General features: G+C 41.3%; 4 protein-coding genes and 1 pseudogene across 9 annotated transcripts; 3 read left to right on the top strand and 2 right to left on the bottom strand.

Moving 5' to 3' along the window:
• Positions 1–29207: 29207 nt before the first annotated feature.
• On the bottom strand, positions 29208–33790 carry CCDC70 (coiled-coil domain containing 70). 2 transcript variants are annotated; one of them, XM_021674548.2, is made up of 3 exons: positions 33531–33790; positions 30460–30548; positions 29208–30106 (listed from the first exon to the last, which is right to left on the bottom strand). In XM_021674548.2, the coding sequence occupies exon 3, from the start codon at positions 30075–30077 to the stop codon at positions 29358–29360; it is 720 nt and encodes a 239-aa protein (XP_021530223.1). In that variant the 5' UTR covers positions 30078–30106; positions 30460–30548; positions 33531–33790; the 3' UTR covers positions 29208–29357. The 2 variants fall into 2 exon arrangements, with proteins under 2 accessions (XP_021530223.1, XP_012321640.1); XM_012466217.3 differs by lacking the exon at positions 30460–30548.
• Positions 33791–41910: 8120 nt separating this feature from the next.
• Positions 41911–76942, top strand: TMEM272 (transmembrane protein 272). The gene is made up of 6 exons (XM_021674549.2): positions 41911–41931; positions 47916–48055; positions 54844–54924; positions 66319–66378; positions 70784–70866; positions 76065–76942. Exons 3-6 carry the CDS (start codon positions 54867–54869, stop codon positions 76425–76427), a joined length of 564 nt encoding a protein of 187 aa, XP_021530224.1. The 5' UTR covers positions 41911–41931; positions 47916–48055; positions 54844–54866; the 3' UTR covers positions 76428–76942.
• Positions 76943–92488: 15546 nt separating this feature from the next.
• DHRS12 (dehydrogenase/reductase 12) lies at positions 92489–137630 on the top strand. Its single transcript, XM_064373605.1, is given in 12 exon segments — positions 92489–92582; positions 92685–92767; positions 96370–96462; positions 100211–100303; positions 101372–101453; positions 116593–116654; positions 117634–117738; positions 119784–119874; positions 122324–122461; positions 123282–123523; positions 124259–124359; positions 130171–137630. Coding segments are annotated over 8 exon segments (711 nt in total). The 5' UTR covers positions 92489–92582; positions 92685–92767; positions 96370–96432; the 3' UTR covers positions 123392–123523; positions 124259–124359; positions 130171–137630.
• WDFY2 (WD repeat and FYVE domain containing 2) lies at positions 124744–321815 on the bottom strand. Of its 5 annotated transcripts, none has more exons than XR_010341648.1 (14): positions 321453–321593; positions 240556–240623; positions 221582–221655; positions 189564–189618; positions 177662–177812; positions 169182–169294; positions 158116–158242; positions 140316–140421; positions 136302–136403; positions 135020–135150; positions 133169–133277; positions 129106–131755; positions 125859–128962; positions 124744–125334 (listed from the first exon to the last, which is right to left on the bottom strand). XR_010341648.1 is itself a non-coding variant. In XM_021674546.2 (12 exons), exons 1-12 carry the CDS (start codon positions 321587–321589, stop codon positions 131726–131728), a joined length of 1203 nt encoding a protein of 400 aa, XP_021530221.1. In that variant the 5' UTR covers positions 321590–321815; the 3' UTR covers positions 124744–131725. The 5 variants fall into 5 exon arrangements, 1 of the variants encoding a protein (XP_021530221.1); XR_010341649.1 differs by having other exon boundaries at positions 128856–128962; XR_002479204.2 differs by having other exon boundaries at positions 124744–128962.
• Positions 268403–268750, top strand: LOC105726656 (small ribosomal subunit protein eS26-like; annotated as a pseudogene).
• Positions 321816–423227: the final 101412 nt, after the last annotated feature.

Raw genomic sequence — 423227 nt, 5'->3', positions numbered from 1 at the left:
GGGAGAGGAGGTTGAAGATGAGGAAATGCCTAGTCTGCTGTCTTGGTAGCCCTAGTTTCAGCCCTGTCCCATAGGTAGACGTGTAAATGTCCCAGGTGGAGCCCATAGCAATGATTCAGGTTCAGTGTGTCTGGAGTAGAGCCCAGTCACCTGGGTTTCTTTAAGTTCTCTGAATTGTTCTGAGCACATGACCAGTTGAGACTACTGCTCTCACAGCTGTCAGGCCCCCAGGCCGACCAAGCTGGCCAAGCTTCTGGAGGCAATCAATGCACAGTTGGAGGTACTCAGCAGGGTTCTGAAGACACTGTAGGAAGGAAGAAGGCAGCTGCAGGAGTGCCCCATGGGAAGAGATGGGCCTCTTCTGGTGGTCACACCAGGCTTTGTCTGATAACCACAGCACCTCCTTCTCAGGGCATCCGGCTGGGTGCATAGGGTATGTGCACCTGCAACTTCTTAGAGAACAACCTTCCCCAGTGGGCAGTGACTGCAGAACTGGGACCTGCCCCGAGCATTTTAGCCAGGCTGTGAGAGGGCGCCCTCTCCTGGACATGCTGCTGCTGCTCATATAGTTCCTTCATTTAAAACTGAGTCTCTGAAATGATAAGAACACTTCAATAATTATTCTAAAAACATGCATTTGTGTTACACACAATTGTCTGTTTCTCTGTCTCTCTCGTACACACACACCCCTCTAGAGTTGTATGGCTTGTTATAGGCTTTGAAAATCTTTTATATTTACCAAGCTCTTGCCGATGGCACAACTAGAAGGAGCTGGAGAAAAAGGCAAGTCAGTCTGAAGCTTTCTAAATTTCGCACCGATGGGTTCCTCCAGGGAAGGGATGCAGAGTGTTGGACTTTCCTGTGCCAAAGTTGAGAGTGGGGCCCCAGTGTTTGCTGAATGCTAATAGAATTTAGCAGACTCTTGTTCTCCCTGGAGAAAAGAGCTTTTGAAAGCAGACATTGTCCACAGAAAAGAGGTGAAGTGTTTGGGCTAAGAGGAGGCGAGTCAGGCAGCCATTAAGAGAGGCTTGTGGTTATGTTGATGTTGTGTGGGAAACTAAAAAAAAAAAAAAAATTAAAGTAAAAAAAAGACCATGGCAAGAGCATCCTGAGTCTCAGGGGTTGTGTATTGGAATCTGAAAAGTGGAGAGGATATTTACCATCACAGGGGGGCTGTCAGATCATGGATGTTAAGCATTTGGTGCACTGGGAACACTCCTTACTGGTAGCTATAAATACCATCGTTAGCTGCATGCTCAGCTGTTTTTGCTTTTCCCCAATCCTAGGGCAGAGGGCCGGGGGATGTGGGCAGTGGTATCAGGGTCTAGCTGGGTGGGGTGAGGGAGAGAGGAGGTTGAAGATGAGGAAATGCCTGGTCTGCTGTCTTGGTAGCTCTAGCATCAGCCCTGTCCCATAGGCAGACGTCTAAATGTCTCAGGTGGAGCCCATAGCAAACACCCCTCTGCTCCTTCCCACCAGAGTTCTTGTCAGGGCTATCCAAGAGATGGCCAGAATCCATTCCCTGCCTAAAGAACAGAGAATCTGACTTCAGCCACTGTCTTGTGGCTCAATTTCCCTGCAGATACTACAGAGTGTGAGCCCCAGGTGTAAGGAATATTTAGAAAACCACCTTCAGAAGCAGTTTCCCACCCCAAGATGGCAGCTGAAGAAGGCAATGCTATCTGAGTCCATGCTGGTTTTGGGTTTTCTGGAGCTCCCCACAAACCACCCCAATACCACATGCATTTCAGCCAGGCCAATCCGTGTTGCTTTTTCCTTTAAGTCAGGGGTCTCTAGCCCCTGGGCCATGGAACAGTACCAGCCCATGACCTGTTAGGAACTGGGCTGTACAGCAGGAGGTGAGTGGCAGGTGAGTGAGTGAGCTTCATCTGTATTTACAGCTGCTCCCTATCACTCTCATTACCACCTGAGCTCCACCTCCTTTCAGATTAGCAGTGCCATTAGATTCTCCTAGGAGCGTGAACCCTATTGTGAACCGTGCACATCAGGGATCTAGGTTGCCCTCTCCTTATGAGAATCTAATGCCTGATGATCTGTCACTGTTTCCCATCACCACCAGATGGGACCATCTAGTTGCAGGAAAACAAGCTCAGGGCTCCCATTGATTCTACGTTATGGTCAGATGTATAATTATTATATGTTACAGTGTAATAATAGAGATAAAGTGCACAATAAATGTAATGCACTTGAGTCATCCTGAAACCATCCCCCGACTGGGTCCATGGAAAAATTATCTTCCACGAAACTGGTCTCTGGTGCCAAAAATGTTGGGGACTCCTGCTTTAAGTGACTGCAGACTCCATTTGCACATTTGGGTTTGCCCTTTTGCCAGCTTCTCAGTCCTTTCTCACCTTTCCATTGAACATTGACTGGGCATCTGCCTCCCGCCCTGCAGCTGTAATTTTCAGATTTACAGAACTCAGCTCCCTAGAAAAACCCCAGCCAGCCACCATCACCTCATCCCCAGCTGCAGTGACTGGCTCAAAGGGTGAATATGTCACCCAAACCCAGCCAATCGGAGTCTTTTTACTGAACTTCCACATGTAGGGCTCTTCTATCTTGGATTTGTATTACCTGGGAGGGTAGAAAGCTGGTGTTTCAGGTGCTGATGTCCCAATCCCCTGACTCACAAAGAAAGAGTGTCGGTAGGGGGAGAAAACAAGTCCTACACATAAGGAGGTGTGGAGAGTTGGAGAGCACTCATGCCTTTGCTTTAGTGCCTGAATTCAGCTGTGCCTGAGGCCACTTCTGTCCCTGTCCTTTCACAGTTATCTGTACTAATACATTCCAGGCCCTGCTTGAGGATTTGAATTGTTGCTGACTCTTAAAACTCTAAAGTGGTGATGACTATAAACTCACGCCCCAAGCAGTTTTTCAATGCAGGGGGTGGTGTGTCTGTATCAGTTTAATCTTCATTTGAAGATTAGAACTGTTGCTGGCCTGTCTTGGGCGCTCCAGGCTCTGTCCTGTGTGATGACTCCTTCCTTCTTCACTCTGCGTACAGCACCGCTGTCTTCATCGTTTATTATTGTTGTTACCATTATTATTTAAATCACATAAAGTTCTGCATTGAGGATTTCATGCATTAAATTTGTTTCCTCCACAACAAGATGACAAGCTTTTGGAATGATTTTTACATTTTAAAAAACAACCTTTCAGGAATGACCTTAATGCTGGGCATCTGTCCAATAAATAATAACATTAATTGAATAAAAAAACATTTTCTCAAAACACAGAACCAACTGTGTGGCCTCCTCTGAGTATGATCACACTCCCTGGTGATTGAGCCTTCAGCTGATGCTGATCATTTGAATGTTCACATTCTCAATGTGAAGAGGCCAAGCAGAAGCACATATGGTATGAGCCAGGGGAAGAGATTTTTCTACAACTCCTCTAAAATAAAAATTGTTTTGGGGGGAATCCCAGAAAAACACACATTCATCATTGTTGCTGTTTTTTCCTGAGTAGTTGCAGGACCACAGTGATTCTGAAGCAGCAGGTCTTGGTCAAGCTGAAGGAAGATGGGGGGATCTGAGATTAGGGTACAGGGAAGGAGGGACAACACTTCAGCACAGAAACAAGCCTCAGACTTTCTAATTTGTGATGCTTTTTGCATGTACTTCTTTACTGAGGGAGACAGAGATTTTGATGCATTTAATACTGGCAAATTATTTTAAAATGGCTAAAACACAGATAGAATCTTTGTGTTGTGGTCAGGGTGCAGTCAAGAAAGCAGATTCCAGGGCAGGGAGTTGCGTGGAAGGAACTTAGTACAGTAGGCTAGTTAGAAGGGTGTTATAAAACCAGGGGAGGGTGAAGCAACCCAGAGATTAGCAACTTCAGGAAGCCATTACCATTGCTAGGCCTGGAGGAACAAAGGGAGGGGACTGAGCCACCAGACCTAGGAACAGTGAACTGGAACTCTGGAGGAGGGGCTGCATGAGATGCCACTTGAGGACCCATGGCTGAAACCGTGGGGGAAAGGCCATCTCGGGAAGGGGAAATGGAAGCCAAGAAAGGGTTGTGTGGTGGAGCTGGGTCCAAGGAGGAAATGTGGTTACCTATAGAGAGAGATGTAGTTACTGCCCAAGAAAAGGCTGGAGAGGGAGGCAGAGCTGGTGTATTACCGAGATTCCCCCTTCTTTCATCCATGCCTCCAGTGGATGAAACTTCCTCAAACCAACAGGAAGCAAATGGGTATGGGAGTACCAAGCAGAGCAGGGGAAGCCAGGTAATGGGTCTGAAAGCAAACAGACAGATAACTTGCCCACCTGTGCCCACTGTATTTCTGCCACACAAGTCTGTATGCTTTGGGGCACAGCAGATGTTCTAGGCTGAAATGAGATGATGATGATGAAGAAAAGCTATGTACAGAGGAGTAAATGTTCCCACTTCCAGGCTTCAGTAAACATAAACCAATATATCTATTGATGGTTGACAGGAAAAGATTCCCACTTTTCCAAGCATCTCAGATCCTACCACCACTGAGGGGCAGGAACTAGTCCTGCTCTTCCTCAGTTTCCCCACAGTCAGCAGGTGCTGCAGGAGACTCAGACGAGGCAGGGAAAGGAGAGCCTGTCAGCTCTTCTCCCTGAGCTCTATTTCCCCACCTCTCCCACATCTGGTATGCAAATGGACCATATTGCCATTGGGAGAAAGCAAAGTCCCTAAACATGGCTTGCATTACATTACTAATCCACCTGATCTTCAGAGTTTTGGTTAACACAAGTTTATACAGATTTTCAAAAATTCATTGACCTTACAAAGCTTTTATTTGACTTTTAGTTCTATTCTATGGACTGCCCCTGCCCCCCTCCCATCCCCACCATCCACTGGGCAAACAATCCTGATCAAGCTCACCCTTCCTTCCCCCAAACGCTCTTTCCAAAAATGCTACTTGAGCATCTGCTCAGGACCAAAAGCTAGGGTTTCAAATCAAAAATGAATAAGACACAGTCCTGGCTCTTTTTCCTTCCATTTCCCTAGAACACTAGTTGTTCCTCTCCCCCAACCCACCCCTGCAGAATCCTTCCTTCAGATGTCATCTCAATGAAGCAAATAATACGCAAAGCAGGGAAAGTGAAGGTGCTGTGCTTCCGCTGGGCACAGGAGCCCCAATCCTCTCCTCACCACCTCCCCGAGGCTGGGCTCATTCTGGAGATCCCTGGACCTTTTCAAAGCAAAGTTTGCAAATTCCTACTCCAGGGCAATTCAGTAAAAGCACATAAACTCCTTAGCAAATCTGTTGGGAGACAGAACCTAACTTAGGCTTGACATAAAAATTGCTAAACTTTACTGCTTGTGTGTCTGTTGGTAACAGGAGTCTGTCAGGTAATGGCAAATAATCCCTATTCATGGGATAAGGCTTTGTAGGAAAGAAGCAAATGAAATAATTTGAAAGTGGTTCATAAACTATAAGCTCTTAAAAAAAAAATCAAGGGTTTTCCTTTGGTAATTATTCTTCCTAGGCAGAAATTCCCAAGAAGATTGGGGAGAGAGGGAATGAAGGAACCTCATAATGAAGGCTTTTCCTTGATTCCAGCTGCCTGAATGATCACTGGGCTGTGGCTGCCAGCACATTCCATGTGGGCCCCAAACACAGGCCCATTTCTTATGTTTGTGTCTGGCACATGATCTGGCCACATCCCATGTCACAGCCCTCCTAAAAAAGATGCAACCACAGCAGCAGCTTCCCTGGGCCCTCATGTTCACCCAAACACACTTCTGTGCAACATTCATAACAACAATGGTAAACGAAAGTTCAAATTGAATTTAAAGATCGAATTGGCTTTTATTGGGCATTCATGTATTGAACAGTAACCTATTCAAAGATTTGAAAAAGATGAGCTGAGCGGAGGACTTTGGTTTTATATACAGAAAAGGGCTAAAGAAGCAGAAAGCATGAACAAGAAGCAGATGAGTCAGCTGAGAGTTCCTCATGCACCCAGCACGAGTGACTCCATTATGGTTTGGTCTGGTCTGTTGGGTCCTAGTGCAGGAGCTCAGTCCAAAACACGAGCCTCCCATACATTTCATTTAACGTAAGTTTGTATGCACTTGATTTTGCAGGGTGTCTTAGTCTTTTCGTGTTGCTATAAAGGAATACCTGAGGCTGAATACTTTGGCTCATGGTTCTAAAGGCCATACAAGAAGCATAATGCCAGCATCGGCTTCTGGTGAGGGTCCTGGGCTGCTTCCGCTCATGGCAGAAGGTGAAGGGGAGCCAGCACATGCAGAGATCACATGGCAAAAGAGGAAGCAAGAGAGAGAAAAAGGGGAGGGAGATGCCAGGCTCTTTTTAACAACTAGCTCTTGTGGAAACTAACAGAGTGAGAACTCCCTCACCCCCAGCCAGGGAGGAATTAATCTATTCATGAGGGATCCACCTTCATGATGCAAACTCCTCCCATTATGGCCCACCTTCAATATTGAAGATCAAATTTCAACATGAGGTTTTGGGGGATAAACCTCCAAACTACAGCAGGGGGTGTATAGACCTTGTTTCCATTGACCAACTGTAGCTCCCACCGTGTTTAGAGTCCTCAAAGATGAGGACTGCATCTTGAGCTGCGGCTCCTCACAGCCACCACCAGTGTTGCTCAGCACTCCCAGGCACTTGGACTGTACCCCATGGAGGACTCTGGGAGGCCCCTCCGTGCACCCCTTGTTCATCGTTCCTATCCTCTTGGTCTGCCACAAGAAAATACCACAGATTGGGTGGCTCAAACAATAAGAAGTTATTTTCTCACAGTTCTAGAAGCTGGAAGTCCAAGATCAAGTTGCTGCCAGAGTTGGTTTCTCCTGAGGCCTCTCTCCTTGGTTTGCAGATGGCCACTTTCTCCTCATGTCCTCACAGGGCCTTTTTCTCTGTGCATAGATCCCTGGTGTCTCTTCCTCTTCTTGTAAGGCCGCAGTCCTAGTGGTTTAGGGTCTTACCCTTATAACCTCATTTACCCCGAATTACCTCTTTAAAGGCCCTATCTCCAAATATAGTCACTTTGGAGATTACAGCTTCCAACATATGAATTTTGGAGGGACACAATTCATTTCATAACAGAAGGGTTATGGGTTATGAGGAAAAGTGTGAATCCTACAGCCTTTTAGAAAAGCAATTTGGCAATAACTATTAAAAATTCTTAAAAAAGATGCTCTTCTACCCAGAAATTTATTGCTTAGAAATTGTCTCATAGCTAGAAAACCACCAGTAATAATTAAAATGTGTTCAAGGGTGTTTATCACAGCATTGTCATTGTAGCAGACAGTTACACCTGGATACAATGTATATGCCCATCAGTGGGAAAGTGGGTAAAAAAATCATGGTGAAATACACATCACCAGAGAGACTCTGTGGCCATTAAAAAGAATTAATTAGAACTATACCAATTTACCTGGAGGGATTTCTATAAAATGTTATCATGCAAGAAAAGCAAGATGCATGAAGTGTGCCTAGGGTGACTATAAATGATAAAACAAATCTTATATGCATCTGTATTGCTATATGATCACAAGGGTTGTTAACACAGGTAGCCTGGAAGGTGCTGGTGGAGGGGACTGATGCGACAGGGAGGTACAGAGGTGGGATCCCTGAAAGAGGAAATGAATTTTTATGAGATTATGTCAAGTAACAAGAACAGAAAACCAAACACCGCATGTTCTTGCTCATGGGCGTGGAACAATGAGAACATATGGGCACAGGGAGGGGAACATCACACACTGGGGTCTGTTGGGGGTGAGGGACTAGGGGAGGGACATCGGGGGGTGGGGAGGTTGGGGAGGGGTAACATTGGGAGAAATGCCTGATGTAGGTGACAGGGGAATGGAGACAGCAAACCACCATGCAACAATCCTGCAAGATCTGCACATGTACCCCAGAACCTTAAGTACAATTAAAAAAAGATTGTGTCAAGTAAAACCACAATATGTATAATGCAATCACACTTTACCATTTATGTGAAGTATATAGGTGTGTATACATTTAAAGATGTTAATGAAATGAAGTAAACTCATGTCTGTCCCAGAAAACTAGAAATGACTGGGCACTGGGGGGTAGGAGGCACAAGGCAGGACAGGAAGCAGATGAACTAGAAATGGCCCAACCCACCTTTCCTCTTAGCAACCCCTTGTTCCCCAGTGGGCCTGGAATCTTCCAGAATGGGAGGAGAAGGAAGTGAAGGATTGAGAAAAGTTGGCAGAGTCTTCAAGGATTTACTGTGCCAGAAGGCTCACAATTTTCCTCATGCTGTGGCCTGGTTGTGGAAACAAATACCTCTAATTCCCTTTAAGTAGGCCAGAAAATGAGCTACTTAAGGATATGCATTACTGGATTAGTGTGGAGGAGCAGACTCAAAGCCAAGGACTTTCACAGCAGAAACATTCATTGTCTGGCATGTCCTGTCTGTTCTGGGCAGCCTGTCAGCAAATAAAGCAGGTGTATAGAAAGATGGTCTTCACCTTCGAAATAAAAAATTTTGCTAATATCATCTCTTTACATATTTTTAAAAATCCTAAAAGATACAAAATAGAGATGGCTTGAATCACTGTTTCCCTTGGTTCTCCCTTGCCATCTTGGGGCCCCATTCTTCAGAATTCTGCAGCTGAAGGATGTCTAAGAATGGAAGCAGTGCTCAGGTCATTGCTAAATAGTTGTCCAGGCTAGTTAGCTAATGGTGTTTATAGAGTGACTTTAAGGAGTATGAGCGGCTAACCACCAGTAGGTGAAGGCATTCAAATGACAACTGTCAACTCCCCAAAAGACCACCAGGCAAACCTTTACACCAAGCAAAGCCAGGTTTATGAGACTTACTGCAGTGGAGAGCGCAGTGCCTTGTAGGGTCTTGGTAGTGGCTCAAAAGAGGAAAATAAGGAGAAGACATTTATAGAGTTTTAGGTCCTAGGCTGGCTAATTTTAAGGTAGGTCTTGCAAGGGGAGAACTGATTGGGATTGGGTAGAATTTCTGATATAACAGTTATGGACTGGTGAGCATGCTAAGGTAAAGATCTTGAAGGTAGTTTTGAGGAGTCAGCTAAGGCTGCAGAAGTCAACTATTTTAGTTGGTTTGCAGTCTTATTCAGAAATGAGTACTTTCTGGAGTAACTAGCTAAGTTATTTCACTTGGTCTCAGCATTGTTTAGCACAGGGATCAAAGTATATTTGGTTTTAGTTTTCACCACTTAATTATTTACAGCTGGAAGTTTCCAGTAACTGGAACTTACTAAGATGGAATCATGACAGCTCCAAGATACTGCCCCAAATCTTTGCTTGTAATGGATCATGTGGTAGTAAGTATAGCTTGAAGTAAGGATGATACAAAAAATTCAGAAAATGTTATATCTATAGAAAAAATAGTAATTTATTTAATATTCCAACAGTAGAGAGATTAAGAGCATTGGTTCTGGAGATAGACTGCCTGGTTTCAAATCCTAGTTCTGCCCTTTGCTAGCTGTGTGACTTTGAGTAAATCACTTGACAGCTCTGTGTCTTCTTTTTCTCATCTTTAAAATGGGAATAATATAAGTTCACTCCTCCTAGGGTATTTTGAAGATTAAGTGAGCTACTATATGTGTAGCATTTAGAAGATTGCCTGGCAGGTACTAACTGTTCAACAAATGTGAATATTGTTGTTTAATAGCTTGACAGTTATTTAAATCTAAAACCAAAGTCCTCCACCTGCTGGCTTTTTAACCCCATCTTCTCCATCGGCACCTCTTTATTTTTTCCAGAGTCTGCAGTCATTTGGATGCTTGTCCTCTGCATTAATCTTAGTCTCTTCTCTCTGAGGATCTCTACACCACTTTCTCAAAACAGTTCCTTGAGGGCAAAATTGATATACAAATAAGGGAGAATCATGGGTGTGATGGAAGGTCCAGGTACCAGGTGGGGAAGCTGAACATGGAAGAAGAGCCTGAAGATTACAAGCTGCTGCTTATATGGAGTTTTGAGTGATACAAGAAAGTTTATGACCCCCAAGTTTTTGTTTGGGGCATAAGGCTGGCAAGCTTTGTATATGCCCCTTGCTACATTTTTAGAAATTCTTTGCTCTCACTGGACATTTATTTGTTTGGCTTGATTTCAGATGGGACAGAGACTGAAATCTGGGATCTTGTGGTTTGGGTAATGTGGTTATGTGTCTAAGACATTCAATTCCACAAGACCAGAGTCTGACTGTATACGAAGGGAAGTGCCTAGGAGGGGAAACTTGCTTCTGTACAAAGACTAAAGCCAGCCAAGAGCCTGGCTTCTTTGAGTCTTTTTGTTCTACAGAGATTTTATTCTACTGTAATGTATTGGCAACTGCAAATTTTATACATGCGCATTTATTTGCTGTTATGCTGTGATATGGTTTGGTTGTGTCCCCATTCAAATCTCGTCTTGAATTATAGTCCTCATGATCCCCACATGTTGTGGGAGGGACCTGGTAGGAGGTAACTGATCATGGGGAAAGTTTACCCAGTGCTGTTCTTGTGATAGTGAGTGAGTCTCACGAGATCTGATGGTTTTATAAGCGTCTGGCATCTCCCCTGCTGGCTGTCCTGTGAAGAGGTGCCTCCCACCATGATTATAAGTTTCCTGAGGCCTCCCCAGCCATGCAGAACTGTGAGTCAATTATACCTCTTTTATTTATAAATTACCCAGTCTCAGGAATTTGTTCATAGCAGTGTGAGAACAGACTAATACATGTTGTATATTAGAATAGAGGGATAAGTGTCACATCCAGACAAAAATCCGTTTTTTCCTGATGTTCTCTTTCAAGAGAGACAAAAGGTTTCATGAATACCCCTAGCAGACTGAACTTCACATCTTATTGGACAGAAATGGGTCAGGTGCTCATTTCTAAACTTAGTGGCCAGGGGATAGAATTACCATAACTGACTTTGACTGGCATACGACTCATGGCACCAACCACATGGACCCTGAAAGCATCTTCTGTGCCTGAGACAATTGTGTAGGTGCTAAAACACTGTTTCATTTAATCCTACACCAGCCCTATGGACTAGATATTACTTCACTATTTTACAAACAAGGAGACAGAGGATTGGAGAGTTTAATCATCATTATAATCAAGCATTTACTGTGTTCCAGGTGATTTCCTAAGTGCTTTACATGTATCAGCTCAGCTAATCCTCATCAAAGCCTTTTGGGGTAGCCTCCATTGTAAGTTCCTTTTTATAGATGATGAAATTGAGAGATGCAGAGAAAAATTTCAAGCTCTCACAGATAGCAAGGGGAAGAGTCAGGGTTCAAACATGGGAAGTCTGACTCCAGTGTCAGAGCATCTCACCATACACTACTGAGGTCATGTACTAATGTCACCATACATGACCAAGACAGATGGAGGGGTGAGGAGTCAAACACAACTTGATCTGCCTCCAGTCTCCAAAAGCTTAATTGTCAGGCTATACCATAGCCCACACCATACGTTAGCACACTGCTTTAGGGCTATCAACTATTCATTTCACATGTTAGTTCATGTCATTATCAAACTAATCCTATGAAGTATAATATTATTTGCAAAGGAGAGAGCAAAGCCTGGGACATCTAAATAAAGTCACAGTAAATAGGAGACAGAAACAGTCTCAAACCCAGGTTAACATTGCCACAACCAATTTTCACTTTCTAGGCTCCCAATCTGTGGAAAATGTAAGATCAACCCTGAATCTTGCATGTTGTCAAATACAGGTTGTGGGTGATTTCCTTATTTACTGTGCAAATTTTAGGGATGTGGGAGGATAGGCGTTTCTACAAACAAACCACTATTGTAGAATTCTGGCCTGAGGGTGCATCATTCTCTACCTCTTTATTGATGCTATTTGAACACTGGTCAATAAATAATAGTGATTAAGTGCTTAGTATTACTAATTGATCATAATTAAAAACTTGATCTCTCCACGTTGCCAATGTTTCCCTCACTCTTTCAACATAAAAGAACAACACAGACTTTTACTTTGACATCATTGTTAAGTAATTTTAGTTACAAAGGGAAAGAGCAGAATGGGTGAAAACTGGAATATAAAATGACAAAGGAATGGACCTATCAAGGGAAGCAAAGCTTTACATGGGTGCAGGAGAACTCACAAGTGTACTTGGAAAACACAAGCCAGGTGTAGACACAATTCAAGTATCATCATTAGTTGTGTTTTCAACCGATAGCGACAAGAAACAGACAAATTCCTAGGCAGACAGGGATGAGTCCCTGGTGAAACCCGAACTTCAAACCAAAGACAGTTTAAAGCCTAAAAACCTAGCTGCTGGGCCTAGATAGAGTCCAGGACCAGAGTGAGAACTTCTATCCCTGTCTTACCCTCTCTCTATCTATTGATTGTTTCTAGATGATGCCTTTTAACCAATTGAATGGTGTTTTTCCAAAGCTCACCCATGAACCAACCAGCAGGCACACACCCTTTTAAGCCCATAAAACCCCTGGACTCACCCTCACAGAGGGCCATCCACTTTAGGGCACCCTCTTGCAGCTGAGGACTACCCACTAAAGGTCCTCTCTTGGTCAAGAGATTCTCTGTCGCCCAAGAAAATTCTTCTCTGCCTTGCTCACTCTTTGATGCTTGCATACATCATTCCTTTTGGTCACGGGACAAGAACCTGGAAACCGCCAAATGGCGAGTGGGAAGAAAGCTGTAACACACCCCTGTTCACTGAGCTATGGACAGTTGGGAACAAAAGAGCTGTAACATGCCCCCATTTGCTGAGCTACGAGTGTGAAGAAAGGAAGCCACTGAGCACCATTCCCTCCTGGCTGGCTTGCTGAACTACAGAAGCTGCAACATTTCTTGGGAGCTTAGACCTCAGTTCTCCCCATTGCTGGGATCTCCACGTTTTCAGGTGCTACTGTGTTTGTCTAGACATTGGCACCCAACATGGAAGCCACTCATGGCACACCCAGTTCAGCCACAGGCTGAGCCCAGAGCCATGATGGGTGTGGGAACTGGGCCAGGGAGCCAGCTAAGTGCAGCCTGCCAGTTGGAGTGGGTGGGGCAAGGCTCACAGGCCTAAGCAAGGCCCTAGGTAGAGGTCATGGCAGCCACAGACATTTCTGGCTGGCAGAGAGGCACTGAAGGAATCCTGTGACACAACTATTTTTATGTTTTATTTTTCTAGTTTTAATTTATTTTTGTTTTATATTTGTATTATTTTTTACTTTTATTTTTTATTATATTTTTGTTTATTGTTATTATTATTATTTTTTGAGACAGAGTCTTGCTCTGTCGCCAGACTGGAGTGCAGTGACAGAATCTGGGCTCACTACAGCCTCCACCTCCCAGATTTAAGTGATTTCCCTGCCTCAGCCTCCCGAGTAGCTGGGACCACGGGCACGTGCAACCATTTTAGTAGAGACAGGGTTTTACCTTGTTGGCCAGGATGGTCTTGATCTCCTGACCTGGTGATCTGCCTGCCTCAGCCTCCCAAAGTGCTGGGATTACAGGCATGAGCTACCGCATCCAGGCTATTTTTATTTATGAGAAGTTTGTAACATTTATACTTTTATAGAGTAAATAAAACCATCACTTAGGTTTCACCATTTCTGAAGCCAGATTTTTCATGGTTCTGATGGTAACTGTCCCCACCTCCCCCCACAATGCCACCCTTGGGTCCCTTCACTTTTATAAGTGTTGGTTCATTCAAAGATGTAACTAGATTATGAGACATTGTGACCATGCTTTGGTATTTCTACCTGTCTGATTTTTATTTCTTAGGAAGCTAACTTACAAAACCAGGGTTAGATGCTAGTTAAGGAAAATTAGTTGGGATATTAATGCTTCAATATACTATTTAAGATCAGAAAATAAACAAGCTTACACCTGGTGATAACATATCCAGCTTTTCTTTCAATAGGAATTAGGAGTCTCAGCAATATAAAGACCCAACAGTCCAATTGTAAAATGTCATTAAGAATAATTAACAATGTGTATATTACTTACCAAATACAGCTAGGGTAACTAAATGACATAGTCACAGAATTTCAGGCATGGTGCCTGGCACATATTAGACATTGAATGAGGTTTTGATGAGTAAATGAGTGGCTAATTTATGTAATCCCAACAAGATTATAGACTCACATGGTTCAGTCCTAAAACAATGTCACATTCAAAGAAATGCAATTTCATAAATGAAATTGTTTTAAATACATTTTTCTTTATTATTGCCTTTAAATTCTTTAGTCCCACACCATGGGAAATAGATTAAATGCTAATCCACTCTTATGTCACATAACCCTTACCAACACCTCATGTCTTCTTTCTCTCTCGTACCCCTACCATTTTAGTTCTTTCAAGGTGCTACAGTGGAATACCATAACCTGAGCAGCTTATAAGTAACAGAAATTTATTTCTCACAGTTCTGGAGGATGGGAAATCCAAGTTCAAAGCATTGGCAGATTTGGTGTCTGGTGAGAGCTCAATTCCTGGTTCATAGATGGCATCTTCTTGCTGCTCCCTCACATGGTGGGAGGGGGCAGGGCAGCTCTCTGGGGACTCTTTAATAAGGGCACTAATTCCATTCATGAGGGTTCCATCCTTATGACCCAGTCACCTCCCAAAGACCCCACCTCCTGCTAAGATTACCTTGGGGATTAGGATTTCAATGTATGAATTTTGTGAGCTCACACACATTCAGACCACAGCAGCTATTCTTTGGAGCTTTTCGTTCACTAATACCCCTCCCCTCCTTTGTCCAGCCCATAAGGCTTTTACTCCTCCTTCTCCCTCTTTCTCTCTGCTTTCTATGAGATAGGTTGATTTCAAATTCTTCATTCCTCCTGCCACCTTTCTAGTCCTTCCTTCATTTCTCATTCTCTGGTTAAAAAAAAAAAGAGTTATTATTGAGGAAAACAGTTATAAACTTTCAAGGCACACCGTCCATGTCATCTATAACCTTTCAGGCTGTTAATATATTAGAACTATTCCTGGTAAATGACAATTTACTCTATTCCTGCAGCCCCAGAGAAGAGATTTTACATCCTTTCCAGAATAGAACAACCATCAGACTAAAAGCCTCAGCATGTGTGACCTAAATCCCCGCTTACTGCTGCCTCCACACCTTTCCTTCAATGTTACTCAGTTGTTTGGGCACATTCAGAATACTTGGTGATTGTTACTAGCTCATCCTTCAGCCTCCTTTTCCTCTGGCTGTGCAATGACAGTTCACCAACTTTTCAGTGTAGGCCATAATCACTTGAGTCACCTCTTCCTAACATTCTCCAGGACCTTGGCTGGAATTTATATATTAAATTTTTCCTTTCCATAGGTATTTGGGGATAGGTGACATTTGGTTACATGAATAAGTTCTTTAGTGGTGATTTGTGAGATTTTGGTGCGCCCATCACCCAAGCAGTATACACTGAACCCCGTTTGTAGTCTTTTATCCCTCACTCTCTCCTTGGCTGTAATTTGGATCCTGCTGACCAAGATCTGTGGTTTTCTCATGGCACCCATGGGACTGTGGGGCCTGCTGCCTACATTAAAGTACATGGCCCAATGAGAAAAAAAATGAGAAGAATTTCCACTTCAAGATTTTTCCTTTTAGCAATTAGCATTTGTTTATTTTGTCAATTTTTGCTTTATTTTACAGAAGTGGGATTTCTATGGGTGGAAAGATAGTTTGGGGACTGACTTTTTTCTTTGTACTATTGTTTGTCATTTAACTTTGTACAACAAGTGACTTAAAAAAAGTTCCCTACATGTTTCATCATTTACTTACTTTCTTGGTTGTCCCAGTTAGGTTTTTAAAAATAACTGATTCTGATTTCCAAATGCTTTAATACTACAGGCCCACGACTCAGGGTGGAGAATAATAATTACACAGGTTCTCTTCAAGTATTTCAGTAGATTCTCAGTCCTCCTTTGTTCACAGCTTAGCTTAGAGTTCTTACTTTTTTTGGTGAAAAGGAATTGAATTTGAAAGTCAACAATATAGAATCTTCAAAATTACTGCAGCCACCTACTACTTTCCAAAAATAAGCCACCCATCAAAACTACAGACTCTATCATTTATTACCCATGCATGTTCTATTACTAATGTTCTCAAATCAAATTTAAGCTTAAAAACAGAAGAATCTACAGCTTTGTTGACCACTCCTCCCACTCCCAACTATTCCACCCTTCAGCCCCATAACATGTTAGAGGGAGGAGTAATGAATTCTGGTTGTTTCAAGAGAATATTTGGAGCATCTGACTCTTTTAGCTGTCAACAAGGGTGTCAACTTGAGGCATCCATAATGACTTGACTCCTCATTTGATTCCTTCTCTCCTTTTATTATCTAGAAAGCCCTTGCTGAACCCTCTTGTTGGACTAAATGACCCTTCTCCACATTCCTAACCACCCTCTACAAACCTCTCTTTGAGCACCTGCCACATTCTGTTGAAATTAAGTCTTATCCTCCCACTGTATTTTAAAGTCTTTGAGGACAGTGTCCATTTACAAGTCACCATTGTATGCTTAGTGCCTGGCACAAAGCAGGTGCTCTGAAATTCCTGGTAGAAGTGGAAGGGTCATGTGTATGTTGGGTGGGTGTGTGAGTGAAGGTGAAGGACACATTTTTCATTTGCCTTTATATAGCAACCACTCATCTTAACTTCAACCCCTATTCCAAATCTTCCTCTGAATTGTACAAATTTATTGTTATAATCTCTGTAGATGGGTTTGGATGACACAAGAAATCCCTTAAAGTCATCAGCAATGTTCTCAGCCCTGAGTTTGATGGATTACTTCTGAGAGTGACAGTGAGCCATGGCTGTAGACAGTTATTGCTAGGACTTTTTCACTTTCAAGAAAAAGAACATGAGCTAACATAAGAAAATGCGAAAGTCTTATTAGGGTACTGGATTGTGTCATAGAACAACCTGGGCTTAGGAGGTCAGGGACCAGAAACCAGCATGCTGTAAGGAGCACAGGAAGTCCCTGTCCAGGACTCTCACTTCACTGTCCCTGGAAATGTGTTTTGATCTTTTCTTTTCCTCCTGCAGACTGATTTTCTCTTCTCAGTCCACAGGAAAAGGAAACATCCATTGCCAGCAGGCCCAGTTCTGTTCATGTTCCCATTGACCAAAGTGGTTATGAAGCTCAAAAATCTTTGTCTTTTTATTTGTGATCGTGGGGCCCAGGGCTGTGGCTTTTCTTGCCCAGAGCATCTCCTAAGGGAGGCTCTGCTAGGCCTTAAATTCCCAGAATCTCTGTGTAAATACAAATCAACCTGTCTTGAGAACTGAGAACAAAACCATGAAGCCCAGTGTTACCATCTTTTTATTATGTCCTTTTGGAAATTCTAACAAATGCAGCAAAACATTAAACAGAAATAAGAAATACAAACATATTACATATAAATTTAATACATAACAAAAGAGCCTTCATATAGTGAAGGAAAGAGTTATTTAATACATTGTAAGGAAATTCCTAATTAGCAATTCAGAAAAATCTCTCTGGCCCTTACCTTTCTCCATATATCAAATACCAATTTAATTCCATATACATTCAAGAGTTACATACTTAAAAATAAGCTACTGGAGGGGTGATATGGTCTGGCTGTGTGTCCCCACCCAAATCTCATCTTGGATTGTAATCTGAATTGTAATCCCCAGGTGTTGGGGGAGGGACCTTGTGGGAGGTAATTGGAGAAATTTATCTCTTAGTTTACTATTTCTACTTTCTTGAGCCTAAACTGAACAAACAATCCAAAATTGGGACAAATAAATTCATTGTAATAATGTTTATAATGAAGCAAATTTAAAAACAAACACAATGCTCAATTATTAATACATGGCTTAGTAGAATGACTTAGTAAATTATGGCCCATTCTCTCAAGCACACAAACATTCATGGAGCACTGCATAAGCCAGGCTCTGTGCAAGGAGCTGAAGGTACAGAGATGGACAAGACAGAACCTCTGCCCTGCCTTCTAGTGTAATACAGCATATGACATGGGTGTGGGGAGAAAAGGCAGGAAGTAGACATTTATTGAGGGATTTCTGTGTGCTTGGCATTTTACCTATTAACATGGGTAATCTATGAAGCATTTAATCTTCTGAAGTGTTTAGTTACACAGCATTTAAATGAGAAGTTGGGGTGGGAAGAGGCCTTCAGAGGGGGTCACATTGTGTAGCTTGGACAGAGCTGTGTGCATCTTGCCAAGTTACTTGTCTTCTATCACTGGTCCTCAATCCTGGCCTCTCAGGTCACTCCTTGGAACACTGGTGAGTGTCAAGTTTCGGCTGGAAGAAGGAGCTTTAGCTTTGGGTCTCCCTTCTAGCCAAATCTTCAATTTCCTGCAGGGTAGAAATTCTGGAGTTATTGCTGGCTGGAGGTCCCAGATTTTTCCTGCTAGTTTCCAGAGAAATTCCCCTCTCCCCATCCTGCTCTCCAGCTTGCATCTCAAACCCAACACAGTATTCTTCAAACATAGGCCCCTGTGTTTAATGGAATCCCACCTCCTATAAAACCGTTGGGGTTATAAACAGCACAATACATGTTCACATGCAAAAACAAGTGGGCAAACAAAGACCTTTAATGGTTTCCCAATACCTAATAAACTTACACACCAAAATTAATTTTCCACCATTACCTGCTTTCTCACCTCTCAGCTCCCCAAAACATCATCTCCCTTCAATGATTCCATTTTGGAATCATGAGGATAAGACCACACAATAATAAAGTCAGAATATACAAATTTAACAAAAGTAAATAATATCCTAAATGCAAATGATGAGAAAAAAAGTTAACTGGGTATTAACCAAGGCACAGAGTAATTTTTGTAGCATGTGTGAATCTGTGCATAGGAAATGATTATTGAGAACCTAAGAGGATTTCTGTTCTCACAATTAAGCTTCCTTTCAAACTGGTGAAATATTTGGTAATGAAGTGGTTTTATGACACCCTGAATTCCCTGCCCGAAGATCTCTTAATAGACAGACCACCAGGGACCACATAGTGGTCTGCTGACCACACTTGAAGCGAAAATCCAACAGGAGCTATTAAAAGAGAACATAATTTGGGACGAGGTCATGGTGGAGTACAAGGAGTTTGTGGAAGATGTTCCAGAAGCCAAGAGGCCAGTGCTCTGACAAATAGTTCCCGGTCACCCTCCAGTGACATGTGTTCCTGTTTTTCTGGGAACACCCTTAGGAGAGCTGCAAAGAACAAACTGGAGGGAGGGCACAGAGCTGAGGATGAAAAGGAGCCAGTCAGTGAAGCCCCAGCTTACGAAAAGAGATCCGCTCTGGGAAACCTAGCAGACCAGAGGCAGAGAGGGAAACGTAGCTAGGAGAGAATTACCTTGGGTGAAAATGCAGGAGGGAGGAAGAGCAGGGGAGAAGTAAAGGGCTTTGGTTTTGGAGTTGGGGTTTACACTGATCTTTGTGGCTAAAGAGGAAAAGACAGTTGTCTCCCACAGGTCTCCTACCTGGAGGCCTTCAGTAAGGTATGTCTGGGTGGTTTTGTACAGGCAAGCAGGAGCTGAGCCTGACCAGGAGGCTGTATGTGGGCTTGTGCTCATGCCCTGATCAGCAGCGCCTGCAACTCCTTGTTCTTTTCTTCCCAGTTCTGTGCCCCTTGCACAGCCACAACCTCTCATCATCCCAAGGCAGCTCAAGAAATGACCCCCTGGGCCAAGTCAGAGTCTGGCTGACACTCCAGTGGGTTTGGGGATGGGTAGGTGGGTAGAGTGCCAAGGGAACTGTCATCAGAATATCTTCTTGGTCATGTGTCATGCTGTGGTATAAGGGCCTTGGCATCAAAACCAGGTTGTTTGTGGATGTAGGCACTTGGAGTGTAAGGAGCATGTTAAGCTCCTTCACTTTTCACGCTGCTAAAGAAGCAGATCTGTCCATTGGTGAGCTTCATGCTTTAGTTGCTTTAAGGGCAAGGCATTTGGAAGTGGCTGTTGAATGAAGCATTTTTTTTTTTTTGAAACAGAGTCTTGCTTCTGTTGCCCAGGCTGGAGTACAGTGGCATGATCTCGGCTCACTGCAACCTCTGCCTCCTGGGTTTAAGCAATTCTCCGCCTCAGCCTCCCAAGTAGCTGGAATTATAGGTGCATGCCACTATGGCTGGCTAATTTTTTGTATTTTTAGTAGAGACAGGGTTTCACCATCTTGGCCAGGCTGGTCTTGAACTTCTGACCTCATGATCCACCCACCTTGGCCTCCCAAAGTGCTGGGATTATAGGCATAAGCTACCGTGCCCGGCCTGAACGGAGCATTTTAACTTGGTTGAAAAAAATTTGGGTTCTGGAACCAAACAGCCTGGGTCCAAATCCCCATTCCACCTTTTACTGGTTGTGTGACCTTGGGCTCCCTACACCTCAGGTTTCTCGTTTGTAACCAGAGCTAATACTAGCGCCACTTCACTGGGTTGTTATGAGGATTAATTGAGATATAATGTGTTGCACAGCATTAGAACAGTGCTCAAAGCAGAGTACGCTCTCAACCAACACTAGCAGTTGTTCCCTTTCTCAAGGCTTTGCTAGGGTCTTTGCTCTGCAGCAGAGGGTTAAAGCTGCATTGATTAGGGAAATGTGGGTCTAGAACTAGTTAAGCCAGCATCTCATTTTGTTGCTAAGCAACCAGCTCTGAGTTCTGCAGATGTGCAGCTTGATGTGCAGTTACCACCCCTAGCAATCCAGCCCCAGTCAGACTGTCACGAAGCATTGTTTTATATTACTTAAGAGCTCATTTCAAATTGTGGAGGAGGAGGGAGGCAGGCACAGACAGCGCAGCCATAAAACATGAGCAAAACCAGCGCTTCTGGCTGGAGGAGCTCACAGTGGGTGCAAAAATAGGAAAACAAGTGATGAAGTGTGCTCCTACCCACCTGCAGCTGAAAGAGGGAGAAGTCACCCGTATGACTCACCCTTCCCTGGGGTTAAAGAGGTGATCGAGATATTCAGAACAGGATCCTCCTTACATCAAGGGGGCATCTCTCCTTTGCCTGCATTTGGGTGTGGGGTTATAAGGCCTGGATACAAACCTGGATGTGTGGTTCCTCAGTGGGAAGGGGCAGGATGAAAAATGCCTACTATGGCCTCACATTCCTTCCCTCAGGGAAGTCAGAGGTCATCAAATATTCCTTCCTTCATTCATTTATATCATTAAACATGTATTGAGTATCTATTGCATGCCCAAGATTTGCTAGGCACTGAGGATAAAACTTAATGCAAGACAGTTACTCTCTATCTTGTCCTGGTTCTTAGTTAAAAAATAGAAAGGGCCCAGGGCGGTAGCTCATGCCTGTTCCCAGCGCTTTGGGAGACTGAGGCAGGCAGATCACGAGGTCAGGAGTTCTAGACCAGCCTGGCCAACATGGTGAAACCCCGTCTCTACTAAAAATACAAAAAGCCAGGCGTGGTGGCAGACACCTGTAATCCCAGCTACTCGGGAGGCTGAGGTAGAGGTTGCAGTGAGCTGAGATAGCACCATTGCACTCCAGCTGGGGCAACAGTGCCAGACTCTGTCAAAAAAAAAAAAAAAAAAAAAAAGCGAGAGAAAGAAACCCACTCTTGCTAGCTTATTATAGATGGTATTTATTGAAGGAAATTAAGTGGCTCAGGAAATTTCCCTCATAGCCAGAGAGTGAGGGTAGATGGCTTCACAGTCAGGAACATTATGCAGAGAACAGTTCTGGATTGCTTCAAAAGAGCCCCTACTGCCCCTGCAGCAGGGTGTGGGTTCTGGCTCACACTACTGTACCAGGCAAGGACCCCTCCAGCAGGGTCTCTGTCCCTGCTCCTTCTAAAAGCTTGATTTCCTGCCCTCGCACAATGACTTGGATGTGGCATCTTTTTCTTCACTGAGGTCTGGCATGGATGCCTGTGATTGGTGGAGTCTGAGTCACATGTCTGAGTTCTGGCTGCAAGGAAGGCTGGGAAATAAATTTCTGACTTTCACAGATGAAATGGGAAATTCCCTAAACACAAGAAGGGTGTTCCAAAGATGCTGGGCACCCGCAAAGCCTTTGAGTGTTCCCTGCGTTGTCTCTGCCCTCTTCCCCTTACACTCTACTAGAAGATTCAGCCAGGGTGACCAATGCTGGACCAGGGGAAGTACAGGTAGAAGAGGGACCCCAGAAGGATCACCCAGATGATGAAGTCAGGTAAGCCTCCTCAGCCATATCTAGGCTGATACTTGAAAGATGAACATGAGCTCATCCTGGCAAAGGCTGAGGGAAGAATATCTCAGTTACTGGAGTGACACATGCAAAAGTCCAACTTCACAAGGGAGTGCCACACTTCAGGGAAGTGAGAGATGTTCTGTGTGTCTGGAGAAGAAGAATGGGGCAGAACAACTGGTGACTTAACAAGCCCTCTGGTTGATTCTGATATATGAGGAAGTTCAAGAAACGTTGCTTTAAATAATATGCTAATCTTACTACTTTTAAAATTTTTAGTGTTAGGCATTATATACTGACTTCCCACAATCAAAAAATGAGCAGACTTCCCATCCCCTCTCTCATTTCAATACTGTATATTGTAATTTGGTGGATCACTGTTTGGTGGTGTTTGTATTTTACATAACTACATAAAAACCATTCACAGCTGGGTATGTAGTAGACCGTACTATTCTTCCTTTCCTGTACAACTCTTTGTTTGACATTAACATGTAATGTCGTTTTTCTCTCAGTTGCTGAGTTTTCTCCATACTTACTACTAATTCACTCTCAAACTCTCCTCCAGCAGTGTTTATCTCCTTTTAACACCTTCAATTACTTTAGGAATTCCATTAATTTCATCTCATCTTTTTAAATGACCTCTGACTGCTCCAGTCCGGACCGGGGTCCTCTCTGGGTGTGGGCCACAGCTGTCTCCTGGGGTTTCCCCTCCCTGACCACTGTATTGGGTCTCCTGCTTCCTGATGCCGCCTCTACCCCTGTCTTGCTTAACCCCCACATTTTGGTGGGGCTTCCCAGAAAAGGGTGCATTCGGGTAAATTGAGACCCCCATGTGCCTGAAAAATACCATTATTCTAACCTCATTCTTGATAATTCATCTAAGAATAATACTTGCAGTTGAAAATCATTTCTCTCAGGATTTTGACATCAGTCTTCCTTGTCCTCCATTGTTCTAGCATCCTCCAGTGGTGTCATTGAGAAATCTGAAGCTACTTTGATCGCTTGCTTTATTTGATGTAAATTTATTTTTATTTTGTTACTTGCTCTTATTCTGTCTCTCTTCCTCTCTTTCTCTTTAGGAGATTTTAGGCCCTCTCTTTGCTCCCAGTATTCTGAAATCCCATAGTGATGAGTCCTGGTTGGGTCTGTTTTCATCCATTCTTCTGAGCACTCATGAGCCCTTTCCATCTGCAAACTTGTGTTCTGGAACATAGTCTTGAAGGATTTTTTTGAGCATGTCTTCCCCTACATTCTTTTCCTTTTCTTTCTTTTTGGATCTCAATATGTGGAGGATGGAACTCCTGATCTAAGCCTCTCTCTCTCTTTTTTTAAACTTCACCTATCTATGTTTGTCTTTTTGCTCATCTTTCTCAGAGGGTTCTTCAATCTTATCTTCCAACTCACTTCTTGAACTTTTCATTCCTGCTATGTCATATTGTTCAATAACTCTATTTTTGGTTTTCTGAATATTCCTACCATTTTGTTCTTGTTTCAGTGATGCAATGTCTTTTCTTATCTCTCTATGGATGTTAATAATAATTTATAATCTTTTAGAAGTTTTCTTTCTCCCTGTATATTCTCTCTTTCCTCCAAGCTACAGTTATCTGTTAATTTTAGGCTATGTCATATTAGAGGCTTTCAGAAAGTGCCTGGTGACCCTTGGATGTCTGCTCATATTTATGAGAGGAGCAATAAAACAGTTATTGGAAACTCTGTGTGAATGGGCAAGTCCCCAGAGTTAGCACTTCTAGGCCTATTCTCCTGAGCTGGTCAAATTCCCCAGAGAAGATGCTTTCATTCTCCTGCTACAAGGGACAAGGTTGGCTGCCAGCATTCTGGGAACTGAGTGAGGAAGGAAGGCTGGAAAGCCTGTGCGCTCGCTCGCACTCTCTCTCTCTCTCTCTCTTTCTCTCTCTCTCTCTCTCTCTCTGTGTGTGTGTGTGTGTGTGTGTGTGTGTGTGTGTGTTTAGGGGGAGATTATTATCTGTTTTTGTATAACAAGTTACCCTAAAACTTAGTGGCTTAAAAAATAAACACTTCTGTGGGTTGGGAATCTAAGAACAGCTTAGCTGGGTGGTTCTAGCTGAGGTCTTTCATGAGGTTACAGTGAGGTGTGGAACAGCTGCAGCCATCTGGCTCAGTCTGGAGTTTCTGCCTCAGTGGCTCACATTCCTGGCAAGTGGCAAAGGATGCCAGTTATTGGCAGGAGGCTTCATATACTCCCCATGTGTTCTCATGACATGGCAACTGCCTTCCTCCAGAGAAAGCGATGCAAGAGAGAGCAAGGCAGAAGCCACAGTGCCTTTTATGATCTAGCCTTAGAAGTCATATGCTGTCATTTTTCTTATTAGTCCATTGGTCATACAGATCAGCCCTACTCGGTGTGGGTTGGGATGATCCAAGGGTGTGCATACCAGGATGGGGAGAATCACTAGGAGTCACCTGGTAAGTTGGCTCCTACAGGGGGGAGGGGCTGGGTGGGAGGTGGGGAGGAGGAAGGTCTCAACACATAATGTACAATTTTACTTTTCAGCCATTTTTTTGTGAGATTGCCATTTTCTGCAATACCTGATATCTGCAGTTTAAGGACCCTGAGTTTTGTCTTCCCCAAAGAATAATACTCCTATCTTCTACAACATGGAGGAGCAGTTTGTAGGGGAGAGAATCTAAGAGTTTGCTTCTTGAAAAGACTCATGTAGTCTGTCTGTCCTTGGCTCCTGTGCTTCAGGAAGCACCTGGCCTGCTAATTTTCCAGCCTTGGTGAGAGGGAGGTGGCTCTGCAGTATAAGTTGGGTGAGTTCTTGGCTTTCCCCACTGCCAGTTTAGAAGTCAGCTTTAGTATTTTTGCTAAGTCCATTTCCATTCATCCCTCAGCTTTTCTGCTTCAAAATTATGTTGCTATTGGTTTCTTTCTGATTATCATTGTTCTTGTGGATTTATTTCTGATTTTTAACATCAATCTCTTTTCTGCGTTTTATTGGGACTTAGAGGGGGGCAGTAGAAGCCAGTGCATGCATTTGCTTTGTAACTTTTAACTGGACATCCCCTCCTCTTCTCTTTCATCCTGACTTCTTCTGGGCTTTGCCCTTCAATTTGAAAATTATTCTCTTTTCTTTCTTTTTTTTTCCCTCTTCTGATAAAGCTTCTGAAATGGGTCAAGAACCTATTTTAAAATCCAAAAACTGAATGAAGACCCTTTCCATGTGTATTTTTAATTTCTCCTAAGAAAATGGATGGCTCTGGTTAAATAGATAGTCACACACAAAAAAGCAAAGAACTTTTATATGTTTCAAAATATTAGCCAACCAGAACAGCACTATCATCTGCAGTGAGAAAGGGCATCAGGTAAGGGAACGTAACTGAAGCAACAAAACTCATGCTATTGACCCAACAGTAGTAGGATGAATGTTCTTGTATTGACAACCACACTTCACCAAACTGCACTGCTTTAGTTCTTCCATGAAGGATGGGGCATACCCCTATGCAAAGAAGTAACTTGTACTGATTGATAATGAGAACTCATCCTGTCATCCAGGGATTCCCTAACTGAGAGATCACTGGTTCTCAAAAGGAACAGAAGTGTCTCCCTTGGGATGTTTGGAAATGGGTGAGGGTAATTTTTAGTTGTCACCAGAGATTGGGCAGCATTGCAGGCATGTAGTGGGGCCAGGGACGCTTCATATCTGGCAATGCTGAGAAAACACTGTACAATGGAGAATCGTCCTATCCCAAATGCCAAAGGCATCTTCATGGGGAAACTATGCCTGGGAAGGTAACTTCAATGGAGTTGAAGTTACCAAAACAGAAAGTAATCCAGAAAGTACTAGAACTTGGTTAAATATATGCAGATCTAACAAAACATTAGAAAGAAATTTTAGCTGAAGAATTGAGAAGTGTCAAACCATATGCAGAATTTACGAAGCAAGTTTTCAAAAGTTTGCATAACTCTTAGACCCTCACTCACATTGAAGATACTAAAGGGTCAAGAGTAGGGAATTTCTAGAGAATTTTGGAAGATTTATTTATAAAGGCCCTATATTGTGAATCCTTAAACTCCCATCAAGGGGAAAGACTTGGGAGGGGGCTACACTCTACTCCAAGTAAAGAGAGAGAAAGACTTTAATATCAAGTATGCAGCTTAAAACATGGTACCTACAATTTGGGTAACTGGTGTTTTGGTGACTAAGTCATGCCTGCGAAATCCAAAGGGTGAGAGGTTGACCGAAGCAGCTGCTAGTATCAGAGTAGAGAGTTATGGTTTGAGAGGTAATAGCATTCCAGAGTTTGTTGAAGCCAAAATCAATGAACGTATCCCCATGGAGAAGACATAGGCTTTGCAAAGGAAAGAGAACCAGTGTCTTAGATCCTATGCAAGAGGGTCTTCTGAGAAGGTTGGGAGTACCATGATTGTGTAAGGCCATGGTAAGTGTAAGCAACTAGCTGAATAGTTACATCTCATGCTCATGGATGGGAGAGGGCAGGTAAGAGTGTCCGTCCTCTTGATGTGTGTGTATGTTGGGGGTATCAACCTATTTTAATGGTAAATAGAGAGGTTCTGGAAAAAAAAAGAGTTCATTTGATAGTGATGGGGAATTGCCATCCAGTATATGCAGTCCATGATGATCATGGATATATCCGGATAAATTAAGGTAAGGGGAAACTTTAAGAAGACAAAGAAGAGGTCCACATAAGCTACTTTGAAACAAAAAATCATTGGCCACAGGGGCTTGTGGCAGGAGCTGGTGCTCGCTTATTGGTGGAGACAACCATTGCTAGGCAAGTCTTATACAAGCAGCTTATCTGGAATGCCACAATCTTGCAGAATCTCTTGTGGTAGCCCTGCTACAGACTTGTGTTGAGCAGCAAGATGTGCAGGACATGCAGGATGTTCAGGGATTTATGGGTTTTTAGAAGGTCCTTGTGTTCTTATCTCAGAAATATGAACATGAGATCCCCTCCTTCATGACCCCCTGGCTTCACTTTGCTTGGGCCTCATGTGAGTGACTTCCCCTTGGCATTGATTTCACAGGGAAAGGGGTAACCAAGGAACCACAAAAGCCACCATAAAGAGCAAGAAGCAGCTTTAAACAGCTGTCAAATCCAGAGAAGGTCAAAGCTAGAGCTCTAGAATAGGACCAGTCATGGAAGAACTTTCCTGCTTCTCCATCCCCTCTGCTTCCACCTCAGAAGGATCCAAACCTACATGAGCACAACCAGGAGAGAAAAAGGGGAAGTAACCAGCTGTTTTATCTTCTCTTCAGCTGCAAGATTTCTGATTGCTTCAGAGCCTACTTGAGGGTTCAGAACTTTGACTATCACATGGGAATGGAACATCTTAATTACTGAATTGGGGCTGGGTGCGGTGGCTCACGCCTGGAATCCCAGCACTTTGGGAGACTGAGGTGGGAAGATTATGAGGTTAAGAGATCGAGACCATCCTGGCCAACATGGTGAAACCCCATCTCTACTAAAAATACAAAAATTAGCTGGGTGTGGCAGCATGTGTATGTAATCTCAGTTACTCAGGAAGCTGAGGAAAGAGAATTGCTTGAAACCAGGAGGTGGAGGTTGCAGTGAGCTGAGATTGCGCCACTGCACTCCAGCCTGGGCGACAGAGCTAGTCTGTCTTGAAAAAATATATATATATATACTGAATTGGGACTGTGTTTTTTAACTTAAAGTGACTGGAAGAATCCATGTGTCTACTTGAGTTTTCATTTAGGGACGAGGGTGGAGCTTGCCCCATTGATATGTTTAAAGGGACAGGAGAATTCTAGACAGCAAGAAGTCTAATGCTGGCACATAAGACCTTAGGAAATGGTCCCCCTTCTCGGGGCAGTGAGGAATAGCTTTGTTGAGGTTAATAATGTGAGGATGGGGACAGCAATAGATGACCAAGAGTCAGACCTTGGTCATGACACAGCCAAGTCGCTTTCCATGACCCAGAGCTGTGTTAGGAAGGGGCCACAATACCAAGAGGCAGACAATGTGGGTTCTGGTCCTGGCCCTCCCATTTGCTACTTGCCGGACCACATGCACTCACATTGATTCTTTAGGTCTCTGTTTCCTCATCTGTACAATGGGTCTATGCATCTTCCCTGCCAGCCCACAGAGCTGTGGTGAAGGTCACATGAAGAGGTGCATGAGAAAGTGCTTGTCAAGTAGTAGGGGACCCACCACGGCAAGGTAAGTTGATGTGTTGATAACAGTGAAGGCCAGGCCTAAGGAAAGGGGAAGCAGGACACATTTGTGGTGGTGCTTCTTACTCCCTTACTTCTGGTCGTTTCCATAGCATTCCCCATGTAGGCCATCTAATCTCCCCACCCCCAAAAGAAAAGTTGGGCACATAAGTTGCTTGACCACATTCATGCACATTCATTCAATATATTACCTCCCTAGGGTATTTTAATTTTAAAATGGATGAAAGCAGGAAGCCCCCCAAAAAGGAATATATAATACAGAAACACAGGGACCATGCAACTTATGTGAGTGGGAATATGTGGGGGCAGGGGCACTGCCCAGGCCACTCTATGGGTCAACTGGACTCCCTCATCAGGGGGGTCAGTGCTCTTGGGGGCCACACTCTTGAGTCTCAGTCCCCACTCCAAGGCCCTGTTCTCATGCTGCCTAAGCAGGGCAGCCGAGGCATTTGGTGGAGCTTGGAACTGCCAGCGAGTGGCTCATTCAGGGATTCTGCCTGAGTCCTCCACGTGGCCTACCAGGTGGGAAGAGGCACAGATGAAGAGTTAACGGCACAGTAGCCTTTACTGGAATGCTTACAGCCCTCTCCAGGCCTCCAAGACTGCCCCAAGTGAAGAGAAGTGACGTCCCCACAGCGTGGTGGAGGCAGCAGTGTCTGAGCCCCTCTCCGTCCCTGTGTGTCTCTAGCTGGCGCGGCCTGAGCCTCTCTTCCCCGTTTTGACTCTTTTGAAGAGAGCCACAGTATCTCTACTTCCAAACACCCACACAGGCTGGGGTCACTGGGAGCTGCCTGGGATCGAGCTCTGTGGCCCCAAAGTGAAATATGACCTTGAAGCATCACAAAACCTGGAAAAAATGCGGCCAGCCTTCCTCAAATAAGTTGGTTTTCCAAACTTTGTCTCAGGACTTTATTAGATCTTTAAAGCAAGGAGACAAGTGAGTGTGTATTTTCTCCAGCACAGGGGTTCACCCTGGACTTGAATCCCACCCCAGCGGAGTCTGGATCGCAGGCCCTGCACCCGCATGCTGGCTACGCCCTGCCTCGAGAGAAGGCCAGTGAGCGCTGCCCTCCATTGGCGTCGTGGGGCCCGTCCTCGAGCATCTGGTCCCTGGCAATGTGGCCATGGCCCTCCATCCAGAAGGCCTTTTCCTCCTCCCAGAGGGCATTCTCCTCCTCCCAGAGGGACTTTTTATCCTCCCACAGAGCTTTCTCCTCCTCAAGGAGGGCTCTTTCCTCCGCCCACAGGGCCTTTTCTTCGTCCCACAGGGCCTTGTCCTCCTGAAGAAGGTTCTGGTCTCTTTCCCACAAGGCATTGTCCTCTTCCCAGAAGGCCTTATCCTTCTTCGAGAAGGTGTCATATTTTTTCCAGAAAGTTTTCTCTTCCTCCTTGAAAGACTTTTCCATTTCCCAGAAGGATTTCTCCTCCTTCCAGAAGGTTTTCTCCTCTTCCCAGAAAGGTCTCTCTTCTTCCCACAAACCCAGGATCTGGCCCCGGAAAGCATGGATCTTGCCTCGGGAAGTCCACATCTCTTCCCTGAAGTCCTCTATTTTCTCACGGAAAGTTTTCATCTCTTCGCGAAGAGCCTTTTCCTCCTGCAGCTTGTGCATTAGTTTCTTCTGGCGAACTCTGGGAGAGGATAGCACCGGTGGCCGGAAGCAGGCAAACGCCATCCATCTGCTCACCTTGAAGGAAAACATCTTCCTTAACAGCCGGAATGGCGGGGTGGCCATGAGGGATGACAGGATCATTGGCCAAGTCCAGGTCGGCTGGTCAAATCCTGCAGGGGCAGCAGAGAAGACAGGTCCGTGAGTGTCACATGCCAGGGGACAGCCCTTGGGTCTGTACTCCTGGATTTGGGAAAATGTAATCACTGCTCTTTGTCCCCATGGTGGTGTTTGTGAGGGACAAGCTTTGGTAGAGAAGCATGCAGGGTGGTCATGCCTTTGAGCTGGAGAGGCAGTCAGGACATTCAAACTCAAGGCTACTAAAACCATAGACTCTCGGCCAACAAGGACAGATACCCTAGCTCTCAACTAGGGAATCAGAGCACACAGGTGTGACATCATACAGCCTAGAAGAATTTACGTTTGTCAGATCAATCCAAACGAACTTAGGTTTTGGTGTACTCACTTGGGAATGGTTCCTAGCTGCCTATAGGCATGCTCACATGTGAATGTCCTCTATTATGAGGCTGGGACACAGAGGATAGACCCACTGACCTCAGCAGAGAGGAGGGGAGTGTATTTTAGGAGAGGAGTCTATTTTGGGAAAAGTAGTTTAAAACAAAAAGGTGAGAGACAATGGTGAATGTTGCCAGGGACGTGGACCAAGAAGACCCTCACACGATACTGAGTTATATGGAACAATCAGAAAGACACCTGATGACTCGGCAGCTCCAGTCACAGATATAAACCCTGAGGAAACTTGGGAACTGTGACCAGGATACATGTACAAGCGTGTTCAAGGAGCTTTGTTCATAAGAGCTCAACTTGGCCGGGTGTGGTGGCTCATGCCTGTAATCCCAGTACATTGGGAGGCTGAGGTGGGCAGATCATGAGGTGAGGAGTTCGAGACCAGCCTGGCCAACATGGTGAAACCCTATCTCTACTGAAAATACAAAAAAATTAGCTGGGCATGGTGGCAGGTGCCTGTAATCTCAGCTACTTGGGAGGCTGAGGCAGGAGAATCGCTTGAACCTGGGAGGTGGAGGTTGCAGTGAGCCGAGACTGTGCCATTGCACTCCAGCCTGAGTGACAAAAGCAAGACTCTTGTCTCAAAAACAAACAAACAAACAAACAAAAAACTCAACTCTGGAAACAATCCAATGACCATTCCAAATAAAGTGGAATAAAAAATGGTGGTATATCCACATGGCAGATAGCACGGCTGCCTACAGCAGCATGGGTGAATCTTCTAAACACCATGCTGAAAGAGAGAGGCAGGATCAGGGAATTTCAAAGAATGAAGTTCCAAACAAGCAAACTAAACGCCATTGTCTAGGGGAGCATACTTCCCTGTTAACACAGAAAGAGAAAAGCAAGAAAGTGAGTCCCACAGTCAGAGTAGTAGTTGCTGGTGTCGGGGGATCAGGGGTATGGGATGAGGAGGTGGAACTAAGGGTTGTGATTAGGTGAGTACCTGAGAGAGGCTTCTGCAGCACTAGCAGGATTCTGATTCTTTGCTTGGTGGTGGTTTCATGTGAGTCGTTATAAAAATGTGTTAAGTGGTACATGGATATTTATGTGCCCCAGTCGATACAGTATATTTCACAATAAAATAAAAGCTGGGGAGAAGAAAGAAGGAAAAGAAAAGAGAAAAAGAGAGAGAGAAGGAAGGAAGGAGGAGAGGAGAGAGAATGATCTTCAAACATTGCCATATATCTGAGGAATCGGATATCGGAACTATTCATAACAATTCCTGTAACTACTAACATGAGTCAAGGGATGAGAAAAAGTGCTGGACATGGGAAGGTGGTTAGAGTGCAGGAAAGAGCTCAGTGTTGTCAGATGAGGGGTGCATGCACACGCTGAGAGCATTGTTTTGCATTTTGTGGCTTCTGGAGGAAGCTGCCAGGGTCTGGCCTCACTCAGTGGACCTCACTAACCCATCATCCATGAGACCTTTTGGGGAAATTTTCAGGGCTTTCTCGGTGTTTTTCCATTTCTGGCTTAGAAACAAGGAGTGAAGGAAGAGAAAAGACACATAGCTGGTGTGTGTGTGTGTGTGTGTGTGTGTGTGCGCGCGCGCGCGCGTGCATGCGCACACGCGTGCGTGCATATGAAGAGAGAGGGGCTAGGCTGCGGACAGCTGGTGGCATCACCATTCATCCAGAACAGGGGGCACATTCTCGACTGCTCCCTCTCCCACTCCCTCTCCAGACCTCTCCTCAATCACCCAGCTCTCCTACCTGAGATCCTTAACATTTCTTGAAACTATGCCCCTATACCCTCTCCCCAACCACAGCCGGGTCAGGCCAGGATGATTGTAGCAGCCTCACTGCTCTCTGTATTGATCTTACCCTCTCATCCACCCCTGTACTGAAGCCCTATAGGTGTTTTCTAAAATGATCTCTTGTCATATCATGTTAGTTCATACACCTTCGAAGACCCCGTAGCCCAAAGATCAAAACCGAACGCCCTAGGAAGGGCCTGTGCAGCCCACCTCCCGCTTGCTTCTCCCTCTCCTTCCCACCCAGCCTGCCTCCAACTCCAAATCCAAGGCCCAGTATTAACCAGTTCTCTTCAGCTCTTGGCACCTGCCTGCAGTTTCCTGCCTGTATGGTGAGGCACATGCCGCATCCTCTACTGAGAGCCCCTTTTCCTCCTGATGTGGGCTTGAATTCCTGCTCATCCTTCCCCTCTGAAAGCTACTCAGACCCTCCAGACAAAGTTCCTCTCCACCTCCTGATGCTGTCTATTACTCCACTGTTACTTGTCACACTTGATTGAAATTAGGTGTGGACATGTCTTCCTGCCATCTCTGTAACCTAGCAAACTTAGCAGCTATTGTAATATAAAGTCGTTTATATAGGAGGGAATTGGGGAAAATGTTGGTTGAATTGAGCTGAATTTAACTGCACTTTGGAACTTTGATTTTCTATATTGTGTGATTCTTTGTCTGGAATCCTTCCAATATGTCCTCCCTCACTTCCATGCCAGGCTGGCCCCTCTCCCTGGATAGCCTTGCCCAACCTCACTTCAGTTCACCTAGCAAATCCTTCAAGACTTAGATAAGGAGTCACCTCCTCCAGGCAGCTTCTCCTGATGCCCCCTCACTAAGCTCAGACTGAGCCTGTGCCCTTCCTGTCCCACTAGAAACACCTCATATTCCATTTCTATGTTCTGTCATCCAGCGAAATGTCTGCCACAGGATGGATGTTCAGGAAATAGCTGCTGGATGAATGGCCATCTACCGGGTTAAGATGTTGAAAAAAATCCACCTCCAAGTTTTTCTCAAGTGAACACTAAACTATCTTTAAGAAGGAAATAAAATAACCATATCAAATATGTAGATGTGTATTAAGATATAAAGTACAATATAAAACTGTAGACTTGTATCTGTATAGCTATAAACACATGCATTAAAGAAACATTCCTAGTTTTCAGTAATACTGTAAGACTAGGAACTTTTTAAGAAAAATATTATATATGACCTTATGCTTAGAACAAATACTATACAGTCTAAAGTCAGCAGTTACTTACTGCTTAGCTGCTTCCCAACTGGGCAAGTCCTGTAGCCCTCAGAGGGGGCAGGCGGTCATTGTCACATCAGACCCCCAGTGATGTGTGCTTGCAGGCTCACCCCAACACTGCTGGCAGTAACCCATCTGTGCCCTATCAGTGCTGACTCACAGGATGGAGAGGGCCAAGAAGGGGCTCCCTATAAGAGACTTTAAGGAAAGGAGGGAGCACCTGAAAGGTTTGAAAGAGTTCATCTTCCATCTTTGACTTCACTGATAGGGTAGTGCTGTTGATGATACAAGCGATTGTTACCTCGGGTTCTGTCAGCCCATTGGTTCCAGGAGCATGGTTCTAGGAAGTCATGTTCTAGTGGGGGCTTTGCATGGGATGAATCACTTCTCTTGATGCTTTCCAGATTCTTTGGCTTTGGCTTTTGATAGTTTGACTATGATGTGTCTTGGTCTTGGGGTTTATTCTACTTGGAGATTGTTAAGCTTCTTGTATATGCAGATTTGATGCAGTTTTTTAAATCAGATTTCAGAAGTTTTTGGCCATTATTTCTTTAAATATTCTTTCTTCAATTTTCTCTGTCTCCTTTCCTTCTAGGACTCTATAATGTGAACACTAGTAGCGTGAGGGTGTCCCCCAGGTCTCTAAAGTTGTATTCATTTTTCTTCATTCTTTTTCTTTCTGTTGCTTAGATTAGATAATCTCAGCCTATTTCCAAGATCATGAATTTTTTTTCTTCTGTCAGTTCAAATCTGCTGTTGAACCCCTCTTTAATTTTTCATTTCCAACTCCAGAATTTTTGTTATGTAGTAAATTTTTTAAATAAATAAACTAACATGTCCATCATCTCATATAATTACCCTTTTTTCTGCATTGTAGCAAGAGCACCCAAAAGCTACTCTCTTAGCAAAAATCCTGAATACAAGGTTATTATCTCTAGTCCTCAGGCTGTACCCTAGGTCTCTAAATTATTTATCTTTGTATCTGCAACTTAATACCCTTTCACCTCCGTCTTCATGCCTGCTCCCCACACCTAGCAACCACCATTTTATTCTGTGTCTGTGTACTTGACTTTTTTCTTTCTCTTTTTTTTTAGATTCCACATATAAGTAAGATTGTGTAGGATTTTTCTTTCTGTGTCTGGCTTATTTCACTTAACATAATGTTCTCCAGGTTCATCTATCTTGTGGCAAATGGCAGGATTCTCTTCTTATGACCAAGTAATATTCTACTTTATATATGTACCATAATTTCTTTATCCATTCATCCATCAATGGACCCCTAGTCCATCCAGAATTTCTCCAGAAATTTTCATTGTGTCTCCAGAATTTTTATTTGGTTATATATAGAAAAGTATATATATACTTCTCTCTCTCTCATTTATTTATACACACACACACTTCTCTATATATATACTTTTCCATATATATATATATTTCTATATATATATAAAGTATATATATATATGAAGTGTGTGTATATATACATACTTTTCTGTATATATACATATGCTTTTCTATATCTATTTGGTAAGACATAGTTTTAAATTTTTTCCTTTAATGCTTTTTTTTGTTTTTTTTTTTTTGAGACATCGTCTCTGTCACCCAGGTTGGAGTGCAATGGCATGATCTTGGTTAACTGCAGCCTCAACCTCCTGGACTCAAGTGATCTTCCCATTCCACTTCTCAAGTAGCTGGGACTACAGGTGTCTGCCACCACACATAGCTAATTTTTTGTATTTGTTATAGAGATGGGGTTTCTCCATGTTGCCCAGGCTGGTCTCTAACTTCTGGGCTCAAGTGATCTACCCATTCACCCTCCCAAAGTGCTGGGATTATAGGTGTGAGCCACCACACCTGGCCTTGTTTGCCTTTCATTCTTTAGGATTGGTTTCTTTTTGTTCTTTAACTACATTTGTAATAGCTGACTAAAAATCTTGGTCTAATCGCCCAATATCTGCAATTCCTCAGGGACAGTTTATAACCAAAAAAAGAATTACTCAGAGAATAACAGTTTCAAGCCAGGCCCGGTGGCTCATGCTTGTAATCTCAGCAGTATGGGAGGCTGAGGTGGGAAGATGGCTTGAGTGTAGGAGTTTGAGACCACCCTGCATAACATAAGAAGACCCTGTCTGTACAAAACCAAAATGAATTAGTCAGTTATGGTGGTGCATGCCTGTAGTCCCAGCTACTTGGAAGACTGAGAAGGAAGGGATCATTTGAGTGTGGGAGGTTGAGGCTGCAGTGAGCTATGATTGTGCCACTGCACTCCAGCCTGGGTGACAGAGTGAGACCCTGCCTCAAAAAAAAAAAAAAAAAAAAATAGAATAACAGTTTCTATTGGCTGCTTTTCCCCTTTTATATATGACTCTGATTGCAATGAAGGGTTTCCTGTTTCTTTGTATGCCTCAAAAATTTTTGTAGAAGTTAGACACTTAATATAATATAGTAACTAAAAATGAGAGTCCCACTCCCAAGTTTTGTTGTGGACGTTTATTGTTGTTGCTGTTGCTATTCGTTTGCTAACTTTCTTGGACAAATTCTATGAAGTCTATATTTTTTTGTCATGTGTGGGCACTAAAGTCTGCTTATTATCTTAATGATCAGCTAATGATTGGACAGAGATCTCCATGAACTGATGTCTCCTTTCCTTTGCTGAGGGTGTGTGTGTGAGGGTGTGTGTGTGTGTGTGTGTTTGGTGGGGGGTGGGGAGGTGAGGGTTGGGCATGTTTTTAATGATCATGCAGGTAGTTTATGATTCTGCCTTAGCCTTCATGTCCTTCTTGTGAGAGCCTCAAAATCAGCCTGAGGTGAGAGATTATGGCCTTCTCAGGTCTTTCTCAGCCTTGTGCACAGTCACATGCACATGACCCAAATTCTCAGGACTATATCAAAACTCTTCAAAGTCTCCATTTTATTCTCCAGTTTTTCTTTTTAATTATTGGTCAAGCCTCTGGTCAACCCCAACTGGTAATGACAAATCAGGCAGCTATGATATTAGATAATTACCACAATTTTTTTTTTTTTACAAGTTTAAACAATAAATAAACAACAATAAAACAACAACAATAACCCTGAGGATAGGGTTATTTGCACAGAGTAAGCTCTGAGTCAAGTCAAATAAAGACAAGTTCTATGAAGGAAGCTTTTCAGTGAACTGCCAAACACACCATCTTTGAGGATGGAAAGAATCCATCCTAACTCTTACTCAGTCATTCTGGAAATCTCAATTATTGGTTTTTAAAAACCATTCTTCTTTTCTAATATATGTGCTTAAGACTATCTGTTTCCGAGACAGCCAAGTAAAAACGGCTCCTGGGAGAACCTCCCACCTGCCACTGGGTGGACAGGGCAGGATCTAGGGAAGTTCACACTGTTTGCAGGGGGGAAAGATCCTGGCCTCTCATGTTCCTGGGTAGCAACCTAGGATTCAATCTGTGAGATGGGGGCCTGTTAGCAGGAATCCCTTTCACCTTGGTGAGTTTTTTCCCCCTTTTATACCTAATAATAAATTTTGTTTTTCTTATCCTTCTAGGTGTCCACAAGCCTAATCTTTCCTAGTTATGTGACAAGAACCTGGTTTATAGCTAAACTGAGGAGAAAGTCCTACAACATTTCCACCTAAGTACACTTACTTGCATCTCACATGTTTTGATATGTCACCTTTGAATTACCATTCAGTTAAAATGTTTTCTGATACCATTGGAATTACTTCTTTGATCCATTGGCTATTTACAAGTATATTTCTTAATTTCCAAATATATGGGATTTTCCAATTACCTTTTTGTTACTAATTTCCAGCTCAATTTCATTATGATTTGCACAGAGAATATGGTTTATATACTCTAATTTCCATCATTTCAATTTGCTAATACTTGCCTTATGCCCCTGCATACATTCAATTGTGATAAATGTTCCATGTCCACTTGAAAATAATTGGTATTCTTCAGTTGCTTGATGCAGTGTTCCCTCTCTCTATATGTCTGAATTAGGTTGAGTCTTTACCTACATCATTCAAACCTTCTATAGTCCATTTCACTATTCTTTCTTCAGCTGTGTCTAATCTACTGTTTTGATTCAGTCTTTGATTTTATTTATTAAATGTTATTCCAATCTAGGATATTCACTTGGTTTTCAGTTTTTCTGGTACCAAATTTATCCATCTTGATTTTTAATTCCATGCATTAATTGTAGTTATGTTAAAGTCTATGTCTTATTATTCAAGATCTAGATCTTCCATGAATATGTTTCTATTGTCTGTTTTCCCTCTTGATTTTCTGTCAAAACTTATTTTCTTATATGGCTTGTTATTTTGATAGAGTGCCAATATTCTGAGGCTCTTCAGCGTGTTATCTTCTTCCAGATGTATTTATTTTTGATTCTGGTAGGCAGAGAGGCTAGAAATCAATTACTTTAATCCAGTCTGGAATTGAGATAATTCTAAACTGGGCTTCACTTCTTGTGAGATAGGCTTCTTCAGTTGATCCTTTCTTCAAACAAAAGCTTGTGGTATTTTTCAGAACCTCTCCTCTCTGATAGATCCTTAGGTGCAATTTTACATTAGACCTCTTTTACATTGCTAAAATCTCTGTTCAAATTTCTCAGCCTTTCATTCACTGCTTTCAATTTGAAATCAAATTATTTGAGGGAAAATAATCTTCAAATGCTATACTCACCTCCACTGTCTTTTATTGCTTGTTCAGGTCTCGGTCTCAAAATTTTTCTCCCTGCCTAGGTATCTGTGAGATGTCCACTTCCTCAAGTTGTTCCAAATGCAATATTTTGCCCCAAGCAACCTAGTCAGCCTTTACCTAGTGCAACACTCATATGGGGGGTTGTAACCAAAAGAGTCATAAAATAGAACTTTAAAATGTTGACCTGACCAAAAGGCCCAAACTAGCAGTAAATAAATCAATAATAATAATTAAAATAGCTAGCATTCGTTGATTATTTCTTATGCACTCAGTCACTGTCCTAAGTACTTTTGCATATATAGCCCATTTAATCTTAAAAATCGATTAACAAATTAGGTATTAATATCATTTCCATTTTACATAGAGGAAGGAAGTGCACAGAAAATTTCAGAAACTTGCCTAAAGCTACACAGAAGTGGAGCTTAGATTTGAACCAAGACAGTTTTGCTCAGAGACCATACCACTTTAAAATAAAATGTTACTATAATAATGTAGGCATCAATAGCCCAAGTCACAATGAGCTTTATAGCTGGGGAGTCAGAGAAGAACAGCTAGCTACAAGAAATATTTTGAAGAAAGACTCAAAAGGTGATCAAATTGTTGCATGGCATGAAGATGAAGGAAAGGTCTCAACTACCCGGCTTCAACACCTGGAAAGGGATCATGCTCTGATAGAAATGTGACATTGAGCTGGAGCTGGTTTAGATGGGTTGGGGAAGTATTCTTACATGAAACTTTGGGATCCTTAGTGATTCACAATTCATAAAATGTTTGCTATTTCAGGTAAGCCTTATAGCCTCTGGAGGAAACAGCAATAAGATTATTATTGTTGAATGTGAACGGAGTACAGAAAGTAAATCAGTTAACATCAGCAAGCTGATGGGATCGAAAAGGATATACTTTCTCCCCCTGCCACACACTGTGTACCAAATCAGTAATTTCTATTCACTCAAGATAGACAGTTTAACTTAAATATTTTTAAATCAGTGCCTCATGAGTGACAGACATTTAACTTAAATTTTTTTCAATGCTATTATTTAAAAAAATAGTTTACCATTCTCTCCAATTTTCAAGATAATACATGTTCATTGTAAAACAAAAATTAGAAAATAGAGCAAAAACAAAGAAGAAAAATTAAAATCATCCACATCCCAATACTCAAAGTAACCAGTATAAACATTTTGGGGTATATTCTTCTAATATATTTCCTGTGCTTATGATCACATATAATCTATGCAATTGGTTTTATTCTGTGTATGCTGTTTTGTGGCTTGCTTTTTCATATAATATCATTCAAACATCCCAATTTCTTTAAACATTTTTGAGAACACAATTTTTCATTGCTGCCAGAGGCTACATTTGCCTATGTTGGAAAATTAATTTATTCCATTAGGGATATATTATGGTTGACCCTTGAACAACATAGGTGTGGAATTAATGAATTACACAAAGAGTATAGTATTGGATTTAAATTTTAAATGTTAAAAGGTACTCATAATTTAAAAATTAGATATGGTACAGCTCTGTTTATCGAAATGGACCAGCAGCAACAATATCACAGAAGCCATGCATACCTGCTGTGCACAGATCATAGTCTCTAATACTATTCCCCACTAAGAGGAGCCAGGGCTCCACTGATCAGTGACTATTTTTCTAGGCACAGGGGATGGAAAGTATAAACTCAACTTGGGACATATTTTTTTTAGAAAGCAAGGAAACTTTTATGTCACATCAAATGGACACAGGGGACCAGGCATGGTGGCTCATGCCTGTAATCCCAAAGCTTTGGGAGGCCAAGGCAGGCGGATCACTTGAGGCCAAGAGTTCCAGACCAGCCTGGCCAACATAGCAAAGCCTGTCTCTACAAAAATACAAAAATCAGCATGTAGTCCCAGCTCCTCCGGAGGCTGAGGCATGAGAATCACTTGAACCCAGGAGGCGGAGGTTGTAGTGAGCCGAGATCGTGCCAGTGCACTCCAGGCTAGGCGACAGAGAAAAAACTCTGTCTCAAAAAGAAAAAAAAGAATAATGTTTATAATTGCTTGAAATCCATGGAATCTCTAACAATTCATGATACTAAAAAAAAAGAGAGAAAAAGAACTCATTTGTCACCATCTAAGGTGACAGTTAAGGCTATTAAGTCAATTTCTCTGAAAATAAAATGAATGAATAATGTATCCTGTCTTTCCTTTGCAAACTGTACATCATGACACCAAAGCCCCAGTTGATGTGGGCAAGCTTTGGAGAAGAATGCTGACAAATCTATGTAGAAGGAGTGAGCAAATCAGAAAGAAACTATTGTTTCACATTCCTAATTAAGTGATTAGTTTGGCAAGTTGATCCATTGGTTTTGAAAGCACTATATACATGGTTGATGGGAAACTAAACACAGTGTCTCAAAATAAAACTAAGTGGAATATATATCATTGTATGATAGAGGGCTCAGGCTATTATCTGTATAATGGTTAATTTAACACCAGGAAGTATGGGTCAGCCAGATATCAGAGCCTCTTGATGTAACACAATGTGACTATTTTTACATAGGCAAGTCTCTGGAAGCAGAGTCTGTGATCTACTGGGGGAATGAGGAAGGCTCTCTGGAGCCAGGGAGTGAAGGAAGGAGGAAAGGGCAGGGGAAAAGCTAAGTGAGGCTGGGTCCCAGCTGGAGAAGGGCAACACCCTGATCCCAAGGGTAGCTCAGGAGCATGACCTGCTCCACAGGGTCTGCCCACCTTGAGGAGCATGCCACTGCCTGCAAGCTTCCCTCTGTGCACCATTCCCATTCCCCTTCTGTTTCAGCCACATGATGTTGGTAAAGGGCATCCTGTGAGGTGCTGGAATATAACCTCCATGGATGCAAGTGAAGGGGTCTGAGTTGTGGACTCCAAAATTCATATGCTGAAGCCCTAACCCCCAGGCCCTCAGAATGTACTAACTATATTTGGAGATAGAACCTTTAAAAGGTAATTAAATTAAAATGAGGTCATTAGAGTGAGCCTTAGTCCAACCTAGTGGTATCTTTATAAGAAAAGGAAATCAGGACCTGGAAACACACAGGGTGAAGACACGGGGAGAAGGCAGCCACCTGCAAGCTTGGAGAGAGGCCTCATAGGAAGCCAATCTCACTGACGCCTTGATCTTAGACTTCCAGCCGCTAGAACCATGAGAACATTAATTACTGTTGTTTGAGCCACCTCGTCTGTGGTACTTTGTTAGGGCAGCCTGAGCAAATGAATGCAGCAGAGATCTTTATTTTGCTTACTGTTTCATTCCCAGAACTTAGAACAGTGTCTGGCACATAATAAACATAGGTATTGAATAAATGAATAAATGAATAAATAAATGTTCTATTTCTAGAGTTTTAAGTAGAAAGCAGGGGAAAAGACCTCTACTTTCAGATTTTCTCTATATCTGTGGTTTCTATTCTTTTGCCTCTCCCCATCACACTTTTTATCCCAGCAGAGGTTTCATCCTTGCCTTCTTCTCCCATTTTCTTCTTCCAGTGAAGGAAGAATTTTTCCTCACCTTGCCAATTTCAGGGGACTTCCTCTACATTCCATTTTCTTCTCTGCATTCCTTTGGATCTTTGTTCTTGGTGATTATGGCAGATTGACTTTTCCAAAGATGGCTTTAACATCTCCCATCCATATGCTCTTCTTACAGTATGACCTCTCCAATCCACCATCAAGAGGCAGAGTCATCTCCTCCATCTGAACCCAGGTGAGCCTTCGGTTACTTCAATCCACAGAATGCAGGGAAAGTGATGTGTAACTGCTGAGGGCAGCCGAGTGCAGAAGCCCTTTCTACCAGCTAACCAGAGTGCTAATCTTCTCCCAGCTCCATGCTCACAGCCTGAAAACAACCACAGAGAGATTATCTATGTCATGGGGGCCAGCAAATCATGCGCTCTCTCTCTCTCTTGCGCTCTCTCTCTCTCTCACACACACACACACACACACACACACACACAGCTGATTAATAAATACAAGTGCACCACTGTTTCTGAGGCTAGGTCATAAAAGATGAATGGTTTCCTCTGGATTTCTCTTAGTCCACTTGCTCTTAAATCCCAGCCCCTATGCTGGGAAGAAGCCCAGGGCTCATGAAGAGGCTGTATGTAGTGTTCTGGCCCACAGCCCCAGCTGAGGTTCTAGCCACAGCCAGCGTCAGCTGCCACCATGCATGTGATTGAGAATGCCTTCAGATGACTGCAACCCCAGCTATTGTCTGCATTCATATGAGAGACCCAAGTGAAAACCTCCCAGTGGAGCCCTGCCAACCCGTAGAACTGAGAGACAGTATAATCATTAACGGTCATAATTGTTCATACTCCTTAGTTTGGAGTGGTTATGCCCCAATAGATCATCAGAACAGTGATATTTGCTCTTTTCTTTACCACGGCATCAAAGGTTAAGGGGAATGAAAATGCAACCATCTGACGTTTTAAAAAATATTCATTTTACATGATAAATCTTTGTGCTCAGAGTGACATTCATTCACTTTTTCATTCATTAATTCATTAATTCACTAATTCACTCAATAAATATTGGTCAAGTGCTAATTAAGCATCAAACCTTGTGCTCAGTGTTAAGAGGAGCCCACAATCCACAAATGCAGAAGATATGGAAACAATTAAATACAAATATAGTGTGAAAAACACCACAGTCGAGGATACACTGGGGATGTGCAAAAGAGAAAGGGACCAACTCTTTCTTGATTGGAGTTCAACTGATTGTACAGAGAGCAGGAGATAGCCAAAGAAGACTTCAGAGAGGATATGGACCAGGCCACATCCTGAAAACTGGGTGCTTTTCCAAGTTATTAGTGGGAAGGGTTTCTCAAACAGACAGCAGCCCACGAGAAGGGCATGGGAGCCATGGGAATCAGATCTTGAGACCCTTGTTTCATGTGACTGGGCGTTTTAAATGCTGGGCAGTGGCTGAAGGACTTAGTGGGGGAAGCTGCCTGCTGAGCCATGTTGAGAAATATCAGGCTGGAAAGATAGGTCCAAACCAAGTTATAAAGACCTTTGACTCTATCCTGAGAAGAAATTATTGGTAAAATAAGAATTAAAGTATTATTTTAAATTTATTACAAATCAGCAAACATTATGCTTGATGATAAAACACTCAGGGCTTACTGTGTGCCCATAATTTCACATTGATGTAAGTGTACCAGCTGACTGATGCCTCCACTCTGACTGTTCAGGGCCCTTGTCTAGCTTTTAAATACTTTCAAAATATCCCAGAAGACATTATTAAAGAACAAGGCAAAGTGGGTAGCATTCACCGGTTTGTAAATAACAGCCTATTTATTAGGCAAAGAAAACAGGTATGAATATTAGAAATCATCATTACTTATAGATGACTTGGCTTAGTACCTAATAAAGAGGGGGAGAGAGAATCAACTTGAAATTGTAGTTGATAATGACAGGAGAATGCCAATTCTCCCCAAATTTATGTATAAACTTTAGTGCAATCTCAAAATTACAGAAGAGTTTTTCTTTCCACAGGGGAACATTTCAAGTAGCTGGGACTACAAGCACACCACCCCACGCCCAGCTAATATTTTATTTTTTAGCCTCACTACGTTGCCCGAGCTGGTCTCGAACTCCTGGGCTCAGGCGATCAATCCTGCCTCAGCTTCCCAATGTGCTCGGTTACAGGTGTGAGCCACCTTGTCCAGCCTGTTCCTGAAAGAGAGGCCCGGGTCCCACTGAGAGGCCAGACAGCAGGAGGCGGCGGGGAGGGAGGGCAAAGAGCTGCCAGTAGGTGGCGCCGTGCATTTTCCCAACCCTAAAACTCGCCCCTGGGGACTTAGACCCTCGGGCTTGGAGCCCAGGTTAAGGACACGAAGACAGGAGAGTTATTCCTTCCCTCATGCCCACTCTAAGGCGCCACCTTAGACCTGAGTACAAAGGTTGAGGTGGGAAACCTGACAGCGGCGTGTCCGCGCACCCTCCCGCAGGGCCTCTGCCACAGCTGAAATTGGGGCTGATGGAGACCCCGGGATTTTCCAGAGCACCTTGGACAACTGCCCGGTTCCACAGGACCCTTGGAATGTTAGAGCTTGACTCCCCAGCCTCTCAGATGCTGGATTTGTTTGCTTATTAAATTGTGCTAAAATACACATAACATAAAACTCACCATCTTAACCATTGAAAAGTGTCCAGTTCAGTAGTGTTAAGAATATTCACATTGTTGTGCAACCAGTCTTTTTCATCTTGCAAAACTTAAGTGCCACATCCCTTAAACACTAGCTCCCCATGCTCCCCTTCCTCCAACCCCTGCACCCATCCCCTTCCTCCAGCACCCATCGACTTCCATTTCTATGAGAGTAGACTGTTCTATGTGTCTTATGTGAGTGGAGTCATACAGCATCTGCCTTTCTGTGGCTAGCTTATTACCCAGCATAATGGCCTCAAGCTTGCAGCATGGGTCAGGGGTTGCCTGTGGTTTAATTCTTCTTCTTCTGGACTATGAACTACTTTCAGGACTCACACATTCTGTTTCTCTTTTTCTTAAATTGTCCTCAGGAAAATTAAAATACTGTGAAAAGTCAAAAAGAAAATGAAAACTTCTATTGAAATGCTTTTTGACTCAGGTAAAAGTTAAAGTGAGGGACCCTGAAGGTTTTCTCCCAAATTAGGAAGCCATCAGGATGAGTAGATGGTAAATATAGAAAAGGTGACTCAAATAGAAGAGTGACATCAGAATGGAAAACTTCCAAAAAAGCATGCAAAGAATGAGGATGGTTACACAGAACTAATTTGTTGGGGAATAACACACAAGCAAAGATGAAAACAAAGACAACCTTTTGCTCAGTCTTGGGGAATAGTGAGAGTGAACACTCATCAATGTCCCTCGGCTTTCTGATTGCTCCTTGTGGGGTGTACAACCTGGTCTTTGGGCAACTTTAGTATCTCCATTTCTACAGCTTCCATCAAGAAGTCAGGCCTACCCTCATTAACTCACAGTTGCCTTTGTAATTAAACTGAGGGACATGCTCATTAACTCACTACTTTTGCATCAAAATAAAAATTCCTTATGGGATACATTTGATTTTATTAAGTAATCTTTTTACTCACAGTATCTGGCTTGGAGTCAGCAGTATTCGTTCAATGAATGAATGAACTCACTTTTACCAGGAGAACCACCTCAACTAAAAACATGCATTTAAAAATTTATACTCTGAATTCAACTTTCACTCAATTCTACTATCATCTCCCCCAATGTGCCCTTTATTCATATGGGAATAGTGTAATGGTGCCACATGTGGACTCTATCACATGGCCTGAGTTTAAGTTCATTACACTCTTCTTAGCCATGTGCCTTTAATCTCTCTGGACCTTGTGCTACTCAACTGTGAAGTGGGGTATTAATCGCACCTGCTTTGCTTTGGGCAGCATTTCCAGTGGTGGTTTTCCGCTCACATCTCTAGGGTTGGCAGCTGCTTCCATTGTCAATTGTTAACCTCTGGGTTACTCCACCTACATTGTGTGTGATTTTTCAGCTCTTCCATGGCTCTTGTAACTAATTCCCCATATCGAATTCCCTGTTTTCCTGACATAGCGATTATTATTATGACTATCATTTATCATTAGCTTTGGTGTCTCATAATCACTTTCCAAACACTCCTACTTTCTCCCCCACAAAAATCTCCTATTTCTGCACTCACAAATACAGTTGTCTGGTTTGGCAGAAAAATATTCTTTGATGTTTTGCTGCATCTTTGGGGACATGTGGAAAAGCTCCTGAGTGACCTGCTATTATTTTCTCCCTTCCTGAACTCCCAGGAAGACTGCCCCATCACCTGAAATTTTCTTTGTTTTGATGTCTGGGCTAAAATGTGCTCAGAAAGGACTACTGTCCCTTTTTGGCCAGGTCCAGGGCAGGCTCTTGGTCACTGTATGCTCCCAGATGCCACCATTGTAGCAGGGAAGCCTTAAGGTTCTGACCTCACTGCTCATAGTCACTCTGCTTCTGCTCACTTAATGTGAGATAAGATTCAAGTACCATCATGCATCACTGAACAATGGGGATATGTTCTAAGAAATGTGTCATTAGGCAATTTGGCCATTGTGTGAACATCATAGAATGTACTCACACAAACTCACATGGTATCGCCTACTACACACCCAGTGCTCCCCAAACTTTTTGGCACCAGAGACCAGTTTCATGGGGGTGAGGATGGGAGAAGGTTTTGGCATGAAACTGTTCAACCCTCAGATCATCAGGCATTAGACTGTCATAAGCCCAGCCTGTTGTTCCTAGCCTACACACCTGAGGCTTTTTACAGTTAACCTTTTTTTTAATAAGTAGGAGTACACTCTAATGATAAAAAGTATAATATAATCAATATATAAAGTAGGGACTTGATTGTTTTTTATTACAGTAAAGTATGTACTATACACAATTGTGTGTGCTATACTTTTATATGACTGGCAGTGCAGTAGGTTTGTTTACACCAACATCACCACAAACACATGAATAATGTGTTGCATTCAACATTATAACTACTATGACATCACCAGGTGATAGGAAGTTTTTAGTTCCATTGTAATCTTAAGGAACCACCATCCATGTGGTCCACGATTGACTGAAACATTGTTATGTGTCTCGTGACTTAACTGTCTGCCCTCTCCCCTTGCTCCTCTGCCCCACCCTGTCCTGTGGTGTGAAGTGGTCAGCTTGGATTCAGGACTGGGAGAGCGGCAGGGCCAGCCCTAGAGTGAGCTGAAAAAGTGGCCTGAGGCACAAGGCTTAAGGAGGTGCCCTCCTAGGGCCGTGCAAGTGCAGGGGTGGCCTCTGAGGGAGCAGCTCCTTACATTTTGCATCACAGGCTCTGCTCTTGCTTCACCCCAGTCCCTCCTCAGTAGACTGGCCTTTTCCACCAAAATGACAACAAAAATCTGAATGTCAGGGTTGGAGAATGGCTTTAATATCATGTGGTGCCAGTTTCTCAAACTGTGGTCCATGGAGCACCTGCAGGAGGCTTACCAGAGTCTCAACTGCAGATTCCTGGGTCCAGGCCGGACCTACAGATTCAGAATCTTTGGGAGGTGGTACAGGAATCCGCATTTCAATAAAGAATCTCTGGCACTTCTTATAAATCAGCAGTTGAGAACTTCTACTACTAGGTGCTTGCTACCAACACACAACAGCATCACACAGCAGCCTGCTTCAGGACTAGGAAGGCCACTGTGAGAAAGTTGATGACATGGGGCACAATTTGGCCTCCCTGTAACTTCACTCTGTCCCAGAGCTGGCGTCTAGAATGACCTGGAATTAACTGAATCCCTTTTCTACGTGGCAGTCCTCAAGTCCATAGCGCACCTCATATCCTCAGCCCACTTTGAGTACTTTCACCCACTTTCCTAAGCAGCCGCTGTTCAGTCCACTCTCCCTCATGTGCCACCAGCACGCAGGGAGGGCAAGGGGTGAGAAGGGGCTCGCACCAGAAGTAAATCCCTAGGTTTAGTGTCTAGGGGACTGAAATGAAAAGTTTCCCACTGGAATTCCTAACTCCAAGAGGTCGGCCATCTTTCCACAGCTCCCGGGGTCGCTCTGCTGCCCCCCGGCGGGCCCCGGGAACACCGCAGGGGTATGAGCCGGCGGTGGGACTGCTCTCCCCACACGTGGGAGTGGGAAATGGAGAGAACCCGCCCCTTAGAGGAAAAGCCACGAGTTGCTGTTGCGTTTCAGGAGAGAAAGGGAGAAAGAAAGCTTGCGACAGGGAGTGGGAGCCCCAAGTGAAGAGGAGCCCCACAGAGTCAGCCCTGGACACTGGGACCCCAGAGGGGCTGAGTGCTGCCTGGTTCTGGATCCCACTCGGCTCAGCTCAGGTGAGTCCGGCAGCCCTGAGCAGCCTGTGAAGTTGGAGAGACAGTCCTAGCGGAGGGTTTCTTGGAATCATTCCTAGGAAGATGCCGATGTGCTGATTTATGCTTCCTGGAAAGAAAATGACTGTATTGTGGACGTGCTTTTCTTGATTGTGTGGAGGGAAAGAAAACAATCTTCACTGAGGCTAAGGGAAATGGGTTTTTGAAAGAAGAGGATAATCGTAAAGGAATAATGAACTGCAGGGTAAAAGCAAGTTTGTGGGACTGTTAGAAACAACCCGGCAGTTGCAGGACAGCGAGTGGGGACCACAGACGTCACCTCCACGTTTTACTTGTTGGGGCTCTGAGCAAGTGGCTTTGACTTGGTCAATTTAAAGGGGTGGTAGAGCTCAAAGGAAGTGCATTTTCTATTTGCTAGGAGCCAAACAATGAAGGCATCCTAGGGAGGTTGTGGAATGACTCTGGAACACAGTAGGTATGCAGTAACCTCGGCTGAATTCGTGCACGAGGGCATAGCTAGGAGAGAAAACAGCACAGGTTACATAGAGAGCTGCAGATAAGAGAGGTCTGTGTCCTGAGCACCCGAAATGTTTATTGGAAATATTCAACAATGCTAGTTAACATCTGCTTGGAAGGAACAGGTATGGGGATGGTTAATGTCTAATATTCAATGTTATTCAAAACCAAGCAGTGAGTTATTCCTCACAGCTGATTTAGGAATAAATGATTTACCAAGCCAATCAGTAAAATCATAGTCACATATATATGTTCACTGTTGATTCATGACACAAATCAAAGGTTAAAAATAAAGTAGAATTTTACAAATTCGAACTCTAAAACTGGGAACATTAGACATAGAAGGTTTCTCAGACCTAGTCCTATTGACATTTTGGAGCAGATTACTCTTTGGGCACTGCCCTGCTCCTTGTAGGGTGTTTTGCAGCATCTCTGGTCTCTTTATCCACAGCCCTGCCCCAGCCATGACTATTAAAAATGTTTCCACATATTGCCAAATGTGCCTCGGGGGTCAGATCACCTCTGGTTGAGAACCACTGAGATGTATCAATTAGACTGAGAATTGAAGGTGCGTTGAGCATGTCATTTGGCAATTACTGATTAATTCCCATGGCACCCTTTATCATCACTCAGCTGCCAGGAGAGGAAGCAGCAGGGGCTACTATCACTAGCCTTCTAGGTGTGAGACACACTGTCCTATCACAGCATGCACAAGGATGAACTTCTAAGTCACTGCTTGATCACACTGGAGAGAAGGCACTGCCCAGCCTGTTACCCTAATCTCTTCCTGTTTCAGATTTCTAACAAATAAGAAAACTCCATCAAATAAGAAAAAGTGTGCATTTTCTTAGTACTTAGGAGGTATAGAAATCCATTAAATGGATTGCATTGACATGAATCCATCATTACTATGTATTTGCTCTATTGGGCATCTCCTGCTGTTGAGGGACCCTCTCTTGGAAGAGCTACCACTTCAAAGGGCTCCAAGGAACTGCAATTGAGTTTTGTGAGTTGTTTAAGTCCCCACCATAATAGTGAATAGGTCTTTTGTAGCATGTTTGAATCTGCAAATTCACACAGGGAGTTCTGTGAATCAAAAAGCAGATTCACCGCTATTTTCTCAAATTGCAGCTTTCTTTGTGGGCTTGATCTGAATTGAAATAAATCCATATCATGGGTCGTAAAAACCAAATCACAAAGGGGAACATACAACTGGGAAACAAGCCTAGAAAGAATTGGCAATATCGCTGGCAATCAAAAATGTAAATTAAAATAATTCATTTCCACTTTTGCCTATGAGAGTAATAAAAATGCATTAGCGTTTCTGCCACCCAGTGGTGGTTCGGTGTGGTGGAACTGGCACTCTCATATTGCTGGTGGCGCTGGAAATAGATACAGCTCATTTAGAAGTCAATTCTACCTCAAACCCAAAAAATTGCTTATGCTTTTTAAGTAAATAACTATTCCAAGAGATCTATGTGATACCTGAAACAAAGCTGTTTTCACAGAGAGAAATGTCTCTTAGGATTAGTCATGAGTGAAAAGTAAATATCCAAAAACAAGATACAGAGAACTATAGTTTAATGTAGCCTACTCTGTAGAATATAATTCAGCTGCAAAAATGAGAGTTCTGAAGACCAAATGGTAACAGAAAGAATGCTTATGTCACGATGTGAAGTGTTCACTTAATGCGCCTGAATACTGCAACCATGTGAAATGCGTGTACATGCACACATGCGTATGTATATGTGCGTATACTTAAAAGCTCCCAAATACTAACCGTTGTTGGGCTGGAAGTTCTGCAGTTGTTTATAATGACTAATGATTGTCTTTTCTCTGTGATCTCATTTTTCTGCGAAGTTGCTTTTGTAATTTATAAAGAAAATATTCCCAAAGAGAAAAAATATTACCTACCACCATCACATAATCTCTCTCCTTTTTTTGTTTGCTCCCTGGTGGACTTGCTCTTTTCTGCTTATCTATCCCCTACATGCAACTTTTTAAAAATCTCTGGACTTTTGGAAAGCAAACTACTTCTCATTTCAAATATACTTCTTGAATTTTAAGAGGTTTTAAAAAAGAAGTTTAAAATTATAATGGTAAAACCTGCTAACGGGGGAAAAGGCAAGGCAATAATTGGGTACACAGTGGAAATAAAAATACATCGCTTGAGGCAGGGCGCAGTGGCTCACACATGTAATCCCAGCACTTTGGGAGGCCAAGATGGGTGGATCACCTGAGGTCAAGAGTTCGAAACCAGCCTGGCCAACATGGTGACACCCCATCTCTATTTAAAAAAAAAAAGAAGAATACATCCCACGCCTGCTTCCAGCACATTCCTCCCTACCCCAGCCCCAGTGGCCCTATATCCCTGTACCTGCCTTCACAGGGAACAATTATTCACAGTGGTTTAGTGTTTATGCTTCTGATTGTTTTCTATGTTTTTTGTTTGTTTGTTTTTGTTTTTTTGAGATGGAGTCTCACTCTGTTGCCCAGGCTGGAGTGCAGTGCCATGATCTTGGCTCATAGCAGTCTCTGCCTCCCGGGTTCAAGTGATTATCCTGCCTCAGCCTCCTGAGTAGCTGGGATTACAGGTGCCCGCCACTGAGCCTGGGTAATTTTTGTATTTTTAGTAAAGATGGGGTTTCACCATGTTGGTCAGACTGGTCTTGAACTCCTGACCTCATGATCTGCCTGCCTCAGCCTCCCAAAGTGCTGGGATTACAGGCATGAGCCACCGTGCCTGGCTTCTGTGTGTTTCTGTAGATTTGCAGACATTATTACATGCATAAGGTCATATGATGTGTGTGTGTGTGTGTGTGTTTAACATTTTATTCCTTGTAAGGGAAGTTGAACACAATATGCAAAGTTTGTCGGCCAGCATTTGGGACTCTGCCTGGGAATTCCATCTTTCTTTTCTGGCTGGGTGCCAAAGCTGAATTCTACTGCCACTACTACCTGTCTCTTAGGGAACATTCTTTAAGGTGTTACAGAATTAATAACATATCATTCTTTTTTTAGTTCTCATCCATCTTGCCAGTTTGTGAAAATAACAAGCTTGAAGGAATAAGAGTCGCCTCGCTTATGAAATGGATCTAACACCTGCGCCTTGTGTTGGTGTGTTCTATTGGCTGCCACCTCATTTGGTCTGACGTTATCAATAAAGATATCGTTGTTTTAAAAATTGATGTTTCTACCCTTATTTGCAGTTAGTGGCTAAAAGGATCAACCAATTTAGAACATTTGAATTTAAAAAAACGTATATGCAGCCCTATATTACTTTTTGTGGTAGAACATTGTTCTTCAGGATTCATAGACTAAAGCGTGTGCCTCTCACCCCAGTGAATGGCCCAAGGTAGAAATGTGTTGTTGTAATGTGGTACAGATGGTTTCTGCAAAGCTGCTGTGGATTTGAAGACTGGAGTGTCTTGGTTTCTAGGCACCGATAGAAACCATTCAGCACACTTCGAAGGAAGTTTATAAAACAGTGGCAACTCCACCATGGAAGTGTAAAGAGATGGCTCATATTTCTCCTCCCTCTGTTCTGTCCCTTCTGTGATGCAGGAGGAAAATGCTGTGATTCGTGGCTGGAAGATGTAAAGTACACACCCTCCCTGTGACACGAAGCGCACCTCTGTTTTCCCTAAGAAGAGTGAGGAAGGGAACTGACCTTCCAGGCCTTTAGGAGGCTTGATGGGCTGTGGCCCCTTTAGATAACTGCATTCAGGAGGATTGTTTTTCAGGCAGGGTTTTAAGTTGCTTAGCTTCTGTGACGCTCCTGTGGCAATCAACCTCATGAAGTGTGGACATCAACAGGAAATCTGTAATCCATACAGTAGCCATTTGTCCATGGCTTGGGGCCTACTTGCTGTTTACCAGAAGGATGTGCACCTGGCAAACCCCATTAGGCCAGAGAACTGGTCTGATTTCACCTTGCAGGGTAGAATGCCGAGTCAAGGGCAGGAGGCTGTGGTTTACCCAGGGCTGCAATGCTCCTGATTTTCTGTGTGTAAGGACACCACAGCCATAGTTTTTACAAGGACATTGTGGGAGAAAATGGAGCCTGGGAAGAGATATTTGAATAGTAATTCATGGAATTATTCATTAAACATACTGAAGACCTACTGTGTGCCAGGGAGACAAAGACTCACATGCATCCCCCACAGCTGCTTCCAGCAGAAAAGTGGGCAGGGGAGGCTGCGTTAGGAGGCGGAAACAGCAGAGGGACCTCAGGAATCCCAAGCACTGTGTTTGGGATTCCCAGGGATTGGAGGAGGGGTCAGAAAATCTTGGGTGCTCAGCCCTGCCACTCTGTCCCATTATCTCACTGCAGTCAAAACTGTCAAAGTCGATTCTGGTTAACAGAGAGCAGACACCTCAAGTCTGGCAGATCTCAAGACACCTGGATCCCAATCTGGCTCTGTGATCTTGAGCGAGTTCTTCACTTTTCTGACCCTCAGTTTCTTCATCTGTAAAATGGGGATAAGAATCTTTGCCTAGTTAAATAGGCTCAGGCATAACAGATCTGACCAGGAAGGTACCATGATCTCCTGGCTTAGTCCCTGACTCACTGTGGGAAGCCTCTCCTTTCTAGGTTTCTTCTTTATTCTTGCTCTGGGGTGAAGTAGAGAGATTGTGGGCTTTGAAGGCACAAAGTCCAGGTTTCAGATAGAGTCATGGAGGCCTCATTTCAAACCCAAGTTCTACTACTTACTAGCTGGGTGACTTTGAGCAAACATATTGATCTGAATCTTGGTTTTCTCTGTAAGATGGGACGTACCTGCCTCTGGAAGAACTGGGGAGACTAAATGAGCTAACAATGTGGAAGATCTTGGCAGGGCGCTGGTGACGTGCCTCTGGTTGGGGACTGACTCTGGTCACACTGCCTCCTGCTGTAAAGGTCCTGCTGACACAAAGCTGGGTTCTGAACATGGCATGTCCTAGAACCACAGTGATGGGGAATAGAAACCCTGGATCTCAGCTAAATCACCCTGCCTGTGCATTAGCTGTGGATCAGCTGCAGAGAGAAGCTGTGGGCCTCATGGCTCTTGCCTGGAGGCCCATGCTGGGGCTGGAGTGACTCGCCTTCCGTGAGCCACAGCTCTGGCCAAAGCAAGCTCTCCTTTTGTCATCATGACCACCTCTGTCCTCAGACCACAAATCTTCCCCGTCATGGCCTGATCCCCCTGCACTAACCTCTAGCTCACCCAGGAGGGCCTGCAGGCAGCACTGCTCAAATGGGGTGGTCCCCTGGTTTGCAAACCCCCGCAGTATGAGGAATGAGGACCCTGTTAAATCATGCTTTCAAATGGCTCCGTGCCTACTCAGAATGGGTTCCTGGAGAGACTTTGTGTATGAAGTAAGGATATCTGCCCCAGATCCTGCCTGGATCAGCCATGAGCCCCCATGGAGGCCTCACTCCCAAGCAACGAAATGGTGGGAAGTGGTAGAACTACGCACGCCCAGCCTTAGGACACAGGGACTCCCTTCCTCTCCTAATGTCTTTACAGGGCTACCTCATTTCACTGGCCAGGAAAATTTGCTGTCTTGATGAGCTGGAGTTTTTTGGTGGATTTAAAATGTGTATGGCTATTTCTTCCAAGGAAGGAAAGCCGTTTCTCACAGTGTCAACAAGCTTGCTCAGACCACAGCAGGTCCGCAGGGGAGCCGGAGTGGTGCTCCAGGCTGCCGAGTCTCGGCCCAGGATGTCTGGTCAAGCCCATGGCTCCCTTCCTGCTCGGGCCCTGGGAGGGTGCAGCAGCTACACTGGGAAGTGAGGGCTCTTGCTGTGTACCTGGGTCCATACCTGGATCAAGTTTGGGCTCTGCCAGTTGCCAGCTCTGGTCTCAAGGTGAATCTTAAGCTCTCTGGGTATCTAAGATGCCATCTGTAAAACGGAGTCAATAACACTTCCTAGATTGGATTGTTGTGGGATTAAATATGAGATGACCTATTTAAAGAGTTAATATAACGCCTGGCTGCAGCCATTGCTCAGCAAGTGAGAGCTCTTACCATCTCCCCCTCCAGTCTGTGTCTTTCTGGCTGGTGTCACTGGGCAAGCCTCTTAACCTCTCTGAGCTTGTGGAACTGAGGGTCTTTTTCTCAGCCCCGCTAACCACTAACGAGGCCACACCTGCATGAAGAGCAGCATTCACACTGGCACCCAGGCCCCCGAGCTGACTCGGGCCACCACTGACATGCATGGAGGGGGTCGGTTATTGGTGCTGAGTAAATCCTTCCAGCATCCTTTCTAATGAGTTATTTTTGATCCTCAGAACTTGAAGAGCGAGCAAGAACAATGCCAGGAGGTCTGGAGAAAGCCTGTCATCAGTGCATTTCCAAAATCGCCAGCAATGGTGAGTCACAGCTCTGAGAAACGCCCTGGTTTTGTAGGACCGAGGGCTCTGGGATGACACGGTGAGCTAAAGCTGGAGTGGGTCACATGGGTGGGCTGCGCTTGGTTCGGGGTGGCCCCGGGGTAGCAGAGTTGGGAAGACAGTGTCCAGCCCTCGGTTGACTGACTTCTTCTTCCATTCCTTACCCATTCATTTTTAGCTTTCCATAGTTCACTGTATATGTTTTCTGTGTAATATGTGTTTGAAAAATACGTGTGTGAATAGAGTCACTGATACAACCAAGGTATAATGGCAGCTGTGCGGGGCAACATGGCAGGGCAATGTGACACTTTGGACCTGGGTAACTTTCCCTTACTCCTACCTCAACCTGTCTCCTTACCAAGTTGGACTTTCTCCCGCCATCACCTGCTGGGGTCCTTTGTGTCCAGAAGGGCTGGACCACATTACAGAAGGCCCAGTCTCTCTTGTATTTAGACTATCCCAAAAGTAGATCCCCAAATCAGATCCCAAGCCTTGGGGGTCCCCGGAATGAAAGGTTTTACATCATGGTGAGATGTGTGGTCTAATTTTTACAGATAAAACATGAATAAAGGGAACATTGTGGGAAGCCTTAAGCAATTCATCTCCGGATACCAGTATCAGGCAGCAGCAGTCTGGGTGGAGGATCAGCAGAACAAGGGGCTGACGGACAGGTGCCTGGTACCTTTCCTTACCTGCATTTACCATGTCCTAGCACACACTCTCCACCTCCCGCCTCTCCTCCCATGATGTTTTCTGCACTGCTGCACGCCAGCACCTCCAGCAGTGCCTGACACACAGTAGGAGCTCAATAAATATGCACTGGCTGACTAAGCAGATGAATGAGTGAAGCGCCAGCTCCCAGATACAACTGACCTTCTCTATTCGCCAATGGGCCCAGTGCCCACCTCATTCTCCTAAGGCACAGCCGTGTCATTTCACTCCCAAGGACAGCTCTGAGGGCCACCCCCTTCACCCCTGAAGCACACCTACTGCTGTCCCCACAGAGTGGGACAGTGGTGCTAGAGCCTCAGGCCAGGGCCTCTGATGCTCTGCAGGATGAAATCTCATAGGTTTACTGGGGCAGGGAAAGGAGACACCACCGGCTATATTGTTGCTCTATATCATCAGGAAATTAACTACCACCACCTCCCCCAACACACATCCTACCTGTTTATGCAACAGAAGTGCTGATGGCAACACCAGGTTGGCAAGAGAGGAAGTGTTACACTCAGGGTTTCCCAGAAAAAGAGATGTTTCCTGGCTGCTCTGTAAATCTGCAGGTCAAGGTCTCAGCCAACCTTGGCCTAACGACAGCCTCCTTGATTGCTGAGGTTTTATGAACGACTATCTTCAGCCAGCACAGTTGCAAGGTCTCCTAACTGTTCCCACTGCCTCTTGCCTGCCCCTCAGCACATCCTCTGGGGAGTCCTTCACTGCACGGTGACTCCCCGTTCCTGAGAATAAAACCAAAGCTTCTGCTCTCCTGTGAAACCCTTTGTGATCAGGTCCCTGTTTACCTCTTGAATCACTCCTTCTTCTTCCCTTCTCGCTCTGGAAAATCCAGCCAGACAAAAACATTTTAGGCTCCCTAAAAACACCAGCTTCCGTTCTCTCCCTGGGCCTTCCAACATGTGTTTCTTTGCCTAGATCTCTACTTCCTCCCACCTACCCCCTCAGATAAAGGTTGAATCAGGCAAGAATTATCAATAGACACTAAAGCTAAGAGGAAATTTTGATGACGAGAAGTATATTGGTTGCAAGGGAGGAATAGAGTAGTCATCATACAGCGGAGAAAGCAGACCACAGTTTGAGGTTTAAAATGAGCATTACCAGTGAGGGACAGGTACCTGTCACCAATGCAGTAATCCAGCCAAGAATGCACAGCCGTAATCCAAACACAAGGGAACATCTGTCAAATACAAAGAGAGGAATGTTCTATTTAAAAGAAGCAGAGTGGACTGTACTCTTCAAAAATGTCAACATCCTAGAAAACAAAACAAAAAAGGCAGTGAGAATGTTCTAGCTTTGAGGGAGGTCTCTTAATCCATTTTGTGGGGCTATAACAGAATACCACAGACTAAGTAATTTATAATGAACAGAAATTGGTTTGCTCACCGTCTGGAAGCTGAGAAGTCCAAGACTGAGAGGCCAGCAGCTGGGAAGAGCCTTCTTGTGTCATTGCATGGAGGAAGGCAGCACATGGGCGAGAGCAAAAGGGCTCAACTCCCCTTTTTATAATGAACCTGCTCCAGTGAGGCCATGAACCCATTCACTCTGCTCCCATGGCCTGATCACCTCTCATTTAGGTTCTACCTCCCAACATTTTTGCACTGGGGATGGAGTTTCCAACACATGAACTTCAGGGGACACATTCAAACCACAGCAAGCAAAGGAGATATGACAACAAAATGCAACGTGTCACCCTAGATTGGAGCCAAGGACTTTATTAGGTCATCAACACTGGAATATGGATGGCAGATTAAAACCCTGTGTCAATGTAAGAAGCCACAACTGTCCTAAGGTAGTATATTGATAAGAGAATATCCCTATCCCCAGGAAATGCACATTGGGATTTTTTCCAACTAAAAAATTTAAAAACTTAAAAAGCATGCAGATGGAAACCTGAGTGGCAAGACTCTGAACGTTTGCTCTATTATTCTCTGTATTTATATGAATGTTTATGAATTTTCATGATTAATATGTCTTTTTAGGCTGGAAAAAATTGGCCTCCATGACCTGATGCCAGACCTGGTGAAATAGTACATAGATGCAAATCCATATGCCATAGTGTTTTCCTTTCACGTGACTTCTAAATTTTCTTCTGTCTGGTCTTCTACATTTTCCACATTTCCTATAAAGCTACATACTTTTGTAATTAGAGAATGAAAGTTTTATTTTTATGTTATTTTATGCTTTAAGAACACTCTCCAGATATCCCCTTAGATTGGTTGGTGCTGTCCCTATCCACATGTGGAGTTTGCTAAGTGGTGGCAGCCTCAGAGGAGTGGCCTGCTCATCTGGGCATCTATTCAGGGAGCAGGATGGCCTCCGTGCCCTCACACCCCAGCAAGCCACCTGGGGGAGCTTTGGAGCTCTCCTGGGCCACTCTGCAGCCCTGGCTCTCAGCCTCCCCATCTGGCACTCTCTCTGTCAAGCTCTCTGCTGCGGAACATTTGCTTCCCTGCGGCCTGCTGCCGCCCCAGAGGGTGACTTTCATCACTGGGCAGCAGTGAAATCTTGATGAATACATGTGCAGTGTGTGCAGCAGCTTCCAGCCCTCACAGAATAACTCAATTAAACAGACAAGTGCAATGAACCCAGGTCATTGCACCTGGTCAGGGGGTCCCGGGAAGTCCTCTTCACTCAGAGACAGCAGCAGAGATGGGCCCGGCAAAGTGCATGCTCAAGGGGGCCACCAGGAGTAAGACCTTCTGCTCGGGCCTGGATGAGGGAACCGTGACACTAGGTGGTGTTTGCAGCCCCCCAGCTATGGGAGAAATTTATGCCACTCCACATACTAAACAGAGAGTGGCAGATTCTACTCTACAGTTCTGGCCAGGAGAAATAGCACATTATTTTATTTTTAATGTACTTTCAAAACTTGAAAACTTCTTCCTCTCTAAATAAAATTAATCTGACTCCAAGCTCCTACTTGCCAGAGTAGCAGGAAAATCAGTCCTGGGCTTTGCGGGTCACACAAGAATTCAAGTGTTGGAGTTGGAGAGGGGGGAATCACATTTTCCTCTTTTGGGGTCTGGGGCAGGCTGTGCTCTGCTCTGTGGCAAGCCATTATGACCTCTACAGACCCTTTGTGCCATGTTGCAAAGGTGGCCCCTGGCAGTAGCTTCCAGGACGCAGCTTAGGAGTAGACAGTGCTTTTGTTGGAAGAAAAGTGTGCCCTTCTTCCAAGTGAGAGGATTTCCAACCTTCACTCAGCCCCGTAGCCTCACACAGGCCCTCTCTTCTCTGCACAAACCACACAGCAGCACGCTCTGTCCTTGCTATCCGGCCAGCACCGGAGTCAAGCTTGAGATGTTGGGGTCTTTACGAGCCTGGGGACCTGGTGCCACCTACGTAGGTGCTTCTAGTAGCAATTCCTTTTGGACACTGCAGGTAAGGGGCCACCAACCCCAGGTTCCATCCTCAGCAGCGCCCCCCCGCCCCTTTGTTGCTCCTCCTCTTTGGGGGACCCCCCCCACCCCTTTGTGGCTCCTCCTCTTTGGGGGACTTCCCTGCATCCATTTTAATTTGGACAATCCCATAGAATTGCTCTCAGTGGGCTTCTAGAAGCACAAAGTTGCCTTCTCTTTTCAGGGATCAGAGAAATAGATGGCAACACCGATATTTGTGGAAGGGCCCAATATTTCTTACTCACTTGTCCTGTTACCTGAACAACTGAAAATCTCAAAAGCAGTCAGTGGAGGTGGTTTTAGAAACTCCTGGAGCTCTGCAATCCCATACTCCAGTTCATTCCCCTGGCACGTTAAATGCAGTGAATTCTGAACTGAATACATCCTTTCCCCAAAGCCCCTCCTCTTTCTGTCTCTCACATTTCTGTCGATGCCTCTAGCATTCTTGTCACCCGAGAACAGCACTTCCGTCCTTCTTTACCCCTTCGTCCCTTCATTCCCACATCTAGAGGGTGCTCAAGGCTCTGCCGGAGCCTTGCAATTGCTCTCCAGGCTGAGTTACACAACAGCCACTTCTCTGGTCTCTCCACCCCTTGAGACGCCCCCTGGAGTCCCCATTTTCTCAAAGGTTCAGCTTTGATTATGCCACTTTCCAATTCCAAATCCCACAACTCTCTTTATTCTCTTTATCTTCCTAATAAAATCAAAATGTCCTTATGCAAAACAGAAACGCCCTCTCTTCTCTATCTAGTTTCCATCTGATCTCTCCTTCTCTGTTACGATGGATGACAGCCGCTCAGCTCCATTTCATGATTTGCCACTCCCTCAAACCACTCTGAGTGTCTCTGTCTCCCAAATCTTTTGTTTCCTCTAGATTTTTTCCTTTGACTGAAAAGCCATCTCCCTACAACTCAGCCCGTCAAAATCCTACCCATCCATCAACACCCAGTGCCAACATCACCTCCTCCTTGAGGCCTTCCTTGATTTCCTGGGGACTCTTTCCTCCTCCAGGCTTCCTCACTGCTCCGTGTGCTGCCCCGTGCACTGCCCCTGCTGTTTCCTCCCACACACTGCTTTGTACTCTCCCTCGGGTGCACATCTCATCTCCCTTAAGCGGTTGTGAAGTCCGCATTGCCGAGGCTTCTCATACTCACTTCACATCTGCCCAAACCTTGGTCAAATGCAAGAATGAATAGCTGAATATCTATAAAGAAGTTCATCTCTGTTCAAAGTGGATTGGTGCTAAAAAAAAAAAAAAAAAAAAAATACCCCCTCATGCAAATTGCTATTGTCTGTGACCCGTGGGGATTAGTGGGTGGCTATGGCAATGCAGAGTGCTGGTGCAGGGCTGGAGAAGAGAGGTAAGTGGAAACATGAGGCAGAGACAGAATGACTGAACACACCAGGAGAGGGCAGAAGTGGTCTGGGTGACTGGGGTTTGGGCACCGTTATGATACGGGGAGGTGGAGAGGGCAGTTTGGAAAGAGGAGTTTAGCTGGCGTTTCTCTTCCTGCACTCTCTGCCCGTTGCCTTCTGGGTATTTGATAGCTCAGTGGAACGCCAGAGGGTGGTGTTGCAGAGAAAAACTGCTGGGTCCTGGTCTCAGTTTCTGCACTAAACTATCTAAGCAAAAGATCTGGGGATATGTTAAATACTTGCTATTCATAGGAAACAGACTCTGGAGATCCTTGAGAACAGACCAAAAGCGACCCACTTCCCTACCAAGATTACCCATTTAAAAATGCATTGAATTCTCTGGCTACTCTTCTGTTTTGACTGACAGCTGGATGGCAGTGTATCTTTAACACTTGCTGCCGGGTCGCTCCCTCCAACAATCACGGGCCCAGCAACCAACCTTCAAGAGAGCAGCCCACCCTGAAATGCACCGCAGGAAGGGAGTAAGGATACGGCGCCAGCAACGCAAAAGCCGTCCTGAGGAGGGCACCCTTCCCAATGTCCTTTTCCCAACCTTCAGTAAGTCAGGAATTAGCTTATCTGTGTTCTTGGCATACAGAATGACTTGATGCCAACGTTTTGATTCTAATATCCTCCTACTATTGCTCTAATTTTGGATTATTTTCTCCTTTGGGACCCTCAAGTCGATGAGTTTTTTTCACTCATCTCTTTCAAACTGACTTTCTGGACGGAGACTCTCATGGTATCAGAAGCCAGAATGTGGTGCTCTGAGTTGTGTTGGAATTGGTGCTTAATAGACCAGAAGACAGAGCAGTATGAGCTAGTGGTGGGCACTGCTGTCAAGCGGCTGCCATGGCAACAGCAACATCACCAGGAAGCTCAGTCTCTGTTCCGGAGAGCTCCAAACACTGAGGACTGGGTAACCAGATGCCCAGGAGGCAGAGGGATCAGGCGAGAGCGGGGTTCCCCAATTCCTGACTGTGGCCTGGGTGTCCTTATTAGGACCAACTGTAAAGAAACCCTCGTACTGGTAACTACTGATGACTCCATCCCAGTAGATCCTATTACCTAGCCCAGCCCCAGCACCTCACACCACCCTGAGCAGACAGGCTCTAGGAAGCCCCTGAAGATTCTCCAGCTAGCTTACAGAAACATGGCTACTTCACGATCACCTGGGAGTTGCTTTTATTTTATTTTATTTAGTTGGGGCCTTGTACTGTTGTCCAGGCTGGAGTGCAGAGGCAGGATCACAGCTCACTGCAGCCTTGAACTCCTGGGTTCGAGCAATCCTCCCATCTCAGCCAGCCTCCGCAGTAGCTAGGACTACAGGCGCGCCATCATGCACGGCTAATTTTTGTATTATTTGTAGAGATGGGGTTTTGCCATGTTGCCCAGGCTGGTCTCAAACTTCTGGGCTCAAGAGATCCACCTGCCTCAGCCTCCCCAGATGCTGGAAATACAGGTGTGAGCAACCATGTCAGGGTGGAAGTTGCTTTTAAATGCAGATTCCCAGGCACCATTTGTACTGATCCTGGTTTGTGAGATCTAGAGCAGCCAATGAGAACCTGAGAGTCACGGCTCTGAGGTGCGGTGAGTGAGAGTGAGCCTCATTAGAGAGGTGATCCAGAGAAGCAGACTCACTGGATGAAGCCAGGGCACAGCCTGAGAACAGGGCTGGGGCGTAAGGCGGCACCCACTTGGGAGCTGAGATGTAGAACAGTCTCATCTCTGCTTAGAGACCATGAGAACCACAGTGTACACCTCACCTGTTGTTTTCTTGATTCTCCATTTGATTCTGAAGTGGGGGCTGAAATAAAGGGGAAGCCCGAGTCTCTTTCCATCAGGAAAGGAAAGTAATAATAGTAATAATAATGGCAAGCATTTATCTGTGTTTATTATGTGGCAGACCCTGCATCTAGTGCCCTACGCAGATTATGACATTTGATGATTTTGACAAGTCTGTTAGGAAAGTCTTGTAATCATGCTCGTGTGTGCAATGAGGACACTAAAACCTCAAAGGTTAAGAGTCCTGCAGTCTCTGCTGCAGGTCATGAGGAGCGGAGTGGGCTGGGACTCAGGTGTCCTGGCTGCAGGTGATGAGTCTACAGCCTCCTCCAGGTGGTCATTAAGAAGGTTCTGATCCGGGCCATCTCTCTCAGCCCTGCTGGGAGGTAGTGAAGGGGAGGTAACATCTTACCTCTCCACTCTTAGGACTTTTCAGCTGGGCCTGAGAATTAAACTCACATAAGACAAACAGAAGAGAAGCACACTAATTTAGTACAAGGTTTACATGACGCAAGAGCCTTTATAAGGAGTGGAAGCCCAAAGAAACAGCAAGACCCAAGTGCTTTTATACTGGGCTGAACAAAGAGAGGTAATTGTAGAAAAGTAAGCAAACTATGTGGGGAGGCTAAGGGAAGATAAGAGTGATTTTGACAAAATCTGTTTGTACAGAATTCTCTTGGTTCAATGTTCCATCCTTGATGATAACAATGGTGCCTTCCTTGGGTACAGCGAGGACATCCTCTACATGAGGCTTTGATTTCCCACTTTCAAGAAGGAGAAACAGAGGGTCAGCGCACCCGTCTTCCATCTGTTATTTTTTTATGTGCCTTTAGCTCAAAATAACCCTTATGCCATAGCTGCATAGTTTGGGGCGACATATTCTGCCACCCTTCAGTAGGAAGCCTGGGTGGCAGGTGCCTCCCTGGGGACTGCTCCATTTCTTTATGTCACTGACCACCTGGATTATATATGTGGCCAGGTGGCACCATCTGCCTTAAGCTCGCAGCACAGGGAAGGATTTTACGGGATGCCGATCACTTTTTATCATCCTGGTAACAAGCTCCAAGGTCAGAAATATAGAATGGGATTCATCAACCCCTGACTTTCTATCCTTTGCCAGCAAGAAATTTCTTCCTTGAACCCCACTCTGAGAATTAAAACAGATGTGGCTAGATTAACTGAAATTCTCTCTAACTCACCACACCTGCCAGCAGCACTGTGTCACCCGTGACCAGCAGGACCCCAGAGCAAAACAAAAATGCAAAGCACCTTGTTCAAAAGGCAGGAAAAAAGCACCATTCAAGGGACTAAAATAGAAAAAGCTTTTTGCTTTCTTCTGCAGCCTCTCTTTTGGCCTTTTTATTTGCTATTTAATGTCATTTTTAGGTAGGGGGAAATCAAAATTTTTAATTATTAGTATACATTTTACCATTCATCTTAACATTGTGTATGCCCATTTTAAAGGCAACTGTAAGAGCATTTAACTCATATGTTGAGTCACTGAAATGACACAACTTGTGTTTCATAGTTCTTGTACGGATTTTGTTTTTACCAGAACATTGGAAACATTGCACAAAACTAACAGCTCTTCATTTTGCTTCTTGATCCGGGCACATTCTACCCATATTCTCCACCTTCTGCTCATGGATGGGTGAAGAAGGTCTGAAAAAATAATTTAGGGGTCAGAAAAGGGCTGGTGGGGTTCCTTGGTGTTCCTGTTTCTTAGAACATCATTGCCTTCTGTCTGCATCTGAAGCAAGTTCTGGTTCAAGTGGGAGTATATCTTCTCAGGACAGTCAGCCCCCTGCTTACTCAGTTGAAGACACAACATGCTTTCCTCGTATTGGCTCTGAGTCTCCTGGAGTTAAATTTGAAAATTGGCAGTGAAGAGCAGCCGACACGAGCATTTCACAAGCCCCTCTGTTCACATGTATGCCTCACTGTCCTGTCCAACTTCACTTACAACACACAATTTCGAGAGAAATTTATTTAGAATTTCAAGATGGCAACAGAATAGGGTCAAACCAGATGCTGGGTCTACCCAAGCATGGGGTAGTTAAGTTGCATGCCTGTGAAGCTGGCTCTGGCAATAGCATTATAGCCAACTCAAGGGTGGTTTGAGGGGAGGAGTGGAAACTGGGGCAAATCACTCTGCATGCCTGTCCCCATCAACATTTCCTGGAGGTGAAGGTCAAGGTGGTCATGGAGGGCAACTTCTGGGGTCTCTTTGAGAGAGGGGCAGCACCCAGCCCTGTGCACCCTGCCTGCTGTAGGTAGCAAGATCAGAGCTGGCGTCTGGTAGTGTGCACGTGAGGTTCCCAGCTGGAGGCACTTGCAGCCTTAGATCTCTTCTCCTCTAGAGAAGACAGTTTCCCAGGTAAATTCCGGATCTTTGACAATTCAAAACTGCAAAGGACCTTGCAAATTAAGCCAGGTACAGAGGGCTCTGAATAAATATAGAAACCCCAACTCAAACTGGCTTAAGTAGCAAAGGGCATTTATTGGCTCCTATAAATGGCAAGTCCAGAAGTAGTTTAGCATCAAGGGTGGTGTCATTCCATGGGTGACGAATGTCACTGAGGACCCAGTTTATTTTTACCTCTCCTCTTGCCTCCCAGGACGTTGGCCTCATTCATAGGCTGGCTTCCCCTCATGGTGGCAAGAAGGCTGCCAGCCACCCCTAGAGTGATTCAATTCCTCACCAGTGGCTAGGGAGGGAGAAACCTTGTTTCTGGAAGTTCTGTCTGAAGAGTGAGAAAGCTTTTTCCTGACTCTCAGTAAATCTCCCAGTATAAGTCATGAGCCCATCCACTAATAACATATCCAGTGAGTGGGACTCTGCAGGTTAATTGAGGGCGAAACTTCGTGCCCTTTTCCAAGGCCAGGGTGGGGTCAGCTTTTGCCAGGGGACATAAACGGCAGAGGAGAACAGGGAGGTCGGGAGGTGGGGGTACCCGAAAATAATTGAGGTGATGACCTAGAGAGGAAGCAGTAGACACTGCAGAGGCTACCATGACGTTCACTCAGAGATCCTCTCTCTGCTGTCAGGATGACAACAGGACTCGGCAGAAAACCCAGACATGTGATGCTGTCAAGAGTTTGAAAGAGGGAACTAGGGGGTAGACCTACCCAAGAGGCATTCAATTTAATACTTTCAAAAAACCTACTGGCCAAGCAAAACCTATATCTGCAGTCTATTTAACAGATGAGGAAACCAAGAAGCAAAGCAGGAAAGTAATTGCCTAATTATCAAAGTTGCCATACACTGAGTCCTCGTGCATACATCTGCCGCCACATTTTACAGAAGAGGAAAACAGGGCTTGAAGATGATCAATGAATTTGCCCAAAGCCACATGGCCAGTGAGTGACAAGGCCAGGATTTGGACCCAAGGCTGTGTAGCCCACACTCCTCTGTTCTTTCCCAATGTCTAAAAGTTGAATTGGTGGCGTGAGCAGAAAGAAAAACCCCAAGCTAGTTCAAAGCTCTATTACACTGTGTGTCAGCAAGAAGTTTTAGGAGGCCACCTAATGTCATGGGCTATGGAATATATAACCAAATGAATGGAAAGGGAAAACGATTTTGTGAAGCAAATACTTTAAGTGATAAAGTGAGTTGTCAGTGAATTTTATCCAGGGAAGAGAAGAACCATCTGCCCTGGGTACAGGTACCCAGGAAGCACAGGGTGGATCCTGCCTGGCTCCGTGGATGCCGGCAGCTTCTGGCGTCCTGGCACGGGCACAGTGGCAGTTTATAAACTCCTTTTCTATAAGCTGTCAGACTTGGAGAGGGCCTGCAGGAAATCTGGGCCTTGGCATTGGCAGAGTGATGAGGAGAGATGTTGAGCTCTCTGAGAAACGCAAGTCTTGGCTTGCATCCACCATGTGGGAGCCCCAGGCGAGCTGCGACCTTCTCCTCCCGTCTGCTGACTTGCCACTGGAGAGAAGGTCAGGTTTCACAGGATGCTTAAGAAACTGCAGTGAAGAGGAAATGCCAGGGTCTGTGTGTTTCTAATCCAGTGCCTGCCCCTTCTTCTCCTTGCAGCCTGCTTCGTTTTTGTGCTCTGCGCTTTCCTGGCTCTGCCGCTGTCCATGGCCTTCATAGGTAAGCTGCCTGCCAAGCTACTGGACGCCACAGGTCAGCCAGGTTGGGGCATGGGCACACGGCATGTAATCTTTAAAGATTAAATATGTGTTTAAGAACTGGCCAGCCCGATGATTCCCAGACACCTATGTGCCATCTCAGAATGACTTGGGGAACATTTAAAAATACGCATTCCTGGGGCTCTCACCCTGGGAGATATCTATGCAGTGTATCTGGGTAGGGACAGACTCCTGCTTTTAGAAATCTGTCCCCAGATGCTTCTGATCCCTCTAGCCCAAGTTTGGAAGTGACTGAACTAGAGGTTTCCCATAGTCCCTTCCCAGTTCCTGTGTTCCCTTGTAGAAGCAGGTTGCGAGCAATACAAAAAGTGCAGCTGGCGTTAGGTGACGTGTGGGCACTCTATACATGATTTTCGCTGAATGAATGAATAAATATTTCCATAAATCATGCATACTAAACCTCATAACCCAGAAGTGTGATATCTTGCAGAAGTGGGGAGAGGGGCAGGATAGGGGAAGCTCCTTGAGTAGCTAAAAATCATTGTCACATGTCAGTGAAATTAATCTTATGCTTCTGAGCCTTGCTAACGGGAGCCCCTGAGCCTCGTGTACAAAACATAGCTACCCCTATTTACCTAGAAGCCTTGCATGGTGGGCACGGGGGCTCATGCCTGTAATCCCAGCATTTAGTGGGGCTGAGGCTGGCCGATCACTCGAGCCTGGGAGTTTGAGACTAGCCTGGGCAACATAGTGACACCTTGTCTCTACCAAAAAATGCAAGTCTTGACTTAAAAATTAGCTGGGTGTGGTAGCGTACACCTGTAATCCCAGCTACTAGGGAGACTGAGGTGAGATGATCGTGCCACTGTACTTCCTGCCTGGGAATCAAGAGTGAGACACTGTCTTCCCCCCAACCCTCCTCCAAAAAAGAAGCTGAGCAGGCCCAGAGTTCTAGGTCCAAGCTCACAGCATATCGAAGCATAAGTAAAAGGGCATAGGAATTATTGCAAAACAACGAAACACCCGGTACCCTAATTGCTTAATGGGTAGGAGGCTTCCTTCTAAGGTGATGAAAATGTTTTTGAACTGGATAGAAGTGGTAGTTGCACAACATTGTGAATCCACTAAATGCCACTGAATTATCCACTTTAAAATGGTTTATTTTGTTATGTAAGTTTCACCGTACCACCCCTGCCAAAAGTCACAGTACTAAAAATGGAAAGAAAAACAGTATCCTTAGATCTATAAGACATGAAAGCTGACAGCCTGACAAGAAATAAAAAAGAAGATTTTAAGGTTTGCAGAGAACTAAAACAGCCGAGTAGTCTGGGGCCATTTAGTGTAAGAGTGAACAATGCAATCACTTCAGCAGGCCCTGGTGCTGTGATGCTTATAGTGCAATTCAAAAATTAACATTTATCATGTGGCTCTGTTCTTCCAAGAAGAGTTCACAAGATGTTAGGCATACCCTGCTTAGGAAGTTTGGCGTACCCTCCAGAGGGTGTTCTGTGCAAATCTGTAAGGTAAGAGAACCCCAGCCTTTGGACCATGTGGTTAGTTATCTTTTCTTTTTTTTAGAGACAGGGTCTCCTGTCGCCCAGGCTGGAGTGCAGTGGAGTAATCTTGGCTCACCACAAACTCCGCCTTTCAGGCTCAAGCAATTCTCACGCCTCAGCCTCCCTAGTAGCTGGGATTACAGGCACCCACCACTACGCCTGGCTAATTTATATATTTTTAGTAGAGACAGGATTTCACCATGTTGGCCAGTCTGGTCTTGAACTCCTGCCCTCAAGTGATCTGCCCACCTTGGCCTCCCAAAGTGCTGGGATTACAGGCATGAGCCACTGTGCCCGGCCAGTTATCTTTCAAATGAACTTAACTGCAACAATTCATCCACCAATAAGGCTGCATAAAAGTGACAAGACCCTACAAGCCAGTTCCCGTGGATATTATATTAAAATCACCACATCCACTGCAGAAAGGGGGGTTTGAAGTGTTAATGTTTATAGAGCAATACTGGTTATAGAGTTTGTGTTTGGGTGATGGAAACATTTTGGAACTAGATAGTGGTGATAGTTGCATAAGATGATGCATGTAATTATGCCGATGAATTGTACACTTAAAAATGGTTAAAATGGCAACTTTTATTGAGATATTTTATCACAATAACAAATATTTTAAAAATCACTACATCTGGTAGTTGTTATCTGAACTGGGGAAGGAAAGGCAAAGGGAGTAATCGTGATACTGCAGGTCAGACAGGAAAGAAAATCTCGAGGTAAAGTAGGTCCTAAGCAGTACGTGAGAACACAGGGGGAAAGACGGCTTTTATTAAATTTATTAGGAGTGTTTTGAGCCATCTGTGCACTGATTGACTCTCCTGTGAACAGCAGCTGTTTTTATTCATTGGGAATGAGCAGATATCGAAGCCATTACTCAATGTTCATTTCACAGCTGGCCTTTGAATTGAAAGGCAGTCCATGTCCAACAAATTTGGCACCAAGTACTTGAAGGTGTTTGTGTGAAAAGGCTGTGTTGAGACTTGGAAAGTATTTTCATTTAATAATGAATTCGGCTAAACATCAGAGATAACTAAAAGACAAGCCTCTGCTGGTTGATGATTGGATCAATGTGTATATTTGACTAAGCTCTGTTTTGGGCCTGAATTTATGGCTCTCTGTATACCTAGAAAATTTTGTTCATGTCAGTGGAATACGGCGTAGTCATAGAAAAATGGCTTACTCCCTCTGCTTAAGTATCAGGGCACTTATGGGAAATAAAATGTCAAATCAAAGCTAAAAGTCTAAATGTCATTTAAACAGGAGGCTTTGGTTCTACAGTAAGAATTCTTTTCCTTGGGCTCTGTTGACAAATGTATTAGTCAGGGTAACTTAACTGTACTGTAGTCACAAATTAACCCTGGAATCACAGTGGCTTGACACCGTAGGGGCTTATTTCTTGCTTATGCAAATTCCATCATGGGTCAGAGGGCATGGGGACTTCCCAGGCAGTGTAATGACATAATACTCCAAGCTGCTTCAATCTTGAGAACTAGCCATCTCCACCCATGGCTTCCAGGTGGTCAAAGTAGAGGAAGCAAACAACAAATCATGTATCAGTTTGTAAATGCTTTGGCCTGGGCTGGGCACCGTGGCTCATGCCTGTAATCCCACACTTTGGGAGGCCCAGGCAGGAGGATCACTTGAGCCCAGGAGTTTGAGACCAACCTGGGCAGCATAGTGAGTCCCCCTTCTCTACAAGAAAAAAAAGAATTAGCTGTGCATAATGGCATTTTCCTGTGATCCCAGATACTCAGGAGGCTGAGGTGGGAGGATCGCTTGAGGCTGGGGGGTTGAGGCTGCAGTGAGTTACGACTGAATCACGCCACTGCACTCCAGCCTGGGCAACACAGCGAGACTCTGTCTCAAAAATAATAAATAAATAAATGCTTTGGCCCCAAAGTGTCCCATGGCCCACTGGTCAGAATTGGTCAGACTGTCTTGCTACCCAGGAAGGGAGGTGGGCAATGTAGGAGGCACATGCTGGGCAGTCAGTGTCTCCTGCAGCAAAGGTGTGTGTTAGAATCCATCTGGAGCCTGGTCGTTTGAGCCAGACTGGTCCCTGAGGGAAATGGGCACTTCTTCTTTATATTTTAAATACACACACCATATCATCAGTTAATAATACGTCTAGAGAGCAAAGACCTGAGAAAAGTAGACAGAGCATTGCTTTGGGGAGAAAAATTACCATTAAGAAAAGGTAGGCGTCTGAGCGGGCTGGCTTGTTAGTACTCTGAGTCTGGTTGCTAAGGATGTATGAGTTCACATGTGTTTCCCAGCGTGGGGTCCAGCCAGTGACATGGTCAATGGTGATCATATGGTGACTGTGACTAACACAGCAGAGGGCTCACTGCACAAGGAGGAAGAGCAGCTCCTCCTAGCCACCTGCCACCTGGCCCCTGGAAGCAGAGTAGATGAGAACCTCATTCACACAGAGTCACATTTTGGAAACGTGACTCCTAAATTGAATCTTATTTTAAGCATATCAAGGAAACTGTATATTGAATCCTGAATCCTTGAAAGCTTGAGTTCGCATACACTGGCTTTTCAGACGAGCAGAGTGCAACCCATAGCCAGTTAATACCCAGAAAAAAGGTGCAGTGACACCTGGTCCATGCCCTGTCTGCGGGAGGATTTATCACCACTCTGCTGTGAGAGCCAGTTCTGTGGCATCAATCCACTGAGCGTCCTGAGGATCAGGTGACTGGTGAGGCTGAGCAGATCCTACAAGCATATGGTTTGCATGATGAACATTTTGGCTTTTAAAGGTGTTCCACTCATTTTCAAAACCGGGCTTTGTGCTCTTGAATGTCTTTCTCTCAATCCTCCTCTGTTTGCCCTATGTAGGAATGAAGTTTTTGGAGGACTGCCCCATACAGCCGCTCATTCCTTTATATTTGCTAGTGGGTGGCATCGTCGGTACCTTAAAGGTAAAGTATCTTTATCTGTTGTTTGTAGTCCTTGTAGAAATTTAACCACGGGCATCCTAGAATGCATCTGTTACTTGCTTGCTACTCACAGGGGAGCCAGAATAACTTCCCTCTAAGCATCGTTGCTGAAGTGATGGGGCTGGCCCAGAGACACAGATTTTTCCAGATGCAGGGCGTTTACCCAGGGCCGTGCCTCTTTGCAAGAGCTTCCTTCCTGCTGTCGAGTTCAATGTACTAAGCTGTGGCTTTGGTCTGACAAGAGCTGATGCAGAGGAGTCCCTGACTGACAGTGATACCACTGAATTCAGCCAGTGAAATCATGGCCTTTCTTTGTACTGCTTTTTTGTGTGTGGGGGGGAAGCTTCTTGTTGAGGGCAGCGTTTATATTTGGTTAAAATATGCTTGATTTAGCAGTTCTCAACTGACTAACATAGGATTAATTGGCCGCAGTTATCAATCAACTGTTCAAGTATTCTTGTGTCTGGGGTGGGAGTGCTTCTCTGTGACTCTCAAGCTTATGTAATTGATCTGCTCCTGGGCTGTATTGACATTCGTTTAAACAGGAAAAGCAACTGAAGAAGAAATATCAGGGGTGTGCGTAGCCTGCAGTTGTTTTCAAGATCTCTGGCCCACAGAAATGTTACACCTACCAAGAGAAGCTTAGGTCAGCCTCCGGCTAGCTATCAACAACTCTTCCCAGCCTTCCAAACCCACCTCACCACTTCCTATATCAGAGCCAGCAAACACGAGCATTCATTTTCCCAGATAGTTTCATAAAAACAAAGCAGTAACACGAGAAAACCAGTAACACAAGTCAAGAGTGCCAAGTGTGGACTTCCATTCAGACCCACTGTCGGGTTTCTTTGCCAGCTGCCTTCTGGTGCAAGGATCCTTCGAGAGATCCTGGCCAGTGGTGCTGGTCACACTGTTGATCTAAGATATCAAGGGAATGTCTTAAAAATTGCGGTTCTCATATGCAATCAGTAGCCACAAACTCAACTCTGTCGTGGGAGACGTCTGATTTGGGGCAAACCTTTGTTATTTATTTATTTATTTAAATTATACTTTAAGTTCTGGGGTACATGTTACGAACGTGCAGGTTTGTTACATACATATACACATACCATGATGGTTTGCTGCATCCATCACCCCATCATCTGCAGTAGGTATTTCTCCTAATGCTATCCCTCCCCCTATTCCCCCACCCTCTGCTATCCCTCCGCTAGCCCCCCACCCCCCGACAGGCCCCAGTGTATGATGTTCCCCTTCCTGTGTCCATGTGTTCTCGTTGTTCAACACCCACTTATGAGTAAGAACATGTGGTATTTGGTTTTCTGTTCTTGTGTCGGTTTGGGGCAAACCTTTGGAGGCTTTTGTGTCTGAGGTTACCTTGCTGTTAAAAGCCCCCATCTCCTGACAGCAGCCTGGTGGGCAGTGTCCTAAAATGTACAAATACACACGATCATCCTATCACAACATCCCGTGGGATCTACCTGGGACTCTGTTCAGCTCTAAGGAAACCCAAAGGGGCTTGGCTCAGTGGGGCCACATTTTCTCCATGGCCCCCACAGTGTTAAGGAAAGGCTCTGACGGTTTGAGTGCCATAGAGCTGCTCAAAACAAGGGCAACGTTTCCAGCAGTAATTACCTCTGCCCTCCCGTTCTCACTCGACTACCTCATCGTCAGGCTGCCGAGTGGAGCTTTCCTTTAGAGATATTACTGTCCATGGGGTCTGTTCCTCCTAATAACAGCAAACTTTTCCTTTCTGAAAGCCAGCCCAGGACCCAAAGGTAATTTATTTTAATGAACAAACTAAGGCCCTAATAAGCAGCATTGATTTTTTTTCCCTGGCAATTTAAAACCGTTTGAAGCCAAATTAAATTTTTGTGCTCATGATGGCAAGATAATATACAGTGAGTCCATAACCATTAGAGCAGCAGCAAACAGGGTTAGAGTCCCCAGAGGCAGAAGTTTACCTGTGATGACGATGGTTTGTATTCAACCACAGAACCTACCTATGCGGTCCCAGCATCCTTAGTGAAATGCATCAGATAGCTTCACAGTATTGCATTCTATCAAGAGAAACTTGAAGAGACGTGAGCTGACATTTCCTGGAGCTTCCAAAAAGAACTGAGGGTTATGACCCATTAGAAGATTAGGAAATGAATTAAGTAGGTTGTGACTCACTTTTTAAAAAATAAAATAGAAAGTTAGAGTGCTTAGTAAGTTAAGCAATGTGTGATACTTACATATGGACATGTGTGTTTGGGAGAGTTGACCGTATAATTTATCACCCTAACTGGGACACTTTGGAGAGTACAAAGGGGGCTCTAATAATCATCGTTCTGGAACAACAGTGTAAACCATGACTTCTCTGAGCCAACAAGGACATGCAGTTGTCCTGTTACTAGGACTTGACATAAAATTTATTTGTTACTGAAGGCTGTGTTAGAGAGTTTCCAAAATATGGAATCAGTGACCATTGCCTACCCTGCACTCCCCCTCATCTTCCCACATCGCCCTTCTTAGTGGTGATTGCTACCCCTAGTGAGCACATGCTTTTTGCTGGTGCCATGCTGACAGCTCTGCCCTCGTTTGGAACTCATTCAGTCCTCACCATGCCCCTTTGAGGCAGGTACTTGCTTCAGGAAGGATTCTTTGACTATAAGGGACCAAAAAAAATCAACTCTGGCTAACTTAAGAGGTAATGGATTGGAAGAGCTCACAACTTCAAAGGGTAGTGGGAGAGAAGGGGGTCAGGTGGCTCCAGAAAGCCTGGGCAGTGGGACCCACTTGCCACAGCTCTCCTGGGGCTAGTTCCTTTCTCCTGGCATCACTGTAGCCAGGAACCAGTCCTGGGAGGGCAGCCAGATCTGTGGACACGTGGCAGGTAGCAGGGGAATTCCTCCAAGGAACGGGTCCCTGCAAGGAAGGGAAATGCATCTGAGTGATGGAAACGTGAGCTAGACTCTCAGTTCCAGCTCACAGTGAGGAAACGGCAGAGCTGGTGTTCAACCTGGGCTTGCCCAAGCACACAGTTACCATCAGCCAAGTACTGCAGTCAGTTGGCTTCTTCCCTACCCTAAACCCACCATGCTTTACCTTTGTCACACCACTGTTCTTCAGAGGAGGACCCTCACACCTCTCCTTGTGCATAGGGGTCCAAAATATGCCCCCTCTTCCAGGAAGCCCTCCCTGGATGAGTCAGCTCTACTGTGGGTGGCTCTCTGAACTCCCCTAACACCTTACTTTCCTTTTCTTATGGAGATATTCTGCCTCCCAGCCGGGCTGCAAGTCTTAGGAGAGAACCCTCTGACTTAATTTCCTCCGATTTCAACATCGGTGTACTGTGGTGTAGACAGTGGTCAGAGAGGTGTGGACCACTGCCCTTCTCATTCTCTTACTCACTGTGGATCTGAGTGAAGTGACTTAACTTCTCTGAGCCTTAGTTTCCTCATCTGGGCAACAGGGAAAATTCGCAGCCCCAGGCTAGAATGGACGTTAAAGATCACACATACCAAGCATTGAACTAACCACTTTCCTTAGGTTTTGTTATCTTTTCGTAAGTAATAACTCTCCACTGTGGAAAATCAGAGAATGCAGATAAGCACAAAGAAGAAAATCAAAATCATCTGTAAATTTCACCACCCAGAGAAAATCGCTGTTGACATTTTGGCCCCATGGCTGTAGTTTCGGTCCTGTGCAGATGTTTAGTACCTCTCACCGCAGGCTGGGAGAATTCATTGAGATAATATATGTTGAGCACTTGCCCAGCACTGGGGTCTGCTTTAGTACAACATCCATTCCCAGAGTCACTATCACCTCGCCAGGGGTAACTCCCAGATCTCCAGCAGGAGCCCTCACCTCTCTCTGTTCACCTCCAGGCTCTGACTCCGCCCCCCGTGGGCCACTATCCCCTGCATTTCCATCCAGAATTTTACATGGAACAAGTCCAAACCTGGAGTCATCACCCACCCAAAGGCGTGGCTTGGGGTTCGCTGTTCCCGTCTCTCTGTCTCTCTTGATTCTATCCTTGCTTCTCTGCACAGTTTGGAGCCCAGTTAGCTGCATCTCTTGGCTCCCACTTGCCCTTCCATTTCTCTCAAGCTCAGAATCTCTCCCCATCTCTGCCAGTCAGCCACATCCTCCATCATCCAAGGATTCTTTCTGATGCCCTACTCTACAGGGTTAGGGGTGCCATGAGCTTGGCCTTGGGAGAGGTAGGCAGCCTGGTAAGCCGGAGAGAGCAAATCACAGGCCAGGCTTTTAAAAAATCACAGATCAAGTCACTAGGCAGAGAAGATGGGGAGCTGCTAAGAGATTTTTTAGCAAAGACAACCTGTGTTCTTCCGCCACTGCATTTCCAGAGGGAAATGTGCTCCCCTGTGACAAAGGCATCTGTGGCCAGTTAGAGTCAGGTGGGTTGTGGTGTTTTGTGTAAACAGCTAGGGGCACAATTTCAAAGGAGTGTCAGGTTGGAGTCAGGGACCATCTACCAGGGGCCCAGATGGTCTTTGTCCTCAAGAGTATCACTTAAAGGACAAGGGTCTGTGCTCCTGACTTGAAAGATGTATGAGGACAAGAGGGACAGCTCTCTCAATCCACAGCCCCGCTTGGGAATTCCAGATGCCTGAGATGGGGAGTGGTCCAAGGAAAGAGAGAGCAGGCTGGGCGGGGCTGGGGTGGGGAGGAATCGGCCCACGGTACCTGGATTCGGCCAGGCTTGTTACGTGGCCTGGAAGTACCAGGGAAAAGTCTGGTTCCTCCCAAGACAGAGGGATCTATTTCAAGGTCCTCTAGCACGTGGACCAGGTGTCCTTTTTACATTATGTGTGGGTGCAAATGTGCTAGCACAATACAGGGGAGAGTCAGTCTGAACCTTGATGCAGAGATGAGTTACCCCAGCTAACATATTGTCCAAACCAACTCACACATCTAAAAGGAAAGCGCCACTGGGGATGCTGGCGATGAATTTATGCCTTCATTCTTGCCAGTGTTAATTCTCATTCTTCAAATTAAATGTCGCTGCTTGGTGGCATTTCTAACTGGTGTGTGCACTTTTCATAACACCTTCCTCTCTCTTTCTCCTCTTTCTCTTTCCCCGCCCCCAACACCCTGCCATGGCTACCTTTTATACCCCCTCCTCCCCTCTGTTTTGCTGCTCTGTCCTGCCACCCTGGCTCCCCACCACACCCCAGCTGTCTCTCCTGTTGTACGACTCCACCAGGATGAGGCGGCTGCTGTCCAAGGCCGTGGTGATCGATGACGATGATGATGACGAATACCCCTGGAGGCAGAATGCACACAGATACTACATTCACCTCCTGCTGAGCCTCTTCCTCTTCCTCTGGTTCATCCTGGGAAACTACTGGGTCTTTTCTGTATACCTGCCTGATTTTCTTCCCCCTTTCCAGCAGCCTCAGGACTACTGTGACAAAACCCTGTACCTCTTTGCAGTCGGGGTCCTGGCGCTCAGTCACACGGTGCTGGTCTTGCTCGTGCTGTGCAGCGGCTGTGTCTACCTGTGCTCCAGGTGGAGACTTGCTGCTGATGAAGACTGACAGCATGCCACGTGTGCACATGTGCACGCACACACACACAGAGGTTCAGGAGAAGGGCATAAAGATAATAAAATCTTTCCTGCAGGCATTTAAAAAGCCACCCAAATACACTGAATAATGAGAGCAGACTAAAGAAACCATTGCCTGCCTGGATGTGAGGAAAACACTTTTGCTCTTTTCAGATTGGGAATTTCGTCCTCACAAGAGTTTTCAAAGGGATAATTGTCTTTGAGGAAATGAAGTGTGGGAGCCAAAGAATGGGAGACCTTTTCAAATCGTAGTGCAGTTTCAATGACTGGTACGCAAGCGATGTTGGTGTTGCTACTGCTGCTGTCATTCAGTCATGGCCACCTTGACTTTCAAACAAGATAGATCTTAACTTCACTCGCTATGATGGCTTTTGTTTTTAAAAGGAGAAAGATATTCTTTTAGTGACTCTAGCTGCCTTTCGAGAAAGTGAAGGAGCAGTCTCTTCCAGCCCCATATCAGATGGTTTTGATGTGATGGGTGGAACATTCCAAGGTCAGCTAAAAAAAATCTGCCAAGGTCAAGGCAGTAGCTTCCACCTAGGGGGCGGGGCTGGCCTGCTAGCCTGGCATTGCAGAGTGCAGCGCCGTGTGCACCAAGTGCCACTGCTGCAGGTTCTTCGCTTGGCCTTGAGTCTGTCTCTGCCCCTGGCTATCCGTGTACCTCTCTGTGGTCTGCAGCCGCCTAGGTGGCGTAAACCAGTTTTGAATGTTTCTGGCCAGGTTGCATGAGTTGGGGTGCCATCAGTGAAGCTGTTTTTGGTTTCTGAGCTTAAATATCAAATAATGGCTCCTCAACCTAATAACCCGTTAGGCTTTGGAAGCCTTTTATAAGTCGAGATGTCTGGAAGTCCGGGATGACACCGAACAGTGACCACTAACCTTCCCTCTGGCTACCGCTGTTGAGAAGTCCCTGGGAGCTGTGGTCCAGGTCCATCGTCAGTGCTTGCTGGGGAGCCTCTTTCAGATTGAAGTCCACATGCTTTAGAATTTCATATGAAGATGCTGTCATGAGTGTTTCCAGGGCAGTGCCCAGGCACATGTGGCACCAGCTTAACTGTGCTTCTCTCAGCCACGTGCATAGCCTTTCTGTATATTTACACACTGCTGAGCTTTGTTTATTTTGAAATTTTTTAATTTTTTTGGTGCTTTATCATCAAACCAATCCCTGAGTGGCCATGAATGGAGGCATCTCCCTTCATCAGAAGTGTCAGCTCACACCGAGAGGCTCATTCTTCTCCATAGCTTTAAGGGAAAGGCCCTGTGAGTTTAGAAGTGCTCCCCAGCATCTGTCACCTGCAGTCACCCTTGATCCCCCTTTCCTCCCAGGTGAGAAGGAAGTGCTTCGTGTGCCATCTGCTGGACAAAGGAGGAACAGTCCTTTTTTTTGGCTCCAGTCCCTCTGGGCAGTTTCTGTTTTCATTTTCACTTGAGCCGTGGCAGAAGACCAGCCGGTGTGCAGCTTGCAGATCCTACCTCACCTACGATACCCAGTTCCATCCTCACTGTGTCCCGCATTGCCTTCTCCGTGTTGGAGACCGGGGAGAGTCTGTGGGCTACGGTGCTGGGGTGGACAGGGGTTCCGTGGGCTCCCCTCCCACTCTCCTTTCCCCAGTCCATGAGTCATCAGCCACTCCTAGTCACTTAGACAATGCTTGGACATCTGTGAGCAGCAAAGACCTGGGCCCAGGGACCCCTGCATGACTCCCACATGAGAGCCTCTGAGGCTTCTGTTGCAAGGGCCATGGAAAAGGCGGAAGGAGCTGTGAACAACTGTGGGCATGAAGATTTCTGTTAGCAGATGGCAGGGACTGGTTAGTGCTTTGGGTGTATCAGTAGCTCGGTCTCAAACCTTGGAATTTCCAGTTTCTGGTAGGCATGAGTATCCCCAGAGTGTTGCAGAAATCTTTCCCAGAGGGAGTGGTGGTTGAAGTGTGCTCATTCTCATATGTAACCCCCCCAGCCCACCCCCAGTTGTAATGGAGAATATTGGTCATAGGTCCTAAATAATTGCTAAAATCTGGATCATATTTTTAGCTTTGCATTTCCTTGTCACCAAAGCAGTAAGGAAGAGGTGATGATCTCTTGCTCTAGTCACATGTCTTCCCTGGTTCGAGGTTACAGCGAGCCATGATTGTGCCACTGCACTCTATTCTGGGTGACAAAATGAGAACCTATTTCTAAAAAACAAAATACAGGTTAGATGTGAAAGAAAATGTTCATGTGCATTCATTCATAGAGGGGACACTGAGTGGTTCAGTGGGTGACATCTTCAGCACGGCAGGCTTGGAATGATGATTGATTAAGGCCTCCCTCAGGGGATGGTGAGATGGTTATGATAAGGCACATTTCAAGGAAAAGGTTCTGGGGCCAAGGCAAATGGTCATAACTGTGGTTCTTTGAAGTCTGGCTTACTCTAGACTTCAGATGTTGGGATGACATCAGACTGTCTAGGAAGGGCTGAGCCATGTGCCCTTTAAGTGATCACCTCTTAGTGTGATTTCACTCAGCTGGAGGTGAGTGTAAGAAGTTCCTGGTTATAGTCCTTGGCATGGCCTGAAGTTGGCATTCCACACTCACGTGGAGTGTGCTGTGTATACCTGCAGAATAAATATGCCCAAGACTGGCCCAAGAGATGGGCAGCCTTCCTCAACAGAAACTTGGCAAGGCAATGAGAAGTGGACACAGGAACACTGAACTTTCTGGATGCTATGAAACCTCAAGGGAACAAATTGAGTGGCAGAGAGGGATAATCAGTTCTTCCCATCTGAGAAAAGACTGCAGCAAAAATAAACTATATGTTGAGGTCATTTTATTTGCTACATTGGGCATCATTCTAAAAACCATTCTTTGCCTGAATGTATATAAATGACAGTTGACAGCAGTAAAAGTAGGGCCATTTCACTGGAGTCAGCCACACCAGTGGCTCTCAAACCTCGGCAAACCCTCAGAACTCCCCAAGGATGTGTTTCCAATGCAGCATCACAGCCCCCAGAGACTCTGACCCGAGGGGCCCGGCTGGTTCTGATTCAGTGGCCAGAGAACCACATGTGCACACTCAGGCCACACATACAGCCTGGGCTGGCTTATGTCAGGCCCATCTTGGTCATCACCATGAGAGTAAGATAATGTCTATTCCAGTACTTTGTGTTATTTCCTTCTCTTTTAGTATGAGAAGCGGCCAAGTGGTCAATAGCTTTCATTTTTGTGTGACCAAATTTTGTGCTTCATTTCCTTCTGGGCATTTTTCATTGTTGATTAAATAAACTTTGTTCAATTTGTTCCCCAGTGTCTTCCTTGAATGCCCTGGGGGAAGAGAATCCTCCAGTCCTTGGGATGCTTCATTTGTTCTTTCTTCCAATGGGATTCCCAAAGGTACAGACTGGGTCCACAGAGGCTGACAGCCTGTTCTAGGCAAATTTTGCTCCATAAAACTCATAATCCTCAGGTGAGTAGATGAGTCTGTAGTGGAGATTTTAGAAAAATGATCTAACAGAAAATTCTGCTTAGTGATCCTAGTGATTTTATAAGTATAGAACTAATAAGACAACTAATCTGTCTTTTCTAGAGATAGAATTTCAGCCATTCACTTTTCAGGTTAGCCTAGCATCACAACAGCTAAGTTATCTTGGATATCCCAGGAGGCAGCATTTCGCCATTGCAAGCAGAAGTGAAATAAGAGAGGAGTGGTTTTTTATTTTTAAGATGGGGCCTTGCTCTGTCACTCAGGCTGGAGTACAGTGGCACAATCAAAGCTCACTACAGCCTTGACCTCCTGGACTGGGGCAATTTTCCTACCTCAGCCTCTTGAGTAGCTGGGACTATAGGAACGCCACCAGCCCAGCCAGGTTTCTTTGTTCTTTTCTTATTTTTTTAGATAAGGGGTCTCACTATGTTGCCCAGGCTGGTCTCAAACTCCTAGCCCTCCCACCTCAGCCTCCCAAAATACTGAGATTACAGGCATTAGCCACCTCACCCAGCCCTGTTGTTTTCTCTAAGACACTTCCTTCCTTTGTTACACCAGTTGGCTTTTAAAACTTACTGCATTGTTCAGAGAAGTAAGCTCTGCTTCATAGACAAAGGAAAAGCAACTGGGGCTTGCTGCTGGTAGTAAGAGTTTGTACATACAGCATCTTCCCAAGAGCCTGGTGACTCAAAATGTCCCTCTGTTCTGATGACTTCCTACTTCCCTATTGGTGAGGGAAGAGCAGTAATGTGAAACTGTTATTTTGACAAATGAACAACTGAGAGGGCAGTTTGAGGAAATGTTTGCCATTCCTCCTGTCATGTACCTAAGTGGGCCCCTGGCTGAACAGGACTTGTGGGGAAGTTCATTGCAGGGCCTTTGAATCAGGCACGTGGGGCACCTGAGGGAGACTCACCTGGACGCGACAACGCATCGAACTCCTGAGAGGGGAGAGGTTGATTAGGGTGCATGCCATCCTCTGTGTTCCCCAGGAGTGTGAGAGTCAACAAAATCCCATCATCACCAATGAAACCATTAAAAAAAATCAACAAAGCCACATACTTAAGGACCAAACTATCCTTCCAATGTTACGTGGTTGTGTGAATACCTACAACTGAGTTATATTTGGCAACAGATACAAGACAGAGGCAACACCTGAGCATTGCAGAAATTATAAAATATATTTTAAGATACAAAGAAAAATTAATAATGTACCACAATGAGGTACCTACCATCTCACACCCCTCAGGATGGATGCTATTAAATAAAAAAAGGAACGAACTCCAAAGATAACAAATTGGTGAGAGTGAGGTGAGTCGGAGCCCTTGGCAATGCTGGTGGGAACAGAACGGGGCACAGCAGCTATGAGAAGGAGTATGGCAGACCCCCAAAAAATTAAAAAGAGAATTGCCATATAACCCAGCGATTCCACTTCTGGATATACACACAAAAGAACTAACATCACAGTCTTAAAGAGGTATTTGCACACTGATGTTCATAGTAATATTATTCACAATAGCCAAGAAATTGAAGCAATCCAAGCATCCATCTATGGATGAATAAACAAAATGTGGTATATACACACAATGGAACACTATTCAGCCCTAAAAAGGAAGGACATTCTGACACTTGCTACAACATGGGTGAACCTGGATGACATGATGCTAACTGAAATAAGCCAGTCACAAAAAGGCAAAGTATGTTTCTACTTAGATGAGTCCCTAGAGTAGTCAAATTTATAGGGACAGAAAGCAGAATGGTGGTTAACAGGGGCTGGGGAAGGGAGGAATGAGGAGTTCTTGTTTAATGGGTTCAGAGTTTCAGTTTGGTAAGATGGAAAAGTTCTGAAGATGGATCGTTGCATGGCAATGTAAATGTCCTTAATATTGAACTGTACACTTAAAAATGGTTAAAATGGTAAATTTTATGTTGTGCGTATTTTTCCATAGTCAAAAATAAAAAGTAATGTATTCCTCAGTCCTCCCAAGCCTCCACAGAATGATGGGGTCACTCAATATTAAATAGCTGGCCAGTACGGGGTCCTTTGGTCATTCCATGCATACACAGGGCCAGGCTGCGAACCAGACCTCACTCTTAGGGACTGCAGTGCTCAGCACCCACCTTCAGTCTCTGAGTGCCCCTGGCTTGGGGGTTTGGGATTGGGAGGAATCCTGGTAGAAAAAACTGGGAATTATAAGCTACCCCATCACACACAAAAACAAATCAACTAACCAAAAAAGAAGAGGGGATAGTAGTGGAAGTTTCCAGTCCCACAGAAGTCACTAAAAGAAGAAAACAGAAGATGCCACCATGGGACTCATCTCTCATCCTTACAGAGAAGGAGTTAATGCATGTGGTATCTGGACCCAGACTATCAGGCTGGGATCCTGGCCCTGCCCCTTTCCAGATGCACGTGATCCTGGATGTGCCACTGAAACTCTCGGTACCTTGTTTTTATTTGTAAGGAGATTAAAACAGTGCATGGCACATAGTAGGTGGAGCATACGTATTTGTTAAATAAGAGAAAATTTTCTTTATTTCGCCCTCATTACAATGCTGTGAGGACTGTACAGTATGCTCCTCTGTAGAGGGAAACTGAGGCTCTTGGAGGTAAAGTGTCTTTTCTGAAGATGCGTCAGAGCTGAACGTGGGCCCTTTGACTTTCTATCCCAGTTCTTGCCTTGTGTCTGCATCCCTCTCCTGCCTGTGTGGGTGGCCCTTCTCCCGAGGCCAGCAGTGGGTACGAGGTGGTCCAGGGAGCGTGGGTAGTGTGAACTATAACCACCTCACCAAGCAGCCTGCATGCTCTCACGCTTCCGCCCCAGGCACCACTAGCCCATGGCTTTTGCAGTCAGAACAGAATCTGCTTGCGGTAAAACCAAAGCCCTGGAAGCAGGCTGCATGAGTTTTTAAAACAAACACGAGTCCCGTTTGTGGAAAATCACTTTCTCCATCAACTCAGCTATATGGAGGCTGACCTCTCTGGCTTCGCTAGTGCCCCACTTTGGGCCCATCTCACTGCCAATGTCTGCAGTCCTTGGAGGGTGCACAGGGCTGGGGAAAGAAGGGGGATCTCTGCATGTTTTTAATCTAAGCAAGTGATTCATGCACATGGTACAAAATTCAATGGCACAGAAGGTATTCAGTGAAAACTGAGTCTGTCTCCCGCCTCAGCTCCCCACTGCCAAAGTTCTGGCCAGAGGCCCACACTGTGATTAGCTTCTTGTAAAAGGAAGGAAACCCTAAATCAAATTGATTTGTTCGGTAGGAAGTTGGTTCAGATGGGCAACAGACAGCCCTGGGGCGAGCCCGTCTGTAAAGGATGATGGGCACTGAGGGACACGGGGAGGCAGCCGGAAAGGCCTTTCTGCATGGTGACTGTGTCAGCTGCGGAGTTGCGGGGAGGGCAGGTTGGTGTCTACCACCATACCTCTTCCCTGGGCTGCTGCTCTCCTCTGCTAGTGTGAATGCCAGAAAGCAGTCGCCTTTGGGTTTCTGGTAAGCCTTTTGTGATTGAGGCTTGGAGCCCATGACCCACCCCTCAACTTCTTGTCATTAGGAAGAGCCCAGTTCCTTAATCCATGCATGGCAGGGTCAGCACCTGTGCATGGTCCACACTGAAAAATAAGGATGAGCATCAGAGACCTTCTTCCCTGCTCTCTGCCTCATCCTCTTTCTTTTTGTTCCTTTCCCTTCTCCGTCATTTCCATTCCCCACCCCCAATTGCCCACTAAACCTGTACATGAATGGTGTCTGACTTCCTGAGTTTATGATTTATGGTTATTCATCTTATTAACTAAGTAGCTTTGCCAGGTAAAATATTGAGGCACCATTGCCATTATGACCTTGTCTTCCATGATCTTATTGGCAGCTGGTGTTGCCATGACAACTTGGCTAGAGGATCTGGTATGAGCTTCAGTGGAAGGCAATATGAACACTTGTGTGTGTGTGTGTGTGGATACAGACTTCTCATCATGTGTATCTGTTGCGCAGGAAGCCATGGATTTCCACCTTCTGCTTCTCCTTCCAGTTTGGTCAAAATTAGCCTCAGGGATCTAAATCAATTGGAAGAGAACTCTGGAGGATGATTTCTTTGTTTGGCTTTTTGAGTGGCAAATTGGAACCAGGAACACAGAAGAAATAAATATTTTAGTGGCTTTCCACCCATGGGAATGAAGCAACCCTACCCACTTTGACGTTGCTCTTAGAAGCACCCTGGGCCTAACTTATTTAACATCCATATGTAATTTTCTTGTTAGATGTACAGAATGTTGGAGCTGAAAGGGGTCCCAGGTGTCAGTCTGGCCCCCTTTTTATTCAGATGAGAAAAACTGAGGCCCAGAGGCTGTGACCTGCCCCCATTCCGTATGATGCACTGGGGAAGGTGTGGGCTCTGGAATCATAATACCTGGCCTCAAAGCCTGGCCACACCATGTATTTACTGTGACCTCAGTCAAGCTATGTAACCTCTCTCAGTTTGCTCATCTGTAAGATGGGGATAATAGCAAGAGTAACCATATGGGTCAGTGTGAGAATTTAGTGCTATAATCCACAATGCTTGGAACACTTTAAGCCTTCTATACATTTTATCACACGGGTCACACAGGGAATAACTGGCAGAAATTGGACTAGAATGCACCTCAGCTGACTCCTGTTAAATGGGAACATTCCCCTATGAACTCCATACTGCCCTTTGTTTCTTTGTGTGTGTGTGTTACTTGGCATCCAAGTGAGAGCGGAAGCTGATTTTGAGACATGGGTTGGCTTTTCCTAAGACCTCCCCTGGAAGTGTATATATAATGTATACACTACCTCGTGGACACTTGTTGATGTGAGGCTAACACTGGACACTGTATGCCCTCAAGGAACACATCTTGAATGTACACTGCATGGCTGTAAGTGTAGCAGAGAAAGGAATGAGAAGAAAACTTGAGGGAAGTGAACGCTTCTGATCACTTCGTATGAAACTAAGCTCTTTATAATGAATGCTTTCATCATCACAACCACCCCATGAGGTGAGCATCATTCCCATTTTACACATTAAAAACCAAGACTGAGGGTGTGTGCAGTATGCTCAGGTTCACCTGGTTAACACAGAGAGCTGGGTTTCCAGCCAAACTTTTATTTCAAGGGGCCGCTGACACCCTCGAGAGACTGTGGTTCAAAACCATTTCTCACCCCCTCTCTGTGAGCCAAAAGCGTATTTCCTGAGGTGGTCAGAGAGATTCAGAGCAGACTGACACCTTTTCCATCACTGACACAAAGCGGAGTGTATAAATCACAGTGTGTAGCCCTGGGGATCTAAAATATTTTCCCAGCCAAGTCGGACAGGCATTGACAGTCACACCAGGCTGGGTGGTTTTACAAAACGCCACTTGTTTAAATTTCCTTTCATCACTCTGTCAGGAATAACACTAACGTAGTGGAACCTCAGAGTCCTGTTTAGAGGGGCGAGCTGTTCTGGGGAAATTTGTTTCAAACGTTACTCTGAAGTAAAAACTTACCTACTGCGGGGTGAGGGTGGACAGTGATCCTGTATCCTAGGTAATGAGGCTATTAAAGCAGCCGGTCTCCGCTCAGCTTATGTAAGAGGTGCTCAGTCTCTGGGCGATTTGGGTAAACCAGCATAGAGCAGGGTGACTAGAATGAGAGCAGCAGCAGGTCCCCATTTCTAATGTGGCGTTAGGGCTGGAGGTTAGATATGGACAGGGGTGTCTGGGTTCTACATAACGGGGCTGGAATCAGGGGGGATGACTAGTCTGAGATCTAGTTCATGCAGCGACCACACGTTTTTACCCACACCGGTTATTTGGGGTTGGGTGGAAGGAGGCTGATGAGGATTTGGGAGAAATCAAGGGGCTTTCCCTGGCAATGCATGAAGTTGCAGAACCAGTCGCAAAAGTCTGGGCCATGGAGACAATTCCTTCTCGGGTGGAAGCCCCAGCGCGGCCTCTTGCCTGTGTGTGGCCAATCTGACCGTGCTTGCTGGAGAGGGGAGATGTATGTGCTAGGGCACCGCATCCCCCGATACATGTAGGAACTTAGAGAACGCCAGTTATTACAATAACCCTTATGATAACACCAATTCGACGCAGAAATCTTTTAAGTATCATAAGCCTCGTCGTTTTATTCCACATGGTTTTCTAGGTAACCAAATTCCAGGAGGTGCGTGGCAGGGCCATCCATGCCTCCCGGCCATGCCCAGCGGGAAGGTGTTCTCTCAACGTTGCTGACGCCCGATTTCCACCACGAGGAGACTGTGGACCTCGACTGCGGTCCCCAGCACGGCCCGTCCGCCCTCACTCTACCCTCTGAGGCTGGGGCGGAGTCGACAGGCCGGCTCTGAGACCCTTCGCCTTCCCCGCGGAGCAAGGCCCCGGAAGCCGCGGCTCTTACATAACCGGGATGATGTCAGGGCGGGCGACTCCCGGGAGGGCGGGACCAGGGCGGAGGCCGCGCCGGGGCGGGGGCGCCGGGACTCGGCGTGCGGCGCGCCCGGCCTGTCCCTGTACCGCAGTGCCGTGTGGTTCGTCAAGGGGCTGCGCGAGTACACCAAGTAAGGCGGCGCGGCGGGGCGGAGGGAGGGGGTGTCCCGGGCTGTCACGTGGCCCGCCTCGGCGGGGGCGAGCGGGGTTGGCGGGAACGCGCCCGCGGCCTCTTCGCCCTCTAGCTTGACGGACTAACCGAGCCCCGAACTACTGGGGCGCCCGCCATCTAGCGGCCCGCGGCTGGGCGTGGGGCGGTCGCCAGTGTGCAGCTCCTCCACGCTCGCGACCGGGACTGGCGACTGAGAGGCGGGACTGTGGCGCGCCCAGGCCCAGGCCCGTCCCACTGACGTCAGGCGGCCCCGGCGCCTCCGAGACTCCTGGGCGTCACCTCGGCGCCCCGCAGAGTGAGCTTCGGCAAGTGCCTTCGCGGTGCTGCTGGCGGCGTCAGATAGGGCTGGATCTAAATCCCTAGCCAAGGCTCTGTCTTAGTAGCTTCTTCTTCTAAAGATGAGGCACCTGGACTGCGACCTCTGGCTCCAGCTGGCACTTTCCAGCCTGGGTCCCCAGCCAGGGTGGCTGTGCACCCAGTGTGTGCTTCTGGGTAACGGTGCATGGTGGTTTCGCCACCCTGTGACCACGCTCAGTGTGCCCTACTTGGCTCTCCACCTCATTGTGGTTTTTAGAGGTAACAGGTTCCTGTGACAGAGGAGAGATGGAGGTTTTATCTTAGAATTGATTAGGCTAACCAGTGGTTCTCAACCCTGTCTGCTCATCAGAATCACGGGAGGATTAAACGTACCAGTTTTCTAAGCTAGAGAGATTCTGAGATTCCTAGAGATTCTGATTCAGTGGGTCTGCACAGGGGCCGGGACTGGCATTTCATCCAAATCCCCCAGGTGATTCTCATCTCAGAGGCTTCTCCCTTCATTGGGGCTTTTTCCGTTCCCACGGCAACCTGGCCAGCGCTCCTAGGGGAGGTAGGACTTGCAACTCCCTTCTCTTCACCCCACATCGTTTTGGGAAAAGTTCAGCGCTGACCCTGGAGCCCCTGCTGCGGAGAATGCTGGGAAAGTGTAGCCGTGTGCCCTGTCCCACTGCTTTTAGGAGAATACAGTGTCGGCCTCTTTCTTTCAAAGGGGTGTCCTCTGGCAATGACCATTCATTGCTGGATCTTTCCACATGACACAGCATGAAAGCTTGAGTCAGTTTCCAACCCGGGGTGGGCCCCAGGGAAGGCAGGCTGTAAAAATCTCTCCCAGGACTCTTTCGCTCTGATTTCCCCACCTTGAGGGAGGGAAGGTAGAAGAGAGGCCAAGGGGCCCAATCCAACGCAAATTGTGGGGGAGGGGAGGGGAAGGCGATTGGCAAACTTAGGTGGGTTTTCCCGCTGTTGTGAATTTAGTGACTGGGAGAGAAAAACAACAACGCTGTTTTGACTTCAGTGTGAGAGCGAGGAGTTAGGGTTTGCAGCGTTTCTCTTGGCACAAGGATTTTTATAAAGCCTCCCTATTTTGGTCTCCTAGGCAGCAGGATCTAATCATTGTTTCCTAAACTTTGCTGAACCTAATAATTCCCTGGGGCAGTTGTAAACAGACTCCTAAACCCTGGGCAAGTATAGATGGATTCTAAGCAAATTCCGTATTTGGGTAAATTGAGGGGGCAGGAGACACGGATACTTGTGAGCTTTCCCCTCCCCATCCCTGTCCCCTCAGGTTCAGGAACAGTAAGTACAGACGTCCTCTCAGCTTGAATCAAAATCCCCTGCAAGGCACTTGAAACCACAGGTTGCGGAGCAAGCACTTCTGAGTCTGCCCGCAGGGCATCTCCAACAGGTTTCCAGGTGATGCTGATGCAGCTTGTCTGGGCGCCGCCCTTTGGCACCGAGGCTGGGTGTTGAAGAATGGAACACCCAGCCTTTGGCCTGATCTCCTACCTTCTGGTGACCTTGGGAAAATCATGTCTGTCTGTGTTTGAAGAATAGAGACTGATATCTAGAGTTTGTGAAAATAAAATGCTTCCCCAATAAGGGGCAGAGTACATAAGAGACAAGTCTTAACCACTAACAACAGATTGGACCAGGATGAATTCTTGTATGGAAGGCAAGATACGCAGCAGAGGACAGAGGGCAGGGGCATGTCCTGCAGGCCAGGCCGGCGCTGCCCGCTTGGCAGCACTCCCAGCATGCAGTTTGAGGAAGAAGTTTAACCCAGAGGAGCCACCCTCAGCAAACATTCGTCTCTAATACGGATCAGTGTGGAGCCCAGAGGCTAATGTCCCCTCTGGCTGGGTGTCACAGAGAAAAGCCTGTCAGCTTCCTGCCCCTGGAGAAGGGCTCTTAAAGCCTGTTCCCTGTGGACTGCTTTTTCTCTGGCTTTATTGTATTTGGGAAGTTCTCATTCCCCACAATGCCTCCTCCTAGCTAAGCCCCTATTCATTGACTCAGGCCCTTGCCTGTACCGGAAAAGCCTTTCACAGAGATTCCAGGGCTCACATCTGTGTATGGGGGGGAAAACTTCCAGTTTCCTGTTTGTAGTTTAAAATGCTCAAAGTCCCTACTGATTTGAAGGCTTGGGGGCCAAATGAGCACACGTTTGAACATGGAAGGTACTGTCATTATTAATAGTAATAATAATGTTGGCCTGGTGCAGTGGCTCATGCCTGTAATCTCAACACTTTGGGAGGCTGAGGCAGGCAGATCACCTGAGGTCAGGTGTTCGAGACCAGCCTGGCCAACATGATGAAAACCTGTCTCTATTAAAAATACAAATATTAGCAGAGTGTGGTGGCGGGTGCTTATAATCCCGCTACTTAGGAGGCTGAGGCAGGAGAATCACTCGAATCCAGGAGGCAGAGGTTGCAGTGAGCTGAGATCGCGCCACAGCACTTCAGCCTAGGTGACAGAGAGAGACTCCGTCTCAATAATAATAATAATAATAATGTCAACTGCTAATTATTGAGCTCCTAATATGTTCCAAGTACTGTCATAAATGCTGCCCAAGAGGTATCTCTTATTATTCCCTATCTGCAGATGAGGAGATAAGAGCCCAGAAAGGTTAAGCCGACACACAAGATTGCACAGCTAGTAAGAGGCCGAACTGTGGCAAACCCAGGTTGTTCAAGCCCTTGTTATTAATATTTTTTAGTTTCAAGTCAACCTTTCAGGAAGGCTTTGGAATAAGAAATCTTGCCACTCACTCACAGTAGAAGCAATGGGTAGGGTGTTCTTGATTTCTTGACCTCATGATCCACCCGCCTCGGCCTCCCAAAGTGCTGGGATTACAGGTGTGAGCCATCACGCCCGGCCATGGGTAGGGTGTTCTCCAAGCTGCCCGGCATGTTCGGTGAATTACAGATGGTACAAACAGGAACTTTTTTCTTGTTCTCTTAAAAACATCTGAGTTGACTGAAACAAGTGGCAATGCCTGCCCTGTGGCAATGACTTTCAAACCAAAACCCAAGCTCATAAACATCCTTTGGCCTCTTCCCTGAGTGTCCAGGGCATGTAACTGGCAGTTGTGCTGCACCAGGGCATGGAGCAGGAGGCCAGCTGTTGGCTACCCATTTGTCAACAGGTCCTGTGGGAGGGCTCTCGGCCTCTGTGGAGCCTTGAGATTACAGTCCCATTCTACACTGCTGGGGAGAAATCTCTTGGCTCTGGGGGAGAGATGCAAACTGTGAGACCCCAGCCTGCCTGTGTGTGGGCAGAGTCTGCCCTCTGGGCCTCCTGCTGCCAGCGCCACCCTTCTGCCGCCACTGCCCTTAGCCAATTCATAGCCAGGAAATACTAGGAGAGTAAAGGTAGAGAGGTATCTCCAAAGGAATGAGGGAGAAACAGTTAAGGAACTCATGGTTGCATCAATCCAATATGAAGCCTTCGTGCAAATCAGAAAACGTACCTCTTCTGCAATATGCTTTTCTGTCACCTGCCAGAACGTTATCATAATGCAGTTACAAATCTCCCATCATTATGATCCAAATGGCACTCCCTAGTGCTATGCAGTGCACACGCTGTGTCCCTGAAGGAGCCTTGGCTTCCTCTGATGAGTGCAGAGCTTAAATGACTCTACCTTCCTCCTCCTTCATCCCCTACTTGCAGCTCTCTCCATTTCTCCAAGTAGGCAAGGAAGGATATCTGTCCTGCAATGCAATAAGCACAATGCAAATGGTCTCCTAAGCGTCCCGAAACCTGCCCCCCACAAAAGGGAAAAGAGCAATTCATCTGTCAAAGGATTTTTTTCTTTTTGCCACTCCCCGGTATCGGGGCAGTCAGGGGAAGACAATTTGGATGCCAAAGTGTTGGAATCTCCAATATTTTCAAAAGTTTGGGAAGATAATGGCCCAGGAAATGCAGGCCCTGAGATGGTGGTGTTCGTGAGACCAGTGAGGGCAAGCGAGAAAGGAGTTTCTGGGAGAGGCAGAGACAGCAATAATGCCCATCCTAGAATTCGGCTTTCTTCTGCAGGGGTTTGTGTTCCTCACTCCTTACAGCTGGTCTTCTCGGGGGTCTGCTGTTTCTAGGAGTGGCTATGAATCTGCATCTAAGGACTTTGTCCCTAATGACTTGGAGGTCCAGGTTCCTGGTAGTCTTTTTGGTCACTGGAGGAAACAGCGGCATTGGCAAAGCAACTGCCCTTGAAATAGCCAAGCAAGGTGAGCGGCTGCTAACACGTGTCCTCTGAGCCCCATGGCCAGACTGTGGCCGGTCCACCACTGAGGAGGGCACCCTGTATCACAGGCAGGTCAGGAAGTCCTGGATGGCGAGCCCATGGTTCTGGGCACAGGTGACAGCTTTCTGAGCCTCGAGCTAGAGGTGGCTAGAGCAACAGGAGCCCTTTCCTCAACGCTTAATTAATTCACGGGAGAGCTCGGGTTTTGCACACGTGTACCAGTGTTTTCTAATTAAGAGCAGCGAGGGGCTCAAGCAAACCCGGAACATCAGAATCCCCAGTGGAATTTAATTTAAAAAAAACATGAACACCTGGTCTCTAACTCATGTCTTCTCAATGAAACTCCCTGGGGGTGGGGACAGGGGAGGAGGAGCCTGGGAGTCCACCACAATTTGGATGTGGACGGTAGTTACGAACCAATGCCCCCAAAATACCTGGAGAGAGGAGTGTGTGGAACTAACTTCCTCCTTGCTGGTGTCCAGCCTCCACGGCTGGAGCAGCCTCCTGCTTCCCTCCCCTAACCTTGAAGAGAAAGAGGCGCCGCAGGTGCCTGTAAAGTCTTCAGTCAGCAGAAGTCTTCCTCATGGGTGAATGCCAGAATTTCCTGCACAAGCTCAACTATCCTGGGTCACCAGTTGGCTCTGCAGTGGCTAGAAAATTTTCCTGCATCTCTCCAGAGCCTCTTCTGGAAAAATGGATGTTCCAGCAGAAGGTGGGGAACTTGGTTGTGAATTTATCACTTTTTAAGATGCTGAAGATGTTTTCTTTTTTTCCTCTCTCTAAATCCAAGTTAGGCATTTTTCAGGGGACTATTATATCATTTGAAGCTTTATTTAATTATCTGCCAAGTCAGGGAGAGGATTAAGTGTGTCTTAGCAACTGGGAAGCACTCTGAAGTGTGGAGAGGAGGGGAGAGGAGAGGGGCTAGTGGTGTAGTTAGCCTGTAACCTCCGGTGAAACAGACCCCATTTAATCAAGTGGGTGATTTTTAGTAGAGAAAGCAGACTCCATAATGATTCCTTCTTAGCTGCCACGACAAAGACGTTCTGCTTTAAGTTGACCTTGATTGATGATGGTGTGGCATTTGCTGGGATAATATGAGGGCAGCTGATGGATTCATCATTCAGTCTATACTTGAGTCTCTACTACATGCTAGGCCAGTGGTTCTCTACTTTGCCTGAATATTATATCACCAGGGAGCCTGTAAAACGTACTCAGGCCTGGGCCATCACCTGGATCTTTAAAAGCTCCCTAGGTGAGTCTAAAGTGCAGCCAGGTTTGAGATCTCTGTGCTAGCTACTATGCTAGATGCTAGGGAGGCAGACGCGACCCGGATCAATGTTTCTTATCCTTAATGTGTTCAGGCCCTTAAAAAATCGGGATGTTCTTCCAGAAGCACTGTCAGTGTAGATAGGCAAGAAGGTTCCAGTACCTCCCTCTCGATCGCCTTCGCTGCTCTAATTGTGGGGACCACCCATCTAGGTTTAACAGAAGGGTGTCAGTTGCAGGTATTCTTTTTGTGAGCCCATATGTCTTTATTTTTCATTTGGAAGAGCTGGTTTCTGTAGCTCTCGCTGTAACTCACAGATGGTTTCACTGAATTCCACCAGGTGGCACAGTTCACCTGGTTTGTCGAGATCAAGCCCGAGCAGAAGATGCCAGGAGTGAGATCATCCGGGAGAGCGGTAACCAGGTGAGCAGCTCCTCACCCCTGCTGCTGGGTTTCCTCGCCTCCATGGTCAGCTGTGAGGAGGCTGCACTCCTGCCCGCGTTCCCTGGATTGGCGATGGCCTGTATTTGTGCTTCTGCTTTGGAAGCAGCCTTAGCCAGCCGAGAGCTGGGCCCTGCTTTTGAATGACTAGGTTTGACCAGGGGATAAGTGGGGCGCTCAGGCTCAACTGCATGGCTCTGGGCTGCCTGTGAAACCAGCAGAGGCCAGCAGACAGGGGCCCGTTATGCTGGACAATGATAGTGCGAGGCTTCTCACCCCAGAGGGAGCCCACATCAGCGACAGCAGCAAGGGTCACCTGGGTGCCGCGGAGCCCTGCATTGACTCTCTGCCTTCTGATAAAGAGAAACCGCTGACAGCATCTGGGTCCTGATGAGAGCTATTTTCTGACATGAGCTTTCAGAGCTGCCTCACGTTTTGTGGTCTTTCTCTTCTGAGAGAGCTGGAACCAGGACTGGCTCTTGGGGCTCGGTGCAAAATGAAAATGCAAGACCCTTGTGTAAAAGTTATTTAGGAATTTCAACACAACGAAGGCGGAACTTTAAACCAAGCTTGAGGCCTGATTGCAGGGCCTGTGCGTCTGTATAGATTGTATTCCTGTGATACACTGTGCAGCCATGAGGCTGGCCCTGGATGGAAAACCCTGACCCCTGCCACCAAGTGGAGAGAAAGGACTCTCAGTCACCATGGCTGCTCGCTCACTGTCACTAAAGAACATCCTCATTCCATTCCCATCTCTTCCATAGGAGACCTCACAGTTGGAGGGTCTGTGGAAGAGGAGCTGGGGAGGGACAGACAGTACCCCCGTCAGGCACAGACCTTGGCCAAAGAGAAGAATGTCCCCATCTGGGATGGAATATTTTGCATCAACTTTGAAATAACATTTTCACACCAACTGTCTGTTCCTTTCCCCTACTCGTGGAAATCCCCAGTCTCATGCCATCAGGTGCCTTCCAGAGGCTTCGTGCTGGCGGTGAGCGTGAGGGTCTCTAAATCTCCCTCTAATGTCTGCAAGTGCCGCTGCGATCAGCAGGCTGCAGTTCTTGAGATTGAAAGCTGGCTGGCTGCCTGCTGATAACTTTCAGTGGTGCTGCTGCAGGATGCAACAAGAATACTAATCTCAGGCCGCCAGCAGGAGGAGGTTTGCCTGGATTCCTGCCTGCTGTGGTGTGGGCCACAGGCTTTAAAAAGTGTATTTAAATGGAAAACGATGATAGTATGGATCTGTTTGTAATATCCAGCCAGGCTTATATCCAATGCCACCATCTTTAGGAGGGGTAGAGAGCTGAAAAGGGGAGCGAGCATGTTCCTGGACTGGGGAGGAAACAGGCCCTTGCCTACTGCCCCCCTCACCTCCATGCAGATGCACTCGGTGGGATTGGAATGCACACACAGACAGTCACTGCTCTCTTGGGTTTATAAGTGGCCTCCAGCACTCAGGTGGAGCGTGCAGGATGAGGGTCCCAGGCTGCCTATGCCAGTGCCTGTGGCTTCTCTGACTCAGAGTGTCCTCCAAGCTCTGCCAGGGATCACCTGCCCCTCCCTGCTTATGAAGAGGCCCCACTCCACAGCCTCATCTGGTCTACCATTGGTAGGCAGCCCCCGCATGAAATCATGGTATGCAGGAGGAAGTTGGGATCTGATGGGAGTCTTGGTTTTGCCCTTCCTGGCCTGTGAGCTTGGGCGATGTTCTTAGCTTCCCAGAACCTTCCTTTCCTCATTGAAAAACAGGGGTAACTTGACTTTATTGGTTTTTTAATGTGTATTTAAGGGTGAACTATATGCCAAGCAGCATGCTGGGAGCTGGAGACACAGGTGATTGGGACAGACACAGCCCCTGACAGTCTTATGCAGGATAAAAGTGATTAACAAGCAATTTCTTTGAAGTATGTGTGCCTGCCCTGGACCTGGCCACTGTGCTGTGTATCACAGTGCAAGTGGGTTGGGGGACAAATCATGTGAACCCCAAGGTATGTGTTTCTTCAACTTCTACAGCCAGACAGCTTTTGGCTGGGTTTGACCAATGGCAGGAATTAGAGGAAGATTGGCAGGTGGAAGGAAGGTAGGGAATTGAGATACTGGCTTCCCTGGTGACGGCTCAATCTCCTCTCTGGTTCTTCCTTCTGGTTCCTGGGCTCAGGCCACGCTGCATTTCCGCTTTGTTCCTTGAGCCTAGGGCTGCTGGTAGTTTCCTGCTATTACTAATTTCTGGGTTACTTCACCAATCCTGGTTGAGTTCTCATCTTCCTTAATCACCTGGGAAATTAATCCCTGCATTCAATTCCCTCTGTTGAAAGTGGTGTCTGTTAGACGTTACTGAAATAACAAAGGGCTACAAGATGGGAAGTTCAGGGTGTCCCAAGAATAAACAGCTCTCAATCAATAGAAGCAGCTACTATCATTATTGTTGGTATTATCAGTGTTGTGTATACTAATATTATTACCACTCCCAACCTTTCATTCCTTGCTTCAAGTTTGTTCTGTTGAATCAGTGCTTGGGCCTTGCTCAGTGGGAGGTGGAAGCCTGCAGGCCCCCAGAAGCAGAAGGGATGTGTGGTAGAGCAGTGAGGGCCCTGGAGCAGCTGGTCCTGCCTGCATGGTTGGGTGAACATCAAAGAAAGAGGATCCCTCAGGCAGGAGGGTCTGGGTGAGGTGTGCAGCAGACCAGCTGAGCCAGGGAGTGCAAGCACCAGGTAAGACTCAGTGTCACAAGGGAATCTCAGCTGCTTGTGCATGCTGGCTTGGTAAGATCAGGCGTTTGGTCTTATAGAGAGGTGAATATCATGCCGAGGTGATCTTTGCAGAGAGGTTATGTGTGGCCTAAGCTTGGGGGAAGGAGTGCTGGTTACTGTAGAGCAGCCTCTAGCCTCACCAGTCCACTGGACGCGATCCTCCCAAAGGGCCTGGGGGAGAAACAGCATGGATGTTTCTTCCCAGGCTTCTGGTCCCAGTTCAGCCCCACCTGACTTCCTGGCTCCAGACTTTTGTCTAGCAGTTACCCCCATGGGCAACATTTTAAAAAAACAGTTCTATTTTATTTATTATTTTTTGAGATAGGCTCTCATTCTGTTGCCCAGGCTGGAGTGCAGTGGTGTGTTCATAGCTTGCTGTAGCCTCAAACTTCTGGACTCAAAACTTGTCCTGCCTCAGCCTCCCAAATAGGTAGGACCGTAGGCACATGCCACCACACCCAGTGGGTTTTAAGTTATTTTTTTGTAGAGATGAGGTATCGCTATATTGCCCAGGCTGGTCTTGAACTTCTGTGTTCAAAGAGTCCCCCCACCTCAGCCTCCCAAAGTGCTGGGATTACAAGTGTGAGCTGCCACACTTGGCCAACCTTTTTATTTTAGAATAGTTTTAGATGCACGGAAAACTTGTGAAAATAGTACAGAGATTCCCAGTTGTCCCCAACCAGTTTCTCCTTTGTTAACATCCTGCATTAGTGTGGTTCATTTGCCACAACTACTAAACCAATATTTATGCAATATTAAAATAAGTTGACTTCATACTTTGAGATTTCCTGTGTTTTCTCCCTAATTTTCTGTTTTTATTTCCTGATCCCACAGGACATTGCGTGTCTCTTTAGGCTCCTCGTGGCCGTGACAGTTTCTCACACTTCTCAGTTTTTAATGACGGCAGTTTTGAGAAGTACTGGTCAGGTATTTGTAGAATGCGCCTCATTTGGGATTTGTCTGATGTCTTTCTCATGATTACACTGGAGTCATGGGTTTTAGAGGGAAAGATCACAGAGGTACAGGTGCCTGGGCGATGTTTTCAGTCCTGCAGGCCTCCTGATGTGGCTGGAAGGTTCTGTGAAAGCGCTTAGGTCTTGTGGGGGATTGACTCCACCAGCATAACACGCCGTGATAAAAAACGGGTTTCTACTCTCCAGCTCCTCCAGGCCAGTGTGCATTTCTAGCTTCTTGAGAATGACTGGTTTGGCTTTCAAAGACCTCAGTGTTTTTATGAAATCCTGCCTCGTTTCCCCAGAATGATTTCTACTTAGCAAAGCACCTCCATGCACGGTTTACCATGTTTGTTGCAGGAACTGCTCTGACAGGGGGTCAGTCCCCATGATGTCACCTCATGACTCCTGGGTCACACAGCCACTGTAGATGGTGGCTCGTCTGTAGAGAGGATCCCAGTTGAGTTTTATTTTGTTCAATTTCAGTAACCACACTTGTATCACAGTTGGGGCCCAGTGGCTCCTAGGGTGAGCCTTCTCACTGTGTGGCTCCGCAGATCGGGACTTTCACACACATTCACTTGTTCCCAGTTCCTTCTCCTGGCCACAGCAGACTGCTGGCCTCGCCCTCTGTGTGCTTTGTGGCCTCCTGTTTCGCCTCAGAGGAACACAGATGGTTTCCTTCCTCTTTTCATGGTGCTTCATGTCACCAGCTCCATGGCTGATTTGTCTAGGACAGTGTGATTCTCTCTTCCCTGCTGCTACCTCCTTTTCACTCTGAGACTTCTCAGGCACTTCCAGAAAGCTCAGAGAACTTGTGGAATGTTTAAAGCAGAATTGGTTTTAGTTCACTTGAATTTTGTTGCTGTTTAAACCTGGATTTTGTATGCATGTTACACAGCACTTTTTGGTAGGAGGGAGTTTAGGGTGGTTGCAGGGAGGGCCTCAACATGGTAGGATTAGGTGTCTAGACTCAGTTTGCAGTCATTGGTACAGGCTCCCGGCTGACTCGGGTATGACTCAGCAGCCTTGTTCACTCTGGCTGGGTAAGGGCCTTCACAGACATTTTAAAAGAGAATAGCTCTGTATGGACAACATTTTTCCTGTCCTTTGAAGGCAGAGGAATATTCACTGGGCCGGGCTTAAGCCAAATATGGTGTTCAACCTGACCAGACTTTCTGAGTCATGAAAATGTGGAGTTGCTTCTGTTTTCTCATTTGTCTCAGGTGAGAAAACGATATGTTTGAAGATCAGTAGAAAGAAATTCTGACTACAGCTTTGGGTTTTATAGCTCGATTAGTGGGGAAACTGATCAGCTGTGGCTCTTGCTCAGATCCTTGTCTGTAGGTTCAGTACTTGGGTGCCTGCAGCAGCAGGAATCTCTGCCTTGGGTTAGTGATAAGTCACATATGTCCACTGATACTCAGAGAGGATGCCATTGCATTTGCTGGATGCTAACAGTGTAAGTTTGGACTTAGGTACTGGGTACAGAGAAAAAGGTTTAGACAGCCAAGGTCCGTTGGTCAAATACCATGCATATGACTGTGTAATACCATAAGGAGAAAGGGCGCATTAGACGGGGTACCTTACGGAGTTCTAAGTCTCCTGGGGAGGCGACTGTGTCTAGTGGTAACCATGATACAAGGCAGAGATTGAAAAGCGTCACGAGCAAGGACTAAGGATCACAGTAGAAGTTGTCATCTTATTTATGATGTGCCTAAGATACTGTCTTAAGAGCAAAGTTCTGACAAAAAATGATCGGCAGCAGGAAACTGACATATCCATGTAAAAGTATGTTCTGTAGTCATTAAAAGGAATAGGGTAGATTCATGTGTAACAAAATTATCTCCAAGACCTTTTGTAAGTCCTGCAACTCAGTAGCAAAACAAACAACAACATAACTAATAACCTGATTTGAAAATGGTCTAAGGACTTGAATAGACATTTCTCCAAAGAAGACATACAAATGGCCAACACAAGCTGCGCAAGGTGACTCATGCCTGTAATCCCAGCACTTTGGGAGATTGAGGCGGGCAGATCACTTGAGGTCAGGAGTTGAAGTTAGCTTGGCCAACATGGTGCAACCCTGTTTCTCCTAAAAATATAAAAATTAGCCGAGCATGGTGGCACACACCTCTAGTCCCAGCCACTTGGGAGGCTGAGGCAGGAGAATCGCTTGAACCTGGGAGGCAGAGAGGTTGCAGTGAGCCAAAATCATGCCACTGCACTACAGCCTGGGCAACAGAGTGAGAATCCATCTCAAGGAACAAAACAATAAATGGCCAACACATACATGAAAAAATACTCAATATCAGTAGTCATCAGGGAAATGCAAATCAAAACCAGAGTGAAATATCACCTCACACCTCTCAGGATGGCTGTTGTTAAAAAAACAAAAGACAAAAAGTGTTTGTGAGGTTGTAGAGAAATTGGAACCCTTAAACACCGCTTGTAGGAATGCAAACTGGTGCAGCCACTATGGAAAACAGTATGGAGGTTCCTCACAAAATTCAAAATAGAGCTACCATCTGACCCAGCAATTGCTTTTCTGGGTACTTATCCAAGGGAATTGAAAGCAGGATCCTGAAGAGCCATTAGCACTGCCACACCCATTGCAGCAGCATTCACAGTAGCCAAGATGTGGAAACAACGTAAATGTCCATTGACAGGTGAATGGATAAAGAAAATGTGGTACAGACATACACACACTGGAATATCGTTCAGCCTTAAAAGGAGAGAAATTCTGCGATGACATGGATGAATCTGGAGGACCCAACCTAAGTTAAATAAGCCAGGCACAGAAAGACAGAGACTGTCTGACTTCACTTATGTGAGGTAACTGTAGTACTCTGAATTCATAGAACCGAAGAGTGGAATGGCGGTTCTAGGGGCTGGGGCAAAGGGAAAATGTGGAGTCACTATCAGAGGGCACAAAGTGTCAGTTAGGCAAGGTGAATACACTCTAGAGGTGTGCTGTGCAACATCTACCTAGTCAGCATGTGAGAAATTTTGTTAAGAGGGTAGATCTCATATTAAGTATTCTTATCATAATAAAATTTAAAAAGTAGGCAGGGCACAGTGGCTCACACCTGTAATCCCAGCACTTTGGGAGAGTGAGGCAGGTGGATCACGAGGTCAGGAGTTCGACAGAAGCATGGCCAACATGGTGAAACCTCATCTGTACTAAAAATACAAAAAATTAGTTGGGCGTGGTGGCGTGTGCCTGTAATTCCAGCTACTTGGGAGGCCGAGGCAGGAGAATCGCTTGAACGAAGGAGGCAGAGATTGCAGTGAGTCGAAATCATGTTGCACTCTAGCCTGGGTGACAGAGCAAGACTCCATCTTGGAAAAAGAAAAAAACGTAAAATGTGTTTTTACCGCCATAAACTAAAAGACATATTACGTGAAAGAGATAGATGTAGAACAATGCATAGTCTGATCCTATTTGTGTGTGTGTGTGTGTGTGTGTGTGTGTGTGTGTGTGTGTGTGTATAGTCATCTTAAAATATGTATATTGTATATATAGTGTATGCTTAAAATATTTCTGGATGATTCACAAAAAACTGTGAACAATGGTTTATTTTTGAGGAGTGGGACTGCTATTTTCTGGTTTATATCATTTCAAAGTATTTGCTTTTTAAAAACCATGTACTTTTTAAAGTAAAAGTGCTAGTTCATATCTTTTTAAAAAGGGTTTATATATTTTTTGCTTTCTAATTTAGAACATTTTTCTGCACATTGTGGACTTGTCTGATCCCAAGCAAATCTGGAAATTTGTTGAAAAATTCAAGCAGGAACATAAACTCAATGTTCTGGTGAGCTTTGGTAAACATAACTGGAGAATAAACTTCTGTTGGCACATGTTTTTAGTCTGTGTGGATGTGGACGAATATGTATGTTTGTGTGTCTTTATGGAAGAATCTTAGTAAGACTCTCTTATGCTTGGACCTGTTCATGTAATCAGATTTACTCATTGGATTTGAGAGGAGACTCATGTGGTTAGATTAGTGGGGAAAGGAAGGGGACATCCACTGGGTAGGTATTGTGGGAGGATAGATATGTTCCGTTTTTTATAAAATGATTTGTATATAAATATTTCTTGGTTCTGTAGATTTGAGGATTGGTGTATTGAAATTAGAAGCTCTCTTGGTCCAAAAGAATACCAACTGCCGGCAAGCAAATCTTTTAGTAACATAATTACCACAAAACTCCATGGGGACCCTGGGTGGACTCAGATAGAAAGGTGCCAGTGTGCTCTTCCCAGATGCTCTGCTTTGAGCTAAGTTGCTTTTCTATCCAAAGAGTCTCTGATGTGCTCTAAAATGTTGTCCCAGAGTCTGGAATTGTGCTCGCCAGTGTGGCTGTGAAGCATCTGAAATGTCGCTAGTCCAAACTGAGATGTGCTGTAAGTGTAAAAACTAGCAGGTTTCAAAGCCCTAAAAAAACTATGTATTCCATCTCATTAATATTCTGTATGGATTACATGTTAAAATGATGCCATTTTGGATAGATTCCGTTAAATATATTAAATTAGTTTTACCTGTTTCTTGATACCTTTTTAATGTGGCTACTAGAAAACTTAACATTAGACACTTCGATTGGACAGTTGTGGACTAGATGAATTTCCAGAGTACTCTCTCATGAATTAGGTTGCCTGGCCAAGCCCTCTCCCTCGGCAATCTTTGCATAGTTCTGTGGCTGAGTCCTCTGCGCAAGTGGTATTTTCCTGTAAGGGGTTTGGAATGAAGAATGAGTTGAGCAAATTGTCATTGTCACTTGAATGTTGAGAAAGAGCTGGAGGTGGGGTAGTGGAGGTGTGCGGATGGAAATAAGTCTTTTGGCCCTATTTTTCTTTATTTTGAAATGAGAACTATAATTTTTAGATCAATAATGCAGGTTGCATGATCAATAAAAGAGAACTCACAGAAGATGGACTTGAAAAAAACTTCACTACCGATACTCTGGGTAAGTACAAGATGTTTTCTTATTTGTTTTTAGGAAAATAAACATAGAATGTACCGTAGAAGGATAAAAAAGAAAAAAAAAAACAACATTGATCAACTTTTTGGGTTCTGGGTCCTGGGCCTGATGACATTTGCTTTAAGTTTATCCTGAATCGTATTTATTTTTCTTCATAAAACACTTTCTCTTTTCATGTTTCTTATAATGGGTGTTGGTGCCAGAAATACTTAGTATTGAAGTGTTTATTTCCTAGGAAGCTCAAGGCTCTTTATAGATATTATTTTGAAGAGGAGAGCAAGTTCAGCTTAAGTGTTGAGTGCAAATATAAAAACTACAGCAAAGGGAGCTTCCAGCCAGGGCTGAGGAAGGTGCATCCAATGGGCAAGAAGATGGACTGAGAAGGGCATTGGCTAGAGCACAGGATACCTGGGCCCTGGTTGCAACTCTGTAATAACAGAGTGAAGTCATTTTATACCAGGCCAGTGGCTCTCAAAGTGGGATTCCCAGACCAGCAGCATCAGCATCACCTGGGAACTTGGTAGACAGGCACATTCTTAGATTCCCCACCCAGATCTACAGAATCTGAAACTCTGGAATGAGGCTACGAGTTTAAATCCATTTTGACAGGCTTTGCAGATGATTCTGATGCACACTAAAAATTGAGAACTGATGTACCATGCTTTTAGTCTCCTTGGATTTTCTCCTTGAGCCAAGGGGTCTGGAGTAGTTTATCTTGCTGCCTTTCAGTTTTGAGATGCAGTGAATCTAAGACTCTTCCCAGGACCTATCCTACTTCTTTGTAGTGAGGAGGGTGTTTTAATTAAGTATTGTTCTGGGTCACAAGATGGATGGCAGGGGTTTGGGTGGTTGTTGGAGTCACTGAGGGTATCCACTATATAGCAACCCTGTTCCCAACCAAGAACTGAGCAAATTGAGGAGTAAGCTGATGGAATAACAGTTGAAAAGCCAGTATATCACTGTTGTTACTGACAAGGCATGGCCCAGTGCAAGAGCCAAACGGGTTTCCTCATATGGAACCCAAGAATTAGGATTCACCTACCTGGTCACCTGCTCTTCTTTCTGGGGAAGAAGAGCAGGACTCCTCCCAGAAAGAGGAGAGAGGGAGGAAGAGAACTGAGCAAGCCCCGCTCATTGTCCCCAAATTTACTGTGTTGTTTTTTTTTGTTGTTGTTGTTGTTGTTTTGAGACAGGATCTTGGTCCGTTTCCATGGCTAGAGTGTAGTGATGTGATCATGGCTCATTGCAGCCTCGAACTCCTGGGCTCAAGCAGTCCTCCCACCTCAGCCTCCCAAGTTGCTAGGACTACAGTCATGTACCACCATGCCTAATTTTTTTAATTAAAAAAAAATTTTTTTGTTGTTGTGAAGGTGGGCTCTCACTGTGTTGCCCAGGCTGGTCTCAAACTCCTGGCCTCTAGCAATCCTCCTGCCTCAGCCTCCCAAAGTGTTGGGATTACAGGTGTGAGTCAGTGTGCCCAGCCTAAATTTACTGTTGAAATGTGCTCCACCTCCCTGGCAGATGGAAGAAGTTCCCAGGGAGAAAGGACTCACCCTAATTGCACTCTCTTTTCAAGGAAAGAAAGTCTAGGAGTGGGAAGATGCTTTCTCCCCAGTGATGAGGTTGCATTTTTCAAAAGAAATACCTGGAAGCTTGTATGAAATGACACGTTTAGTACAAAATATTTTCATCACTGACTTTGTTCCAAATGTGATATGCTTGCTGAAATTACCAAAAATACCAAAATGTGGGGTCATGCTAGAGTTTGGCTCACAACTCGATGGGACAGCTGAGACTCCCAGAGTGCCACAGCTGGCCCCTGAGGCACTATTTGGCAGAACTGGTTACATAATTTGCACGTAATTTGCAGACCCCAGCACCAAATGGGAATGTGAGGCTCCATGTTCAAAAATTAAGGATTTCAATGCAGCGACAACAGAGCATTAAACCATGTGCAGCGTCCTTCCGAGTGCTGGGCTTTGTGTGACCTCGAAGGATGAAGCCAGCTCTTTTGCTCACCCATCCGCCCACCGTCTGACAAAATTCTGCCAAGTGTTTACCGCCGGGGCGTGAGTGAGAGTTGTGCGTGCGTACACACACACACACACACACACACACACACACACACACTCTTTCTCTCTCTCTCTCTCTCTCTCTCCATTTAGTGCTATGATGAGGTATTCCTACATTACAGAGAAGGAAACTGAGGCTGAGAGAGATTGTTTCACTGGCCCAAGGTCAAGTGGAGAAGCCAGAATGTGAACCTCGGTCTGACTTCCTCCACAGCCCATGTTCATCACCAGCACACAGTTCCACCCACCCCAGCATGTCCTCCCTCTCCGCATCATCGTGTTATCCTAAATAAGTGCTAAAGAGTACTGGGAGTAGGTGACCAGCTGAGCCAGGGGAGGCTGGGGCTGGGGGCACCTCTCAGAGAAGCCCAAAGGTTTTGGAAGGTGAAAAGGAGGGTAATCTGAGGAACTTGACCTTGCTTGGGAACATAGACAGGCTTGATAGACTGTAAAGGGACTGTCGGTTTGATTATGCAGCTGATTATGTTGCACCTTTGTAGGGATCCAGCCTGCATCTAAAGACCTTGCTATCTCTCCATTTTCATTTCCTATTTGTGTTAGAAGCATCTTATTGATCATTCCAACCTCTCTGAGAAGTGTAATAATTCTCGGGCTTGGATATTTATTCATCTTCTCTCAAGCGAAAGAAATAGTACAGTACACAAAGAGGCATGCCAGCGCAGAGGGGCAGCTCCAGGGGTCTCTGCTTGAGAGACAAGGAGATACAGAGAGGTTAAAGTGCCATGATTCCTCAGCAGAACCAGGCCAGACAAAAAACCCGGACCTCTGTCTGAATCCTGGGAAATTGCTGGCTGCCTTTCTAATGTGAAACATGTTTTCCTGGCCTGATTATGTAATGTGGGATAGGTTGTTTTCTATTTTCTAAGATTCATATGAGCCGTCAGAAACATTTGCAATCTCCAGCCAAACACCAGAAGGTTCCTGATACTCTGAGGAGAGCATAAACCTCAGCATTTGCAGGATTTATCACCAGATCCTAAGAGTTTTGAAGCTAGTGGAATAGTTAAATGCAAAATGCTTTCAGCGCCCATGCCTGCACATGGCTTTGTTGAGACATCACAGTGTATGAATTAGATAGTTTGGAAAGAATAATTCTTAACCTTTTGCGGGGTGGGTGGGGCCTGGAGAGGTTTTCATAGCTTATTCTGAGGGACAAAAGCGAGCTGCCCTGGGTGGGTTGGTGGGCAGATGAGCCACAGAGAGGGAGAGATCGCAGGAGGCAGCTTCTGTTGGGTGACTGTTCTCACCCCTTTGTTTCAGGTCTCCTCCAGTCACATACGTTTTCCCTGTTAGCATTCAGTGGCATTAAGAGTCCACGAGGAGTGAAGACAGATGGGAGGGGGAGGACGGGGAGGCTGAGCTAAGTGCCCTGCTGGCAGCCTGGCACAGCCTAGCGTTAGCAGATTAAAACTCTCACCCGCATCTTAGCCTGTCTCACCACAGGACACAAGATGAGGACACTGATTCTATCTCTACCAGGACAGCTGTGTCACCAATTAATTGACTGTGATAAACAGGCAGTGGTGCCTTAGCTCTTTGGCAGAAGGAGAGGAAGTTCACCTTAGGTCACTTTGGAAGGACATACGTCAGGAGACAGAGTGTTGTCTCTTGACATTCTGTTACGTGGCACCCTCCTCAGGGGCACGTTCCAGTGCCTAGTGAGAGCTGCTGTTCGACACGGGGACCCCAGGTCCAGAGACGCCTTCATAACAACAGCACACACTGAGCACAGTCCACATGCCCCGGGCTGCGCTGAAGGCTCTTCTTGGATGCTCTCATTCAGTCTCATAACCATTTTACAGATTTTATAAATGAGGAAGCAGGCTCAGAGGTAGTCTGAAACCAGTTTGTGATTCACTTCATAAACAAAGGACAACAAAATGGTGGTTGGGGCATTTTTAGTGTAGGGTTGTATCGTTAGCTATTGCTTCGAAACAACTCCAGAATCTCAGGGGCGCACAGTGATAAGCATGCATTTTTGCTGACTCTTCTGCAGACCCACGGGGCAGGCTGATGTCAGCCGGACTCAGCTGTGTGTCTCCAAGCTGCAGGTTTGGTGTGGAGTGTGTGCCAAATGTCTTGCATCCTCCTTGACCAAGCTGTACTCTCAGGGCAACGGCAGAGGCCCAGGTGTGCAAGCAATTCCAAGCCTCTGCTTGCGTCCAAGCCCCTGTGATTAACTGGATATCAGTAGATATCCAGTTAAGCAATCCAGAAATCAGTAGATAACCAGTTAATCAAAGCAAACCATTGCACAGAGCCCCAAATCAAGCATCAGAGAAGTATGCTTCTCCCACAGAGGTGGCGAGGAGAGAATGAATATTGTTGAACAATAATCTGCCACAAGATTTTTTTTTTTTACATTCTAATTCTTTGAAAATGGGTCATGTGAGTTTAATATGGTAACTATTTATTAATCAAAATACGGAGTGAACAAAGGCACCTTATTTGTTCCATAAGCTTTTTTTTTTTTTTGAGATGGAGTCTTGCTCTGTTACCCAGGCTGGAATGTAGTGGCACGATCTCAGCTAACTGCAACCTCCATCTCTTGGGTTCAAGCAATTAAGCAATTCTCCTGCCTCAGCCTCCTGAGTAGCCAGGACTACAGGTGCCCACCACCACACCTATCTAATTTTTGTATTTTTAGTAGAGACGGGGTTTCACTATGTTGGCTAAGCTGCTCTGGAACTCCTGACCTCAGGTGATACACCTGCCTCGGCCTCCCAAATTGCTGGGATTACAGGCGTGAGCCACCACACCTGGCCTGTTCCATAAACATTTATAAAGGGTCCATTTTATGCCAGATGCTGTGGCCAGTTATAGGGATCGAGAAATGGAAGGGACTGCTGGCCTTGTGCATTAGACACATACACAATTTCAGTAATCATATGGTAAAGTTCTCTTTTCATCCATCAAGGGAGGTTGGTACGGAGACTCAGAGGAAAACAGAGAACAGTGCTTCCCAGGCAGAATGCCTCCTTACACAGGGCATGCGTTTGGTGCCAGGCATTCTTACCTGTCAATAACCTTTACTCTGAGCTTTCCTCACACACTGTTTTGTTCCTAAGATCTCCTTCCAGGTCACAAACCTTCAAGGCTACCAGAGAGGCACAGAGCCTGGGAAATAGCACTGTAGAAACGGCAGCTAATGTTTAACATCCAGATTCCTTAACGTGGAACTGAAGTCCTTTGTTAGCAGACCCCACCTCCTGTCCAAATGTATTCCCGTTATTTTCCTACATGAACCCTCTAGCCATCAACCTCTTACTTTGGAACTTGCCACTGGCAGTGCCACCTCCCTGCTTTTGTCCTGCTGCTCCCCTGCCAGGAATGTCCCCCACCTGAGTAACTCGTACTGCTCCTCTGTGACTCTGCTAGACACATTCCTCTCCACCCGGAGCCTGGTCAGGTGCACCCCTCTGGGCTCCTGCAGCCCCCTCTGTGTGCCTGTCATGGCTCAGTAGAAGCTACCTGCTAATAGGGGTGTTCCTTGCACAGAGTGTGGATCCTTGAGGGTGGAATCCACCTGGCTCTCAGGAGGCGCTCAGTCCCACTGGCTGCACTGAGTGGGGCTGTAGTCCAGCTCCTCCAGTTACCCGACTCTGTATGAATGTCCTCAGACTCCCCACGCCTTACTTTCCCGTTCTGTAAAATGGGGATGATGATACTTTTAGGGGCCAGAAGTGAAGATTTTAAAAAAGACTTGTAGGTTATTTAACTCAAGAGAAATAACCTGTGTGCACACAAAAATATGCATGTGAATGTTATAGCAGCTTTATTCATAATTGCCTGAAACTGGAGTCAGCATAGATGTTGTTCATGTGGTGAATAAATTGGTAATTCCATTCAACGAAATGCTATTCCGAAATAAAAAGGCACAAAATGTTGACATACAGAACAATGTGAGTGACTCTTAGATGCACCAGCCAAAGTCAAGCCAGACTCCAAGGGGTGCAGACTGTTTGATTCCATTTATAGGACATTCTGGAAAAGGCAACCAAGGGGGCCAAGAAGAGGTCAGAGGCTGCTGGGGTGGTGAGGAGCAGGAGGAGTGTGTGACTACAAAGGAATCTGAGTGGCTGTGAGGGAACATCTGGGGTGATAGAGTTCCTCCCAGTCACACCACAGGCTAATGCATAGTTACACAACTCTGCATCTGTCACAGTTCAGAACTGTGTACACACACACACACACACACACACACACACACACACGAGATTTTACTTTATGTTAAAAAAATCAGGCCGGGCAAGGTGGCTCACGCTTGTAATCACAGCACTTTGGGAGGCCGAGGCAGGCGGGTCACCTGAGGTCAGGAGTTCGAGACCAGCCTGACCAACATGGAGAAACCCTGTCTCTACTAAAAATAAAAAATTAGCCGGGTGTGGTGGTGCATGCCTGGAAGGCTACATGGGAGGCTGAGGCAGGAGAATCGCTTGAACCCAGGAGGTGGAGTTTGCAGTGAGCTGAGATCGTGCCATTGTACTCTAGCCTGGACAATAAGAGCAAAACTCCGTCTCAAAAAAAAAAAAAAAAAAGTAGTTATATATATGAACAAGAAAAAAAGAAAGCATTGTAACTTTCAGCACAATGCCTGGCATGTAGTGAGTCTGTTCCATCGTAAGAGGAGTATTATTCATTATGATTGTTTCTTAGTGCTCTTCCTCAGTAACAAGTGAACTGCTGTTGGGGAGACTGTGTCCTCTCCAGCTTGGGGTGGGGGCAGATTTCACACCACAGGGGAGGCTGGTGGAGTCTGGAGCTTCTAGGAACCCTCCTTCCCCTCAACCTCTAGAAGGGCCTTTGAGCCCAGGTGAGGCTCTTGGTTTAAACTGCACTGGGAGCCCTCTAAGGAGGGACAATGAACAAGCTCAGAAGTCAGATCATTTTTCTATTGATTTTCTGTTTTCTGCCAACCATGGAAGCTGCTTCTGATTAGACACAAAAGCTCCCCAGAGTTGAGCTTCCTGGGCCGCACCGTGCAGCCCACTCTGGCCCGCTCTTCCTTCTGGGCAGCTCTGTGGCGGTGCGGGGGTCTCTCTGGGCTCCATGGTGTCTACCCTTCTAGGTCTCCTGGCCTAAGGGCACTGACTCCAAATCCAAGTCCTCCTGTGGGCCAGAACCTTATCTAATTATCTAGCAGGGATTTGGTGAGTGTTTTAAAGGCATGCTGGTAACAAGCATTCGTTTGGGGAGTTTTAGAAACAAAATCCCAAATAAGCACCTTTGTCCTTTTAATGAGCTGAGGCCCAAGTGCCCACATTTGGTTCTCCCTGCAGTAAAGCAGGTTCTTTCATACGTCTCAGTGAAGCACGCAGGACCCCCGACACTGCAGCTGTGACAGCAGGGGTGACATGAGTCACCTGGCTAGGCCCTGGAGAAGAGCCTCCACAGCACTTCCTCAGCCAGCCTCTCCACCCGCAGTCCCGGGCATCCTGCAGCTCACTCAGTCGGCTTATCTCCCTTACCTTTGGCCACTCGTGCTGAGGTCACCCATGACCCTGACATTCCAGGTTCCAGAGGGCGTGCCTCTATCACATCCATCAGCAGCACTGGGCGCAACTGTCCATGCTCCCATGGCATGAGGGCCTCCGAGCCGCCTACAATTCCAACTTCGGGGGTTCGCTCCTTCTCAGCCTCCTTAGCCAGCGTGTCTGCGGGGACTTCAAATGTTGAGGTCTCTCCCAGAGCAATCCTGCACCCTCCTTTCTCCTCCTCCCACACTCTCCGTGAGGATCTCATCCTTGCCCCAAATGCCATCGTGTGCCTGGCTCCCAAGGGTCTCTTTCTAGCCCAGATCTCACAGCGCAGACTCAGTGGGTCTGAAACTGAACCATTAGTCCCTCACCAGTCTGCTCCTCTAATGGGCCTACCCCAGTGGCCAGCATCGTGTCCATCACCGCTCATCCTTGACACCCCCTCACTTCCCATATCCAGGCAATGATCGTGCCTTTGGACTCCCTGTACACCTTGTCTCCAGTCTGTCTCCTGCTCTTCAGCTCCACTGCGACCACGCTGCCCAAGCCACTGCAGTCACTGTGATGTGATGGAGTAATAGGGAGGCCCTATGTGCGCCCTTGCACTCACCTCCCTAACAGAAGCTTCCTCCATAAGGCTGACAGTGTGATCCTTATGCATGCAAATCTGTTTCCTTCTGCTTAAAGTCACCCCTTGGTTTCACACGAGGTGAGTGAATGTGGCATTGCCCTCGGAGCTGCAGTCTCACCTTGCCCTACCCCCTGCCATGCTCACTCGGCTACAGCTGACCTGGTTGCACTCTGCAGCCTCAGGGCCTCTTTGCACAGGCTGTGCTCCATACCTGCAGCCCTCTTTCCCATCCCCAGCCCTCCACCTGCCTTTCCCCACCTCTCCTCCAGGTCTTAGCTGAAATATCCCTTCACAGCTCATGCAGAACCCCCACGTGCCCATAGCAGCCTAGCACTTACCTCGATCATGAGTGTAGGTTAGTCACGTAGTAACATGTATAATGCCTGGGAATGCCTGGTGGGCACTGAGAGGCCAGGGAGCCCTCAGTCTGTATCCTGAGTACTTAGCACTGGGTCTGGCACTCCGCAGGCCCTTGATGAATACTCGTTTAGTCCATGAAACTGGATAAGGTGGTGGGGATGAGTTGAGGTTGGGGGCAAAGGGGAAGGCATGACTCATGCTAACCACCCTCTGAGCCTAAACCAAGAATACTCCATAAGAGGCCAGTGCCTCGAATGTCTTCTAATAGCTCATTTTCTCTGGGACTCTGTCCTGCTGGCTTCTCCAGGTAATGTGATCTTTGAAATCATCTTTATATAATTTGTGAGATTAGTGTGTGAGCCCCCAGGCTCGCTATGGGATGTTTTTGTTACCATTACAAAAGAAGTACGAAATGGTGTTCCCCAGTGCAGCTGTCTGCTCCTTTAAAATTGACACCAGAAACTTCCCAGTGATAACAGGACAATGATTTTCTCCGGCAGATAGAATGGACGGAAGTACACAACCCATTGGCCAGTAACCAAAGTAGCTTTAATTCAAGGTGGCTTTGAAGGTTTCTTAATAGAAATGCCAATCAGATTTCCTATGCTAAGTTTAAAAATTGCAATATATTTTTCGCATTAAAAATAATTACCTTTAATGCTATTAAAAGGACATACTCAAGATACCTTATAATTTGAGAAACATGATGAATTTAATATTTGGAGGACACAAACATGGGTTTCACAGTGCTCTAAGAACACGCGGCATCTCTCCTTTAGCGTTACCTGAGCTTGACATAGTTTTAGCTCCCTTCTTAATTAGCTGATAGAGAGATTTGCTTCGAGTCATGTACCCATGTGATAAAAATTCTTGTTGCCGTATTTAGAAGACTGTGTCCAACATAAATTCCACTCCCAGATCTCTTTCTCGTAATGAACCTCCATCGACATAATGAGGTCCTTGGAAGAAAGGCATTGTGTAAATTAAAAATACTAATGAGTCTTAATGATAATGAATTATTTTCCTTATTACTGGGAGCAGGACTAACCTTGGGCAACTTTTCCAGTAGCTGAAGGTGCCTTCCCTCCACCCAGGCCTGCGCTCCCGTGGGATTCAGTACTCTAAAATATCTCTCTCTTTCTCTCATCAAAACCTTGAATCACCCAAATGTCCCTGATATTAATAGGAAGTCTTAGAGGAAAGGAAGTTGTTGAACTGGTTCACACAAAGCTATGAATGACTAAAAACACCCATTAACCATTTAGATCCATGGCTAACCTGTCTGTCCAGAGACATTCTTTTACTTATTTATTTATTGAGACAGAGTCTCACTCTGTTGCCCATGCTGGAGTATAACTGGCACTATCTCGGCTCACTGCAACCTCCACCGCCTGGATTCAAGCAGTTCTCCTGCCTCAGCCTCCTGAGTAGCTGGGATTACAGGTGCCTGCCACCACATCCAACTAATTCTTGTATTTTTAATAGAGATGGGCTTTTGCCATGTTGGCCAGGCTGGTCTCGAACTCCTGACCTCAAGTGACCCACCAGCCTCAGCCTCCCAAAGTGCTGGGATTACAGGCATGAGCCATTGCACCTGGTGAGACATTCTTATTTTAAAGGGTAGCTGGTTATCTCAGGAGAACTGGTGGGCTTCCTGAGACAAGCCAAGTGTCTTAGGGTTTGTGTGGTCACAATTAACAGGACCCCACACAGGAAGACTAAACAAAAAAATGATTTATCAATGGGCTACAAGGGCAGCCCTCACAGAACTCAGTGGCAGAGGTACAGCTGGGCTTGGGGGCCAGGGACAGGACCAGAGAACCTGTCAGAAGCTGAGGGGACCTTCTGCTTCCCTGGGACTGTTGTCCATGGACTCTCACCACAACTGCCTTGTTCACTCCCCGTCTCTGCTTTTCCTGGCATCTGGGTCACATATGGCTGCCACTGAGTCACCTGTCCTCCGTTCAGTGTCCCATGTTCACACTCCTGCACGGAGAGTTCGGCTGGGACAGCTTGGACCAGGTGTCACACTCCTGGCCCAGACCCCAGGAGAGCCTGTGGGATCAAGGCCACATGAGACAAACCCAGCGCCTGGCCTAGGGCAAAGACTTGGTCACGTGTTTGTTGTTGTTATGAACAGGATGTACTTGGGGCCTACCTAAAGAGAGGGAATGGGGCATGTCTCCCAAAGAAGTTTACTGGACCAGGCTGAGTTTTTGCTTGATTTGATGGGGGACCAGAGTGTTAAAGGACTTTGGGGGCAGGAGAGTGACGCTGGCTCATGTGTTAATGACAGGCCCCTGTTTGGATCTGTGTGAGCTGGGCAAGGAGCAACTGGCGCCATGTTCACTGAGGAAAGGAAGACTTGCAGATGATGGGCACCTTCCTTCTCCCTGGCATTGGTTGGCATGCAGCATGCTAAACGACTTAAGAAAAGGGAGATTTGCCCTCTGTTTTCCACATTGTATGAATTTGCTGGGACTTTGGATAAGTCACTGAACCTCTCTGGGATTCTGTAACTCTAACTCTTTCATTAATAGGTTATATATATACACATACATAAATGTGTACACACATGTATGCACTTACGTACTTATATACGGTGTATTATTTTAGCAGATTGTTATTGTGTTTCTCTTTGCTGGCCTGGAAAGGAAGGGTCTCAGAAGGGCTGCTGGAGGTTGGAGGATTATAAATTGCTTGTAGCTAGGAAGAGAGCTGCTTTGTCATCTCATGGGGGAGGGATGCCTGCTGGACGTGAAGAATTAGGCATGTTTTGGTGACCCAGGAGGCTAGAAGTGAGCAGAAACTTGCACTGTGTCAGCTCTGCTCCCTTTGGGGGCTGGGTGAGCATGGAAACCTTTTGTAGACTTGGGGAGAAAGGAGACTTTAAAAAAGATCAGAAAGGCCCACTGCTAGAAACTGTGCTGGTTCTCTAGGAGTTTTTTTTTTTTAAAGCACCTGCTACCTGGCTGTCCCCTAGAGGACAGAGTACTTGGCAGGGACAAGCAGCCCGGCCAGCCCTCCTGCAGATGACTGGGAATGAGAGCCGAGCACCTCCCAGGCAGGGAGGACAGGTACAAAGGGGCTCACCCCAGCTCTCACCGTTCTGAGAGGAGAGAGGAGGTGCCCTCGGCAGGCAGCAGAGCCAGCCCAGCCGCCGGCTTTCATTTCCCTTCCTCGCAAGAGCCATTTATGACAACCCGTCAGGGCAGGCTGATGGGGCAGATCGCTTTTGGCAGAAGTCCTTTCTACTTGTCATAAATTAAATCACAGAGAAATCCACTGGAGGTGAATACAAAGAAAGTCCAAGACCACTGGCTGGAGGTTAATAGCTATTAGTGACCCAGGGTTCAGGAGACTTTACAAGTCCACAAATACGAACAAGGCAGGCTCCTCCAAATAAATTGCGCTGTGAACAACTAAGCATGCTGTCTGGGATGAAAGTCACAACTCAGAATCGCAAATGATAATACAGCAAGAGCACGACAAACGCGGCCTGCCCAGAGAACTTTCCAGTCCTCACAGAACATGCACACATTTTTATTCCACCACAAACTCCTCTGATCCTGTGAGGTGGGCTGGCCAGCTATTATCTCCTGAAAATGCCATGGCGCTTGCCTATGGTCACACCGCTGGTAGGTGCCAGAGCCAGGGTTGAGAGGCAGGCCCCTGGATCCGCCTCCAGCGCCCTTCCCATGATGTCAGGAAGCTCCTGCGGGCTGGGTGCAGGCCATGTCACGGGCGGTGCAGGAGGTGGTGGTGAGAGCTCGTCACACAGAAGCTCCATGGTGTAGCCCAGAAAAGAGCCCGGGGCTCGCCACTTGAAGCCCCTAACTAGATTCCTGCCTCACTTTGGGATAAGGGGCTTTAAATGCTCCCCTTTTTTGTAAACACAGGGTAATATGTGCTCATTGTTTAAAAAAAATACAGGTATGTATGAGGAAAATATAGAACGTATAAGAAGTATGTAGAAGTGATAATCCCACCATTCAGAGATGAGCACTGTCACCGTTCAGGGCACCAGTCTCATCCTTGCAGACACTTTCTCTTCGTCTTGACACATCTTTGTCACCAAAATGGAATGGTGGTGTTCCCACCATTCTGTAACTTCTCATTCCGTACATAGGAATGTCTGTCCATGTCAAATACACTTCAGTGATTTTCTCATTCCATTAGAAATGCTATATGTATATTTCTTGTGTGTGTGTGTGTGTAAGAAACTTTCTTGAAGAGCACCACAGAGCAGTTAAAATTTTTTCTTAATGGGTATAGGTATCCTTTTACTTTCTTATATTTTCTTTTTTCTTTTTTTTTTTATGAAAGAAAGAGAAAGAGAAAGGGGGAGAGAGAACAGGAGTCTTGCTCTATTGCCCAGGCTGGAATACAGTCTAAAAATAGGTATTAAAAACCTCTTTTATGCCAATAATTGTGCTTAACAGCGGAGACAGGAAGGAATAAGGGAAGAAAATAACAAACAGCCAACCAATATTTCATTTAAGTCTGTGAAATGCTATGCAAATGCTGAAGAGTCATTTACATCCAATTATGTAGTCACATAATTGTGTAATTGTGTAATAGGTGTAATATGATACTGAGAAAAATGTATGTTCTGTGGACCTTGGAGTAAGGAATTCTATAAATATTCACTGAGTTTACTTGTTCCAGGCCTGAGTTCAAATCATAGATGTCCCTGTTAATTTTCTATCTCGTTGATCTGTCGAATATTAACAATGTGGTGTCAAAGTCTCCCGCTATTACTGTGCGGGAGTCCAGGTCTCTTTATAAGTAATTAAGAACTTGTCTTATGTATCTGGGTGCTCCTGTATTGGGTACATATATATTTATGATCATTAACTCCTGTTGTTGCGTTGATCCTCCCACTATCATGCAATGTCCTTCTTTGTCTCTTTTAATCTTTGTTACTATTAAAGTCTATTTTGTCAGACGAAAAGTTACAACTTCGTTTTTTTTTTTTTTTCTCTCCATTTGATTGGTGAGTCTTCCTCCAACTCTTTGTTTTGAGTCTTTGTGTGTCCTTACTTATGAGGTGGATCTGGATACAGAGTACCGATGGGTTTTGACTTTTTATTCAATTTGCCTGTTTGTGTCTTTGATTGGGGCATTTAAATCCATTTAAATTTAGGATTAATATTGATATTTGTGAGTTTAGTATTGTCATTTAATGCTAGCTGGCTATTTTGCCCATTAGTTGATGTAGATTCTTCATTATGGAAATACTCTTTACCTTTTGGTAAGTTTTTGGGATGACTGATACTGGTTGTTCCTTTCTATGTGTAGTGCTTCTTTCAGAAGCTCTTGTAAAGCAGGCCTGGTGGTGATGAAATCTCTGAGTGCTTGCTTGTTCGCGAAAAATTTTATTTTTCCTTCATTTATGAAGCTTTGTTTGGCAGGATATGAGATTCTGGGTTGAAAATTCTTTTCTTTGAGGATATTGAATATTGACCCCCACTCTCTTCTAGTTTGTAGGGTTTCTGCTGAGAGATCTGCTGTGAGTCTGATAGGCTTCCCTTTGTGGGTAACCTGACCTTTCTCTCTAGCTGCCCTTAGAATTTTCTCCTTTATTTCAACTCTGGTGAATCTAACGATTATGTGTCTTGGGGTTGCTCTACTTGAGGAATATCTTTGTGGTGTTCTCTGTATTACCTGGAGTTGAGTATTGTCCTGCCTTACTAGGTTAGGAAAGTTTTCCTGAATAATATCCTGAAGAATATTTTACAACTTGGATTCATTCTCTTCATGACATTCAGGTACACCTATCAATCGTAAATTAGGTCTTTTCACATAGTCCCATATTTCTTGGAAACTTTGCTCATTCCTTTTTACTCTTTCCTCTCTAATCTTGTCTTCTTGTTTCATTTCATTAAGTTGGTCTTCGACCTCTGATATCCTTTCTTCTGCTTGATCAATTCGACTGTTAAAACCTGTACATACTTTGCGGAGTTCTTGTATTCTTCAATTCTATTAATTCACTTATATTCCTCTCTAAATTGTCTATTCTCGTTAGGATTTCGTCAAACCTTTTTTCAAGGTTCTTAGTTTCTTTACATTGGGCTAGAATAAATACTATATATATATTTCTTGATTGAAGATATAACCATAAAGTTATATATGCTCACTGTAAAAATACTCAAATCCAAACAGTGCAGGTATGTATAGCAAAGGAAGGGAAAGTTTTACTGAATTCCACCCTGGAGACCTGAGCAGTATTGCTAGATTTCATCTTCACATCATTCTGTGCACTGACTGGACATGTAGATGCATTTTCCCTTCTGCAAAGTGGATCCAGCTGTGTTTGGCAGTTTTCTTTTCCCTTCCTGCATATCTGTAGTGTGGACATCTTTTCCTGTTGGTACAGGAGGCTCTAAGGCATCTTCCTTCCAGTTCTGGGAGAAGGATCCTCAGGAGGGGCTGCCTCTCAGGTGGCCACTTGCCCTCTTGACGGGGGTGGGTACGGGCAGACAGGCCCCCACATCAGCCCTGCAGGACCCCATGAGTGGGGCTTCCTGCAGCCCCTCACGGGATGCTGTGTGCTGTCTCAGGTGTGTACATTCTCACGACCGGCCTGATCCCTGTGCTGCAGAAAGAACACGACCCCCGAGTGGTGAGTTGACCTTGTGGGATATTTTGAGAGTAATGGACTTTGCTCCTGATGGGAAGTTGGTGGGCCCGGGTTTGCTGCCAGGCTGCCCTAAGAGGGCCATTCTGTCCACATCCACAGCAAAACCCCAATTCTGTCGGTGGAGGGGGGCAAGAGGGAGGTGGAGGCATGCCAAGAGAACATTTAGACCCTAGCCCTCTCTGAACCCCCCAACCCCACCCCCAGCTGTCACATGGGTATCAGCAAAGCACTGGGGAGGGAGGCCTCTGAAGAGCAGGGGTGGCTTGTAGGGCGCTCAGGTCAGGGTGGTGTGCTTTTCCTGGGGACTCTCCTGCTCAGAGGGGAAGGGATTGGCTACTGGAGCCTGTTCTCCCCCAGTGGGTTGAAATATCATACATTGGAGAAAGTAGGAAGAAGACAGTTGATGGAGGCTGGCTTCTTTCTGCTGTGATGGGCAGAATAATGATACCCCCTCAGCCTGCACCAAAAGTTCTTATCCTAATCCCAGAACCTGTGACTATGTCACCTTTAGATAGCAGAAGGGACTTGGCAGCTGCAGTTCAGTTCAGGGTCTTGAGATGGGGAGCATGTCCTGGAGTATCCAAGTGGGCTTGATGGAGTCTCAAGGGTCCTATGGGAGGGAGGGAGGAGGGCCAGAGTCAGGGGAGAAGTGACTGTGGAAGCAGAGGGTGGAGGATGTGGCTGTGAGCCAAGGAGTAGCCTCTAGAAGCTGAAGGCAAAAAATGGAGTCTCCTCTGAAACCAGCAGAAGGGACGTGGCTCTGCTGACACTTGGATTTTAGCCCCATGAGCCCCATCTCAGACTTCTGGCCTCCAGAACCAAGGGAGAATATGTGGAGAAGAATCCTGTAGGAGAATACGTGTGTTGTGTCAAGCCATAGCAAACGCACTGCTCCACAGAGGGTGAAGAGTGGAAGGGGTCACAGGCTTTACTTTGTAAATCTCTGTTACCTTTATTGCAGATAACCATCTCCTCCTGAGGAATGTTGGTTCAGAAACTGAACACTGATGATCTCCAGTCTGAAAGAACACCGTTTGATGGAACTATGGTCTATGCACAAAACAAGGTCAGTGACGTGGGTTTCCCAAGACTGCATTTTACCCATGGGCTGTGCAGGCCCTCTTCCAAGGAAAGCTTACTCTGGGATGCACAGTAATTGGACCTTAGTAGTTCATGTAGCACCTGAAAATGTTCCCGGAACAAGAGGGGGCCCCTCTTTGGGGAGCACAGCTCTGCTCAGGCTCAGGGGGCTTTCAGCAGCATCCGAGGAGAAGCTACAAAACTGCCATGTCTCCTCAGTGTTTCTCAAACCGAAACAGAACAGAATCCTAGCAGGGAGATCCATTGTCCTGTGCTGCTCAGAGGGAATGAGGTCCTTCCTCTCTACTCTGGGCAGCTCCTGGCTTCCCGGCTAGACAGATGCCCAGGCTCACTGGGAGGGCTGCACATGGAATTTTGAGGGACTGAAGGGGCCAGAGTCCAGAACCCTTGACTACTCTGAACAGAAAGTAGATTTCTACAGATTGAGCATGCTTCATCTGAAAATCCCAAATCCAAAATGCTCCAAAATCCGAATCATTGTGAGTGCTGACATGATGTCATGAGTGGAAAATCCCACACCTTTGCTTTCTGATGGTTCCATGAACACACCTTTTGTTTCAAGCACAACATTATTTTTAAAATATTGTATGAAATTACCTTCAGGCTATTTGTATAAGGTGCCTAGACTCGAGTTCCATCCCAAAGGTATCTCATTATATATATGCAGATATTCCAAAATCTGAAAAAATCTGAAATTTGAAACACTTCTGGGCCTCAGCATTTCAGATGAAGGATGCTCAACCTGTACTGCTGTGTCTCTGCTTATTACAGCTATGTTTAAAAGCCAGATATATATAACTTCCATATTGACGGTTCTTGCCCTTAAATTCACCTGGCAGGGCGCCCACGTTGTCTGTAAGGCTGCCAGCCCCTCCGCCTTCCCTGTCGGTGCTGTGTGCCTTCTGAAGGGGGCCTGTCTGGGACTCTCTGCGCCTCCACTTCTGCTTGTATGCCCCAGGTGTGCCCAATTTTGCTCCCTGACTCCAGACCAAATCCTGGTGAATTACATCTCATGACTCCAAATCCTGACATTTGAAAGAGCCGCACTTCTTTACAGTTTTCCCAGAGGACATGGGAAGAAACCATCCACTTGTTATAAATGAGGCCCAGAGATGGAGTTCTCTGCCAAGCATGCTCAAACTGCCCTGGGATGGGGCAGTAGTGTGACTGCAGCTGGGAAAGGGAAGTATTTAAGGATTTTAATGTCTATAACCGATGTATTTTCTAGTACATTGTTCCCAGTACATTTGCTATGCTCTGCCTAAGACAGGAGTTAATTCCCTTTTTTTTTTGAGATGGAGTCTCGTTCTTGTTGCTCAGGCTGGAGTGCAGTGGTGTGATCTTGGCTCACTGCAACCTCCATCTCCTGGGTTCAAGTGGTTCTCCTGCCTCAGCCTCCTGAGTAGCTGGGATTACAGGCACCCACCACCACATCTGGCTAATTTTTGTATATTTAGTAGAGATGGGGTTTCACCAACTTGGCCAGGCTGGTCTTGAACTCCTGACCTCAGGTGATCCACCTGCCTCAGCCTCCCAAAGTGCTGGGATTACAGGCGAGAGCCACTGCATCTGGCCTTAATTCCCATATTAGCAGAACACCCACTCCATGCCAGTCTGTGCTGGGGGCCTGAGGTACAGCAGTGAACAAGATAGATACCACCCCTGCCCTCAGTGAGCAGCAAAGAATAGAGTCAAACAGGCGATTTGTGGGCGAGGAACACCTGGGCGCTGAGAGGCACAATTTCGTGGGTGGTGGGTCTGCTGTTCTCTCTCACAGCGTTTTGCTGGGTTTGCTTGTTGCTTGTTCTCACCTCCTTTGGAGGAGGCAGAACCTTCTAGGTCCTACTCAGACCTTCTGGGTCAAGAGTGATTCTGGACGAGGGTGATATCAAGGGGCCGTACACACTGCAGAGTCCAGTGTAAGAGATGCTAGGCTGGGCAGGGCTTATCTCCTGCCCTTGCACCTAATGGCACCTCCTCTCTCCTGTTCACCCCCTCGCTCCTGTCCAGAGGCAGCAAGTGGTTCTGACGGAGCGGTGGGCCCAAGGGCACCCGGCCATCCATTTTTCTTCTATGCATCCTGGCTGGGCCGACACCCCAGGTATGTCATAGCCTTTAATTGCTGAGCCACTTACGTTTCATCTAAAAATACCTGAGCAGCCACAGGATTGACTCTCCCCAGGAATGACCTAAAACCAGCGTAATGAGGACTGAGGAGTTGCTTCATTTCCATTTAGGCAGGGGCGCGTTGGGACTGCACCTGGGGGAAGCCTCATGCAGACGCAGAGCTTTTGCTTGCAGCTTGCCCTGTGCAAGCCAGGGAAGGGGATAGTGGGAACCGGAGCAGGCGCTGCTGGGTCGCCCTCCTAACTACAGCTTATCCTGGCAAGAGAGGGAGCTGTTGACCACTGTCATTTCCATGTCAGACAGGAATGAGCAGGGCCTGAGGGAAGGTAGTGAGAGAGGCCCAGGCTGCCTCACCACTCCCAAGGTTTTTGGAAATAATGACGCTTGAAGGTAAATGACGGCCACAAGGACACAGTTTGAATGATCTGGAAGCATGCTGGGGCAGCGGTGGAGGGGAGCAGAATTCTTTTTCCTATCTGCCTCACCAACTCCGTGACCTCAGGCAGCTCACCTGGGCTCTCTGCAGCTCTTTCCTCCTCCACAAATAAGGGAACTGAGAGCAGCAGCAGCCGCAGCACACACCCTAGGGTGCACCCGCGGCGCCGAGAGCTGGTCTCAGTGCTGTCTGCGGATTCACTCACTCATCCTAACAGCCTACTGTCTGTTATCATACCCATCTACAGATGAGGGAACTGAGGCCCAGAGAGGCTAAGACCTCCCAGCTGGTCCTGGCCAGGGGGTATTGGGGATTAGCCTCTTACATACTGCTAGCATGGCCTTTCTGAATATCAGAAGCCTTGAAATTCATCCTAAGAAATAAAGATAGGGAAAACAAGCACTGCTTATTGCAGTGCTGGTGGTAGGAGATGAAGTTGATAAATTATGGAACATCTGCATGAAATCTGTTCAGGGCTGAAGACTGCTGTCAATCATGCCTATGGAAAAACCCCTGTGTGCACTATATCATTAAATGAAGATACTGAGTTCCCGAATAGTGCACACCTTGTGATCTTATTTTTGTGACTACCACATCCCTATAGAAAGAGGTGTGTGCTGGTGCTTTGTGACATCCCGTGGAGACCAGCTTGGAGATTTGGCAGAAATTAGCCCTCTGCTGCACAGATGAGAGTCTCCTGTCTTAAATACAAAAAGGATGTTCTCAGCAAAGTGCACCAGGGGAGTGCTCAGGGAGCATGGCTTCTCCATTCTTTTGACTGCCTAATGGGAGAAATGCTTGCTTCTGCCTGTCCAGGGTGAATTCTAGGAGACCATGGGGGACCCCTAGCCTCTTACCCTCCAAGGATACCATTCTGAGAATCCTAACATCAGCTAAGATGTTTACAATCTGCCTGGCACGCCTTCCACTGGGATCTGTCATCTGGGTCTACCATGTATTGCTCACAGGTTAGAGAGCGGCTCTCAGGTGCACACGACCTTGGCTGTGGCCACAGGGGCCTGGGAGGGCTGAGGATGTGGACATTTGTCACCTCTGAGTGATACACCACCAGGTTTTCAGAGTTTTTCATTTTTGCCTAGCACAGCATTCTGATTTTTCTACAATTAACAAGTATTACTTCTGTAAAAAGAAAAAAGATGTTTAATTTAAAAAAGGAGGGCCTTAGCTTAGGTGATCCTTTCAATCTCTAAAAGCTCATGATCTCCGTAAGGCTCTTAATAGTTGTTTTCTCTGGTTTCTTTTCTTTCCTTGGCTTTGAGAGAGAACTATTTTGTTTCTCAATGTGCTCACTGTGGAGACACTGTGTTCCCTGAGGTCTGTGGGAAAATGGGGTGTGGCCTGCAGCCAGAGCCGTGGCTGGGTCCTCGAAGGCGTGGGCAGGTAGAGCGGCCAGCTTGGGGCCACCTGCGGCACAGGCCAGGCCTGGGCAGGCTACTCCAGGCAAACACCTCCCTGTAGCCCTGGGATGCAGAGGGAGGGACACCTCAAGGGGCTTGGCAGAGGAAGTGAAGAATTAGTTCCTCTCATTTACTCCTCCCTAAAAATAGGAAAATACTAAAACAGTCCAAGGAACCAACGGCCAGGATCCTTCGAGCCTAGGATGGTTTGAGAGGGTGCCTGAACCCAGAGGCGGAGTGAAGGTTTGCTCGGCCCAGCCTCATTGTGGGCCCCACCGCTTATTAGAATCCTCTCCTAGGGTGGAAAGGGAGGCTCTGCCGGAGACTCTGCTCTCGGGCTGGTCTGGGTGCTGGTGTCCCGGGGACATGGGGACTCAATCAGGTCCATCAGGGACACCTCAGGGGCTTTTTAACAAGGTTCTTTGGAATGGCTTCTGAGTGCTACTTTCAAGTAGAAAGAGCAGTTTATGATCCCATTTCATTTTTACCCTTTTTTTTTCTAGTAAGGGAAGTCAATCACATTTGCTGGAGAATTCTGTCCTAACCTGCCTGCCCCTTCCTTTTCCCAGGTGTGAGGCAGGTGATGCCGAGGTTCCACACCAGGTTGAGGAACCGCCTGCGCTCCAAGGCCCAGGGCACAGACACAGTGCTGTGGCTGGCCCTATCCTCCGCCGCAGCCGCGCAACCCAATGGCCGCTTCTTTCAAGGTGACTTCCTCCCTGGCTATGAAGGCAGCTGACACAGGGCTGGGGGCAGCAGCTGGGCCTTAGAGGTGCACCTTCCCCTCCGTGAAACATACGTTCAGACTGACCCCTGGGGGGTGCCTGGGCTTCTTTGGCGAGATGATTGCTTTGCCTGCTGAGGTTAGTTTTGGGAAGTGCTTTATCCCTGATTGGTAGATTCTTTGAAGACTTGTGATAACCCTGTCATCAAGGTCCTGTGGGGACAAGGCAGAGGCAGTTCCTACCTTGGGGATTTTCTCTGCAGTTTCCTGAGGCCCGGGAGGGGCGCTATTCAAAGCTCCAGTGCAAAGGGAGTAATCAACTCTACTCTATTTTTGGAAGCAGTGACCTGTTCACGTGTCTTCCCCAGTGGGCTCCTAAGGGGGCAGGGGTATGGGTGCATGCCATCTGAAGAGAACACCTGACCTTGGGTGGAAGCCAGGCTCTTTGCTCTGCTTCTCTTTCTTCTCTTCTTGATGAGAACCATCTTGCTTGAGGGATCCTGAAGCGCTGGTGACCCCTGGCGTGTCTGGGAGAATGGCCGTACCCCTTCCCGCTGATCATTCAAACGTGGTCTCCCGCCCAGCCCTGGGTGCAGCCTGCCAGTTCCCAAACTGCACTTCACAATCGACCCACGCTGCCTAATCCATGTGGGACCTCTGAGGGCAGGATGGGGTCTAACATCCGCGGGGCACCATCACTCCCTCCCCAGCAGGTGTCATTTCAGGGCCTGAGCAGCACAAGGACAGAAGCCTGGCCCCGCTGCGGCGGCTAACACGTCTCTGCTGTTCCCTCTCACTTTTAGATCGGAAACCAGTTTCTACACACTTGCCTCTCGCTAGAATGTCCTCCTCACCGGCTGAAGAAGAGAAACTCATTGAAATCCTAGAACAGCTGGCTCAGACATTTAAATAGGCCAACCCAGACACAATGTGGTACCAGAATTGCCTTAGAAAATACCAGAAGGTGTGGTCTAGGGACCAGTGAACAGACCCCACTTCAACTTCCCCTTGAAGATGTTGTGCCTTACAGTGAGGGGCCTACAAGGTATGGGAACTTTTGTTTCAAAATCCTACTGGGGCTGTGATTAGGCTCACCCTGAACTCCTGCAGCAGGCTCTTTTCTTGTTTAAGTCTCTCATTTATTTGAAAATGTGGTTTTCTAAAGAATTTGAAGTTTGAGATGAACCACCATTGTCAGTCTGAGGGGAGGCAGAGGTGGCGGTAGCAGGAATGCCCCGCTGTGGACTGTGCTTCCCTTCCCTTTCTCAGATCCTCAGTGTCAGAGGCTGGTATCGGGCCCCCCTGCAGGAGAGGGCTGGGCACTGCCTTTGCTGTTCATGGTCCCAGGAGCATGGGACAATGCGTATTTACATAAATCATTTACATGAGGCCTAGTTTACATTTGCTTAAGATTAGGAGTGGCTTCTGCAATGCATCTGGCATTCTGGTACTATATTGTGATAAAACCTCTAATTTATAGCATTTTACCTCTTAGTGACTCCAGGGAAAGCTGTAACAAAACCAATGTGCAGATTTAGAATATCTACATAGATTCTTGGTGTCCATGGTGGAATAAACATAACTCATACCCCAGAGGAAAACCCAGATGGCTGCAGCTTCTCAGTGGTCCTTGAGCCCTGGATGGAAGTGTCTCATCAGCCAAGGACCCCAAGGAAGGGATTTTTCTGGATGTGCCAGCCTGAAACATCAGCATCTGACAAAAGGTGGTGCTATCAAGCATGCACCAGCTCCATTTAACTGCATGCCTCCTTTTCTGCAGGAGGAAGATGGGCCTCAGCAGTGCTGGGTGTGGGCAAGGCTGTGCTGGCAGCACCGGGACAGGGCAAGTCAGCCACCCCCTTGATGGTGATTCCATAACAGGTAGGTCACTTGGTATCTTTGTACCTATTTTTCTTCTCCATAAAATGAACCCCACAAGTTTTAAAAGAGGCTTGCCCTGGCAGTGTTTGCCCTGAAATCCTCCTCATTATTTGGAAAGTTTACTAAACACAGGAAAAAGCCGACTTACATGACAAAGAAGAAAAGAAAAAGGGGTCCCTGGCCACAGCCCGTATATGTGCTTAGACTGTGGTGAACGGGCCCAAATTCACCTCCAGACGGCAGCTCTCCATGGCGTCTAGACCAGGTGCAGTGGTCGGAAGCTCCCCTTCCCACCAACTGGACAGAACCCATGGGGCTAAACAGCACAGTAAGGTTGTCGGTGTGTGTGTGGCTGCATGGAACAGTGACGGGACCACAGCTGCAGAAAGGTTTTCACAGACATTTATTTTAAACCATGGAGGCAACTCCACACAGAGTTGTACGTTGGTAATGGCTACACGTATATTTTGGTTAGAGGGAAGCACAGTGGGAAAGTGAGCGGAGTAAAAACATTCACAATATTCAGCAGCATTTGAATGGAGGCCTGGATACAGATTTCAACATCCTCGGAAATTCTTGCTTATTACCACCTAATCACATTCAGGAAGTCAAAGTCAGGACTGATCAGGACTGGCAGCGAGTGTGGCAAATGCCGGAGGGGTCCAGCTAGACCACACGGGAGAAATCTGTTCCAACGTCAGGCTTTATTACCTTCTCAGCCTGACCTCCTGAAGAATCTCCTCACTTCAAAAAAAGAAAGAAAAAGATGATACCCATATGGTACCATGCCCACTGCAGCCAGGTCCAGATGTGGGCTGCAGCCCAGTGGAGGTACAGAATGGAAGATCCATGTCCCTGGTTAGAAGTTGAGTGGTAGGCAGGCACTAATGTGGGGCCAGCACCTTCCCTGTTGTCCAGTTAGTAACAGTTTTTGTACTTTTCATATAAAGATTTCCTTTTGCAAAATGACAGTACCTTGAAAAAACAAAGTCATTAAAAAGCAAGGCAAATGTTATAAGACACAAATAATACATGAGAGTACAATGGTTACAAGTGACACTAGGATTTTGGTCCATACTTCATATTGGCATATACTACTAATGTAAGGCTGCCATCCACTTAAATGATAAAAAGAGTATAGATGTGAAACATATTTTTCAAACCATTTTCCCTTTGTGAGTGACTGCTCACCTTCTCGTGCATCCCCGAGAACCAAGGGAAAAAAGAATCATAAATATCAAGGTCAGATTCTCAATCTAACTAACTTTTAAGCCAACCTGCAATTCCTGACACTTCCAACTCAGGTATTCTTCTTGACTTGTAAACATTTTGAGGTATCTATTTTTAATGAGATGGTACCATGATTATTTATTTCCACCCTTACCATCTTTAAAAAATTTTTTTTTTTCCTACAAACTCACTCATGAAAAGAAACTTCATCTTTTTCCAAAACCAAACGTGGTAGGCTCTAGATGGAAAAAGTCCAGAAAGCAACTCACTTGATATGATGGAAGACAACAAAGGCATGTGGTGATAGACTCTCCTTTATCCAAGTGAAGGCAGCAGTATGCGGGCAGGTCACTGGTGATGGGTTAGGCAAGTCCAGTAATAAACAAGACTCACTCATAGAATCATAGCATCACAGGACTGGAAGGGACCTTAAGAATGATGATTAAATTCATCCCTTACTCAAGCCTTTAATCTCCCTTTCAACATGGCTGGCAAAGGCTACATACTCTTTGTTAAAAAAAAAAAAATTCCCTAGTATGGGACATGCAAGGAAGACATCCCATTCCAGTTTAGGACAGATCTAATTTTTAGACAGAGCTTTCATGAGTTAAACTTAAGTAGACTTCTTGGTGGAAAGGATAATGTTTAAAGGCAAAAATACAAACCACAACCCTGAAGGGTTGACACGTGATTCTTGGTTATGAAGCTGAGCTGAAGTTTAAACAGGAACGCAGATGTTTCTGGACTGTTTTGGACATAGATCTTTGAGTCTTACAAGGAAAAGGCAAATAATGTGATAGCAAAGACAGGCACTGCCATGCCCCCATGTGGTGCGGTGTTCCTGCCTCCACAGGGCTGGGTCTCCCAGGCAGACCTGTACATTAATTGACAAAAATCTCTCCCTTCCCCTTGCAAGTGCCCCTATGAAGAGGATCTCCCACATTGGACTGGAATGATCTGTGACTTGCAAGAGCAGGAAGTGGAGGGCAGCAGCTGCCTGCATCTGCACCCAAACCCTCGGCACCGCCTGTTCGTGCAATGCCATACTCGACTAGAACAATCCCTTCCTGCCGCAGGTCCAGGGCTTTCCTTTACCAAAGTGGACCAGCTGAGCCCAGCACACTTTTGACCTTAGTCTGGGAGTCCTTCCTGGTTGCAGGCTGTGCATGTAATAGTCTCCACCTCCTCCTCCCAGACTCCAGTGAGAGGCTGTGCACCCAAAGATCCAGAATTAGTTATCCTGGGTCGTTTTCAGATAACAGTTCTAGGGATTTCCAAAGAAAAAGAAATGGATACTATTATAATATAAACTAATAGTAGCACTGGCTGCAGGAGGAGCCCCTGGGGAAACCCCTCTTGTTGAGCCGTGTGCTGCTTCCTCTGAGGCCAGGGAGCAGCAGCATCTGGTAGTGAGGAGAGCTTGGTTCTGGGACTGCAGCTGAGCCACTTGGCTGTTCTCCGGCAGCTCCAGCCCACTTGTGATCCCCGGACACACCACACTGACTCCAGCTCTCAAGCCCTTGTTTATGCTATTTCTGAAGCCTGGAAAGTCATTTCCATTTTTCCCCCTTATGACTCACTCCTCATCCTTTAACACTGAGCTCAAGTCCTTTCCTCTGTGAAGCTCCTCCTGCCATACCTGCTGGGTTAGTGGCACCCCTGGTGTGCCTCTATCACGACCACATTGTACTGAAATGACCCATTTACTCACTGTGTGACCTCTGCCCAGCCTGGGAATGGGCCTCAGACACCTTGCACCGCCAGTGCCTAGTTTAAAGCCTGGTGAGCACTCAACACGGTTGATATGAACATCCAAATCTCAAAGATCATCTAGATAACTCAGTGTTCAACATGAACTTAATTTCTGCATTTTCCAATCTCAAGTTAATACATATCTGCCTTCATACTAGGAAAAATTCAACATTATTTTAAAGGAGAAAAAAGTAAGAATGTATTGGTAAAGTGATTTCTTTCACTTTGAAATATAAATCTTAGTGAACAGGAACACTTACATACAATTAAACTTCTATGAACAGCCATAACCAAAGGAATCTCATTTAGTGAATGTCCAGTAACTGTGACCCACAGTTAAAGCTATCCTTTTGCTTTAAAACCAAAATTTCGGCCTTAAGAAGTGATTAATGTCAGGCAAAAATAAATTCTACTTTTATTTATTTATTCAGGGTCTTGCTCTGCTGCCCAGGCTAGATTGCAGTGGTGCAATCATAGGTCACTGCATCCTTGAATTCCTGGGCTCAAGCGATCCTCCTGCCTCAGCTTCCTGAGTAGCTGGGAATACAGGAGTGTGCCACTACACTCAAATAATTTTTAAATTTTTGGTAGCGACAGGGTCTTGCTATGGTGCCCAGGCTGGTCTTTAACTCCTGGGCTCAGTGATCCTCCCACCTTGTCTTCCCAAAGTGTTAAGATTATAGGTGTGAGCCACAGCACCTGGCCTATACTTTTACAAAATGAATCTCAGAAAATGAAAATATAATATTCCATAAGGGCAGTGCTGTAAGCCCAGGAATCACGGCCAAATGGGGTAGGGTGAATTTTAAGTGCCCGTAGATTTCCATTTCAATTTTGCCCCTGGGGTGGCCTAAGGGGGATGTATAGGAAGGAATTTATGTGGATAAAGGCAATAATCATCTCCCCACCACAGGGCTGGGCCAAAATAAGTGTAATATACACCTGCAGTAAGAGGAACAAACCTGGTTCCAGAGAGCACCCTGTCTCAAGGTGCTGAAAGTCTCTCTTCCCACTTATGCCATTACTAAGTAATGTTCAAAAACAGCTATTCCTTGAACATTCTTTTAGATTCTCTTGTTTACATCTTAGCCATAACTGCCTGGTATAACTAAATGTGTTTTCTGCTTGGAACACTCTAGATCTCTGAAGATCCCTTCCAGTGTTGTGATTCATGATTTCTTGAATCATTAAAACAATCAAATGAGAAACTCATTATGGTGGGTTGACCTCATGCAAAATGACACAAGATTCCAAATGCTTAATCTCAAACAATTTTGCTATTGTGAAGACACATTCAGGCAGAAATGTCATTTGTTGGGAGGAACCGAGAGCATGTGGTTGGTTTTGTCCCACCAGGCAGAGAACAACTCTGTGTATGATATGTGTCGATCTGCCACTTTCTCAACACAGTCACATTAGGCATTATTGGCAAGAGCTGCTATGTTTAAGTAATAGAGCAAAAATATATGTAAAGTGCAAATCCAAAGGGTAAAACAAGAATTATGAGAGTTCACCTGGACAGAACAAAAGCCAAGTGCCGGCGCCAGCTTTCACTCCTAAGGAATGGAGCCTCCATTTCCATAAAATGCTTGGAAGACACTCAACACCAGTACATATTTCTCTACAAATTACAAAAATGGGGGAGAAACTTAATGAAAAACTCAAGAATTCACAGTATTACAGACACACAGTTGGTTTGCTAAACGCATTTCACCAAATTCAAGCACCGACACAGATGAGAGAAAAGGGAAGAGCAATGGATACCTTGACTTATATGTGGTTTCTTGATCGTGATTCTCCACACCAGTGAGATGTGAAGTGGCTTCAGCCTCTGAGTGGCTCTGTGGGCTGCGAGGGAGACGGTAGAGTGGCATGCAGGACCACAGGCCAGAGCGACTGTAGAGTACATACGCAATCTGATGGGACACTCTGCTTCCCGAATGAGGTCTGAACGCATCTAGACCCATCTCAGAACCCATAGAGGCTTGCTGGGGCTTCGCTGTCCTAATACTGTGTTCCTCTCTCCGTAGACAGGCCAAGCTCAAAGTTCAGGAAGGGAAAGTAGAGTGATTCATGTTTATTACTCATTTCCCACACACAGTCCTCTATTACATACAACTTAGTAAGTGGCTGCAGGTTCTAGTAATAAACTACAAAATAGATATTTGAATATTTTAAATTTCATTCCCTTATTAAAGCTCTCTCACAGAGCAATCATGCAGAAGACTCCAAGTAGTTATAACAGTTTTGACTGATGCAAGCAAGGGTAGTGTGGACCAGGGCAGTGAAGTGACAAGTGCTCACAACCTTGTGCGGTGCATGCGTGTGTGCCTCTTCAGGGCTCTGGTCACATGGGCTGATCTGGTCTGATGGCTCAGCCAACAGCTGCCATGGACCATGGCTGCGTGGGACACATGTGCTGGTCCTACTTCCCAATGCTGGGGCAGCAGAATCACCTCTAGGAAGAAAGCACACGTAGGGGCAGTACCCAAGGATGGCTTGTAGTACTTCCCCCTAGTTAGAGAAGGAATGAATGATTGTGAGGGCTAAAAACGGCTTTCCTGGAAAAGAGGGAAAATAATAGGGGGGATTTCAATTTTACTCCCATATGTATTACCACCAAAAACCTGCAAAATCAGAAGAGGGCAAGACACTGTGGGGTGGGGCTTGGGTTGGGAAGGACAAACAATTGGCCTGTGATCCTCAAGAGACTGGTGAGCTCCCTGATGCTCCGGACACACGAGGCTGAATGAGCTGTATGTGTAAAGTGCTTAGGAGGGGCAGGCACCCAGGGCAGGCTTTCCATTAATTTTCCTTCCATTTTTACAGGTGAAAATAAGACTTGAAAAAGGACTTCCATATCCTGAGTTGAGCCACTACACACAAGAATATTTCATTTTCTCAAGCTTGATTGGACTCCCTTAGAAATAAGAGTTCCTCAGGCATACTCTCTAAAGTCCTCTTTTCCATTCCCCATGGGAACACAGCCTGTGCTGTAGGTACCTGTCTCGGACCAATCACATACTGTTTTAGTAAGAAAGTGTGCAAAGTGTTCTGATGAAAAATATCTAGTTTTTAAAGGGACAAACTACAGAGGGTGAGGAATACAGCAGAATTACAACCTTGCTATAATGAACACATTCAAGTTCAGAGATGATGTCACACAGAAAAACACATCTTAAAGACACTTATTTTCAGAGCATGTATGGTGGGGGTCCCCAACCCTGGGCTGTGGATGGGTACTGGTCCATGGCTTGTGAGGAGAGAAATGGGGCTGCACATCAGAGGTGGGCAGCGGGCAAGTGAGCATTACTGCCTCAGCTCTGCCTCCCATCAGATCAGCGGTGGCATTAGATTCTCATAGGAGCACGGACCCTACAGTGAACTGCGCATGCAAGGGATCTAGGTTGCATGCTCCTTATGAGAATCTAATGCCTGATGATCTGAGGTGGAACAGTTTCATTTTGAAGCTGGTCCCCAATGCCAACAAAGTTGAGGACTGCTGATGTAGGGTTGTGTGTGTGTGTGTCGTTCTTTTTCATTGTTATGAGTGAGGAAGAGCTGTGTCAAAAAACTAAGGCTCAGGAGGCTCCAACTGAATTCTAAATGATCCAGGCACTGATCGTTGAAGCTCTGAGTTAAAATAATCTACTTCTGTGATAACCATGGTTGGAAGCAGCTTTCTCACAGCATTTTTTTTTTAATGTGGGAAAGACAGAGGCAACTGAGGCAGAAACACAGTCTTTTCTACTTAATAAGAACATGAATGAGGCAGACATTACAAACAAATCTTCAGGCGATTCCCGCAGCCAGCTGGCGAACCCACATGATGGGTTTGCAAGTCTCTCCACTGAGGAGGACATGAAACCAGAAACACTGGAATAAATAATGTAAAAACATCCCCTCCAGTAAAGGCAGAGAAGGTGCAGGTAGATGCAGAGGGAAGATAAGAAAAAGACTCTGGCCACATGACACATGTTGAAGTAAAGAAAACACAGAAACTATAATGACCAAAATACTCTGAATAGATACTTCCCTTATTTCTCTGACACACAAAGCAACAAGTAAAATGGAGTGTTGAGAAGTATAAAAGTTAAACACCCCACACAGATTTTTCGGTATAGTCAAAACAATGCAGCACAGCCAGACCGTATAAACCATTTGTTAAAAAAAATAGCTTCTTTTCTATTGTATGAACAAGTTGGAAGAGTCCCCTTGCAAGTGTGCACTCGCTGGGTTACCACTGTACGCACAGGTAATCTGCAAATTCATCCAGGGTCTTCAGTTTCTGACTTCTCACACATCTGCTTTACTGCTCTGGTGATGATTTGGATTAAAACAACCATTTCTTTAGTAAATACTATCTTTCTGATTCCTGGGAGAGTCAAGACACAACTGGGGTCATATCCCAGAGCTGCAAAAAGAAAGAGAAAATACAGAATGAACTAAAATTAAATTGTGTTGAGGATAACAGTCCTTATAACTAAATTCTTCAAGGATTTTTTTTTTCATTTAACAAACTACATACTATACTAATATGATTTCTAAATCTATAAAATATTTTTTCATCAAAAAACTTCAAAGAAAGCTCAAAAACATGACAATGACAGCTTGAAATTTTGATGCAGCTAATGAAGAATAATGGCAGAGAGGACTGGGAAGACAAGCTGCCCTGCAGATCCTCCTGTGAGTCACTAAAAGGGTAATGTTGCAGAGCACTGTGTTTACATCTGAGGCAGCTTTAGATGAGCCAACATTAAAGAGACAACATAGATTTGGCCTACCCTCCAAATAGACTGAATCCATTAAATAACTCAATCTATTAACTGGACACCAAGGACATGCTGTGTCCTTTCCATTTAAACTTCCACTTTACAAGATACCTCGTTTTCAAAAATAAAGGACCTGAGGCTCTCAGAGTTTATTCTGTTTTAACTAATTAATTCATAATTTCGAGACAGGGTCTTGTTCTGTCACCGAGGCTGGAGTGCAGTGGTGCAATGATGGCTTACTGCAGCCTCAACTTACTGGGCTCAAGCAGTTGCACCTCAGCTTCCCCAGTAGCTGGGACTATAGGCAGGCACCACCACATCTGGCTCATTGTTAACTTTTTTGTAGAAATGGGGGTCTCACTATGGTGGCCAGGCTGGTCTTGAACTCCTGGGACCAAGTGATCTTCAGTCTCACCTCCCAAAGTGCTGGGATTAGAGGCGTGAGCCATCGCCCAGGCTCCAGAGTTTATTTTAAACTTCCTCTCAAAGTCATGAAGATCTGGTAGCTTCCGAAGTGGGTTATTTTAGCCACCTAATCCTGTTGTGACCTCAAAGAATGGGTCAGGGAGGTAGAGCTCAGTGCGCTATAAATTCTCATCTGTATTACTGATTTGACTGCTGCACATGTGACCTATTACAGTCTTTTTAAAGAGTCTGTCCCAAGTAGACTATCTATCCCTTGCAGGCTGGAGCTATGTTTTATTTCTTTGTGTTGAGCCAATGCCTGGCATGAGGCTGTGCATATATCAGATAGCAGGTTTGTAACAGGTTCTCAAAAACACTCACCTTCAAGGGTAACTTTTTTTTTTTAAGAGATGAGGTCTCGCTTTGTACTTGAGGGCAGTGATGTGATCAAAGCTCACTGTAGGCTTCAGCTCCTGGACTCAAGCAATCCTCCCACCTAAATCTCCTGAGTAGCTGGGACTATAGGCACATACCACCAAGCCTGGCTACCCAAGGATAACCTTTAGAGCAGTGCTTCCCATGTTCTTGGTAATCCTGTGTATTTATATGAGGCCAAAGATGGAAAGCTTCTTAATAGGATGGCATCTTACCTTAATAACCTTGTCAGTTCCAGAAGTCAGTAACCATCCTCTGGTTTCATCAAAATGCACATGCACTATGTTATGTTTACTGTCATGGAAGGTAGCTGTGGGTGCACGTCTGGAAGGAGCAAAGAAAGTTTCTGAGAGGAAAAGGTGGTGACATATGAATGAAAGAGATCTAGGATGACATTAGCCTCTACATTTTGGCCTCATGACTAAAACTGCTTCACTCATAGGAATGCTCCTCAGATCTGCCTTTATTCCGTGGCAACCAGTTATGATTAAAAAAAAAAATACAAGGATTCTTACTAAAATGGAAAAGAGATGAAATTTCCAAAAGTCTTTCTGGAGAATGTCTTGCTCCAATAGTGTCTAATATAGCGATAATCTCCACCTGAGCTTTTAAAAACCACAGTGCTTCTGCTAAGTGTGAGCTCAGAGGGACTTGCCAGTAAAATAGTCTACCTTTGTCTATTTAATTAAAAAAAAAAAAAAAAAAGACCATGATAGTACTAAGTGTCCCATGATATTACTAAGTGTCATTCTAATTGGAGAACTATCCACCTCTATTCATTTTTCCTTTTTCACCGGTATGATTGCAGACTTGGTTTTTCTATAGTATTCTAAAGCTGTAACATGCAAAACAAAATAAAAAATAAACATTATTTTCGGATTTTGTTTAACATACATTTTTTTTTTTTAAGTAAGAAGGCTTGTCCACTGCCTAGGTGCTCCAGAGGCAATGCAAGTGCTTCCTCAGAGAAGAGGCAGAGGAAACGAGTGGCGAAAGGCGTAGGGTGCAGCCTAGGAGACAGCACTCTTCTCATGCTTCACGGGACCCACTCCACTGCAGGGGGCTCCCTCAGGACAACTTTTGTTTCTATAGCTAAATCTGCAGGATAGATCTTCAGTATATCAAAATGGTTACTTTAAATTTTTAGAAGAGTTAGGCTTAATTGTAAGTCCCTTAGACTCTTAGGGTCTATGTCTTTAGCTATAAAGTGAAGAATTCAAGCAGAATATCTCTAAGGTCTCTTGCACTTCCTAATTCAATGAGAAGAACCCTCTTACTAATTTCATCACATATGATGAGTGGGAAATAATGAACATAAATGCATACTTACGCAAGGGCATCTCATTTTATATTTGATATGGATAAATAAGACTACTTCCGATTTTACTGTAATACCAGGTGCTGGGAGGATTGGGAAGACAAGCTACCCTGCAGATCCTCCTGTTAGTCACTAAAATTAGGGAAATGTTGCAGAGCACTGTGTTTACGTCTGGGAGCAGCTTTCAATAGCCAACATTAAAGAGACAACACAGATTTGCACCCCTCCACAGCACACTGAGGGGTAGTAACCTATGTCTTGGGTTACTGGGCAGGTCTGACAAGCAGCCAGCTGAGTAACTGGGCAACTGGGAATATTTGCCTCTTGGGTAAAGCAACTTAGCTCTTCCAAGAAAATGAAACTTTCTGGACCCTGTGGACTCACTGAACTCCTGTAGAGATACCAGCTTGTGCTAGAAAGTGAACCTTGGGCCCTTATACTCCTGGGCAATTCTCAAGTAAATCAGCAGACAGAAGAGTTTGCTCTGACAGCACCTATTTTAAAGGCACATAACCTAGAAATTAGGAATAAACGGAGCTGAATTCTTTGAGTGTATTTTCTCTTCTCCTGTCTCACAGGATGACACAAATCTCTCAGTGGCAAAGGACAACTTGTACTGCTTGCCACAGACTGTGTTCTAAACCAGCAGAAACTAGAGCAACTTGGGTGATGGCTGCAGCACCACGCGCAGTGCTCAGATTCCATCCTCGCCTCAACCTGAAGCAGTATGCAGGCTGCGGGAACTCACTCTTCATCTGTGATGGCCTCGTGGCAGCTGTCACAGACCCTCACTTCAAACTCAAAGCCCATCAGGGGGATGGAGGAGCGCTTGGAGCTGCACTTGCCGCAGACGGCCTTCCCACACTTGCGGCAGTGGTGCTGGAGGAGGGAGAGAAAATAGATACTCATCATGGCTCCTGAGGCCCCCACTCCTCAGCCCTCCTGGCAGACAGAGGTATACTTAACTGCATCCAGGTGAGGATGCTGAACAAGAGGACCCCAGAACTAAAGGGAACACATTAGATGTGTTCTCATTTGGGGCTCTGTTTATTCAACAAGGACTGTTGGGAAACACATTTGACAGGGACGGACACCTCCCTACTCTCTTGCTTTCCCTACTCTTTTGTTTTTTTGAGACAGAGTCTTGCTGTATTGCCCAGGCTACAGTGCAGTGGCATGCTCTTGGCTCACTGCAACCTCTGCCTCCTGGGTTCAAGTGATTCTTCTGCCTCATGGTGACCTCAGCTACCATGTCCGGCTAATTTTTGTATTTTTAGTACAGACGGGATTTCACCATATTTGCCAGGCTGGTCTCGAACTCCTGACCTCGTGATCTGCCGGCCTCGGCCTCCCAAAGTGCTGGGATTACAGGTATGAGCCACCGCACCCAGCCTGCTTTCCCTCCTCTTGGTCCTTTCCAATTATCATACTAGGAACTACAGAGGAACCACCCAGTGACCAGGTGATCTTAAAGCGGGTGTATGAGAAAGTGCCATCTCTGGAGATTATGCTGCTGAAGGAGAACATGCAGGAAACCTGATTCAATCTGCTGACTTTGGCCATGCTGAGCCTAGGTGACCTAACATTTGATTTCCTTGGGGAAGACCAAACAGAACCATGAATTAGATTGAGTATTTTAAGTAGATCTCAATCACTAAAATTAATCAGAAAGAGGGAAAGTAAAATAATTAAGGAGAGAGAAACACCACTTACATAATTTCATGGTTTGGTGTCCATATGAACTAAGCATGGCACCTCTAATTGTAAGGTGTATTGCAATAACGGCCACTAGAATTCTAAAATCATATCCCTAACTGTTTACTGGGAACCACCCACTACAGAAACCAAATCCAGTAGGAATGAGCTATGGTAGACAAGGAGAGTAAATTACTGTGCAACCACAAGGTGACTCCAGGGTAATAATTTACCCTCACCACAACCCCCACCCAGGGGCGTTATTTCTTCTAAGATCACATGGGCTGAGCTATTTCTGCAAAATTACATTTTGATGAAGCATCCATATCACTCACCTGTCTGAGACCAATTTTCTTACTGTCCCACATTTGCTTGAAGTTCCAGAAGAAAGGCTGATCACATTTTTGGCAGGAATCACTGTCCAACCATTCGGGGGTCTTATCAAATAAAGCACAGAACAGGTCACAGTGGCCAGCGGTAAGGACAATGGAACCACTGACCCTGATAAAATTTATGGAGTAATCAGGATGTGTTTATAAGAAACAGAGGTGTGATTTCTCGGTCAATAATTCAAAAAATATTTACTGAATGCCTATTCTGTGGCAGGCCCTGGGGATGGGATGCAGTGGTAAATAAGAATCTCCACCATCACGAGAATATGATCAAGGCATCAGGCATCACAGGAGGCTCTGACCCAGGCTGAGGTTCTCAGACAAGACAACTGAGACCTGGGGATGGCTGGAGTGCAGATGGAGGAAACAAGGGATGAGGCTGGAGGAGGCAGTATTAATGTTTGTTTGTGAAACAATTTCTCAAATACCAGCTTATTACCATTAAAATTATGTAGCAAAAACAAATATTTAAAGACATGGAACATGTTCAATATATAATAAACTAAAACAAAACCCCCAGGTTATTAAATGGTATCGTAGCACAAAGTTAAGAGAGACTAGGAGAAGATATTTATAAAGTTTGTAACTAACAACTCCTGCAAATTACTGTGTACAAAGAAACCCTGGAAAATCAATATGGAAATAACAAGAAACAGTTGAGAAACTGGCAGAAGATACAAAAGATATGAGCATGCAGCTCACAGTCAGGGAAGTCTGAATTGCTAAAGTGAGCCTCTCTTCATAAGAGATGCTCAAATCTACTGTTAAACAGAGAATGCAAATAAAAATGAGATGCTATTTTATCTCTGTCTCCAAAAGGGCAAAAACAGAGAGGAGGCAACAATAGCTATTGGTGAGGATGTGAGGTGTCAGAAACCTCCCTGTTCTCCATTAGAAGTATAAATGAATACAGCTATTTGGTTGTTTGTACAACCAAACAGCTGTACTCATTTGTAGCAAAATCAAGAATATACCTTCAACTGATCCCACCCTTGGGTTTATGGGCCTGAGAGTCTCACATAGGGCAGGTCTCTGAGGGGACACATACAAGGTCATCTCGGCACTGTGTGTGGTATCAGGGCGTTTGTGCCAATCTACATGCCCTTTGCTTGGGAAACAAGTAAAATGTGACTGCTACACACTATGAGGTCCTATGCAGAAGCACCACAAGAAACAGCAGGATGGGAGAGCCCAGAAGGGTTCAATGATGAAAGTTGGAAATAGAACCAGACTTACAGAGCATCAGTTATGTAAACTTTTTTTTTTTTTTTTTGAGACAAGAATCTTGCCATGTTGCCCAGGCTGGAATGCAATGGTATGATCTTGGCTCATTGCAACCTCTGCCTCCCAGGTTCACGCAATTCTCCTGCCTCAGCCTCCCGAGTAGCTGAGATTACAGGCATGCACCACCATGCCTGGCTAATTTTTTTGTATTGTTGACAGGGTTTCGCCATGTTGGCCAGGCTGGTCTTGAACTCCTAATTTCAAGTTATCCACCTGCCTCGGCCTCCCAAAGTGCTGGGATTACAGGCATGAGTCACTGTGCCGGCCCAGTTATGTAAACTTTGACACACACACACACACACACACACACACACACACCCCTTTTATAAAGAAGCATGAAGCATGTGTGTTCAGGACACACATCAAATGCATAACAGTGGGTATCTGTAAAGAGGCATTTAGGAGTTAAGGACCAATAAAGAGGGGAAAAAAATCAGCATGTTTGTGAGTCTGTTTTTTGTTTTTTTTAAAAAAAAGTCTTACACATGTGTTACATGTAGAGAAAAATGTTAGGAAGGATGTCTGCCAACACATTCAGAGTGCTATTTCTGGGTGGTGGTAGTATGAGTAACTGACATCTTCTGTATTTACTAATGAGCCTTTTATAACTTTTCTACCAAGAATATTATATACAATATATACTTTTAAAAAATACTAAAAGTTAACAAAAATGGGATTTCGTTAACTGTATAAAACACCTGTTCAACCTATGGGTTGTCACTCTATCTGCATCCAGCCACTCAAGGTCTTCCATCGTCTGCCCTTATCTTTCAGCTAGCTGCCTTCCTCTCATTTCTGACTGATTCTCTAAAGTGTTCATGAGCACTAATGGACCGCATCAACCTATCATGTTAACCTTGTCCTTACTCTTGCTGTTTCTTGACCTGCAAAGCCCATGTGTTCCTCCTGCTCAGAGCACATCCAGACCCTGTTGATCCTTCAGCACAATATTCCTCCATCAATCCTTCACTGAGAACATTAGCCAAAGATGACTCCATCCCTTCTGAAATATCCAGCACTGATGTTCTAGTGTATATTAACTATAATTTAATCATTTACACCATTTGATAGAATTCTGAAGTTTCCTCCTACAAGCCTTTTCTTCCAGAAAGTCTATCGGTACTTCAAGTTAGAGATGACTTCATTATATGTCTCAGACCTCCCAAGGTGAGCATCACATAGCACTTAACATAACCAGGAAGCAGTTCCACTGAAGCTAAGATTAAAACAAAAATCTCAGGAAATACATGTTTTAAAAACTTGCAAAAAATAAATGGAACCATCTCCATTGCTTATTTAGAGTGTTGACTCACTGGACAGGACTTTAAATTAGTCAGTAGTATTCGGTGTCCCTCTATCTGCATATCAAGAGGCATAATTTAAACAAGGTTGCTCAAAGAACTGCCAATAAACGACTTGGTTTCATCTCTGGACACAACACTGTTATCCTCCTTTGGCCCCTGTCCGTACAGGGTCCAGACTGCGTGCACCAAGGGAAAAGAATCTGGTCCTTCTCCCCTCCCCTGGTTTGGTTGGGTGGGCCCAGAAGGAAGTCAGGACAGAACAGGTGTGACTGTCCCTAACTGAAAGCAGGCTACCATGCAGAACCAACTCACGACATAATCATCGGCCACAAGGGAACCTGGTTAGCATGACCGACACTCACTGCAAAGATCCCCAGACTTTAAATTGATGGTGCCAAGTATAGTTTTCAAAAGCAATGTTCTACAATTCCCCACCTTCTAACAGTAATGATCATTTTGATTAGTTACTGATAGAACTCCCATGGACCTAAGATCTGAGCAAGTAAAGCTTTAATCTTCTTAAGCATATAATTACCGGCATTTGAAAAGGCATTACGTTGTGGGTAATAGCAACTACTCTCTTGAAATGAGACTGGGGTGAGAGCATGGAAAGAAGGTGGGAGACTCCTTTTGTCTTTTTAAAGAGTTGCTTTCCTATTTAATTCTTGCATCCTGCAAAAAATTAATTATAAGAATGTGCCTTATCAAAGGGCAAGTCTACCCAGAATAATTCTAACATAACAGGAAAACAGTTAACTTCAAAGTACTGATCAAAGGAGATATGCAGGAAACATATTAGTTAAGATGTTCAAAGATTAAAATGAAAACTCATAAAAAAGAATGTTCTGGTAACATGTAAAATACATGCTAAAAAACTAACGATATATTTATATCTGGGGAACTATTTAGAACATGACTTATGAAGTACAAAATAATTATTTCTAGTATTTCTATTAATACTAAACTAAGGATTCTTGCTTCATCTTAGCCACTATTTTCCCCCACAACATATATTACATGAGTCCTCTGCTTTTGTAGGGCATTTTATACCAAAGGACTAATCACCAGGAAATAGATGGTTTCTTTTTCTCACCTGTACTTTTGCTGTGACTGGTGTTAACAGATTTAAACAGATTAGTCTCAGTCAAAATTCTTATGAAATCTCCATCACAGTAATGCTACATGCCAATTTGTGAGGGGCAAAAAAAACCCCAAAAAACCCAACTCAACTCCTTTTATGCTATAATTTCTAATTCTTCAACATTCCATGCCTTATTTCATGGTTTAATCATAAAAGAAATAAGAAATAAGCAGGAAGGGAGGCAGGGCCAGAACCACAGGGCCCACCCCACCCTGCTGTGCCACTTACCTCCTGCCTCTCCACATCCATGTTCCAGACGACAATCCCACCATCCCCGCCACAGGAGATCAGCTGCCGTGTATGCTGTGCATAGGAGAGGGCCTGGACTTTGTCGCTGTGAAAGAAACCAAGGGTTAGTGACTGTTTAGGAGAACAAATGCAAGGCCTTACGGCAGAAACCTCAGCAAAGTCAGCCAATGTGCACACTCACTAGCCCCAAGTGTAGATCTTAAAAACCTGATGGAATTTTCAGCATGCTAAAGGTTAGGAGAGTGTCCAGGATTTAAAATAAGTCTGAATGCTCCTTGACATGCTCAGGCCCCAGGAAGAAGTAATCTGTCAGTTATAACACTTAAGAGGTGTTCATTTTATATTTGTTCAAGAGTCATGATTTTCCCTTTTAAGAAATTATTCTTGAAGAGTTTTGGAGGTCATCCATAGAGACGCCCACTGGATTTACCTGACACAGCCAGGTAAACTGTGTTACCCGAGGTGTGCATCTCACAGGTGGCTTGGGACCAGCTGTGCCTTTTCTTGGCTCCCAGAGTGAATCCATAGCAGTAACAGACTTGAATGTCACAGGCTCTACATTTCTCTAGTTTTTATTCCCTCTCTCCTGATTCTGTTTTATTTTTCTTTCTAGTTTGTGCATGGCTGACAAGTTATTCCCTCTTGGCAGCAAAAATGATGGAGAATTTAGTTTTATGGTCTGAGTGATCACTAACAATGGATTTACAGAGATCAATTCTCTGTTGGGTGAGAGAAGTTTCTTGATTTTTTTTTTTTTTTGGTATGTTCATCTATTTTGAGCTCAAATCAATGAAGAATTTTGTTTCTACTGGGAAGGAGAACCAGCTCTTTGATATCTGGACTGGTGATTTTTTGTGTTTCTGTTTATTCTTGATCTGTGGCTGAAGTTGAAAAACTAAAGCTATTAAGCTCTGTGTGTCTATGTGTTTATAATCCAGAAAAGCGTTCACCTCTTGCTATATGTGGAGTGCTTTCCTACTTGTAGAGGGTGTCAATAAATTGGATTATGATACCTTTTAAATTAAAAGAACTTGTTCTGATTGGTAGAGATAAACAAGTGCTTTTATAAATTGAATCCTCCTAAAATCACAGATCAAGCTTCTACTATTTTGAACCTGCTAGACTTAAACATAAAAATTATTTTAATAAAAACTGCTAGCCAATCAGTAACATTTTAAGAATCCAAATTCATAAAATTAAGTTACATTTGGCAAATGAGACTAGTAATGTAGGTTTTAAAGCAGAATACAAGTGTGCATTTTATTTTATGTGGGTTTATTTCTCCTAAGTTTATTCAAGATAGCTGGTCAAATGAGCTCATACATAATGTTTAAAATTATTAAAAATATAAATTTGTATTCAGCTGAATTGAATAATTATTCTGATAAACTTTTTATATGAATAGCAATTATGTGTCATAGCATATCAACTTAAAGATAATTTCCAAGATCTTTACGTAATAAAATGGACTAATCTTAACTTGAGCTAATCAATAATCATTGAATACCTAGATAATTTCTAAGTAGTTTAGAATACTGTGACTTTGATTATAAAGTATAATATTAAGTTTATATATGTTTGCTTATTTTTCTATGCTGTAGTGAGGCTATACCTTTGGTTGTGTCAATAAATGAGTTCATTTTTTACCACTTTAAGGGAATGTAAAGGTACCTTATGTCACTATGGAAATTTCAGTAGTGTGTGTTCACGAGTTTTGCTAGTCTGCTAAAATGATATATAGGATGATTTTCAATTGTCCATATCCTCTGTCCTCCTAATTTTCTCTGTGAAATATAAATTAGCTTCTTTGGTTAATTATTATAATTTAACTGGGTGGTTGAGATTACGCCAGAAGCAATAATGAAAAAGAAATACAATGATGTGTGCATTTTGTTTTTCAAAGAAAAACAGAGTAGTTTTGTCTCAAAGCAGTGGTTCTTGAACTTTCTGGTCTCACAATCCCTTTACACTCTTAAAACTTATTTGAGGACACCAAAGAGCTTTGGTTGAATAAGTGATAATGACTGATATTTACTGTATTTACAACTAAAACTGAGAAATTTTTAAAACATTCATTTGAAAATAGCAATGATGAATCCATTTCATTTTAACGTGGGTCACATATTCTGTAAAAATATATATATTTTCCAAAACAAAAAATGTTGGTGAGAAAAATGACATTGTTTACTATTTTTATTTTTGCAAGTCTTTCTAATGTCTAACTTAATAGGAGAGCTGGATAATCATCTCTTTCTACATTTATCATCATAATAATATCACTTTCCATCACAGTGGAAAACTCCACTGTATACTTTTGAGAGAATGAAGATGAAAAAGGCAATCCTAAAATGTCAGTTTGTTCTGGAATATGAAAGAGAAAAAATGAAGGACAAAACTTGGAAAGTGAGTTTTACTTGCTTTGGCTTGTAATACATTAGTCTAAAAAAAAGCTATAAAATGCATTACAATTTTGGCTAAGTTCCCTCAGTTTTGATGGCTTGCTTCCTTAGTTTACTGATTAATGCCTACAACGTGAAAGGATACTCTTTACCTTCTATGGAGTCTGCCTAGCTAGCAGAAATTCCATGTCTCGCCAGAATTGTTTTTAGTGCTTTATATTAACTTGATTAATGTTCTTCATTTTAAAAAAAAGAACAAGGAGTACTCACTTGTGAAAAATGTTTTAATGCTTTGAATATACAGATAACCAGGTATTGTTTCTTGAGCACCTGTGCTTCTATCTTACCCTACTTAAAATTCCCTTGATGACTCTTGTTTTGCCTTTTCAAATTGAACCCTCTATTTTGAAAAAATAAAATTTTTAGGATGTGCTTTATGCCTAAAACTCTCTTTGAGATTTCCCAGAGAGGTCCTGGAAAACCATAAAGATGAGAAATGTGGTGAGGCACAGTGGCTCATGCCTGTAATCCCAGCACTTTGGGAGGCTGAGGCCGAAGGACTGCTTGAGCCAAAGAGTTTGAGACCAGCCTGGGCAGCATGGTGAGACCCTGTCTCTATAAAAATAAAAAAATTAGTCAGACATGGTGGTACACGCCTGTAGTCCCAGTTACTAGGGAGGCTGAGATTAGAGAATTGCTTGAGCCTGGAAGGTTGAGGCTGCAGTGAACTGTGATCATACCACTGCACTCTAGCATAGGTGACAGGGCAAGACCTTGTCTGAAAAAAGAAAAAAAATTAAAAAAAAAAATGCTATAAATAATTGCATTTGTTTGATGTGTTACTATTTTAAGAGTACATCAGAATAATTGTCAGATCAGAAGAGATGCTCAGCCTGCCCTAGATTAAGTCAGTAACAAATTTTATTAGTATTTCAGAAATTATATGTTTTATTGGAAGACTGTAGCGATTTCCCAATGTTGTTATTGTCTATAATATGTTTCTACCCTTGGGAAAATACTAATCACAATTCTTAGGAAATAGTTATATAGCATATCTCAATGGGGAATTTTACTTTCCCTCATTCTGATATCATTGATCACAATTACAAATTAACCATTAAGTCACTAAATCTCTGTAATCAGTAGATAATTTTTGTATTATTCTCATCTTTGCCTAAGGGCTCTGCTATAAAGTAGAGTTTGTGACTTCAATAAAAGACGGCCTCAGAGTTTCATGGAAAAGAACTATTTGTACGAGGTATTTAAAAATATTGATATTTCAAAGAACAGACTCTTTGGCACAGGCCGCTGAGCTGCCATTGCTTAGATAATTTTTAAGCTGTGCCAGTGGATTGAGTCAGGATTTCCTTGCATTTCTGAACTCTTTTTAGTCTGGATGCAGATGGCTTCATGAATGTGAACTGCTAAACCAAGAAACCATCAGAACAAGAATTAATTACAGTTCATTCATAGAACTGAATGAACTGAAGAGGGAAATTTTATTGTGGTTATTTGTCTGGAATACTGTTGATGCTGTTTTAATGTTCTATTTTCTGGATATGTGAGGATGCCTTTTCTCTTATTTTAAAGCTATCTCTAACCTACAATTTCATAAACTCTATTTTTATAAGTTAAATCAAAACATTTAAGAAATGATATCCAGTTCTGATTGCCCAGAATTTAAAAAAACTGTTACAGAGACTCCTTAATTTTCATGGAAACATAGTTATTTGCATCAATTCAATGAGAATCTATCCACAAGATATAACTGGGCAAATCAACTGTATAACCTGGCATGTCATATGTGAGAATGATGCTCATTGAATCAGATGTGACTAGCCACTTTAAGAACTCATAGAGCCAAGGCTTACAAAGCTTTCCCAGGAAAACTGGCCTGGTAACTGATTTGCAAGGTCTTGGCCTTACAGCTGGTAAGGAAGATACCAGGCCAAGAACCTAGCAAATGGTGGAAACTTTGAGGAATTCAACTGTTGCAAGTGTTGTAGGTGAAATATGGTAGAGTTTCTTGGGCTTGGTTTTCTAGCCTTGGTATGGCAAATAATAGAGGCTTTGAGAAGTCCAGTCCCGCGGTGGCTCACACCTGTAATCCCAGCACTTTGGGAGTTTGAGACCAGCCCAACCAATGTGGAGAAACCCCATCTATACTAAAAATACAAAAATCGGCTGGGCGTGGTGGCACATGCCTGTAATACCAGCTACTTGGGAGGCTGAAGCAGGAGAACTGCTTGAACCCAGGAGGTGGAGATTGCAGCAAGCCACGATTGCACCACTGCACTCCAGCCTGGGCAACAGAGCAAGACTCTGTCTCAAAATAAAATAAAAAAAAAGTCCAGTCCAAGATTTTTTATAAAAAGTTCCAGGCAGAAGTGAATTTTGTGGGCTTACTGTAAAATTGTTGAATACTGTGTGGCTCTGGATATACAAAGCAAATCTAAGTGCCTATCTGGTTAATTAACACTCTTTACTATACCAATATAAATAATTAGGCCTAACCTTGTAAGACTAGCCTGTTTTTTTGTGATGAAGGGTAATCACTGAGATTATAATGATCACAGGGGAGGAGGGGGGAAGCACAGTCAGGTAAACTGAGAAAGACTTGAAATGGGCAAAAAGAGATCACTGGGTATCTTTTTAGTGGAACTTCAGGTATTGTCTAGCACACTATTCTGGGCTGATTCTACAGGGGACTACACCTTTCAGTATCTTTACTAACCTATTCACAGCTGAAAAGAATACTGGTATTATTGTAAACAAATCTTGTCCAGTGAAGACATACCTAATCCCCACACCCCACCCTGCCCATGGGAGAAGCCAGCTGTGTGTCTGCTAACAAATTCATTTTCACATTCTCCATTGCCTATGTATGTGTCTATTCTGGATTTTCCTTTGGACTGGCTATAATGTCTTACTCTGCCAGTTAATTAATTATTAATGCCTAACATAAAATCTTTGACATGTATTCATTTTTTAAAAAGCCAGTTGGGTTTTCCCTATCTCTCCTGGTTGTTATTTCAACTTTTAAAAGTATAGAGTGCTGGGGGGGTGGGGGTGGGTGGGGCTTGGGGTGGTAGGGGGAGGATCCAAGGTGGCCGAATAGGAACAGCTCTGGAGTGCAGCTCCCAGCGAGAATGCAGAGGGTGAGTGATCACCGCATTTCCAAACAAGTTTTTACTGCCCACAGACCAGGAGATTCCTGGGCGGAAAAGCGCCACAAGTTTCCAGCACAGCTGCTTCAGCCAGTGCAGCGGGTCTCTGCACAAAAACTCACACAAATCTGGGTGGCCGTTTCAACTGGCACCTGGAACACCTAGGAGACAGAGTCGCCCATTCAACTGAAAAAAGGGGCTGGAATAGGGAGCCAGGTGATCTGGCTCAGCATGTCCCACCCCCACAAAGACCAGCAATCTGAAATGCTCTGAATTGAGAGTTTCACAGCAAGCACAGCTGGACCCAGGATGGTCCAGCTCTGTGGGGGGAAGGGTGTCCGCCATTACAGAGGCAGTCCACCACTATCGAGGCAGTCCGCCATTACAGAGGCAATCTGCCATTACTGAGGCAGACCATCATTACTGAGGCAGTTCTAACTATACCTCTATAAACAAAACCACAAGGAAGTTCACATAGCAGCTGGGCAGAGCCCACAGCATCTCAGCAATGCCTCTGCTGGCAGACTGTGAATAGGCTACCTCCTTGCTGGGCAGGGCATCTCTGAAAAAAGGCAATAGCATGTCAGGAACTTACAAATAAAGCCCCATCTACCCAGGACAGAGCACCTGGGAAAAAACGGTGGTTATGAGTTCCACTGCAGCAGACTTAAACGTACCTGCCCAGCAGCTCTGAATGGAACAACAGAGCTCACAGCTTAGCACTTGTGCTCCTATAAGAGACAGACCGTCTCCTCAAGCAGCTTCCTGACCCTCGTATATCCAAAGAGACACCTCATAAAGGAGAGCTCAGGCTGATATCTGGTGGGTATCCTTCTGGGACAAAGATAACAGAAGAAGAAACTGGCAGCAACCCTTATTGTTCTGCAGCCAACGCAAGTGATCCCCAGGTAAGGAGGATCTGGAGTGGACCTCCAGCAGTCCTACAGCAGAGGAGCCTGACTGTTAGAAAGAAAACTAAAAAAACAGAAAAAACTTCATCATCAACAAAAAGGACACCCACTCAGAGACCCCATCTGAAAGTCACCAACTACAAAGACCACAGGTAGATAAATCCACAAAGATGAGAAGAAACCAGTGCAAAAAGAATGAAAATACCCAAAATCAGAATGCCTCTCCTCCTCCAAGGGATCACAACTCTTCACCAGCAAGGGAACAAAGCTGGATGGAGAATCAGTTTGACGAACTGACAGAAGCAGGCTTCAGAAAGTTGGTAATAACAAACTTCTCTTAGCTAAAAGAACATGTTCTAACCCAATGCAAAGAAACTAAGAACATTGAAAAAAGGTTTGATGAAATGCTAACAAGAACAAACAGCTTAGAGAAGGATATAAATGAATTGATGGAGCTGAAAAACACAACACGAGAACTTCATGAAGCACACACAAGTTTCAATAGCTGAATTGACCAAACAGAAGAAAGGATATCAGAGATTGAAGATTAACTCAATGAAATAAAACAAGAAGGCAAGATTAGAGTAAAAAGCAATGAACAAAGCCTCCAAGAAATATAGGATTACATGAAAAGACCTAATCTACCTTTTATAGGTGTACCTGAATGTGATGGAGATAATGAATCCAAGCTGGAAAACACTCTTCAGGATATAATCCAGGAAAACTTCCCCAACCTAGCAAGGCAGGCCAATATTCAAGTCCAGGAAATACAGAGAACACCACAAAGATATTCCTCTAGAAGAGCAACCCCAAGGCACATAATCGTCAGATTCAACAGGGTTGAAATGAAGGACAAAATGCTAAGGGCAGCCAGAGAGAAAGGTCAGGTTACCCACAAAGGGAAGCCCATCAGACTCACAGCAGATCTCTCAGCAGAAACCCTACAAGCCAGAAGAGAGTGGGGGCCAATATTCAACATCCTTAAAGAAAAGAACTTTCAACCCAGAATTTCATATCCAGCCAAACTAAGTTTCATAAGCGAAGGAGAAATAAAGTCCTTTACGAACAAGCAATTGCTCAGAGATTTCATCACCACCTGGCCTGCCTTACAAGAACTCCTGAAAGAAGCACTAAACATGGAAAGGAACAACCAGTACCAGCCACTCCAAAATTATAACAAATGGTAAAGAGCATTGACACAGTGAAGAAACCGCATCAACTAATGGGCAAAACAACCAGCTAGCATCAATATGGCAGGATCAAATTCACACATAACAATATTAACCCTAAATGTAAATGGGCTAAATACCCCAATCAAAAGACACAGACTGGCAAACTGGATAAAAAGCCAAAATCTATCAGTGTGCTGTATCCAGGAAACCCTCACATGCGAGGACACACACAGGCTCAAAATAAAGGAATGGAGGAAGATTTACTGAGCAAATGGAGAGCAAAAAAAAAAAGCAGGAGTTGCAATCCTACTCTCTGATAAAATAGACTTTAAACAAACAAAGATCAAAAGAAACAAAGAAGGACATTACATAATGGTAAAAGGATCAATACAACAAGAAGAGCTAATTCCTAAATATATCTGCACCCAATAAAGGAGCACCCAGATACACAAAGCAAGTTCTTAACAACCTACAAAGAGACTTAGGCTCCCACACAATAATAGTGGGAGACTTTAACGCTCCACTGTCAGTATTAGACAGATCAGGAGACAGAAAATTAACAAGGATATCCAGGACTTGAACTCAGATCTGGACCAAGCAAACCTAATAGACACTTACAGAACTCTCCACCCCAAATGCACAGAATATACATTCTTCTGAGCACCACATCACACCTACTCTAAAATTGACCACATAATTCAAAGTAAATCACTCCTCACCAAATGCAAAAGAATGGAAATCATAGCAAACAGTCTCTCAGACCACAGTGCAATTAAATTAGAACTCAAATTAGAATTCAGGGTTAAGAAACTAATTCAGAACTGCACAATTTCATGGAAACTGAACAACTGGCTCCTGAATGTCGACTAGATAAACAATGAGATGAAGACAGAAATAAAGATGTTCTTTGAAACAATGAGAACGAAGACATAACATACCAGAATCTCTGGGACACATTTAAAGCAGTGTCTAGAGGAAAATTTACAGCAATAAATGCCCACATAAGAAGTAAGGAAAGATCTAAAATCGACACCCTCTCGTCAAAATTGAAAGAGCTAGAGAAGCAAGATCAAAAAAAAAAGAAAAAAAAAACTCAAAAGCTAGCAGAAGACAAGAAATAACTAAGATCAGAGCAGAACTGAAACTAAGATCAGAGCAGAACTGAAGGAGACAGAGACACAAAAAACCCTTCAAAAAAAATCAATAAGTCTAGGACCTAGTTTTGTGAAAAGATCAATAAAATAGACAGACCACTAGCCAGATTAATAAAAAAGAAAAGAGAAGAATCAAATAGATGCAATAAAAAATGATAAAGGGGATATCACCACAGATTCCACAGAAATACAAACTACCATCAGAGATTAGTACAAACAACTCTATGCACATAAACCAGTAAACCTGGAAGAAATGGATAAATTCCTGGACACTTGCACCCTCCCAAGCCTAAACCAGGAAGAAGTCAAAACCCTGAATAGACCAATAACAAGGGCTAAAGTTGAGGTAGCAATTAATAGCCTACCAACCACAAAAAGCCCAGGTCCAGATGGGTTCACAGCTGAATTCTACCAGACATACAAAGAGGAGCTGGTACCACTCCTTCTGAAACTATTCCAAACAATCCAAAAAGAGGGAATCCTTCCCAAATCATTTTATGAGACCAACATCATCCTGATACCAAAACCCGGCAGAGACTCAATAAGAAAAGAAAACTTCAGGCCAATATCCATGATGAATATCAATGCAAAAATCTTCAATAAAATACTGGCAAACCGATTGCAACATCACATCAAAAAGCTTATCCATCACGATCAAGTAGGCTTCATCCTGGGGATACAAGGCTGGTTCAACATATGCAAGTCTATAAATGTAATTCACCACATAAACAGAACAAAAGACAAAAATCACATGATTATCCCAATAGATTCAGAGAAGGACTTCGACAAAATTCAACAGCCCTTTATGCTAAAAACTCTCAATAAACTCAGTGTCAATGGAACGTATCTCAAAATAATAAAAACTATTTGCAACAAACCCACAGCCAATATCATACTGAATGGGCAAAAACTGGAAGCATTTCCTTTGAAATCTGGCACTAGACAAGGATGCCTTCTCTCACCATTCCTATTCAATATAGTATTGGAAGTTCTAGCCAGAGCAATCAGACAAGAAAAAGAAATAAAGGGTATTCAATTAGGAAAGGAGGAAGTCACATTGTCTCTATTTGCAGGTGACATGATTGTATATTTAGAAGACCCCATCATCTCAGCCCAAAATCTCCTGAAAGTGATAAGCAACTTCAGCAAAGTCTCAGGATACAAAATCAATGTGCAAAAATCACAAGCATTCCTATACATCAATAACAGACTTAAAGAGAGTCAAATCAAGAATGAACTGGCATTCACAATTGCTACAAAGAGAATAAAATATCTAGGAATACAACTAACAAAGGATGTAAAGGACCTCTTCAAGGAGAACTACAAACCACTGCTCAAAGAAATAAGAGAGGACACAAACAGATGGAGAAACATTCCATGCTCATGGTTAGGAAGAATCAATATCGTGAAAATGGCCATACTGCCCAAAGTCATTTACATATTCAACGCTATCCCCATCAAGCTACCTATGACCCTCTTAACAGAACTGGAAAAAACCACCTTAAACTTCATATGGAATCAAAAGAGAGCCCACATAGCCAAGTCAATTCTAAGCAAAAAGAACAAAGCTGGAAGCATCATGCTACCTGACTTTAAACTATACTACAAGGCTACAGTAATCAAAACAGCATGGTACTGGTACCAAAACAGAGATATAGACCAATGGAACAGAACAGAGGCCTCAGAGGCAATGCCACACATCTACGACCATCTGATCTTTGACAAACCTGATAAAAACAAGCAATGGGGAAAGGATTCCTTGTTTACTAAATGGTGTTGAGAAAACTAGCTAGCCATGTGCAGAAAGCAGAAACTGGACCCCTTCCTGATAACTAATTAACTCCAGATTGGATTAAACACTTAAAGACCTAACACCATAAAAACCCTAGAAGAAAACCTAGGCAAAATCATTCAGAACATAGGCATAGGCAAGGACTTCATGACTAAAACACCAAAAGCATTGGCAACAAAAGCCAAAATAGACAAATGGGACCTAATCAAACTCCAGAGCTTCTGCACAGCAAAAGAAACTATCATCAGAGTGAACCGGCAACCAACAGAATGGGAAACAATTTTTGCAATCTACCCATGTGACAAAGGGCTAATATCCAGAATCTACAAACAACTAAAACAGATTTACAAGAAAAAAGCAAACAAACCCATTCAAAAGTGGGCAAAGGACATGAACAGACACTTTTCAAAAGAAGACATATATGAGGCCAACAAACATATGAAAAAATGCTCATCATCACTGGTCATTAGAGAAATGAAAATGAAAATCACATTGAGATGTCATCTCACGCTGGTTAGAATGGCAATCATTAAAAAATCTGGAGACAACAGATGCTGGAGAGGATGTGGAGAAACAGGAACTTTCACACTGTTGGTGGGAGTGTAAATTAGGTTCAACCACTGTGGAAGACAGTGTGGTGATTCCTCAAGGGCCTAGAAACAGAAATTCTATTTGACCCAGCAATCCCATTACTGGGTATATATCCAAAGGATTATAAATCATTCTATTATAAAGACACATGCACATGTGTGTTCACTGCGGCACTGTTTACAATAGCAAAGATCTGGAACCAGCCCAAATGCCCATCGATGATAGACTAGACAAGGCAAATGTGGCACATATACACCATGGAATACTATGCAGCCATAAAAATCGATGAGTTTGTGTCCTTTGTACGGACATGGATGAATCTGGAAACAGATCTTGGACACAAGAACAGAAAATCAAACACTGCATGAACAATGAGAACACATGGACACAGGGAGGGAAGCATCACACACTGGGGTCTGTTGAGGGGGACTAGGGGAGGGACAACATGGGGAGAAATGCCAGATATAGGTGATGGGGGGATGGAGGCAGCAAACCACATTGCCATGTATGTACCTATGCAGCAATCCTGCATGTTCTGCACATGTACCCCAGAACCTAAAGTGCAATAATATATATATATATAATACTACTACTAATAAAAGTATTGAGTGCCACCACTGTGACACTCAAGGGCAAGAAAAATCTATCTAGCTGCACAGACTCATAACTCTATGATTTGAATACATTTCATTTGTTGAGGCATCTTGATACACATCAATGATCTTGTAAAACCAAAATAAGCTACATAAGGAACTTCTTTGCCATTCATAGCTGGCAGCAACATTCAGCAACAAATACATAATTTATAGGACTCCAGTACTGTTAATATTGCAACACAGAAGAGTGTAACACAGTGATGAATGCTGGATTCCAAGCTTGATAATAAAGCTGCTCTGGGACTTCTTGATTTAGGGATTCAAAATGTAACCACTTTGCAGTTAAAAGCTAGGTCATGGAACATTCTGGGTTTACAGATTAAGGGTTATGAAGAATGAAAAGATACCTTAAAACATTCATGTTTCAGCTGACATCATTGTAGCATTTATACTAGAAAGCATTTTAAAACTGATAATTATTTCATGGATGATTGTTCCACGTACTGCACTGCAAATGCTCTTACAAGTGCACAAAGCCTCCACTTTTCACAACTACCAGGATCTGTCATCCATAAATACTACACTTAGTGGGATGGCCTCATTTCCTTTCTCACCAGTCCTAGCAGCTATATAATTTGAGGGACTAGTCCAAAATGAAAATACAGAGTCCCTTTAAAAATTTTTATTAAGAATTACAAGATGGTGGCAGCAGTGCATTAAACCAAGTGTGAGGCCCTTCTAAGAATGGGGCCCTGTGTGACTGCACAGGTCGCAGGCCCATGAAGCCAGTCCTGTGTCTGATGATTAAGGGAGAGGGAAGAGTAGGCCTTATCCTCTTTAGAGAAACAGATCCTGGACACAAGCTAACATCTGCCCAACAGTCAACTTAAGGCTTTCTTTCATCCTCAAAAGTAGGAGGAACTCAAATGTATAGTATTGTTCATTTCTTTGATGAAAAGCTTATGTTATTTGGTGGGCATCTAATTATGCTTCTACCAGAGAGCTCACTCTCCTATGTGCATAACTCTTCACCAAGGACCAGAGAAAGCTGTGAGCAATCCACACAAGTGAGGTCTCCCGGACAATAATATGTAGGGTCATCCCAAGCCAAAGCACCCTAAAAGGGATCTGCTTCCTCAGGGATCCTTGGGCCACTGCCAGGCTAAACCTGAACTCACAGACTCTCTTCTAGGGGCACTGGTTTGAGCACCACCGATGCTCTGCTGTTTGGTGGCAGGGTGGACATTCAGATTAGGCTCTTGCCCTCTGTTCACTGGCATTTCCTGAACCCACTGTATTTTAGTTCATGTTGTTCACTGTTCTGGGTAACTTCCTAATCCTGAGAACTATGAGAATCTCTTCATCTAACATCCAAACCAAGAGTGATGCCCCTTCTCCCCCACCCCCAAGGCCTCCCACTTTCCACTAAAACTGGTGAATGGTGCCATCTGTCCATTTTCATACTTCTAGCATGGCTCCACAAAGGGAGGGCTGTTTCCTAACTCACTTTTGTGTCCTAAGCGCCTAACACAAAGGCTGGTATGCAGCTGGAGCTCAAATGTGTTGACTGAGTTATGAATATATGTTAATATTTCCACAGGAAATTCTACCGAGAGAAACAGTAGGCGAATCCCAAAGTAGGTTTTTTGACTTGGAATTTTTATTAACAAGAGTAATCTTAACAACTGTCATTTACCAGGCCTGAATTCCTGGGCTGATTATTTTATATGTATAACATCATTTATATTTTTCGACAACCCTGTGAGGGTTTTTCCTTCCAATTTTGTCCTTATTTTAGAGATGAGAAAACTGAAGATCAGTGAAGCACAGTGCCTCGCCTGAGGCTGCAGGCCATTGGCAGGAAGGCCAGCTCAAATATAGTCTGACCCGACTCAGAGGCCTGCACACTAATGACCACATTTTCCAGCCCTTCTGTCTTTGAGAATATTCTACCCTCTATGAAAACTCTCATAGCTGATATTTTGATCTATTATGTGTTTAGCTAAATAGAAATAAAAAAGACATCTCTTCCCCTTTATCCTAACAGTACCCTAGTACTACAGTGGGAAATGCTCTTAAATTGCACAGATTTGCACAGAAAGAAAGCTGTCATTCATACTCATGCTTGTGCTCCTGTCCCCTAACCCAGAAGCTGAATGCAAGAATTCTGCTCCTTTTATAACTTTCAATGCAATTTACTCGATACAAGGGGAAAAGCACAAATTCTCTCAATGTATATTTATTTACAAGTGGCTTATTTCTTTGCCAAAAGGCTTTAAGGAGGCTTATAACAAAATTCTCATGCATGCTAAGAGTAGTAAGAGAGAAATCAAGAGCTTGGATTTTGGAAAGAGAAAGCAAATACACAGACTGTAAGTGCCAAGGGTCATGGCTGTGACCTAGCCTCACACAAGCTGCTGAATCCAGTCTTGGTGAGGGTTCCAACATGAGGAATAGCAAAGATCATTACTCGTGCTTTAAGTCAGGTAATATTAAATTACCATCAAGTCTTAGAGGTCTAGGAAAACACTATTAGAAAGAAAAATTATGGGCATGAAGTTGGTCATGAAATGACAGGATTATGTAAGAATTTAAAAGGGATCTAAAAAGACCAAGTACCATTATTAGCTATGACAAGGTAGGCATGAGACAATGCATGTCCAGGTTTATGTTTCCATGATAACCATCCAACTAGTAACTGATGCTTGCAAACATAACTGGTCCTGGAATCTAGAATCTTTTTTTTTTTTTTTGCCCTTCCTGCCACAGAGCTAGCACAGCACATGATCACGATCCACTTGCTACAGGGAATAAATACACCAAAATGCTTCCAATGCAGATAATATTATAGATAATATTGTATAAAAGAATACTTTCTTAGCTTTTTTCCCTTGGACTTGGAAACAGTTTCACTGTCATCAATCACTTTCTTTGGTGCTAAAGCTTTCTCTGCTTTATGGGATTTTTACACACCAAATCAAGCTAGTTACAAAAATGTCACATTTTCTGTTGCTGAAGGATGGTAAGAAGCTGCAGAACCCAGAACAGAAGACATGTGCAGCTGTCCCTCAACAGAATGGCTGGACATTTCCATACCAAGGAAAGGCAGTCTTTCCATCCTGGGGAAGCCAGTCTGCTCTCCCTAGTTCCCAGGCTCACCAATTATGCCCCCGATTTGGAACTCTGGCCACCATCAGTCACCTTGGGGGTGGAGGGAAAACCAGGAATTGTAGGAGAGCAAAGGGCAGCCATGAGGTCTAAGTATCACCAGGCATGTTGGGGTCCATGTGTTAGTCAATGTTCACTTTAGAATACCAAGTGCCTTACTGAGGGCTGGATATATGAAAGGTGCTAATTAGCTCCCTGCTGGACTCAATTAAAGTTTAGAGACCTAAGCTACCAGCTGGGGTCTTTGAATGCAGTACCTCAATAGTCTCTTCTAAAAATGATATCTGAGCTCTCTCTTTTATAGTGTTATTGCAAGATTAAACTGAGTCTGTGTGTTTTGAAAGCTCTTTGACAAAATATTAGGTGCTACTCAAATATGAGAATCACTGAATGCCAGCAGCTGACTTTCAGGGTGAAGGAATGGTGGCTGTGAAAGTTGTTCCGTGCTGGCCTGAAAGTGGTCTCCTATTCTGCCAGATGATCCTGAAACCTTTCCATGCCATCTCACTACTTCCAGCAGCTCCAGGGGCTTCTCTATCCCCACCCTGGTATTCAGACCCCACTCTAACAGAGTGACACTGATTGATGCTGAGGAAGTTTACTCTCCTGGCTCTGTGATACCAGAGCCACCCTCTCAGGGCTAAGACCTAATGACAAGGAGTCCCTCATAGAGCTCACTTTATGTATTACTAAGCTTGAATTAAATAAAGCACCAGGCAAAGGCCCTTTGCCCTTCATCCTGTGTAAAGGCACTTCTGCCTAGTTGCTCCTGATCTCAGCAGCCTGCCTGCCTACCTGTGCAAGTTCTAAGGGCATATTCTATCAGCATGGACTCCAAGCAGGGTCTATTCCATTTTCTAAAAGGGCAAGTTTATACTTAGAAACTGAAAGACCTATTTGTTAAAGTTTTATTTGTCTAGGACTGACAGACTTATCTAAACTTTATGTCTTTTCCTTGCTTAACAAACTGTAGGTGTAAGTTTCTCAGAACCACATTTTCCATTCAGGTCAAGGGCCCTTTGCACACAGTGATACTGGTGTTAAGCCCTGCTGTAGTTGATTATCTGGTGCATGAAATCGTGCAAGAGTGCTTGCAGTCTTCATTAACCACTGTGTAAAAATAAAACTAGTTAGGAGTTAAACTGAATGAGTCCAGTAAATATTAGTCATCTTCATTCAAAACCTGCATTTCACTTCTCTGAGAGAGTCCAAGTTGGCAGCAATTACCTGGCAGATTAGATGATAATAGTGTTACTCAACAGAACTGTGGTTTGTTTTGTTTTTTTTTTTTTTTGAGATGGAGTCTCGCTCTGTTGCCCAGGCTGGAGTGCAGTAGCACAATCTCGGCTCACTGCAACCTCCACCTCCTGGGTTCAAGTGATTCTCCTGCCCCAGCCTTCAGAGTAGCTGGGATGACATGCACATGCCACCATGCCCAGCTAATATTTGAATTCTTAGGAGAGACGGGGTTTTACCATGTTGGCCAGACTTGTCTCGAACTCTTAACCTTGTGATCTGCCCGCCTCAGCCTCCCAAAGTGCTGGGGTTATAGGCATGATCGTGCCTGGCACCCTGGCTTCTTTTTTCTTCTCTTACATGGATGATGTGAACTCCTTCTACAGAACCTGGATGTGTGTTCCCTTGTCATAAAAATAAACATAAGGGAACGATTCCTCTAATGAACTGATGACAAGGTCTGAGTGGCCCCACAAGCCAGGAGTGACCCCAGACAGCTGTTCTGTTCTCCACTATGAGAAAGAAGAGCTTAGTAGCTACTTCTCTAACATTAAATTCTAAAACTAAAACAATTATTTGTATATGGGTCGTCCAAAATTTAGTTTATGTCCAACAATTGCAAATTAGATTTAATTATTTAGCAGAATATTTTGAAACTAGGGTTTCCAAGCAGATTTACAGGAAAAGCTAACATTGCTTAAAACCGGTTAGTTCATAGGAGCATTACCAACATTTGTTTATGGCTGCCAAGGGTTGCTCAATACCATTTTGAAAACTTTACAAGTAAAAAACAATTCAGATGAGCACTAGAGTTGTAAAGCAGATCTAACATTCTTTCATGCAAAAAGATTAGGTTTTTCCCCCAGGGACAGCAGGGCGTCTCAGGGTGTGGGCTGAGGATCACCACTGGTGAGTTGCCTGGGAAGCTTGTAAAAGCACAGATCCACACAGCGCCAGAGGGCAACCAGAATTTTAGCAGACAGGGACCGGGCAACTTTTCACAAATTCTTCATTGATTCTCTGCACCCAGCAAAGTTTGAGAACTGCTCTAAGGAAATGCAAGGCTATCTCTGCACTTCCTTGCAGTCCCATAAAACCTAACCCTTAAGGAAGAAGAGCCTAACATGAATCAAGGCAAGGACTCAATAAATATTTAGTCAAGAACAAAATGTACTGTGAAGGATCTACCTCTCCTCTTTTCTGTATGCTGCCAAGGAGCCTGAAGCCACATTTGAACTCAATTATAGAAATTTTGTAAGCCTTCACAGCTTGTATTTTTAAGCTCGTTTTTTCCTCACTCTCAAATTTTTACTGTTATATTCTTCCCAGTTCTAATTTTTGCCTTTTATTTATTTGCTGCCATTATTTTATGGTTTTGTAAGCACTCTCAGATGCTCTGTGGAATAAAATGGGGTATAAGTATATAAACACAGCTTTACACAGTTATAAATCAAAGTGGCCAGTATTTGTGTTCCTGCCATGTTCCTTCCCATGCTAGGATCTTGCCATAGATACTAGGCTGCACTCCTTTGTTCTAGCTGTCAGCCAAGAATCTTTTCTGAGAGTTCCTTATGAAAGTACAGGCAGCCTTACTTGTGTCCTTGGAGCTCGATGGCTGTTCCTTTTCTCCCACCGATGTCCCACATGATGACAGAGTGATCTGAACTGCCTGAGAACAACACCCGCTGGACTGGGTCCCAACAGAGAGCGGTCACCCCACCTGAGAGGACAGACACAGCCAGACATCAGTCACAAGGTAAGACTCCTACCCACCAAAGAAATGTGAATGCAGTGGAGACAGGACCTAGTGCAGTTCCTGGCACACAATAAATTTTTGTTGAAAGAACAAACAAATAAGTCCCCAAAGAGAAAAAAATTGGCTCCAAGGAAATTCCCACCCTTTAAGCATTTTCACCAACATTTAATGTACCATAAATTACTGTAAAGACCAAAAGAAAATATAAAAGATAATAAATTGACCTTTAAAAGGGAGACATAATTCTAAGAAGAATTAAAAATATTGCACTGTTCAGAAATATTAACCACATTTTCTTAACTGCTGCCTACCTCCCACCCCTGACAATAACAGATGAGAAGAAAATAGGGCTTACAAATGCTCAATTGGATTTTTTTATTCTTGAATATCAGATTTAATTAGGCCACAATATCAGAAATTAAAATTACGTTTGCTCCTTGGGAATTTTACTTTACAGATTCCGGGCAAACTACTTATGTTCTTAAATGTCAGTTTCCTCAACTGTAAAATGCAGATGACAGTAACACCATGAACACTTTGACTATTACTAAGAATGATAACATCAACCTAGCCGTTACCTACTTCATAGGGTTGTAGTGAGAATTAGATCAATTACATAGGACCACTCTACCACTCTAAACTGTAGTGTGCAGTACAGATGTGGGTTATTAGGATTAATCTAGTGGATGGCTATAAAATATTAGAATAGATTTTCTATGGTAGTCTCCTTGTAAATCAAACCCTTATGTACTGACAATTTTTTCCACATAAAATGAGCACAAAGCCTGCAAATACTTAAAAATGTCAGAAATACTATTTTCATATTATTAAAAAATATTGTATTCTGAAAAGAACATAAAATAGCTCCTAATTTGTTAGAATCTGACATTTTTCTTATTTAGATTATCAATTTGTTCTAATGAAGGGCTATACTTTAAAAGTTTTGAGGGAAGTTTCTCTCATGCATTTGTTTCAGAAGAATACTTTCTTATTTTTCAAATGACTGTTCTTTGTAAGATTTTTTTAAAACCTCAAAAAGCGGAGGAAAACCCTAAACTCTACTATTCTGGATTATGCTTCCTAGTGTCTTCTTAAACCTGCACCAATACCGCTGGTATACACTCCTGCCCCTGTAAGAATAAAAACGGCTTCCCCCAGTGCATATGTGGTTAGCTACTGCCTGCAGCCCAGCCCTCACCCCCGACCACCAACATTCTCCACAACAGCAACCAAACAGTGATGGGCGCAGACAGGCCACTCACTGTATTGTCTGTTGAACTGTACTGTCTGCTGAATTAATGAAGGAGCAGATGAATGCAAACATAAAGATCATTTTCTCCACTTCATACAAGCCCTTGCTTAAATGTCACCTCCTCAGAGACACCTTCCTTGACTACACTCATCACTTTCCTGCTTACTCTGTGTGTTTTTTTTTTAATTGATTGTCTACTGCCCCAGTAGAACAGAAGCTCTAGGAGGGCTGGAGCTGTGGCTTGTTCACCACAAGATCCCTAAAACCTAGAATTCTGCCTGCCTTACCTACAGCAAGCACTCAATCAGCCTGGACAAATGGGCAAATGATTTAATGATGGAGTAAGAATATGAAAGAATGCCCTTGGCTTTGTTCCTGGCTGATGAAACAGACATACAATACCTATTAATAGGTTAATATTAGATTAAGTGGGTTAATTAGGTTAAATAGGTTAAGATTAAATGGGTTAATAAATATAAGCACACAAAACAGTTCCTGGCACACAGGAAGCATGTGCCTGGTTGACTACTACTGTTCATGTGATGCCTTCATCTACTCAACTGCTCACTTCTTTAGGTCATGGCATACCCGTGTCAAGGACAATCTCTGAGATGGTCTTGCTTGACTGACTAAGCCACTACAAGTAGGGGGCTAGATAAGAGAAAGGTGACAAGTGTTTAATTTCCCCTATATAACATGTGAAATGGGTAGTTCAGGTTCTTTAAGGCATCATTATTAGATTTAATAATGGTGGGCACTGGTAAAAAGAATGATTAGAAAGGTTTACTTGACTCAGTTAAAAAGACTTAATTGGAAGGGCTGTTCATTCTGTCAGAATCAACATGGAAATACTGAAATAGGGCTTACCATGAGCCAGGTGACAGATACCTTTAGATTTCCCTGACCAATATACACCTATACATCTAAGAACACCGCACCATGAAGAGCAGGCCCTCTGCCTTCTTTGTTGATGACTATGGGATGAGGATGGTTTATGGGGATAGAAGAGAAAGTTTAGATACAGTGTTATAAGTGTACAGGCTCTGAAACCAGAATCTAGTCTTAAATGCCAGCTCTATCTTTATTAGGTATAGGACCTTGTGCAAATTATTTAATGTCTCTGTGCCTCAGAAGTCTCATCTGTAAAACAGGGATGATAATAGTACCTAACCTACAGTTTTGTTGAGATTAAATGGGTTAATATATATAAGCACACAAAACTGTGCCTAGCATATGGGAAGCATTGCTCACTAAATGTCAGCTATGATTACAGTACAAGACACTTCATCTATACAATCTCTGTGATAGTGTCCTTTGTTGAGTCAGCCTTAAGGCAGTGACCAGCTTGTTCTATGCTATCCCAGCCATCATGAGATCAATTAAGGTCTAGCTTTGCCACATTGTATCAGGCCAGAAGGGGCCAGGGCTAGGAAGGGGAGTTCTTAGTAACACAGTTAGGAAGGGAAATAGGTAATCTGGTTAAAGCAAGTCAGAGTATATTCATCAGACCCTCCCAAGGCTCAGAGTGGAAGAGAAAAAAGGAAAAGCTGCAAGACAAGAAAAAGTTTAGGATGGGGTAGGGAGTAAATAACTCTGGAGCCCCATGCCTGCTCTGTGTAAATGTCCTAACAATGATGTCATTTAAAGTTAGCTTATAAATGATAAATTACAGCATTCATTTCGAATTAGTTCAATAAGCATGTACTGAGCCTCTTCTGTATGGAGGAACTGTGCTAGGCTTAGCAGATATAATGAAATAAGACTTAGACTCTACCCACCAAAAATGTACAATGATATGATGATGGATTACCTTTGAGAACAAGAAGAGCATGCACGCTATGTTTGGTCGATCCATTCTCTTACGCGATATGTGACTGTTTCCCCTATCTGGAGTGCCTGTCTTGCCTTTTATCACCCAAGTAACTTTTCTCCCTTTTCAAGGTGCAGCTCAAATACCCTCTCCTCCAGGAAGCCTTCCCAACACCTTCAATCCAGGTGAGGTTCCAGTCTCTATGCATATCTCTATTGTTACAAAGACCCCACTATATTGAACTTGGTTGGATTTTAAGTCTGTCCCCACAGTAGACTTTGGGTTATGTATCTTTGTATTCCAGCACAGCACACAGTGACTGGTACACAGGAGTTGCTAATAAATGTTTACTCAACTGTTCTGCTGAATTGAATGGCAGAGAGGAATGGGAGAGCAATAAGCAAGAGGCGTCCAGGACAGTCTGGGGTGGGAGCTGATGGGAAGGCTGTGCAAGACACCAAGTATCAGAGATGCGGTGGGGAGAGGTGCTGATGGAAACGGCCTCTCCCTTATTTTTTCCTGCATCTCTCTGCACATAGGGCTTCCTGATGAACTAACGCTTCTGGCAGCAGAGAAACCACCTTCAGCCAGCCTGCATTCCAAGCAGTGCAGACACACACCTCACACCCCAACCCACACTGGGGGCAGAGTCCAGGGCTTCAATGCTTGTGGTTTTCCAGTGTTTCTATTTTAAATGATAAAAAGCATTTGTTCCATTTCATTTGATTTCATTTCAAGTTATTCCATCTTTCTGACCCCTTTAAGTGTTTTATTTTATGCTTCTTCCTTCCTTTGGCCTCCCTAATATGACCTACAGAATAATTTTTTAATTAAATGGTTTAATTCTTAGAAATAAAGTATTCTGCTTATTCTTTAGTGGGCACAGGTCTTCTATTAAGGATGATGAAAAAGTTCTGGAAATGGATAGTGGTGATGGCTGCCCAACACTGTGAATATACTTTATGTCACTGACTTGTACAGTGCATGACTTGTACACCTAGAAGGTTGAAATGGTAAAGTTCATGTTATATGTATTTTATCAAAATAAAAAAACTGCCAAAACATTTTTAAAATAAAAATTTTCATAATTATACAATTTATACTGCTATATACCCTCATAAATATAACTGTTAGTTGCTGGCTAGTATCTCACACATGTATGTATCTTATTTCACCTATTTTTAGATTGTTCTTAACTTTTAAGTATTATACATTTTGCTAAGATGAACATTTTTACGCATACAACTTTGTTCACATTTCCAATTAGTTAGAAGAGAATCCCAAATGTAGAACTGAATCAGAGAGTATAAAGATTTTTAGAAATTTAATATATATTACCAAAATGCTTAGGGAACTAATTTTTTTTTTTTTTGAGACCTTGACCACATACCTTGCAAAAGTGAAAGACCACGCAGAGTGTTACAAAATCAGGGTTGGAAACTGCTGGTCTGTCTTTCCCAGAGTGTGATCTGGTAACTCAGCAGAAGGAGTGTCACACCACCCTCAAGGGTAATAGGTGCAGGCCAACATGAGGCTAAAGGAGAGGAAGAGACTCTTGAATAAAATATCTGACCTTCTGATTCCTGCATTTTGCTCTAGGGTGAAGTGACAAGGGTTTTTGTCAAGCTAAATGCCCTCCATCTCTAGACTATATCTTCATCCTGAGATCCACAACTGTTCACCCAGCTGTCTCTTTTCTGCCACCTCAGGGACATGTTCAGTTCAATACAGTGCTGTTCTCTCCCAGACCTGCTCTCCCAGCAGTGCTCCAGGTTTCAGGAAGTGCTATCACCAGACACACCAGCAATACATGCTACAGACAGAAGCCTTGGGAGTCACTGCTACCCTAGTTAGTTACCAAGTGCTGCTGGCCCCTGCTCTCCAAACAGATCTTAAATCTCCCTGCCTTGTCTCCACACATTGCTGTCCCCCAGTCGAAACAAAGTCAGCTTTCTGAGGGACTATAGGAGTAGCCTCTGAAACAGTGTCTGTTCATCTATTCTGTTCCAGTCAATCTACCACCTACTGCTGCCACAGTGGCTTATTAAAATGCAAATCATGTCACTACTCTATTTAGACTTCATCACTGGTTTCCCACCAACCTGAGAATAATGCCTGAAGCTCCTAACACTACTTGTAAGGTCACTTGCCTTTGTGTGGTTGCTAACATTTTCCCACTCTATGCCACTAGAATGGCCCCACCACCTAGGTAGTTCTTTTTTCTCCTTAAGGTGCCATTTAAACACCACTTCTGGCCTGGCACAGTGGCTCATGCCTGTAATTCCAGCACTTTGGGAGGCTGAGGTGAGCGCATCACTTGAGGCCAATAGTTTGAGACCAGCCTGGCCAACATAGTGAAACCCCATCTCTACTAAAAATACAAAAATTAGCTGGGCATGGTGGCATGCATTTTTAAATCCCAGCTACTTGGGAGGCTGAGGCAGGAGAACTGCTTGAACCCAGGAGGTAGAGGTTGCAGTAGGCCAAGATTGCACCACTGTACTTCAGCCTGGGTGACAAAGCAAGACTCCATCTCAAAAAAAAAAAAAAAAGAAAGAAAGAAAAGAAAACAAATTAAAAGAAAAAAGACAAATAAAAAATGAAAATAAAGAAAAAAAAAGAAAGAAAGAAAAGAAAGAAAGAAAGAAAGAACGAACGAACGAACGAACGAACCCAAAACTAAAACCACTTCTTTGGGAAGCCTCCCTTTAGTTCTCTGTATGAGGAGAGGACCTTTTGTAATTTGCTTCCAAAGAAGCCACTGTGCACATCAGGAGGGCTCCACAGCGCCTGCTACTCATAATGTTTGGATGAATTATCTGTAACTACTGGTCTAATGCATGCTGGCTGGAAGATGGATAAGGGCAAAAATTATGCTTGTTTTATTCACTCACATATCCTGGCACCATCATATCTATATATGATGACAATTTACACCTACTGACCTGCAGTTTATATAAACTGGATCTGTGAGTCTCCACTGTAAACAAAAATTGAAGTTCTAAATTATAAGAACTTGATATCTTTGCATTGAACTGTGACTTTGTTTGTTTAGTTATTTTTGTTATAGTTACACTGTTCCCTTCAATAATTCCCCTTACGGCTCATGAACAACTTTGTATTTAATTCTTCATTAATGAGTATGCTTTGGCAGATTTACATTCAAGCCCCCCTTGTTTCAAATATGTTCATGCTAATAAAGTAATTTCTTAGAAATAAAAGAAAAAAAGACTGTTATTAACACTATTAATTTCCAATGGTCAAAATATGATTTTTGGCTCGATGTGGTGGCTCAGGCCTGTAATCCCAACACTTTGGGAGGCTGAGGTGGTTGGATCATTTGAGGTCAGGAGTTCAAGACCAGCTGGCCAACATGGTGAAACCCTGCCTCTACTAAAAATACAAAAATTAGCTGGGTGTGGTGGTGGGCACTTGTAGTCCCAGCTACTCTGGAGGCTAAGGCAGGAGAATTCCTTTAACCTGGGGGGTGGAGGCTTCAGTGAGCCGAGATCACGCCACTGCACTCCAGCCTGGGCAACAGAGCGAGACTGTCTTCAAAACAAAACAAAACAAAAAAGATTTTTTTTCTCCTTTATTAAAGTTAGTTTATGACATTTTCACAGAAATACATTCTACTTTCCACAGAAACAGCAGAAATGGCAAAGAACTATGATACTTGGCATTTAGCTCCAGAAAGAAAACCAGCAGAGGGAGCATAAGAACATAAAACTAGTTTCCTAAATCCCAAGGGATTAGAAAAATGTTATGCTTTGGCCTCTGGGCATGACTACTAGGTCGATCCCCTCATTAACCCACATTTTTGTATGACCTTCTGTACTGTGAGAGAGAGTGATGGGGTGAAGGGCTATGACTCTGGACACATACTGAAGACCTGTCTGCTTCTGAGTTTGCATCTGGAGTGATGGGACTTCCAAAGCTGCTCTTTAATGGAACTGGATTAACTTTAGGGTGTTCGTTTTGTCCTTTCAAAAATCCCTTTACCAGAATTGAGACTAGCTGTATTTGGGACCTCCCAGTACCCAGAATGAGCCTACCACTTAGGAAGAGCTCAACAATATATCTAAACCACCATGGACTCTCTTAGATGCCCTCACTCTAGCTTTACAGGAATGAGTTGTGTTGTAGCCACATTCGTGATGGGCAGATACTACTGTTTAGGAATAATGATGAAGTAACGATCTGACCTGCTACATTTGCCTTCCTGTCCGTTAGTGAACTTCCTGGGCCATTTCCTGTTTTTCTCTAAGATATTTCTTGATAAAAATAAAATGAAAATGCTTTAAACTCTTTAAGAAAGATAAGGCACAATGCCAAGGTCATGTTTCATATCAGAACAATCCTGTAAAACATGGGACCCTTGAGCCACATGTGGCTGACAACAGTGCTTAGAAGCTGCTACTGACCCTTTTCTGACCTGGAGGCAACAATACAAAACTCAGAGGGCTCCTATTAGCTACCATACGGTGACTGGGTGAGTGGGTGAGTGCCTGATTACTGGAGACTCAAGAGGTCAGGCTGAAAGCCACCCCTGCCTAAAGCAAACCTGGAAACCATCAGGTCCATTATCAGGCCTGCAGAATACACCTCTGAATTCTACCTTGAATCCATCCACTCCTTACTTTCCCACTGCCACGGTCCCATTTCAAGGGACAGTTCCCTACCAGCTTTCCAATTCCACTCTTTACTCTAGTGCCAGACAATCTTTTAAAATCTAATCCAGTTACCTTCTTTGCTTCAAACTCTTTAATAGTCTCTCAGTGACGTGACAGCACTGCCTCAGTGATGGGAAGTGACCCTTGCTTCCTTTCTGGCCGCCTCTTCACCCTGACCTCCCCGCTCCCTCCCTCATACTCAGTGTTCCCACCAAAAAAAAGAGTGATAGCAGTTCTCAAGAGAGCCATGCTCTTGCACATTTCCTTGCCTTGAACACACTGGTTTTCTCTGCCTGAGTTGCTCTTCTCATTTGTTTTCCATGAACTCAATACTTACTCATCCCCAAAGATCTGAGGTCAGGCAATGACTCCTGAGGAGGCCATCCCTAACTGCCTCCGCCTCCTTCAAGTGGGCTGCCCTTCCATGTTCCCAGAAGCGCAAGGTGCTCACTCCCTGCCTGCCCTTGCCACCATGCACTAGAACTGTGCTTCAGCGTTTGTCTGGGTTGTGAAGAATTTGAGGACAATGACTGTGCCTTTTATTCTGTGACTGGGAGGAATAGCTGAGATGACAAGGGACAACACAGAGTGTAAAGAGAAGGGGACCCAGGGAAGATCCTGGACACCACAGACCACAATGGAGCCTGAGAAAGCCAGCAGCGTAGTAGAAGAAAAGCCAAAGGAAGCAGTTACAGCCAGAAGGAATGGCAACAATGTAAAATGCTGCTAAAAAGTTAAGTACGACAAGGTTTACAGCATGCCCCAAAAGGCCGCTGGACACCTCGGGGACTGCAGTTTCAGTGGCGTAATAATGACAAACCAGATTGCAGAGAGCTGGAAGGCAAATTGGAAGTGAAAAATATGAAGCAGCTGGGAAAATTATATTCTTCTAAGAAACACTGTTGTTTGCTACAACTTGGATGAACCTTGAGTACATTATGCTGAGTGAAATAAGCCTGTCACAAAAGGACAAATACTGCATGATTCCACTGCTGTGAGTCACCTAGACTAGTCAAATTCATAGAAACAGAAAGCAGAATAACAGTTTCCAGGGAATGGTGGGGTCGGGGGCGGGGGGTGGTGCGGGGAGTTGGGGAGGATGGGGACTTAATGTCCAAGGGAAGAGAGTTTCAGTTTCACAAGATGAAAAAGATTCTGTGATGGAAGGTGGTGATGATTGCACAACAGTGTGAATGTAGTTATAATGCTACTGAACAGCATATTTAAAAATGGTTAAAATGGTAAATTTTCTGTTTTACACATTTTACCATAATTTTTTTTTTAAAAAGCATTGCTATTAAGAGAATAAGAAGGAAATTGCTATAAGACATGGGATTGAGAGGGTGTTGGTTTGTTTTCCTACCGGAGAGGCAAGAAACATAAGCATGTTAATAAATTGAGAAGGCTGAGTTAGTCAAAAGAGAGACCAAGGCAATCTATTTTGGTATGGTGACCCTGAGAATAGCCTAGGGCCAGAGGAAAGCAGCTTTCCTGCACCGAGAAGAGGAGAAACGGGGAGAAGAAAATTTGTTTGTTGGGGTGGGGGGATATACAGTGGATAAGAAATATGTTTTTTTTAAAAAAGCTTGTATCTGGTAGCTTTTGAAGGACGAGGCAAGGAATGAGATGGAGACAGGGGCTTGGGAAGGATGGTGAATGTCTCTGTTTAGGGGCCTGGGAGAAGGAGTGAACTGAGAACAGGGAGAGGGATTATTAGGCAACTTCATGCCTCTGCAGAGGAAATCGTGAGTGTGCAATGGTCATGATGGTCTAAGCCTCAAGGCAGCATGACTACTGTAGACCCAGCAGCTGGCTACACAAGGAGAAAAGGTAGAGAGTTAGTCTGAATCAGAAAGCCTTGCTAAGAAGGCAGAATATTTACATTCACAGAACTGAGAACACTGGGAAGGCATGGGTGAATTAATGCACCACTGGGAGGAAAGGTGATGCAGGGGCTGAGACGCTGGGAAAAGGGAGGAACTGCAGGTTGGAATGTGCCACGAGGGGAAACCATAAGTGGAACAAAGTAAAGGTGTAGGGAACTGGAGGATGAGGAGGCTGAAGTCTGCAGTGAAGCACAGAAGTTTAAGAGTTCTGAGGTGGGACAGTTCTGGGTGCCCCCCAGACCCCTAGGCCCAGTCTTGGCCAAAGTTTGGTGAGGGTATGAGTGGCTAAAAAAGAAATTCAATCAGGGAAGACCAGGGTCCTATCCATAAAGGCATAAATAAAGGTGATCTTTTATGAATCTTCTTCCTTGGATTCCATTTTCTCCTTACTATATGTTTCTTATTCCAGCATTCCATTTTTTTCCCTTTAGGAAGCTCCTTATGATCTAGGTACTATCCAATTTTACATCCTCTTTCCCCTACTTTTTTCGTAAAACATCTAAACTCAGGACTATCCCGTTTTACACAAAATCACGGGTTGGTAGATAGTAAAAAATAGAAAGAAAATAACCATGAAAACTGGCAATGACTCATTTTCTAGGGTCAATGTGTTCTAGAGTCAATAGTACTTTAAAACTACTAGTAAAAAATTAATCATTATCATCTATGAAGTCTTTCAAAGGCTAAGCATGAATATTTTATGTTACCTTGCTTAAATGACCCTAGCAGACCAATAACATAAAGGGGACCTTGGGTTTTAAACTGAAAAGAATACAAAGGAAGGAAAGTTGGAGAGGAACTTGACCTTTTTCACAAAGTCTAGTTACCCACGAAGAGTACACCTGTCTTTTCATTTGAGTTGGAAATGGGAATCTTTCTTGTACACCATCTTCTAACTCCAGGAAGGGCAAGGTCAGACCAAGGCAGCTGTCTTTTTGGCCTTCTGGGGTTTGGGCCTTCTGGGGTTTGAGCCGTCTGAGGCCACGTGGTCTCAAACAATACTTCATTATTATAGGCCAGCCCTGGCTTTCTCTGGTGCAATATGACAGAGAACCAAATTATCAACATTTTCAAAATAGACTGGTTTCTCTTTTGTTTGGATTATACAGAAAAATGTTTGACGTTATATCTTACTGAACCATTTTGAAATCAGTTAAGCATATCATGTGTACAAGCATGGATTGTACTTTGCCACTTTCAAAACATATCTGAACATCAGTAGATGCAGCAGGCAATATCTCACTGTGTTATCAGTACATGATGATTTTGCTGTTAATCCTACCTGTGTGTCCTCTGAATGTTGTGACCAGGGTGCAGTTTTCTTGCTCCAGTTTGAGGATTGTTACTTGGCCTGAGTGGTCACCAATAAACACATGCCGGGTTTCAACATCAAATCTGTCATGTAAGCATTAAGGATTGTTTCTCAAAATTGAATGGGGGAATTTACAATGAAAAAACAGGGCATAAATGTAACAAGAAATACACAAATGCCATCTGAGGAAAACTTGAAGACAGTACCGAAAGACACAAAAGTGAACTTAACCAAATGAAGGACATACTGTATTATTGGATGGTAAGGATTAAAACTCAAAAGATGTCACTTCTTGCTCCATTAATGTATACATTTAAAATCTATACATTACATTTTTAAACTATCAACACATGTTTTCTAGCTAAGTGTTCATATGGAAAAATAAATAAGCAAAAAGAGCCAAGAATACTCTGAAAATAAGAACAGTATGTTATGTGATAGGGAGGTTAGCCCTACCAGATATTTTAAAATGTTAGAAAGTTTAATTAAAAGTATGGTATTGATGTATAAATAGACTAATAGGACAGAATGCAAAGTCAAGAAATAGACCCAAAAGCACACTTAAATTTAGTAAATGTCTGATGAAGGTAGCTTTTCAAATGAATAAGGAAAACATAGATTTAAAAAAAATGATGTTGGCACAAACTAGATAGCCATTTGGAAAAAGAAAATAGAATCTGTATTTCACATTGTATACCAGGACAGATTCCAAATGAATTAGGGATCTAAATGTAGAAAATGAAAACATAAGCTTAGGTAGGAAAGTTTCTTTGTAACTTCAGAGTGGGAAAAGCTATGACTCAAAACCACAACAAATATTATGAGCAAAGCCAAAAGACAAACTGGAAAAAAATATTTGCAACTTATGTCACAAAGGGCCCAAATCTCTAATATAAAAAAAGCAATCAAGAAGAAAAAGATCACAAACCTAATAGAAAAATGGGCAAAATTCGAATGGAACTATTAATAGGTAGTTCAAGGAGAAATCAAAATGGTGCTGTGCAAAAAAGAGTTAACACAGCAGCTCTGACTGTGATCTTCTGAAAGTCTGTTTACAAAGTTGGCATGGTGTCTGAGAATTTGGATTTTGCAAAGGTTCTCACCATTAACTGATAAAAGTGGCTCACTGTGCCTTAACTGTTCAAACAATATGACTTATGCTGAACACCTGCTTTCCTTCTGGGAATCTGGAATTTTGGAATGTCCCAGGTACCTGCCTACATAACCAGTAAAAGCCCTAGGCATGGAGTCTCTAATAAGCTTCTCTGGTTGACAACGCCTAGCAACCCTATTTCTAAAGATCTGTCCCAGAGATACACAGGCAAAAATACAAAATGACACATGCCCAAGGCTAGTCACTTTTGTTATTTTAATAGGTAAAGTTTGAAAATAACCTAACAGTCTATCAATAGCGGACTTACTGAATTAACTATGCTACATCCACACAATAGAATATTATGCAGCTAGGGGAAGAATGGATATCTTTATACACGAACAACAGGATATATTATTAAGTTGGGGGCGGCAGCCAAGGCATATGAGAGTTTATAAGCTATACTATTTCTGTGTAAGAAAGGGAGAGAAATACAAATGTGTATGCATGTGTGTGCATGTGCATGTATCCACTCATATTTAGAAAGAGAAGTACTAGAAGGATTAAGATCTAACAAAAGTGGCTCCTGCAAGGTGAGGGGACAGTGATGGAAGTGAGACCTCCACCTTGTCATAGTTGCTATTTTGGCATTTTGTAATATTTTTACGTATTAAAAGGTACATAAAATTTGTAGCCAGGCACAGTGGCTCATGCCTGTAATCCCAGCACTTTGGGAGGCCAAGGAAGGAAGATCACGTGAGCCCAGGAATTCGAGACCAGTCTGGGCAACAAAGCGAGACCTTGCCTCTACAAAAATTAAAAAAATTAGCTGGGCACAGTGGCACATGCCTGTAGTTCCAGCTATATGGGAGGCTGAGACAGGAGGATTGCTTGAGTCCAGGAAGTCGAAGCTGCAGTGAGCTATGTTCAAGCCACTGTACTCCAGCCTGGGTGACACAGTGAGACCCTGTCTTAAAAAAAAAAAAATGTGTGTGTGTGTGTGTATTTCAAATAATTTAAAAAATATATATATATACATGTATATATGTATTTCAAATAATTTTTTTTAAACTCCCCCATATTGAAAACAAAGTAAAATGAATGAACATAACTATCAAATTGGTGACATAATCACATAGTTAGAATGATTTCAAGAGCCTTTAAAACACAATATTTTCAATGTCTCAGTGTCTCACTCTGTTTCCAAAGCTGGTCTCAAACTCCTAGGCTCAGTGATCCTCCCACCTTGGCCTCCCAAAGTGCTGAGATAACAGGTGTGAGCCACCATGCCTGACTAAAAATTTTATGTATTCTTTAACAAAAATTTTATGTATTCTTTAATATGTCAAAACATTACAGGATTCCAAAATGGGAACTATGACAAGGGAGAAGTCTCACCCCCATCACTGGTAGAATATATTCTAAGGACAAAAAGAGCTGCAAAGAAATCTAAAATCACATTCACTAGTCTTATTGTTATTTAGTATTGCTCATTATTTTTGAACCATTTAAATAAACCATAGGATAAAGCAAATGAGGAACTATGCCAATGTTTTAACAACTAAGATTTTCAGCCTAAGATAAAGAATCAAGTACAAAAACCGAAAAGTAAAAATCCTGTAATGTTAAATTTGATTAAGAAATATATGAACTGATGATTTGTTCTCTTTTTAAAAATACACACTCATTTATATATACTTCTTAGCTATCTCTGAATATTGTTCCTCACTAAAAAAAATGACTGATTCCAGGACTGGACAGGAAAAGTACAAGATGAACATGAGACATGTTGAGTCAGAAGGCAAGGAGGCTACCGAAGGCTAAATAGGCTTCTTTTAGACATGGTGGTAAGGGACGAACAGGTAGAGCACAGAGGCTATTTACAGCATGAAACTATTCCATATGACACTACAATGGTAGATACATGTCTTTATATATTTATCCAAATCCACAGAATGTACAACACCAAGAGTGAACCCTAAACTATGGACTTTGGGTGATAATGATGTGCCAATGTACGTTCACTGATTGTAACAAGCGTACCACTCTGGTGTGGGGGTGCTGGTAATGGGGAGGCCATGCATGTTGAGGTCATTAGGTGCACAGGAAATTCTGCTTAATTTTGCTATGAATCTAAAACAGCTCTTAAAAAATAGTCTTTAAAAAATAAAAATTAGGCCAGGTGCAGTGGCTCACGCCTGTAATTCCAGCACTTTGGGAGACTGAGGCAGGCAGACCACGAGGTCAGGAGTTTGAGATCAGCCTGGCCAAAACAGTGAAATCCCATCTCTACTAAAAATACAAAAAATTAGCCAGGCATGGTGGCGGACACCTGTAATTCCAGGTACTTAGGAGGCTGAGGCAGGAGAATCACTTGAACCCAGGAGGCGGTGGTCGCAGTGAGCTGAGATTACACCATTGCACTCCAGCCTGGGCGACAAGAGTGAAACTCTGTCTCAAAATAAAATAAAATAAAATAGACATTGGGGTCCATTTAATGGGGCTGTTACTGGCCAAAGATGGGATAATTTGATCATAAAATAAAAAGATGGCAACTTATTGAAATACACTGAACATATTATTTAAAAACAAACAAACAACCTAACATTTATAATAGTGCTCAAAAAGAAAAAAAAAAGATTCCTATTAAAGGTAACCAGGGCACTAAATCTGTACTCTGAAAATTAGCAACTAAAAAGATATAAGAATGTATCCTGCTTTTCCTATAATAATTGTATTTCAGGGTAACCAAACAGCCCTAGTTAATGAGGGGGAAGTTATCCTTTAGAAGAATTCCAACAAATACACAGGAAAAATGATAGGATTAGAAAATCACCATTTTGCAACATTAACGAAAACAGAGTTCAGGCAAAGCTCGGCAAGGGATGAAACCATGAAAAGGCTGGTATGGAGGACAGCGCTGCAGGGATCTGGCTGTCACCACCTGAACTGCCGATCAATCTTGGCATAACTGAAAGGGCGACAATGCAATGTCACATGCCTTATAATGGGAAGCTCTATGAAGCACACTTGGTGAGAACCAAATGCTCTCACTAAAAAGCTGAATCTGAATGAAATCAAGATTATAGGGGTAGTTTTTCAGTTTACAGAAAACATGTGAGGAGGGTAGGCAAAGGAGCAAGTTAAATGACATCAATCAATTTAGAATGTGGGACTGTGTGCAGAACTGATTCAGTACCTTCAACTCGGCAGTGGCATTAAAAAAAAAAGTGAAGGGTGCACTGCTCTGGATGAAGAAAGATTTAGAAGATATGATAATCATGTGCAATGTGTGGATCTTGTCTAGATCCAATTTCAAACCCACTACGAAAAAGCTATTTTCAAAATGATCAGTGAAATCTGAAAATTGATTGATTATTCAACAATATCAAGGAGATCAAAGAGTGATTGTTAATTTTTAGATGTAATAATAGCATTGTGATTGCTGAAAAAGTAACCCAAATATTTTCAATGAAGTATATAAGGATAAAATGATACAAGGTCTAGAATTTGCTGTAAAATAGCAAAAATTGAGAGAAAGCAAAAAGGGATAGAAGAATCAACAGTGGATGTGAGTGACTGGCATTAAGAACGATACGAAGAAACTGACATAATCTTAACAGTTTTTCAGAACTCTTTACCTGAACAGAAATAAATCTAAGAAAGAGATTGTCTTAGGTGGGAAACATTCCACTACACATGGTAACATTCTGGAAATATCTCCAACATGAATAAAATCCTAAAATAGAGTATTTGAAGTATTTTTGTAAAAACAGGAAAAACATAATCAAAATATGGTCAAACAACAAGACACTGACAAATGAAGCTGGATAAAGTACTTACAAATTTAAAGACTAACAAGTGAAGTGGGGAAGGAACACATTTCTACTTCCTATTATCTACCTGCCATGGAGCCTTCGGGAAATATCCCATTCTGCTGTACCCAGTTGTGCAGAGGGCCGGCTGAAAAATTATAATCCCCAAATTCTAATCCTGGTTCTGCTAGCTAACGGGCACGTGACCTTGAGCAAGTCACCTATTCCTGAGCCATGGTTTCTACACTGTGAAAACTGAGAATTAGGTCTTTTGTTTTTACTTCACATTATTGTTTTGACAGTGAACAAAGTAATGTGTCAAAACCTGCAAATCTAAGATATTTTTTTCTTTTTCCTTTTCCTTTTCTCTCCCTATTATTATTGTCATTCTTATTGTTACTATTACAGGTCATTTATATTTAAAGCTTCAGATCTTCAGTCAAAACAAATAATTTGAGGTTATTCATAAATTGTTAATTCAATTGTTTTTACTTCACGTTATTGTTTTGACAGTGAACAATGTAATGTGTAAAAGCCTGCAATCTTATCATAAATTGATAATTCAATTTATGAACCAGTCTCTTTGTTTTCCTTTATTTTTCTACTTGAAATTTGGTTATTTTCACTGCATATTTACTTTTCCACTAAGATGCCTGAAAGAAGAGGAATAAAGGCGGAATTCAATCTGATTTAGTCTGTCACTTGTTACCTTAGGTGAATGACTGTGAGGTGGAAATAGGAGAGAATGAGTCATCTGCGGAGGTCTCTTATCAACCATTAGCTATCTACTATGAAGATAAATGGGGTAATGATATTATTCATATTTCATGTTGATTCATCAGATCTTCCTCCTCCCTTCATTACTAAAACAAACAAACAATGAAACCAAAACCCCTGTAAGTGTGGAGGGTGACAGAAAGAAGGAAAGGAGCGGGGTGGGGGTGGGATGTTCACAAGAGGAAATGTTTTTAAAAGCTAAATTTAAATGTGAACGCTAATACTGTATGGCTTGCCTATTAACAATCTGCCTACCAGCCAGCATCAAGAAAAAACTTCCAGCCTTAGAAAAGTCACATGGTTCTTGGCTAAGACCCTCTGGCAAAAGCACAGAGCTGTCATGCCATCAGTGTTTAGCAATGGAAAAATAAGAGCAAAGGTTGGCACCATGGCTCCAAAAATCATAGTTGGCAAGGCAGAGCGGGCAGAGGTCAGGGAATCTTCTGGGAGGGCCTGTCTGTAGTATTGCAGCTCTTCACCACCTGAACAGTGAGGGTAGTTGGATGGAACTGAAACCAGAGGCTCTCACACACTCGGGCTTCTGATACCCAGTCACATGACTTTCTGCTTGGTAAGCCACATGGTGTGGCAAAAGGGAATAGTCACAAAATGAGGATGACTCCTGGAGATGCCCAAAGGGAGTAGCTGTGGTGGTTATAATCCTGCATCAAAGACTACAACAGTTAGGACAAGTTGAACACTGTGCATCTGTTTTTTGTTTTTCATTTTCAAATAGTTTAAAAAGTTAGCTTCCTGAGGCCAATATCTGTATTTTTTTTTCCATACTCCTTGGGCTTGGCTAAGTAATACATAAACCAGCATAAGACCAAATTATATTGATGCCATTAGTTCCTTCTTGAAGGAGCAATGCAGTATAATGGGGAAAAAATAGGAGTCCAAGACAGAAGGCCTAGGTTCTTGTGAGGATTTTCCTACTTACTAGCTGGGTGGCCTCAGATAAGACACAGGACCCTTTCTGGGCTTTAGCCAGCTCATCCGTAAAATGAGGGTACTATAGACTGAATTTTAAAAAAATATTTAATTGACAAAGATTGTATATATTCAAAATGTAGAATGTGATGATGTAATATACATATACATTGTGTAATAATCATCATGGTCAAATTAACACATCCATCGCCACCCATAATTACAGTGTGTGTGAGATAGAGAGATAAGCAAGACAGAATGATTATGTCTCCCCAAAATTCGTATGTTAAAATCTAATTCCCAGCGTGATGGTGTTTGGATACGAATCCTCATGAATGGGATTAGTGCCCTTATCAAAAAAAAAAATGTCCCAGAGAGCTCCTCTGCCCTTTCACCATGTGAGGACATGGGGAGATGTTGTCTATGAAGTAGGAAGCAAGCACCCTCAACAGACACTAAAGCTGCTGGTGTCTTGATCTTAGAATTCCCAGCCTCCAGAATTGTGAGAGACAAATTTCTGTTGTTTATAAGACATCCAGTTTACAGTAATTTATTATAGCAGCCCAAATGGACAAAGACAGAAGGGTTGGACTGGGTGATCTCTAAGTGCCCTTCCAGCTCTAATACTGTAAGAAGTCATTAATGTATTGGCAAGAGAGTTCATGTATTTCAATTTCAGTATTATGCTCATCTGAATTGGTTTTTAGAAAATAAAGGTTGGAGTTTATTAACAGGCAGTACTAGCCTCTCAAAGATGAGCTGATCCTGCCTGTCATTCCTTATTATCCTTGCCTTTGGTCTTCTTGGCAACATGCTACTTTCACAACTTTCCACAATGGTCATTCTTAGTTTCTTCACCTTGCTCTTCCAGTGAGAAAAATAAGAGTGATATTACCTTACATAAACACAAAAATATACCTTTGAATGCCACATGGTTTCAAAGAAACAGCAATGTACTTTGTCAGATGTTGAGAATCACCGAATAGGCATTTTATAAATACGGAGATGAAATTAGGAAGCAGGACTTACTGTTTCTTCCTGCTTTCGCTGACAAGTGACCTGTTTCTACCAACTTCTTAATTTGTCAGAAGATAAAGAGACCGTACGCTTTTTAAACTAAGAACCGCAGGGTCCTTTACTCCCTACAATGGCAGCCTCATCCACACGTCATGCACTGCTCAATACTGTGCTTAGCTGGAGCCCAGTTGGGCAGACGTGAGCATTACCCAGCATCAGCAAGGATTCACCCTGAGCACGAGGACCCTGGCAACTTGGGAGACAAAAATATCATTCTACATATCCTGAAAATGTCTCATTCCTGGAACAAAACTTTTAATGTTACCATGTAGATAACAGCTCATCTACTTCGGTCCTGGCATGGTAGCCTCTCAATAATTATTTAAAACTGAACAGGAATCCTGTGGTTCTTTTCTCAGGCACCAACAGGAAGGTTCACAACCTTGATATCTATGTGTAAATTACTTTTGTACAAAAAGCAAAGATTACATTTTGGTGACGATTTCATCTTCATGTATTTCTGACAGCTGAGGTTCATGAATCTGCACTGTGTTCTGTCTAGATGTCAGACCTTGTGTTACAGTAGGCTCACAAATGGCCCAGTAGTCTATTATTTCAGGTGAAGTGACCACACTTTACTCTGCTTACATGGGAACTCTTGATGATTTGTGCCTTAGGAAATTCTATGAGCACTGTAATCACACTGGGCAACTCAGTCATTCACAAAATGTACAAGTTGCACGTACCCCAAAATTTCATGAAACAAAGAGGTCAACAGGTAAGTTCTCACTAAGAGATTTTTGTCCAGCAAAGGATACTGCAGACCTGAGGCCACAGCACTGGTCCGATAACCTCCCAAGCGCTGCCCACTCTCAGAGCAGTGCCAGGCAAATTGCTTGTCCTGTCCTGTGCTCAGCACCCACTCCAGCTCCAGGACAAACAGGATCATCGTCACTCTGCTCTGATGTGCTGAAAACCAAGAGAAAAGAAAACAACCTATAAAGCATCCTAAGGAGGTTGGAAGAACATGGCCCAAGGGGATGCACCATTCTCTTCTCCCCACCCCAGAATAAGCTGACCAGCAGAACCATTTTAAGGACAGGGTAGAACAGTGGTTCTCGTTGGGGGTGGGTGTATTTCCCAGTAGGCAGGCATGTCTGAGTGTTTTTGGTGATTTTAAAAATACTATCCATCTCTTCTCAATGTTCCCCCTCCTGCCCCACATGTGCCAACCCAAGGATTACTGCCACACATAGCTCCTGTTACCAAAGGGCTTGGGCCACCTCCCTCAGACATGCTAGGGCTGCTGAACTGGAGAGAGCCACATCCAGCTGTGACCACAACACACATTAGCAGTGACATTCATGTAATATAATCACTACAGTCAGTTTATGTGCACTTACAAAAAAACTGGCGCATACTGTTCTTCTTTCAATGAAGTCTGTCTTATAAAGCCATACAAAAGTTCTAGATGAACACTTTCCTTCAAAAATTAAATGCATGGGAAGGACAGAATTATTTCTAAGAACCATATAGAAGAAAGTGAAGTATCCCTTATGTCAAAGTGTGTGTGTGTCTATATGAATAATGACAGCAAATTTCCTAGAGTTGTTAATAAACAAGAGCAATATGCTCATATGCTCATAGTAATCACGTCACACAATTCCAGAGTTAGAAGAGGCTATTCATACCAGTTAACCCATCTTCCTGTTTTACATATGGGCAAGGTGAGGCACAATGAGGTGGAGTAGTTTGGCTGAGGTCTCATGGCTTCTCAACTACCAAATGAAATCAGGTGGAAGGACTTTTGCGTTCTCATTATATATTCCAGGCAGTGAGGTGGAGGGCATCTGCAGTCACTGAACAGAGCTAACTGAAATGAACAAAGACTGATATCCTGCAATCTAGACCCCACCAGGCCCCGCTCCCAAGGGCTGGCAGTCTGATGGGGCATGAACACACACATCATGACTGTGGTGAGGTCACGGAGAAGACACTGGTTTCACATTCTGATCATGAAAACAGAGTTAGACAGTATGGATGAATAAATGCAGCTCTGCTGACAATAACAATATCTGCCAATTTCTGAGTGTCTAACAAATGCCAGGCACTTAAATACATTTTCTAGCTTAATCATTGTAATGACCCAGCAAAGTGGGTGATTTCATCAGTTTACAACAAATACAATCTTAGCAAGATGGCCCTTTTAGATTGCTACCATACAGTACAGTCAGAACCATAGGGCAGTCATTCAACAAATGCCTGATGTTTTAAGAGCTGGTATTTGAAGCTTGGAGAATCGAAGGGAATGGGGAAGCAGTGACACTGTGATGTCTCTACAATACACATCTTTCAGAGTACCAGCCACCATCAAGATCAAAACACAGACCTTAACTAAAAGATGTGGCTTCTTGGAGAAACTCGTGAAGATCTTTTTATGTCTCTATCATCAAATGTTCAATTCAAGTTCTATCAGTGATGGAATAAAAAGTGAACTCTCTAATGAGTTCAAGTATACTCAAGTCTATTTCAAGCAGAACGTGGCCCCTAACAGCTCACCCCTCTTTTTACTAAGGGGGCCTTTAGCCTTCTATCTATCATATTCGAGCCCAAGGGGATGACAGCAGCCCTAGATAATAAGGGGCTTTAGCCTTCTGAGTGGCCTTCCTGGGCCAGAGGAGTCAAAGGCTAGAAATGTTAAGTGGCTTGCTCAAAGCTACAAAACCAATGAATGACAAAGATAGAATCAAAACCCTATTTTCCCTGATGTTAAAGTTGGTTCTCTCTCTCAGTGACAGGCTACCTTTGACTACTGGAAAACAAAAAACAAAAAAACCACCACACTCAGATCACCTATTTTTGTTTAAGGTGAAAAAGATTCTTTTATTGAAAAACTTCAAAGATACATAACTTATCACTAAGCTTCAGAAACTCATATAAGTAGGTTTGATGTCTTGCTATACTTCCTGAATAGGAGTGGTGAGGGGGACATCTTCCTTGCCTTGATCCTGATCTTAGAGGGAAAGTACCTCTTTTCTCACCATTGAAGATGATGTTAGCTGCAGGGCTTCCGTAGATATTTCTTTATCGAAGAAGCTTCCTCTAGTCTTACTTTGCTGAGAATATTTTATAACAAACTGGATTTTACCAAATGCTTTCTCACATTAATATAAGAATATGATTTTCTTCTTAATCTGTTCATGTAATGGATTACATTGATTTTTGAATGCTGAACTTGCTTTGCATATCTGGAATAAATCCCACTGGGTCATGCTGTGCAATTCTTTTTATACATGGTTGGGATCAACTTGCCAGTTTTTCATTTTCTTTTTTTTTTTTCTTTTTTTTTTTTCCCATGAGAGATACTGGTCTGTAGTTTTCTTTCTTGTAAGGCCTTTGGTTTTAGAATCACTGGTTGATTTTTAAAAATTTGTATTGAAATAAAATTAACATTACACAAAATTCACCACTTTAACCATTTTAAAGTATATAATTCACTGGCTATTAGTTACTCACAATGTTGTGCATCATCACTATTATCTATTTCCAGAACATTTCCATCATCCCAAAATGAAGCTCTATGTCCCCAACTCCCTCTTCCCTCATCCTTGGAAAACACTAATCTATTATCTTCTCTATGAATTCTCTCCTATTCCTGACACTTCATATAAATGTAATCATACAATACATGGCCTTTTGTGTGTGGCTTTTTTCTCTTTGCAGAAGTTTCCAAGGTTCAACCATACTGTAGCAAGTACTTCATTCCTAAATGGCCAAGTCAGTCACTGTATGTATATAACCACGTTTGGTTTATCCATTTATCACTAATGGACATTGAGGTTATTTCCATTTTTGGTTATTATGAATAATGTTGCTATGAAGAGCTATGTACGAGTTTTTGTGTAAATACTGTCATGCCCCACATAATGATGCTTCGGTCAATGATGGAAACTGTGGCACCATAAGATTATAATGGAGCTGAAAGGGCATGGCTGTTCTAGTGCAATGCATTACTCACCTGTCTGTGGTGATGCTGGTGTCAACAAACCTACTGTGCTGCCAGTGATATAAAAGTATACCACAGACAATCATGTTACTTGATAATGATACTAAATAACCATGTTACTGGCTTATGTATTTACTGTACTATACTTTTAAAATCATTAAAGTGTACTCCTTGTATTTACATATTTTAAAATATTAACTGTATAACAGCCTCATGCAGGTCCTGCAGGAGGTATCCAGAAGAAGGCATTGTTATCATAGGAAATGGCAGCTCCACGGGTGTTACGGCTCCTGAAGACCTTCCAGTGGGATGAGTTGTGGAGGTGGAAGACAGTGATATGATGATCCTGACCCTAAGTAGGCCTGGGCTAATGTGTGTGTTTGTGTAACCATACCACCTTTCAATCTCTAGAACTTTCTCCTCTTCCCAAACTGAAACTCTGTACCCACCCACTAACTTGCCATTTCCCTCTCTCCTGGTCCTTGGCAATCATCATTCTCCTTCCTGTCTCTATGAATTTGATTACAATAACTACCTCATATATAAGGGTAATCTTTCAGTATTTGTATATATATATATATATATATTTTTTTTTTGAGACGGAGTCTTGCTCTGTTGCCCAGGTTGGAGTGTAGTGGTGTGATCTTGGCTTACTGCAACCTCCACCTCCTGGGTTCAAGTGATTCTCTTGGCTCAGCCTTTTGAGTAGCTGTGATTACAGGCGCCCGCCACCACGCCCGGCTAATTTTTGTATTTTTAGTATAGATGGGGTTTCACCATGCTGGCCAGGCTGGTCTTGAACTCCAGAGCTCAGGTGATCCATCCACCTCGGCCTCCTAAAGTGCTGGGATTACAGAAATGAGCCACCACATCTGCCCTTGTCCTTTGACTGGCTTATTTCACTTAGCATATGTCCTCAAGGTTCATTTGGATGACGACAGAACTTCCTTCCTTTTTAAGGCTGAATAATATTCCACTGTATGCATACACCAAACTTGTTTATTCATTCATTGTTGATGGACATTTAGGTTGCCTCCACCTAAATGCCTATTGTAAATAACGCAGCTACGAACATGGGTGTATATATATCTTCTTGAGCCTCTACTTTCATTTCTTCTGGGCGTATACCACTAATTAAATTTTGAATGTTAATCCAACACTGTATTACTGGGGTAAACTTTACTTGATCATGATGTATTATCTTTTCTATATATTGCTAGATTTCATCTGCTGAAATTTTTAGATTTTTTTGTACCCATTATCATAAGGAATGATGGTCTCCTATAGTTTTCTTTACTTGTATTATTTTGGTCTAGTTTTAACAACAGGTAATGTTGATTTCATAGAATGGGTTGGAAAATCTTTCACTTCTGCAACTTATGGAAGAGTTTGTATAAAGCTTGCATTGCCTCTTCCTTGACTGTTTCATAAAATTCACCAATAAAGGCATCTGGGCCTGGAGCTTTCTTTGTGGGAAGGTTTTAACTATACATTAAATTCAATTTCATTAGTGGATACAGAACTATTAGGATTACCTATACCTTTTTTAGTGATCTGTCACAATTTGTATCTTTCAAAGATTTTTTAAATTTGTTTTCAAATTTATTAGGATAAAGTTGTTCACAATATTACTTATTATTCTTTAAGTATAGACTCTGTAGTAACATCCTTCACTCACTCCTGATATTGATAACTTGCATCTTCTCTTTTTTCCCCCTGTTAAGTCTGGCTAAAGATGTTTCAATTTTACTGAGTTTCTCAAAAAATAAGCTTTTGGGTTTCACTGATATTTCTCTATTTTCTGTTTTCTATTTCATCAACTTCTACTGATCTTTCTTCTGCTTAGCTTAGGTCTCCTTTGCTCTTCTTTCTCTGGTTTCTAAGGTTGAAGTCAAAGTCACTGATTTGAGTCCTTTCTTTTCTTCTAATATAGATGTTTAGTTCTGTAAAAGTTTCTCCTTAAATACTGCTATGGCATCATACCATAAATTCTGTTTTATTGTGCTTTCATTTTTATTCAGTTCAAAATACTTTCCAGTTTCTATTTTGACTTCTTCTTTGACTTGTGAATTATTTAGAAGTGTGTTATTTAGCTTCTAAATATCTGGCAATTTTCCAGAGATCAATCTTTCTTTTCTCTCTTTTTTCTTTTTAAGAGACAAGGTCTTGCTCTGTTGCCCAGGCTACAGTGTGGTAGCACTGTGATAGCTTACTGCAACCTTGAAGCCCTGGGCTCAAGTGATCCTCCAGCCTCAGCCTCCTGAGTAGCAAAGATTATAGGTGTGCATCACCATGCTCAGCTAATTTTTTTTTTTTTAAGGTATGTGTGAGATAGAGTTTTGCTCCTGTTGCCCAGGCTGGAGTGCAATGCTGTGATCTCAGCTCACGGCAACCTCTGCCTCCAGGAATCAAGCAATTCTCCTGACTCAGTGTCCCGAGTAGCTGAGATTACAGGCATGTGCCACCACGCCTGGCTAATTTTGTATTTTTAGTAGAGACGGGGTTTCTCCATGTTGATCAGGCTGGTCTTGAACTCCCGACCTCACGTGATCCTCTGCCTTGGTCTCCAAAAGTGCTGGGATTACAGGCATGAGCTACACGCCTGGCCTTTTTTTTTTCAATTTCTATTAATAGAGACAGTGTCTTACTATGTTGCTCAGGCTTGAACTCCCGGCCCGAAGTGATCCTTCCACCTCCGGAAGCACTGGGTTAATAGGTGTGAGCCACTGCACTGTTGATTCCTACCCCAATTCCCTTTTGATCGGAGAACATACCTTGCATGACTTAAATCCTTCCAAATTTATTGAAATTTATTTTATGACCTAGAATATTGTCTGTCTTGATAAATATTCTCTGTGTACTTGAAAATAATGTATAAATAAAACAGACTTTAGTTGGATAGAATGTTCTACAGAGCAAGTTTGTTGACTGTTTTGTTCAAGTCTGCTATACTTTTCTTCCTACCAATTCTATCAATTAACATGTTCAAATAAGTTATTGAAAGTATTAAAATTTCTAACTATAACTTGTATCTATTTCTCCCCTAAAGTTTCATCAGGTTTTGGGTCACATATTTCAAAACCATGTTATTAGGTGCATAAACATTTAAGATTGTTATGGTCTTCTGGTGGATTGGCCCTTATGATATCTTCTTTATCCCTGGTAATATTCTTTGCTCTAAAATCTACTTTAATATTTAAAAGCCACTTCAGTTTTCTTTTGACTAGTATTCTCAGTGTATATCTTCTTCTACCTTTTCACTTTTAACCGATTTGTGTCTTTATACGTAAAGCACACTTCTTGTAAACAGTTTATATTTGGGTCTCACATTTCACTCAATCTGACGTTAACTACCTTTTAATTGCCTTTAGATCATTTATTTTTAATGTGATTACTGACATTGTTAGGTTTAAATCTATTATTGTGCTCTTTGTTTTATATTTTTCTACTGTTCTTTATCCCTTTTTTCCTTAGTCTACTTTTTTTTTATTAATTGGGAATTACTATATGATTCTACTTTATCTCTTTGGTTTGCCTCTTAATGGTCACTTTTTGATTTGCTATTTACTTTTTATTTTATTATTTAGAGACAGGGTCTTGCTCTGTTACCCAGGCTAGAGTACAATGGTGCAGTCATAGCTCATTGTAACTTCAAACCCCTGGACTGAAGCAACCCTCCCACCTCAGCCTCCCTAGTAGTTAAGTCTATAGGCTAATTAAAAAAATTTTTTTTTAAGTGATGGGGTCTTGCTGTGTTGCCCAGGCTGGTCTCAAACTCCTGGGCTCAAATGATCCTCCATCTCAGTTTCCCAAAGTACTGGGATTACAGGTGTGAGTAGCTGTCCTTGGACCTCAATTTGTATTTTAATAGTTGTTTTAGGCCGGGCACGGTGGCTCCCGCCTGTAATCCCAGCACTTTGGGAGGCCAAGGCGGGTGGATTACCTGAGGTCAGGAGTTCAAGACCAGCCTGGCCAACATGGTGAAATCCTGTCTCTACTGAAAATACAATTATTAGCTGGGTGTTGTGATGGGCACCTGTAATCCCAGCTACTCAGGAGGCTGAGGCAGGAGAACTGTTTGAACCTCGAGAGCAGAGGCTGCAGTGAGCCGAGATCGTGGCACTTCACTCTAGCCTGGGTGACAGAGCAAGACTCCATCTCCAAGAAAAACAAAATAGTTGTTTTAGGGTTAAAAGTATATAAATGTTTAACTTACCACAGTCTTCCTCTAAATGCTGTAACACCTCTTCATGTATATTGTTCCAGAACCTACAATAGTACACTTCCATTTCTCCTGGCCTTTGTGTTATTGTTGTAGCACATTTTAATTTACATATATTATTAACCCCTTGCTACTTTAACTTAAAAGTCAATTGTCTTTTAAAGAGATTCATATAATGGATGAAAAAAACCTTTCTATTCCCATTTTTAACATCGTTCTTTCTTCTGAGTAGACACACAGTTTCTTTAGGCATCATTTTCTTTTTTCCTGAAGGACTTCCTTTAACATTTCTTTTAGTGTAGGTAGGTCTATGAATGATGAATTCTTTCTGTTTTTGTGTGTCAAAAAAAATGTTTATTTTACTTAGGTTTTTGAAAGGTATTTTCTCTAGGTATATAACTCTATGTTGAAAGTTCTTTCCTTCTTATAGAACTTTAAAAATGAGCTGGGCACAGTGGTTCTTGCCTGTAATTGTAGCACTTTGGGAGGCCAAGGTAGGTGGATTGCTTGAGCTCAGGAGTTCAAGACCAGCCTGGGCAACATGGCAAAATCTCATCTCTGCAAAAAATATAAAATTTAGCCAGGTGTGGTGTCACACACCTATAGTCCCAGCTACTCGGAAAGTGAAGTGGGAGGACTGCTTGAGCCCAGGAGGCAGAGGATGCAGTCAGTTGAGATCACACCACTGCACTCCAGCCTGGGCAACTAAGTGAGACCCTGTCTCAAAAAAAAAAAAAGTTTAAAAATGTTGTTCCATGGACATCAAATCCATCTCTCACTCCACTAATTTGTCTGTGTCTAAGCAATCTAATCTACCCGCTGATTTTTAAATTTCAATGACTATATTTTTCATATCTAAAAGTTCTATTTGGTTCTCTTAAAAATCTCCCTGTTTTTTCAATAATCTTTTTATTCCCTTATTGTTTCTGAAACTTCTTTTCTTCATCATTTAACAAATTATGTTATGGCTTCTTTCATTTTATTGATCATTATCTAAGATTCTTGGTATTCTAACCATTCTATTTGTGATATCTGCTAATATTTACTCATGGTGGATTGATTACTTGTTAGTTTTACAATTAAAAAACTTAAGAATTCAACTTAGGCAGTGCTTGTTTTTGCTGTAGGCCCTTTGTGCAATTTGTCTCATTGAAAAGAGCTTTTACATTTATTTCTAGCAGGTAACCATGGGGTCTTATTGGCCAATGACCAACTTTATGTTAATTTCTTAACATGGAGTTCCAGCATGTTGTAATTGGTTAAAATTTGTATTCCCAACTCAAAAGTTTTCGGTTCGGGTTTTGACTTATCATGGGAAAATTTCATCCTTTATCCAGAGTTGGGGTCAGGAATAAATTTCCCTGTAGTCTTCAGGGACAATTAGTGGAAAGTCTTGTTCCTCTCCCTTTGGTGGGGGTACAGTTCTTTATGAGATGCAGCCTTTTGTGGAAATCTAAGTTCCAATTTTTCATCTCAATCAGGCCCTAGGCCTTATTTCTTGCCCCCAAGTGCATGTTGATACACAAGTATCTATCTCTTACTGGTTCTCCATCTCCCCAAGACAGCTGCAATGACAGATCGTATGTATATCACTCTGAGTTTTACTTTTCCCTTTGCTTCTGGCTCATAGGAATTTTCTATTTGTATCTCTCATGAGCCTAGTATTGTATTGAGAAGAATGATGAAAACAACAAGAAGCGCCATTTTGTCATTATCTCCAGGTATTTGTGGAGAACAGGTTTCTATGGTACTCTAGTTATCAATTTTTTATAATCCTCTTGTAGACAAAATAAACATATAAAATATTAAGAAACTCAAAGAATAATGGCATATGAAGAGGGGTTTCTAGTGATAATGCTCATAATATGTATACCTGTGAGGCCAATCATTATTTTAACAAAGATACAGGAAATGGCATGTTGTGCTTATACATTTAAGAAAAACACAAAATTAAGTAGAAATTAACATGTTTAATGACAACTAGGGTTTCCAAATATCTTGATAAGCTGAGGGCGATGGGCTAAATAAAGTGAGACAGTGAAAATCGGAATGTCAAGTCTGGCATTTAAACTAAAAACAAAAACAAAAAAAGTAGTGAAGATACAGCTTAAAAACAACCCAATATATTTTAATAACTAAAAGAGTTAACTGGATTGTTTGTAACATGAAGGATAAATGCTTGAGGTGACAGATCTACTGTGATGTGATTATTACGCATATATATACCTACTATGTACCCATAAAAATTAAAAATTTAAAAAAATTGAAACAACCAAACAATTCAAGTGAGAACTGTGGAGAAGCTTGAGTTGACTGCTCCACATGAGCCCATGGTGTAAAACTGCTGCCAAAAATTCACCCTTCATATTACAAGAAGAGTGTTGAGAAGAGAGAAGGGAAATATAATTTTGTACTTATCAGATTACATGTACGTATTAGTTATCTATTGCTGTGTAACAGATTACCCCAAAACTTAGTGCTTCAAAACAGTAAATGTTAATTATCTCAGAGTCTGAAATATTGGTACAGTTTAGATGGGTGCCTCTGCCATAAAGTCTCTCACAGGATGGAATCAAGGTATGGAATGGAGCTGTGGTCTCATCTGAAAGCTTTTTGGGGGAGAATCTTCTTCCAAGCTCTCTCACATAGTATTGGCTGGATTCAGTTCCTTGTGGGCTGTTAAACTGGGGTGTTAGTTCTTTACTGGCTTTTGACAAGGCCTCCCTCAGTTCCTCAGCACATGGGCTTCTCCACAGGGCAGCTCACAACATGGCAGCTGGCTTTCATCAGAGCAAGCACACACAAGTGCAGGAGAGGGCAAGCAAGGCAGAAGTCCTGGTATCTTTTAACCTAATCTCAGAAGTGATATCCATAACTTGCCATGTTCTAGGTCTTGCCCACACTGGAGTTAAAGGGTAAATTTCAGGAGGCAATGATCATTAGGAACCATCTTAAAGGTTACCTACAACAAGGTATCATATTTTTAAATGGTCCTAAAAGTAACATATGCTATCCCAAATATGTGACCAAGCCAATTAAAATAATTTTTTTTGTTATGTAATATATTTTTAAAATTTGATAAATAATAATTGTACATATTTACAGGACAGAAAACCTGTTTTAAAGAGTAAAGGCTCAGATAATGTAAAATAAAAATTAGAGATATAAAATATATAGGCTGGAAAAGAAAAGTGAAAGCAGAACACTGAAGACTGAAAGAGGAGACAGAAGGGCAGGGGTAGAAACTTTCATGGCTGTTTTAAAGTAATTGAAAGGCTGTCACGTGTAAGAGAGATTGTACTCAGTTTCTGTAGGTCCAACAGGCTAAGCAAACACCAATAGAGAAACATTTACCACTTATCACACCTTCTTTTTTTTTTTGAGACAGAGTCTCACTCTGTCACCAGGCTGGAGTGGAGTGGCACGATCTTGGCTCACTGCAACCTCTGCCTCCCAGGTTCAAGCGATTCTCCTGCCTCAGCCTCCTGAGTAGCTAGGACTACATGTGTGCACCACCAAACCCATTCAATTTTTTTGTATGTTTAGTAGAGATGAAGTTTCACCATGTTGGCCAGGATAGTCTCAATCTCTTGATCTGCCCACCTTGGCCTCCCAAAGTGGTAGGATTACAGGCGTGAGCCACCGCCTGGCCTCACACAATGTTTTAATGGCCCGCTTACTACCTGTATCCTCTCCACGATTATAAACTGCTTACACATAGATACTATACATGTGTGGTTCACTATTACAGTGCTGCTACTGGAACAGGTACCCAATAAATATTTGATGAATGATATGTGAAAAAAATTAAAGAATAAAGGGAAATAAATTTTAGCTCCAAACCCTAAAATAAAGAACTTAATGCTTAGAATTTTCCAAAATCATAATAGTTCCTATGTCTCTGGAGGTACTAAAGGAGAGGCTGGATGACTGTCCACTCATAAAGGCGAGTCAAGAGAATTAATTGGATGAAATGACCTCTAAGTGTTAAAAGGTCTACCTCTAACTTTCTGGTTCCACAACATTGTTAGTCTGCATAAAAATCCCTTCCAAAAATTGTTGGCAGATGGTCTGCCAATGTTGAAGACATGATAAAACCACAATTCTTCCCCTTGGACAATACGCTCTGAGCATTTTAAAACATTTAACCAAATACAAGATGAGTCCTCTGTATGGCAGTGTTTTACTGGCTCCACTTTCTAAACCTGCTGTACTGTTGCAAGGCAGTGTGGTATAGCAGGAAGACAAAGGCTGTGGGTTTGGGAGTCACACTAACCTGATCTGGCCCTGCACTTGACTAGAACCCTAGGCAAGTCACCCACCCTCATTGGGCCTCAGTTCTTTAATTCAAAAACAGGGATAACATTCACTCAACAGGTTGCTCTGTTTTGTCCCCTTGATGATTATAAAGTATGTATTCCCTTGTGGCAGTGAAAACCATCAAGAAATATTTTAGAATCTGGGTAATGAAAGTACTCCTCTCACTCCCTACCTTGATAGTTTTTCACAGGAGTCATCTTGTTATAATCTTCTGACAATATAAACTCCTGTAAAAGAAAATAAAAATATTAGATGAAAATAAATTCTTTAAGTGAATTACTGTATTTGGTAAAACCAGACTGTATAAAGCAAATTATCTGACAATTACATCTAACATTTGTATTGTGCCCATCAACTCAGAATTTTTGTACCCCTTAAAAGTAACAATCATAATTATGATCCAATGCAGTTATCATAATTTTACCTTATAAATATTGACTTTTTTGTGCATGTATGAGAAGAAAACCAGATCAAGTTCAGCATCTTGATACTGGTCAATTTTGAAGATAAACCTAATTCAAAATATTTTTCTTTCAAGGGTGCCACAGCTAAAAATTTGCAAGGCTGTAACCACTAAGGAAATTGATAGCAATTCTCTACTAAAGAAATAAATTAGATATTTTAAAGATTCTTTTTCTAAGATTAGTAATTTATTTTCCCTTAATTACTACAAGCGTCTCAAGGTTGCATCTTACTCATCCCTATATCCCCAGGGCACCAGGCACAGTACCTTGGCACAGTAGGTAAATAATAAATAATGGTCACACAGATATAATAAATAATGATTACATTAGATTGAGAGGAAGGCACCTCTCAATCTAATGAGATTAGTCTGAATGTCAAATTTACTGAAAAAATCAGTTTCGATATTGCACATCCCCTTTGTGGGGACACATAAAGGTGTGTGTTGTTTTACCCAAGCATCTGCATAAACAGTGACCTGTATGTAGAAATAGATTGAGTGTTTATGAGATCCAGCCAGGTTTTGAATCTTTAGGCTTCATTCAAGTACAAAATATCCAGGTATTCTTAAACAGCTCATTATGAAACATAAGGAAAGCTGCAAAGTATAATAAATTGATGCCTTCATCTGCGTTTAAAAACAGCACAATGAATCTTTTCAAAACATTTGGAAGCATCCAGGATTTTTCTCTGATAACTTGAAAAAAGTGGGGACGGGAAGACTGATATGTAAATGCCTTACTTGCTATCCGGGTCTTCCTGAGTTCGGTAGTTTGGGTAATTTTTTAGAAGGAAATAATTATTTTATTGTTTTTGTGATAAATGTCACACAGGCAAAGTAGGGGATGATGTTAGAGAATATACAAGGCAATAAAGTTCCTTTGCTTATTCACTTTTCTATCCCAGCCCCCTTTAAAACGCTTATCTACAAATGAATTTTCACCATGATTTTCTCAGTAATAACATTATTCAACTTGTCACTTTAACAATTCATATCATTATTTCTTCAAGGAGTGGCACTAGATCCACTTCTTGTTTTGGAAGAGTCAGACCTACAATTTGACAGAGCAGACTCATTTTTAAAGAAGTAAAGTAGCTGGCCCACAAAACACTTATAATATGGGTAAGGAAACGTGGCATGAGCCCGAGCAACAATTCACTAGCAACCTTTCAACCCAGGCAACAGGACTTTGACCCTGACCCCCACCTTACAGGGTCCCAAATGTCCTAACACATACACACACAAATAAATTTAGTAAAGACAATTGTTATTTGACCAAGTGTTTTCTGAGTTCATACAGTTCATGTTATTTTGAATATATTGAAATGGTTCTCTGCCCTGGTCAAAAGATACCTCAATTCCTTTTGAAACAATGTAAGGTATAAAATAACACAACTTAATAGAGGTTTGCATTTAGGATTTAATATATACACTAAAAATAAAATTACCAGTTCCCTGCATTAGTAAAACCTAATTTTTTGGTCATTTATTTTTCCTGTGATAATAAAAATGTAATTATGGAGAAAATTTAGATTTTGTCAGCTTTTGTTAATACTTTTTTGATCATAGAAACACAACATACTACTCTAAGAAATGTAAGAAAAATAAACACTAAAAATCCCTGTGATATCATTTCTCAAAGATAAGTATTATGGAAAGCACACTTGCAATAATGTATAATAAAACAAAATATAAATACTACTTGGTAATGCTGTTTTCTTTTTATAGTTCATGAATATAATTTCATGAGTACATACTCATCAAGTTCATTCTTTTTGATGACTGCATAGGATGTACTATAATTTTTTTTTTTTTTTTTGAGACAGAGTCTCACTCTGTCACCCAGGCAGGAGTGCAGTGGCACGATCTTCAGCTCACTGAAATCTCCTCCTCCCAAGTTCAATTCTCTGCCTCAGCCTCCCAAGTAGCTGGGATTATAGGCACCTGCCACTATGCCTGGTTAATTTTCTTTTCTTTTTTTTTTTTTTTTTTTTTTTTGTATTTTTAGTAGAGAGGGAGTTTCACCATCTTGGCCAGGCTGGTATTGAACACCCAACCTTGTGATCCACCTGCCTTGGCCTCCTAAAGTGCTGGGATTACAGGTATGAGCCACCGTGCCCAGCCTATAATATTCTTTTAATACTCTTTTATTGATCAATGTGTATCTTGTTTCCAGTTTTCCTTATCAAAAATATTATATTAGCCAGGCACGGTGGCTCACGCCAGTAATTCCAGCACTCTGGGAGGCCAAGGCGGGTGGATTACAAGGTCAGGAGTTCAAGGCCTGGCCAATATGGTGAAACCTTGTCTCTACTAAAAAAAAAAAAAAATTAGCCAGGTGTGGTGGTGGGTGCCCTTTGTAGTCCCAGCTACTTGAGAGGCTGAGGCAGGAGGATTGCTTGAATCTGGGAGGCAGAGGTCGCAGTGAATCAAGATCATAGCACTGCACTCCAGCCTAGGCAACAGAGCAAGCTTCCATCTCAAAATTAAATAAATAAATAAGAAAAATAAATAAAATTATCACATTAAGTGTACTATATCTTTATATGTCTCCAGCAGTACTTCTATAAAAGTCCTACAAGTAGAATTGTTGGAACAAAGAGTAGGACCAATGAAATTTTGATAGATACAGCCAAATTGAGTTTTTTTTAAAGACTTTATCTATTAACACTCATGAACAATTAAAATGTAAAGCTTTGACTGCAATTATTTTCTTAGAATTGACCAAAGTTCAAAAGAAATTAGATCAAATATATACACATTTGAAATTATTTTGGATAAAATAGTTTGTATTCCTTCTTCAATTATTTCTATCCTTTCCTGTTTCCATTCAGCTGTCCACCATCTATCACTTAGATGTTTTTAATGATCACTGTAATACATCAAACAATATAGGATATACAAGCAAAAAGCTAACAACTGTCTTCACCTTCAATCTCACCCTTTTGAGGCAACCAATGTTAAAAGTCTGGTGTATCCCTCCATGTCTTTTTTTAAAACCCTTTACAAACATATATACATATTTTTTTGTTTTGTTGTACAAAAACAGGATTAACATTATAGATATTATTCTGTAACTTGGTGCGTTAACCTAAAATACAGCAGAGCTATTTTCCAGAAGCACATAATTCTAACTTATTCTTTCTGATGGCTGTATAATATTCCATAAAATAGATATGCCAAACTTTATTCAAGTATTTCACATTTGAAGTAGACATTCCATTTGTCTGCTACAATTTACAATTACAGCAATACTTTGAGAAAGGTCTTTGCAAGTATATCCATATGAACTAACGTCTATGCAGAAGAGATGCTGGCTCAAATATTATATACATTTAATGTTTTAATAAAAACTGCCAGATTACTTTCCAGGAAGCATGCAGCCATGCACTCTCTCACCTACCCCTACCTTCACTTGACAGCGTATTTTCCCATACCTTATCAGCATTGGATGCTATTCATCTTTTCAATTTTTGCCAAACTGATGTGCAAAAAAAGAGGGTATCTCATTGTGGTTTATGTTCATTATACTATTTATGAGCTGGAGAACTCTGTGTTTATTTGTTATTTTTATTCATTTCTTGTTTTAGGAATTTTCTGTTCAAGGTTGCAGCCTGGTTCTCTAAAAAACAGCATGAGGCAAAGCTTAGATCTAATGCTTTATTTGAAGGTGGAATATTGGCAGCAGAAGTGAGGGTAAAGCAAAGCAAAGCAGACAAAGTTGGTGGTGCATTACCAAGCTCGCCTAAGTTTCACGAAGAAGCCCAGCTGCTCCTCCAGCATTCAGGAAGTCTCTGGACACAGAATTGAAACACCAGGTTTTGGAAAAATCCACTGGAGGAAAAGGTGGAGAGTGAATTTATCTGCCAGCTGTCTCCATCTCCCTTTGCATTTTGATCATAGCTCCACATGAATCTAATTTCTCTGTCCTTGCAGACAGTTGTACCACCTAGCCCTGTTGTAGCCACTGGAAAAGTCAGATCTGTAGCCTTGCGGTGCTGTGCTTCATGTAATCCAGAAGTAGCAGGGGAACCAGATCTTTTGGGCTTTGATCTCAGGGTAGAACAAGGTGCCAAGAGAGCCCAGGAAACAAGTACAATCATGAAAATCTGAGGCAGTATGTATGACGTGGCCCAGGCATATCCTTTGGTCCTTTTTGTCTACTGCATTTCTAATTGTCTTACTAAATTGTAGCAATTCTTTGATTATTAGGGATAGTTATCCTTTACTTAATATGTGAATTGATAGTATTTTCTCTCCTAATATTCTGCCTTTGAATTTTATCTATTAAACCTTTCGTAGTATTGAAATTTTTTTAAATTAACAAACAACCATGGCATTATCAGTTAAAACTGCATTATAGCTTTTAAGTTTTAATTTGGGAAGGAATAATATTTTAGTTGTAATATACTCAAGTACTTAAATATAATTTTTCTTTACTACTTTGAATGGCATTTCCCCCAACTCTATTTAAATTTCTAATGAGTTACTTCTCACACATAATGAAAATAGCTCTTGGTTTTGAGATACACATATATTAAGTTTTAGTATGCTATTGTAGCATTTAACACGGCATTTGTTGTTGACTTGGCAAATAACCCTGACTGAGTTTAGGTAATTGCTGCTATTTTAGTTTTATCTGGAATTTTTATTAAGAGTAGCTGCTGAATTTAACTAAATTGAATGGAATGTGTTTTTGATCTATTAAGTGAAATTTGTTACCTTCAATTTATAAAAGCAATTGATTATTGTTAAACAGTTTTCTAATAGTCACCCATTCTCAGCTTCCTGAAAGAATCCAAACTTGCCCTGATGTAGTCTTCCTTTACTACATTAATGGATTTGATATACTACTATTTGATAAGAATTTTTACATATACATTTAAGAGTACTATCGGTCTATGTTTTCCATTTTGGTGCTATCTTCTTCATTGGGTTCTGGTTTAAAGATACCAAAGCAAAGTGGGTAAGAGCCTGGGCACTGGAACCAAATTGTTCAGTTTAAATCCAAGCTAAAACACATACTTGTTAAATGATCTTGACAAGTTGCTCAAGAGCTCTTCGCTTCACTTTCCTTCTGTGTAACAGCGTCATGTATGAGGAGTGAGTTAATGTTTATAAAGCATTTAAAGCAAGGCCTGTCACATAGTAAGTATGAGAGCTAAGTTAAAAAAAAAAAGCTACCTTTTGTAAAATGAATTAAGAAACTTTTCTTTTAAAAAAAGTCTTTTTCAGATCCTTGCCTTGTTGCTCAGTAATTTCAAAAAAGAAAAAAGGAAAAAAATCTTTTGAAAGATATTGAACAGAGAGAGATCCAAGATGTCCAATTACTAGCAGCTCAGGATTGTAGCTCCCAGTGAAAGTGCAGAGAACGAGAGGATGCCACACTTTCAGACGAATTTTTGTTGCTCACGGACCAGGAGATTCCCAGCGGAGGAGCCCCACGGGTCACCAGTGTGACTCTTGTGGCTGGCGCGGCGGTTTTGCTGGCACCTCGGCACAGCGGTTCTTGGTACAGAGTAAATGGGACTGGGTTCCCTTTTGGTCAACGTTTGGAGCTCCAGGAAGGCAGAGTTGCCTATTTAGCTGATTGAAAAAAGGACTCAAGAAGGGAGCCAGACCAGAAATTCTCGGGCAGAAAAGCACCACGAATCTTAACGCCACTGTTTTAGCTGGTGCAGTGAGTTGCTCAGATTCTGGTGCTGGGAATCAACAAGTTGGATGTCCACTCAGAGACCTAATTTGAAAGTCGGTAATTACAAAGATGACAGGTGGATAAATTTACAATGACGGGAAGAAACCAGCATAAAAAGGCTGAGAATACCCAAAATCAGAATGCCTCTCCCTCTACAGGGGATCATAGTTCCTCAAAAACAAGGGAACAAGGCCTGATGGAGAACGAGTGCATTCCATTAACAGTAGGCTTCAGAAGGTGGATAATAAGAAACTTCTGTGACCTAAAAGAACATGTTTTAGCCCAATGTAAAGAAACTAAGTGTAAGGCCGGCTGCCTTGCCGGGAGCTAAATGGACACACTTATCTCTCCCCGTGCCGGCCTCTCTATGCTGACACACTTATCTCTACCCATGCCAGCCTCTCTATGCTGGCTCCCCACACCCACTCTTATCTGGTCTCTCTATGCAGGCTCCACACACCCACTCCTGCATTCCTCACTTGACCCCTTCAAAATTTAAAAAGCCCGCCAAAGATTTGTCCAACAGCAGCTTAACATTGACCTCCCCAGCCGGTCAACCCACCAGTAGTCCCACCTGGCAACCAATGGTAGCTCACCCCATCGGCACCTTGACTTCCCCCTCACCAATGAAACTGTCTGCTCTTTGTTTCCCTAGTGATCAATCAAACCCCCTCACCAATGAAACTCACCAATGAAACTGTCTGCTCTTTGTTTCCCTAAAAAACAATCAATTACCTCCACTCCTTATAAAACCCCACACCCTGAGAAGCCCAGTGCGACTTCTCTGGCCGCTTCCCAGACCACAGAACCTCGCCCGGGAGCTGAATAAATTGGATTCTCATTTTCTCACACTGGCCTCAGTTTCCTCATTTTGACTCGGCAATATACCTTACACTAAGAACCTTGAGAAAAGGTTCGACGAAATCCTAATGAGAATAGACAATCTAGAGAGGAATATAAGTGAATTAATGGAACTGAAGAATACAATATGAGAACTCTGCGAAATATGCACAGGTTTTAACAGTCGAATTGATCAAGCAGAAGAAAGGATATCAGCGGTCCAAGATCAACTTAATGAAATGAAACGAGAAGACAAGATTAGAGAAGAAAGAGTAAAAAGGAATGAACAAAGTCTCTAAGAAATATGGGACTATGTGAAAAGACCTAATGTACGTTTGATAGGTGTACCTGAATGTCATGAAGAGAATGAATCCAAGCTGGAAAATATTCTTCAGGAAAACTTTCCTAACCTAGTAAGGCAGGACAATACTCAACTCCAGGTAATACAGAGAACACCACAAAGATATTCCTCAAGAATAGCAACCCCAAGACACATAATCATTAGATTCACCAGGGTTGAAATAAAGGAGAAAGTTCTAAGGGCAGCTAGAGAGAAAGGTCAGGTTACCCATAAAGGGAAGCCTATCAGACTCACAGCAGATCTCTCAGCTGAAACCCTACAAACTAGAAAAGAGTGGGGGTCAATATTCAATATCCTCAAAGAAAAGAATTTCCAACCCAGAATCTCATATCCAGCCAAACTAAGCTTCATGAATGAAGGAAAAATAAGGTTTTTTTGCGAACAAGCAAGCACTCAGACCAGGCCTGCTTGACGAGAGCTTCTGAAAGAAGCACTATACACAGAAACGAACAACCAGTATCAGTCATCCTCAAAACTCACCAAAAGGTAAAGAGTATCTCCATAATGAAGAATCTATATCAACTAATGGACAAAATAGCCAGCTAGTATTAAATGACAATATTAAACTCACAAATATCAATATTAATCCTAAATTTAAATGGATTAAACGCCCCAATCAAAGAAGCAGACAGGCAAATTCAATAAAAATCAAAACCCATCAGTAAGCTGTATCCAGATCCATCTCATAAGCACACAAAGACTCAAAACAAAGGGTTGGTGGAAGACTTACCAATCAAATGGAGAGCGAAAAAAAAAAAAAAAAACAGGAGTTGTAACTTTCGTCTCTGACAAAATAGACTTTAATAGTAACAAAGACTAAAAGAAACAAAGAAGGACATTACGTAATGGTAAAAAGATCAATGCAACAACAGGATCATAGATATATATGCACCCAATATAGGAACACCCAGATACATAAGACAAGTTCTTAATGACTTATAAAGAGACTTTGACTCCTGCACAATAATAGCTGGAGACTTTGACACCACATTGTTAATATTCGATGGATCAATGAGATAGAAAATTAACAGGGACATCTATGATTTGAATTCAGGCCTGGAACAAGTAAACTCAGTGAATATTTATAGAATTCTTCACCCCAGGTCCACAGAACATACATTTTCCTCAGTATCACATTACACCTATTTTGAAAGTGACCACATAATTGGAAGTAAATCATTCTTCAGCATTTGCATAGCATTTCACAGACTTAAATGAAATATTGGTTGGCTGTTTGTTTGTTATTTTCTTCCCTTATTCCTTCCTGTCTCCGCTGTTAAGCACAATTATCGGCATAAAAGAGGTTTTTAATACCTATTTTTAGATTGCATTCCAGCCTGGGCAATAGAGCAAGACTCCTGTTCTCTCTCTCTCTTTCTCTTTCTCTTTCTTTCTTTAAAAAAAAAAATTCTGTTCTCTCTCCCCCTTTCTCTTTCTTTCAAAAAAAAAAGAAAGATATTGAACAATTATAATTGAAGAATTAGAATTCAGTTTTTTAAGCTTTTCCCTGTGTATACATACAAACACATATAATTGGAATAGTAATAATCTTTATGATGTTTTCATAGCTCTCCTTTTTAACTTAACACTATCACATGGCATTTTTCATGTGACTACATATTCTTTGAAAACATGAATTTTAATGACTACATAACATTTCCTTTATTTATTTATTTATTTATTTATTTATTTATTTGGAGACAGGATCTTGCTTTGTCACCGAGGCTAGAGTACAGTGGCATCAACATAGCTCACTGCAACCTCAACTTCCCAAGCTCCAGGGATCATCCCACCTCAGCCTCCTGAGTAGCTAGGACTACAGGAATGAACCACCACACCTGGCTAATTTTTTGTAGAGATGGCATTTTACCATGTTACCCAGGCTGGTCTCGAACTCATGAGCTCCAGCAATCTGACTGCTTTAGCCTCCCCAAAGTGCTGGGATTACAGGTGTGAGTCACTGCATCTGGTCCATTACACTTCTAAGAAACCAATGTTTTATTATTACAAAAATAGGAATATCCCAAATAATCTTTGTTTATTTTTAAGATTATTTTCTTTGGATGGATTTCTAGAAATGAAATTATTGACATAAAGGTACAAATATTTCTAAAGCTCTGGATAAATATTACGAACATTTTTTCTAAATAGTTTGTGCCAATTTATGTCCTTTCCATTAATGTTCTAGAGTGCCTATTTTATTCAATTCTAGCTGACATGTATATTCTAAAATTACAACTTAGATAAAAATAGAATTAAAAATTTTTTAACACTCTAAAATTTTTACCGGCCTTTAGTATTTCTTCTTTCATGACTTTTCTATCTACAGGATTTTAGTGATTTTCTTATCTATTTGCACACGCTTGTCATGAACTGAGGATATTTTCCTTTCTCTATTATATTCCAAGGAACTATTTGTTGCTTTTAAAAAATCGTATTTAAGTAGATTCTCTTAATGCTGAGAAGTTCTGAACATTATGTAGTTAAATATAATAATAATTTTCTTTATGACTTTCATTCTTTTAAGCTTACAACATTCTTCTTGGTAGATTGTCTATAAACGTCTAGTCAACTGACTTCTAGTTTTTCTTTTTCTTTTGTAAGGCTTTACTTTGTAGATGTAATGCTGCTTCATGTTCCTGGAATTAATTTTGGTATAAGAGAAGAGGAGAGAATTAAAATCAATCTTTTTTGTAAAAGCAAACCAACTGCTTCAGCACTATTTATTTAATAACTTTTACTATCCACAGCTGACTTGTGGTCATCTTTACCATATTTTATTTTCTTTCATTGAACTCAGTCTGTTTGGGGGTTCTTTAATGCTGCTTTATTCCTTTGTCAGAACAAAAATAGGAGATATAACTTGTATGTTAATATAAAGGCTATGTTTCTCCTATTTTCTTCTTAAAGAAAAAATGTAGCTAGATGAACATTATAAATAACGTTTTTAATAACAAAAAAGAAAAATCAATCTTACAATTTTGATTGGAATTGAATTAAACCTTTATATACAGGAAGATTTGACATTTAAAGGTCTTCTTTTATATATATTAATAAATTTTTATAATTTTCTTCAACTGATTTACATATTTTTGAAATTATTTCTATATTTATGTGATAGTAACTTCTGTGAATGGGATCATTTTTCTATTGCTTGGTAAACTCTGAATTAAAAAAAAAAAAAAAAAGGTAGATTATAGGTGCTAACTTTGGACCAAAACTGAAAAACACTGGTATCACAGCTCCTGGAAGGCTCACTACCAATCCATTTAAAATCTTGATATGTGATAGAGTGAGTTGAACAATCTTGGATAGGGTACTCGGCTACGTGGGACACTTAACACACTCCTAACTCCTAAGATTTAGAAGGAAAGGAAGAAGGTTTCTTTGATGTATCACAACAAATTAAGGAAAGAGAAGAAAAGAGAAAAATACTTTTTAAGAAGACAAAGCTGCAACGTTATTAGTAGCGAATGCTTTGGGCTAGGGGTGGAAAAAAGAATAAAAATGGAGAAAACTAATAATATAAGCTTGTTTGTGCATTTGTCAATGCCTTTTCTACTCCTCTTTGTCTCTTTAAATTCCTATGAAAGCCAAGCCTTGCAGAATGAGTAAACCAGATGGTAATATTACTGTATTTGGGCAACACTGTCTTTTTTTAAAAAAAGGTTCTAGCATGCCCTGTCATTAAAGAATGTACAAGGCCCATGCCTGTGTATACACATGTCATTTACAACCCTCTTGTGGCACTTTTCTCAAGCACAGTCCTTATTTTATACTGGCTTATAAAAATGCATCTGCCAAACGGATATCATGTCTCTGTTTGGTAACAGAGGTCGCCTTATCTGAATCAAATTGTTTCTCAGCTTTGTGTCAGTCTAAGTAAGAGGCCAAGAGGCAAGACTTTCTTTTTTTATTTAAATGAAAGGTATGATTTTGTTTTCTGGTCATCCTTAGGTTCTTCCTGCACATCACAAGTCCTCAGTGATGTCCTGAATCTGTCTGTGAAAAGCAGGAAGAAATGGAAAGGAAGACTATGAGTCCACAAGTGCTGTGGCTTCTGGTTCCATCCATGGAAGTGGGTATGGCAGGGCACAGTGAGGCCTAGGTGCAGTGCTATGATTTAACTGTTTGTGTCCCTCCCAAAATTCCTGTGGTGAAACTTAACTGCCAATATGATAGTATTGAGAGGTGCAACTTTTAAGAGGTTATTAAATAGGATTAGGGACTTTGTAAAAGAAGTTCAGGGGAGCATTTGCCACTTTTGCCCCTTCCACCAATTCTGCCATGTGAGGACACAGTGTTCACTCCCCTATAGAGGAAGCAGGCTTCAAGGTGCTATCTTGGAAGCAGAGCCCAGGCCCTTACCAGACAACAAAGTTGCCAGTGCCTTGATCCTGGAATTTTCAGTCTCCAGAATAGTGAGAAATAAATTTATGTTGTTTACAAATTACTCACCTTCAGTTGTTTTATTAGAGCAGAAGGAACAGACTAACACATGCAGGAAGAAATTTGAAGTATCTACACCCCACACAAAAATATTTTCAATTTCATGTACCTGTTAAGGCAGCAGCCCCTACCCTGGGCCAAGTACTTTTACTGGTCAGTTTTTATTCCCCTTCCCCACCCTGCCACCATAGCTGTGGCTCTTTTTCTTTCTTTTTAAACGTAATGTTCAGCCACTGCAAAATATAAAAACTTTTAAACAGGGTGAGCATGGTGGCTCATGCCTGTAATCCCAGCACTTTGGAAGGCCGAGGATTGATCACTTGAGTTCAACATCAGCTTAGGCAACACAGTGAGACCTCTGTTTCTATCAAAATTAAAAAAAAATTAAAAGAACTTTTGAACAATAAAAAATTTAATTAGAAAGCAATGAGCTTGGTTCTTTTGCTGTTCCCGTGGTCACCCTGACTTTTCATGCTCTATCTTCAGTGATAACGGAATATATACAGTTTCTAAGCACTGCCCACCTGCTCATTTATTAAGTAAGTGTCAATGAGATAGATCCTCAGGAATTACAATAATAGAACCATAGCACCTCATACATTTTAAAAAAATCAACTGCTAGTTTCTCTACTTGAAACTTTGCCAATTATCTCTTATTTCTTAAAATATTTAGAAAATAATCAAAATTAGATTTGCTACTGATTCTTTGTCAGGTTTATTGCATATCAGAGATATAAACTGATGTAATGCTTGAGAGATCCAATTTTTGGAAGAAAACTAAATGGTAGTTACATTTCCCATATAGATTTTTTCTCTCCTCCTAGAAAAATACACCTCAAACCATCCAGGAGGTCATTTAACAAATAAACAGGAATTCTTAACTTGGCCCAAATGCGATAAAAAAAATGAAGGAAAGAATAATGTCATCAGTTTAACTACCCAGCAGAAGTGCATTATGAAAGTATATGGCGACACCTGTAATCCTCGACCAGGGAGAGAGATCCAAGATGGCTGATCACTAGCAGCTCGGGCTCGTAGTTCCCAGTGAAAGCGCAGAGAACGAGAGGACGTCACACTTTCAGACGAATATTTGTTGCTCACGGACCAGGAGATTCCCAGTAGAGGAGCCCCACGGGTCACCAGGGCGACTCTTGTGGCTGGCGCAGCGGTTTTGCTGGCGCCTTAGCGCACCAGTTCTTGGTGCAGAGTCTGGAGATTCCCGGGCAGAAAAGCACCATCAATCTTAACACAGCTGTTTTGGCCGGCGCAGTGGATTGCTCAGATTTTGGCACTGGGAATCAACAAGTTGGATGTCTGCTCAGAGACCTAGTTAGAAAGTCGGTAATTACAAAGACAACAGACGGATAAATATATAATGAAGGGAAGAAACCAGTGTAAAAAGGTAGAGAATACTCAAAATCAGAATGCCTCTCCCTCTACAGGGGATTGCAATTCCTCATCAGTAATGGAACAAGGCTTAATAGATTACGAGTGTGTTCCAATAACAGAAGCAGGTTTCAAAACGTGAGTGATAAGAAACTTCTATGAATTAAAAGAACTTGTTCTAACCCAATGCAAAGAAACTAAGAACCTTGAAAAAAGGTTTGACGAAATGTTAACGAGAATGGACAATTTAGAGAAGAATATAAGTGAATTGATGGAGCTGAAAAACACAACACGAGAACTTTGCGAAGCATGCACAAGTTTAAACAGTCGAATTGATCAAGTAGAAGAAAGGATATCAGAAGTCGGAGAACCAGCTCAGTGAAATGAAACGAGAAGACAAGATTGGAGAAAAAAGGATGAAAAGGAATGAGCAACGTCTCCAGGAAATATGGGACTATGTGAAAAGACCTAATTTACGTTTGATAGGTGTACCTGAATGTGACGAAGAGAAGGAATCCAAGTTGGAAAATACTCTTCAGGATATCATTCAGGAAAACTTTCCCAACCTGGCAAGGCAGGGTAATATTCAACTCCAGGTAATACAGAGATCACCACAAAAATATTCTTCAAGAAGACTAACCCGAAGGCACATAATCACCAGATTTATTAGGGTTGAAATGAAGGAGAAAATACTAAGGGCAGCCAGAGAGAAAGGTCAGGTTACCCATAAAGGGAAACCTATCAGACTTAAAGCAGATCTCTCAGCAGAAACCCTACAAGCCAGAAAAGAGTGGGGACCAATATTTAACATACTTAAAGAAAAGAACTTTCAACCCAGAATTTCCTATCCAGCCAAACTAAGCTTTATGAGTGAAGGAAAAATTAAATCTTTTGCGAACAAACAAGTACTTAGAGACTTCACCACCACCAGGCCTGCTTTACAAGAGCTTCTGAAAGAAGCACTATACATATAAAGGAACAACCAATATCAGCCTTTCCAAAAATATATCAAAAAGAAAAGAGCATTAACACAATGAAAAATTTACACTAACTAATGGGCAAAACAGCCAGCTAGCATCAAATGCCAGTATTAAACTTATATATATTCTAATTGGATAAAAAGCCAAAACCCATCGGTATGCTGCATCCAGACCCATCTCACATGCAACGATACACAAAGACTCAAAACAAAGAGAAGGAGGAAGATTTATCAACCAATCAGAGAGTAAAAATAAACTAATAAACAAAAAGCAGGAGATGCAATTCTCGCCTCTGATAAAGTAGACTTTAAAGCAACAAAGAGCAAAAGAGGCAAAGAAGGACATTACATAATGGCAAAAGGATCAATGTAACAAGAAGAGCTAACGATTCTATAGATCAACGAGACAGAAAATTAACAAGGACATTCAGGACTTGAACTCAGACCCGGAACAAGTAAACTTAATAAACATTTATAGAACTCTCCACTTCAAATACACAAAACATACATTACCACCTCACACCTATTCCAAAAGTGACTACATAATCGGAAGTAAGTCACTCCTCAGTAATCGCATAGCATTTCATAGGTTTAAATGAAATATTGGTTGGCTGCTTGTTATTTTCTTCCCTTATTCCTTCCTGTCTACATCAAGTATAATTATTGGTATAAAAGAGGTTTTCAATACCAATTACTAAACTGCATTCTAGCCTGGGCAAGAAAGCAATACTCCCATTCTCTCTCTTTCTTTTTCTTCCTTTTTCTTCCTCTTCTTCATTTTTTTTCTTTCTTTCTTTCAAAAAAAAAAAAAAAAAAGAAAGTATATGGCTTTGAAGTAATATTATTTGTGTGCCTATCTAAAGCCATTATTGAAGAGCAGAGATATATACATAAAAATTTTCATGAATACAGAGATACAACATTTCTGGTTGAGGATAAAGCTATTTTCTTTCTGCATCTGCCTACATAAAAAAGAAGTTGGTTTAAAAGTGAAGTCTAGTTGGGAAGCCTGATATTAGTAAACTTCTCATTTATATTTCCATATAAAATTTATTTATATATCTGCTTTAGAAATGCCCAGGATATTGTCAAATATATTAAGTGTCTCAATTATTAATTGAAAGGAAGGTGACTGATTTTTTTTTACTGTGGTAAAGAACATACAACATTAAATTTCTATCTTAATCATTTTTAGGTGTATACTTTAGCTGTGTTAAGTATATTCACGTTGTTGTACAATCAAACTCCACCACTTTTTCATTTTGCAGAACAAACTCTTTATCTATTAAACACTAATTCTTCTTCTCCTCTACCCCAAGTCTGTGGCAATCACCTTTCCACTGTTTTTGTTTCTATGATTTTTAACTACTTTTGATACTTCATATGAGTGAAATCAGAGAGCATTTGTCCTTTTGTCACTTCCTTATTTCACTTAGTATAATGTCCTTGAGGTTTATCACATTATAGTATGTGACAGGATTTCCTATTTTTTAAAGGCTGCATCATATCCCGTCGTATGTATACACCACATTTTTCTTTATTCATTCATCTGCTGATAGACACTTGGCTATTGTGAATAATGCTACAAGAAACATGAGTGTGCAAACGTCTCTTCAAAATCTTGCTTTCAATTCTTTTGGGTATATACTGAAAGTGGGACTGCTGAATCATATGGTAATTCTATTTTTAATAGTTAAAAAAAACCTCTATGCATAAGACAGTGATTGATTTAACTTCAGTATTAGAAAAGTATTACTACCTTTAAAACTGCCTTTTTAAAAAATTATATAGTTTCAAGATTAACAGTCTCCTTTTTGCCTTGACTACCAAGAAGTTCAGAACCAAAATCAAGTCTTAATCATAAAAACTGTGCTGGTCCTTATAATCCCCATACTTGTGTTATTCTAGGTTTTACTTGGCTCTTTTGGTTGCAAGCACCTTAGCCCACTTGAAAAGAGAGGATCTACTGTAAAGAGTCAGAAGGTATAATCAGAAAAGCACTGGCCAATGAAGCTGTACTAGTTACTCTCTGTCTTGCAGGCTCAGGGCCTCCCTCCTGGTATCTCTGCTTTTTTCTGTAGGTGCAGTAATCTGCTCATATTATCCTTTGTCAACCAACTGGTCTCTTCTGATCAGCCAGCTTCTGTTCTCTCATAACTGGAGTTTGCACATAGCCATCACAAAGCACAGAGGATTTTTAGGGCAGTTAAGACTACTCTGTATGATACTGCAATGGGAGACACATGTCATTACACATTTGTCCAAACCCATAGGATGTATATCACCAAGAATGAACTCTAATTGTCACCTATGAACTATGTGTGGTAATGAGGCATTCATGATGCAGGTTCATCAGTTGTAACAAACATATTACTCTGATAGGGAATGTTGATGATGAGGAAGGCTATGTATGTGTATGGAAGGGGGTATGTGGGAAGTCTCTGTACCTTCTTCTCAATTTGCTGTGAACCTAAAACTGCTCTTAAAAAAACCCCACAAACTGTCAAATCCCATATGAATGGCTCTACGACAGACCCTCTAAGATATTTATGCCTCTTATTTATGGCTGTCTCCACACTTGAACAACCAGAGGCGTAGAACTTGCACCCTTTGGTTGTCTTTTCGTTTAAATCAGCAGTTCTCAAACTTTTGGGTCTCAGGTTATCTTTACTGCCAAAAAAACTACTAAGGGCTCTGATGTGCTTTTATTTATGTGGGTTGTATTGATTAAAATATATCGTGTTAGAAATTAAAACAGAAAAGTTTAAAATATTAATTTATTAAAATGACAATAGCAAATGTATTACATGTTAATACAAATAACAACCTATAAAAAATAACTATTTTTTACAAAACAAAAAATTTAGTGAAGAGTGGCACTGTTTTCTATTTTAGCAAATCTCATTAATGTGTAGCTTAACAGAAGACAGATCCCCATTCTGCTTCTACATACAATTGGGACATTTCTTAAAAAATAAGAGTGAAAAAGGCAAATAATATCTTAGTATTATTATGAAAATAGCTTTCATCTCACAGATCACAGTTTGAAAACTACTGGTTTCAGTGACTGACTTGACATTAGGCTTTGCTTAATCTTCATTTCAGATTCTGCAAATGTGCTACAGAGTTCAAAGAATTATTCTTGTTTGTTTATAATTATGAAAAGAGGTTTCACTGGCTACCAAACAATGGGACACTGTTTAACCCAGAAACCCAGAGGGTAGGTGCCTTTTTCCCCTCCTGTCAAATGTCTATGAGCCTAATCTTTTCTGACCACATGTATTTTTAAAAGTTGAGGGAAGGGATGCCACACATACAAATCCCCCACCAAGGCTCCGAACTCCATAAGGAAAGGAAACCCCAGGTCACATTTCTAAGACTGGCATATGCCACACTACATGGAAGCATCAGAAATAAAAGATAAAAGATAACTGGAGTTTGTGCAGCAATAGCAGCTGCTTGCCTCTCCAGATTCCAAGTTATCACCTACAAAGAGACAAATTCAGGTTTACAAACTCTTCCTATAAATTCTTCCTCAAATTCAGGTTTATACACATAACACACAAAACAAAGCAATTTCAAGGTTTCTCCACACAAGAACAGTTTAATTGTCTGGCTGCTGCCCCTCTAGTCTGCCTGGATGCTTTGCGGTTTACCTGTCATCATCTTTTCTCATCAATGGTAACATGTTTTTGTGCACTCCCACCCCCTAGTCCCCCAACACTGACTGCAAGTAACCAGATGCAGTTGGCTCCTCAATAATATCCCTCCCAAGAGGATGGAAGGGAGAAGGTAAAACAGAAAACACACACAGGTTTGGATGCAACCACTTTCAAGACTGCCTCTGGCAAATTTCAGAATCTTAAGGACAGATGCTCTTGGAAGTTATTCAGTGTGCGGGGAATATCCTGCTCATGGCCAAAATCTGAAGCCAGAACACAAAGAAAGCTGCTAGCTGAAGTATTCTATGCCCCCACCACCCTTCAGTGAAAGAGGGTGTTGTGTATTTTAAGTAACATTTACACACAATAAAAATCCTGCTGTAATATTAAATAGCAAATGACATGAGATCCGTTTAGATAGCCTAGTTGCTGGTATTTATTTTTAAAAAGAACAAATGACTTAAAACTTTTGAGAAAATTATTCTGAACAAAAAAGCTGCCTGCTGAAATTTAAAACTGCTTACACCTAACATCATGATATTTAGCCTAATGGTTAAGAGGCTGATAATTACTGCTTCTCTACTCAGGAAAGCGGCTGGTAAAAGAAGTCTGGATCTTCGGTTGTTAAGTTTTGGATCTGGTGGAGTTTTAGAGTTTGTAAGGGCTCTTAGAGATTACCTGGCACAATGATTCATTTTTTACATCGGGAAATGAAAGTGTAGAGATACTAAGGAAAAAGTCTCAGGATCAGAGGCTTACTTGGTTGCAGGCTGCATATCCCACACTTAAAATGTGGCTCTGTCTCTTGATTTTTTTATCCAGTGATCTTTTGATTCACATAAACCTCAAAGAGCCCCCTCAAAATGACATTGAAACTTAGGAGAATATTTCATTGAATCTCTATGAGCAAAGAAAAAAATTACAGTGCAAATTCTGAAGCACTCTTTCAAATTCTGTATCCTTTAATTTACTTTCAAATAATTTACTTTCAAATTCTGAAGCACTCTTCAGAAAGAGTGCTCAGTTGCTCACACCTGTAATCCCAGCACTTTGGGAGGTTGAGGCAAGTGGATCACCTGAGGTTGAGAGTTCGAGACCAGCCTGACCAACATGAAGAAACCCCATCTCTACTAAAAATACAAAAATTAGCCAGGTGTGGTGGTATATGCCTATAATCTGGGCTACTCAGGACACTGAGGCAGGAGAATCGCTTGAACCTGGGAGGCGGAGGCTGCAGTGGGCCCAGATTGCGCCATTGCACTCCAGCCTGGGCAACAAGAGCAAAACTCTGTCTCAAAAAAAAAAAAAAGGAAAAGAAAAATAAGCAGAAAGCACCACACACCACCAATGCCTCCATCATGATCCCTGTTACCCATGTCTGACACCTGGAAGCAGGACCAAATGGTCTGCCATGGACACTGGCAAAGCAGAACAGCCGCTGGCTGCAGACAGCAGCAACTGTGTACTGACTGAACACAAGCTTGGTTGGGAGTTATTTTTGCCAACTATCCCTTCTCCCCATTGAATTTCTCCTACACATCTAGCCATCAGATCCTTACCATCCTTCTTGAATCCAAGCCCCTTCCAATGAATTTTCAAGTGAACTACATTTATGTTTCGACAGTGACCTGCACATCCCCATTTCCTAGCCTTTGATCTGTCTCATTTCCCCAATCTCCATCACTTTTCAAACCTATCCTTCTGAATGGTCTGCTTTCATATAATCACCTTAGGCAGGATGGAGCTCTCCATGCTGATTTTCAAGAGACTCTGTAGCTCTTTTAGGCTATTCAACACAATCTGCATTAATCTGCATTAAATGAAAGCTATCAATGATCAGATAGTTTTATCTCTCCTTACAGATTTTGAGGAATGGAGTTCTTGTTTTCCTACTATGTCTCCCCTACATGTCCAACATTTTTCCTAATACACAATATATGAGAGGTAATCAATAAATATTAAAAATAAAGAAATAATATTCCTTGGTTTTTTAAAAAACAAAAATCAAGTCAGGATTTTAATTGTACTACTATTATAAACACTCCTGTTGTGGGGCTTTTGTACTGACTGTTACTCTGCCTTCCACACTCTTCCCCAGACAAACACTAGACTCATTCCTCCAACCTTTGAGGCTTCTGCTCAGATGGTACCTTCTCAATGAAGCCTAACCTACCAGCATCCATTCCCTCTACCTCATGCTCACATTCCTAATCCCCTTTACTCTGTTCTATTTTTCCCCATAGCATGTATCACTTCTGTGACCTTCTAACATATATAGATTATAATGTAACTTATTTATATAGAGATTACTAAATGCAACATAAACAAGGGGAGGGGTTTTTCAGCAGGGGAGGGTATATTTTGATGTATTTCAAGTACCTAGAACACTGACTAGCACATAGCAGGTGTTCAATATATATTTTAAATAAAAGTGTTATTTTAAGTTTTATATTAATTTACATAGTTCTCTATTAATATATTTTAAATATATGAAAATATTAATATATAATATACTATAAAAATATTAAGTATAATTTTTTTCAGTGATGATTACAATAAATGACTGTGACATTATTAGTGTTTTCATTTAGCTAAGCCATCAAAGAAAGATTAAACAATTTGCTCATCAATAGTAGGCTTGAAAGTAGGAACTAGATTTCTCAATTGAGGGTTCAATATTACCCACAGTAGTTTGGAATGAAAATATGTGCAATTACCAGACATTCAAATAATAAAAGAACAAAAAAAGAGAGCCTAATTGCTAAGCTATTACTTTTCCTAATCAATACTGAAAAACAGAACAGTACATACTTTTGACTCAAATCTCAGTATTAACTATGCTTTACTTCTTGGGTTAATAGAAAACACAACAATATGTTGCTTTTTCAAGCTGTTTATAACCATGGTCTCCATACTAAAATGCTATAATTATCTCTTTTTCTGGATTTAAATTGATATATTTTCAGTCCTGAACATTATTCAAACAGAAATATACATTTAGCAAGTAATGAGCACTAAAAGAAAGCCAATATTACATGTAAAACTCAATCTTATATGTGTCAAAAATGGCACACACAAGAAACCAGTTTAAAAACAATGAGTTTTTAAACATTATTGTTAAACCTGATGTGGCACATAATTGTGTAAAAAATGCTACTCTTTAATTTTAGATAAAATTAACCTTATCAAAAAGTAAGTTAAAGTTCACCTACTACTGAAATGAATACAATTTCTGCAGTGAAAACAATAATTACCACTTACTGAGGGCTTACTGAGTGCCAAGACCTTTAAACGTTACCTCATGTAATCCTCACAACCCCATGAGGCACAGAGCAACCTCAATCAACCAGGAGTAAACTGAGGAGTTTGTAAAGTTAACCAACTTGTTCATGATTATCAAGTTAGAAGATGGAAGAGCTTGAATACAGATACAGACCTTTATGGGAGCAGTTTGTACATCAACCACTACCACATCTGCTCTTGCTATATGAAGGCAAGGCATGTTAACAATCATTTCTCCCACAAACTCTGAGAAAGCTCTACCTGATAAAGGGAGGGAAGAGAATAAAACAATTGCTTCCCTATCAGATTCTTGGGAAGAAAGGGTTTCTGTAAGATGACTGGACTATAAGAATGAAGGTAAAAGGAGAATGAACTTATGGATGAAAACACAAAGGAAACTGGTTTGGCTTTTACTCATTCAAAAAAATCGCGATTCCAATTTGCACAAGGCTCTCTACTGAGTATTGGAAATGCCAATGCATGTTTTCCGACTCCAAGTTGCTCTGGCTAATGGAGATAAAGAAAACAAGGAAACTGTTATTTACTAGACACATTTGGGGACTACACCGACCCTTGAACCACGGGTTTGAACTGCACAGGTCCACTTATATATGGATTTTCTTCCACCTCTGCCACCCGAGACCAACCCCTCTTCTTTCTCAGCAGCCTGCTCAAGGTGAATAGGATAAGGATGAGGGCCTTATAATGATCCACTTCCATTTAATGAAAACATACTTCTTCTTTATGATTTTCTGTCATATTTTCTTTTCTCCAGCTTACTTTATTGTAACACTACAGTATACAATAAATATAACATACAAAACATGTGTTACCCGACTGCTTATGCTATCAGTAAGGCTTCCGGTCAACAATAGGCTATTAGCAGTTAGGTTTTTGGGCAATCATAAGTTATACTCAAATTCTCAACTGCATGAGGAGAGAGTCAGTGCCCTTAATCCCCACATTGTTCAAAGGTCAACTGTATATATACCTTACTTAATACAAAATTATACAAATGAAAGGTACATGTAATCTAATGATACATAAATACTAAAGTAGAAATTTGAACTAAGGGTTGTAAGAATTCTTACAAAGATCTTTCACCCTGTCCTGTAGTAGGGCAGGCTTCTCATAAGAATAGATTTGGGGCTTACAGCTAATTCTTGAAGGTAGGAGAGAAGTTCCATAGGGGCAGCAGGAGGTCAGTGAAGGAGAACATCTATTTTTGGTAGAGGACTGCATGTACACAGGCATGGATGTCTGAACCAAACAAGTTTGATGTTTGGTGGGAAAGTTGTGACAGGTGAGGCTGACAAAGGGGGAGAATGAAGCTTTGAGTTTCATTCTTCTAAAAGTGGTTAAGTGTCTATATACTGGGGAATGTGTATAGAACTCTGGATATCTGATGGCGGAGCAGCTAGAGGAAACTAGAGATAACAGGCAGTTTGACCAATCTAGGGCTTATTGCAACAATCCAAGCAAACCTGCAAGAGACAGAAATTTCAAAAGTACTCATGGGAATAGACAGAGAGGGCCAGAGTCTGGAGACAGCTCTGAGCTAAGTCAGCAGGCCGTGGGCACTGACACTGTGAGGTTAGAGGAAAAATGTGGGTCATATTTCTGGTTGGGGTTACTCATTGATGACATTTACTGAAGGAACAGAGAAGAGCATATTTGGGGGGAAAGAGAATTATTTCTATTTAGAATATGCTAACTGGAGTGCAGTCTCAGGCTCAGGAGAACAGAATGGGGCACTGTCTTGAGAACTGTAGGTATAGGATAATTAAGCCACAGGTTCTGCGGCTTAACTCTATTTTAACCCGAAGGTTCTGCCCTCCTGCTACGTACTCTTTTTTTTTGGTGACCTACACTTGTGGCTTAATTCACATCTAAGGCTCTGACAGAGAAAAAAGAACCAACAGAAAAATCTGGAGAGAATTCAGTGTTTACTAAACTTAAAAAACCACACCAAATACTCAACCATGATACCACTCAATCCACTGGAAGGCATCTTTTTGGCTCCTTTCTTTTCCTACCCATAACAATAGCTCTGGGCTGAAGAAGCTGCCCTAATGTTTTGACTTCTCCAATTCAGGAAACAAGCTAGACCTCCATGATTGCTACAGATGGAAATGCTGTTCTATTCTTTGTGCCAATATGGTTAGAAGTCTTTTTGCAACTGTGCAATTTGCTCCAATGAGCTTAAGGTCTAATACTGATGGTTGTCTTCCTACACTAAATGAGTATGTGTTTATAAAAATGTAAAACATTCACTGGTAACTAAGAGAAGAGTTATTCCTCCATCTGTAATGAGTAAAGCTGCAGAAGAGTGAGGTGTGGAGCCTGCATTCAAGGCTTAGTGCGGGAGGAGCAGTAAATAAACAAGGAAGGGCATATATCTCAGAAAGAAAAACTACTCAGGTTTCCACCACCCTGGGTCACTGTAGCATCCAACTGCAGCCAAGCAAAGACATACAAGCCCAGCATTTAAACCAGCACTAAACCCCAGAGACTAGAACATACTGAATACCACTCCCATCTCTGCTAATGTAAGCATCTAGCCAGCAAGGGGGCAGCCTTTTGCCAAGACTGCCTCAGATCACACAGCAGGTGGAGCAACACCAGGTGACAGCAGTTCAGCAACCACAGGGACTATAAAAGAATAACTGCCTCCTTCATGTATTTTGGCTCTTGTGAGTTCTCAAGCTTTACAGCAAAAGAATAAATGTCAGATGGTTCTCTAGAGGGTATGTTTCATGACTCTGCTGTTATCAAGGTACTCTTGAGAGGAATGCCTTCAAAGGGATTAACAGTAAAATGCCACACACCTGCCCACCTGGGCTTGAAACCTTGCAATACGAATGACAGTGATATGAGAACCATGGCTTACCTCAAGTTTGTTGTATAAAAGATAAACTCAAAGTAAAAATTGGCAAAATATTTGTATATACAGAAAATATTCCCAAATGTCTAGATGGAAATGGTTAAGAAAATAATTTTGATACCAACAAGACTGATTACTATTGTTGATTTTAAAAGTTGTAGGACCACAGATAGGTCTCCGGACATTGATCCATAAAATCCAAATTCCTAAAGGAATAGAAAGCAATTTAACCCTTAATGGCTTACAACTTTTCCTTCTTCCACATTCTCAATCCACTAAAATAAGGGAGTCACTTGTGATGACAAATTTGCTACATCTTCTCCAGTCATCCATTCAAAGCATCTTCAGTACTCTGCACATCTCTCCAAGCCCAACTCCTTTTCTTGAGGATGATGAAGATTGAAATGGCAACAACTTGGAATAAGAAACTCTTTTGCAGAAAAAAATAGTGTCTGACAGTCCATGTTTTTGCAGATCACTGGTAAATTACTGTGATTCAGCAGCAAAGACTGAAGATGGGGCAAGAAGCATGTTGAATCATCCTAAGGAATATGCCATAACTAAGACATTTCCTCCCTTTGGAACTGGCCCACTAAATGCTCATGACATAGACTTTAACCAAGGCTTCCCAGTTACTGTAAATGGGGGATGCTGCTACTGATGATGATGACAATGACACTGACAGGAGCTAATATTTACGAAGCATTTGATATATACTGCGACTGTTCTAAGAGCTTTCCATATATTATGTCAGATAGTCCTGATAACAACCCTATAAAATAGATACAATCATTATTCCCATTTTACAGATAAGAAAACTGAGATACAGAGAGTAAAGCAACTCGCCCAGAGTGGTACAACCTGAGGGAGTAGAGGCAATCTGATTCCAGGGCCTGTGCTCTTAACCTCTATATAATATCAACTCAATAAACTATATTCATTCATTTATTGACTCATTAATTCAGTCTACAAATATTTACAGAGCATTTAAAACTCATGGACATTGTACTGGGTGCCAGATTGTAACAGAGTCAAGTGCACCCAGTCCCTTCCCTGTGGAGTTTATGCTGAATATATGTGATCATTAAAATAATTACATTAGTGATTATTCCAGGGGAAAGAAATTATTTAGATATAAAGTTCCTGGGACAAAGGGAAAGTAGCTTGGAACATAATACCCTCATCAGTTCCGAGCCATTGCCCTTCTAAAGTGTAGATGTGCTGTGTTGATGTGGCCAAGATAACTCCTGCAGATAGTGTATAAATGATTTCAATCCAGCACCCACTCTACTGAATCTCTTCAGTAACTAATTCAAAACACAGAGCAATCTGGGTGATCGTATGGGTATTCACGCTACAGAATTGGTCTAAAAGTTGGTTCAAGAAGGCCTTTGAAAGTTCACAACTGCAATGGAAGTGCCACAAATTAATCTCAGGTCAAAAAATGCTCTTGGCATCTGTATTCACGACTGCTTGATCAAATTTTTAGACAAAATGTAGGTGCTGAGCAGAAGATGACAGAGCTACATGTACAATGACATACCTGAGGGAGAAGGTTAGTTTTTGAGAGGTCTTTGAGCCACACAAATATCAAGGGCACACTAACTCCTACAATATAACAAGGGTTTTCTCTGATAAAACCACCTTCAGCAAATGATATTAAATGAATAAATAGTAAGTGGACTGTCAGCACCCTAAGACTATTTTCCTGCTAAGCATAGCTCCACACCTATAGTATTAAAATATGCATATTTTCATATTTTACATATGAAATAATATGTGTAAATTCACTGTAACTTAGCACAAACTCAGAAGAAAATGGCTGCTTAACATTGTATAAAATAAACTCCTCACATTAGGAAGTCCAGTGATTCAGAATGATAAAATGACTCAGAAATGCTGGTCTTCTGTGATAGAAACCATGGTATAATGACAGAATCATAAATAATGGCAGGATTATGTAACAGTTTAAAAGGAAGAGACCCCATAGATTCCAGGCCCAGATTTCTCTGAACACAGAACTTCCTGAAATTTTCTTCAAATTCACCTTCTCTACCCTCATGATTAGGATATTATTCATAAATGGTATCACACTAGAAATCCTGGAAAACAGAAAATTCCAGAAGCAACATCAATTCTTCTGTAAGTACAAAACTTGGAATGCATCATGATGACTGAACAAGAGAAAGTCAACTATTACACTGCTGTTTTGAAGCTGATTAAGATGAAAATTTTCAAGACTTTCTCTCCAGCAGGAGTGAACTAACTGTACAGTCAACTTGCTTGGGTACAGCTGAAATGCTTTATTCAGAGGCCACTTGTCATCGCTGTAGAACATGCTCTTATCATTTGGGTTCAGTTCCCCATAGGCTCATTATAATCCATGGTAATAACTCATCCAAAACATCTTGTTAAATTAAATGCTGAAAATCCACCCCCCACTCACTGACCCTACACACATTTTTAAAAAGTGGCTGGATGCACAGAATAACACAAGCTCACTCCTAATTCATTAGTGAATATCCTAGGGCAATTCCTTGCAGCTGGGCTGTCCTACTTGTATGAAGAAATTGGCCTGGTATAATACAAAGAAAATTTGTCTAGGGCTCAGGGAAGTCCTAGCTCTGCCACCATTATCCTGCCATGGGACCTATTCAAGGTATCACTTAATCTAGAAGAGAGTGGCATTAGCTGCAGAAGAAGGTCCCTTTCAATTATATTTTCTTATCTCCCACAACAGGATTTTGAACCATCTTCTTATAATATCCTTGGATACTTCTTCCTGAAGACATCATGTCTCACATTGAGAAAACCGTTTTAGCACTGTTAGGGAAACACAGTAGATACAATATTACCAGGTGTACTGACTTAAATAATATCCTCTCAAAATTCATGTCCACCCAGAATCTCAGAATGTGATCTTATTTGGGAAATAAGGTATTTGCAAGATGTAACTAAAACAAGATCATACGGGATTGGGGGAGACCTAAATCCAATGACTGGTGTCTTCGTAAGAAGGTCACGTGGAGCCAGGCAGAGTGGCTCACACCTGTAATCCCAGCTACTTGGGAGGCTAAGGTGGGAGGATCCCTTGAGCCTAGGAATTCAAGACCAGTCCAGGCAACACAGTGACACCCCATCTATGAAAAAAAAAATCCAAAAACATTAGCCAGGTGTGGTGGTGCATATCTACAGTCCCAGCTACTTGGAAGGCAGAGGCGGGAAGATCACTTGAGCCCAGGACTTTGAGGCTGTAGTAAGGTATGATCGTGCTGCTGCACTCGAGCCTGAGCAATAAAGCAAAACCCTGTTTCTAAAACAAACAAACAAACATCCATGAAATGAGCCAAGCATGCTGGTGCACACCTATAGCCCCATTTCCTCTGGAGGCTGAGGTGGGAAGATCACTTGAGTCCAGGAGTTCAAGGCTGCAGTGAGCCATGATTGCACACCACTGCTCTTTGGTGTGGGCAACAGAAAGAGACTCCATGTTTTGTTTTGTTTGTTTTAAAGGAGTCCATGTGAAGTCACAGAGACATAGAAAGGAAGGCAATGTGAAGATGCAGGCAAGGACTGGAGTGACACATTCACAAGCCAAGGAATGCCAAGGATTGCTAGCAACCACTAGAAGCTAGGAAAAAGCAAAGAAGAATGCTCTACAGCCATCAGAAGGAGCATGGCCCCCCTGACACACTGATTTCAGACTGCAGGCTCCAGAACCGTGAGAGAAAAACTGCTATTTGAAGCCACCCAATCTGTGGTACTGTTATGGAAGCCCTAGGAAACTAAGATACCAGGTAACTCACATGAACTATATACTATAAGAGTATAATAATCACAATCACAAGAACTACCAAAACAACAACAAATCCATACAGTCAATATCATTGACTTTTATACAATAATCATCATTCTGAATGCTGACCATTTATCGATCAATCTTCTCATCCCAATCAAATTTCCCATAACACATACATGAGATTAATCTTCAGAGAACAGAGATTTTTTATCATTTTAAGTCCTTTTTCAAAAAACCTTCAATGACCATGCATTTATCTTAGCAAGATATTAATAAAACTTCTGGCTCCCTATAAGTTTTGATGAAGAAGAAAATAAGTATTTGTAAAGATATATACATCCACCCTATACTATCCTAGCAATTATTCAGTAGGGTTGGTGAAAATTAGTTTAATGGAAATGCTTTACTGCTGTGTTGATATTTCCTCATCAGTCAATTATCCCCTTTAAATATGGTATGAAGTCTTAGAGCAGGATTGGGAGAATCTTCCATATTACGAATCCAGTTCCTTTACCTTACATAATGCTTAGCACTCATCCTGAATCAAGGCTTTCAGGATATCCTATTAATCCTCTTACCAAATTGGTTTATTTCTCTCCAAACATCTTTGGTCCTTTGGCACCTCCATGGTTTTGGGTTTTTTTCCCCCTACTCCATTAACTTTGTCCGAAATACCTTACTTTCCTATCTTCAGCTAATCCAATCCTAGCCAGTCTTCTAAATCCAGTTCACATCCAGTCTCCAGGGAGCCATCCTAGACCATTATCTCCCCACTGTCTTCTGACATCACCGCTTTGCCAGCACCACACTCATTGGTGTACTGGTACTTCTGCGATTATTTGTTTACTTCGCGTTACTTATTCCATAACTTCATTATTCATTTTAACTCCCTAACTGAAAAATAAACACTTTGAGAACAGAAGCCACACTATGTTAGAATTGAGCATAACCTTTTGTACAGAGTTGATATTCAAATATTTGTTAGTTGGCTAGAATACATGAGACATAAAAATGGAAAGTTTGAAGTTTTACTTCAGCATGAATAGCATTAGCACAATCTGACTAACTTCTCTATTAAAACAGAAAACATTTCTGAAAAAGCTCAAGATAAATTAAACTATTGGCATAAATTTTTCCCCTACAGAAGGTCATTCTATTTTGAAAAACATTTTGAATGGTAAAAGAATTGTACAAATAAGCTATCTCAGAATTTAAGCAAGTGCTTATTACAATCAGCTATATTAAATAATAATAGTGCTTGTACTTTAATCAATAAACTATTTAACAAATTATTCATTGAGTTCCCGATTTGTACAAGGAGTCACAATAAGATCTATCAGGAAGAGAGATGAATAAAAGACTGGTCAACTCTTCAACACCCAACAGTTTAATGGAAGAGACAGACTTAAAAACACTTCACAAGCAGAATTTAAATACACAATACAACATAGCTAACCTACTGAGTACCATGTGTGATTAATTTCCATTGGTAGGGCTCAGGAACCACTGTCAAAAATAAAAATACAAACAAAAAGATAACATTTGAATGAGGTGGGAAAAATAATTACAACTTTGTAGACCAAGATGGCAGAGACGGATTCTGGGCTGTATGATCAGAAAGAGCAAAAGGCAGAGACAGGAAAATTTACTCTCACCCCATATCTTTAGCTTCTCTTAGTAGGTGACCTCGCCTGCTAGCTCACAGGAAAAAGTAAAAGGCATTCCTCTCCTGTATCCCAAAACTGAATGACATTCCTCTCTCCTTTCCTTCTCTCTCAACTGTCCCCATTCTTTCCCACAGCTAACTTTCCCACATTATTCAGGACCCTCTTGCTGCTTGTCTCCTACCAGACCCTGCTCCACTGCTCACGCTCTCCCTCCTCCTGCTCTTTGTGGCCACATTTTTGAAAGAATGGTCTCTATGTCTTATCTCTACTTCATCTCTAATTCACTACTTAGCTGCATACGTTTGCCTCTTATATCTTACAAAATGTGTTTTTTATTCAGTAAAATCAAGTGAAATAATGATGTTACTTTCTGATTCACACTTTCTTAGTTTTAAAATAAGTTAACCACTATTTCTTCTTAAAATTTATTGGCTATATTCGGGAAACAGAGAATATATAGTCTCTGACTAGGATTTCTCATGTCTAAAAAGTAAATTATTAAACAGCTGAGACTAAGTATTTTCAGTAAAGAGCCTGCTATTGTAGTGATCAGTGAGAATTCTGAACCTTAAACATGCTGTTCTGTCAGTGTATCTTTTGCTAACTTAGAACTTGTTCTAATTCTGTAGATGAGAAGAGGTGGGGTGTGTAACTCATCTTCCTCAACAGTACAAAGGTGGTACTTTTAAGGAAATTATTTCATATAAGCTAGGGTCCTCAATCTTTTTCAGAAGACTGAAGTAAGTTAAGGTTTGATATCTCAACCGTATACTGACATACTTGAAAAGATAGGCCCTGATTCATATTCTGCTTCTCTGGCAGTTTCATTTACTAAAGGTCAAATAATGGCTAAGGTGGTTTCTCCTCTTACATACAATAAATAGCTAGAATTCTCCATAACTTACTTTGCTCATCTTTCTTGCCTTCAAAGCCAAATTTATCAGTATCCATTAACCACCTACACTGATTTCAAAACTGCAACAAACCACTCCTATGTTATATATAAACCTAAGTCTTTTCACGGACAGTGAGCGTAATGAACACTATCCTATAACTGTTGGGTAATGGAGGGATCTCAGCTCATCTTTTCAGATTTTCTTTGCAATGAACACTTTAGAAGTCCACTGAATAATCCAATGATTTCCCTTTATCTTTTAAAAATAAATTTATCTCATACACACTCCTCCTTTTTAAAATGGCTCTCCTTAGACAACTTTGTATCATAAACTTCTATCCACCTGAGAAACAGAGTTTACAGATCTACCAAATGTATTGAATATTACAGAAATTTCATAAATATCTGTCAATAGGTTGATTTATATTTAACAATATTATTAATAGTCCCAAAAAGGCCATCAAGCAAATGTTTTGACTAAAGATCAAATAGAAAATTTTAGACCCAGTAACATTTGTAGGGGCTGGGGCAAGATTACAAATAGAGGCCCACGTTCCATGTTTACATATTTAAAAGTTACAAGTCCAGTTGAACTAGTAAATAAAATATGGTCTCATCTTCCAATCTTGACAAATACACTTATCACCAGCTGTAGGTACAGGTTCAAATTTAGAATTCTTAGACTCCTTGAAGTTCCATGCCACATTGTGGTGACACTGGGGTTAGCCTACTCCCTTCTCTTTTTGTTCCCCAGTTTTGTCAAGACCTTGAGAGGCCTTGCACTCAAGTGTGGACATCCTGTCTACCGCAAACTGCTACCTCTTTGCCACCTCTCAGGCCTAAAAGCATACTCACTGGTTTTATCTAAGGACAGATCCAGGAAAAAGGCCAGTGAAGACTTTGGAAGCAGATTCTAAGCAGCTTGGGGGCAGGAAATTCCAGAGTCTTGGTAGGGGGAGGATAAGGTGGGAGAGAGGGAGGACTTGGGCGGATCACATCCCCTTGGCCCCTCAGATCCTTCACCCTATGGGAAAGTGTGAACAAAACAGGGCCTTCTAATTCATGGGTTCTGAAGCAGGACTTCTCTCGCCCAGGACTAAAAGCAATGCTGGATAATTTACCAAATGGAGAATTTACCAGATCAGTCACGTTACTGTTAATATACTAGTTGAAACATAATATGTAGAAAGATTAAGCAGGTAAATAAAACCCAAAATTCCAATCTTTAATCACTTTAGTTCCTCCAACATCTGTAATCAAAGGGTCTAATATTTATGTGGATCTACTCTATAGACTAAATCTAGACTCCGTGCGGTTTTCACAAATTCATACAAATTTACGGAATTCTATTCAGATGCTAGATGGAGCTGAAAAAAAAACAAGAAGCAGAAGGAAGAGAGAAAGAACACAGAGTATCAAAGACAAGATCAGACATGCAGACATAAGGGAAAGCATTTTCCTCCTGTTCAGTTGCTTACGTGGCAAAGCTTAAGGCACCATGATTAACTGTCTGATTAAAGCCGCTAGTATCACAGCTTGCTCTCGCTAATGCAGATTCATGAAGTTTACTCACTGGCCTCTGAATGCCCCCATCCTAGCCACTGTGTACAGGGTAGGTCAAGCTGAACTTTGTCAGCACTTAAGTGGATACTGATAAGAGCTCTCCCTATATTAGAATCTCTTACCTCAACATAATTTGCTATGCTGCAATTTTCACTCTACTTAGCAAGAAAATTATTCTGTTAATTTGAAAAAACTAATAAATACATATACATACTCCACAGGAAGGGAAGTATTTCAACTGGAAATCTTATTTATGTGTACTTACTGAGATTGTACCATTGTCTAGACCTATGGACAGTCTTCTTGTTTCCGGGTTAAAAGACATGCATGAACATGGAGCTGAAAGAAATGAACATGTTGATGAAATTAACAAAACCATGATTCTCATCGATTCAGGCGTGCCTAACTAGCTAAAAGTGTGGAGCTGTATTTTCCCCACTATCTCCTGGAAAACATTTAACACTCACTCACCAAAAAATAAAAACAGTAATTTTACAGCCACCCCATAGTTGTTGAGTTATCCTTTTAATGAATATAACAAGATATTCTCAAACTGGACAAGTTCCAAGGGGCTTGGTCTTGGTTGGTTCTGTCAGTATGGAGTCTAAACTTGCTTGACTAGATTAACAATACTTTGTGCTGTGTAATGTTTCTGTTACCACTCTCTCTGTACCACTCCAATTCCATCTTAAATAGAAATAACCTATCCTTTCTGAACTAGACAAACAAAAGAAAGATCTTATTATCCCTCCACCCTCCACACCCACATACAGACACATACACACATGAGTATAGAGTCTATTTTTTGATTCAGAATTGATTTGGGGTGTGTGAATTAACAGGAGTTTTTTGCTCTTGGCCTTTGACGGTATGCTGGAGTCTGCTGATTAAAAATGGCTGAGGTGGATTTGTCTCAATCTAAAAAAGAACCAACTCATCATAGGGCTAGACACTGTAGGAAAGAGATCAGGTGAGTCAGTACACCCAGGACTGATCTGGGTCTCCCTGTTCCGCAAGACTGACTGCCTGAGGACATCTGGGCCTAAGTAAATTAGGTATGCTTGGAAGCCATGTGTGGTCAACAAGTGCTTACTACACATTCAGCTCCTACACCCCTGCCTTCTCAATCTATGTTTGCTCATAAAAATGGAGTCCTTTGACAATGTACTCAATACTGAAATATTTGATAGTTATTCTAAAAAGTCCAACACAGTTTTTATATGTCTCCCTTCATATTCACAGAAGCCACATAGATCATGAACTACCTATTACCATAATCACAATCAGCATCAAATATTTTTATTCCTACTTTTCACAGTTATGATTAGATGTTTTACCCAAGGTAACATAGGAAACAGTTGGAAAAGGTTCAAAGACATCATTCAAACATACAGTCCCATTTTCAAACAACCAACTTAGATTATTTTTAAACTAGAAAAGAACTTCAAGTTCTACTGACAGCCACTTCATAAACATATCACTTAGTAACATATTTTTCACTCTCTATAAAAGGGCCCTGAATAAAACAACAAAAAGATCTTCTAAACTGAAATTTAGCTTTTTCTCATTTTCTATCATGATATATTCAGAAAATAAAAACATACTAAAAAGAATTTCCCCCTAAAACTTCTACCAGTACAACAGACTTCTTCCTACTTGGCTACAAAATAAAACCAGATTCCCAAGAGTACACTGCTGAAAACAGCAATCAAATGATATTTAATATACTGCCCTAAGAAAGTCAGTTTTATTGCCCTTGACCTATAAACTATGTTGGCACAATTTCCATACAACACTAAGATGCCAGGTCTCAAAATCCCATAACGTGTGCAGAATTAAAATCTAATAATTTCATGGAAAATTATCATGTTAGCTGAAAAAATTCTAAAGAAAAAAATACACTGTGATTACAACTGTGTAAAGTACATACACACATAAAAGTACAGTATATATAAAAAAACTATTCTTGTGTTCAAGTGATAAGATTATTTCTATAACACTGTCTTTACTCTTATTTTGCTATTCCTGTTAAAATGAATTTCAAGTATGTCACAATTTATGAAGCCATAAGTATGAGTATATGAAGCAAAACTCTATTTCAGCCCCAAGGGGCTAGTGATTAGCTAGGAACAACCTTATCATTTAGCTGCCCACTTGACCATCTGAAAGTACTTCCTGTGAAATACCATAGGATTTTCACAAAGGATGACACAAACAAATGAAAACATATAACTGGATATGTCCAGTTATGCTATAATTAGAAAATCCACTGAACTTTGAATGCAATTTAAAATACTTTTATACAAAAAGCATAGGCTACTCTTAGATCTTCATTGCCATTCCTTTATTCCTTGTTTTTTCCTCCAATTTCCTATATTTTTTGTTATTCTTTCAAGAAAATTTAGAATGCTTACCATGTTGAAGGCCTGTCCTACAACAATATATAAGGTATTATTGCTGCCATCAAAAAATAAAAAAAAATTATACATTGTGAAACCAACTGTATATAGAAACTGTAAGACAGTTTCACCCTGTTGGTTCAAATCATTTTATGCATAGTAAGAAACACCACCAGAATTAAAAGCAAAGGACTATTCCTGTAATAAATGAATTCAGCAAAGTTTCAAGATACAAAATTAATGTATATAAATCAGTAGCTCTGCTATACACCAACAATGACTAAGCTAAGAATCAAATCAAGAACTCAACCTCTTTTACAGTAGCTGCAAAAAGTAAAATAAAATATTTGGGATACCTAACCAAGGAGGTGCAAGATCTCTACAAGGAAAACTACAAAACAATGCTGGAAGACATCATAGATGACACAAACAAATGAAAACACATCCCATGCTCATGGGTGGGTAGAATCAATATTGTGAAAATCCCCATACTGCCAAAAGCAATCTACAAATTCAATGCAATTCCCATTAAAATACCATCATCATTCTTCACAGAACTAGGAAAAACAATTCTAAAAGTTATATGGAACCAAAAAAGAGCCCACATAGCCAAAACAAGACTAAGCAAAAAGAACAAATCTTAAGGAATCACATTACTCAACTTCAAACTATATATATGGTCATAGTCACCAAAACAGCATGGTACTGGTATTAAAACAGGCACACAGATAAATGCAACAGAAAAGAGAACCCAGAAATAAATCCAAATACTTACAGCCAACTGATCTTTGATAAAGCAAACAAAAACAAAGTGGGGAAAGGACACCCTATTCAACAAATGGTGCTGGGATAACTGGTAAGTCTCATGTAGAAGAATGAAGAATGAAACTGGATCATCATCTTTTACCTTATACAAAAATCAACTCAAGATGAACCAAAGACTTAAATCTAAGACTGAAACCATAAAAATTCTAGACAATAATATTGGAAAATCTTTCTAGACGTTGGCTTAGGCAAAGACTTCACAACCAAGAAACTAAAAGCAAATGCAGGTTGACTGCGGTGGCTCATGCCTGTAAACCCGGCACTTTGGGAGGCTGAGATGGATGGATCACGTGAGAACAGGAGATAGAGACCAGCCTGGCCAACATGGTGAAACCCTGTCTCTACTAAAAATGCAAAAATTAAGCAGGTGTGGTAGTATGTACCTGTAGACCTAGTTACTCGGGAGGCTGAGGCATGAGAATTGCTTGAAACCGGGAGGCAGACGTTGCAGTGAGCTGAGATGGCACCACTGCACTCCAGCCTGGGCGATACAGCAAGGCCTTGTGTCAAAAAAATAAAAGAAAAAAGAAAAAAAACCCAAATGCAAAAAAAAAACAAAAACAAAACCAAAGATAAATAGATGAGACAAACTAAAAATCTTCTGCACAGCAAAAAAAAAAAAAAAAAAAAAAAAAAAATCAGCAAAGTAAACAGACAACCCAAAGAGTCGGAAAAAATCTTAGCAATTTATATACCCAACAAAAGACTAATATCCAGAATCTACAAGGAACTCAAATAAATTAACAAGAAAAAAACAAACAATCCCATCAAAAAGTGGGCTAAGGACATGAATAGACAATTCTCAAAAGATATACAAATAGCCAACAAACATGAAAAAATGCTCAACATTCACTAACGATCAGGGAAATGCAAATCAAAACCACCATGTGATACCACCTTACTCCTGCAAGAATGGCTGTAATCAAAAAATCAAAATATAATAAATGTTGTCATGGATGTGGTGAAAAGAGAACATTTCTGCACTGCTGGTGGGAATGCAAACTAGTACAACCACTATGGAAAACGGTATGGAAATTCCTTAAAGGTGCAGCTCCAGGTGCAGGGTTGACTCTTTAAATGCTATACAATTGGTCTCTATGACATCTGAATATGCAAATTACAGACAAATTGGCTGGAGACTGGTCAATTCCCCGACCTTAAAAGTGCTTTCTCTGACTTCCCCTCCTCTGCCACCAGCACTCCAGTTCAGATACTGCGCTTCTCATATGCCCTCTGCAACCCACAGACCAGGACATCCCCACTGGGCTGAAAAGCTTCACGAGTTACCAACACAGATCTGAGCGGCAGCTCTGGCAGGCACCACAGGTTGTCGGCACAGATCTGGGCGAACGTTTTAACTAGCACAGAGAGTGCCTGCGAGACAGAGCTACTCTCTCCCCAGAAAGATGGGGAGCTGAAAGCAAGGAGACAGATGATACATCTGGGTGGGACCCACCCCCACAAAGACCAGCAAACTGAAGCCCTCTCACTTGAGAGTCTCACAGCCAGCACATCAGTTCGAGCTGGACCAGGGACAATCAAGTTTGGTGGAGGGAAGGGCGTCTGCCATTGCTGAGGCGGGTCTAAACCTAACTGTGTAAACAAAAGCCAGAGGAAGCTTACACAGCAGCTGGACTGAGTCGGAGACAGCCCAGCAGTGCCTCTGCAGGCAGACAAGGGACAGACTGCCTCTTCAAGTGGCTCCCTGAACCCTGTATAACCAAAAAGACACCTCATACAGGAGAGCTCTGGCTGTCACCTGGTGGGTAACCTTCCAGGATGAAGCTACCAGAGGAAAGATCAGGCAGCAATACCTGCTGTTCTGCAACCACCACGAGTGATTCCCAGGCAAGCAAGGTCTAGAGTGGACCTCCAGCAGTGCTACAGCAGAGGAACCTGACCTTTAGAAGGAAAATTTAAAAACAAAAAGAAATAGCTTCAACATCAACAGAAAGGAGATCCACTCAGAGACCCCAACCAAAATCACCAACTTCAAAGATGAAAGGTAGATAAATCCATGAAGAGGGGAAGAAACCAATGCAAAAAGGATGAAATCATCAAAGACCAGAATGCCTCTCCTCCTCCAAGGGATCACAACTCCTCACCAGCAAGGGACAAAACAGGATGGAGAATGAGTTTGACAAATTGACAGAAGCAGGCTTCAGAAGGTGGGTAATAACAAACTTCTCTGAGCTAAAGGAGTATGTTCCAACCCAGTGTAAAGAAACTAAAAACCTTGAAAAAAGGTTAGACAAAATGTGACCTAGAATAAACAGCTTAGATAAGAACATAAATGACTTGATAGAGCTGAAAAGTACAGCATGAGAACTTCATGAAGAGTACACAAGTTTCAGTAGCCAAATTGATCAAACAGAAGAGAGGATATCAGAGACGGAAAATCAACTCAATGAAAAAAAAATGAGAAGGCAAGATTAGAGAAAAAAGAGTGAAAAGAAATGAACAAAGCCTCCAAGAAATATGGGATTATGAGAAAAGACCTAATCTACACTTGATCAGTATATCTGAATGGGACAGGGAGAATGAATCCAAGCTAGAAAACACTCTTCAGAATATTATCCAGGAGAACTCCCCCAACCTACCAAGGCAGGTCAACATTCAAATCTAGGAAATACAGAGACCACCACAAAGATACTCCTCAAGAAGAGCAAACCCAGGGCACATAATCATCAGATTCACCAGGGTTGAAATGAAGGAAAAAATGGTAAGGGCAGACAGAGAGAAAGGTCAGGTCACCTACAAAGGGAAGCCCATCAGACTCACAGCGGATCTCTCAGCAGAAACCCTACAAGCCAGAAGAGAGTGGGGACCAATATTCAATATCCTTAAAGAAAGAACTTTCAACCCAGAATTTCATATCCTGCCAAAAAAAGCTTCATAAGTGAAGGAGAAATAAAATCCTTTAAGGACAAGCAATTGCTGAGAGATTTCATCACCACCAGACCTGCCTTACAAGAGCTTCTGAAGGAAACACTAAACATGGAAAGGAACAACCAGTACCAGCCACTGCAAAAACGTACCAAATGGTGAAGAGCAACGATGCAATGAAGAAACTGTGTCAACTAATGAGCAAAACAACCAGCCAGTAACAAAATGACAAGAGCAAATTCACACATAACAATATTAATGTTAAATGTAAATGGCTAAATGTCCCAATCAAAAGACACGGACTGGCAAACTGGGTAAAAAGTCAAGACCTATCGGTGTGCTGTATTCAGGAGACACATCTCACATGCAAAGACACACATAGACTCAAAATAAAGGGATGGAAGAAGATTTACCAAGCAAATGGAGAGCAAAAAAAAAAAAGCAGGGGATGCAATCCTAGTCTCTGAGAAAACAGACTTTAAACCAACAAAGATCAAAAGAGACAAAGAAGGGCATTATATAATGGTAAAAGGATCAATGCAACAAGAAGAGCTAATTATCCTAAATATATATGCACCCAATACAGGAGCACCCAGATACATAAAGCAAGTTCTTAATGACCTACAAAGAGACTAGACTCTCAAACAATAGTGGGAGACTTTAACACTCCACTGTCAATGTTAGAGAGATCAATCAACAAGAATATACAGGACTTGAATGCAGATCTGGACCAAGTGGACCTAATAGACATCTACATAACTCTCCACTCCAAATCCACAGAATATACATTCTTCTCAGCACCACATTAGACTTACTCTAAAATTGACCACATAATTGGAAGTAAATCACTCCTCAGCAAATGCAAAAGAATGGAAATCATAACAGTCTCTCAGACCACAGTGCAATCAAATTAGAACTCAGGATTAAGAAACTAACCCAAAACCACACAACTACATGGAAATTGAACAACTTGCTCCTGAATAACAACTGGATAAATAATGAAATAAAGGTAGAAATAAAGATGTTCTTTGAACCCAATGAGAATGAAGATATAATGTACCAGAATCTCTGGGACACATTTAAAGCAGTGTCTAGAAGGAAATTTATAGCAATAAATGCCCACATAAGAAGCAAGGAAAGATCCAAAATCGACACCCTATTGTCAAAATTGAAAGAGCTAGAGGAGAAAGATAAAAAAAATTCAAAAGCTAGCAGAAGACAAGAAATAACTAAGATCAGAGCAGAACTGAAGGAGACAGAGACACAAAAAACCCTTAAAAAAAAAATCTGTAAATCCAGGAGCTGGTTTCGTGAAAAGATCAACAAAACAGACAGTACGCTAGCCAGACTAATAAAAAAGAAAAGAGACGAATCGAATAGATGCAATAAAAAATAATAAAGGGGATAACACCACCGATCCCAAAGAAATACAAACTACCATCAGAGATTACTACAAACAACTCTATGCACATAAACCAGTAAACCTGGAAGAAATGGATAAATTCCTGGACACTTACGCCCTCCCAGGACTAAACCAAGAAGTTTAATCCCTGAATAGACCAATAACAAGGGCTGAAGTTGAGGCAGCAATTAATAGCTTACCAACCAAAAAAAGTCCAGGTCCAGACGAGTTTACAGCCAAATTCTGCCAGATGTACAAAGAAGAGCTGATACCATTCCTTCTAAAAGTATTCCAAACAATACAAAAAGAGGGAATCCTCCCTAACTCATTTTATGAGATCAACATCATCCTGATACCAAAACCTGGCAGAGACACAACTAAAAAAGATAACTTTAGGCCAATATCCATGATGAATATCAATGCAAAAATCTTCAACAAAATACTGGCAAATGGAATGCAACAGCACATCAAAAAGCTTATCCCTCAGGATCAAGTAGGCTTCATCCTGGGGATGCAAGGCTGGTTCAACATATGCAAATCTATAAATATAATCCATCACATAAACAGAACCAAAGACAAAAACCACATGATCTTCTCAATAGATGCAGAGAAGGCCTACAACAAAATTTAACAGCACTTTATGCTAAAAACTCTCAACAAACTAGGTATTGATGGAACGTATCTCAAAATAATAAAAGCGATTTATAACAAACCCACAGCCAATAACATACTGAAAGGGCAAAAACTGGAAGCATTCCCTTTGAAAACTGGTACTAGACAAGGATGCCCTCTCTCACCATTCCTATTCAATATAGTATTGGAAGTTACAGCCAGAGCAATCAGGAAAGAAAAAGAAATAAAGGGTATTCAATTAGGAAAGGAGGAAGTCACATTGTCTCTATTTGCAGATGACATGATTGTATATTTAGAAGACCCCATCGTCTCAGTCCAAAATCTCCTTAAGCTGATAAGCAACTTCAGCAAAGTCTCAGGATACAAAATGAATGTGCAGAAATCACAAGCATTCCTATACACCAGTAAGAGACTAACAGAGAGCCAAATCATGAGTGAACTCCCATTCACAATTGCTACAAAGACAATAAAATACCTAGGAATACAACTAACAAAGGATATGAAGGACCTCTTCAAGGAGAACTACAAACCACTGCTGAAGGAAATAAGAGAGGACACAGATGGAAAAACATTCCATCCTCCTGGTTAGGAAGAATCAGTATGGTGAAAATGGCCATACTGCCCAAAGTAATTTATAGATTCAATGCTATCCCCATCAAGCTACCATTGACCTTCTTCACAGAACTGGAAAAAAACACCTTAAACTTCATATGGAACCAAAGGAGAGCCTGTAGAGCCAAGACAATCCTAAGCAAAAGGAACAAAGCTGGAGGTATCATACTACCTGACTTCAAACTATACTACAAGGCTACAATAATCAAAACAGCATGATACTGGTACTAAAACACAGATATAGATCAATGGAACAGAACAGAGGCCTCAGAAATAACGCCACACATCTACAACCATTTGATCTTTGACAAACCTGACAAAAACAAGCAACAGGGAAACGATTCCCTGCTTAATAAATGGTGTTGAGAAAACTGGCTAGCCATGTGCAGAAAGCTGAAACTGGACCCCTTCCTGATACCTTACACTAAAAGTAACTCCAGATGGATTAAAGATTTAAACGTAAGACCTAACACCATAAAAACCCTAGAAGAAAACCTAGGAAAACCATTCAGGACATAGGCATAGGCAAGGACTTCATGACTAAAACACTAAAAGCAATGGCAACAAAAGCCAAAATAGACAAATGAGATCTAATTAAACTTAAGAGTTTCTGCACAGCAAAAGAAACTATCATCAGAGTGAACCAGCAACCAACAGAATGAGGAAAAATGTTTGCAATCTATCCATCTGAAAAAGGGCTAATATCCAGAATCTACAAAGAACTAAAGCAGTTTTACGAGAAAAAAGCAAACAAACCCATTTTAAAAGTGGGCGAAGGACATGAACAGACACTTTTCAAAAGAAGACATATATGAGGCCAATAAACATATGAAAAAATGCTCATCATCACTGGTCATTAAAGAAATGAAAATCAAAACCACATTGAGATACCATTTCACGCCAATTAGAATGGCGATCATTAACAAATCTGGAGACAACAGATGCTGGAGAGGATGTGGAGAAATAGGAACACTTTTATACTGTTGGTGGGAGCGTAAATTAGTTCACACATTGTGGAAGACACTGCAGCAACTCCTCAAGGATCTAGAAACAGAAATTCCATTTGACCCAGCAACCCCATTACTGGGTATATACCCAAAGGATTATAATCGTTCTATTATAAAGACACATGCACACATATGTTCACTGCGGCACTGTTTACAATAGCAAAGACCTAGAACCAACACAAAGGCCCATCAATGATAGACTGGACAGGGAAAATGTGGCACATATACACCATGGAATACTATGCAGTCATAAAAAAAGGATGAGTTTGTGCCCTTTGTGGGAACATGGATGAATCTGGAAACCATCATTCTCAGTAAACTGACACAAGAACAGAAAACCAAACACTGCATGTTCTCACTCATAGGTGGGTGTTGAACAATGAGAACACATGGGCACAGGGAGGGGAACGTCACACACTATGGTCTACTGGGAGGTGGGGGTTTAGGGGAGCAACAGTGGGGGGTAGGGAGGTTGGGGAGGAATAACATTGGGAGAAATGCCTGATGTAGGTGATGAGGGATGAAGACAGCAAACCACCATGGCATGAGTGTACCTATGCAACAATCCTGCAAGATCTGCACATGTACCCCAGAACTTAAAGTACAATTTAAAAAAAAGAAATCCAATAACTTTTTTTTTTTTTTTTTTTTGAGACAGAGTCTTGCTCTGTAGCCAGGCACCAGGCTGGAGTGCAGTGGCACGATCTCGGCTCACTGCAACCTCCACCTCCTGTGTTCAAGCGATTCTCCTGCCTCAGTCTCCTGTCCCTGGGAGTACAGGCACATGCCACCACACCCGGCTAATTTTTGTATTTTTAGTAGAGATTGGGTTTCACCATGTTGGCCAGGATGGTCTCGATATCCTGACCTGGTTATCTGCCTGACTCAGCCTCCCAAAATGCTGGGATTACAGTCATGAGCCACCATGCCCGGCTGGAATTTAACTCATTTTTTAAAATCACCAAATAATATTGCATTGTCTGGATGTGCCCTATTTACCTACTGAAGGACATCTTGGTTGCATCCAGGTTTTGACAAGTATGAATAAAGCTACCATGAACAACAACAACAACAAAATTGCTTTCTCCAAAGGGTGAGTGAAGTGCCTGACCAGAACCATAAAATTATAATATAGCTGCCCTCTACTGCTGCCCTCTACTGACTTCCTCTATCAAAACTGCATTCCTGATAGATGAAATAAATACAGCATGATACAAATTGTGAAGATATATTTATTACCCCCACTTTTAACTGTTTCCCCATGAGAATAACCATACAGAGTGAAATGTGTAGGGTGATGTAATTTGTCAAGGCCATATAATTTGAAGGGAGGAAAGCACAGGAGACATAGTCCTAGACAAAGGGGACCCAAGAGATCAGAATAAAATCTCTGCAGAGTTAATAATTAAATGGATTAGAGAAAAAGTAACTATTTGCATTTCTAATACTTGTATCTCAAATTGATATTTAAAAAATTGCCCTTGTTTATTTAAAAAACATTTACTTAAGAGGAGGCAATCTCAAAATATTTCGATTTGGGAGGAAATTTTTCTAATTTATGTTACTTACACCAATAATTCTTTCATTTTATGACTAATGTATTTTCTGTCCTTTGCTGACCAGTTGAACTTTGCTCAAATAAACACAAGTTTAATTGAAAGTTAAGCTGTGGATTTCGATCACACTGCTTTACAATGCTAAGAGCATTATTTGGCAGGAGACACTAATCTTCCTCATGAGAGCTTCTGGTTCAAACTTTAAAGCTAAATAAACAATGGTGACTTCTGCAAATAAAACTTCAGGTGCTAACGGTATCCTGGTGAAGTTGAATGCCAAGATTCTGCAATAGGAGGGTCCTTCAATAGAGCCTCCAACGAGCAACACACCCCAACAAAGCAAAAATTTAATTCATGGACACTATTTGATTCAGCCCTGTTTATAACAGAATAATATTTATTAGATTTACGGTACTCAACACGTTTTATTTTATTAAGCATTCCTATATTTAGGACTTTAATTTTCCAGCACTAAAAAGCATTTCACATTTAAATCCAACATTTTATTTACTCTACTAACATTAACTGTTCTGTTTTCTTCTCATCTAGTCTGAGTAATATCAGCAAAGTGAATTAGACGTGGTCACTCTCAGACAAGTTTTAAGTTACTGTAAAGTGATCTAACTACAGCAAATTTTAAAATGCCCTGTCAGATGAAAATGAAAGAAGAGTATGCTAAATAAATGCTGTACTTAATCAAATTAAGTAATATTTTAGTTTGGATAATCTATGTTTTCCTTCATTTCCGTTAAAAATGAAAAGTTCCTCAAGTACCTTTTTCTTCTTAGTAAATACGGATTTAAAAGATTATATCATATTATGGTTTTTTAGACTATGAACAGTAAAAACAACAAATTGTTTTTACATATGATTCCATAATATAACCTATACCAAAAAAAAAAAGCAATAAATGGATCAATACATTTCCAACCAGGAACCCACAGGTTTTTCTTGAAATAAGGTATAAATTAAAACAACAGAATGAGCATTTCTCAAGTATAAACCTGTTCTCCCAATCTACCAAGAAATTATATCAACTGAGTTAAAGATGTTTAAAGGTCAGGAAAACAACCACCACCTTATAAAAGCAGACTGTCTAGTTCATAATTCTAAATATCTTTCTATAATACCACTAATACACCCACATGAACTTTTCCCCCGAACTCCACAAAACCCAGCAGGGGAAGTGGAATAAACATACAAAGCACCTCCACAGTCCGAAGGTACTGAAAGTCCTCCTCACCAATGGGAAAACTAACACTTTCAACTTACTTACAAAGTAACTCATTTCCATTCCAGATAAAAGCATGTACATATATTAACCAACTTAATTTTCCAAACATCCAATTTTAACTTATCTGTTACCTTAAGATTATAGTCCCAATAAATGAGAAAAGGAAACCAACCCAGCTACAATCTCACAAAGTAGCCAATTTTTCCTAATAACTCTGAGTTACTATCAGCTGAGTTACTATCAACTGAGTAACACTGCTAAACATCAAGAACCTGAAAGCATTTTACAAATAGTTATTTGGTATATCTAACAACCAAAATATTTTTGGAAATTTGAGAACAAAGAGAACAGTTTATCTGTTAGGCTTCAAAGCAGAGAAAATGTGAACGACTTGCCCAAAGTGATTCAGCAAATTGTAGCAAAAATGAAAATCAAATTCCAGTTTCCTACCCAGGCACAAGGTCAAACCTACAGGCCATTTTGAGTACTTCAATCGGAAAAAATACATTTTTGGAGGATGAATTTAATGTAAATAATAGACTATGTTCAACTATCCTTTCCATAGTTATCTTAACTAAGATTATTTATTATACTTAATATATTATTCCCTACCATTTGAAATGGCTTAAAAAGCAGATAAAATAAACCAATAAAACCAAACAATAGAAATAAGCAAAAAGAAGTCATGACTAAGGAAGAATGTGTGTGTGTGTGTGTGTGTGTGTGTGTGTGTGTGTAAACAGAAAAAAAATTAAAGATCTGTTATGAGATTCAATTAAGTTTCATGTCACACATTATCCATAATGACAAAGTACCAGGTCCTAGGGCTGTTGCCCCCAATCTTTTCTGCCTCATAATATACATGGAAAATTACATTTGTAAAGCCACTGAAATTAACAGAAGAGACTAGCCCTCCCTCTACCCTTTTCTCCACCCCTTTGCTTGGCTAAAGGGGTCAGTTCTCAGGGAACCTGTAATCTATTTAGAAGACACCAGGAGGCTGTGTCACACAGGCTGGGAAGTTCTGCATTTGAGACAGCAAACAGTTCCTGGCCCTAATGTCTGAAAAATATTCTACTTTTTTGCTTCTGCAAATTATGGTAGACAATTACTTCAAAAACAGCCATAAAGCATTTCATACAACGTACACATCAATGTAAGCTGAGGGCACAATGAATGAAGGCATTTCTGCAGAAGGCTAACACAAAGTGGGAAAACTCCAAATTTAGAGGAATAATCAGACTAAATATCTTTCATGCTGTTCACCAGAAATAGCCATTCTTTCAACCAGGCTTTTGATAAAACTGGGAAGCAAGCAGTTCAAAATCACATGTTTCAGAGAGGACTTGAGTTCCTACACTTTAAACATTAACTGAACAGATGGTAGGTATCCATACTTGTGTGAAAACTGAGCAGCCCAACTGCACTTCAGAATGGGCAAACGCCATCCCACCAGGCCAAGGCAGAGAACTGGGAAGGTGACAAGACAGGTCATTTTATTGCTACATTAGGTGTGCCTATTCATTTGTAACTACATTTGAAAAAATAATAAAAAAAAAAGTCTTGTTTGGCTTTGTGGAAAAATTTATAAACACTTAGGAGCCAAAGTAAATTCCACTTGCCTGCCCTGGCAACAACAGAGCCCAAAGAGGGTTTCCAACTGTCCAACATACCTGGCCTGAGACTCCAGCCCTCTTCAAGCCTCCTTTTAACAACATCTTTGGCGGCCAAGTTGACTGATCTATTCTGCATACCCAGAGAGAAGTTGGCAATAAGTGCCAGGCACGACATCCAATCCTCTGATAGAGTAAGAAAAATTTCCAACTCTTTCCACCAACTCCTTCAAGAGGTTCCTCCCCAACCTTTCAAAGGACAAAGGTCTGACCCCATGAATGGTAAATTAGCTGGTAAAGTAAGTATGAAATAACTCAACCATAGAAATAGAAATGCTTGTGCTTTTTACATAATTTTTCTCTATAATGTGATGTGACTATGGTGGTTGAAATTGTATCTATCAGAAGCCTGGAACAAATAATCACATTTATGGCTGTAACTGAAACTTCCACTCTTACCCTGAGGACCTGGTTTACAAGCTCATGCAGGGTTCCAGATGGGTAGGTTGTATGGTGATATTGTCATAGGTGATGCACAGCTACTACATAAGACACACCAAGGCGATATTCCTTTTTGAAAGAATATTTGATAACAAAAGGCTCTAATTTCTCATTCATCCATAAGAATCAGCTAGCTTAAAGCAAACTACAAAACAAGCCAGCAGTCATCCCCAAATTTTTTATAGAGAGTAGGGTTTAAAATGAACTTGCCTTAGGAAGACTTTGTGACCACGTCCCCATTATGCCTACTTCCCATGTTACAACACTCACCACACATCATGGTTGGTATTCATTTAATGTCTGCCTTCCCCACCAGAGTATAAACACCACAGACAGGAACCATCTGCCATATTTAACTACTACATCCCTAGTACACTGCACAGCGTTGGATGTGGAAGAAACACTTAACATTTGTTGAATGAGCTATCCAAAGAATTAAACAAGATCAAATATTACTTTCTGCTTTCCTTCTTTACACCTTTCTCAGACTATGTTAAGCTCAACTTCACCGTGGACCAATAGGGCCATGACTCAGTCCTTTCTCATTAAAGATCACAGAGATCCCAGAAAAACTGAAAGAGTAGGAATTAGGAGGTGTGCAATGAGGTCCGGGCTTAGTTAAATACTTGCTGTCACAAGTAACAGAAATCTGCTCAGGTGAACTTAGGCACAAATGGGATATCCAATAAGAAAGAGGGGTATCTTTTGAGCTCAAAGGCAGAACAGAGCCAGGATTCTCAGGGGATTAGGAAGATGAGGAAAACCTTGAGCATCGCTTGCTTGCTTTCTCTTCCTCAGGAGCCAGATGTTCTTCCCTCCCTGGTTCACCATACCTTTTCTGCAGATCAGTTTTTTCACTCTTTCTCCATGCACACAAATGCCTCACAGCTCTTGGGTTTATATGTTCCCAGTAAAATGGCCCTGCCCAGGCTGAAACTAGCATTTCCACCTCCAAATTCTAAATTCCTGGCAAAATCAGATTGGCCCAGGGGCAAACAGCCTTAACCAAGCAAGATTGGTTTTTCCTGGCTCCCTCCTATGGAGGAGGAGCTTCTCAGAAAAGACAGGATAGGAAGACATCCCCAAATCAGTGCTTCTGTTTTTGACCATGATGTGTCTGCTCTTCTTTCTCTTGTCTGCCAGTCCTCCAAGATCACTCAGCCTCATCACACTCTGCCTTTCAAGCTGCTTTCTTGTCATCAAACTTGGCCTTCACTGTTTATTGTTTCTCATTCAATGTCTTCCACTTCCTACCTTCATTAAACTTCAAATTCTTCTCAAAGCTATAATGAATTTACTTTCTTACCTGGAACATGGCAAATACTTATATTTAAAAGGTATTTTAATGGACAAAATAAATGCACAGAATTTTTTAAATTTTCTTCTGTACTTGGAATACTACTTGCTATTAGAATAAACACAAAATACGGTTGTATCTGCTTTGTGGTATTTATTTTATAGCCTCTGAATATATTGTATATTTTCACTTATTTTGAAACCACTACCACATAACCATCATTGAAGAATAATACTGAGTAACCTCTTAACAAAACACCTTTCAATAGGAAGGACTACAAAACAATTCCTTGGAAACTCAAATCTATTTCACGTTCTCTGATTGTAATGTAGCTTATTTCCTTACGCAATAAGATTCTGCCTCTCTCAAGTTAAACAAATCTTAAATTCTTGCTCAGAGGTCAGTTACTATGTCATCTGAATGCATAAGATTCCTTGGAACACAAAATCCAATTTCTAACCAACTGTGATGAAGATAACTTTTTTTTCATCTCTACACATAGTGAATCCATTCAAAAGATTACTGAAATTATCTTGACCATATACATCTTGTTTGTCTGCAAATCCCTGGCATCTAGATCTGTGGCCTGTATACAGTAGATACAGTAAATATTTGATTGACTAGCATGTATACTTACATCCATATATTTACCAATCAACACTGTATATACATAAGGCTTTACATGTGTTCATATAAACATATGTACATAGATCACCAACATGTTTGGTAAAATGTCACAAGACTATGTTTTCAAACCTTAATGTATATTCAAATTATCTAGGGTTTGGGTTTTTTGTTTGTTTCTGAGACAGAGAGAGAGAGGTGGCATCTTACTATGTTGTCCAGGCTGGTCTTGAACTCCTGGCCTTGAGGAGTCCTCCTACCTAGGCTTTCCACAGTACAGGGATTACAGACGTGATCTACCACACCCAGCCTATCTAGGGATTTTGTTAAATGCAGATTTTGATTGAGTAGCTCTGGGGTAGAACCCAAGAGTGCATTTCTAGTAAGTTCTCAGGTGATGCTGATGCTACTGGCGCAAAGACCACATTTTGAATAGCAAAGTAATCCCTTTTTAACTCTATTTAGTAGAACACCAAAGGCAAAGTATACAAATAATTACAAGGTCCTCTTTCTCAAAGTTCATGTTCAGTCATAAGGAAAATGGATGGTAATCCTATCAGACTAAATCCTTTAATAAGTATTTACGCAGCACCTATGCCAGGTGTGGGAGCTATAGGGAACTTTAGTCATTCTTACATATAGCTTAATAAATGATGAAAATGCAACTAAAAACTTCTCTGTGTTCTCAGTGATATCCAATAAAGAGAGCATTAGAGGATGACACCAAAACGTATATGTATTTGTATAGGGGGAAGGGAATGAGTTACCAATTGCTTGGGATCTTGTACCTTCATGAGGTTCCTATTAATGCTTCTCTTATCTAAAGAAGATTCCTTGCTTGCCATCCTTTTGGATACCCATCATTTTGCCCAGGTTAGCCTCTTCTATTTGCAGAGTCATGGGATCTATTGATTTCTGAGGCCAACTTCAACGTGCTAGATTACAGGCCTCCCTCATCTCTTACAGTTAGAAACTGTGGCAGGTTTGATGAAGCAAGACCAGAAAAAAAACTGGTTAAATCATTTAAAAAACAGGAAAAATGGCTGGGCGCGGTGGCTCACACCTGTAATCTCAGCACCTTGGGAGGCCAAGGTGGGTGGATCACCTGAGGTCAGGAGTTCGAGACCAGCCTGGCCAATGTGGTAAAACCCCATTTCTACTAAAAATACAAAAATTAGCTGGGTGTGGTGGTACAAGCCTGTAGTCCCAGCTACTTGGGAGGCTAAGGCAGGAGAATCGTTTGAACGTGGGAGGCAGAGGTTGCAGTGAGCCAAGATGGTGCCACTGTACTCCAGCTGGGGCGATAGAGCAAGACTCCATCCTTAAAAAAAAAAAAATCAGGAAGAAAAAAAAAAAAACTAGAGAATGCTCTCCTTCATTTAGCTAAACCCTCATCACTGCCATGGCTTAAAAAGAAAGTTCAGCTTGATTTCATAATGTACGATAGTAGCTTCTAGAAGCAAAACAGGTAAAGAAAGGATATAGTATTTAGAATTATAACAAGTTTCTTCTTCCCAAAAAAAGGGTTGAATACTTTGTTCAGCTTGGTTGTTATCATCTATTTACTATAAAATTCTAAAAACATGCAAAGCTTCAAAGATAATTTGAAAGTCATTGAAAACCATTACATTGTTAATAATCATTTGTTTATAAACAAGCAAAATTGTTGTTTATTACAGTATTCTTTTGCCAGAAGCATAATTTTAAGCAAATCTACAATTTAGCATGAATTTATTTTGGCATGTGCTTCTGAAACTGGGATACTTATATCAAGAGAGGAGCTATACACTGCAGCAAGCCAAAAGTATAGGAGTCCAAACAACAAACCTGGGGGATTTTTCTACAATGTCCATTTTAATTAAGGTTTGAAGGGAGAGGAGTAAGGGAAATGTTTAATACAAATGATAATAAATTTAAATAATTATTTTACACTGAAATAAACATGGCATAGGATGCCCAAACTTCACTAATTTTAAAAATAAAAGGCTAGACTAAAAAGAAACTTTTTATTTTTGGGGGTCAGTTCTTCTCCAGCTGTGGGGGAACTTCTGCAAATGGAATAATCTAAGAATCACACATATCTTTTTTCTTTTAAAAGTATACTTGGAAGATTCATTATTTATCAGTGCAAGGACATAATTCTCAGATAAGATCTTGGGGAAATGAAATCAACTTCTAATTAGAATGTTTCAATCCTAAGCAAATCCTTTTAGAATTGAATGTTCAATGCTGAATGTCTTGAATTTGAATAAATGATATAACAATAAGGCAAGGACAAATTTACTTCACAAATGTAATCACTGGACAAAATTCTGAACTGCCTAAGGACATACTTTACAAAATAGCTGAACAAAAAGTTGGAAAAGAGAGGAAGACTGCTGCAATCAGAAAGCCTATGTGCTGTAGTCCTTCTTCCATTAATCTTATTCAAAAGCTATGAATATACAGTCAATTTCAGAACAATTTTCTTACTTTACATAGCGAAAGCCTTAGAAAATCTAAAATGATTTAATATGGTACTTTTCATTATAATGAGAATCCCAACCTCAGTCTTCTCTACTTAAGAAAAAAATACAGAGAAGGCAATCTGGGAAGGAAGGAGAGTTAGGGTACATGTCTGGTTTTTCAAGACAGAGATTTGAATACTTACAAGGCATTGCATGGTATATGCTTGGCCAATACTGTCCACTGTCTCTCTTTAACCAAACACGAACTGTCCTACAATAGAAGAAAATATGTGCATGAAATCACATTATTCTTAGTCATGGGAAAATGCTGATACATAGAAAACAAACCTCTTAATATTACATATAGAGAGGTCGGGCGCTGTGGCTCATGCCTGTAATCCCAACACTTTGAGAGGCCAAGGCAGACGGATCACCTGAGGTCAGGAGTTCGAGACCAGCCTGGCCAACATGGTAAAAATCTGTCTGTACCAAAAATACAAAAATTAGCAGGGCATAGAGGTATGTGCCTGTAATCTCAGCTACTCGGGAGGCTGAGGCAGGAGAATCACTTGAACCTGGGAGGCGGAGGTTGCGGTGAGCCAAGATCATACCATTGCATTTCAGCCTGGGCAACAAGAGTGAGACTCTGTCTCAAAAATTTAACAAATTTAAAAAAAAAAGAGAGAGAGAGAATATCTTAACTACACATAATATATATACATATGTATCTTAACATAAATACATACATATGAACACCATATATACCTCTCTAAAGATTCTACATTCCTTAAGCTTGAGGCTTCTACACATTTGGAATTACATATAACTCTTTAAATATCATGCCACACGTGTATAATCATGAGAGTGTTTAAAAATTAAAAATTATTTTCATTCTTGTTGTTTTGCCTTTCCAAACATCTGATCTTTGCCCAAGACTGCTGGAAGCATTCATCTGGCTGGGGAACTATTTGGTTTTATTCGTGAAGGAACTACAAAGAGATCAGATGAAAAAATAGCAGTATCTGACCTAAACAGAAGAATTATACAGTCCAGGATTTTGTAAGCCAAGCCATTGTCTCAAGGGAGTTTTTCAACATGCTCAAATAATTATAAGCTCTGAGGCAGATTTTCTGAGCTAGTGGTGTCCATGGAGCTTGCTATGGAACAGGGTGATACTGCAACAAAGGCTGTGCATGAAGTTCCAGGCCAGCAGCTGTAGAGAGACAAGGCAGATACCTAGGAGAACTCAGAGCAGAAGCCAAAGACTGAACTACCTGGGAAGCACCATGAGTTTCTGACCAAACAGAAATGCCTAACCATGAATTACCAGCTATAACATCATCAGCATATGCCAGCAAGGCAAATACAAGGAGGAGGTTAAAAGGTATTATTCCAGAGACCAGAGGAAATAGTGAACATCAAACAGAAGGGAAAAGTCAGTGTCCCACTGCCAAGATATCATAGGTTTCACACCTCACCCCACATTCTTAAGCCATCCCAAGGTTAAAAACTGAGTGAGAAACTGAGCACTTTTATCTCAGAGTTAGACACTTCCTAAAGATATTATTTAAGTCATCATACTGGACAAAGTTTTAAATTATATCTTCCATTTACCCCCGCTCCAGCTAATCAGGAGGTCTTCTATAAATAAGTAGTAGAAAAAAGACTAGACCAACTACAGATATAATAAAGAAAGAACATTTTATCTGCACAGTCAGAAGTTATGATGTAGTGATATGTAGTGACACCACTACATATATGTGCAAAATTCAGTCTTTTTGGTCAACTATACTAATTTGTGAGGTGAACAGATACAATGGTAAATAACTTATAGGAATTAAATCTCTGCATACACATACTGCTAATATAGTGATACACATATCAGCATACATCACAGAAGATGGTGGAGTAAGACACTCCAAAGCAGTCCCTCCACTAAATCAACTAACTATTAAGCTGGCAAGAACTGTCAGTTCCATCTCTACGGTAGGCAGCCATGGAGACTGCGGCTCATATTCCTTGACTGGCCTGCTTGTACCAGGAAGTGAACATCGTCCTCCACAGTTTGTAGGGGGTGTGTTTTGATATGCCTGTAAATTCACTTAGAGATTGGAGCAAAGGCTGGCTATTGTTTCAAACCCTTAGGGCTGAAGGGCTTCCCAAGCAGTATCTTTCAAAAGAAATTAGATATAGAAACTTTTTTATCCTTATTGGATGCAGGCATTTAAGGAAATCACTGGCTGACCTTAGAGATAACAGAATAGGGACCTCAGTGATCACATGCAACAAAGAATACAGTCTTTGCAAAAAAAGTTCGGAAAAGTCACTAAACAAACAGATAACTTCAGCATTCAACAAGTAAGAACAGCAATCCCTGGAGAGGGAGAATTATATGACTTCCAGAATTACTGCATTATAATATTCAAAATGTCTAGTTCTTAACAAAAATTGCAAAATACACGAAGAAAAATAAAAATAAAAATAAAAAAGTTGACAGAAAAATTCACAGAAAAAGAAGAAAGAAATGGAGAGAAACCATCCATGAAGAAGCTAGAATAGGCTTACTATACCAAGACTTTAACAGTTTTAAATAGACAAAGAACAAAGGAAATCAGGACAAGGTTCTATGAACGAATGGGGAATATCACTAAAGAGACAGAAATTTCAAAAGGGAATCAAATAGAAATTCTGGAGCTGAAAAGTATAATAGCTGAAATGAATAATGCCATAATGAGGTTCAACAGCAGATTTTGAGAGTCAGAAGAGCCAGCAAACCTGAAGATGAGACAACTGAAACTATCCAGTCTGATGAGAAGAAAGAAAAAAAATAAAGACCATGAGCGACCAATGGGACATCATGAAGTGTACCAACAAATGCAATATGGAATTCCTATAGTAAGACAGATGAATTCTCTATCTAGCTGCACTATCCTTCCAAATGAAGGGGAAATTAAGACATTCTCAGATAAACAAAAGCTAATGAAATTCATTACTAGTAGACCTTCTTTACAAGAAATGTTAAAGGAGTTTTTCAGGCTGAAACAAAAGGACACTAGATGGTAACCTGAAGCCATACAAGAATTAAAGATTACTGGTAAAGGTCACTACACAAGTAAATATAAAAGCAAGTATCACTGTATATTTTGTTTGTAACTCCTCTACAAACAAAATAGAGGTGGGAACAAAGCTAACTAGAAGCAGAGTTAATGTACACTAGTAAAAATAAATTGATACTAATTTAAACTAGATAATATAAATTTAGTTATACAGAAGAGAAAAATAAGGGAATCAAAATGGTATATGAGAAAGAAATCAATCAAACGTAAAAGAAGGCAATAGTGGAGAAATTGACAAACAAAAAAAGAGATTTAAGACATAAAAAATAAATAGCAAAATGGCAGAAGTCAGTCTTTCCTTATCAGTAATCACTTTAAATATAAATAAATTAAACTCATAAATTAAAAAAAAAAAGACTGGCAGAATGGAGTTTAAAAAAAACATAGTCCTGTTTGCTTAAAGCGGTAGGAAGAGATTTAAAAACAAAACAAAACAAAACAAAAAAAAACATAGTCCAACTCTATGCTACTTAAACGAGATTCACTTCAAACTCCAAAACACAAATAGATTGAATATGAAACAATAAAAAAGACATTCCATTCAAACAGTAACCAAAAGAGAGCTAGGTGAGTATACTATTAACAGATAAAATGGGTTTTCAGTTAAAATTTATTACAAGTGAAAAGGACACTACTCTGTATTGACAAAAGGGTCAATTCATCCAGAAAATGTAATAATTGCAAATACATATACTCCAAAGAACAGAGCGCCCAAAATTTAATATATGAAAAGCAAGCACTGACAGAATTAAAGGGAGAAATAGAGTTCTACAATAATTGCAGACTTTAAGACACTACTTACAATAAAAGATAGAACATCCATACAGAAGAGCAATAAGAAAACAGAAGACTTGAAAAACACTACAAACCAAATAGATCTAATGATATATAAACAATGCTCTAACCAACAACAGAACATATATTTTTTTCTAAAGTACACATGGGACATTCTCTAGGATTGATCAGTTGTTAGGCTGTAAAACAATTCTCAATAAATTTTAAGATTGAAATCATACAAAGTATCTTCTCCAACTATAAGGGATGAGGCTAAAACCAACAACAAACTGGGGAAGAAGTGACTAGGAGAATTAGAAAATACTTTCAGATGAATGAAAATGAAAGCACAACACATTAAAATGTATTAGGGGCTGAGAAAGCAGTACTCAGAATGAAATGTGTAGCTATAAATGCCTATATTAAAAAAGAAGATCACAAATCAATAACTGAATTTTATACCTTAAAGAAAAACAAACTAAACTCAAAGTCAGCAGAGGAAGGAAATAACAAAGATTAGAACAGGAAAGAAAAAAAAATTAGAATCAATGAAACAAAAAGTCATTTCTTTGAAAAGATCAGCAAAAGTAACAAACCTTTAGCTAAACAGAAATTTAAAGGATTATCGGGGAAAATTTATATGCCAGCCAATTAGACAATATAGATTAAATAAACTAATTCCTAGAAACATACCATCTACCAGTACTGACTCAAGAAGAAATGGATAATCTCAACAAACCTAAAACAAGTAGAGATTGAATCAATAATCAAAAACTTCCTAACAAAGAGAAGTACAAAACCAGACGGCTTCACTGACGAGGTCAACCAAACATGTAAAAGAGAATGAACAACAATCCTATTCAAACTTAAGAAAAATACAAGAGGAAGAAATACTTTATAACACATTCTATGAAAGCTGGACAAGATACCACAAGAAAACTACATACTTAAATCTTCATGGAGAGAGATTCAAAACTCTACAACAAAATACTAGTAAGCCAAATTAAACAGCACATTAAAAGGATTACATACCATGACCAAGTGTGATTTATCCCAGGAATGTAAGGGTAGTTCAAAATAAGAAAAGCAATCAATGTGATACAACACATTAATAGAATGAACACACACACGAGTGTGCAAAATTCAACAATCTTTCATAGAAAACAAAGCATACTAGGAATAGAAGAAAACTTCCTTAATCTAATAAATGACATTCATAAAAAATTCACACTTAACATCATACTCAATAAATAGTCAAATCATTCTCCCTAAAGTCAGAAATAAGGATGTCCAATTTCATCACTGATATTCAACATTATTAGAAGTCCTAGTCAGAGTAATTAGGCAAATAAAAGAAACAAAAGGCATCTGAACTGGAAAGTAAGATGTAAAACTATTTCTATTTGAAGATGACATGATTCTACTTATAGAAAAACCTAAAGAATCCACTCAAGAAAAAACAACTAATGCTAATAAATTAAGCAAAGTTACAAGGTACAAGATCAGCAAACAATAACCAGCTGTGTTTCTAATAACAAATGTTTCTACGGAAATTACAGCCCCCAAAACACTTTACATATATATTTAATCTCTACAATACCCTATTAAATAGAGCTCTCTTCACTAAATGTACTGCCCTCCTTATACCCACTTGTATTAAAGGCAATTGATAAATCTTTACACCTAAAAATAAAAGTACAGCATATAAAAGTATCTGTTCTCTTATCTCCTGAGGTACAAGAGCAGTTTTAAAAAGAAAAAAAGGTTCTGCATCTTAGAAATCAAAAGTACCATTTGGATGGTTAGGAATTTCCTAAATAAATGTAAATTTTACTATGCAAAGCCTTAGAAGTTTTAATTTTTCTGAAAATTGAATTTTAAAAGCAACATGAGAAACATTTTTCCCTGAAGAAAACTTTCAGAAAATGACAACTGACAACTGTGATTAAGAGTCACATTAAGCCAGCAGAGGTCAGGGTATTTAGGAAGAAAAATGTCTGACCATTGAAATGCAAGGAAAGTGTCCTTTCACTCCCGCCCCCCACAAAGCCCTGGGTTCGCAAAAAAAGGACAAGGCCAAATGCATTGCACGGTCCATCTTGCATCTGCTGTTTTCTTCTCTCCCTGCCTCTTCTTCTCTCCCAGGCTCCCAGCACAAGGCAGAAACCAACACTGGGAGAGATACAATGCTCATCTAAAAAATGCCAAGACAAGGTAGCCCACAGTGGGTCTAAGTAGTTCAGCAACAGGGATATTTATTTTAATTTTTAATTTTTTTCAGACAGAGTCTCACTCTGTCACCCAGGCTGAAGTGCAGTGGCGTGATCTTACAGCCCAGGTATGTAGTAGGCTACACCTACTACATAGGTGCGGAGTGCAATGGCTCACTGTCACCTCCACCTCCCAGGTTCAAGTGATTCCCCTGCTTCGGCCTCCTGAATAGCTGGGATTACAGGCACATATCACCACACCCAATTAATTTTTGTATTTTTAGTAGAGACGGGGTTTCACCATATTGGCCAGGGTGGTCTCGAACCTCTGACCTCAAGTGATCCTCCTGCTTTGGCCTCCCAAAGTGCTGGGATTATAGGCATGAACCTCCGTGCCCGGCCTGAGCTATTCAAAAACAGCGTAATCTCACTCTATACTGGATATAGTTGATCACATTGCAACAGATTAAAGTTACTTTTAGATATTAGCCCTATTCGTTAGACCTAAAACAAAATTGCTTTTATTTTTATTTTACTTTAAGTTCCAGGATACATGTGCAGAACGTGCAGGTTTGTTACATAGGTATATGTGTGCCATGGGAGTTTGCTGTACCTATTGACCCGTCCTCTAAGTTCCCTCCCCTCACCCCAAAATTGCTTCTTTAAGGTTAAAACAGATGTTGGATAAATTGTGGTGTTTATCAAAACTCTACTAGGATCAGTGCTGGTTTGCTCCTTAACTGTACTATAAATATAAGCAGAGAAGGAACCATATTTTACCATACTTGATATTTGCCCCAAGGTTAAGCACTGTATCAGATCAAAAACTGGTGCTCATTGTTCATGAAAGATTAAAAGAATCAATCAAAAATCTCTCCCCTATGGCCATGGCCACCCCAACCTACTTGTCCACTGTCAGGAACTCCTCTGATTGCACCTGGACAGAGGCCTGGTGCAAAAAGGCAGTAAGGAAGCTAGGTTGATACTGAGAAATCTATATACTGTGCTGGGTGAGATGATGGGAGGAAACTATGAATCCTTAAATACACAGCTCCAGCCCTTACTTCCTAAAGAAATAAGGAAGAACAGGGAATTCCCACCATGCCTCCCATCTCACACCAACTTCTCTCCAAAGGACTGAATTCAGTGCCTGCCTCAGTTACAACCTTAACTAGGAGAAGTGTGACAGCACTCAGCACAGTAGCCAGTATGATTATGCAGAGGAGGACTCACATGTTCAACTGAGCAGGGAATCATATGCTCCCTTTTTGAGATCCTAATTTTTTAGTTTTGTATTTGACTTTCTTGTTTTAAACTGTGCTGACACACATAAGCTGCAGTAGAGTTTTATCAGACACAGTTGCTAAACTGACTCGTGTGTGTCTGCGCGCACGTGTGTCTCACCGTTTCCCAGGCTGGTCTCGAACACCTGGCCTCAAGTGATCCTCCTGCCTTGGCCTCCCAAAGCGCCGGGATTACAGGCATGAGCCACTGCACCTGGTACCCCTAAGATTCTAATACCATATTTTTACCATACACTTTCTATGTTTAGATATGTTTAGATACACACATACTTACCATTTGTGTTCCAGTTGCCTACAGTATTCAGTATAGTTATATGATGTACAAATTTGTAGCCTAGGAGTAATAGGCTATATGTATCATACAGCCAAGGTATGTAGTAGACTACACCATATAGTTTTGTGTGAGTACATTCTATGGCAATCACACAATGACTAAACTGCCTAATGATGTATGTCTCAGGATGCACCCCCACTGCTAAGTGACACATGACTATATTCATGGGAAACTGGTTCCAGGACCTCCCCTAGATTTTGTATGCTCAAGTCCCTATTATAAAATGGCACAGTATTTGCATATGACCTACATACATCTTATCGTAGACTTTAATCTCTAAATTACTTATAACACCTAACACTATGTAAATGCTATGTGAACAGTTGTTATATTGTACTGTTCAGGAAATAATGACAAGGAAAAAAGTCTATATATATATTCAGTACAGATACAACCATCTTTTCTCCCCACCTCTCCCAAATATTTTCTATCCAAGTTTGGTTGAATCCATGGATGCAGAACCCACAGATATGAAGGGCAAACTGTATATGGCCAAAGCACCACACCAGGTTCATGCCCCTACCAATCCTAGCCTGCAAAGATATATCCTTTGTGCTATATTCTAGCAATCTTTAGGAGTCTGCTTATAGTGATGGAGATAATGAACAACAGGTTCTGGAACAACTGGGATTTTCCAAGACTATTAAAATCTAGAAGTTAGGAATTCTCCCCCACTGCCCCACATATGCACTTCTATACATTCATTCATTGACTTGTTGATTCGTTCATTTACTTGACAAACATTTATCAAACACATACTAGGTACTAGTATGTGAAACACACTGGAACCACAAAGACAAACAAGTGCTACCTCTGTTGTCAGGAAGCTCACAGTCCACTGGGGCAGACAGGTCACAGAACATTACAACACAGCAAGATAAGAGGTAAGGTATGGAGATGTCCATGCTGTGACAGGAACACGTGGGGTCATCTAACTCTGACTACAAAGCCGGGGCTCAGGCAGGGTTAGATAAAGCTTCTCAGAGATGATAGTGTCTGAAATGCAAGGTGAACAGGCATTTGTCAGAGGAAAGTGGAAAGGACGCAGGAGCATGTTCTGCAGGATCATGGCCTCTGCGACCGGAGGCAAAGTGAGCAGGAGTGGTGAGAATCCAGCCTGGACAAAGAACAGGCAGAAGGCCACCGATGCTAGGATGAGGATGCTGGTCACAAAACCACGCTTGTTTTTGTTTGTTTGGGGGTGGCCTGGAAAAGGCTGGGTTACCCTGAAGTAACCAGTGTGGAGGATGTAGGCAGTAAACCAAGTAAAACAGGATGAAGGCCTAAAAGAGAGAGAGAGAGAGATTTTAGAGCAGCCAGGAAGTAGAAGCATCAGGACTTGGGGGCTGGGTGGATATGGGGTATCACATGCATGGTGGTATCATTTATCAATAAGTGATTTTTGTGGAAGGCAATGTTGAGTTCATCTTGAACACACTACGTGTGGGGAAAATCCAGTTAGGACTGTTGCAGAGAAAACTGTCTACATGAAGTTCAGGGGTAAGACCTGGGCTGAAAATTAAGATTTGGGAGACATCAGCATATAAGAAGTAGCTACCAGAGAGTAAGAAAAGAAGGCCAACAACAAAGACAAACACCAAGAGTTAAGGGGTGTCAAGAGAAAAACATCTGCAAAGACCTTAGCACATGCCAGCAAAGAGGCAGAAGAAAATTCTTCTTTACTTCACAGACACAAAGTAAGTCCTGAATTTCAGTCCAGAAAATAAGGTCATCATAAGCACAACTAAGAGCTGAACTATATTCACAGTGAAAACATGCCTACAATAAAATACTATCTATATAGGTCATTTTTCTGAGAGAAAAGGGAAGGCTGGGGGTGGCAACAAACAGTATACCACAGGTTGCTAAGCTACTGAATAAAATAAGACGGGGCGTCTACCCATGTTGAAATCAGGCTTTTAAAAATGTGCCCTAGAATGATGCAACCTTCATTAGTTACCATAGCAATGAGCTTCATTTCCCAGGGGACAATTGTTATTTTTGCCACCACTGAAGTAACTTGGGGTAGGGGCTGGGAGAAGTGAATCCCACTGTGTTTCGAAGACTCTGAATTTCCACGGAATCGTTTTCTACAGATCACACCCCACAACAGCAGAACAAACAGAAGGAAGGCAGCCCCCAGCGATCTGGAAACTAATAGCAAAACTTTGAGCAACAGGATGTCAGGTCAGCAATGCCTTTTTATAGTTTATATAGTCATTCATTTAAAAAGAAAAAAAAATGATTCAAATGCAGAAAATGTTGCAGAGATTCTTACAAAACATAGCTGAAAGATTTTTTAAAAGTTGATTTCTCTATGATTATCAGATTTCTCTAATTACTTGTAATAAAAACAGAGAGGTTCCCAGCAAATGCATTCTGACCACATATAGTAAATAAACTAAACCCAATCTTCTATAATGCACTGTGCATCTTTTGTATCCAGGGTTTCTCCATGATACACAGATGCTACTGTGTGGAAACTGCAAGTGAACTGAGGTGGCCAGGGGTTTCAACAATGGGGGACTCAAGCTGGGTGTTGTCCAGTATTGTCCAGTCTCTGGTCCCCTCTTGCCAAGTGGCTCAGTTCTCACATTAATGACCCTGGTACAACAGACCGAAACAACTTTGCTGAATCATACACCTGGATTTTTTCTCATAGCTGTAGCAACTCAGCAATCAGTGATGAGAGAAGAGGTGTGGCTATTTATTTTATGTTTCAACACCTTGGGCTTTTAATGGCACTCTTGCTTTAAAAACATTCACTGCCATTCCAGTTCTTTGCAATCATGTGCTTCAGCAAGGTGTATTTATTCCAGCCATCTCCCCTTGGAGTTTTTATCAGTTGGGTCATTTCTCTTAATCCAAGGGCTATGAAAGCCTTCACAATTCAGAATTTTTAAAATCAGTCAAGTGACAACATTCTCAGTGTTTTAAAATCTGTAAAATGAAGTCTCAACATGAGGTTAAATGGATCCATATACCAGGTGAGAAATTACAAACAATATACTTGGAAATGGTTGTTTTAAACAGTCAGTAGTAAAAGCCTTGAGAGAGGGAAGGAACAGATGAAGCCACAAGGCCTTAATTGTGGTAGTTTTCTTACAAATAGCACTATTTTGTGTGGGCAGATAGTGCCCTTGCACTGTAGACTTGCTTTTGTTTTCTTAGTAATTTAACTCTTACTGACTAATGCTTAAGCACTGCTTCCTGTCCTTGCATAGTTGTGGGTTTTACACTTCCCTGACTCCCTCTGTCTCTCCTCAGAGTTACACACATATCCACTTTCCCTATGAAGCCTTTGCAATTCCTCAGGCAAAACTAAGCTCCAGAATCCCACTGTACCTTGCATAGGCCTGTGTTGGGACATATCACATTAATCAATGTTAGTTAGCAAGTCCTTCTTCCCATGACACAAGAAATTGCTTGAATGATCAATAATTCTTTATTTGAATAAAAATAAAAAAATTTTGATCTTTGATTTTTTTTAGAGTACCTACAATACTTTTTCTCACACACAGTACTTAGCATACAGGAGGTGCTTTAAAAAGGTTATATAAATACAGGGGGAAAAAAAGAACAAAGAAGGGGAAATTAAAGAGAAAAATGAACACTGTCCAAGCAATGGTCAGGAGGAGCCCACAAGAAAGTAGCAGGAACAGCAATGCACCAGAAGATCAGGGAGGCTGGATGGGGCCCTGGTTATCAGCATCAGCCATGCCATCTGCTCCTCAGCCAGAGTCCCTCACAGGCAAGAGAAACACGAGTATCAGCCTTGAACTGGCAGCCTGAGCAATTCAACAATATGAGGGTGTTCATCAATACCACCCAGTAAGAGAAATCAGGATGATACTATTAGAGAAATAATATAGATTTAAATATTGTTCTTGGCTCCATACACAGTGGGAGGGCATGGTCTGTCATCTTACTCACCACTATATTCCTCCAGCCAGTTACAGTGGCAGTCATGTGAAAAATGCTCAGTAGAAACAATGAAATAGTAAATGGAAAGAGCAGTGATTCAGAGAATGCCCCTGGCCGCTACTATTCTGAATCCAAGAGGGATTAACTACTGTCTTCCCGGTCATCTTAAAAACGCAGCAAATGCTGGGGAAAGGGGAAGAGGGAGTGATTGTGTAATGGATACAGAATTTCTATTTGGGATGATGAAAAAATTATACAAATGGATAGTGGTGATGGTTGCACAAGATTGTGAATATACCTAATGACACTGAATTGAACACTTACAAATAGTTAAAATTACACACTTTATGTTATACATGTTACCACAATAAAAAAAACACAAATAAACAAAAAAGGAAAACAGCAGAATGACACACTCTCTCTCTAAAACTGTCTTCATAGAGTTGTCAAAGGTGCAGCAATTAAAGACAGATGCCCACAGGCTGGCCATGAAGCAGGCCCGTAAAAGTTATTCTGGTTCAGAATGTTATTATTAAAATAAAAATCTCTGTATGGGCATGGCGGCTCAAACTTCTAATTACAGCACATTGGGAGGCCAAGGTGGGAGGATCACTCCAGCTCAGGAGTTTGAGATCAGCTTGGGCAACATGGTGAAATTCCATTTTTACAAAAATACAAAAATAAAATAAAATAAAACAATCTGGGAGTGGTGGAGCACACCTGTAGTCCCAGCTACTCTGGAGGCTGGGGTGGGAGGATTACTTGAGCCCAGGAGGTGGAGGTTGAAGTGAGCTGAGATTGTGCCATTGCACTCCAGCCTTGGTGACAGAGCAAGACTCTGTCTCAAAAAATAAAATAAATAAAATAAAAATCTCAATGGACAAATAAATCATATTAGATATAAGTAAAGAGAATGTATAAACTGTAAGATAAATGAAAAGCAATCTATTAATAGAATACAGTCTTCACAGAGACAAAGATATGGAAAATGTGAAAGGTTAAACATAAAAAACAAAGTAAAAAAGATTAAAATAAAAAGGTCTAAGATATATATAACTAGAAAGACTAATAAGAAAATGGGGAAAAGGTCAATAATTGACAGATAATATTTCAGACTCAGACAAATTTTGAAAAATGCCAATCCTAAAATGAAGACAATTAGTGACAAGGAAATTAGCTCAGATCAGATCAAAATTTATTTCCTTTCCCAGACAAAATGGTATGATTATTATGATGACTGTAACTCAACTACACTCATATTTTCCTGATATCCTGGAACATTAGACAAAATATTCTCTAGGAATGCATGTAACCTCATTAGAGAAAAGAGGAATCCAATCATACATCATTAGATTATAACCACTTTTCTTTGCTACGTTCTCATAAGAAACATATCAAACACATTTTTCAGTACCATCGCTTATATTTCAGTACTGACTAGAAATGCTCCATGAATAAGATGGACCCAAATTGGGTAGAACGTGGGTTTAGAAAATAACTTCCACTTACAAAATCAAATAGAACAGAGCAGAAAACAACTCTTCTGCCTTCAATGTCTCTATTTCTCTTTATTCCTTATAAATCACCCCAGTAAGCAGAGCAAAGATATAATCATCTCCAGCAGATGTGTGAAGGTACTAGCTAGGACTCTAGATGAATTAGATGATTTGATAAATGTTATGTAGGAAGACGGTGGGGTAAGCCACATCAAAATCTTAGTGTCTTAAATAAAGTGCATGCGTTTTGTCTACTTGTTTGAATAAATCAACAGTAAAAAGATGTTCAAATTAGGAAATTTGAAAATGTTAAATGATATTAAGAAATTATTATTCCTTTTTTTTTTTCTTTGAGACAGAGCTTCACTCTTGTTGCCCAGGCTGGAGTGCAATGGCGTGATCTCGGCTCACTGCAACCTCTGCCTCCTGGGTTCAAGAGATTTTCCTGCCTCAGCCTCCAGAATAGCTGGGGTTACAGGCGCCTACCACCATGCCCAGCTAATTTTTGTATTTTTAGTAGAGATGAGATTTTACCACGTTGGCCAGGCTGGTCTCGAACTCCTGACCTTAAGTGATCCAACGTGCCCAGTCTATTTTTTATCTCTGTGTGATAAAGGTACTGGGGTATGTGGAACCAGTTATCCTTTATAGATATGTACTATAGCATTAACAGGCAAAATTATATAGTCATCTAAAATTTGTTCACAGCAAATACCAGCATCCATACCCAACAAAGGGTGGAGATAGTAGATAGATGAAACAAGATAGGCAAAGGTTGATAACTAAAGCCAGGTGATGGATATATCGCTATTTTTGTGTGTTGTATAGATTTGAAATTACCCACAAGAAACTGTTTTTAAAAATCTTCAGCTTTTGACTCATATCAACAATTGTATAAATATATACAACAGCCTCTTCTGGGAGCACAAAGAGATTATGAGTAGAAAAATAGTAGTGATTATTACTTCAAGCAGTTCTAAACACTTTTGTTATTTACTTAGCAATCTGAATTAATATCCTTTATTGGTATTAATAAAAAGTTCACAGATAAAACGCTTCATTTCTAGATAACAAATTCTGGGCTTCTAAAATGAATGAACACCTTGAATAAATTATGCTTTTAAAGATTTGAACAGCTGAGGCTAATTATCTAGCATAATTGCCTAAATGTCAAAAATAATAATAATTGATACATGGTATCAGAATAATCCCGCTAGAAAATTTTTAAAAGCTCTCATATCAAATATTCTTAATATATATTATGGTAGTATATGTCAATGAGAAAGGAGGCAGTAGCATACAAGCTTCTTTGAAGTTAGTGGAGTAGATGAAAATACCTACTTCTGCAGTGCTTAAATGTATTTCATTAAAAGATTAAATCCTCCTCACTACTGAAAAACACCAAATGGCATAAAATAATTCAGATTCCACATTAAATAATCTACATTATTTTGAATATCCATCTACTTTCCTTTTATGAAAAAGAAACAAGTAGAGTTTCTAGATGGAATCATAAAAGCTCTCATAATCTAGCCTATTTTAAAAAGTAAGACTAACCATTTCTCACAAACTTTAAATACATCTGACATGCTTTGTAGAAATACAAACGAGGTATAAAACAAAAAAAAATCAAAAAAGACAATGATAATACATCTTTCCTCTGCCAAGTCAAATAAACAACAATAACTACTGCTCTCTACAATTCTGCTTGGAATAAAATGATGATTTTGAATGAATGGCTGAAAAAAATCTCATGTTATCTTGGAAAACCACAGTATACAGATAACCCCTCCTCCTATAATCAACCTTTCTTCCTGTGGGATTTTGTGATGCATAATGTATACTCATGAATGTTAATAAATCTCATAAATCAAAATCACGTTACCTTTCTTTCCACACTGAGCCTTTCTCATAAGGTTCTACAAAACTGTGCATCAATGTTCCTTGACATATCAAAGCACATGGTGTACAAAAGTGGAGATGAGCCCATGATAGCAAAATCTCTTTCTATTTTTGGTTGGAGAAAAGTCTCTTGCCAGAGACAATTCATTATATTCTTGACCTCCCTTGATTTTAAACTGTGCCAATAAAAAAGCATACATGTATAAACTCACTAAATACACAGAGAAGCCACAAAAACAGAACCTTCTGTTTATTAGCCCTTATTTTTGTTTTTGTGGGGAAAGTGGGGTAAAAGCAATAGTTGTAACTAAATTATTTCCTAAAATTTTCTTCTTCAAGAATTTATCAAATTGCAAAAAGATTCTGAAATTTGAAAGAATCTTGAGCTGCAGCTAAGGCTGACAAGCCACATAGTCCCTCCACCAAAGGCCATTCTGTTATGAAGCATAATATGTAAATCATTGCTCTGCATAATATGCAGCAGTATCAAGTTAAGCCCTGCAAAAATAAGAATCCAAAAAGCTTAGCAGTGCCCAATACTTTTACTAGCCAGCATACTCCCAAGGAGTTATATAGGTAATAAAATGAATGAAATCAGCATTTTCCGACTCACACAGTATAGCTTTTCATGAATGGGTACTGATGTGTGCAAATGGATTAACCCTCAGATCTCATTTTAATGAGTTTAGTCTTTGAGGGACTACACTGCACAGAAGCTCAATCACCCTACAGTCATTTAAATCAATCCATTTAAGTTTTAAGAAATGTACTCACTTGTACTTATTTGGGAATACTAAATTCACCAAAATTTAAAGTCAGAGAATAATTTAAATAATATAAAGTTATCTCTTCCATCCAAAAGGTTGCTCAGCTCTGTCAAATTCTACCTCCTTAATGTGACTAAAATCTGTCTTCTTTGCTATCTATACTGCCTTGTTCACACTCTCATTAATACCCCACCCCCAGGAGCATCCTAGCTGGTCTCTTTACTCCTATTTCATCCTTCTCTGATCCCTTCTTCACCCAGTCACTTTAGTCATCTTTCTAAAATCCAAATCTAATTATGTCAGAACCTTCAAAGATTTGAGGACCATGTCCAACTCTGTATAGTTTACCAGGCCTTCCAAGAGCTGACCTCTGTCTGCTTCTCTGGCCCTATCCACCCTAGCTGCCCAACGCTGGCCCCATACTCTACTAAACTACTCTTGTCAGAGGCATTCGAAGCAAAGTGACTCCATCTTGAGTGAGGGCTAGGAAAATGAGACTGGCATTTGCTGGGCTACATTTCCAGAAAGTTAGGTATTCCTGGCCTCTAGATGTTTATGGTTAAGGGAACAAACTGATAATGATTACTAAACAGACCCAGACTTGGGAGTGTCCTAATATCCCAATATCTTGAGAACAAAAGCATTCCTAATTTTCCTTTAAAGATAATAATATCAATTCTTGCAAAATATAGTAATTAAGACAATTAATCCTTTATCACAAATCCTTGTCAGCAGAGCACATCTCCCCATAATCTTTTTTATCCTATATATACAAGCACCATACCTAGGGTAGACGTGTTCCTCCTCTTACTTTCAGGAATGCCCTACTCTATCTATGGAGTGGCTACTCTTTCACCACTTTACTTTCTTAATAAACTTGCTTTTGCTTTGCACTATGGACTCATCCTGAATTCTTTGTTGCACAAGATCCAAGAACCCTCTCTTGGGGTCTGGATTGGGACCTCTTTCCTGTAACACTCAGTTCTCTAACATGGTAGCTGACAAACATTTGGATCTCATAGGTCAGGAAAAACTAACAAAAACAACTAAAAGGGTAGAGAGTGAAGCGCAGGGTTGCCAACTTTTCATTTGCCAAAAAATTTTTTTTAAAAATGATTTTAAACAAAAAGTTTACAATTTACTAGTACTTTCATTTTACAAAAAGAAAAACATATCATTTTAAAACACGAAGAAATTTAATTCTAGAAATAAAATGCTCATTGCATTGCCCCATCTCCTTTTTAAAAAATTCCACTGCACACTGGTAAAAACTTTTGCATGAACTTGTTCAATGAAACCCCTGCCCCAACTACATCATACGTTTATGTCCCTGCAGATGCTGACCTCCTGCTGAGGCAACTCTTCCTCCTCCATCCCCAGTTTTCACCTGCAAAACTAATACACCTTATAGGGCAGGGCAGTCCTTTTCAAATTTTAATGTGCATAATAATAACCTAGGGATTTTGTTAAAATGCAGATTCTAATCACAAATATTTTGTCTGGTGTTTCTTCCAGAAGTTATATAATTTGAAGTTTTACACTGAAGTCTATGATCTGCTTTGTATTTATTCATTTCCGCATGTGGTATGAGGTATGGATCAAAGTTCATTTTTTCACATGTGGGTATCCAATTGTTTCAGCACCATTTGTTGAAAAGACTACTCTTTCTCCACCGAGTTGCCTTTGCTCTTTGGTCAAAAATCAAGTGACCCTGTATATGCGGATCTCTTTCTGGACTCTATCCTGTTCCATTGACCTATTTGTCTAGGCCAAGTGATCTCATTCACATGTATCTAGATGGATCATGATCCAAAGACAAAGAGCATTCTGTCAAATAACAGAGGACCTGGAATATCCCAGACCTCCTGGATGTTTGCCTTGTTTTCTTTCCCCCCACTGTATTGTATCCTTTGCCTCAGGCAAATATACTTTGCGGAGTCTTGTTAGTACTTCCCATAACTGACCCTGGGTAGTTGCTGCAATGATTTTGCTTTCTGTCTAAAAAGACTTGTCTTATTACGAAGCCCAAGGACTGGCTGTTTTCCATCATGCCTTAATGGGTCAAGGTCAATTCCCTCTTTGCCTCTCTGCTAGAACTGGTACTTCCCAGGTTAACTGAGGGTTGATCATAGCCTACAGGCCTATTTTGATAATAACCAGTTAACCATGACCAAGATAACTAAGACAATTGTAAAAGGAGGAATTTTATAGTCTAAAGCGTGTTTACAAATCAGTGTGTGCCAGCGTGTGAACTACAAGTCTGCATGTATAAATGTGTGTTACAGAGGTAGCTGAAGCTAATAGACTCATTGACCTGAAAATGAACACAACTCAGCAAAAAACAAAATCTTTCAAGAAACATCACCAATTGCCTAACAGATCATTGTTGGGATTCCTGATACATGTAAAGGAAGCATGCACCCAGCATGCTGAAAAAACAGATGAGGAAACTTCTGGTGGGCATTCCATCCATTAAGAGAGTCAAGTCAGGTTAAAGTATATGTAAGTGTTTCCGTAGTCTGAGAAGGGAATTACACTTTGGCACTGCCCAGATACAGGGATACCAGAAGACAAATGGGGAATGAGGGTATGGTTAGAGTAAAGCTGCCAGTTTTCCTTCCACTAGTTGGGAAAATTAAGTAATAATAGCAGAAGGAATAATAACATACTGAGCATTTGTTATTTTCAGATACGTTGTGTTTTATTTGCTTTATATCATTTAATACTCACAAAAGTTCTAGGAGGAAGGGAGATCCTGTTTTCACTTTCCCTTTAAAAGTGAGGGACTGTAGTGTGGAGACCCTCACCTGTCTGTCTCCCAAATCACAGGGAAAAAAAGAACCAGGAGTTCCTCCATGCAGTCTGACTCAAAAGCCTAAGCCTTATCATGAGACTATTTCTGAAGGTGTCTGAATGCTCAGAGAGAGGAAGAAACCAGAATTGGAGGAAAAAAGGTGAAATGGAGGAAGTCTGGTGAAAAGTTTTCACTATTTAGAAAACAGAAGACAGGAAGCCAAGGAAAATGCCTTATAGGCATTTACAGCACCTTGCAGAGTGCATTAGTTAGATCTGGATTTGATCACATCTAATTTATGCCTCAAGGTACAAAAGACAAAATACATGCTGTTCTGTGAAATTCTCTCAATTACACAAAGCTGCTGTTCTTCACAGGCTGGCATGAAAAATGATGATCACTTCATAATTTCTCTCTCAACTTTGCCATTTAAAAGGTTTATGACTTCCTGCAGGACACAGTAGCTCAAGCCTGTAATCCCAGCACTTTGGGAGGCTGAGATGGGTGGATTTCTGAAGGTGGGGAATTTGAGACCAGCCTGGCCAATATGGTGAAACCCTGTGTCTACTAAAAATACAAAAATTAGCTGGGCACGGTGGTGCATGCCTGTAATTCCAGCTACTTCGGAGGCTGAGGCAGGAGAATCCCTTGAACCCGGGAAGTGGAGGTTGCAGTGAGCTGAGAGCACGCCACTGCACTCCAGCCTGGGAGAGAGAGCAAGACTCCATCCCAAAAAAATAAAATTAAAAAATAAATAAAATGTTTAGAGCTTCCTTTTGGGGGGACTCTGGATTCGTCCCTTCCCTCTTGTCCAACTTTGACTTTTAGATAAAATCCACTTAACCCAACCATGATGCACCCTATTGCTTCGATCAATAAACAAATGTCTTCACAAGAGGGATCCAAGATGGCCGATTAGGAGCAGCTCAGGATTGCAGCTCCCAGTGAAAGCACGGAGGATGAGTGGATGCCGCATTTTCAAACAGATTTTTATTGCCCACAGACCAGGAGATTCCCAGGCGGAGGAGCCCCACGGGTCGCCGGCGTGGCTGTTTTTTGCCAGCGTAGCTGTTTTGGCTGGCGCAGCAGTTCTCCATACAAAATACATGGTCCGGATGCCGTTTTAGCTGGTGATTGGAGCTCCGGGAAGGCAGAGTCACCCATTCATCTGATTAAAAAGGGGACTGAAACAGGGAGCCAGGCCAGGAGATTCCTGGGCAAAAAAGTACCACGAATCTCAGTGCCGCTGTTTTAGCCGCTGCAGTGGGTCGCTGCACGGGAAATCACAAAGATCCTGGCGCTTTATCAACAGGTGACTGGAACACCTGGGAGACAGTGGACTGTTCAACCAAAAAAAAAAAAAAGGCTCTGAGGCAGGGAGCCAGGTGATCAGGCTTGGCTTGATCACCCACAAAAAAACAGCACCCCCACAAAAAAAACAGCAATCTGAAACGCTCTGCATTGAGAGTTTCAAAGCAAGCACAGCGGAACCTGGGACGGTCCAGCTCTGTGGGGGAGGGGCGTCCGCCATTACCGAGACAGTCCACCACTATGGAGGTAGTTTGCCATTGCTGAGTCAGCCTGCCATTACAGAGAGTCTGCCATTATAGAGGTGGGTCGCCATTGCTGAGGCAGTTCTAACTACATCCGTATAAACAGGACTGCATGGAAGTTCACACGGCAGCTGGGCGGAGCCCACAGCAGCTCAGCAAAACCTCTGCAGGCAGACAGTGACTAGGCTGCCTCCTCACTGGGCAGGGCAGCCCTGAAAAAAGGCAGCAGCACAACAGAAACTCATAAATAAAGTTCTAAATCCCTGGGACAGAGCACCTGGGGAAAAAAAAGGGGGGGCGGTTTATGAGTTCTGCTGCAGCAGACTTAAACGTACCTGCCCAGCAGCTCTAAATGAACAACGGAGCTCACAGCTCAGCACTTGAGCTCCTATAAAGGACACACTGTCTCCTCAAGCAGCTCCCTGACCCCTGTATATCCAAAGAGTCACCTCATGAAGGAGAGCTCAGACTGACATCTGGTGGGTAGCCTTCTGGGACAAAGATAGCAGAAGAAGAAACTGGCAGCAACCCTTACTGTTCTGCAGCTGCTGCAGGTGATCCCCAGGCAAGCAGGGCCTGGAGTGGACCTCAGCAGTCCTACAGCAGAGGGGCCAGACTGTTAGAAAGAAAACTAGGAAACAGAAAGAAATAACTTCATCATCAACAAACTGGACATCCACTCAGAGACCCAATCTGAAAGCCAAAAACTACAAAGATGACAGGTGGATAAATCCACAAAGATGGGAAGAAACCAGCGCAAAAAGGATGAAAACACCTGAAACCAGAACGCCTCTCCTCCTACAAGGGATCACAACGCCTCACCAGCAAGGGAACAAGACTGGATGGAGAATGAGTGTGATGAAATGACAGAATCAGGCTTCAGAAGGTGGGTAATAAGAAACTTCCGTGAGCTAAAAGAACATGTTCTAACCCAATGCAAAGAAACTAAGAACCTTGAAAAAAGATTTGACGAAATGCTAACGAGAATGGACAACTTAGAGAGGAATATGAGTGAATTGATGGAGCTGAAAAACACAACACGAGAACTTCGTGAAGCATGCACAAGTTTCAACAGCCGAATTGACCAAGCAGAAGAAAGGATATCAGAGGTCGAAGACCAACTCAATGAAATAAAACAGAAGGCAAGATTAGAGAAAACAGGGTAAAAAGGAATGAACAAAGTCAACAAGAAATATGAGACTATGTAAAAAGACCTAATCTACGTTTGATAGGTGTACCCGAATGTGACGAAGAGAATGAATCCAAGCTGGAAAATACTCTTCAGGATATTATCCAGGAAAACTTCCCCAAGCTAGCAAGGCAGGCCAATATTCAAGTCCAGGAAATACAGAGAACACCACAAAGATATTCCTCAAGAAGAGCAACCCCAAGGCACATAATCGTCAGATTCACCAGGGTTGAAATGAAGGACAAAATGCTAAGGGCAGCCAGAGAGAAAGGTCGGGTTACCAACAAAGGGAAGCCCATCAGACTCAGAGCAGATCTCTCAGCAGAAACCCTACAAGCCAGAAGAGAGTAGGGGCCAATATTCAACATCCTTAAAGAAAAGAACTTTCAACCCAGAATTTCATATCCAGCCAAACTAAGCTTCATAAGTGAAGGAAAAATAAAATCATTTGCAAACAAGCAAGTACTCAGAGATTTCATCACCACCAGGCCTGCTTTACAAGAGCTCCTGAAAGAGGCACTAGACATAGAAAGGAACAACCAGTACCAGCCACTCCAAAAACATACCAAATGGTAAAGAGCATCAACAAAATGAAGAAACTGCATCAACAAATGGGCAAAACAACCAGCTAGCATCAAAATGGCAAGATCAAATTCACATATAACAATATTCACCCTAAATGTAAATGTGCTAAATGCCCCAATCAAAAGACACAGACTGGCAAATTGGATAAAAGCCAAAACCCATCCGTGTGCTGTATCCAGGAAACCCATCTCACATGCAAGGATACACAAAGGCTCAAAATAAAGGGATGGAGGAAGATTTACCAAGCAAATGGAAAGCAAAAAAAAGCAGGAGTTGCAATTCTCATCTCTGATAAAATAGACTTTAAAGCAACATAGATCAAAAGAGACAAAGAAGGACATTACATAATGGTAAAAGGATCAATGCAACAAGAAGAGCTAACAATCCTAAATATATACGCACCCAATACAGGAGCACCCAGATACATAAGGTAAGTTCTTAATGACTTACAAAGAGACTTAGACTCCCACACAATAATAGTGGGAGACTTTAACACCCCATTGTCAATATTAGACAGATCAACGAGACAGAAAATTAACAAGGATATCCAGGACTTGAACTCAGACCTGGAACAAGCAAACCTAATAGACATTTACAGAACTCTCCACCCCAAATCCACAGAATATACATTCTTCTCAGCACCACATCGCACCTACTCTAAAATTGACCACATAATTGGAAGTAAATCACTACCCAGCAAATGCAAAAGAACGGAAATCATATCAAACAGTCTCTCAGACCACAGCGCAATCAAGTTAGAACTCAGAATTCAGAAACTAACTCAGAACCGCACAGCTTCATGGAAACTGAACAACTGGCTCTTGAATGCTGACTGGATAGACAATGAAATGAAGGCAGAAATAAAGATGTTCTTCGAAACTGACAAGAACGAAGACAAAACATACCAGAATCTCTGGGACACATTTAAAGCAGTCTCTAGAGGAAAATACATAGCAATAAGTGCCCACATGAGAAGCAAGGAGAGATATAAAATCGACACCCTATTGTCAAAATTGAAAGAGCTAGAGGAGCAAGATAAAAAAAACTCAAAACCTAGCAGAAGACAAGAAATAACTAACATCAGAGCAGAACTGAAGGAGATAGAGACAAAAAAAACCCTTCGAAAAAATAAACAAATCCAGGAGGTCGTTTTTTGAAAAGATCAACAAACTAGACAGACCACTAGCCAGATTAATAAAAAGAAAAGAGAGAATAATCAAATAGATGCAATAAAAAACGATAAAGGGGATATTACCACAGATTCAACAGAAGTTCAAACCATCATCAGAGATTATTACAAATAACTCTAAGCACATAAATTAGTAAACCTGGAAGAAATGGATAAATTCCTGGATACTTGCATCCTCCCAAGCCTAAACCAGGAAGAAGTCGAAACCCTGAATAGACCAATAACAAGGTCTGAAGTCGAGGCAGCAATTAAGAGCCTACCACCCAAAAAAAAGCTCAGGTCCAGATGGCTTCACAGCCAAATTCTACCAGACATACAAAGAGGAGCTGGTGCCATTCCTTCTGAAACTATTCCAAACAATCCAAAAAGAGGGAATCCTTCCCAAATCATTTTATGAGATCAACATCATCCTGATACCAAAACCCAGCAGAGACTCAACAAGAAAAGAAAACTACAGGCCAATATCCATGATGAACATAGGTGCAAAAATCTTCAATAAAATACTGGCAAGTCGATTGTAACAGCACATCAAAAAGCTTATCCACTACGATTAAGTGGGATTCATCCTGGGGATGCAAGGCTGGTTCAACATAAGGAAGTCTATAAACGTAATTTACCACATAAACAGAGTAATTCAGCACATAAACAGAATCAAAGACAAAAACCACATGATTATCTCAATTGATGCAGAGAAGGCCTTTGACAAAATTCAACAGCCCTTTATGCAAAAAACCCTCAATAAACTAGGTATCGACGGAATGTATCTCAAAATAATAAAAGCTATTTACGACAAACCAACAGCCAATATCATACAGAATGGGCAAAAACTGGAAGCATTCCCTTTGAAATCTGGCACTAGTCAAGGATGCCCTCTCTCACCACTCCTATTCAATATAGTACTGGAAGTTCTAGCCAGAGTAATCAGGCAAGAAAAAGAAATAAACGGTATTCGAATAGGAAAGGAGGAAGTCAAATTGTCTCTAATTGCAGATGACATGATTGTATATCTAGAAGACCCCATCATCTCAGCCCAAAATCTCCTGAAACTGATAAGCAACTTCAGCAAAGTCTCAGGATACAAAATCAATGTGCAAAAATCACAAGCATTCCGATACACCAATAACAGACTTAAAGAGAGCCAAATCAAGAACAAACTGCCATTCACAATTGCTACAAAGAGAATAAAATATCTAGGAATACAACTAACAAAGGATGTAAAGGACCTCTTCAAGGAGAGCTACAAACCACTGCTCAATGAAATAAGAGAGGACACAAACCGATGGAGAAACATTCCACGTTCATGGTTAGGAAGAATCAATATCGTGAAAATGGCCATACTGCCCAAATAATTTACAGATTCAACGCTATCCCCCATCAAGCTACCAATGACCTTCTTCACAGAACTGGAAAAAAGCACCTTAAACTTCATATGGAAACAAAAGAGAGCCCACATAGCCAAGTCAATTCTAAGCAAAAAGAACAAAGCGGGAGGCATCACACTACTGGACTTCAAACTATACTACAAGGCAACAGTAATCAAAACAGCATGGTACTGGTACCAAAACAGAGATATAGAACAATGAAACAGAACAGAGGCCTTGAAGGCAACACAACACATCTACAACCATCTGATCTTTGACAAGCCTGACAAAAACAAGCAATGGGGAAAGGATTCCCTGTTTAATAAATGGTGTTGGGAAAACTGGCTAGTCATGTGCAGAAAGCTGAAACTGGACCCCTTCCTGACATCTTACACTAAAATTAACTCCAGATGGATTAAAGACTTAAACATAAGACCTAACACCATAAAAACCCTAGAAGAAAATCTAGGCAAAACCATTCAGGACATAGGCGTAGGCAAGGACTTCATGACCAAAACACCAAAAGCATTGGCAACAAAAGCCAAAATAGACAAATGGGACCTAATCAAACTCCACAGCTTCTGTATGACAAAAGAAACAGTCATTAGAGTGAATCGGCAACCAACAGAATGGGAAACAATTTTGGCAGTCTACCCATCTGACAAAGGGCTGATATCCAGAATTTACCATGAACTCAAACAGATTTACAAGAAAAAAACAAACAAGCCCATTCAAAAGTGGGCGAAGGATATGAACAGATACTTTACAAAAGAAGACATACGTGAGGCCAACAAACATATGAAAAAATGCTCATCATCACTGGTCATTAGAGAAATGCAAATCAAAACTGCATTGAGATACCATTTCACGCCAGTTAGAATGGCGATCATTAAAAAATCTGGAGACAACAGATGCTGGAGAGGATGTGGAGAAAAAGGAACACTTTTACACTGTTGATGGGAGTGTAAATTAGTTCAACCATTGTGGAAGACAGTGTGACGATTCCTCAAGGACCTAGAAATAGAAATTCCAGTTGACCCAGCAATCCCATTACTGGGTATATATCCAAAGGATTATAAATCGTTCTACTATAAGGACACATGCACACGAATGTTCATTGCAGCACAGTTTACAATAGCAAAGATCTGGAACCAGCCCAAATGCCCATCAATGACGGACTGGACAGGGAAAATGTGGCATATATACACCATGGAATATTATGCAGCCGTAAAAAACAATGAGTTCGTGTCCTTTGTAGGGACATGGATGAACCTGGAAACTATCATTCTTAGCAAACTGACACAAGAACACAAAATCAAACACTGCATGTTCTCGCTCATAGGTGGGTATTGAACAATGAGAACACATGGACACAGGGAGGGAAGCATCACACACTGGGGTCTGTCGGGGGGAAACAGGGGAGGGACAGTGGGGTGTGGGGAGTTGGGGAGAGATAGCATGGGGAGAAATGCCAGATACAGTGACGGGGAGGAAGGCAGCAAATCACACTGCCATGTGTGTATCTATGCAACAATCTTGCATGTCCTTCACATGTACCCCAAAACCTAAAATGCAATAAAAAAAAAAAAATTAAATAAAAAAACAAAAAAAAAAAACAAATGTCTTCACAAAAAACTTGCCTTGCTCTACTATAGTTCTTTCTTGGTACTGAATATATGGGGAAAAAACCAGCCTTTTCCAATCTTAAAGTACTGACAGGTATTATAAATTTACAAAAGCTTAATTGACTCTTACCTGGATTCATGATATATTTTAAAATCTTTGTGTATTAAAAGGCTGAAGTACTTTTTCTTAGTTTGGTAAGTATATATTGGGTACTTATCATGAACCAAACTTTTTCTTAGTTTGGTAAGTATATATTGGGTACTTATCATGAACCAGGTCTAATACTAGGAACACAAAGAAAGTAAAAATGGGGTCCTGGCCCTCACAGAACCTACGAGTAAGATTTTCATCCACTACTTCTGAAAAAACACCTCTAGGGCTTTGCAAGACTACACTATCAGTTCTTGGTTGTTAAAACCCTGTAATAATTCAGGTAATTCTCAAGCTCAGTTTTATTGACTTTATGAGATTTATTTGATTTAATCTTTATGGTGGTCCTCTAAATTGGGATTATTATCATGTCCATTTTGGAGCTGATGAACTGAGGCAAAAAAAAGTTAAGTAATTTAGGTAAGTAATTTACTTAACCTCTTAGAAACTAATCAAAGGAGCCAGAATTCAAATCCAGGCAACCCATCTCCAAACTCCACGCTCTTAACAGCTTTTCTTTCCGGTCACTGAAGAAAGACTAAAATGGTGTGGCAGTGCACCAGATTAAACAGAATAACCAATGAGAAAGAACTGAAAACCCAGAAATAGACCAAAGCATATAAACTAATTAGCATATTAAAAATAAATACAAATAATGGGGGGGACAAATGAATTTTACAATAAAAGGTGCTGCCCTATTTATTTATTTGGTTCCAAACATTTCAGGTGGTTTAAAGAATTACCTGTGATGGTCTAGAACCAAGATGATGCATGTGACTCCCTCCCCTCATCATTTCTTGCTAAAATGATCCAACTACTTCAACAGAAAAAGTCTCCACCACTGACTGGCTACTTCATAAGTGACCCATCCACAAAAGTGACCCCTTGAAAAGGGCCAACAGCAATGATTTAGCAAACGGCAAAGTGAGTGGAGAGGCCAATTAGCAGCCAGCCCCCAGAACACCCACAACAAAACTGTGCCATTCATCAATTATTGAGACCCAGATACCCTACTAAGTGCCTTAAGCCATTAACAAATTTTAACATTATTGTACACACAAGTAAACTGGGGTTCAGAAGGTGAACAAGATGACCAATGTTATACAGTTCTCAAGTAGCAAAACCAAGACTAAAACACAAAGGCGATCAGACTCAAGCTTAAACTCTTAATCACTCTACTACACATGGGGTGGCAAGTCCACCAAGATCCTCAATTCAGAGCCCTTGGACAGCTTCAGGATTGGAGCAGAGGTTGGAGGCCAGGCTAGTGCTGGAGAAGCAGCCATGCTGGAGTTTCTGCCTGGATGCCTAGGCCAGGCAGCTATTCAGAGGAGAGGGAACTACCCTAGTGGACCAGGAGCTGCCAAGGCAGACACAAAAGGGACACTGTTCCTGAACAAAGACAAAGTCTGCCCTGCAGTTGTTTCCTACTGCCTACAGCTTCAACCCTACCCCACACAAACAATTAGAACTCTAAGCTGCAGATAAAAAATATCACAGTAAATCTAATTTTTCTCCTATTTTTGCCTGGAATGAAAAGAACTGAATAATGACCTACTCAGCCTCTGACAAAGCATATTTCAGTTACCAATAATGAACAAATTAGACCTACTTGGCAGATGAGTGAAAAGAGAAACTAGCAAACTAGACAGGGGAAAGACCCAGTATTTTAGGTGAAGTGAAAAATTTGGAATAATTAGGGTAACTGCAAGAAACAAAAAAAGTTTGCACACTTTAAAATATGTATTCTTGCTCTCTCTGGTCCATATCTCCAAGATGACAAAGAAAAGAAGGAATGATGGTCGTGCCAAAAAGGGCCTCGGCCACGTGCAGCCTATTCGCTGCACAAACCGTGCCTGATGCGTGCCCAAAGACAAGGCCATTAAGAAATTCGTCACTGGAAACACAGTGGAGGCCACAGCAATCAGGGACATTTCTGAAGCAAGCGTCTTCGATGCCTATGTGCTTCCCAAGCTGTATGTGAAGCTACATTACTGTGTAAGTTGTGCGATTAATAACAAAGTAGTCAGGAATCGATCTTGTGAAACTCTCAAGGACCAAACAACCCTACCCCAATTTAGACCTGCAAGTGCTGCCCCACGACCCCCACCAAAACCTACATAAGAAGCTGAGTCCTTAAAGACTGAAGATGGACTATGCTCTGGAGAAAAATAAAATGGAAAATGTACTTAAACAATAAATAAAATTTGTATTCTCAGTGAGATTTAAACTTTTCTATCTGCATCACTGACACAAAAGTTATTATGAAGAAAGATGAAAAAGGAGCAACAGAACATAGCATATGAAAGTAAAAAGTGAAACAGGTAAGCTTTTAAAGAAGAGATGCACTGAGATGCAGACTGGCTCCTGCAGAAAACCAAATGGGAACCTGAAAGACCTGCTCCACAACATCTCCCAGAACTCACAAGAAAACAACGGAAAATGGAAAATCATGACTGAAACACATAGATAGCGCCTGAATGATAGATCCAGAAGATCAAATCTGTGTCTAATAGGAATTCCAGAAAGATAAAACAAAACAGAAAAAAGAAATATTTAAGTAAAGAAAAAGTAATAAGTAAATAATGGGGGGGAAAAAAGAACTTAAACGGACTTTTCTAGAATAAAATTATTCATTCAGAGCTTGGCAGAATTAATCACAAAAGAACCATGCTCATCCCAGGAGAGTTTTGGAATGTCAGAGAGAAAAACAGTCCAATAGACATCTGCTCCTCTACCAAGATTAAAAAAATTAAAAGGAACATGAATGAGACAAACATTGGGTTTCTCATCTACCATACTAAGTGTTAAAACACAATGGAGTAAGATTTATAGGACTCTGAAAGGATAAGTCTATGACACACAAATTCTAAATTTAGATAAATTATGAATACTATAATTATTATTACTATAAAGCAGAAGAAATAATATAAAGAGAAGGACTCAAAAGTATATTTCCACATACCATATCTGCAGAAATATTCTTAAGGAAGGGAAGATATATAATCAACTGAAAAAATAGAATAAAAAACTCAAGAAAGTAAAAGATATATAGAAGTATAAGAGAAACAGCAGTGAGCAATAAAGCTAACAAAACTAGAGAGGTCTAGGCCGGCTGCAGTGTCTCATGCCTGTAATCCCAGTACTTTGGGAGGCTGAGATGGGAGGACTGCTTGAGCCCTGTAGTTCAAAACCAGCCTGGGCAATAAGGCAAGATCCTCGTCTCCACAAGAAATTAAAACAAAACTAGAGGGGTCTAAATAATGTGTCAGTGTTGAAATCATAATGCAAATATTCAGTAAGCATGCTTGAAGGAGCATAATGTAAAAAAAAAAAAAAAAATGAACAAATATTTCTCATTTCAACAAAATTTAGAAGGTAAGGAGAAGGAAAGAAGAAAATGTCCTGAAGTGACCATATGGCTTAGGGGAACTCCACAGACACTGTTCTAATGATAAACAAGTAAGTTCAAATTTTAAATTACCCACAAGAACAAAACTTGGACATATAACTTCCAAGTCACAAAGAGAACTGTTTTCCTTCTTTATAATTTATTTTTTTAAGAGACAGGGTTTTGCTTCATCTCCCAGGCTGCAGTGCAGTGACACCATCATGGCCCACTGCTGACTAGAATTCCTAATCTCAAGTGATCCTCCCACCTCAGTCTCTCAAGTAGCTGGGACTACAGGCACAAGCCACCACACCCAGCTAATTTTTTCATCTTTTGTAGAGATGGGATTTCTCCGTCTTGCCCAGACTGGTCTTGAACTCCTGGGCTCAAGTGATCCTCCCACCTCGGCCTCCCTAAGTGCTGAGAGTACAGGTGTGAGCCACCAGGCACAGCTTGTTTTCTTTCCATTAAAAAAAAGAAAAACTTGCCAGGCACAGTGGCTCATGCCTGTAATCCCAGCACTTTGGGAGGCTGAGGCAGGCAGATCACCTGAGGTCAGAAGTTCAAGACCAACCTGGCCAACATGGTGAAACCCTGTCTCTACTAAAAATACAAAAATTAGCCAGGCATGGTGGCACACACCCATAATCCCAGCTACTTGGGAGGCTGAGGCAGGAGAATCGCTTGAACCCAGGAGGCAGACACTGCAGTGAGCCAAGATCACGCCATTGTACTCCTGCCTGGGTGACAAGAGCGAAACACTCCGTCTCAATAAAAAAGAAAATTAAAAAAAAAAAAGGAAAACTTGAAAAATTTAAAGAAAAATTCAATAAAATTAGGAAATAATCAGAAAGCATAATAATTTGAAAACATAACACAAAAGGCCAAGTGTTAAGATCAAACATTCAGTAAACACTAATGTGTTAAATACTCCTATAAAAGAGAAACCCTCATAAACTGGGTGAAAGAGCAAAATATCACCCATCTTACTGGGTAATTAAATGAGGCAATGTGTGCAAAAGTGCCACACATATAGTTACTCAAAAAGTATGCATAAAGAAAGAAATAATGTTGCACATTGTGGTGACCCAAACATTAAAGAAAAAAAGGAAGGAAACTCTACCAGTTTAAAACACACACAAAAAAAATCACTAAAATAAGAATTTTTAAGTTTTATGATGAGCTAACAGGAAAATAAGTCATCAGAAATAAAAAAAATAAAGTATATAATCTGTGACTTAGAAATTCTACTTGCAGAAATTTACTCTACATTCACATGCTGTAAAAGTAAGAAATCATACATGAGAATAAATAAGAAATTCAAGATAGTGTCTCAGTTTAAGAAGATTTGGGCTGCAAATAACAATACCCAACTTCAGTGATTTAAACAAAAAGGGTCTGACTTAAACAAAAGGACTAGAAGGTAGTTCCAGGCTGATTCAGTAACTCAATGTCTTGAATGGCTAGGCTCCATATTTCTGCTCTATCATTATCAGTGTGCTAGAGACATTATGTTAAGTGAACACAAGGTTTATAAGACTGTGTAAATAAAATGATTTTAACTATACTAAGATCAACAAAAAAAAAGTTAGGAAACATGTTAACGGTGGTTGCTCCTAGACTGTGGGATCATGAGTGGTTTCATACCTCCTGCTTCACATACTGTTTCTGTACTTTCCATGTTTTTCAGATGTAATACACGTATTAACCAAAAAAAAAAACAAAAAAAAAAAACAAAAAAAAAATCAAAGAACTAAAGAGAAATCTTACTGAAGAAAACAAAAAGGTTCAATTACCCCTTGGCCACAAAGACATAGGTACTTTCTTTGTGTTTTCCAATTAGAATTCTTTCAAGTTGATTTGTTGTACGAGGTTTTTAAATTCTCCATCACACACACAGTTCTGTATAAAAAGGAAGCTCATGATGTTAAAGATTATCCTCCATGTAGAGTGCAATGCTTGTATAGAACAGTTCACAGAGCTTTTCACACACCTTTATTTCATTTACGTTACTGAATACAACCCTTATAGAGAAAGTAAAAATAGAGCATTTTGTAGTGAAGAACCTCTTCCAAAGTCATATTAAACTGAGAAAATTAAAATCAACTCAAATAACATCCTCTTTTCATATACCATACTTCATAAACATAATATTAAAACAAATCCATGGTTATATCAATTTCCAAGGACTTAAAATTCTTTTAGGTATCTAATTAATACCAGTAACCATCTGCATTTCTAAGTCTACTGTAATTTATCTACATGAACGTTTAGAGACCAAGGCAGGCTAGGAGAAACCGGCACTATCCGTTTGGTGTGCTTCATGGTCTTCCTCTCTTAGCCTTCCTCACTGAAGACAGAAAACAGCTTGAGAGACTTTCCACGTGAGGAGTATCGCTAATCCTTTAGTTCACAGGCATTTTCCAAGACTGTCTTCTCCATAGCTTAAAACTAAAAATGTGGGTCTCAGAATTTCAATTTCAAAATTGAAGGGGACCTGACAAATAATCTAATCAAACTCTTCATTTCACACACAAGGAAACTGTCAATGTACAGTTTTAAACCATCAGAATGGATCACAGAAACAGCAAAGTCCCACAGAGCACACAAATATGTCTTCAGAAGAGGTCTAAACTCTGGAAGAATTTAGTCTGCTGGTCAATCCTAAAGTTATGACACTATTTTTTAAATGCTGGTCAATAGGTTTCTAAAGGCCTTTTTAGACATTGAAATTCTACCTGTTAGAAAATCTCATTCAGTTAAACATGACTTGCAGAGTAAAGCAGCCAATTGGCATCTGTGATGCATCAAGGGCTCATTAGCTCAACCTGCCTTTTCTTCTTCTGATGGCAGCCGCCCCTGCAGCCGTCTGGAGGGGTCACTGGGAAGACGCCCGCTGCAGCAGAGGAGGTGCCGCCAGGATTGCTTGCTCTGTGGGGCCAACGAGAGCAGGTAACAGGCAGAAGAAACCCTGCCCCTACGCAGTTGGCGATAAGGAAACCCCGTGCTCCCGGGTGCAGCTGCAGCCACCCAGCTGAAGCTCCAGACCCAGGCATCCCTGCACTCTCAAGGGCCTGGGAAGCCCTGCTGTCCACATAGGCTCAAAAGGGCCCTGGCCTCTCCCAGCCCCCGGCATCTGCTCTGATTTCAGAACAAAGTTGAAGCCAAGCCTGGGCACCGCCGTGACATGGCCGGGTGTGCATGCACTTGGGGCAGCACTGACACACCAGCACCCCCAATGCCGCCTCGGCCCCCTCTGAAACTTTAGGCACTGGAAAGGAGCCCAGTGGGGGCTGAGGGCGGCTCAGCTCAGCCCTGCAGGTACCTCTCAGTACGAACAGCCTGGGTGCCGTGGACAGCCTGTTGATGCCAGGAGGCGGACAGGTTCCTGGGCAGAAAGGGGCGGGTCCCCAGTGAAACCCCACCTTCAACCCAGAGATGGCCCGAAGCCTGGGGCCAGGCTGCCAGTTCTAGGTGGAGTCCGACCCAGAGTGAGAACTTATGGTGCTTTTTCTGGGTCTGCCCATTGCTGCCCATGGACCAATCAGCATGTACTTCCTCCTCTCTGAAGCCCATAAAAGCCCCCTGGATTCGGGCAGGTAACTGGGCGACCTGCCTGTGGAGAGGAGTTACCCGCTGTAGGTCTCCTCTGCTGAGAGCTAAGCAGATGACACGCTGACCTTAAAGTGGAGAGGAGCTACCTACTGCAGGTCTCCTCCGAGCTGTTCTGTTGCATAAAGCACCTCTTCGTCTTGCTCACCATCCACTTGTCCGCATACCTCATTCCTTCTGAACATGAGACAAGAACTATGGACCCAGACGGTGGGGGAAGGGGGGCACACCTGTAATCTCAGCACTTTGGGAGGTCGAGGCAGGCGGATCACCTGAGGTTAGGAGTTGGAGACCATCCTGGCCAACGTGGTAAAACCCCGTCTGTACTAAAAATACACACACACACACACACACACACACACACACACACACACAATTAGCCAGCCATGGTGGCAGGCACCTGTAATCCCAGCTATCTGGGAGGCTGAGGCAGGAGAATCGCTTGAACCCAGGAGGTGGAGGTTAGAGTGAGCCAAGATCATGCCACTGCACTCCAGCCCGGGCAACAAGAGCAAGACTCCGACTCAAAAAATTAAAAATAAGAACTACAGACCAGTCAAATGGTGGGCCTGAAAAAGCTGCTACACAAACAGGGCTGAAACATGCCCCACCCCTCACCCCCCTTCCCCCCTCCACCAGCTCACCACATTGACAGCGACCAGGAGAGAAGAGCTGCAGCCCTTCTGGGATCCCAAACCTAGGCGCTCCCCAAGAAGCCATGGCTGTGATATCCTCTCTGGGGCTCTGGAGTTCCTGGCATCTCCAAGCTTCCAGGTGCCACCATATTCCCCTCCTCTGGACACAGGTGCCTGCAGCGGAAGCTGTATGCAGTACACCTGGTCCAGCCACAGCCTGGCATGGAGCCGGCACCTGTGTCAGCACCTGAAGCTGCCCGCCCTCCACAGCAGCCAGCATTCCTAGCTCTGCACAGTGGCTGGACCCCATACTCACTGGCTCACACCCTCCTTACCGCTGTGCATCTGGTTCACCCTTGGCAGGTATGGGATCTGGGCTGGCAACACGAGCCAAGCATAGCCTGCAGGGCTGAATAGGTGGAATGAGCCCAGCAGGTGTAAGCAATACTGAGGCAGAAGGCGCCGCTGGTCAGAGAGGTTTCTGGCTGGTGAAACAACACCCCAAGGATCCCATGACACTTCTACAAGAAATGAAAATTAATCTCTGCCTTTTTTTATTATTGTGGTTGTCTTTAGTAATGTGCTATGAAACACTGAAGAGAGGAATTTATAAACACCAAATAGTAAACAAAAAACATACTAAAATAAAAATTTGTATTAGCACACCTTTTTAGCTCCATTTAGCCCCTGCCACATTAATCACATAACTTATCAAGTATAATGTATTTGATATACAAAGTTGAACAAAGTATAAATACCTGTTAAACATCCATCAAAATTTATGGGGTGAACCTCACTGGTGGAGAAAGAGAAAGGAGCTATTACTGAGCCTTGTGCCGTGGAAGATGCTTCCTGTATTTTGTGTATGTTCCTGTATTTTGTGTTTGTTCCTGTATTTTTGTGTATGTTCCTGTATTTTTCTGTATGTTGGTATGATCCTTAGAACACCTCTAGTAAGCAAATATTTTAAAACCCTCTTTTATAGAGAAGGAAATGGAGGCTTAAGGAAGCTAAGTTTCTCAGGCCTCACAGATAGCAGGAAGATACTGGAATTTCAACCAGACCAGTCTCACTCCAAACCCTGTCTTCTTTCTACTGTACAAATGCTGCCTCAAGTATTTATAGAAATGGAAAGAAACTCAGATCTTATTGTTGAAGAATGTATGTTCTAAAGACAAACTTGGGTCTCATTCCCTCACTTACTTAAGAGTTCAGGATTTCAAGTGAAATCTGAAATATTCTTTTCCCTTCAGCATCAGTCCTCCCTCAGATCTGTGCTGTCAGGCCACTGATGTGCCAGCAGGCTATGCTTGGCTGCCGGGGTGCTCTGGGGCACCCAACTATGACCAAAGAGTGCGTGAAAAAGTGTTACCTGGGCTTATTTATAAATATATAAACAATGCATGACGACATTAAAACAAACAGGAGGAACTCACTGGAGTGCTAAGTATATGAAATGCTGCATCAGGTGAAAAATTCCCTCCATTTATATCAGTTTCCTTTTTGAAGTCCTGGCTGCGCCTCATCCCTGCCCTGTCAGCATTCTGCCCTCAGCCAATGTTGGCAGTGCTCTTGGCTGAATTCCACAGGATTTCAGTTGGCCTCAGTAATATTTTTGCTTAGCTCTCAAGTTCAGAGATACTTATTCTATACATGACTGCCACCTTTGTATTGAATTTCTGAAACCCTTCGAACTGAGGAGTATTTTTAATGGACTCTTAAAAGAATGGGTACCAAATTTTAGTGATGGTTGCCTTGGGATGGGGAGAAGCAAAGCTAACTATTAGTTTGTTTTTTAAAGGGTATACTACTTTTAAGATCAAATAGATTTGCCTTTTCTCTTTTATTACTAGTTAAGGCTAAAGGATAGCTACATTCCTTCCTGCTTTAAAACAGAACGAACTAAAACTAGTGAACAGGAGCTTTACACTGCAAACATTTATACAGACAAATGCCATGCACATGCACTCTTAAGTGAGGAGGAAGCCATGCAGATATTAGAAATGTGTGTGGCTTAAGTGCTGCCCAATCAGATATACTTGACCAGAAATACCAAGCCAAATCTGAATTATGAAAGAACTATGAAAGTATATCCAGACCTCATCACCTCTTCCCACCCCAGCCACCATCAGATCACCTTGGTCACAGCCACTCTTACTTCTACTGCAATGTCCTCCTAACTGGTCCTCCAGCCTCTGGCCTCATCCATCCCACCATGCACCTAGTTGGCTGTCATACAACAGTCAGTTGATACTATTAAAACGAGTGAAATCTCGATCTTGATCTGCTCAAAACTCTGCAGTGGCTCCCCATTTTACTAGAGCAAAAGACTAAATCTTCACAGTGGTCTACAATGGTTTCTGTCTTGTCATCCCCCTAATCTTGCCTCCTATATTCTCCTCCTTTCTCTCACTTCCTCCCAGACACACTGGCCTGCTGAAGACCAGAGATGTTCCTGCCTTTGCACTGGCTGTTCCCTCAGCCAAGAAGACTCATGTCCAGGCAGCTCCACAGCAAACCCTGTACTTCCTTCAGATCTTTGCTCAAATGTTTCCTTCATGAGAGCTGCCCAAGCCATTCCTTTTTTAAAAGTAGAAACTTCGCCTCCTCCCTGACTCAGACCTACATTCTCAAACCTTTACACCTGTTCTGTATTCGTGTCCACAGTGTTTATCACTTTCTAACATATTCTTATCAATCATGATCATTGCTCATTATGTATTTTCCCCCAACAACATAAGCTCCATGGTGGCAGGGATCCTTGTTCGTTTACTAATATTAGCCCCTGCCTAGAATAGTGCCTGGTGCAGAGTCAGGGGCTCAACAGTTGTTGAACACATGCTGAATTAAAGTAAAATTAGGAGAGTGAACATGGCCTGATAATACAGTCATATCAAGAACTCAACACGCAAGACTCTTGCCACTTCCAGCAATGAATAGAACAGGAAAAAGCAAATCAGGGTGGAAAAGGTGGAGGAGCAATGGCTCATACCAGTTCTTGGGGACAGAACTATAAATAATAGGTAAAGCCTGAGACATAGGGTTTGAATACATCGAATCAAATCTGAACTTCTGCTTTCAGCAAGTTCTGACTCTATCAGAATTCAGCAGTAATCTGTCCAAACTGCCCCAAGAAAAGTGTATGCCTTGAGTCGCCTCTGATTAAATGAATCAATTTCACCATATACAGGTTTCTCCCAACCTGGTCCTTTCTCTAATTTGTCATCCTTTATTATCTCAAAATAGGGGTCATTCACTTCCAAGACAGCTCTTTAAAGGAATGCTGAGCAAAAATGGGAACACAGTCTAGTTATGTTTCTTTATTCTGCCTCTTTGTTTGAAAAGCTTGGTGTGCAGGGCAGGGATGGTGTGGAAATACGAAGGAATAAATTCTATAGAAAAAAAAGGGCCTATCCCTTTAATAACAACAACAACAACAGCAACAACAAAGAACTGCCTGTAAAAGTTGCCTGTTGTGGAAAGACAGAAATGATCCCAAGATTGGAAGGACAGGAACCACAGAATAACCAAAATTTCTCATGGGAATGAGAAAAAATTGGAAACCAGGGAGCTTCCCAATGTTTGCAGGATGTACATTCTGACATCTGGTATAGTGGAGAGATGGGTGGTACTGACAAGATTAAACCACAATCATCATTGAGAGGCTACTTGTAAGAAACACAACACAAATAATCAACAACTATAACCAAGGAAAATCACAGGTGGTTATTAAAAAGTTGAGATTTTTTTTTTTTAAATGAAACTCTTACCTTAGGCAATAATCCAGGACCTTGAATTAACTCACTGAATCCTCACAACACAACAAATTCAAATATTGAAAGGCCAGGTGCAGTGGCTAACACCTGTAATCCCAGCACTTTGGAAGGCTGAAGTCAGGAGTTCGAGACCAGCCTGACCAACATGAAGAAATCCTATCTCTACTAAAAGTACAAAATTAGCCAGGTGTGGTGGTGCCTGCCTGTAATCCCAGCTACTCAGGAGGTTGAGGCAGGAGAATCACTTGAACCCAGGAGACGGAGGTTGTGGTGAGCTGAGATTGTGCCACTACACTCCAACCTGGACAACAAGAGGGCAACTCCATCTAAAAAAATTTTTTTAAATTTATATATCATCTTTAGAAATACAAATATTGGGAGAGAGATCCAAGATGGCTGATCACTAGCAGCTTGGGCACCTAGCTCCCAGTGAAAGCGCAGAGAACGAGAGGATGCCACACTTTCAGACGAACATTTGTTGCTCACGGACCAAGAGATTCCCAGCGGAGGAGCCCCACGGGTCGCCAGAGCGACTCTTGTGGCCAGCGTGGCGGTTTTGCTGGCGCCTTAGAGCGGCAGTTCTTGGTGCAGAGTCCGGAGATTCCCGGGCAGAAAAGCTCCATCAATCTTAACACCGCTGTTTTGGCCGGCGCAGTGGATTGCTCAGATTTTGGCGCTGGGAATCAAAAGTTGGACGTCCACTCAGAGACCTAGTTAGAAAGTCGGTAATTACAAAGACAACAGACGGATAAATATATAATGAAGGGAAGAAAGCAGCCTAAAAAGGCAGAGAATACTCAAAATCAGAATGCCTCTCCCTCTACAGGGGATCGCAATTCCTCAACAGTAACGGAACAAGGCTTAATGGAGAACAAGTGTGTTCCAATAACAGAAGCAGGTTTCAAAATGTGGGTGATAAGAAACTTCCGTGAATTAAAAGAACTTGTTCTAACCCAATGCAAAGAAACTAAGAACCTTGAAAAAAGGTTTGACGAAATGCTAATGAGAATGGACAATTTAGAGAGGAATATAAGTGAATTGATGGAGCTGAAAAACACAACACGAGAACTTCGCGAAGTATGCACAAGTTTAAACAGTCGAATTGATCAAGCAGAAGAAAGGATATCAGAAGTCGAGGACCAGCTCAGTGAAATGAAGCGAGAAGACAAGATTGGAGAAAAAAGGATAAAAAGGAATGAGCAAAGCCTCCAGGAAATATGGGACTATGTGAAAAGACCTAATTTACGTTTGATAGGTGTACCTGAATGTGACGAAGAGAAGGAATCCAAGTTGGAAAATACTCTTCAGGATATCATTCAGGAAAACTTTCCCAACCTAGCAAGGCAAGGTAATATTCAACTCCAGGTAATACAGAGAACACCACAAAGATATTCCTCAAGAAGACCAACCCCAAGGCACATAATCGCCAGATTTATTAGGGCTGAAATGAAGGAGAAAATACTAAGGGCAGCCAGAGAGAAAGGTCAGGTTACCCATAAAGGGAAATCTATCAGATTTACAGCAGATCTCTCAGCAGAAACCCTACAAGCCAGAAAAGAGTGGGGACCAATATTTAACATCCTTAAAGAAAAGAACTTTCAACCCAGAATTTCCTATCCAGCCAAACTAAGCTTTATGAGCGAAGGAAGAATTAAATCTTTTGCGAACAAACAAGTACTTAGAGACTTCACCACCACCAGGCCTGCTTTACAAGAGCTTCTGCAAGAAGCACTATACATATAAAGGAACAACCAATATCAGCCTTTCCAAAAATATATCAAAAAGCAAAGAATATTAACACAATGAAAAATTTACATCAACTAATGGGCAAAACAGCCAGCTAGCATCAAATGCCAGTATTAAACTTATATATATTCTAATTGGATAAAAAGCCAAAACCCATCGGTATGCTGCATCCAGACCCATCTTACATGCAACAATACACAAAGACTCAAAACAAAGAGAAGGAGGAAGATTTACCAACCAACCAGAGAGTAAAAATAAACAAATAAACAAAAAGCAGGAGATGCAATTCTCGCCTCTGATAAAGTAGACTTTAAAGCAACAAAGAGCAAAAGAGGCAAAGAAGGACATTACATAATGGCAAAAGGATCAATGTAACAAGAAGAGCTAACGATTCTATAGATCAACGAGACAGAAAATTAACAAGGACATTCAGGACTTGAACTCAGACCCGGAACAAGTAAACTTAATAAACATTTATAGAACTCTCCACTTCAAATACACAAAATATACATTACCACCTCACACCTATTTCAAAAGTGACTATATAATTGGAAGTAAATCACTCCTCAGTAATCGCATAGCATTTCATAGGTTTAAATGAAATATTGGTTGGCTGTTTGTTTGTTATTTTCTTCCCTTATTCCTTCCTGACTACATCATTAAGTATAATTATCGGTATAAAAGAGGTTTTCAATACCCATTACTAAATTGCATTCTAGTCTGGGCAAGAAAGCAATACTCCCATTCTCTCTCTCTCTTTCTCTTCCTTTTTCCTCCTCTTCTTCATTCTTTTTTTTCCTTTCTAAAAAAAAAAAAAAAGAAAGAAATACAAATATTGCAAGCTTAGCACTGTTGGCATATCGCTTCCTGCAGCAATCACAGCACAAATGTGCTTCAGGTTAATCCTGTGCTTTAGTGAAAGGAGAGCTAATAATGACCTCCAATTTCGGTGCCTTTTTATCAACCCAAAATATAACATTGAAGATGAAGTTAAACAATCCATCTTTTCCAACTCCCTTCTCTCTCACACACATACCCATCTTTCTACATCAAGCTAAACTGAGCAAAAAGATTTTTAAAAATTAAGAAAAAAAGATAGAAGTGTGATTTTTAATTGAGTTAAAGACAGAAAATCCCACTGCAATAAATGGGGGAAACGGGCTGTTTCTCATAATACTTCAGTTCTTTTTTTTTTCAACCTTCCACTCAAGTTTTAGAGTTATTAGTACGACATGGCTGTTCCAGAACCAGTGTAATCTTAACTGTATTTTTTCTGATGGTGACTGCCATTTAGGTCTGAGGGAACTCAAAAGGATAAATCTGGCCAGGATCACATTGCATTCTTTAAAACGTTCAGAGAGCTGAGGCAGCCGCCACTTTATTATTTGCAACTCTGTTTAGGATATGAAGTCCATAAGAATCTTCAATTCAAAATAGTCTCAACTGCATCAAGGTCTGCTTTCCCAGGTAATTGATGCACCTTTAATTCCTCTAGATTTAATGAAGAGAGTATTTTCTTTCTTTTTTTGTTTTTTGATATGAAGTTTTTCTCTTGTCACCCAGGCTGTAATACAGTGCTGTGATCTTGGTTCACTGCAACCTCTGCCTCCTGGGTTCAACTGATTCTCCTGCCTCAGCCTCCTAAATAGCTGGGATTACAGGTGCCCTCCACCACGCCCAGCTAATTTTTGTAATTTTAGTAGAGACAGGGTTTCACCATGTTAGCCAGGCTGGTCTCAAACTCCTAACCTCCGGTAATCTGCTCCCCTCGGCCTCCTGAAGTGCTGAGATTACAGGTGTGAGCCACTGCGTCCAGCCAAGAGTATTTTCAAAAGCTATTAATATACTTGTTCTGCACACAACCACTTCCAATCTATTAAAAGTATGCATTTGTGTAGGTAAGCCTTGTGCAACAGCACAAATGCAGAATGGGGAAAGAGAGGGTAGGACAGAGAGTTTACCTCAGGCTTTATTCAGAGAAAATGTTTCTTCTAAATTCCTTTCACATCAATAAACATATTAAAAACAACAGGACTTGATGGCAGAGTTTTATATATTGTGTGTAAGGGCAGTTCTATTCTGACAGGATGAGGACAGAGGGAAACCTGGCACAGAGGAAAATGGGAGAGGGAAGGAGAGCCAGAGGCAGAAGAAGTGGATGAGATGAGTGCATCCAACTTCCCTCTCGGAAGGAGTCCTCACTGAGTGAGAGAAATATCGACATGCAAGGGCTTCTGCCACACTTCCTATTTAGGATTCTGGGGAAAGGCTGCCTCACAGACCATACCACACCATCCCCAACTCAGCTACATCAAAGGAAACTCAGTGCTACAGCAAAGTCAGACAGAACAATGGCTAGACTGTATCCTTCCTCTGTGGGCCTGACTTTTGTTTACACAGACGCAGAAAAATCCTGTCTAGATAGAGGTGGATGGGAGTGAGCAGATGCAGATAGGCTGGGATGGGTTGAGAGTCCACAGTGGTACAGGAGAGACAATGCCAATTCAAAGGCTACAGGGGACCACTGGGGCAAGAGCAGGATGAAGGATGAGACAGAGACCCAGAGGGGAATCATGCCATAAGAAATAAAGTGGAGCCCACCAGGAGCACCACCAGGCATGACCAAGCAAAGACAGGCAAGGACGTGCCAGAGTCTTCAACAGAGGACACCAGGGAGGGATGCCGTCCTCAGCCATCTCCGGTCCAGGCAACAGGCCAGAGCAGCTGTTCCATGGTAGAGCCAAAAAGGACCCAGAGGTCACTCCATGGGGGTCTATGGATTCCATCCACCCACACAGTCTCCCAACCCACCCACCCTACACCCAGATGCCATCTTAGTGAGGAAATATGAGAAGCACAACATTTTACATTTTTAAAAAGGAACATTTATCTAAAAGGCATTAAATTGTTGCATCAGACTAATTTTACGGGACTGAACCAGATTTGGGCACTGCCTCTTCTCCTGTATTTCTGTACTGGCAAGAAGCTTGCAAGGAAGATCAGCCCAGATTATTAGAAAAGAAGGACTATTAAATGAAGTTTGATCTAAAGCTGCTTCCATACATATTTTAAGTTAGGCCTAAAGGTTTCTCCATATATAGGGAACTATAACCTAACCTGATGTGTAAATAGACTATAACCTATTCTTGTAACAAGTAGTCAAGTCTCAGCCAACCATAGGCAGCCAACTATGCTATATTGGTTCAAATAGGGCAAACACCCAACTGTAACCAATCCAGCTGTTTCTGTACCCCATTTCTGTTTCTATCCATCACTTTTTCTGTCCGTAAATGTTATGTGAACATGTGGCAGCTCTGGAGTCGTTCTGAACCTATTCTGGTTCAGAGGACTGCCCAATTCATGAATCATTCCTTGCTCAATCAAGCTCTGTTTAATTTGTCTAAAGTTTTTCTTTTAACAGGACTTATTCTCTTTGCCTGCATGCTCCATAGATAACCATTATTTGTTCTGACCCTTATTTTAATTGCTCACAATATGATACAGAATGAAGAAAATAGTTCCCAATTGTATTTGAAAAACCTAGTTTTCATTATCTAAATTTAAATAGGGGATAGAAATATCTTCTGATATCTTCTGGAGTTTTTTTTGGAGATGGTGTCTGGCTCTATTGCCCAGGCTGGAGTATAGTGGTGTGATCACAGCCCACTGCAGCCTCGATCTCCTTGCCTTGCTGGGACCAGAGACGTGCACCACCATGCCTGGCTAATTTTGTTGTTGTTGTTGTTGTATTTTTTGTTGCAAACAGGGTCTTACTATGTTGCCCAAGCTGGTCTCAAACTCCTGGGCTCAAGCAATCCACACGTCTCAGCCTCCCAAAGTGTTAGGATTACAGACATGAGCCACTACGTGCAGCCTCAAGTTCTTTATTTGCTTGTTTTTGAAGATGGAGGAAGTAGGTCTTGTGAAGAATGACAGAAAAGACATAGATGTGAGAGAAAATAAAAGAAAGTGAGGCACACAATTTGCTTTTCCTACTTAGAGCTCTGTAGCTCACCATTAGAGTAAGAGCATTTTTAGAGCAACAAAGGGGATCACATTTTTGGTTCGCTTCCCTAGCCTTACCAAAGGTGGATGAGCTCCAGCAGTCTTGTGATTGCTGCTTGATGAAAGGTATGTGGTACTGCCCATTCTCTCTTCAACACACCCTCCTCCACTACTCATAATGGCAAAAGGCAGGGAGGAGGACTGTAAGCCTTAATTGTTTTTCATTGGCAGACCTCCCATCTTCTAGAACTGAGATGTTCTGTGTTCAGGGAAATTCCCAGCAATGATCTGTGAGAATGTGGGTTAATTAGCCACAGGCTGTGATGCAACATAATAGCAATGAGGTTTGGGGCAGTGTCATGAATGACAAGAAGAGGTAGGCTCACCTTATACAAGGTAGACAAGCTTCACTATACTCTTTATAAATTAGGAAACCCTTTAACATTCACTAATCATTTTCAAGAGTCATTATTTCTAAATCATAAAGTTCTCTAGATTGGGGACCACGCTGTGTAATTGATTCTATGTCCACTCATTTGTCCAATTATTCATCCACATACACAGGCATTCATTAACTAATTTTATTGATAACACATTGTGCCATACACTGTGGATACACAGAACAAGATACAATCCCTGCACCCAACAGGCTCAGAAGCTAGCGGAGAAAGACAAAGCACCAAACTATCAATTCTCCATTTAGTATTAATATCATTGATAGTAGTATGAGAAATGAAGCCAACTGTGAGCCTAAAGCAAACTTCTAACAAGGTAGGTAATAACATGGCGCTGACACATAGTCAGTGCTCAGAAAAATGCTAAATCTCTTTCCTGTCCTCAAAGAAGTGTTGATACTAATACACTTCAGCAAGTGCTGCCAAAATATAGCGCTAACAACAGGGGGCCTGAGGATAGTGACATAAAATTCTGTTGAATTAATAGAGTGCCTGTCACTTGTACTTAACAGTTATCTCAAATTTGGGCATTAATATATATGTCTACATCAAAAAAGGTGTGATGGTTCTCTTAACTAGATGTTGGTATCTATAGTTAGACCAAGGCTGCTGAATAATGATGGGTGAAATTAATAGTAAATAGAAACAAATGGGCAGCTTTATCTTTTATAAACAAATTTATTTAAATATGGCAATGACTTAGCTTTTTGTGGTCAATGGCTAGAGAAGAAAAATAAAACCAATAAATCAAACAAGTATGAAAAATTGAAGGCCTAGAAACTTAGCCTGCATCTCAAATAAACCAGGCTGTGGACATATGACTTGAGTTCTTGAGATTCAACTCACCATTTTATTAAAGTGTTAGGAGGAATTTTCCACCTTCTCCTAGATTGCAGAAGAAAGGTTTGTCTGTCTTATAGATGTTCCACTCTAAGGAAGCTGAAGGCCTGCAAAATCTGCTCATTTATGGGAAAACAGAATGAAACCTACAGTCAAGAGTTGAGTCCTTGAGGATAGTAAGTATGAAAAGACAGAGAATTACGGGGGAAAAGAAGATCAGAGAGAAAAGAATAACTTTATGATGTCCAGATGAGGACAACTTTGTACTGAACGATGAGCATCATAATAAGTAAATAATTCTCCCTTAAACCCAGGAGGTGGAGGTTGCAGTGAGCCGAGATTGCACTACTGTACCACAGAGCAAGACTCTTTCTCAAAAAAAAAAAAATAATAATAATTCTGCACTTGGACTTCATATATAAAGGATCTAGAAAGACTGCCTTTCTCATAATGGAATGAACCTTCCCACTCAGTGAAACCTAGAAGTAGAGCTAAGGAGTTACGGCTGTTAAACACATCTGACAGCTAACGGAAATAGGAATTCATTTATTAAGTAGATTAAGTTAGAGTTCTATTAGCATTAACACTAGGAGTTTTGCATAAGCACACTAAAAGTTCCACAGAAATTTCCTTTATAAAATTGGAATAAACATGTTTGAGAGGTAAGGAAGATTTTCAAAAAAATTAAGAAAATTTTCACAAAATCTCACCTAAATATATACAAATCATTTTATCTTTCACAGGTTTATCACAATGACATGAACTCAACAAATATATTTTGATTTAATAAATAGAAAAACATTTCTTATGTATTTCTTAAGAAATCCTTCTAGCTTGGTGTAAGTTACTGTAGCTATAAAAATAAAACACTTAAAACTATGTGCCAAGCACTACTCTAAAAGCTTTACATATGGTAACTCATCTCATAGTACCCTACTGAAGTGTTACCAAATATTCTGATTCTCCTCCTTCTAAGAACATGATAGGATGGCACTTTCTATTCTCCTTAAATTTAGCCATGATCATGCAACTTACTTTGATGAAGAGTAAGTGGAAGAGAGGCATGTCACTTCTGGGTGACATAAGTCTTTAAAAGCCAGTGCGGGATCTGCCAAATCTCTCCCCCTATCATGGTAAGTGGCAATGCTCAGGTTGGTAGAGCCTCAGTTAGCCTATCATCTCTATTAGTAGAGACCCACAGAACTCTCAAGAGTCAGGAACCATGAGTGGGAAATAAATCTTCAGGGTATAAGCCTCTGAGATTTGGGAGTTATCTGTTATTGCAATTTAACCTAGCCTATCCAAACTGATGCAGATGAGTACTAGATAGTTGAAAAAAAGAAGATAGAATTTCTTTTCCAATATTCTGTAATTTAGATTGTTCATTATTCCAAACTTTCTCCCTGCCATATCATTTGCTCCCCAACCTGTCCCAAAAAACAAGTCATAAATATTGCTATCTGAATTTTGGCATTATGAGAATCATGAATTTACGCAGTCTCTTATTTATTTACATTGAGACAGGGTCTTGTTCTGTTGCCCAGACTGGAGCGCAGTGACACAATCACAATTCACTACAGCCTTGACTTCCTGGGTTCAAGCAATCCTCCCACTTCAGTCTCCCCAGTAGCTGGAACTAGGAGCATGCACCACTGCACTCAGCTAACGTTTTTGTAAAGACAAGGTCTCACTCTGTTGATTAGTCTGGTCTTGAACTTCTAGGCTCAAGTGATCCTCCTGCCTGGCCTCCCAAAGAGCTGGGATTACAGACAAAAGTGACCACATGTGGCCTGTCATTTTATTTTTTTTTAAATATTCTCCTTTTAAAAAAGTTACTACTGGTTAAAAAATAGAAATCCATCCTTGCAAAACACACAGACAGAATAATTCACCCTAGCAAAAAATTCAAACTCCTAAGTATAAAAAGTAAAAATAATCAAACCTCTTACCTTGATTTCTTTATATGCATACCCAGATTTATTTTTTAAGAGAGAGAGACACGGTGTCACAGAAAGTGTTTACCTATTACTTTGCAAAGTCCTTACTTAACAGCTATCCAGCTAACCATTGTATTATATGGTCATAACATAATTTATTTAATGATGTCCCTACTGAAGGACATTTCAGCTTGTTCCACATTTTTATTTAACTGCAATGCATGATTTATCCCAACAAGTAAAATTTATCCCAAGAAGTGGGCCTGTTTAAAGGGCCTTTGTTAAACAATCAAAGGGTATGTATATTTCACATCAACAGGTACTGCCAAATTGTTCTTCAAAATGATGATATCAACAGTACTATCAAAATACATGAAAGTGCTTTTTCTCCTCAAATCCTCATAAAACTGGATATTATCCATTTTAAAAAATATTTACCAGTCTGGGAACCAAAAAATGATGTTTCCGTGTTCTGAGTTTTTTTAAATTTGTACTGATTTAATTATTTGTTTCCAACTTTTTTTGACTATCTGTATGTTGTCTTTAGAGAAATATCTACCTGTCCATATTTTTTGTTTTTTTAATAGGGTTAGCTTTTTTATTTTATTTATAGCTTTTAATCTATTATGAATACTAAGGCTTTTCAATTTGTGTTGCAAATATGCTCTCTAACTCTTCATTTATAAATGCTGGCTTTCAACATATAGATTTTACAGTTAAATTTGTCAAAATTTCCCATTATAATTTCTGGGTTTCAAGATAAAGTTTTTAAACTAATTCCAAGCTTAATAAATCAATTGAGAGTACATATACACAAAGGATACAATTAATCCTGTTTTTTTTCACCTCTTTATGTGCACTCTAAGCTTACTTTATTCTTTTATATCAATGTGTATATGATCTCTCAGAGTGCTAAGGCACTCAAAAGCACCCAGCACAACATCCAGTGTGTAGATTTTCAATAAATGTTCATTTATTTCATTCCTCCTGAGTCCCATTAGTTTAGAGACAACAGACACATAGTTCTTTTAAAAATATTTTCCAACAGAATTCCCATTGTGTTTAGGGTGACAACATGCCCAGCCAAAACAACTACATTTCCCAGCCTCGTCTGCAGCTACGGGTGGCAATGTGACACAGTTCTGGTTAATGAGATGTAAGCGGAAGTCACTGAACTAAGCTTCCAGGAAGCTCTTTGAAAGAGAACAGGCACAGCTGGTATGTGCCTTTTGCCATCTGCCCTTCTGCTCCTTCCTGCCTGGAAAGCAGATGCAATGCTGACTGGAGAGCAGCCATTGTGAGGCTTCAAAGTGACAAGATCACTAAGGTGGGCTGAATGGAAAGGCAGCAGCAGCGTGGGTCTCTGATAGCTTCTCTGAGCCACTGACCAACCCTAGAATCCCTACCTCTGAACTTCTTGGTATAAAAGGAAAATAACCGTTTACATGTTTAAGACATTATGAATGAGTCAGGTTTTCTGTTCATTGCAGCAGAATCTATATCTAAACTATATGTCAGGGTTCACCCAACATTTTCATATAAATTTTAAAACAATTCTTTCGTTTTCATTGCTTGGGATAATCTCTTGAAAAAAAGTTATGCTGGTTTGAAAGACAAGTTCTCTATTCACAAATACATTTTTATTTTATTTATATATTTATTTTTAAGATGGAGTCTTGCACTGTCGCCCCGGCTGGAGGGCAGTGCCTTGATCTCAGCTCACTGCAATCTCTGCCTCCCAGGTTCAAGTGATTCTTCTGTCTCAGCCTCCCAAGTAGCTGGGATTACAGGTGCCTGCCACCACACCCAGCTAATTTTTTGTATTTTTAGTAGAGATTGGGTTTCACTATGTTGGCTGGCTGGTCTCAAACTCCTGACCTTGTGAGGGATTACAGGCATAAGCCAAGGTGCCCAGCCTTTTTCACAGATATACTTAATTTTAAAAGGAGAAATCAAATCATTAAGCACTTCAAATATAAAATTCAAGAGCATCCTTAAGGAGAAGTCAGTAATCAGCAACATATGGTGTCACCTGTGCTAACTTGGTGTTAAATTACCCTTATCAGCATACCACATGGCTTGTTTTAGCTGTGACATAGAATTTAGGCATGTAAGACTTTTCAATGAAAAAAAAAAGTCGCAGCTGAGAAGGAATTCTTAACAATTATACAAGACTGAGTATGTATTTTTGTCATTAATCCATTCCCAAGAATTTGGGCCCACTTGTAGCTTGAAATATAGAATTAAGAAAATATTACAGAATGTGCCAAGGGAAAGTCCCATCACTCTCCAAAATCATGTTCTTTAAAGTATTTCACTAGATAAGAAAGGAAAAGCACAAGGTAATGGAACTGTTTAACCACTCTGCTACTAGAGAGAGCAGTCTCCAAATGTAGTCCTGTTTTAGTCCTCACTTCAGCTAGCCAGCCTTTCAAAACTGAAAAAGGAGCAAAAGCCCCAACAAAGTAGCAGATTCAGCCCTCGACAGAGGTCCTCTCCAGGATGGCAGTCACTTCAGTTTGGGAAAGAAGGGGACATGGGGGGCATAAGCCGTAAGCTCCAGGAGACTGAGGACTAGCTCTGTCATCTTTGCAGCTTCTTCACTGTTTTTTATTTTTTAGAGAAAGGGTCTCATTATGTCACCCAGGCTGGAGTGCAGTGGCTATGCACAGGTATGATCATCGCACACTACAGCCTCAAACTCCTGAGCTTAAGTGATCCTCCCACCTCAGCCTTCCAGGTAGCTGGGACTACAGGCAGGCACCACTGCACCTGGCTGCAGCTTCTTCATGATCAGCCACCATGGCCTCGACCAAGAATAATTTTCTTTTCAAAACCACCTAACCATCCCCCATCAAAGTGTCTTTCACATGACATCAGATATTTTTAAATTGAGTTCTTCAACTATGAATAAACTCCCTTACTCACATTGAACACTGTCCTGATTTGCCTCTGTAATTAGAAGTGTACCACATGCTACTGATCACAATCTCTTTACCCTCTACCTGTAAAGGGAAGGAAGGTGGAGAAAGAATAGAGTGGAATACAGAGAAGAAAGTCAACAAAGGGCAATGCACAGAACATATGTATATGGTCTCAGCCATAAACTATACACATTAACAAAGAACTATACAGCTGCGAAAGCCAGACATAAATCCCCTATTCCCATCCAGTCCAATGCATTGGTTAGTTATTATTTTAATTCTTCCTTTTACAAATGGACCTTATCACTCCTCAGAGTTTAATACACTTTTTGGCATACGTATCTACAACTATAGACAGAGCTTAACAAACTTTTTGAAATACGTATCTACAAAACAGTAAAAAAAATTACTTTAATTGCAAAAAGACTTCTGTTCAAAGTGTTAATTTGAATCACCATTTGAAAGTGTTCGAAGTTCTAATTTATGTCAGCCAAGTTAAAAAAAGTAGGTAACAAGATATCGGTAAGAATTCCAAAGTAATATCTGTCTTAGGTAATCAATCACCAAATAATTAGAAACTGTCTAAAATGGATCTCATACACAAATACCTAAATTTGGTAATCCAGTTCCCTCCTAAACAGGAAGGCAGGGCTGTTTTACAGAGAAGCTACACAATACAACAGGCCACAGACTAGAAATCAGTATGTCTTTTAATTCTCCTAGCTTCAATAGTGAATTCACCAACTAATGATAATCATTCCATGTCAAGTTCTATAATTCTGTTTCCTTGCCTGTAAAAGGTAATAATGATACCAGTATGAGTTAGGCTGCTCTCAATTACAATAAGGAAAATTTGTCTGGTAACAAGAAGTCAAACAGTAGGGCAGCTCCAGAGTTGGTTCATTTGGTGGCTGGTTCTTTCCATATTTCTCTTCTGCCATATTCAGCCAGTCAGCTTATTTTCAGGTTACCTCTCCTTATGGGCGCATGACTGTGGCTCCAAGTAGTCACATCCAGTCATGACAACAGGCAGCAGAAAAACAGGGATCATTCCTTGTGTATTTCTTTCCAGAAGGGAGTGAATGTTCCCCTCCCAGAGGTATCTCCTTCCTTACGCCCAGCAGACTTCCTCCCTCCTATCATTGGCCAAAACTGGGTCTCATGCCTAGTCCTACACTAACCCCTGGCAAAGGGAATGAATTTACCATAATAGACTTGAAGTAATCAGGATCCAGTCCCGAGTCATGTGAGGTAGGAGTAAATACCTAAACAAAACTGAGGTTCAACCAGCAAGAAAGAATGAAGCAGACAACTGAGCAGATAATCAATAGTGTTGGGAACCCCTTACTTCACAGTACTGTAGTAAGGATCAAATGATAAAGCAGGAAAAACTACAAAGCATCAAATGCTTTATAGATGCAAGAGATTATTATTTAAGAAGCTCCATTACATGTTTAAGCAAAATCTCAACAATAAAATAAATTCACTGAAAACAAAGGATATTCTTTTTTCAAAAAAAAAATCACAAAATAGCAAACTATAATGACCACCATTTCTAACATAGTAAAATGTGAGATTTTGAACAACTGTGAATATACATATTCTTCAAATATATGCAGATTGACCAAATGAAGCATCAGCAATAGGTTTTACAGCCAATATAAACTTCCATTTTACATTCAACAAATATTTTCTGAGCACCTACTATATACTAGGCAACATGTAAGCACTGGGGACACATAAGTGAACAGAGCAAAATCCCTGCCTTGTTGGTGCTTGCACCGTACGCTTAACTGCATAAATACTTTTGGAGACAAGCATTCTTAATTACTAACATATGTTGAACTCAAATTAGCAGAACACATATAATTTTTAATTAATTAGGATAACTTTAGTTTTTGTTTATTTCTCTTATTTCCCCATACCACCCAAAAATAAAATCATGAATCTAGAGGTAAGAAATTGACAGGTGCTCACCAACAGAGCAAAGGATGAGTTACTCAAATTCCTCTTTCTTTACTGCCCCTGCCCCCGCCCCCCGCCAATTCCAGATGAATGCCAAAAAAGAAGGCCACCTTTCAGCTATCATTTCTGAAAATGATACTTGCAAAGGGCAGAACTAAAAGAGCAGCAATATGTACAGTATAAAAACAACCAAATACAGACAACCAGAGAATCAATCATAAGAGCAAACTACAGTGAATGTTTTTCATGACTGTTGTCCATTAATAAATAGTAGATTTGGCATTATATTTTCATTTGGGAGTCTTACAACTAAATGTTACATTCATGCCAATCCTTGCTAAACAAGGTAACATTATTGGATGCAAAGAGGATTTGTTGCCTTACTCTTCAAATGAAGTTAAATGATACCATAGAGTCATACAACTTAAAAATGGGAATGAAATTTATGTACTTAAGCAATTATTCATCTCCTGGGTACTAGTCAAAAGAATTTAGTAATTTCATACAAAAAAATCATATAATTCATACAATAAAGCAAATTTCATATAATAAATACATAATATTCTTATTACTATTCCTTCTTTAAACTTTCCATTTTCATTATTTTCATGCTTCCCAAATCCCTGAAACTTTATATTCATACAAATCATCAATGAAAAGGGATTAAATGGTTGGCTTTTATGCCAAAAAAAAAAAACCCAAATAAGTTTGGGGGCAAAAATTAGCAAAGATGGTAACTTGGAGTCCAACTCAGATGGCATTCCCAGCTCTAAGCCATTTGAGAAGAGGGATGAGACCTCTCCATCTATGCACACCCATCTCCACACATTCACCACCCCAACCCCAGAACCTAGGCAAGTCTTTCGTAGAGGAGGAGTTTATTCTTGCTTTTTTTAGTGCTACTCTCTGGACTTGGGTATAAATCAGGAAAAAGAAAGACAAGTATCATATGTGTCGAGGATTCAATTTCATCTTTGACCAATCAGCATGGATCAGAAAGAACTCCTCCAGGGAGTTTACAAAGCAGAATAGACTTAAGAACTAGACCATCAAGGCTGCTCTAAATGAAATCTCCTAGGAACTTCCCTTAGAATCAATTTAGCTTTTAAAGATGAAGATGGGGTTGCTTAATGCACCATATAATGGAGCCTATATTTGACATCTCAGCACATTAAGGCAATCTCTCAGACCGAATTTTCAAGGTAACAAGCAGATGGCTTTTCAAACACCATTTTTTTTTTCCTTTTAATCACTTGTATGGTCTCCTTTCTAAAATATTCTCCTGTGTTCTTAAACATATGTTAGCCTGCTTTTTTCTGGGGGGGGGTGTTTTTTGTTTTTATTTGATGCCTTAAATACAGATGTCCCAGGAGCTACAGACCTGCACAGAGGGTTGCCTATACAAATACTAAATATCCCAAACTCTCATTTTATTTTTAGTTTTTATATCTACTTTCTATACTTTTTCCAAGGTCAACTGTCAATGCTTGATTGTATTATTATGAATACCCTAATCAGTCCTTTTTACAAGTCTAATCTTTTGAGGGCTAAAAAGACACATGATCAAGTTTGTTAAGAGTTCTACTCAAAATAACAGTGGAAATAATAGGCAAAACAGTGTTTCCCTCTTGGAGGTTGTGATCAGTAGAGGGGATACAAGGTGCTAACAATATTCAATTTTTTTTTTTTTTTTTTTTTTTGAGACAGAGGCTTGCTCTGTCGCCAGGCTAGAGTGCAGTGGCATGATCTTGGCTCGCTGCAACCTCCGCCTCCCAGGTTCAAGCGATTCCCCTGCCTCAGCTTCCCAAGCAGTTGGGACTACAGGCACGTGCCACCACACCCAGCTAATTTTTTGTATTTTAGTAGAGACGGGATTTCATCATGTTGGTCAGGATGGTCTGATCTCCTGACCTTGTGATCTGCCCACCTCGGTCCCCAAAGTGCTGGGATTACAGGTATGAGCCACTGAGCCCGGCAACAATATTCAATTTCTTGACATGACTGGTGATTATATGAGTGTTCACTTTTCAATAGTGCATTGAACCATACATTATTTGAAGAAGAGAGTTCATTTAAGCATTGTTTATAACAGAAAAAGGTGAAAAGAAAAAATAAAAAAAACAGCCATGGAAACAACCTAAATGCCCCCAATAAAGAAATGGTAAAATACATTATGGTACTGAATGAGGTAGATCAATTTACTCTGACTGATAGTATGTTCAAAAATATATTTAATTAAATAGCAAATTGCAAAACAAAATATGCATACCTGATATAATATTACTTGACCAAAAGTGAGAGAAAAAAATGTGAATATTTCTTTTCCTTATCTTTTTTTGAGACAGAGTCTTACTCTGTCAGCCAGGCTGGAGTACAGTGGTGTGATCTTGTCTCACTGCAACCTCCATGTCCTGGGTGCAAGCGATTCTCCTGCCTCAGCCTCCCAAGTAACTGGGATTACAGGTGTGTGCCACTATACCTGGCTAATTTTTGTAATTTTAGTAGAGACAGGGTTTCACCATATTGGCCAGGCTGGTCTCAAACTCCTGATCTCCGGTGATCTGACCACCTCCCAAAGTGTTGGGATTGCAGATGTGAGCTATTACGCCCAGCCAAACATGACTATTTCTGAAGAAATGAATGCATATGAAAATGTTAAGAGTGGTAAACTATAGGATGCAGGAATAGTTCATGAGGAAAAATAGGGGATTTTACTTTTTACCATTTGATTCTATTTGAATTCCTGGCCAATAACCATGTATTTCTTTTAAAGTAATAAAAATTAAATAAACAAATATATTTATCTCCATTTGCTGCTGTAATAAACTACTACATATTTGTGGCTTAAAACAACACAAATGTATTCTCTTACAGTTCTGAAGGTCAGAAGTCCAGAGTGAGTGTTAAAGGGTTAAACATCAAAAGTGTCAACAGGGCTGGTTCCTTTGGAGGCGCTAGGGAGAATCTGTTCCTCACCTTTGGAGGCGCTAGGGAGAATCTGTTCCTCACCTTTGGAGGCGCTAGGGAGAATCTGTTTCCTCACAAGCCAAGACTTCCAGCATTCCTTGGCTTGTGGCCACACCACTCCAATCTCTGCTTTCATCTACACATTGCCTTGTCTTCTCTGATTCTAATCCTTCTGACTCTCTCTTATAAAGACTCTTGTGATTACATTGGGCCCATCCTGACAGTCCAGAAAAATCTCCCTCCCTATTCAAGATCCTTAATCATATCTACAAAATCTCTTTTGCATGTAACATAGTCAAAGGATCTGGGGACTAGGACATAGACATGTTGTGGGGGGCCTCATCATTCAGCTTATCACAACAGTATTTGCCAAACTGTTGTGCAGCTAAGTTCTGAGACCTGGGGTATGGGAGTAGTGGAGTACTTTTACTCTGATACTTCTGTATTATTTTTATTTTTTACATTGAATGTTTTATTGTTTTAATTAGAAACCCACCAGACTATAACATATTTTGTCAACTCTAAGATGCCCATGATTATAAGATACATTATTTTATGAATGATTCAGAAAGAAAAAAAAAAAAAAAAACACTAAACTTTTATATTCCTTGTAGTATCATGGTGGTTGTTTGCAAAAATGTTCTCAGAAATCTCTCCCATCCCAAGATATACACTCCTTGGCAATGTGACTGGAGTCCTTCTCTTATCAAAAGGCAGTCTATTTCTTCAATGGGACATTAGCAAACATGATCTGAGCAGAGGTTGAGAAGTGCTGGTGCACAGGAAGTGGCTTCTTGCTGCTGTCTTTCTGCCATGTGAACACATCCAAGCAAGTCTACTAAAGGAAAGAGACTATGTAGCCATGCCAGCTACCCCAACCACCCCTAGACAACTCACTGAATCTTGTGCAAATTATGATTGTTGTTTTAAGTCACTAACCCTGATTTCAGAGATACTTAAAGGTGAAAAACTGTGGATTTTAGAATCAATGAAATATGCTATGTTATGATATCAGTATATAAGTAAGCATCTAAAGGGTGTTTCTAAGAGGAGAAAAGCATATAAATTTTGAGGAGTTTGTACACCACGTTTTGGCTGCTAAAGGTTATTGTTGTTTATTTTCTGGTTTTCAGTTACATTTCATATAGTTTAAGTCACTGAGTAAAAGCCACATACTGGGGATAATGGAGAAGAAAGAGATTAAGAGCACCTATTTCTACACATTTTGTTATGTGAGCAAAATAAACCAGTACAGTTGCTATTCCATCAATGTGCAAACATCATAGAGTGTATCTATATAAACCTACATGGCACATAGCCTACCACACATCTAGGCTATACAGTATGGCCTATTGCTCTTAGGCTACATACCTGTACAACATGTTACTGTATTGAATACTAAAGGCAACTGTAACACAATGGTAAATTCAATGAACTATGCCATGTTATGATATCAGTATACAAGTAAGTATCTAAATGGTGTTTCTAAGACAGAAAAGCATACAAATTTTAGAGAAGAGTTTTATGTCACATTTTGGCTGCTAAAGGTTGTTTTTATTTATTTTCTGTTTTTCAGTTACATTTCATATAGCTTAAGTCACTGAATAAATGACATATGGTACTGAAGGGATACTGCTTTCTGCCACAGAATATTAGAGCAAGATAAATTATCTTGTCCATTCAATGGGAAAGAAACTAGCAACCTCTAGAATTAAATGGTGAAAAATTATTATTTTGTTATTTAGGTACGTAGTATTAATTATAAATTAAGAGTGACAACACTGGAAAATGTCTCTCCATTTTCCTATATAAAATATATATGTATATTAAAAAGCAGAAAATTGACATAGTGTGCATTCCAGGACTTATTACATTTGTAATTTTTTAATCAATACAATCCTAAATACAATAATGTTTATTATAAAATTGCATGTATAGGCATGTTGTGACATTCCTGTTCATATGCTATTGATATGAACAACATATATTTGTTAATAAAAGATCCAATGCCAGCTTCATTGTGAAAGGTAAATTTTCTACACTGTTGCTTTTAAAATCCAAGTTTTTGATTATTCTAATAGCTCCATTTACAGTATTTGTTTCCCAAATACCTAGTTATAAAAGCACATAACTTGGATATATCACTTTAGATAAAAAAGCAATAGAAATAACAGCCTAGGGAATTTCTTCTCCAAATATACAGAGTTGGATAAATTTTTAGATTATTAATCTAATGCACAGTTACTGAGGTGCTTACAACATGCCTGACACTGTACTTGAGACGAAGGAGACAAAATTCTCACCAAAAATCAAATCAAAATTTTTAAATGAGAGATACCAACTAAATTAATGCATTTTTGCAATATCTAAAAATCCTATCATTAGCCAGGAGCTTCTGTTCTTTAATCCTCACAACACCATGACACATTTCTAAAATGACTTAATTTCTCTAAGAGAAGTCCCACAGCTGGCAAGTGGAAGAGCTGGAATACAATCCAAATAGATCTTACTGGCTTTCTTCACCATCCAATACTGCCTTTTGCCATCTCTGCTCTGTGCTTTTTATTTAAAGTGAGTAGAGACTAACTGCAATTGTTGTTAGAATGAAAGAGAAGGAAAATCTATAGAGTAACGATGAAAGAGGAATTGTCCTGGAAGCAACTCATCATGATAAAATGCTGGCAAAGTCCTCTTCCCCGTTCCCTGTAAGGCACGTGACCATTTGTCCTCAAGGAGAACATTTACAATGGCTCTTGAATCTTAATATGCTCTCTCAGATGCACCAAATACCCTTTGCACTCTCCTTCATCACCCATTGTGGATTTATCAACAATGAATTCAAAATTCTAAACTTACTTAAACTTATTTCTCTACAAAGCTCTGGGTAATAAGTTCCACAGGTAATAATTATGTAAAGTGAAACTTTTCATTTTTACCAAAATTATTTCTTTCATATTCTTAATTTCTGATAGGGTGTTTTAATAATATATATTTGGTTAAAATTCTTCATATTTATACAACCCATGTCTACCATGATACTCTATTGCACTTTCACCTTTCAAGGATGGATTCTAATAACAAACACTAACATCTGTTGAGTATTTACCAGTTATCAGGCCCCTTACTACAACTTCATATGAATTATATCCCTTAATCATCACAACCTTTGAGATAAATTCTATTACCATTCCCATTTTGTACCTAAGAAAACAAAGGTCTGGGTAATGGGGTGCTGTGTGCTAACTGCTGCATATACACAGCTAGAAAGTGGTGACATTGAACCCAGGTCTGACTCCATTGCCCACTCTTGATCCAATGTGCTATCCATATGTTGGCACTGACCAACTCAGAGATCCAGAATCCACTCATCTTTTGAAACACAGTGAGCAACCATCTCTTTCCAAGGCCTTCCCTGATGGCCATTCCTCAGTGCCAGCTTCCGCAGCATTCTCTTTGATTGCTCTGCTCACCCTCCTCCCTTTTCATTCTATCTACTTTCCTGAAAAATTGCATCCATCCCCAAGGCTTCAATAATCCCCACTTATGGTATAGAAAACTGAGCCTTAAGTACTTTTTAAGTAAAGGTACAGCTAAATAAAGGTAAAGCAGGGACCATCTGACCCAAACCTTGCTCTTAATCCCTGAACTACACTGCCTCTCAGTCAGTAACTCTGAAATCCTTCTCAATGTACCCTCCTAACAATGCTTCAGCTCAGGCAGCACTATTATTAATAGTTTAACCTTTAACTAGACCTCCCACTTTATGCCCCCGACCCTCTATCCACAATGCCCAATGGAACTTCCGGTGATGATGAACATTCTACAATCTGCACTGTTCAGTATGGTAGCCATTAGCCACATGTGGTTTCTGAGCACATGAAATGCAGCTAGTGCCGCTGAAGGATTTTTTATTTAATTTTAATTAATTTAAATTTAAACTTAAATAGCCACATGTAGTAAGTGGCTACCATAATGGACAGCACTGTCCTACATAGTCATCAAGTCTCCCTGTCCCAAACCTTGACATTCATAATGTCTAGTGACCTTCTTTCTGTCCTTGGCTTCCAGGAGTTACCCTGTAGGTTCATAATAAACTTCCCTTTCCTTAGGTTTTTGGGAACATTCCTGTTTCATAACTAATAATCAAAACATAGTCTGATTCCTATGAAAATGGCCTCTTCTGTGAGTTTCTGTTTGGTAGAAGCAGAACCATAGATGTTTCTCTCAACACATTCAAGAAATAACCTTTCAGTGGATAATCTAAAGCAGAAATTTCTGAGGTGGCAAGATGAGGGAGGCCACCCAATAGAAATGTCTTTTCTATGGAAACCTTGTCAATAAATATTATAAATTGGCATGCATTATTTTCCAAAGAAATTAGTCTTCATAGCACAAAGGGCTGGCTCCGTGTGCATTAATACTGTGCTTGGTCCTGTAGAGTTAAAAAAATGTTTTGCATTAACTTTAAAAATGTAAATATTTCACACAAAAATTTATTTCTAGCGCTTCTGGGAAAATCCAGTGAAAATTGATTTCTAGCACTTCCAGGAAAATCCAGTGATCTGGAGACACTAGGTTCACATTCCCACATGGCAAACATTGGCTAGTGCCAAGAAGTTGCTGCCTTCTTTCACTAGGCAAACACTCCAGTGTGCCAAAAGCCCCACTGCTCCCTCTTGCTTATTTCTGACACCCAGGTAAAGCATGCCACTTTACTCATTTATGTTACCTGCCTTGTGCCTAAGGCCATATGAGTCAGTGACCCCTAATAATAAAGCTTCACAAAGATTTTTTTCATATCCATTATTTTGCTTAATTCTTACCAAAAGCCTATCAAGAAGGGAGCATTATTCTTCCCATTTGTAAATTAGAAAGGAGGCCCTCAGAAAAATTAAGTATACACTGGAAAAAAATGGTTTTAATTCAGATCTTATAACTCCTTCTTCCATGCTCTTTTTGCCACAGGACAATGCTTGACAATAGCCAAAGAAAAAGTCTATGGTTTAAATTGCAGGCAAATTTCTTACATTATAATGTAAAGAAAATACTTTTTCAATATTTTGCTAAAAATGTCACAGAGAAAGTATGGCCAGGTTGATGTAGACAAAACATGAAAAGTCATGAGTATCCCCAGAGAGGTACCTCTCACCCTTTTACAGCACCCCAAAGAACTAACCAGTGCTTCTAACAGCTGGAAGTACACAACCCTGGGGCTCCTGATGCTCCAGGCCCCACCAGCCATTACTACCTCACTACACCTGTAACCCAATCCCCCACAAGGGAACTTCTGCTACAGATGTTCTGGAATAAAAACATTAGTAGGAAACATGCAGCGGTTGGACTCTTATGAATTCCTCCAGCATTTCAATATGTGGTGTCTAAACAAAAAGAACAAAGGAATGATTCCTGGTGTTTCCTAAAGGCAGTCAAAAATTGGCCATCTTTCTGGCATTTCCATTTGCTGTATTAATTAATAAACTTTAGGGTGGTCCATGGTCAAAGCACTTTGTATCAGTGATAAAAGTCACAGGCCTACATGCATGAACTCAAGAAACCACAAGACCCCAGATATAAGGATTTAGATTACAGCATTCAGTTCAATCTGGAAACATGTTCCAGGAAGCAAAGGCAATCTTGCAATACAAGCAGAAGGGGAAGAGTTGGGAGTAGGAGAAAGAGTTATAATCACTTTTATAGGGTAGAAAATGCAGATAGAACCCATTTGGAGAAAAAGCTACTCCCAAGCTTAAAGCATGAACACTGGTCAGATGAGTACAAAGGATTTCCCTTAACCAAAGGCCTCATGGGAGGGCATTCTAATCGATTTATTTCTCCAATATCCATATTTGTTCAATTATCAATGTGCTCAGCAAAAAAAAAAACAAAAAAAAACCTCAATTGCTTAAAAATAATGAATGAATAAATGCCCTTATCCTCCCTTGCAGCTAGGTGGTCTTGTGACATATTTATAAGCAGATGTGAAGCTGAGGGTCAAAGAATCATCTTCAACCATGGGGCAACCACAAGGATGAAAGCCACATACTGGGGATAATGGAGAAGAAAGAGATTAAGAGCGCCTATTTCTACACGTTTTGTTATGTGAGCAAAATAAACCAGTACAGTTGCTATTCCATCAATGTGCAAACATCATAGAGTGTATCTATAGAAACCTACATGGTACATAGCCTGCTATACATCTAGGCTATACAGTATGGCCTATTGCTGTTAGGCTACAAACCTGTACAACATGTTACTGTACTGAATACTACTGGCAACTGTAACACAATGGTAAGTACTTATGTATCTGAATGGATTTAAACACAGAAAAAGTTGCAGTGCAATGTTAAGATGGCTGTAATGTCGTTAGGCAATAGGAATTTTTCAGCTCCATTATAATCTATGGGACCAAATATCTTATATGCAGTCTGTTGTTGACAGAAATGTTGTTATGTGATGCATAATTGTACTTGGTTAGGCCACACTAATGAAAGCCCCACCCAGGTCTCAAGTACTTCCTCATTCAAAGACCCTGTTCCAACAATAAATGCACAGCTTTTCCTGATATAACTCAAAAGTCATATCTACAAATGTGTAAAGCCACTACTCAGAGCAAGTAAAGAAGGGAACTTCAAGGGTTTAAAAGGAATGTCTTAGGGGTGTCTGCCCTCTTCTATTTAATGTGTATTGTCATTTGTTGATTGGCTAGCTGACTTGCTAGCTTTTCCTCTGAAAAAGAGTTCAAGTTCAGCCTGTTATGATTTAAATAGAAGCTCCCTACTCATCCCTCCTCTGCATCTTCTTCCAGAGAGCCTCATGGAGAGGTGGCATTGTATGGTGAGGTGGAGTAGAAGGGATGTGGAGTCCGATGAATCAGGGCTCCCTTCCCCACTCTGCCTCTTCCTAGCTGCATCAGTATCTACATGTTTAAAATGACAGTAAACTACTAGCCTCATAAAATCATTTTTAGGATTAAATAAGAAATGGCACATAAAATAGACTAACCCAGTGTCTGGCCAACGGTACATATTCAGGAAGAGTAACCTAGTATTAATTACTATTAACATACTTGAGGCTTTCCCACTTCCTCCCTGATATAGGATATACGGTGCCCACATGTGCTTGGTGGTCTAGTTTCATGTTATTTTTTGGATTTTAGTTTGTTAAATATATCACAAAATGCAATTTAATAAGTTCATCCATCAGAAGAAAAAAATCTTTTGGTGAGCCATGTGTTTTTATTTGGAGTTTAGAAAATATGGTTATCATATGGGGTCTACTCACCAGTACTAAAATTTGTCACATAACAATGGCTTCTGCTCAGCACCTTCATAGTGAAATATCTACACATTCTTCATCTTAAATTCACTACAAGAAAATAGTCCACATGTCAAATCAGCAAATAAAGCAATGAGAAAATGGCTATCTGAACATGTCACCTGCTATATGAGCAGACTTCAATGAAAACAGCAATGGAGGTCAGGAGAAACACAAGAGTCAGCGAGTGTTCATTATTCTGCTGCTACTAAAGCAATGACCAATGATACGCCAAGCCATAAGGGCATGGGCTCATCGCATGCCCACAGGGCCCAGTAGTGCGCATGTGCTGGATTGTTCATCTTTCATCTCTAAGACTTGCTCCTCCTCCCTTCCCTCCTCTCTCCATCCACAGACTGCATCGGGGATTGCCATATCCCTGCAACATGACCCTACTTCTGGCCATAATTCCAGCAAGATCAGCTGACCCTGGCCACACCATGAGCTTCCTTCCTAAGGAATTCTGCAACTCTGGGAGCCTGAGTTGACTCTCTCCCTGCTTCCCTAGACTGTAATGTAAAATTAAGGAGCAGCTGGCAGCCATGTCCTGCCATGTGGACTAAGAAAGAAACAGAGGAAGCCAGTGTGTGGAAGAGAGAAGAATGAGGCAGATACAGAAAAACCGATGAGCAGTAGGGAAAAGAGACTTCCTGGTTGTCCATGTGCTCAAGTCTTCAGATCTATTCCTAAGGCCCAAATGCATCCCTTAGATTCTGCAAGATACTTGAGTCTCCTACCTTGGAAATGCCAGAACTGGTTTCTGTATCAAAGAAACCTAAGGGACTCCATCGTTATGTATCATTAGGAGACAAATGATTTACAAACTCCCTCCCTCAGTATGACCTAATATATAACGCAAACCTATATTGTTTCAATTTTACCTCCTGTGTTCTCAGCCTGATCTAGAGGTCTTGAGAGACACAATGAAAAGGATAACAGGGCAGAAGAGAAAGAATTTCAATGCGAGGCAGTGCTTTAATAAATACATGAAGAGCGTGCTAAGAGAATACAGCTATCGGGAGATGAGGAAGGGAGAAGTGGCCACATGCAAGCACTGCAAGCCCAAGAGCAGTTTGGTTTTTGCTTTTTCAGTAGTTCAACGGCATCTTTAACTTTCACCCATATGACAAAAGTTGAATAGTACTTCATAAAATTATGCAACATGGAAAACCTTGTTTCAGTTGTCACTTTATTGCAAGATGGCAGAATTAATTACAAATTTAAACTATAACTTATAATCTTTACTAAGGCAGCAAGTTTAATAAAAGTAAGCTGCTTGTTCAAAAGTGATCCTGGAACAACTCAAAGTCCAGAGTAAGAAGGATGAGAAACATATGACTGGCCAACGGACTTTGTTCTCTCACTACATGAAACTCAAACTTTTTATTTTTAGGAAACATATACTGTAACTTCAGTAGACAGCAATACAAAAACATGTTGTTACATAGTTTCCATTTAGTCAGTCAACTGTTTCCACCTGTCTCAATTGAGAGAGCTACATTAACAGAGCTGGCTGTGCTTGAGCCTTCTTTGTGAGCAGCTTTACTGAGCAATGTGCTTGACAAATGCCTCCTTTTCTTTCCGTGCAGATATGCTCTGCACTTTGTGCGTCTCCCATAATATTCTGCACAGAGATATGATAGTCCAGGCAATTTTTTTTTTTTTTTTGAGATGGAGTCTCGCTCTGTTGCCCAGACTGGAGTGCAGTGGTGCCATCTCAGCTGACTGTAACCTCCCCCTCCTGGGTTCAAGCAATTCTCCTGCCTCAGCCTCCCAAGTAGCTGGGATTACAGGTGTGCACCACCACACCCAGCTAATTTTTCTATTTTTAGTAGAGACAGGGTTTCACATGTTGGCCAGGATGGTCTCAATCTCTTGACCTCGTGATCTGCCCGCCTCGGCTTCTCAAAGTGCTGGGATTACAGGTGTGAGCCACTGCGCCCGGCCCAGACAATTCTTTATAGCCTTAGATACTTTATGCAGCTATTCTCAGTAAGTAGCCTCCAAGGCCATAGCTATGTTATTCCTCTGGGCATCAAAAAAGTAAATGGCACTTCTGAACCAGTGCCTGCTATGACTTCTCCAAATCAATCTCACGCTGGATTTGTTTGAGGAAAGCCTGCTTTATCTCTTCAAATTGGGCAATTTTTTGCTCATTGAGTTTATCAGCAAATTCTCCAATAGAGGAGAACATTTTTAATTACATAGACAAGTAACGCTACTATTGATATAGCAGAGAAGGTCTCCAGGATAGCCATACATATTCCTTTGGATAGAGAATACAAGATAAACCCATTTCCAAGCACAAACAGTCCTATAACAGTGGCTGTAGAATAAAGAAATGAGGAATTCCTCAGGGATCAGCCCAAAAAGAATTTTTCCTCCATATTCAGGAAGAGATAGTAGAGGGGCAAGACTTGGCTGCCCTGTGTGAAAGATCCTTGCTGCCTGCAACACCTCCTGGATCTAGGAGGGCTGTGTTTTTTAGAGAGGGGGCCACTGTGGCAGCAGCAGAAAAGTAACACTCAGGACAGCATGGGCAGTGAAGGTCCAAGGTAGCAGTCTTAGCATCCCTGCTACCCTGACCAGATTCCCCAAAGCAGTCTTATTTATTTTTATTTTTATTTTTTCTTTATTTTATTTTTTTGAGACAGAGTCGCGCTCTGTCCCTCAGGCTAGAGTGCAGTGGCATGATCTCAGCTCACTGCAACCTTGACCTCCCGGGTTCCGGAAATTCTCCCACCTCAGCCTCCTAGTCGCTGGGATTACAGGTGCCCACCACCATGCCTGGCTAATTTTTGTATTTTTAGTAGAGACAGGGTTTTGCCATGTTGGCCAGGCTGGTCTTGAACTCCTGACCTCAGGTGATCCACCTACCTCAGCCTCCCAGAGTGCTGGGATTACAGGTGTGAGCCACTGCGCCTGGCCCCCACAAAGCAGTTTTATAAGTGAAAAGTTTAACACAGCTGAAGCAGAGATGCCCACTGCAATCCATATCAGGACATATATGTTAGAGCTTGTGCAAATCCTATCAGTTTTCCTTTCACAAAATCTAAAAACCAGTGAGTGGGAGGGAGACTTTTCTCATCATAACTTTCTGAATTTTACATATACATGTACCATCAACTAAAAACCAAGGTTATTTTGTAAACGTAAATGCTACTATCTATTTTTACCTGCTGTTTTTCATTCAAATATTCAGAATTTCTTCAAGGGAAACAAACTACCAAATAAGTAACTTTTTCAAAACCTTACTTCTTTTTTCCTATGATTATTTAATTTTAAATTGTTGCAATCTCCTAGCTAAATTCCATTTCAAATAACTAAATGTTTCTGCCATTTTGATCCCATTCTCTCTGCAAATCCATCCAGGATTTGTCACCATCATTAGCCTCACTTTTCCACACATATAAGCATGGACTATTAGGCAACAAAAGCAACAGACAGATCAACTTTTTAAGCAAAAGTTTTGAAAAAACAGAAATAAGCAATGCTGGGTCCTAAAAATAGTGACTACAGCAGCATCCTTCAAAGGACAAACATATTTGTGTAATGCGAAACAGTTCATTGCTTCAAAAGCTTCCAAGCTGAAGTTCAGTCCTTCAAGCTTAAGAATGAAGTTTCCCAGTAATTATTTAGTAGTAAGGACATCATTCTTATGTCCAAACTATAAGAACTTCAATTATAGCCAAAGACCCTTAGAAAAGTGTCTATGACCACTGAAAATCTCAACACAGTAATCTCAAGAAAACACAGTAATCTCAAGAACTCAACCTTTCATTCACTTATCAATAAAGCAGCGACTTGGTATATAGTATACAGTTCCTCTGGGTCCAATACTGATATTGATCTATACTTCCACTAATTCAATAATAAGAAATTATTAAAGAGTATGGGTGGAACATTCTTAAAAAGAAAACAAAAAATTAAAGTGAGGTGGGAGGAGGACCACATCCTGAAGAAATATGATCTACGTGTAGACAAACACACACATGCCCCCAGAACCTCAAGAGTACTTTTCTGGACCGCTTCTTTTCCCTATACTACACTGAACTGTGAAATTAAATTGTTCAAACTTAAAATAATTCAAACTTAAAGCTGTTGGAACTTTAACTTACTCTGAGCCTTGAGAGGAATGTGGCTACGCAGCCCAAGTCACGTGGTATACAGTTGCAACTTCTGCCTTTTTTCCTGTACGTAATTGAAAGGTCAAGCGGCACCAGAGATAAGACCCCCCGAGATTCTTGTCCCTTCTCAGGGACTAAGGAATCTTCCCTGGAATGTAGCAATCATCTGTAACCAATCAAATTGCTGTGGTGTATGTTCTGGTCTTATATGAACAATGTAATCCTGCTGGAACTTCTCTATCTCTACCTATGGAAGTGAAACCTTAACTTCACTTTGGAACACTGACCCCATTCACTTGGAGTCAGTGTTTCTGGGTGACCATCCTCAAGCTTTGCACTCAGACAAACCATATTTAAATCATATTTTTTGAATCTCATTATTTTAAGTTGACAGAACCTTTTCAGATTGAGTGAACTTTACTTTCTCAAACTTTACCCTGTCCTATCCACATTAAAATCAAAGATTTATATTTTGCATATCTGATATGACAGAAATTTCCCAAATGGAAGCTTAATAAGAAAAGTCAGAAAAGTCACACTGCAACCAAATTCCAAACCAATTTAATTCATTCAAACAGCATGCCAATTCATCTAACTATGCATGCAGATTAATCTCCTTAATTTAATTTTATATTCTATATAAAAATTATTCATCCTTCAAAACTGTTTAACAATCTAAGCTTTGACATGTAAAGAGAATTAACTAAACCATTCAAACATAAATTCAAAAATATCCCCCAAATCAAAATATAATGAAATAAATTAGCCATTCCAACAGTCTTCCTCCCTCAATGAACACTAAAACAGGTTACTTATATTCTAACAGCACGGCATGGAAACTGACTCCAGGAAAATATTAATCCAGATGCACAAAATAAAAAGCAACAATGTAATTTAAACTTTTCTGAAATTAGAATTTAAATGTATTTAAATATGAAGTGGCAGAGCAAAGAGTCAAACCCAGGCTTCTCTGACACCAGTCCCGGGCCCCAAAAAAATACCTCCAGAGAGGGACTCAGGAAGGGTAAACGCCATCCTTAATTTACCAATATCCACCTTTATTTATATATTTACTGGGCATATTAGCATCTGTTATAAAAGGTGTGTCTTAATTTTTTATGTATATGCTTCCTCCCTTGACTCACACCTAAGTTCTTAGAAACATGAGCTTTCTGGGTATCTTTTGATTTCCTTTTTTCTTTTTCTTCTTCTAAATATCAAAAAAGCTCTAACTACTTACTCCAAAAAAGGGGAAGCGTTTCAGATTTTAGAGGGAGACTCTCTGGGTCTTGTGTGCTGCTTTCCCACCAGCAGGCAACCATGGCAGCACACCTTCACCTCTCATGGCCAGCTCAGAGGGCCTTCGCTCCAGCAGGCAGAGCAGGAGCAAGGGGTCCGCAGGAGATAATTTCGTGGCTTGGCACAGCTCCGTCTTCCCATGTGTCAAGAGAAGCTGGCAATCTGGATGTTTATATGAAGTCCATATGTTTAAACCTTGCCGACAAATTCAAAACTTCTAAAAACACTGTGTGTGGACCACTCAAAATCTGTCCAAGGGTGGACTTCAGTCTGCTAGTTGCTAGTTTATAATGCCTAAGCTTCCAATTGAGAACAATTTAGTTAAACCTTTATCCTTCCTTAAATTTATTCCTTATAGAAGCCATGAAGACACAATCTCTGCTGTTCAGGATACCAGTGGGGACAAGGGACACACCATTTCAGGGCAAGATAGCAAATGAAGAAAGAGAGAGAAGCCTGCAAAGAAGAACATAGCACCCACCCACCACATACTTCTCTTCACCACTGGCTGTCACAGGGCAAATTTGGGAAATGGCAATATAAAAATGACAGAGTTAACTTCACCGTTACATATTAAAGAAGAAAAAAGGGGCTCAGAACTCTACAGAAACAAACAAAAAGTTCAACAGCCCAAACTCTGTATATCCAAAGTGAGTCTTAAAATAACCTAACGGGCCCTGTAATCCCAACACTTTGGGAGGCTGAGGCCACTGAATCATAAGGTCAGGAGTTCGAGACCAGCCTGGCCAACATGGCGAAACCCCGTCTCTAATAAAATTACAAAAATTAGCCCAGCATGTGGCGTGCATCTGTAATCCCAGCTACTCAGGAGACTGAGGCAGGAGAATTGCTTGAACCCGGGAGGTGGAGGCTGCAGTGAGCTGAGATCACGCCACTGCACTCCAGCCTTGGCGACAAAAGCAAGACTCCATCTCAAAAAAAAAAAAAAAAAAAATAGCCTAATAGAACCATGGTAACAGAAAAAGCTTACTTGCTTAGAGGTGTACTGGTGTTACAAACAAAAAATAAAACAAATTTTAACTGAGTACCATCTATGCTCCAAGTGCTGCAGGTGCTGCAGGAAGATCATCTCATGTAAATCTTCCAACACCACTAGGAAGAGTTAATTATTCCCAATTTGCAGACATGGAAACTGAGACTGTAAAATCCTAAGGCTTCAGAAAGAGCCAATATCTGATTCCTTTCCCATTAGCCAGAAGACCTGGCCAGAGAGATTAGGGTTATCATTGCAGACACATAATGGCAAGCAGTCAAGAAAAACTCATTAGCTACAATAATTAAAAGTGTAGAACTGACATTAAAAGAGGCAAAGAGGCCACAGTAGGCTCTGCTGATTATGAAAACTTAATTTTGTGATAAAAGTAGTTTCACAAATAAATACAAAAGAAAATATAAGGACCACTCAATAAGTAATATTGAAATAACTACCAGCAAGTTTTAGGAAAATCCATTTACACTTCCCAATTTATGCCACCTAATGAAATACATTTCAAACAAATCAAAAAGTTATTTTTCCATCAAATTATGTAACTAAGATGAAAGAAAAATGAGTATCAGTGGCTCTCTGGGAAAAGTGTTACTTTCAAAAATTAGGAGTGACAGAAATTCCAATTATTAAAAAAAGGTGTGTGGTGGCACATATCTGTGGTCCCAGTTATTCAGCAAGCTGAGGCAGGAAGTTCACTTGAGCCCAAAAGTTTTGGGCTATAGTTCACTATGCTAATCAGGTGTCCGCCCTAAGTCAGGCACCAATATAGTGACCTCATGTGAGCAGGGGACCACCAGGTTGCCTAAGGAGGGGTAAACTGTTCCAAGTTGGAAACAGAGCATATTAAAACTCCCTTGCTGATCAGTAGTGGGATTGTGTCTCTGAATGGCCACTGCAGTGCAGCCAGGCCAATGCAGTGAGACCCTGTCTCTTATTTATACATTTTTTAAATAAATAAATAAATTTTATAGCTAAATTTAAATGTTTTCTATGTAAAAAAATGAAAAGGCAAACAACAACAAAATGTAAGCTACATCTGGATATATAACAAGCATGGGGTTAATATTCTTACTATATCTATAGAATATATGTACGCAAAATTGTTAAGAAGAACCAAGAGACTTCAGTGGAGAAACGGACAAAAGACAGAAACAGACAATTCACAAAAGGAAAAATAACTAGAAATAAACAAACAGAAAAATATTCACTAGTCAGCCAAAAATATATAAACATCAATAAAGTGCCACCATTTATCAAGCACATTATTAAAAAAAAATTAAAACAATAATATCCATGGCTGGTCAGGTATGGCAAAACTAATATTCTCATATGCATACATAACTGTAAGCATTTTAAAGTGGCATAAACCTTTTGGAAAATAATATGGCAATCTTCTTACAATCTTTTCTAAAAAATAATCTAAAACCTAGGGGCAGGGGGATACAAGGGGACACCTATATGTGTAACAATGTTCGTCATAACATTTATAAAACTGAAAATAATGTAAATAAACAATAGGGAAAAGATAAATTATGATGTAGTCACTAGATTACCAGTACCTTGAGAACAGGATATGCCTTGCTCATAATATGGGAGATGAGGGGCCAAATATATACAGTATAATCATTAAATAAATATGAGTGAATACTGAAGGAAAGCAAAAATATAAAGCCACTTGAAATAATGGTTAAAATCTAGGTAGGTGATGGCAAAATTTTAAATGAGAGCAAGAATATAAAAGTGTATGATTACAATCATATTTTTGAAAACTGCATTAGAAAAACTGCTAGAAGGAAACATATGAAATACTAACAGTCATTGTGCTAACGGGTTATGAGCAGTAATTCTTTATTGTGGTTATTATCTTTTATTTATGTATTTGTTGTAGTGACAGGGTCTTGCTATGTTGCACAGGCTGGTCTTAAACTCCTGGCCTCAAGTAGTCCTCCCACCTCGGCCTCCCAAAGTGCTGAGAGTATAGATGTGAACCACCATGCCTGGCCTATATTATCTTTATTTAAAATGTAAACATACTTCAGAACGATTATTATAATGATTATTTAAATTTTAAGTTGATCCTTAAAAATCGGAGAAGAGAGAGAGATATCCAAGATGGCTGATCAACTAGCAGCTCGGGATTGTAGCTCCCAGAGAAAGCGCACAGAACGAGAGGACGCTATACTTTCAAACGAATTTCTGTTACACACGGACCGGAAGATTCCCAGCGGAGGAGCCCCACGGGTTGCCAGGGTGACTCTTGTGGCTGGCGTGGTGGTTTTGCCGGCGCCCTGGCGTGGCGGTTCTTGGTGCAGAGTGAACCGGACTGGGTCCCCTTTTGGTCGACGTTTGGAGATCCGGGAAGGCAGAGTCACCCATTTACCTGATTGAAGAAGGGACTCAAGAAGGAAGCCAGACCGGAGATTCCCGGACGGAAAAGCGCCACGAATTTTAACGCCACTGTTTTGGCCAGCGCAGTGAGTTGCTCAGATTTCGGCACTGGGAATCAACAAGTTGGACATCCACTCAGAGACCTAATTTGAAAGTAGGCAATTACAAAGACAACAGGTAGATGAACTCACAATGATGGGAAGAAATCAGTGTAAAAAGGCTGAGAATACCCAAGAGCAGAATGCCTCTCCTTCTACAGGGGATCACAGTTCCTCATCAACAAGAGAACAAGGCCTGATGGAGAACGAGTGCATTCCATTAACAGATTTAGGCTTCAGAAAGTGGATAATAAGGAACTTTAGTGAGCTAAAAGAACATGTTCTGGCCCAATGTAAGGAAACTAAGAACCTTGAAAGGTTTGACGAAATAGAGAGGAATATAAGTGAATTAATGGAACTGAAGAACACAATACGAGAACTTCGCAACATATGCACAGGTTTCAACAGTCAAATTGATCAAGCAGAAGAAAGGATATCAGAGGTCGAAGACCAACTTAATGAAATGAAACGAGAAGACAAGATTAGAAAAGAAAGAGTAAAAAGGAATGAGCAAAATCTCCAAGAAATATGGGACTATGTGAAAAGACCTAATTTACGATTGATAGGTATACTTGAATGTCATGAAGAGAATGAATCCAAGTTGGAAAATATTCTTCAGGATATTATTCAGGAAAACTTTCCTAATCTAGTAAGGCAGGACAATACTCAACTCCAGCTAATCCAGAGAACACCACAAAGATATTCCTCAAGAAGAGCAACCCCAAGACACATAATCGCTAGATTCACTAGGGTTGAAATGAAGGAGAAAAGTCTAAGGGTAGCTAGAGAGAAAGGTCACGTTACCCATAAAGGGAAGCCTATCAGACTCACAGCAGACCTCTCACCAGAAACCCTACAAACTAGAAGAGAGTGGGGGTCAATATTCAATATCCTCAAAGAAAAGAATTTTTAACCCAGAATCTCATATCCCACCAAACTAAGCTTCATAAACAAAGGAAAAAGAAAATTTTTCACGAACAAGCAAGCACTCAGAGATTTCGTCACCACCAGGCCTGCTTTACAAGAGCTTCTGAAAGAAGCACTACAAACAGAAAGGAACAACCAGTATCAGTCATCCCAAAAACTTACCAAAAGGTAAAGAGTATTTCCATAATGAAGAATCTACATCAACTAATGGGCAAAATAGCCAGCTAGCATTAAATGACAATATTGAACTCACAAACATTAATACTAATTCTAAATTTAAATGGATTAAATGCCCCAATCAAAGACACAGACAGGTAAATTGAATAAAAAGTCAAAAACCCATCAGTAGGCTGTGTCCAGATCTATTTCACAAGCAACGACATACAAAGACCCAAAACAAAGAGATGGAGGAAGATTCACCAATTAAATCGAGAGCAAAAAAAAAAAAACAAAACAGGAGTTGTAACTTTCATCTCTCACAAAATAGACTTTAATAGTAACAAAGACTAAAAGAAACAAAGAAGGACATTACATAACGGTAAAAGGATCAATGCAACAACAGGAGTTGATGATTATAAATATATATGCACCCAATACAGGAGCACCCAGATACATAAGACAAGTTCTTGATGACTTATAAAGAGACCTGGACTCCCGACAATAATAGCGGGAGATTTTGACACCACATTGCTAATATTCGACAGATCAATGACATAGAAAATTAATAGGGACATCTATGATTTGAACTTAGATCTGGAATAAGTAAACTTAGTGAATATTTATAGAACTCTCCACCCCAGGTCCACAGAACATACATTTTTCTCAGTATCGTATTACATCTATTTTGAAAGCGACTACATAATTGGAAGTAAATCACTCTTCAGCATTTGCATAGCATTTCACAGACTTAAATGAAATACTGGTTGGCTGTTTGTTTGTTATTTTCTTCCCTTATTCCTTCCTGTCTCCGTTGTTAAGCACAATTATCGGCATAAAAGAGGTTTTTAATACCTATTTTTAGATTGCATTCCAGCCTGGGCAATAGAGCAAGAATCCTGTTCTCTCTCCCCCTTTTTCTTTCTCTTTCTTTCTTTCTCTCATTAGAAAAAAAAAAAAGAATCGGAGAAGAGAGAATAATTTAATAACCAATAGAAAATACATAAAATCTCTAAATAGCTGTGTATTATAAGTAAATCTGCCCAGCTAAAAAGAAAAACGCAGAGGTCAGCAACTGACATTCATTATCTACTTATTTATTTTTATTTTATTTACTTTATTTTTATTTATTTATTTTTTTGAGATGGAGTCTCACTCTGTCACCCAGGCTGGAAGTGATGAAGTGATGAAGTGATGCAATCTTGGCTCACTACAACCTCCCTCTCCTGGGTTCAAGCGATTCTCCTGCCTCATACTCCCAAGTAGCTGGGATTACAGGCTCCTACCATCACACCCAACTAATTTTTGCATTTTCAGTAGAGACAGGGTTTCGCCATGTTGGCCAGGCTAGTCTCAAACTTCTGACCCCAGGTGATCCACCCGCCTCAGCCTCCCAAAGTGCCAGGTGGAATCACAGGTGTGAGCCACCCCACCTGGCGACATTCATAATTTAGATGAGAGGCATCATTTCTGAGTCCTAACTCAATAATAACATATGACAGGAAGCCAAAATGCAGTCACTCAAACAATAGCAAATGTTAAATTTGCTGCATTCCTACTTTTTTCTGAACCCTCTCTGACTCTGGGCTATAAGGGTTTAGAATAGTTATCTCTTGCTTGAAGGCTTCCAGTCAGACTGGGTCAATTCTTTAATGTCAGTGGGAAGTTCAGAAAATCAGGCCAGGATAGGGGTGGGGTAGGCTGGTGGTGTTTAGTTCGCCAAGTTGAATTACATTTCCATCTTCTAGAAAACCAAAACTACATAAAGGAAGAAAAAGAAGACACAAAACGTTACCAATTCCTCTAAAGCTCTATAGTATTTCAAAGTGTTGTTCACAATCCTTTAGTGGGTCATGAAATTAATCGAAAGGGTCACAACTAAGATCTTATAAGGGCTGCAACAGAACAGAAAATGGTGTGTATGTCACATTAAGAGGATACCATTTCAAAAAACCTTTGTTTCTGTTATATGTGTGTATATGTGTGAGAGAGTATCTCCGTCTCGCATAGCAAGACTAACTATATTTTTTACTATGATTTGTGGTCAAAAAAAGTTTCCAAAGCATTACTCTAGATAACCCAGGTGCTAGGGAACCACCCAGAGATAAACTGAAACTAAAGGACTCATCTAGAAGTAGGACTGTAGTGAATCCAGTTCAACTGGGTGTTAGGCACTAACACAAAACAAATACTTCTTAATATTTCATCCAGGAATAAATAACTGCTGTCATCCAAAGACTCCAGAAAGCATTGTTTTACAATTGCACCATGAGGTGCTGACAGTTTCACACAAGCATGCTGCTTTTTCCCTAATGCCTGCTTTCCTCCACTTCAGACTTTAGGAAGATATGGTTGCAGAGACTACACTTATCTATGTGAGCACATCATAGCACCAAAGTCATAGCTAGGAAATCTAACTCCCTCCTTTGCCAGACAGACAAACTGAGACTTAGAGTGACGAAATGCCCCAGGAAATGCCAAGGTCAATGCAGAGGACTGCTGAGACCAGACTCCCACTCCCAGTTCTTTTCCGAGAATCCTTAAATTAAAAGCATAGAAGAGCATAAAGCAGCACTCCCTGCCAAGAGACAAGTAGATGACCTTTCCTTTTCTTTTTGGGTCTTATTGGTTAATTTCTTACACTTCTGAATTAATTTTTACTAAGGACTAAATAAAACATTTGGATGAAGAGGCCCCCTGTCCTTCAAACAAACAAACAAACAAAGACGGCTTGCTGAAGTTGCACAAATGGAGTTTTTTTTGTGTGTTAGGGAATTTTTACGTTAATTTTAACACTCTCCTTGGGAAACCTACTCATATAAAAATAAAGGAGTGTGCTCTTTTTGAATTCTTTCTATTCTGACAGTAGTTGAGAAGAAAAGCTTGGTATGGTGGTCATTCTCTTCTCAGAGAAGTATATACTGTACATAATTTAGTTTAGTGTTACAGATATCAACAAATCATCACCTGCGTAGTCTTAAATCACAATCTATTTATTGATTTCTAAATGCCACAAAGTGGTTTAATTTCCCCCAAACTGTCATTTTTAATGACATCAAGATGATTCTCCATGCTTTCTCAAAGCCAAATGCAATGAAAACAGACAGCCAGAGAAAGATGCTGTGCAAGGAAAAAGTCACAGTTCCTTTTCTAAAGTTTTGATTTTGTTTGTTTGGAAAAGGCCATCTCTCTAAAGTTTCTTCTGGCTACTTAAATCCTATGATTTTTACCTATATTTCTTTGTCAAAGTAAGTTTAGTAGTAACACTTGAAGTGTAAGACCACTAGTCAGGATTTCATAATTTAAAAATCACTCACTTTAAGAGTGTCTGAATTGCCACCCTAACTTTCCCACAGTGTTGCAATATCTGAGTGAATATATACTGATTAAGATCTGTGAGTCCTGGACATACTCTGGTTTAATAACATAAAAATAGGAAATTCAGAACCGTAAGGAGCTTTGGGATCACTTGAAGCTAATCCTCCTCTAGTAAGCCTCCTCAAATAAGCTTTCCCATAGTGATCTTTCTTTAAAAAGTCAGTTCTGTTTCTGACCTTTAGAGATACAGAGGCAGCCTGTTACCAAAAAGATTTGCTGGCATAAAAAGTGCTTCATATTTTGAATTCAGAGTAAAGGTCTAATTTTCCACAATCATACAGGACAAGTTCCTTCTTTGGGACCTTGAAATCAGCAATTATTACCACCAAGTGATGAGTCTCAAGTGTGTAGTTGAAAGTGTATTAATTTTATGCTATTAGAGACTTCACATACTCAAAAATTAGTTTAAATGGGTTCTAATTTTGCTGACTTCAGAGACCTCATTCCACCATTCTGAGAAGTCCTTAACTTTCAGAGCCGTACTAGGCACTGTAAAACTTTGATTTGTATTTCTTTAAAAAAGTTGTACAAATGTTATAAAATACATGGTACATAAAAACTCTATCAGGAGCTCAACTGAACTGTGCCAAGGTCTAATTATCAGTCAAACTAATGGTTGACGCAGAGAACTGAGATAGTGTGATTTCACAATAAAAAGAATTAATGGTAAATGAACCAATACTATGAGGATTCATAAGATGAAATAAAATGTTAACATATTTTTTTCAGGAAATAGTCAAGTCGTCATGGCCACTTCAAATAATAGTAATTTAGAGTTGGAAAAAAAAATGCCCTTGAGGTAAAAAAAAATCCAACCCTCTTTTCCTAGCCCATTCCCACTCCCATCCCATGTTGTACTGTTGGTTACCCTGGCCTAAAGCAAGCTGCTAAACTTCTCAGGCTCAACTTAAATACCTTTCCTGACAGAAACTCATAACATCCTCAGGTCCATTTCAATTCAAAAAGGTGATCACCAGTCATTGCTTAATTCATTCAAGGAACATATGATGTATATCTCCTTTGTGCTAGGCATTGGGGGTCAGATATCCCTATATTGGGATATCTTACCAATTGCTTGTGTTCTACCCTCAGGACTTAGACAAAACACAGCAAACTATGTTGTATAAATTGGTCCTGAATAAAGTCAGAATATAAAAAGGCAGTTCGTTCCCCATACTCCCCTTCCCAGTACCTTCCTTCCCTATAGTTCTCTCCCCAAAGCTTCCTTCTCCGCACCCTACCACCAAACATAGGCCTTTTTATCCAGAAAAAGAACCCTGAAATCTTTCACCCAAAGGGTTCAGTAATTTTTGCTATCATAGTCACTCCTCCTGGAGACACTAATTTCCAGATTCCTCAAAATGTGAGGACACTGAATGCTGAGTTCTGAACACAAGCCACCTGGCTCCATTGTCTACCTTAATTGGGACATTCTAATGCTTCTTAATGAATGGGAGTTTTCTTCCCTCCTCTATCTAAAATGCCCTTTCCTATATAAGAAAGGCTTTTTCACAAGAACTCCTACTCACCCCACAAGACCCATCTGGAGAAGAAACTGTTGGTCTTTTCTAACCACCACAAGCAAGAGATGTGTTGGCAACCGCAGAGGACAATGTTTGTACCTATTGTTGACTCCTAGGGAGGGAATGATTTCCTATAACTGCCTAATAGAAACTATCTAGTTACCGAAAGTCTCTGTATGAATGCTAATATTATTGACTTGTGTTAAGATATGCTTATAAAGAACTGATGAAGATATAAACGTCTGCATGGGACTGGGTCTCACCTGGAGAGAGGTCTCTCCTGGCTTTCATCACTTGAAGAAGCAGCCACTAAACACAGGAGCCCCTGCCAAGCTGCAGACTAAACATAAGTCTTGACCAAAACAGAGCGGAGATATCTGAAAGGAAGCTAGGGAATGCTAAAATGGCATTCACTCAGAAAAGACAGTCCAAAGGGAAGCTGGGAAATGAGGAATCCAAAGTATCAAAGTTTGGTATGGCCTTTCGGTATATAACCTAACTACAACCAAAGCAAAGATAGATTCAGACAAGGCTGGGGAATTCCTGAAACAGGCTCTGTATTATGGTAGCACCAGAAATTTTTACTTGTAAATCAGATTGTTTTTATATTTCTTCTATTCCTTTATATTTCCTCCACTGAGTAAAGTTCTGGGCTGTTTGAAATCTGCTGAAAGGAATTTGAAGGCAAGCGTTTTTATCTGTTCTTTGGCTTGAAGATTTGATTATTATCAGCCCACTACTGAGGGCAGTTTCAGTGAAAGACTCCTCCCAAGGGAGGTAAAATTTAGGGGACAATACGGATTGTGGAATCCAGCCATTCTTCTCCATCTGCAAATTCTCTTTCCAATACTAAATCTTGGAAGTAATAGTTTTGTTTTTATTATGCAATATTCTTCTAAAATTCCTCCACTAAATTGTGAGCATGCTGAAAAGACCTTATCATTTTCATCATTACCATGTACACATGTGACTGGAACACAAGAAGTACTCAAACCTTTGTTGATAGAATAAATGAAGCAATTCATGGACTTTTGAAACACTCTAAAGTCCACCTAGTCCAGTACTTTTTCTACAAGTGTATATTCCTCCACATAAGGCTTTCATAGGTAATAATATAATTCATTCAACAAATATCAACTAAATGCCTACAGTAGTTAAGATGCTGTGCTTTTAGGAACAGCAAAAAAAAAAAAAAAAAAAAAAAAAAACAGATCAGTTACTGATATAACAAATGTGTATTGAGGACCTACTGCATGCCAGGTACTATGTTAGGCCCTAAGGATGATACAATGAATAAGACACACAAAGCTCCATAGGGAACTCACAGAAGAGAAAATAAAATGGACATGAAGTATATAATGTATAACACTGTTTAAAATGGAAAATGTTGGCCAGGCACGGTGGCTCATGCCTGTAATCCCAGCACTTTGGGAGGCCGAGGTGAGTGGGTGTCGGGAGTTTGAGACCAGCCTGGACCATACGGTGAAACCTCATCTCTACCAAAAACACAAAAAAATTAGCCCGGCATGGTGGCACGCACCTGTAGTCCCAGCTATTGGGGAGGCTGAGGCAGGAGAATTGCTTGAACCTGGCAGGCAGAGGTTGCAGTGAGCAGAAATCACGCTCCTGCACTCCAGTCCAAGCAACAGAGCGAGAACCCATCTCAAAAAAAAAAAATGGAAAATGTTAAGTGTTTTCAAAGGCACACATAAAGACAATGAAGAAGTCAAAGGTCAAAAAGAGAAACCAGGGTTTCATAAGAATTTATGAAACACTGCCATTCAGGTATGGGACATTACTTGTGGCTTTAACTTAGAGTTCAGGAATGAAGATTACTAGTTTCTAGCCAAAGCAGTGAATTGTAATGGCTTTGTAGGTTGTGATGAAAATCAATATTCCATTTTCATATATTTAGCATTATATCAAGTGACATTAACACTGTATTTTGGAAAGCAAGAATACAGATTATTTTAATGAAAGCCATAACCAAAACTGAGCTCTAAATAAAAAGGTATTTTCATGTTTGAGTATACGGCCCAAAGAAGCACAGACTTGTCAACCTGAATTAAAAAATCATATTAATAATAATCCTGGACTTATGGGTGAGTCTTATTTAACAGTAACTCCATGACAAAATAATTTCTGTTATTTACACTGTAAACTAGAAAAGTGAAAATTAGGCTAAGATATGGCTAAACATTGTATTTCTTTCATCCTATAATCAAATGAAATTGATTCTTCAGTTTTATTCATATACGCTACTTCAGCACCTCCAAACACTTAAAAATATACCTCAGTAAAGCTTGTTTCCTTCAAGGTAAATGCGGTAAAATGGAAATCAGAAATTTCAGTACTATAATAACACCGTAATATTAAAGGAGCTTAGGCTGGTCTGAAGGTAATTTTATTTTCTCAATTGTTCACAGTCAGTTACAGATTGAACTCCTGTTCCACTCTTTCCCCTTTCTCACTACTCTACTTGACTAGGCTCATGCCTGTAATCCCAGTACTTGGGGAGGCCGAGGTGGGCGGATCACGAGGTCAGGAGATAGAGACTATCCTGGCTAACATGATGAAACCCCATCTCAACTAAAAATACAAAAAAATTAACGGGGCATCGTGGCACGTGCCTGTAGTCCCAGGTGTTTCGGAGTCTGAGACAGGAAAATCACTTGAACCTGGGAGGCAGAGGTTGCAGTGAGTCAAGATCACTCCACTGCGCTCCAGCCTGAGCGACAGAGCAAGATTCCGTCTCAAAAATAAAATAAAATTAAATTAAAATTAAAGGCGCTTAGGTTTAACTACCTTTCTCCTTCTCTTGATTCCATGAACTTACTCATGAATTTTCCACAGCAGTTAGAAATTCGTTCCATCTCCAGTAGTTACAGACTGGGAAAGTAACATCTACCAATATATTCCTTCAATATATTTTATGGAATATATTCCATAAAAACAATACTGTGATAAAAAATTTCTAGGTCCAGAAGCAGTCTTTTTAATAAAATTTTGCCTCTATGGAAAAAATCAAACTTTCTCATAAGGCTTCTCCGTGAATTTCAAAAGGATCCTACATCTATGTATTCCATTTTAGCCAGAAATTTCTTCTGTTCATTGCAGAATTCTTGCCACTGGTGTATGTTTACAATATTTTCCATTGGATCTGCATAGGAAATTAATCAGGCGCCATTTGTATCGAGCATGATGTAGACAAGAACATGTCATTAATACACTCATCCTGGTTATACGGAAGAACCTAAGGCATGAACAAACCTAGCAAGCAAAATTTTTGAGGCCACACACTATGCAAAGTGCTGAAATGACTATAAAGACAGCAATGAGCACTTTGTTGCTTAGCCTCTCAATTTTGAATGCCACCAAGGAAGGATACTTTACCACTGCATGCTTTGAACTTATATTAAGAAAACCTACGTACCGTAAAACCCCTGTGTTACGTACCTCTACCGTGTTTTTTTTAAAATAGATTTTAGCAAAGAAACAATTTCAGATAAATTATCATAATACTATATTCAAACAACATTCCTCTAGAAATTCGCTTCATCCGCCTTTTTTCTGTATGTTAAAGGACATTAAGTTAAAGAAAAAACGCAAAAACAGGGAGAATATCTGAAGGCAGAACAACTAGTTCCACTTCTGCAAACTAAGCAAAATTCAGCAAAAAGAAAGGAAACGGGCAAAGGGAAGAAACTCAAAAGCTATTTCCAGCAGTGATCCGTTGCAAGTTCTATGCGCTTCTCCTTGAGCTCCAAGAGATGAGGAGGGAAAAGGAGAGAAGGCACCACGCAGAAGCCTAAACTTACTCTTGGTGCAACTTATAATATTCATTGAATTCAGTCTAAGATGTCTGGGCTATCTGAATTCGGTGGGACTGTCTGGGAGAAGGGAGTGGCATTTAGTTTCTCCGTTTGAAACCCCGGGAGCTGTACCAGAGAGTACCCCAAACCCCTTGGTAATCTTGCAGAGGCGGCTCAGAGCATCTTTCCCCAAGCACACACCTGCAGGGCCGGGCGGCTCCTCCCTCTTTCCCTCCAGTCCTCAGGGATGGACCAAAGTCCCTCGGGCGCACCGTTAGCCCGAGGGCCACCCGGCTCCCGCAGGCGCCACTCAGCACCGGGTGAAGCCGGAGCGCACGCCGCCGTCCCGGCTCCGCTTCCCGGAGCCACATAGCAGAGACGGCGCGCAGCTGGACACCGGCACCGCCAGGATGCGTATTACAATAAAACTTGGGGGAACAAGTCTATACTCGCGCCGACGTGGAGGCACAGCCCCTTACGCGGGCTCAGGCGCGGTCGGCCCGTCCCGCCCCTCCTCGCGGCCGAGGGGCAGCAGTCCGTACCTGTCCTCCGAGACGCTGATGACGCCCTCCTCCTTGGGCACGATCACGGCCATGTTCACCACCTCCTGGGACCCCTCGACCCGCTGCATCAGGATCGGCTTGCGGGTCAGAGGCTTGGGCTGGATCTCCGCCGCCATCGGAGGAAGGGGCGCGCCTGGGGCTCCGCCGCCAACCGCGCCGCGGGGCTGGGCTGAGGAGACTGCTAGGGCACTGATACAGGTTGAGACAGAGACTCTGGCTGGCCGGAGCGGAACGCCGGAAACCGGCGAGCATAGCCTGGTAGCCTCTCTCGGGAACGGCTCCGCGCTCCCTGCTTCAGGCACCAAAACCGCCACGACCGGGATTGCAAGCCGGTGCCACTACCAGAGGAGGGGGGCGGAGAGCCGGGAGGCGGAGCCTGTGTGGGCGGGGCCTGCCGCAGGGGGTGGGCGCTGGTGGGCGCACGGGCGGCTCCACTTCCGGGACGGTGGAGGAGGAGGAAACCTGGAGCAGAAGGCGGGGCTCCGGTGTCCCAACGCGCGTGCGTCTGTCTCTCAAGCCCATTTCCCGCCCCCTCCCCTCCGCGACTCCCCGGGCCCTGCAGCACCACTAGGACGCATGCGCTTTCCTTTCCCCGCGGTCGTCTCTCCGCTTTTCACACCCAACGTTTAGTCCCCTCCCTCTTTAGCCTCCCGTGAACGCGCTTGCCAGAGGCCACGCCCCTTCGAAATTCCTTGAAAAGGGGACGGCGGTGGGGCGGGGAAAAGAGCGCCTCAGCAAGACCGGAAAGAGAAGAGGTCTGCAGGAAGGAAAGAAACCCCACTAGTTGGGACGTCACTGGGCATGCGCGCGGGCTACATGGCCTAGCAGTCTTAACAATGAAGCTCGGCGGGAGGCCGCTTACTGCTCCCAACATGCACCAGGCCCAGGCTGCCGGATGGCACCCAGTGGCCTCCTGGGAGTCGTAGTTTCTTGGAGCCCCCGCCCCCTTGTCCTGGAATGACCTATCGCCTACTTCTCAGCGCTGTGGGCCTGGGGAGCTCAGGAGGGCAAAGTTTGAGGAGGGAGGAGGGTCAAGAAGTTGGCCTGGAAATATGGACAGGTGCGGAGAGTCTTGTTTAGGAGCTTGAGTTTTAACCTTTATGTGATGGAGAACTGCTGTGTCCTCAGAGCACGTCTCTGCTGTGACCAGCACTCCAGCTACTAGAGGTTCCCAGGAGAGACTAGGCAATTTTCCCAACTTCTCACCACTTGCACATGCTGTTTCCTCTGTCTGGATTTACTAGTTCCAAACTCCAGATGAGCTCTTTCTGCTCCAGAAAACTCCCTGATTTAACAGCTGAGAGTCTCCAGTTCTCACTGCATTTCATAGCACTTCCATTGTGGCAGCTGCCACATTGATAGTAATCAATTGTTTAAGCACTCATCCCACTTGAGGATGATGTAGCAGGTGCCCAGGTGCATCCCTTGCAACTAAGAACAAGGTTTATCAGGCCATGGTCCACACTCAGGACCTGTAATGTCCTCACCTTCACCTCTCTCTTACGCTTATGCCTTTTACTGCCCTAACAAGCCTGCCCCTACTTTACTCACCCCTCTCCCAAATACTCTTTGAACTCATGTAACTAGACTGCACCTGCTCACGCTTCAAGACTCTGTCTAACATCTACCTCCTCTAGGCAGCTTTTCCTGCCCAACCCTCTCCACTGCAGGTCCGGTTGGATATTTCTCCTGTGTTACCTCAGCTTCCTGAGTCCCCTGTTAGAACTCTTGCCATTATCATTGCCCTATCGTGACCTGTTCTCCTATTTGTCTCTAGTGATCTGTGAGATTCTTCAGAATTGAGAGGTTTGCATTCAAATCTGAGTTCTCATTGCCTATCACTAGTAGTTATTAAATATTTATTGAATGAATGACAAGATAGAGATTCTGCCTCTTTGGAATTGAGCGTCAGACTCAGGGTTGTGGTGATGCTATTCAGGTTCTAATTCCCATAAAGCCTGGGGTGGGGGCAGCCAGTGCTACCTCCTCTGTAACTTTAAGGGGATGAGGGAAGGTGTCTGGGTCATAACCGTAATTGCCACCAGAACCACCTGATGTAGGTGTTATGCCCTATTTAAATAGATGTGGAACCTGAGACTCAGAGAAGTGAAATGCCTGCCTTAGGTCCTCCAGCTGGAAAATACCTCAATCCTATTTCGAAGTTCTTACAGAATTTCTGCAAAATGGGAGGTGGTAAAGAGTTGCCCTGTGTGCTTTGACACAGGTTATTTGCACTTGTTCTCTTATGTCTCTAGCGATCTGTAAGATCCTTGACTGCCAAATACCTACCTTAGAAATGTGTTTCCACAAGGCCTGTCCCTTTCTCTCCCCAGCTCTGGCATTACTTCTCTCACTTCCAGAGCCCTGCAACTCAATCACACCACATAAACCATGACTACTCTTCAGCTAACTTAATTCTGGGAGAGCTCAGAATTATCACATAACGACTATTGACGAAAAGAGTTAAACTTTGTGAAACACTTTAAGAGATTTATCCTGAGCCAAATATGAGTGACTGTGGCCCATAACACAGCCCTTGGGAGGTCCTGAGAACATGTGCCCAAGGTGGTCGGGATACAGCTTGGTTTTATATATTTTAATAAGGCATGTGACATCAATCAAATACATTTAAGAAATACATTGGTTTGATTCAGAAATGCGGGACAGCTTAAAGCAGGGGCTTCCAGGCTATAGGTAAATTTTAACATTTTTTAGTTGACAGTTGGTTGAGTTTATCTGAAGACCTGGGATCAATGGAAAGGAATGTTCACGTTAAGGTAAAGGATTGTGGAGACCAAGTTTTTTATTGTGCAGAGAAATCTTTTAGATAGCAGACTTTAGAGAGACAGAAGGTTGTAAAATGTTCCTTACCAGACCTAAAAGGGTGCATGGCTCTTAGTTGATTATCTCCTCGGTGTGGGAAGAAAGGAAGGAAAACAAAGGGGAAAGGGGATCTAGAATGTGGATTTTTCCCACGAGAAACTTTGCAGGGCAATCTTAAGGTATGGCAAGGAAATATAATTTGGGGTAAAACGTTCTGATTTTCTCCCTTGTTATGCCAGAGTGAGATTGGAAAGTAAATCATGATATACAAGGTGAAAAGCCATCTGACCCCATCTGATGAGAATTTATGGTTTTGTAGGGGATGACTCTCCAGACCCCTTAGATAGGATTTTGGGCAAGATAAAAAATCGGAGCTTAGTCTTCACTACCAACCCCACATGCCAGGCCTTGTGGTAGGCACCTGTCATTCATTCAGTAACTACAATAACTCTGTCCATTGTGTCTGGAGCAAGCTAAAAAGGCTGGATTGCTCAAGAAATGGAAAGAAGCCAGCACTAGGGGCCTGGGTTCAAGTCTGTAGAGAAAATGTTTTAAATGTTCCCAAATAGTATCTTTTTTTAATTTTTTTATTTTTTAGACGGAGTCTCACTCTGTCGCCCAGGCTGGAATGCAGTGGTCAATCTCAGCTCACTGCAGCCTCCGCCTCCCAGGTTTAAGTGATTCTCCTGCCTCAGCCTCCTAAGTAGCTAGGACTACAGGCGCCAGGCTACCACGCCTGACTAATTGTGTTTTGTTTTTTGTTTTTTTTTTTTGAGATGGAGTCTCACTCTGTCACCAGGCTGGAGTGTAGTGGCACAGTCTTGGCTCACTGCAAGCTCCACCTCCTGGGTTCAAGCGATTCCACTGCCTCAGCCTCTGCAGTAGCTGGGACTACAGGCATGTGCCACCATGCCCAGCTAAGTTTTTGTATTTTTAGTAGAGATGGGGTTTCACCATGTTAGCTAGGATGGTCTCGATCTTCCGACTTCATGATCCACCCGCCTCGGCTTCCCAAAGTGCTGGGATTACAGGCGTGAGCACCGCACCGGCCTCAGTATCTTTAAGTCTACTGCATCTGTCACCCATTTGTTCAAAAGTAAGTTCCTAGGAGTCATCCTTGATTCTCTTTTTCTCATGACTCATATCCAAACCATTAACAAGTCCTGTCAGCTCCACCTGCAAAGTATATCTTGACTTGTCCCACTTTATGCTGTCTCTACAGTTGCCATAATCTCTGGCCCCTAGCACAGTAGCCTAACTGGTTTCTCTACTTCTTCTGTTGAACCTTTCTCATCAATCCTATACAATCCATTTTTATCACAGTAACCAGAGTAATTTTTGTTTTCAAATATAAACCTTATTATAATCCCTCCACTGCTTTCAATTCATCAGTGCTTATCATTACACTTGGGATAAAATGCCTTGCCAACTTCACCTCTCATCCTGCTCAGTAATGGCTTAGAAAGTCCGTAGAAACACGAACTTTATTCCTGCTTGCGGTCTTTGCACCAGCTATGTGCACCTCCTGGTTATTTTGTTCTCATGCTTCAGACTTCAGCTCCAATATTAGCTCCTTAAGAAGTCTTACCTAGCCAGGTGCATTGGCTCATGCCTTTAATCCCAGCACTTTGGGAGGCTGAGGCGGCTGGATCATTTGAGGTCAGGAGTTTGAGACCAGCCTGGCCACCATTATTGAAACCATGTCTCTACTAAATATACAAAATTAAGTTGGGCATGGTGGCATGTGCCAGTAGTCCCAGCTGATTGAGAGGCTGAGGCACAATAATCACTTGAACCCAGGAGGTGGAGGTTGCAGTGACCCACTTGCACCACTGCACTCCAGCCTGGGTGACAGAGTGAGTGAGACACCATCTCAAAAAAAAAAAAAAAAAAATCTTACCTACCACCTCTAAAGTACCCCACCTCTTCATAACACTCGCTGTCATATCACTCTGTTTTATATGCTTCACATTTCTTACCTCTGCCCAAAATCATCTTGTTTGTTTCATATGTATTCGTTAATCTCCCTTCTCTAGAAGAGAAGCATGGGGAGAGAAAGGATCTTGACTGTCTGTGCACCATTGCACTCCTAGCCCCTAGAGTAACACCTGGCATGTGAGGAGGCATGTTTTAAATATTTGTTGAATGAATGACTAGCCAGAGGCAGGTCCAGATTTGTTCAACTCTATTCCATTAAGGCATAATGGAAACACTGGAATCTGGAATTTGCCCTACTTTGTGGGATGGGGCTGACTTTGGGAAAAAATACGCAAGTGCAGATATGTCCAACAGGCATAGGAAAATATCAGTATGGTAAAGGCAACAGGTTAGTAATTTGTATCCAAGAGAAGACCTAGCATGAAATAAATGAGGTGTTCTGATAGGTAGTAGAAACTTTGAAAAATTAGAGCTTATGGCCTTCCTGATAGAGGAAGACTACCCTAGTAGTTCTTAACTTTTTAGGTCACAGACCTTATTAAAAATCAGATCAACATGATACATCTGCTGGAGGAGGAGGCATGTACCCATGTACAAACTAAATTTTACATGCAGTTTCAGAAGGCACACGACTATCAGAAATCCAGCTTAAGGATGCCTGCCTGGTCTGGAAATATGTAAGACTACTTAGCCTCATTCTCCGTCACACAAGAAAGGGCATTCTGATGGGGGATCGGACAGAAAGGAGTAGACTTCTAGAAAAATGATTTTCAAATTTCTTTGTTTATATACCACTTTAAATAATTTTGAAAAACTGCTAACCCCTTGAAGAAATTCAGTATAATTTTAAATGTTTGAGTCTGAATTCTAGCACCTTGTAAATATTAACATTTATTATAAAGATTTTTACATTTGAGAATCTTTTTTTTTTTGAGATGGAGACTCACTCGTTACCCAGGCTGGAGTGCAATGGCGCAATCTCGGCTCACCGCAACCTCTGCCTCCCAGGTTCAAGTGATTCTCCTGCCTCAGCCTCCTGAGTAGCTGGGATTACAGGCACCTGCCACCACACCCAGCTAATTTTTTGTATTTTTAGTAGAGATGGGGTTTCACTATGTTGATTAAGCTAGTCTTGAACTCCTGACCTCAGGCAATCCATCCGCCTTGGCCTCCCAAAGTGCTGGGATTACAGGCATGAGCCACCGCGCCTGGCCCGAGAATCTCTTATTGATTCCCCTTGTAATACTATCTGAAACAAAATATATATATGTGCGTATATGTATATATAAATTAAAATTCCATAATTTGCTTAATATACTAAGGCCATAAGCTCTAATTTTTCAAAGTTTCTTCTAGATTAACTGGCCATTACAAGTTCACAATAGTTAAAACAACAAAAATATATTACAGTTTTATATAAAACTATTCAACAAAAAAGTAAAATTTTAATAAAAATTTTTATTGGAGATCAACAAGACTGGGTTTTTATATTTCCTTGTATTCAAAAATAAATAACTTATTTTTAGAATTAAGCAGAATTCAGGATCAATTCTATTCCTACATTTTATTTTGTAAATGTAAGGACTGCGCAACCTCATTTATGCAAATGGAGGGAATGGAAAGAGTTTTGGTGTGGCAATGCCACTCAGTTCTTTTTTTTTTTTTTAAGAAGGAGTTTTGCTCTCGTTGCCCAGTTTAGAGTGCAATGTCCCGATCTTGACTCACTGCAACCTCCACCTCCCAGGTTCAAGCAATTCTCCTGCCTCAGCCTCTGAAGTAGCTGGGATTATAGGCATGTGCTACCATACTCAGCTAATTTTGCATTTTTAGTAGAGACAGGGTTTCACCATGTTGGCCAGGATGGTCTCGAACTCCTGACCTCAGGTGATCCACAGGCCTTGGCCTCCCAAAGTGCTAGCATTACAGGTGTGAGCCACCATGCCTGGCTACCACTCAGTTCTTTGAACTCTTTTTGAGTTAAATGTGAAAAATCACACAGTTGGGAGATAATTTTTGCAAATCATATATCTGATGAGGTTCTTATATCTAGACTATATAAAGAACTTTTACAACTCAATAATAAAAAGACAACCCCATTTTTTAAATGGGCAAAAGATCTGAATAGGCATGTCTCCAGAGGAGATATACAAATGGCCAATAAGCACATGAAAAGATGCTCAGCATCATTAGCCATCAAGGAAATGCAAGTCAAAACCAATGAGATAGCACTTTACAACTGCTAGAATGGCTATTAAAAAAAAGATAAATAACAACAAATATTGGCAAGGATATGGTGTAATTTCTTTCATTCACTGCTGGCAGGAATATAAAATGGTGCCACCTCTTTGGAAAACAGTCTGGCAAGTCTTCAAATGTTAAACGTAGTGTTACCATATAACCCAGCAATTCCACTTCTAGCTATATACACAAGAGAAGTAAAAACTTAGGTTCATATAAAAACCTGAACATAAATGTCCATAGCAGCATTATTCATAATAGCCAAGAAATAGAAATAACCCAAATGTCCATCAACTGATACATACATAAAATGTGGTATATCCATGCAATGTGATATTATTCAGCAATTAAAAATATATATATATTTTTTTCTTTTTTGAGATAGGTTCTCACTCTGTCACCCAGACTGGAGTGCAATGGCACAACCACAGCTTATTATAGCTTCAAACTCCTTGATTAAAGCAATCTTCCCACCTCAGCCTCCCAAGTAGCTAGGCCTACTGGCACACACCACCATGTCCCACTAACTTTTAAACAAATTTTTGTAGAGACAGTGTCTCATTACCAGGTTAGTCTTGAACTCCTGAGCTCAAGTGATACTCCCGTCTTTGCCTCCCAAAGGGTTGGGACTGCAGGTGTGAGCCACCACACCTGCTGCATCACATTCTTATATATTTTCTTCCAAATTTTAGAACTGCAGATTTTTATGGAAAAAGTCCACTGTGTAGCCTACTTATCAAAATGCTATTGTCAAATCAATTAGGTAGATTAGACTTATTTTCTGTTTTAAAAATTCCAACTTCATTTTTTCATCAAAAAATATTAATATGCATTTTGAAGAATACAGCAAAAATATAATGGAATGAATCTTTTAAGATGGACTATTAAATGTAGTCAAGATTTTAATAATATATATACAATCATTATCAATTGTTAATAATTTATGAAAACTGTAAACCAATATGCTTTTCTTATTACTTAATATAATGTAATGTGTGGCTTAAGATATAAATTTTTGTGAAACAAGAAAAATAAAAATGTGATATGATATTCTTTTCGTAAATGTGTATATGTGTGTTGAACTCTTGTGTTGAACTTTTATGAATATTTAAAGTATCAAATATGAAAATCATAAATGATTCCATTAATTTGGTTAGAAATCATAACAAAAAATTTCTTATATATTTAAGGAAAGATAAAGGTGTATACGCTAAAAGTGATTGATGCTTGAACCTGGGAGGCGGAGATTGCAGTGAGCCAAGATTGTGCCATTGCACTCCAGCCTGGGCAACAGAAGTGAAACTCCGTCTCAAAAAAAAGAAAAAAAAGTGATTGGTCTGGGACTAGCATATAATTTAATTTTTTGTTAATAGGAAATAGAAACTATTAATCGTTTTATAAAATAAAATAAGTTGGTGATTGATCATAAATAAGTATTTCATATGATTTGGTAAATAGGTTGTACCTTATTGAATAAATAACTGAATCTAAAAGAATAAGTTTAACAGTAAACTGTGTTTACAATGTATTTTGAAAACTTGGTAGTACTAAAATATCTTCCTATTGCACAGAAAAGAATCAGCATCACTAATTTTGTCTAATTTGGCTTTTGTGAAGTTTTTTTTTTAGTTAATGACTCATGCTAGGGATGAGTAGTATTGAGAATATCTGAAAAGAGCTGCTTAGTTTAAAATACTTGAGAAAAGGTCTTTGGGTCATTTAGTCTTCCTACTGCAGGTAACTTAGCTTCACCCTCACAGTACTCTCCTTCCAGAACAATGAATTTTTTTTAACAGCAGACAGAAGAGAAAGTCATTAAACAAAAAACGTCTTCACTCCCACCACTCTATTTACCCTATACTTACATTCAGAACCTCCAAAGACAAGTCAGACTATTCTTGTTTTTTCTCCCCTAACAGAAATACTTATAAAGGCAAGGAACACTGGAAAGATCTGTACGTTAGGTTGCTTTATTAATCATCACAATTTCCTGCAAATCAGTATTTTGGTATTTGTTGTTGTTGCTGCGCAAGAGGCTTGCCTTCTCTTACCCAGGGCAATGCATCACAGCACATTCTGGGATGGGTAAAGGCTATGAAATGGGAGAATGTCTGATGTGAATGTTAGCACATCCTCAGGCAAACTTGTTTTAGGAAAAAGTACCTATAAAAATTAAAGATCTGACCGGGCTCAGTGACTCACACCTGTAATCCCAGCACTTTGGGAGGCCGAGGCAGGTGGATCACCTGAGGTCAGGAGTTTGAGAACAGCCTGGCCAACAAGGAGAAACCCTGTCTCTACTAAAAATATAAAAATTAGCCGGATGTGGTAGTGGGCACCTGTAATCCCAACTACTCAGGAGGCTGAGGCAGGAAAATCACTTGAACCTGGGGGGCAGAGGTTTCAGTGAGCCGAGATTGTGCCACTTCACGCAGGCCTGGGTGACAGAGAGAAACTCTGTTTAAAAAAATAAAAATAAAAAAATTTAAAGATCTGGAAACAGCTTTATTTTTATTTATGTTTCTGCACAGAGGCCATGCTAATCTTTGATCATCCCAATTTTAGTATATATGCTGCGTAAGTGAGCACTGGACATGGATATTCTTAAAACGAGGCTTGTTCATGTACAACTTGAAAAGTTTTCACAGACCAGAGTCACATTACATGGGTCGCAGTTTAGAGAACTCAAGTCTAGGAAACATGAAGTGGGGCTGCAGCTCTAGTGGTGGTTGGAACTTTTTGGTAGGGGTAGGATTAAAGGGATTATTCTCAATAACTGGACTAAGGTACCTTCTTTTGGATCAACTCCTCACCCTTGGAAGGCCAATTAGGAAACAGTGTGAGACTGAAGAAAAGGAGTCCCATAGCAGAGTCTAAGGCCCTTGTAGTAAGGAACATGCGTTTTTCTGGCACATCCTTGGCAACCCAAACTGGCATTAGAAGGCTGGGCTGGGATCTGGGGCTCCTGGCTTTATCAGATGAAACCCACATATAGCATGAGGAATCTAGAAGCAGACAGTGTTCTGAGACCCAGTTAGGCAGTCAGTCAGCAGACAAACAGTTGTGCACCAACCTCCAGGCTAGGGTTCAAAGGCAAGAATCAAATCTGTGGTGATAGCTTAGGAAATCAAGGCAGGGCCTTGGGACTCAAGGATCTGGTGTTCTGAGCAGGAAGCCTAGGCACGATCTTAGGTGTCAGAACTAGGAACAAAGTAGGAGTAGAGCCACTAAATAGGGTGTCCTGTAGCGAATCACCTAATCAATTGGAGCCCCCGCCCCTTTCTTCATCTGTAGCCTGTAAGTAATCACAGCACCAATCTTACACAGTTGTTGTGAAGTATAAATAAGATCTTTCATTGGAAGGAATAAACCCAGTGTTACCAAGTAGTTACTCTAAGAGAAGAGGAGAAATATGAGAAAGAGTTGGAAAGGAACCGTTGGGAGGACATACAGAAGAAAGGAAGCAGAGATGATGTCACAAAACAAGTAAGAAATCTAACAATCAGAACTGAGTCACAAGTCAAGGCCAGTCCATCTTGCTGTAGAAGGCCCAGTCTTCCAAAGATGAAAATTCTGATGCCAGAGAGTTACAGATAACTTTCACCATCCTGGGTAAGTCAGGTGTTTAGAATGAACTAAAGTGAATGTTCTTGCTGACTTATTTATGCATTGGTTTTTCTCAGAGGCGCTCACAAAATCCCTACGGTATAAAACTAATGGTCGCTTGGCATTTAACTATCATGATGAATAATGCTTCTCTAGAAGAATGTCTTAGTTACAACCAGGAAGATCAGATAAACGTCTTGCAGTTTGTCTTCCTCTTCCTTTCCTCGTTCTCTGGTAGCAGGCATGTAGCTCCTTCAGCAATAAGGTTTTGTGGTTCTGATGCCTGGCTGCACACCAGAATGCCTGGGAACTTTTTGAAAATACAGACTCCTGGACCCTCTCTCAAATGACTGAATTTGGTCTTCCAGGAGCTTGGCCTGAGAACCTGAATTTTTATAAAGTATTTCCAGATTATTCTTATGCAAATGGCTTCATCTCCATGCTTCGTCTAATCTGGAAACGTGGACCTGGGAATCCAATGGAAGTGTGCAGGAAGAGTGACCAGCAATATAGTGGGAAAGGCTTCCAACCACAGGATACAGCTCTTATTTCCTTTTCCCTCCCAGTATGAGGGACTGGCCAGCTTGCTGGCTTTTCCACTATTGGCAGGAAGTGTCTCTTTCCCATAGCCCATTGAATAACACAACACAGCCTGCTGCTTTTTCCCTACTCACCTGGGCTGGAAGCCACCCAGTTTTAGCAAGGCTTCCCCCTACACCTTCTCCACCTTTCCAGCCCTCCCCATTCATCTCTCACCTAGGCAAGTGTGTGCTAACAATAGGTTTTTATATACATAAAGGACTAAATTAAGGCTTATCTATCCTTTTTTTTTTTTTTTTTTGAGACGCGGAGTTTCACTCTTGTTACCCAGGCTGGAGTGCAATGGTGCGATCTTGGCTCACTGCAACCTCCGCCTCCTGGGTTCAAGCAATTCTCCTGCCTCAGCCTCCCGAGTAGCTGGGACTACAGTCGTGTGCCACCATGCCCAGCTAATTTTTGTATTTTTAGTAGAAACGGGGTTTCACCGTGTTGACCAGGATGGTCTCAATCTCTTGACCTTGTGATCCACCCACCTCGGACTCCCAAAGTGCTGGGATTATAGGCGTGAGCCACCACACCTGGCCCTATCTATCCTTTTTAAAATGGACTTTAAGAGCAGATTTAGGTTCACAGCACTACTGAGCAGAAATTGCAGAGTTCCCATGTGCCACCTCCTGTCTACTCCCTAAGCACACTGTGAACACCCCCCACCACAGTGGTACATTTGTTACAATCAATGAACCCGCATTGACACATCATCATCATCCAAAGTCCGTAGTTTACATTAAGATCCACTCTTGGTGTTGTAAATTTTATGGGTTTGGACAAGTGTATAATGACATGTATTCACCATTATAGTATCATACAGAGTAGTTTGACTGTCCTAAAAATCCTGTGTGTTCCGCTTATTCACCCCTTTCTCCCCACAACCTCTGGCAATCACTGATTTTTTTTCTTTTATCTTTTTCTGTTTTTATTTTTATTTTTTAATAGAAATGGAGTCTTGCTATATTGCCCAGGTTGGTCTCAAATTTTTGGGCTCAAGTGATCCTCCTGTCTTGGCCTCCCAAAGTGTTGGAATTACAGCCATGAGCCACCATGCCCAGCCAGATTTTTTTTTAATTGTCTCCATAGTTTTGCCTTTTCCAGAATTTCATACAGTTGAAATCACACCAGATAGAGCCTTTTCAGATTTGCTTCTTTCACTTAGTAATATGCATTTAAGTTTCCTCCCTGATTTTTCATGGCTTGATGACTAATTTCTTTTTAGCGCTGAGTAATATTCCATCACCTGGATGTACCATAGTTTATTTAGCCATTCACCTATTGAAGGACATCTTGGTTGCTTCCAAGTTTTGGCATCTATGAATCAAGCCACTCTAAACATCTGTATACAGGTCTTTGTATGGTGGACATATGTTTTCTACTCACTTGGGTAAATACCAGAGTGTGATTGCCAGATCATAGGTAAGAGTATGTTTAGTTTTATAAGAAACTGCCAAACTGCCTCCGAAGTGCCTGTACCATTGTGCATTCCCCTCAGCAGTGAATGAGAGGTTTATCTAAATTTTAGAGGAAAACCAGCTCTTCTGGAATTTTCTGCAGTGGAACGTGGAGAGTGAGGTAGGATGAAGTGGGAGTGGGAACCAACCTAGGGAAGTGGCGATAGGGTGAAGTAGTGACAAAAAAGACAGAAGGAAGAGAGCTTGTGTTTCTGTTCCTTTTATGCTTTCTCTCTTCTAATAACTTCCATGCCACCACAGATCCACCCATACACTAGCCCTGAACTGGGCTAAAATGTCAGAGACAAGGACTGTGGCTGGTGAGGTCTGTTCCCTAGGAGACCCAGAGCAGGGAAATCCCAAGTGCATCTGGTCAAGAGGAATTGGGTCTGCTATTCTTAGAACAAGGTTTCCCCCAAAAAATATTAACTGAAACCATGAATGAAAACCTCAACTCTTCCTCAGTTTGCCATTTGAGGGTCTGAAATCATTCATTCTTCCAGAAAATATTTGTTTAGAGCCTGCTTTGTGCCGGGGAGTGAGCTGGGTGCTGGATATGATTAACTCTCTTGTACAGTCAAGGGCAGAGCTCAACGTGGCTCACACGTTAAGTTTATCATTAGAGGGTCACTGGCTCTAGGGCACAATGAGCAAGCAGAGAAGAGGAGTTAGCATGGTAAGCATTTGCTTTAAAAGTAAAGGCCGTGTTTATGTCAAAGTTCCAGTGCATAACTGTATGGTCAGATGTGCTGTGAGTCTTCTGCATCAAATAATGCTCAATAGAATGTGTGAAGGAATTAAATGGGACTTATGGGGAGTGAATATTGCCCATATGAAATAGTGAAATGGGCAGAATGAGATATATTGCCATTTAGGCAAAATGATGTAGTCACTTGTCCCAAACTCAAGTTGCTTTACAAAAGAATGGACAGTGTGTATCTTTCTAGAACTTTGGGGGATAACATAGTTTTCAACTAGTGCCTGCTTTTGGTTTAATATTCCACCTAAAATTCTACACATGAGGAAGATAAATGATTCTGTTAACAAAGAATTCATCTTTTTCCTCAAGGACTGTGATTAAAGGTCAGTGGTTAATAACCAAAATTCTAATGTGGTCACTGGGGTCCTGGCAGAATGACATCTGAAACTCCTTGGATATATCTGATGACACTTTAAAAAACTTTTTAATAAGCATCAAGGGTTAATACAGCATAAGCATTCTACAGATGAACCAGCTGTTGTTGTGTATGCTTAGGCCTCCCAGACATGGTGTTAGGCCAACCTCACACTCCATCTTGTAGGACCTCTTTAAGAAAAGACTTGGCTAAGCGCGGTGGCTCACGCCTGTTATCTCAACACTTTGGGAGGCCGAGGCAGAGTTCAAGACCAGCCTGGCCAAGATGCTGAAACCCCGTCTCTACTAAAAATACAAAAATTACCTGGACATGGTGATAGGCGCCTGTAATCCCAGCTGCTCGGGAGGCTGAGGCAGGAGAATTGCTTGAACCCAGGAAGTGGAGGTCGCAGTAAGCCAAGATTGCATCACTGCACTCCAGCCTGGGCAGCGAGTGAGACTCTGTTTCAAAGAAAAGAAAAGATTCACCTTTCCTCTCCTGTTGTACTGTCCCAAGTCTCAAGTGCTGTGCAAGGCATGAAAAGGGAACTCAGTAATGACATGTCAGTAGAAAGATTGATTGACTCTTAGCAGCTTTGCACAGTTTCCAGTGAAATGGAGCAGAGAAGAGTCACATACCCATATTTCTCCTATCAATAGAATTTACTTGGCAGTTAATACTGGAAGCCAAAAAGATCAGGACGAATGTTTGTTATCAAAGATGACTCCCCTTGAGTAAAATTGGTTAGGATCAGATTAATTTCCCTCAAGAGCAGCACACAACTAGGGATAAGGGCTTTTGTGCCAAAGGACTTAATGTTATTCTTTCCCTTCAACTGCCATTCTGTCTCTAGGGAAAAAGAGCTAAAACTAACAAACAAAAAACTCTAAAACAAGGAGAAAAAAAGATGGCATCCACAAAAAATAAAAAGAGCTCAGCTACAGTATAGAACAAACTGAAAGTCCTAAGCAGAAACAGAAAGAGACCAAGATATTATTGATAGCCCAATTAGTATAACCCAAACTTTGATGTCTGACATTAAATCCTGGAAAAATTCCATGGGCTTCTAAAACATGTGTCTTTCCTTCCAGGGTATAAAATTCTGAAGAACTTATATCCTATAACATGTCCATGAATTAAGTATTTTTAAAAAGATGGTTCCTTTTTGAGGTTGGTAAAAAGGAACTATAACCAGCACCTTGAGTGAAATGGTGAAGGAAGTGAAAATGTGGCTTTGTTTTCACAGTAGTCTTGCTGTCCCCAGTCTTGCTCCTTCCAAGCCATCCTTCTTATTGCTGCTGGAGAAATCTTTCTAAAACTGACATCAAATCATGTTACTCCCTAACATGGCCTAAGAGCTTTGAGAGCGTTTCATGTCTCTAGAATGGAACCTACAGTCATCATCTGGCCTGTGCCTCCTTCTACAATTTCATTTCCTACCTTTACCCCACCAAGCCCTAATTCAGTGATTTTAGTTGCAAGTCATTCATCTGATCTTTTAAACAATGAAAAGGAGACCAGCAACCTCTTAATCAGAGTTTGATTAGGTCATTGGCTCCATTTCTCTGCAATTCTCTTGTCTTCTGGTTGGCTTCCCATAGGGCAAGAAAATGGAAACCAACAGCTCAGGTTTATGTGCTTCCTATTCCTCTTCTGTGTCCAATAGCTGTGAGTGCATCCCTTTCCCCAACCATCAAACCAAAGTTCTGGGCTTCTTTCTGGTTACACATATCCAGTCCTAAACTAATGTCCCTGAGGAATTCCAGGGTGAATTTGCTTAGGCCTGGAGGACATGCCTGTCTGAGAACCAACTGTGGCAAGGAAATGGATTATGCAAATTGGCTAAGGACAATCAGGGCCCATCCCTGGAGCTGGGCATGAGATCAGTTATACAATTCCAGCCTCAATTCCATAGCCGTGAAATTTTGAGGGAAGGAAAGAGTGGATGCTGAATAAACATCTTCTGAATCCAAACTACTTACAATTATTTTATTCTGCAGTACATGTCCCTGCCCTCTTCCTGGAATGCTCTTTCCTACCTTTCTGTCTAGATAACTCTTATCTGACCCTAGCTCAACTATCTCATCCTCTGTAAAGCCTTTTGGGATCTCTCGCCCAATACAATAGATCACACCCTTCCATGTGCCATTCTTATACCCAGTACAGACTTAATGTATTGTTTTTCCCATTGTTCATCAATTATTTGTTTAATAGATTTGTCTTCCCAGGTAGAAGCTTAACTCCTTGAGGGCAGAAACTCCGATTTCTCTTTACTCTTAGCACCTATGAAATGCCCAGAGCACATGTGAGTATCTTTTGGATAAATTCTGGGTTTTATGAATTCTGATTCACAATTTAAATATGGATCAACAAGTTGTGTGCTTTGTGTGTTAGGTGTGACCCTCTCTGTCATCATAAACTCGAGAAAGAGTTGGGTCCTCAGAAGAAGTATCTGGAGACAGGGGCACTGGCAGATGGAAGGTGAAGTGGTTATGTCTCTCTCTCTGGTCTTTGCTCTCTTGGTCTGGATTTAGAGGAATCTAAAGGTCTTTGAGGGTGCAGGGCATTATTAGCTGCTAAAGATGCCATCTGCCCCATAAAGGTAGGAACCAGGCAAGAAGCTTCTCGATGGGAACCTCAAGCTGGTAACCCAGCCAGCCAGATGACCTAATTGCATGTTACAATTCATGCTTCGGATCCTTTTATTAGTCCTGATCAGAAAGGAGGGAGCAAGGATGCCCCAAATACTATTTCCCTTCCCCTCACAGTTCTGAGAAAAACATACCACTTTAACCTTTCCTCGACTTACACTATCAAAGAGTTAAATATTTTAAAAAGATGAAATAAAACTATCATTAGCAACAATTTTTAAATACACTTATTCTTGGTAGGGCACACTACATGTGGCAGAGAAACATAGAAAGCAATTGGGCAACTTCAGGGACGCAAATAATGAATTAGCAAATGATAAGTGCTCTGCAAAGAATAACATGGATGAGCATAATGCAAATATTCTGGCAGGTCCTGGGATTCCAAGATGAGAAGACATGCACTGCGTTAGATGCTAGTATCTGTCATTGAAGGCACAAAGGCAGCAGAAGACAGGCTCCATGACCTCAGCAAGGTCACATATAAATGTAATGACTAGAGACTATTAATAAGTACAAGATAGTATAATATGAATTATACATTTGTGATGGCACAGCAGCAACATTATTTGACTGATTACAGAGGGAGTGATCAGTGTGGAATGATATTAGTCAGGGCAGGCTTTTGAAGGGGGTGAGTCACAGGTTTTTTGAACAAGAGGCTGACAGAATGTAGTTGGTACTCGAAAAATATTGTCTTAGCAACTGAGTAGAGGATGAACTGAGATGGGGGAACACAAAGCAGAAAGACCAGGTAGGAGGCAGTAATGCAAACGAGGTGTGGGGAGCCTGGACTCGTGTGGGCTGTGAAATAAAGCTGGAATGGTTTAGAGCAGGCAATGCAGCTGATTGCATAACAGCGTGGGCTTTTCAGATAAACTGACTTGGGCTTCAATCCTGGCTTCACTACTGACTGACTGTGTTACTTGGGTAATTGGGTAACTAACCTACCTGCTCTAAGTCTATCCCATCATCCACAAAATGCAGAAAATAGTAATACACTAGTAGAAGTTTGTCATTTTTGCTGTCCGGTATCTGAAAATTCTTCCTGACTTGAGTGAATTTCAATGTAAGTGGGAAGCCACAAAGAGGAAACGTTCTCTGCCTGCCTCTGGCAGCTAGGGCATAGACACATGCTCTGAGTAGGGCCGGTTGGTGCGCACACATCTTTCTGTACTTAGGGGTAGTGATGCAAAGGCACTGTGGTCAGTTTGAGATTTTCAAGGCTGCTGTGGTGGGCATGAGAGTCCAGAGGCATGGGAAGATGTCCTTGGAAATGGCTACAGTGGTAGAACCTTAACTCCCTGCCCCACTTCTTTCCTTGGCTCTCAGTGCTCCACCTTCCTATGTATGCTGTGGCTTGCCTGATATACTTCCAGTAAGTTCCTTTTCTGCTTGAGTTACCTGCTGCTTGCCACCAAGAACCTTGACTGGAATGCAACCTCAGTGGGTTGCTTTGGGGATTGAATAAGATGGCTCGTATAAAGTGCTTAGCCCTGTACCTGCCACGCTCTGAGCAGGGCCAGTTGGTGGGCACACATCTCTCTGCACTTAGGAGTAGTGATGCAAAGGCGCTGTGATCAGTTTGAGATTTTCAAGGCTGCTGTGGTGGGCATGAGAGGCATGGCTTAGCTCCATGGTGGAGCTAAGAAAAAAGAGTGAGTGAAAGAAGAGTCACAGACTCTGAGAACTAATTAGATGTGAAAGAAGAATACAAAAGAAGAATGGAAAAGGTAAGACCAAGTCTGCAAACCTGCCTTTCATATCATGGTTCTGCCTTTAACAAGAATATGGAAGCTGACAGGAGGACGCCTGCTTGTAAAGGGGCTGGACAGCAATAGCAAAGGAGCCCATCTCTCAGCGTGTTCACCAAGAACGCAGTGTTTTGCCGACATGATGAAGCCTAAACTTGTTAGCCAGGCCCTTGAAGTACTTTATAACCCTGTCCCAACCTGCCAGTCCAGCCTTGGCTCTTACCACTCCCTGAAAGGCACCTGATGCTGGGGTCAGAGCCAGCTGCATGGTGTACCGCAAACACACTGTGTTATTTTGAGCTTTGTTGTTTGAACACCTGGATACTTTTTGCTTGGAATGTCCCAATCATCTTCCCTCGACTTCAAGTCTCCATTTAAGAATCAGTTTACATATTTTCTCCTCAATGAAGCCCTTCCTCATTCCTCCTGGGCAGAGTTACTCTCTCCCTCTTTGGGGTTCCCACAAAATTCTGTTCATGCCTCTCCAATAGATCACGTTTTATTCTAATTTTCTCTTTGTATCTTTCTCTATATGGTCCCTGACACTAAGGGCAATGGTTTAGTTGTCCTTGTGCTGCCAAAGCCTAACAATCTGACACAGAGACAGTACTTCACAGGCTCCTTGTCGAACACCCAGAATATTTCTTTCTGTCATTAGTTAGAGATAAAGGGGTATGACTATAAGATAATGAATCTGATTCAACAATTCACACACACAAGTCAGTCTTGTTTATTATTTGTTAATGTGTCAAGCAATAATTAGTGTCCATTCCACATCTTAGCTCCTAAAGGGCAGAATTTGGTTTTAACTCACTTTGTACTAACAGGATTTTGCACCAATAGGTGCAGTAAAGTATTTGAAATCCTTTTTTAAGGTGCTGCTTTGATGTAACTAAAGCAACTTTGCTAGGATGCTGAAGAGACCCTGGCTGGGGACCCTGCTATGAGGGGCCAAATCGGCAATCTTTGTTAGGTTTCTCTGTAAATCTCTCTCCAGCTCTGATCCCCATGACTCCACCAAGTCGCCTTTTCCAAACAGGAACTCCTAATGAAAAGAACTATTTCCTTCATATTTTCCCAGCTAGGCTTAAGCACAGGCTTCTAGAGGAACATAGCCATTAGGCCAAAAGTTAGTTATTTTATTTTCCATTGACCTCAGAAATTATTCTTTTTTATTTTACCAAATGGGTTTTAGGGATTTTTATTTTTACATTTTGAATAAATAATACAGTCCTATGATCCAAAATTCAGAAGTGTACAGTGTAAACTCTCTCAAACACTTTCTCCTAGCCATCCAGATTCTCCACCCATGGGCAACCAGCCCTGTGACTTACCTCTGCATTCTTCCAGAGACATTTTATGCATATTAGGATTTTTTTTCTTTTAAGTTCTGGGGTACATGTACAGATCGTGCAGGATTGTTACATAGGTATACATGCCATGGTGGTTTGCTGCCTGTCACCTACATTAGGTATTTCTCCTAATCTTGTCCCTCCCCAAACCCCCACCCCCTGCTATCCCTCTCCTAGCCTCCCAGGATTTTTTTTTTCTTTTAATGCCTTTAACATAAAACGTAAAAGCACACATAGTTCTGCATCTTCTTTTTTTCACTAAACAATTTATGTCTCATAGATCTTCTCATATCAATATGTATCAGTACATATCTCTTTTCCTGGCTGTATGGTATTCATCGCATGTGTGAACTATAATCTGTTACACCAGTCCCCTATTGATGAGCCTTTAGGTTTTTCCTACTCCTTTCTGCTTTACAAACAATTCAGCAGTCCTTTTAAACCTCCCTCCAAGTTTCCTTCCCAGCTTTTGCCTCCATTTCAAAACATCCAGTCACTCTCATTTCACAGAGAAAACAGGCCATTAGACTGAAATTCCATCGATTGCCTGCCCCCCACCCACCTTGTACTTTATATTCCTTCAAACCAGGGTGTGGTTCTCAGAATGAGCCATGTTCTCTCTTGCCTCTGTAGCTTTCCATATGCCATTTCCACCCCCGCTGTCCTTGGTTTGCCCGGGGAACCTCTAGTAACCTTTTAAATTCAAGTGTGGATATCATGCCAGAAGGAGTTAATCAGGTGCTACTGTGTATTATGACTGAACCTTGTTCCCCTCCCACTGTTGTACTCATTATCCTGGTTTAAAATTTGTGTACGAGTCTACGTTCTCGTAAGTCTGTGGACACCTTGAGAGCTAATTCATACCAGGATGCCCAGCACTTAATATAGTCTGGCAATAGAAGCTATTCAATAAATATTTGTTGAATAAATGAATAAATAATGTGGAGATATAAGCATAAGGTGTACTGACAAGAATTTGCAGAACAAGAGTATGCAAGGTTGAAGAATGTGTCTTCAACCTTGTATACTGTGTTGGAAACAGAATTGCACCAGAAAGCAAGAGACCCAGGGCTAGTTCATAGAAACAGGAAACTCTTCCAACATGCTCATTGCTGTATCCTCCATGCCTAGAAGAAGGGCTGGCTCTGACTGGTGCTGGCAAAGAACAAAGCTTTGTGTTATATTTGGATTTGAATCTGCTAAAGATAAGCTTTATTGCAAATAGTCTTTAAAGAGAAAGTTAGAATCAGAAGGGCTGTAACTTTTGAACTAACAGGAGAACATATAAAATACCCAGTCATGGATAAGTTTGCATAATGTCAGTGAACTTAAGTTGAACAAGTACAACCAATTGGCTTTTACAAATTTATTTTCTAGATTAAGTTACACATATCCTATAGCCACTGGTTTTTCCAAGTTTGGTGTTAATCACATGTTTGATCTGGGAAATGAAACAAAATCTTAATCTTGGGTCAAGTGGGGCTCCTAGATCCTTCCCTGTGCACATTAATGAGAGCAATAGTGTGACAGTGAGAGAATGAGCCACCATAGATTTAAATTGAAACAAGCCCTTTACCAAACCTGGCCTGTCCCCAACCTCCTGCAGTCACCTGAATGCAAATATGCCCCTGCCCTCACTTCTTTGTCTTCTTGAACAATAGTAACGTACATGATAATGTCAGTTCTCCATCAATTTATGAAAACAAGATTCTATCATCCTAATGCTTCTGATCCAATACAGTGACTCAAAGATGTTTTAAACTAAGATCAAATCAAAGATTTAGCTTTATAATTTTTATTTCTATAGTGTTCAATATATATTTGTTGATGGACTGAATGAGTATTTTGCTATTAATTAGCTCTGTAACCTTGGACCAGTTTTATTTAATTTTTCTATGTCTCATTATTCTCATCTATATAATTGAGTTTGATTAAGTCATATTTTTCAAATTATTGTTATGGTTTAAACCCTTTCTTCAAAGAAAATATTAAGGCCAGGCATGGTGGCTCATACCTATAATCTCAGGGAGGCTGAGACGGTAGGATTACTTGAGGCCAGAAGTTAGAGACCAGCCTGGCTAACATTGTGAAAACCTGTCTTCACTAAAAATACAAAAATCATCTGGGTCTGGTAGCACATGCCTGTAATCCCAGCTACTTGGGAGGCTGAGGCAGGAAAATCGCTTGAACCCAGGAGGCAGAGGTTGCAGTGAGCCAAGATAGCACCACTGCACTCCAGCCTGGGCAACATAGTGAGACTCTGTCTCAAAAAGAACAAGAACAAGAAAATCTTAAGCAGAACCCAGCATACAGAACAGAAAAAAAGGAGGCTGCTCTAGATGAAATAGGTTTGGGGGCCGTAAGACTCCTCTTTTCCCATCCCCATTTCTGCTCCTGAGCTACATTACTGAACCCACAGGCCCCTCTGAGGTACCATCTGCACAAGCACTGGACTGAATAGAAATACAAATGTAAATAGCATTGACTCTCAAACTTGTAAAAGAAAAAACAAAAACAAAAAAAAAACACCTATAGTTAACTGGGAGCAGAGAGTCCCAATTTGCAGCCTCTTAATTCTTAGGAATTAAGATGAACTACCCAGACAAATTAATCTGGTTTCTTTGCTTTGAAGGGTATTACATCAACTTAACTAATGTCAATCCATTTTACAATGCTAAGCCGAATTGGAAATTTTATGTATATATTTTTGATAAATTAACAATGAACATGACTATGTTAATAATAAACAATGAGAACATGAACAAACTACTAATGAATATATTTTAGTAGACACAATTTCTCAACGTATGAAAATGGGGGGAGGAATAAACGGAATCCTTGCAGAGTGAAAAGGTTGAGAATCATGATGAATTTCTTTTTCTTTCTTTTCATAGAAATAAAATGAGCCAGAGAAAGGTTAAATGGCTTGCCTACACCTTTACAGCTTACTTAGTGGCAGATTCTGCATCAGAAACTGGGACTTGTAATTTCCAGCCCAATCATCTTTAGCTGACCATGTTGTTTCTTTATAAGGTTAGAACTTTACCTTTATTGTCTGGAATCCATGATCACAATGATACAGAATGATGAAACATCCACATGATCTCAGCATTCATTATCTGAGTCCCTGAAGTTTGAAGCAGTATAGGAGACTAAAAGTCATCATAACCTAGTAATGTTTACTTATCAAATGACTGCTTATAAAAGCCACTCAAATAGTCATATCCATTAAACATTAGCATTGCTTCCTTCCTTCTAGGAGTAACTCCTTTCTTAGGTGGATATCTAGCTGATGACTGTATTTTTATACACAGTGCCAATACAGCACAACTTCAGTGCAAATCAAACATACTATATTTGTACTGTATTGCCAATGTGTATAAAACAAATCTTGCAAATGGCATAGGATTTTATGAGATTAATAAAAGAAAGCTGATTGCTTAGTTCACAGTTAAAGAGGAAGAAGAACATAGGTGATATTGTTGTCAAGCAAAAGGGGCTCGCTGCCCAATGCACAGGAAGCCCATACTATGATACTGTGTTTTTGAGAAAAGAAAAGCTTTATATGAAAGTCAACTCCCAAGGAGACAGAAGTCAAGTTCAAATCTGTCTCCGCATGCTGGCCTCAAAGCAGTATTTTTATTAGAAAAGTTTCAGGGGGTGGATTCTGAGATTAATAAGTGATTGGTGGAAGGAAAGGGGAAGTCTGGAAAGTCCTTGGGTGTGCTCAGTTATCTCTTCATGGTATCTCATGTGTCACATGTGCAAATTCAGGGGAAGTTGGTATGAAACATGCAGTGGAAATTCAGGGCGTGTTGTCAGCAAGCTTATTCTGCACTGACTCCAGTTGCTCATATTGGTTCCAAAGGATTTCAACCATTTCTTTTATCGATAAGCAGAAGGAGTTTCAGCAGTTTGTTCCTTTTTTAAATCTGCCATCCTGTAAACTCAAGAATTTGTTAGTCATTGGTTTCTTTAACTCTTTGGGGCATAGTTTCAGTATTGAAGAGGTAAACGGGCCAAATTAGGGAGGGCCTTATGGGTTTTACTAACGGTTTTCATTCTGATTGGCCTTTAAGCAGGGGAACTGATCATTAGATTTACCTCTAAAATTTTCATTTTGAAATGGGCAAATACACTAAAATATATAATCTAGCAATCACATTTCTGTGATTCTATCCCATAGATGCATATCCATGTGCAGAAACAACACATGTATGAGGTTATTTATTGTTGTATTATTTGTAAGAGTAAAAAATGGACCTGGCTCCCATATTGAGCAAAAGGGGCCTGGTTGAATAAACAATGATATGACATGCAGCTGTCAAAGCAAGGACAATCTCTATGTAGTAATACATATGGAAAGAGCTTTAGGACATATGGCAAGGGAAAGAAAGCAAGATATAGAACAGTGCATGTGGTAGGCTATCTTTTGTGTAATAAGGTGGGAGAAAATATATTTGAATATGCTTCTATTTGCCTTAAAAACCCTAGGAGGATTTTAAAAATATATGGATGGAAGGGATTATTATTAGAGGGTTGGGGTGAGAAGTGCAGGAGTGAATGCAGACTTCTCTGAACATCTCTTTTTATAGTGCGTTAAATTTTGAACCTTATCAAAATGTAGTACTTAATACAAACAAATCCATTTAAAAATCACTCTGACAGCTCTGTGGAGAGTGGATTGTAGGGAAATAGAGTAGAAGCTGGAGCCCATTTAGGAAGCCACTGAAGTAGTTCAGGCAAGGGCTGAAAGTGGCTGGCACTTGGAGGGAGCAGCGGAGCTGGTGGTGAGAAGTAGTGAGTTCGGGGGTGTGGAGCCAACTGGACTTGCTGGTAGATATAGTGTATGAGAGAAAAATAAAAATAAAAAATAATTTCTAGATATTTGTCTTGAGCAAGTGGAGGAGAAGAGAAGATAGAGTGAAGGTAGGAAAAGCGTGCAAGGAAAACAGGATCAAGCGTTCTGATTTGGACACATTAAGACTGGCATGCCTCTTAGGTGTCGAAGTGGACGTGTCTACAATTGGAGAAACATCAAGGAGGATAATGACAGCAGAGCAGAGATGTTTCCAAAATAGTGAGTTCAAAACTAAAGGATTGAGGGGCCCTGGGAAAACTTCCTAAAATCCTCAAACATTTTTGTCAAAATATCCATCTTCACTATCATGATGTCTTTGGCCCACTATTGAATTTTGTTGGAAAATTATATCTCCAAATTCTAGTCAATTTATTCATAGTTCTAAGAGTAAGTATGTAGATATCATTATAGCTTACATTTTGTTACATATGAAGTTAATAAATATGATCTCACAATTTGTATTGCATTTTTCAAGCTAAAGTTTGAATCCAAGCTTTTTCACTATTTACTATGAAATATAAGTGGCCTTTTTGATATCCTGAACAAAATGCAAAAGGACCACTACAGTTTGAATGTGTCCCCTCCAAAATTCAGATGTTGAAACATAATGGTTCATGTGATGGCATTAAGAGTTGGTGCCTTTAAAAGATGATTAGTCTATAAAGGCTCCTCCCTCAAGAATGGAATTAAGGAACTCATAAAAGAGGCTTCACATAGAATTTGGCCCTCTTGTCCTTCCCTTCAGAAGATGCAGCAACAGGGCACAGTCTTAGAAGCAGAGAACCTGCCCCTAAGAACCAAACCTGCCAGAGTCTTGATCTTGGACTTCTCAGCCTCTAGAATTGTGAAAAATAAATTTCTGTGTTTTATAAATTACAGGACAGAATCCTGAAGTGGCAGAAACACAGGGAAACAGATATAACATAAACATTTTCTCTTCGACAACAAGTTAACGTCTTTATTAACAGAATATCTTTCTATATTTCCTAAATTTGTAATGGCAGGAGGTGGAGAGTAATAATTTTTCTTACTTTACTGCCCTAGAAGTTAAATAAGTATTACTCGGTAAAAATGCAAAACTGCTAACTTTTCTTTTGTGCATTTATCCTGAGTAGGCCAGGCTTTGGAAATGTCCTACTGTTAATAAAAGCAGAGACTTACTGGTTGTAGTGTTTGCTGTGATGCTCGATGTGGTAGTCAGCTAGGGCAGCTATAGCAAACTTCCATGGACTGGGTGGCTACAAAAACAAACATTTATTTCTCATGATTCTGGAAGCTGGAAGTTTGAGATCAGAGTGCCTGTATGGTCAGGTACTGGTGAGGACTCTCTTCCTGGTTGTGTCCTCACAAGGCCTTTCCTTGGTGCATGCATCGAGAGAGAGAGAGAGAGAGAGAGAGAGAGAGAGAGAGAGAGAGAGAGAGAGAGAGAGAGAGAGAGAGATCTTGTCTTCTCCTCTTTTTAGAAAGGCATTAATCCCATCACAGGAGCTTCACCCTCATAACTTCATTTAAACCTAATTACCTTTCAAAGCCCCACTTCCAAATACCATCACATTGAGGATTAGGCTTTCAACATATAAATTTTGGAAGAACACAAACATTTGGTCCATTGCATAGCACCCAGCCCAGAACCCCCTTCAGGCTGGAGACCCTCATACTCTCCAGTGCAGGGAGTGTTGGCTGCTGACAGGTTACAACTGAGGCCTCCCAAAGATTTGCCTTCAGTGAAGGAAATGGCCTCTCCTAAGGTCTCCTATCCATAGGGGTAAGGGGGTGGCTGCAACAGGGGTGGAAGATGCAAAGACCAGGTCCTTTTAACTCAATTTGAGACAAAGTGAATGAGTCATCCCAACTTCTGAGCACCCCTCCCCAAGAGGTCACCTCAGGCCAAATTCTGCCTCCGTCCTACTTCCTCATGCCCTCACAAATGTTTTCTCAGTAGACTCTCTGCACACAACTCTCTGCCTCAGAATCTACTTCCTCAGGAACCCAACCTAAGACACTAAAAGACTTCATTAAGCATATTCAAGTAATAAATAATCAAATGATACAGATTTCTCTACCTTTTGTGTAGATGAAGCCACAGTGTAAAAAAGCAAACACGGTGGATAATACCCAAAATATAGAATACATGATCAGACACTCCCAGGGCTTGCTGTATGCACTTCACATGTATCACACATACATTCATGGAAGAGAAACATCTTGAGTCTGTTTGGTACCGTACGATTCTGGCTGTTGCAGGAAGTAGTCTTTTTCTCATTATAACTGATCTCTGAATTCATTACAATAAGAGACTACCAAGTTGTGATCCCATTTTGCTAGAATTTATCTTTGTTTTTTAAAGATGTATAACAACAGGGAGCCCAGCTTTGGCAGGGTATAGTTGGAAAAATGAAGAGTAAATAAAATGTGTTTGCCACTTCAACAGAGCTCCCTAAGAATTCCTCAGTATGGATTCTGCGGCTGCATCTAAAATATAGGCCTTCGATGTTGAGTTGATTTATTGTACCCATAACAACTCCTAGATCATAGATCCTTTCTACTAATTGGGTTCCATCATGGAACTTACTCGGCCTTCACTTTTTGAGATTCTTTACAACCACTTAAAAAAAAGATAACATTAAAACATTAACAATATGTTTAATAGCAAGTTATTGATGAAATAAGTGATGCTGTATCCATACTATAAAATATCATGCACCTTTTTTTGTTTGTTTTTGAGGTAGGGTCTTGCTCTGTCATCCAGGCTGGAGTACGGTGGTGTAAACACAGCTCACTGCTGTCTCCACCTTTATGCATCTATTAAATAATATTTTAATGGTGTGCTTATGGCATGGACTATATTTATTATATATTGGTAAGTTAAATTATAAAATGAAAAATATAGTTAAAAATTATAAATTCTATACACATTATTTTGGCAAAAGTATGGAAGTAAATAAATCACCATGAAATGTAGTTTAGGAATTATGGATAATATATTTTTTTCATTTATCTTATTTATATCTTTCTACAATTATGTAATAAAAATTAGTAAGATGTTTTAAATAGTGCTGTGGAGGTAGGAATTCACAAAGAATGTTCAGACTTTTCCCTTATACCACTTGGGTAGCTGTAGCTCAGTGTTTGGCAAAGTTCAAAGTATTTTGACATAGCACCAACACAGCCTAACTTACATTCAGAGATTCGGTCAAAGAGGATCTGTTTTCAGGATTCTCTTATTTTTTGATGGTTATTTCTCCATTTATTTCCTTTTCAATCTTTGAATTCTGTTGTTCTTGTTGAAAGTCTTTTTTTTTTTTGAGACAGGCTCTTATTCTGTCACTCTGCTGCAGTTGCAGTGGCACTAACATGGCTCACTGCAGCCTCTGTCTCTCCAGGTTCAGGCAATTCTTCCACCTCAGCCTCCTGAATAGCTGGGACTACAGGCATTGCCACCACTCCAGGCTAATTTTTTTTTTTTTTTTTTTTTTTGTATTTTTGAAGATACAAGGTTTCATCATGTTGCACAGGCTGGCCTTGAACTCCTGAGCTCAAGCGATCTTGCCTGCCTTGGCCTCTCAAAGTGCTGGGATTACAGACATGAGCCTCTGCACCCTGCTGAAAGTCATTTTTATTACATAATTGTAGAAAGATGTAAATAAGATAAATGAAAAACAAAAATTATCCATAATTCATAAACCACATCTCATGGTGATTTATTTGCTTTCATACTTTTGCCAAAATAATGCATATAAAATTTATAATTTTTTAACTATATTTTTCATTTTATAATTTAACTAACCAATATATAATAAATGTAGTCCATGCCATAAGCACACCATTAAAATATTATTTAATAGATACATAAAGGCGGAGACTGCAGTGAGCCATGTTTGCACCTCTGCACTCCAGCCTGGTGACAGAGCAAGACCCTGTCTCAAAAAAAAAAAAAAAAAAGATGCATGGTATTTTACAGTATGGTTACATCATAACTTATTTCATTAATAACTTGCTATTAAACATATTGTTAATGTTTTAATCTTAACTTTTTAAACTTATAAAAACAACCCATCAATGGACATCCGTGGGAATAAATCTTTGTACACTTAGCTGGTTATTTCCATAGAACAAATTCTTAGACATGGAATTTCTAGATCCAAGGGTATGTCCATACATAAGATTTTTAAAAACACTTATTGCCAAATTGTTCCCATTTATATTCCCACCAGAATAGTTGAGAATACCTTTTCCCCACACCTTTGTCAACTTGGATGTTTAATTATTTTTCATCTTTGCTAATGAAATAGATAAAAAGCAAGATTTTGGTTTTGGGGCATTTCTTTGATTTCCAGTAAGCCTGAATTTTTAAATAAAATGCTCATTGGCTATGCATATTGCTTTTTTGTGAACTGCCTATTCAGGTCCTCTGAATATAAAATATTGAATTCTAATACTTCTCTTATTGAGTTTTAAGAGCTCTGTCTACATATTTATCATACATCTATGTAGAATTACATATAATCTAATGAGTTTTTCTCCAATCTTTCTTAATTTTAAATTTGATTTTCTTGGCACAAAAAGTTTTAAAGCAGTCAAATGTATAACATTTTCTTATTTATAATTCTACCTATGTTGCGTTGCTTAAAAAAAGACATTCTAGGCCGGGTACAGTGACTCATGCCTATAATCCCAGCACTTTGGGAGGCTGAGGCGGGCGGATCATGAGGTCAAGAGATCGAGACCATCCAGGCCAACATGGTGAAACCCCGTCTGTACTAAAAATACAAAAAAATTAGTTGGTGGTGCACGCCTGTAGTCCCACCTACTCGGGAGGCTGAGGCAGGAGAATTGCTTGAACTCGGAAGGCGGAGGTTGCAGTGAGCCAAGATCGCGCCATGGCACTCCAGCCTGGCGCCTGGTGACTGGCGACGGAGCAAGACTCTGTCTCAAACAAACAAACAAAAAAAAGACATTCTATACCCAAGATCTAAGGTGAACGATCTAAGAGGAAATTACTTTCTCTCACTAATTTATGAATTCATTTAAATTTTTTTTATATTTAAATATTTAACCTACTAAACTTTTGATTGTATCTCTGAGATGGGACTCTAATTTTATTTTTTCCCACTATGTAGGCAATTATTCCAACATTCATAAAATAATCCATTCCTTTCTCTCCTCAATTGAAATTCTGTCTTTAATATATAAAAATTCTTCAATAAATTTTAATCAGTTCTGGACTTTTTATTCTAATTACTTGTTTTGTCTGTGAGTTCTATAGCTGTATAATACTTTTAATTAAATTAATTATAATGCATTTTAATATCTGATATGACATCTCTTTATATTTTTTAAAAATTATGTTTCATGTTTATACTCTTCTTTGTCAAAATGTCCATTGTTCTTACATATTTATTCTTCCATATTTTTTGACATAAATGTTGGCACGTTTCCCCTTTTCCTCCACCTCCCAAATTTTTGAGGGGATTTTCATTAAGATACCATTTAATTTATATTTGGATTTAGCAAGAACTTACTTTTTAGAATATTAAAATATCCAGAAACAGAGTTTATCCTCCCGTTCATTTAGTTCTTTATGACCCTTCGTTAGGATTTGTAGATTCTTTGCACAGGTCTACCACATTTCATGTTTGATTTATTCTTTTATTTATTTTAAGATAGAGTCTTGCTTTGTCCCCCAATCTGGAGTGCAGTGGCATAATCATAACTCACTGTAGCCTCAAACTTTTGGGTTCAAGTGATCCTCTCACCTCAGCCTCCCAGCTAATTAAACATTTTTGTGTGTGTGAAGATGAGGTTTTGTTATGTTGACCAGGCTGGCCTTGAACTCCTGGGCTCAAGCGATCCTCCTGCCTTGGCCTCCCAAAGTGCTGGGATTCCAGGCATAAGCCACTATGCTCAGTCTATTATTCTATTTTTTTAAAAAAACAAGTTCTTATTCATAAATGATATGATGCTTTTTACCCTGCATAAGGAGAAAATTAATTTCTTTCAATCTGAAATAGTTTTATTTTGAAAGTAAATCAATTAATGAACTTGAATAGCTGGTTCACAAATATCACGCAAATTTCAAAAGGTCAAAATATTAATAGTATACACAGTGAAATAAAATCTCCTTTCACCCTGCTCCCTGGCCACCACATTCTTCTCCTTGCAAGCAACTGCTATATTCTGTTAGAGCAGAGTTTAAAAAACAAATAAATTTTAAAAGTATATACATATGTAATACACACACACGGGGAGATAGATATATGAAATATAAACAATACATATACAAAAATATATCTATGTGAACAAAACAATGTGCTCAGTAGTTTTAAGGAGTCAAATGGAAGGCTAAGACCTGAGAAGGAGTCTGGAAGTCTGTTCAAAAACAGAGAGAAGCAGATGAAAAAACTCTGGTACTTTTCCAATATTGTCAGTTACCAGTTTATTTAAACTCCAAATGCATTTTCTCACCAAGTTACAGCAAAAGATAAATCTAGAATCCATGCCACATTAACTGCACAAAATATAAATGTCCACCACCTAAGCTTTCCCCTGCGTCAGATGGCAAATAAGATAGGAACCACACATTCCTGGGAGGCAACAGATCAAGAGCGCAAAATGACAAATCAAATTTCTGTACCAAAATGTACTAAGCTTCTTCAATTAGATGGGAGAAGCTTAAATAAATCAAAACCATGGCACAAAAATAACTTAAAAGCCATTCCCCAGATAAATTTGTATTATGCTGTAAACAACTCAGAACAGCCGCTCAGAATGGTGGTGTGTAAAGCTGGAGAGCTAGCTGGCTGGTGCAAGCCGGCAGCTTTCATAGTCACTCTAGTTCACCCTGGGGGTGGGGGGAAGTAGAGGGAATGGTGAAGCTCTGCAAGTGGAGGCAGATGGGAGAGGAATAGCAGGGAATAGATGGGGAGAGGGGGTTGTAGGGAAGGGGGAGGTGCTGACTCAAGCAAACCGAACTCACAAAAGGCTGATTTATAAACAGAAATGCCATTTGTTCATTAACCAGCACAGGGGGATTAGAGGGGTGTTTTATTTACTCTGCAGAAAAACCTAATGTGCTGCCCCATTCTGCAATAGAGTATACTCACTATGCATGATCAGTATACTCCTGGTCAATACAGCTCTCTATTCCCTGGGCAATGCTGGGGAAACCCTGATATATGTTATCCTGCGGTCTCGACTCTTTTTGTCTTTTCATGCCAATCCCTTTTGTTAACATATCATTCCTCCAGATATGGACCACAATAACATCGTGTGAACCAGACTCGCTTTACAGCATACCCTCCAGTCCAGGTTTACTGAGGTCTTCCCTCTCTCCTCAGTCTCTTTTTCTATAGATCGCCAAGAGGTAAGAGTAACAATGTGACAGTCAGCTATGCAGGTTCTGAGCTCCACAGCCTTTGTTCCAATCTTTGCCTGGCCATGTACCAGCTGGGTAACCTCAAGTAATTTTTTAACTTTTCTCTTCCTTGTCTGTGAAAATGGGAATGATAATAGTACCAACCTCAGCAAGTCACTGTGAAGATTAAATGAGCTAATTCATTGCTGAAAACCTAGCACTGTACCTAGTGTATGCAGAACACTCAAAAGTTGTTGGCCATTAGTTTTTTTGGCTACTCCTATCTACTTCTGTTGATTTGCAGTTGTTTCTGCTCAGGAAGAATAAACTATTTTTAAACCTTTGCCCAAATTAGGAAAAAGAAAATGAAACATCGAATGAGAGACCAGTCTGCCTTGATGATGAAAAGTCTGAAACTTATTCCATGGTTTAAAGAAATGCCATTGTATTGCTTCCAAATGTGAATATATTGCACCCCAAATACATGGAGAATAAGAAAATAAATAAATTTCTTTGAAGGTAGAGTAAGTAAAAAAAAAAAAAAAGGAGCACTTAATGTAAAAATGCAATTTACAATAAGCAAGTGATTTGGAGCAGCTAATATCAACCTGCTTCCATTCTTGCCTTTCTGAAATATATTTGCAACACAGTAGCCAAAATAATCTTTTAAAGGAGTAAGTCTGATCATGTCACTTCTCTGTTCAGAATCTTCCCACCTCATTCAGAGTAAAAACCAACGTCTTCACAATGCTCTACAAAGCTTATATAACCTGCTCACCCGCCTCCTTCGCACCTTCTATGACTTCATCTCTTAACTCCTCCCCCTTACTCATTCCGCACACTGGACTCTGCTGTCCCCTAACTATGCCAGGCATTCCTGCCTTAGGGCCTTTGCACTTATGGTATCCTGTGCCTGGAGTCTTCCTCTCCTTCTAAGTCACATCTCCTGCATGGCTTACTCAAATACCACCTTCCCTGACCACTCTACTTAAAGTTATAACTTCCTCCCCACCCCCATCACTTAGTAGTTTTCTTCCCACCTCTATTTTCTCTATAGCATTTCACCATCCAACTTACAGTATATGTATTGATGTATCTTGTTTATAATCTGTCTCACCTCACCCTCTCTGTAATAAAAGTTCCACATGACAGGGGTTTTGGTACATTGTGTGCACAGCTACATCCCTAGTCCCTAGCATAGTGGCAGAGTGAGAGCATTATTTGTGGAATGGATGAATGAATTCATGAATGATGCCAGGTGCTTTTACATCTCAGTTACATCTTTTGGTAAAGGTTTGATTTTCATAATAATGCGCCACTAAATGGCAGCTGTTATTATAATCATGTATTTTTACAGAGGCTGAGGTGGGCAGATCACCTGAGGGCAGGAGTTTGAGACCAGTCTGGCCAACATGGTGAAACTCTGTCTCTACTAAAAATACAAAAATTAGCTTGGCATGGTGGGGGCACCTGTATTCCCAGCTACTCAGGAGACTGAGGCAGGAGAATCGCTTAAACCCAAGAGGCGGAGGTTGCAGTGAGTCAAGATTGTGCCACTGCACTGCAGCCTGGGTGACAAGAGCGAAACTCCATCTCAAAAAAAAAAAGGATTAAAAGCATCGTTAATTTCTTGAAGCTGGATTTTGAAAATCTCTGTTTAACATGTGGATGTCTTTTAAAGGCATTGGACATGAGATTGAGATTCAGAGGAAGAAGTTGTTTTGAACTTTTTACTCAATATAAATGACATATGTTGCTTCTGAATTAAAAAATTATGAATTTTCATATACATTTAAATTAGCCTTTTATATTTTAGCACAAATTCTCCAACCTTTAAAAATGATTCTTACATGTATTTAAATGGTGTACGATGGCAGATGTGTGGGCCTGGTTGTCCTGCTTCTGCTTTGCTGGAGATAAGGCCTGCCTACTGAATTTCTGGTTCCTATTACAGCTGAGGACATGAAATAAATGCTTGTAAGAACGAATGTTAGGTTCCAGGCTGTATCCTAATTTAATAGTGTACTTGAAAAAGGAAAGTTGATGATTCCTTCCAAAATCCCTGGGGAAGGAGGGGTAATTGTAAACAATTTGGAAAGGGGTAAGGGAGTCTAATATGAAATCATTACAGCAATCTTAAACAACAACCAAAAAAATCTTGTCTAAACTTGATTGAATGCTGATGTTTTTCCAGAATGATATTAGCTGGGGAAAGACTGTTAACTCCAAAACTTTTTCCCTCTGATCAGATTTGGGGAGTGGGAGGTTGTAACCATATTAATTTTTGATAATTTCAGATAATGTGAAATGTTGGGATGAAGGATTACCCTGAGGTTTTCAAAATTGTGGATTTTCCTCAAAGCAGTACACATGATTGCATTTTTTTTTTTTTTTTTTTTTTTGAGACTGAGTCTCGCTCTGTCCCCCATGCTGCTGTGCAGTGGTGCGATCTTGGCTAACTGCAATTTCTGCCTCCCGGGTCAAGCGATTCTCCTGCCTCAGCCTCCTCAGTAGCTGGGACTACAGGCGTGTGCCACCACGCCCGGCTAATTTTTTGTATTATTAGTAGAGATGGGCTTTCACCATCTTGGTAGGTTGGTCTTGAACTCCTGACTTCATGATCCACCCACCTCGGTCTCCCAAAGCGCTGGGATTACAGGCGTGAGCCACTACTCCCAACGGATTGTAATTTTTAAGGGGCCACAACCCAAGGCAAATTTTTATGGAAGAAGGAAGAGACTTTTAAAAAATGGAAAAAAAAAAAAAAAAAAGAACCTAAAATCTAAGGTACATCAGCCGTCTAAGTAGGTGGAGCAGACAGCTGCCATGGGCAAGGCCCCAAAACCCCTTCTGCTACTTGCTTGTTGATGCCTGAAACTTTGAAAGTCAGGAATTCATTTTCTTGCATTAAGACTTTATCTATTAAAATACTGATAGCCCTGCCTAGAATCACAAGTTAAACTTTCTGGGCCATTTTTACCCTCCTGGTTATGGACTCAGTGGCTCCAGGTCTAACAGGCTCAGAGAAAGCAGGAGGCCCCTGGCTGGGTAGAGATGAGGCTGCATGTGTGATGGGAGAGGAAGCAGCAGACACCCGTGGGTGGTGGGTATAGCAAAGATCATCAGAGTGGGAGGTAAAGCAGGGAAGGGAAGCTGAAACTGTTTTCCTCTGGAAGGACCATTTTTAGGCATTCTTACTGAAGTCTTCCTTCCCTGCATACTGGAGGAGCCTAAGGTTGATATGGTAACGTGATTCTAAGAAAGCCTGCACACCTGACTCTCAGGTAACCCTAAACCATCGTCTGGATTATCATAGCAGTAAATCCCCCAGCATTAACCAAAATCACTCACTTAACTTTGATTAATATCTGTTGTTTCTCCGTAACAACCAGAGACAATGTCTTTATCGTTTTAAAAGGTATTCTGTAAAATACTTCTAATGTGGAGGAATTAATCTTTCTCCCCCACAGTTCTATAAAGGAGCAAAATCAATGCTGCTGTGTAGAGATGACTTCAGCCTGGCTGTTGTCTGTTAGGCTTTTTGGACTAGTGTTACTAGCTCCATGGTTACCTCACTGAGATAACATGACATTTTATTTTAATTTCTCACCATTTAACTTAGTTATGTTCTTTTATGTAACTTCCACAACAATTTATTACCCAGGAAGAGGGGAAAAGGGATTTAATAAAATTTGGCTTATTATGCCATTTTAAAATGACGGTTTTCAGTACAGTACGTATCTTTGCTTGTTAGAACAATGACATGGCTGTTCAAAAAGTGTCCTCTTGGCTTGTAAAGATTACCAGGTTTTTCATCATCATTAATTTAATTACCCCATATTTAGCGCTTATTATGTAGCAGACACCTAAGTGCTAAGTACTAAGGCTACAAAGTTGAGGTCCGCCATCCTGGCCTTAAGTTGCTCAGTTTAGTCAGCACAAGGAGACAGACAAATGACTGTCTGCTAAGAACATGACAGGAGTCTGCGGAAGTCTGTGGAAGCCTCCTTACCCATCAGAAAGCTTTTCTGTGAGGATATGTCAGAGTTGAGAATTTTAAGGATGTGAATAATGATAAGAATTAAACAGAAAAGCTGAGTACAGTGGTTCATGCCTGTAATCCCAGCACTTTGGGAGGCTGAGGTGGGCGGATCACTTGAGGTCAGGAGTTCGAGAGCAGCCTGGCCGACACAGTGAAACCTCGCCTCTACTAAAAATACAAAAATAGCCAGGCGTGGTGGTGGGCTCCTGTGATCCCAGCTACTCAGTAGGCTTAGGTGGGAGAATCACCTGAACCCGGTAAGTGGAGGTTGCAGTGAGCCGAGATCATGCCATTGCACTCCAGCCTGGGTGACAGAGCGAGACTCTGTTTCAAAAAAAAATTAGCCAGATGAAGAAACGGTAAAGAAGTGTTCCAGGCAGAGGGAACAGCATATGCAAAGAAACAATGGAGAGAACATATTTTCCCATTTGTCTTTGCCTCTGTAAGACAGGGCTCAAGATTCTTTCTCATCACTGTAAAAACAAAACAATGATAACAACAAAAAAGCCCCACTTTATCCTAGCAAGAATGACTTGGTGCTGGTGGCAGTAGCTGACAGTGTGTCTCTTTCAGAGGAAGTTTAAGTTCTCTTAAGCTACCTACCAAGAAGGAGAGGGTTGATGCAAGTACTGCAATGGCTTTAATACATCTAATCAGAAAAAGTAAGAGGATAAAACAAGACACAAGGGATGTGAGGCTTTAAGTAGTGGAGTCATGTATCATAATTAGCGATATTGTAGCACATATATGTGCATTTCATTTAGTAACCGGGTCACAATTTTTCCATATTATCTTTGTTAAATTGTTATAAAAGAGTCCCTTCTTTTAAGATTCACATAACAATACTAATACAGTATTGTTTGATTCTGAAATATCTGATTCCAGATGGATTTTACCAACCGTCTATGAGACCACTGGCCAGATTCCAGATGGAAATGAGATATTGAGTGGTTTTACCTCTGCATCTATGAACCTTTCAGAGAAAAGAAAGGAGCTGAAAGCTGTGGAATTAAACTCAGAATAGGGATGACTTACAGTAGCATCTTGTTTTGTCAAAGGGATATTTAGATATTTGTGGGAAAATCTATTTTGTATTGCCAAACCACACTAGTAACCGAATCCAAGTTATTGAATATTCTGGCTTTTGGTTTATTTAATAGATGGGAATTTCACTATGTTGCCCAGGCTGGTCTTGAACTCCTGGCCTCAAGTGATCCTCCCACCTTGGTCTCCCAAAGCACCGAGATCACAGGTGTGAGCTGCCATGCTGAGCCACCAAGTCATTGAATTTTGATTCCACATTCTTTTCCACTGATAATAGTTATGATTTTTAGAAGAGCAATCAAGATTGAGTGCTTATTGTGACATATCATAGACTTTTAGAGATGTAAGTTACTTTGCAGATCTAGTTCAACCTTTAGTTCTAAATGAAGCTAAGAGAGGTAACTTACCATGGTGGCCAGAGCGAGACAAAACCTGGGCCTCCCAATTCTATTATATAAGTATTTAATGCCACTATGGCTGAGTCCCTCCCAAAAACCAGACCCTGACACAGAGATTTACATTCAATAAATACAGTGAGGAGTGCCGTTGGGGTAAATACCTATAGGGGCGTGAAGGACTTAGGGTTGGGCAGAGGAAGGAGTTGAATTGGTCAAGTGATCTCAGAGCTGGAATGACCCCTCTGAGTTGCTCTGCATTAAGGTAAGAGCCTGGAGCCTCTATGCCCCCTCCCTAATCAACCAGTCATTGATACAGGCTGTTTTCATGGGGGCAGCATGACCTTGGGCAAGGTGGCAGTCTTTCACTGAGGGCAATTCTGAAAGAAGGACTTCCATGAAGGCACTCAGTCTCCCTCACTCCCAGCAGCTGGGGAAGTAGGCGCCACAGTCCTTCAGAAGGCTCCACAGTTTCTATAATGCCAAAGAAGAGCTTGGTAATGATGTCTTCATATACGCCCACTTGATTTCTTCCACTAGCTAACAAGACCCTTACCAACAGATCCCCATTTTATACTGGACTCAAAGGAAGTATTAAATGTACCATATTGCTAAGATGCTATTAGGAACTGAATAATATTTTTGATAGATAAAAATCAAAGAAATTAACCAAAATATTAACTGTGAATTGAAGATAGTAACTTTTTTTTTAATTGAGATGGAGTCTGGCTCTGTCACCCAGGCTGGAGTGCAGTGGTGTGTGACCTCAGCTCACTGCAGCCTCCGCTGGGTTCAAGCGATTCTCATGCTCAGCCTCCAGGGTAGCTGGAACTACAGGCCTAAGCCACCACACTCAGCTAATTTTTTTCATTTTTAGTAGAGATGGGGGTCTCACTATGTTGGTCAGGCTGGTCTCGAACTCCTGACCTCAAGTGATCCGTCTTCATTGGCCTCCCAAAGTCCTGGGATTACAGGCATGAGCCACCATGCCTGGCCTGAAGATGGTAACTTTTATAAAGACACTTCCCCTCTTAATTAAAGATAGAATTGGAAATTAGAAATATGATTTATCATGTTAAATACATTAAAATCTGAATGTTAAAAAGTCTCTTTGCTTTCTGATTGGGTTTTAAAGCACATCATTGTGTGAGTGGGGTGAGGGGATTAGAAACCAACATGTTAAGATGAAAGAACATGAGGGTAAGCCCAAAGAAACAACTTTCAGGAAGGGCTTCCCTGTTGTCCTGATTAATTGCACAGAATCCTAAGAGAGAAAACCCCTGCTAACTTCTAAGTTAGCTTGATATCCTTTTTTCATTTGTATCACCAAGGGGTACAAAGTGAATAAATCAATATTCCCGAACCATGCATTTAAAAATGCTAAACATTTTATCTCCCTAACAGTTTCTTTTTCCATTAAGAAACTGGATTAAAGAAAAATCTTCACATTTAAAGCAGGAGGAAGACAAAGTCAGAAGGATACAATGCTAAAATGTAAGACATGGTATGTCACATTAAAAATGTGGGTTTTTTTTTTTTTTTTTTTTTTTTTTTTTTTTTTTTTTGAGACGGAGTTTCGCTCTTGATACCCAAGCTGGAGTGCAATGGCGCGATCTCGGCTCACCGCAACCTCCGCCTCCTGGGTTCAGGCAATTCTCCTGCCTCAGCCTCCTGAGTAGCTGGGATTACAGACACGCGCCACCGTGCCCAGCTAATTTTTTGTATTAGTAGAGACGGGGTTTCACCATGTTGACCAGGATGGTCTCGATCTCTTGACCTCGTGATCCACCCGCCTCGGCCTCCCAATAAAAATGTGGGTTTGTATCGAATAGCTCAGGTGTTTTCATTCCATCTGGAAGATCGTTTGTCCCAAAGGAATACTTAGTGTGCTTATATACTACTGTCTGTGTACACAAAATAATTTTGGTCTATAGAAAAGACATCCCCACGTTTTAACCAGTGCTCCAAACAAGAAGCAAACTGCAAGAGTAACAGTAACAACAGAAGAACCAAAACATCACAAATCGCATTGAGAACTGTAATGAAAGGCTTTTTGTGTCACTAAAGCAGCCCCTTGGCAGGCCCAGCTGCAGCTGTTAATGTTTTGGGAGGATTCGAATTGGGCAGATGTGCCAAAGTGCGGCCATGCCCCCTTTCCAGGGCACAGGACATCATGTCTCAGTCATGGGTCTAAAGGAGTGGCCTCAGGAAACCTCACCCAGGGCGTGGCCGCGGCTGTCTCAGGGTTAATGGTGTAAAGCAAGAGGCTGTCTCTTCTATTCCATGACTTCTCAAAATGCCAAATAATCAAATAGTTGAAGCTTCAGCTGAGCTTTACCTTTTAAGAATATCGTGTACGATAAAATAATATTGATTTGGATATAGTCATTCAGAGCTCAAAATAATTTTCATGGAAGTTTATAAAGTTTTGCTTTTGTGAATAGTTTGCTAAAAAATTTATGATGCCAAGAAAAGGCGGTGACTTCCTGAGCAACACTGTGGGTCGGAGAGGGCATGGTGATCTACAGGGGCCTTTGCTGGGATTCCAGAACCAGCGTGTGCTATAGCAATGAGAAATAAGGCAAATCTCCTCACCTCACCCCCTAAACTACCACACTTCACTCATGTAATGAAGTCACAGCCCACGTTTTCCTGCTTCCCTTTTCTCTGAATGAGACATTAATGTATCAACTGAGCTGCTCACTCTAGACCCCAATATCTTTCCTTTATCAGGAGTATGTCAATATGAAAACAGAACTGTTTATGACTTGTTTTCCTGTAGACAAAGTCACCAAGTGATTATCTTGTCTACAAGTTATTATGGTATTATGTAGATGAATAAGTGTGTATCTAGACCAACAAAACAAAACAAAAAAACCCTTTAAAAACTTTCAGAAAGGAATTCTGCAAGGGCACTGTTTACTCGGGTTTGTCTACTCCAGAAATGTAGACCTGGACTCAAATAGATATTGCTCACCTTGGCCAAGGATATATAATTATAATACAGTCTGGGCACGGTGGCTCATACCTGTATTCCCAGCACTTTGGGAGGCTGAGGCAGGTGGATTGCTTGAGCCCAGGAGTTTGAGACCAGTCTAGGCAACATGGTGAAACCCTGTCTCTACAAAACATACAAAAATTAGCCGAGCATGGCAGCATGTACCTGTAATCCCAGCTACTTGGGAGGCTGATGTGGGAGGATTGCTTGAACTTGGGAGGCAGAGGTTGCAGTGAGCCAAGATGGCACCACTGCACTCCAGACTGGGCAATAGAGCAAGACTCTGTCTCAAAAATTAAAATAATAATAATAATAAATAACACCAGAAGAGTTTATTAACTTGGAAGTTTATAAAAACCACAAAAGATTTGGTGACAATAAAGTTACTCTCTAGAATTAGAACTGTATTTCATATGCAGAAATATGCCGTTTGCTTTGCATTATTTTTTCCCCGAACAAATTTAAAGGTTTCTGATATTCTCCACATCTTTCTAGTGAGATCTCTTAGGACAGTTTTGAAAGAACCTGAAAACCTTCCAGGAGTGTTTTTTAGTGGGTGAGGGGAGAGGAATTTTAATCAGTGCCATATTAAATAGCTCTCAAATTGTCCTTGGACCAGACCACAGGACTCCACAGTAAGCTCCCTTCACTGCATACCACAGTCTCAGGAATCTTTCTGGTCTTCACTTCCATTGTGATCTACTTCTCCTGCCCTTGCAATCTGATACCTCAGACTGTACCTTTCTCCCCAAGCTCACTACTGCCTGAGTCAGAGACTGTGTTTTCCTTTTTCTGGTATCCCACTGCTACAGGCCATGCTCCCACACCCAGTTCTGAGTCTCTGTACCCTAACTCGGGTCAACTGGATTCTCCACTTGCAAAGACATTCTCTGAAGTTGTGGGTTAATTCCCAGCGTTTTGTGTGATCTTTGGTAGTGGAAAGTGATGTTTCACACATCTCATGGTCCTCTGGTCTGGACAGTTCTTAACCACTGTCTGTAGCATTGAACCCTGGCCAATTCTGAGAAATGGGTTTTTAAGAACCCACTTTAAGAGTATATCAACCACATCCTATCTATCCAAAAGAATTCCGAGGCCGGGCGCGGTGGCTCAAGCCTGTAATCCCAGCACTTTGGGAGGCCGAGGCGGGTGGATCACGAGGTCGAGAGATCGAGACCATCCTGGTCAACATTGTGAAACCCCGTCTCTATTAATACAAAAAAATTAGCTGGGCACGGTGGCGCGTGCCTGTAATCCCAGCTACTCAGGAGGCTGAGGCAGGAGAATTGCCTGAACCCAGGAGGCGGAGGTTGCAGTGAGCCGAGATCGCGCCATTGCACTCCAGCCTGGGTAACAAGAGCAAGACTCCGTCTCAAAAAAAAAAAAAAAAAAAAAAAAAAAAGAATTCCATGCGTGCTAGACAAAGCATCACAAGTTTGGGAGTAGAAGCTGCTCTTCAATGTCCATTAGAATTTTTCCACTGCATCCCAAGAGGCACCAGATATAGAAGGCAGGACTTTCTACTGTTTTTGCCCTTATAATTCTTACAGTTGACTTCTTCTAGAGGGAGGGGAGTATGTTTTAACCACAAAGGCAACTGTTTGCAGATCTCACATGATGCTTATTTATCCTGACTCAGCCCACCCTAAATTGTCCTTATATCTGACTTATAATTCAAGTATTTTGTTTTTCTACTGGTTTTAGGGATATTGTTAAAATTTCTTCAAGTCCACATTTACTCATCCACTAACCCTATCCACAAAATATTGACCGACTGAGTATTTAAAGCGTATTTGCCTTGCTTTACTTTTATCTGGTACACAGGCCTCCCCATCCCCAAATTCACATACAACAATTCCATATGCCACCTATTCCATCAAAACTATGGCTTCTGCAACTGCCACTTCCCTACATTCTCAGCCCCCAGCTGAGAATGAATTAGAGCAAGAAATCTGCTTTATTATTCTGTACCATTGCTCACACTGTCTCTCTGTCCTCTGTTGAAGACCGTTTGCTTTATGTCCAGTTCTTGCTTCCCCCAACTCCCTTGAACTTGAACATTGTGATAGTCAATGTTATGTGTCAACTTGACTGGGCTAAGGGATGCCCACGTAGCTGGTAAAACCTTATTTCTGAATGTGTCTGTGAGGGTGTTTCTGGAAGAGATTAGCATTTGAATCAGCAGCTAAAAAAAGAATATCCATCCTTACCAATAGGGGCAGGCATCATCTAACTGGTTGAGGGTCTGAATAAAACAAAAAGGTGGTGGAGGGGCAAATTTTCTTCCTTTTTTCAATTGAGACATCCATGTTTTCCTGCCCTCAGACATTGGTGCTGGTTCTTGGGACTTCAGCCTCAGACTGAGGCTTACATCATCAGCTTTTCCTGGTTCTCGCTTCTTTGAACTGACGCTGAATCACAACACCGCTTTCTTGGTTCTCCAGCTTGCAGATGCAAGATTGTGGGACTTGGCCTTCATAATCACCAGACAATTCCTATAATCAATCTCTGATATTGTTTGAGTATTTGTCCCCTCCAAATCTCATGTTGAAACATGATACCCAGTGTTGGAGGGGGGCTTGATGGGAAGTGATTAGATTATGGGGGTGGATCCCTCATGAAAGGTTTAGCACCAGCCCCTTGGTGATAAGTGAGTTCTTGCTCTGATTCATGTAAGATCTGGTTGTTTAAAAATGTGTGACACCTCCTCCCTCTCTCTATTGCTTTGGCTCTTACCATGTGACATGCCTGTACAATCTTTACCTTCTGCTGTGATTGAAAACTTCCTCAGGCCTCATCAGAAGCAGATGTTGGAGCCTGGAGAACCGTGAACCAATTAAATCTCTTTTTTTTTGTAAATTATCCAGCCTCAGGTATTTCTTTGTAGCAATGCAAGAACAGCCTGATACAATCTCTTTGTCTCTCTCTATATGAATATATATGCAGTCACTGTGCTACATGATACATTTCAGTTAACAAACAGCATATTGGACAATGGTCCCCAAAGATTGTAACACTGCATTTTCACTGTAATTTGTCTATGTTTAGATACACAATTACTTACTATTGTGTTACATATGTCTACAGTATTCATACAGTAACATGTTAGGTTTGTAGCCTAGGAGCAATAGGTTGTAGCAGATAGCTTGGGTATGCAGTAGACTATACCATCTAGGTTTTTGTAGGTACACTCTGTGATGTTCGCACAATGACAAGAGTGCCTAACAAAGCGTCTTAGAATGTATTTCTATCATTAAGCAATGTAGTATTGTATAGGTATATCCTACTGGCTCTACCTTTCTAGAGAGCCCTGACTAATACAACCATCAAACTGTTTCTTGCTTCCCACATCTGACTTCACCCAGGACTTCATTCATTCAGGCTTACCCTGTGCCTCATGGCCACAGAGGGAAACTTATTTATGTTTTATGCTCTGGATAGACTAAGCTATTTCTTCCCTCTGCATAGGCTATTTCCTCTGCCTGGAACGACCTTCTTTGTCTTTCCTTTCCTGGAGGATGCTTATTGCTCCTAAAAAGTTAGTATTTAGCATATGCAGTTTCCCTCATCATTGCCCCCTTCCTCAACCCAAATTAATCACTGCTCATGGTGAGGTATTATGATACCTTGACATTACTTCTGTTGATTGTCATACTTCAGTAGTCCCCCTTATTTATGGCTTTGCATCCTGCAATTTTGTTACCAGTGGTCAACTGTGGTTGGAAAATATATGGAAAATTCTAGAAATAAACAGTTTATTAATATAAGTCTTAAATTGTCCACCACTCTGAGTTGCATGACAAAATCCTGCACCATCCTTCTCCATCCTGCCCAGGATGGAAATCCTCACTTTGTCCAGCAGATCCACACTGTTGACACTCCCTGCCCTGAGTCACTTTATTTGCCTTCTCTGTTATCAGATAAACTGTCAGAGTTTTGCAGTGTTTGCGTCCACATCACCCTTAATTTACTTAATGATGGCCCCACAGTGCAAGAGTAGTGATTCTGGCAATTTGGATATGCCAAAAAAAAAGCCATCAAGTGCTTTCTTTAAGTGAAAAGGTAAAAGTTATCAGATTACTGAAGAAAAAACTCATATTCCATGGTTGCTAAGATCTACAGTAAGAATGAAACTTCTATCTGTGATATTGTGAAGAAGAAAAAATAAACTTGTGCATAGTATAGACAGAGTTTCATACTATCTGCAGTTTCAGGCATCCACTGGAAGTCTTGGAATATGTTCCCTATGGATAAGGGAGGACTACTGCATATAGAAATAATTTGTTTATATGTCCACTTCTCCATTACACTTGAATTTCTTGACATCAGGGCTACATAATGCTTAGGACATAATAGGTATTCATTTGTTTATTCATTCTCTAGAGAAATATTAATTGAAGACCTTTTATGTTCCTGTTCTCCAGAGCATAGACATAGAGGAAAGCAGAGGCAGAAATAGCTGTTTTTTCTGTGTGCATTTTCAGTAAAAATGCATTACAACTTGACCTGATTGTCTTTCTTTCTTACTTTTTTTTTCAGAGATGGAGTCTCACTCTGTCACCCAGGCTGGAGTGCAATGGCGCAATCTTGGCTCACTGCAACTTCCACCTCTTGGGCTCAAGTGATTCTCCTGCCTCTGCCTCCCAAGTAGCTGGGATTACAGGCACATGCCACTGTACCCAGCTCATTTTTGTATTTTTAGTAGAGATGGGGTTTCACCATGTTGCCCAGGCTGGTCTTGAACTGCTGACCTCAGGTGATCTACCCGCCCGGCCTCCCAAAGTGCTGGGATTACAGACACGAGCCACTGCACCCGGCCAATTGTCTCTCTTTTCATTCTGTGATTGACCATTGCCCTTCAAAAAGCCCTTGATGGAGGCTTCATGTGAGTTCTGTGGTTCTTGATTCCTGTGTTTGCTTTGACCTTTCCTGAGAAAACAAAATCAAAACTCCAAATGGTCAGTGACAGGCATAACATTGTATACTTGAGCATGGTAATGTGTTATTTTATCTCAACTTTGTGTTTTTCACTTAGGAAAAACCTTTTAGGTCATTATAATCCAGGATTTAAAAAATATATATTAATTTGTTTTTAATTAGAGAAAAATTAAGACTGAGGCATTTAGTCATTTTTCTTGAAAATTTTGTTTTAAAGTTTTTTAAAAAGTTGTTCTCAGCAGAGTTGGCATAGGAGGCAGACAGTGTGGTTTGGTTTGTGGGAGAGGGGCCTGTGGATTCAAGCACATGGAGGTGTGCAAGCCACAGCTTCCTTCCTGCCTCCCCCCGCCTTTGGCATCACCACTGTGACTGTCCTCTGGCTCAGACCAAAAAGACAGCCACGGTGATAATGCCTGGTTCCTAGGATGGGAGGGAAACTGGCCAAATCTGTTTAGACTGTGATGACAACACCAAGAACTACTTTATCATAGTCACTCATCAGGAGAAAAGGAGGTTGCCTGGGGCTGGGAAGGGGGCGCCAGTAATTATAAATGGGCATGAGGGATCTTATTGAGGGATGAAAATGATCGAAAGCTGATTTATAGTATGTGGTGGCACAACCTGGTCAATTCACTGAAAACAAAATATAAATCATTCAGGCTGGATTCAGTGGCTCATGCCTGTAATTCCAGCACTTTAGGATGCCGAGGCAGGTGGATCACCTGAGGTCAGGAGTTCAAGACCATCTTTTGGTAGAGATGGTGAAACCCCATCTCTACCAAAAAAAAAAAAGAAAGAAAAAGAAGAAAAAAACAAAAATTGGCCAGGTGTGGTGGCACGTGCCTGTAATCCCAGCAACTTGGGAGGCTGATGCATGAGAATCGCTTGAACCCGGGAGGTGGAGGTTGCAGTGAGCCAAGATCGTGCCACTGCACTCCAGCCAAGGCGACAGAGTGAGACTTATTTCAAAATACAATAATAAAATAAATGAACAGAAATAAATCATTCAATTGTACACACTTGAGATGAGTAAATTTTATGATATGCTAAATATGCATCAATACGGTTATATAAAAAGCAGGGTGTACCATAGTGTATTTAATATGCTACTATTTAAATGAAAAAGTAGGAAACCAAAAAGAAAGGCAAAAAAGACTGAATCTCAATGAAAAAGTATGCAAAAAAAAAAAAAAATGTTTTCAGTATCTTTGGGCTTAGTATTAACATGCCAAAATACGAGCCCAGGGTCTGGGCATGGTAGCCTAGTGGGAGAAGGGTATGTGTACTGCTGGTCTCATGGGTGCTGCGCTGGAGGCTTTGGGGGATGCCTCTCTTTCAACATACTGTGGATTGTACATGGAGCTGTCCTGCAAGCAATTTGATTTCATGTGTGATCCATCCAAAGCTCTATATGCTACATCGGCAAATGGGAAGGGGGCAGGGGCATACTTGGGTATCATCAGGTGGGCAGCATTAGGGTAGAAGGGCTAAGGGGCAGGCTTTTGGCAAGGCCAGGCACTGGGGGTGAAATATCCCCAGAAGGACATTATTCTGAGGGGCACACAGCCATATAAAAACATGTTCAGACAATGCCATTAGGGGAGCGTGGCTGTCCATAGCAAACTGGACAGGAAAAAGAAGCAGTGCCCCATGCTGTCCTTGTTGAGCTTCTCTCCAGGGATTTCTGCCTGGAGTTTGGTGACCTGACCTTGGAAGGCATCGTGGAAAGAAGTGGCCAAGGAGTGAGTTTGGGGTAGAGATGTACCAGAATAAGAATTTAGATTTGATGATTATTATTTGTAGAGGTTGAATTTATTTCACATTTTTGTTTCATGGAGCACTAACGTGTTCCCTTTTAAAAAGACACTGGTAGGCTGGGTGTGGTGGCTCATGCCTGTAATCCCATCACTTTGGGGGCTGAGATGGGAAGATCATGAGGTCAGGAGTTTGAGACAAACCTGGCCAATACGGTGAAACCCCATCTCTACTGAAAAAAATATATATACAAAAATTAGCCAGGCATGGCGTGTGCCTCTGATCTCAGCCACTCAGGAGGCTGAGGCAGGAGAATCGCTTGAACCAGGGAGGTGGAGGTGCAGTGAGCCAAGATCGTGCCACTGCACTCCAGCCTGGGCGACAGAGCAAGACTCTGTCTCAAAACATAGATAAATAAATAAAGTCACTGGTAAAGGATTGGCAGCAATTTATCCTGACTTTATACTGGAGACCCCAGGCACAGATCCTGGACCACCTGGTTGGAGCCAAGGTCATTCACTAAGGCCAGGACCAAAGTCATCATTACTGAAAATTTTGTGAAAATATCTTTTTTATTTTCTTTTCAAATATTCATATATGTTCACTATTACTTTGAAAAAAAGCCAGATTAGTTCCTCAGAGTCCCTGGACTCTGGCCTTCTTTATTATACTTTGTTTTCAGCCAATTCTAACTTGCTGATAAGCCAACCCTGATTTCACATGGTATTTACCTTCCTATAAACTTCAGGAACAGACTAAAATTTAGTACTGATTATTTTTAAAGCCTATTTTTTTCAGTTTATAAACCTAAATGCTGTATTTTAGTGATAGGTAATGAATTGAATAGTGTTCCCCCCAACATTCATGCTCATCCAGAACTTTCAGTGCCACCTTATTGGGAAATGGCATCTTTGCAGATATAGTTAAGGTGAGGTCACACTGGATTAGGATGGGCTTTAACAATGACTGTGTCTTTATAAGGGAAAGGAGCAGAAGATTGAGACCCAAAGATACAGAAACACACATGGGGTGGTGGGGAGGCTGTATGAAGACAGAGGCAGAGAGCTTGGAGTGATGTAGCCACAAGCCAAGGATTGCCAGCTGCCACCAGAAGCTGGGAGAAAGGCGTGGAGCAGATTCTTAGGCACAGGCTTCAGAAGAAATCAGCCCTGCAGACACCTAAATTTCAGACTTGCATCATCCAGAAATATGAGCTCATACATTTCTCTTGTTTTAAGCCACCCATTTGTGGCAGTTTGCTTCGGCAGCCCTAGGACACCCACACAGCATGCATTTCAAAGCTGCCTTTAGTTGAACAGCCCTGAACACACAGCAGCCTGGAGACTGTGTTGAAACGTGGAGCAGATCGTGCTGCAGCTCTGCTCAGAGGAGAAGGGGAGTTGATGGAATGGGGTGAACGCTGCATGATCTGTGCCACCCCCTGCCTTTACTTCCTGTCGTCTCTCTTTTTTTTTTTTGCCACATTTGCCTTTTTGATATTTTCCCAGGACGCCCTCATGCCCTTTGCCCTTCTGTCCATTCTGGAATGTTCTTTTGCTGATATATAGACGGCTCTATTGCTCACCTCCTCCAGCATCTACTTAATGAGACTTTCCCTAACCTCTGTTTAACATCACCACCAGTATCCCTTAGCACCTTGCAGCTTAATTTTTCTCCTTCGCACTTGGCACTCTCTAGTAGATTATATATTTTACTTATTTATTTCATGGATTATCTGTCCTCCCCAGCAGGCAGAGATTTGTGTCTGTTCTGTTCACTGCTATATCCCTAGCACCTATGTGCCTGCCACATAGCTGGTGCTCAAGAAATATTTGTTGGATGAGTGAATGCATACCTTGGTGTGCAGTGGTACTTTTATGTTTATCTATGACATGCCTAATTTCTGGATACCTTGCACAGGAATAGCTTCCAAAGCTAGCATTAGAATGTATACTACTGTTTGGGATCCTTGACCTCCCTCCAAAGCTGGACATTTGGCAGCCTGGGGCAAGCAGCATCTGGTATTCCTAGTACCCATGCTGTGCACCAACAGAATCAGTATGGTTCTTGGAGGTAGGTATATTAGTCTGCTTAGGCTAATTAAAACAAAAACAAAAACAAAAACACCATCGACTGGGTGGCTTAAACAGCAGAAATGTATCATCCCACAGTTCTGGAGGCTGGAAGTCTGAGATCACAGTGCCAGCCTGGGCGGGCACTGGGGAAGGCCCTCTTCCAGATTGCAGTTGGCCACCTTCCCCCCGAGTTCTCACATGGGAGAGAGAGAGCAAATTCTCTGATGTCTCTTCTTAGAAGAGCATTAAGCCCATCATGAGGACCCTACCTTCATGACATCATCTAACCCTAATTACCTCCCAAATATCATCACATAGTGGGTTAAGGCTTCAACCTGTAGAATTTTGGGGTGGGGGACATAATTCAGTCCTTAGCAGTTAAGTTTCCTGAAACCATCAGTGTCACATCCAGCAATATGGAGCTAAGTAGGCCTTTGCACAGTAATCTTTTCTCTAACAAAAATGGATATAGAATTTTAAATACTAAATTCTTTGGAGTAATATAGGCTGTATCTCATTCATATATTGACAACACCTGAATATAGAAACATACCGAGGGTTGATGACATATATGCAGAGCCTGAATACACTGAATTGTTTACCTCCTGCTCTGCATGTTGTGAGTGGTTTCACATGTGACCTAGGGTAGGTTGGAGATACAAATGAATCTTACTTCTCCTTCTTCACTCTAAGATGCTCTAATCTTAAGAACGTGTGCTGTTAACAAGGACAGTGCCACAGGTTCTGTATCTCCCAATTTGTCCCTCCAGCGTGCCCCACAGTGAAGCCTTCCATACTCCGTGGCAGATGTCTCAGCTGTGTGTCACCCATCCAGGATGGTTGGGCAGGAGGGTGTGGATGAGAGGCTGCCAATCATCCCTGCTATGAGAACAATCTAAAGCACATGCCCTACAGACTATGGGTTGATCATATGCGTTTCCTCAGAATAATGAAAAGCGACTCTTGAGACGGGAAATCAGCTTGGCCTCATCAAGTTACGTAAATGTAGGCAAGTCACTTGTCCTCTCTGGGTCTTGGTTTTCTCAGATTTGTTGGGCCAGCTTCCTTCTAAATTAATACTAAATTGTGACAATGGCCTGTTTTTGTAAAGCGAGCAAAAATAACATAACCTACAAAGCAGAGAAAAGGGAAGGGCCAAGCTGGATTACGATGCACTCATTTTGGAGAAAAAGGCAGTTTGAGAGGCAGGCCCCATTGCATCAGGCTAGAACTGAGAGAACCATTTATGGTAGGCTCTGTTCCTCCTGCACCTCCTGCAAGCTCTGCAGCCTCTCTGCTCTGGTTGATCCTGGTGGTTACAGAGATTTATGTGCCTGAGCGGAGCAGCTGGGCAACTGAAAATGGCTAGAAATCAAAATAATAGAAATTCTGGAATACCTAGAGAGTTTTGAGCACCATATGCAAATTTAATGAGGAGAGACGTATTTGCCTCCTGGGAAATCCTTGAGAACCTCTAGCTGCCTCTTAGCAAGGCCATGTGGACACAGGGGCTGGCCCCTTGAGGATAAGGTCTGGGATGGGGTCATCTACCTTCTTTAGGATCTTGTTTAGTTTGGTGCTTTCCAAGGACAGCACAAAATCCTGCCTTGGGCTGTAGTACTGTGAACACATCTGCCACTTCTTTCTACAGACCAAGAAATCAAAATTGAAAGTAGACATCTGAATGTCAACTATAACTTTTCTATTTCTTTAAAATGAGGTTTTGTTTTATTTTTTAATTTCAGATTTTGGGAAGGTCATCTTTAAGGCCACTAATTCTAAACCTAACTGTGTGTTAGAATTACCTGGGGATGGATGGGAGAGTGGATTAAAATACATATACCCAAGCCCAATCCCCAGAGATTTTGGTTTCATAGGTTCGAGGGGGGCCCAGATCTTGGAAGCAACTCCACATGGTCTAAAGACACTGGTAAAAATTATGGCACTGGAAAGTTAGCTATAGGAGAACACAAATGGATCAATTCTGTCAAAGTCCAGCTTTTATTTGTGACCTATGTGGGCATGTTTTTATGGTATAAATTGATTCTGCATAGCAAGTAGTTATATTTCTTCAATTGAAAAGCTGATGTAAAACAAACTTGAGACATTTTTATAAGAAGTAAAATGAAATCCTAATTTCCTCTATCCTAACCTGAGCAATTTTTATTTTCCATATTATCTTCTTGTCCTCCACTATCTCATCTATTTTTGCATATTTATAATCATAATGTAAATTTCATTTTAAAAATATTGCTTTTTAATTTAAGGTTTATCAAAAATATTTTTGACATTTTTGCCACTTCCTAGTCTGCTTTTTAATGGTCACATATAGGACATCTTGTTGATGCGCTATGCTTTTTTAAGTCATTTTCCTGTTGTAGAAATGATTTTGCTTTCAGATTTTGGCTGTTATAGATAGTGTTAAAATCTTTGTGCAACTGGGTTTTTGCTTTTGTGGAATTAGTTCTTATGAGTAAGCTCCTAGGAGCAGGATTGCTAGGTCAGAGTGATGGAACAACTGTGTGGCTCTTACTACATGTGGCAAAAAAAGCAATTTAAAAGTACCGTGAATGTATTTTCTTAGGTATAGAAAAATAGGTCTTGTTATAGAAGTATCAGGCCTGTGTAAGCTGGATGGGGCTGAGTGTATTCTAATGTAGGAAGTCCTAGAGACATTTGAAGGCAAATACAGATTTCTACCAGAATCTGAAGTTAACAAAGTTTTAGTCAGTTTTTATACATACAAGTCAATGGAAATGATATGATTTCCATAGGAATTTTGAAAGATTCTCATGACTACTTTTTCTTAATATATAAGACTGTACACTCAAAGATTCATTTGAATGGTTGTTCTCCACACTATAGATCAATGCATTCCTCATGGGAATTTTAATAAAAGAGAAATAGCTACTTGCTTTTGTGGTCACATAAAATCCAAAACTAAATTACATTTCTTGGTCATAGAATGAAGTAGAAAAAATTGTTAAATGAATGAATGTATAATTGTTCTGCTCATTGTTTTTATTTGTATTTGTTTATTTATTTTTGAGATGGGGTCTCACTCTGTTGCACAGGCCGAGTGCAGTGGTGCAATCTTGGCTCACTGCAACCTCTGCCTCCTAGGTGAAGTGATCCTCCCACCTCAGCCTCCCAAGTAGCTGGGGCCACAGCTCACATCACCATGCCCGGCTAACTTTTTTTTCTGGTAGTTTTTTGTAGAGATGAGGTTTCACCATGTTGCCCAGGATGTCTATTTTTAATATAATAAAAGGTACAAGATCTTCAAATTTACTAATCGAATTAAAGTACCTTTAAGAAACAAACAACTAATATTATAGTCCATGATCAGTTCACTACACACAATTTCTCACTCCTCATTGCTTAATTTAACAATTCAAATAATAACAGTAATGATATAAAATCAATTTCAGTTTAACAGATGCCTGTTGCCAAAAAAAAATTTAATGGACTTTTTTTTTCTGAAACGGAGTTTTGCTCTTGTTGCCTAGGCTGGAGTGCAATGGTACGATCTTGGCTTACCACAACCTCTGCCTCCCGGGTTCAAGTGATTCTCCTGCGTCAGCCTCCCAAGTAGCTGGGATTACAGGTGTGCACCACGCCCAGTTAATTTTGTATTTTTAGTAGAAACAGGGTTTCTCTATGTTGGTCAGGCTGGTCTCAAACTCCCTATCTCAGGTGATCTGCCTGCCTTGGCCTCCCAAAGTGCTGGGATTACAGGCGTGAGCCACTGCGCCAAGCCTAAAGGACATTTTTTAATCCCCCCCAAATTTACATTTATTTCCACAGCTCTCTATAGCATTTTATTTTCTGTGGAATAAAATTGATGATGAAAATAGGTGGCACTAGGCATCAGCTGTCATTTCTTTTGAAGTTTCCATTATTTTAGTCTTTTGGATTTGAGTAATCAAAAATTTATCATCTATTTTAAAATATAAATCCTTTTGGTTTTTGCTTTTTAAAATGTGTATATTTTTATAATTACCTGCCTTAAATTTTACACTCTGGGATCATGAAGCATTTTTTTTTTTCTAAAGGAAGATGTGGGTAGTGAAGGTATTAACCTATAATAGCCAAAAGAAAAATGTGTTTCAGACTTAAAAGGGAGGCTGTATGAAGCAATAGACAAGGTGCTGGAGAGGAAGTTGGGAGACTGGGGTCTGATCTGCCTCTGTCTTCCACAGCTTGCTCTGAATGGCTTCCCAGTGCCATTCTGGTCCCACCAATTCTCTTTCCCTGCTGCACAATACCCTGATGCAGTACTCAACTCTTCAGCATTTTCTGACCACGCTGTGCTTTTGCAAAATGTTCTGGCCTTGCACACGATGTTCATCTAACTATAATGCCATCTACTTCTCTACCTGGAAAATTCCTGATTGTCATTCACAACTGAATTAAACTGTCTTTTCTACAATTAACTCTTCCTTAACAACCAGCAACTTTTCCCTCTTCTTAGCACTCCTTGCCTGAGAAAACACTCCGACCTGGTCACAGAAGAAATCCACTCATTTTTTTTACCTTAAGAGTTCTGGAGAAGTACATGTTATTCCACTACTCAAATATTTTGTAAATGCCTACTGTTCTGGATGCTGAGAAAACAGTGGTGAACAAAACAGACAAGCCTTCATGGGGCTTTTGGCCTAATGGGGATAAACAGACAATGAATTAAATAAGTAAATTATTTATGTAGGATGTTAGAAGATGGTGAATGTTTATGGAGAAAATAGAGCAGGGAAGGGGGAAAGAAGTGCTAGGGCAGGGTTGTGTGTGGAGTAGAGGGAATGCTTACCGAGTGAAATAGGGTAGTCAGGGAAGACCTCAGTGAGAAGATAACATGGGAGTTAAGGACTGAAGGAGGCAAGGGAGTGGGCAATGGGGGTGAAGAGAGTTCCAGGCAAAGGGAACAGAAAATGCAAAGACCCTTCAGTAGAAGCTTGCCAATATCTGAAGAATAATAGCAAGGAAGCTCATATGGATGAATAGAGTGAGTGGAAATAAGAGTAATGAAGACTAGATTGGCAAAAGGTAGAATTGGAGGCCGAGATCTTATGGGGCCTTGCAAACCATTATGAGGACATTGGTAGCCCAGGCTGGTGTACAATGGTGTGATCTCTGCTTCCCTGCAACCTCCGTCTCCCGGGTTCAAGCAATTCTCCCGCCTCAGCCTCCTGAGTAGCAGGGATTACAGGTGTCCACCACCATGCCCAGCTAATTTTTTTTATTTTTAGTAGAGATGGGGTTTCACCATGTTGGCCAGGCTGGTCTCAAAGTCCTGACCTCAGGTGACCCGCCCTCCTCGGCCTCCCAAAGTGCTGGGATTACAGGCATGAGCCACTGTGCCTGGTGACTTTGGCTTTTACTAGGCGTGAGATAGGAAGCCGTGGGAGGATTTGATCAGAGAACTGACTTGATCTGGGTTACATTTTCAAAGGTTCCCAGAATCTTTGGTTGTTACAGAATATGGATTGTTGGGGGATAAGATAATAAATCAGGCAAGAAAAGATGATGACCTGGGCCAGGATAGCAGGGGAGGTAGTTGAAAGTGGTCAGATTCTGGATATATGTTGAGGGTAGACCCAATAGGATTTCATGATGGATTAAATGCAGCATATGAGAGAAAGGAAGAAATCAAAGATGGCAGTTACCTATGGTAACTGATATTCAACAATGGTACAAAGATAATTCAATCAGAAAGTACAGTCTTTTCAAAAATGGTACCAAAGCAACTAGAAATCTACATTAAAAAATGAGCCTCAACCCTTATCTCACACCATACATAAAAATTACTCAGAGTGGATTATAGACATAAATATGAAAGCTAAAATGATAAAATTTCTGGAAAAAAATGGGAGGAGATCTTTGTGGCAGTGCAGTATGCAAAAAATAAAAAGATGTTTTTGATAAGATACAAAAAAACTATAATTCATGCCATGACAGGGATACTGAAAAAATAATCATAAAAGAAAGTAAAATGAAATTTTAAAAGCACAATCCATATAAGAAAATAATGACAAATTTGATTTCATTAAATTTTGTTTTTAATTAGCTCTTCTAATGACTTCTTTTAAAATACAAAAATGCAAATGATGGACTGGAAAAATGTATTTATAATGCACATATCTGAAAAAGGACTTTATTGAGAATATATAACAAAATTTTTCCACTCACTATTAAGAAGAAAAACAACCCTATTAAATGGGCAAAAGATTTGAAACAACACTTCACAAAGGAAGATACAGGGAATGGCTGGTAAGTGGATGAAAATCCGTCAGGGAAATGCAAATTAATCATCAAGAAAATGCAAATCCAAATCACAATAAGATATAACTTCACATCCATTAGAAAGACTGAAATTTAAAAGACTGGCAACCCCAACTGTGGGTGAGGATGTATAACAACAGGCAATTTTTTATAAAATAAAATGTGTACCCACACTATGACCCATCAGACTTACTCATAAATATTTACCCGAGGGAAATAAAAATATATGTTCACTAAACGCCATGTATTAATATAAGAATGTTCATAACAGCTTTATTTATAACAACCAAAACCTGTAAATAACCCAAATGTCCATCAGTAGAAGAATGACAAAATAAACTGTGGTATGTCTTTACAAAAAAATACTGCTCAACAATAAAAAAGCATATTCTTCCAATACATCCAACCATGTGGATGAATCTCGAAAACATTATGCTGAGTGAAAGAAGGCAGATACAAAAAATACACACTGTATGATTCTATTTGAAATTTTAGGAAAAACTAATTAATAGTGACAGCAGATCCAGGGTGAAATCAGCTAGGGTCTAGCCAGTGTTGCCTCGCTAACTAGTCGTTGAGGTTGAGCAGATCATTTGACCTCCCTGCTCCTTCGTTTCCTTAAATGTAATAGATAATTAAACAAACCCAGGTCATCTGTGCTAGCTGAGCTTCAGGGTCACTTCCAGTACTACATTCTTGGTCTCTTCTTCATCCAGACCCATGGTGGAATAAAAGGAAAACATGTATTCATGGTGTTTACATTGAATTCCTAAAACTTAGTGTAATTGTCATGACGTGGTTTTGTCAGAGAAGTGAATCATTGTCTAGCATAATTTTTCTTTTGCCAGAGAAAATTAGGAATTAATAATAAAATAGGCCAGATAAGCGAAGAAAGGGTTTTAACTGCAGTGGCAGGAGGCCTGCGCTTTTGATAGAAAATGCTGAGTACAGGGTGGGGTAGGGTAAGTAGCAGAAAGAAGTAACAGTTGCAAATAAAGAAAAAGAAACACAACACCCAATAACACGAAGGCTCAAATTACCTTCCTGCTACATACTAGGTAACTGTAAAGTTATAGCCATTTATTTCCCTAGTAACACATTATTCATAAGCCAAAATAACAGTCAAACAAATAGACCCCAAAAATGCATTTGAATGGGCACCTTGCCTGTTTCACGACAAGCCCATAAGGGATGTACTGTGCTTGTATTTATCCTGCATTTTACAGGTGGGGAAACTGAGATACACACCAATATATTACTCTTCTGAAAAACAAGACATTTTAAATTTGAAAGCCAGCTGGCCTCATGGCTTTGGATAAGGGATTGTGGGCCTGTTATAACTAACTTGCTGGGTTGTGGTCAGGATTAAATGAGATGATGTATGTCAAGGCCCAAGCACATATTCTGTTCTCTATAATGGGCGGTTATTACTATTAGAAGGAATAATTAATTTTGGCTGGTAAAGTTTGTAAGGTGTCTTGGAGGACACAGGATTATAAAGATCCTGGTGGCAAGACCACTCTAGACAAAGGAAATCGCTTCAGCCAAGTTAACTGTATGATGGCGGAGGACATATTCTGGGAATGTGAAATAAGGAGATGGTACCGGGTTTGAGGATTACAGAAGAGATGAGGCCAGAAAGCTTGGTTGGGGCTACAAATTGTGGATAGCTTGTTGACATGCAACAGCAGGAGACCTAAAAGCTTGGATCTACGGTTGTAGGGGAGCGGTGGTTCCTGGGTTTGGCATAATCTTATTGGTGTTTTAGGGGAAGAACTCTGGTGACAGTATAGAGGATGGGCTGGAGTAGGGAAGAGATAGAGGAACTAGTTGGGATGGTTTAGTAGGATTTGAATTGAAATTTAGTGAAGGTTGGACATGGGGCTACAGAGAAAATAGAACATTAGGAAGACCGGAGGCTCAACCAGGATTTGGCAACCAATATTGAGTAGGAGAGGGTGAGAGGGGGATTCTGGAGCTGAAATATTTCTGAGACTTCAAGTATGACTCACATCTAGCACAGTTATGACTTCAGATCAAGTGATTCCATAAAGAGAAGGACTAGGTTTGTATGGAAGGATTAGTTCAATTTAGGATATGCTGAGTCTGAGATATATACGGAACATCCAATTGGAAATATGGGCCTGGGGCTGGGAGATAGTTAGCTGGAGGCAGATGGAGAGTCATCCCCTCAAAGATCACAGTGAAACTAACCAAGTAGATGAGATCATTGAGGAAGTACATACAGCATGAGGCAAATAGTATCACTATTAGTAAGCATTACGGGGATGTGCATGTGCTTAGGAGACCTTGTAGTGGGAAGAACATCGAACGAAATTAAAACCTCTGAGCATGAGTCCTTCCTGGGCTTTTATATGTATATTCCCATTCATCAATCTTTAACACATAACATTGTGAGGTAGAAGGAAGAGGGAAGAGGAGCAAACCTTTGTTAAGGTTTATATTTTCAAGGTTTAGGAAGAAGACGAACTAGAAAAAGGAAGAAAGATGAAGTTTTTACAAAGTTGTAGTAAACCTCCAACAGCCAACTTATCATTGTCAGACAGAGATCCTGCCTCCAATATTCTTGAACCCTAGATGTAGATCAGGAAAAAGATGTGTGTAACAAGCTAAGGGGACATTTGAAAAGTGCCAAGTACGTGGCATAGATGACAAACACTACTTAATCACGAATTGGGCTGGATTTGGTCCAGGAAGACTCAGAGAGAAACCATGTGGGCTGAGTCTTGAAGGACAGCAGGGCTTGGAGGAGTGGAGTGAGCAGAACAGTGCAGACCAGGGGGAACCACAGCCTTCAAGGCCAAGAATTTTTTCTTTCTTTTTTTCTGAGTTGGAGACTCACTCTGTCACCCAGGCTGGCATGCAATGGTACAATCTTGGCTCGCTGCAACCTCCATCTCTCAGGTTCAAGTGATTCTTGTACCTCAGCCTTCTCAGTAGCTGGGATTACAGGCATGAGCCACCACACCTGGCTAATTTTTGTGTTTTTAGTAGAGATGGGCTTTCACCATGTTGGCTGGGTTGGTCTCAAACTCCTGACCTCATGTGATCCGCCCACCTTGGCCTCCCAGGCATGAGCCACTGTGCCCTGCCAAGGCCAAGAATTTTCTCTGACCTCATATTTACAAACAGTGTAGCAGAAAGTCTCCTACAAACTCACAGTGCTGTCTCCATTTTAACTGTAGATTTTCCACTTATTCCCAGTGCTGTTGGAACATACTTATGTGGTCATCAGATATGGCAAAACAGTGGCTTTGATTTTCCTTTTATACAGGAGTACATTTAATCTTTTCTTCCAGTTTCCTATTTATTTTAGTTCCAATGTTTATTTACATATCTTTGATTTTTAAATGTTAACTCTCCTAATGTCAAATTCTATGGCATTCTGAATTATTGATATTATGCCTAAAGACTTTAAAAGAACAATTAATTCTCAAATACTTCCACTTTAATGGTCTGAATGTTGCTCCTCTCCACCTGCAACTTAGAAAGGACCCAGCAGCAAGGTCATGTCCTAGATTGTCGAGGACGTTGGCTGCTCCTTGGCTTCCCAGCTCCCATTCCTGTTTCTAAGAGCACTGTGAGTTGCTTGTTGGGAACTAATGGCTACTCATTGTGGCAGTCCCAGTGGGACTGCTAGTTAAGGAAGCCTGCTTCTTGCCAAGAGAGTTGGCCAATCAAATTTTATTCTAGAACAGTGTATCTTAAGCAGGGTAAGTCAAGGACTGTATATATATATTAAAAAAAATTGGACCAGGATTTCAACAACGATGCTCTGAAGAGATCATCACCCGCTTTCTACCCCTTAGATAACCCAGGGCTGCTCTTTCTGAGTCGCATTCTTCAGGTTCTTCTTCCATTCTGGGAACCGCCCCATATCTTTCTCTTTTCTCTTAACTTAGACAAGTTATTTTCTATTGTTTACAAAAACCAAAACAAAGCAAAACTCATTCACTGACCTGACCAGAAAATCTAATATTTTCAATTGTCTGCCAAAGTTCCCCCCATTGATATGGGAAATCAAGAATGATGAGGATAGTTAAGATAAAATCATTGAGATATTGTGACAAATGATACTTTGTTGGTTTCTCTTTCAGTTACTTGAATCACTGTCCACACAGTTGCATGAAGAATACACCAGAGAGCCATTCGTGATAGGTAGCCTTACTATGAGGGTTCAAGTCTCTATCCTGCTCTACCCTGCTCTCTTTTCCAGGGGTCGGCTTGTGTAGAGCATGTAGAGTGGCTCCTGTGTTCTCTGGCTTCCTGGTTGAGTTTCATCCTCCCTCTACCTTGAGAGAGTAGGGTCTGGGTGTGAGTTCTCTTGTTCTCTTAGCTGCCACCTTAGGAGGTTGCTTCAGTCTGTCTATGCCTAGTGGTGTGCTGGTAAATGTTTAACAACTTTTTTTTTTCTGAGGAAAAAAAAAGGTTCTGGTTTATAGTATTTGCTGATTACCATGGTACCGTATTCCCACCATGACTGATTTTAGGCTACCAGTGTGACATCATTGAATACAAATTGGGAAAAGATGCAGTCAGCTCTTGTGTGTTCAATGAGGTGGCTCCAGCACATCCCTGTGTGTGTGTCTCCCAGCATGACTCCTCTCAAGGTGGCCTTGCACCCACGATTCTCTCTCTTTCAGAGTTCTAGGAACTTGCATGATCCCTCTGTGCTCTGCCTAATCCCTCCATATATCTTTGTAAATGATCCCTTTGTAAGAAGACAAACTCTTCACACACACACGTGCACGAGTGTGTGAGAAATTTCACAAATTATCCTAATTTCCATGTGCGTCACGTGGTGGTGGTAACCAGCCTCCACAGTGGCCCGTAGTGATATCTTTCCTGTACTCAAGGCCTTATGTAGTCCTCTCCCACGTTGTATCAGACTTGGTCATGTGACCGGTAGAATATGACAGAAGTGATAATGTGTCACTTCTGAGATTAGATCTAAAAAATAAACCACTGCAGCTTCCTTCTTGTTCACATCTTCTCTCTCTGTCTCTCTCTCTCTCTCTCCATCTCCCACCACCACCTTCCCCTCTCAGAGTCTCTCTGGAATTCTCACTTTGGGGGAAACCAGCTTCTGTGTCAAGCAGTCCCCTGGAGAGACCCACATGTTAAGGAAGTAAGGTCTGCAACACCCATGTGAGTGAGACTGAAAGCAGCTCCTCCAGCCCCAGTCCCAATTTAGATGGCTACAACACCCGTGACAGCTTGACTGCAACCTCTTTTTTTTTTTTTTTTTTGAGACAGAGTCTCACTCTGTCACCAGGTGCCAGGCTGGAGTGCAGTGGCGCGATCTCGACTCACTGCAACCTCCGCCTCCTGGGTTCAAGCAATTCTCCTGCGTCAGCCTCCCAAGTAGCTAGGACTACAGGCACACACCACCATGCCAAGCTAATTTTTTTTTGTATTTTTGGTAGAGATGGGGTTTCACCATGTTGGCCAGGATGGTCTCGACCTCTTGACCTCGTGATCCGCCCACCTTGGCCTCCCAAAGTGCTGGGATTACAGGCTTGAGCCACCGCACCCGGCCCAACTGCAACCTCTTGAAAGACTGAGCCAGAACTAGGTAAGCTGCGCTCAGATTCTTGACCTCTGAAGACACTGTGTGAGATAATACATAATTGTTGTTTGAAGTTGCTACATATTGGAGTAATTTGTTACACAGCAATACAAAACTAATACAGGCACCCTGGCTGATGCACTCAGTCTTACCCTTCGTATCTAGACACTCATCTCCAAAACAACACTCATCTGTTCATTTCTCCTCTTCTCTGCTACTGGCATCCTTGCCCAAGTCTGAACTGCTGCAACTGATAACTGACTTCCTCACTGACGGCACTCTAGCTAGAATGATCAGTGGAAATCTGTTGCTGGCATTCTTCTTATGAAAACCCTTTCCTGGAAACATATTGCCCTTAAAATCAAGATAAAAGTCTTTATATGGCTCATATGCCTCTAGGTGACCACAGCTTTCTTGCCTCCACAGTTCGTCTTGGGCTGCCCTTACGTACTCATGCTCACCTGCCCTCTATGCTTCAGCTTTACTGGTCTACTTTCTGTCCTTCTATCTACCAAGGTTCTTCCTCGAATCAAGCACCGTAGGCACACAGCTTAAAACACCCTTTCCCTGCAAGCTTTTCCTACCTCCTATCAGTTCAAATCATCTCTCAAGTCTCAGCTTAAATGTTACCTTCTCAGGAAGCTTTCCCTGGCCTCCACCAAGACAGGGTTAAGTCCACCACATTTTACTTTCATAGCAATATTATTCAATATTCAACCAAATTTATTGGACCTCTAACAGTCACTGTCTAGAGGTTTTGTGTGTATGACAATTTTAATCCAAATAATAATTTGTTTTACTAACTGATTAATGCCTATCTCCATTGCTAGATTGTAAACTCCATGTGCACAGCGACCATTGTCAGCTTGTTTCCCAATGCCTGCCTCAGAATAGGTGTTCAATTAATATTTGTTGAAGAAATGAAGTGAGCTTTCAAGTTAGACCTGAATTTAAATACTTGATCTACTACTTACAAATAGTGTGACTTGGGTACAGTTTTCTCATCGATAAAATGTGAATAATGACAGTATCTATCTCTAAAGGATGGTGTGAAGATTGAATCCCATCATCATGCATGCAATGTGCTTACAACAGTACCTGATACTTAATAAGTGCTTATGCAAATGAACCGTTTATGATTAAAAACGAGTTTTATACTGCATTCATGTCATAGAATTCATTTTGAGACTGTCTATTTATTGTGGTCTACATTTTCCCAAGTCATAATTTTTCCCAGAAGTTATCAGTTTGGTGTTGTTGCTCAGCTAAATCTACTCACTTCTATTCTTTCAGAATTTCTTTGACAATTTGAACAGATGCAACATTTTTTGTTTGCTAGAAATTTCCTCACTTAAAGATTTGTAACATACTTGTACATTTGGGAAAAATGGAAAATGATACACACCCTTCAGAAAGATTTGGTGTTAAGGAATTAACAGCAATAAACAGTAGTAGCTATGTCTAAAGAACGTGGCAGATAGAAATCAAAGTGAAAGAAAAATAGAAAGTTACATGACTACAGAGTTTGATTATCCTGATCAGGATTATTTACAGAAAATCTTGGGTTACATTTCTTTTGAAGGTACTAATTGCATGGAAGAAATAACTTAAAACAAACATACCCATCAAACTGTCAGTTGCAGGGGGCTTTATGTTATAGTTTGTTTGGTGAGAATCCTTTATAAGAGTGTATACATGAGAATCCTTTATAAGAGTGTATACATCCTTTACATGTGTGTATACACACACACACACACACACACAAATAAGGTTTAATGAATAATTAAACGTACTCTACCTCAGAAAGAAGAAGAGAAAGTTGAGGAAGGTTAAGCTGGGCTTCCTTTTGGTTTCTCACATAAATTTTATCCACTATAAAAGCTATTTTTAATGTGGAGAGGAAAGTGAGGAGAAGCAAGAAGAGGGAAAATTGAAAAAAGGGAGGCTGGCTGCCCAGACATATTTTTGCTATGTGGCTTCATTGTTACTTAAAATCTTCTAAATTTCTAAAATGTTGAACATTGTTCATCAAATATGTACAGATTGCCTTCTCTGTGTAAGTCACTGCTACACGTGGCCTCCTGTCCAGTGGGACAGATCAGACAAGCAGCAGATACTGTAACACCCATTAGAAGGGGTTAGGTGCTGTAGCAGGAATGCATATCAATCGAGGGCTAGAAAAGCCAGAGAAAGCAGAAGTCACATCAAGGGGAGACACGTAGCATTCTGTGAAGAGGTCACAGAAGGTGAGACTGAGAAAAGTCTATTGTAGTAGAGCAGAAAGTCCATCCCGTGGCAGAGGTGGAGAGGACAGTGTACCACGAAGAATTGAGGAACCCAAGGAAGCTAATAGAGATTAATGGATCTTTTCTCCTAGAAATACGTTGTGTAAAGAAAGGGGAGAGAAAATAGTAGATTGAGTGGTTGTCGGGGCTGAAAAAGTTTTTTTCATTTTATTTTTAAAACACAAGAGACCCAAATAGCATTTTAGGCAATGAGAAAGAGGAAAGCTATAAGAAAAATAGGCAAATTATGGAAAAATGTTTCATACACAGCATGAAAGACTGTGATGGACATAAGTGAATTTGTTAAGAGTTGGAAAAATAGGCCGGGCGCGGTGGCTCACGCTTTGTAATCCCAGCACTTTGGGAGGCTGAGGCAGGTGGATCACGAGGTCTAGAGATCAACACCATCCTGACTAACACGGTGAAAACCCATCTCTACTAAAAATGCAAAAATTTAGCTGGGTGTGGTGGCATGCGTCTGTAGTCCCAGCTACTCAGAAGGCTGAAGCAGGAGAATTGCTTGAACCCTGGAGACGAAGGTTGCAGTGAGCTGAGATTGCACCACTGCACTCCAGTCTGGGTGACAGAACAAGACTCTGTCTCAAAAAAAAAAAAAGTTGGAAAAATATGGAACATTTCTTGACAATAGAGGGTCATCATAAGTATCATCTTCAGTGGTGAAAATAGGCACTTGTAGAGATGGAAAAAACAAATACGAAAAGATGGTCTCAATCTTCTAAACAAACAAAGAAAAAACTGGAAGGTGAGATAATCTTTTTGAATGTAGGAATAGGGATGGGGTTTAAGAATATGTAAAGTTGGCGTCACGGTGGCCCACGCCTGTAATCCCAGCACTTTGGGAGGCTGAGGCAGGAGGATCACAAGGTCAGGAGTTCCAGACCAGCCTGGCCAATACGGTGAAATCCTGTATCTACTAAAAATAAAAAAAAATTAGCTGGGTGTGGTGGTGGGTGCCTGTAGTCTCAGCTACTCAGGAGGCTGAGGCAGGAGAATTGTTTGAACCTGGGAAGCAGAGGTTGCAGTGAACCATGATCCTGCCACTGCTTTTCAGCCTGGGCAACTCTCTCAAAAAAAACAAAAAACAAAAAAAGAATATATAAGGTTTGGTTCAGACACTGTGAGGAATTTGAGAAGCAGACAAAAAATATGAATGACAAGAGATGGCAAGCCATAGTGAGTAACTCAGATATGGAATAGATCCAATAAATACTTTTTTGTGACTTCCTGCAGCAACATTTGATAGACTAGGAGTATATGTGACAGAATGACAGTAAGGGAAGTTCTGTTTCAAGACCTCTGTGAGTCCATGGAGTAGACACCGTGAGCAAAGCTCACCTTTTCAAGTTGAAATTATTTATGTGCAAAACATTTTCACTGAAATTAAATGGTAGCAGACATGTCCAAGGAATATTGTGGGGGATTTGATCCCTTCATGAATCTTGTGATGGATGAATGTGTGGAGATCGCAGCTGGTGGGCAACAGAGCAAAACTGGAATGTTGGTGATATGAGGAAATGGTGTCATCTTGTTAGAAATCTTGAAACAAAAGGGCTGATATCCAGAATTTACAACAAACTAAAACAGATTTACAAGAAAAAAACAAACAAGCCCATTCAAAAATGGGCGAAGGATATGAACAGATACTCTACAAAAGAAGACATACATGAGACCAACAAGCATATGAAAAAATGCTCATCATCACTGGTCATTAGAGAAATGCAAATCAAAACTACATTGAGATTCCATCTCACACCAGTTAGAATGGCGATCATTAAAAAATCTGGAGACAACAGATGCTGGAGAGGTTGTGGAGAAATAGGAACACTTTTACACTGTTGGTGGGAGTGTAAATTAGTTCAACCATTGTGGAAGACAGTGTGGCGATTCTTTAAGGACCTAGAAATAGAAATTCCATTTGACCCAGCAATCCCATTACTGGGTATATATCCAAAGGATTATAAATCGTTCTACTATAAGGACACATGCACACGAATGTTCATTGCAGCACAGTTTACAATAGCAAAGACCTGGAACCCACCCAAATGCCCATCGATGATAGACTGGACAGGAAAAATGTGGCACATATACACCATGGAATATTATGCAGCCATCAAAAACGATGAGTTCGTGTCCTTTGTAGGGACATGGATGAACCTGGAAACCATCATTCTCAGCAAACTGACACAAGAACACAAAATCAAACATCGCATGTTCTCACTTATAGACGGGTATTGAACAATGGGAACACATGGACACAGGGAGGGGAGCACTATACACTGGGGTCTGTTGGGGGGGAGTGGGGGGGACAGCGGTGGGGGGGAGTTGGGGAGAGATAGCATAGGGAGAAATGCCAGATATAGGTGAAGGGGAGGAAGGCAGCAAATCACACTGCCACGTATGCACCTATGCAACAACCTTGCATGTTTTTCACATGTACTCCAAAACCTAAAATGCAATTAAAAAAAAAAAAAAGAAATCTTGAAACAAGGATATATAATGGCTGTGTTCAGGAGAGACATTCATGTCCCCTCTCAAAGGGCCTATTTTAATATGATATAAATATTGGGTCATGTGCATTTTCATATTAAATGTTTTGTAAATAAACGTTTGTAACAGTCAAACAAAACAAACAGAAAAAGAATGACAGTAAGAGATCCTAAGGTGGGGACTGAAAAGGGAAGTATGAATGTAAAATTCAGGGAAATTCTACCAATCTTCAGGAATAGGGCAGACTCCCTTAGGAGGAAGTTAATCTGCTGCACTGGAGGGACTGAAGCAAGACTGGATGACCGCTAGAGGCTGTTGCTTAGGGTTCTTGAGTGCTGAATGAGTGATTGGACAACAAGACTTTCTACCCCTTTTATTTTTACATTTTGTGATTCCAGAGTAACATGAAGCGCCTCAATGAATTGGCTAAGCCTGTGGAAGAGGAAAGCAAGCAAGTTCTAAAGCCAAGGCTCCCCTCCAGACCTACTGAATCAAATAATGCTGGGAGCAAGACTTTGGCATGGATGTTCAAACTTCCACCTTTGATTTTGCTGCATAGCCAGGATTGAGAACCATGGATATGTAAAATGCCGAGCGCTATTCCAGGCCCTTTACAATGTCTGTCTGGTTTAATTACACGTGTTTAAATATGAGGTCAAATGTAAATAATTTCTGGAAGATCTGCCATTTTGGATTTTTCATTCCACTGCTTTTTCTCTGAGTATGGATGATTGAGAACTACTCATTCAGAGAAGTGAAGAGCATGTGAAATAAAATAACCTGTAAGGAAGTCATTCATTCACAATTAATACATAGATATATACACTCAGGTAATCAATATATTGAAATTTATTGCTTAATCAAACTGTTTAAACCATCTTAGAATATCCATAGGCAACAGAACAGAGCATGAAATCAGATTCTATTAAGACAGAATTAAAAGTGCCAATGAAAGAAAAAGCAATGCATCAAAGATTCGTGACTGCTTACCATAGCAATGCTATTGCATTTTACAGTGAAAGTAAAATTAAGGCAGTGAAAATGAGATCTAAACATTAAGGAAAGACTATGAGTTTTTCTTTTTATGGTGAGTTTAGAAAAGATTATAAATTCACCACAAGGAAAATGAGAATATTAATGCAGGCCAGTATCAAGATTTCAAGAATCTTATTTTTAAAAATAAAAAGCCTTGGTTGTATTCTCTAATAAAACAGTTAATGGAGCAGTTAGACATAAATGAAGTCTTGAGGTCACTTAGTCTACTGTTTGTCACACCTCATTTTTCAAAACGCCCTCCTCAGTTTTCAACCAAACTACATCGACTCTGATTTCATCAGTTTTACAAAATGCATGTTTGCGTGGTTTTTTTACTAAAAGAATTCTTCATCTTAAAACAAAATCTTGAAAGTGTAGACCTAGTCCATACTCTCTAAAGTTCAGAGAGATTAAATGACTTTCCCAAGGTACTCAGGATAGATAGTAGCATAGGATTACAGCAGAAATATGTCCAATGAGACAGAAAGCATGCCTTAAAGCAGTCATGATATGTTTTGTGTTCTGAATTTGTCTCCCTAAATTCATTTGTTGGGAATTTGTCTCCCTAAATTCATGTGTTGGGCCTTTAGGAGGTGACAGGGATGCCACACTCTGGGATGGCAGGGCAATAAGACAGCAAGAGCCTGGGTTCCAGGCGTTGTAAAACTGCCATATTGACCTTGAGCTGCTTAAAGTTATACTTTAATATTGTTTTGTGTGGGAGTCGTTTAGGCCATGAGGGCCCTGTCCTCATGAACAGATTAACGCTGTTATAAAAGGGCTTGCCAGAGGGAGTTTGGTCTCTGTCTTGCCCTTCCATCCCTTCTGTCACATGAGGACACAGTGTTCCTTCCCTTTGGAGGATGCAGCTACGAGGTACCATCCAAATGAATATTGATCTTGGACCTCCAGCTTCTAGAAGTGTGATCCATAAATTTTTGTTCTTTGCAAGTCACCCAGTCTCACTTATTTTGTTACAGCAGCGCAAAGAGACTTAAGACAATATATATGAAATCTTTTGATTACTTCAAAATATACTGCACACAATATTTAACTAGAAAAGAGACTTCACTTAACAAAATAGAGTAGACTGGTTGGTTTTTATCTCCTACCAACTAGATAAGGAAGATGGTAAGGAATCAGAGGAATAAGATATACTCTGGTAAATATCATCATTTTAGTAAACAAAAGACCAACACTAAAAATAAAACCTTACCCCTTCCTGCCGAGTAGATTACACATGAGATATGGTTGAGAAAGTATATAGACATAGTCAATTCTTTCTAAAGAGAAAAAGTATCATTAAGTCCACGGTTTAAAATGATTGAGGGATTAAAAGTACTTCTGTGAAATACACTGCATTGATACTACAGGAAATATACAGTTGAAGAAGGTAGCATAAGCCATGCTTATAAGAAGCTAATAATATTATACAGGGCTAAGACAAGAAATATGAATACTCAATAGATCAGGGTAAAATAACAGTGCAGAAAATTTTTTAGAGACTCAAAAGAGGAAAATATCATATTTGATCAAAGAAAATTCAGAAAGATTTTATAAAAGATATTTTAAATGAAAAGTGCCATGGCATACACTTTGAAGGGTAGATAGATTTTCACTAGGTAGAATTTGAAGAATTGAGGGGAGGAAAGACCAATACAAGCAAAGAGAAAGCATGTGCAAAGACATTAGTGAGGACAAGCACAAGTGGTATTCCAGAATGTGTCTTCAGGTAGAGGACGGTCTGTATATAGAGGGTGGCTGCAGGATAAAGAACTAAAAACCTGAGCTGGGAACTCATTGTGGAAATAGCCTAGAGTGACAAGCTGCAAAGCCAAGGCCCTTCTAACTAGACAGGTAATGGGGAGTTATCAAAGAGTTTTTAAAGCACTGAGTTTTGGAGGCAGGTGATGTGGACAAGCAGTTTCTCTGGGCCTCAGGTTGTTACATGCAAAATGTGGGGTATGTTACTCTTTCTCTAAGTCTACACACACTGTAAAGGCTCCACGTTGAAAGGAGTAACACATCGCTTTTTGAAGGTTCATCTTATAGATTGTTCCCTCTCCTCAAATGTCCCATTTCAAGAAAGCAGAGGAAAAATCTATGGCTATATCAATGAGGTAACTTGGTGCAACAAACAAGTGTTTGTGCACTGGAATAGGTATGGAATGGATTGGAGCCAGGGTAACATTGAGAAATCTATTACAACTGTCCAGGTAAAAGGTAGAGGCTCAAAACTAGGACAGGTGTGAGATTAGACCACACTAGAAAAGCATAAGAAAAGGAACAAGTATAGGACTTTGCAATCAGTGGAGGGAAAAAAAAAGCACAGATAAACATGGCTGAGCTTGCAATGATGAATAAATGGAGGGATGATGGTGCAAATCATTTTGCATGTAATGACATAAGGCCCAGAGAAACTGCTTGTCTGCATCAACTACCTCCAAAACCCAGTGCTTTAAAAAGCCTTTGATAACTCCCCCTTACTTGTCTAGTTAGCAGAGCATTACTTTTAATGGCAAAAATGGCAATTACTTTTGCACCAACCTAATATTAACAGAAGTTAGGAGTTATGAGGTAGGAGGAGAAGTCAGTCTGGGGCTGAGATAGTGGGAGATTATAGGTCTGTTTTGGGATCTGTTGATTTTAAGGTGCCAATGGCTATCTGGTCAAGTTGGATTAGAGATAGGGCTACATTCCCAGGAATCATGCATAGCAGCAAGAGTGAAATTCATAAGAGCAAGAGGGAGTTGGAGTTCTGAAGGGACTCCTTTGAGAGTGAAGCCTTGGCAGATAGCCACGTTTAAGAAGAACCTGAGGAATAAGAGACAAGGATCAATTGGTTGGAGAAGTAAGAAAGGGATTCAGGTGTGGTGGCTCATGCCTGTAATCCCAGCACTTTGGGAGGCCAAAAGTGGGCAGGTCACGAGTTCAGGAGTTCAAGATCAGCCTGACCAACATGGTGAAACCGCATGTCTACTAAAAATACAAAAATTAGCCAGGTGTGGTGGCACACACCTAGAATCCCAGTTACTCAGGAGACTGAGGCAGGAGAATTGCTTGAACCCAAGGGGCGGAGGTTGTAGTGAGCCGAGGTTGTGCTACTGCGCTCCAACCTGGGCAATAGAGTGAAACTCTGCAACAAAAAAAGGGGGGTGGATCCTACTATGCTTTTGAAATCCAGGGGTGCCAGGTAACTTACGTTTGCTCCTCCAGATTCACTCTCTACCCTTCTTCATTCTGCTGTCAGCCCCAGAGGTTACTACCCTGTATGGCACAATGACCTTTGTCTTCAGAATGGGTCTAGTCAGAGGGGGTCGAGAATAATGAGGAAAGTGAGAGGTTGCCTTAAGCTGGCTATGGTCTGTATCCAAAGGTCACTCATTGCTCCTCTCAAGGCACCTGCAAGGCCTGATGCTCTCTCCTTACAGGCTCCGTAATTTTCCCTGTCCTCCTCCCTTTGGGCCCAAGAGAGGTAACTGCTCAGCCGCTATCGGAATTCTCTTTATCACTTATTGTTCCCTTAACCCTGGTATTTAGTCCCTTATAACCTCTCCTAAACTATCCTGATTTGAGTGTTATCTGTTTCCTGCTGGGACCCAGACTGATATATCTGCTGTATCTGGTAAATCATAACATGAGCAGTAAGTGTTGACCAGGCCTATGACTGGGAACACTGAGGTTGTTCTATCCTTAATCAATAGCTCCTTTTACTGATTGGAATCAGCAGCAAAATTTAATTTCAACCATAATTCTGTCTAGTCCTTGGACTCCTGCATAGATCCTGCCATGCAACTAAGAGGGACCATTGGTAATCAAACTGAGCTGCCTAAAACTAATCCCATACTTTTATAAAGATGCTGATCTATGCATGAAGAAAGTGAGTACACCCACAGATAAGAGGGAGGTATCCCTAGGTCTTGGTTCACTCAAGATGCTACCAACGAAGTCCTCAGGCTTACTGTCTCTCTTCCTCTAATTAGTTAGCCTTAATCTTGTTTCTAGAACCATTTCTGGCCCTAGGTAGGTGGGCATAATGTTATTCATTGATTTTACACTGAGTCACTCTTACTCCCGGTCCTGCGTTGATGTGGGAAACTCAGCCCCTAGGACTGTGTACTTACCTGCCTTGTACTTTCACTACCAGATTTTGGATTCTTACTGTCGGAATTTCCTGACCTGAATATTCTGTCTATGTAAAGTACTGGTGATTGCTTGCACTCTCCCAAAATGGGTGAGTACCCTAGATCTTGAGTATTGAGTCTAGTCAGCAGTCCTTGTCTTGGACTAACGTTCAGGTTGTGGATCTGCCTTAGACACTTACATTCTCATGTGCTCATTTAAGAATCAGATTGGCTGTGCTCTGAGACTCTCACTTTCAGTCTAACCCCGCAGATCTGTCTTCATTCTTGAACCTGATAGGATATAATATGGCTCATTTCATTGCCGCACAAGCTTTCCAGGAGTTTAGTGGTATTAAGTCCATTTTTCAAACTATGCTATGTGTTTCACAAAATCATAAGCATGGATATTCCCCACAAATTAATTCAATAAGGAAGTTATTATTCTTGTTTTACCATGAAATAATAGAGGCTCAGAGATGTTAAATAGCTTTCCCTAGGTAACTCAGTGGGAGAGGTGGGACAGCAGACTTCCTGGTAGGGAAATCGTTACAAATACAAATTATGTCAATGCAAAGAAGGAGGTTTGAGGAGTTCAAGGAATCTAGAGTAAAGAATAAACTTCTGGCTGGAATAGTTAAAGATTAGGGAAGAGACGGGCCAGAAGAAACATATAGGATTCTGATAGGTCTTTATATGGCTAGTATAGTAGTCAGAGAACCAATAGGACGTATATGTGTGAGGATGTGGAGACAGGGAGTGATGAAGGGACAGAGAGATTGCTTTAAAAATTGGTATATGTAATTGTGGGTGCTGACAAATCTGAATTCTGCAAGTCAGTCTAGGAGGGAAGAGTTGATGTTATAGCCAAAGTCACATGGCAGTCTGGAGGAAGACTTCCTTGTCCCTTGAGAGACATTAGTCTTTTCCTCTTAAGAATTTCAACTCTTGGCTGGGTGCAGTGGCTCATGTCTGTAATCCTGGCACTTTGGGAGGCTGAGGCGGGTGGATCATGAGATCAGGAGTTCGAGACCAGCCTGGCCAATATGTTGAAACCCCATCCCTACTAAAAATACAAAAGTTAGCCGGGCATGGTGGTATACACCTGTAGTCCCAGCTACTCAGGAAGCTGAGGCAGAAGAATCCCTTGAACCTGGGAGGCAGAGGTTACGATGAGCCTAGATTGCGCCAATGTACTCCAGCCGGGGCGACAGAGTGAGACTCCATCTCACAAAAAAAAAAAAAAAAAAAAAAAAGAATTTCAATTCTTTCTCCTAAGGCCTTCGATTGATTGGATGAGGTCCATGCATATTATGGAGACTAATTTGCTTTACTCAAAATTTACTGATTTAAATGTTAATCTCATCTAATACCTTCATAGAGACATCTAGACAGGTGCTTGAACCAATATCTGGGTATCATGGCCTACCCAAGTTGCCACATAAAATGAACTGTCATAGCTGGAAAGAAGAAAGGCAGACTTGGGTAAGCTATGAATGTCAGGTGAATGATTTGGCATTTTAAATTACGTCATGTACATATAGCACCTGGGACATAGTAGGCACACAAATTATGATTCCCGTTCTCTGTAGAAATATTTTGAAAGTTGTAGGTAATTGAGTAGCATGATCGAAGCAACACTTATTTTATTTTATTTTTTTTTTTTTTAGAGAAAGAGAGAGAATAGGAAGGAGGGAAAAGGAAGAGAAAGAGAGAGAGAGAATGGGGAGGAGGGAGAAGGAAAAGAAAGAGGGAGAGAGAATGGGAGTATTGCTTTCTTGCCCAGGCTAGAATGCAATTTAGTAATGGGTATTGAAAACCTCTTTTATACTGATAATTATACTTAATGATGTAGTCAGGAAGGAATAAGGGAAGAAGATAAACAAACAGCCAACCAATATTTAATTTAAACCTATGAAATGCTATGCGATTACTGAGGAGTGATTTACTTCCAATTATATAGTCACCTTTGGAATAGGTGTGAGGTGGTAATGTATGTTTTGTGTATTTGAAGTGGAGAGTTCTATAAATGTTTATTAAGTTTACTTGTTCAGGGTTTGAGTTCAAGTTCTGAATATCCTTGTTAATTTTCTATCTCGTTGATCTATAGAATCATTAGCTCTTCTTGTTGCATTGATCCTTTTGCCATTATGTAATGTCCTTCTTTGCCTCTTTTGATCTTTGTTGCTTTAAAGTCTACTTTATCAGAGGCGAGAATTGCATCTCCTGCTTTTTGTTTATTAGTTTATTTTTACTCTCTGTTTGATTGGTAAATCTTCCTCCTTCTCTCTGAGTCTTTGTGTATTGTTGCATGTAAGATGGGCCCGGATGCAGCATACCGATGGGTTTTGGCTTTTTATCCCATTAAAATATATATAAGTTTAATACCGGCGTTTGATGCTAGCTGGTTGTTTTGCCCATTAGTTGATGTAAATTTTTTATTGTGTTAAAGTTCTTTGCTTTTTGATATATTTTTGGAAAGGCTGATATTGGTTGTTCCTTTATATGTATAGTGCTTCTTTCAGAAGTTCTTGTAAAGCAGGCCTGGTGGTGGTGAACTCTCTAAGTACTTGTTTGTTCGCAAAAGATTTAATTTTTCCTTCGCTCATAAAGCTTAGTTTGACTGGATAGGAAATTCTGGGTTGAAAGTTCTTTTCTTTAAGGATGTTAAATATTGGTCCCCACTCTTTTCTGGCTTGTAGCGTTTCTGCTGAGAGATCTGCTGTAAGTCTGATAGGTTTCCCTTTATGGGTAACCTGACCTTTCTCTCTGGCTGCCCTTAGTATTTTCTCCTTCATTTCAACCCTAATAAATCTGGCAATTATGTGCCTTGGGGTTGGTCTTCTTGAAGAATATCTTTGTGGTGTTCTCTGTATTACCTGGAGTTGAATATTACCCTGCCTTGCTAGCTTGGGAAAATTTTCCTGAATGATATCCTGAAGAGTATTTTCCAACTTGGATTCATTCTCTTCATCAGATTCAGGTACACCTATCAAACGTAAATTAGGTCTTTTCACATAGTCCCATATTTCCTGGAGACTTTGCTCATTCCTTTTCATCCTTTTTTCTGCATTCTTGTCTTCTCGTTTCATTTCACTGAGCTGGTCCTTGACTTCTGATATCCTTCCTTCTGCTTGATCAATTCGACTGTTTAAACTTGTGCATGCTTCGCGAAGTTCTCGTGTTGTGCTTTTCAGCCCCATCAATTCGCTTATATTCTTCTCTAAATTGTCCATTCTCGTTAACATTTCGTCAAACCTTTTTTCAAGGTTCTTAGTTTCTTTGCATTGGGTTAGAACAAGTTCTTTTAATTCACAGAAGTTTCTTATCACCCACGTTTTGAAACCTGCTTCTGTTATTGGAACACACATGTAATCTATTAAGCCTTGTTCCGTTACTGATGAGGAATTGCAATCCCCTGTAGAGGGAGAGGCATTCTGATTTTGAGTATTCTCTACCTTTTTACGCTGGTTTCTTCCCTTCATTATATATTTGTCCGTCTGTCGTCTTTATAATTACCGACTTTCTAACTGGGTCTCTGACGTCCAACTTGTTGATTCCCTGCGCCGAAATCTGAGCAATCCACTGAGCCAGCCAAAACAGCGGTGTTAAGATTGATGGTGCTTTTCTGCCCGGGAATCTCCGGACTCTGCACCAAGAACTGGCGTGCTAAGGCACCAGCAAAACCACCACGCCGGCCACAAGAGTTGCCCTGGCGACCCGTGGAGCTCCTCCACTGGGAATCTCCTGGTCCGTGAGCAACTAATATTCGTCTGAAAGTGTGGCGTCCTCTCGTTCTTTGCACTTTCACTGGGAGGTACGTGCCCGAGCTGCTAGTGATCAGCCATCTTGGATCTCTCTCGAGAAAGCAACACTTATAAAAGATTTTTTGGTAGCATTGGTATGATGTACTGAAAAGGAATAAGGCAAGGAGAAGGAATAACAGAAATCCATTGCCATAGATCAGGCATGAGGGAATGGATTGATCATTTACCATGTGTCAGGTATGAATGTGTGCTTTAGATACATTATCTCATGTGATGCTCATAACATCCTGTAAAGTAGATGCTACCTGATCAATGAAAACCTGAGGCTGGGCACAGTGGCTCACACCAGTAATCCCAGCACTTTAGGAGTCCGAGTTCAGAGAAACACGTGAAGCTGGGAGTAAGAGACCAGCCTGGGCAACAAAGTGAAACTCAGTCTCTACAAAAAATTTTTTTAATTAGTCAGGCATGGTGGCATACAGTCCTAGCTTCTTGGGAGGCCGAGTCAGGAGGATTGCTTGAGCCTAAGTTCAAGGTGGCAGAGCACTATGATTGCGCCACTGTACTCTAGCCTGGGTGAAAGAGTGAGACTCTGTCTCAATAATAACAACAATAATGATAATAAAGAAAGAAACCGAGACCTCCTTCCTCCCTCTGCCCATAATAAACTTGCCCAAGATCTTACAATTAATCAATGGTGGAGATAGGATTCACGTCCAAGTCTGAACCAACCTAAGCTGTCAGTAACAAAGATAGCAGCAAGAGAACTAAGAAAGAGGGGAACTGAGTCTCATAACATTATGGAATCGAAAGAATTTGTTAACTAATAAGCCTTAGTAATGGACAGAGACAAAGAGATAACTGAGCAATTTTGAAACTGGATAGACTTTTAGCAGGAGAAAACTGGATCTTCAGGAAAAGTAGGATAGTACATATTTTGAGCCAGTTTTAGAAGAGTTAGAGATTTTGGGATTTATTAAGAAGTGTTCATTTAATGGCAACTGTGTGCCATGCATCATTCTAGGCACTAGAGATCCATCAGTGAACAAAACAGACTAACACCCCTGTTCCTACAGTTTCCAGCGTGGAGAGACAAAAAATTGTGAAGTTTATGTCAGCACAAAACATTGTGGAGAAAAGTGGGAAAAGGGAATAAGCTAGGGTCAGGGTAGTCAGGGGAGACCTCATGGAGAATTCATTCAAGTGAAGACCTCAAGGGGGTGAGGAAGCAAGTCATGCAGATGCCTGGGAGGCAGGGGAGACACATTCTAGCCAGAGGGAACAAGAGTGAGGGGAAGAAGAGTAAGAGATAAGGTCAGAGTCTCATTGTGTAGGACGTTATAAGTCACAAATAACTTGGCTTTTATTCTGGGTGTCACAGATGTGACTTCTATTTTAAAAGCATCACTTTGGCTGCTGAGTTTAAAAGAATGTGAAGCTGGGTGTGTTGGTGCACATCTGTAGTCCAAGCTACTTGGGAGGCTGAGGTGGGAGGATCACTTGAGTGCCCAGGAGGTTGAGGCTGCAGTGAGCAGTGTTCATGCCACTGCACTCCAGCCTGGGTAACAAAGTGAGGTCAGTGAGGTCTCAAAAAAAAAAAAGAGAAGGAGAGAGAGAGAAGTGGAATAAGGGCAGAAGCATCGAGATCAGTGAGGAGGCTACTCTAACAACTCCGGAAGAGTTAATGGTGGCTTAGACTGGGATGGAGGCGGTGAGAAATGGCCAGATTCTAGATGTATTTTGTAAATAGCAGACCAGATATATTGATGATTTGAATGTGAACAGTAGGAAGGAAATGTGTGAATTTCAGGGTAGAATATTTGTATTTAAGTAGCACTATCTAAAAGCTCCCAGTAACATGAAGACTGGAGTGTGAGGAAGGGGACAGTAGTGAAGACAGATTTGAGAAACATTCACAGCAGTGCCGACCAAGTAAGGCAAACTTTACAGAGCGTCTCTCAAGCAAAGTGGGCGTGTGTACACGATGTAAATACACAGCTAGGGAACATAACGGAGGAGATTGAGTCTTTAGCTATGTGAAGGTTTAGAGAGTAGGAAGAGGAAGCAAGAGTGATGGGGAATAGGATATTTGCCATCATCGATTGTAACTCACTAGATTTTTTACTTCGTGACTCAGTCTTTGAAAGAGAATGAATCAACATAGTACTATTATTGCTATTTTTGGAAGTCTCCTATTAATGGTGCTATTACCCAATCCTATTTGTGATTAAAGTGTTTATCATTTGAATTATCACATAACACATCTAACAGTTGACAGAACAGTGACAAATCAGAAGAACGACTGGCATTCTTTTACCTTTTGAGTGCCTTTAGTTTCAGGCTGCCTAATTTGTACATGTGAAAAACGTGTTACACTCACCTATGATGAACTATCTTCTTTCCACAAGCAGTAACCCCATTCTGCTTTAGATTCTTTTGTTTGTTTGCTTGTTTGTTTAAAATGTATAACACACTAGGATTAATTCACTGTTCATTTTTGTGCTTGTAAATCCTTAACAGGAGTGAAAGTGGCTTTCATGGGCTTTTCCTTTATGTGTTCAAAGGATTCTGTGAATTATAGTTAAAAGTGAGTGTTACATAAGCAAGGACCTCTGTGCACAAACAAATCCAAGATTTAGCTGCAGAATGAGATGCCTCCCCTTTTACAGAAAGAGGCATTGAACTATTCAGAATGTTCTGTGTCTGCACTAATAGGCTCAAGGCTACAGACCTCATGGAAGTGCAGAGTTTTCAACAGATGTCCTCCAACTTGACTGACTTGGATTTGTTTTTTTCTCATGGTCCTAGGTCAGCAATTATCTCTTTTTGCTTGCATCTCATCAGCTATGCTCACCACTGTGCAAACTCACAGTTATAATTCAGTTAGGCCTCCTCTGCATCTCTACACCCTGTGAAGCATCCCCTTACACCCTCTCTTTTCCACAGATCCCAAAATTTTTTTTCAGCCTGGGAATGCTCCTTCCACCCCTTAACCTTCTCCTACTGCTTTGTCTGAATACATTTAGTGACTGAGAACATGTTTACATTATGATTATCATCATTAACAAATATCTTCTAATGCATAATGGATTCTGGCCTGAAGATATTTTAATTTAGAAGCTTCAGGTTTCAAAAAATACATTTGCACATTTTTCTCACCAATACTAATTAACATAAAACAGACTGAAGCAAACTTGTAATGGCACGAGCCAGTATCAGTGGAGAGATTACCATATGCCAAACATTTTCTTTTAACTTGTTTAATTCTTAAAACAAGTCTATGAGTCAGGTATTACTGTTATACCCATTTTACAGATAGGACAATTGAGTCTCAGACCATTATTGTTATTAAACATGCAGGTCATACAGCTATAAATTGGATTTGAACTCAAGCTGTCTCTGCAGTTCACATAGAGTTCCTACCCTCCTCTGCTTCTGTACTTGTTCAAGATGAACACTTCATTTGTTTTTATAGCTGAGTCCTTTGGGTTTCTTAATGGTGACAGCATCATCAGCATTTTGGATGGGATAATTCACGGTTGTGCAGGCCAATCAGTCCCACATTTTGTAGACTGTTTCATATCCTTAGTTCCTGGCACTGAAAGTCAGTGGTTCACTGCCTGACCTTCATCTATCATTGAGAAATGAAAAATGCCCTCATACCTTTCCAAATGTTTCCCAGTTAAATGTCTCTGGTTGAGAGTCAGCAGGGGAAAGTCTGTATCAATTAAAAATAAATAGATGTGTATGCCCCCGCTCTGTGTGTGTGTGTATGTGTATACTAGAAGTTTTCTAAAAGTTTCATATGTTTTTATAAATAAGTTTATAACTTTTAACAACTGCTATAACTTTAAAAACACAGCAACATAAATGAAAGGCAAAGAAACAAATCAGGTATGAAAATGAGGTCTTTTTTAGGTGTGGCTGCAATGCTCCTCTTTATTATTTGTGAATAAACAATTTTGAGGCTAAAGATCCTGGATAGTTTAACACTCACTATAAAGTAAGATAAACTCTACCGTTTACTCATCTGCCTAGCAAACTTTTTAATAGTGCAAAGGTAAACTGGAATTCAGCTTGTGCCAAATCTCAAAGTCACACATCTGAAAGTTATGATTTTTTTCCTGCGTTTATTTTTGGCTGTCAAACTTCAGACCATTACACAAATGCTTGTTGCCCTTTTACTGGCTCCAATCTTTCCTCAACAAAACCATAATAAGCAAAAATATTTAGTAAAAATGAATTTTGGGGTGTTGTCTTTTCTAAGCTATGCTAGGTAACCTTTAAGAGACTGTACAATTGGAGCTAAATCTTCAAGGTCATCACATAACTAAACTACTTACAAGCTGAAATGTGAACTTTTCTTAACTCCATTTTTAAATGACTCATTCTCAAGGATGTTATAACAATGCTCTGAGCTACGTACTAGGAGGAATACATTTATTTAAGGAGGAAAAATGGTCAATTATAAAATGTATCTTGAAATAGATACACTCAGAAGTTCCTTCCCTTTTGTTCACTTATTAAAATAGCCTACCAGCTTTAAACAAAATATTTTGTAACTTTATGATACATCTTGGGAATTGTCAATAAGGTAAGAACATTAGGTTTTGTTCTTGCCCTGTATTGCCTGTATGTTTTGCAATATGCTGTCAGTGCTTGAATAACAGCAGATGAGATGCCTTGATGTCCCTGAGGACTTAAAATTTAGGCCTCTTATTATTAGAACAATTTAATGATGATGTAGAGATTTAAAATAAGAATATCCCTTGGAAAGCTATGATATGACAGACAAACCTACATACTCTGTGGTATAGCAGAGTGTTGAAATACATATTATAAATCAGACAAAATGAAAGCAACTCACAAAAAATGTTTTAGTAGTTTCTTAACATTTATTGAAACTTCCCTGAAATAATTTTATACCTGAGAAAATAAGGCAGATCATACTTTAGAAAGTAGTTTATCCATGTGTGTATGCATTTTTATTTCATTTTTAAACATCTAACATGTCACCCATTGTTACTTACCCTTTCTTTGAGTAGGGGTTAGAGATAGCTAAGAGAAACAGGGCATCACTTGCACTTTCCAGACCCATTTCGTGCAAGAATATGGCAGTATCCTGTAACTGGAATTTCTGGTGGCTTCCTGCCAGGGGAGTTTGCTGAGCTTGATCTGTGAAAAAGCAAACTATTGGATCACAATAGGTTTCAGATTCCTTATCGAAGTGAAAATGATCCTTAAAGTATAAAAGGATCTTGTTGGTGAGAAAAATAAAGAGCACTTTAACTTAAATTAAAATGTTTTTATCTGCAAAAGATTGAATGGATTAAAGGGAGACAACAAGTAACAACAGAGAGTGAAATGTTTAGGAGAAGCTCAAGATGAAAAAAATTGTATTACTGTAGAATGGGGGTTCTACCTAGAAAAATATAGATGAACTGGACTAGGAATTTAGGATAAGGCATGTAATCTAATCATTCACTAATTCAACAAATATTTGAGCAGATATTATGATGAGTAAGACATAGTCCCAAGCTCTGCTAAGTACTGGAACTGAGTATCGAACCAAGGGCTCATGAGTCAGGGGTGGTTTTCTGAACTGGGTTTGGAAGAGTGATAAGGAGTTTGGCTAGATAAGGGGATGTTAAGGATGGCCAATGGAGTTCTGTGGGAGACGGTGATGCAGGAAGAAGCAGAGAACTATATTAGTTCTTACCATAAAAGACATACAGCTATCCTGAGAAACTACAATTTAATTAAGTTTAGTGAAATGAGTACACATTCTGTTTGTGTGGGAAGGGAAGGAACATAAAACAAGTTGGGTATTACAAAGATTATACAATGGAGATCATGAAAAACCAAAGAAATATAAATATGGAAGGAACAAAGAAAACAAGTTAGAAAAGTACCATCTGGATGGTTAAGAAGTTTAGGAAAAAATGGAAAGAATTAAATATGTGCGTTTTATTTCAGCTATTTCTAAAAGATATTTATACCTAAACAAATTCTCATGGGGAAAGAAGGGTTAGGGAGAGATTTGTTAAAGGATAGAAAATTACAGCTTGACAGGAGGAATAAATTCTAGTGTTCTAAACCATGTATAGATTTAGGATGACTGTAGTGAACAATAACATATAGTTTCAAATAGCTAGGAGGATATTGAATGTTCCCAACACAAAGAAATGATAAATGTTTGAGATGATGGATATGCTAATTACACTTTCTGATCACTATAGATTACAGGAATCCAAACATCTCAATGATGAATATGTACAATTATTATTTGTCAATAAAAAATTAAATTAAATTCTCCTTCATCATTGAGCCTGACTTCAAGCAGTGAGAATGTTGCCAATAAAATGATAATGTTGACACAAGTACCATTAGTAAGAACAAGACATATGCTAAATTGGGGTGAAATAGGGGTTGTGGCATCAATATGGAAGAAGTGAAATTAGGCTAAATGAAGTAAGTTAAAGAAAGACAAAGGTTATCTAAAATAAGTTGAACTACAGGTGATGGGAAAAACCTAAGTCAAGAAAAAATAAGCAAGAAAAAGTTCAAAAGAAAAAAGCATATACAACTTCCTGGTGAAACTATGGTAGCTTAAAACTGCAATTTGAAGATGTATATATATACATACATATGTATATTAATTAATTGGATAATGGAGTCAAGTCAGGTATTTTAGTAACTACAAAAAAAGAGATAAATGTTGCTGGGGAAAAGTCTGGGTTTGAACTTTATGTATTGACTGAATTCATCACTTACAGAATAAATTCAATGAACTTTTAGAATGGCTAGATTCCCTTCCTTTTTACACACACACATACATCCACTCCTTTCATATTTAGTTCACATTAAGAAAATATTTAGAAAAAGGTTTCATATGAACATTTTGGCCCATTTATTTAAAAACAATGACCTACATGATTAAAGTCCAGTATAACAAAACATTGTTTTTCAGCTTTTTGTTTTATCATTGTATTGACTGCACACAATGTATCATGTATGTGAGACAGATGTTAGGCTAACATTTTAGATTTAAAAAAATAAATATTTGTCTTTTTCTTCTTGTTGCTTCACAAAATCAAGTACTCTATATAAAACTTCTGGTGTTGTCATTCTAGTGGTAATGCCTACAGCAAACTAGAAATTCTTGTGACTGACATAAAAAACCCACCAGGCTTGAACCCAGGAGTTAAAGTCCAACCTGAGCCACATAGTGAGACCCCAGCTCTAAAAAACAAACAAACAAAAAACCTCAATGAATCCCACATATACATCTTTTGAAGGTCAAGATCTTAATAATATATGAACAGTACAAATAAATATTTATGGTAAAATTTTAATGGTTCAATAGATGTTATTTTTTAAACACATCACCCATTTGAACAGGCTTTATTTATGATACGATACATAATTTAATAATATAGTCATGCATTGTTTAATGGGATACATTCTGATAAATGCACCATTACATGGTTTCATCATTGTGTGAACATCATAGAGTGTATTTACACAAACCTAGATGGTATAACCTACACCACACCCAGGCTATATGGTATGGCCTATTGCTCCTAGGCTACAAACCTGTACAGCAAGTTATACTGTACTGAATACTGTAGGCAATCATGACACAATGCTCTGTGTGTGTGTGTGTGTATACATTAAAAAGGTATAGTAAAAATATGATGTAAAAGACCAAAATGGCATACCTGGTTAGGGCACTTACCATGAATGTAGCTTATAGGGCTGGGAGTTGTTCTGAGTGAGCAAGTGAGTGGTGTGTGAATGTGAAGGCCTAGAACATTATACTACTATAGACTTTTTATATAAATACTGTACACTAAATTTATATAAAATATTTTTCCCTCTTCAATAATTAACTTTAGCTTACTATAAGATTTTGCTTTATAAACTTTCTATTTCTTTTTTTTTTTTTTTTTTTTTTTGAGACGGAGTTTCGCTCGTTACCCAGGCTGGAGTGCAATGGTGCGATCTCGGCTCACTGCAACCTCCGCCTCCTGGGTTCAGGCAATTCTCCTGCCTCAGCCTCCTGAGTAGCTGGGATTACAGGCACGCGCCACCATGCCCAGCTAGTTTTTTGTATTAGTAGAGACGGGGTTTCACCATGTTGACCAGGATGGTCTCGATCTCTTGACCTCGTGATCCACCCGCCTCGGCCTCCCAAAGTGCTGGGATTACAGGCTTGAGCCACCGCGCCTGGCCTAAACTTTCTATTTCTTAACTTTTCTTTCTTTTTTGAGTTGGAGTCTTGCTCTGTCAACCAGGCTGGAGTGCAGTGGTGTGGTTTTGGCTCACAGCAACCTTTGCCTCCCGGGTTCAAGCAATTCTCCCGCCTCAACCTCCTGAGTAGCTGGGACTACAGGTGTGTGCCATCACGCCTGGCTAATTTTTGTATTCTTAGTAGAAATGGGGTTTCACTATGTTGGCCAGGCTGGTCTTGAACTCCTGACCTCATGATCTGCCCACCTCAGTCTCCCAAAGTGTGCTGGGATTACAGGCATGAACCACTGGGCCTAGCTTTTTTTTTTTTTTTTTTTTTTGAGACAGAGTTTCACTATTGTTGTCCAGGCTGGAGTGCAATGGCATAATCTCGGCTCATGGCAACCTCTGCCTTCCAGGTTCAAGCGATTCTCCAGCCTCCCTCCACCTCCCATGTTCAAGGATTTTCCTGCCTCAGCCTCCCGAGCATCTGGGATTACAGGCACCACCACCATGCCCACCTAATTTTTTTGGTATTTTTAGTAGAGACAGCATTTCACCATGTTGGCCAGGCTGGTCTCGAACATCTAACCTCAGATGATCCTCCTGCTTTGGCCTCCCAAAATGCTAGGATTACAGACATGAGCCAACATGCCTGTTTTTTTTTTTTTGGTTTTTTTTTTTTAACTTTTTGACTCTCCAGTAATAACACTTAGATTAAAACACACATATGGCTGAATGCAGTGGCTCACGCCTGTAATCCCAGCAATTTGGGAGGCTGAGCGGGTGGCGGATTGCTTTAGTTCAGGAGTTTGAGACCAGCCTGGGCAACATGGTGAAACCCTGCCTCTACTAAACACACAAAAAATTAGTCAGGTGTGGTGGTGTGTGCCTGCAGTCCCAGCTACTTGGCAGGCTGAGATGGAAGAATCACCTCAGCCTGGGAAGTCGAGGCTGCAGTGAGCTGTGACGGCACCACTGCACTTCTGCCTGGGTAGCCTGAGTGAGATCTTGTCTCAAAAAACAAAGCAAACAAAACAAAACAAACCTCCCAAAAGAAAAAACAAACACACATACATTGTACAGCTGTACAAAAATATTTCCCTTTTTTATATCCTTATTCTATACGCTATTTTCTATTTGTTTTATTTTCTATTTTACTTTATAAACTTTTTTATTAAAAACTAAGATACCAACACACACACTAGCCTAGGCCAGCACAGGGTCAGGATCCTCAATGTCACTGTCTGTCACCTCCATGTGGTGTCCTGCACGGTCTTCAGAGGCAATAACAGGTACGGAGCTGTCATCTCCCACCATAACAATGCCTTTGGATACCTCCTGAAGAAGCTACCTGAGGTTATTTTACAGTTAACTCTTTTTGTATAAATAGAGGCATACACTCTAAGATAATGATAAGAAGTTTAGTATACTACATATATAAACCAGTAACAGTCATTTATGATCAAGTATTATGTAATGTACATAACTGAATGTACTTTACTTTTATATGACTGGCAATGTAGTGGGTTTCTTTACACCAACATCACCACAAACATATGAGTAAGCTGTTGTGCTATGACATTACAACTGACGTCACTAGGCCCTAAGAATTTTTCGCCTCCGTTATAATCTTATTGGACATTGTATATGCGGTGCATCCATGATGGAAACATCATTATGTAACTGTACAGTAAACAAATATTTTCCAACTCATAAAACATAAGTAGAGAAAAAAGTCACTTATATTTAAAATTTTTGAGACTATAGTACACATTCATTGCCCATTGTCCAAATGATAACTGGGTTAATCAAATGAGTTTTTAAAAGTTGTGGTACCAGTATTTTAGTGCCAAATGGCAGTTTAGTAAAAATGTGTTCTTCTACTATAAGTTATCTTACTGCCACATTAGATTCATTGCATGTATGAAAACACTGCACAATTACTATGAAAGAAATATGCATTAATGGACACATTACCACTTGTTTTATGTTTTCTAACAAAATAAGGGCTTCCCGTTTTTCAGCATCTACCAGGTGACAGGTATATGCCAAGAACCACATATACATTCTTCCTAATCTTGGCAACAGCCCTGCAGTGACAGATATCGCCAGCTGCCCCACCCCCGCCCAACACCTATCCTCTCCTTCCTTACTAATTGCCTCAGTTTTGTTGGAGGTGGCAATATGCCCAGCCAAAAACTACATTTCCCAGCCTCCTGTGCAAATAGAAATGGCCATGTGACATAGTTGGCCAGTCAGATCAATATTTGACCACTTAGGCACAGTTCTAGAAAATCTCTTTTGTAAGGAAGGCCAAGAAAAAAAAAAGAAAACAAAAGTAAGGAAGGCCAGCTCAGCTGGCATGTTTTCTTTTCTCCTTCCCATTACTTCTACCAAACCAAACCTACAATACTTGAGGTGAATTAGGTAATTATGAGTTGACAAGCACATGTTGAGAATGGCTGAACAAGAAAACAGAGAAAGCTTAATGTTCCTGATATTATGAAGTACACAGTGGACAGATGAGCCCTGGACTTCCTACCTCAGACATATGTGATAAAAATAACCCTTGTTTTTCAGGCAAACCCTTGTTATTCCCAGATGAATGCAACTCTCAACTGATTCATCGGCAAAGAAAATGTTGACTTTTAAGTTAGTGTCTGACAAGAGGCAACCCAGCTGGTAGAAAATAGAATAATTTGATACATAGTTATCAGAAGAATTAATGATCTGATTTAAAAGTGTTTTGAGATCCTTGCATTTAAAGTGTTATGTATCACGGAGAAGACACAATGTTAAGGGCTATATAAACATTTCCCTTAATTTTATTTCAATAATTTTCTACCTTGGGCAAGTTTCTTTAACCCTAGTTCTCAATTTACTAATTTTTTAAAAATCAGAGACAGATGGAGTCTTGATATGTTGCCCAGGTTGGAGGGCAGTGGCTATTCACAGGTGCCATCCCACTACTGATCAGCATGGGAGTTTTGACCTGCTCTATTTCCAACCTGGACCAGTTCACCCCTCCTTAGGCAACCTGGTGGTTTCCCTTCCCAAGTGGTTACCATATTAATGCCAAACTTAGTGCAGATGCCTGCTTGGCATAGCACACTACAGCCCAGAACTGAGTAGCTGAGACTAAGAGTGCATACCACCATGCCTGTCAGTTTACTCATTTTTGATACAAGAGAAGTGTACTCAAATATTTCTAAGATTTGTTACAGAGAAAACTATTAACATGCTGTACACATTGGCTTATCATGAAAAAACAATGATGATGACAACCTAACCTGACCCTAAATGCATAATTCCTCATAATCTTGTGAATGCAAGTGAGCCATAAATGTTCATGATACAAACTTTAATATGTAAGAATCATATTCCCCCTAAGACTTAGAGGAACGGTTTAAGAAGATATGTAGTATTAGATGCGGTATTGAGGGGTCACATGAAAGTGCTGAATGGAGTCACTAAAAGAACATGGACTCCAGTCTTTATTTTTGCTTTTCTAGATAGTGTTTGTATTAACAGAATGATCAAAAGTACTATACAAATACAACACAAGATATAGCAAAAGTTCCCTTATCCAACACTGGTATGTCATTGGTGAATAAAAAAAAGTCAATTAAAACAGAGAAATTTAAAAATGGTACATATAGATTTTGAATTTTAAATTTTAGCTTAAACTACAAATGTATTTCATTTGCCAGCAAAATATCTGTTGATTTTTGCTCACTTTTTCTAGGCTTTTGCAGTTGTTTTGCTTACACTTAATTTGACAGTAATTTCTTTAGTGACTGATTTGGTTTCATATTTCACTGGATTACATATTTAATTAATTAATACAATTTCAATAACAAGTTTAACTGGTATAAGCAGGTTTGAAAAAAGGCAACTGACTTCAGTAGCATAAAACTTGTAGTGGGAGGAGAGGTTCACAAATGTATCAGAGAGAATTCTCCTAGTTTTGCACTATGAGTACGTGTTAAAGAACAAGAGCTGGACATGGTGATTTGTACCTGTAGTCCAACTACAAGGGAGGCTGAGGCAGGAGAATTGCTGGAGCCCAGGAGTTCAAGGCTGCAGTGAGATATGTTCATGCCATTGCACCCCAGCCTGGGTGACAGAACAAGACCCTGTCTCTAAAAAGGAAAAGTAAAAAGGAACAAGGAGCATCAGGTAATCTGGTAAATTAAGTGGATGTAATCAGAGCTCCTTATGTGCCTATCATCAGTGATAGATATTGCATAATAAGATGTTAAGCTACTTCATTCACACTTTTAGAACATGGGTCTTTGGAGATTAGTGAACTGAATATTAAAATGATATTCTTACTAATGTCCCCTTTTATCCTTCCCATTTTCCTGTGAGCAAATTCCTGCCTTACAAGCTATTTTGTTGATGGTCCCCCTAATATTTTCCTCTATGTCTGTGTCTTCCTTGAATCTCGGTTCCTATAGTCATCACAGGGTTGGGAGACCTGTCCCTAACCCCCAATTCCCATAGGTGGGCCAACAATAAGTACTGTTATACTTACTCAGCATTCTGCCTCTGGATTCAGATCCAGGTTCTTGTTCCAGTTTGCTTTGTGACCTTGGACTATGTTAATTAATATTACTTAGTTTTCACATCTTTTTCTGAAAAGGTAGGAACACTTACCTTACAGGCTTGTTAGATTAAATGACCATGGGGAAGCTCTAACACAAGTAGACAGTGAAGTGTCTGCTTTCTTTAATGCCAATAATATTTTGCCTTTGCCCATTACTTCCCATCACATTCCTGACACAGCACTCTCAACCCTCACAGGCATGCTTGTTGAATCTCCTAGAGGTTAACCACCTGCTTGCCAGTATGGCATCTCTGCCCATCAAGAGTCCAGATGACTTGCTTGCTTGTCCATATTATTCCCATAGCTACCAAAGCAATCTCCCTGAAGGACCTGGCTGGGTCTTTAGTCTCACTGGTTAGCGTGGGCAGCTATCTACTTCTCACAGCTCCCTCTGCATCCATCCTCTCCACCTCTGAATTTCCCTATAACTGTCATTCAACATGTATTAGACATTTACTAAATACTGGTTATATTAGGGTTATCCAAAGAAACAAGAGCAATGGAAGATCTATCAATCGATCGATTGATCGATCAAGAGATTATAAGGAATTGGCTCACATGATTATGGAGACTAAATCCCAAGATCTGAAGTTGGCAAACTAGAGACTATACCAGTGGTATTGTTCTAGTCTTGTCTGAAGGCCTGAGAACCAGGAGAGCTAATGGTAAAGTTCCAATCTGAAGGCAAGTAGGCTCAAGGCCTGGGAAGAGCCAATATTTCAGTTTGAGCCTGAAGTCAGAGAAAAACACCAATGTTCCAGCTCAAAGGCAGTCGGGCAGAAGAAATTCTCTCTTACTTAGCCTTTTTGTTCTATTTAGCCCTTAACTGATTGCATGAGGTCCACCCACATTAGAGATGGCAGTTTGCTGTACTCAGTCTATAGATTCAAATGTTAATCTCATCCAGAAACATCCTCATAGACACACCAAGAATAGTGTTTGAGCAAATATCTGGGTATTCTGTGATCCAGTCAAGTTGACACATAAAATTAACTATCACACTGGGAATTGTGCTAGTTGCTTTGCTTGTATTCCTGTCATTATTTCTGGTCTCAGAGAAGTCATTGCTCCATCTTTCACATCCTAACAGCCCCACCTATGCTGCTGACCATGTCTTCTGCTCCAGAGACCTGCCATACCAATTATACCTTTCTCACAGCCTCAGTTTTTCCAGGATCTTTTTCTACCTAAAAACATATTCGAGTTTTTCCTTTATCTTGAAAATAAGGTCCTCTCTGGTCCTTTGAACTACTATCCTATTCCCCCTTTTTTGGTGTGTGAAAAAAGAGAAGTTGAGGAGAGAGATCCAAGATGGCTGATGATTAGCAGCTCGGGCACGTACCTCCCAGTGAAAGCGCAAAGAACGAGAGGACGCCACACTTTCAGACGAATATTAGTTGCTCACGGACCACGAGATTCCCAGTGGAGGAGCTCCACGGGTCGCCAGGGCGACTCTTGTGGCCGGCGTGGCGGTTTTGCTGGTGCCTTAGCACGCCAGTTCTTGGTGCAGAGTCCGGATATTCCCAGGCAGAAAAGCACCATCAATCTTAACACCGCTGTTTTGGCCGGCTCAGTGGATTGCTCAGATTTCGGCGCAGGGAATCAACAAGTTGGACGTCAGAGACCCAGTTAGAAAGTCGGTAATTATAAAGACGACAGACGGACAAATATATAATGAAGGGAAGAAACCAGCGTAAAAAGGTAGAGAATACTCAAAATCAGAATGCCTCTCCCTCTACAGGGGATTGCAATTCCTCATCAGTAACGGAACAAGGCTTAATAGATTACACGGGTGTTCCAATAACAGAAGCAGGTTTCAAAACGTGGGTGATAAGAAACTTCTGTGAATTAAAAGAACTTATTCTAACCCAATGCAAAGAAACTAAGAACCTTGAAAAAAGGTTTGACGAAATGTTAATGAGAATGGACAATTTAGAGAAGAATATAAGTGAATTGATGGAGCTGAAAAACACAACACGAGAACTTCGCGAAGCATGCACAAGTTTAAACAGTCGAATTGATCAAGCAGAAGGAAGGATATCAGAAGTCGAGGACCAGCTCAGTGAAATGAAACGAGAAGACAAGAATGCAGAAAAAAGGATGAAAAGGAATGAGCAAAGTCTCCAGGAAATATGGGACTATGTGAAAAGACCTAATTTACGTTTGATAGGTGTACCTGAATGTGATGAAGAGAATGAATCCAAGTTGGAAAATACTCTTCAGGATATCATTCAGGAAAATTTTCCCAACCTGGCAAGGCAGGGTAACATTCAACTCCAGGTAATACAGAGAACACCACAAAGATATTCTTCAAGAAGACCAACCCCAAGGCACATAATTGCCAGATTTATTAGGGTTGAAATGAAGGAGAAAATACTAAGGGCAGCTAGAGAGAAAGTTCAGGTTACCCATAAAGGGAAACCTATCAGACTTACAGCAGATCTCTCAGCAGAAACCCTACAAGCCAGAAAAGAGTGGGGACCAATATTTAACATCCTTAAAGAAAAGAACTTTCAACCCAGAATTTCCTATCCAGCCAAACTAAGCTTTATGTGCGAAGGAAAAATTAAATCTTTTGCGAACAAACAAGTACTTAGAGAGTTCACCACCACCAGGCCTGCTTTACAAGAGCTTCTGAAAGAAGCACTATACATATAAAGGAACAACCAATATCAGCCTTTCCAAAAATATATCAAAAAGCAAAGAACTTTAACACAATAAAAAATTCACATCAACTAATGGGCAAAACAGCCAGCTAGCATCAAATGCCGGTATTAAACTTATATATATTTTAATTGGATAAAAAGCCAAAACCCATCGGTATGCTGCATCCGGGCCCATCTTACATGAAACAATACACAAAGACTCAGAGAGAAGGAGGAAGATTTACCAATTGAACAGAGAGTAAAAATAAACTAATAAACAAAAAGCAGGAGATGCAATTCTCACCTCTGATAAAGTAGACTTTAAAGCAACAAAGATCAAAAGAGGCGAGGAATGACATTACATAATGGCAAAAGGATCAATGCAACAAGAAGAGCTAACGATTCTATAGATCAACGAGATAGAAAATTAACAAGGATATTCAGAACTTGAACTCAGACCCGGAACAAGTAAACTTAATAAATATTTATAGTACTCTCCACTTCAAATACACAAAACATACATTACCACCTCACACCTATTCCAAAGGTGACTATATAATTGGAAGTAAATCACTCCTCAGTAATCGCATAGCATTTCATAGGTTTAAATTAAATATTGGTTGGCTGTTTGTTTGTTATCTTCTTCCCTTATTCCTTCCTGACTACATCATTAAGTATAATTATCAGTATAAAAGAGGTTTTCAATACCCATTACTAAATTGCATTCTAGCCTGGGCAAGAAAGCAATACTCCCATTCTCTCTCCCTCTTTCTTTTCCTTCTCCCTCCTCCCCATTCTCTCTCTCTCTTTCTCTTCCTTTTTTCTCCTTCCTATTCTCTCTCTCTCTTTCTCTTAAAAAAAAAAAAAAAAAAAAAAAGAGAAGTTATATATTCTCTGACCTCAATCATGCACTAAAACTCCTAGTGATCCAATTTACCTTATTTATTCTATAGCTATATTCCACTAAAAAGACTTACAGAAGTCAAAAATGGCTTTCTTAATCTAAAGATCTTAGTCTTCGCTTCATTTGATGCTTTGGTAATTTTTTAAAAAACATACTTGCTTTTCTAAGAGCAAAAGAGAAATTATTTTTTCTCTTTGTTTTGACAAGTCAGGTCCCTAGTTCTATACCCTTTTCTCTGCTAATTTGTAAAGGTCCTCTTTCTTGTCCTTTTCTCTTGGGTAAATGTTCCTTATGGTATTTGGAACTCCTTTTTTGAGGGGTGACATTTATCAAATTCCACTCCATGTTTCAGTTATTTCAATAGTATAGGCTCAAAAGGGAAACACCTAGACTTTGGTAATCTCTATCAGAAAGATCTTCTTGGTTAAAATGTAGTAATATATACATGCAAACTTTAAGTGAATGGTTCAGAGCTCTAGTAATTCTATTGTTATGTAATTTGCAAAGCTATTAAAAATTCTAGCTGAAAGACTTTTTCTCAAAAACTTTTATAAGCTGTTTTCCATGGTGAATACTGCAAGTATAAACTGACTTAACTTTGCAGGTGAACAATTTGGCCATATGTATAAAGAGCTCTAAAAACACATTAATAAATTCTCATTCTAGAAATTTATCTCAAGGAACTAATTGGAGATGCTTTAAGTCATCCCTGACTCCTTTTTCTCAAACCCCACACTAAGTCAATAAAAAACCACTTCTCACCACCTTTACTGTTATCCCCACTGTCCAAACATCATTGCCCACCTGGATTACAGCAATAACCTCCTGACTTTTCTCTGTTTCCGCCCTCTGTAGTCTACTCCCACATAATAGCCAAAATGGCCAGATAGCCCTCTGTGCAAAACCCTTTAATGCTTTCCTATCTCTGGGCATAGAGGCCAAATTCCACATAGCATCAGAAGGTCCTCTTGGACTTCTTCACCTCCAACAGCTTTCCTATGAACTCTACTTCAGCTATTCTGGCCTCCTTGCTGTTGTTCCTTAAATATACAAGATCCACTCCAAACTCAGGGTCTTTACATGCTTCTCTCTGCCTGGAATGTTTTTCTCCAATATCCACCTGGTTTGCTGCCTCACAATCACCTTCAGGTATTTGATCAAATGCCATTTTCTCATTTTTTCCTGACCATTCTATTTACAACTACAATCCTGAGGCCCCTACATCATCACTTCTTATTATCCATCCCTGATTTAGTTTTCGTTAGAGCACTCATCACTATTTAGAGTAATTTATATTTTACATCTTTATTGTCTCTCTTTCCTCCTCCCTATGAGGGCAGGGACTTTGCACTGTTTGTTCATTAATGTATCTCCAATATCCAAGCAATAAGTAGTGTTCAAAAAATAGTAGTTGAATTATTACAAATATCTACGTATAGGGCTGTATAATGTAATGTTATTTATAAAACATTTAGAAATGAACAAAATGTCTTGTCATAAGAGGAAAACAAATCACAATACATCTAAGGGATAAGTTATGCACTTATGAAAAAGTCATATTTTTACAAATTATTTAATGATATGAAAAATGCTTACCTTATGTTAAGTGGAAAAACAGGAAAAAAAAAGAATAATAATACCCCAATTTTATTTAAAACACAAAGGAGGGGATATATACAAAAATGTTATTAGTGGCTATCTCTGGGTAGTGAGATTAGAAGTAACTTTTGTTTTTCTCTCTTATATTTGTATTTTGCAAATTCTTGACAATAAGCTCTACTTTTAAAATCAAAAAACACAGAAAATTGTAATGCTTTGAGGAAAAAAATGCTTCTTCATTCAGTTTTTGAATCCCCTCTAGTATGAATAAATGTCTTACTCTAATTAGAGATACAATTTACACATATCTTTTGGCACTGATCATATTCTGCTGGTATTTTGTATCTTTATTTCCTCTATTAGGCCATATACTTTCTGAAGGCAAAAACCATGTCTTATTTACAATTTTAGAGCCTACAAAACCTGTCTCTACTTTCAATAATTATCCAAAAGAAAATGTTTCATAGCCAGGAATAATATATAAATGTGCAGTATTAGTTGCTTAGGGAAGCCATCAAGTTATGTAATTTTCCTAAAATGATCTGATATCTCTCATGATCATTTTGGAAATACTTAGGTTTAAAGCTATATTATTAATAGAATGATGACCACAGTATAACCATTTTTAGGGTTTGGCCCATCTTCCTGTTGCCTTTATTTATATATATTTTGTTAGTTGTTGGTACATTATATTAAAACTTTTGATTCTGTAGTAAATTTGGGAATGATAGTAGATTTAAGGATACATTATGTTAGTTAGATTAAGATGGCATAACAAATAGACCATGGCACAAATGGATCCAAAACATAATGGCTCAAATACAACAGAAGTTTATTTATTACTTTAAGGGTGTGTGTTCCTGGATGGCTGACAGTTTTCCTCCATACATTTAGGGTTCCAGTGCCTTCTAATTTATGGCTTCCCAGGTTATACAGCATTGTCCACTGTATGCTAACTATATTTACAAATCTCTGCTTTCAGAATGTTAGGTTGTAAGTATAGTGATGGCATAGAATTGCCAGATTCAGCAAATAAAAACACAGGAAGCCCAGTTAAATTTGAATTTTAGATTATCAACACATAAATTTTAGTATAAGCATGTTCCAAATATCACATGGAACATATCTATAGTAAAAAATTATGGGTTATTTATCTGAAATTCCAATTTAATTGAGTCCTATGCTTTTTTCTTTCTGGCAACCCTATGAGGGTGGGGGTTAGATCTATCTCACGTATGACTGAATCCCAAGAATCTAAAACAGTACCTGTCTACTATAAGATCAAGAAATATCTCAATAATATTAATGAATAATTGACTTTCTGTCAATGAGAACTCTTATTAGCAAAAAATACTGATTAATACAAATTAATACTAATACTGCTATTAGTAAGGCTTTGTATTAAGCATTAGTGAGGAATACATATTAACAGTTGTTAATATTCTTATATTTAAAGAATACTTATTAAGTATTCAGCAAAGAATATTTACCAACAGATAATACTTTAATATCAACATAGCAAACTGCAAATGTTTTACCAAACTTCGTGTCTTAGTCAGTTTAGGCTACTATTACAAAATACCATAAACTGGCTGGGCGCGGTGGCTCATGCCTGTAATCCCAGCACTTTGGGAGGCCGAAGTGGGCAGATCACTTGATGTCAGGAGTTCGAAACCAGCCTGGCCAACATGGTGAAACCCTGTCTCTACTAAAAATACAAGAAAGTTAGCCAGGCGTCATGGCAGGTGCCTATAATCCCAGCTACTTGGGAGGCTGAGGCAGAAGAATTGCCTGAACCCAGGAGGCGGAGGTTGCAGTGAGCCGAGATTGCACCACTGTACTCCAGCCTGGGTAACAGAGATTCTGTCTCCAAAACAAACAAACAAACAAACAAACAAACAAACAACAAAAAACCAAAACCATAAACAGAAATTTCTCATACTTCTGGAGACTAGGAAATCCAAGATCAAGGTGCCGGCAGATATGCTGTCTGATGAGGACCTGGTTTGCAGATGGTGCCTTCTTGCTCTGTCTTCACATGAGGTGAATGAGCCCCCCAGGCCTCTTTTATAAAGGCACTAATCTCATTCTTGAGGTCTCTGCCTAATCATCTTCCAAAGGTCCTGCCTCTTAATCTTGGGGGTCAGGATTTGAACACAAATTTTGATGGGACACAAACATTCAGACTATCACAATTCAATAAAATAAATATCTAAGGAAAATATTCTTAGATATCTGTACAGCTCTGTCTCTCACTTCTCTCCCGTCTATACTGAAACATCATGGATGCCCTCAATGACTGCTTTGACTGTTCTCCATGACTTAAACTCCAAATCTCCTCCCTCTGCACTTCATTTCCTTTCCCTGCTTTATTCTTCCTCCTTAGCACTTAGTGTGGGAATATACCACATATTGTACTTATTTGTCTACCTCTCCCGTTAGAAGGTAAATTTCATAAGGATAGGCATTATTTCCTGTTTTATTCATTGCTAAATTCCCAGCTCCTACACATAGTAGAAATTCAATAAATATTTGTTAAGCAAGTGACTGAATAAACACCATTTGTTCTTTAGAAATGAGTTATACATCTTATTAGAATTTACAATTATCAGTAGCTTGATGATAATCACTTTATATATCTTTAATCACATAATATCATGATTCTGCCTGCATCGACTCAGTTCACCAAGTCCATCCATTCTATCATCTCAATGTCTTTGATAATCCTCCCCTCACTTTCCCTGTTGCCACTTCCACACTGCTTTTATGTATCTGTGGTTTAATGCAGAAATTATCAACTGGGCTTGGTGGCTCACACCTGCAATCCCAGCACTTTGGGAGGCCAAAGGTGGATGGCTTGAGTCAAAGAGTTTGAGACCAGCCTGTGCAACATGGCAAAACCCTGTCTCTACTAAAAACACAAAAATTAGCCAAGCGTGGTGGCATGCACCTGTAATCCTAGCTACCTGGAAGGCTGAGGCATGAGAATTGCTTGAACCTGGGATGTAGAGGCTGCAGTGAACCAAGATCATACGACTGAACTCCAGCCTGGGCTACAAAGTGAGATTTAGTCAGGAAAAAAAAAAAAAAAAGAAATTGTCTAACTGGTCTCCTTGCCCATTGTCTTCTCATTATAATCTATTCTCCAAATCACTACTGAATTTATCTTTCTAAAATGAGAATGTCATTATTGGGTGTCTTAGTCTGTTTTGCATTGCTATAAAAGAATACCTGAGGCTGGGTAATTTATAAAGAAAATAGGTTTATTTGGCTCATGGTTCTGCAGGCTGGACAAGAAGCATGGCATAAGCCTCTGCTTTGGAAGCTTCCAATGATGGTGGAAGGGGAAGGAGAGTGGTGTGTCATGCAACAAGAGAGGGAGCAAGAAGAAAAGGGGAGAAAGGTGCCAGGCTCTTTTTAACAACCAGATCTTGCAGAGACTTAAGAGTGAGAATTCACTCAATCCTCAGAGAATAGCACCAAGCCATTCATGAGGGACTTGTCCCCATGATCCAATCACCTCACACTAGACCCCATCATCAATACTGGTGATCAGATTTCAACATGAGATTTGATATAGCCAAAGTATATCATCAGGGTCACTCTCTGACCCCAAAACTTTGTCTATCACCCAAAGAATAAAATTCAAAATTTCTTAGTTGAGCACAAGAAACCCTTCTTGACATGCCCCAGCACCCAATCCCTCTACTCTCCCACACACACAGTTTCAGCTCTACTGCCCCTTCTTACCCACTCATGCATCCTCATGACTTCTATCTGCTCAAATATCACTTCCTTTGTGAGAGTTAGCGGCTCTATCCCCAGTGCTCACAGAGCTCTTTGTATATTCTCCTAATAACACTTATTTTAATAACTGCCAGCAAGAAATGGTATTTTACCAAATCTAAGATGTACATTTCTTTCCATTTTAACATTTCTAAAATTGGAATGGCATCTTACAATCATGACACCTTACAATGCTGTCACCAGAAGGCAGTTGTGATGTAGTTGTCATAGCCTGCACATGTGCAAACTTCCTGGTTATTCCTAGTGGCATGACTAGACAACTGCAAACCCTTGACATTTCAGTCAACCAATCATTTTAAGAAAGGTTTAAATCCTGGTTGTGATCTGAAAACCCTTTATTGATACCTTCAAGTTGGAGTAAAAAAGCACCAGCATCAAAACTCATAGAATGGACCCCAACATTCGCAAAAAATACCAAAGATAATAGTGAAATATTCTTTTAAAAAATGTTCTATCACTAATGCTCTTTGCAGAATTCAATACAACGTGGAAAAATTCTATGTAATAAGAAACCACTGTGTCGTTAGTTTGAGTAGCAGCATTTCCCTCTGGCCTCCTCCATGGTCCAAAAATAATGGTGTTTCTTACAACTCACGGTCTTAAAATTGATAAAATATGGTATGTTACCTCAAATTGTCAAAGGAACACTGTAAGATAAATCATCTTATTTTATGCCTGGGGTCTGCTGACATCATAATATTGTATTCTCATTATCTGTTTATCTGTCTTGTCTTTACACTAGATTGTAAGTTCTCTGAGGACATACCACAGTGGCTGTCACATATTAGATGTAGAATTCATATTAGTTGAAAGAATGACTGCAATTTTCATGTTCTTTTGCTGTTCCCTCTGATTCTAATTCTCAATCTGGAAACATCCATATTCAGGGCTGATATTGAACTGTCTGAGACTTCAACTCTTACCGTGAAACACCACTCATTGGAAAGATCTAATTTCTTCTTAATAGTCATCTCTACTAGCATTTTCTTTTGAGGGCTGATATAACATTAGTATGACCAAAATTAAATTTCCTGAAATATGTATTAACTGATTACATTGGCTGGATAGTTTTGCATCTAATTTTTTTATTTTTATAACTTTCATGTGATGCTCTCAACCTCTCCATATCATTGACTAATGTGATCTCAAAGAGAGTAGTATAACAGAGAGCTGAGGAAATGGTAAGAGAGAGAGCTGAGGAAATGGTAAGACATCCAAAAGAAACTTTGTTAGGTTACATATGAGGAACACTAAGTTCATCTGATTATTCTGCTCAGACAGCACATCCAGATACCAAAAGCCAAGTCATTGGCACATAATTATTTTTAAACTGTGTTATCCTGCTTAATTGGTTTAAAATAATGTAAAAGGGCTCTGATTGGCTCTTACAAATGAATCTAATTCATCAGTTTTAATTCTGTTACAATAGCTCTATTTCAACAATTTAGGTTATTATTTAAGCCAGGGTCACCATTCTTTCAAAGATTTTCATATAATTTATTTACTCCCTTTTAAATTGGAGCAAGGGCATTAAGAAAATATTCCTTTAAAAATAGCAGGAAAGAGGATGTTTTGTCAATTATGCCTATTCTGACCAATGCCCTCCCAGAAAAATCTTCCCTAATTCTTTAGACTGCAACATTACAAGGCTCAGCACAGACTACTTCAACGAGTTTTCCCTCTAGCATTGCAAGAGCTTACTGTTTCTTCAGGTGAGTCTAGTGAAATACTTGTCTTGCATTTGGGGGACATGTTTTAGTAAATAAGGCTGAATATAACCAGAATCTTTCTAGAATCACAGATAGAAGTTGAGTGAAGAAGAGATTCATGGTTCTCATCTTTTTCTCACTCCAGGACCTAAGCTCACTGAGGGAACAGTGGGAAGCTCCAGCATTATTTAGTTTTCTCTTTTTCTTTTTTTGCCAAACATAGTTGAGTTCATAAATATGCATATGATACAAATCTATTGTTTAAATATATTGGTGATCACCCAGGATTTTTTTTTTCTTTAGTGTGCAGATTTATTTTAGGAGTTCTATCAAAAAATGCAGTAACTCTACGGTTTGGTGAATTTTTAAAGTTATTTACTGAGTACTACTAGATGCCAGGTACATACATTATTCTTCTATATTAAGCTTGTGGTTTTTAATCAGATTTATAAGATTCACCTGAATAACTTAAAAAAAAAAGAAATTACCAAGGTCTATATCAAATCTACTTAATTCCTTTCCTCTGGGGATGGGAACTTGGCACATTATTTTTTAAGCCTTATGGGTGATGCTGATGTGCATCTCTTGGCTAATAACCACTGCTTTAAGCCGCCATCCACCAATACCTAAATTGTCAACTAGAGTCACTAAGAATAATTAGCTTATTTCACAACTTTGCCTAGGGACTGCTTGTCAATGCTTCCTGGTTTCTGATTGCTGCCTACGTATATACTCATTTATTTCCTGTTCTGCCTCAGTGCCTTGCCTTCCACTACTTCTGGACTTCTGAACTGGAAACATTATCTTTGATCTCAGAAGTCATCCTCATAAGCATAGGTTCTGGCTGGCTCACTGGACTTGGCTTTCCTTACCTTTGCATCTAACCCTATCTCTACTACATACCTTCACTATGACCCTAGTATGACAACCTGCTAACACTGTCGAGTCAGGGAAGAAAAGCCATGATGGTAAAGATGGCAGTGGCCTGTCTAAAGTGGCTGCTGCCCTGAGGCTGGCTGCAATGGGGGAGGCGTGGCTAGGGCCTCTGTGCACCATAGAGCCAGCAGGAGCTGGGAACAGGCAAAAGCCAAGCCCCCTTCCAAGTTGGAGAAGTGGGAGTCCTGCCCTCCTGGGTGGAGCTGCTACTGCCCAGCCATGGCTGTGGACTCATGGTTCCCCACACTCTTAGGGGCCCAGGAAGCCCCCCTGCTCCCACAGGCTCGGAAGTGCCTACTCCCACTGCCTGGCCTCTCCCCACTCCCTCTCTGATTTCAGAGCAAAGTTGTGACCAAGCCTGGGTGCTGTTATGACCTGGCCGGGTGTGCACATGCTTGGGGCAGTGTTGACATGCCAGCCCCCTGCCATCTTGGTCCCCTCTGGAGTTTGGGCACTGACGAGCATAGGAGGGAAGCAGGCTGAGGAGGGAATAAGTGCAGCTCAGTGCAGGCCTGTAAGTGCCCCTTGGCATGAACAACCTGGGTGCTATGGGCACTGTGAACGGCAGGTTAATGGCACAGGAGCCAGACAGGCTCCTGGGTGAAAAGGGGCAGGTCTCCGTTAAAACCCCACCCTCAGGCCAGGGACAGTCTGTGGAGAGGAACTACCTACTGTGGGTCTCCTCTCTGCTAAGAGCTGTATACTTAACGAGATGACTTGCCTTTGGAGAGGAGCTACCCATTGCCCTCAGGTCTCCTTTGAGCTGTTCTTTCGCTCCATAAAGCACTTCTTTGCCTTGCTCACTCTCCACTTGTCTGCATACCTCATTCTTCCTGGATGTGGGACAAGAACTCAAAACCTGCCAAATGGCAGGGTTGAAAGAACTGTAACACAAACAGGGCTGAAATATCCCCCTTGCTCACCATGTTGCGGGCAACATAAGAAGGAGAGAAGAGAGAAGGAGAGAAGAGGAAAGGAAAGAAGAGAGGGCAGAAGAGAGAAGCAGAGAAGAGAGAAGGAGGGAAGAGCTGTGGTCCTTCAGGGAGCTCAGACCTAGGAGCTCCCTGTGACACTCTCTTTGGGGCACTTTGCTTCCTGGCCATCTCCAAGCTTCCAGGCACCACTGCATTCTATGGTGCCAGCTGTGGAAGCTGCTTGTGGTACACCTGGTCCAGCCACAGCATTTCAGGGAGCCAGCGCCTGGAGCTGGCCACCCTGTTGCAGGTGGCATGCCTGGCAGGGTGCAGTGGCCGGACCCTCACACTTGCTCGCTCACACACCCTTTGCTGCTCCACACCTGGCTTGCTCTTGGCAGGCGTGGGATCCAGGCCAGTAGTATGAGCAGAGTGCACCCTGCCAGGCCCACTGGGCAGAATAAGCCCAGCAGGCCCGACCAAAACTCATGCAGAGGTGCCATTTTTCTGGCTGGAAAAGTGACACTCCAAGGATCCTGTGACAATGGCTCCATTGAAAAATGACTTCAAATAATTATAATAGGTAAGGTCATTATGAATGCATGGTATTGATTCCTTTCAAACGTTGTTTTGTACTTAGCAACCCAATAGAAAAATAAATCTCCAATTTACTAGGGAAAAAACCTCCTTAGATTGGAATAAAAGCCCTCTACTGTCTAGATCTGACCCTGTGTTTCTAGAGCTTATACTATTCTACATGCATCTGATGCTCCAACCTATCTGAACTTCACTGTTCCTAAGGAAGCCCTCAGCAATGCTGTCCTAACTTCCTTTCTTCACATTTTCAATGTTGGGAAGCTCTTTTCACCAGCAGCTTCCCCTTCCTTTACCCATATCCAAATCCTCCCAGTCCTTTAAGACAGTGTTTCTCAAACCTGAATAATGTACAGACTCCTAAAATAAATTCTCATGATCCTAGAGAATATATTTTCAGTAGGCTGGGGTCCACAGACCAGTTTGAAAAGCACAAATATAAAGAACTAAAGACCAATTGTATAAAAATTATGCAAATGATCACGTTGAAAAATTTTATCTTTATAATTAGTAAAATAACTTGTATTTTGGCATAGAACTCTGATTTTTATCTTCAGATCTACGATCTGTTTGAGAAACACTACTTTAAGGCAAAGCTTAAACATACCAACCTTGGAAAAAGTTCCTGCATCACCCCAAGGTAATACATTTTTATTTTTTCTGATTTCGTGTCTAACAACTTTCTGCCTAGAAAACATAAGCTAGGGACCACATTTTATTTATTTATTTATTTTTCATATGCACCACACCTAATACACAGTAGGTCCTCAGCAAGTATTGGCTGTAAAACCTACATTCCATGCTTATTTTGTAGTCCAAATCTCTTTATAATATCACACTTCTTCTATTGTCCATACTCACGGAAGAGCATAGTACTCAAATAGCTCTACTATAAATTAACAGTAAGTTTCAGAAGTTATCTTAAAGGAATAAGTCCAAGTCACGAAACTCAGATTTTTTAAAAGTGCCACAAAGTGTCTCTTCTATGTCAATGTTAATAGAATTCTTTCTTTAAATGATCAGTGGGCAAATTAAGAATTTCCCGATAAAGAACAAACTCCGGAAAAACAAGGCTAGTGGGAGAGACCCTATAAATACCTACCTAGTATTACAAGGGCTGCCTCTAACTCGGTATGTATTTAAGGCAATGTCTTCAGTTTTTCAACTAATGCGTTTGCGAAAACTGTTTTCCTCTGACATGTAGGTGTGGACTCCTTACTTCAGGTAAGGTGACAGCAG

This window comes from Aotus nancymaae, unplaced genomic scaffold (genome assembly GCF_030222135.1).
Source record: "Aotus nancymaae isolate 86718 unplaced genomic scaffold, 86718_ANA_hifiasm-v0.15.2.pri h1tg000009l, whole genome shotgun sequence".
Classification (NCBI taxonomy): Eukaryota; Metazoa; Chordata; class Mammalia; order Primates; family Aotidae; genus Aotus; species Aotus nancymaae.
This window is presented reverse-complemented; position numbering and strand designations above follow the sequence as displayed.

Bases quoted from the DNA above. Each gene is read 5' to 3' on its own strand.
- TMEM272 (XM_021674549.2), top strand. From the start codon at position 54,867: ATGCCAGGAGGTCTGGAGAAAGCCTGTCATCAGTGCATTTCCAAAATC. The intron at 54,925-66,318 runs GTGAGTCACAGC...TTCTCCTTGCAG, and splicing joins TTCCAAAATCGCCAGCAATG to CCTGCTTCGTTTTTGTGCTC. The intron at 66,379-70,783 runs GTAAGCTGCCTG...TGCCCTATGTAG, and splicing joins GCTGTCCATGGCCTTCATAG to GAATGAAGTTTTTGGAGGAC.
- WDFY2 (XM_021674546.2), bottom strand. From the start codon at position 321,589: ATGGCGGCGGAGATCCAGCCCAAGCCTCTGACCCGCAAGCCGATCCTG. The intron at 240,624-321,452 runs GTACGGACTGCT...CTTCTATTGTAG, and splicing joins ATCAGCGTCTCGGAGGACAG to GACAGTTCGTGTTTGGTTAA. The intron at 189,619-221,581 runs GTAAGTACACAT...TTTCTTTTACAG, and splicing joins TAGACAATGGTACAATCTCA to GAGTTTATATTGTCAGAAGA.
- CCDC70 (XM_021674548.2), bottom strand. From the start codon at position 30,077: ATGATCCTGTCATCCCTCATGGCCACCCCGCCATTCCGGCTGTTAAGG.